This window comes from Giraffa tippelskirchi, chromosome 9 (genome assembly GCF_054371585.1).
Source record: "Giraffa tippelskirchi isolate mGirTip1 chromosome 9, T2T-mGirTip1v1.2.pri, whole genome shotgun sequence".
NCBI classification, from domain to species: domain Eukaryota; kingdom Metazoa; phylum Chordata; class Mammalia; order Artiodactyla; family Giraffidae; genus Giraffa; species Giraffa tippelskirchi.
The window spans coordinates 107175433-107663019 of record NC_137283.1 but is presented as its reverse complement, the minus strand read 5'-3'; the positions used below and the strand labels follow the sequence as shown (position 1 = coordinate 107663019).

The 487587-nt window shown below is 40.5% G+C and overlaps 4 protein-coding genes and 1 non-coding gene across 24 annotated transcripts; 3 read left to right on the top strand and 2 right to left on the bottom strand.

Moving 5' to 3' along the window:
• Window positions 1–6899: 6899 nt before the first annotated feature.
• On the bottom strand, window positions 6900–16984 carry ZBTB24 (zinc finger and BTB domain containing 24). 14 transcript variants are annotated; one of them, XR_014064464.1, is made up of 8 exons: window positions 16882–16984; window positions 16368–16554; window positions 15229–16215; window positions 12716–12883; window positions 11854–11937; window positions 11099–11262; window positions 10412–10493; window positions 6900–9163 (listed from the first exon to the last, which is right to left on the bottom strand). XR_014064464.1 is itself a non-coding variant. In XM_081526746.1 (8 exons), the coding sequence occupies exons 3-8, from the start codon at window positions 16184–16186 to the stop codon at window positions 8443–8445; spliced, it is 2097 nt and encodes a 698-aa protein (XP_081382872.1). In that variant the 5' UTR covers window positions 16187–16215; window positions 16368–16554; window positions 16882–16984; the 3' UTR covers window positions 6900–8442. The 14 variants fall into 14 exon arrangements, 5 of the variants coding, with proteins under 5 accessions (XP_081382872.1, XP_081382871.1, XP_081382870.1 ...); XR_014064470.1 differs by having other exon boundaries at window positions 11099–11182; window positions 11854–11932; XR_014064463.1 differs by having other exon boundaries at window positions 16368–16428.
• A 5776-nt stretch (window positions 16985–22760) lies between these two features.
• Window positions 22761–130356, bottom strand: AK9 (adenylate kinase 9). Of its 4 annotated transcripts, none has more exons than XM_081526708.1 (41): window positions 130300–130356; window positions 123022–123149; window positions 121660–121723; window positions 120053–120105; window positions 119861–119957; window positions 114348–114460; window positions 110511–110699; window positions 107295–107423; window positions 102059–102133; window positions 94489–94587; window positions 91907–92046; window positions 91646–91826; window positions 88870–89011; window positions 86712–86822; window positions 86547–86624; window positions 84229–84312; window positions 81980–82128; window positions 79349–79505; window positions 78403–78517; window positions 75753–75829; window positions 74438–74596; window positions 71827–71916; window positions 71166–71366; window positions 70682–70803; window positions 67053–67265; window positions 65159–65419; window positions 63404–63528; window positions 59888–60107; window positions 53915–53983; window positions 44826–45032; window positions 44277–44495; window positions 40055–40268; window positions 37019–37220; window positions 33719–33865; window positions 33392–33612; window positions 28722–28918; window positions 27453–27622; window positions 26925–27023; window positions 25323–25425; window positions 24082–24196; window positions 22761–23464 (listed from the first exon to the last, which is right to left on the bottom strand). In XM_081526708.1, exons 2-41 carry the CDS (start codon window positions 123136–123138, stop codon window positions 23262–23264), a joined length of 5727 nt encoding a protein of 1908 aa, XP_081382834.1. In that variant the 5' UTR covers window positions 123139–123149; window positions 130300–130356; the 3' UTR covers window positions 22761–23261. The 4 variants fall into 4 exon arrangements, with proteins under 4 accessions (XP_081382834.1, XP_081382835.1, XP_081382836.1 ...); XM_081526709.1 differs by having other exon boundaries at window positions 53918–53983; XM_081526710.1 differs by having other exon boundaries at window positions 74438–74593.
• An 849-nt stretch (window positions 130357–131205) lies between these two features.
• Window positions 131206–296948, top strand: FIG4 (FIG4 phosphoinositide 5-phosphatase). 4 transcript variants are annotated; one of them, XM_081526721.1, is made up of 24 exons: window positions 131206–131482; window positions 175709–175807; window positions 177084–177207; window positions 183849–184005; window positions 185698–185748; window positions 190975–191123; window positions 194317–194445; window positions 196900–197000; window positions 200014–200176; window positions 200603–200700; window positions 209366–209499; window positions 210762–210878; window positions 212863–212908; window positions 213906–214054; window positions 215044–215210; window positions 226032–226170; window positions 238119–238177; window positions 239439–239586; window positions 241029–241112; window positions 243031–243226; window positions 244517–244599; window positions 246637–246723; window positions 288361–288470; window positions 296587–296948. In XM_081526721.1, the coding sequence occupies exons 1-23, from the start codon at window positions 131417–131419 to the stop codon at window positions 288434–288436; spliced, it is 2622 nt and encodes an 873-aa protein (XP_081382847.1). In that variant the 5' UTR covers window positions 131206–131416; the 3' UTR covers window positions 288437–288470; window positions 296587–296948. The 4 variants fall into 4 exon arrangements, 3 of the variants coding, with proteins under 3 accessions (XP_081382847.1, XP_081382845.1, XP_081382846.1); XM_081526719.1 differs by lacking the exon at window positions 288361–288470 and adding an exon at window positions 163281–163415; XR_014064459.1 differs by lacking the exon at window positions 288361–288470 and having other exon boundaries at window positions 242944–243226.
• A 117230-nt stretch (window positions 296949–414178) lies between these two features.
• LOC145522176 (U6 spliceosomal RNA) lies at window positions 414179–414285 on the top strand. The gene has a single exon (XR_014065973.1). It is a non-coding gene; the product is annotated as a U6 spliceosomal RNA (small nuclear RNA).
• A 25029-nt stretch (window positions 414286–439314) lies between these two features.
• GPR6 (G protein-coupled receptor 6) lies at window positions 439315–440742 on the top strand. Its single transcript, XM_081526813.1, has 2 exons — window positions 439315–439343; window positions 439635–440742. The coding sequence occupies exon 2, from the start codon at window positions 439645–439647 to the stop codon at window positions 440740–440742; it is 1098 nt and encodes a 365-aa protein (XP_081382939.1). The 5' UTR covers window positions 439315–439343; window positions 439635–439644.
• The last annotated feature ends 46845 nt before the right edge of the window (window positions 440743–487587 follow it).

The window sequence follows — 487587 nt, the reverse complement described above, 5'->3', positions numbered from 1 at the left end:
TTCCTAATGTAAAAATAATTACCAGCTGAGTCCAAAGTGTAGCGTGCGTGGACAGATATGAAAGGTGGCTTGACTGAGATTAAAGGGTCGGAGAGAATTAGAGGGTGAGGAAGTGACACTTGCTCTGAACTCTGACAGACGTGCAGACACTGAGATGGAGAGGAGGGTCAGAAACTTTCAAGCCTGGGAAACTGCCTGCCTCAAAGCCTAAGGCAGGAAGTTGCTGGGCATGTTTCGGGAACAGCAAGGAAGATAGTGTAGCTGAAGTGAGAAAGGGGAAGGGACCTAAGAGGAAGATGGGCTGGGGATTTTATTCTGAGTGCAGTGGGAAACTGCAGAAGGATTATAAGCAGAGCAGAGGTAATGATCATATTTGCATTAAGAACACAATATTCATGCATTTAGTGAGGTGCTGTGCTTGATGCTCAGGGCAGAGCGGTGAGCCCAGATGGATCACCATTTCCAGCAGAAAAAGGGGTGGGAGAGGGAAGAAAGGCAGGCATACAGGCAAGAGGACATGGTGATGGTGCAGCAGTTGGGACGGAAGAAGCAGATGGACTCAAAATACAGTCTGAGGTGAAACTGATATAACTTGATGATGGATTGGGAGTGGAGGGTGAGGAGAGGCCCATCAAGACTGAATCCCAGCTTTCTCTTTTGGCTGGTAAGAGTGAGTGACTTGAAAATTTGGGTCCCTCATCCTTTCTTACTCTGCCCTGAAACCTCATCCTCTACATGTTGCTTTTTATTCAAATACTTTCCCCAGAAATCGGTGATGATTTCATATACTCTGAGATAACACAAAGGACAGAGATTAAAAACACAAATAGGCTCAGGATCTGTTTAAATACTTACCCATATTTTTGTTATGAGAGTACTTTCATACTTCAGACATTAATATTATAGAAAAATTTGTCCAGAAGCCACTTAATCATACTAGAATTATCTGTAAGAGGTAGATTTTTTTTTTTAATGTAGACATTCTTGTTTATAACTCTAATTTAGCCTAAGGAAGCTTCAGTTTAACTTTTCATCCAAGGATGAAACTAAAACAAAAGCCAAATTATTCCTTTGGAATATCTTCAAATCCATATTTTAAATGATCTAATATTATGGATAAGATTTCGCTGGTGGCTTGGATGGTAAAGAATCTGCCTGCAATACAGGAGACCTGGATTCAATCCCTGGGTCAAGAAGATCCCCTGGAGAAGAGAATGGCAACCCATTCCAGTATTCTTGCATGGACAGTTCCATGGACAGAGAAGTCTGGCAGGCTACAGTCCATGGGGTTGCAAAAAGTCGTATACGACTGAGCGACTAACAATATCACGGATATTAAGCATTCAGAACAAATTGGGACTTCCCTGGTGGTCCAGTGGTTAAGACTCATGCTTCCACTGCAAGGGGTGAGGGTTCAATCCCTGGCTGGGTAACTAAGATCCTCCATGCCACATGGTGTGGCCAAGAAAAAAAAAAATTCAAAACAATAAATCTATGCTCTGAGACCAAGAAAGTTCCCTGACCTCTGCTCAAATTTTTCCCTTTCTATATGTCACACTGGATATAGTACTATTTTTCACTCATAAAGGAAAAAAGCTAAGATCTCTTCCTAATGTCACCTAAAGTTCCCATACTTTATGTTGAGAAGGTGATCAAATGAGCTTCAGTATAAAAGCTCTTCTGAAAGTAGTGAAAGTGTTAGTCACTCAGTCATGTCCAACTCTTTGTGATCCCATGAACTGTAGCCCTCCAGACTCCTCTGTCCATGGAATTCTCCAGGCAAGAATACTAGAGTAGGTAGCCATTCCCTTGTCCAGGAGATCTTCCCCACCCAGGGATTGAACCCAGGTCTCCTGCATTGCAGGCAGATTCTTTATTGTCTGAGCCACCAGGGAAGCCTAAAAGCTCTCCTAGTGTGGTACATTTCCAGTGAGAATGATGATATGTATATATATTCTAGTCAACTCATGTGTTTGTTGCTTCAGTTCAGTTCAGTTCAGTTCAGTCGCTCAGTCATGTCCGACTCTTTGAGACCCCATGAATCGCAGCACACCAGGCCTCCCTGTCCATCACCAACTCCCGGAGTTTACCCAAACTCATGTCCATCGAGTCAGTGATGCCATCCAACCATCTCATCCTCTGTCGTCCCCTTCTCCTCCTGCCCCCAATCCTTCCCAGCATTAGGGTCTTTTCCAATGAGTCAACTCTTCGCATGAGGTGGCCAAAGTATTGGAGTTTCAGCTTCAACATCAGTCCTTCCAATGAACACCCAGGACTGATCTCCTTTAGGATGGACTGGTTGGATCTCCTTGCAGTCCAAGGGACTCTCAAGAGTCTTCTCCAATACCACAGTTCAAAAGCATCAGTTCTTCGGCACTCAGCTTTCTTCACTGTCCAACTCTCACATCCATACATGACCACTGGAAAAACCATAGCCTTGACTAGACGGACCTTTGTTGGCAAAGTAATGTCTCTGCTTTTAAATATGCTATCTAGGTTGGTCATAACCTTCCTTCCAAGCAGTAAGCGTCTTTTAATTTCATGGCTGCAATCACCATCTGCAGTGATTTTGGAGCCCCCAAAAATAAAGTCTGACATTGTTTCCACTGTTTTCCCATCTATTTCCCATGAAGTGATGGGACCAGATGCCATGATCTTAGTTTTCTGAACGTTGAGCTTTAAGCCAACTTTTTCACTCTCCTCTTTCACTTTCATCAAGAGGCTCTTTAGTTCTTCTTCACTTTCTGCCATAAGGGTGGTGTCATCTGCATATCTGAAATTATTGATATTTCTCCCGGCAATCTTGATTCCAGCTTGTGTTTCTTCCAGCCCAGCGTTTCTCATGATGTACTCTGCATATAAGTTAAATAAGCAGGGTGACAATATACAGACTTGACATACTCCTTTTCCTATTTGGAACCAGTCTGTTGTTCCATGTTCAGTTCTGACTGTTGCTTCCTGACCTGCATACAGGTTTCTCAAGAGACAGGTCAGATGGTCTGGTATTCCCATCTCTTTCAGAATTTTCCACAGTTTATTGTGATCCACACAAAGGCTTTGGCATAGTCAATAAAGCAGAAATAGATGTTTTTCTGGAACTCTCTTGCTTTTTCGATGATCCAGTGGATGTTGGCAATTTGATCTCTGGTTCCTCTGCCTTTTCTAAAACCAGCTTGAACATCTGGAAGTTCACGGTTCACGTATTGCTGAAACCTGGCTTGGAGAATTTTGAGCATTACTTTACCAGCGTGTGAGATGAGTGCAATTGTGCAGTAGTTTGAGCATTCTTTGGCATTGCCTTTCTTTGACATTGGAAGGAAAACTGACCTTTTCTAGTCCTGTGGCCACTGCTGAGTTTTCCAGATTTGCTGGCATATCGAGTGCACCACTTTCACAGCATCATCTTTTAGGATTTGAAATAGCTCAACTGGAATTCCATCACCTCCACTAGCTTTGTTCGTAGTGATGCTTTCTAAGGTCCACCTGACTTCACATTCCAGGATGTCTGGCTCTAGGTGAGTGATCACACCATCGTGATTCTCTGGGTCATGAAGATCTTTTTTGTACAGTTCTTCTGTGTTTTCTTGCCACCTCTTCTTAATATCTTCTGCTTCTGTTAGGTCCATACCATTTCTGTCCTTTATCGAGCCCATCTTTGCATGAAATGTTCCCTTGGTATCTCTAATTTTCTTGACGAGATTTCTAGTCTTTCCCATTCTGTTGTTTTCCTCTATTTCTTTGCATTGATCACTGAGGAAGGCTTTCTTATCTCTCCTTGCTTAACTATGTGTAAAGAATTTGAAAGCAAGATAAACAATGGCAGTGACATTCCAGCTTCTTTTAGAGGTCATTCCTTTATATCTGCTGTTTACAAAAGGCAAAGGGAATTTTTGGGGGGCAGGTAACTCCTCCAGATCTACTCTTTACAAAAGCAGGACAAAGCATTTTCTTTAATTTCTTGAGAACTTAAGCTTATTTCAGTTTGGAAACTAAGGATGAACATTTACCTTAATACTTATAAGGTTAGCAAAAATAAAGCAAATCTGTCCTAAATACAAAATAACCTCAGTCAGAAATTTGAAGAAAGGGCCCACTTACAGAAGTTCATATTAGTTAAAACATTTTCACTTTAGTAGTAACTTCTATTCAATTGGTAAATTGCCATTAAGCTTTGAAGCTTAATAGTAGTAAAATACTAGCATGAGTATTATTAATATGGTAGTTACTGCATTTCTGTAGGAGATTAACTTTTACTATTATTGTTTCATGTAAAAAGCTTATGATTGTATGCTAAAATTTCATAAACAGATCCTCTAGTCAATAAGGTTCTACTATATGAAGCAGATCATATGTAAAGAGAAACCCAGCTTAATGTTTCAAAAGGCTGATGGTATTAAGCCCATCTGGTAGGAATAGCCAGCCCTGTGCCCCAGTTCCAGTTCTACCACTTACTGTGTGACCTTGGGCAATGGGAGTAATCTGTTGGTACCTCAGTGTTCTCATCTGTAAAATAGGCATAATAATATAGACATGTCATGACAATTAATAAGATTGTGCTTCAAGTGGGTCATGGGCATGTCCCAGACACTACTTCCCTTCTCACTCCAGATGCCAGGTGTTACTAATGCCCCATACATCAAAATGTGACTATTTGGAGATACTGCCTTTAATGAGGTAACCAGGGTAAAATGTGGTCACCAGGGTAAGCCCTAATCCAATATGAGTTGTGTCCTTACAAGGAGATTAGGATAAAAACACAGAGAGGAAGAGCATGTGAAGACACAAGGAGGAAAAGATGGCAAGGAGGCCTCAGAAGACACCGGTCTTACCAACACCTTCATACCAGACTTTCAGCCTCCGAAACTGTGAGAAAATAAATTTGTTATTTAGGCCACTCAGTTTGTGGTATTTGTTATAGCAGCCCTACCTAGCAAACTAATAAGCCAATCATGGCCAGAGATGCCTGGAGTTCTCTAACTGAAGGGTACCATATAAGACCTTCTGTGCACCCTGATATAGAAAAGGTTTCCGAGGCTCTAAGACACAGACCTGAAACACCTGGCTTTGCTCAAGGCCTACAGTAAAGATTTAACATGGCAGATATTGTTATTACTCCAGTTAATGAAAACCTAGGTATAAGCATCTATAATGATACTCTCATATCCCTCAGCATCATGTGACCAGTTGCTCACACTCACAGCACAAGAACCAGATGCAGAAAAATACACAGATGAGAGACAGAAAGAGGAGTTTCAAGAAACACACAGGGCAAGCTCAAGAACAGCTCATTTTGATGGCAAGAACTCAAGTCTTCCCAAGGCTAGCCTTTTACTGAGAGAAAACCAAGATTCACCTTCAAAAGTGATAAGGTCGTTTCAGCAGTCTGGAAGCATAATACTCTGCTATAATTCTACAGTGTTAGTCACTCAGTCATGTCCGACTCTTTGCGACCCCACCGATTGTAGCCCACCAGGCTCCTCTGTCAATGGAATTCTCTAGGCAGGAATACTGGAGTGGATTGCCATGCCCTCCTCCAGGGGATTTTCCCGACCCAGGGATCGAAGCCGGGTCTTCTGTATTGCAGGCAGATTCTTAACTGTCTGAGCCACCAGGGAAGACTTACTAGTCTTTTACTAGTACTACTTCTCTACTAGTCCCTAAGAATTGCAATTTGTATTTCTGTACTTGTTAAAACAATTATTTCAATTGCACAAGCTTAGTACAAAATAAGTTGTGAAACCATGAGCCAGCAACTTCTCAAAGACAACAGAAACATTTTCATGTACATGTCATTTCCTTTGGGTGCAGTCACTGAATTTTAAAATTAGGATTTCAGGGACTTTCCTGGTGGTCCAGTGGCTTAGACTCCATATTCCCACTGCAAAGGGCGAGAGTTTCAAGGGATGAGAGTTCGATCCCTGATTGGGGAACTAAGATCCTGTGTGCCCACACCTGGGCTGGCCAAAAAAAAAAACAACAACAAAAACCAATGAAACCTTAAGATTAAGGATTTCATTCAAAGGGACAGAATGTGTATTTGGGACACAGAAGAGAGACTTGATTTATAAAGCCTTCCTTTTCTCACTTCCCTTTGACAGCTGGTCAAATAACCCAGAATCTTCCAGAAGAGATTTTTATTGCTGAGACCGGCTCTCACACTAGAGACGGGTAACATGTGCTACAGGAGCCACTAGCTAACATGTGGCTACCAAGCGCTCACAATGCAGCTAGTGTGACTGAGGAGCTAGGTTTTATTTTTAATTAATTCTAATACAAATTTTAAAACACACTTGTTTCAGTTATTGGGGAAAAAACTATCTGTAACCTAGATATGTGAACCTAGGTTTTCAACTGTAAACTGTATGAACCCTAAAAACAGATCAAGTGTGTCATGAACATTAGCATCCAAACTGAGTGTGCAGCAAATATAAAATACACACCAGATTTTGAAGACATAATATGAAAAAAAGAATCTGTCAAGTATGATTATATTTTAATATTGCATATTTACATGCTGCAATACTTGGTACATGTTAGATTAAATAAGCGATTTTATTAAAATTAATCTCATCTTTTATGTTTTTAATGTGGCTACTAGAAAATTTTAAATTATACATGTGGCTCACACTACGTTTCTCTTAGAGTAGAGGCAGACTGTCATAAAGCTAGTTAAACTTCACTTGGAAAAAAGTCATATGATCATGATCATACTTCCTGAATAATTAAGTAATAATTATCCAGCTACCCAGAATGAGAAGTAAGCATTTATCTGCTTTAATATTACATATCTCCTGGAGAAAAAGATGTGGGCCAGTAGGCTTTGAAAGCTGGTAAAAACAATCCATTTTAACAATAAGGTTAAGGTAAATAGTTTAAATGACTAAGTCAAGAATCTGAAATGATATTTAGGACATAACTGTATTTATAAAAATTGTCTCCAATCACACCTGATTTAACATACTTTGGCTGTTACATATAAGATAAATCATTTAAGAATTTTTGAATTATATACAATAAAACAACTATAGTTTGGTAGATATGTTAAAAAAGGCTTTCATCTTGTTTCAACCTGAACAATTCTAAATTTTCTCCAAAAACTTATTTGACTCAGGTAGAAATCAAAGATCTCTAAAACAAACAAGTGACTGATGTGAAGATCCTGTTAATTTTAGTGGCGATAACTGCTGCTCTCCATCAGCACTGTTAATTTACATACACTAGTGCCCACCTTCTTTTCTCAATAACCCTCTACCAGTTTACTTGAGAGAAAGTGGTCAAAGTATTCAATAAAATAGGCTGGGATGGAAAACTTAACCAAACATAATTTAACCTTCTGACGATTATTTGAAATCACACTATTATAGACAATGGTGGCTTACTAAGACGCTGAGGCTCAAAAGTATTTTTAAAATTACGAGAATTTACTTTTAAAAATTATGTGTCTATTTTGTGAGATTTAACCTACTTTGTGATAAAAATAGGTTATAAAAAGTTCCTATCAAAAAACTTACCAGACACAATACACAGATCAACATTTTTAGAGATCAATTAGAATCCAGTAGAGTATATTTAACACAAATTACACTGAATTTTACACTCCAGGATAATTAAGAAAGAATTTACCTTCATCATGGAGATTAATATCAATGCTGACAAAAAGCTCAGAATTTGGGGTGAACATCTTGTCCAATTTCATACCTTAATTATACTTGTAAATTTTCAACAACCTGCTTTTAAAAACCATGTCAATCTATGTTTTTCAGAAAAGTTGAATTTAGAATTTAAAAAATGATCCTATCCTTTTGGCTTTCCTCTTCTGTAAATTTCAAGTTAAAATAGACACTTAGTTTCTGTCTTTGAATCTATCTTAAATATGATATGATGAGCCCACTGTACATGCAAATATTAAATTTTGAGAAGTTACTCTTAGGGGATTGGAAGTTATTAAAAGGACAGAGTCCCCGAAGTCATAATCTGTTACATTCAGCCCCAACTTGTAGTAGCAATTGTGCTGCCTAAGAGATATAAGGAAGGGGAGCCAACCATTTTACCCAATTCAACATATGACTTCCTTTGTTCTAAAAAATCAAAAATATAACTAGAAAGATCAGCAAGACCGTATCTATGGCTGTGAATATTTAATACTCACTTAGAAAAAGTCTAACACGATGCCCTCAAAGAAAAGTTACCCAAGTCTTGTAAATGAAAACCACTCATCAATATCAAAATGCTAAGTCCAAATCAACATTAGATATAAGACATGATACACACATCCTGCTCCTCGGATGGAAAGCATTAAGCTATCAGCTAGCTCAGCGAGCTACCGCTTCTCTGTGAGAATCCGTAAGTGAGCGTTGCAGAAAGCCTAACTTCAAGCACACAATCCGGTCACAGCGGGCTGATGGAGAAGAGACCGGCAGAGCAGTCAAGCCTGTGACCAGGTCAGCTCCGCTCCTGGCTCAGCGACGTGGGCTGGGGCACGTGGTGGGTGGCTGGTGGCGGAGCCGGCTCCTGCGTCAGCTGCAGGTGCTGAGCCGGATCTGAAGCGCTCGCTAAATGGAGCTCCCCTGTTTGCTCCTGATGGGCGTGCAGATGTTCCAAAGTCTCCTTGGAGAGTGTGATGACGTGCACTGGCTCGGTCTGTGAGGGCTCCATCTGGCTTTCAATCATATTGAGGCTCTGGATGTGTTCCGTTTGCTCCTGTTGAGCTGAAAGAATTAAGTTCTGCAGTTGCTCTGGCTGCTGCGTGAGCAGGGTGAGGTTCGCAGTCTGGTCTGCCGTCATGTTCTGGGAACTCTCTGCTGTGACGATGCTGATTCCTTGGCTAGGACCTGGCATGAAATTGATGTTATGTACGGAATCGGTTACGAGAAGCTGAATTTCCTGCTCTCCGGAGGTAGAGAGTTGATAGGGCTGTAGCTGAAGAATATTCCTGACCTCTTCGGCATTATTATTGCCAGAAATACTGCTGGCATCGGATGTGTGTTTCTCTTTGCTGTGGATTTTCAAGTGAGCCTTCAAGTTGTCTAAGCGAGCAAACTGTAAGTTACACTCAGGGCAGGTGAAAGGCTTTTTGCCTGTGTGTAGAATGCAGTGTCTCCTCTTGGCACTGGAGTCAGAGAAGGATTTGCCACACACGGCACAGGAATATGGCTTTTCTCCTCTATGAGAAAATATACATTTTTATTTTTAAAACAGAAAGATTTCACTACTTCCTGACTATTAAGGGAGAAGCAGTCCAGAGGAGAGGAAAATTAACCTGACTTGGAGACTTAAGTCATGGGTTCTCTTATTAACTTAAGGATTTGGAGCAAGTATCACACCTGCCAAGGGCTTCAGTTTCTAATCTTAAGAAGAGAAAAAAAAATGGGGAGGGGAAGGATGTCTAAGGATGGGGGTGTGGGGCTGAGTCAGATGTGATAAAATTTTATGGTCACAGCGTGTACTTCAGATAAGAAGGTAAATATTAACATATGTCACATAAAGTTCTTTTTTTGTTTTTAGTTCTCACAGCCAATTTTTAGATTCTAGATGCCCAACAAGTATATATATGATTGATTTCAATATTAAAAATTTGAGTAGCCCCTAAATATTTGTGTTAGAGGAACTACTAAATCAATTCTGGAAACAAGTTGCATGAACAAAAAAATTTATTCAGAAAATATTAAGTTAAATTTAATTTAGTTTTAGGGGCTTCCTTTGTGGTCCAGTGGTTAACAATCCACCTTGCAATGCAGGGGACATGGGTTTGATCCCTGGCCCGGGAAGATCCCGCAAGCCTCAGAGCAACCAAACCCCTGCTGCTGGAGAGTAGCTCTTGCTCGCCAAAACTAGAGAAAAGCCCTCACACAGCAGCAAAGATCCAATACAGCCAAAAATAAATAAATATATATATGTATTTTTAATTTAATTTAGTTTTGATTCAAGATTTAAGTTTTGGGTCATCCCCCAAGGCCAAAATCAAAATTCAACAAATGACATCAATAATTCAAACTTTTGCTGGTCAGAATCAGTTTTTCTAATTTTGCCTACATGAGGAATTTCTTCAAGCAAAATAATAAGCTGCCCAGGAATTTCTCCTAGAGTAATAATTTCGGGGAAAGCACTATACAAGTTGGGATTTCCCTATAGCTCAGATGGTGAAGAATCGGCCTGCAATGCAGGAGACCCAGGTTCGATCCTTGGGTCAGGAAGATCCCCTGGAGAAGGAAATGGCAACCCACTCCAGTATTCTTGCCTGGAGAATCCCATGGGCAGAGGAGCCTGGTGAGTTATAGTCCATGGGGGGTCACAAAGAGTCAGACATGACTGAGTGACTAACACACACACTATATAGGTAATGGATGTCACCCTGCTGAATGCCAGGGCTGGATGAGAACTCCATGGGAGAAAAGTATGAGGGAAACTTTACCGATGGATCCTGATGTGGGTCTGAAGAGAACTCTTTGCTGTGAAAGATTTGCCACAGATTTCACACGTAAATGGCTTCTCACCTAAAAAAATGGGAAAACATTTGTTTTATCCAAGATAAAACAAAAAGCAAAAACCAACCCCAGAGTTTCACAATATAAAAAAGAACAAAGGCAATACCACTTGAACCCTCAATAAGCGTGAGTGACTAAATGCAGCACTTAGCAAGCACCTACTGTGTACCTGAGCACTGTGTCCTAAGTGTCAGGAGGACACAGAGAAAGAGCAAGGTGTGGTTCTTTCCCTCAAACACGTAAACACCGAAGCAAGGAGGTAAGCAATTCTGTGGAGGAAACAACATTTGCTCCTGTATAGTCCACCCTTGGGTAACTTACGGAAGAACTCAAACGAACTTTTTTGGCCAACCCAATTTTCTGTGATATGAAGTGAGGTTTCATTTATGAATAGTGCTCAGTAAGTACATTTCATCTTGCTAACCTACACAGATGTGATTTCCCCACAGGACAGTGTGACAGCATTCTGCCTGGGCTTTCAAAGTAGTCTACTTACAAAATTTCCACACAATTCACAATAAGCACAGCCTGAGGAAGGGATTCCGAGTATTTAATTTCTTGCTCTCCTGAAAACACGAAATACACTAGAAAGAAAGGGTGAGATGGACTTTTACCCGTGTGTGTTCGCAGATGTTTCTTTAGCTGAGACACATCCATGAATTTGCGGTGGCAGTCGTTGCATTCCGGTAATGAGTGGCCTTGTCGCAACAATAAAAAAAGTGTCAGTGCATATATGCTGTCCCTGCATTTCTTCAGTGATTTGTGTTAAAGCACTTCCCTGAAAAATAATCACTTTAAATATGGTACTTTAATACAACAACAATTTTTAAATTAATTTTGGTAACAGTTAATATTTTCCTATGCATCTCAACTCACTGCTTCCCAAACAAAGGTGGGACCCTTCCCATCTCCCCAAGTGTAAATCTCCTTTTTCCCTCAAAGCACTGGTGTGACTGTGGCCAACTGATCTCAACTGATGCTCCCAATCCCCTCTTCATTTTTCATCAGTCGGCAGAAAAGAAAAAAAAGGACAATGGGTGGGGCCAAATTGGAGAAAGCCTGGACTGACAGCTACGGGGTGGTGACACCTCTGTCCAGACACAACTAACAAAAAATCAACTGGCACCCTCTTAGCCAAGTGGCGCCCTGAATGGTACCAATTCTGTAGGGTTTCTGTGTGTGGCACAGAAATGTAATATAAAAATTCAATATAAACTGCAAGGTGGTTAAGAGTAACCCAAGGACACCTAATTTAGACTGCTTCCCTAAGAACTCAGTTGTCTTTTACAACATGAACCTACTGTTTCAGAAACAATTTGTATTTGCATTTCTCCCCCACCAATCCAAATTTTCTCTCACTTTATTGTACCTGTATGAACTCGGTAATGGCTCTTTAGTTGTCTTTTCTGGCTGAAATATTTTCCACACTGATCACAGGTAAAAGACTTCTGTCCTGCCAAATAAAAAACAAAACACGCAAAAAACTATAAAGAACTAGAATGCTCACTAATAAAGCAATTAAGTATCACAGTGGGCCCAGGTCCCCATTTTCTACAAATAACACAAGTGACTTGTCTACAAACCCAAATGTCTTCAGAGTCATCAATGTGCAAAGGCACGTAAGGCAATAGGGAGTGGTGGAGACTAGGGCAGCGCTAAAGAATTCAAGTTCCCCCCAACATCATCCAAAGTAAAATTATTCTGAAGTCTGATGCTTAAACACATCCTGATTATACACTGAACTTTCAGCAGCCAGTTTATAAATGCTAGTTTAAGGCTCCAGGCTGGGCAGAACTCTAAACTACACTCAGCTGCTGCTAAGTAACTTCAGTCGTGTCCAACTCTGTGCGACCCCATAGACAGCAGCCCACCAGGCTCCCCTGTCTCTGGGATTCTCCAGGCAAGAACACTGCAGTGGGTTGCCATTTCCTTCTCCAATGCATGAAAGTGAAAAGTGAAAGTGAAGTCGCTCAGTCGTGTCTGACTCTTTGCGACCCCATGGACTGCAGCCTACCAGGCTCCTCTGTCCATGGGATATTCCAGGCAAGAGTACTAGAGTGGGCTGCCACTGCCTTCTCCAAAACTACACTCTGAGAGATACACAATTCTGTCTTGAAATGAAACCACATGGGGAATGATCTGAGACTGAGAAAAGACCATTTAGAGCATGGTAATGCCCACCCCGGGAACGAGCACCTGGTGGCACCAGGCTCCCAAGTGCGGGCCCGTACCTGAGTGCAGGCTCATGTGCTCCAGCAGCGAGTGCTTGGTGGTGAGAGCCTTGCTGCACACCGTGCAGGTGTATGGCCGCTCGCCTGTGTGCATCCGGGTGTGGACCTGCAGGGAGTGCTTCTGGGCAAAGCCTTTTCCACACTCATTACATTTGAAAGGTCGCTCCCCTGGAAGAAGAGCCCCAGAAACATGGTGTGAGCAAGAATCTGCACATCTTTTTGTTCCCTCCCAAATGAAAATCACAATTAGCAGGAGAGACAACATCAGCAATCACATTTTGCAAGTGGGAGCAGACAAGTGTGACGTCAGCAGTGAGGAGCACTAATACACAACCTAACCAAAGACAGAGCCTTCACGAGGTCAGGAACTGGTGGCATCTGTTATCTCTGAAAATGGGGGTGAGGAAGAAATAAATGACAGTCTCTTTCAAAGGTAATTAGTCCCCCAAACCCCCACCCCCACCCTTACACACAGATCCAGTCTCCATGCAACCAGGAGACTGGCCTTCTCCCCAGTGGAAGATGGAGACTGTTCTTGAAGAGGGTAAATCAGACAAAGGATCTCCAGACTAGGGGTCTCTGGGTTAGAGGTCACCCAGCGCAGAGGAACAGGACTACCATGGGGACAGCAAGTCAAAGTTTACATCTGGGATGATAAGACTACCCCCTAAACTTCTGCCTCCTCCTGCACTGGACACTGGCAGCCAGGCCTACGGCTCCAGGTGGGAGCTGGAGCATCTTTTCCTGGAATACAAAGGGCCCGCAGTAAAAGAACTGAGGATGTGATGCCAGGTATCAGCCAGGATGTCTACAGGCCCTCTCCACACCTGCAGAGCTTCAAGCTGCTATGAGCAAACCATTCTTGCATATAATTAAATATGAGTTAAAAAAAAAAATCACCAGACACAGTAGAAATAGATAACAAAACAGAGAAGAGAAAAAACCACCTGCAGAAAACAGAGACTTCCCCGAGTGAAGAAAACATTAAAAAATAACAAATAAGTAAAAGTTATTAAGAGGCTCATAGAGGCAAGACGTTATACTGTGAAACAAAAAGAGGATTCTACTCAAAAACAAACAAAAAAAGAATTTTGAAAAGAGCACCCAGAAGTTAAAAAAAAAAAAGAGTAGAAAGAGAAAAATAAAAGTTGAAAGATAAAGTAGAAATCTCCCAGAAAGTAGAGCAAAAAGTGATGGAAAATAGGAGAGAAAAGATAAAGTTAGAGGATGAGTCCAGGAGACTCAACATCCAAAAAGGAGGAGTTCCAGAAAGAGAGAGCAGGGATTACTATGAAATCATTCAGGAAATTTTTCTGGAACTAAAAGATGAGTTTCCATACTGTATGGATCTACTGGTATCCACTCAAATGGAGGAAGAGACCCACACTAACGTCATTCAATGTATAACTGCAGGACACCTTGAGGGAAAGGGAAGAGCCTACACGTTGTTTTCCTTAATCAATCTTGTAGAACTATTTAACTCTTTAAACTAGCCTCCGTCACAGATGAGCAAATATTTCTTAAGTGTCTATTTTGTTCAAAGAACCAACTTCAGGATTCTCAGGCTCTCTGTGCTTAAAATCTCCAGGGAGCTTTTAAAAACACCACAGCTCAATAAAACCAGAAGCTCTGGGGCTGGGACCCAGGCTCTGGTAGTGTTAGAAGCTCCCTGGGAGACTGTAACATGCAGCCAGGTTGAGAACCACAGTGCTGGATGCTGCTGGGTCTTAAGGCAGCAGGTTGCTTGATGACAAGACTTAAGTACCAGACTCTATACTTAATGCTTACAACTAGGCTGAAGGGGATACAACTACTGCCTGATCCAAAGCAGACTGAGGTAGGTACATAAGAGACAGCTCAAAGGAGGAAGGGATTTCTGGCTAGGGCTGCACTGTCCAACATGGTGGGTATTTAATTAAAATATTCAGATCTTTAGTCACACTCCCCACATGTCAAGTGCTCAAAATACATCTGTGGCTAGAGGCCACCAAAAAGAACAGCACAGATACAGAACATTTCCATCCTCACAAAAGGGTCTATTGGCCAGCCTTGGCCTAGAGGGATCAAAAAGCAAACAACATTTACAGACAGATGGCTGAGTGAGAGAACTGTCCAGATATATCTGAGCAAAAACATAGCTATGGTCAAGATGAGGAAGCAACAAGAATCATAAAGCAGATTAATTTTGGCTAGAGCTCAATTCCTGAACATTCAAGCCTTGAAGCAACAACTTCAGGTAAGAAGAGAGGTTCTGGAATCAGGTTCCTTGTGTTCACATCCCACCTCTGTCACTATGTGGATGCCCTAGGCAAGTACTTGAAGCTTTCTACAACTTAGTCTCTTCAACTGTACAATTGGGATAACATTTGTATCTCACCAGACAGTTTGGAGAATTCAATGCAGTAACATATACTTTGTTACAATGCCCATCATATAGATGTTGCACAATAAATGAAAGCTGTTATTGTTCCTTCTCCAAAACACATTCCAATAAGCTGCAAAAGCATAATTACCTGTGTGGCTTCTCTGGTGGATTGCTAAAAAGTGATTGTATTTAAACACTTTGCCACAGTCTTTACAACGGGCCTCAGGCCCACCGGGGCGCTTTCTCCGTCCACAGACCCTCTTGGCTGAACCCTGGTCATCTTCATCCCCTACAAGTTTGTAATCTTTCAGTTTGACAGACCTCCGAATCCTCCGCTTGCTGCACCGACTCTGGCTGTCCTGCCCAGAGTCCTGGGTCTTGGGATCACAGTTCTCATCTTTCTCAGCTGGCATCTCCTCCCCTCTAGCTGGCTCACAAGTCGGCTCAGATTCTTCCAGTTCTTTTGCTGGAATCTGTTCATTCAGTACACCACTGTCTCCCTCTTTAACCACAAAGTTTTGTCTGTTCTGAACAGAATTGTTCACTCTCAGCTGTATTTCTTCCTCTGCAGCCAGTTCTGACTTCCCTTCCTGCAAACTGTTGACTTTCCTTGGTCTTCCCCGTTTTCGTTTTGGATGATCACCTTTCTTATTAGAAATAACCACCACTGGAGCACCAGCTGTGTTCAAAGTCGGTGGCTTTGGGGAGCTATGATTATTTTGAAAGTCCGTGTAAGCCTTTACCAGGTCATAGACTTTTAAGAACTGGGCAGTAGCCAGGATCTGTTCCGTACTTTTCTCACTGGCCTGGAGACAACCAGTGTAAATAAATTCTAGCAGGATACCAAATGTGTCCGCAACCATGCCTTCCAGCATATAAATGGACTGGCCGATCTCCCCCTCTTCAGCAAACATCATTGAGAAGTATTCACTACTGGCAGCAAGCAAGGCTTTGTGGGCCCGGAAATGCACATTCTCCACGATTAAAGTAATGTCACAGAGAAAGCCTTTCTTCCTCTGATCCTCAAAACTGGCCAGGACAGTGTCACTGTGAGTGTCTGAGTGTACAACCAGCTGCCCAGAAGGCTCTGTTGATGTTTCTGCCATTTTCTTTGGAAGCTCAAGAAGAATTAAGCCTGAAATAAGAAAGTAATGTTTAAAAGGGAGACATTCTCTAGCAAGATTAATCCCAGCCCAAAGGAACTATTCACTTTTGTTAGCTAGTTTTTTACCATTTTAAAAAGATTATGTAAAAACTTATAGTTTGGGGTTCTTATTCCTATTGTACCATTATCCAGCTGGGGTGAACTTCCGACGTCCACGTGACCTCTCGGGGTCTGTTTTCTGCTCTGTAAAATTAAGGAATTGGGATCAACTATCTCTAAAGTCCTTCAATGCTTTAACTTTCCACAGTTGCACAAAGACGAGAATGAAAACTACGGTGTCTCGATTTCACATATTAGGAGCCATTTTGTCTGTGAAACAAAAATGGAAAGGGAGAAGAAAACGTACAGGTACGATGTAAATTTGGGGGTGGCCGCAACGGACAATAACGTAAGGCGCATTTGCCCTCTCTTTGGAAAGGCGGCACAGATCGCCCAGCCTGGAGCCCTACCGCGCGCGGCGCGAAGCGCGGGGATGGCGATTCCCCGGAGCCCACCCGGCGGGGAGCGGGCCGCGAGGGAGGCCCCCCACCTCCAAGCCCGGACCCCTCGGAAAAGACCGGGGAGCGGCCGGCTGGAGAGGAGTCGATACCCGCACGGGTGCAGCGCCCACCGACAGAGGGTTGGTAGCGGACCTACCTCTCCAGGCGCCCAGCAGGGTCCAGATCGCCGCCGGGCCCGTGGCTGCCTGGCGGGCGCACTAGCGCCGGGTCCGCCCCGGCTCCCAGCTCCGCCCTCCAGCAGCTCGCGTCCCTGCGCCGCCGCCGTAGTCGCAGCCAACCCGGAAGCTCCGGCGCGGGATCCTGCTGCGCTCACGCCGGACCACGTGGTCCAAGAAGGTGCCAGGGGGCGGGGCGGGGCGGGGCGGAGCGGGGCGGGGCCTGCGGTCCCCTGTAGGCGCTGCCGGGACAGTCCCGGCCGGGCGTGTGTCTGGTGTGAGTGGGGATCAGCGGGCGGTAATGGTATCGTCACTCTGCAGTTAGGGAAGTTTTATATCCTGTTAGCTGCTCACTGACACCTTCATCAGTTTTGTCTTTTCCGCTTTCTGAATGCTGAAGCTGGCTTTTAGGTCTCGAATGTATGAGGAATGAATGAAAACGCCTTTACATTCACCGTCATCACCATGATCATCAGCATCAGCATCCAACGCGTTAGTCCAAGGGAATGAAGAGAACGCTGTAGTCAAACAGATCTGGGTGCTGAGTGATCTTGATCAAGTTATTTGTACTTATCCTCTCAACCTTCTTTACCTTACTTGTAAAATGGAGAAGCTGACACCAGTGCCAACACTGGGTGGCTGTGGGGTAAACAAGATTAAATATGTAACGGGCCTATTGGTTTAATTCATGTCTGCTATCATTTAAATGATTGTTATTATTCAGACTTTCAACATCTTTTTTCAGTAGACTATTAAAGGTTTCTAACTAGCCTTTAGTTACCGTGTTATTCCTGCTAATACACAGGAATACGGGAGATCTTCCCAAATGCAAATCACATCCAGAGACTGGAGTCACTCCCTTGCATAGAATCCACTGTGGCTCAAATGTACCCTTAGGAGAAAGGCCAGGCTTCTGGATATGGTCTACAAGCACCACTCAAATTCAGTCCCCTCTACTCAACTATTTCAGCATTTTCTCTCAATTTATGCTTCACTAACACCTGTTTTTAATTTAGGACACCCAACACACCCTCCCAGATCCCAGCATGCCATCTCTAGTCTCTGAGATTTTGAGAAAGCAGGTATAATTACCTCCTGGCTCTTTAAACATTTTTTTACTAGTTTTTATTAAAATTAGCTCCTTCTTTGAAGTTTCCCTCTTTGTCTTGAATTGCCTCTAAACCCAAGGGTTTGTGGAGTCCAAACGGTAATCTTTTTACTATAGAGTTTTGCCTTTTTCAGAATATATAGCTGGAATCACATGGTATGTAGCCTTTTCAGATTAGCTTCTTTTTAAAATTTATTTATTTATTTGGCTGTGCTGGGTCTTCATTGCTGTACTCGGGCTTTCTCTAGTTGGAGTAAGTGGGGGCTACTCTTCTCTGTTCTGGTGGCTTATCTTGTTGCAGAGCATGGGCTCTGGAGCACAGGCTCAGTAGTTGTGGCACATGGGCTTTGCTCCAGCACTTTGCTCCAGAATCTTCCCACACCAGGAATTGAACCTGTGTTCCCTGCATTGGCAGGCAGATTCTTAGCCACTGAACCACAGAGGAAAGTCCCTGACTCTTGGTTAGAATCTCAATTTTTTTTTTTAATCTCAATTTTGAAAGGTCCATTTAATTCAGATGTTACCCTTCTAAGAATTATTCCAGAACCATCCATAGTTAAGAGCCCTCAGGCTTTGTAGATAAACCTCTACTCAGACTTTCATTTGTAAAAGCAAAACAAACCAAAAAGATAAAACAAAAAATCACCCACAATGAGACTGAGGCATACATATATAAAATATATCTCATTCTTTCCCTGTTCTTGAACTTCTCCTTCACCAATGAATTTATGAAAACTTTCAATAAATGCACTGAGAATAAAATGAAATATATAAAACTTAAAATATTTTTTAAAAACTCATAATATTTACTACTATGAGTTTTGAAGAATTTAAAACAACAGCTCACAACATATCCAGAAATGAATTCTAGGCAGCTGAGAGAATTAAATATAAACACATACACCAACAGTAGAAGAAAACATAATAGAACGTTTATTTAATCTCTGAAGATGGAATAACTTCCAGAGCTTAGAAAAGGATTCAATATCATAAGATATAGATGAACAGCACTTACTTTCATACCTTAAAAATCGGACTTATTTACTGCAGATACAGGGATTGGTGTGTATTTTACATAAAGAATTCTTGCAAAAGAATTTAAAAACAACCAATGAGTTAAAGTGCAGAAGGCATGAAAAAATAATTCACAGAAGAAGTGCAACTGTGACCAACATATATAATAATGTTCAATATCACTATTAATTCAAGTTAAAGTAACAAGGTTCTACTTTCTGCCCATTTATTATTATGGGCCACAGTTTCTATTACTAACCTGCCTTCCAAATAACAATTCACAATGTTTCCAGGAGTGTTTCCAAGAGCATCACATTTATTGCTTCTTTACTGTCATTTAGCATTATCTTTTTAGTTTTTTAAATTCATTCCCTTTCACCCTGTACTTTTGTTTCTCAGAAATTCTTTTAGGCTAATAATCCCAAATATGGTGAAAAAAAGTTCATCACAGCTTTTAAAAATACAGTAAAACAGTACATGGTCCAGCAATAGGAATGGTCAAATATAGTATATTCACTTGATGTCTCTGAGTATCAAATGGAGAAAAAGTACAAAAATCCTTTGCCTACTTTTCCATATTTCATTGACTGTAATTGTATTACTTTTTGTCTTAAGGTCTGTTAAATGGGCACTACCTCTTCTCCCTGGGTGAAATTATGCATTCTTCTCATCATAGTGAAAATGGCATCTAGGGACTTCCCTGGAGGTCCAGTGGATAAGAAACCGCCTGCCAATGCAGAGGACATGGGTTCAATCCCTGGTCAGGGAAGATTCCATATGCCAGAGCAAAGCCTGTGTGCCACAACTACTGAGCCACTGCTCTAGAGCCCACGAGCCACAACTACTGAAGCCCATGTGCTTAGAGCCCATGCTCTGCAACAAGACAAGTCATCACAATGAGAAGCCTGTGCACAGCAATGAAGAGTAGCCCCTGCTCGCAGCAACTAGAGAAAGCCCACATGCAGCAACAAAGACCTGGCACAACCAGAAATAAATAAAGAAAATTATATCCAGACAAGCCATGTAGGGCCACAGACTGGTTGAGCAGTCTCCCAGTCCCTTGGATGGGCGTTGCCTCAGCCTCTTCTTGATGTGGTCAGGTGGCAGACTTGAGGATTGGGGTAATGAGTCCCAGTGAGCACCAGGGGCTGCTCACTCTCTTACGGCTTCACTTTGGGAAAAAATTCAGAGTCCCTGGACACCCAGTCAGAATATTCTTTCATCATATTTGAGACATCAGATTATTTATAATAATATGCAAGCATAATTTCTAAACAAAAGGAAGATTCATAACAGGTTAAAATGATGCATGTTCTCCTTTCTCATTGCACAAATGTCATTCTCCCTTCCTCGGCACACAGACCTCTTGACCTAACTTGCTAAAGAAAACACAACTTGCAACCATTACGGGGAGGGTGTGAGTGCATGCAGGAGTTAGGACTAGGGAGTCTCAGGAGCAAAGGAAAATTTTTTCCTGAGTCTTCTATGATATTTTTATATTCTAAAGTATATACACACACACGTGTGCACACACACACAGGCATGTGCATGTGGGAGTGCCCAAAAGATTCTGGCCAATGAAATACCCTAAGAATACTGACACCATTATTGTGGTTTCCAAGATGGACTTAGTGTAAGAATTTAATGAGATAATGTATGTAAAGCCAGTAGCAGACAACAGCCTGGAATGGTAGCCCTGTCTGTGGTTATTCTAAATAGGGTCCTACATATCATGAACTGTAATTTGCATTCAAGCATTAGGGACCCAGAATGTCCAGAGCTATAAGCTACTCTGGAAATTTGATTCCCCATTCCCTACCCAATGCTCCTATCTAATGCACTTTATTAAATAGATTTACTCAAAAGAAGAGACTCTGTTCAGAGAGGGAGGAGGGGGAGAATCACATGGCATTTGGTCCCTTGCTCAGCTCAGGGATTAAGTGTCTCCCTTTTCAGGAGAGAGGGAGCATTTACCCCACTTCTGTGCAGAACTCAGCAGCTCCAGAACAATGATGGATGAGTTGTGAGGGGTTGGTACAGTTCTCAAAGTGAAGACATTTAGAGAACAAGATACCCAGAAGATGGCATATGTCCAGCTGGTGTGGACTTGCTATGGAACTTATGACATACTTCCTGTATGAGATACCCGGGGGGTACTTTGCATGGCTACTGCCTTTTATAAAGGTGAGAGAGTTGAAGCAATAAAGTTTGGATTTAATTGCTAAAGGAAATTTCTTATACTCATAGGCTGAGGAGGCCTGTGGACATGGTAAGAACACTATGGGAAGATGGTTAATTAGAAGTATTACAAACTAGGAAGAGAAGAGTGAGTGGCTGGTTAAACTTGGTAGCTACTCATACCTCCCAGTCTCCTGAAAAACTGTTCATCTATAGGTCAGTTCAGTCGCTCAGTTGTGTCCAACTCTTTGCGACCCCATGGACTGCAGCACGCCAGGCTTCCGTGTCCATCACCAACTCCTGGAGCTTGCTCAGACTCATGTCCATCAAGTCAGTGATGCCATCCAACCATCTCATCCTCTGTCATCCCCTTCTCCTCCCACCTTCAATCCTTCCCAGCATCAGTGTCTTTTCCAGTGAGTCAGTTCTTCACATCAGGTGGCCAAAGTATTGGAGCTTCAGCTTCAGCATCAGTCCTTCCAATGAACATTCAGTACTGATTTCCTTTAGGATGGACTGGTTGGATCTACTTGCAGTCCATCTATGGGTATGTATCAGTAACTCTTCAAAGGCTTTTGGGGTTTATCCTAACTTTGACAATAGGCATTTAGCTTTTGTTTAAAAATTGTTTTATTATGAAATATATCATATAAAATAAATCTAAAACAGGCTTCTAGTTTTTAATTAGTGTTGAAATTATAGATATCAAAGACAAGATGAGTAAATCTGAAGGGCATTATGCTAAATGAAAAAAGCCAGACAGAGAAAGACAAATACAGTATGGTATTACTTATATGTGGACTCCAAAAAAAAAAAAAAACCTCATAGAAGCAGAGAGTAGAATGGTGGTTTCTAGGAGTCTAGGAAGGGACACATAGGGAGATATTGATCAAAGGGTACAAACTTTCAGTTATAAGATGAATAAATTCTGAGAATCTAATGTTCAACATGGTAAATATAGTTAGTAATACTGTAATAATAATACTTGAAACTTCCTAACAGAGTGATTCTTAAGTATTCTTATTATACACACATACACATATACACACAATCACAGAAACACACTGAAATAATGATGTGAGGTGATGCATGTGTTATTAATAATTAACTTCATTGTGGTAAATATTTCACAATGAATACCTATATCAAAATCATGTGGTACAGTTTAAACATATAGAATTTTATTTGTCAATTCACCTTAGTAAAGCTGAAAATAAAAAAGCTAAATCATTCATTTTAGAGATTAAGCAACAAAAACTCATAGAAACTGAGATTTAACTAAGGTTAGATAAGATAATGGTTGTATTTTTTATTTTTTAAAAGAGCCAATCTTGCTATTTCACATTCCAGATTTGTTATACGCCTGCCAAAAAACCGATAATTTATTTTTAAAATCTCATCCAAATTCAATATAGTAATTTTCCTCTAGCATATATGTCTTGATAATGTCATATAAAAAGACTCTAGCATTCATCCTCAAGTATCCAGTGATTTCTAACTACAAAATAATGTATAAAATGTGTTTCCTTGAACACTTGAGAAAAAGAAAAGCAGCAGCCATTTAGGTGTCTCTAAATCCATTTATTTTATTGGGAAAGTGATAAAGTATCTTTAGGTTCACAAAGTTTACAAACAACTCTTTAAGTTCCAATATTTCTATTTTATTTATAGCAATGTTAATTCTTTTCTTGAAGCTCTCTAACATTTACTGCATAAGTTTTTTAAACAGAGATAGACTTCTCTAATAAAAATATTAAAAAGGAAAATGAACAAAGGATTCATTAAGTCAAATACATTACCTAAATATTCTAAATGAAATAACTTTTGTTGAAGCATCAAAGTTCAGGCAAAGAGCAATAAACTTTACAAGTATATGATAACTTGGCTTACAGAAGAGCACTCCTTCCTGGCTGACAGAGTTCTGAATTCATTGGAAGTCTAGTAGCCGAGGCGTATCACTCAGGAGGGAACAGTACATCAGGGAGGCCCAGATTTTCAATCTATTTACTGTTATCCCTTTCAGGTAACTCTTAAGATTCTGGGTGCAGCTATGCAAACATTCTAACCATTGACTGGGTCTATATTTCTAAGAGAGAGAAAGGTCTGTAATTTATGATCAAAGTCAATGGCTCTAAACTGAGGTTCCTTGTATTTCTTGGTCATCTTGGCACCCAGGTATGTAATGAGTTCACATCTCTCCATAAACTGCTCCATCTTCTTCTTGTATTTTTTTCTTGTATATTCAGAACTACTGGGATTAAAGGCTGTAGAAAATTTTACAGGACTGTGAATGTTTTCTGTTAGGTTAGTGCATCATTAAAGAGAAGGAGAACTGTGTGTGTGATTGAGCTGCACAGTTTGACTGAGAAGATATCCAAATCCCAAATAAGATTTGGGGATTATTCTATTTTAGATCATAATTGTCACTATTCACCTTCTTGTACGGTGTGGATTATTGAGAGCTGGTTATGTTACTCATGGTACCTGCTTTAAAAACTAGAAACTCAGTTTTGCTAAAATATTTGCTACCAGCACACACACACACACACACACACACACACACACACACACACACACACCACCCGCATGCAAGTGACCAACCCAGCTTGACAATCCTATTAATCACAATTAGTGCTAAATTAGTTCTGAGTAGCATATTATTTCTAGCAAAAAAAGAGACATAATTCGATGCATGATACAGGGTGCTCGGGGCTGGTGCACGGGGATGACCCAGAGGGATGGGATGGGGAAGGAGGTGGGAGGGGGGTTCTGGAAGGGGAACGCATATACACCCATGGCGGATTCATGTCAATGTATGGCAAAACCAATACAATATTGTAAAGTAAAAAAATAGATAAATTTAAAAAAAAGATAGACATACCTTTCAGATGAAGTGCTATATAAAGTAGCGCAGATCTCTGTACACTTAAGAAGGGGAATTTGGGCTTCAAGCATCCCGCTGCATTCATTGCTTTAATTAGAGCAGTTGCAATACCCTGCAGGTAGGGAACGAATTATGTGTATATTTGAGTCTGTTTTCTTTTCTTGTGGCAAATAGATAAAGAGGCTATTCTTTGCTTCAAAAAGCCTCCTCAGGAATGAGGATGGAGCTTAAAAAGATAGTTAAATGAGCACTTAGCCTACAGAAAAGAAACACAAAATACATTTAATTAGGAAAAATCAAAAACTACAGATTGGGTTAGTGCCAGCTAGGTGACAGATACATGGGTTTCATTATGCAATTCTATTTTTATATGCTTGACATTTTCTGTTTAAAAAAAAGTTGAAAGAAGGAGACATGGAGTTGTCTTGGCCCATCTCTGCTTCCACTGCTCAGAACTGGCCAAACTGTTTCCTACTCTCAGGACCCTGGGCCACCTACTCAGGAACTCCAGAGACCCCAGTTACCACTGCAGTCAAGATTCTGGGGCCCCGAGCAGGCAAAGAGGAGGACACTCTTCTCTGGGTGAGGGTCCTCTTGCCTTTCGATATTAAACTTGATCAAAGGCTAACCATCTAGGGGAGATGAAAAAAAAAAACTGGTTAAGAATTTGTAAGAAACATATGAAATTGTGCCCTAGGCATCTGTTTTATAGAAATTTTTGAAAAGACCTTTCAAATAGTGATTGGTGACTGATACATCTGACTATATTTAGAAAGTGTTATAGTTAGAGAAATAAGAGTGACTTGAGTAGATAGCTTCATCCAGATTTTGGGCAAAATATGTGTTTGGTGGTTCAGCTGTGGTGACATCTTAACTCTTTCAACCAGGGGGGAAAAAAAAACGACTGAATTTGCATATTTCACATTATGGAAAAGTTCTACCAACACTGAAATTTCAAAATAAGAAACAAACTACATGCCAAATGTAAATAATTTTCTAACGTCCTACTCTTTCTTCACTTCAGTGCAGTTATTTGGGAATTAGCTATGGAAATGGGGGCTTTCCTTACATTTTATTTTCACAACTACTTAAAACCAAAATAGGTTAAAAGTGGATTTGCAGCTTAAAATCAGGACACTCTGCCTTGAATTTCATTGTTACCGAAATAAAAATGATTTTTGAAGAAGAGATAGTTGTAGTCTTCTAATATCTAAACAAAGAAACCCATGTGAGCAAACCTGTTCCAGATATCCAGGCAAAGGCAGGCTGGTGAGATACATTGGTTCCTTCAACGGGGGAAGTTTGTAAGGAAGCTTCTGATTCCAGTATTTCTGTGGCGACCTACGAATACCAAATCCGTTAAATGCATGATCACAAACGTATTCATTGTGTTTACACAGGAAGATAGATAAGCAAGAGGCAACTAAAAGACAACGTTCTTTACTCATTTTTCTCGAGTGGAGAAAATGATACAGAAGCAGGAAGACTGAGGCTCCTAGAAGTTCATGACCACCTACTTCACCTGGGGCCCTAGCCCTGCTCACCGCTTCTCAGTGTTCTTGCTTTTCACAGGACCTATATGAAACTTTCTTTATATACTTTTATCCTCACACTTTTATTTTGAACTGACAAGATACTTCAATTCCGCACGGAACTCCTGTGTGAAAAGTGAAAGTGAAAGTCACTCAGTCATGTCTGACTCTTTGCAACCCCATGGACTATACAGTCCATGGAATTCTCCAGGCCAGAATACTGGAATGGGTAACCTTTCCCTTGTCCAGGGGATCTTTCCAACTCAGGGATCGAACCCAGGTCTCATGCATTGCAGGCAGATTCTTTATCAGCTGAGCCACAAGGGAAGCAACTCCTATGTTGGCTTTGTTTTTATCTTGTACTACAATTCTCCTCACTCTAGTAACCCTCTCAGGGACCACCCCCACCCCCCAACACAAGGTGCCAGGCTATACAAAGAGAAGTCTTCAGAATAGAGCATCCTCGGCTGCTCACCACCAGCAGAACCACACACACAGGTTGCTTTCTTCATGGCAGAGCTTACCTCCCACCTAAGATCAATCTCCACACATTCTTTGGATGCCTACTCCACCCTGTCTCTGGAAATCTTAAATAGCAATAGAGAGATAACTCTCTTCCACCTTCGTGGCATTTCCTTTATTAGATCCTTCCCATGTACCTGCATTTAAACATGTTCATACCTTTCCCATTGGAAAAAAGAAGATAAAAAAGAAAAACCACCTTATTCCTTCAATCCTATATTCTTTTCACCAACTAATGTCTCTTCTCTTTTTACTACTAAATTTCCTCAGTTTCATGAGAGGTCACAAACCACTGCACAAATTCTAGCTGGATGTATGATTTGATGGACTTCCCTGTGGCTCAGATGGTAAAACATCTGCCTACAATGCAGGAGACCCGGGTTGGCTCCTCCATCCATGGAATTTTCCAGGTAAGAATACTGGAGTGGGTGCCATTTCCTTCTCCAGGGGATCTTCCTGACCTAGGGATCGAACCCGGGTCTCCCACATTGCAGGCAGATGCTTTACCATCTGAGCCACAGGGAAGCCCCTAAAATAAAAACGGAATCAGTCACAAAAGTTTAAAAATCAGATAAACATAAGAAGAAATTTGGTTTCCAACTTCTTGTGAAAAACAGAAATGTGTGGCAGTAGATAAATGCTGCCCCTTTCAGCTATGTGTATGTATATGTGTACATATACGTATGTGTTTATGAGTGTGTGTAAACTCACATATCTTTCTGTCCCAGGATAGTGCATTTAACATAGATATTCAGTGAATATCTGTGACTTAGTGAATGGTCTCACCTCAAAAATTTCTGAAGTTTTTCTCTGCTCTCACAAATAAATATACGATCACGATATTCTAAAGCATAGTGAATGTTACCAGGTATTAGGGCTTCGTATCTGAAAGACAAAGGAACAAACAAAAACAACTCTGTATTGCATAATTGATATGCAGCTGGGAGAGACTGAGGGCAAGAGGAGAAGGGGGTGACAGAGGCTAAGATGGTTGGATGGTATGATATGACTGGCTCAGTGGACATGAGTTTGAGCAAATTCCAGGAGATGGTGAAGGACAGGGAAGCCTGGTGTGCTGCAGTCCATGGGGTAGCAAAGAGTCAAACATGACCTAGCCCCTGAACAACAGCAATGACAACTATGTAAATAAAATGTCATAAATATTTTATTTTTCTATCATCACAGCTCAAGGAAGAAAAACAATACTTTCCAGTTAAACAACAGTGACCTTTTGATCAAAAGGCTGATTGTCGTATACACTACTTATTTCAAGTAGAGCTATCGGCCTGTACTCATACGAGGGCGGGGACTTGCCTTTGTTTGCCATCCTGATAAGTCACTGGACAGTAACCCTGGAGCTCAGCACACCTCGGGAACCGGCTCTTCAGCCCTGACAGTGTCAGCCTCTTGGGGATCATGTCGGTAGGTGGGAGTGGATGAGGTGCTAATGGAGGTACGTAGAATTCTGGATTGTCCAAAAACTTCTATAAAGAAAGATGACAGCAGCATGACCGTTTGAAACAGGAATACTTTGCCAAGAAAAACCCACTGAGGCTCTCCTGTTGCTCTTCCCATTTTCGGCAGCAATGTTCAGTCCCACAAACCATCTGAGAGGAGCTTTCTGCACTACAGTAACTCTTTCCCTGACTGGAAGTGCCTTACAGTAATATCTGCAAGTGATGTCACTTACAGTCTCTCTCCTTTTAATACTTTCACTCACTCACTCATCTACCTATACTGAAAAACATTTGTTGAGCTCTTACTATGTGCCAGACACTGGACCGCATAGTCACCTACCTGCCCTGCTGTCTACCTGTCCTGCAGTATAACTATCTAGGGGGTGCACTTTGGCAGGTGAGTTAGCTTCTCCAGCTTCAGTTATCATGCTGTAAAATGGAGGGGGCAGACCAGGTACATGGTTTCTAATGTCATTTCCAGTTTTAAAATTCTGTGATTATCACTTAAATAAGCAGAAAGAAAGTAATGTCTTCTTTATAAAGTGATAAAAAAAAATTCAGATTCTTCAGAGGAAAATAAAATGTTCAGAGACACCTGATTAGTTTTCAACTGTCATCTTTTTATGTCACCATATTATGGTCAGTGGAATACTGGAACAAATCTGTATTCTGTTCCATTAAATAGAAATATAAGGTACCCAGGAGATTCAAGTGATAGAAGAAAGTTTAAAGCACATGGGGAGTCATTTCTACTGACTCTGACTTCCCTTCTGCACCCTTTGAATGGAATGTCCTGGATGCCCACCCGGGGGCTCAACTCAGATGCTCAGCATCCCCTCCATGGTTGGGCTTGCCCTTGGGTCTCCCTACCTCTTAAGCTGACCCAGGTGGAGGGGCCATCACTGACCCTGAACTTCTGCTTTGTGCCAGAATATGTCTTGGGATGCAGTCTTAGGACTGGCCTCTGAGTTGCCTTATTGAATCCAAGGATCACAGTTTCCAAAAATGGGGTCCCTACTCCCCACTTCCTGGTGTTTCCAGCTGTGCCCACCTCTTCCTGTCTGATGAATTCTAAGACAGGTATTTTCTTTCCCTGGTAAATATTTGGAGTTAAGAACAAACTTACATTCAATTTCTCCAGAGAACTCATTTTATAATAGTGCCCTCTGAACTCTGCTGCAAATTCCAAGGAATCATTTAAAGAGCAATCAACTAATTCATATGATTCTGCCAGACTGACGGGGCAGAACTGTCCAAATTCGCCCAGGCGAGAAATCAGTTCTTCAGGTGAGATACATAACTTGTCAATGCAGGCGGCTTTTCCTATTATTAACAAATTAACTGTTGTTATAAATATATATTTTCACAGAAAACACAATAATTTTCAAAATGAAAATAAATTCAATTATGCTAGCACTATACCACGGAGAAGGCAATGGCACCCCACTCCAGTCAGTACTCTTGGACAGAGGAGCCTGGTAGGCTGCAGTCCATGGGGTCACTAAGAGTCGGACACGACCAAGCGACTTCGCTTTCACTTTTCACTTTCATGAATTGGAGGAGGAAATGGCAACCCACTCCAGTTTTTTTGCCTAGAGTATCCCAGGGACAGCAGAGCCTGGTGGGCTGCCGTCTATGGGGTCGCACAGTCAGACACGACTGAAGCGACTTAGCAGCAACAGCAGCAGCACTATACCAATGAGTACACCATGTGAGATTCCAAACAGAGTAAAAAGTAAAAGTTTCTTTTCACATCTCCATCCTCTCAGTCCAACATCCCTCCTGAAAGGTAATCACTGTTGAGTTTGTATCTTTTTCAGATTTTTTTATACATTTGCATACACACATGTATATATTTTTTACAGATAGGATGCTTATGCCACTATACTGTAAATATTATTTTGCAACTTGCTTTTATCAATTATAGCCTTTGACATCTTTCCATTTCAGTTTCTATGATTTACCTAATTCCTTTTAGTTTATGCATAGTATTCCATTGTATAAATGTATGTATAGATTATTCAATCAATTATCTGTTGATAAATGTTTTGCTTGTTTTTAATTCTTAGCTATTATAAATTATTTATGTTATATACTATACACACATACACACACATATGTATACATATCCACTTATACACATACACATGAATTTGCTATTATATTTAAAATTTTTCTGTGAGACAGATTTCAGGAAGTACATATAGTTTGTTGACATAATGTTACTGACATAAACCTCTCCCTGTTTCCTGATGGCATCCAAGAAAGAGAAAGAAACATTTAATCCAAAAGTGACTAGGTTTACCCTAAAGAGTCTATTAAAAAAAAAAAGGCCCAAATTCATTCGATGGATAAGTTTGAGTTGTCTTACCAGGACTCCACTAGAATGGAGACTCCAAAGCAATATTAGATTTTACAGAAAATAAAATTACTTCTTTATACATCTTAGTTTTAATGAGTAAATTTTGATCCTGATATATTTTCTTAATGGTTCTTTTCACCAGTGAAAATTTTATTTTTTAAAAAAATTATGCCAAGGAACATCTAACACTCACTCAAATTATGAAGCATAAATCATTTTAGTTTGTTATGTGACAGTGTAAGCATAAAATTGATCCTTAGGATTGCAGTGATGTGTCTATATCCAAAGAATGCAGAGACTTGGTGGCAATGCTGGACATGTAGAGAAAGGCATGGAAGAGAGTCTCTCCTAGAACCTTCAGAGTGAGTACAGCCCTGCCAATGCCTTAATTTTGGGCCTCTAGCCTCCAGAACTGTGAGAAAATACATTTCTGTTGTCTAAGTTATCCAGTGTGTGGTAATTTGCTATGGCAGCCTTGGGTAATTGGAACAGTTACAACAGACTATGATTTCCGTTCTCTTGGCATTCTTTCTTGCCTTGTCTTGTTCACTTGGTAAAGCAAGCTGCCATGTTGGAAAGGTCCATATGGCAAGGAACTGAAGGCAGCCCCTGGCCAACAGCTGGAAAGAAACTGAGGCCCTCAGTCCAACAACCCTCAAGGAACAAAATCTTGTCAGCAATACATGAATGAGTATGACAGTATATTCTTTCCCAGTAGGGCCATCAGATGAGACCTTAATCCTGGCCAACATCTTGATTGTAGCCTTGTGAGAGACACTGAAGCAGAAGACTCGGTTAAACTGTGCCTGGATTCTTGACCCACAGAAATTGTGAGGGAGTGTGTATATGATACAGATGAGAAGGCTAAGATGGTTCTTTCCTACAAAGAATATTATACTACAATAATGCTACAGTGGTGTAATATTGTTATTCTAAAGTACTGTAATGCACAGTATTATGGTATAATAATAGTGTTGGTAAAGTATACACTTGTATAGTGCTATAATATCATACTATATGGCACTATAGTTTTACAATTGTATGTTGCTCGTTAGCTCAGATGTGCTGACCTCACCCCATAGATTTTGTGACAGGGTCATTTAGAATCAAATCATTTCAAGTCGTAAAAGACAGGAAAATATCTTTTTCTGATTCTTGGGTATTCTTCATGACATCTGACAATGTCTATCTATCCTTTTCTGGAATGGACAGAATGAGGAGGAATCTCTTTGGTTTTCTGGCCCTGACCTCACTCTATCTCATTAGTGAGAATAAATTGGTCACTAAATCAACACTAAATTCAAGCAGTCAGATACAGATTACCAGGTAGATGGTGAAGCAGAAAAGTAAGAGGGCGGTTTTAATTAAACTATTCCAGGCAGAGGCACGTGTATCTGGAATAACATGGTGGATACCGTGGTGCCCCATCCAGATTCCTCATCAGGGCTGATGCACCCATCCCTCAGCTGCTGAAAATATCTGTGTTGATGGCTCGTAGCTGCACTGGGAATTGCCCCTGTTACATATATACTCCCTCCCAGAGTGACCTTTAGACAAGTCAATGGGAGGATATAAAGCCTGGCCTCTCCCCTCAGTTTGGGAAATTCTCAAGGTCCATCCTAGCTCCAGTGCTTCCCTGTAGGGCCTACCAAGACCTCTGTTTCCACCATACTGCAGCCTAGTGTCTCCCTCTGCCGGGTCTACTAGCCTTGGTGTATCTCCTGATTAGAGTTGACAGATAAAGCACAGAATGCCCCATGAAGTTTGAATTTCTGATAAACAATGAACAGTTTCTAGTATAAAAATGTCTCATACCACATTTGGGATATCCTTGGACTAAAAAATTATTTGTCATTTATCAGAAGTTTACATTTAACTGGGTACCCTATATTTTTATTTGCTTAATCTGCCAACTCTACGCCTGAGTGCGCATGCATTCTCAGTCATGTCTGACTCTTTGCAACCTGTGGACTGTAGCCCAGCAGGCTCCTCTGTCCATGGGCATTATCTAGACAAGAATACTGGAGTGGGTCACCATTTCCTCCTCCAGGGCATCTTCCCAGCCTAGGGATTGAACCCGCGTCTCCTGTGACTCTTGCATCGGCAGGCAGATTCTTTACCACTGCGCCAGCTGGGAAGCCCACTTCTGAGAGTACTTCCTGATAAAGATTCTGCACACAACTGTTCATCCTGAGTCTCTTCTCAGGCAGCCAAGTCTGAGGCAAGAAGGGTGAAGCAGGGTAACAGCAAGATGAATGAGGCACAAGTTTTTCTTTCCAAGTCAGCTGTGGAATGTTTTACTAGTGTGATGCTGTCCAGAACTTATCGGGAGTGGGTTCCTAAAACTCATTTCTCTTTCCACTTGCACTCTTATCTTCATGCCTTATAATCTGCAGGCAAACAGGAACCAGAGATACTGGGGATGCCCAAATACTGAAGCAAATCAAGATTCAGTGATGCCATTATTATCAGAATCCTCACTGCATTTTTCCTTGTACAATATTCTCTTTGTCATGTTGATCCTTCCAACCTCCGTATACCTTCTCCCTATTTTCCAAAGTCAAAGTCATCAGATGTCTGTGAAACGCCTCCAGACAAAGTCTTTGGCATCATCGTTCTTTTTAGAGGCATGAGTTGTAGATAACTTTCCTTTTTTTTTTTTTGATAATTTTCCTTCTGTTTTGTGTATTTTTGGAGAAAAATCAAGAAACTTCTAGGAGTATACAATCATTTTCTTTCATGGATTCCAAATATAGATTAAAAAAAAATTCTATGTTCAAGTAAGATTTTTGAAGAGAATCGACATTTTGTTTAATAATACAATTTTATTATGTAAATAGTTCAAAGTAACTAATTCTAGATTCCTAAACAAAACTTTGCCAAGTGTCCCACCACAGACCCCTCCCCTCACATAACTACCATTCTTGAGACTAGCTTCTTATGTGGCATTCCGGACACTGTAAACTCTTCTAGTGAGAGACCATGTATTGTTTTATGTAATAGGTTCACATGGACATTCAGTATATGACAGCTTGAGTAGAGGCAGTCATTTATTAGAACAAATATACATGCCCACAATAACTTGGAAATAATATGTATTTAAAATACTGATTGCTACTGCTGCTGCTGCTGCTAAGTTGCTTCAGGCGTGACCAACTCTGTGCGACCCCATAGACGGCAGCCCACCAGGCTCCCCCGTCCCTGGGATTTTCCAGGCAAGAACACTGGAGTGGGTTGCCATTTCCTTCTCCAATGAATGAAAGTGAAAAGTGAAAGTGAAGTCACTCAGTCGTTTCCGACTCTGATTAAGGCTCATTAAATACTGATTAAAGGAACAAATGTTCAAATTGAATGAATTATGGCAACATGAGTCAGGCATGCATATACTTCAAACTCACTTTTTTTGTTGTTTTCAGAGTTATAGGTCTTCTTACCTGCTTTTATTCTTTCCAAATATATCTGCATGTATTTATTCACCATTTTAAACTTCTTAGCGACTTCATTCCATATCCACCATTTGCTGTGAAAGCCATCAATCACATACCAGTTCTGATGTTGTTCTTCATAATATTGCCTAATCTCACCAATATTTTTGCGGTACCTTGAGTTCTTGACAGCTATAATCTGTGAGCTGTTGTGCAATGGATAAGGCAAACTAAGAGAGGAACAGAGAAGGAATGGAAAAAGCTGTTAAAAACCTGCTTCTTCTTCTGGATGATTAATGTTCACTCTTTTATCATTGTTTTCATAACATACATTACCTTGACTCTTTTTTTTTTTCCAGGAGCAATCTTCTGAAAATCTCTTTGGAAGGCACATCCAACTCAAAGATAATCATGGGGATGATTGACCTAGCTTCTAAGAGACTCACTTGATACTTAGTTACAGGGTATCCATCAATGACAACACTAGTAAGGAGAAACATGAAAATAAAAATTCCAGATTTCTTTACTCTCAGACCTTCCTTTCTGTCTACCAGAAAAAGTCTGTCTTTAGGATTAGCCCCATACCGTTCCTTGCATAACTTGATTTAACTTGTCACCTTGCCCCCTTTTATATATACATATATATTTTTAGGGGGCTGTACCTTGCAGCTTGTGGGATCTCAGTTCCCCAACCAGGGGCTGAACCTGGGCCCTGGCAGTGAAAGCTTGGAATCCTAACCACTAGGTCACCAGAGAACTCCCTTTATCTCTATATTTTTGACCCCAGTCAGCCCAAGAGCCAGAAGAGGGCTGCATACCTACAGACACAGCTCTGACTCATATAGTTAGCATCATAGAGCTAGATTTTGATGAACTTTGAGAGATATTACACATAATACCTTGAACCTTGTGTTATTTAATTGGTGCTATTACTCTAAGCATGAAACAGTGGGAAGAGGGGCTTCGCTGGTAGCTCAGCTGGTAAAGAATCCACCTGCAATGCAAGAGATTCTGGTTCGATTCCTGGGTTGGGAAGATCCCCTGGAGAAGGGATAGGCTACCCACTCCAGTATTCTTGGGCTTCCCTGGTGGCTCAGACAGTAAAGAATCTGTCTGCAATGCAGGAGACCTGGGCTCGATCCCGGGGTTGGGAAGATCCCCTGGAGGAGGGCATGGCAACCCATTCTTGCCTGGAGAATCCACATGGACAGAGGAGCCGGGTAGGCTATAGTCCATGGGGTCACAACAAGTCAGATACGACTGAGTGACTAAGCACAGCACAGAGCACATTAGCCTAAGCATGAGACAGTGGAAAAGCGTAGGTTTCAGAGGCACACAGACTTGAATTTGAAACCGGGTCTGACCTCTCTGAGCCTCAGTTTTCAGTAAAGTAGTAAATACTAAATATAATAGTAAAATAATGATATTTAACCCTTGTGTGTGTATGCATGTGCTTGGTCATGTCCAGCTCTTTGCGACCCCATTGACTGTAGCCTGCCAGGTTACACTGTCTGAGGGATTTTCCAGGCAAGAATACTGGAGCGAGTTCCCATTTATTTCTCCAGGGGATCGTCCCAACCCCAGGATCAAGATTGAACCTGCGTCTCTTGTGTCTCCTGCATTAGCAGGCAAATTCTTTACCAATTAAGCCAACAGGGGAGCCCTATTTAACCCTTAGATTTATCTTAAAGATTGTAGATCAAGTGTGTAAAGCAGACTAATTCACATTCCTTATAATAGAATGCCTGGCATGGGAAGAATTACCCAACTCTGATCTTAATATTTGCGTGTCCGCAAAGAGTCGGACACGACTGAGCGACTGAACTGAACTGAACTGATCTTAATATTGTAGTTTTATAGCAGATTGTGTAAAATTTTTTGTACAGAAAGGTCAGTGTAAGATAAGATGTCTTGTAAATCAAGATTTTAAGTACATTAAAATGTTTTAAAATAAAAAAAAGCCCTGCATAATTAATAGTATTTTAGCAAGAGATTAAGCAAATATGGGAAACATTGTGTTCTAAACTTGCTTTTGTAGTAAAATTCTATAAGGAGGCTGGGTGTGGAAGGGGAGATGAGGAGCTGGTGAGAGAGCCCTGTGGTCTCTGGAGAGAACCGTTCCATCTGGACCCATCAGGCCTCTAGGCAGAAATGATGGAGAATTTGTTAGTCCAACAGTCTAAGGTAATGAGTGTCATCAGCAAACTGACAGGATGAATAAAGGCTATCTACAAATTTCTGAGTCAGGAAACTGACTCTGAGGTGGCCAAGTTGGGCATGCTGGCTGCCGGTCACCAGGAAGGGCTGGTTCATCTTACCTTGGTGCTCTCCAGCTAAGTCTCTAGGCACTAACTAGTTCTACATTCCATGGCAGAGAGGACTATAAATTAACATAGCCCAAAAGCCAATCAGAGAATGGATGCAGCCGCCATTGTTGGTTTTTTAATGGCTCAACTTCTTTGTCCTGTGAAGGATCACTTGAGAGGCCCTCGGGATTAGGGAAATTCAGGGTGACTGGGCAGTCACTGTCCTGGTATTAAAGTGAAATAAAACTTTTGTGAGTCCACAGTAGCCCTCAGTAAGATCTCTTGTATGCAAAGTTGAATGTCAGGAAGGAGGTAACTCAATTTGCTAGAAAGTCCCAGGACTTTCTCTGCAGGGGGGCTGGGGGGCTTGGTGGGATGGGGGTGTGAGTGGAGGTGGATACTTGACACTCCAGAGTCTGCTCCCCACCATAACAGGAATTGGGAGAACGGTTACAGACTTGATTAAGGACCAGTGGTAGGGAAGGGCAAGGAAGTTCCTGATATAAAACAACTTTGTGTGACTCGGCAAGATTTCAAGTCAATGACCTGGGCTCAAGAGCAGGGCCTTAGGTTTTATGGGCTTTTACTACCGGGTGGTTTCCCTGAGGGCTTCCCTGGTGGCTCAGAATCTGCCTGCAATGCAGGAGACCCGGGTTAAATCCCTGGGTCAGGAAGATCCCCTGGAGAAGGGAATGGCAACCCACTCCAGTATTCTTGCCTGGAAAAGTCCATGGACAGAGGAGCCTGGTGGGCTGCAGTCCATGGGGTTACATGACTGAGCACGCGTGCATGAGGGTGGAGGGAGATGGGTTGGTAGCAATAAGCTGGTAGAACTAAAAAAAATTAATAAATAAATAAAGACTAGTTCAAGCACAGGGCTCTCCTGTCCAAATGCAGCATTAAGGGAGGGGCGCTGCTACCTGTGCAGAGACTGGACTGGTGAGAGACTGTCTCCATTGGACCAGTACCATCTGGGGGCAGGAGAAGGCCACACCTGCATCACTCCATGGGGCGGTGAGAAGTTCTACTGGGCTGCAGAAGTCACATGGGTCTCTTATAGACTGCGTAAACCTGGAGACTTTGGGACAACTCAGGGGTTGCTGCAGGGAGTGAAGTTGGCTTGTGAGTGTTTAAGCCGAATTTTAGCCTGACCAAAAATTAAATTATTAATATGTAACTATATCGGTGCCCAGACCTTGAGAAGCAGATCACACACCCTTTACAAGAGCTTTAAACTCTGTTTAAGGTATTTTAATTAATTCCAATGAGTAATTTCTTAAAAGATTTAACTCCCTCTCACTCTCTCCCCACCCCTATGGCCCCCACTTACCCTGCGGTATTACATACACTTCCCATCAGTGATAATTCTAAGGCCTGAATAGCCAGTTCATCAGGTACTGTCATTCCTTTATGAAGATGCCAGTTTAGCATAAGTGCCAGCTCTGTGTCTGGTTGGTTGTTTAATACATAACGCAAAGCATCTCCTATCGACAAATGCTTTAAGCCATATTCACTTGAAATATTTTTGGCAACTGAAAAACATTAAAATTTTAAACTTATTCTGTTTCACAAACCCACCTGTTAACCTTAGTTTCAGATTCTGGTTAATTGATAACAACAGCATGTTAATCTTCACATTCTTCAAAGGAATTTCAAAAATTAAAATAGCTACATTTTACTGAATTAATGGGCTTCTCTGGTGGTGGCTCAGACAGTAAAGAATCTGCCTGCAATGTTGGAGACCCAAGTTCGATCCCTGGGTCGGGAAGATCCCCTGGAGAAGGGAATGGCTACCCACCCCAGTATTCTTGACTAGAGAATTCCATGAACAGAGGAGCCTTGTGGGCTACAGTTCATGGAGTTGCAGAGTCAGACATAGCTGAGCAACTAACACTTTCACTTCACTTCATTGAATTAATACTATTCAAAGGTCAGTCATTATTAGCACCTCAGGTATGTGGCTGACAGATCTGGTTAATGAGCCAACTCTGTTAGGTTTTTGCATAACCAAACCATTTAAGTGTTTTTTCCTTCTGTACAAGGTAGCAAAAATGGTGAGAGCTTTATAAGGCATCTTATGTGTACTACTAATATTTGGTCTTTTTATGTCCAAAATAGCAGTTCAATGTTATTGTGTCATTGGGTTAACCTATTTCCCTATCTATACATTTATGACTTCAGGCTGCAATCAGGGTAACTAACCCTATACAGTTAAGTGCCCTTAAGCCTCTAGGACATAATTTTTTTAATTTACTTTCTAAAAATTATAGTGGTGTATCTGACACTTTATTAATAATTTACAGTTTATAAGGCAGTATTTCTTCTGTGACTTTATGTGATATTTTCAACTATTCCATCAAGTGTGGAGAGTGGGTATTGAAATTCCAGTTTTACAGTTGAAAGAACTGCATCGCACTGAAATGGAATGGTTTGTCCAAGGGCACACAGATGTTGCCACTGGCTGAAAGAGGACTCGGCCACAGCCTCTGCTTCTGCTACGTGAGGCCATAGGTTAGGCTTCTGTGTGTGTGTGTTGTGCTCAGTCGCTTCAGTCATGTCTGACTCTTTGCAATCCTATGGACTGTAGCCCTCCAGGCTCCTCTGTCCGTGGGGATTCTCCAGGCAAGAATACTGGAGTGGGTTGCCATGCCCTCCTCCAGGGGATCTTCCCAACCCCGGGATCGAACCCGTCTCTTATGTTTCCTGCACTGGTAGGCAGATTCTTTACCACTAGCGCCGCCTGGGAAGCCCAGTGGCTTCCAGTTGCTGTTAAATGCAGGTGTGCTCTGAAGGAGTCTACAAAGCCTGCCTCATCATGGTCTGGAGACAGTGTGTGTAGAGGACATTGAGACTCGCCTGGTCCCATGGGGATTACAGGTTAACTGGCCACAGTTAGGGCCACTGGGAGGGATGCCCCTGTGAGGGCTGCAGAAGCCTTCATCTCAACGTTGCCACAAACGCTAGGGTCAGACCCATTATTTTTCAGCGATAAAAACAAACTTTAACAATTTGGGATTCTGTTAAAAAATTAGCCTCTATTTTGACAATGACCAAGCTGAAGAATTGATGCTTTTGAACTGTAGTGTTGGAGAAGACTCTTGAGAGTCCCATGGACTGCAAGGAGATCCAATCAATCCATCCTAAAAGAGATCAATCCTGGGTGTTCATTGGAAGGTCTGATGTTGAAGCTGAAACTCCAATACTTTGGCCACCTCATGCGAAGGGTTGACTCATTGGAAAAGACCCTAATGCTGGGTAGGATTAGGGGCGGGAGAAGAAGGGGATGACAGAGGATGAGATGGTTGGATGGCGTCACTGACTCGATGGACATGGGTTTGGGTAAACTCCAGGAGTTGGTGATGGACAGGGAGGCCTGGCGTGCTGCAATTCATGGGGTCGCAAAGAGTCGGACACGACTGAGCGACTGAACTGAACTGAACTGAAGAAATCTGATTGTACTGTATACATGCTACTTTTTGCTGTGTTGGAGGATCTTATTTTGAATGTCAATGTACATTAAAATACACTTTTCATCTGAAGAGCTAAAACACGAAACTCTCTTTTATTATTTCTGGTGACAAATCAATATTTGACCTCATCCCTCTCTTTCATTTGCTATGCCATCAGTCATTAAGTCCTGTTGTTTTCCTTTTAAATATTTCTGGTATCTATCCTTTCCCATTTTATTCTCATTGTGACCAACCACTATTCATGTGATTATCATGTCATTTTGAAATACCACACTCACCTATTGTTAGACTACTTGCTTTGAAAAATATATAGAAAATTTAAACATTATAGTTTACTAAATGCCTTTATCAGCAGTGATTAAGATAATGAATTTTTACTCTTTAAATTATTAATACAGTATATTATAAATTTTAAATATAATATTTATGCAAATAAAATCTTAATATACTTTTATTTGACTATATTTATAAATAATATTAGCTTGTAATTTCTTTTCTTATATTATCTTTGTTTAGTTTTTATATCAGGGTCATGCTGATTTAAAAATGAATTTGTATTTATACCTTTTTAATTGTATGGACTATATTCTTAATTTTAAAAAACTGAAAACAAATTGGATAGCTTACTTTCTTTTCCCTTGCTCTGGAAAAGCTTATAAAATCACAGGAAGTATCTCTTGAATTTTTAGTTTTTGAAAGGTTGACATAATTTCCCTCTAAAATCATTTGATCCTGGCCTGTTTTGGAGTGAGGCTATATTTTTGAATGCCTTCTCTTCAGTGATTATTGGTCAATTTAGTTGTTGAGTCAGTTTTGATAGTTTCCTAAAAAAAGTAGTCCTTGTTTTCAGGAGATTCTTGTATGCTTAAGGATAGCAAAGGCAGACACACACTTACCTGTAGTTTTTCCAGATTTTGGAGGCCCCAGAATTGCAATCCTAATAGGCATAGTAGGCTTAGGTTTGGGTTGGCAGATATATTTGATTGGATTCTTCATAAATTTTTCTTTAGTTTCCTTACTAGATAAAAAATAAATATACTGACGATGGATTACAGGATGAAGCGGATTCTCTGAATTTTCAACTGGTTTGATGGTCTCTCCTTCATTTAGCTGCAATATATACACAATTGAATTAACAAATTAGCCTTATTTTAAACAGCATTTTCTCCACATATATTTCTAAAAACAAATTTGTAAAATCTTTCTTATAGAACAAGAAAACTAATTATAATTGAATATTGATATTAAAAAACTATGTAAAAAGAACAAGTTATTTTTATACTCACACGCAATAAATGTTTTTCTTTAATGGGTTTCAGTTTCTGACAATTATAGTTCTATTCCTTTATAATGTGTTTAGTGTATACTGAATGTTTCTGCCAAGGAGTGTAAAGGTGTTTGGATATATTCATGGGCCAGTTTATCTTCACAAACAGGTCCATTCCTAGGCGGTGTAATGTATGGAAATGTACCCTCCTAAAATCATGATCTGAAGCCCTAACCCTCATAGTGACTATATTTGGAGACAGGACCTTTAAGGAGATGACAAAGGTTAAATGAGGTTATAAGAATGGGGCTCTAATCTAAGAGAACTGGTGTCCTTAGAAGAGAGACACCAGGAGTTCATGAGCACAAAGGAAAAGCATTGAGGACACAGTGAAAAATGGCCATCTACAAACCGGGAAGAGAGACCTCACCAGAAAAACCATCCCTGCTGGCACCATGATCTTGGACTCCAGCCTCCAGAACAGTAGGAAAATACATTTCTGTCATTTAAGTCACAAAGTCTGTGGTATTCCAATGTGGTAGCATATGCAGACTAATACAGCATTCCAATATGCTATCCAAATATGTCATTCCAGTAAGACAGCATGGATAGATTAAGTATCTGGTATTCCAATATGGCAGCATGGTATTCCAATATGGCAGGTGGAGTCCTGGGATATCTTTGGGAGTATACTGGTCAGATGAATCTCACTGACTTCTCTTTTACATTTTTATACAGACAAAATCCCACTCATATAAATATGAATAGCGGCCACAAAAGGGAAAAATACACCAAAACAGCAGCCTAACGTGTTGGTATGGAATGGAGAGGAAGGATTGGTCCCACATCTTTGCACTGGTAATGATGATAAATGGTTAATTAATGGATATCTTTTTTACATCATCAGATGGCCCAGCATCAGTCAGCCCTGGACTTGAAAGAGTAGGTGGGCAATGGTATGGTAATATTGCTTCTCCCTTAGAGTTAGAGTATTCCATGGACAGAGGAGCCTGGTGGGCTATAGTCCATGGGGTTGCAAAGAATCAGACACAACTGAACAACTAACACACACACCTAGAGTTACACCAGGTCAGTTGTCATAGGTAAATGGAGTTATCAGTATAATCATTCTTGGGCTGGAGTGATGTTTATAGCTGAGTGTAAATGCTAGGGATAAGAAGAAGCTCAGGGATGGGGTGGGAATGTCTGCTCTATTTCTTATATTTGGTAGTAAAATAAAAGCTGAAAGTTTAATGATTCCATTTCAAATTCCCAAATTAACTATGAATTCTTGCAATGGTTTCTGCTATTTCCCAAAATATCTACCATGTATCTTTCTCCTCTATAGGTCAGAATACCCAAGGTGTCATCAAATCTGAAACATCAAATTGTCAGGCACCTGGAAAGATTCCCAACAGCCCTGAAAAATGATTATTTATATGCTTAAAGCCTTCCTATGACCATGTACTCATTTATTCACAAGCATTTTTGTGCAGTCCTAATTATGTTCAGACATGGGCCCTTGAATAGGGTTTGGACTTTGCCTGCTTCTTCCCCTCTCTTGCCCATCTCAAAGAGACGGTTAGGGTGTGACTATTTTTCAAAAGCTTTCTAAGTGATCCTAATACATGCTTAACTTTATCTGATTATTTATGGAGGGACTTGTCATAATGTTTCCATATTTTAGCATGATATTTTAAAAGATTTCTCTTGACACCCTTATGGTTAAGGTAAAGAAGATATTAATATCACAATTAAGTAAAATTGAAAATGACTGTATCAGTATCAACCAAGAAGAAGGTTTCAAGTAATATGCATACGGCTCTATTTTGGATCCCTTCCTCCAAAATGTTTTTTATCAGTGACCAATAAGTAATACATATTAATAACAACATTGTTATTATAATGTTGTATGTATTTATACTGTTATATTATAATTTATACTATTGTTTATTTTGTTATTATATATGTTATATATATAAAACATATATAATATATAATATTTATATTACATATATATTATATATATTGTTATTATAATATTGTATTTATACTGTGATAATGTATTTATACTATTATAATGTTGTATGTATTTATACATTATAATATGTGATTTTATATACATATTTTACATACATATTATGAAGTTAAAATGAAAGTCGCTCAATCATGTTCAACTCTTTGCAACCCCATGAACTATACAGTCCACGGAATTCTCTAGGCCAGAATACTAGAGTGGTTAACCTTTCCTTTCTCCAGGGGATCTTTCCAACCCAGGGATCAAACCCAGGTCTCCTGCATTGCAGGCGGATTCTTTACCAGCTGAGCCACAGAGGAAGCCCAAGAGTACTAGAGTGGATAGCCTATCCCTTCTCCAGAGGATCTTCCCAACTCAGGAGTAGAACTGGGGCCTCCTGCATTGCAGGTGGATTCTTTACCAACTGAGCTACTTATACGTATTTTATATATGTATTATTTATACACATAAATAAGTATACTATATAATTTTATATACATATTATATACATATCTCCTGCAATACAGGAGACCTGGGTTTGATTCCTGGGTCGGGAAGATCCCCTGGAGAAGGAAATGGCAATCCACTCCAGTATTCTTGCCTGGAGAATAATCCCATGGACAAAGAAACCTAGCAGGCTATAGCCCATGGGTTCTCAAGAGTCAAACACAACTTAGCAACTCAACCACCAATATGTAATGAACATATAATAATAACAGCATTGCAGGTGGATTCTTTACCAGCTGAGCCACAAGGGAAGCCTATTAATAATAACAGCTTATATTAATTGAACACTCACAAGAAACCACGCACGGTTGCAAGCACTTTCCAATAATTAACTGATTTAATAACTGTAATAATATTGTGAGGTAGGAACTATTCTTATTCCCATTGTGCAAATGGGAATGGCTCAGAGAGATTCAGTAATTTGTCCAAGGTCACTCAGCTAGGAAGTAGTGGTTTTAAACTCAGGCAGTCTGACTCCAGAAGCCACGTTTTCTCCACTGTACTACTGTGCTACTCCACTGATGGAAATAAGAAGGTACACTGGTCGAGAGGGCCAGTGTACCTTTACAAGGCATTTCTTTACTGTCTTTATAGCACTTACTACAACCTGAGTAGAACCTATTTGTTTACTTATTTATTGCCTGTTCATCCTCTCCAATCTAGCTACCATATAAAGCCCATGACAAAAGGAATCCTGCCTGTTTTGTTCACTGCTCTGTTCCCAGGGACTGGAACAGCAGCTAGAAGGTTCTTATTCAAAATTTGTTGAAAATCATCCCACATTTGAAGTCACTGAATTCCAATTACATCAAATCTGTTTGTCCACACTACATAAAAATATCCTACTTGGCAGTAAGTTTGTGATGAACATTAAAGGCACATTTTGTTTGGTATCTCACACTTTCCAGAGGACTTCATATTCTTGCATTTGATCACATTGGCCTGATGGCATTCTCTCACTTTAAAGGTGAGGAAACAGAATGAAAGAATTTAAATGGCTTGCCTAAAATTAGATAACAAATTAGTGCTGAAGCTCAGCTCACTAGATATCTAGTTTGAAAATATTTCTACTATGAACTTCTTCTGCTGCAGAGTTAGAACCAAGTTGGAACTGAATTATCTCTACAGAAATAGATGAAAGAAATTTAAACCCTTCAAGTACTTCTACTTCAGAAAGGCAAAACAACAACACGTATTTTTATAGCTATTTAAGAATACTGTATAGTGCTTATAATTTTTTAAAATTATCCGCTGTCATCTTCTTAGACATACTTCAAAAAGAGATAAAAGAAGAAACGTGTCTTTCAGATGCATTTGTTGATATTACCTTTACAGGGTCCCAGTAGCCGAATGAGCTTATATACTTGTAGGTAAAGCTGAGCATTTTCTGGGCAAGGCGTGATGATATTGGATAACATTTCTCAAAAATGCTTGCACGATTCTCTACCAGTGGTTTCAGTTTTGTATTCAATGTGTATTGGACAATGTGGATTTTCCGAGATCCATTAATGAGAATTACTGGTATCAAAAGCTTCTCAAATTCTTCCTGATCAGAAAAATCATAAAACCAAATATTGTTAGTGGGAAGGAGGCTGGTAGTATTCCGTCACAGTGCATAGACTACTTCAGTCTAGAAAACAAATACTTTTAAACTTCCAGGTGACTCTGTGGTGGTAGCTAAAACTTTTGACCCTATGTGGTTTCCTTGTTGCCCTTGGTTTATTAACTAGTTTTTATAATTATAAGTGGTACTGAGGGATTTAACCCCTTAAACTATACATTTCTTTTGAGATGTTAAAAAGAAACCAAGGAATAAACCAAATTGCTTTTGTTTCCTTCTCACATGTTAATGTTTGAATTATGAAAAAGTAATAACCTGTATTATTTGTAAATTACTCATATCTGCTTCAAATTTTTCACCAAGTTCACCCCTCAGGCGTTCAAGAGCATCAGTTTCCTGCTCTTCCTCTTCCTCACTCATCACTTCCTCATCTTTTGGAAATTCATCTTCGAGAATGTTCTCAATATCATCTTCATTGTTATCAGGTTCTTCCTCACTCATGTCTTCGTCTTCTCTAACAGTCTAAGGAAGAAAATATTCCCTTTTTCTATAAAACTGAAATATGGAACAAATGTCACGGCTAACTAATCATCTGGGATATTCTGGAATAAGTGGATATTGGTTAGTGTGATATGTAACATTCATCAACTGATACAGTACTATTTCAAATATCTGGTACCCAGAAATGCAATGCCTTCAAGACTAACACCACAGTGATCCCTAGATAAATATATAGACAAGATATTAGCTTCTAACACTTAATGCTATGGTCGTCAGAACATTACATCCTTTTCGTGGTCTTCAGCAACAAAGTTTCATGCGACTCAAAGAGTATAAAACACTCCAAGCTATGTTAGCTTGGACAAGATCAGTTTCCTCATCTATAAAACAGGAATAACAAAAGGACCTCTCTCACATGATTGTTGGCAGAGTTAAATAAGTTGATACATGCAAAGCCCTTAGAAAACTATCTGATAAGCATGCAAATGATAGCTATTATTCCTATTATTATGTTATTATAGCTATTATATTATTGTCATTTTATATAAAGCACTGTTCTAATAGAATAGTACATGCCCCTGAGGAGGCTGCAGCTTATCTGAGGATACAAGAATAACAGATAAATGATTATTAAAGACTGTGACAGGATATTGATACTAAGTGATATTGTATAGGCTTTAAGTGCTGTGGTTCAATTTGCATAAAACTGAATCCTATCATATAGATTCTTCTTCAATGTCTCCTGGCATGTTGCCCTGAAGTAGTCCTTGTCCCATCCAACTGGAAACCTGCCTTCCAATCAGAAACCTGGGAGTTACCTCAACTCCTCACTCCCCATTATTGCACATCTCATTTCCAAGGACAGAGTACTTAAGACTCCCTCCTCCTTTCTAGTCCTGCTCTATTATTTGCCCTCTCATTATCTCTTGCCTGCAATCTTCTGATTAATTTGATGTTTTCTAATCTTTCCAACTAAAGAGCCTCTTGATGAAAGTGAAAGAGGAGAGTGAAAAAGTTGGCTTAAAGCTCAACATTCAGAAAACTAAGATCATGGCATTCAGTCCCATCACTTCATGGCAAATAGATGGGGAAACAATGGAAACAGTGAGACACTTTATTTTCTTGGGCTCCAAAATCACCACAGATGGTGACTGCAGAAATGAAATTAAAAGATGCTTGCTCCTTGGAAGAAAAGCTATGACCAACCTAGACAGCATATTAAAAAGGAGAGACATTACTTGGCCAAAAAAGGTCCGTCTAGTCAAAGCTATGGTTTTTTCTAGTAGTCATGTGTGGATATGAGAGTTGGACCATAAAGAAAGCTGAGTGCTGAAGAATTGATGCTTTTGAACTGTGGTGCTGGAGAAGACTCTTGAGAGTCCCTTAGACTGCAAGGAGATCAAGCCAGTCCATCCTAAAAGAAATCAGTCCTGAATATTCATTGGAAGGACTGATGCTGAAGCTGAAACTCCAATACTTTGGCCACCTGGCGGAAAGAACTGACTCTTTGGAAAAGACCCTGATGCTGGGAAAGATTGAAGGCAGGAGGAGAAGGGGAGAACAGAAGATGAGGTGGTTGGATGGCATCACTGACTCAATAGACATGAGTTTGAGCAAGCTCTGGGAGTTGATGGTAGACAGGGAAGCCTGGCGTGCTGCAGTCCATGTGGTCACAAAGAGTCGAACATGACTGAGTGGTTGAAATTAACTGAACTGAACTGAATCTTTCTAACTGATGAGACCCTGCTTCCTTGAAAAGAGTCTGCATCTGGGATTTGGACTTGTAAGGGCTGAGAGGAAGATGAAAGGATAAGGGCCCTTCCTTGTTCTGTGCCCAGACTCTTCTTTCCCCAGAAGGAATTTGGTGTTGAGACTATGCTTCTCAGTTCTTGTTCTTTTTTGTTTGAATTTTAAAGTCATTTGCTTCTCTGACTACTTTTTCCTTTTTCTTGTATTTTGACAATTTTTTATGCTGAAATTTGATTTGCTAAGGAACATTGGAAGTATGGTGGCGTGAGTCCACACTGCGAGCTGGGACATCTTAGCTTCTGATGACCTGTACTCACCTTGCCAGCTCTACTTAATAGCTCTTCCAACTTGTTTGTGATAGAAAGCTCTGTCTTTTGTCACCTACAAAAGGTGACTTGGCACTTACCATCTACTTCTAAAAGGATTAAATTATGAGGCGCTACATCTGCTGATCTTCAATACCAGAAATGAGGTACTCTATACTTTGGAGTACTCTATGGAGGTACTCTATGCTTATGAGTATACAGTGGAAGTGAAAAATAGATTTAAGGGACTAGACCTGATAGACAGAATGCCTGATGAACTATGGACAGAGGTTCGTGACATTGTACAGGAGACAGGGATCAAGAAAATCCCCATGGAAAAGAAATGCAAAAAAGCAAAATGGCTGTCTGAGGAGGCCTTACAGATAGCTGGGAAGAGAAGAGAAGCGAAAAGCAAAGGAGAAAAGGAAAGATATTCTCATCTGAATGCAGAGTTCCAAAGAATAGCAAGGAGAGATAAGAAAGCCTTCCTCAGCGATCAGTGCAAACAAATAGAGGAAAACAACAGATTGGGAAAGACTAGAGACCTCTTCAAGAAAATTAGAGATACCAAGGGAACATTTCATGCAAAGATAGGCTCGATAAAGGACAGAAATGGTATGGACCTAACAGAAGCAGAAGATATTAAGAAGAGGTGGCAAGAATACACAGAAGAACTGTACAAAAAAGATCTTCACAACACAGATAATCACGATGGTGTGATCACTCACCTAGAGCCAGACATCTTGGAATGTGAAGTCAAGTGGGCCTTAGAAAGCATCACTATGAACAAAGCTAGTGGAGGTGATGGAATTCCAGTTGAGCTATTTCAAATCCTCAAAGGTGATGCTGTGAAAGTGCTGCACTCGATATGCCAGCAAATCTGGAAAACTCAGCAGTGGCCACAGGACTGGAAGAGGTCAGTCTTTGTTCCAATCCCAAAGAAAGGCAATGCCAAAGAATGCTCAAACTACTGCACAATTGCACTCATCTCACACGCTAGTAAAGTAATGCTCAAAATTCTCCAAGCCAGGCTTCAGCAATACGTGAACCGTGAACTTCCAGATGTTCAAGCTGGTTTTAGAAAAGGCAGAGGAACCAGAGATCAAATTGCCAATATCCGCTGGATCATCGAAAAAGCAAGAGAGTTCCAGAAAAACATCTATTTCTGCTTTATTGACTATGCCAAAGCCTTTGACTGTGTGGATCACAATCAACTGTGGAAAATTCTGAAAGAGATGGGAATACCAGACCATCTGACCTGTCTCTTGAGAAACCTGTATGCAGGTCAGGAAGCAACAGTCAGAACTGGACATGGAACAACAGACTGGTTCCAAATAGGAAAAGGAGTACGTCAAGGCTGTATATTGTCACCCTGCTTATTTAACTTATATGCAGAGTACATCATGAGAAACGCTGGGCTGGAAGAAACACAAGCTGGAATCAAGATTGCCAGGAGAAATATCAATAACCTCAGATATGCGGATGACACCACCCTTATGGCAGAAAGTGAAGAAGAACTAAAGAGCCTCTTGATGAAGGTGAAGGAGGAGAGTGAAAAAGTTGGCTTAAAGCTCAACGTTCAGAAAACTAAGATCATGGCATCTGGTCCCATCACTCCATGGGAAATAGATGGGGAAACAGTGGAAACAGTGTCAGACTTTACTTTTTTGGGCTCCAGAATCACTGCTGATGGTGACTGCAGCCATGAAATTAAAAGACGCTTACTACTTGGAAGGAAGGTTATGGCCAACCTAGATAGCATGTTTAAAAGCAGAGACATTACTTTGCCAACAAAAGTCCGTCTAGTCAAGACTATGGTTTTTCCAGTGGTCATGTATGGATGTGAGAGTTGGACGGTGAAGAAAGCTGAGCGCCGCAGAATTGATGCTTTTGAACTGTGGTATTGGAGAAGACTCTTGAGAGTTTCTTGGACTGCAAGGAGATCCAATCAATCCATCCTAAAAGAGATCAATCCTGGGTGTTCATTGGAAGGTCTGATGTTGAAGCTGAAGCTCCAATACTTTGGCCACCTCATGCGAAGGGTTGACTCATTGGAAAAGACCCTAATGCTGGGTAGGATTGGGGGCGGGAGGAGAAGGGGACGACAGAGGATGAGATGGTTGGATGGCATCACCGACTCGATGAACATGGGTTTGGGTAGACTCCGGGAGTTGGTGATGGACAGAGAGGCCTGGCGTGCTGCAATTCATGGGGTCGCAGAGAGTCGGACACGACTGAGCGACTGAACTGAACTGATGCTTTGGAAAAAACTATCAGAACAGGTCTTCAGATAGTTAGATATATTCAGGAGATGATTTTATGAGCCCAATTATTACATCTCCTCATAATTAGAAAAACACTAAAATCCTTCATGGTGATGTCTGCTCCTCTTGACTAGTAGTAACCATGAGACTAGCAAAACCTTCTGTTAAAAATATGTGCTTGATTGCATGTACTCCCCCTTCACCAAAATCACATATATACTGACCTTGCCCCCCACGTCTTTGGGGCTGTTTCTCAGAGTATCTGAGGTTCTGTCTCCCAGGCTATTTTCCTCATTTTGCCCTAAATAAAACTTAACTCACAACTCTCACATTGTGCAATTCTTTTTGAGTCAGCACTTTCAGTTGGAGCAAGCAGGAGAGAGAGCCACAACCAGGGGACTGGAGAGTGAGGGGAAACTCCTGAGTTGAGAGAGCCAGCAGAGGATATACAAATCAGTTCACAAAGATTATCCAAGTCTCTGGCTAATCTCTGAAAACCCCACACATATTGGCTGTTTAGAACAGTATAAACTGAACTGCTGCCCATTTGTAGGCATGACAGAGTTGACAGGCTTAGTCTCACCAAGTTAATTGTCTGCGAAAACAATAACACCATCCCTCTTTGAAGACATACAATAGAATCCAGAGTCCCCACAATATAACATTCACAATTCTAGGATATAATCCAAAATTACTGAAACTATAAAGGCTCATGAGATGTGACCCATTCTCATAAGGAAGATAATCATTAAATACTCAGTTCAGGTGTTAGAGTTACCAATTAAGAACTTTACCACAGCTATTATCACTGGGATCAATGAGGAAAAGGAAAAAGAAGTGAAAATACAGGAAATTTCATGATGGAAATAAAAAAATATAAAAACAGACCAAATTGAAAGTTTAGACATACAAACGACAATATTTGAAGTTTTTAAAAACATTGGGTAGGCTTAATTGTAGAATGGAGAAGACAGAGGGAAGAATCAGTGAATTCGAAGATAGATCCATAGCAAGTATCCAACAGAAAGAAGAGAGAGAAAAAGAGACTGACAATGTAAACAGTGAAGGATCTAACCTCTGTGTAATTGGCTTTCAGAAGAAGATAGAGAGCAAATGGGGCAGAAAAAATATTGGAAGAAATAATGTCTAAAGTCTTTCCAAATTTAGTGAGGGTCATAAATTTACAGATTAAAGAAGCTTAGTGAACACTCCAAACTATATATATGAAGAAAATGACATATAGGCATATCATAATCAAACCACCGAAAAGCAAAAATACAGAGAAACTGTTAAAAGCAGTCAGAGAAAAACACACAGGAATGCAACTCAGATGATCACTTTCTTCTCATCCCTCTGGTTTCTATTAGACTAGAGGGAAGAATGAAGAAACTCAGAAATGGTTAAGTATTTGGGTACATGTAAGAAAGGATTTATTTTCCTCTTAATTTATTTCAAATATTTGTTTGTTTCAAACAAAAACTATAACATTTTCTTAAGGAGTTTATAATGTATTTGGTTGTAAAACGTATGACAGCTGGAGCATAAAGGATGTTGGTGCAGTGTGGGGTGGGTATAAATGGACTTGTAGAGTCACAAGGTTTCTATAATATCACATTGAACAATGTTGATTCTAGGCAGAGTGTGAAAAGCTAAGGGTGTATGTATACCTTGAGAGCAACCACTACAAAATAATACATAGAGGTGTAACTAAAACACACACACACACACACACAATTGATAATTAGGGACTTCCAAGGGCTAAAGGTAGTTAAAACTGTGTTTGATGACAGATGAGGATGTCATTTTGATCTTAAACAGGAGCATGACACCTTAAACAGACCAGACTTTAGAACTTGTTTGTCTGGGGAATGAGCATGAGAATGAGGCCAGAGACTTCTGCCAATTTCATTCAAGGCTGATTCTTCAGTGTCTAATATAGTGTCAGGCATGCAACTGAATGGATTAAAGAAGAGCAAGGCAAATAATAAAGTGGATGATTCTTTTTCCTTGGATGGTGCCATGACTTTCTCAGTCTAATGGTTTTAGATTTACTTTCGGTTGTAAATATTTTAGACATAGAAATGATTGTTTCAATCCTTCTTCTGCATAGTTTTGATTTACAGTTACAGTTTTACTGTATCAACAGTCTTCTGTACATAAGGCCAACATACGCATATTGGCAGGGGGTGGGGGTGGGAATATATGGTTGCACATGTAGCAAGTCATATTTTCTGTTATTTCTCCTTCCCTTTCTTGAGTATTTTTGTACAGATGGAAATCAGATTACAGGAGAGTCAGCCCTGAGAAGATATTATAAGGGTGCTGAAGCCAAAAGGAAATGGAAGAAGACAGGGGCTATCTTATCTTTTGTCTTGGTTACAAGGGCACTGGTAAGCTGATTATATAAACAGGAGCTTTAAGTCCTTTACAGAACAAGCTTGTCTACTATGCCTCCTCTTTAACTTTGGCACCCCTGAGTTGCTTGGCTGTAGCATTTGGGTCAGGTAGGTCAACTTGGGACTAACTCCTCTCTGAATAAAACAAAATCCATGATCTTCAAGGTTTCTCTTTTTAAAAAACCACCAGATGGAAAAGAGGAACCATATTGAACATCCTGCACAGTATGTGACTCTGTCCACAGGCTCTGCCTCATTCCATTCTTTATCTCAATGTAATCAGCATTTTAGTCCAGCACAACTTTACAGTGTGTGTGTGTGTGTGTGTATGTGTGTGTGTTAGTCACTCAGTTATGTCTGACTGTTTGTAACCCCACAGACTGTAGCTCGCCAGGCTCCTCTGTCCATGGGATTCTCCAGGCAAGAATACTGGAATGGGTAGCTATGCCCTTCTCCAGGGGATCTTCCCAGCCCAGGGATCAAACCTGGGTCTCCTGCACTGCAGGTGGATTCTTTACCATCTGAGCCACCAGAGAAGACCACAACTTCATACGCTCTCGGTCTAGACCTTATTCCCAAGCTCCCAGCCTATCTCCCTGTGACTTGGACTAAAGTGTGAAAAGCACAAAAGAAAATCCACAAGAAACATAGTTTAATGTAGTATTATTATATTTTGTATTAGATTGTTTAAACATCTTAGTGATTTCCTTTCCTTTAAAAGTGTTTGTTTTTCTTATTATAAAAATAATAAAAGTTCATTGTAAGCAGTTATAGAATACCAGAAGTGTAAAAAAAATAGTGATATATAATCAAAGTACTAGTACATAAACTCGATATTTGCTTCAAGACTTCTATGCATCATTTTGATGCTCAACATCACTAATTATTAGAGAAATGCAAATCAAAACTACAATGAAGTATCACCTCACATCAGTCAGAATGTGCTGTGCTGTGCTCAGTCACATCTGACTTTGCAACCCCATGGACTGTAGCTCCCTAGGATCCTCTGTCCATGGGGATTCTCCATGCAAGAACACTGGAGTGGGTTGCCATGCACTCTTCCAGGGGATCTTCCCAACCCAGGGATTGAACCCAGGTCTCCTGTATTGCAGGTAGATTCTTTACCATCTGAGCCACCAGGGAAGCCCAAGAATACTGGAGTGGGTAGCCTATCCCTTCTAAAGGGGATCTTCCTGACCCAGGAATTGAACTGGGGTCTCTTGCATTGCAGGCAGATTCTTTACCAGCTGAGCTACCAGGGAAGCCCCAGTCAGAATGGCCATCATCAAAAAGTCTACAAACAATAAATGCTAGACAGGGTGTGGAGAAAAGGGGACCCTCCTACACTGTTGGTGGGAATGTAAATTGGTACAACTACTATGGAGAAGCCTTAAAAAGCTAAAAATAGAATTACCATATGACCCAGCAATCCCACTCCTTGGCACATAGCTGGAGAAAACCAAAATTTAAAAAGCTACATGCACCCTAGTATTCATTGCAGTGCAATTTACAATAGCCAAGGCATGGAAGCAACCTAATTATCCATCAACAGATAAATGGATAAAGAAAATGGGGTACATAAATACAATGGAATATTACCCAGCCACAAAAAAGAATGAAATAATGCCATTTGCAGCAACATAGATGGACCTAGAGATTATCACACTAAGTGAAGTAAGTCAGAGAAAGATAAATATCATATCATTTATATGTGGAATCTAAAAAGTGATACAACTGAACTTCTTTACAAAACAGAAAAAGACTCACAGATTTAGAAAACAAACTTACGGTTACCAAAGGAGAAAGGTGCAGGGGAGGGATAAATTAGGAGGTTGGGATTAACAGATACATACTATTATATATAAGATAGATAATCAAAAAGGGCCTTCTATATAGCACAGGAAACTCTACTCAACACTCTGTAATAAACTATATGGGAAAAGCATCTGAAAATGAATAGGTATATGGATATCTGAATCACTTTGCTGTACACCTGACACTAACATAACACTGTAAATCAACTATACTCCAATATAAAAATAAAAAAAGACTACTATGAGTCTTTTCATTTTACGTGGTTGAGATTTTATATATATATATATGTAAAATATATCTTTTACATATGTGTGGGTGTTTGTGTGTGTATGTATCCATTCTATTTTTTGAAAAAAGCCATTTTATTTACTTACCACCCCTTCTTTCCTTCTTTTTTCTCTCTCAGTTATAAGTTCAGCCCTTCTTTTAGCAATCATATCATCCTGTTAAAGAAAGAAGCATTAGAAATATCAACAGATAATAATAAAATTACTTTCTATGTATTAATATTTTTTCCCAAATGGGAATAACATTTGGTCAGAAGGATACTTTCCAGGAAAGATTGTGATGGTGATAATTATGTCACATGTATCTTTGGACCTCTGGCCCTCTTGATCAGCTGTTTCCCTCCAGAGGTATAAGTGGCACTTGGGATCAGTCAGTTTTTCTTCAAACTTTAGAATCCCTTTTCAAAATGTATTACTTATTTGTTTCCTTTGGTGGAGAGGTAGATTTTGCACATGGAGAAATAGGGAGGCTATTTGTTGAAAATGTCTGATAATTTTTCATCATATTATTAAGATGTAATTGTCTAAAGAACCCTAAAAACACATATGCACATGAGGAAAGCATCTGTACTTTGGATGCTTTCACACATATGGTATATGGGTAGTCCTCTAGTTTTTTGGGGGCCTCTAAGTCTAACGCAATGAATGGGTCCTCTGATGTGACCTTAAGGTTTCCATGAAAGCTAACCAGCTACCCTTGGGTTTTGGGGCTCATTGGTTCACGACTCTTGAAATTGCAGTCCCTTTAAATACTCAGAGATCAGAGAGGTGCCTTAAAGACATGCCCTGGGGGCTCTGGTCTAGGCCAGTAGCACCCTGTTCCTTTTATCTGGCAGTTACTGAGTATACATCCCAGATAATGTACGTTTGTTTGACATTCAAGAAAGAATTATAAAATCAAATGAAATCAAATTAATTTCATGTATGAATCCCAGAGAGATTCTGTAGCTTTTCAGAAGGTGAGGATTATAAAAACTCTTATTTCCTTTTTTTAAACCAAAGTTTTACCATAGGTACTTTAACTGTAAAGCTATAAAAATACAGTCTCTTTCGCCTGAGTTGTGGGTGTGAAAAGAAAGGAGCAAATGCATAAGGTTATGAACTAGCTCCAGAAATCTGCTCTTTTCTGTTCCACATGCTCTACAAATTTTAGGGCATGTGATGGCTAGGATGGGGCTTGATTGCTTTAGAGCTGCTCTGTCCAATATGGCAGCTACTAGCCATCTGCAAAAGGATTTAAGGCAAAAGGACAAGGGGGTGGCAGAGGATGAGATGGTTAGATAGCATCATTAACTCAATGCACATGAATTTGAGCAAATTCCAGGAAATAGTGCAGGACAGAGGAGCCTGGTGTGCTACATACATTCCATGTGGTCACAAAGAGTCGGACATGACTTAACGACTGAACAACAACAAAGCCACTTGCAGCTCTTTTCTATTTAAATAAAATTAAACATTTGATTTTTCAGCCTCACTGACTAAATTCATTTCAAATGCTTAATAGCAGCAAAGCTAGTGGCTGTTGTACTGGACAGTGAAGAGACAGAACATTTCCTTCAGCACAGAGTTCTATGATAACACTGGTCTAGAGGTGCCGGATGCCACAGGGAGGTAGGTAACAAGCACGTGTGCTCTGGTATGCCCTCTGCTTTCTTTTCCAGTCTCATGCTTACAGAGCCTCTTGCCTAGCAGACAGTTGGGCCCATTTTCTTCAGAGATCAGCAGCAGAAAAGCGAAGGATGTCACACAGCAGAGTGTGAAGCTTGGTGTCTCTCCACATCTCCCTCCTTGCTTTCATAGTTCTTGGAAGAGATAGGCTGAGAGATGGGCTTGCCTTAATTTTGTGCTGGCCACGGATGGCCTGGGACAGGAGATCCTTTTCTTTTTTTTGGCTTCATAGGATCTTAGTTGCTATACACAGGATCTTCCATCTTTGTTGTTACACGTGAACTCTTAGTTGTAGCATGTGGGTTCCAGTTCACTGATCAGAGATCCAGCCTGGGCCCCCTGCTTTGGGAGTGTGGAGTCTTAGCCACTGGATCACCAGGTCCATGTTCCAGGGCATGCAATCTTAGTGTGGTGGTGCAAAGGGATGGATGGAAATGCCTTCAGAGGGATTTCCTCCAACTAAGTCCAAGATGAAAACAATTTGACAACTGTGTCTGAACAGAGAAAGAGGATCTGCATGGTTTTAACACAGAATACATTAATGAGTATTGAGTTGTGATAATGTATCCAATAATTGAAGTCATTGTATCTCAGAATTGGAATTAACTGATTAGTTCTCTGACACTAGAGAGCTTTCTTCCATATTCTCCCTACCAAAAGTCTACTTAGTCTATGCTTATCTGCCTTCAATAAGTAGCTCACTGCCTTCGATCTTTGTTCTTTTTGGAAAGTCTTACTAGTAATAAAATACATCTTCCTGTACCTTTCTCCTATCAATGGTGTTTCTTTTGCCTATGGCCACATGGAACACAACAATTTCTCTTCGGCATAAAAGACTATCACATAATTTACCACTGCTCTCATGTCTCATCTTGGTCTTCCTAGTTCCAGATTTGAAAGCTCCATTCATTCTACTCAATCCAGATCTATAAATGACTCCTTTCATGACATTTATGTCATATAAATGGAATGAATCATACAGTACATATAATACTATTTTCTTTGCCTGGTTTCTTTCACTTAGCATAATGATCTTTTGTAGGGAGTATCAATAGTTCATTCCTTTCAAATACTGAGTACTACTCCATTATATGAATACACTATATATTTTCTTATTATTTTTCCAGCTTTGTAAAAATGGGAGATATTTAATGTGTATGTCATAAAGATCTGATGTACGTATACATTGTGGAAGGACTCTTCTCCCATTTGGTTAAGTAACACATCCATCACCTCACGTACTTATCCTGTGTGTGTGACAACATTTAAGTTCTACTCTCTTGCCAAATTTCAATTATACAGTACAGTATTATCAACTATACTCACATGTTATACATTAGATCCTCAGGCCTTATTCATATTATAACTGAACTTTTTTATATCATCTTACCAACCTCTCCCCATTTCCCACACCCCCCAGCCCATGGCAACCATTTTTATATTTTCTGTTTCTATGAGTTTGATTTTTTTTTTCCCAGATTCCACACACAAGTGATACCTTGCAGTATCTGTCTTTCCCTGTCTGGCTTGTTTAACTTGGTATAATGCCCTCAAGCTTCATCTGTGTTGTTGCAAATGGCAGGATCTCCTTCCTTTCCATGGCTGAACAATATCCCATTGTATATATACATACACCACATTTTCTTTGTCCATTCATCTGTTGACAGACACAGGTTGTTTCTATATGTTGACTATTGTGAATAATGCTGCTATGAATATGGGAGAAGAGATATCTCTTTGAGATAATGACTTTGTTTCCTTTGGATACATATACCCAGAAGTGGGATTCCTGGATCATATGGTAATTCTATTTTTTAATTACTTGAGGAAACTCCATACTGATTTCCATAGTGGCTGTACTAGTTGACATTCCTATCAACAGTGTACAAGGGTTCCTTTTTCTCCACATCCTCATCAGCATTTATCTCTGTTCTCTTTTTATTTAGACACCTTAACAGGTGTGAGAGGTGATATCTCATTGTGATTTTGATCTGCATTTATCTTATGATCACTGATGTTGAGCACCTTTTCATGTATCTGTTGGTCATGCCTTCTTTGGAAAAATGTTTATTCAGTTCATCTGCCCACTTAAAAAATTAGATTGCTTGTTTTCTTTTTCTCTCAACTCCCTCTTCCCTATTCCCCTCCCACAATTTACTGTTCTCTATTTCCCTTATTACAATTGAATATAATACTTCAATTTATTTATTACTTATTTGTCTCTCATTGAAATGGTATTGCCACAAACACAGAATTTTTGTCTGCTTTGTCTACTGCTATTTATCTCCAGCCTGACACATAATAAGTGTTCCATAGTATGTGTTCAATGAATGAATGAATGAACATATATTGAGTACTTACTACGCATTAAATATTATATAAGTCCTTCACATAGTTTTTTCTGTTTAAACTTTTTATTTTGTACTAGTGTATAGCCGATTAACAATGCTGTGACAGTTTCAGCAAAGGGACGGAGCTGTACATATACATGTACCCATCCTCCCCCAAAACTCCCCTCCTATCCAGGCTTCCACATAATATTGATCAGAGTTGCATGTAATTGTTTGGTTTTTTGATACTGAGTGGTGTGAGTTCTTTATGTATTTTGGACTTTTACCCCTTATCAGGTATATGATTTGCAAATACTTTCTCCTATTCCCTAGACTATCTTTTATTTTGTTGATGGTTTCTTTTGCTTGGAAGAAGATTTTTTTAGTTTGATGTAGTCCCACTTATTTGTTTTTGCTTTGGGTGTTAAATAAAAAAAGTTATTGCCAAGATTGATGTGAAAGAGCTTACCCCTTTTTGTTATAGGAGTTTTAGGGTTTCAGGGCTTGTATTTCAAGTCTTTGATCTACTTTGAGTAGATTTTTGCATATGGTATAAGATAGGTGTCCAGTTTTATTCTTCTGCATGTGGCTGTACAGTTTTCCCAACGCCATTTATTGAAGAGACTGTCTGTTCTCCAATGTACATTCTTGGCTAGTTTGTCATGAATTAACTGAAAATACATGCGTGGGATTATTTCTGTGCTTTCTATTGTTTCACTGGTTTATGTGTCTAGAGTCTGCTATTGAACCCCTCTGCTGAATTTTTTAGTTTGGTTACTATATTCTTCAGCTCTATGATTTCTCTTTGGTACTTTTATTTTCTGTTTGTTGAAGTTTTCACTTTGTTTATGCATTGTTCTTCTGACGTTGGTGAGCATCCTTATGACCACTATTTCTAACTAGTTATCAGATATATCACTTATCCTTGTTTCAGTAAGGTTTGTTTCTGGAGTTTTATCTCGTTCCTCTGTTCAGAATATATTTCTCTGTTTCTTCATTTTCTTTGACCCTATGTGTTGGTTTGTGCACATTAGATAAAGCAGTCTCGACAGGTGGTCTTGTGTAGAAGATGAGTACAGCTCAGGTTGGCCTGAGGTCCTGGCCATCTCTCAAGCCTTTGTGTTTGTGCAAGCTGTCTTCTTGGTTTTCAGTGGCTCCCGTAGTTAAGGGTGTGCCATGACCTATCAGTGTCCCAAACAGGAGGATCACAGTCAGTATAGACTGATAGGAAGCTAAGATCTTCAGGTAGCAGCTGTTTTGATGTATTAATAGGTGATGTGGGTATTTTCTCATTTACCCAATGTGCAGGAGTCTAGCTTCTCCTAGACTAGTTTCTCCAGCTAGTTTCTGGATTTCTTTCAGAGTAGACTGAGTTCAGAAGACTCCTATGTTGCCACCTTGAGCTGTAACCCAAGGGAACCTATCTGGATATTTGTCACATTTTGTTTATCCATTCATCAGTTGATGGACATTGAGTTGTTTTCACTTATTGGCTATCATGAACAATGGTGTGTGAACTTTCACAAACACATTTTTACATGGACTATTTTCATTTTTGTTAGATTCCTAGGAGTGCCATTGCATAGGTTCCCTATGACACTTTTGAACATTTTATGGAAACTTCTCAGAATACAGTTTAAGAAAAGATATTCTAAGCTAATACCTGTATTTATTTTTACTATGGGCTAAAATGACCTTGATGGTTGGTGTCAACATTCCAGGAGCTAGTGAAAGTCAATGAAAATTTTGTCTTTGTCTTTCAAGGTTTGCTCTACTTGCTGCCTCATCCACTGTGCTCTCATGTCTAGTACAAGGATACTTTGGTGCAGCCACTATCTTTCATTTTATTTGCCTTGAAGAGAAACATTAACATGTAGATAATCACAAAGGCCTCAAATAATTCTTAACTCTTTCATGATAAATTGTCAAAATTTGATGAAAATAGTTTGCATACTAAATGTGGTATTAAAATCAGAAAACTACATTTTTTGTAAAGGTCACTTTAGAAATTGGATAGTTGCTGAACACATTTACCCTCATACTTTTTCAGATGGATACATACCTTGATTTTTGCCTTCATTTCTTTGATGAGTTTTTTCCTTTCTAATTTCTTCTTTTGTTTCACTTTCCACTTTCCAATTTGGACAGGAAGGAGGCGATCAGAAATATCTTGATCGTCAACTTGTATAAACACAGCAGCATCTGGGAAAAGCCCATGTTCCCCCAGGAACTGGACCTCATCCGGATACCGTGGGAAACCATCTAATACAAAACCTGTGGAACTATGTGGAAATTTCATAACTTACTTTATTTGCTTAAACTATTCTATTATAAATATTTATTTAAAAATGAAAAAAAGTACTGCTAAATCTCAACTTTATATTAGATGTCCAATGAAACTTTTTAAAAGTTTAAATAGTTTACTGTAGTATCTTTTATTTCTTTTAATATTTCTATTTGTATAAACATGCTGCTTATTCTCCCAAATGTATCAAATTAGATTAAAATTATAATATTTGATATTTATAGTATAAAATTGCAGCCAACCAGTTTATAGAAAATTACTGTTAAATACAAGCTTACTAAAAGTTGTGAGAAGATCACAGGGAAGGAGAAAATAAGTTCTCTGCTTGGGATGAGTGCCCAGCCTAATGAAGGTGTCACCCTTTATGTAAAGAGTTTGCTTGCCTGCCTCCCTACTCCCACCCCTCTTTATTGAGAATTCTTACATTTTAGTCATTTTTCTCCTAATGATGTTCCTTTTCATGAGGCAATTCATACCCTCTTCCCTGGCTCTTTTTGTAACCAGTGACAATTATTAATGTTTTCTTGGCTCGTTTGTATAGGATGATTATATTCAAATAGGATCATCAAACTTGCCCAAGTATGATAAAACTTTAAGAATCATGAAAACAACTTGGAATGTTAACACAGTTTCATTAGGGAATATTTATAATACAATCAGGCTTGGAGAGGGCTTCCCGGGTGGCGCAGTGGGAAAGAATCTGCTTGCTAATGCTGGAGATGCAGGAGACATGGGTTCAATCCTTGGGTCAGGGATATCTCCTAGAGGAGGAAATAGCAACCCACTCCAGTATTCTTGCCTGGATAATCCCATGGACAGAGGAGCTTGGTGGGCTACAGTCCATGGGGTCACAAAGAGTTGAACACAAATGAGTGACTGAACACATACACAGGCTTGGAGAACTTGGCTTGGTTTAGTTTGGTCCCTTTTTGAATGAGCTTATTCCGTTTCTCTAAAATTTGGTTTAACTATTTATATTTAAATATACATTTTCTTCTTCATGTGAATATGGTTTTCAAGAACATTTGATAGTTTTAGCTCTTAACTGGCATTTAGAAATGTTGTATCCTTTCTAATTAAATGGGCAAATTTATATATATTGCCTTAAGATATGTTTCCTTTTTTTCAGAGATGCCTTCAGCAAAATCTCTTCTGTTCTAGCTGTCACTTCTTTGTCAATGATATCTAAATCTTTACCTCTACATCCAAGCTCTTTTTTGAATTTTGATTTAGAATTTTCAACAAACTGCCTAGTTTCTCTATCTGAGTGCCCTTCAGGAGTTACATATGCACCATACTTTCAAAAATCATGCTCACTGTTACCCTTCTACATGGCTCTTCCTCTGACTCACTAGTGTCCAGGGACCAAACTTCAGAGACCCTTCAACTCCCTTCTGCTTCTCACATACAATAGCTAAGTCTTGGCAAACCCTCTTCTGAATCAACATTTTCACTTCTACCATTATATCTCAGTAATGTAATGCAATTAGTTATACCTCAGTAACTAATAAGCTCTCTCTAGGATTGAGGCCTTTTTAAAATGTGCTAATTTTTTCCTAATTATAAAAGCAATATATTTCACTATAGAAAATAAGAAATAAAGAAAAGCACAAAGAAAGGACAAAATTATCTACAATCTCATATTCAAGAGGTTATTGACATTTTGTTTTGTTTCTTTCTAGTTTGTTCTTCATTTGTTGAACTTTCTATCATAAATAACTATGTATCCTCTTGTTTTAGTTTAACATCATATACTAAAATTTCTCATGCTATTACAAACTTTACATTATAATAAGTTTTGATGGTAGTGCTAATGTTCAGCTATTTTATTTAGGCTTTTAGAATTTCATTTTTTACTTTTCTTCAATCCATATGCTATTTTTTTTTTCGTGTATGATGTGAAATTAGGAGCTAAGTTAATGAAGAACATCCCATGACTATGTTGTTGTAAGCAACATGTTTAAGTGTACCTCAACTATTGATCTAATTCAGGGAATAAGAAATTAAAGTGACTAATAATCTCACTTATTCAGTTTAGGTCAGGGACTAAGTAAAAGAGAATGACCAGAGGAGCACTGGGACCTGCTGGTTTTTCTAATTCTCACTGATATAGTTTCCTTATCTCCAAAATGAGAAAATAAAAGTTCCTCTCCCATAGGATAGTTGTAAGGATCAAGGAAATGAATATGAATACAATATAGAAGAACAGTATCTTACACACAGTAAGTTCCATACATGTGTTTGCTATTAGCAATACTGTAAATATCATTGCACTTTCTTCTGGTGGATATCAAGGCAAGAGATTGTAGTTAGGAAATTGAGGCAAAGTTTTAAATTCTGGTGACCTGTAACTCTTAAATTTGTTCTGTCTGGGATCAAGCTGTTCCTGGCTTTTGGTAAAGGGATAAAACTATGGACAGCTATTAAGTGATGTGAACAACAACCACAACATAAACAAAGAGTGTTGCTCACCAACCAGTAATATAGGGGTTAAATCACAACCCACTGCAGTCACCTACTGACAATGTACCCTGAAAAGAATTCAGAATGAAAAAATAGGGTGACTCATTCTCTCTACCGGATAAATGGGCCCCTAGATAGTAGACTGCATATCTCAAGAAGGATTTCAATGACCCCAGATTCTTGCATTTTCCCATACGTAGAAAAGCACTAAAATCATTAACTTGGAATATTTGTTCTTCATGATTAGCAGTAATCTTTTTATCAAGATGTATGCTTAACTACATGTATTTTCTAATCATGACTGAGCTTCTCTGGTGGCCCAGATGGCAAAGAATCTACCTGCAATGCAGGAGACCCGGGTTCGATCCCTGGTCTTGGGATCGATCCTTGGTCAGTGGTCTTGGGAAGATCCCCTGAAGAAGGGAATGACTACCCACTCCAGTATTCTTGCCTGGAGAATCCCATGGACAAAGGAGCCTGATGGGCTACAGTCCATAGGGTTGCAAAGAGTCAGACATGACCAAGCGACTAAGCACACACACACAATCACGACTACACATTATAATCCCCTGGGAGGCTCCAATGCCTAGGTCCCAACCTTGCACCTCAAATTTTAATTCAATTGTTTGGAGTCTCTGGCATCAGTATTTTAAAAATAATCTCCTAGATGTTTTTAATGTGTGGAATCTCTAGTTTATATTGGAGTAAAGGAGAAAATTCTTAACTTTATGTTGTATTACACTTTTAACTTTTAAGAATAAAGCAAATGAAAGTCAATAAGTGTATAAAAGCCTATATAAATTAAGATACCGTATCGGTTCCTTAAACCACCACTCAGAAAGAATTGCTTCAAGGATTTCAAGAGGCAATGGCTCATTTTCTGTTAGGTTTAATTTGATTGCTTCTTCTTCTTCTGTAAGTTGCACTTCCTCAGGCTACAAACAAAAATTATAAAACAAACAAAACTTAAAATTCTATATTAATAAATAGTAACATGTTACATAGTTAATATAAGATCTGTTTTTCTCAGGTCATTTTTTATACTGTTGTTTGTAAGCATTTAAAAATCTGAGTTCTTTTCTTTAAACCAATATTTAATATCAGTTCAGTTCAGTTCATTCACTTGGTCGTGTCCGAATCTTTGCGACTCCATGGACTGCAGCACGTCAGGCCTCCCTGTCCATCACCAACTCCTGGAGTTTACTCAAACTCATGTCCATTGAGTCGGTGATGCCATCCAACCATCTCATCCTCTGTCATCCCATTCTCCTTCCGCCTTCAATCTTTCCCATCATCTGGGTCTTTTCCAATAAGTCAGTTCTTTGGATCAAGTGGCCAAAGTATTGGAGTTTCAGCTTCAGCATCAGTCCTTTCAGTGAATATTCAGGACTGATTTCCTTTAGGATGGATATGAAATTATATTTACTATTGCTAAGAGGAGTTACTAGCAAGTAGCATGACTAATTTTGATTGTCCCATCATTTTTACTAAAACCAAGATGAATCTATATCACACTCCTATAAAGCTTAACTGATTTTTGTCACCTATCTTATAACTACTCAATTTAGATCCTGATTAAAGGATGGGCCAGGCAGGCAGTCATCTAATATAATCTGTACCTGTGTCCATTTATAGAAGATCATTTGGAAAAAAAAGGGTTCAGATATATCAGAAATGGTTAAAAGGCGAGTTAAAATAATGAGCTTTCTCTATATGCCCAGATAGAAACCACCTAAGAGATACATTGAGGGCGGGAGGAGAAGGGGCGACAGATGATGAAATGGTTGGGTGGCAACATCGACTCAACGGACATGAGTTTGAGCAAACTCCAAGAGATGGTGAAGGACAGGGAAGCCTGGCATGCTGCCGTCCATGAGGTTGCAAAGAGTCAGACATGACTGAGTGACTGAAGAACAACAAAAAGATATATACAAACTTTCTTATGAGGGATCATTAGAAATTAATATTTTGAGATCTCTACTGGTACAGGGGCATATTTTTTATAGTATTATTAATAAAACAGAAAACACAGAACACAATAACAGAAATCTTATCATCTAGATTGGACATCTCAAATAACATTGTTGTTTAGTCACTAAGTCGTGTTGGACTCTGCGACTCCATGGACTATAGTCCACCAGGCTCCTCTGTCAATGGGATTTCCTAGGCAAGAATAGTGGGGTTGGTTATCATTTTCTTCTCCAGGAGAATATTCCTGATGCAGGGATTGAACCTGCATCTCATGCATTGGCAGATTCTTTATCACTGAACCATCTGGGTAGTCCATCAAATAACAGCCCCAAATAAATGCTATACAACACTCTTGTCAGGGAAAGATTTTCTGTTTTTCATTGGAGTCATGTAAAACTCAGTACTCTATATTCTAGATGAGTAGTGAGGTCTGTATTTAACATATTGAGAGGATGACTCTTAAATTACTTTTATGGGCTATATTTTTACTTCTTCGAAATTTTATATATAGAGTTTTATACTACTTATATTCTACTCCTTCAAAGTAACACTAGTAAGCACAATTATCTGCAAAGAAAGTATTAATATTCCTACCAGCTTCTTTGTATTTTCGTCCTCAATTGTAACATTGGCCTGAATTGCAAGCTCTTCAAGTTCTTGTTTTGCAAATTGTTCATCCTCAGAATCGTCCTCAAATTCAGGTCCAACTTTCTTTTCAGTTTTGAGCATTAGTTTTTCTTGAAGAAATTCTTCAAACTGAATATGAAAAATGCCCAATTTTTCTGCCAGCTGTCTTCCACAGACAGTTTTGCCAGAGCCATGGGGGCCGAGAAGGCATATTCTTAATGGAGGAGCCTGAAACAGGGGCAAGTCAAGGATGGGGGAAGAGGAGAGGGACAGTGAAGAAGAAGCTTTAAGAATTTAGAAAACCTAAAGCTTATTAACACCCTCCCTAAGACTGAATTATCACTTCACAAACTCAAGGATGTTTTGACATTAGGATACCAATTAACATGATCCATGGCATCAACCATGATCCTCAGGGAGCATCAACAAATACACAGCATCTTGATATCAAGTGCCAAAAAGCATTTAATAAAATAAAATTAATTTTGTTTCTTTTAAAAAGTTTTAATTATGGAAGAATGCAAAGACATTTTCTTAATACAATAAAAACACCACCACCACCACCACCACAACCTCTCCACCAAACAAAAAGCCCACTGATACAGGAATGGTAGAGGTGCCTTGATTCAATCTATAATCTCTGTATTGGAGATAAAGTGAAAGTAGTGAAAGTGTTAGTTGCTCAGTCATGTCTGACTCTTTGCGCCCTGTGGACTATAGTCCACCAGACTCCTCTGTCCATGGGAGATAGGGAAGCCCCCAAACCAGAGAATCCACAGAGATCCAGCTGTATGGGCTGTCCACTGATGCTCAAGCTGGTCAAGAACAATGATGAGATTTGGGATGAAGGAACAGATAAATCTTTTGTAAATGCAGGGCAATGACTCTGATATTTATAGGTGACAGCAGGAGGAGTGAGAGATGGTGATATATTTGGATGGAATGAGCCTCAAAGGGGCTGGCAGTAATGGATTTTGAGCAGCAGAGGGAAGCAAGCACAGCCTCATCACCTTTTGTCCTTGTGAAGGAAATGCTCAGAGAAGAGTTTAAAGGTGTATGCGATAGCCATGAAAATGGCCCAAATTATCCAGAAGAATTTAAATTGTGTTTTACTTGTTCTGTTTAACAAGGCATCAGTATTATTGAAAGTCCTGACAATATGTTGTTTAATGGCTGAGTCGTGCCCACCTCTTTGCAACCTCATGGTCTGTAGCCTGTCAGGCTCCTCTGTCCATGGAATTTTCAAGAATGCTGGAGTGGGTTGCCATTTCATTCTCCAGGGCATCTGCTATACCAAGGGATCGAACCCACCTCTCCTGTACTGGCAGGCAGATTCTTTACTGCTGAGACACCAGGGAAGCCCCGCAACAATATTCTGGGATTTATAATTTTGATCTTGCAATCTATTCTAGGGAATTATACTAATAAAATAATTAAGAGAAAGAAAGAATGATATGCCCAAAGATTTCCTAAGCACTATTTCATATCCACAATGGCAAAATCACAATATTGTGGGGAAAAAAGTCTAACAAGAAATTAGATGTTAAAATGGTACATCAAAATGATTAGGCAATAAAATAAATCCAATAAAATTAAAAGCAATAAATTCAACTGTGACTTCATATTAAATACTTCAGCTAAAAAGATATGTGTTGGTTTGATGTAAGGCATTACTGAAGAAATCAAAATAGATAATTAGATTATGTTATATTCCAAAAAGTTGTTCTTAAAACCTAGATATTGCCACTATACTGTTTTATTATATTGATGACATCACTCTTGAGTAAAATGGTGGAGACTGGTAGCAAGTCTCTAAACAAGGATGCAGGAGCAGTTGTCAGGATGGGAATATTGTTTTCACCTTTAATGGTTCGTCATGAGCCACATACTCCTCAGGTTGTTCCAAAAACTTTTCTTTAGCCTCAGGACTGGAAAAGTAATAGATCTTTTCTCGATATTTAGCTGCTTCTTCTGGGGTGCCTGGTTGTAGGACGAAGTTTTCCTTGAGAGCCACTGGACAAAAGTGCTTTGTATCTCCCAAATGTCTTCTCTTCTCCTTAATTCTATCTTCATTCTAGAAATATCATTCAAAGTTTGGAGAACACTATTAATGCACTGTTCTCATAATACTAAAGAGGGAATTTAAAAAATGCATCTTTGAATAGTATTTAATCCATAACAATATCCCTTTAAAACAATCCACAAAAGACCAGTTCTTGTACTATTTGAATTCATCAAAAAATCAGTTTCTTATATTCCTCTGAGTTCAAATCCCAAGTGTCTTTATTTTATAAAGAAAATGAAGCAGCACTGAGAATGAAGGTGTCCCGAGCCCTCTATAGACAAATGTGTAATAAAAACCCCCGTAATATGTGGGTGCAGGGTCACTGTGAAGTCAGTTTCTAAAATAAAATTATTTCCAAGAAGTAAAAGCTGAGTCAGGGTCACAACTTCTTATTCATTGAAAATGAAAATGGGAGATGTCTCAAGATTTGCTTTGTTTCCTACTCAGTGGATATATAATCAAATAATTTGGAAAATTTTTATTTTGTTCAATTGGAAATTGATAGATGAAGATGAAGATGATAGATGAAGAAACCATATGTAAAGTCCCTTAGGGACTCTTGCAAAGTATTTAAAGTAAGTGAAAGTGAAAGTCGTTCAGTTGTGTCCGACTCTTTGAAACCTCATGGATGGTCCGTGGAATTTTCCAGGCCAGAATACTGGAGTGGGTAGCCTTTCCTTTCTCCAGGGGATCTTCTCAACCCAGGGATCAAACCCAGATCAAACCAAGGTCTCCTGCATTGCAGGCAGATTCTTTACCAGCTGAGCCATAAGGGAAGCCCAGGAATACTGGAGTGGGTAGCCTATCCGTTCTCCAGCGGATCTTCCCGACCAAGGAATCAAACCGGGGTCTCCTGCACTGCAGGCAGATTCTTTACCAACTGAGCTATGAGGGAAGCCCTACACTTAAAGTAAAGTTTATTTTAAAAATAATTTTCTGTGTTGTACAATGCATGCTTGCTGTAAATTATTCAAAACATAACCACAAGGCATGAAGAGTGAACATTTCCTCTCACCTTTCCCTTCCAGTACTATCTTAACACTTAATCGTGTACCCTTTCAACCCATTTTTCTCAGTATATCTTACATATTTATATACAAAGACACAAATTTAGGCACAAATACATTATTTTTTAAGATAACAATGAGATAATACTTTGCATGATTATTCTACAACACGCTTTTTCTCTCCCCTCAAACAAGATGTAAAAAACAACTTTCTGTAAATGTGCAAAACTAATCTGTACTTTTCATGTGTCACTCGTTCAATTTTTGTGTCAGGGTTATTCAAGCTTCAAAATGAGCTGGAAAGTATTGATATTTTTCTATGCTATGGAAGATTTATAACATAAGACTTATCTAACCAACAAGAAAAGCCCTATAACTCCCTACAGTTATTTTTGTTTGTCCAGCTTTTATCTTTCATCTTCAGCATATTTTAGTAATTTGTATTTTGAAAATGCTTTTCATTCTGACTTTAAAATTTGTTAGTATAAAGTTGTAATTTAAAATGAACCTCTTTCAAAATCTGATTTCTGTTTCAAATGTTATTTACTCCTCCTTCTTTTTACCTCATTTTACTTGCCAGAGGTTTATCTATTTTATCGATCTTGTCAGTAAACCAACTTCTCATTTTTTTGAAGGTAGGCCTACTGCTTTTATTTGGTCTTTTTTTCCTATTTCATTAATTTTTGCCTTGAATTTCCTTCTTTTTACTTCATTTGGTCTATTTTGTTATGCTTTTTTTCTCTAGGTTCTTGACTTGAATGCCTAATTAATTTCTCTAGTCTTTCTTGTTTTTCAATAAATGCACTTAGAGTAAGGTTGCCAGACTTTCAGCAAATAAAAAATGAAGGCTCACCAGTTATATATGAATTTCAGTTAAAAAAATGTGAGGTATGTGTATAATAGTGGTAAGGATTGGGGGGTCTTGGAGCAAGGGATTCTGGGAAGATGGTGCTCTAAAGACTCTCTTCCTTTTTCTACCACCTCCTCAGAGTTTAACTGCTAGAGCAGGTGGTGGTTGGCATCCGTGGATGTCTGAGGGCAGACAACCATACAACACTCTTTACCACTATGGACTGGATGAGTATCTGGAGACAAACATCAGAGGGACCAGAGCATTAAGATGGCAAGTCTCCTAGGAGGAATTTGCCCTGTAGAAATCTGTGGATTTCCTGGGGAATGTTAGCATCAGCAACTACCACCCTTTGTGGTCTCTGTGGCCTGCAAGAGACCAAGAAGGAGCTGTATGGGTGGGAGGAGTCCTCACTGACTCTGCATCTGGGCAAGTATGAGAAATTCAGGTAACTGGGCTTGGTTCAGGCCTCAGCAACGAATAGGTGGCCTATCTGTCACTATACTCCTGAACACTGGGGAGAAAAATCAGTTTGCCTTCATAAATTTTGAGAATGTTGTCACCTAAAGCAGTCCAGCAAGAGTCCTGAACTCCACTGAGCCAAAAAAGAAAATAAAAGAAAGAAAGAAAACAACTACCCCTCTTAGGAAGCCTAACACACACTGGAGAAGGGATGGTAAATTAGGAAGAGTAAAAGAGAGGAAAAGACACTGTATTATCAATGAAGACCATACTTAAAAATTTAAGTTTTGAAAATTACAGACAGCTTGAGAACTGTCTGCAGGTACAAGAAAGACAACATACTCTTGCAGACCAGAGCAGGACACAGAAAAAGAATGGCAGCAGAAGGCTGATTGAAAAAAGAGAGTCTGAACATTATTGGGACAAAACCCACACCCTTTAACCACCCTGACTAAGACTCTCAGCAGTTTCTTAGGATAAAGTATTGAAAGCTCTTAGCAGAACCACACTGCATAACATTTTTTGTTTGACACATGCATATTTGGATTTAAGTCAAGCAACAAGTTAATTACAAATGAGTGTTTATCTAAAGTATTATTTTGCTTTATTGATAAAGACCAGAATTAAAAGAATCACTTCCTATTTTATTATTGATAGATGACTTAACTAGGATGCTATCATTTGAAAATTGTTATCAAAATTGTGGTGCCAAGAGAGTAGATTGGTGCCTAAAATGAGTTGTTCCTCTTTGAGAAAACCACTCATTTTCATGCCAGCAGCCCCTCAAAGATGCCACTGTTGTATTTTATATAGAACACCCACTTCTGTTAAATTTATAAAGTATTTCTGTCTCTAATATATATAGATTTTTCCATGGAAAAAAAATTTTAAGTTTTCTCTTTTCATGGGTGTAACATACTGTCTAAGTAGCTCTGGCATTTCAGAGGTCAAATGAAGTTGAGTGGAGGCAAAATGTGTTGAAAATGTTTACAAAACTGAAGATCCCTGCTTGTTCTCTTGAAGTCTAGAAGTTCCAGTTACCACTCTGGATATGTGCACTTTCAGTGACGCGACCTCGGGCAGTGAGCAGGAGAAAAGCCTCCCACCTCTTCCTCCTCCTCTTCCTCCTCTTCTAGCTCCTCATCAACATCGGCTTCAGCCTGATAGTCCTCCGTTTCTTCATCATAATCTTCCATAGTTAACTCCCAACCAGCATGGCGAAAGGGCTCTTTCAAAAAAAAAAAAGAAAAACAAAGCAAACAGTCAGGAAGACATTTTTAGGATAAAAGCATATGAACATATTGCAGTAGCAAGATAAAGAAAATTAACTATAGGGCTGGTCTCTTAGCTTACACATGTAGGCAAACAGGCCTTTACAAATTCTTTAAGTGACGAGTGGCCAGTTTGGCCAGTGCTCTGTGTCTCATGGCTATTCTGATGGGTGTTCTAGGACAGTGGTTAAATATTTTAAATATCATCCCTGGGTATACTGAATGTTTACTTCATAAACCAAGGCTTTAAGCTTTCACAGTACTTTTAATAATATGGCCTGTTCACGACAATAAATGTTATGATTACAGCAGCCCTTACTTTCCATGGTTTCAATGACTTTTTGAAGTAGTTCCTCTGGAGTTTTGCCAGAAATCTCCAGGTTTAAAATTTGAGTAAAAGAGTCACTGATAGCTGTTTCCACCTGTCTCCAGGCAGCGTGGAATGATCTGACAATCTCTTTAATTGAATCCATTTCAGGAACATCAGGATAACCATCTTCTGGAAACTCAGGTAGTAGAACTTTTGAGTAAAGGTTAAAAGAAAGAAAAAAGAGCCTTCAAGCATTTTATCTTTAGCTGTATTGCCAAAATAATTTATAATACTTTTTAAACATTTGAAAGAAATAAACTTGGAGTTCTAAGCAATAATATGCATTTATAAATTCATATTTCAACTATGCTTTGTTCATTGTTTTGGCTGTAGATGAATTGTTACTTATAAATAAAATCCAAATTACTTAGATAATTAATATTAATTTCATATGGCAACTTTGTTAATAAAAATAGAACATAAAATTTGTTGAAAAACTGTTATAAGTTGGCTAGATACATTTTTAATATAATAAGTTAGATAAATATAACACACATCAACCAGCATACAACTAACATAGAAGAAATAAGTAGGAAATTGGTTGTATGTCTAAAATTGTAAGAGAATATGAAAAGCACTTCTATGCACTACTTTTATTTTATAATCTAACCTGTTTCAGGTAATTCTTTAGTTTCCAGGCTCGCTCTGGATCCTTTTGGAAATTCTGCTCCAACTGTAGCATCCTCAGGAGGCTCAGATACTTAAAAAAATATCTGATGGTTAGTGTTTGAGTTTTAAAAACATTATTCCTTTATGAAAATTTTGGCACAAAGAAAATTTCAAAACAGTTTAAATTGTATATACTATGTCAAATTCACAATACAGTTCTCATTAGGCAAAGTACTGAATTCCCCTAAAACTGAGTTCCCCTGCTGAGTTTATGATTAATCTCTTTATTCAAAATGTTATTTCCTTTCTTGTCCCCTCTGACCTCATTTCTGTGCTAAGTGAACACTAATCAACCGGAATCAGATAACATCATTAATGTACATACTCAGGTTGTTTCTCCAGGGCAAGATGAGCTAACAGATCCCGGATCATGAATCACCAGATACTCATATAAAGATTCATAAACAGTAGGCATCCTGACCCCCAAAACAATGATTAAGAAATGTCACAGGATGATGATTAACTGCAGATTCTTTGTTCTTCCCCTTTGTGCATGACGGAGAAGGTAATGGCACCCCACTCCAGTACTCTTGCCTGGAAAATCCCATGGACGGAGGAGCCTGGTAGGCTACAGTCCATGGGATCGCTAAGAGTCAGACACGACTGAGCGACTTCACTTTCACTTTTCCCTTTCATGCACTGGAGAAAGAAATGGCAACCCACTCCAGTATTCTTGCCTGGAGAATCCTAGGGACGGCAGAGCCTGGTGAGCTGCCGTCTATGGGGTCGCACAGAGTCGGACACGACTGAAGCGACTTAGCATAGCATAGCATTTGTGCATGAGTAAATTGCTTCATTCGTGTCTGACTCTTTGCAGCCCTATGGACTGCAGCCCACCAGGCTCCTCTGTCCATGGGATTCTCCAGGCAAGAATACTGGAGTGGGTTGCCATGCCCTCCTCCAGGGGATCTTCCTGACCCAGGGATCGAACCCATGTCTCTTACATCCCCTGCATTGGCAGGTGAGTTCTTTACTACTAGTACCACATGAGAAGCCCTCTCCTCCTTAAATCCCTCGAACTCAAAGACCAAGTTGGAGTGAATCTCAGGCTCGTCTCCTATTCCCTTGCTTGGCCTCCTACTACTAAGCCCTTACTTTGCTGCAGACATCTGCGGTCAGAGTTTAGTTTTCTGCACTGCAAACACACGAACCCACTGCTCAGTTCCAGGGAGGCATAAAAATACATAATACTATAAGGCAGAAAATGAAGAATATTCTTAAATATACAAAAGGACGTTGACCAGAATAATAATTGATACATACAGTTCTGATAACTGTTGTTAAATATCATTCAAACTTCTGTTCACACGGCATCAAATATGCCTGAGCATTCTTTTAATTTCTTGAGATACCCGTAAAGATATTCCAAAAGACCTTAAAGTGGCCAAAGTCTCAGTTGTGGGTGTAGGTGTGGTGAAACTGAGGAGAATCTCAACTAATAGCACTGTTGAAGATACAGATCAACAACTGCTTTCCTGGATAATAAAAGACATGATTCATGTACAGATCTAGTGTAGATAGTTTCAGGGAAGGAAGGACTAATTGTCTTTCTTCTCACCCCTTAGTCTTTCCTAGCTCTGAGACACAAGTTTTGTGTGTCTCACACACACACATATATATTTTAAAAATCTATATATAGCTATTCTGTAATATTGTGGAAACTGTCCTGCAAGTTAGCTAAAATAATAGTTGGGTCCTCTTTCTATAGAACCTATAATGTTTAATACTCAAGAGAAGAGGGAGTAATTCAATAATAATTGTTTAATGCACTTTGGTTGTCATTTTTATCTTTGAACCGAGTTTTGTAAGCAAAATCCAAAGGGACTCCAGCAGGACAATAGGGCACGCCTGTGAGCAGAGATATGCGCGATCTGTCTGCCATTCTTTGCCATCTCATGCTCATGAGCATTCCTGATACCCCATCATGAGCACAGAATTCTAAGAGGACCCACAGTGTGTGGGAATAAGTGTGACTTAGTGATTTGGGGATGGAAGATGCTGACAGGCCTGACCATGGTTTCCCTTCAAATTAGAACTTGCTCCAGATTCAGAATGAAGATAATGGCATTTAAAGAGAAATGAATGACTATGGAACCTCATCACATCCTTTCTTAGGTTTGCATTTAAAAGTGGCGTTGGGCAACATAAAGATGAATGGTAAAATTCATGCTTAAGAGCTTAAAATTTTAATTTTTCTTTACTTAGAATGACTTTAAACAGCAAACACAAAGTACTATGACAAGTTAAGAGAGACCATGGAAGGAAAGAAAGAGCTTTATATTCTTGTACTTTTAATGACTTTTTTTTCCTGATTTTTGAACATTATGCTTCCCAAATTATATAGTAGACCCTGACAAGAGTGCCAGCACCCAGGCAGAGCACTCAGCTTTCCTACCATACTTTCAGCCACTTGCTGCTCTCTGGGGGCACATCTCTGCAATCTCAACCTGCTTCCACTTTATACCACATCAACACACAGACACACACATGCACACAAACATGCCAATAGGCAGCAGTGGAATTAAGGACACACTCTTTAATAAAAGTCTAACCTGATTCATGTTCTGTTTCTGGGACCTCAAAAATGTCAGACTCCTCAGGTAAGACCCCCCTGGTCTCCTCAGCAACCTCAGTGGCCTCAGACCCTTCGTGAAGTTCAGACTCCTCACCTTCAATATCCTCAAAAGCCTCAGCTTCAGCTTCTTCTGCTTCTAGAAAAAAATGAGAAGAAATAAATTATTTAGTTTAAGTCAGCAGATATTTAATTGGGAACAACCCCTGGAGCATGATGCTTAATGAAAAAGATAGATACAGTCTCTATATATTATATCTATTAAAATGGAATATGAAATATATTCCCAAATTTATGCCATAGCATACAGCAGTCCCAAATATTATAACAGTATAAGGAAGGAAACAGCCCAACTGTCCATTTAATAGGGAATGGCTATTCCTGTACTATCTGATACATAGCCACAAGCCACACGTGGCTGTGGCTAGTCCAAACTGAGATGTGCAGTGAGTGTAAAATACATAATGGACTTCAGAGACTTTGTGTGAAAAATTAAATATAAAAACATATCAATAATTTTTGCATTGATTACATGCATTAATCAATGTTAATTAAATTTAACATAATTTGCACTGTTAAAATAATAATTTGGATATACTATATTAAATAAAATATACAGTTGGTTTTCTGAATCTTCAGATTCTGTATCCATGGATTCAGCCAACCACAAGTTGAAAATATTCAAAAAAATATTTCAGAAAGTTCCAAAAAGCAAAACTTGAATTTGCTGCATGCTGGCAACTATTTACATAGCATTTACATTTTATTAGGCATTATAAGTTATCTAGAGATGATTTAAAGTATATGCCGATGTGTTTAGGTTATACACACATACTATGCCATTTTATGTAAGGGACTTAAGAATTCATGAATTTTTGGTATCTGCAGGAGTCCTGGGACCAATTCCTGATGGACATTGAGGGATGATTGTAATTAACTTCATTTGTTTCTTTTTATTTTTTATGTGCCTACTAGAAAGTTTAAAGACATGTTGCACATGCTGGTCCTGCTGTGTGTCCCTCTTACAAGGTGGCGGAGTAGGTGTCTGTGTCAGGAATCCATTTTCTATGAATTCATTACTGCTGTGACCATACAATATATTATCCAAATTGGAACACAATGAGAAGGAGAGGGAGTCAAACAAACATTTCAGGAACCTGGGCATAAACCTGGACTCTAATGGGAAAACTGGGAAACATTGTCACTCTGTTTATAATTCTCTGTAAATACTACAACTTTGCAGTCACAATACAAAATCAAATGACGCATTATTAATCATATAATCTTGTGTTTGCCTTTTGCTTTTGCAGTCATAGCTTCCAACAGCTTTTTATTTTCTTCTTCTATTCTTAATGCCTCTTCCTTGACTTTTCTGAAATGAAAAGGTCCAAAATGTAGTTATCCTTGGAAATTCAAATATCTTACAATATCATAGAATTTAAGGCTTATAATGGTAAAAATAAAGAATAAATCATTTATAATATTCACTATACTTTTTACTTTACCACATAAACATTTAATTTTCTCATATTGGGGCTAGTTAATTTTCAGAATTTTTTGTGTGTTTTGGGGATTTTTTTGGTAAGAAAAGTTAAAATGTTGTATTTTAAAAAACTCTGGCTATTAATTAGGAAACCTAGAAAAATTAATAAAGGATTGTCTAATTGTAAGCTGGGAGAATTTGTATCATTTTCCCTCTTTTTAAATGAGAAATGTTCACAACATAGAGTTAAGTGAAAAAAGGTATAATATAAAACTATGTATAATACAAATTTTTTATTTAAATGTATATAAATGAAGATTAAAAGACTAGAATAAAATGAATCAAACTGTTAATAGTAATTATCTATGGATGGTGGCATTCTCACAGTTTTTAAATTTTATTTCATATTTTTTGCACTTTAAATTTTTTTCTGTATGAATAAGTTGAAAATTTTCAAATTTTCTTTGTATTCAGAAAATTAATTTATTTTCTTTTCAATAAAGTAATTATGAAATTTAAAGAGGTTTGGGATAAGGAATCTGTTTTTCATTAGGGTTGAAGAACTAGGAATTTAGCCCTCAGGTATTGGCATACTATTACACAAAGAAATACATATAAGAATGTTGACTGCATCTTTAAAAACAGTATCGAAAAACTGCATCAAGCAGTCACCAACAGAGGGCCAGTTAAGTACAGTAGAGCCCATTCATATGAGTAGGCCACTGTGGACACTCTTCTTCAGACTCTTCTGTAGGTGGGTCATTCTCTCATACTCAGTGTTCTTTTGGTGTCCTTTTCCCCTTCCTTTGAAAATCTTTTTACATATTCTCTTCAAATATATTACTACACCTCTCCTCCCAACAGTGTGTATCTTGTTTTACTTATTTTTGGCTGTGCTGGGTCTTTGTTGCTGCACCCCGGCTCTTCTCTAGTTGCAGCAAGCAGGGGCTATTCTCTAGTTGCGGTGCTTGAGCTTCACATTGATGTGGCTTCTCTTGTTACAGAGCATGGGCTTTAGGGTGTGTGGGCTTCAGTAGTTGCAGCTCACAGACTCTAGACTGTGGGTTCTATAGTTGTGGTACATGGGCTTGGTTGCCCTGAGACATGTGGAATCTTCCCCGACCAGGGATTGAACCTGTGTCCCCTGAACTGGCAGGCAGATTCGTAACCACTGGACCACAAATCCTATTTCTTGTTAATAGGAAGTGTTGTCTCACTATATTCTAAACCCTGTGACCCTGTGATCCAGACTGAAGTCTTGGTGTAATTTCAGTTCTCTTGTTCATGACCCAGACCTTTGAGACTACTGAGCATTGTTTCTGCATGCCTTCCCTACTTGGTAGTGTGTGAATTGGCAATTCTTCCACATATCTAGTTAGGTAGGGCTCTTTTGTGATGCTCTCCTCATCCAAAACCTGGATACTATATGCTGCTGCAGCTAAGAATCTAAGATCCGACAAGGAGGAGGAAGAATTTTGCTGCCAGTTTCTAGCTACTTCCATATACTACTTGGGTAGATCAAAGACAAATGGTGATAAAAGAAATTATCTTGCATTTGACCAGCACATTTGGAAACTGATGCTGGAAAACATATAGAATTAGCATGTCTGTCGATATTTGGCCAAAAATGTAATTCTAAATCCTATAAATTTTATCTCTTTTCCAACCAAGTTGCATTGCATCTCTGACCAATTTTTTAAAAGTATTTTATTTATTTATTTATTTGGCTGCACCAAGTCTTAACGTAGCATGTGGGATCTAGTTACCCCACCAGGGATTTAGTTGACATCCTCCGTATCGGGAGCTCTGAGTCTCAGCCACTGAACCACCGGAAAGTCCCAAGAATAAGCATTTGATGTTGAACATATCAGTTATAAATAACTAGTCTTGTTCTTTGCTTTATGTAGAACTTAGTCAAGCTTTGGATTTTAGTCACATGACACAAGTGTATTTTCACTTTTTATATTATTTCTTTGACCTATGGATTCTAGTTAGTAAAATTAAGTCACAGATAAATACAGTAGAAAAAATATATTATCTCTATGTTCATTTTAAAAAATATATTTATTTATTTGACTGCACTAGGTCTTAGTTGCAACATTCAAACTCTTAGTTGAGGCATATGGGATCTAGCTCCCCAACCAAGGATCGAACCCAGGCCCCTACATTGGGAGCTCGAAGTCTAAGCCTGTGGTCTACCAGAACATTTTTTTTTACAATGTCTTTTGAAAGTAAACATTTGGTTTAGAATGTCTGATTTGGGACTGTGAAAATATCCACAGCTATATACTTTAGAGATTCTGGCAGTATTTGTGAAATTACTATTTTTCTTAGAATTAGAATTGGATCTTGTTAGTAGGCCTGTTTCGATGTTAAAGACATTTTATAAATATAAATTATAAGTAGATTTTTAACAGTTGTAAGAGGTTAATTCATCTCATTTATTGTGCCAGGCAGATTACCTTGCTGCTTCTTCCTCTTTTCTTTCCTTTAGTCGTTCATCTAATAATCTTTCTAAAATCTTAGAGTCAATTTCTTGTTTATTCTCTAAATACAGTCTATTATATAAATATTTTCCTGAAATACAGATAAAGAGTAATATTAATTTTGAAGCTCTACAAAATATAGTGAGATATATTTTGGAAATTACAAATGAAAAATTATTTCTGTCTATATCCAAATATATTTTCCTTTAAGTATTTATCTAAATAGAGCCCAGATTTTTTGAGACCATCTTAAATCATTATAAAAAGGTATATATCGATGTACTATAAGTAACTAAAACATAAAAAGTAGTATAATATAGTCTCCCCCTGGAAATTCTCATTTCAAGTATATTTCCTTAAGATGCAAAATAACAGAATATTTTTGGCTCCCTTGTCAAAGATTAGTTGACTATATATGTGTGAGTTTATCTCTGGGCTCTTTATTCTGTTTGATCGGTCTACGTCATTTTTTTCTGGTAGTGCCATAATTTTTTATCACTATAGCTTTACACACAGTGACAGAATAATTAAAATTTAGTTCTGCTATATTTATGTACTTAGTATTTCCTATTTGAGGGGGAAAAGGATTAACAGATAGTTTTGCCCTCAGCCTTATATATTTTTCATTCAGAAGTTATGATGCTGAATGGAATGAGGGTTGTTAAATGCTCAGCTCCAAAGAATCATGATAAAAGCCTGCTGGAGCATCCAGTGACCTAGCATACCATCCTTGGCCACCTACTCAGTGGACGGATGTTTCCTTTTGTGTACCTCTAGGTCATAAAGGGACTGCTGGGGTGGTATTTGTTGTACACAGGGAAGGTGGAGAGTTTTCCATTTTATATTTCATAAAAATATAAACTAAAAATATTATCAGCAGTAAAAACTTCACTTTGAATTGACATAGTAAGTATTTACCAACCATTGTTTTCTGTGTCTGATAAACAGATGACTAAATCGGGTAGAATTCCTTTGTCGACTAAGACCATCCAGAGTTCTTTCATAATAGGGCAGTTGTCCAGTATCCATCCTCCATATTTGGGGGCACCATAAAACCTATTCTTGTTTTCTTCAACTAGCTGTGAAAAATGACACACTGAAATTACCATCATAGGTACCCAAGTCAAGGATGTTACCCTGATATATCACTTTCCTGGACCTTAACCAAATATCTTTTGAGTGCTTCTGACTTTCAGAAGAAAAAAAAAAAAGAGCCACTTAATTTTAAAAGAGAAACAATTCGAAAGCACTAAAGCTGTACATTAAGAACAAGAAGCAAAAGCCTCTGTTAAATAAATACAATAAAACATGCTTGCTATATCTTATTCAGTATTACAGAATCTAGATCCTGATTCAGAAGGTCAAGGGTAGGGCCCAGGAGTCTGTATTTCTAACATGGTCTCAGGTGACAATGGTCCCTGGTCTACTCTTTGAGTCACCAGGTCTGCACTCAGTCTGCCTTTTTAAGTGACAATGCTCTTTACTTTCCTTTAGATTTTTAGCCTTTAATGTGAGAGCTGAGAGGTCCTGAGATGCTTACTAACAGCTGTAGGAAAAAACTGGTTCAAAACAAATCTTGCAGGTGCTCTGTGAGTTCTGCTAAACTATCCCCCACCTGCCACCCAGTTAAAACAATTTAAATACAAATGTGGATATTAGTGATGTGGGTCTGTGAGTACACCAGTTCTGAAGATTTTAAACAAATCTGTATGCAATCAGGAAGTCACGGAATGTTAGAAATCAAGGGAAAGAAATCTTGAGAGGATCAGTGTAACCCTTTGGCTTATGCAGATTTACCTGCTTTTTGAAATTTCCATCTGGATGAAGAGCATTTTGGAAAAAAAAAGAAGAATTTTAAACACTTTGAAAAGTTTCACATAAGAGAATTAGGAGGGAAAAGCTATAATGAAGTAGTATAAGTAAAATAAGTTAGAAAAAGACAAATACTATATGACCTCACTTACAGCGGAACCTAGAAAAACCAAATTCATAGAATCATAGAAGAGATTGGTGGCTGCCAGAGACAGAGGAAGAGGTGGGGGGAAATGAGTGAAAGAGTCAAAAGGTAGGGATTCCCTGGTGGCTCAGCAGTAAAGAATTCACTGGCAATGCAGGAGCCGCAAGAGATGTGGGTTTGATCCCTGAGTTGGGAAGATCCCCTGGAGGAGGGCATGGCGATCCACTCCAGTGTTCTTGTCTAGAGAATCCCATGAACAGAGGAGCCTGGCAGACTACAGTCCATAGGATCACAAAGAGTCGGACACTACTGAAGCAACTTAGTATGCACACATGCATGGTCAAAAGGTACAAATTTCCAGTTACAGCACGGTAACTATAGTTAACAATACTGTATTGTATATTTGAAAGTTGCGAAGAGAATAGATCTTGAAAGTTCTCACCACACATACACACATGTCTAGTTATCACTTAGTACATGATAGTTAATTATTGGATTCTATGTCACCTCCCCTACCTGACTTATAGCTCCTTAACAGGAAGAGCTTTGCTTAATTCCTCTTCACATCCCCTGGCTCTAGCACAGCAGGTGCTCAGAATGTTTCTAAAGGAATAAATTGACGACAGAACAACCAAAAGAAATACAGAGGTTGAAAGATCTCTCTGGGAAGCTCAGAGGGGAATAACAACTTGCCTTGGATATGGCCTAGGGCTCGAGGGTTTTACCCACTGTGTCATAATTTCAAATTATATCATTTTCAAATTACAGAGACACACAGAAGAAGTTTACTGTAAGACCCAAACTGATTTGTTCTCTTTGACTTTTGCTCTGAATGCTTATACAAGGTCTCTGTACAAAACAGATCCATATAGTCTTCATAAGTCTTCTGATTTACTATGGGTAGGACATAGGACCTGAGGCATTATTTTCCCCGTAGATTGGAAAATCAATGGTGTGTCCATCCATCTCTCCCATGAACACATGTTCAATGTGGCTGGATGAAATTAATTAGCTATAGAACAAAATCTGTGTTGGTTTACAAATAATTAACTCATAGGTGAAAAGTCTACCTTTGGTACTTGCTTAATATGCATTATCTTTTAACCAACTAAGCTGAATTAAAGATAATAAAAGTTAATCAAGAATAAACATCACAGCTATGAAATTATATGGTACAACTGTTGATAAGGGCTTCCCTGATGGCTCAGTGGGTAAAGAATCCACCTGTAATGCACGAGACACAGGAGATGCGGGTTCAATCCCTGGGTCAGGAAGATCCCCTGGAAAAGGAAATGGCAACCCACTCCAACATTCTTTCATGGAAAACCTCATGGACAGAAGAGCCTGGAGGGCTATAGTTCAAAGGATCAAAAAGCGTCGGACACAACTAAGCATGCAGATGCATTGATGGAAAATTTATAAGCAACTAGGGTACATTACATATTAACAGTGTTACTGTAAGATGCACATGGATTAGAAGGCTATAGATTTCAACACTGTCATATGGGATTCAAAAATAATTGTACATATACTAGGTTAACATTTTCTCAGATACTGTGAAATCAGTGATACAAATAAAGATCTTGGACTTCTTACCTCTTGGAGAACTTCATCTAAGATTTCAGCAATTTTTTCATGTGGCTGTTCAAAGTTCATATCCTTTGCCATTTTTACCGCCTCCTTTATTATGGAAAGAACTTCTGGATGATCAGCAGTTACCTCTTCTATCTCATAGTCTGTTACATCTAAAGTAAAATAAATCAATAAATTAATGCCATTAATAATTTTAGTAGACAATGTTATTTGCAACAGAACATGATCGTAAATACCTAACCCAAGGAAGCACTCTTTGTGTTACTGCTGAGCCTGCCAGAAAAAGGGAGAAATAGACTAAGGAGGAAATAAGTCTGGACTCACAAAATAGTAGAACAGTGGCTTAAAGCCAGTGCATCAGAATGAAAGCATATGAGGCAAGAAAAAAACTCATTTCAGGCAGGAGTCAAAACTCAGAAAATCAGGGAGAAGAGGTAGGAACCAAAGGCTTCCAGGAGTCAAGCCAAAAGACAGGCAACTAAAGAATGGGTCAGAAAACAAAGCAAATACTTTCAATTAATAATTGTATTTATTATTTATTTTTGGCTGTGCTGGGTCTTTGTTGCTGTGAGGGCTTTTCTTTAGTTGGGGAAGAGTTCTAGTGGGGGCTTTTCTCTAGTTTTGAAGACTTCTCTTGTTGTGGAGCATGGATTCTAGGGCATGTGGGCTTCAGTAGTCGCAGTATGTGAGCTCATTAATTGCAGCTCCCAGGCTCTAGAGCATAGGTTCAATAGTTTTGGTGCATAGGCTTAGTTGCTCTGCGGCATGTGGGATCTTCCCAGACCAGAGATTGAACCCATATCTCCTGCACTTGCAGACAGGTTCTTTACTACAGAGCCACCAGGGAAGCCCTAAATATTTCCAGTTATAAGCATGGAGACAAGCATGGGACAATAAAAGGACAGGGGGTGGGCAAGAGGATGGAAAAAAAGGTGACATAGGCTGGTTTTTCAGGTGTTAGCCTTGATTCCTGCCTCACTGTGTGCTGAATGTTTTCTTACATAGCTGAGCTGGCTTACAGGCTGTGCCATGATATAAACATTCATCCACACGTCTAGGACATGAAATTGGCAGCTCCACCAGGCTCTTCTACCTCTGCATTTCCAGTAGTGCTTTCTGAGCTCCATCCATCAGGGTCTCCTGCGAGAGCCTAATTGATCCTCTCCCAGAAAAAATCCCAAAGGACTTTTGAGGAGCAGCTGCCTGCTGCCCTCCCTGTCATGAAGTGAGAAGTCTGTTCTCAGAGATATAGAGAACCAGCAATTCCTGGATAGTCAGAGGTAAGAACCCAAGATCTTCCCGTAGCCTGGGAAAGGGGACATGAGGAAGCAGAAATATCCAGGCAAAGATATTAAAGATACTACTTGCCTACCCAATATCCAGTTCTCCTTTCCCTTAGTAACAGAATGCTGATTTTGTTAGGGTCAGCAATGCGCCTAGTTATATAAAAACACTACATCTCCTAACTTCCCTTATATTGATAGTTTCACTGGTAGATAAAATGCAAGAAGAATTTTTTGCAGGTGAGTCTTGTTGTTTTCTCTTCAAAGAGGAATAACTCAGCTAGATGGAGTGCTATTTTTTTATCTCTTGCCTTCTCCCTTCTCTTGCCCACTGATGTAATAACTGGCACACTAGCAGCCATCTTGTGAATTATTATGGTAGCCACACACCAGGAATGACAGAAGAGAAAGACAGATATCCTATCTTTCCAATATTCTTGTTCATGAAAACAGTATATCACATGTTCTTCTATCTGTGTTCCTGCATGTCCAACTGTTCATATTATAGTAGTCTTTAGGACAGAGTAAAGGTTTCCCTGATAGCTCAGTTGGTAAAGAATCCGCCTGCAAGCAGGAGACCCTGGTTCGATTCCTGGGTCGGGATGATCCTCTGTAGAAAGGATAGGCTACCCACTCCAGTATTCTTGGGCTTCCCTTGTGGCTCAGCTGGTAAAGAATCTGCCTGCAATGCAGGAGACCTGGGTTTGATCCCTGGGTTGGGAAGATTCCTTGGAGAAGGGAAAGGTTACCCACTCCAGTTCTGGCCTGGAGAATTCCATGGACTGTATAGTCCATGGCAGGGCAAAGAGTTGGACATGACTGAGACACTTTCACTTAAGATAGAGTAAGTGGATATTAATAAGATTTTTAAATGAAAAAGTACATGGTTATCCTTCAAAATTCTGAAGGAACTATTTGTGATTTTTTACCACAGTCTAAGAGAACCAAATCACCCTAATAATAATTTACCTTTTTCGGAATCCATCTTTAGATCTCCACTAGAGTCTTGCTGACTTCTTTGAAGTGTAAACATTTCACTTATCTCTTTTTCATCTGAAAATAAAACTCTATTAAACACATAAAGAACAGTACTTAACTGTAGGTGGTTCCTAAAGAAGACTGTGGTATGGGCCCAAGGACCCAGGACTCAATGCTCCTAATTTCTTAAAAAATTAAAGTACCAACCATAATAATCAAATAGGTAGACATATTTACCAGCAGTAGAAAATACAGATAACAAAACCAGGAGTAATTTCAGTTTCATATGATGCCAGTGGATGTAAATTGCAAAAAATAAAAATAAAATTTTCCCTTCCTGATGTCACAACACACTCTTGGCTCCAAGAGGTAAAAGCTGTGCTTATCTTAGACACAAGGGGGAAAGAGGATGTCTTTTACCAGGCAGGGTACACTGGCAGCACTGGCAATCCTCTGCCAGTGAGTAGAGGTACTGATGATGTTTCTACATTGGATGGCTTCCCCTAAAGAGGGAAGAGATAGTATGGGGGAGGGCCTCTGTGTGTACATATTGGTGCTGGGAACTCTACAGAAGCAGAGATGGGGTTTCCAGATGCCACTTGGCAAAAATTTTAATGTCTGGGTCCTTCTGTGAAGTGTGTGTGTGTGTGTGTGTGTGTGTGTGCGCGCGCAGGCTGGGAAAGGAGGAATGCCATATATGTTTCTGCCAGTGCCCAGTTCAATTCCTACTCAGCTTGAAATAAACACAAGGTAAAGACACATCTGTCTGAATCAAGAGGAGGAACCAAATAAAAAAGATCAGCCCTATATTATACAGCACAATAAATTGTAGATGGAATTGAAAGCTAAATACAACAAGGCAGCGCCAACTTAAAAAAAAGCATATATGAAACTGGTTGAGAGGAAGACTTTTAAGCTGGAAAGTAAATGGAAGAAATTAACAAATGGAAAGTAATTATTTGACTATGAAAATGTGAAAAACTCTGCTACCTCAAAGTCAGCAAGGTGACTTAAAAGACAAACCACTCAATTTGGAAAAAAATATGAAAAATAAGTGACTAATACAGAACATTTATATTGAAATCATATAACTGATACAACAATTTAGAAAAATGAGCAAAAGACAAAGATGGTCACCTCAGAAAAGAAGAAATATAAATGGCTAACACAGTATTACAACACTAAACTTCAGAAATAGTCAAATAAAAATTAAAATAATATTTAAAAAGAGAAAATACTGAGGAAACTAGGACATGTAGTTTGTATATTCCTGATGGGAACATAAATTGAAACTTTATGCAAAGCAATTTGATTCTCTATTACTTCTCATTCATTAAACTAGTAATTCCATTTGTGTCAACATGCAGGCAAAACTTTGTATAAAAAATTCAATAGAAAAATTGTTTGTAGCAACAAAAATATAAGTTTTCAACATAATGAACTAGTTAAAACTAATACCTCAAAAACAAACAAACAAACAAACAAACAAAACCTAATACCTCTAAATAGAGAAATTATGAAGTAATTTTAAATAATGGTTAAATTATTTTCTAATGAAATTATTTAATTAAATGTAACACAAATCAAAAATAAAAGTAGTTTACTTTGTATGCTCTTGATTATGTTAAAATATAAATGGAAAAGTTTTAGAAGAATGTAAAGTAAACATTGGAGAAGGAAATGGCAACCCACTCCAGTGTTCTTGCCTGGAGAATCCCAGGGACAGGGGAACCTGGTGGGCTACCATCTATGGGGTCGCACAGAGTCGGACACGACTGAAGCGACTTAGCAGCAGCAGCAGCAAAGTGAAAGTGTTAGCTAATAAGTCATGTCTGACTCTTTGCGACCCCATGGACAGTTAGCCTGTTAGGCTCCTCTGTTCATGAAATTCTCGAGTAAAGAATACTGAAGTGGTATATAGCACTAAATGATAAACATTTCACAGTTACAACTCTGGGTTTATGATGCTCTGATACCAATCCATTAAAGGAAGCAGAGAGCTTTTAAGAAAGAATTTATTATTGCACAATAATGATTGTATCATGTTTGGAAAGATATAAAAAATTTTGGAGAGCGTTCTAATAGTATTAGACTTGTGTTCTGTTTTCTTCTTCGTTCTAGTAGATCTATTTCTGTTCTACAGCTGGTCAGTTTAAATCTATAAGAGGAAAACTTAACTCTTTTACTCCTAAAGTTTCCAATTTGAGGGTGAGGAGAGGATAAGTTCAAGCTTCAATATAAACATGATAACATATGAAATAAATGGAAATAAGATCCATAAGCATGGCATTAGCAGCTCATTTTGTTACCATCTTTATCATGTGACTTCATTTTGGCTTCTTCATTGTCCTCTAAAGAGCTTTCTCTTTGGGATTCAAAAGTTAACACTGCAATAAAAGAATAATACACTCTATCAGCTAATCTGTTTATACTAGGAAAGATTTGGCCAATAACATTAGCAACATTTTCTTTACCATCTTCATCAAGTGGCGACTGCAATTCTTCTGCACTTCTATATGCATCAGTTGGGATTGCACTTTCCCTCCTTTCAGATTCTCCTTGAAGGCCTTTTGAAGTTGACTGAGCTGTAAGATGATGATTGACTGTGTTAGCAAAAGGTAGCTGGGGGGCAGGTAGACAACCTTAGGCATGTGAGTTCTAACTGAGTCAATGTGACTTTTGTGAATCATTTGCTTTCCCTGTTTCAGTTTGAATCATTTGATCTTCCTGTCTCAATTTTTACAGGGCAAAATGTGGATCATTAAACTAAAAACACAGTTGCAACATCAAACGAGATAATGGGTGTCAACAAGGAACATAGAAAAGGCTTGGCACACTTGGAAGCCTGCTCCATGTTAGCTGCCATCTTTTGTATTATTATACTATATAACTTTCTATGTTAAAAAGCCTCAATATTCTCCACTGACAAAATTTCTTAAAAAATATGTTGGAGTAAAATCCCTTGGCAAAAAATCCAATTTTTTAAATTCTAAGAAGGGTTAATCTTATTGTCTGGGGGCTTCCCTGGTGGCTCAGATGGTAAAGAATCTGCCTGCAATGCAAGAGACCTGGGTTTGATCTCTGGGTTGTGAAGGTCTCCTGGAGAAGGGAATGGCAAGCCACTCCAGTATTCTTGCCTGAAAAATCCCATGGACAAGGAAGCCTGTCAGGCTACAGTCCATGGGGTTGCAAAGAGTAGGACAGGACTGGCCACACACACCCTCTGTTAACATGTAACTGTCTCAAGGACAGGAGCTTCAAGTGTCTGTTCACCTCTGTAGCTCAATGTTTAGAATAATATCTAACACAAGAAGGTGCTCAAGTGTTTGTTGAAAGAATTATTCATTTTTGAATGAATTTATTTTTAATTTAAAAATTATTCATTTTTAAATGAATTTTGAATTCATTTCAAAATATTCAATTTTGAATTCAAAAATTCATTTTTGAATCAATTATTCATTTTTGTTATTCAAAATTGAATGACAAACCATCTTAGAAGTGTGGGTCAGTATTTCCAGGTATTTCACATATTTATTAATTGTCCAAGAGTATTTTTTAATTTTGGTCTTAATTCTGAAGATAATATGATAAACACATGAATTCATTCTTTGTTATCTGTGCTCAATCGCTCAGTTGTGTCTGACTCTTTGTGACCCTGTGGACTGTAGCCCACCAATTTCCTCTGTCCCTGGAACTACCCAGGCAAGAATACTGGAATTTGTTGCCATTTCCTATCCCAGGGGATCTTCCCAATGCAGGGACTGAACCTGTGTCTCCTGCATTTCTTGCGTTCCAGGCGGATTCTTTGCCACTGATCCATGATCATTTGGATGGCATATTATTTCAATGCTGGTCTTTCTGTGGTTGTTTTTTGTAATCTCTCAGGCACCAGGCTGGAGTTTCTTACTTGATTATAGGTAAATGAGAGAAAGAAGGGAGGCAGATTTATTAGGCAAAACCTGTGTTCTTTCCTAGCAAAAGCTCAATATTGCCATGTAACAAGAAGTAATTTCCTTGATCTTGAAATAGTTTCAAGCATAAGAAATGATGGGAAGCTTTCCAGTGTATGTAAAAAGTTAATGAAATCCTGATAGCAGATTCTGACAAATAGAGGATGTTCAAGGCTTAGCTATGCCACCATCTGGCTGAATTTCAGGAAGCCATTTAACCTCTTGTGCTTCTGTTTCCTCATGGATGACTTTTTCATTTATAACATTTTGAATCTGAAAATAATATTCCCCAAATAAAAACACTGAATTACAATCAAGGTTGACACAGAGGCCTAGAACAACAACAGCGGCAGCAACAGCACAAACTCCATGGGTCAGACAAACTGTTGTTGTCATCGCCACTGGTGTAAATAAAGGCGTAAATTCTGCCCAGGAAGCAGATCCATAAAAGAAGAGAAACCTAAATTTGAAAGCTCTTTATGATTCCTTTCCTTAGAAGACCAGAGTTGGAATCTTTTTCCCAGCGTATGATTCAGGTTTATGTATATTCATTTCTTCAACCACTTACTCTGAGGCTGCAGTTTACAAGATCCCAGGGATATCAAGACAAACAAACCAAGACCTTGCCCTTAGGTAGCCAGGCTTAACTACTGTTAAAACACACATTAAAAAAATAGTTCACCTTTTTTAGCTTGTAGTTCTAAGAGAAGCCTTTCTTTGACAACTCTAATGGCTGCTTCAGTGGCCTCAGCTATAGTGTTTCTGATTAACATTTCAAGGGCTTTATCAAAACGTGGTTGAATCACTTTATCATAGTCAACTACCTGCAAAGAATATTTGACAAAACCAATATAAGCACAAGTTACTCTGAAAACTAAGCACATTTTTCATCAACATCTATTTCTACAGCTATACCTATATATCTCAAAAATCTTAATGCTGCTTGAGGTATGTTATTTTCAGAATTCACCGATTTTTAAGTACTAGCTTTCAAAGAAATTCAGTATATATATGTATATATATATATATATATATATATACTCATGTATATATATTTATATATGTATGATCATGTAATATGTATTCAAATTACATATATATTTTAAACATCAACATTTTATTTACAGTCTACATACAATAAAAGGCACCCATTTTAAGTACAGAGTTTGATGAGTTTTTACAAATATATACATAAAAACCACTACAATAAAAATATAGAACATTTTTATCACCCTCTGAAGTCTCCTCATCGTCCTTTATAGTCAGTGCCTGGCCCTTAGCAACCACTTTGTTTTCCATCAAATACAGACAAGTTTTGTGTTTTCTAGAATTTCATGTAAACAGAACCAAACAGTATATAATCTTCCCTAAGCTTTTCTCCCTTAGCATAATGTTTTTGAGATTCAACAATATAACTATATATCTCAGTAATCTATTCCTTTGTATTTTTGAGCAGTATCATTGCATGAATACATAGTTTTTTAATTCATTCATCATGGACATTTGTGTTGTTTCTAGTTTGGGCTATTATAAATAAAGAAGCAATGAACACTTGCAAGAAAGTCTTTTTGTGGACCTATGTTTTCATTTTTGTTGGATAAACACCGAGGAGTAGAATTACTGGATCATATGATAAGTGTATGTTTGACTTTATACTAAACCACTGACCTGTTTCCAGAGTGGCTGAAAGTAGTTTATATTCCTAGCAGCAAAGTATTAAAATTGCAGTTATTTCACCTCTTCATTAGCACTTGATTTTGTGAATCTTTTACATTTTAGCCACCCTAGTTGGTGAGAAATCTCATTGCATTGTAAATTTAACTATCTCTAACCACTAACAATTTTATGAGTGTATTGGTAGTTCATTTACCCATATGTTTTTAAGCATATGTTCAACTTTTAAAAAACTAGGTTAGAATTCTACATATATTTTGAATATAAGTCCTTTGTTTGGTAGATAATATACTTAATACTGAATATTGGGATGTTAGATTTCTATATATGCCTTTTAAGTTTAAATAATATTTTCATACTTCTAGATTCCATTTTGCTTTTCCTTCAATATGCTTGCATTATTTTATTTTATGCCAATAAAAGTACATCCACACCATCATTTTTTTCACACCATAGTCTTTTAACTTAAAAATATGGCTTTATTGAGATATACCATCCAATTCACATAGTTAAATCAATCCATTAATTTTTAAAAATTTTATTTTTAACTGGGGAATAATTGCTTTATTAATACAATATTGTATTGACTTTTGCCATACAACCATGTGAATCAGCCATTAAGTATACATATGTCCCCTTCCTCTTGAACCTCCCTCCCACCCTCCACCCCATCCTGCCCCTCTAGATTGTCACAGAACCACATTGAGCTCCCTGTGTTATACAGAACTTCCCATTAGCTATCTAGTTTACCTATGGTAATGTGTATGTTTCACTGCTACTCTCTCAATTTGTCCCACCCTCTGCTTTCCCTGCTGTGTCCAAAGTCTTGTCTTTATGTCTGCATCTCTATTCCTGCCCTGCAAATAGGTTCTTCAGTACCATTCTTCTAGATTCATTAAATATGCATGAATATATGCCCTATCATTTTTAATGGACGTACAGTATTGTATTAGATAAAAATATTACAACTTATTTAAAGTACCAATAATACATATTCAGATATACATGATTTTGCTATTATAAACTAGGCTATGGCTATTTATATATCTTTGATAGTTTCTTCAAGAAAAATCTATGGTTCAAAGGATATGCATAGATTTTAGACTTTTATAGATATGTCCAATAGCTATCCAGAATGGTTACACTCTAACCAGCAATGTATGAGAATGTACTTTCCTAATCCCTGCCACACATCAGTATTGGGTGATTTTTCAACAGTGAGGTTGACATAATATGTCTCTGGGTTTTTTGGCTTCTCCCTGATTATCAAGGTGATAATCCTTTTCTCATATGTAATGGCTATTTGGATCAATTATTTCATGAATTGCCTGTTTGCTATCTTTTTCCACTGGGGCTTTTAAATATTGATTTGTAAAAATGTTTTACATTTTAAAATCATAACTCTTTTGTCTGACACATACTGTGATGGTTTTAAAACATATCCACAAATCCTTTAATACTCTTTTCTTCAGAAGGTGAAGCCTAATTCCCATCTTCTTTAGTTAGGAAGGACTTAATGACTTATTTTAAATATTATGGTACATTTTTCATTTAAAGAGTGAAAAGGCAAAGCAGAGTAGTAGAAAATATTCATAATGTCTAGATCAAAAAATTTGTATGTATACAATATAAGGAACTCCTGCCAATAATGATGCAAAAAAGTTAAGAATGAGCAAGAAGCTTGAAAAAACACTTCTAAAAGAGAATACATGAATAACGTATAAAAAAATGTTGAACCTCATTAGTCATAAGGGAAATTCAAATTAAATCAGCTAAGTAGTTACCTTTCCTTTGTAATGTTTTGCAAGCAAATTGCTAAGTGTTGTTTTCCCTGAAGACTGAGGTCCAAATATGAATACTTTAAATGGTGGTGCTGGCATAGGTGGAAGAAGATAGGGACGTGGGTTCAATAGAAATGTTTTTAATGCTTCTTCTGATGAAAGACAGTACATTTTACCTAGAAAACTAAAAATATGTCATTATCATAAACAACTGAAAAGAAGTATGGGCACGATTTAAAATTAAATTCTGAAAATCTTACCTACCTCACAGAAAAATCTGTCAATCCTTGAAAAATGTTACCTTCTTTTAAAGTCACAGGACATGTACGTCCCCATCTGCTTCTCTGCCATCTATATCTTGGTGCAATAAGTTTACAAGATGCGAGAGTACGGAACAGCTCATCCTGTTATTAACAAACATTAAACATGTGGGCATAAGTTTTGCTGAAATTCACATTATTATTTCATTTGTTGTTTGATCATGCTCTACTATTTAAGAAATAATTAAGACAGGAAATTTTGGGTTTTTTTTCTTAATTGCACCCATCTGCACTTGTCCAACATTTACTTAGATAGTTTTCATTTCTGTTTTAAGACCTTGTTTAAATTTTACCAAGTATTTTCTCTTGTAGGGTAGAATGAGCATAAGGTGGATAAAGCATTTTCTATTTATTTCAGGAAAGTCTGAAAAATTCTTATTGAAAAGCTTTGAAAATAGTTACTTTAGTTAATTTACCTAAGTTTTAAAATAGTAAGATGCCATAGGCAGATTTGTACTGACTTAGCTCTTTCATTTTTCTTAAATATAAAGTCTCCCTCAGTAATCTTCCATTCATCACCTCCAAAGAAGTTAAGAACTACTGTTGCAGCACCAGAGAGCAAAGAGGCATGCTGGTTGTGGGGATCCTGCATGGATGTCCCCAGTTGTAGGCTGCAAGAAGCTAAACTTGAAGAAAACTGTTAATACTTAGGCGAGCTGAAGGAGACTGAGAACTTTGTCAGTGGGGTACACTGGGCTACCACCCTTCTCCATGAATCAACAGACAATGAGCTAGGGACTGAAAGTGAAAGTGAAAGTCGCTCTGTTGTGGCTGACTCTTTGCAACCCCATGGATTATACAGTCCATGGAATTCTCCAGACCAGAATGCTGGAGTGGGTAGCCTTTCCCTCGGTACACAGTTAAGTCAGGAAGCAGTTACTTTTTCCTCATCATCCCTATTTCCTGTCCAAACTTGGGGAAAGTGTTTGGATAGCCAACCATGCTCCCCTCTCAAGTCCCTGGGCCACGTATCTATTGGGGCGATGAGAAGATGAGCTTTCAATTGAATTTGATATCACAGCGTTAAAAATGACCAGGACTTCCTCTGGTTAAACAAGGCAGATTGAACACACGCATTTGGGTTTGCTGATTTCCTAAAACCTTGCGAAAATCACAGCAGAGTTCATTTCATGAGAAATGGACAGAGAAACATGGGAAAAGAAACCAGAAGAGCTGACAGCTGGGCAGTTGCAGCTATATACTTCTGTAAACTATAAAGCAGATGGACTAGTGGTAACTGAGGTCAGAGGAAAGTGAAAGCTCAGTGTCTGTGGTGGAAGGGAAGGTGGTGGAGGATGGGTTGAGGACAAGAAGAAGCAAGTCAAGTCACTGCACAGTTTCAGAAAGGCTCAGGACCTGCAGCAGGCACCTCTGAAGGGGAGGAATGGAGAGCAGAAGACAGGATTGGCTGAGAATCTTTAAGAGGAAGTTCTAGTGGCCAGGGCTGCACCCCACTTCACTCAGTCAGCCACTGCCTCTTCAGAAGACCTCAGCCAAAAGACTGGATGCTTACCTTTGGGAGAGGCTGAACCAAAAGAAAAGAAAGATTAACCCCACTTGGCTTCTCCTTGTGAAGCTACCCTCCACTAGCCCTTTCCCTCGCTGGCGCCCTCCTCTCCTGGGGTTCACTCTCCCAGGGCCTCTCAGGCTCATTCTCATTCTTTTCCTACGAGAACTTGAGAACTAGCCACAGTGGCCCGCCGCCCACCATGCTCGGAGCTGCAGCGGTACCCGGAGCGGCCCTATCCTGGCTTGGACCCTCCTCGCATCGTCTTTTCCCTGATGCTAAGACCCCGGGGACTGCGGGTTGGAAAAACCTCCAGGTTTTCTGAATACTTTAAAATTTTCCTTCAATGATGACCTAGAAGAGGCTCAGTACAGAGCCTCTGTGTGCATCAGGCCCACCTTTCCTCCTCTTCAGCATCAATTCGTGTTGCCCATTTCCAGCTATGTTCACCCATTAAAATCTAGGGATTACACAGTACAGGAAAACAAAATGACCTCTATCCTTAAAGATCATTTTATTTGAATTATAATATCTACTTATGATTCTGGCATTAGTTGTTTAATTCCTATTTTTTAAAAAAGGTGAATCTAAACTTCCCAGAATAGATTAAGTCCTGGTGGCCCTTTCAGCACTTGGCAATTATAAGTTGATGACCGTCACATCCACAATACATCACTTTAGTAGTTATTTTAAAAACTGGTTGAATGATGGAGGGAATGAATGAATATTTAGAGAATTGAGGGCTGTTATGTCTTTGGTGTTGCAATTTTTTAAAACTAAACTTGGGTTTCTTTATTTCTTATTATACTTATTAACTTGTTCTGATTTATTGTCTTTCTTTGTTTCAAAACTTTTGTTTAGTGTTTACAAGGATACTGTGCCAATATTATAGCTTCTAAAAAATCAAATCTATTTTTATAAAAGGTATTCTGAGACCCTTTTAAACCTTGAAAGGATACAAATTAAGGGCACAACATAGAGGGAAAGGGTAGACTTTCAAACAGTTAAAAATAACTTACATTTTCCACTGTGTCATTAATATCTTCCTCTGCACTCTGAAGTTTAGTTATAACAGCTGCTCTTTTTAGGTTCAGATATTTAAGTCGATCCACAACTGTCTAAATTTAAAGAATAAGTCTTTTAATACATTGGCATTTGAACATTTTAAATATTTTGAAAAAGTCATGTGCTCATGAGCAGAATATTTCCTTGTTCTTCCTAGTTTCTGGTAGATTGCTGGTAATTTTTAGTGTTGCTTAGTTTGTAGTTGCATCACTCCAATCTCTGTGTCTGTTGTGAGCCATTTTCTCCCTGCGTTCATAAATCTCTTAAAAGAATGCCAGCCATATTGGATTAGGGCCCTTCCTAATTCACTGTGGCCTCAACTTAACTTAATTACATCTGAAAAGATCCTATTTCCAAATAAGGTCACACTTATAGGTATTGAAACTTAGCTCCTCAATATTATCTTTTTGGGGGAAAACAATTCAACCCACTAGAGTCTGCCCTTGGGTCCTCAAATAGTCATGCCCTTTGAGGTCTAACACTGCGGGATGTCTTCAGGCAGAGGGAAGAAGGTGGCCATGTAAAGATGCAAGCAGATGTTAGCATTATGCTACCACAAGCCAAGTGGTGCCTGGTGTTACCAGAAGCTGGAAGAGGCAAGGATGGACCCCTACTTAGAGGCTTTGAGTGGAGTGAAGCTCTGCCAACACCTCGATATTAGACTTCTAGCCTCTAGAACTGTAATAAATATCTGTCATTATAAAATACCTAGTTTGCAGTACTTTGTTATGGAAGCACTAAGAAACTAATATGCTATGTAGAAGACTATGAAACAGAGTCTGAGATGAGAGATGGTAAGATAGACAAGGTCTTGATGCTGTATTGTAATCTATGGTAGATTGTATTATTTGTTCACAATTCATCCTTTCCTCCCCTCCCTTGTTAATGCCCTAGTTTATGTGGGACTACTTAGTTCATTGGTACTGAGCTTCTCCATGTAACTTGTTCTGGCCAATGAACTATATAGGCAGAAGTACCAGGGTGCCAATGCCAGCTGGGGCCTTAAAAATTTTGGTGAGTTTCAACCACGCCTGTTGGAACTTCTGCCCTTTCCCTTGAGGAAAGTATGCCCCAGATTGTAAAAAGTAGTCAAATTCTGAATGTATTTTGAAGAAGAAAAAGCCTGCTGTATATGCTAACAGGTTGGTTGTAGGATGTGAGAAAAAGGGCAGTTGGAAGGACGGATGTGGCATTTACTGAGAGGGGAAATTTGTGGCAGGAGTGTATTTGGGGCAGGGTGGTGGTGATGGTGAACCAGAATCTTTTGAAAATACTTTATTTGGCTGCGCTGGGTCTTAGTTGTGGCATCTTAGTTGTAGGATCTTCAGTCTTCCTTGCAGCATGTGGGATCTTTAGTACCTGCATTCTAACTCTTAGTTGTGGTATGTGGGATCTAGTTCCCTGTTCAGTTCAGTTTAGTCACTCAGTCATGTTCGACTCTTTGTGACCCCATGAACTGCAGCCTGAACATGACAGGCCTCCCTGTCCATCACCAATTCCTGGAGCCTACCCAAATTCATGTCCATTGAGTCGGTGATGCCATCCAACCATCTCATCCTCTGTCGTCCCCTTCTCCTCTTGTCCTCAATCTTTTCCAGCATCAGGGTCTTTTCCAATGAGTCAGCTCTTCGCATCAGGTGGCCAAAGTATTGGAGTTTCAGCTTCAACATCAGTCCATTCAATGAACAACCAGGACTGATCTCCTTTAGGATGGACTGGTTGGATCTCCTTGCAATCCGAGGGACTCTCAAGAGTCCTCTCCAACACCACAGTTCAAAAGCATCAATTTTTCAACACTCAGCTTTCTTTATAGTCCAACTCTCACATCCATACATGACTACTGGAAAAACCATAGCCTTGACTAGACGGACCTTTGTTGACAAAGTAATGCCTCTGCTTTTTAATATGCTGTCTAGGTTGGTCATAACTTTCCTTCCAAGGAGTAAGTGTCTTTTAATTTCATGGCTGCAGTCACCACCTGCAGTGATTTTGGAGCCCCCCAAAATAAAGTCAGCCATTGTTTCCACAGCCATTTTGCTTTTTTGCATTTCTTTTACATGGGGATGGTCTTGATCCCTGTCTCCTGTACAATGTCACAAACCTCTGTCCATAGTTCATCAGGCACTCTGTCTATCAGATCTAGTCCCTTAAATCTATTTGTCACTTCTACTGTATAATCATAAGGGATTTGATTTAGGTCATAACTGAATGGTCTAGTGGTTTTTCCTACTTTATTCAATTTAAGTCTGAATTTGGCAATAAGGAGTTCATGATCTGAGCCATAGTCAGCTCCTGGTCTTGTTTTTGCTGACTATGTAGAGCTTCTCCATCTTCTGTACTCCAAGGCCAAAATTGCCTGTTACGCCAGATGTTTCCTGACTTCCTACTTTTGCATTCCAGTCCCTATAATGAAAAGGACATCTTTTTTGGGTGTTAGTTCTAAAAGGTCTTGTAGGTCTTCATAGAACCGTTCAACTTCAGCTTCTTCAGCGTTACTGGTCGGGGCATAGATTTGGATTACCGTGATATTGAATGGTTTTCCTTGGAAACGAACAGAGATCATTCTGTCGTTTTTGAGATTGCATCCAAGTACTGCATTTCGGACTCTTTTGTTGACCATGATGGATAAAAAAATCTTTTGAATATATATATGCCCTATTATTTTCCAGGAAGATTGTACCCTGCATGCTTCTACTGAAAGGACATGAGAGCATGCTGTAAATGCTCCCCACAATCCTGGATATTAGATAAATTTGTCAAAACTGCTAAGAAAATGCTGCTTTAATTTTTATGCTGATTGCATTTCTTTGAATAATAATTTGGTTGCTAAGTTGCTTCAGTTATGTCTGACTCTTTGTGAACCTATGGACTGTAGCCCGCCAGGCTCCTCTGTCCATGGGATTCTCCAGGCAAGAATACTGCCTGGAGTGGGTTGCCATGCCCTCCTCAGGGGATCTTCCCAACCCAGGGATTGAACCCATGCCTCTTATGTCTCCTCCATTGGCAGTTGGGTTCTTTACCACTAGCGCCACCTGGGAAACCCCACAACTGGATTACAGTAGTTTAAAAATAATTATTAAACATTTCTTTCTAAATTACCTGCTCATGCATGCCCTTTGCCTCTTTCCTGTATTGTATTTGATTTTTTCCTATTGAAATATCAGAATTTTTAAAATATTTAAATAATAAAAGATATTCTACATTTGTTTATAATAAGTATGGGAACTATTTCCCCTCATTGTCATTTGGCTTTTTTAATACTGAAAATAATATTGTATTTTGAAATATGCATATATATTTTTTAAAAAACAGCTTTATTGAGATGTAATTCATAAGCCACTTAAAGTGTATAAGTAAATGGTTTTTAGTATAATCAGTGCAACCATCACTACAGTTAATCCTGGAACATTTCTGTCACCCCCAAAAGATACCCTTAACCCATTAGTAGTCACTCCACATTTATCCTGGGGTCTCCTATAGTGGTACCCATTCTCCCCTCCACCCCCGACTCCCTCCCACTAATCCATTTTTTGTCTTTATACAGATTTGTCTATTTTGGACATTTCAGTAAGTGGAATCATATGGTGTATGATCTCTGGTAACTTTTACTTAGCCTGTGTTCAAGATTCATCCATGTTGTAGCATGTGCCAATAATTCATTCTTTTAAATTGTTGAATAATATCCACTGTGGGGCTTTCCTGGTGGCTCAGATGGTAAAGAATCTGTCCACAATGTGGGAGACTCAGGTTTGGTCCCTGGGTTGGGAAGATTCCCTGGAGAAGGAAATGGCAACCCACTCCAGTATTCCAGTATCCAGGAAATCCCATGGATAGAGGAGCCTGGTGGGCTACAGTCCATGGGGTTGCAATGAATCGGACACAACTGTTGTTGTTCAGTCGCTCAGTCGTGTCCAACTCTTTGCAACCCCATGCACTGCAGCATCCCAGGCTTCCCTGTCTTTCACCATCTCCCAGAGCAGGCTCAAACTCATGTCCATTAAGTTGGTGATGCCATCCAACCATCTCATCCTCTGTTGTCCCTTTCTCCTCCTGCCTTCTATCTTTCCCAGCATCAGGGTTTTTTTCAATGAGTCAGCTCTTCATATCAGGTGGCCAAAGTATTGGAGCTTTAGCTTCAGCATCAGTCCTTCCAATGAATATTCAGGGTTGATTTCCTTTAAGATTGACTGGTTTGATCTCCTTGCAGTCCAAGAGACTCTCAAGAGTCTTCCTCAACACAACAGTTTGAAAGCATCAATTCTTTGGCACTCAGCTTTCTTTACAGTCCAACTCTCACATCCATACATGACTATTGGAAAAACCATAGCTTTGATTATATGGACCTTTGTCGGTAAAGTAATGTCTCTGCTTTTTAATATGCTGTCTAGGTTGGTCATAGCTTTTCTTCCAAGGAGCAAGCGTCTTTTAATTTCATGGCTGCAGTTACCATCTACAGTGATTTTGGAGCCCAAGAAAATAGTCTGTCACTGTTTCCACTGTTTTCCCATCTATTTGCCATGAAGTGATGGGACCTGATGCCATGATCTTAATTCTTTGAATGTTGAGATTTAAGTCAGTTTTTTCCACTCTCCTCTTTCACCTTCATCAAGAGGCTCTTTAGTTCCTCTTCACTTTCTTCCGTAAGGGTGGTGTCATCTGCATCTGAGGTTGTTGATATTTCTCCTGGCAATCTTGATTCCAGCTTGTGTTACATCCAGCCTGGCATTTTGCATGATGTACTCTGCATATAAGTTAAATAAGCAGGGTGACAATATACAACCTCGACATACTCCTTTCCCAATTTGGAATCAGTCTGTAATTTCATGTCTGGTTCTAACTGTTGTTTCTTGACCTGCATACAGATTTCTCAGGAGGCAAGTAAAGTGGTCCAGTATTCCCCATCTTTCAGAATTTTCCACAGTTTCTTGTCATCTACACAGTCAAAGGCTTTAGTGTAGTCAATGAATCAGAAGTAGATGTTCTTCTGGAATTCTGTTGCTTTTTCTATGATCCAATGGATGTTGGCAATTTGATCTCTGATTCCTCTGCCTTTTCTAAATCCAGCTTGTACATATGGAAGTTCTCAGTTCACATACTGTTGAAGTCTAGCTTAGAGGATTTTGAGCATGACATTGTTAGCATATGAAATGAGTGCAACTGTGTGGTAGTTTGAACATTCTTTGGCATTGCCCTTCTTTGGGATGGGAATGAAAACTGACCTTTTCCAGTCCTGTGGCCACTGCTGACTTTTCCAAATTTGCTGGCATATTGAGTGCAGCACTTTCACAGCATCATCTTTGGGTATTTGAAATAGTTCAACTGGAATTCCATCACATCTTCTATCTTTGTTTGTAGTGATGGTTTCTAAGGCCTACTTGACTTTGCACTCCAGGATGTCTGACTCTAGGTGAGTGATTACACAATTGTGGTTATCCAGGTCACTAAGATCTTTTTTTGTACCGTTCTTCTGTGTATTCTTGCCACCTCTTCTTAGTATCTTCTGCTTCTGTTAAATCCATACTGTTTCTGTCCTTTATTGTGCCCATCTTTGCATAAAATGTTCCCTTGGTATCTCCAATTTTCTTGAAGAGCTCTCTAGTCTTTCCCATCCTATTGTTTTCCTCTGTTTCTTTGCATTGTTCAGTTAGGAAGGCTTTATCTCTTTGCTATTATTTAGAACTCTGCATTCAGATAGGTATATCTCTCCTTTTCTCCTTTGCCTTTTGCTTCTCTTCTTAGATATTGTAAGGCCTCCTTAGACAACCATTTTGTCTTTTTGCATTTCTTTTTCTTGGGAAGTTTTTGATCACTGCCTCCTGTACAATGTTATGAACCTCCATTCATAATTCTTCAGAAAGTCTATCAGATCTAATCCCTTGAATCTATTTGTCACTTCCACTGTATAATCGTAAGGGATTTGATTTAAATCATACCTGAATGGCCTACTGTTTTTCCCTACTGTCTTCAATATAAGTCTGAATTTTGTAATAAGGAGTTCATGATCTGAGCCACAGTCAGCTCCTGGTCTTGTTTTTGCTGACTGTGTAGAGCTTCTCCATCTTTGGCTGCAAAGAATATAGTCAATCTGATTTCGGTATTGACCATCTGGTGATGTCCATGTGAATAGAGTCGTCTCTTGTGTTGTTGGGAGAAGGTGTTTGCTATGACCAGTGCATTCTCTTGGCAAAACTCTGTTAGCTTTTGCCCTGCTTCATTTTGTACTCCAAAGCCAAACTTAGCTGTTACTCCAGGTATCTCTTGACTTCCTACATTTGCATTCCAGTCCCCAGTGATGAAAAAGACATCTTTTTTGGTCTTAGTCCTATATGATCTTAAAGGTCTTCATAGAACCGTTCAACTTCAGCTTCTTCAGCATTAGTGGTTGGAGCATAGACTTAGATTATTGTGATATTGAATGGTTTGCCTTGGAAGCAAACTGAAATCATTCTGCCATTTTTGAGATTGCATCCAAGTACTGCATTTCAGACTCTTGTTGACTACGAGGGCTACTCCATTTCTTCTAAGGGATTCTTGCCCACAGTAGTAGATATAATGGTCATCTGAATTAAATTCGCCCGTTCCCGTCCATTCCCATCCTGACACAACTGAGCGACTAGCACATCCATTGTATGAATACACCACATTTTATTTATCCATTCATCAACTGTTAGACATTGGGGTTGTTTCTACTTTCTGGCTATTGTGAATAGTGCTGCTGTGAATATTCACATACAAATTTTCATTTAAACACCTATATTCAATTATTTTGGGCATATACCTAGGAGTTAAATTGCTGATTCATGTGGTAACTCCATGTTTAACCTTTTGAGGAACTGCCAAACTGTTTTCCAAAGTGGCCACACCATTTGTAGTCCTACCAACAACGTATGTTGGGCTTTGCTGGTGGCTCAGCAGTGCAGGAGACTGTCTGTAATGCAAGAGGTTCAATCCTGAAGTCAGGAAGATCCCCTGGAGAAGGAAATGGCAACCCACTCCAGTATTCTTGTCCAGGAAATCCCACGGACAGAGGAGCCTAGCAGGCTACAGTCCGTGGAGTTGTAAGAGTTGGACATGATGTAATGACACTACCACAGCAGTGTATGAGTGTTCTGATTTTTCTACATCCTCGCCAACATTTGTTACTGTTTTTTTTGCTTTTTCTTTTTAATTTTAGCCATCTTAGTGGATTTGAAGTGATACCTCCTTATAGCTTTGGTTTGCATTTCCCTATTATTCATGTTAAGCATTGTATCATGTGTTTATGGTTCTTATCTGCTTTTACTTTTTTTCAAGATACTTTTTGTCACACTGAGGTTTTAAATTCAAATGTATTTTTGATTTAAATATGGACAGATGAATAAATGTCATTTTTAAATATCAAATTTTATGTGTCAAAATGAATGTTTCAAAAATAAATGGTATTCAAAATGTAAATCTATTTCCAATATGAAAATAAGTATCAATCAGTCAATAATTTTTTGATTTTCCAAATTGTGACATATTCTTACTGAGCATTGCACTTACCATGAACAGCTCCTCTGGGGGCTTATTTCCATCTAGCTCAATGAGATACTGGGAATCGTGTTCAGCCATTACTTCCTGCAGATAATTGAAAGAAGACTTATCATTTAGGATCATTGGTAAAAGTTCAGAGTCTTCATAAACCATGAAGAAATCTTTAATGCTAAATTATTTGCTTTATACGTGACATACTGGATGTTATTTTCAGTGCTCAGGAGAACTTTTACAAAAGTCTAAAGTAGTCTTACCGTGAATTCTACTCTTTCTGTTTCTTCTGTTTTTCTCTACAGTGAAGCCAGTCTTTCCCAATAGAAACGTTTGGGGGCATCCATCTCTCTGCATACATTCATAGAATAATTTCTGCCAAACTGCTAGGTGAAGAATGGGCTTGGTTTGTTTCACTTTTTATTCCTCTGGCTGTGAGTGATGTTCAGTATCTAGAAATCCATCTCTGTAAACTACTGAAGCATAACCTCTGTGCATTTTGTTAGACCTTTCTTTTCCTTAACATTCATGGCAAGTCTTTAACCTTTATCTGCCATATGGTTTGCAAATGTTTTACCTGGCTATGATTTATCATTTCACTTTGTTTATGGTATCTTTTGTATTAAAAATATGTTTATGATGAAATCTCTTATCATTGTTTCTGGATTTCCTTTCTTCTTTAAATTAGATTTTTCTGTATCTCAAGATTATATTAATATTCTTATAAATTTTCCCAGAAAGTAGGGATGGTGGAGAGATAAGATCTACCTCTGCTGCTGCTGCTGCTGCTGCTAAGTCGCTTCAGTCGTGTCTGACTCTGTGCGACCCCACAGATGGGCAGCCCACCAGGCTCCGCCATCCCTGGGATTCTCCAGGCAAGAACACTGGAGTGGGTTGCCATTCCCTTCTCCAATGCATGAAAGTGAAAAGTGAAAGTGAAGTCACTCAGTCCTAGCGACCCCATGGACTGCAGCCTACCAGGCTCCTCCATCCATGGGGTTTTCCAGGCAAGAGTACTGGAGTGGGGTGCCATAGATCTACCTCTACCCTTCCTCAAAACTCGGATAAGATCCATCTCCATCTTCTTTCATGGTTTCCATAAGACCCTTATTTACCTGCCTCCATAAAACCCTAGCCCGTCTCTTCCTTTTCTTTGAGAAAGTCCTCATTAGTGAACATTCTCCCTGTTGCCATAGTCTGAACAAAATCACCTACTTAAATGTCTAGTACATTTCGTTTTTCATAATGCTGTGCAAGGTTAGGTTCTAACTGTTTCTCTACTTCTAGATAGAAGGACCATTATGCCTGCATTGTTTAACCATAAATTCAGTTCAGTTCAGTTCAGTAACTCAGTCATGTCCGACTCTTTGTAACTCCATGGACTGCAGCAAGCCAGGCTTCCCTGTCCATCACCAACTCTTGGAATTTACTCAAACTCTTTTCCACTGAGTCGGTGATGCTATCCAACCATCTCATCCTCTGTCGTCCCCTTCTCCTCCTGCCTTCCATCTTTCCCAGCATCAGGGTCTTTTCAAATGAGTTAGTTCTTCAAATCAGGTGGCCAAAGTACTGGAATTTCAACTTCAGCATCAGTCCTTCCAATGCATATTCAGGACTGATTTCCTTTAGAATGCACTGATTTGATCTCCTTGCAGTCCAAGTGACTCTCAAGAGTCTTCTCCAACACCACAGTTCAAAAGCATCAATTCTTCTAGTACAATCCAAGAATCCAACCATAAATTACGATGTGGTAAACAAGGATGTACATTATGCTTTTCTGCATTTCAGATACTGTCCTTAAACTAGATTCTTTTTATTTAATAGCCTTTTTATCTTAAATTAAAAAAATTTTTTTTTGCTATACCACACAGCATGTGGTATCTTAGTAGCCTGACCAGGAATCAAACCCACAATCTCTGTAGTGGAATCTCAAAGTCTTAACCACTAGACCACCAGGGAAGTCCTAAGCTAGGTTCTTAAGAATGAAGTTAGTATACTAAGTCTAAAGGTATGAAGACTGTTAAGGCTAAAGACACAAACTCCAGGTCAGACCAGTAGTCAAGCTGGGATTTGAAGACAGGGAAGAATGAAGACTTGGCCTTGGATTACTCCTGAAGCAGGATAGAAATCAGACACTGATGCAGTTACTTTGTTCCTACTTGCTTTCCTCATGTCTTTTAGAGGAACACTGAATTTTGGTGGTCTTGGACTCCCAAGTGAATCCACATCTCAGCCAGATCAGAGGAGGCTAGAATTATAGGCTCCTGCCTTTCAAGGCTCTTTCCAACCTCCATCCACACATATCAGCACCCTGGAATTACCATACAAGGCAAACTATATACTATTCAGCAAGCATCACTAGACCTGAAGTCTAGGTTCTTGGCCTAGAAATTTTTGTCTGAGCAGTCAGTTCTTATCTATGCTTTGCTGCAGGCCCTAGAAATTTTCCACTTCTGTGCTTTTCTCAGGCAAGCTATCTAAAAACCACCATACTAATTTATATTCCTTTCAGCAGGGTATGGGAGTGTTTGCTTTACCATATGTACTTGCTAGAATTAGGAATTCTTATTCCTTGTCCATCTTTTAAAATTTAATTGGGGAAATAGTTCTTTAGCATTTAATTATTATCAGTAAAGCTGAATATTTTTCTATAGACTTGTTACTGTTTTGTCATTAATTTTTGTGAATTGTCTGCTCATATTTGTTACCCATTTATCATCTGGAGGGTAAGACCTTACAGGTTTTAGAAAAATTGTATCTATGATCTTTTTTTCCTACATTTTTAAAAATTGAAGAATAGTTGATTTACAATGTTGTATTAATTTCTGCTGTATAGCAAAGTGGTTGTTGTATATGTATATGTATATATAGACATACACTTCCTTTTTTTTAATTCTTTTCCATTGTGGTTTATCATAGGATATTGAATATAGTTACCTGCGCTATATTTTAGGACCTTGTTGTTTATCCATTCTATATATATTAATACTAATTTGCATCTGCTAACCCCAAACTTCCAGTCCATCCTCCCTCTACCCACCATTCCCTTGTCAACCATGTCTGTTCTTTATGTCTATGAGTCTATGGCCTTTTAATATATTAAAGCTTTAAATATTTTATCATAGTCAATGTGGATATTTTTCTTTTGAGTAAAGATTTTTTTAAATTATGTCCAGAAATTTACATGCAATGAAATGGAAGCTGTTATTCTTTTTCCTTTGTGATCTCATCGTTTGTTCAGCTGAACATCTGTCAAGCATTTACCACTTGCCCAACTTTGGGCACTGCCCTGGACATTGATGATGCTGGGAATCCCTATCCTTGAAGAGATTATCTCTGCTTCCCACTCCCAACTCCCTGCTCATGAATATAATTTTATAATCTTCTGAATCTGATTTTAATTATGCTTTATTCATACCCAATGTCAGCCACTTAAGGAATATGTAGAATATTTTTGTTGAAGGAGAAAGAATATTATAGATATACATATAAATTACCCTTTAGAAGCTATGTTTAGAGGCCAGGGGTAGAAGAGGAAGAAGAGAGGAATCAAAGTCATACATAAGAAAACAAAAATACTGAATCACTGTGCTGCACACCTGAAACTAACACAATATTGTAAATAAATAAAAAAATAAAACAATTTGGTTCTCACTGAGGGGGTGGACAATGGGAATGAAAACGATACACTTGTCTCTAAAAATATATAAACATTATAAAACATCATGAAACAAATTCTTTTAGTTTCTCTATCAGATGGGAAGAGGCAATTTGAGGACTGTTTTTCATTTGTCTTTGTAGTTCTATTGCTTAGCATGGTATCTGGCCAAATACCAGATACTAAATGTTTGTTGAATAAATCTCCAATACAAATTGGGCAGGCTCTGCCCTGGATTTTTAACCATAAAAATATGCTTTTCAATAATCATAATTTCAGTAAATATCCTTTTAAAATGCTTATTCTTTTAATTAAAACTTTACTATTACAATATATAATAGCCTTATCATGTTTACAAATAACCAGCATTGAATAGGATACACAGAGAGACCAGTCTGGGATGGCTTTCTTTAGTGTAATTTAACTAAATTAACAGTTCCTTTCGGAATAAAAGATGCACCTTAAGTGTACATTTGTTTTTATAAACCCATACATTTTGGATTCAAAATGCTTTCACAAAACCATGTCTTAATATGGACTTTCCAGTCCCCAACCATAAATAAATTCCCCTAATGACTTTTGAAAAATGCAATTCATTTATCACTTTTTAGCAGCACTGCTGCTTTGTAAGAGTAAAATAGGCTCACCTCCCTTTCTGCCTCCGCTGCCGCCATGGCGCCCGTGAAAAAGCTTGTGGCGAAAGGGGGCAAAAAAAAGATGCAAGTCCTAAAGTTCACTCTGGACTGTACCCATCCTGTAGAAGATGGAATCATGGATGCCGCCAATTTTGAGCAGTTTCTTCAGGAGAGGATCAAGGTGAACGGAAAAGCTGGCAACCTGGGCGGCGGTGTTGTAACAATCGAAAGAAGCAAGAGCAAGATTACTGTAACTTCCGAGGTGCCCTTTTCCAAAAGGGAAAAGTGGGTAGAATTGAACTGAGATCTTCACATCTTTGTGAAGATTGCTTGGTTGGCGTATTTGAAATATCTTACCAAAAAATATTTGAAGAAGAATAATCTACGAGATTGGTTACGCGTAGTCGCTAACAGCAAAGAAAGTTACGAATTGCGTTACTTCCAGATTAATCAAGATGAAGAAGAGGAGGAAAATGAGGATTAAAACTCAATCTGGAATATTTGTATAAGTTCTTAAATAAATTTATCAACCGAAAAAAAAAAAAGAGTAAAATAATGTTGCTCTGTGAAACGGCCTTTGGAATACAACCTTATTCTGATAGCATTTTACCAAGCTCAAGAGTAGGAGAATGAAGCAGACAACCCATGAGGTGAAGAAACGTGAAAGCTATTTAACCAGAGATAAAACACAAATAAGGCTTCACTGGCAGCTGAGTAGTAAAGAATCTGCCTGCAATGCAGGAGACACAGGCTTGATCCCTGGGTTGGGAAAATCCCCTGGATGAGGAAATGGCAACCCATTTCACTATTCTTGCTTGGAGAATCCCACGGACAGAGGAGCCTGGTGGGCTACAGTCCATAGGGTCACAAAGAGCTGGACATAAACCGAAGCAATTTAGCACACATGCACGCAAAACACAAGTATCAACATTCCTTTTTCAGCAATATATCTTTTTCTTACTTCTAAAGGATGAAGAATTATTTCCTTATAAAGGTTAACAACGTGTTCGATATTTTCCAAATAATCCTCAGGTCTCTGAACAAGATGTTGAAGAACTTCAGCCACCATCTGCATTTCAGCAATAAATGCCTAAATAGAAAAGAAGTTATGTTAAATATTTTTATGTTAAGGATTACTTCATTTGCAAGTCATATCCCTCTCTCCCTATACCTGCATGCCATTTTGGGGTGAGAAGCAGGAAGAAGGGGAGATTAGAAATAGGATTTTTATTTTAGAGAGATTGAACACCCTGAAGGTCCTTTATCAGATGGAATAAAGCTTTAAATTGACTTGGATACTTACTCATTTCTTTTTGCTCCCCAATGAGTAGGGAAGAGTATGGGAATAACATCAGATTTTTAGAGACAAAATAAAGAAGTTAGATTTTCTCTAAGTACCTGAGCTTGTAGCTCATCCATTCATTGATTCATTCATTTATTAATAGTAAAGCTTAAATGCCTACCCTGCCAGACACTGTTCTAGGAGATTGAAATATGACAGAGAACAAAACTAAGGTCTTGGGGCTTAGAGAGCACACATCCCAATTGAGGCAGACAGAGCATAAACAAGTAGACAAATATGTACATCACAGGTTAGGCTGTGGTGGTAAGAGCTAAGAAGAAAGATAATGGCAGGGGAGAAGGGATGGAGAGTGATGGGGGAAGGTGGTTATGAAAGAGTTCACAGAAAAAAATGACATTTGTATCATATTTATTACCCCATTATTATCATCATATTTGGGCTTCCCGAGTGGTACTAGCGGTAAGGAACCCACTTGCTAATGCAGGAGATTGAGATGCGGGTTCAATCCCTGGGTCGGGAAGATCCCCTGGAGGAGGAAATGGCAACCCACTCCAGTATTCTTTCCTGGAGAATCCCATGGACAGAGGAGCCTGGTGGGCTACAGTCATCAGGGTCGCAAAGAGTCGGACATGACTGAAGTGACTTGGCACACATGCACATCACCGTATTTATTATCCTAATTATGATGGTATGCTTTATTCATGTTAAAATGACACACTTTTATTCCTATTTGCTATGAGGTTTACTTGGAATATTTACCTAGAATAGTTGCTGGTTATTTATCTAATGCCTTATTTGCACAGGGAAGATTATTTTATGTTTTTAAATGGGCATTCTTACATTAATAGGTTTTTAAAATTGAGATGTAGTTTACATATAACATTACATTAATTTCAGGTGTACAATAGAATGATTCAATATAGTTGATCTTTGGGCAATGTGAGTCTGAACTGTGTGGGTCCACTGATAGGATATTTTTCAATGTAAATACTATAGTACTACATGATCTGTGGTTGGTAGGATGAAGAACCGTGGATATAGAGGGCTGACTGTAAAGTTAACTTGGATTTTCAACTGCACAAAGGGTTGGTACCCCAACCCTGGAGCTGTTCAAGGATCAACTGGATTTGGACTTATTGTGAAATGATCATAATAAATCTAATTAATATCCATCATCATACATGCATGTGTGCGTGCTAAGTTGCTTCAGTCATGTCCGACTCTTTGCTATCCTATGGACTGTAGCCTCCCAGGGTCCTCTGTCCATGGGATTCTCCAGGCAAGAATACTGGAATAGCTTGCCATTTCCTTCTCCAGGGGATCTTCCCGACCCAGGGATCGAACCCAAGTCTCCCTCATTACAGGCAGATTCTTTACTGTCTGAGCCACAAGGGAAGACCATCATCATACATAGTTACAATTTTTTTCTTGTGATGAGAACTTTTAAGATCTACTCTTAAATGAAAGAACAAATGTCAAAAATTCATTTAACCCATTAGTGAGGGAACCAGCAGGATGACAAAACTGAAGTATATATAATCACTGAAATCAGAGTGCAAAGTTTGATATCCTGCTTAACATCCTTCAGGGCAATAAAACTGTTGCCTTTGGGGCTTATCTTTTCTACTAGACAAATGATTTGCAATGTATCCTTCTTTACATTAACATCAGACTTAACCGCATCTAGGCCCTCATAGAAATAGTATTTATTCATGATAATTTATAAGTTATAGAAACTATTTAAAATTATTAAACATTATAAATAAGTAAATCTATAATAGAAATCACAGGTATATTTCAGTAGAGCAAGGACTGGAAAACTATGACCTGTCTCATCCTAGTGGGCTAAATCCAGCCCATCACCTATTAACAAACTTCTTGAGCGAGTGAGTGAAAGTCACTTAGTCGTGTCCGACTCTTTGCGACCCCATGACTATACAGTCCATGGCATTCTCTAGGCCAGAATACTGGAGTGGGTAGCCTTTCCCTTCTCCAGGGGAATCTTCCCAACCCAGGGATCGAACTCAGGTCTCCCGCGTTGCAGGCAGATTCTTTACCAGCTGAACCACAAGGGATGCCCAAGAACACTGGAGTGGGTAGCCTATTCCTTCTCCAGAGGATCTCCCTGAACTTTAGTTTCAAATTTTCCTCATTCAGTCTGGTATAAGATTCTTTTGAGGTCCTGTTGCGTTATGCTTACTAGTATTGACTTTAGGATTGTTATTATATGTGAAATTGGGCTATAGATCTCTTTTCATGTGCTCTCTTTGTCAGAGTTTAGAATCGGGGTTATGTTAACTTCATAAATTGGATTCTACCTGGGCTACCTTCTTCCTCAAATTACATATGTTTTCTGTTGCTCTGACTCTTCACTCTAGCTTGCATGGTGCTTGACAAATGGTAGGTGACCAGTAACTCTCTGTTGCTATGAAATGAAGCAGATTAGCTGTCAGGATATGGAGGGACTTCCATCCTGACAAGAAGGATGACCTTAAACTTGATGCCCTTTACATTATGATCTAATAGTTCTTGAAAACATGAAATATTTTTGCTGTTTCCTCTAACTAAATAAAATCTTAAGAAAATATAATTTTCTCTATAGAATATTCATATTCTATATTCATATTCTGTCATTTAATTATAGCAATTTTTAAAAATGATATACCAGGCAAGGTGTTTTTTATTTCTCTTTTTTAAAATTTTAATTTATTTGGCTGTGCCAGGTCTTAACTGTGGCTTGTGGGATCTAGTTCCCTGATCAGGAGTTGAGCCCAGCCCCTTCTGCATTGGGAGTGCAAAGTCTTAACCACTGGGCCACCAGGGAAGTCCCTGTAGCAAATTTTAGAAGTATAGTATCTTGTATACAGGTATTACCTCTTCTTCTTCTTGCTCTTCTTCCTCTTCCCCCTCCTCTTCTCCTTTTCCTTCCTTTTGGGCTTCTTTCTTCTTTTTCCTACGATTCTCAATGACTTCAGGATCCCACTGATCTCTTGTGTATATGTGTCCTGTACTACTGTGCTGCCTTTGCCCCGAAATTCTTTGGCATAAATCATAATCGGGGCACTAAGGAACAACATTAATTATTACTCAAAACATTTTGAATACGCCTTTACTTGTCGTTCATATATTATGCAATATATAAACCCCCAAATTCCTCAAAACCCTGAGCAAATGCCGTACTGTAAATGGTATTTTGAATCAGCTTTCATCACATGCCAAGAGAGGCACAAGATACAACTTTAATGTTATGGCAACAATTTTCTTTACCCAAATGTAACACATATGAGAAAGTTTCAGAAGCTGTAAGATAAAAAAAAGAGAATTAGAATAACAGTAGAAAGAGCTAGAGAAGTAGAACAGATCTGTTTAGTTAGCAGAGGTACACAGGAGGATTTTGTCAGATTAGTTTGAAAAGGCTGAGAATGGACGAAAATGGTAGGTTAGCTGCATTATTTCAACAAAAAATATATCATGTATTTATAGTATTTACTATGATACACAGCTCTATGGGTGAAATATTTCATAAAATCACATCAATGAATGGAATCTGAAAGGTCACCTGGTTTAGTCTAACCTTATCATTTGCAAATGAGAAAACTGAATCCAGATAGTAAAAAAGGCCAAAACCAAAGTCTATGAGTGATTTTCTCATTTCAAGTGCTTTCATGTGTATAATGTTTTACTCGGTTCTTAAACTAACCCTGTCAGAGAAGTAATACAATATTAGGATTCAAACCATTTTCAGATCAGAGAAGGACTGCTCTGGCAGCATCAGGTCACAGTGTCATGAGGGGAAACTACAACCTGAGACCAGGCCTTCTGCTCCATAGCCCACACTCTGTAACTCATTATTAATGATAAACTAAGGTTTGGGGCTGTCAAGCCTGCTCTGAATATTTTTCAGGGTAAAAACCTCTGGATGACATTCTCTAGTAGTGGTTTTAAAACATTAGAGTGTAACTCTATATAGAGGACTATAAATAAAGGTTTCTGCTTGTGATTTATTAAGTCTGGAGTGAGGCTCAGACATTTTAACAAACATCTTCAGTGATTCTGATGCCAACAGTTTATGCACCACACGTTTGAGAAAGAAAAGGGGCAGGAAATTTTAGAACTTTTCATGCTAACATTCTGATTTCCTCAGACTATTTCTATACGGGATGGGAATTTATTGAGGCAAGACTTTTATTGAGGCTTTCTAATTTTTCACACACAAAAAAGATTTCAACCCATACTGGTAATTAAAAAAAAAAAAAAAGCATATTTGCCCTCATTCAGCAACCTAGAATACCCACATTGTGGGTCCTTGGCAAAGACTACCACCTTTAGCTGTCTCCTGTTTTCACGTATCAGTTCAGCTCAGTTTAGTTGCTCAGTCGTGTCCGACTCTGCAACCCCATGGACTGCAGCACGCCAGGCTTCCCTGTCCTTCACCAACTCCCGGAACTTGCTCAAACTCATATCCGTCGAGTCAGTGATGCCATCCAACCAACTCATCCTCTGTCTTCCCCTTCTCCTCCTGCCTTCCATCTTTCCAAACATCCGGGTCTTTTCAAATGAGTTAGTTCTTCACATCAGGTGGCCAAAGTATTGGGGTTTTAACTTCAGCATCAGTCCTTCCAATGAATAGTCAGGACTAATTTTCTTTAGGATGGACTGGTTTGATTTCCTTGCAGTCCAAGGAACTCTCAAGAGTCTTCTCCAATATCACAGTTCAAAAGCATCAATTCTTCAGCACTCAGCTTTCTTCACAGCCCAACTCTCACATCCATATATGAATACTGGAAAAACCATAGCTTTGACTAAATGGACCTTTTCACAAATAGGAAGTGATTTATCAATCTTAGAGTGAGGCTGTGCCTCAGAGCAGTCCTCAAACTTCAGCAGCATCAGTGTCACCTGGAGAGCTTTTTCAACACAGACAGCTGGATGCCCTCCCCACAGTTTCTGTAGTTCTGGGTTGCTCCCTGAGAATCTGCATTTCTGACAAGCTTCTTGAGTGCTGCTAATGCAGTTGGCTCTAGGAACAAACTCTGAGGACCATTGCTGTAGTGGATCACTGGCCTTGAATGCTTTTTTCTTTTTTTAAGTACAGCCCTCTTTAGAATATGATGAATGCCATAAGCTTTTGCTTCAGGAAAATGCCCATACACCTAAAATTTGCATATAATTTCAGATGGTTCATGGGTGCTTAAGTGTTCTTGGACCCCAGGCTTAGAACTTCTGGTCTAGAAATCCCAGACTCCAGTCCCAAATAAGGTCAGGCCATCAGAGAAGTGTGTGCTGTACTGAAATTCTGTTTCATACGAGATCCTTTGATTACACTCCAGCTACCTATAGAAACTGCCATGGACACCTACTGTCACACTTATAATATCAGTGGGCTTAAGGACTTCATTCTTTACACACAGTTCAATCCTTATATTGAACCCATGTTAAGATATATCTCTCATTTAGTTTTTCCTGAGGAATTCCTCATCTTTTCAAGGACAATGTGAATTTTACATAACTGGTCACATTTCCGCTTCCACTTTGGCTCGTCAAACTTAGAACCAAATTCATGACCCAAATTTAGTGAGCGTTTGGGGCCTTACTGCCTGTATATCTGTGTGTTCTTATTCCACTATGTCTTAATTTCCTATACACTCTCTATTTTCCATGGCCTAGACTTTATATTTGGTTTCAGTTAAATCTTTGAGGTTTTTTCTTCTCTCCATTATACACATGTTCACATGGGTGACATTCCGAAAGTCACAAAGTGATGTTGATTGGCCCCTGACCATGATCTGTGGCTGGGGCTGCAGATGACCCCACACCCAGCACTGTCTGCCACCTGTCTCTCACAGCTGGCCCAAACACGCCACTGAGTCCCCGCACCTGAACTGAGAACCATCTATTTATTTTGAGTCGTCAAACCCTTTGGGGAACCAGGCAGGGTATTATTATAAATAGTTATCATTCATTTTATAAACGAGTGATCCTCACCTCACTGCATTCTTACCACAACCCTATGAGGCAGCTATCTTGGTATCATGTTTGTGAAGAGCAAATTGAGGCTCCTAAATGTGCTTTACCAAGTTCTACAGTTGGTAAAGGAAAGAATTGGGACCTACTTAGCAATGTTATTAACATTCATACATCTGAGTCATTTGTTCATCCTTTTATTTTATTTAACTGGCAGACTTATTAGGTACATTTATTGTGCTAGTTGATGTTTACAGGAGTAACACATGGTTCCCGCCTCCAAGCAAGGCATGAGTCTAGAAGAAAATGGACAATTATAATATAGTGCGGTATTAATAATACGATAGAAAAGAGCAACATGAACAGTTGTCAGACAATATTTAACTTTTCTGTGGTGAGTAAAGTATGGGGTATAAGGAGAGAGAGCGGGCGTAGGAATGAGAATCAGTTAATGTTTGTGTTAATGTGGAGGGGGTGGTCATCAGGGAACATTCTGTAGATATGATGCCTGAACTGACTTTCAAAGAATAACTATGATTAAGCCTGGTGAAGGGACAAGAAGGTATTTCCTGTGGACAGAGCTACAGAAGCAAAAGAACGGAGGTATGAGAAAACACAATTTGGTCCCTAAAATTGATGCGTAAGTTATTTTTCCTTAACTCCTTAAAAAATTAATAACATTCCTTGAATTTAACTACTATCAAAAAGAATGTTTATATACTCTATACTAGAAAGACATATTCTTACCTTAATATTGATTATAACATCAGGTTTCAATTTTAGATTTCTAATTAATTCTATTTGCTGCAGAGTAGTCATGGCATCCTGTGAAAGTGATGGTATTTCAGTGATAATATAGCCTGTAGAGTGAAATATAATTTTAAAAGTTTTTATAATATTATCAATATCTGAGAGAGTGGATCTATTATTACTTTATAAAAACATCATTTCTTTATTGATGAATACTAATGCTGATCTTAAAACATCTGTTGACATTTAAAATTAATAGTTAAGGTTATTGTCACATGAAGTATAACTATGAATAATGTTTTTCTGGCAATAAAACTATTGGGCCAGAGGAGACATCTTTAAAAATTCCAAATCCATTTATTTTAGGCACAAGAGGTGCCTAGAGAAGGAAATTCCATGCCAGTAATTCTTTAACTCATCTTAGGAAAACTCATATGATGAGTGGTAAAGGTAAATCGTAGGGGTTGCATGGTATATTATTTTTCTTTCTTGAATTAATATTTCATAATATAATAGAATATACATATACAGTGTTTATATAAGTTACAGAGAGTAAAAAAGAATACCCATGTAACCCTCATACAGTTAAAGAAACAACATTATTAATATGATTTTGGCTTAGTATGTTTATTGGCTTGCATCCCTACCCAAAAACCTGTATCTGCTCATTGAAATTCACCCTTGATACCATTACCATATTAGTTTTCTTAATATATTTAATATGTCACTCTCTTGTTTGAGAAACCTTTCGTTTTTAAAAAATTTATTTATTTTTTAATTTAAGAGTAATTGCTTTACAGAATTTTGTTGTTTTCTGTCAAACCTCAACATGAATCAGCCATAGGTATACATATACTCCCTCCCTTTTGAACCTCCCTCCCATCTCCCTCCCCATCCCACTCCTCTAGTTGATATAGAGCCCCTGTTTGAGTTTCCTGAGCCATACAGCAGAGAAACCTTTCTCTTAATAGAACAAAATGAAGTCTTGACTCTGTCACTGGAAATTAAAGGCCTTTGACAAATTTTTATGCTTTCATAGAATGTTGTTTCCTTGGAGGAACTGACAAATTATGGTTATTAAGCTTTGATTTTTGGCACACATTTTATAAAAATTTAGTGGAGTGAGGCTGTCAAGACTGACCAGTGCCTCTCTGGGACCTGGTGGCTGGCATTAACCCCTTGGACTGATGCACTGCAGTGCTGGGTGCTGTGGTGAAGGTGACTGCATGACTTAGCCCTAGACTGAATTCACCCTTGCCCAGCTGACCCATCTTGATCAGATAAATCCAGAGACCAGTCAGTCCCCAGAGATCATGCCCTCCCCCTCTAAGCAACAAGGGATTACACAAGACCTCCCTCCCATCCCCTCTGCTGCCAGCACTGTCCACCTCTGTGTATCTCGAGTGGGTGACAGAAAGGTGCTTGGCACCCTGTATGTAGTGCTCTCTGGCACCCTGCCCATTACCACAACCACTGCCACTGCTCAGAGAGCTTCTCAGGCATTCCAAGTGTGACAGTTTGCAGGCATGCCAAACCTTGGGTATACATGTATATTCAAATGAATTTCCTTCTTGGTCTCTTTCCTGTGGAGCCAGCAGGAAGGTGGAACCCGCAGAAACAGCAGGTTGTTTCCATGGGGTCTGGCTCTTAGTGTTCTGCCTCAGTGTTCTGAGCAATGGATTTGGGGGCTTTACCCATTGAGAGGTGGCCAGTATCATCATATCCAGACCCCAGAAATATATTTATGGAAGAATTGTGGCAGAGATAGTTATGTTGCTTGTCTCACCATTGAAGATTTAGAGGAATAACTTAGTTCTCTAGATCTAATTCTGGGAAGATCTCAAGGGGATACTTCTTAGAGGGCCTTAGCCCACTGTTAAACTCTCTAATCCCAGAGATGTGTTGTAAAGATGGGAGCATGGGTGAGGATTCCACCATCCCATCCCACCTTTCCTTGACACCATTACTAAGCCCTTGCACTCCATGCTGAAGATGGAAGAATGGTAGATCCCATGCCCCTCGTTGCTGGGAAGCTCTGCATATACCATCATAGGCAAGATAGGCACTTGGCAGGCTAATGCCCAGCCTGCATCACCCCCACCAAGGAACAACTCAGACTGTTCACACCACTGTCCAGGGAAAGCCAACTGGCCTGTACCATCACTTTGCCACCACCTTCTGGCACAGTGGGAAGAAGAAGGTATTCCCACAAAACCGAAGATGGCATGCCACTGCTCTTAGACTGAAGTGTTGAGAGATTCATGGACATCGGGTAGCTTAGCATCCAGCCAGCCCTGATAGTTATCTCATCTCATGCCAGTCTGACATGAATGGACACACTGGTGACCAATGACTTCCAGTACCATCTACAATATGACACACTGGGGCAGGGGCTGCCCGGACCAGGGCCGTCTATCAGTCACTTGGGAAAATGATTTTTTTCTGGAATGTAGAAAGAGAAAGCAGAGAGGGGCTTCTTAGGATACCCAGGAATTGACTCTTCCTTTTTCTCTTGGGTGAGGATGCAGCTCATGGAATCTGATTTTGGCTCAAGGCCAACACAGCATGACAGGCTGTGAATAAAAGGTTTATAACTAATAGATAATGTAAAGTTTTTCTAAATAGTGATAGAAGCTCCAAATATAAAAGGGCTCTGGTACAGAAAAACATTGATTGGATCTGGCAATACTTTACTGTGCAGTGACCCTGGCAGCATATATCCATCTTTGCGATTTTGGAGTCATCAATTACCCAGCCTCACCCAGCCCCTACCCAAGTTAATATCTCTATTTTAAAAGCCCTCCACTTGCAGTATCACTTCTACCATCCACCAGGCTGCTGGACAAGACCAAAGGGATCAGAAAGAATCCTTGCTTAGCAGAGAGTTTCAAACTGTGTTTAGCAAAGTGCTAGGTTCCAAAGAAATTTCTCTGGGGCTGCTGTAGGGTGGGTGAGGGGAGGCTGGGTAGAAAGGACTCGACATCCTGCCTTCACTATAGCCTTTAATTAAGCCCAGTTGTGCATGCCTAGACTGAGGCCATGCACTTGCATGCTGATAGTGTGGCCCTCAGGCTCAAGAATTATTATAAGACTGACTTTCCTCTGCCAGCTCCCAGGACCAGTACCAGTGTACCAGAAGTCTAGGGGAAAGAGGAATACATTGAATGATACCAGGGGGTATAACTGACAAAATCCAGAAGTTTAGGAAACTCAAAGACAAATATCCAGTTTCTTCAGCATAAAAAACACAAGATGCTAGACAGAGGTAGGGGCAATTTATAGATTACAAGGGAATTGTGACACACAAAGCAATAGCAATATGTGAAACCTGGTTGGTTGGATCCTGCTTCAAACAAACATACAAACTAAAGCCAACTAGAAAAAATAAATATAAGGCACAGGGTGAAATTTGATCACAGACGGGTTAGTAGATAAATTATTATTAATTTTTAGGTATGACAATGGTAATATGATGTTTTAAAGGAATCCTTATCTTTTTGAGATACAAACTAAAACATTTACAGATGAACTGATATGATATGGGTTAGCTTCAAAGTAAAGTTAGCTGGGGGAGGGATACAGGCAGAAGTGTGAATAAATAAGACAGGACAAGAGTTGTCATTGTTGAAGATGGGTGATAGACACATGGGGGATTTTAGATCAATCTCTACTTTCATTTGACATTTTCCATAATAAGAAGTTAAAAAGGTTATGAACATTGAAAATGGCATAGCTGAGTAGATTTATTTTTCTAATGTTTTTTTTTCTTTCTTTTTGCCAGTACTTACAATTTATGCCATTTTTTTGTGACCAAGTAAGTCACGCTAAATTTTCGTAAGAGGTAAGGTGAAGTAAAGAATAAACAAAAAGATATTTGCCTATCTACCTTTATATATATTCTTCAATTTCAATCATTATACTTTTGAGGTCATTTAATGACCTATGTCGGAATTCTGTGATTGTCCTTTTTACCTTTTTATTCATTTTACTTTCCTCATTTTGAGTGTTTTTCCTAAGTTCATTCTCTTTATTGGAGGGAATGGCAACCCACTCCAGTACTCTTGCCTGCAGAATCCCCAGGGACAGAGCAGCCTGGCGGGCTACAGTCCATGGGGTCAAAAAGAGTCAGGACACAACTGAGCAACTAAGCAAATTCTCTTTATTACTGATCAGTAGATAGATAAATGGATGGATAGATAGAGTACACTTATATGAAATAAAAGAAATGATATGTGGATGTATTAATATATTTATGTATGAATTAGTTTATTCTGTATATATAGATCTTTCTACATATAGATCAGCATTTGGCCACTGACCAGCATTGACTGCAACTAGCTATATATGTCGGAGAAGGCAATGGCACCCCACTCCAGTACTCTTGCCTGGAAAATCCCATGGACGGAGAAGCCTGGTAGGCTGCAGTCCATGGGGTCGCGAAGAGTGGGACACGACTGAGCGACTTCACTTTCACTTTTCACTTTCGTGCATTGGAGAAGGAAATGGCAAACCACTCCAGTATTCTTGCCTGGAGAATCCCAGGGACGGGGGAGCCTGGTAGGCTGCCATCTATGGGGTCGCACAGAGTTGGACACTACTGAAGCGACTTAGCAGCAGCAGCAGCTATATATGTGTACACACACACACACACACACACATATATATATATATATATATATATAGTCTTCAGTGAGAAGTCTGCTGTTGCTATTTCCACTACTGATTTTCATTGTACTGCACTTTATTTGTATCCTTGTATTCTTAATAGTCACAGTGCCCTCTCTTAATGTACTGAGACTATAAAGCAGATCTCTATATTTTTTTCTCTCATTCAGTAAATCTCTTTCAGGTGGATGATTTCCTCCCAAACACATCTTTATTCTTCTTCCTTCTTTTGCAAATGCCATCGAGTTTGCCCTTTTCCTCATCCTGAACTTTAGTAGTCTGTCTTTGGAAATTAGGTCCAAAGTTCCAGTTCAGCATCTGTTTGAGCACAGAGATTTCTCGGGTCCAGAGTCAGAGGGCAGACTGGATAGAGGTTGAAGCCTGCCAGTATCTGGAGCCAGAGGATTATCTGGAGCCAGAGGATAATCTGGCGTCATTCTAGTTCCCATTACTGTCTTATGAGTGTGGATTAATGCAGAGAAATCTAACCATTGACAGGACTTAGTAATAAAACTCAGGGCAAATAGGAAAGCAGTTAGCAGAGGCTGTCAGCATTGCATAAAGGACCACAGCAGATTATTGATGCTTTTGCTGGGTAGCACATTGCTAAAAAAAGGTTGAATTACATAAACTTAAATTTTGAAAACAAATGTAGATTCTGAAGAACAAAAACAAGTAAACATGAAAATAAAACTATCAGACTTGCTCAACTGAATTCAGACTCTGGGATTCCTATGCCAGGGTAAAAAAATAAAAAGTATAACTCCAGGAATTATCTGTGCCTCAGATAAACCATGAGTCTTACAGCTGCTCTGAGAGCCACTGTTGTATAAAAAGAAACATACCAAAGTGAGAGACTTCTGAGGAGTTCAGCTTCTCCAACATTAACTTTGTGACAAGTTCATCGGGAATGCTTTGGCCACTGACCAGCATCGACTGCAACTAAGAACAACCATAGATATTGTATATGACTGTATAATGTGCATGTGACACACAGCTTTTAAAGAAATCATAACAGTTTTGAAACTTAGATTTACCATAGCTCCCGTTACAGTGTCACTGGCAATCTGTTCTTCCAAAGTTGTTAAAGCTAAAATATGAATTCAGAATATTAGCACAAATTGTTCTGAGAATTTTCAAGTAAGAAACATATTTGTGTGTTTTTAACTAGTAACACAGATTGATATTTGTGTCACTTTAGAGTTTACAAAACACATTTACACTCATTATATCATTTAAGCCTATCTAAAGTACAAGGTAGCAGAATGTATTCCATAAACAACTTCTCTCTGACATTCACTCAGCTAAAAGATCCTGGGGAAGCTAACTTCTCAAACACCTTTGCACCTTGCATGCTTGGGCCCTGTGTAGTACACCAGGGAATACGGATGAAATGAGGTTGTATATGACAGTGATTTGGAAATTAGAAAGTATTGTACTAAGTATACACTAGTATTAACATTACTAGTCCAGATACTTTTATAACCATGTATAGTTAATATCTACAGCCCATTAATTTTGCACACTGATTGTATAAAAGGAAATTATACATCAAGAAATGTTAAAAATAGATAAAACTCTGAAATTAATGTAGGAAAAACAGGTCTTGAGGGTGAAATTCTAATAACTTGGTTCCTTTTTAAGAGGAGATATTTAATCCCATGATGAAAGATATTCTAGGACAGAAATGACAGGGGCATAACCGAGGCGAGGACCCAGGAACCTATGATGTCCCTATTTGCTGTTAATCTATGATAAGTTTGGTGCTTTTTAAGATTTTCTACAAGTGGATTTTATTTTGATAAAGAAAAAGGGGACATTTTTAAACTTTTGTGTGTGTTTGTGTTATGTGTTAACAAATTGTTCTCCCTCCAAGATGTACCAGATCACCATTTCACTAACAGCATGTGAAATGCTCATTTGATAACATTCTTGCCAACAATGATAGTAGAAACTGTAAAGATTCACTGCCAATATATTCAGCAAATATGGATCAGATTATTTACATTAGTATTTCTTTGAATAATAAGAAAGTTGAACTCTTTTTTGTATATTTGTCCATTTTTATTTCCACTTTTATGAATTATAGATTCATTCTTTTACTTATTTTTCTATTAAGGCATAAATGGTTATATTGATTAAAAGAATATATATGTTCAAAGATACAAATCCCTGTCTTATATATTGCAAAGAATGAAGAGCAAATTACAAATGATAAAAAATAAAATTAATCATTGAAGATAATTTAGTCCAGGGAAATCTTCCCATGAGCAGCTGTGAGAGTTCCATCTCTTCTTATCTTTCATAGGGAAATACCCACAACACATGCATCCCCATTTGTTCCAAATTATGCAGTTAGAGAACTGGAGGCAGTAGAATGGAGTCAAAGATGTTTCATAAACCTCTTAAATTCTATGACCAAAATTAAGACTAACAGAAGGGCAAAACATGTTTGATGCTATTTTAAAGATAATATTAAATGGGGTTGGTTGTGATGTCTGATAAAGCAAATACAGCAAATAATCATAGACTTTAGATAGTAAGTAGATGGGCGTATGGGTGTTCATTGTATGATGCTTTACATTTCAATGCATATTTGAAAGTTTTCATAATAAAATATTGGGGGTGGAAAGGTAAAATTTACCTTCTACACGAATACATTTCCATGCCTGTGTTATCTGTTGGGCTAATGTTGTCTTCCCAACCCCCTTAAAAAGAAAGACATTATGTAAAATCTAAGAGAATAGCTATTTGCCAACAAAACACAATTTTTAAAGATTATATTAATAGGTACCTCAATTACATAAATATTATCAAGTAAATTTTTTTCCAGACAATAAATAAAGAATAGACCCTAGGTATGAAATATTTATAGCTTCATTTTTCTCTGTTAACTGTCCCACTTGTCACATTTTGTGAAGTGATTTAAGTTTTTTTTTTAATTAAGAAAATAGTCCTGAAACCAGGAAGGTGTACTGTAATGGTATTCTAGGTATTGCACTCTTCAATTGTTAAATTTTATAATTCTGAATACAAATCATTGTGATAATATTGAGATTCATCATTTTATTTCCTTCCTAAAGTTTATGATTGTGAATGACTAAATGTAAAGACTTCCATATAGTAACTTTCAAGAGCAAAAACTTGCTTCTTAATAGATATCTTTGAAAAGTATCATAGTTTAAAGATAAAAGCTCACTTTAATGAAGTAACGTTTACATTTGATTGCTTCCACTGTTGACTTTTAAAACTCCATTATGTTTTTAGAAACATAATAAAAGTTATTGGAAACATTTCTTGACTCTGTCCCAGGGTCTATAGAAAAGCAAGTCAAGAACTGGGTTCAGTCCTAAGACTCTGCTATTCCAGAGAGGCTTTTATATTAACCACCTCAGGCCCTTTAATGGTAGCTACCAACTAGCTCAGCGGCTGAAAACAGTTCTCATCTAGAGGTCCTTACTAGAACTGCCTAGGAAGGAAAGCTATCTTACAACAGCCATTCTTGGTTTCTGCCTGTTTTGTGGAAAACTGATACATGGGTCCCCTAACAAACTGTGGCTGAAGATGAAGCACATCCCCTCTCAGGAGCTTTAGACGCTGATGGGAGAATCTTCCATTTGTCTCTTTAGTGTCCTGTCTTCACATATCCAGAGAGCCTCACAACAAATTTCACAGAAGTTTTATGTGAAAATTGAGTGTGAAATAACTTTGGATCACACACTATTAATAATTGTCATGGAGCAGTGCTTTGATGAGTTAATTTTTTCATAATATAAAAGCAAAGATAAATACAACCTAGGTTCCTGTTCAGTAATAGTGTGCAAGAGGGGAGAAAGTTATAATTTACAACCAATACTATATCAGAGTTCAAGTCATACAATGAAAGTCTAAAAAACACTCAAAAAATTAGCACATTATGTGGTTTTCATTCTTATATGGTAACATTAGATTATGACTTTAAAATGTTTAAATTATATTAAATAATAAGTTAGCAGAGATAACTTACTGGTTTCCCAAATATAACAAAGCAAACAGGTTTAGACAACATAAAGTTTATGTCAGCTTCATCTTCATTAAATATATCCGTAAAAGGATGTTCTTCTGTCTTCTCTTGAGAAGTCATAATACAAAACACTATAGCAAGAAAGAGTAAGATTGTTAAAGTGTCTAATTTAGGAGAAATAGGCAGGCAGGTTGGGGAGAATTAGAATATTCTGCGAATTTACTAAGCTCAGAAGCCATTCCACTCCACTGAGAGGTTGGTTTTGCCAGTAATGGCAAATAAGTTAAATTGATCTATTAAAACAACACTTGGTTCATAGTTTGAGACAGAAAGCAAAAGCCAATATATGCTACATAAAAGACAGCTAAAATAAAGTCTCTTTGAAAGACTAAATTAAGGAAAAAATACACACATGTACACATATACATATATGTTTTAATATGTGTATTTTATTAAAGGTCAAATTAGTGTACAATCACCCAAAAAAGCTCAATAGCAGACACTTAAAAAAATCAAATTAAATGCTATATGTATACACACATAAAAATTTGTCTATGGGTATGTATGTAGGGCGGAGAAGGCAATGGCACCCCACTCCAGTACTCTTGCCTGGAAAATCCCATGGACGGAGGGGCCTGGTAGGCTGCAGTCCATGGGGTCACTAAGAGTCGGACACGACTGAGCGACTTCACTTTCACTTTTCACTTTCATGCATTGGAGAAGGAAATAGCAACCCACTCCAGTGTTCTTGCCTGGAGAACCCCAGGGATGGGGGAGCCTGGTGGGCTGCTGTCTATGGGGTCGCACAGAGTCGGACACGACTGAAGCGACTTAGCAGCAGCAGGAGCATGTATGTAGGGCCTACTAGTGGCTCTAAAAGAAATCCTAATGGAAATTAGAAAATATGTAGAACTGAAAAACAATGAAACTAATATAACAAAATATATAAGCTTACAATTTAAGAAGTTAGAAAAAGAAAAATTGGAAAAATCAAATATTTTAAAAATTAATAAATTAGAAAATAAACATTATATAAAGGTCAACAAAGCTAAATAGTGGTATTTTGAAAAGATTTGCAAGTAGAAAACTCTATCAAGACTGATCAAGAACAGAAGATAGAAAGCACAGACAATATTAGACATTAGTTTTTTAGAGGTGTGTTTTCTCACATCTCAAAACTAAGATTTTCCTATGTTTTTGTTTTTTATTTCTTTCATTATAGTCAGAGAATGTTCTCTATGTTATAATAATTCTTTGAAATTTGTCGAGTCTTGTCTTATGGCCTAGCACATGATAATTTTCAAAAAAATTCCCTAAATCTTTGAGAAGAAGAAAAATTTATATTTGTTTGATGTAGTATTCTTTAAATGTTGACATCAAGGTTGTGAATTTCATTGGTTAAATCTTCCATAATGCTTACTGATTTATTGTCTACTTGATAAAACAATGTTAGACATAGAAGGAAGCAAAACAGGGAAAATAACGCTGCAGATAGATAATAAGATGCTATCATAAAGTTATTCTAACTAGATTGAAAACTTAAGCAAAACTGACAAATTACTAGAAAAATCAGCTTCTTAAGAAAAAGAGAAAAACTTGAGTGGTTCTATAACCATTAAAGAAACGGAATCAGTAACTATAAGTCTTCCCACAAGGAAACCAGATGGTTTTATTGAAGTGCTCCAAGTCTTATAATTATATAGACAGTCTTTCAGAAAAATGATAAAGTGGAGACTTCTTACATCAGTTTATGGGTCTCATATAACCTCCATACCTAAACCAGAGAATAGTGCAAAAAAGCAAAATTATATGCCAATTTCATTTATGAACAAAATTCTTAAAAATCCTAATCAAAGAATTAGCAAGTTGAATTTAGCAATATATGAAGAAGATAAGATCATTATACTAAGTTGGGTTTCCCCAGGAATTCAAGGACAGTTTAACGTGGGAAAATTAATTTTCATATTAAAATAAATTTAAGGAGAAAAACTATATGATCATCTTAATAGAAGTATGAAATAACTCAGCACCCTTTAATGATTGCTAAAAGATAAACCTCTTACCTACTAAGAATAGAAGTTCTTTTATTGGTAAAGTGTATGACAAAAAGACAACCATTGTATTTAATGATTAAATACTTAAAATATTCTTTTTTAAGACAAAACTGTAATTATTTCCAGATGATATGACTGTTTACATAGAAAACTCAAATATACCACAGATAAATTTTAAGAATTAATAAGATAGTCCAGTTTGCTGAATTCAAAATCATTATACAAAATTCAGTTGTATCTCTATAAATCAAAAATAGCTAGAAAATGTAACCAAAGGTAAATATGACTTAGCAGCAAAAACATAAACTAATAATTTAATTAGGATTAAACAGAACAAAAGATACATAAGCCCTTTATGGAAAAGTTATAAAACCTTATGAAAATATTTTAATGAGCAGACTTTCCATGAAAGATGGACCAAAACTTTGTCCTAGTGGTCTGGAAAATTGCTCATGGAACTATGAAAAATGGATTAGAGGGGAATATATGTGTGTGTGTGTGTGTGTGTGCGCTCAGTCACTTCAGTTGTGTTCGACTCTTTGTGACCCCGTGGACTGTAGCCCGCCAGGTTCCTCTGTCCATGGAATTATCCAGGCAAGAACACTGGAGTGGGTTGTCATTTCCCTCTCCAGGGGATCTTCCCAACCCAGGGATTGAACCCGTATCTCCTGCGTCTCCTGCACTGCAGGTAGATTCTTTACCATTGAGCCACTGGGGAAGCCAGAGAGGACTATATACTTCCAGGTAAATGTGATATGGTTACATTTTCTGTGGAAGTTAAGAATATTCAAATAGGCTTAGACTACCAATATTATTTTAAGATGACAATATGAAACAAGATATAGTAAGAAACATTACTAGTATACTAAAAAATTGAGATGAAAACTTAATGAACTAAAGGCCTGAAATTTGCAGATTAGGAAAAAAAACCATGAAAATTAGTATAAAATGTAGTTGTAAAGGGGAAAATGTATCTAAACCTTTTCAAGAGATCATGCATTTATTAAGGAATCTCCATAATATACAGTAGAATCAGGGCCCTAAAGCCTGGCTGGGATGGAGATATCTAGGTGGATGTCTAAGCACCTTGAGTCTTGAACCCCAAATGCTCTGCATTAACAGAAGTAGTTTTCTCATATCTGGAAAAGAGCAGCTTCTCCTTGCCTCACCTGAGGCAGATGCCTCAGAAAACAGTGCTTGACCTTTACAAGACCTACCTTTATTTTCTCTCATAACTTCTAGAGCAGTAACTGGGGTTAAGTGTCAGCCCAGCACAACTGGAGGCATTGGACAGGATGAAAGTTATGCAACTCAAGAGCTCCAGGGCCTGACTGTGATGTACCAATAGGAACCAGGAGAAAATGCCCAGGAAAGATCTTGAGGGTGTCAGGTGGGGGGAATGTAGACTGGATAGGAGTTGACTGATATGGGGGCTCTCTCACACTACTCATAGTTTAATATCCCAGCTAGGACACCTGGAGCAAGTCCTAATTTTCACTGCTGGTAAGGTTACCTGATGCTTGGAAAAAACCAATAGACTATAGTAAATGAGGTGGAAATGCCAGACTGCCTTAGCAGAGCACAGAGGAAGGTGTTAAATACTCACAGAAGTGACGTGTTAACTAGATTTATTATGTTAGGCTAGAAACCCACGAGCCAATTCTACTTTTGGGGATGGCCAGGGTACACTCTTCTCATTATGACATTAAAGAATAAGCTAGTAAGGGGGCACCGTCATCATTAAGAATCTCAGAGGTGGCTTCCCGTTTTGGGGGCCAGGATTTAAGGTCAGGGAGAGGCTGCTATGATGCTGGGTTCTCATGTGTCAGAGGAGCTGACAGGGTATGGAAGAGCAGAGGGCAGGTGGCAGCACTTGACTGTCAGACACAAAGTAGGTATAATTACTATACTGGGCATCAAGCCCAAAATTGGAACAAACACGACTCACAGAGATCTGTGGCAGTGTTGACAACCATGGACTTTCTAGGGGTGAGACAGATAAATGGTCAATGAACGTGTTGATTACCTTACATTTCTAAAATGACACAGGGCAAATGAACCAAAGGTTGATGTCAGCAGCCACAGTGGAAATCATTATTCCTTGTTCATGATTCCAGAGCCAATTTACCGAAGGGAAGGCAAGGAGCCCTCGAGGATGGAGCCTACAAACCCCATAACAAGTACTGACAATAGGGATTCCCCAGCCCTTCTCCAAGAGAACCTACAACCATTAACCAGAGAAACAGACACTCTGGATATAGGAATATTCTTTTTCACAAGCTATGGGACACAGGGTCTGAGCCGACTTCAACACCAGCAAATCCAAAATGCCATCATAGCCTCCTGTCAGAATGAGGGCAAATGGAGAACCGTGATAAATGGGGCCTTGGCTCAAGTCTGTCTTACAGTGCATCCGAAGTGTGTGCAGGATCACTCGGTGGTTCTTTTCACGGTTCTTGAGTGCATAACAGGGACTGCAGCTGGCAAAACCTTCACTGGGGTTCCCTAACTGTAGAGTAAGGGCCACTGTGTAGAAAAGGGCAAGGGGAAACTCCTGAAACTACATACCCACTCCTTCGCTTCTGGCCAAGATAAACAATAGTAAGTCATTCAAAATGAAATGGAAGAGTGCTTCCCCCAAACTGTTTAAAAGATGCATCATGTTGTTGTATAGTCGCTCAGTCACGTCTGACTCTTTTGTGACCCCATGGACTGTAGCCCTCCAGGCTCCTCTGTTCATGGGATTTCCCAGGCAAGAATACTGGAGTGAGTTGCCATTTCCTTCTTCAGCGGATCTTCCCAACTCAGGGATCAAAGTTGTGTGTCCTGCATTGGCAAGCGAATTCTTTACCACTGAGCCTCCTGAGAAGCCCTTAAAAGATGCACAGTCTTGTTTAATTCTGTAGTCTGAGTTTCTGCAAAATCCAGACAGATCATGACAGATAATATTGCCACTGTAAACTTAACCAAGGGGCAGCCCTAATTTCAACTGCTGTGCAGAGCCCTTTTTCTAGAGGGACACAGTTTCTTGTACTTGATATGTAGCTACTCAACTGGAAAATGTATTTTTTTTCAATACACATCAAGGAGGAGGGTCAGAAGCAGTTTGTATTTACTTAGAATAGTCAGCAGTGGACATTTAGTCTTACCCCAGGACTCTCCTGCTCTTTGTAACAAATATAGTACAAAGGGGTCTTGCTGATCCACAGTATTGACAATACCAGGCCTGGTAAGCAGGAAATAGCCAGTGTTCTAGATGCTCTCATAAGATATATGAGCAGTAAAAAGTGGGAAATAAGCCTTTAAAGACTCAAGAACCTGTTATAATATATTGGTGAAGTTTTCAAAGGCCAGTGGTCTGGGACATTCTGAGACATTCTCTCCAATGTAAAGTACAAATTACTATACCCTACACCTTCTACTTCTAAAAAGGAAGTGCAATATTTTGTAAGTGTCTTTAGTTTTTAGAGGCAGCATGTAAAACATTTGGGAATATAGTTACGATTCATTTAAGGGGTGACTTGGAAAGCTGTCACCTTGGGCTCCCCAGGTGTTGCTAGCGGTAAAGAACCTGCCTGCCAATGCAGGAGATGTAAGAGACTTGGGTCCGATCCCTGGGTTGGGAAGATTCCCCTGGAGGAGGGTATGGCAACCCACTACTAATACTCAAGCCTGGAGAATCCCATGGACAGAGGAGCCTGGTGGGCTACAGTCCATAGGGTCGCAAAGAGTCAGACATGACTGAAGCAAGGAATCCCTCCTGGGAAAGCTATCAGTTTTCAGTGGGGCCAACAGCAAACTGCCAACATTTGTTTGATCACAGAGAAAGCAAGGGAATTCCAGAAAAACATCTACCTCTGCTTCATTGACTATGTTAAAGCCTTTGGCTGTGCGGATCACAACAAACTGTTGAAAATTCTTAAAGAGATGGGAATACCAGACGACCTTACCTCACTCCTGAGAAACCCAAATGTGGGTCAAGAAGCAACAGTTAAAACATGGAACGACGGACTGGTTCAAAATTGGGAAAGGAGTATGTCAAGGCTGTATATTGTTACCCTGCTTATTTAACTTATATGCACAGTATATTATGGAAATGCTGGGCTGGATGACTCACAAGCTGGAATCAAGATTATCAACAACCTCAGATATGCAGATGATACCACTCTAATGCAGAAATGAAGAGAAACTAAAGAGCCTCTTGATGAAGGTGAAAAAAGAGAGTGAAAAAGCTGACTTAAAACTCAACATTTAAAAAATTAAGAACATGGCATCCAGTCCCATCACTTCATGGCAATAGATGGGGAAACAATGGAAACAGTGAGAGACTTTATTTTTTTGGGCTCCAAAATCACTGTGGATGGTGACTGCAGGCATGAAATTAAAAGACACTTGCTCCTTGGAAGAAAAGCTATGACAAACCTAGACAGCATATTAAAAAGAAGAGACATTACTTTGCCAACAAAGGTCTGTCTAGTTAGAGCTAGACAGGTGTTTTTCCAGTAGTCATGTACGGATGTGAGAGTTGGACCATAAAGAAAGCTGAGCGCTGAAGAATTGATGCTTTTGAATTGTGGTGGTTGGAGAAGACTCTTGAGTCCCTTGAACTACAAGGAGATCATACCTGTCAATCCTAAAGGAAATCAGTCCTGAATATTCATTGGAGGGACTGATGCTGAAGCTCCACTACTTTCCCCACCTGATGTGAAGAACTGACTCATTGGAAAAGACCCTGATGCTGGGAAAGATTGAAGTCAGGAGAAGTGGATGAGACGGTTGGATGGCATCACCGACTCGATGGACATGAGTTTGAGGAAGCTCTGGGAGTTGGTGATGGACAGGGAAGTCTGGCGTGTTGCAGTCCATGGGGTTGCAGAGTCGGACACGACTGAGCAACTGAAACACATTCAGCAGTTGGAAAATCCTCTAGCAGTGAGTTCTGCGATTAACAGGGGGCCATCTCCTGGGAAGCCTAGCACTTCTACCTAGGCTAGGTTAGCTGCCATTCCAGTACATCTAACACCTCACAGTAGGTGCTCAGTAAATATTTGCGGAATGAAGACATTATCCCCTGAAAAGGGAAGTGGGTTTAAAAAGCGGGATTTATGGAGATCCCAAAGTTTAGTTTTGCAAGAAAAGGCACTGGTTTGGCGTCCCCGCAGGAGTTGGGATTCCATTCATGCGACACCAACATGCAAGTGAGCGGTAAATTCCGACCCCTACTTACCTGGCCTCAGCAGACCCCGGCAGACCCCACCGGTTGGCCGCGGCCGCCTCCCGGAACGGTCTGTTGAGCGGTTGCCAAGGGATCTGTTGAGCGGTTGCCGAGGGAACCCAAGGCCGAGAAGAGCGCAAAGCCTCTTGGGGGGCGGGACCTATGGATGGGGGTCTATGATTTACTGACTTCTCTTTTTATTAAATATTCACTTTTGTACCCAATTTTGTATTCATAATTATAATCACTCCTTTTCACAAATATGGAAGGTGATGATCAAGGAGAGTACATGCATTGTCTATGTTCACGTACATCAAAAGAAAGAAATCTTATTTTAACGCAGAACTCCAAAGCCATAGATACACCGCACTACGTTACACTGCGCAATTCACTTTTACAATTTACAAATGGTTAAACTTATGCACAAACAAATATGTGGCAAAGCTGGAAATTTCCAACTTTAGGTGATTAAAAAAAATTACCTGAACTACACACCCTCTGGATAATATGAATTCTGTTGATTCTCCTAAGGGTAAAAATAGACAACAAAGAGACGGGAGGGAAAACCAGACTCTCGGTGAAAGAACACAGTAGCTTTCCAGGAATACGAGGGCAGAAGTGGAAGTAGGCAGGGAAAACAGACCAACTTGGGGATGAATCTGTCCGCAACTCGGAGAACCGCTTCAAAAGAAGCAATCCAGTCCCAAATTATCCACTTTTCCAAAAAGAAGGACTACAGAAGCGAGAAATTCAACTAAACCCGCAAAGCTCTTCCCCGCCCACTTTTCCTCCTGCCAGCATCAAACATGGCGCTCTTTGCTTCCTCCCCCGGCAGCACGCAGGTTCCGGAAAGCTACACTGCCTCTCCTTGGTAAATCCTCCAGCCCCGCCCCCGCGCGTTTGGGGCGGGGCTTGCCTGGAGGTGGGGCGTAGGGATCCGGAAACACCTGAACCGTATTAGCTATTCCCTTATAAATTTAGCGTCCAGGGAGTGTTTTTTCTCGCTGAACCTGGCGTCCAACTTCTAAGGCGTCTCCTCTTCGAATCTTTTGGGGGCAGCCCAGAGGCTGCCGCAGTTCGGGCCGCGGCCTGGTGCCCTGCCGTGGGGGCCCCCATATTAGCTCGAGCCATGCCCGCGGCTGCTGCCCCCATCATCAGCTCGGTTCAGAAGCTGGTCTTGTACGAGACTAGAGCTGTGAGTATCCCGCGCCGTGGGGCGCCGGCGGGAGGTTGGCGGCCGAGTAGGTGTGGGGCAGAGACAGCATTCTTCCCCCCCTTGCTCCCCCCATTTTCTCAGTTCCCTCATCCCCGCAGAGTGGAATGCGTCCGGGGGTGGGGGTGGGGGCGGTCTTCGCCCTGTAATCGCACCCAGGGCACTGCTGCTTTTGCATGCAAACATTTCCACTTAAAAAGCCACGGTCGGAGCACACGGGCAACAGGTGTTTGTGATATCTCAGAAACTGTTAATGGGGCTTTATACGAGGTACTGAATTCTTTTCAACTTTCAGAAAGGCTTAAGAGTTCTGCAGTTCACTGGTTGCAGTGCAGGCAGGGGTATGGAGAGTATTTTTGATCATGGCATAGTATCGCTGAGATTGATGTTAATTACGTGCGCTGTACTTGCTGACGTATTTCTCTTGATTTGAAAGGAAAGAAAAACGTATTTTCTTTAAAGATAGTCGATTTGTTTGGGTAACATTGTTTTGCTTTTCACTTGACTTTTCCAACACATTTTGTTTTATTTCTTCAAATCGCCATGAAAATAGTTACTCGTAGAATAAGCAGACTCGTTTTTAGGTTACTGCTAACTGCTTCCCTAAAATTTAGGCATCATCAGTCGAACGTGGGCTGTCTCTATTAGATAGGAGAGTATAAGAAGGTAGTTATCCTAACACTTTCTTGGTTATAACAGGGTCGTAATAGCTTGTCTGCCTGAAGTCATCATTAATGTAGAAACAATGTTGACCCTAAGTTAATTTTGGTGACAGCTTCATATGATTAGATGCAGATCCCTTCAATTGTGCCCTGAGGAGAGCCATACAGAAGTATCATTTTGAAACAAAAGCTTCTGCTTTCTGTACAAATGCTGATCAATGTCCCTAGTTAGAAACATACATACTATGTTTAAAACACATCAATTTCAGCCCATTAAGCCGAGCATGCCTGAGGACTGGCTGATATGTGAATGTTCTTTCTAAAACACAATTCATATTATAGGGCTTTTCTGCTCAGAAACTTTAGTGGCTCCCATTCTGAGGAGAGGAAACTCTGCATCCCTCAAGCTGCCATTTAGTTACTGGCAACTAAATAGATCCAAGGAATTTAAAAAAATGGTAGCAGGTTGTATTAATGAGAATAACAGCTAATACTCGTGGAAGAGTTCTATAGTCCAGGCACTGGTCAAAACACTCTACATAGTTCATTATTTAACCCTCATAAAACTTCTGAGGGAAATACTGTTGCTCTTACTATTATTATTTGGTGAAGGAAAAAATGAGGCAAAGAAAGATTAGGACATTGAGTGGTGTAGGCTGGTAACTGTGCCAGGCGTAGATAGTGTGTAACTGGGTGACAACAAATTGCGTGTATAAATTGAGAGTACATGACTAGAAATTTTTACAGCAATTTGACAGAGTAATTGTATTTCAGATGAATCAGATAAACATAGGGCTTATGGATAATGTCTTTGGGTTTTTGTTTTCCCCTTTATTATGGAAATTTCAAGAAAATACAAAATAGAATAATAAACAGAATCCTAAACTCCCATCTAGCCATCACTCAGCTCCAAAATTACCAACATTCTGTCATCCTCTATTACCTATAACTTGTTGCACTTCCCACCCACCACATATTATTTTATATGGTTCTTTTTCTTTGAAATTTACATAAATTGATGGTGCAGATCTAAGCTATAGAATTTGGACAGAAGCATACATGTATAACCACACTCCTGTGTTGTCACAGAAAATTCCCTTGTGTCCATATCCAGTCACCTGCCCCTTCCCCTTCCTGGCAATTAATATTCTGTTTTTTAAATGTTAGATTAGATAGGCCCGTTAAAGAATATCATATGAATAGAATTGTACAGTACATACTGTCTTGAGTCTAGTGTCTTTTGGTTGGCATCATGTCTGATGTTCATCCATGTTGTGTGTATTAGTAGTTAGTTTCTTCTTATTATTGAGCACTCATCCATTGTATAGGTATTCCACAGCTTTGATAGCCCTTAACAATATTGACTTAGAATGTTACCACATTTAGACTGTTGTCTATTACTTACATGTCTCAGAAGTGTAGGCCAGGGAAGCAATATGAACCAGGGGAAGGGCTGTCCTCCGTCTCAGGTCACATGCAGACAGGAGATAGAAAGCAGGGTAGCAGGCACACTAGTACGTTTAAGGTGATTGGAGTGGAGGTCACTCACTTATTGAGGGCTTACCTCTAAGTGGCTATTTTAAAAGGTGCTCTGGGAAAAGCAAACCAGGAATTTATGGTAGGACTCCTCGGCTCACTTGTTTATCTAAACGTCACACTGTTGGTATGAGCAGGGAAGAATACTGAAAAATGCCTAGGAACAACTCAAAATAGTGTTTTTCTCATCACACTCAGGTACAGTGGATCTCACTACTTCTTTTTTAAAATTCACTTTAATTTTTATGTTTTACCGCAGTAAAGTTGATTTAATACGTTGTGTTTATTATAGGTGTACAGAATCTTTTTTAGTTCAACATATAGATTCTTTACTCAAATAGGTTGCAACAGGGTGTTGAGTAGAACTCCCTTGCTATATAATGGTTCCTTGTTGATTACCTGTTTTATATGTATTATTGTGGATTTGTTAATCCCAACCTCCCAGTTGATACCCTTTCCCTTCTGGTAACCGTAATTTTGTATTCTAATTTGGAGACTCTGTTTCTCTTTTGTCAGTTGGTTCATGGGCATCAATGTTCAGATTCCACCAATATGTGATATTTGTCTTTTTTTTCTGACTTACATCACTCGGTATGATGACAACTACTTTCATGCATGTTGCTGCGATAGGAATTGGCTCATTCTTTCTTTTTCATGACTAATACGCCATTGTGGACCTGTACCACTCTTTCTTAATGCATTCATCTGTCCTTGGACATTTCTCTTGCTTCAAGGTCTTGGCTATTGAAAGTAGTACTGTAGGGTACATTTGGGTGCAAGTTTATTTTTGTTTTTGTTTTTTTTAAGAATTCTGGTTGTCTATGAATATCTGTTGGGAGTGGGACTGATGAAATATATGGTAGCTCTGTTTTTACAGTTTCATAGTTCTGTATTGTACTGTTATCATTCACATACTCCTGGAGAATTGCATGGACAGAGGAGCCTGGCAGGCTACAGTCCATAGGGTCACAAAGGGTCAGGCACAACTGAGTGACTGACACTTACTTACTTAGCAATGTAAGAGGATCCCCTTTTCCCCACCCTACTCTAGCGTTTATTGTTTGTAGACATTTTGGTGATGGCCATTCTGAACACCAGAAGGTGATCCCTCATTGTAATTTTGATTTGCATGTCTCTAATAATTTGTGACTTTGTACATCATTTCATGTGATTTTTAAAAAATTAGTGTCAGTAGTACTTGCCTTTTCATATTGTCTTGATGACACTTTGCCCTTTGTAAAGATTTCTTTTAGAATACTTACTGAAAATTTTGAGGACAGATATCTTGCAGCCCAGCCGTCCGTTTGAATATTGTCCCCTAAGCAACAGTTTTCAAGTTGTTTTTGCGTCAAACGGCCACAAGGCGGCAGCATTTCTTCGAAGCCCAACTCGGCCTCCTTTAGCAAACAGAGCCTCAGTGGAAGTCGTGGTTTAGGGTTGTATATTGGACTGGAATGTGCCAGAAGCAACACCCTAAATCTTGGATCTTGTTGCTTCCTTTTTTTTTCTGGTTTGATGTATAGTTTTTCTTTGAGTAACGGAGATATACGGTGTTCTGTGTGTATAGAATCTTACATTTGCACATATACATATATCACTTGATCTTCAAATTCTTGTAGAGATTATTACAGAATGTTGAGTAGACTTCTCTTGGTATACTCAAGTCCTTGTTGATCATGTATTTTATATGTAATAGTTTTTATTCGTTAATCCCAATTTCCTCATTTATTCCTTCCCAGCATCTTTCCTCTTGTGTAATGATAATTTTATTTTTGATTGTTGTGAGTCTGTCTGTCTTTGGTCAGTTGGTTTATTGGTATTAATTTTTACATTTTACCTTTAAGTGATATATGATATCTGTTTTTTCTGAGTAACATCTCTCAGTATGCTTAGAACTAGGTCGATGTGGGTTCCTGCAGTTGGTATTATTTCCTTCTGTTTCATGGCTGAGTCTTGTTCCATTGTGGACATATACCACTTCTTAATTCATTCATCTCTGGATGGAAACTTGGTTGGCTTCCAGGTCTTTGGCTTTGTAACTGGTGATGCAGTACAGCTTTGGATGCACGTTCCTTCTTCTGGTTTTCCCTGGATTTTCTCATAGGCATGGGACTGTGGATCATATAGGTAGCTCCAGTTTTCCTCTAAAAGCACCTATATACTGTTCTCTAAAGGGAGTGCACCCAGGTTCATCCCACTTGTATCTTAGGAGGTTTTCCTTTTCTCCAGGCCCTCTCCACTGTGGATTCTTTGAAGACTTATTGATGATGGCCATTCTGGCTTTGGCATTGTGAGCCCTCATTGTAGTTCTGATTTGCATGTCTCTAAGAAGAGGTGAATTTGTGCACCATTTCATGTGTTCTTTTCTTTAACTAAATGGTGATAATAAAACTGACTTGTAGTTGGCTCCCTGAAAGTCAACCAGGTGTTGAATTTTTTTGGATTACGTACTTCAGGACATTTATTGACAGAAGGTTATCATTTACAACTCTGCAGTTCTTGTGAATATTGCATGCCCATAAGCACTGATTTTAAACTTGCTATTTTGGAAAACAGCCACAATGTGGCAGGATTTCTTTATGCCCAACTGCTGCTGCTGCTAAGTCACTTCAGTCGTGTCCGACTCTGTGCGACCCCATAGACGACAGCCCATCAGGCTCCCTCGTCCCTGGGATTCTCCGGGCAAGAACACTGGAGTGGGTTGCCAGTTCCTTCTCCAGTGCATGAAAGGGAAAAGTGAAAGTGAAGTCGCTCAGTCGTGTCCGACTCTTAGCGACCTCATGGACTGCAGCCTATCAGGCTCCCCCATCCATGGGATTTTCCAGGCAAGAGTACTGGAGTGGGGTGCCATTGCCTTCTCCGTCATGCCCAACTAGTTACCACAGAAAGCAGAGCCATAGCGGTCATGGTGTTTCTGGGTGTAAATTAGTGTGGAACGTGCCAGCACAAACACCCCTAATCTTGTGTCTCATTACTTAACTGGTTTTTAAATTAATTTAGTTATTATTAATAACTATTATTTTGGCTATTGTAAGTGCTGCTGTAGTGCACATTTGGGTGCCAGTTTCTTCTAGAATTCTGGTTCTGTTTGAATATCCTGTTAGGATCGGACTCTAAAATCTATGGTAGCTCTGTTTTTACTTTTTTTAAAAAAATAATTTATTTTAATGGGAGGATAATTACCTTACAATACTGTGATGATTTTTGCCATATATCAACCTTTTAAAGACAGTTCCCTATTGTTCTGTCTTGTGGCTGTTACCATTTGTATGCCAACTGGCATTTTCTGCACCCCCACTCTAGCATTTATTGTTTGTGGACATTTTGATGATGGCAGTTTTGACTGCTGCAAAGTGATTCCTCATTGTAGTTTTGATTTTGTGTCTCTAATAATTTGTGAGTTTGTGCATCAGTTCATGAGCTTTTTAAAAAAATCATGTGAGTAGTATCTACCTTGTGATTTTGTCTTATGAAATACAGCCCTTTGTAAAAATAAAAATATATATTTTTTAGAATACTTACCCTAGACAATTTTTGAGGACTCGTATCTTAAGTCCAGTTATCATTGTGAATGTTAGTCCTCATAAAGTGAAAGTGTTAGTTGCTTAGCTGTGTTTGATTCTTTGTAATCCCATGTAATGTAGCCCTCCAGGCTCCTCTGTCCATGGAATTCTCCAGGCTAGAATACTGGAGTGGGTAGCACTTCCCCTTCTCCATGGGATCTTCCTGACCCAGGTACGGAAACCGGCTCTCCCGCTTTGCAGGCCCATTCCTTTACAGTTTGAGACACCAGGGAAACCCAATTTCCTGTGTGTGTGTGTGTGTGTGTGTGTGTATGTGTTAGTTGCTCAGTTGTGTCCGACTCTTTGTGACCCATTGACTCAAACCCTCCAGGCTTCACTGTCCGTGGACTTCTCCAGGTAAGAACACTGGATTGTGTAGCCATTCCCTTCCCCTTAACAATTTTCAAGTTGCTGTTGCGGAATATAGCCACAAGGCGGCAGCATTTCCCAAACCCCAACTCGGTTCTCTGGCAAACAGCGCCTCAGTGGACATCATGATTTGGGGTTGGCAGTTGCACCGAAATATGCCAGAAGCAACACCCCAAACTTTGTGTCAGGTCACTTATTTCTTTTCTAATTCAGTGTTTAGGTTTTATTGGGTGTAACAGTGATGTGCAAGGCTGGATGTGTACAAAACTGTTATATTTACACATACACATATATCTATTGATCTTCAAATTATTTTCCATAGAGCTTATCACAGAATGCTGGGTTGATCTCCCTTGGTATAGCTAGGTCCTTGTTGATCATATATTTTATATGTAATAATTTTTATTTGTTAATCTAAACATCCTTATGTATTTTACATGTAATGGTTTTTCTATTTGTTAAACCAACTTCCTAGTTTACCCCTACCCCGTATGTTTCCACTTTCTTAATGATTTTATTTTGTGACTCTGTTTCTCTTGGGTCACTTTTTCTTGGTTAATTTTCAGAATCCATCTTTGAGTGATATCATGTGGTATGTCTTTTTTTTTTTTTTTGAGTTCACTTTCTGAGTATGGTTAGAACTACTTCCATGTTCAGTTCAGTCGCTCAGTCGTGTCCGACTCTTTGAGACCCCATGGACTCCGGCACGCCAGGCTTCCCTGCCCATCACCAACTCCCGGAGCTTCCTCAAACTCATGTCCATCAAGTTGGTGATGCCATCCCACCATCTCATCCTCTGTCATCCCCTTCTCCTCCTGCCCTCAGTCTTTCTCAGCATCAGGGTCTTTTCCATTGAGTCAGTTCTTCACGTCAGGTGGCCAAATTATTGGAGTTTCAGCGTGCAGGTTGCTGTAATTGGTATTTTTTCATTCTGTTTAACGGGTGAGTCATGCACCATTGTGGACCTGTACGGCTGTCCGTCTGTGCGTTCATTCTCGATGGGCATTTTGCCTCCAGGTCTTTGCTGCTGTAACTGGTGATGCTGTGCAGCTTTGGATGCGTGTTCCTTTTTTGAATTCTGTTTTTTTTTCAGATATTCCCTTGGCGTGGGACTGCTGGATCATCGGTTGCTCTTGTTTTCCTTTAAAGGCACCTGCATACTGTTCTGTGTCAGGACTTTTACCAATGTCATCTCACCATCACCTTATAGGCTCTGCCTTTTTCCAGGCCCTCTCCACCAGTATTCTTTGAAGACTTATTGATGATGGCCATTCAGATTGGGATGAAGTGAGCCCTCATTGTAGTATGGATTTGCATGGCCCTAAAAACTGGCAAATTTAAAATATTTTTTTTTTTTAAAAAGTGTTAATAAAATTGACTTGTTGAAATTGGCTCCTTGAAAATGGGCCGTGTGTTGAATTGTTTTGATTACCTTCTTCAGGACATTTAGTGACAGTATGTGTCATTTGCAGCCTTGCAGTCCTGTGAATATTGTGTGCCCATGAGCATTGATATTAGAGTTGCTGTTTGGGAAAAATCCCACAAGGAGGCAGGATTTCTTTATGCCCAACTCTAATTACTACAGAAAGCAGAGACTAGTGGGAATGGTGTTCTTGGGTGTGAATTTGTGTGGAATGTACTAGCACAAACGCTCATAAGCTGTGTTTCAATATTTGTTTTTTTAGTAATTTAATTTTTGTTTTTTAGTTTATTATTTTAAAAAATGTTTTTACTTGTGTAGAGAATCTTTTCAGCTCTCTGTGTATCTATTCCTCTTTGGCTTCTTTTCTCATAGGGGTTATTACAGAGTGTTGTGTAGACCTCCCTTGCTCTATAGTAGGTCCTTTTTGATGATATCGCTGATATCACTCAGTATATTAGACCTAGGTTCACGTCTGTTGCTGCAGTAGACATTGTCTCATTCTCATTCTCTTTTTTTAAAGCATTCGAACAGAACATCTAATTTTAGTTTTATTTTTTCTATTTAAATAAAACTTATTTACTTAGTTTTTTAACCCCCAAAACATTTTGTATTGGGATATAACTGATTAACAATTTGTGACAGTTTCAGATGTACAGTGAAGGAACTCAGCCATATGTATTATTTTTCATGACTGAATACTATGCCACCATGGACACATGCCCCTTCATCTGTCCTTGGACATTTTAGTCGCTTCAGCTGGTGGCGATTGCAGGTGCTGCTGTAGTGCGCGTTTCTTATAGGAATCTGGTTGTTATCAAATGTGCTGTTAGGAAGGGACTGTGAAATCAATGGTAGCTCTGTTTTTAAAGACAGTTCCCTATTGTTATCTCTCATGCCTGTTGAGTTTGTATACCATAGGCCCTTTTCTTCACCCCCTCTCTTGAATTTATTGTTTGTGGACATTTTGATGATGGCCATTTTGACACTGCAATGTGATCCCTTATTGTAATTTTTATTTCCATGTCTCTAATAATTTGTGATTTTTGTGCATCATTTCATGTGCTTTTTAAAAAAAATAGTGGGAGTAGTTTCTACTGCCTGATATTGCCTTGATGAAATTCAGCCCTTTGTAAGGAAAATTTTTTAGAATACTTACCTAGGAGGGTTTTTGAGGACTGATATCTTACAGCCCAGTCATCGTTGGGAATGTTAGTCCCTTAAAGTGAAAGTGTTAGTCGCTCAGTTGTGTCTGACTCTTGGTCACCCCATGGAATGTAGCCCAGAAGGATCCTCTGTCCATGGAATTCTCAGGCAGGAATATTGGAGTGGGTAGCCATTCTCTTCTCCAGGGGATCTACCTTGACCCAGGTGTGGAACCCAGGCCTCCTGCATTTCAGACAGATTCTTTACTGTCCGAGTCACCAGGGACACCCAATTTCCTGTGGTGTGTGTTAGTTGCTCAGATGTGTCCGACTCTTTGCGACCCATGGAGTGGATTTCTGCAGCTCCTCTGTGCATGAAATTCCCCAGGCAAGAATACTGGAGCCGTAGCCGTTCCCTTCCCAACAGGTTTTAGTTGGTGTTGCGGGCAACGTCCACAAGGTGGCAGCATTTCCCCAAGCCCAGCTCTGGGTACTCTGGCAACCAGAGCCTCAGTAGACATCTTGGTTTGGGGTTGGAAATTAGACTGATATATACCAAAAGCAACACCCCAAAACTTGTGTCTTGTCGCATCTTTTTTTAAAAATTCAGTGTTTACTGTTTTGGGGCGTGACAGTGTTGTATGATGTCGGATGTGTACAGAAACTTTTATATTTACATATATATATATATCTATTGATCTTCAAATTATTTTCCATAGAGGTTATTACAGAATGTTGAGTTGACCTCCCTTCGTATACCAGGTTGATTACATATTTTAAATGTAATAGTTTCTCTATGTTAATACAAACTTCCTCATGTATTTTATATATAATGATTTCTATGTGTTTCTCTAACTTCCTAATTTACTTCTTCCCCACATTGTTCTCCTTTCTTAGTGATAATTTTATTTTCTACTTGGTAACTGTTTCTCTTGGTCAGTTGTTTTCTTGGTAATATTTTAGATTCCCCGTGTAAGAGATATCATGTGGTATGTATTTTTGTTTTAGTCGCCTCTCTGAGTGTAGTTAGAACTGTGCCCGTGTAGGATGCTGCACTTGGTTTTTTGTCTTTTTTTAATCCTGTTTCATGGGTGAGTCATGCACCATTGTGGACCTGAACAGCTGTCTTCTGGTGCATTCATTCTCGATGGGCATTTTGCCTCCAGGTCTTTGCTGCTGTAACTGATGATTCAGTGCAGCTTTGGATGCATGTTCCTTTTTCAAATTCTGGTTTTCTTCGGATATTCCATTAGGCGTGGGACTGCTGTATGGGTTGCTCTCGTTTTCCTTGAAAGGCATCTGCATAACTGTTCTGTATAATTCTGCTTTAATTAACAGTGATTTACAGTGTTCTACGTGTTGTATGTGTACAGAATCTTTTACATTTGCACATATGCATATGTCTGAAAGTGAAAGTTGCTCAGTTGTGTCCGACTCTTTGCGACCCCATGGACTATATAGTCCATGGAATTCTCCAGACCAGAGTACTGGAGTGGGCAGCCTTTCACGTCTCCGGGGGATCTTCCCAGCCCAGGGATCGAACCCAGGTCTCTGGCATTGCAGGCGGATTCTTTACCAGCTGAGCCACCAGGGAAGCCCTGCTGAACTTCAAATTCTGATCTCATAGAGATTATTACAGAATGTTTATTAGACTTCTCTTGGTATACTTAAGTCCTTGTTGATTATGTACTTTGTATGTAATAGTTTCCATTGTTAATCCCAATTTCCTCATTTATCCCTACCCACATCTTTCCCCTTGGTTAACGATAATTTTATTTTTGACTGTTGTGAGTCTGTCTGTCTTGGGTCAGTTGGTTTCTTGGTATTGATTTTTAGACTTCACCTGTAAGTGATATCATATGATATCTGTCCATTTTTTCTGAGTAACACATCTCTGTATGCTTAGAACTAGGTCCATGTGGGTTGCTTGTTCGGTATTATTTCCTTCTGTTTCATGGCTGAGTCTCATTCCATTGTGGACATGTACCGCTTCCTCTTTAATGCATCATCTCTCTGTGGAAACTTTACTGGCTTCCAGGTCTTTGCTCTTGTAACTGGTGCTGAAGTGCAGCTTTGGAGGCATGTTTCTCTTTGAATTCTGGTTTTCCCTGGATATTCTCATAGGCATGGGACTGTGGATCATAGGTAGCTCTGGTTTTCCTTTAAAGGCACCTGCATATGTTCTCTAAAGAGCGCACCCATCTCATCCCACCTGCACCTTAGGAGCATTTCCTTTGTTCCAGGTCCTCTCCACCAAGGATTCTTTGAAGACTTTCTGATGATGGCCATTCAGACTTTGGTGATGTGAGCCTCGTTGTAGTTTTGATTTGCATGTCTCTAAGAACTGGTGAGTTTGTGCCCATTTCATGTGCTCTTTTCTGTTTCTTATCGGTGGAAATAAATCGACTTATTGAAGTTGGTTCCTTGACAGTCGACCAGGAGTTAAATTTTTTTTTTTTTTGATTACCTGCTTCAGGACATTTAGTGACAGAAGGTATGGTTACAGCCCTGTAGTCCGTGTGACTATTTCCTGCCCAGAGGTTACTGATTTTGAAGTTGTTGTTTTGGAAAACGGCCACAAGGCGGCAGGATGTCTTCACGCCCAACTCTGCAGTTCAGTTCAGTTGCTCAGTCGTGTCCGACTCTTTGCAGCCCCATGGACTGCAGCACGCCAGGCTTCCCTGTCCATCGCCAACTCCCAGAGCTTGCTCAAACTCATGTCCATCGAGTCGGTGATGCCGTCCAACTATCTCATCCTCTGTCGTCCCCTTCTCTTCTTGCCTTCAATCTTTCCCAGCATCAAAGTCTTTTCCAGAGTCAGTTCTTTGCATCAGGTGACCAAAGTTTTGTAGCTTCAGCATCAGTTCTTTCAATGAATATTCAGGACTGATTTCATTTAGGATTGACTGTTTGATCTCCTTGCTGTCCAAGGGACTCTCAAGAGTCTTCTCCAGCACCACAGTTCAAAAGCATCAATTCTTTGGCCAACTCTAGTTACTAGAGAAAGCAGAGCTTTAGTGGTAATGGTGGTCCTGGGGTGTAAATTAGTGTGGAAGGTGCCAGCACAAACACCCCTAAGCTCATGTCTCATTAATTACTGTTTTTTTATTAGTTCAATTTTTATTTTTTAAAGGAGAAATTTGTTTTAAAATGTTGAGTTGGTTGTAAGTGTAGACAATGTTTTTCTGTTTTTTTTATATATATATGTTTGGGTTCTTTTTTCATATAGGTTCCTACTGAATGTTGTGTAGACCTCCCTTGCTCAGCAGCAGGTCCTTGTTGACTACCTGTTTTATATGCATTACTGTGGATTGGTTAATCCCACCTGCTAATTCCTCCTCTCACATTTCCCTTCTGGTGACAATGATTTTGTTTTCTAGTTTTGTGAATCTGTTTTTATGTTGTCAGGTGATTCATGGGCATCAATTTTCGGATTCCACAGATAAGTTATATTGTTGTTGGTTTTTTTTTTGACTGACATCATTCAGTATGATTACACTTAAATCCATGTATGTTACTATAGTAGACACTGTCTCATTCTTTATCTTTTTTTAAGCATTCAAACTGAGCATCTAATTTTATTTTTTATTTTCTTTATTTTATTAACATTTTAATTTATATTTTTAACCCCAAAATCATTTTGTATTGGGGTATAGCCGATTAACAATTCGTGATAGTTTCAGGTGTACAGCGAGGGGACTCAGCCATACATGTATCTGTTCATTCTCATTCTTTTTCATGACTGAGTAGTATGCCATCAGGGACGTGTCCCCCTTCTTCTTTAGCATTCTCCTGTCCTTGGATGTTTTAGTTGCTCCAAGCAGGTGACTATTAGAAGTGCTGCTGTTGTGCATGTCTGGTACATGTTTCAAAACCTGGTTGTTTTCAAATCTTCTATTAGGATTGGACTCTGAAGTCAATGGTAGCTGTTTTTACCTTTTAAAGTCAGTTCCCTATTTTTATATCTGTGGCTGTTAAGTTTATATATCACAGGCATTTGAGAGTGTCCTCTTCTCTCCACCTAAAGTGGAAGTGTTAGTTGCTCAGTTGTGTCTGACTCTTTGCCATCCCGTGGACTGTGGCCCGTCAGGCTCCCCTGTCCATGGAATTCTCCAGGCAAGAATATTGGAGTGGGTAACCATTCTCTTCTCCATGGGATCTTCCTGATCCAGGTGTGGAACCCGAGTTTCCCACATTGCAGACAGATTCTTGACTGTGTGAAACACCAAGGAAGCCCAGTTTCCTGTGTGTATGTGTTAGTTGCTGTTGTGTCCGACTCTTTGCAACACATGGACTGTAGCCCTCCAGGCTCCTCTGTGCATGAAATTCTCCAGGGAAGAAGACTGGTGTGTGTAGCCATTCCCTTCTCTTAAGTTTAAACATTTTCAAGTTGCTGTTGCAGGATATGACCACACGGCGGCAGCACTTTTCCGAGCCCAGTTTGGGTTCTCTGGCAACCGGAGCCTCAGTGGACGTGGTGGTTTGAAGCTGGAAAAAGAGAATGAAGTGTGCCAGTAGCAGCACCCCAAAACTTGTGTCTTGTGACTTCTTTTTTTAATTCAGTGTTTATGTTTTAGGGACACAACAATGATGCACAATGTCGGATGTATGCAGAAAATTTTATATTTACCCATATACTTATACCTATTGATCTTCAAATTATTTTACATAGAGGTTATTACAGAATGTTGAGTCGACCTCCCTTGGTATACCTAGGTCCTTGTTGATTATATATTTTATATGTAATAGTTTCTATTTGTTAATCCAAACTTCCTTATATATTTTATATGTAATGCTTTCTATTTGTTCCTACAGCTTCCTCATTTACCCCTTGCCCACATCTTTCCCCTTTCTTAATGGTAATTTTATTTTCTATTTTGTGACTGTTTCTCTTTGGTCAGTTGTTTTCTTGGTTACTTTTCAGAATCCACCTATGACTGATAACGTGTAATATGGCTTCTTTTTTTTTTTTTGATTACCCATCTGAGTATGGTTAGAACTTATTCCACGTAGGTTGCTGTAACTGTTGTTTTTTTCATTGTGTTTAATGGGTGAATCATGTACCATGGAGAATCTGTACACCTGTCTCTATGCATTCATTCTCAATGGACACTTTGCCTCCAGGCCTTTGCTGTTATAACTTGTGTTGCAGTGCAGCTTAGGATGCATGTTCCTTTCTCGAATCTTCTTCGGATATTCCCTTGGCGTGGGACTGCTGGATCATCGGTTGCTCTTGTTTTCCTTTAAAGGCACCTGCATTCTGTTCTGTGTCAGGACTTTTACCAGTGTCATCTCACCATCACTTTATAGGCTCTGCTTTTGTCCAGGCCCTCTCCACCAGTATTCTTTGAAGACTTATTGATGATGCCCATTCAGATTGGAATGAGTCGAGGCCTCATTGCAGTTTGGTTTTGCATGGCTCTTAAAAACTGGCAAATTTGTGCACCATTTCATGTTCTCTTTTTTTATTTAAACAGTGATAATAAAATTGGCTTGTTGAAATTGGCTCCTTTTAAGGGGGCTGTGTATTGAGTTTTCTTTTTTGATTACCTTCTTCAGGACATTTAGTGACAGTGGGTGTCATTTTACAGCCAAGCAGTCCTCGTGAATGTTGTATGCCCATAGAAGCATTGATTTTTAAAGTTGCCGTCTGGGGAAATGGACACAAGAAGGCATGATTTCTTCATGCCCAACTCTAGTTACAACAGAAAGCACAGCCTGGTGAAAGTGGTGTTCTTGGATGTAAATTAGTGTGGCATGTGCCGGCAGAAACACCCATAAATTGTGTCTCAGTACTTGTTTTTTTAAATTAATTTAATTTTTTAATTTAGTAAGTTGTTTCAAAAAGTGTTTTTGGTAGGTGTAGAGAATCTTTTTCAGTCGTATATGTACCTATTCATCTTTGTGTTATTTTCTCATATAGATTATTACAGAGTGTAGAATAGACCTCTCTTGCCCTACAGCAGGTATTTTTGGATTGTTTATTTTATATGTAATATTTCATGTATTATTTTATTCTATTTTATATATATTATTGTGGATTTGCTAACCCCAACCTGCTCATTGGTACCATCCCCCACCTTTGCTCTGATAACCCTAATTTTGTGAGTCTGTTCTCTGTTGTCAGTTGGTTTATGGGCATGAATTTTCAGATTCCACCAAGAAGTGATACTTGTCTTTCTTTTTCCTGACTGATGTCACTCAGTATGATTACAGCAAGCTCCATGTATTTTGCTGCAGTTGGCACTGTGTCATTTTTCTCTTGATGAGATACATGCCTCTGTGGACGTGTACCACCACTTCTTTATTCAGTCCTCTGTCTCTGGATATTTAGTTGTTCCAGGTCTTGGCTATTTGCCATGATGCTGTAGTGCACGTTGGGAGGCCGGATTCTTTTAGAGTTCCAGTTGTCTTCAAATGTCTTGTTGGGAGTGGGACTGGTGAAATCTATGGTAGCTCTGCTTTTACGGTCTCATTGTTGTGTCTTGTGGCTGTTGCCGTTTACATACCACTGGCAACATAGGAGAGTCCCCTTTTCTCCACCGACACTAGCACTTATCGTTTATAAAATATTTTGATGGTGGCCACTCTGACCACCTGGAGGTGACCCCTCATTGTACTGTTGATTTTCACGTCTCCAGTAATTGGTGATTTTGTGCATCATTTCATGTGCTTTTAAAAACAGTAATGTCAGTAGTATCTGCCTGTTCATATTGTCTTGATGACATTCTGCTCTTGGTAAAGATTTCTTTTAGAATACTTACCTCCTGAAAAATTTTTGAGGGCAGGTATCTGTCAGCCCAGCCATCCTTTTGAATATTTGATATTTGTCCCCTCAGCAACAGTTCTCAAATTGTGGAAAATGGCCATGAGGCGGGGCATTTCTTCGAAGACCAACTGTGCATACTCTTGCAAAGAGAGCCTCAGTGGAAGTCGTGGTTTAGGGTTGTATATTGGACTGGAATGTGCCAGAAGCAGCACCTCAAAGCTCGGGTCTCTTCACTACTTTTTTTTTTTTTTTTTAGTTTACTGCATAGTTTTGCTTTGATTTACAGTGATTTTTGGTGTTATATGTGTACAGAATCTCTTACATTTGCACATATACATATATCTATTGAGCTTCAAATTATTCTCTCATAGAGATTCTTACAGAATGTTGCGTAGACCTTCCCTGGTATATTTAAGTCCTTGTTGATTATGTGTTTTATATGTAGTAGTTTCTATTGTTATTCCCAATTACCTTATTTATTCCTTCCCCACATCTTTCCTCTTGATTAATGATAATTTTATTTTCAACTGTTCGGAGTCTGTCTTTGGTCAGTTGAGTTCTCAGTATTAATTTTTATAAGTAGTATCATATGATATCTGTCTGTTTTTTCTCAGTAACATCTCTCAGTATGCATAGAACTAGGTCCATGTGGGTTCCTGCAATTGGTATTATCATTGGTATTATTTCCTTCTGTTTCATGGCTGAGTCTCATTCCATTGTGGACATGTACCGCTTCCTCTTTAATGCATTCATCTCTCAGTGGAAACTTTGTTGGCTTCCAGGTCTTTGCTCGTGTAACTGGTGCTGAAGTGCAGCTTTGGAGGCATGTTTCTCTTTGAATTCTGGTTCTCCTGGGATATTCTCATAAGCATGGGACTGTGGATCATAGGTAGCTCAGTTTTCCTTTAAAGGCACCTGCATACTGTTCTCTAAAGCGAGCGCACCTATCTCATCCCACCAGCACCTTAGGAGGGTTTCCTCTTCTCCAGGTCCTCTCCACCGAGGATTCTTTGGAGACTTACTGATGATGGCCATTCAGACTTTGGTGATGTGAGCCCTCGTTGTAGTTTTGATTTGCATGTCTCTAAGAACTGGTGAGTTTGTGCATCATTTTATGTGCTCTTTTTCTCCCCTAAACAATGATAATAAAATGGACTTCTTGTTGTAACTGGCTCCTTGAAAGTCAATGAGGTGTTGTTGTTTTTTTTTTGATTACCTACTTCAGAACATTTATTAACAGAAGGTATCATTTACAGCCCTGTAGTCCTTGTGAATATTGCATGTCCATAAGCACTGAGTTTTGAAGTTGCTGTTTTGGAAAACAGCCACCAAGGCGGCAGGATTTCTTTATGCTTAACTCTAGTTACCGCAGAAAGCAGAGCCTTAATGGAAGTGGTGTTCCTGGCCTGTAAATTACTGTGGCAGGTGCCAGCACATACACCCCTAAGCTTGTGTCTCATGACTTAGTGTGTGAATTTTATTCATCTAATTTTTATTTTCTAATGTAGAAAGTTGTTTTAAAATGTATTGTTTTTTGGATGTGTCGAGAATATTTTTCAGTTTTATATGTATCTATTTATCTTCAGGTTTTTTCTTTTTAATATGGGTTACTACAGAATCTTGTGTACGCCTCCCACTCTCTTCAACAGGTCCTGGTTACTACCTGTTCTATATGTATTGTTGTGGATTCGTTAATCCCACCTGCTAATTTGTCCCCCTACATTTCCCTTTTGGGAACAATGATTTTGCTTTCAAATTTTGTGAATCTGTTTCTCTTTTTCAGTTGGTTCATGGGCATCAGTTTTCAGATTCCACAGATAAGTGGCATTTGTCTTTTATTTTTTGACTGTCATCACACAGTATGATTACAACTAGGCCCATGTGTCTTGGTGCCTACAAGTTGATATTGTCTCATTCTTTTTCATGACTGAGTAATATGCCACTGTGGACATGTGCCACATTTTTAGCATTCACTTGTCCTTGGACACTTTATTTCCTTCTAGCTTTTGGCTATTGTAAGTGCTGCTGTAGTGCACATTTGGGTGCCAGTTTCTTTTAGAATTCTGGTTGTCTTTGAATATCCTGTTAGGATGGGACTCTGAAATCGGTGGCTCTGTTTTAACCTTTTAAAGACGGTTCCCTATTGTTCGCTTTGTTTGTATACTGTGGGCATCTGAGAAGGTCTCCTTTCTCCACCCCCACTCTAGCATTTATTGTGTGTGGACATTTTGATGATGGCCATTTTGACTCCTGCAAAGTGATTCCTTCATTGTAATTTTGATTTCCACATCTCTAATAATTTGTGATTTTGTGCATCATTTCATGTGCTTTTTAAAAAAGTAGTGTGAGAGGTATCTACCTCTTGATATTTTCTTGATGAAATTCAGCCCTTTGTAAAAAAAAAAAAAATTGTTTTTAGAATACTTACCCCGGACAGTTCTTGGGGACTGGTATCTTGCAGCCCAGCCATCCTTGTGAATATGTTAGTCCTCTTAAAGTGAAAGTGTTAGTCTCTTAGTTGTGTTCCATCCTGTAAGACCCCGTGTAATATAGCCCGCCGGACTCCTCTGATGATGGAATTCTTCAGGCGAGAATATTGGAGTGGGTACCATTCCCTTCTCCAGGGGATCTTCCTGACCCAAGTATAGAAACAGCCAGACTCCTCTGATGATGGAATTCTTCAGGCAAGAATATTGGAGTGGGTAGCCATTCCCTTCTCCAGGGGATCTTCCTGACCCAAGTATAGAAACAGGGTGTCCTGCACTGCAGGCCAGTTCTTTACCATCTGAGCCACCAGGGAAGCCCAGTTTCCTGTGTGTGTGTGTGTGTGTGTGTGTGTGTGTGTGTGTGTGTGTTAGTTGCTAAGCCCTGTTCGACTCTTTTTGACTCATAGACTGGGGCCTGCCAGGCTCCTCTATCCATGGAATCCTCCAGAAATACTGGAACAGTTAGCCATTCCCTTCTCCTTGTTTTAACGTTGCTGTTGCTGGAAACGTCCACAGGATGGCAGCATTTCCCCAGTACCAATGCAAGGTACTCTGGCAACCAGAGCCTCAGGGGACATCCTGGTTTGGGGTTGGAAATTAAACTGAAATGTGTCAGAAGCAACACCCCAAAGCTTGTGTCTTGTCACTTCTGTTTTTTTGTCAGTTTAGTTTATAGTTTTGCTTGCAGAAACATGATACACAGCGTTGTATGTGTTGTGCTGTGCTGTGCTGTGCTTAGTTGGTCAGTCGTGTGCAACTCTCTGCAACCCCACGGACTGCAGCCCACTAGGCTTCTCTGTCCCTGGGGATTCTCCAGGCAAGTCTGTGTACACAGACTTTTACGTTTGCAAATATACATATATCTATTGATTTTCAAATTATTTTCTCATAGAGGTTACAACAGAATGCTGGTTATACCTCCCTTGTTATTTGTACGTCCTTGTTGATTATGTGTTTTATATGAAATCGTTTCTGTTTGTTAATCCCAGCTTTCTTGTTTATCCCTTCCCCATGTCTCTCCCCTATTACAATGATAATTTTATTTTCTAGCCTTGTGAGTCTGTTTCTCTTTGGTCCATTGGTTTCTTAGTATTAATTTTTAGATTCCATCTGTAAGTGCTATCAGTTTTGTTCTTCTTAGCTACTAACCCTCTAGCATGGTTAGAACTGGGTCCGTGTGGGTTGCTGTAGTTGGTATTATTTCATTCTGTTCATGACTGAATCATGTTCCTGGTGGACATGTAGCCGTTCCTCTTTATGCATTCATGTGGACGGACAGTTTGTTTCCAGATCTTAGCTGTTGTAACTGGTAGTGCACTGCATATTTGGGTGCATATTTCTTTTTGAATTCTGATTTTGCCTGGATATTCTCTTAGGCATTGACTGCTGGTTCATAGGCAGCTTAGTTTTCCTTTCAGGCACCTGCATACTGGTCTGTTTAGGGGTTGTTTGCAGTTTCATCCCACCAGCACCTTGGAGGCTTTCCTCTTCTCCAGGCCCTCTCCACCATGTATTGTTGGAAGACTCATTGATGATGCTCATTCATACTGTAGCGAGATATGCCCTTGTTGTAGTTTTGATTTGCATGTCTCTTTCAACTGGTGATTTTGTTCACCCATTTCATGAGCTCTTTTTTTTTTTTTTTAAGGTTGGTAATAAAATTGACTTGTTGAAATTGGCTCCTTGAAAGTGGGACATGCTGAATTTTTGTTTTGATCACCTTCTTCAGGATATTTAGTGACAGCAGGTATTATTTACAGCTCTACTGTCCTTGTAAATTTTGCCAGCCCATCAGTTCAGTTGCTCAGTTGTGTACAGCATTTTGTGAGCCAATGGACTGCAGCACCCCAGGCTTCCCTGTCCTTCACTATCTCCCAGAGTTTGCTCAGACTCATGTCCATCAAGTCGGTGATACCATCCAACCATCTCATCCTCTGTTGCCTCCTTCTCCTCCTACCCTCAGTCTTTCCCAGCATCAGGGGCTCTTCCAGTGAGTCTGCTCTTTATATCAGGTGGCCAGAGTAATGGAGTTTCAGGTTCAGCATCAGTCCTTCCAATGAATATTCAGGGTTGATTCCCTTTAGGATTGACTGGTTTGATCTCCTTGCTGTTCCAAGGGACTTCTTGAGCCTCTACAGCACCACAGTTCGAAAGCATCAATTCTTCAGCACTCAGTTTTTTTTATGGTCCAACTCTCACATCCATACATGACTTACTGGAAAAACTATAGCTTTGCCTATATGCAGCTTTGTTGGTAGAGTGATGTCTCTGCTTTTTAATACTCTGTCAAAGTTTGTCATAGCATTTCTTCCAAGGAGCAAGCATCGTTTAATTTCATGGCGGCAGTCACTGTCCACAGTGATTTTTGTAGCTCAAGAAAATAAAAGTATGTTACTGTTTCCCCGTCTATTTGCCATGAAGTGATGGGACCGGATACCATGATCTTATTAGTTTTTTGAATGTTGAGTTTTAAGCCAGCTTTTCCACTCTTTGCTTTCACCTTCATCAAGAGGTTCTTTAGTTCCTCTTTGCTTTCTGCCATAAGGGTGGTGTCATCTGTGTATCTGTGGTTATTGATATTTCTCCTGGCAACCTTGATTCCAGTTTGTGCTTCACCCAGCCCAGCATTTTGTATGATGTGCTCTGCATATAAGTCAAATAAGCAGGGTGATACTATACAGTCTTGATGTACTCATTTCCCAATTTGGAACCAGTCTGTTGTTCCATGTCTAGTTCTGTTGCTTCTTTACATGCATACAGGTTTCTCAGGAGGCAGGTAAGGGGGGCTGCTGATATTTCCATCTCTTGAAGAATTTTCCACAGTTTGTTGTGATCCTCACAGTCAAAGGTTTTAGCCTAGTCAATGAAGCAGAAGTAGATATTTTTCTGTAACTCTTGCTTTTTCGATGATCCAACAGATGTTGGCAGTTTGATCTCTGGTTTCTCTGCCTTTTCTAAATCCAGCTTGAGCATCTGGAAGTTCACGATTCACGTACTGTTGAAGCCTGACTTGGAGAATTTTGAGCATTACTTCACTGGTGTGTGAGATGTGTGCAATTGTGCAGTAGTTTGAACATTCTTTGGCATTGCCTTTCTTTGGGATTGGGATGAAAACTGACCTTTTGCAGTCCTGTGGCCACTGCTGAGTTTTCCAAATTTCCTGACATATTGAGTGCAGCACATCATCTTTTAGGGTTTGAAATAGTTCGGCTGAAATTCTGTCACTTCCACTAGCTTTTTGTAGTGATGCTTCCTAAGGGCCACTTGACCTTGCATTCTAGGATATCTGGCTCTAGGTGAGTGATCGCATCATCATGGTTATCTGGGTCATTAAGATCTTTTTTGTATAGTTCTTCTGTGTATTCTTGCTACCTATTCTTACTATCGTCTGCTTCTGTTGGGTCCATACCGTTTCTATCCCTTATTGTGCCCATTTTTGCATAAAATGTCCCTTGGTATCTCTGATTTTCTTAAAGAGATCTCTAGTATTTTCCATTCTGTTGTTTTCCTCTATTTCTTTGCATTGCCTCAGAAAGCAAGCCATAGTGGAAATGGTGTTCTGAGTTGTACATTAGTGTGGAATGTGCAATTTTTTTTATTAATTTAATTTTTTAATGTAAAAAGTTATTGTAAACGCTTCCATTTTCTGTTAGTGTAGATAATCTTTTTCAGTTCTATATATATCTTCATCTTTGGATTCTTTTCTCATATAGGTCATCACAGGCCCCTCTTGCTCTACAGCAGGTCCTTGTTGAGTACCTATTTTGTCTGTGTTATTGTGAATTTGTTAATCCACACCTTCTAATTGATACCTTTCCCTTCTGTAACTCTAATTTTGTGAGTCTGTTTCTCTTTTGTCAGTTGGTTTATGGTCATGAATTTAAGCTTACACCAGTAAGCATTATTTGTCTTTTTTTTGTCCCTACTGACTTCATTCAGTATAATTGCAAGAGATCCTTGTGTGTTACTGCAGTTGGCATTGTGCCATTGTTTCGTGACTGAGCAGTATGCCATTGTGGACATGTACCACTTTTTCTCCCTGCATTCAATCAGTTTGGACGTCTTGGTTGCTTCCAGGTCTTGGCTATTGGAAGTGGTGCTGTAGTGCAGATTTGGGTGCAAGATTCTTTTAGAATCCTAGTGACGTTCAGATACGCTCCTCCTAACGGGGCAGCTGTAATGTATGGTAGCTCGCTTTTTAGCTTCTAAAGACAGTTTCATACTGTGCTCTGTTGTGGCTCTTACCATTTGCGTACCGTAGGCAATCCAAGAGGGTCCCCTTTTCACTGACCCCACTGTGACCTTTAGTTTGTAGGGATTTGGATCATGGTCATTCTGAGTGCTGTGAGGTGCTCCCTCATGTAATCTTTATTTGCATGTCTAACAGTTCCTGATTATGTGCATCATTTCATGTTCACTTTTTTCCTCAAATATTGTGTCATGTCTACCATTTCATATGTATTGATGAAACTCTGTCTTTGTAAAGATTTCTTTTCTAATAGTTACTCCCGGAAAAATTTTGAGGACAGGTGTCTTAGAGCCTGATCCTCCTTATGACTATTAAGTCCCTTTAAGGCCAGTTTTCAAGTTGCTGTTGCAGAAAGTGGCCACAAGGTGCCAGCATTTCTTTGATGCCAGTACTGCTTACTCGGGCAAACACAGCCTCAGTGGAAGTCCTGGTTGGGATTGTACACTAGACTGCAGTGTACCAGAAGCAACACCCCAAAAGCTTGGGTCTCGTTACTAATTTTTTTTTTGTGATCAGTTTGATGTTTAGTTTTGCCTGGAGTAACACTGATATGTGGTGTTGTATATGTCATATGTGTACACAATCTTTTACATATAGATATATGTATATTGATCTGCAAATTTTTTTCTCATAGAGGTTATTACAGAATGTTGAGTAGCCCTCCCTTGGTATACCTGTGTCCTTGTTAATTATGTATTTTATAAAAATTGTTTCTGTTTGTTAATCCCAACTTCCTTATTTATCCCTTCCCTGTGTCTTTCACCTTGTATAACGATAATATTCTTGTGTAGTTTTGTGAGTCTGTTTCTCTTTGGTCCATTGGTTTCTTGGTATTAATTTTTAGGTTATACCTGTAAGTGCTATCTGTCTTTTTCTTCTTAGTTGCCCTTCTTAGCGTGGTTAGAACTAGGTCCAAGTGGGTTGCTGCCGTTGTTATTATTTCATTCTGTTTCATGACTAAGTCATGCTCCTGGTGGACATGTAGCCGTTCCTCTGTATGCATTCATCTGGACAGACACTTTGTTTGTTCCCAGATCTTAGCTATTGTAACTGGTGGTCCATTGCAGATTTGGGTGCATATTTCGTTTTGAATTCTGGTTTTGCCTGGATATTCTCTTAGGCATTGACTGCTGGTTCATAGGGAGCTTAGTTTTCCTTTCAGGCACCCGCATACTGTTCTGTGTAGGGATTGTTAACAGTTTCATCCCATGGGCTGGCTCTTTTGGAGGCTTTCCTTTTCTTCAGGGCCTCTCTATTCTGTATTCTTTGAAGACTCATTGATGATGGCCATTCAGAGTGGGGCAAGGTGAGCTCTCTTTGTAGTTTTGATTGGCATGTCTCTAAGAACCTGGAGTTTGTGCACCATTTCATGTGGCTTTTTTTAAGTGGTAATAAATTGACTTGTTGAAATTGGCTCCTTGAAAGTGGGCCATGTGTTGAATTCTTTGATTATGTCTTCAGGATATTTAGTGACAACATATGTCATTTATAGCTCTGCTTTCCTTGTGAGTATTGCCAGCGTTTAAGCATTGGGTTTGGCGTCCCTGGTGGTGCTAGTGATAAAGAGCCCTCCTGTTAGCGCAGGAGACGTAAGAGACATGGGTTCGACCCCTGGGTTGGGAAGATCCTCTGGAGGAGGGCGTGGCAATCCGCTGTAGTATTCTTGCCTGGAGAGCCCCATAGACAGAGGAGCCTGGTGGACTCTGATCCATAGAGTCACAGAGTTGGACATGACCTAATCAACTTAGCATGCATGCATGCAAGAATTGGTTTTAAAGTTGCTGTTTTGGAAAATGCCCACAAGGGAGCAAGATTTCTTCATGCCCAACTCTGTTTACTACAGAAAGCAGGGCCTTAGTGAAAGTGGGGTTCCTGAGTGGTAAATAAGTGTGGCCTGTGCCAGGACAAACACCCATAAGCTTGTGTCTCATTACCTTTTGTTTTTATTAATTTAGTTTTTAATTTAGTAAGTTGTTTTAAAAATGTTTTTGTGTGTGTAGAGAATCTTTTTCAGTTCTATATGTATCTATTCACTTTGGCTTCTTTTCTCATACAGGTTATCTCAGAGTGCTGTGTAGACCTCCCTTGCTTTACTGTAGGTCCCTGTTGATTGCCTATTTTATACATATTATTGTGGAATGTTACACAAGCTCTTAACTGATTCCTACCGCCACCTTTCCCTTTTGGTAATCCTAATTTGGTTTTCTAATTTTGTGAGTCTGTTTCTCCTTTGTCAGTTGGTTCATGGGCTTTTCCATCAATTTTAAGCTTCCACTGGTAAGTATAATTTGTCTTTTTTTATGTCTAGGTCCGTGTATGTGGCTGCAGTTGGCATTTTCTCATTTTTTTCATCACTGACTAATATGCCATTTTGGGCATGTACCATTTCTTCTATATGCATTCATCTATCCTTGGATATTTTGCTTGTTTCCAAAAGCTTGTCTATTGAAAATGGTGCTAAGGTGCACTTTGGGTGCAAGATTCTTTTAGAATTCTGGTGGCCTTTGAATATGCTCTTAGGAGTGTGGCTTCTGAAATATATGGTAGCTCTGTTTTTACCTTTTAAGGACAATTTCATGCTGTTGTCTGTGTCTGTTACCATTTAAATACCCCTGGCATATAAGATGATCCCCTTTTCTCCACCCTTACTCTAGCATTTATTGTTTGTAGACATTTTGATGATGGCCATTCTGACTGCTGCAAGGTGATCCTGCTTTGGAATCTTGGTTTGCATATCTCTAATAATTAGTGACTTTGTGCATCACTTCATATGCTTTTTAAAAAATAATGTCAGTAGTATCTGCCTTTTCTTATTGCTTGATGAAACTCTAGCCTTTTTTAAAGATGTCTTTTGAAATACTTACCTCTGGAAATTTTTCAGGACAAGTATCTTTATAGCCCGGCCGTTCCTGGTGAATGCAAGTCCCGTAAGCCATAGTTTTCAAGTTGCTGTTGCAGAAAGCAGACACAAGGTGGCAGCACTTCTTCGCAGCCCAGCTCTGCTTACTCGGGCAAACAGAGCCTCGGGAAGTCCTGGTTTGCGGTTTTGACTTTGAGTAGTACTCTTGCCTGGAAAATCCCATGGAAGGAGGAGCCTGGTAGGCTGCAGTCCATGGGATCGCAAAGAGTCGGACACGACTGGGCGACTTCACTTTCACTTTTCACTTTCATGCATTGGAGAAGGAAATGGCAACCCACTCCAGTGTTCTTGCCTGGAGAATCCCAGGGATGGGGGAGCCTGGTGGGCTGCCGTCTATGGGATCGCACAGAGTCGGACACGACTGAAGCGACTTAGCAGCAGCAGCAGCAGCAGAATGTGCCAGAAGCAACACCCCAAAGCTTGCGTCTTTTCACTTTTTTTTTTTTTGTCAGTTTAATGTATAGTTTTGCTTGGAGTAGCACTGATATACAGGGTTCTGTGTTGTTTGTGTACACAATCTTTTACACTTCCACATATACGTATATCTATTGATCTTCAAATTATTTCCTCATAGAGCTTATTGTGAAATGTTGAGTAGACCTCTCGGTATACTATGTCCTTGTTAATTATATATCTTGTATGAAATTGTTTCTGTTTGTTAATCGCTACTTCCTTATTTATCCCTTCCCTGCATCTTTCCTATTTGTTAACAATAATTTTATTATCGACTCCTGTGAGTCTGTTTGGTCAGTTGGTTTCTTGGTATTAATTTTTAGATTCCACCTATAGGTCTTATTGTCTGATATGTGTCTTTTTATGCGGAGTTACCTTTCTCAGCATGGTTAGAAGTATTACTAGGTCCATGGAGGTTGCTGCCTTTGGTATTGTTTCACTCTGATGTATGTTCCATGGTGGACATGTAGCAGTTGCTCTTTATGCATTTCTCCTTGATGGACACTTTGTTTCCAGATCTTTGCTTTTGCACCTGTGCCCCACTGCAGCTTCGGTGCATCTTTCTTTTCAAATTCTGGTTCTTTGGGGTTATTCTCTTAAGCCAGGGAATACTGGATCATTGGTAGCTTTGGTTTTTTTTTTTTTTTTTTGGAAAGGCAGCTATGTACTGTTCTGTGTAGGTGCTGTTAACAGTTTCATCCCACCTGCACCCTAGGAGGGTCATTTTCTCCATGTCCTGTCCACCGTGGATTCTTTGAGAACTCCTTGATGATGGCTGTTCAGACTTTGGTGATGTGACCCCTCAATTGTAGTTTTGCTTTGCATGTTTCTAAGAACTAGTCATTTTTTGTGCACAATTTCATGTGCTCTTTTTATTTTTTTTAACGGTGGTAATAAAAGTGACTTGTTGAAATTGTCTCCTTGAAAGTGGGCCATATGTTGAATTTGTTTTGATTACCTTCTTCAGGCCATTTAGTGATAGCAGACGTCATAGCCTGGCAGCCCTTGTGTGTGCCCATAAGCGTTGGTTTTAGAGCTGCTGTTTCAGAAATGGCCACATGGCGGCAGTGTTTCGACATGCCAAGCGGTAATTACTACAGAAAGCAGAGGCTTAATGGAAGTGATGTCCTGGGTTGTAAATTTTTGTGCAGTGTGCCAGCACAACACCCATAAGCTTGTGTCTCATTTATGTATTTTTTTTTATAATTTAGTTTTTATCTTTTGATGGAATAAATTATTTTAAAATGCTGTCTTTAATATAGGTGTAGAGAATCTTTGCCAGTTCTCCGTGTGTCTATTCATCACGTATTGTTTTTGTACACAGGGTATTACAGAGTGTTGTGTAGACCTCCCTTGCTTTACAGTGTGTCCTTGTTGGCCACCTGTTTTATATGTGTTATTGTGGATTTGCTAATATCAACCCCCTAATTGTTACTTTTCCCCATTTTCCCCTTTTTAGGTAACCCTAAATTTGTTTTCTGATTTTGTGAGTCTTTTCTCTTGTTCACTTGGTTCATGGGCATCAATTTTATGATTCCAGCAATAATGGTATTTGTCTTTTTTTTTTTTTCCTGACCTACTTCACTCGGTATGATTACAACAAGGTCCACGTACAGTACTGCAGATAGAATTGTCTCATTCTTTTTCATATCTAGTATTATGCCATTGTGGACACACCCCACTGCTTCTTTGTACGTTCATCTGCCTTTGGACATTTTGCCTACTTCTGGATCTTGGCTTTTGGAAGTGGTGCTGTAGTGCACGTTTGGGTACAAGTTTCTTTTAAACCTGTGATTGTCTTTGCTGGTCCTCTTAGGAATGGGACTGCTGAAATGTGTATGGCAACTCTGTTTTTCCACTGAAAAACAGTTTCATTCTATGGTCTATTTTGGCTTTGACAGTTTATGCACCACTGGCAAGATAAGAAGGTCCCCTTTGCTCCACCTTTACTCTAGTATTTTTTGTTTATAGACATTTTGATGCTGGCTATTCTGAATGCTGTGAGGTGATCCCTCATTGTAATCTTGATTTGCATGTCTCTCATGGTTTGTGGTTGTCTGCATTAGTTCATGTACTTTTTTGAAGAAAATAATGAAATTCTGCCCTTTGTAAAGTTTCTTTTTTGTGTGTGAAAACTTACTTGCAGCAAATTTTTACAATAGGTATCTTACAGCCAAACTCTCCTTGTGCATATCAGTCCCTTTAACCACAGGTTTTAAAAGGCAAGGAAACCAGAGATCAAATTGCCAACATCTGCTGGATTACTGAAAAAGCAGGAGAGTTCCAGAAAAACATCTACTTCTGCTTTATTGATTACACCAAAGCCTTTGACTGTGTGGATCAGAACAAACTGTGGAAAATTCTTGAAGAGGTGGGAATAGCAGACCACCTGACCTGCCTCCTGAGAAATCTGTGTGCAGGTCAAGAAGCAACAGTTAGAACTGTACATGGAACAACAGACTGGTTCCAAATCGGGAAAGGAGTGCATCAAGGATGTAAATTGTCACCTTGCTTATTTAAATTATATGCAGAGTACATCATGTGAAATGCTGTGCTGGATGAAGCACAAGCTGGAATCAAGATTGCTGGGAGAAATATCAATAACCTCAGATATGTAGAACACCACCCTTATGGCAGAAAGTGAAGGAGAACTGAAGAGCCTCTTGATGAAAGTGAGAGAGGAGAGTGAAAATGTTGGCTTAAAGCTCAACATTCAGAAAACTAAGATCATGGCATCCGGTCCCATCACTTCATGGCAAATGGATGGGGAAACAGTGGCTGACTTTATTTTTTTGGGCTCCAAAATCACTGCAGATGGTGACTGCAGCCATGAAATTAAAAGATGCTTGCTCCTTGGAAGAAAGGCTATGACCAACCTAGACAGCATATTAAAAAACAGAGACATTACTTTACCAACAAAGGTCCATCTAGTCAAAGCTATGGTTTTTCCAGTAGTCATGTATGGATGTGAGAGTTGGACTATAAAGAAAGCTGAGCGCTGAAAAAGTGATGCTTTTGAACTGTGGTGTTGAAGAAGACTCTTGAGAGTCTCTTGGACTGCAAGGATATCCAGCCAGTCCATCCTAAAGGAAATCAGTCCTGAATATTCCTTGGAAGGATTGATGCTGAAGCTGAAATTCCAATACTTTGGCCACCTGATGCAAAGAACTGACTCATTGAAAAGACCCTGATGCTGGGAAAGATTGAAGGCGGGAGGAGAAGGGGACAACAGAGGATGAGATGGTTGGATGGCATCACCGACTCAATGGGCGTGAGTTTGAGTAAGCTCCAGGAGTTGGTGATGGACAGGGAAGCCTGGCGTGCTGCAGTCCATGTGGTCACAAAGTGTCAGACATGACTGAGTGACTGAACCGAACTGAACTGAGTCGCTGTCATGTCCGACTCTTTGCACCCAAGAATTGATCACATCAGGCTTCCCTGTCCTTCACTCTCACCTGGAATTTTCTCAAACTTGTGTTCATTGTGTCGATAATGCTGCTTAACCCATCTCATCCTTTGTGGCCCCCTTTTCCTCCTGCTCTCAATCTTTCCCAGCATCAGAGTCTTTTTCAATGAGTTGGCTCTTCACATCAGGTGGCCATATATTGGAGCTTCAGATTCAGTCCTTCCAATGATTATTCAGGGTTGATTTCCTTTAGAATTGACTGGTTTGATCTCCTTACTTTCCAAGAGACTCTCAAGAGTCTTCTCCAGCACCAGAATTGGAAAATGTCAATTCTCTGGTGCTCAGCCTTGCTTATAGTCCAACTCTCACATCTGTACATGACTACTGGATTAAAAGATCCATAGCTTTGACTGTATGAACCTTTGTCGGCAAAGTAACATCTCTGCTTTTTGATATGCTGTCTAGGTTTATTGTAGCCTTTCTTCCAAGGAGCAGGAATTTCTTAATTTCATGGCGGGTCACCATCTGCAGTGATTTTGCAGCCTAAGAAAATAAAATCTGTCACTGTTTCCATTTTGCCCCATCTACTTGCCATGAAGTGATGGGACCAGATGCCATAATCTTTGTTTTTTGAATGTTAAGTTTTAAGCCAGCTTTTTTTACTCTACTCTTTCACCTTCATCAAGAGGATCTTTAGTGACCCTTTGCTTTCTGCCATAAGGGTGGTGTCATCTGCATATCTGAGGTTGTTGATACTTTTCCTGACAATCTTGATTTCAGGTTGTGCTTTATCCAGCCTGGCATTTCAAATGATGTACTCTGCGTAGAAGTTCAATAAGCAGGGTGACAATATACAGCCTTGACGTACTACTTTCTCAATTTGAATCTAGTCCATTGTTCCATTTCCTGTTCTAACTCTTGCTTCTTGACCTGCGTACAGGTTTCTTAGGAGTTCGGTAACGTGGTCTGGCATTCCCATCTCTTTAAGAATTTTCCACAGTTTGTTGTGATCCACCCAGTCAAAGGTTTTGGCATAGTCAGTGAAGCAGAAGTAGATGTTTTTCTGAAACCCCTTGCTTTTTCTATGATCCAAGAGATGTTGGCGATTTGATGTCTGTTCCTCTGCCTTTTCTAAATCCAGCTTGTACACCTGGAAGTTTTTGGTTCACATGTTGTTGAATCCTGGATGGAAGGATTTTGAGTATTACCTTGCTAGCGTGTGAAATGCGTGCAATTGTGTGGTAGTTTGAACATTCTTTGGGATTGGAGTGAAAACTGAACCTGTGACCACTGCTGAGTTTCCCAAATTTGCTTGCATATTGAGTACAGCACTTTAACAGTATCATCTTTAAGGTTTTGAAGTAGCTCAACGGGAATTCCATCACCTCCACTATTTGTTTGTAGTATGATTCCTAGGGACAATTGACTTCATGCTCCAGGATGTCTGGCTCTAGGTGAGTGATCACAGCATTGTGGTTATCTGGATCATGAAGACCCTTTTTTTTTTTTAATTACAGTTCTTCTGTGTATTCCTGCCACCTCTTCTTAGTATCTATTGCTTCTGTTAGGTCCATAAAATTTCTGTCCTTTATTGTGCTCATCTTTGCATGAAATGTTCCCTTGATATCTCTAATTTTCTTGAAGAGATCTCTATAGTCTTTTCCATTCTATTGTTTTCTGCTATTTCTTTGCATTGTTCAGTTAAAAAGGCTTTCTTATTGGATCTTGCTATTCTTTGGAACTCTGCATTCAGATGAGTATATCTTTCTTTTTCTCCTTTCTCTTTTGCTTCTCTTTTTTTTCGGCTATTTATAAGGCCTCCTCAAACAACCATTTTGCCTTGTTGCATTTCTTTTAAGTTGCTGTTGCAGAAAATGGCCACAAGGCAGCAGCATTTCTGCACAGCCCAGCTCGGCTTCCTCTGCAAACAGAGCTTCAGTGGAAGTTGTGGTGTGGGGTGTAAATTAGCCTGTAATGTGCCAGATGCAACACCCCAGTGCTTAGGTCTCATCACTTCTTGGTAATGTGTCATTTTGCTTGGAGTCATAGCAGCATAAAATGATAAATGTGTTGTATGTGTACAGAACTTTTACATTTACACATATACATATATAGAGAGGTCCTCATTATTTTCCCATAGCTGTTATTCCACAAAGTCTAGTAGAGCTCCTGTCATACACCTATTTCTTTATTGATTATGTATTCATAAGTAATAGTTTCTGTTTGTTAATCTCAGCCTCCTAATTTGTCTCTTTTCTGCATCTTTCCCCTTTGTTAAATATAATTTTATTTTCTAGTCTTGTGAGTCTGTTACTTTTGAGTCAGCTGGTTTCTTGATATTAATTTTTATATTCTGCCTATAGAGTGGGTTCAATCCCTGGCTCGGGAAGATCCTCTGGAGAAGGGAATGGCTACTCACTCCAGTGTTCTTGTCTGGGGCTGCAAAGAATCGGACACAACTGAGCAACTAACAGTGTCTTACAAGTGATGCCATATGATGTCTGTCCTTTTGTTCTGAGTCACCTCTCTCATCTTGCTTAGAACTAGTTCCATGTCGGTTGCCACCACTGGTGTTATTTCATTGCATTTCACGGTTGAGATGTGTTCCATGGTGGACATGTAGCCGTTCCTCTTTGTGAATTCATTCTCGATGGACGCTTTGTTTTATTTCCAGGTTTTTGCTATTGTAACTGTGCCCCTCAGCAGCTTTAGAGCATGTTTCTTTTTGAGTTTTGGTTTTCCCCTGATATTCTCTGAAGTGTTTGATGCAGGGTCATAGATAGATCTCGTTTTGGTTTCCAGACCCTGCACACTCCCCTGTGTCGAGACTGTTACCAGTTCCATCCCCACCAGCACCACAGGAGGCTGTCTTTTTCTCCAGGCCCTCTCCTCCACGTGTTCTTTGACAACTCACTGAAGATGGCCTGTCAGACTGGGGTGAGTTGAGTCCTGGTAGTTTTGATTTGTATACCGCATGATTTGGGCATTTTGTGCACCATCACACAGGTTCTTTTTTGTTTTAATGGTTGTAATAAAATCTACTTGTTGATATTGACTCCTTGAAGGTGGGCCATATGTTGAATTTTTTTTTTATTACCTTCTTCAGGACATTTAGTGACAGCAGATGTCCTTTAAGCCCTGCAGTCCTTGTGAATATTGTGTAAGAGTAAGCATTGTTTTTAAAGTTGCTGTTTTGGGAGATGGCCACGAGGCAGCAGGACTTCTTCACACCCATTTCCGGTTACTACAGAAATCAGGGCCTTAGTGGACGTGGTGTTCCTAGGTTGTAAATGAGTGTGGAGTATGCCAGCACATTTACCCAGAAGCTCGTGTCTCATTATTTGTCTTTTTTTAAGTTAATTTTATTTTTATATTTTAATTAAGTAAGTTTTAAAATGTCATTTATTTTGTAGATGTAGGGAATTTTTTCCAGTTCTACATACATCCATTTGTCTTCAGGTTCTTTCTCATGTAGGTGTTTACAGAGTGCTGTGTAGACCTCCCTTGCTCTGTATCTATACCGGCTCCTTTTTGATTACCTATTTTATTTTATTTATTTTTTTAATAAATTTATTTATTTCAGTTGGGGGCTAATTACTTTACAATATTGTAGTGGTTTTTGCCATACATTGACATGAATCAGCCATGGGTTTACATGTGTTCCCCATCCTGAACCCCCCTCCCATCTCCCTCCTCATCCCATCCCTCTGGGTCATCCCATTGCCCCGGCCCTGAGCCCTTGTCTCATGCATCGAACCTGGAATGGTGTTCTGTTTCACATATGATTATATACATGTTTCAGTGCTATTCTCTCAGAACATCCCACCCTCACCTTCTCCCTCAGAGTCCATAAGACTGTTCCATGCATCTGTGTCTCTTATTCTGTCTCGCATATAGGGTTATCATTACCATCTTTCAAATTCCATATATATGCATTAGTATACTGTATTGGTGTTTTTCTTTCTGGCTTACTTCACTCTGTATAATGGGCTCCAGTTTCATCCATCTCAATAGAACTGATTCAAATGTATTCTTTTTAATGGCTGAGTAATATTCCATTGTGTATATGTACCACAGCTTCCTTATCCATTCGTCTGCTGATGGACATCTAGGTTGCTTCCATGTCCTGGCTATTGTAAACAGTGCTGCGATGAACATTGGGGTACACGTGTCTCTTTCAATTCTGGTTTCCTCGGTGTGTATGCCCAGCAGTGGGATTGCTGGGTCATATGGCGGTTCTATTCCCAGTTTTTTAAGGAATCTCCACACTGTTCTCCATAGTGGCTGTACTAGTTTGCATTCCCACCAACAGTGTAAGAGGGTTCCCTTTTCTCCACACCCTCTCCAGCATTTATTGCTTGTAGACTTTTGGATAGCAGCCATTCTGACTGGTGTGAAATGGTATCTCATAGTGGTTTTGATTTGCATTTCTCTAATAATGAGTGATGTTGAGCATCTTTTCGTGTGTTTGTTAGCCATCTGTATGTCTTCTTTGGAGAAATGTCTGTTTAGTTCTTTGGCCCATTTTTTGGTTGGGTCGTTTATTTTTCTGGAATTCAGCTGCAGGAGTTGCTTGTATATTGTGCTTGTATCCCTATCAAGCTACCAACGGTATTTTTCACAGAACTAGAACAAATCATTTCACAATTTGTATGGAAATATAAGAAACCTCGAATAGCCAAAGCAATCTTGAGAAAGAAGAATGGAACTGGAGGAATCAACCTGCCTGACTTCAGGCTCTACTACAAAGCCACAGTCATCAAGACAGTATGGTACTGGCACAAAGATAGAAATATAGATCAATGGAACAAAATAGAAAGCCCAGAGATAAATCCACACACCTATGGACACCTTATCTTTGACAAAGGAGGCAAGGATATACAATGGAGAAAAGACAATCTCTTTAGCAAGTGGTGCTGGGAAAACTGGTCAACCACTTGTAAAAGAATGAAACTAGAACACTTCCTAACACCGTACACAAAAATAAACTCAAAATGGATTAAAGATCTAAACGTAAGACCAGAAACTATAAAACTCCTAGAGGAAAACATAGGCAAAACACTCTCCGACATAAATCACAGCAGGATCCTCCATGACCCACCTCCCAGAATATTGGAAATAAAAGCAAAAATAAACAAATGGGACCTAATTAAAATTAAAAGCTTTTGCACAACGAAGGAAACTATAAGCAAGGTGAAAAGACAGCCTTCAGAATGGGAGAAAATAATAGCAAACGAAGCAACAGACAAACAGTCTCAAAAAAGATTACCTATTTTATATATATTATAGTGGATTAGTTAATCCCCCCCCCACCTTGCTAATTGATACCTTCTCCCATCTATCCCTTCTGGTAACCACAATTTTGTTTTCTAACTTTTTGAGTTTCTTTCCATTTTGTTTGTTGCTTCATGGGTAGCCATTCTCAGCTGTCCAATGATACGTGACATCCTGTGGTGTCTGTCTTTTTTTTTCTGACTTGCTTCCCTCAGTATGATTCTAGCTGGGTCCATTGTAGAGTAGTAATATGAAAATAGATTTTTGGTTTTCATTTGTTAGGTATGCACTGATGCATTGATTGACCAAAACTATTGTTTGCAAGTGTCTGAATATAACGGGAATTCTTGTTTTGGGTGGTGGGAGTGTATTCTTTGGTGAGGAAGACATTACAAGACTCATTAATTAAAAAGATATACTGGGCAAGATATAGTCCTGTCCTGAACCTTCATTTAGAATGGTAACTGGATAGAATTGTTCCTGAGGTTAAGTTTATGTTGGTGTTGTTAGTTGTGTTTAATGATGGATTTTGAGGACTATCTGGGTAGCAAGGGAGACAGGTTTATAGGTTACATGCTTTAGGTCTGGTTCTACTCCCTCTAGAATCTTACCTGTTCTTTTTGTCACTAAGTGCCTTTATTTTTCCTTTAGCTCATTGTGACCCAGGCCTACAGATAAATTCTGTAGGCTGTATCTCACCCTGATGCTCATATACCCTAGTGTAACTAGGAGTTTCCCATTGGAGACTTAGCAACCTGCTGTTTTCCTGGAAGAAACTAGCTTCCCTTAGGTGATTTCCAGTGTCTAGTCCTTGCTTTGCCCATAATACCCTTGGGGTCTTACCATTGCAATAAGTGACCATTTTATAACAAAGGAAGGAGCATTATAGTGGTTAACTTTAAAACTGATAGTTGAACAGAACTGTGGTAGATCTTTGTCTCTGCATATGTGTTTTGTGGGTATACGGTTGTTGAGATAATTTTTACTCTTGCTAGCTCAAAATTATTATTGTATATGTATGTATGTTTGTGTTTATTTCAAGTGCTGCCTTGTTCTAAAAAGATTAAGGTAACTTCTCCCTTCTTTCCATCCCATCACATGAAACAGAATTAAGCATGCATGAACCACTTTGTGAGGAATGCAGCTCATTTAATTAGCCTTGATTTGGAAATTAGAGGACAGGAGAGGACGTCACAGGATGTGGGTCACAAAGGGACTGGAACTGGGAACCAGTTGATGTGAAGTTGGAACGAGAATCACGGTGATGATGGCCGGTTTAGAGCACGTGGTTGGAGGTGACAAAGTTTCCACTTGTTTCCAGAGGGGATTTAATGCTTCCCCGTCAGCAAAGCCCTGACGCCGTGAAGAATGAACTTGGCAGCATCCCTCTGACTGTCAGAATCGCCCTTCTCCTCCTGGGCTGTGTTACTGGTTGTAGGATTGCTGGGATCAGCGAGGTGGCAGGCCTGAAAGACTGTTAAAGACTGTGAGAAGTGACTTGGTGATGATCTTTAAAAATAATACCTTTATTCTGAAAGTTCAAGTGCAGTTTAACATTAATCGAAGCTGTCAGGACAACCTAAAATGTCTCCTCTTTCAAGAAAGTGGATTTTCTTCCCTCAGCTGAAAACTGAGTGATTAATTAGCCTGTCATTATCAAAGAAGATGAAAATGTTAGTAGATAACTGCATTTCCTGTTAAGTGGATTACCTTCTGTATTCCATTTTAAAATGGAATATATATTTTATATATATAAATATATATGTTATATATGTATTTTGTATTATATATATATGTAATTTGTATATATGTGTATATATAATATGTATTATATATATATATTTTTTGTATATATTTTAGAAACACATTCATCTTTAAACCAAGTCACTGCTGTTAAAGCTGCATAGTGAGATTTTAAGCTTTTTCTTGATACTTGGAAAAGTCAGCTCAGAGCATCTTCTGTCTTAATGGGCATCTTAAACCAGCTTCTTTTGGTGTCCTGATTCTCCACCCCAGTTCTTGCCAACCCCTCTGCCCCTCAGCGAATCTACTGACACACACAGACGTGTCCCCAGCAGAGTTGATTCCTTTCCTCCACGTGTGTGCCTGCATTCAGGAGTCCAGCTGACGTGTGCCTGATGATGAAAGCCCTGGACACTCCAGTTACTACTCCCTTTTTCTCTTGGTTGCTTTTGGGCATTTTTTTTTTTACCTCCTCTTTCATGTTCACCATTTGAACTTCAGACTGCAGGTACCTGAGATGACCTTTCCTTATTCCTAAAATCCCCTTATTCCTAATTTATAATGGTTTCAGCCCAACTTTCCAGATATGTAAGTCCCCTCTGAGCACATTCACACAGTAGGTATTCTTCCTGAAGCAGTGGCTCAGATCTGGACTGGTTGCTCCCATGGCCTCCAGCTCAGCACCATCCTGGGATCTCCCTTAACTACCATCCCTTCACCTCTCCTGTGATGATTTCCTTACTTTCCCAGATCCTGGATTATTTTTTTTCTCTCTTGAGTTATGCCCTCATTTTGGTGGAGCATCTCCTTCAATTGCTTCATGAGGAAGGGTTCCTCGGCAGGCATCTTTTTGAATCCATGGATGTGTGGAACAGTAAGGACCTAACAGAAGCAGAAGAAATTAAAAAGAGGTGGCAAGAATACACAGAAGAACTGCACACACATAAACAGGTGTTAATGACCTGGAAGACTATGACGGTGTGGTCACTCATCTAGGGCTGGGCATCGTAGAGCAGGATGTCCAGTGGGCCTCAGGAAGCATTACTGTGAAAAAATCTGGTGGAGGTGATGGGATTCCAGCTGAGCTATTAATATTTGAAATCCTAAAAGATGATGCTATTAAAGTGCTGCACTCCATATGCTTGCAAATTTGGAAAACTCAACAGTGGCCACAGGACTGAAAAAGGTCAGTTTTCATTCCAATCCCAAGAAAGGGCAATGCCAAAGAGCGTTCAAACTGCCATACAGTTGTGCTCATTTCACACACGAGCAAGGCTATGCTCAGACTCCTTCAAGCTCAGTTTCAGCTATACATGAACTGAAAACAGATGTACAAGCTGAGTTTCAAAGAGGCAGAGGAACCAGAGATCAAATTGCCATCATTTGTTGGATCATGGAGAAAGCAAGAGAATTCCAGAAAAACATCTACTTCTGCTTCATTGGCTATAATAAAGCCTTTGACTGTGTGGACTGCAACAAGCTGTGGAAAATTTTTAAAGAGATGGGAAAACCAGACCACTTTACCTGCCTCCTGAGAAATCTGTGTGCAGGTCAAGAAGCAGCAGTTAGAACGAGACACACTGACTGGCTCAAAATAGGGAAAAGAGTATGACAAGGCTGTATATTGTCACCCTGTATTCAGAGTACATCATGTAAAATGCTGGGCTGGATGAATCACAAGCTGGAATCAAGATTGCCACAACAACAACCTCAGATATGCAGATAATACTACTCTAATCACAGAAATTGAAGAGGAGCTAAAGAGCCTTTTGATGAAGATGAAAGAGGAGAGTGAAAAAACTGGCTTGAAACTCAACATGTAAACAACTAAGAATATGGCATCCAGTCCCATCACTTGATGGCAAATTGGAAGGGAAAAAGTGGAAGCAGTGATGGATTTTATTTTCTTGGGCTCCAAAATCACTGCTGACGATGACTGCAGCCATGAAAATAAAAGACGCTTGCTCCTTGGAAGGAAAGCTATGACAAACTTAGTGTATTAAAAAGCAGAGATATCACTTTGCTGATAAAGGTATGTGTAGTCAAAGCTATGGTTTTTCCAGTAGTCATGTAAGGATGTGAGAGTTGCACCATAAAAAAAACTGAGCACTGAAGAATTGATGCTTTCGAATTGTGGTGCTAGAGAAGACTCTTGAGAGTCCCTTGGATTGCAAGGAGATCAGTCTAATCAATCCAAAAGGAAATCAATCCAAAAAGGAAACCTGAATATTCCTTGGAAGGACTGGTGCTGAAGCTGAAACTCCAATACTTTGGCCACCTGATGCAATGAGCTGACTCATTGGAAAAGACCCTGATGCTGGAAAAGACTGAAGGCAAAAGGAGGAGAGAGAGGCAGAGGATGAGATGGTTAGATAGCATCACTAACTGAATGGACATGAATTTGAGCAAACTCCAGGAGGTAGTGGAGGACAGAGGAGCCTGGCATGCTACAGTCCATGGGGAAAATCAAATTCATAGCTCTGCTGTGGATTTTTGCCCCCACTCCATCGTGGAGACAACCCCTTGCCCCCAGAAAGACCACTCACAAGCTCTTGTCCTCAAACCCCACCTTCGTGGGCCCTCTCCGCAGCATTTGCTCATCAAACAAAAGTAGTCGGATTGATTACTCCTTTTTTCCCCAATCTAATCCACTAGCAAGAGTCAGACACAACTTAGTGACTGAACAGCAACAACAATATCTGAAAATGCCCTTATTAGGCCCTCGGGTTTGATTGATAGGCCTAATGTGGAGTTAAAGATTGAAATTAATTTTCCCTTAAAAATTTGAAGGCATTATGTCCCTGTCTTCCACCTTCAGTTTTGCTGTCGAGAATTTCTAGTGTTACACCATTCTTGATCTTTAGCTTGAAGCCTTGTTTTCCTCCTTAGAAGCCTGTGCTAGTTCCTTTTTAATCTTCAGTTTTCTGAAGTTTTACACTTCCCCCCTCCAGAGATGAGAGGTGCCACAAATTTTCGTGCCTTTGGGGGTTCTGTAGTGCAAATTGGATTGCTTCTTGACTTGCTGCTGCTTTCTTTCTTGGGCATACTTTTCAGTTTCAGATGATTTTTTTTTTTCCTGCAGTCTGCTTCTCTCTTTCTCTTGCCCTTGAGGCTTCTAAGAAAAAAATGACGATAAAAAACTTTACTGTGATTTTAGTGTTGGGGTGGGGGGTGAGCAGAGCCCTCCACTCCTCTCTCTTTGCCTGGAAGTCTACCCATTTGCTGATCACCCAGCTCTGCTGTGGATTTTTGCCCCCACTCCATCGTGGAGACAACCCCTTGCCCCCGGAAAGACCACTCACAAGCTCTTGTCCTCAGACCCCACCTTCGTGGGCCCTCTCCATAAGCATTTGCTCATCAAGCAAAAGTAATCGGATTGATTACTCCTTTTTTTCCCCAATCTAATCCACTAGCAAGGCATGTGCCTAAAATATAGCTTCAGTGTATCATTGCCCTTAGGTATCTAGTCCAGTGCCTGGCACACAGGAAGCATTCACTGGTACATGGGCAGATGAGTGACGTCAACAGGAAGCCAGGAAAATTGTTGTTAAAATTGTGGGCTCTCTTAACATGTTCTGAAAGACAGTCTTTGAAAGTAAAGGCAGGGCGAGTGTTCTAGATTAAAGGATATTTTATAAAGGCCTGGTAACAAGTGCTAAACAGAATCCTTGATTGGATTCCATGTTTGTTTTTTTATTTAAAGCTAGCTAGAAAGGATGCTGGGCTTCTCAGGTGGCGCTAGTCAATGGCACCCCACTCCAGTACTCTTGTCTGGAAAATCCCACGGATGGAGGAGCCTGGTAGGCTGCAGTCCATGGGGTCGCTAAGAGTTGGACATGACTCAGCGACTTCACTTTCACTTTTCACTTTCATGCATTGGAGAAGGAAATGGCAACCCACTCCAGTGTTCTTGCCTGGAGAATCCCAGGGATGGCAGAGCCTGGTGGGCTGCCATCAGTGGGGTCGCACAGAGTCGGACATGACTGAGGTGACTTAGCAGTAGCAGTAGCAGTCATAAAGAACCCACATGCTGGTGCAGGAGACTTCAGAGATGTGGGTTTGATCCCTGGGTCGGGATGATCCCCTGGAGGAGGGCATGGCAACCCACTCCAGTATTCTTGCCTGGAGAATCCTATGGACAGAGGAGCCTGGTGGGCTACGGTCCATGGGGTCGCAAAGAGTCAGACACAACTGAATGGACTTAGCACATAAAGGATACCATTGGGACATTTGGGGAAACTTGATGGATTTTAGGTAATGTTGTATCAATGGTTGTTATGATTATGTGGGAGGATGTCCTTGTATTTAGAAAATAAAAGTTGAGGGCTTTCAGGATGATGTGTTATGATACCTGCAACTTGTTTTTCACATGGTTCAAAAGAAAAAAAAACAACAGCTTATCTCTAGAAGGAAGAAGGGAGAAAAAAAATGTAGCATAAAGTTAACCATGTGTGAATCTAGCTGAATGGAATGTGGGTTTTCATTTTACCGTTCGATTTTACTGTAGGTTTGAAAAATTTTGGAAATAAAAAAGTTAGAAAAAAATCAACAGTGGAGAAGAATTTAAGGAAAAGATATTTCAGGGCTATTTTTAAGCCCCAAAATGCTGAAATTAATTTTGAAGCATGATGTTAAATATAATAAAGCCTAAGGATATATATGTGTATATATGTGTGTGTAGTTAATCAAACCAAGTAGAATTAAGGCCTTCCTGGAAAAGGTACCTCTTAAAAATTTGGCCTGAAAGCCTGGACTCGTCCACCAGGGGGCAGTGCAGGAGCGTCATTCTGTGCACTGCTGAGCGCTGTGGGTTTTCCCCCACATAACTGATTCCACAAGAGGTCGCTCTTCTCTGCACAAAACATTTTCAGGATTCTTAGACCACTTGAATAGAGAATGTGGATAGTTCTACTGCTTCCCGTTTCTTTCTTCCCACTCCGATCTGCTTCTGAGTTCTGTGGATTTTTTCCTTGGCTCCTCCGCTTCGTGGAGTAAAGACTTCACGGAAGGGTCTGGATGAGAGGGGTGCAGATCCGTTCTCCTGTGTGTGCTCCAAACGCCAAGAGTGCGTTTGTCTACTCCCACCCCAGGAATTCAGTCTTTTTATTACAAACTGCCAAGTCATGGTCCTACTGCAGTTCATCTTTAGATTTCCTAGGATCTGTTGAAATTCTAGGAATTTCACTCAGCGGTTTTACCTCTCTTAAACCTGTGATGTGGCTCTTTACTGAGTGATTCAGTTATATGTAGCTCAGACGGTAAAGAATCCACTTGCAGTACAAGAGACGCAGGTTCAATCCCTGAGTCGGGAAGATCCCCTGGAGAAGGGAATGGTAACTCACTCCAGTATTCTTGCCCGGAGAATCCCATGAGGTGGTTGATTTAGAAGGACTGTCTTTCTGTGCAGTTAACCAAGAAAGATGGCTTCGTGTAAATGTTGTAGAAAGTTACCCAGCAGATTAAATGGCTAGCCTGCGGTGAGCGATTGTTCTTTTATTTAACATGTACTCAATGCCTGCAGAACCAGATTGCACTACTGGACTAGAATTAAAAACCACAAGAGTCAGACTCCAAAGCTGCTTATAATAGACAAACGGGATAGAGTAGCCCCAAACAAGTTTAGCAGGGCGCTCAGAAGGAAGTGCTGACTTAAGATATAAGCAAAAGTGCTCAGGTAGGGGCAGGAGGGAGGGATGTTACTTGCTCTATCTTGGCTCAGGACATCGAGTCCTGTCTAGAGATCCTCCAAGGCCAAACTCAGCATCAGGACAACACCAGCCTGTCTGGACAGTGTGCTCTGTCCCTCCCCAAGTGAGCGAAGTGCCCTTCCTGTGTTGTCATCTGTCCAGTTCAGACCTCTGTTATAGTGCGCTATTCGTGGTTGTGACTTTGCATGCTCTCCTCTCCTGAGGACAGAGACTAATTACTAATAGGTTGGTGTATTTTCCCCACTCTGGTTCCATTCTGGTCCCGGGCATGCTTTTTTCTCCCTCTGGGCTCTCTTTTCCTCTTTTTTGAAGTCTTTTTCTCAAATACAATGACATAGACTTGCTAATATCTTAAAAGTAAAGCAAAGAAAAGTAACCCTCATTGAATGCCTTTTTTTGTGTTGGGCGCTTCACTGTGTTAGGTGTTTTACAAGCATCTTCTCCGTTAATCTTGTTCCTCTAACAAGCTCGGCGAACTTCTTCGCTGTTCAAGTCTTTGCACTCACTGTTTCCTTTCCTGGGAACCCGTTTTTCCTCAATTGCTCAAGAAGGTGGTTTCCTTTTCTGCTAACAAACGTGTAGTTTATAGGCTATTCTTCTGGTTGAGTTTATTAGGCTGTGACCCCGCTTTCCTCTCAGTGGGGGGTAGGATCTTGGGGAGGAACTCACTGAGGCCAGCCTGAGAACTTGGACTTCCTCCCTCTCGCTGGGTCCCTGCCCTTCCAGCTGCTCCTCCAGTGCATCCTGGGCACTGGATGTCTTGTTTTTACTAATTTATTATAATTGCTCTGTTTCTTCCTCATGATAACTGATACTCTCATCTAGACTCTATTTCTTTCTAGAAGACGAGGGATTCAGTGTTTTGGTTAGTTTTCCCCTTAAGCGTGGGCTAACTCATCATCTTTTTTTTTTTTTTAATTAACATAATTGTATTTATTTGTTTATTTTGGCCACTCTGTGTGGCATGCAGAATCTTAGTTCCCTGACCAGGAATTGAACCTATGCCCCTTGCAGTGGAATCACAGAGTCTTAACCACTGGATAGCCAGGGAAGTCCCTAACCTATCATCTTTTACCATACAGTTTTGTTCTTTATAATCTGAAAGTCTAGATCATACCTTTGTAAACAGATATATACTTAATTTAAAAACTCATCCGTTTTTACAGCTTTAGTATTAATATAACCAAGTTCTCATCTTCTGTTATGGGGCTTCCCAGGTGGCACAGTGGTCAAGAGTCCACTGGCCAATGTAGGAGACGCAAGAGACGCGAGTTCGATCCCTGGTTCGAGAAGATTCCCTGGAGTAGGAAATGCCAGCCCACTCCAGTATTCTGGCCTGGAGAATCCCCATGGACAGAGGAGCCTGGTGGGCTACAGTCCATGGGGTCACAAAGAGTCGGACACGACTGAGCACATATGTATCTTCTGTTATACCGATCTTCTATTATAAAATCTTACCTTAAAAAATCTCCAACCTTCAGGGCTCAATCTAAGTCCTAAGTCCTCTGAGGTTTTCTGCACCTTTAGTACCTAACATTAATCTTTTCTGCTCTCAGTACCTATACTTCAGTTTGGCCATTAATCTAAAGAATCTTATTTGTTGTTTAATTGCTTTGTCTATCTGTGTCTTATGTGACTGATGAGATGGTTAGATGCCCGTTGATGGTGGCAAAGTGTTCCTAATTTTTGCAGTGTTGAAAAAGAGTCACTTTAAAGGACTTTTTTGAAGCAAAATATTTTAAATATAATTTTCCTAATGGAGTTTTACATATTTTCTTAAACACAGTTTAAAAATTATTCATCTGGTTTAGGTTTTCTGAAAAGCATTTTCTTTGAATATAGGATGATTATTCTGTATTTTTATTATTCATTTTATTCTCAGTATTCATTTAAGAAGACTAATGTGTTCAGGTATAATGCTCCAAGGAAGTGTTTCAGAAAAGAAAGAATATTAATTATTTCCTGTAGCTTATCTATAAAAAGCCATTTCGGAAAGTACATTCATTTTAATTTTTTATCGGGACTTTGTGGTTGATTTTTACAGTTGCTATATTAAAGTCATTTTTAGTCTTCTACAGAAAATGTATAAAGGTCTATTTCATAAAATATTAATATTTTACTAGCTATAATTGTCTAAGCATTCCTAATTATGTGTTGAGCTTTCTAATTCTTACCAGAGCTGCTGTTTCCTGGTGAAGTTTAAACATCAGTCCCCAATCAGTTAGGTTAATCTCTGTATAATATAATTAAATTCATCTGACCTGGTTACTGGGTACATTTTAAATATCAGATTGCTAATCATGACACCGTGACGAATATTTCAATTTTAAAGTTGACCTTTTAGAATCAGCCTTTCTTTAATCTGCCAGTTGTACTTAACAGAAATATTTCTTTTAAAAAGTAACCTGACTTAATGTATTTAATGAGAAAAAAACCAAAGTTATTATAAAATGTGTCTAAAGCAAGCTGTCTTAAAACACTAATGACATTTCTTTTTCTTCATAGAGATACTTCCTAGTTGGGAGCAATCATGCAGAAACAAAATACCGTGTTTTGAAAATTGACAGAACAGAACCAAAAGATTTGGTTATCATTGATGACAGGGTAAGTACCTTGACAACCTGAATACAGACAGAAACCTTTGTACTTCTTTTTTAACAGATATGAAATAGCCTTACAGCTTCTAGCAATGTATACTTTTTTTTATCATACATCTAAAAATGACGGTTTTTCATGGTTGGCTAGAATTTTTAATCTCTAATCTGGTTTCTAAAATTACTGAAGTCAGAAAGTTTGCCAGAATTACACTTTGTCCTTCGTTTTGATTTTTTACGAAGCAAACTCTTTGGATAAGATAATGAATATATTTTCTTAAAGGGGTGCCATTTTAAGGATCTGATATAACTCTCAATATTGCATCCACCGAAGAGATTATTTATTCTTCTTCTTTAATATAAAGCTCCTTGAAGTCAAAAAGGACTTCTCTACTGCAGACTTTTTACTATACTGCTAAAAGTGATTGGTAGGGTCACTTCTGATGACTTGCTAGAGAAATGTTAAGCTATTCTTATCCACATGTCATATTATTAAGAGTTGGGACTTAATTCAGGTGGCACAAAAATATGAGACTTTTAGTCAAAAGAGAAATATAGTAAGGTGGAATTGAACAGTTAATTTTAACTCTCAGGTGAGAGCAGCTAACTAACACTTTGTGTTGAAGTTCCTGTCTGAATATTTCTAAAACCATGTGGATTCCTGGTTTTTCAAAGGTTATCAATAGCTGTAGTTTGGAACTCATTTTCACTAAGCTCTTTGGAAAACCAATTTCTATGTTATAATAACTTTGGATATATTGTATTTTGTGACTTCCCATACTCTTGGGTATCATGGTCCTCCTTCACCCACACACATACCATCTGGCAGTATTTATTAATACGACGTAATGATACTTGGCTTTACTTGGGGGTAGAAGTGGTTGATCGGGGATCTCTTTGAGAATCTAAGAAAAGCTATGGGTCTTCTCATAAAAATACACGTATGCACGTATAACCAAATCTTTGCATACAATTTTAAGGAGTTTATAGATTTCTTGAAACTTGTCTGTGGATTCCTCATACCTCTGAATCTCTGATCCAGAAGATAAGGTTTTGGTATACCTTTTAAGTACAGCAACGTGTGATCCAGTAAGCACCCTTAATTAACTGCTAATGTTAAAAAATTTGTTGGCTTTTTAGAATTGTAGCTTAGTCCTGCACTTTTATATACTTCTCTGTGAAATAGCTAATGATGTAAAGCTGTAGCAAACTTAATTTTCCGAGGTAAATAAATAATGAATCTAAAAATGAAACACAACCTTACAGATTAATTTGCTTATTTCTAGCATGTATATACTCAACAAGAAGTGCGAGAACTACTTGGGCGCTTGGATCTAGGAAACAGGACAAAGATGGGACAGAAAGGTTCCTCTGGGTTATTTCGAGCCGTTTCAGCTTTTGGTGTTGTAGGTAAGAAAGATGCCTCCCTCTTTCAACCTCTTTTTTTTTTTTCTCTGTATAGACTACTTGAAGATAGTTTGCAAGGCTCATATTTATATAGGTTTGTAAATGTGACCTAGCTTCTGTGTCTTTGGTTATTTACAACTGAATCATCTACCACCCAGGTGTCAGATAGCCTGTATATAATATGTGCTATATGTGCAGGATTGTGCTCAGGTTCGTATAGGATATGAACAAATGTCACGATGGCTTGGACCTGTAAGGAGTCTGGCTTGTCAAGAAATGAAAAAGTGAAAATTGGCTTGGACTTGTAAACATCAGCTGGAAAAACAGATACAGGTAAAACCAGCTTTTAAATTAGAGGAGTTTCTCTCAAGGACGCGCTGCAGTGTAAAGTGTCACAAGCTCCTTCTCTGAGTGACAGCTGCTTTCTTACTCTCAGAGAAACTTTGTTCTCTAAAATCACAGACAGTCGGAAACTTTGCTCTTTAAAATCGTGTCAGTGAGAGAAAACATACCCCTGTCGCCTGGATGATCTAAGTCATTTTGACGCCAAGAGGCAGCGTCGGTTGACAAGGCGGAGCTTCAGAGAAGGGCTTTCTGGACGCAGCCGACTGCGGCTCTGTTCACTTTATTGCTTTCAAGGAAATGAGACCCCGAGTCTGCTTCCCAGTCCAGACCTAATGTTTATCTCTTTACATTCAGTCTTGCTCTGGTTTGAGCCTCTTCATTTAAATTTTACCTAATCTCTTTCCCAAATCCTATAATAATGCCTTTACTTATTCATGAACAAGCATAGAAGTGGCCTTGGCCTTTAAAGGAGTCCATGGCCCAGCTTGTGGGGCGTTTGGAAGATGCCCCGCAGTTCTGCTGGTGCGCTGTCCCTCGTGACAGTGGGTCAGAAAACCTGTCTTTGCTCCTGGATTTGTCCCAGGGAGTCTTAGGGTGATTGGATTGGATGGGGGGTTGGGGGGGGCCCAAAACCCAGTGCCCAGGAAACAACTCCAGGACTGGAATTTGGATCCCAGTTGTGCAGTCAATAGTAAATGCTGGAGATTACATAAGAGGTAGACTGCTTGGACCTGGAGTGGCCAGGAAAGATTTCCTGGAGAAGATAAGACTCAGGCTGGACCCTGGAGGAGAAGCAAGCTTTGGATGGATGTGGGGAAGGGAGGCGAGAGCTCCAGGAGGGGTGACGGCAGAAGCTCCGGCGTGAAGATGCCCACGGGCCCTGGAATGCTGGCAAGGGGTCTGTGAGGCCAGATCGCTGGGACCTTGGAAGCCAGGCAGAGAGCAGTTGTGTCTCAGCTTCTCTGTTGGCATGGCTATATTTCAAGTCTTTTTTTTTTTCCCAACACAAAATTATCTTTCTGCTTCTTAAACCCGCTGAACTGTCTGTAATGTTTACTGAGTGGTATCTGTAGATGTTAACAAAATTAATACGGACTGACTTATGCTATATAGTTTCATATTCTTAGGTTCATTTTTCTGATTAGCGCTTTCTATTTGGTGAATGTGTACTTGTTGAGACTTTGATTATGCGCATTCTGCTGTGTTTGAAGTTTGTTTTTCTCGATGTGCTCTCATAGCCCTTCATGTGGAATCCCTTTAGGTCCATTTTGTGTCCTAGGCAGCTGCCAGGGAAGGTTGAGAGTGGTCGGTATAATTAGTTTCTTCTGCATAGGACTGGCACCTTCTGTGTACCTTCTGGTTAGTCTTGACAAATCCCTTGAGGTTTCATGTTTAATGGATAAGTGTTTAATGGATAACGTTTAATGGATAACATGTGCATGTTAGTGTATATCAAGTGAGTTCATGTGTTTCAATTCCGTATATTCCATATATGTTAAATTCCACTTTAAGTGTTACTTAACTCTTAGTCAAAGAAAAAGATCTAGAAATAAAAAAAGTGTCTTAAATACATTAGGCTTAATCAGATACTTAATAGGTTAAACTCATTTCTTTAAATGCTAATACTTTATTACAACTTTTGAAAAAAGTAAATTTCCTAAAGTATATGTAATATTGAATGCCTAATTAGTCAGAGTTAAATATTCAAACTTGAACCTTCCTTGCTAATTAAGTATAATGAGTTGAAGATCAGTTGTGGGTATGTGTGCTAAGTTACTTCAGTCATGTCTAACTCTTTGCCACCCTATGTGCTGTAACCCGTCAGGCTCCTCTGTCCATGGGATTCTCCAGGCAAGAACACTGGAGTGGGTTGCCATGCCCTCCTCCAGGGGATCTTCCTCACCCAGGGATCAAAGCCGTGTCTCTTATGTCTCCTGCATTGGCAAGCGGGTTCTTTACCACCAGCGCCACCTGGGAAGCCCATTGAACTATATTTTAAAATAGCTGCCCTTGGGTGTTTTGGAGTTGTATCGGGCAGTTTGCTTTTTACATTAAGTGGCCTCTAGATGCTGTCCTGGGCTTTGCAGGTGGCACTAGTGGTAAAGAACCTGCCTGCCAATGGAGACGTAAGAGACGCAGATTCGATCCCTGGGTCAGGAAGATCCCCTGGAGGAGGGCATGGCAACCCACTCTAGTATTTGTGCCTGGAAAATCCCATGGACAGAGGAGCCTGATGGGCTACAGCCGACAGGTTGCAAAGAGTTGGACACGACTGAAGTGACTTAGCATGCATGCATGCATGCAGATGGTGTACTGTGTTACTTTAATGGTACTTTGATCATTCTTCATTGTTCTGGGTATATTTGCTTTTAGCAATATTCCTTGCCTCATTGTAAATCTATTGATAACTAAGCTTGTAAAACCATAGCTTTATTTTAATCCACAGATAACCAAGTTTATAGCCAAATAAATACTCGTTTTATACACAGCTATTAATAAGCTTTAGATGAAGACTGAAGATATTGCCATGTTTCTCTTAGGTGGCATTCTTAGATATTGTGGTACGTTTCTATCACAATTTGAGGCCCCTTTGAGACTCATCTTGGATGGTGAAGTCACTGTAAGGTTGACTTGCCAGTAAAGTGACACAGTAATGTACTAAGTAAGCATTTATTACTTTCGTAGAAATGCACTTTATTTATTCTAATTCAACCATGCTTAGAATCTTTGAAGAGTAAATAAGGACTTAATAAAAGGCTATGATTTGTCTAGTATTGGCTAGACAAATGAGGGCTGCTGAAATAGCAAAACACAAAATACTTACCTTGGAAGTATATATAGTCTGATTGTCAGAATAATACATGTGTGAAAGGACTTGAGTGGTTGTCTTCTGTTCTGTGGCTGAAGTATTTTCTCTCTCAATTTTTTCAGCATGCCCACTTTGTGAATATTATTTTTGCTGGACGGTTTTGAACTGTTACCATGGTTAATTTAATTCAAAGTCTATAAGAATCTAGAGCTATGCTTCTCAACTGTCTATAGTAAAGGACCAGTCTTTTTTCCAGCAACGTGTCAAGACCAACACAAGAGCCTACTGAGCATAACTTGCCATCAGCTTGGACCACATGTGACTCATCACATAAGTTCATAATATCCAAACTAGTCTTGCCTGTTCAAGGCAGATTCATTGGTCATGAACTCTGATGATCCTAAACCCTTCCTTTCAGTTTGTTTGCATTTCTTTTCATGGACTGGTACTGAAAGCTCATGGACCGTCTCTGGTCCCTTGACATGGTTTGAGCCTGTCCTGTAGCTGTGCTGCCCATTTATGACTTGTTCCATTGTGGTTTGACAGCCAGGAGGTTTGGGAGACCACCAGATAGGTCATGAGCATCGCTGACCCAGTTTTTTTGTTTTTATGCCCCTGCCTCTTTCTGTGACATGCTACAGAAGCCAAGTCTGCAGAGTCAGAAAATCCATCAGTGGTTGCCAGGTGCTGGGGGTGGGAAGAGTGGATGGACATCAAAGGAGCCTGAGGGGATGTTTTTGGAGTGATGGGAATATTATGTTGGATCTCAGCAGTGGTTACAAGACTGTGTGAAAGTGAAAAGTGTTAGTCACTCTCAACCAGTTTTTAATGAGGTCCTGGGACATGGGTGGAGGCCTGTAGTCCTTCCTACTCTCGGTACTCTGACCATCCAGCTCCTTTTGATATAAGTCCTTTTTCTGCCTGTGTCACCAGTGAGAGGATACTCTTGTAAGCTGCTAATGGGTTGAAGGGGAGTGGTAGAGTGTCTTTATAGTAGACTAAGTGATGGGCTTGGTTGTTCTTTAAAGCAGCACCCTTAGAGACAGTTTGCAGATCCAAGAGAAAGGGAAAACAGCAATGGCATGTGGGCCTCGACTCGTGAGGGGATGATAGATCTGGTGTTAGAGTGTCACTTTGGTCCCTTGTGATTTTTGATACCCCTCTGTCACAGTGCCCAGAGGCTCTGAAGATAGTGACCAGCTGACAGGGTGACCCAACAGGATAGTGCCCTCTGCCCTGTTGGTGAGCTTGTGGGGTCCTCTCCAGCCACCAGAACCCCACACCACTCCATCCTCTCACACTGTCCCTTTTTATTTACTTTTCTTGGTTTCCATCACAAACGACACAGCCTTCTCTACTTGGAGAAAAAGACGTCACTTTTGCATGATGACTGTCGTCTAGGCTTCTGGGAAGAGCTTGGGAAAATTGGTCTGGGACCAGAAGTGTACAGAATGAAGATGAAAAACTTGTCCTGTTTTTTCATGTGTTAAAATGATGATGAGGCTGACTTTTGACAGAGATCTGTGCCAGACTGAAGCCTTTTAACTGTTGGCTGTATTTGATGGGAGCCTTTTAAAAAAACAAGTGACATTTCCAATTGGTAGTAAAAAGAGAATAATCTCATAATATGCAAAAGGCACTTATGCTGGTAGAGAGTGTTCTTTTGTACAGTATATTTACTTTATTAAAAATATAAAGGGATGTGTAGGATGAAATAGTCTAGAACTGAAAACATAAAATTAAAATTCAATTGGAATGCAGGTTGGGGGAAATTATTACAGAGAGGTTTTTTCCTTATATAAAAAATACATAACAAGAACAAAAGGAAAACTGATTTGTCTTGGAAATATTTATTACTTAAACTCAATTAGATACCCTTTTTGGGTATTTATGCTGCTTCCAAGACCCTTGCTTTTGTAGGTTTTGGCCTTCTTAAAGGATAACTGCTTCCTAACTTGCTTTTAATGAGGTTGACATTAAGCTTTTTTCCCTATTTTATGTCCTTTAGCTTTAGTCAGGGAATTTTGGGCTAGTCTCCAAGTGGAAGTACCCCAGATGCATCACTCAGTCATGTCTGACTCTTTGTGACCCCATGGACTGTAGCCCACCAGGCTCCTATGTCCATGGAATTCTCCCTAATAGTGGGGAGTAGGTTGCCATTTCCCTCTAGTGGGGAGGAGCACAAATGAACATTTTAAAAAAATGTGCTTTGTGGCTCTCCAAAATGTAAGTATTTTTTCATTGTTTTAATAGCAGTAACGTGGTTCATTGAAATCCTTATGGTATCTTTCTCTTAAATATTTTGGCTCATTTACATTAGTACGTTCAATTACTAATCTCAACTAAGAATAACATGACAGAGACTATGGGTATTGCCAATTCTAGAGCAAAAATTTATAGCCCCAAGATCCTAGCTCAGACTTTATAGAGTGCAACACTCGGAGAGAGAGAAGGAGGGCAAGTGCAAGGGGGACACCCACACGTGCACACAAGAAAGTTAGTTTTGAAAAAACGTTAGGCTGTATATGTGAGATCCTTGGTTGAGTTTTTCTTTCAGTGCTTTGAAAAAGTTATCCCACAGCCTTCTGGCCTCCGTTGTTTCTGGTAGGAAGTCAACTGTGTGTGACCGTATCTGACTCCCGCAGTGAGTGAGCTGGGGTGACGGGATCCAGTGTCTGTGCTGGGGTAGAGCATCACTCTACGAGTAGGAACTGGGTAGAAGAAAGGAGCCCCCAGTTTCAGATGTGCTTGCCTGGAATAAAGAATTTGCAGCACAGAGCTGGAGGGGATGAGAAACGCTGGTGGCCTGCACCTCCAGAGCAGAAACCAGGGCCCTAGACTGAGACCTGGGGAGGGAAGAGGGGGTACTGTCTTTTTGGGGACACCTACTGGGAGTAGACACTCTGAATTGGGAGAAGGGTGTAGGAGGGAAGCAAGCTGTGGTTCGGATGCCACAGACTGGCTGGTCTTTCCAAGATCTAGTAGATTTTTTTGAATAAATGCTTCTCCATATGCTGTATGACATTAGGAGAATTTCCAGAAACTGTCAGTGTTTTGTTTTTATAATTTTCACCAGTCATTGGGGAGAGGGTTTGCTGAGCTCGTCACATAGCCAGTTCAGAAGTGAGCCCCTCTCCCTCCCCCCAACCACCAAGATAATTAGTTTTAACTTCCAAAGCAAAAGTTCTGGGAGCCAGAACATTTTTAACCAAGACTGTATGGTAACTAGTGTGTAGTTGGAAATTTAGTGTTACTGAACCTTAACACATACGGTCTTCCTATAATCAAATTGTTCAGAGTAGTATTTTAAGTGAGATAAATATTTCTAGAGGATAATTCTAAAACAGCTGAAAATTTGTATGGCTGTAAATTAGAGAAATAATAAAGCAGGAAATATGTCAAAGTCTTTTTGCCTTTTAAGTATGTATCTGAAAGCATTACTAAGTTTAGGAGATGCATTTATCTTTGTTTTATTGTTGTTGTTGTGTAGGTTTTGTCAGGTTTTTAGAAGGCTATTATATTGTGTTAATAACCAAAAGGAGGAAGATGGCAGATATTGGAGGTCATGCGATATATAAGATTGAAGATACAAATATGATCTATATACCCAATGATTCTGTACGGATTAGTCATCCTGATGAAGCTAGGTATGTACTGGTGGTAACTGCTATTTTTTTGATCTGTAGACCAATTGGAAAGCAAAACATAATCAATAGATTATAAATGTTAAAATGTAAATACTGGCTCAGAATGTTACAGCTTTTGTTCAAGCGCTATTGAAGCCCATGCATTATGATAATTGATTTGGGCAAAAATCAATAATGGCTGCTAAAACCATTACGTGAGAGGTTATTGTTGACATACTGTACTTCATGAATACCTCAACATACTGTACTTCATGAATATTTTATTATTTACGAAGAGAAAAAAATGACAAACATACTTAACCAAATGATCAAACTTGGCATCACCAATAATGAGACAAAACTGACATTATTTGCCTCTTAATATGAAGCAGTGGGAAGGACACCAATAGCCAGTGTAGTTTTCTTACTAAAACTATTTAAATTGAATCTAAGTATGATAAAAATATTTAAACTGGATCTAAGCATGAGTAAAATAATCAGACAAATCCATATGTGGGACTTTCTGTAAGACAACTGGCCCAGACCCTTCAGGAAGTCAGTGTCGTGAAATACAGGAAGAGCCAGAGAGTTCGATTTTAGAATAAACATGACAAAGGGCAGCACTTGGATTTCTGCTGGATCCTGGATTAGAATATGTACACAGTGTGCACACACACACAGGCGCAGAGCTGTAAAGGACTTTACTGGAATGGTTTTATATGAACTATATACTAGGGGGTATTGGATCAGTATTAAATTTTGAGTGTATAGTGACATTGTGGTTATTTAGGAGATTGTCCTTGTTCATAATAGATACATAATATTAAGATATATAATATTTAGGATTGTCATCATGTCTGCTTCTTACTGTAAATGGTGTAGAAAAATAAAATGTACTTGTGTATTTAAAGAGAGAGAATGTATGTATGTGTAAGGAGAAATATTTAACAGTGAATTCAGGTGAAGGACATACTGCTATTCATTATACTATTTCCCCCCCCCCCAATTTTTCTATGCATTTCAAAAGCTTCAGAAAGTTTTTTGGGGAAATTATTGGAACCTTGGATATATGGGGAAAGACTGTTAATAAATTGATAGAGAAAATGCTAGAATTGGTTTGATATTATAAAAACTCAAAATGGAACAAAGTTAGGCACGTTTATGAGTTTTTAGGGAAGATAGCAGCTTAGACTTTAATTACACTTTGTACCTTTATAGTGTTGTTCTAGAACATGAACCAGAATTTAAAGGTGATATGGTTTTCTTGCTTAAAACCTTCTTAGATAGTGGTTTTCTGGGACTTTGTGACCTGTCTTTGATGTTTGGAGTGGGGTAAAAAAATAAGTGTGTTTCAGACAAGAGGAAGTAGAGCTTACCAGATAAAGTTGAATTTTGTCTTACACTAACTGAAAACATTATATCTCATGTAGTTTACAGTCATATTTTCCCAGTTTTATTGAGATAAAATTGACGTATACCACTGTGTAAGTTTAAGATGTTCAGCATAATGATTTGACTTATGTATATTGTGAAATGACGACCACAATAGGTGTAGTTAGCATCCATCATCTCATAAAGACACAACAAAAAGAAGAACATTTTTTTTTCCTGTGGTGAGAACTTTTAGGATCTATTCTCTTAACTTTCATATGTATCATAGCAGCGGTAACTGTAGTCATCATATTGTTAACTGTAGTAATCATTTTTTTTAAGGTATCTACGAATATTCCAAAATGTGGACCTATCCAGCAATTTTTACTTTAGGTAAGTTTGAGCTTAGTTTTGTTCCTATCAGTCTCTTAAATGTTTATATTATTTCCTGCAGGGTAAAAACAGAATCAGAGGACACAGTAGTACTTTGATTTTTTTTTTTTTTAAATAGCCAAATCTTTTCATCTGAAATAATATAAATAGAAGTATTCTTCCTTTTAAAAGTCTAATTTTTGAAATTTTGAATGGATAAATTAAATGGTAATTATTCTTACTATGAAAAATCATCTTTTCATTATGATTTTAAAGAAATACTTTTATTTTGTCATTTTTTTTGAGTTTGAGCATATTTACTTCTGAAGTTTTCAATATTATCATCATCTCTGGAACAGGAAACTGTAAAATTCCTGCATCCTTTATTCAAATGAGAGTGGCAATAATAATTTAAAATTATATACTGATCTTTTATTTTTTACAGAAGAGCAAATTAAAGATTGAAGAAATTAAATTACTTACTCCTGTAGGACTGGCAAGAAGCACTCTATTAAAAATAATTATTGCCAGTTCTCAAATATACATTTTCATCTAGCACACCAAATAGAAAATGTCATAGGATATTAAATCTAGAGATTAACACATAAACACACAGTTGTTGAATTAATTAAGGGTCAAACTATAAAACATTAACAAAACAAATATTGAAAGTCATGTCTATTTCTGCAGATTTTTAAAAATTTTTATTGGAGTATGGTTGATCTACAGTGCTGTGTTAGTTAGTTGCTGCTGTACAGCGACGTGAGTCAGCTCTTGGGGGGAGGAGATATATGTATCTATTCTGTTTTTTTTAAGATTCTTTTCCCATATAGGCCCTTACAGAGAATTAGTCACAGATACAGAAAACAAACTTATGTTGCCAAGGTTAAGTGAGGAGAGGAATAAATTGGGAGATTGGAATTGACATACACACACTATTATATGTAAAATAGACAACTAATAAGGACTTACTATATATAGCACAGGGATCTCTACTCAAGATACTGTAATGGCTTATTTTATAATTTTGAATTACAAAAATTAAATCTGCATTAAGTCTAGGGGGATTCAGGGTTGGGGGGAACACGTGTATACCTGCGGTTGATTCATGTTGATATATGGCAAGAACCATCACAATATTGTAAAGTAATTATCCTCCAATTAAAATAAATAAATTTTTTAAAAGTTTATATACAGAGTTGTAACTGTTTCACAGTTTTCAGTTAACAATCTAGTAAAAATTAGGTAAAAATAAACTTAAGGAGAACTGTTGTAGTACCAACATATTGTTGTTGGCATTGTAAATTAATAATATTCCTGGAGAGGAATGTAACATCAAGTATGTATGAAAATATATCTGAAGAAAATAAATCAGGAGGGAGAATATTAGTCCCTGTTTGTAAAGGCACTAGCTTTACAAATAGCTTCTCTATCATGGCCCAAACAAGCAAACCAACCAATGCAGGGACAACTCAAATATGGTGAATTGAAAAATAAGCAAGTAAATTATAGCAGAGTATCCTGAGAGAGCGTTATACCATCACTGAAGTGACCAATATGTAGGCCAGATAGATAGCAAGTTATTGTGCTGCATGGAAAATTCTGTCACTTACAGTGTTCGAAGTAAAATGAAGAACACAAAATAGCATATATCAATGGGCTGGAGTCATAGGACTAAGAGGACCCAGGGTGTTGTAGCTGTTGGCATTATGTACTGCTAGGGTGCTTTGCATTATTTTAAATTTATTTTTAAACTGTTAATATAGTTAAACATTTATTTATTTATGAAATAAAAATATATCTACTAGGTAGAGTGGATTATGTCTTCATTGATGTGAAACTGAAGAAAATTAATTTAGCAATAGTATAGTGAAGGGCTTCTAAAGAATGATTTTCGCTTCCATGAATGTTTAATGAAAGTATATTTCCATTGTATTTGTCTCCATCATTTGCTTTTCAGCCATCATTGCTTAATTGTTTATAGTCTCTCTGAGGTATTACTGAAGCTCAGTGGAGCTGAGCTGTTAGAAGTGATTTCTCCTTCATGTTTTTCAAGTTCATCTGCATTCTCCTACTGAGTTCTTATCAAGTTATTCCATAAGTAAAAAATATGAGGTTAAAGACTTTAAAAAAGGTTATATTACATTCTTAAGATTCAGCTAGGATAAATCAGTTGTTTTGAATAGGAAAAGCTGATTGCTAAAAGTAAAAGCCCAGTTTCTCGCCCCGCCCCCAACTTTGTTGATATATTACTGACATCTGTAAGTTTAAGTTGTACAATGTGATGATTAGATACATGGATGTATTGCAGAATGATCACCACAGTGTTAGTTAACACCATCCCATCACATAGCTGTGATTTTGTGTGTGGTACTGATAACACTTGATTTACTCCCTTAACACATTTCAAGCATATACTTCAGTATTGTTAATTACAGTTACCATGCTGTACATTAGATACCCAGATCTTATTTATCTTATGGCTAAGAGTTTGTACTCTTTGGCTGATAGTTCTCCATTTCCCCCAGCCACTGGCAACTACTATTTTTTTTAATATACCCTACATTTTATTTATCTGTTCCTTTGTTAAGTTATTAATCTGTTCATTTGTGGTTGTTGCCACATCTGGGTATTTTGATTAATTCTGCAGTGAGCATGGGGGTGCAGATAGCTCTTTGTGATGGTGATCTTTTTTCTCTTGGATATGTACCCAGGAATGGGATTTCTGGATCAAATGGTAGTTCTGTTTTTAATTTTTTAGAAACTGCTATTTTATTTTCCATAATGGCTACACCAATTTATGTTCCCACCAGCAGTGCAAAGAGTTCTCTTTTCTCTACATCCTTGCCAATCCTGCTGTTTCTTGTTTTATAGTAGCCATTCTAATAGGTATGAAGTGGTACCTCATTGTTGTCTTGATTTGCATTTCCCAATGTGATGATGAGTATCTTTTCATGCATTTATTGGCCATTTGAATGTCTTCTTTGGGGAAATGTCTATTCAAGTCGTTTGCCCATTTTAAAATTGGATTATTTGTTTGTCGTTGAGTTGTATGAGTTTATTATGTATTTTGGCTGTCAATCCATGAACAGTTAGATGGTTTGCAAGTATTTTCTCCCATTCAAAAAGTTGCCTTTTTATTTTGCTCACTCACTCTTTTTCTGTGCAAAGCTTTTTATTTTGATGTTTCATTAGTTTGTTTTTTATTTTGTTGCTTGTACTTTTGGTATCATGTCCAAAAATAATCTTTGTGAAGACCAATGTCAAGGAGCTTTTCCCTGTGTTTTCTTTTATTAGTTTATAGTTTCAGGTCTTACATTTAAGTCTTTAATCCATTTTGAGTGAATTTTTGTGAGTGGTGTAAGACAGGGGTCCAGTTTCATTCTTCTGCAGGTGGTTGTCCAGTTTTCCTAACACATTTATTGAAGAGACTATCCTTTCTCCATTTGTCTTTTTGGAAAAGTGGTTGTCAGTCACTCAGTCGTGTCCAACTCTTTGAGACCCCCTGGACTGTAGCCTGCCAGGCTACACCGTTGATGGAATTCTCCATTCTTGGAAGAGGCGGCCATTTCCTTCTCCAGGGGATCTTTCTGACCCAGGGATCAAACCTGGGTCTCCTGCATTGTATTGCAGGTAGATTCTTTACTGTCTGAGCCACCAGGGAAGCCCATTCTTTCTCCATTCGTCTTTTTGGCTCCCTGGTCAAATATTAGTTAACTGTATCTGAGTGGTTTTATTTTGGGGCTCTCAATTCTGTTCCATTGGTCTAGGTGTCTTTTTTTTTTATCTCGGTAACATGCCGTTTTGATGCTGTAACTTTGTAATGACGTTTGAAATCAGGAAGTTTGATGCCTCCAGCTTTGTTCTTCTTTCTTAAGATTGCTTTGACTATTAGGAGTCTTATGTGGTTCCATACAAATTTTAGAATTGTTTTTTTCTATTCCTGTGGAAAATGTAATTGGGATTTTGATACAGATTGTATTGAATTTGTAGATGTCTTTGGGTAGTATGGTTATTTACACAGTATTAATTCTTCTGTTTCATGAACACTGGGCTTCCACTGTGGCTCAGCTAGTAAAGAATCCGTCTGCAATGTGGGAGACCTGGGTTTGATCCCTGGGTTGGGAAGATCCCCTGGAGAAGGGAAAGGCTACCCATTCTAGTATTCTGGCCTGGAGAATTTGGGTCACAAAGAGTTGGACACGACTGAGCGACTCTCACTCACTCTGTGAACACTGGATATCTTTCCATTTATTTGTGTCTTATTCGTTTATTTTCTTCATATCTTATAATTTTCAGTATACAGATCTTTTACCTCTTTGGTTAAATTTATTCCTAAGGTTTTTTTATGCTCTTGTATATGGGATTGAGAAACCAACTTCTTAATATAGTTTTTATCTCTCTGAGATCAGATGCTAATAAAATTAATGGCTCTATCAAGCAAATGTGGTACATTTAAATTTAACAGATTAAATAAAAATCAACTTGAAATTATATTAATAAACTAAAGAAGAAATAGAAATGTGTGAGAATCTCTGAAGTTGTAACCATTTTAAGGTATGACTGAAATACTTTCAAATTTGTATAACTTAAAAAATTCTAGATACTGTCTGAAATTCTATGCTAAAAATATATAGCTATATACTTATAAAAGTTGTTGATTTTGTGCAAATTTTATTTGCACAGACTGTTATAATTTTTTTAATGACATGCTTCTCAAACATGTTTCACTGTAGTGGCTTCTGTTATTTGCTTATTCTTATTTTATTACTAAATAAGTTGTGGTGCCACCATTAGTAATCAATATAATTATTTTCACTTATAGGTAAACTAGAGAACAGACCTTGTATAATACTATTAGAGTGGATATTATAGCATTTTTAATAGTCCATTCAGACACATATAAAAGTGTGACTTTGTTATATAAGACTATGAAGTTAGATTAATTTCAGTGTGAATCACAAAGGGCATATGCAAATCAGTGAATGTAGGTTACCAACATTTTATTGTGTATTTCTACTTATGCAAATGCCTAAGTCATGTAATGATTTTTAAATTTCCAATTATATTCATGATTTACTATGTTTAAGGTGCTTATTTGAACATTGCTTTCGTTGTTGGTGCTAACTAACTCAGTTCATAATTAGGTGCTAACTAATTTAGTTCATAGGTTTTAATTCCTTCTGGGAGCCAAGATTATGAAATATGTTTTGCTTTTCTAATTCTTATTAAGCTTTCTCTTCTCAGTTACAGCTATGATTTGTCCCACTCACTTCAATATAATCTCACAGTCTTGCGAATGCCCCTGGAGATGTTAAAGTCAGAAACCACCCAGACTCGCCAGGAGAGTTTCGACATCTTTGAAGATGAAGGATTGATTACACAGGGTGGAAACGGTAGGTGGTTTTCAGCACATCCAATATATGTTAATGTGACATCTATGAAACGGCATCTCATTAAATTCACTCACATTTCCTTCATATTTCTCCTTTCCTATTTGCTCTTTGTCCTTTCATGAAGTTGCTTCAGATATATGAACTTAACGAATTCATTTTTATAGAGATCATGGTGGTGGTTTAGTCGCTAAGCAGTGTCCGACTCTTGTGACCCCATGGACTGTAGCCTGCCAGGCCCCTCTGTCCATGGGATTCTCCAGGCAAGAATACCTGAGTGGCTTGTCATTTCCTTCTCCAGGGGATCTTCCTGACCCAGGAATTGAACCCAGGTCTCCTGCATTGCAGACAGATTGTTTACTGCCTGAGCTATGAGGGAAGTCCAGAGATCATACATTACCAAATTGATTTCATTTGTGGGCAAGCCAGAAAATTGTATGCTGATGTTTTCTAGCAAAAATATCATGCACCTTTTATGGAATACATTCAACTTTAGTCTTTGGCTGGAGAATTTTCTTTTTAAATATTGAAGAATACACACCACCACCTATTTTTCTTCATAGAGACCAATTGTGTATGAGTTGAATTGTAGAACAGAGTTACCCTGGGTTGCTTGTTGCAGCCTAGACATTTATGTATCATATCTCTAATCCTCATAAAAAACTACTCAGTAGATATAATGCTGCTTTCAAATAAATAAAGGTTAAGTAGGAAGCCAAGACCTAGAGGTTAAGATCACAAGGCCAGTGTCCAGAGGAACCCTTGCAGGAGGTCAGAGGCTGTTCTGACTTTGATTGGTCTCAGCTTGACCCACCTGTCCCTCCCACACCCTGCTTCTGTCAGTACTGTTGTGGGGTTACTGCAGGACCTGTGTGTGACTAGTCTAGGGTGACCCTGGGGATCTGAGACTAACCAGCACACAGCAGAATGGATACCTTTATCCCTAGATTTAGGGATTGGTCTAGCACTCTAAAGCCAGAGACATTGCCAGAGCGAATGTTGTGAAGGAATTGCTTCAAATGTAAAGTTAAGACAGTTTAGCTAAATTGGCCTTACTGTGGAGACAAAAAGTCAGTAGTGTCTTTGGGTCCCTTCCTCAGTGCCACTTCTGTGACAGTGATGAAGATGTGGGTGCAGAGGTCGAAGGTAAGTTCCAGAAGGTCTGTCCTTGCAGGACACTCAGGAAGAGGCTGTGCTCTGTTAGCCTTTTGCCAGAAGCTCTGGTCCACTCTAAGAAGACTGAGACTTACTTCAACTGAATGCCATCTCTGTTAATTGCCTTTGACTCTTGTTCATTTATTAGATTGACTATCACTTGAGCTAAAGCCAAACCCAGTGCACCCTCCCTACCCCAAAACATCTAGATCACAGAAATTTGCTGTGGTTCAGACATCTGAACTCTAATCTGTGCCACTCGAGGCAGGTGGAGGGTAAGATAACATGTACCTGAATATTTGTCACATCATTTCTTCTAAATATTGTGCTTAGTAATAGAAAAGCTAAAAGCATTAGTAAATATGCACTGTGTGTCATCTCCCATATGAATCTGAATATCTGTACTGAGACCTGAATTAAGACTCCAAAAGCCGCCTAACTTTTTGCTATCAGTCGAGCAGTTCTACTTGATAGATATGAATAAACTGTGTATTAGGTTTTTATGACTGCCATAAGAAATTTCCACAAACTCAGTGACTTAAAACTATACACATTTATTATCTTACAGAAGTCAAAAGTCCAAAAGAGATCTTGGTGGACTAAAGTTAGAGTGTTGGTAAGGCTGCGTATCTTTCTTGAGACCCTAAGGAAAAAGCCATTTCCTTACCCTTTCCATCTTCGCAGCCAGCAACGGCTGCTGAGGATTGCCCACGTGACATCACTCTGACACTCAGTCCTGTTTCCCTCTGTCACTCACAATGCCCACGTGGTTACAGTGGGCCCACTTGGACAGTTCAGAATAGTCTGCCCATCTTAATTAGCAACCTTAATTCCATCTGCAGCTTTAATTTCTCCTTGCCACGTGACATAACTTACTCATGGGTTCTGGTGATTAGAACACAGATATTTTTTCTGTGGGGAAGGGACGCATTATCCTCCTACTACACAGGGGAAAACTGATAGGAAAGAGAAAGAGAGGGCAAAAGTTGTCTGGGTAGGTAGAAAAGGAAAATAATATATTTTTTAAAAAGTCTCTGATGTGTCAGGCAGCATGTTAGTCACTTTGCATATATTATGTTTTTTTAAAATCTGAATTATATCTCTGAGGTGAGTGGTATCATCATTTTACAGTTTAGAAAATTGAGGTTCTGAGATGTTATGTAACTTGCCAAAGGTCACAGAGCTGGTAAGTGACAAGGACAGGACTCCTATCCATTATTCATGCTCAGTGTAATGTCTTTGAAGGGGCAGAGAAGGCTTACTTTTTATAAATAAAACCAAAGGGTATTTGTCATAGTATATATAAACACTCTTAACATACATGTTTTGAGAAGAAAAATAGTATTGATTGTCTCTAAGCAGAACTGTTACAATCTTTTAAGCCATTATTTTATACTTGTTTCTTATTTTATACTTTATACAAGGTTTGTAAAACTTACTGATATTTAGTAAATTTATTTGGATATCCTGAAATGATGCTTGATGAAATTAATTTTGTCATATCAAAAAAGCTTGATAGAATAATAACTACCACTTATGGAATTATGAGTAAGACGCGAGACTTGTTCTGAGCATTTCATGTGCATTGTCAACTTGCCTTTACAACAATCACATGAAAGGGGCACCAATGAGCAAACGGGGCACTGAGAGTAAGTGACCCTCTTGGTCACACCTGTCACACTGCTGGTGAGGCAGAGCTCAGACGTGGACCCAGGCGCTGTGATACCAGAGCCATGCTGCTAGTCACTGCTCCTGCTGTCTGTCAGCCTTATCCATGTATTTGTGTGTGTGTCCTTAATTTCCCAGTTGTTTGCTTTTCTCTAGGTTAAAAACTCTCACACATCAGAAAATGTGTTCTTTGTTTAACTTTGTACAGAATCAGCACAGTGTTCTGGGCAATGACATGAGTTATATCCACTGAAAACAGCAGTGATATTTATCAGACATTTTGAAATTAAAAAACAAAAGTTTAAGAACTTAAAAATGAATTGAATGTCAACCAATTTCCTTATATTCCTGATACCGACTCTTATTTTTTCAGGTGTATTTGGGATCTCTAGTGAGCCTTACATGAAGTATGTGTGGAACGGCGAACTTCTAGATATAATTAAAAACACTGTCCATCGTGACTGGCTGCTATACATTATTCATGGATTCTGTGGGCAGTCAAGTATCCTTTTTTAAAACATTAAGATACATATTATTAAATTTATGCTATACCAATTTGTAGAAAGCTATGTATGAATTATAAGATCATTACAATTATCTGTACATCCAGCAGATAATTATAATTATGCATTCTGTGTGGTTGAAATACAAAGAGGGATACAGATCTATTATGTCTACAGACAGGTAAATAACAAGGAAGAAAATGCTCTGTGCACAGAAGGTGCTGTAGGTAGTAAGTGTCATTCTTACCTATGAGCAGGAGCAGAATCGCTAACAGGAGGGGAGGATGAGCTCAGGCTCGTAGGAAGAGTTGAACTTGGCTTGACTTGATCAAGAAGCAGGCCTCGGCAGTGAGACTGGGGGTTGGGGAAGCATCGTGAGTGTAGAGATGGAAAAGTTCATGGGAGTGTACTTGTGGTTTCTGTATAAAATGCCTGGTAGGTGCAATGGAGTGAGAAGGAGATGGGTTAAGGGGGAGTCAGACTGCCAATCACTAGATTACTTTGGTGGTCAGATGAAGGACTTTGGGTTTGGTGCTAGAATTTTTGAAAGTTTTTTTCAAGAGGGTAACATACAAATCAGTACTTAGGAAGCTTGGGTGGGTAACCATTTTCAAAGTGTGTTGGTCACTCCATCAGGTCCCACTATTTGTGACCCCATGGACTGTAGCCCTCCAGGCTCCTCTGTCCATGGAATTCTCCAGGCAGGATTGGAGTGGATTGCCATTTCCTCCTGCAGGGTATCTTCCCAACCTAGGGATCAAACCTGGGTCTCCTGCATTGCTGGTAGATTCTTTACCATCTGATCCACCCTAGACCAAGGGACATGCATTAGGACAAGATTGCAGTGGTTCAGGCGTAATGAAGATCTGGATTGTGAAGAGTCATAATAGATTAAATAGATATAGATTGAGCTTGGTGTTAAGCTGGTAAATCAATCTTATAAATACCTTTTGTCATTTTATTTGATTTCTAGCTATATTGAATGTGTTTTTATGAGGCTTAAGACGGCAATGTCTACTTTTTAGAGGTGGTGGTAAGTTTTTTCCTGCCCGTTTTAGAGATCCTGAAGAACATTTGTGCACCTAGCATGCTTTCTGGTTGACATTCTTCCCTGTGTCTTAGGTTTGTTAGAAACCTAGAGTGAACACTTTAAAGGAGTGGTTGTTTTGAGACCACCGAGTGGATGAATGTAATTAATAAATAGTGTGCTTTCTTGCACCAGAACATTTGACAGCAGTGGAGTCAGGGAGCCAAAGGGTAGAGTTGGAGAGGTTGGCCTTGGAGAGGATCTGTTTTGCCTCCTTTGTGGCAAGTGAGGGTGAGGAGAGAGGCTCGATGAAGATGCAGAGGACTTCTGGAATGAAGACGGTGAGATTTATGTGTTACATGTAAAATGGCTCATTACCTTATACTCATTTTCAGCCAGTGAGTGGTGTTATCTGCTTGATCATTCACTGAATAATGAGATTTGGCCCCGAATTACTATATATTTTTCCAAGAGTAGAATCAACCTGGAAAAAACACATGGTTTCCACCACCAAGGACTCTAAAGAGAAGGTGCTACAGTTTCTAAGGGCAGTTTCTAAAAAGTAATTCTAAACTGTCTTTTATTTCTCAAGAGCTAACTCAGGGCCTGGCATGTATTAAGTACAATAAATGGGTGTTTCTTTAAAGTAGTAAATAGCACCATAGATTACAATTTTAAAGCTCATTAGTTGAAATGATGAATCCAGTCTCCCAGTTAACAAGCATTTAATGAATTCTGGAATCTATATGATGATAACAGTCATTGCTATTTATTGAACGTTTGCTACAAGCCAGGCACACATTGCACAGGTTACCTAAGCCAGTCTTCCCAACCACCTAATAGAATTGGTTACTTTTATTTTTTTTTGCACTTACACCATTTGACAGAAGATGAAACTGAGGCTCAGAAAGTTAACTAAAGTGATAATATTAACAAACTTTATTTTGGTTAAACAGTTCCCAGGGTTCAGTTTTGCAGTTGGGTGACAAATTTGGGTGCTCTCACAGTACTATACTAACTCCGTTCCCTCAGAAGTAGCTATTGCTTCATAATTTAAACACCTTGTTAAAGGAGAGGTGCTCACTTTGATAGGTGTATGGTCTCTGAAGACAAAGAAGGATTAGTTGTACCTTTTACATTCTTGCCTGGCTGCAAGCAGGGACCACAGGTCTTCCCTTAACCAATAACCCTACATCTGGTTACCATTTCCTCTGACATTCATGGAAAGCACTCGTTAGTGAGGTTCAGTTTTGCCTTAATACCTGCATACTTCGAAAGAGCAGTTAGACCCAGTGCTGTTCCATTTCTTGGGTGGAGCTTTTTGGTGTTCTTTAACCTACTGGACAAAATATATTTAAGGTAGAATGATTCTCTTGGTTGGGCATGATGGTCATGAATGCTAAACAGCTTTAACTAGATTTCTAAGAGCTGTTGATCTATGGACGGCCTGTGTATGTCACTTTAATAGCTAGAAGATCCAGTAAGTTCGCTGGGACCCGTTTTCTCAAAAGAGGTGCAAACTGTGAGGTAAGATTGCTGCTAGCAATATAACTTTTTATTTCAGCTCTGGTGACAGATAAAGCAAAGTGGAATTTCAGAAAGTTGAATTTCTTAGTTTGGGACATTATCAAGAGAATAATGAATTCTCTAGAGTCTCTGAAACTTGTGAGGAATATGACTAATGTACAGATGTTCTGAAAAATAGCTATCTTAGCATTATGCAATGCCTTAGGGAGTTATGAAATGTCTAATGTTTTGGAGGATGAGCCATTTCTGTAATAGATTTAAAAATGCAGTACATATTTAGTGAAGAGACTAAAATAGCAAAGCACCTCCACCCAAGGAATATGCTCCTCCCAAGGGGAGCGCTCTTTGGAAAAGCATCCTTGATGAGAAAACTGAGTAAAGCAAGGCCTGGAAACCCTTTACTCACTTCTCTCTGCTTTAGTTTGGCTCAAGACAGACTTCTTCTGCTCATCCCTAGAAAAAAAACAACATATTCATCTGTTCTGCCTTTGGTCATGTAGCGTGTTTTGAGTGTTTTGTCTCTTTCTGCAACAGACAACTGGAGTCTTACACAGATGTGTGATCGAGTAGATATACTGAGCGAGACACTGGGTTTTGATCCTGCCTTAATATAGCAACATTCATTCTTAAAATCATATCAACAATGAACATAGTTATAACTGTCGCTTTAAGAAAAAAAGATATACTGATCTGAATGCAGAGTTCCAAAGAATAGCAAGGAGAAATAAGAAAGCCTTCATAAGTGAACAATGCAAAGAAATAGAGGAAAACAATAGAATTGGAAAAACTAGAGATCTCTTCAAGAAAATTAGAGATACCAAGGGAGAATTTCATGCAAAGATATGCACAATAAAGGATAGAAATGGTATGGACCTAACAGAAGCAGAAGATATTAAGAAGAGGTGGCAAGAATACACAGAAGAACTATACGAAAGAGGTCTTAATGACCCAGATAACCACAGTGATGTGATCACTCACCTCGAGCCAGACATCTTAGAGTGTGAAGTCAAGTGGGCCTTAAGAAGCATTACTACGAACGAAATTAGTGAAGGTAATGGAATTTGAGCTGAGCTATTTCAAATCCTAAAAGATGATGCTGTTAAAGTGCTGCACTCAATATGCCAGCAAATTTGGAAAACTCAGCAGTGGCCACAGGACTGAAAAAGATCAGTTTTCATCCCAATGCCAAAGAACGTTCAAACTGTCGTACAATTGCACTCATTTCACATGCTAGCAAAGTAATACTCAATGCTCCAAGCGAGGCTTCAACAGTAGATGACTAAGAAATTCCAGATGTTCAAGCTGGATTTAGAAAAGGCAGTGGAACCGGAGATCAAATTGCCAGCATCCTCTGGATCATAGAAAAAGCAAGAGAATTCCAGGAAAACATCTACTTCTGCTTCATTGACTATGCTAAAGCCTTTGACTGTGTGAATCACAACAAACTGTAGAAAATTGTTAAAGAGATGGGAGTACCAGACCTCTTTACCTGCCTCCTAAAAACCTGTATTCAGGTCAAGAAGCAACAGTTAGAACCGGATATGGAACAACGGACTGGTTCCAAACAGGGAAAGGAGTACATTAAAGCTGTATATTGTCACCCTGCTTATTTAACTTATATGCAGAGTACATCATGCAAAATGCCGGGCTGGATGAAGCACAAGCTGAAATCAAGATTGTGGGAGAAATATCAATAACCACAGATATGCAGATGATACCACCCTTATGGCAGAAAGCAAAGAGGAATTAAAAGAGCCTCTTGATGAAAGTGAAAGAGGAGAGTGAAAAAGTTGGCTTAAATACTCAACAGTCAAAACACTAAGATCATGGCATCTGGTCCTATCACTTCATGGCAAATAGATGGGGAAACAATGGAAACAGTGATAGACTTTATTTTCTTGGGTTCCAAAATCATTGCATGTGGTGACTGCAGCCATGAAATTAAGAGATGCTTGCTCCTTGGAAGAAAAGCTATGACAAACCTAGATAGCGTGCTAAAAAGCAGAGACATTATTTTGCCAAGAAAAGTCCATATAGTCAAAGCTATGGTTTTTCCAGTAGTCATGTATGGATGTGATAGTTGGAGTATAAAGAAAGCTGAGCACTGAAGAATTGATGCTTTTGAACTGTGGTGTTGAAGACCCCTGAGAGTCCCCTGGACTGCAAGGAGATCAAACCAGTCAATCCCAAAGGAAATCAGTCCTGCATGTTCATTGGAAGACTGATGTTGAAGCTGAAACCCTAGTAGTTTGGCCATCTGATACGAAGAAGTGACTTGTTGGGAAAGACCCTGATTCTGGGAAAGATTGAAGGCAGGAGGAGAAGGGGACAACAGAGGATGAGATGGTTGGATGACATCACCAACTCAATGGACATGGGTTTGTGCAACCTCTGGGAGCTGGTGATGGACAGGGAAGCCTGGCGAGCTGCAGTCCTTGGGGTCACAAAGAGTCAGACACGACTGAGCCACTGAACAAGAACAGCGTTTTGCAGCTCTGTTATGTAGTTTTGGATATATCGAGGGTAATTAAACAAGCACGTTATTAATGCCTCTAAAATTATTCTTTGTTACATTCTCATATACTTTATAAGTAAAGCTGTCTCAAGATTTTTTTTCTTCTGTCCGTCAGGCATTTTATTTGAATCTTACTTTTTGTCCTTTCATTCCTGCTTGGTCTTCAGAATTGAATTTTTATATTTCACTGGTCTTACTAATCTCCTGTAATATCTTGTAATTGTTTTCCTTTTCTCTCCTTCTCTGCACTCTATTACCTGTATTATTAGCTATTTAATTTGATTTTTCCCTCGTCTGTTCTCTGCTATTTTTAATTGCCTTCCTTTGTTGCATCTTAATGATTTTCCTTTTTTAATGTGTGCATCAAATATTGATCAGCACTCACCTCTTTTAAAATATCCTAAGAATAGGAATTATATGTTCATTGTGTACTTGACATTTTTTCTATGAAAAAATTCTGAAAATATAAAACATCTGTAAATGCACCTTTCTTTCTAGGGTGATGTTGCAAATGAAGTGGAAACGGAACAAATACTCTGCGATGCTTCTGTCATGTCTTTTACTGCAGGAAGTTATTCTTCTTATGTACAAGTTAGAGGATCAGTTCCCTTATACTGGTCACAGGACATTTCAACTATGATGCCTAAGCCACCTATTACATGTGAGTGGAACAGTCTTTTCAATAGTAACTCTCCTTTACCCACATTAGACGGTAAACTGCTGCCAACAGAAATTTCATAAAAGCATGGAGTTTTAGTACTGAAAAGTAGATAACTTAGAATCAGGACTACTGACATTTTTTTATGCAACAACTTATATACATTTATTTTTAATATTGGCCACTAGAAAATTATTTATATTTTAAAATATGTAAATATAATTAATTCTATTCAGAAATGTAAGAATCGTTCAAATTCAATAAATATATGAAGAAGGATACGCTTAAGAGGAATTTGAGACATGAAACTACCAGAAGATCAATTGAGTTACATTTCTATAAACATTGTAAAGTGAAACAAGACCCTGTGCTGCTTTTATTCTTGCTGTATAATTTTCATTCTGGTACTTATTTGTTTTTTCCTCCCAGTGGATCAGGCAGATCCATTTGCCCACGTGGCTGCCCTTCACTTTGACCAGATGCTTCAGAGGTTTGGCTCACCCATCATTGTCTTGAATTTAGTGAAGGTATGACATGCTCTCTGTTTGGTTATGAAATTCGATCACACTGGACAACATGAAGGGGCTTAACTAGCCTGCTTTAAAGGAGGAGAGGGTTGTGGGTTGATCGTGCTATGACGACTCAACTGTGTCTGAACTGTCTGAACCTCTGTCCTTTGGCCTCAGAGTCCACGTGGCCTCTTCTCTGGGTAATTCAGAGAATCTGTGGTGGGTTTCCTAGGAAAGAGAGGAATGAGCATGTCTGTCTTCTAATTTCCTGGGGTGAACTAGGTATGGACGAAATTCTGCCTCAGTTTCCAGGACACCTGGGAGAAGGAAGCATGGAGATCAAACACCCACAGGCTAGCCTTGATAGAGTAACTTCCCTTGACAATCCAGAAGATCTGCTGGGCAAGATAATATGTGGTAATAGGATCTAAGGACTATATTCAGAAATTGGGGTGCAGTTGTGGCTCAGGAATCTGGTGGACAGAGTGGTGACCTGGTCTCATAATTCTGTGCTTCCATGTCAGAGTACACTGTCTGGTCAGCGTGTCTTGTATATATGAGTAGGCAGCCAGGTCAAAGGCCTGGTGTGGAGGGTAGGAGACCAGGTAGGAAATTTTATCTGTGTCTGTTGCAACCAGATGAAATGGAGGAATCTCATTCTGTGGCTAGGAAAACCCTGAGTATGAAAAACAAGTGTTTTGTTATATTATGTCTATGGCAGTTGGCCAAACCTTCTGGTATCTGAGATTATTCTGAGAAGTTGGTTACAAGTATTTGTTGTTGTTGTTCAGTCACTCGGTCATGTCTGACTCTTTGTGACCCCATGGACTGCAGCACACCAGGCTTCCCAGTCTTTCACTGTCTCCCAGAGTTTGCTCAAACTCAGGTCCATTGAGTCAGTGATACCATCCAATCGTCTACCCTCTGTCACCCCCTTCTCCCTCTGTCTTTAGTCTTTCCCAGCATCAGGGTCTTGTCTGAAAGTCGGCTCTTTGTATCATGTGGCCAAAGTATTGGAGCTTCAGCTTCAGTCCTTCCAATGAATATTCAGGACTGATTTCCTTTAGGATGGACTAGTTGGATCTCCTTGCAGTCCAAGGGACTCTCAAGAGTCTTCTCCAACACCACAGTTCAAAAGCATCAACTTTTCAGTGCTCAGCCTTCTTTATGGTCCAATTCTCACATCTGTACATGATTACTGGAAAAACCATAGCTTTGAGTATACAGACCTTTGTCAGCAAAGTGATGTCTCTGCTTTTTAATACACGCTCTAGGTTTGTCATAGCTTTTCTTCCAAGGAGCAAGCATCTTTTAATTTTATGGCTGCTGTCACTGTCTGCAGTGATTTTGGAGCCCCAAAAGATTAAGTCTGTCACTGTTTCCATTCTTTCCCCATTTATTTGCCAAGAAGTAATGGGACCAGTTGCCATGATCTCAGTGTTTAGACTGTTGAGTTTTAAGTCAGCTTTTTCACTCTCATCTTTCACCTTCATCAAGAGGCTCTTTAGTTCTTCTTCACTTTCTGCCATTAGGGTGGTGTCTTCTGCATATCTGAGGTTGTTGATATTTCTCCTGGCCATCTTGATTACCGCTTGAGCTTCACTCAGCCTGGCATTTTGCATGATGTATTTTGCATAGAAGTTAAATAAGCAGGATGACAATATACAGCCTTGATGTACTCCTTTCCTAGTTTGAAATTGGTTCTAACTGTTGCTTCTTGACCTACATACAGATTTCTTAGGAGGCAGGCAGGGTGGTCTGGTATTCCCATCTCTTTAATATTTTCCACAGTTTGTTGTGACCCACACAGTCAAAGGCTTTGGCATAGTCAATAAAGCAGACGTAGGTATTTTTCTGGAATTCCCTTATTTTTCCTGTGATCAGCAGATGTTGGCAATTTGATCTCTGGTTACTGTGCCTTTTCTAAATCCAGCTTGTACATTTGAAAGGTCTAGGTTCATGTACTGTTGAAACCTAGCTTGAAGGATTTTGAGCATTACCTTGCTAACATGTGAAATGAGTACAATTGTGTGGTAGTTTGAACATTCTTTGGCATTTTTCTTCTTTGGATTTGGAATGAAAACTGACCTTTTCCAGTCCTGTGGTCACTGCTGGATTTTCCAAATTTGTTGGCATATTGAGTATAGCACTTTAACAGCATCATCTTTTAGGATTTGAAATAACTCAGCTGGAATTCCATCACCTCCACTAGCTTTGTTCATAGTAACGCTTCCTAAGGCCTTCTTGACTTTGCGCTCCTGGATGTCTGGCTCTAGGTGAGTGATCACACCATCATAGTTTTCTGGGTCATTAAGAATTTTTTTGTACAGCTCTTCTGTGTATTTTTGTCATCTCTTCTTAATATCTTCTGCTTCTGTTTTATTCATAGTTTCTGTCCTTTATTGTGCCCATCTTTGCATAAAATGTTCCCTTTGGTATCTCTAATTTTCTTGAAGAGATACCTGGTCTTTCCTATTCTATTGTTTTCCTTTATTTGCATTGCTCACTTAAGAAGACTTTCTTGTCTCTCCTTGCTATTCTTTGAAACTCTGCATTCAGATGGGTATATCTTTCTTTTTCTCCTCTGCCCTATGCTTCTCTTCTCTTCTCAGCTCTTTGTAAGGCCTCCTCAGACAACCATTTTGCCTTTTTGCATTTCTTTTTCTTGGTGATGGTTTTGGTCACCACCTCCTATACAGTGTTATGTCCATAGTTCTGTCCATAGTTCTTTAGGCACTCTATCAGGTCTAATCCCTTGAATCTACTTGTCACTTCTACTGTAAGTGATTTGATTTAGGTTATACCTGAATGGCCTAGTGGTTTTCCCTACTTTCTTCAAGTCTGAATTTTGCAATAAGGAGCTCATGATCTGAGTCCCAGTCAGCTCCCAGCCTTGTTTTTGCTGACTGTATGACCTGGATAACCGAGATCATTAGTTATAATAAGTATAATTCAGTTTAATTAGAAACCAAGGAATCCTATGTCCATTTAAGCCACTGTTTAACAGTTTTGAAGGTTTCCCTTGTGCCAAGGCAATCATAAAAACAGTCCTTGCCTTCTCTGGGCTCACAGTCTAACAGGAGATGGTAAAGTGATGCAGAGGTACCAAGACAGGGTTACGATGCTCTGAGAGCTTATAGCAGGAGAGACGTCTTCCCTGAAGAAGTGATGAGTCAGTACAATGCCTCTGAATGAAGAGGCCTTTCCAAGGCCAAGAGGAAAGAGAGCAGCAGGTACAAAGCTCCTGGGACAGGAGGGCGTAAGGTGCGTTTGAAGAAGAAAAGGCCTCTCTGACTGGGTCCCAGAGAATGCGGGCAGGAGAGCCTGTTGTGAGAAGAGACTGAAGAGGTAGTTATGCCAGACTTGTAGAGCCTTGTAGGGTGTGTTAATGAGTCATGTCCTATCTTGACTTTCCAAAACCATTGAAGGTTTTGTAGAGTTGAGAAGATGGTGATCAGATTTCTGTTTTGAGAAGGTTATCCTGATCTCAACGTAGAGAATGAATGGATTGGTACAGACTAAAGTCGATGTTGGAAGACCCCATAGGCTGTTATAATTATCCAGAAAAGGGGTAATGGCCTCAGCTAGGGTAGTATGGTAGAGGTGGAAAGGAGTGGACACAGGCAGTAGACTCAGTGATGAGCTGGGTATGAGATGAGGGAGAGGAAGGGGTAAGACTTGATCCCTAGGTTTCTGGCTCACTCAGGTGAATGGGTGGCAATGCCACTCACTGAGCCAGGGAACACAGACTCTCTGTGAGGGAAGGTGGTGAGTGCGGTTTGAATGTGTTGAGATTTGAGATGGATTGAGTCCTGTCAAAGGAGATGATAAGTAGGTGGTCGCTGTGTGAGATGGAAGCTCAGGAGAGAGAGGTCTGGGCTGAGATGTGATATTATGACCCATCTGAGTCCTGGTGATATTTGAAGACATGGGTGCAGAGAGGATGCCCAAATGAGGGTATAAAGGGAGAAGAGTGAAGAGCCTCTGGTCTCGACTTGAGAACCTTCAGCTCCTAATGTTTAGGTAGAACAGGCTGAATCTGTAAAGGAGTCAGAAAGGACAAATGGAAAAGTAGGAGGAAAACCAGCTGAGTGCTGTGTTATGACAGCTAAGAGAAAGTGTGTTTCGTGATGAAGGAAGTAAGCAGCTGACAGTGGCAAAGGCTGCTAACAGGTCAGGTAAGATGAAGACAGAAAATATGCTCATTGATGTTCCCAACACCAGAGGCACTGAGTGACATGGACTGAGCTGTAGGAGGACTTTTTCCCTCAGTTCAGTTCAGTTGCTCAGTCGTGCCCGACTCTTTGTGACTCGATGGACTGCAGCACCCCAGACATCCCTGTCCATCACCAACTCCTGGAGCTTGCTCAAACTCATGTCCATCGAGTTGGTGATGCCATCCAACCATCTCATCCTCTGTTGTCCCCTTCTCCTGCCTTCAGTCTTGCCCAGCATGAGGGTCTTTTCCAGTGAGTCAGTTCTTTGCATCAGGTGGCCAGAGTATTGGCGCTTCATCCTCACCATCAGTCCTTCCAATACATATTCAGGATTGATTTCCCTTAGGATGGACTGGTTTGATCCTCTTGGAGAAATGAAGCACCTAGTGAGAAATGTGGAAGAGTTGGTATTTTCATCTGGTTGTTGTTTCTTGAAGAGATCATAATGATGTGTTTAAAAGTGTTTGGGAAGGATCCGTTTGAGATCCTTAAGGAGAGGAGAGAATACAGGAAAGAGAAGGGATGATCAGGGGCATCATGTACTTGAGAGGAAAGGAGGAAATCTGAAACCTGGAGGGAGGAGTTATTTTAATGGGAGGACAGAATCATAAGGGTACGTGTGCGTGCGTGTGTGTGTGTGTGTGTGTGTTGTATATGCATGCACATACGCTTACTTTCCCTCCTGATGGCTTTAACTTGCCCTTAAGGTCAGAGGGAAGATTACCTGCTCAGAGTGGAAGTTTGAGGGCGGTGGAAGTTTCACAGCCTTCATATATGTGGGAGGATGGGTTGACCAGAGACCTCCAGGCAATGCTAAGGGCAAATTCCAGGTTGGTGGTGGTAAAGTCCAGGATTTTTTAAGTTGTGCTATTGCCTGACTTTTCCTGGTAGTGCTAGTGAATGGGTATAAGCACAGAAAGTGAAAGTCTCTCAGTCGTGTCCGACTCTTTGTGACCCCATGGACTATACAGTCCATGAATTCTCCAGGGCAGAATACTGGAGTGGGTAGCCTTTTCCTTCTCCAGGGGATCTTCCCAACCCAGGGATTGAACCCAGGTCTCCCACATTGCAGGTGGATTCTCCACCAGCAGAGCCACAAGGGAAGCCCAAGAATACGGGAGTGGGTAGCCTATCCCTTCTCCAGGGGATCTTCCCAACCCAGGAATCGGACCAGGGTCTCTTGCATCGTAGGCGGATTCTTTACCAACTGAGCTATCAGGGAAGCCCAGACACACACAGGAAGTAGATAATGGGGTTCATTTAGTTTTGCCATACAGGTGTGACACAAAAGACAGATTGTAGGCATTTGTGGCGTTGGCAGTTGTCTAATTGAAGCGGACCCTGAAACCTGAGCTGGAGGAGGGCGAATAATGGAGAGGGTGGTGGAGAAAGCAGAGCTGTCAGTGGACTGGGGTTCTTGTTAGGTGGGGTGTTTAAAACAAGCTGTCTGAAAATAAAAGAGGTTCTGGATAAGAAATGGTGAGGGCAGAGGAGTTACCTGTGATGAATGGCTTGAGCTGGAGATGTGAGGGTGGGAATGATGGCCTAGCTAGAGTGGAGGCAGAGTGTGGGGTGGGGATGCAAACTGTTAGCCAGTTGCTGGGAGAGGACCATAGAACTAAGTGCATGGGTTCAAAGGAGCGGGGGGTGTGTGTGTGTGTGTCAGAGGAGGAAGGTGATGAGGAAGGGAGCCGTGTGTCTGTGTGTGTGTGTCAGAGGAGGAAGATGATGAGGCAGGGAGCTGTGAACAGTGAGGCAGGAAGTTTTAGGGCCTGGATTCAAAGGAGCAGGGTGTGTGTGTGTGTGTGTGTGTGATAGGAGGAAGGTGATGAGGAGAGGAGCTGTGGACAGTGAAGCAGGAAGCTTTAGTTCTCCCTTTGTCGCTCTTTGGCTTAGGAAATTATTGGTCTGCTTCAGTTAGATGACTGCCAACACCCAAAACTCCTGTAATGTTATTATATATAATATAATAACAATAATAATCAGGGATTGACTTGTAAAATAAATCAAGTATTAAATACATCACTTTTTATACTTTTGTTCACATCAGTTCAGAAATTTCATCTCTCTCACTGTCAACTCAGAATAATATAAGACAATAGCTGGATGATCCATAACTTCAGCCTGATATTACACAGTAGCTATAAGAAACATAAAAAAATTCAAGAAGCAAAACTCTACTAACAAGAACCTTCATGAACAATTTTCTAATAAATGTATAGGCAATAAGATATTGTTTGTATAGAAATAAGTTATTGCTGAAGCACTAAATTAAAAAGTTATCACTAGAATATAAATGTCAACCTAAATTAGTGAATTTTCTTCATATATTACCGAGTCCTTGTAGAGTGGTTAAAAGCTATGGTTAAATGGAGATTCATGATGTATGAAATAAGCTATTTCTCTATTAAGTATGCAGGTTCAAAATATAATATCAGATACATGTGGTTATAAAGTGTTCCTGCCCAGATTTCTCAAACGAATATTTACTTCTTAATATTTAAATGCCAGTCAGTAGATTTTAAAATTATTGTTGTTTATTATTTCATTGTCATAAAGATCCTGACAAAAAAACTAGAAAATTCTGTGGAGATTTAAGTTGCTGTTTTGTAGAATAGAAAAAATGTTCTATTGTTTTTGTCATCAGTTACTTTATTCATAGAAGAAGATGTTTATTCAGTTCACTTGGAAGAAGTCCATATTAACTTGTCAAAGTGTGTCGTGTGTGTGTGTGTGTGTGTGTGTGTGTGTGTGTGTGTGTGTAGCATATCAAGGGACAGTCACTGTTCTGCCTCTGTATGAAGTATCTGAAATGGAATACCTTTCTTGATTTTTCCCTTTGGTCCTGTGTGTGAACTATCTCCTGCCCACCCCCTACCCCACCATGTGTTAAGCTTGAGACACTGCTTGACAAAAGTTTTGCAGGAATCCTTACACTGTCAGTGCTGCTGCTCAGGATTAATAGGAAGCCAACCAAGGATCTGATGTCATTGTCCATCAGAGGACTTTAATCTGGGGGCCTTGGATGCTATTGGGGGGATCTTTGAACCCTTTGAAATGATGTACAAAGTCACTTGCATATGTAAAGTTTTCATCTGGTTGTTAAATGAGACTGTGGCCCAAAGGCAGTTGACTAAACAATTCAGTAACTAATCCACTGTGGGCAGAAAGTGCATAACGCATGTTCTTTGGATAGAGATGATCCAAGATTGATGAAATAACCTTACCTCTGCATCTCCTTAAATGTCAGATTTGACATAAGAAATTCACAAACTTTCTGTTTCTCTAGTTGGTTTAAAATACTTTTGAGAAAAATTCCAGGTATGTAATTTAATTTTCTCAGATGTAAAAATGAGCTAATGTTTGTTCATCTCAAATTGATTTATCACTGGTCTTAATCAACTCTAATTCCTCCATTTGATATATACAGTTATGCAAAATAGATACATTTTCTTTTGTTTCCTTAGTGATTATCTAATTAAATTCATGACAGTTGAAAAGTAACCACCATGGCTGAAAACAGCGTAGACCTATCTTGATGCCAGTAATAGTCCCTATTGCCAAGTTAACTTTTTGTTTGCATGTTTGTTTCTGAGTAAAGTCCTGATCAGAATAATAACACAAATGGTCTGTTTTGTGTTAATACTTACCATGCGTCATTCGCTCTGATAAGAAATTATGATGTTTCATCTCATTTAAACCTCACATTAATCCTTTAAGGGAGGTGCTGCTGTTACCCATTTTATAGATGAGGAAATTCAGGAAAGTTGAGAGCCTCGCCGAGGCCGTCTGGCTGGTAGGAGGCAGAGAATGAGCTCCAAGCTCACAGCTGAGTAATAACGCACCAGCCCCTCTTGAATGGGAGGCAGTGTGGTCTCTCCAGAGCTACAGCAGGCAGGTGAGGAGGTGGACCGCTAAGATGTAGTCCCGTTCATGCCTCTCAGCTTCAGTGCTTTCAGCCACAGTGTAAAAGGGGAAGACAAGGCTGCCTTGGCTACCTCCAGGGGGTTTTATGAGTCAGGTTTAAAAGCATGTGAAGGCTATGAAAGCGCTTTCCCCTCTGCCAGTTTGGGGATTATCCATCCAAGCCCAGTTGATTTCTGTCTGGTCCTTAGCTGGCTGGGGCTTAGGGGTCCTTTCTTCTGGCCTTTGGGGAGTTCTCCTCACTGGGGTGTGGAGGGTGTAGGACAGGCCTGTGTAGGGTGAGCTGGACTTGTTGGGACTTTAGGAGGTTACGAGGAAGAAATCTGATCTCCTTGAGTCTTTAGTGCTCATTATCTGTTGATCATAATTCAGTGGCGTATATATTTATTTGCATTTATTTTAACCTTAATAAGGTAGGTTTCATTTTTTTTATATTTAGCACTTCATCTTTTTGTCTTGCCTTCGTGGCAAAGTTATGTTAAAAGTCTGTTCCTCCAATTTAAGGCAGTTTGAACACTGACGATGTTTAATTTTTGGAAAAGGAACGAGAAAAAAGGAAGCATGAGAGAATTCTGAGTGAAGAGCTTGTAGCTGCTGTGACCTACCTCAACCAGTTTTTGCCTCCCGAGCACACGATTATTTATATTCCGTGGGACATGGCCAAGTACACCAAAAGGTGAGCGGATGCTCCCCTTGTCTGGTTAGGTTTTCCTCTTCTTGTGATGTAGAGTAGCAGGAAGCGACCTTCCCCGTAAAGTTACTCTTATTTTCCTTTGTGGATCTGCTTGAGGGGCTGTTTAACTGCTGGTGTATAATTAGAGGGCTTAAATTAATTGATCAAACTCTTTTGTCCACCATTTTTACCATTTGCAAATTCTCTTTGAAGTATCCTAGTGACTTCAGAACACCTCTCCTCTGCTGCTTTTCCTCAAAGGTGTTAGTTTCACCTTTTTTTTCTATTTCATTCTATCTCCCTATTAATTCCTTTCTCAGACGCCACTTTCAGATGTTCTCACTCGTGGGTGAACCAGCACTAACTCCCGACCATTTATAGTAAATCCAGACCCCTTGGTGTAATGTGAAAGCCCCAACATCTGGTTGGTTCCAGAATGTAATAACTGCTTCTTTATTGCCAGGGCTATTCTGCTCCTGAAAAGCTAACCGTCACGTTCTGTCTCCAGTGTAGCGGCCGAGGTCCAATTCTGGACCTTTGGTTCCTATTGCTTCTTCTCCCTCCACCCCTCCTCCCTACCCACCAGGGTGCCTTCCCACCTCTCTTACCGTCAAGTTCTGATTCAAAACTCATCTCTTCCAAGGAACTCTCATTAACCTTGCATTGTCCTTTGACACATTTGCTGGGCATCATACAAACACTAGGTTCACATCAAGGTCTCTCTCATTTTCTTAATGTCACTGTATTGTTTTGCACTTGACTCATTGTACTTTCCTCTGAATCATTTTATGTAGTTAGATACATGCACGTGCACACACGCACACACACACTTTCCCAGAGTATAAGCCTGGTTACTGGTCGGTGCCATTCATAGTAATTTATTTACAGTGTTTTCTTCCCGAAACCGCACTGAACATTGTGCTCTCTTCACATTTCATGACTGTGTGTCGACTTCACTGACTCCACTCTTGGGGAGTGAAAGGCTTTGGAAAAACTCTTGCTGGGGGTTGCCATGTGCCAAGTTTAAGGCTTGCCAACAGTTGCTATTGAGTTACAGGCCTTTCTTGTGCCAAATCTTGCTAGTTATTGAGTACACCTAATTCTAGAAATTAATTCTTAAAATGTCCCTATTGAGTACAAACCAGAGATTTAAAAAATTACATTCCCAAGTATCATTACTGTAGCCTTTCCTTTAGGTGTAAACATAGGTGCGTGTTAAGAGCTGGGCCCTTCTCACTTCTCTTCCTCTTCCTCCTTGCTCTCAGCAAGCTGTGTAATGTTCTAGATCGCCTGAATGTGATTGCAGAAAGTGTGGTGAAGAAAACAGGCTTCTTTGTGAACCGCCCCGATTCTTACTGTAGCATTCTGCGGCCAGATGAAAAGTACGTATGGTGTTTTAAAACCTAAAAGATATCAAGAAGTTAGCTCTTATAGACAAAAAATATTCTAGACATGAGCAGTTTGTACTCCTTGGAAGATAGATGACTTGATTCCTTTGGGGAGATGACACCCTGCCCACATGTCTGTGGAATGAACATTCATGAGGGTGGGAGATTCTCCTGGCAACTACATACCTTGAGATGGAAGCCACAGAATCTCTTGCTTCTTAGAATAAATGTTACATAAAGTATTTCTGTAAAATAAAACTTTCTGTAATGAATTCTGTGTTTCAGTATTAAATAGGAGCAGGAAAATTTTTTCTTATGCACCCGTCTATAGCTTAGTATTTATACTAACATTTTAATGAAATTTGTCACTGTATTAGTTATTTGCTCACAGATATTTCTTCATTGGGGCTTCCTTGGTGGCTGAAACAGTAAAGAATCTGCCTGCAGGAGACCTGGGTTCGATCCCTGGATCAGGAAGATCCCCAGGAGAAGTAAATGGCAATCCACTCCAGTATTCTTGCCTGGAAAATCCTGTGGACAGAGGAGCCGGGTGGGCTACAGTCCATGGGGTCCCAAAGAGTCAGACCAGTCTATACTAACATTTTAATGAAATTTATCACTGTATTATAGTTATTTGCCCACAAATCTTTCTTCATTACTACTTTGTGAGCTTCTTCAGATCAAGCATCTGTGCTTAATTTATCTTTAAAGAACCAGTATATGTATTTCCAGCATTTTATTTTCAGTTAACAAAGTTAGCTATAGTGGTAAAGAAAAAACGTGCAAAAAGCAAGAAAAAAAAACCAACCTAACTAATTATTAATGTGTACATCTTTGCAAGTAATCCTTCTGTTATAGTTTGAATTTCAGGGCACCTGTGACCAGGGTCCCTAAGACTCCTCCCAGGCTCGGTGATTTCCTAAGAGAACTCAGGGGTCGCAGTGTATTGTTGTCCTCTGGCTGTGATTTATTATGAACAATCAAAACAAAGCAAAATTAGCCAAGGGAGAAAGCACATGGGACAAAGTCCAGAGGAAATGAGGCACTCGCTTTCAGAGTCCTCTCCTGCTAGAGTCACACCAAGCATGTTCAATTCCCCTAGCAACTTGTGACAGGGAATGTGAAGTGTGGCCAACCAGGGGAAATGATTAAAGACTCGGTGCCAGGGTTTTTACTGGAAGTGGTCCCACAGGCAGCTCTGTCTGGCAGCTACCAAAATTTCAGGCTCCCAGAAGGAGAGGCTGTTCAGCAAACCACGTTGTTTCTACAAACAGCTTAGGCACCGTGAGCCATGCCTGTCTGTTCGGGGAATAATGAAAAAGTTCCCGGCGCCAGCCACGGGGCAGCCTTGTAAGCGGGCCTTTCTGAGGATAGCAGTCAGGCTTGCTGTGTTAACTCTTTTTCTGCACTGCACCTTCTTTTAAATAATTAAAAGATTAATGTCATTACATAGTACTTAGAATATTTCCCCATGCCTTCATTGGCACATGGAGAAAACACGTGGGAAGGAAAGTAATAAAGAAGTTTGTAAAAACAATGAAAGGACTGTAGCAAAACTCCGTGAAGAAAAGCTGGAGGAAGTAGAACCTCCTAAAGTCGAGGGGAGAAGGAGCAGGCCTGGTAGATTGTATTATAAAGTTGATCTGCAATTATTATTTGTGTTTATAGAGACCGAACAGGAAGTGGGCTTAAACTAAAGCAAGAGATTTTGGATGAATGTGGGTGACAAAATGCTAGTGCGTGGGGCTGGAGCAGGTTAAGATGCTCCTTTCCTGGCCTCCCTTTGAGGAGAGCATGGGTAGCATTCCATCTCTGTTGTTTGCAAATTCATTTACCTGAGAAAGTAAACTGAATCAACTGATTATTCAGGGGCGTTCAGCCCTATTACTTTGATTCTTAGTAAAGAGCTAGTACCAAATATGAATATAGATTATGTTATTAAATATTTTAAAATTAAAGCATGTATTTTTAAACACAGGTGGAATGAACTAGGAGGATGCGTGATTCCCACTGGTCGCCTGCAGGTATAGATGACATTGTGTTAATAATGAACAGAATCTGTATCCACTGTGTGTGATGTTTTCTGAAAGCAACCATGGAGGGAGATACTTCTTATTGAATGCAACATTATTAATCATTTGAGAACAAGTTTTAATGCCTTACAGCTAGTGTTTAACTCTTAGAAAGGATGTGTGGCTGAAATAGTAATGGCCCATGGATTTTTGGGGGGGCTTCCCTGATAGCTCAGTTGGTAAAGAGTCTGCCTGCAATGCAGGAGACCCTGGTTCGATTCCTGAGTTTGAGAAGATCCGCTGGAGAAGGAATAGGCTACCCACTCCAGTATTCTTGGGCTTCCCTGGTGACTCAGCTGGTAAAGAATCCACCTGCAATGCAGGAGACCTGGGTTCAATCCCTGAGTTAGGAAGATCCCCTGGAGAAGGGAAAGGCTACCCACTCCAGTATTCTGGGCCTGGAGAATTCCATGGACTGTATAGTCCATGGGGTCACAAAGGGTCAGACACAACTGAGCAACTTTCACTTTCACAGATTTTTTACATATAGTATAAAATTATTGGAAATAGAAACATAAACAGAAATGTGTAAAGAATAAATTAGAAGGACTTTGGAAAATGAGCCAGATAATCACTATATATATTAATTATGCTTTAAGAATGAAACAGCCTCAGCCACTAAATATTTTGGTTTGTACAGTAAAGGAGACAGATCAGGAGGAAAAGCACATATTTAACTGATTGGTACATGTGGAAAATGTTAGCTATTTGTTTTATCTTGTTAAATTAAAGAAAAATTCAAATATAGACTAGAAGGTATAATGATGCTATTGGAGCAATATTGCGAATAGCAAATATAACCTTTGATAATGAAAAAAAAAAAGTTCTTCATTATTTGTTCAGGAATAAAACCCTACTTGCAGCTTGTCTTCTTAAAGAAATCTTGAGTAGGATGGAAGTAGTTCTGGTGACTGAATAATGATTGACCGTTGAAGGTGTTTCTCTTTAGACTGGTGTTCTTCGAACCAACTGTGTGGACTGTTTGGATCGTACCAACACAGCACAGTTTATGGTGGGGAAATGTGCTCTGGCTTATCAACTGTACTCCTTGGGCTTAATTGACAAACCAAATCTACAATTTGATACAGATGCAGTTAGGTAAGCTTTATTTTTTTTGCCTTTCAAATGCTGGTAATGACAGAAAGCAAACTTGATTAATCATAAAGGACTTTTATGCACTTATTTCCCCTTTTGGCTTCTCAAAAATTATTTTGTTAAAAGACGTTATTTAAACTCGGTAACATCTATTAAAGCCCTTGTGTTGTTGCCATGGTTTTGTTTTCCTGTTTGTGTTAATATTCAAAAAACACTGTGTACTTTAGATAAATCCAAACTAGTGAGTTTCTTTAAAAAAAAAAAAAGTCTCAGACTGCGTTAGGAAGAAAAGTAATATGCCTTCATATATTTTGAATTAAACTTAAGATAGATAAAAGATTGGTGCTTCGGTAAGAAATACTATTATTTCACTGTCCATTGGGTCCATGACAGTGAATGAAATACTGTTTCTTGAAATGCAGTGATTGCTATTATCAGTCCTCTGAGATAGTCATAAAGGCTCTGTCCAAAAGAGTGCTCAGCTTACAAATGGCCAGATCTCAGCCATCACTGCATTAAAAAACCTTAACAGGCACTTGAGAAACATAAGTTTCAAACCTGTATTTCTAGGAAAGAATATGGTTTGATGTGACAAGAGATTGTCCTTTCTTCCAAAGGCAATTCAGAGAGAACAGAAAATTCTGTCATGGGAGGTAAATTGAGCTGGCAGGCTGCAGAAAGTTAGGAGTCTTTTAAGAGAGTGGAACCACCTTGGTCTAGGCTTGGGGGGGTTATGCTTTTTGGTCCCCCTGCTTTTTTTTTTCCCTTAGAGTTTTCTGTGATTTTGTTGCTTATTGGACTATTACTATAAAATGTAATACATTTTGCATATACATTTATCTTCAAAATGTTGAAGAGTCTACTTGAAAAGAAAGGCTCAGAGGAATTCATGTAGGAAAAGACTTGTTTTGAATCTGTAGCTAAGTGAATAAGGTGTATAATACTTTGGATGAAATTCTTCAGTGTTTGTGTGTTTTCCTTGGGCTTCTTAGGTTGTTTGAGGAACTCTATGAAGACCATGGGGATACCCTGTCCCTTCAGTATGGTGGTTCCCAACTTGTTCATCGTGTAAAAACCTACAGAAAGATAGCACCGTGGACCCAACACTCAAAAGACATCATGCAGACCCTATCTCGATATTACAGCAATGCTTTTTCAGGTAATTCTGGAGTTATATGCACTTCTGAGACTTATCCTGATGCACATTTTTCTCTTTTACATATCCCTGTTTTTAAAGCTAACTGGAAAAGTAATGTCAAAGTTAAATATTTTAAAATTTTAAATAAAACAGAATCTGTCACTTAGGAGGTACTCAGTAAATATGCAGTAAATGAATGAATAAACTTTGTATATTAAGTAGGGCACTTTGGCCACCCATAACTGGAGCTTTCATATACTTCACAGTACTGTGATTCCTTGGCTTCTGCCTCATTCCTAGTTTCTGCTTGTAATGAAAGTGAAAGTGAAAGTCACTGTCGTGTCCGACTCTTGGCAACCCCACGGACTATACAGCCCATAGAATTCTCTAGGCCAGAATACTGGAGTGGGTAACCTTTTCCTTCTCCAGGGGATCTTCCCAACCCAGGGATCGAACCCATGTCTCCCACATTGCAGGCAGATTCTTTACCAGCTGAGCCACCAGGGAAACCCTGGTAATACATAGATCAATTTAAGAATGTTGAGTAATTATTTTTAAATAGAGTTCATCATTTAAACAGTTGTCTAAGAATGTGAATATCACTGATTCTTTTAAATGTCAGCTAGAAATGGGAAGTAACATTAACACTTAATTTTAGTCTTTTCTCATTTTATGACTTGGGAGTACTAACAGCAACAGGTGGTTAAAATGGCACTTTTTCTGCCTCCATTCTGATGTCACCCACCAAAGTGATTGTGAGATAGGTCCCTTGCACAGAATTTTTAAAGGAAGAGCTCAGGTTGATTTTGTTGAGTCTTGGACTCTTGAACTAGATTAAAGATAAAAACGTTTACAAAATGTAGAGAAGAGAGATCAGCGAAGAGATTCTTTGAATTTTTGCTACGCAGTGACTGTCCCCACCCCTGCTCCTTTACCTCCAGCCTGGAGAGAACTGGACTCTGGGCAGGCTTAATGTAGTGTTCTCTCGTTGGAGGGACCCTGTGGAGCTGTTGGCTTTGGGCTGCTGTGTTGGGAATGGCCTCCCCTCCTAGAGTTGGTTAGGCCAGAGGATCATTAGGCCTACCAGGTGACCAGAGGTAGGCCCCGTGGGGGAGGGTGCTGGCATGGCATTGGCCTAGCTCCTGGCCAGAGGGACCATAGCAGTGGGAACCAGGAGGTGATTGATCACTGGCTTCCCAAGGAAGGAGTAGCAGGAAAATGCCTGATGTGGGAAGATGTCTGTGCTCACACCAAGGGAACTGCAGGTGTCCCCAGTGCTGGGAACCTCAGGAGAGCCCATGAAAACATCCACAAAATGGTCAGCCTTCAGCCTTTTCCATGCCCAGAGAGAATGCAAAGGCGGTTTGCTATACTACTGTGCAGGCATATTCGTTTTCTGTGATACCTAACAAATTACTGAAAAATTGAGAGCTTAAAACAACATATATTCATTATCTCATGATTTCTGTGGGTCAGAATTCCAGGCACAGTTTAGCCAGGTTCTCTGCAGAGGGTCTCACCAAGCTGTAGTGGAGATGTCAGTCAGACTGTGGTCTCATGCGGAGGCCTGATTCGGGGAGGATCTGCTTCCCTGCTCACGTGCTTGTTGGGGGAATTCAATTCCTTGTGGACTTGTTCCTTGTAGGGCTCAAGGCAGCTTGCGTCTTCATCACTGGCATGGGAAAGGGTCTCTAGAATGAGACTTCTGGCAAGACAGTCTTATATAACATAATGTAGTCGTGGGGTGACATGCCATGACTTTGCCATATACCATTGCTCAGAAGCAAATTGTGGTCCCACCCACCCACGAGCAAAATCTGTGACAGTTTCCTAAGGCTGCTGCAACAAAATACTAAGAACTAGGTGATGTAAGACAACAGAAACTTATCTCACAGTTCAGAGGTAGAAGTTCAGTGTTAAGTTGTCAGCAGAGCCAAGTTCACTCTGAAGTCCATAGAGGAGAATGCTTCTTCCCAGCTTCTGATATTTTGCCAGCAGTCCTCAGTGTTCCTTGGCTTCCAACTGTCTTACTTCCGTTGTCACGTGGTCTCCTTCCTCTGTGTGTCTAGGTCTGTGTCAAATTTCCCTCTTCCTGTAAGGACACCAGTCATATTGGATTAGCATGCATGCACACTCAGTCACTTCAGTCGTGTCTGACTCTTTGTGACATGGGCTGTAGCCCGCCAGCCTCCTCTGTCCATGGGATTTCCCAGGCAAGAATACTGGGGTGGTTTGCCATTTCCTTCTCCAAGAGGATCCTTGACCCAGGGATCAAACCTGTGTCTCTTAGGTCTCCTGCATTGTCAGGCATGTTCTGTACCACTAGTGCCACCTGCGAAGCCCTAATTGGATTAGGGTCTACCCTAATTCAGTATGGCATTGTCTTGATTTGGGCTTCCCAGGTGGCGTAATGGTAAAGAATCTGCCTACCAATGCAGGAAACGCAGGAGACCTGGGTTTGATTCCTGGGTCAGGAAGATCCTTTGGAGAGGAAATAGCAACCCATTCCAGTATTTTTGCTTGGAAAATCCCATGGACAGAGGAGCCTGGCGGGCTACAGTCCATGGGGTCACAAAGAATCGAATGCAACTGAGCACACATAACTTGATTATGTCTGAAAAGACCCTAATTTCAAATAAGATTATATTAATGGATATTTGGGTTTAGGGCTTCAGTATATCTTTTTAGAGAGAAACAATTCACTACACAACACAGGATATCTGTCACACTAAAACATGAACAGCAGAAAGTGGGGAGCATGGGGGTCACTTTGGAGTCGAGACCAAGTAAGACCATCCCTATTTCCACACTGCAGAGGGGTTGGAAGCTGGTTGGCAGCCTGGTGGGTGTGGGGGGACGTGCAGGACAGACCTAGAGGTCCTGTGTGGTCTGGCCCCACCTACCTTGCCCTTCCCCCCATCACAGCTCTCCAGACACACGGACCTTCTCACTCTTTCCTGACTATGTTAGGCTTCTCTGCCAGAGGCTCTTGCTGTACCCCTTGGAACATTGGAACATAAGACTGCAGTCTTCTGAGCCTTTCAGAGCTCACTCTGCCTTCAGTTTCTCAAGGAAGGTACTCCAGTTTTTGTTCTTGTAGCATTCTGTACCTTTGCAGCACTTGGCACAATTGCACTTAAATCCTTAACTGTGCTATTAGTTGTGTTGTGTCTCCCCGTATCTCCCACCGTGAGACCCAAGAGCTCATGAGCATCTTATTTACTACTGGTTCACTATGGTGTCCCTGCTGCCTTGCTCATGGCACATGAACTGTTTAGGGACTGAATTAATAAACGCATGAGTTAATTCATTACCTATGCCCTCCCCAGCTTCCCCTTTTCCCTGAATTCAGAAATCAACAGGGCTAAGTATATCAGCCTAATAACATGTAGCTTATCAGTAATGGTCTTAGGCTGCTCAAATCATGTCTTTCAAATTCACTGAGAATTATGGCCATTGTACAGCTCCAGGTAAGCTCAATGCATAACATAAACCACAAAGCCACTATAGACCTTTAGAGTATTTGGATATTACTCTGTATGCATGACTCCTTGAGCTGGATTTAGGAACTTTACAATCAAAGTACATTAATCTGAACAAAAATCAAGAGTTAGGAAAGTCAAATTTAGAAATTCAGGTCAATGGCATAAGTTTAAATTCTAGATTTCTAAAGCAAAAATATTGAAATATTCCCATCACCCTTTATTACACTTACTGCTGTAGTTCCCAATAAAAATATTAATATGTATTGATGTATTCCAAATGGCTACAACATTATTGCAAATAATTATTATAAATAGCTAAAAACACTAAAAATAACATGGTTTCACTTGTTTTTATAAATTAGAATGGTTTTAAGGTAGTCTCTCTAAAGGCAGTCTCACTGGCTATGTTTCATTATTGCACTTGTTTTCTAGGGCTTCTGTAACAAAGCACTGCAAGCTGGGTGGCTTAAAACAACAGAAATGTACTGTTTCACAGCATTGGAGGCTTTAAGTTGGAAATCAAATGTCAGCAGGGCTGTGCTCCCTCTGAAGGCTCCGGGGGAGCTTCCTTACTTGCTTCTTATCTTCTGATGGTTTGCTGCTGATCCTTGGCTTGCAATTAAAACTGCTTTCGTTTCTGTCTCTCGTGTCACACGACATTTTCCTCTCGTGTTGTGTCTCCGTGGTGTTCTCCTCCCTGTATGCCTGTGTCCCTTCTTATGATGACACCAGTCATACTGGATTCAGGGCCTGCCCCATTCCAGTGTGGCTGTATCTTAACAGGATTACATCTGCAAAGACTTGATTTGCAAATAGGGTCATATTCACAGGTCCTAGGGCTCAAGACTTATCCCTTCTGTGGGGAACACAATTCAGCTTGAACAGCTGTGTAAGTTATATGCCAACAAGTACATATACCTCTGGGTATGTGTTATTATGAACAAGGTTTAAAACTGCCCTGAGGAAAGGGGCGTCCAGTCTTCTGTCCTCTCCTGTTCAGGGTTGTTCCTGAATTGGGAGTCATTATTGACACTTAAGGACCAAGTCATGTGTTTTTCAGTAAGATTAGAGCACAGAGAGTGAATGTGTAACTGCATGATTAAAAATGAAAGAACAATTAAAGGACAGAAGGTGGTCATAAGTAAGTAACGTGCACACGATGGAAAGGTAAAGCAAAATTATGCACAACTGAAAGAGAAACTATTATGAAAGGAATTATTTTATGAATAATACGGCTAAAACAGACTTCTTTGAGAAGCATGGTGCCATTGGGGTGTACAACTTATTTTTAAATTACAATGGATATTATATAATGGTAATATTAATAGAACCATTTTCTTTAAGCACTCAAGATAACTTTGTGAATCAGTCTCTCTATGTTATGTCTCTGAGGTAGACAGGAAGGTACTTGAAATTAGGTTGTTAAGAACTTTATCCTTGGTTCATATAGACAGAGGGAGAAGGAAATGGCAACCCACTCCAGTATTCTTGCCTAGAGAATCCTGTGGACAGAGGAGCCTGGTGGGCTGCTGTCCATAGGGTCGCACAGAGTCAGACACGACTGAAGCGACTTAGCATGTATGCATGCATTGGAGAGGGAAATGGCAACCCACTCCAGTGTTCTTGCCTGGAGAATCCCAGGGACAGAGGAGCCTGGTGGGGCTGCCGTCTGTGGGGTCACACAGAGTCGGACACAACTGCAGCGACTTAGCAGCAGCATATAGACAGGTGAGTACTATGTGGGTAACCCACCTGACTCCCTTTCAGTTTCATTTTAAAAACTGTTTTGAGTTTTCACATATTATTACCATATTTTGGGGTTTCTTTGTAAGACATGTCCTTTGGTTTCTCTCATTACTGGCTACATAAGCAGCTGTAGGATGTCAATAAGAAAAGAACAAGTACCTAGTTATTCTCTTTGGATGTTAGGAAGAAGTTTGTAATTCCTTGTCAAGCTCTAATTTTCTTTTATATTTATGTGAGGGAAAACCTGAATATTTTTTCTGAAGCTTATTGAGTTGAAATCCTATTTTAAGAAAAAAAAGATAAGATATCTGCACAGTTAATAATAGACCAGCTGTATATACATATATATGTGTGTGTTGTTGTTGTTGTTGTTGTTGTTTAGTTGCTCAGTCATGTCCAGCTCTGTGACCCCATGGACTGTAGCCTGCCAGGCTCCTCTGTCCATGAGATTTCCCAGGCAAGAATACTGGAGTTGGTTGTCATTTCCTTCTCCAGGGGATCTTCCTGACCCAGGGACTGAACCCCTGTCATTATATGCTCACTGCTGTATGTGGTCATTTCTCCCCTCTGCTGCCTCATTTCCATGAGCATAAAAGCACACCTTATGTTTTCCATCTAATCTTTCCTTCCGTTCTTAACCACACCCACTGCTAACAAAGCTCTGCTCTCCTAAAGAAAAACCTCTTGGAAGAGTTATCTGCACACCTGTTCCCTCTCTCATATCCTGTTCTCTCCAGCTGCTTCACTGAGCCTCTGCCCTGTCATGCCACCAAACCCATGCCTGTCACAATCACCCACAATCTCCCACTGCCAAACTAGGGGCTCCTTTTCTGTGTTCATCTTGCTCAGCTATTTGGCAGCTTGTATCATGGTGGAGCACTTCCTCTTTCTTGAAACTCACCTCTGTGCTGTCTCGGTCTCGCTGGTGACTTCTCCTGCCCTATTTCTACACTCTCCTCTTTTTCAACACTTTTACCTTAGGGGCATCTCACCCAGCTTTTAAATACCAGGCGTTTGACACTCGATATATATCTCTTCCCTGACTCCTCCACTGAACTCCAGACTACTTATCTAAATGCCTACCTTGCAGGCATCTCCTCCTGAATATTGTGTTAGTTTTCTACAGGTGCCATAACCAGTTATCACAAACTCAGTGGCTTAAAACAACACCCGTTTATTATGGCCCAGTGTTTGTAGTTCAGAAGTCTGGGAATAGCATTACCCAGCTGTGTTCTCTGCTTAGGCTCTCACCTGGCTGAAGTCCAAGTGAGAGAAATGAAGTCAGAATGTTGGCTCTGATCTGGAGGCCTCCGGGCTCATTCAGGTTGTTGGCAGAACCCCAGGCGGTTCTCGGACTCCTGTCCCCATTTGCTGTTGGCTGGGGCTCATTCTCGGGTTTGAGAGGCTGCTTGCCTTCCTTGGCTTGTGGTCCACTCCATCTTCAAAGCCAGTAATGGTGCATCAACCCTTGTGCCTCAAATCTGTCTGCTTTCCTCTTCTGCCCTTAAAGGATTCTTGTGATTCCAGCGGTCGTACCAGGTAAGACACGATAATTTTCCTGCCTTGAAGTCATTGATTAGTCATTTCAGTCACATCTACAAAGTCGCTTTTGCCATCTAAGATGAAATATTCATGAGAAACTATGGAGGGAAGGTTATGAGGCCAAGTTTCTTCCTACCACAGATATCTGAGAAGAATCTCAAACTAATCATTTCCAGCAGGAACTCTTGACTCTGCCCCAAACTTCTCTACTTTTTTTCTTTTTTCACCTCTGCTCCCATTGTTCAGTTCAGAATCCTGGGAATCATCCTTAATTCTTTCTTCTCCTTGTCCTGCTTGGTCTCATCTCTCAGCAGACCCGGTTGGCTCCACCTCCAGAGTATATCCCAGATCCTTCTGCTGTGTTTCCCCCTTACTGTTGCCGGGCTGGTGCAGACAGCTGGTGGCTCTGAACAGCGGCGGTGGCTCCTGATTCCTCCCTCGGCCTCCCCTCTTCCGTTCTTGCTCTTCACGGCAGCCACAGTGATCCTTTCAAGAGTTAGATCGTATCACTCCCCACTCTGAAATCCCTTCCAGGGCTTCTCATCACATTTAAGATCGGACTCTCTGCCATGACCTTCGAGGCCGTGTGTGGTCTGCCTCGCTGTCCCCAGTCCTGCTCGCTCTTTGGCCCCTGCCCTCCAGCCCCCCGCTCCCCCCGCCACCTTCGTGCTGTGCCTGACATTGTGCAGCTTCCACCTGCTTCCCTGACCACCCGACAACCTAAGTGTCCCTCTTCTCTCTCGTCACTTTCATGTCACTCTTATTTTTTCATAGAACTAACATCCTCTGAAAGTACCCTGTACCTTATTTACTTGAGTGTTACTTTTGTTTCCCACTGTGGAATATAAGCCCCGTGAAAGCCAGAATCAGTTATGTAGAGACCGTGTCCCTAGTGTCGGACATAGTAGGCTCTTAGCTGAATGAATGGTGGGGTTTTTTTTTTTGTAGTTATGAAGGTAATATATGCTAATTATAAAAACTATAAAATAATTCACAAATAAATCATATAATCCTCACCTTTCAGAGATAGCAACTTGTTCATATTTAGCAGAACATGATCCTTCTAGTTACTGTACAGGTAATGTATATCTGCTTTTGCCCTTTTAGATAATGTGAGTAATCTTTATGACCCTAAATATTCTTTTACAACTTAATTTTTGGTAGCCTTGTGGCAGTCTGTCCTTTAGAAGCACCATAGTGAGTTTACCTGTTTTTATTGTGCATTTATGTTTCTTTTAAACGAACATCTTTTTTGCATGTTTTTTATCTTATGAAAATTTCAGAAGCATATTTATTAGGTCAGAGTATAGATATTTTCAGGATCTTTAAAAACATATATATATAGCCAGATAGCCTTAACAAAAGGATGTAGCAATCAATTCTCTCTCAGCAGAGTATAGAAGTGCCCATTTTGGAAAGTATTTGCCAGCTTAATAAGTAGAAAATGGTATATTGTTTTCAGTTTGCATTGTTTACTGAAAAATAGTAAAGTTGAGTTTTTGAATGTTTATCGTCTATTTGTTCCTTTTAGAAATTGCATGTTTTTCTATTAGGGGGGTGACCTTGTCCTTCTTACATTTAATTGGTATTTATTTCAACATACAGTAGGACGTAGTGGTCTAAGTTCACTGTCTGCTCCTCGCCCTGGTTAAATAGTACTGTTTATCGAATAGCATCCCATTCCATTACTGATTTCAGAGGCCACTTTATCATGGACTTAATTTAATATTAGGTCAACAAATATTCTAGTTTCCAAATAAAATTTTTTGGCTAATTAAAAAGAACTGTTATCTTCAAGCCTGACCTATTGAAATAGAGTGCATTAGTGATTAACCGTTTGAATAGAGTTTGAAAGGTGCATATTCCTTTTTCCTTTAAAGCACAATTGAATATAAAAGTAGGTAGTTATTTTGCCCTCTTGTTATCTGGAACTGCAGAGAACCTACCTATTTTAAGCTTTTGTCTCCGTCTGAAGTACTACTGTCTTCCAGAGGGCGAAAACTTCATCTGCAGTCGAAAGTAGCCAGGAAAAGTTCCTGAGGCTCATTAGGGCTGGCCTTAGATTCCAAGCTTAGTAGGTGACCGTAAATACCATAGATACATTGTAAGTTAATGTAACAGCAGTACATTCAAGAAGTCTCCGTTATGATCCTTTGAAGGCATATCTGTTATTTGGTTAGGTTTCTCAATCTTACATTTTATCATACTTGCTAAAAATTAAAGGATAGTTGCTAAAAATTAGGCTTAATTAGGGATAAAAGAAACTCCTTGATATGCGAGACAGAATAAGAGACACAGATGCATAGAACAATTTTATGGACTCTGAGGGAGAAGGTGAGGGTGGGACGTTCTGGGAGAATAGCATTGAAACATGTATATTGTCATATGTGAAACAGAACACCATTCCATGTTCGATGCATGAGACAAAGGCTCAGGGCCGGGGCAATGGGATGACCCAGAGGGATGGGATGGGGAGGGAGGTGGGTGGGGGGTCCAGGAAGGGGAACACATATAAACTCATGGCTGATTCATGTCAATGTATGGCAAAAACTATTACAATATTGTAAAGTAATTAGCCCACAACTAAAATAAATAAATTTATTAAAAAAAAAAAAAAGAGAGAAAAAAAAAAAAGAAACTCCTTGAAAATGTAGCTGAAAAATGGAAAGCTTCTTTAGATAGAATTAAGATATTTTGAGGTACTGCATAATGTGAATTATTAAGTGCCATTAAGGCTATCCAAGAATCATAAAGAATATAATTACTATAAAAGCAGTATGTTTACTTTCATATTGTGTTAAGAGTATGCAAATTGGGGTGGTAATGCCTGCATCACTTAATACTTGATGTTTTCTCTCAACAAATGGAAAAAAGGCTCCAAATATACTCATCATATAAACACATCCCTTTCAAATATTACTTGTAGCATAAAAGGTGAGTGCTGTTTTAATGGAATGCTTCCTGTCAAAATGTGTAACTGGAATCCATGTTTAATGTACTAGATTTCATTTATTGCTTCTGCCAAAATGACCAAATAGCCCAATGAGAACAGTGTTGCTAATTTCAGATTTTTCTGTGTTCACTATAGCTGTTGGAAGAAAATTGATTTTATGATGATGTTATCCTGTTTCAAAAGCAGTCATTTCTGTTGTCTTTTTTGTTCTGTGCTCAATTTCAGAAAGAGATTATTATTTATATTGTAGATGTCTGCCCCTAACTTGAATATACAAGGACTCAGAGACCAGAATGGAAGGAATGAAGGATGCTTGGGAGGGGGCTGTGCAGGACAGGAAGGATGGCTCATGAGACCACTTCAGTGCTTATCATTTTTACCAAAATACAATTGAGAAAAAGAAGAGGAGAGACTCTGTGTGTGTGTGTGTGTGTGTGTGTGTGTGTGTGTGGTCAGGTTTATTAGTTTGTAGTCAGTTTTGAAAAGGTAATTTTGGAGAGGTTGAATGGTTAGAGTGACGCTGTTTTCCGTGTGCACACTCTGCCTTCATTATCAAGCACAGCTGTAGGGGAAACAAAATGCTGTAAACGTTGTCTCTCCTAAAGAAATGGAGTATGTTTTCATGGATTAAAAGCAGAAACTTGGATAACCAACTTGTTCAAGGATGTGCAACAGAATATGGGTAGGAATTGGGCCGCTTTATTTGTCTGACTTCTCTTCTGTCTTTGCCATGAAGTGAAGATGTTCTTTGTTTCAGGTAAACTGACAAATGGTGAGAATGTTTTTATTCTAAAAATACAATCACTAAGGTAACTAGGGCAGTTCTTAAAGACTTTCTAAGAGTCTCTCAAAATTCAAGAAGCAGTTTATGTTCACTATCCTCTCTGTTATGAGATGTATAGAGTAAAAAGGAAACATTTTGAAATAAGATTTTAATTCTTAAAATCTTGGTAGGTGTTTTAGATGTTGTGTATGACTTTTACAGTATAAATGCTATTATTTTCAGAGGTGTGTTCTATGACATCCCAGATGTTCCCTTATCCTCCTAAGAAAGCATTCCCCTGGGTTGTTTATGTGAGTAATGGATTTCTTGAATTATGTATTTTTGCTTTTTAGATGCTGACAGACAAGATTCCATTAATCTCTTCCTGGGAGTTTTCCATCCCACTGAAGGGAAACCTCATCTCTGGGAACTCCCGACAGATTTTTATTTGCATCATAAAAATACCATGAGACTTTTACCAACAAGAAGAAGGTATTTTTCTTCGTGCTCTACTATGTTAAACTCAGCTTTGATGTTATTTTGAATATGAGAGAACTTTTTTTTGAGAAATGATTATATAGGCTAAAGTAGTCAGCTTTGCTACATGTTTGCCAGAAGGAATTTAGTATTGTTGATGTCCTGATAGTAGGTTTGGGAAATCATCATTAACAAATGCAGTTGTCTTGCCATTTTCATAAGATACAAAGTTTCAGAGCTTCATCATTGAAAGTTAAGTTGAAGCTCCACTGGAGCAAACCAGTAACATAACTTTTGAGTGCTTCCTACAAATGTGGGGTGATAAAGAACTCTAACATGTAAGGAATTGTCTTTGGTTTTTAATGTGGTGTCTAGGCAGCCTCACTTTGGAATTCCAATGCTCTTTCCTCCAGGAAGCACAGGGAGCTCGTGGTGACGCTGGGGAGGACAGGAAACTGTAGCCATGGTGCTGGTGGCAGGTACCACTCCCACCAGCCCTGTTGCTCAGTCTGGGCTTTCTTGAGTCATTCACCGTGTGGGCTATTTTGATGACAGTTAAATTGGTAGCAGTAGTCCCCAAATAAATGAACTGTTTCCTGAGGATTGGACAAGACTCCCTGTGTAGCACAGGCCGCAGGGTCAGGGGCACTTGAGTTGGCATCTCTGCAGCCATGTGACCTTGGACAAGTAATTTAACGTCTCTAAGTCTCATTTCCCTCCCCTGCACAATGTAAATGACAGGACACACATTACAGAGTCATCCTAAGGGTTTAATGAGAGGACTCGTTCAGTTCAGTTCGGTTCAGTCGCTCAGTCGTGTCCGACTCTTTGCGACCCCATGAATTGCAGCATGCCAGGACTCTCTGTCCATCACCAACTCCCGGAGTTTACCCAAACCCATGTCCATTGAGTCGGTGATGCCATCCAACCATCTCATCCTCTGTCATCCCCTTCTCCTCCTGCCCTCAATCCTTCCCAGTATCAGGGTCTTTTCCAATGAGTCAACTCTTCGCATGAGGTGGCCAAAGTATTGGAATTTCAGCTTCAACATCAGTCCTTCCAATGAATACCCAGGACTGATCTCCTTTAGGATGGATTGATTGGATCTCCTTGCAGTCCAAGGGACTCTCAGGAGTCTTCTCCAACACCACAGTTCAAAAGCATCAATTCTTCGGCGCTCAGCTTTCTTCACCGTCCAACTCTCACATCCATACATGACCACTGGAAAAACCATAGCCTTGACTAGATGGACCTTTGTTGGCAAAGTAATGTCTCTGCTTTTAAATATGCTATCAAGGTTGGCCATAACCTTCATTCCAAGGAGTAAGCATCTTTTAATTTCATGGCTGCAATCACCATCAGCAGTGATTTTGGAGCCCAAAAAAGTAAAGTCAGCCACTGTTTCCCCATCTATTTCCCATGAAGTGATGGGACCAGATGCCATGATCTTAGTTTTCTGAATGTTGAGCTTTAAGCCAACTTTTTCACTCTCCTCTTTCACTTTCATCAAGAGGCTCTTTAGTTCTTCACTTTCTGCCATAAAGGTGGTATCATCTGCATATCTGAGATTATTGATATTTCTCCCAGCAATCTTGATTCCAGCTTGTGTTTCTTCCAGCCCAGTGTTTCTCATGATGTACTCTGCATATAAGTTAAATAAGCAGGGTGACAATATACAGCCTTGACGTACTCCTTTTCCTATTTGGAACCAGTCTGTTGTTCCATGTCCAGTTCTAACTGTTCTTTCCTGACCTGCATACAGGTTTCTCAAGAGACAGGTCAGATGGTCTGGTATTCCCATCTCTTTAAGAATTCTCCATAGTTTATTGTGATCCACGCAGTCAAAGGCTTTGGCATAGTCAATAAAGCAGAAATAGATGTTTTTCTGGAACTCTCTTGCTTTTTCGATGATCCAGTGGATATTGGCAATTTGATCTCTGGTTCCTCTGCCTTTTCTAAAACCAGCTTGAACATCTGGAAGTTCACGGTTCACGTATTGCTGAAGCCTGGCTTGGAGAATTTTGAGCATTACTTTACTAGCGTGTGAGGTGAGTGTAATTGTGCGGTAGTTTGAGCATTCTTTGGCATTGCCTTTCTTTGGGACTGGAATGAAAACTTACCTTTTCCACTCCTGTGGCCACTGCTGAGTTTTCCAAATTTGCTGGCATATCGAGTGCAGCACTTTCACAGCATCATCTTTCAGGATTTGAAATAGCTCAACTGGAATTCCATCACCTCCACTGGGTTTGTTTGTAGTGATGCTTTCTAAGGCCCACTTGAGTTCACATTCCAGGATGTCTGGCTCTAGGTGAGGGATCACACCATCGTGATAATCTGGGTCATGAAGATCTTTTTTGTACAGTTTTTCTGTGCATTCTTGCCACCTCTTCTTAATATCTTCTGCTTCTGTTAGGTCCATACCATTTCTGTCCTTTATCGAGCCCATCTTTGCATGAAATGTTCCCTTGGTATCTCTAATTTTCTTGAAGAGATCTAGTCTTTCCCAATCTGTTGTTTTCCTCTATTTCTTTGCACTGATCGCTGAGGAAGGCTTTCTTATCTCTCCTTGCTATTCTTTGGAACTCTACATTCAGATGGGAATATCTTTCCCTTTCTCCTTTGCTTTTCGCTTCTCTTCTCTTCTCAGCTATCTGTAAGGCCTCCTCAGACAGCCATTTTGCTTTTCTGCATTTTTTGCATTTCTTTTCCATGGGGATGGTCTTGATCCCTGTCTCCTGTACAATGTCACGAACCTCTGTCCATAGTTCATCAGGCACTCCTTGTCTATCAGATCTAGTCCCTTAAATCTATTTGTCACTTCTACTGTATACTCATAAGGGATTTGATCTAGGTCATACCTGAATGGACTAGTGGTTTTCCCTACTTTCTTCAATTTAAGTCTGAATTTGGCAATAAGCAGTTCATGATCTGAGCCACAGTTTGCTCTCGGTCTTGTTTTTGCTGACTGTATAGAGCTTCTCCATCTTTGGCTGCAAAGAGTGTAATCAATCTGATTTCGTTGTTGACCATCTGGTGATGTCCACGTGTAGAGTCTTCTCTTGTGTTGTTGGAAGAGGGTGTTTGCTATGACCAGTGCGTTCTCGTGGCAAAACTCTATTAGCCTTTGGCCTGCTTCATTCTGTACTCCAAGGCCAAATTTACTTGTTATGCCAGGTGTTTCCTGACTTCCTACTTTCGCATTCCAGTCCCGTATAATGAAAAGGACATCTTTTTTGGGTCTTTAGCGTTGTTAATTGAAGAGTCATGTGCTAATAATGGGCAACATTGTTCACATATGAGACTTGAGCCTGGTCCCTTCTGCTCAAAGGCCTGTGATGTCAAGTCTGCTCCTAAGACTCGCCTCTCACAGGATCCGTATGATCTAGCCCTCATTTTGTGCAACAGTGCCTCGCAAACACTACAGGGTTCATTGCTGCTCTGCTAATTGTGTGGACAGACCACAAACAACTGGTGAATTAGCAAGTGCTAATGTTACAGATGTTACCAAATTCTCTGTTACTTCAGGAATATTTAAAATATTAAGAAAATGTTGGAGTTTATATGTTTCTCAGTTTTGTTCCTTTAAGTACATTTTCTTGAAATAACCAGCTTAATGCTTGACTTTACTTTCCCTGTAAATGAAGCAGTGCTGATTTTTCCACTGTATTAATAAATGATTGCCACAAATTTTTGCTGACAAGAAAATCTTGAGCTAATTATGTTTATTTCATGAGAGATAAGTGTAAATACCTATATTTAGCTTTGTTGATGCAATTGACTATGGGTAAATATGGTTGATTTTCTGAAACTTTATATTACCTTAAAGTATTGAAGCTATTAAGATACAACTTGGGGAACAAGCAAAACTCGATTTTCTGTTGCTGAAATTAGCTAGTAAATTACAAGCATAAGTTAAACCTAGTTACATAACTGAGGCAGGCAGTGTTGGTACTTATTTGTAGGAATAAAAGGAAGCTGATGTTACATTCCCATTTTTAAAATTAAAAAAAGGAAACTGAGTTGCAGAGAAAATGTGTCTTGACTGAGGTTATGCAGCTGATTAGACAGTACAGTAAGTAAATCAACTAAACACCTCCCACTGAGAATAAACTTTTATCAAAATAGGTACTGTGGCTGTCACAGTTGACTTGGTCTCCTTGTTTTGTTTTTCTCTAAAATGTGAAAATTCCAAAAATTGATTTTTGGCATCAACAACTGATACTGCTTATCAACTGTACTAATAAAGACTGTAGGATAAATTTCAGTACTTTATTTTGGCCTTTCTAGTCACCCACCGATACTAGTTACTAGTTATTTTGATGATGGGTAAATCCGTATGCTGATTCTCAGAAGAATTAGCCAGAGGCAATAACCAGCCAGGAGCATGGATGCTAGGGTAGAGCTGAGTTGGAATTTCTGCAGGTGTGTGACCTTAGACCTGTTTCTAAACCTCTGGAAATCTTGTTTTCCCAACTATAGAAAGGAAATGACTACACACACCTCACAGGTCACTTTAAGGATTAAATAAAATATGAATGGGAAGTACTTCCTACTGGGTCTGACACATGATCCACACAGTCTGGAAGCAGCCAGGCTCTGGAGGGACTGCCTACAGTTAATACCTGTGTGACTGGAAGCAAGACGTATAACCGGTCCAATTCTCAGTTTCCACATCAGTAAGATAGAGATAGTGATAATGTCTGACCTGTAGGTTTTTCTGAGAATCAGATGAGATGATATAAATCCTTAGCACATAGTAGACCAACAGATATTAGTATTGTCATTGTTCTTTACAACAACTACATTCTTTAGTTGTAATATTTATTAAAAATCATATAGAATGACCATTAAGTCTGGAAACTTAGATAATATTATTTTATCACTTATTTTTTGTTTTTCATTCACTAAGTCATGTGCAGCTCCTTGTGACCCCATGGACTGCAGCACACCAGGCTTCCTGCCCTTCACTATCTCCCAGAGTTTACTCAAATTCATACCCATTGAGTCAGTGATGCCATCCAACCATCTCATCCTCTGTCGTCCCCTTCTCTTCCTGCCCTCAATCTTTCCCAGAACCAGGGTCTTTTCCAGTGAGTCTGCTCTTTGCATCAGGTGGCCAAGGTATTGGAGCTTCAGCATCAGTCCTTCCAATGAATATTCAGGGTTGAATGCCTTTAGGATTGGCTAGTTTAATCTCTTTGCTGTCCAAGGGACTCTCAAGAACCTTCTCCAGCACCACAGTTCAAAAGCATAAATTCTTTGGTGCTCAGCCTTCTTTATGGTCTGGTTCTCACATCTGTACATGACTACTGGAAAAAAAAGAAAAACATAGCTTTGACAATACAGAATTTCGTCGGCTAAGTGATGTCTCTGCTTTTTAATATGCTGACCAGGTTTGTCAGAGCTTTCTTCCAAGGAGCAAGCATCTTTTAATTTCACGGCTGCAGTCACTGTCTGCAGTGATTTTGGAACTCAGGAAAATAAACTCTGCCACTATTTCCATTTTCTCCCCACCTATTTGCCATGAAGTGATGGGATGGGACCAGATGCCATGATCTTAGTTTTTTGAATGTTGAGTTTTAAGCTTAGCTTTTCACTCTCCTCTTTCACCTTTATCAAGAGGCTCTTTAGTTCCTCTTCACTTTCTGCCATTAGGGTGGTATCATCTGTATATCTGAGGTTGTTGTTATTTCTCCCAGAAATCTTGATTGCAGCTTGTGATTCATCCAGTCCAGCATTTCACATGGTGTACTCTGTATACAAGTTAAATAAGCAGTGTGACAATATACAGCCTTGATGAACTCCTTTCCCAATTTTGAACCAGTTCATTGTTCCATGTCCCGTTCTAACTGTTGCTTCTTGACTTGCACACAGGTTTCTCAGGAGGTAGGTAAGGTGGTTTGGTTTTCCCACCTCTTTAAGAATTTTCCACAGTTTGTTGTGATCCACACAGTCAAAGCAGAAGTAGATGTTTTTCCGGAATTCTCTTGCTTCTTCTGTGATTCCACAGATGTTGGCAGTTTGATCTCTGGTTCCTCAGCCTTTTCTATATCCAGCTTGTACATCTGGAAGTTCTTGGTTCACATACTATTGAAGCCTAGCTTGAAGGATTTTGAACATTACCTTGCTAGCATGTGAAATGAGTGCAATTATACAGTAATGTGAACATTCTCTGGCATTGCCCTTCTTTGAGATTAGAATGAAAACTGACCTTTTCCAGTCCTGTGGCCATTGCTTAGTTTTCCATATTTGCTGGCATATTGAATGTAGCACTTTAACAGCATCATCTTTTAGGATTTGATATAACTCAGCTGGAATTCCATCACCTCCACTAGCTTTGTCCATAGTAATGCTTCCTAAGGCCCACTTGACTTCACATGCTGTGATGTCTGTCTCTAGGTGAGTGACCATACCATCGTGGTTATTCATATGATTAAGATCTATTTTATAACATACTATCAGTGAACACTTTATTATGTATTTGTCTGTGTTTCCAAACTTTGTGACCATCTATATTTTACACTGTTTACCAATGATTAATTCTGAAATAGTATTTTTATAAAATAATAAGGGAAGGGGGGATAAACTAGCTTTGCCTGGAATTCCTCCAAACCAGTTCTCTTGAGATAACTACTTTTGTGACCCCAAATACCATGTTTATGAATCTGTTCAAAACTGCTGATTGAAGCTTTGTTCTGGAATAGGTTAATATGTCATATATCATCTCAGATGCCACTTTTTGAATCAGTGTTAATAAAGTCACCAGGGTATTTTTAGGCATTATGCATTAATTATCTCTGACTCAGAGTTGGGCGATTTCCTGGCACTATCTTCTGTCTGATCTATGAGTTCCTCTGTGTTTTCCCAGGTGGGGCTCACCTGTACTGTGTTTGACTGCCGTTGGTTTGTCAACCAGCACCTGTCAGGCTGAGAGGTAGTCGTTTTTGGACAGTTCACTCACATGATTCTTTCTCATATCATGCTGAGATCCGTTTGTCTGTAACTTTACCTACTAATCTTAGTTTAACCCCCTGAGACCTTAAGAACACAATTTTCTCATTCACTTGATGGTCTTTAAACATCTGAAGACAGGTTCACACATTCTCAAAGTCTCTTCTTCTCCAGGTTAAATAGCTCCACTTTCTTAACTGTTTCTCCTGTACTGTGGTTTTAAGTCTGTTTAGCATTCAGAAGGCTTTCTTCTGTATTCCTGTTTGTCAGTGCTCTTTTTAAACTGTGGAATTCAAACCTGGGTCCAATAGTAGTCCGAGTTGGGTTTAATTTGTGCCAAGTGTTGTGGGACCATTGGTACCATCATTCCCCTTGTCCTGGGTAATCTGTTTTTTTATCATGAAGTACAAAGTTACATTGACTGTTTTCAGCAATGCTATTGTAATGTTAATTCTCTGGGCTTCCTATCCACTGGAACTCCCAAGTCTTTTTAACATGTCCTATTGCCATGCCTTATCTCTGCCATCTTGTCATGCTTGTATATGTTTTGCCTGCTTCCAGAAAATATATGTAAACACGTATCCTATTTATTAGCTATTTCCTCTAGCTTTGTAATTTCTTCAGAATTAATCAGCTGACTATCTTGATCCTAATGGAAGTCGTTGATGAAATAGGGTGAGTCCTTGAACAGGATAGGGTAGATAGCAGAGCCCTGTGGGATACCACCCAACAACTCCCTCCACCTTGACACTGTTTTGTGATGTTTGGTTGGAATCATTTTAACAGCTGTAACTAACCATGCTGTCAACACTTGACTGTTCTGTCATCCTGCCCACATGTCTCTCTCTTGTTCACATATATCAGTTGCTTTTGCTCAGATCCATATATGTTATTTCAGGGAGTTCCCAAGTTTACTAGGGGAGTTAAAGAGCCTTTTAAAATCTTCCTTTCTATGTGAGCCAATAGAATTGAACACTCTTAATACTGGGGAGTGAAAAAGAGAAAAGAAGCTGACTTACTAGGTGTTTATGCAGAGGAGGAAGTGGCACCCTCCTGCCATCTCCTGTCCTCTGATACCTGGTCCGGAAGCAGATTTCTGTCCTGGTGCAGGGGCTCTTCCCCTGGGTGAATGTGCTGGTCAGGGAGGTGATGCCTCCCAGTCCTGGGCCCAATCCTCTCGGATGCTCTCCTCTAGCCATCTCAGCCAGCTTCCCCAGAGCAGGTATTTCTTTGGGCTTCTTTCCTTCTGAGACCCACTCCAAAGAGTTGGACTTTTAAAATTTTTTGATTTACTTTTAATTGAAGGATAATTGCTTTACAATATTGTGCTGATTTCTGCCATACATCAACATGAATCAGCCATAGGTATACATATATCTTCTCCCTCTTTAACCCCCCTCGTACCTCCCACCCCTTCCCACCCCTCTAGGTTGTCATGGAGTCCCAGTTTGAGTTCCCTGGATCATACAGCAAATTCCCATTGGTCATCTGCTTTACAAATGGTAGTAGTGTATATGTTTCCACACTACTCTCTCCATTCATCCCACCCTCGCCTTCCTCCCCACAGCCCGTGTCCATGAATCTTTTTTCTATGTCTGCATCTCCATGGCTGCCCTGCAAGTAGGTTCATCAGTACCATCTTTCTAGATTCCATACATAAGTGTTAATATACGATATTTATTTTTCTAACTTACTTCACTCTGTATAATATGCTCTAGGTTCCTCCACTTCATTAGAATTGACTGAAATGCATTCCTTTTTATGGCTAACATTCCACTATATGTATGTGTCTATATGTGTGTGTGTGTGTGTGTGTGTGTGTGTGTGTGTGTGTGTGTGGATAAGCTTCCTTATCCATTCATCTGTCAATGGACATCTAGGTTGCTTCCATGTCCTACCTATTGTAATAGTGCTGCAGTGACCATTGGGATACATGTGTCTTTTTCAATTTTGGTTTCCTCAGGGTATATGCCTAGTAGTGGGATTGCTGGGTCATATAGTAGTTTTATTTCTAGTTTTTAGAGGAATCTCTGTACTGTCTTCCATAGTGGTTGTATCAGTCTGCATTCCCACCAACAGTACAAGAGGGTTCCCTTTTCCCCATACCCTCTCCAGTATCTATTGTTTGTGGGTTTTTGATGATGGCCATTCTGACTGGTGTGAGGTGACATCTCATTGTAGTTTGATTTGCATTTCTCTAATAATGAGCAATGTTGAGCATCTTTTCATGTGTTTATTAGTCATCTAAGAGACACGGGTTCAATCCCTGGGTCAGGAAGATTCCCTGGAGAAGGGCGTGGCAACCCACTCCAGTATTCTTGCCTAGAGAATCACATGGACAGGTGAGCCTGGCAGCCTACAGTCCATAGGGTCACAAAGAGTCGGACACAACTGAAGTGACTTAGCACATTAGTCATCTGTGTATCTTCTTTGGAGAAATGTCTGTTTAAGTCTTTTGCCCACTTTTTAAAAAAAATATTTATTTTTTAATTGAAGGAAATTGCTCTACAGAATTTTGCTGTTTTCTGCCAAATATCAACATGAATCAGCCATGGGTATACCTATGTCCCCTCCTTCTTGAACCTCCCTCCCATTCTCTCCCCATTCCACCCCTCTAGGCTGATACTGAGCCCCTATTTGAGTTCCCTGAGTCATACAGCAAATTCCCATTGGCTGTCTGTTTTACATATGGTAATGTAAGTTTCCATGTTACTCTCTCCATACAGCTCACCCTCTTCTTCCTCCCCGCCATGCCATAAGCTTAAGTTTGTTTTCTATGTCTGTTTCTCCATTTCTGACCTGCAAATAAACTCATCAGTACCATCTTTCTAGATTCCATATATATGCATTAGTATACAGTATTTATCTTTCTCTTTCTGACTTACTTCACTCTGTATCATAGACTCTAGCTTCATCCACCTGATTAGAACTGACTCAAATGCATTCCTTTTTATAGCTGAGCAATCCATTGTATATATGTACCACAGCTCCTTTATCCATTCATCTGTTGATGGACATATAGGTTGCTTCCATGTTCTAGCTATTGTGAGTGTGCTGCAGTGAACATTGGGGTATTTGTGTCTTTTTCAATTTTGATTTCCTCAAGGTATATGGCTAGTAGTGGGATTGCTGAGTCATATGGTGGTTTTATTCCTAGTTTTTTAAGGAATCTCTATACCATCTTCCATAGTTGCCCACTTTTTGATTGGGCTGTTTTTCTGGTATTGAGTTTTATGAGCTGTTTGTATATTTTGTAAATTAATCATTTGTCAGTTGTTTCAGTTGCTATTATTTTCTTACATTCTGCAGGTTGTCTTTTCTCCTTGTTTATAGTTTCCTTTGTGCTTTGTGCAAAAGCTTTTGAATTTAATTAAGTCCCACCTGTTTATTTTTATTTTCATTACTCTGGGAAGTGGGTCATAGAGGATCTTGCTGTTATTTATGTTATACAGTGTTCTGCCTATGTTCTCCTCTAAGAGTTTTACAATTTTTGGTCTCACATTTAGGTCTTTAATCCATTTTGAGTTTATCTTTGTGTATGGTATTAGGAAGTGTTCTTATTTCATTCTTTTAACATAGCTGTCCACTTCTCCTAGCACCACTTATTGAAGAGACTGTCTCTTTCCCATTGTATGCCTCTATTGTCAAAGATAAGGTGCCCGTAGGTGTGTGGGTTTATCTCTGGGCTTTCTGTCTTGTTCCATTGGCCTATATTTCCGTTTTTGTGCCAGTACAATACTGTCTTGATGACTCTAGCTTTTTTGAAAAGTATTGTTAGGCTTTATTTTGCATAAAGAGATACAGTTTAGTAATATTTTTTAAAAACTTATAGCCTGATCTCTTAATTCTCTCTTAATTCTTTTTCTCCACATGGTGCATTCTGAGTTAAAACATGTTCTTTATAATGTTTTCTTCTTTTTCCTAAGTAACCATTTTTTAGTAAATTATTTATATGTGCGCTGATACCTTCTCTGCTTTCCTCCTCTGCCAATTCTATCTGCCATCATTAGAATTTATGCCTGTGCTTGCTCGTGGGTGAGTTCTTTCTCTCTCTAACACACATACACCCTCTTAAATGAGTTAGCCCATGTCTTTTTCATTCCTTTGATCTGATAATCAGATTCTATTAGAAAAGGAAATGACAATAGCCTGGTGTGGCTTGCTTTTATGAATAGATGTGGATTCATAGAAGTCACTGGTCATCTTCTTAGGTTACTCCCATCTCTAGTAAAAACTTGATTTGGTATCTTGCCTGCATTGATATCACACTCATTGCTGTATAGTTTTTGGAGTCTTTCACCCTCTCACTTTCGAACGTCAAGACTGCATTTGCCCACTTCCAGTGTCAGTACTGTTCTTTAAAGAGATTATTGATCGCAACTCTACCAGGACACCTGAGTGCTCCTAGAGATGCTATACTGTTTCCTTCCACCTCTTGGGCCGTGCACAGTTCCCTCTTGTGTATTTCTCTTTCCAACATGAAACTTGTGCTGGTGAAGATAGAAACACTACTGTAGCTCTACTTTCTCTTTATTTTCAACATGGCATTTCTAAAGTGTAGAACAGTGTTTGACACACAGTTAGTGCTTAATAAATGGTGAAAGACTGAATGAAATCTTTGCAAGCAGCAGACTTATCCCTTTTCTGTTGTTTTGGTTTTTTTCCCCCCATGCTTTAAAGCCTTGCTATTCAAAAAGTAGTCTGAGGATCAGCCCCTTTGATACCACCAGGAGCTTGTCTTAAATGCAGAATCTCAGGCCCCACCTACTGAATCAGAATCTGCCTTTTAACAGGATTTTCAAGTAATTCATGTGTATGCTGCCTTTGAGAAGCACAGCTCTAAAGCATAACTTTAGTCTCGAGCAAAACTTGAGGAGCCTTTCCTGTTATCCTAGTACTAACCACCCCTCACCATAGTTTGGTTGTCCAGAGAACACATTTTATCTAGTGAGTTGTAGAAAACCAACATTTACATTTGGCCCATTTTAATCCTTTTTTTTTTTTTTCAATAGTTACACTTACTGGTGGACACCAGAGGTAATAAAACATTTACCACTGCCTTACGATGAAGGTAGGTATGCTGTTTCTCCTTTAGTTTTTATGCCAACCTATTTGGAAATTACTCTTAAATGAGCTTGAAGCATTCTTTTCATATAACATTTTATTGGAAAGAAATGAATGACTATTTAGTGTTATGTTGCTGTTATAATGGATAGGAGATTAAAACATCTTAGACAGCTTTTTTTTAAGGGTAGAGATTGTATTATACTTCTTTTGTCTAAATAGGCCAGTACCTTGTATTGTGTCTTACAAGTTATCAGGTATGTCACTCGGGTGTTTAGTGGATATATAATTTCATCATTTAAAATTAGTACTTGATATATTCCTACATATTTGGGGGGAATGGGAAGGAAGTGAGGACCCATTCACAAGGAGAAATAAAAACTCTCCCTATATCTAAGCAGTGAAAAAAGGTACAGATGTATATATAAAAGTATATTTTAGTCACTGAAGATTAAATTATATATTAATTTGTCAGAAAGGCTGGAAAGTTTTTACATTCAAAGAATACCTTCAAATGTATTTTAACATATTAGAACAATGTTTCCAAGTTTAAATAATTGACCAGTTTGAAACCGAGTTTATTCTTGACTCTATTATTGATTCTTCCATCCATGGACAAGCCAATTTTCTCAATGGTGAAAGGATGTGACTATCTATTGCCAATCTGAAACACTCCAGTTGAAGATTCCATCTAGTCACATTTGACCATCCCGTTTTTGGATGGTATGGTGAAGGCCATAAAGTAAGAAGATTGCAAATGAGTTCTTAACAAATTATTAATTAGCTTTTAAAAACATTTGTTAACCTTGAAATTCTGGGCCAAATCATAACTCATACTGCTGCTAAGAAGATTCAGTTGTTCTGGGAAAAAAGATAGTAATTTAACAACCTAATGTTGCCCATAATAAAGAGGATTTGAAATATAATGGAAAATTTAATAAAATAGCTGCATAATTTTTATCTCTAAGGCAGAGGGTGTTTATTTAAGAGAAAAAAGGAATTTAAAGAATTGAGTGATCTGATTTCTTAAATAATTCCCCACACCCACCCCAGCTTCCAGAGGCCTCCGCCTCCTTAGAGGTCATCTTGCTCAGCTTTGCAGTGTGTATTCTGTGCACGTATCTTGTGTCAGTTCCAAGTGTGTAAGTGCCAGGGGCATGATCTGAGCCTTGTTCAGTGTACTCTCTGTGAACACAGTTGACGTTACAGAAATGTTTATGAAATGTAATCTGAAGACTTTTAAGAGTAACAGGCAGGATCTCTCTTAGTTATCTGTGCTGCGAACTTAAAGAAGTTGGTAGTGAAGAAATTTCACAAATATGAAGAGGAGATTGACATCCACAATGAGTTCTTTCGACCATACGAGCTGAGTAGTTTTGATGACACGTTTTGCTTGGCCATGACGAGTTCAGCACGGTATGTTGTGAATTCTCTGAAACTGGAAGCATTGGGGAACTGTGGTTTTCCTAGTTTGTTGAGCTATGTCTTCCTTTACTGTTCTGCATGCCTGCTGCCGGTGGTTGTCCAACCTCTGAAATTCCTTCTGCAATTGGGAGCCCATTACTCAGGAGGCAGTCCTTCTATTGTTGGACAGCTCTCCATCCTAGTCTGTCATTTCTGTCTCTTTTGGACTTTAATGGGGCCTTTTAGGAAAATGATGGGTCTAGATTAAGAAAATTAGGCTCAGAAAATCAGTTTTTGATCATTCTGTTTTATACTAAAGTTTGCATTCTTGAATTTACCTTTCGTGTTTCACATTTTCTTCAAATGTGATGTATGTGTGCCTAAAAATATAGTACATGTTGAAACATATTTCATGGTTTGTTTCCTAGAAATCACTCTACATTTTGCTTTGGTTTCAGATAGAAAGTTTGGAATTTTTACTTGCTTGATTTTCAGTTATACTTGTTAAAGTTTAGCAGTTTTAACTGTGAGGTTATCGTCATTTTCCTTTGGGTTATATGTAAATTTTAGTGAGTAGCAAATTCTCAAATATGTCATCCATAAATCATGAGGATCAACTGAGTAGTTCAAAAAGAAAGAAAAATTAAACCCCTTACATTTGAAAGGAACATTTCCAAACTGTTAAGTAGGCATTTTGAGTCAGATTCAATATTACTTTTTTTTCCTTCAAAAAATGTAGTATTGAGTCACATGCTTGGAGCAGTATCCTTGCCAGAAGTTTTGAGTTTTATCTGCATAAATCATGTAACCATTGCTTCTTTGGCATCTATTAAGGAGTTTTGTCTGGCTTCAGCAGTAATAGTAAGGTAGCCCCTGTATCATGAGGAAGTAGCTTCAGCTTATCACAGTAAGTGGTAAATTAACAGTTTCTATTTAAAGAGTTCCAGTGTTATAATGAATTAACTCTAGACTAATGAGATAGATGTTGATACTTCAATTCATACCACTGTGTTTTTGATAATTGTGTCTGCCTCCTTAGGTGGTATAGTGTAATAAAAACATTGTTCATAAAACCGAGCAGCTTAGTGTCTTGCCATCAGTTTTATGAGTTTAATTTTACTTGAAAATGAATCATGATATACAACCAGAGATGAATCTTAATAGTAATTCAGATATCAACTCTGCTCCAGAAAACAAAATCTTGAATTCAAAATCATTGGGCCTCTAAATCAGAGAAAATTCACAGTGAAGACTGCTAACATTGAAGTTACCGAGTGCCATTAATTCATGGGGTCTTATGGCCCAGATCACCTAAACTCCCTTGAGTATTTCACTTAGACTATATATACCTCTGAAGGCTAAGAAGGAATAGTATAAGAATGTGAATAGAGAGGGACGCTGATAACATCTGGATGGACAGTAATTCACATGGAATTTTTTTCCCCTTTCTTCAGTGATTTCATGCCTAAGACCGTTGGTATTGATCCAAGTCCATTTACTGTACGTAAGCCAGATGAAACCGGAAAATCAGTATTGGGGTAAGATTTACACGTAGAATAAAATTTTAAAGATTCACGTAAAAATAATATAGCACTTGCAATATAATCTTCACCCAAAACTAATAACTTCAAGTCATATAGTTTAGAGCATAGTACATACACTGCATCTATGGGTGTGCTAAGTCACTTCATTTGTGTCTGACTCTCTGTGACCCCATGGACTGTAGCCTGCCAGGCTCCTCCATCCATGGGATTCTCCAGGCACGAATACTGGAGTGGGTTGCCATTTCCTCCTCGAGGGAATCTTTCTGACCCAGGGATAGAACCTGCGTCTCTTATGTCTCCTGCATTGGCAGGTGGGTTCTTTACCACTAGCACCACCTGAGAAGCCCACCGCACCTATACAGGTAGCTTATTTATAGCACTGGGATTATTAAAACATGTTTGACACTGAAAGTAGAATTTATGGGAATTTCAGCAACACAGTACATTTTACTTAAATTAGATGTTTCATAGATGGCATAAAGTTAGGTAGCAGATGTTATGTATGTCCTTTAATAACTCCACATCCTTTGTTTCCCACAACATAAAAGACTTAGGTAAAAATGTATATTTGTTGTGTTTATTTTTGCTGGCACCCTGAGAAAACATTAAAGCAAATGCTCAGACAGAGGACTTAATAGATTTTCTGTGTATTACGTTAACATTGTGTGGGGGATGACTGTTCTTTTATTGTATACAGTAGTATGAGGAAGAGAATAAACCATGTTTAAATCTTTATGCTTTGAGACTGGAATGAAATGGGTCCTAGTGTATGCATCTCTGTTACTGGCGCTGACCTGAGTGATCCCAGTGATGAGAATTCTTCTAGGCCCTGGCCAGACTGTAGATTCCGAGTCTTAATTATATTTGGGAGTGTGTACAGGGTCTTAATTGGATTCTAACTACGTGTGTGATTTGTACAATGAGATATATACTGATATTACTATTTTCCAGATACACTACTTATGTGGCTTAAATATGTATCCTGGACCAGGTGCTATGAGGAATTTAAAAGAAGGAATGTCCTCAGGACATTTAGAATTTAAAGAGTCTCTGGGACAAATACATAAATGACCATTTATATTAGTGTATAGTTCTGAAATGTATCAACTTTAATTTTTAGTTTCATAAAGTCAGAAATGAATTTATTTTCTGTAATATCTAACCCATGGTTAGATAGTATTACATATTTCGTTTCTAGAAAATATAGAATATTATATTTCAAGTCCCTTGCAGAGAATTTTTTCAAGTAAGAATATTAAATATATTAAATATTTTTCATAAAATCCAAAAATATTACCATACATTTTTTTAATTAAGAAAAAAAACAGTATTCTGACTACTCTCAAATTTGGCACTGAAATAAAAGCAAATAATGTGTACTTTTTTCTGTTCCCCCTCATCCACTCTCTATTATTAGAAGATATCTTCAGCAAACATAGTTATTTACTAATCAGCTGCCACTGTTATTGGTAAAAATTCATAGGGAAGCCAGAAATACACATGGATTTGGCTATCAACTCTTTCTTGATGCTTCTACAAGTTATAGGTAATTTCACTAGTATCTCAAACATAACAGTCTTCTATTGTACTATAAATTTTGAAAATCCTAATTTCAGTTACCAAAGGGGAAGACACAGTAGCCAAGTGCTAGAAAGGCTTTTCTGCACATTGCAGGCACACACTTGCTTATTTTCTGAATTCATAGCAAAGCTTAAATTCATAGAAGGTCAGTACATGTACATGATAAAATATTAAACTTTTCCCTTTAGCACAACTTGAATCCAGATGCTAGCTTCTCACAGTCATTTTCTTAACACTTCTCCAGGACTAAGGCTTTGGGACAGAGTGATACACGGTGAGCACTGAGGGTGCAGTTTACAGATGCTTCATATCCATATCCATCTTTTTAAAGAAATAAGAGCAACAGAGAAGAAGCTGTGTTACAGCGGAAAACGGCCGCCAGTGCCCCGCCGCCGCCCAGCGAGGAGGCCGTGTCCAGCAGCTCGGAAGACGACTCCGGGACCGACCGAGAGGAGGAGGGCTCCGTGTCCCAGCGCTCCACCCCAGTGAAGATGGCCGACACGGGCGACAGTGCCAAAGCGACAGAGGTGAGGGACCCAGGAGAGGGTGCTGTCCAGTGAGGCTCTGGACACCCAGCGCCAGAACCCCGCTTTCAGCTAAAAGGCTGAGAGCGAGGAAGAGTCACATCACCTCACTCCACCCTTCTCATGTGCAGTGTTGGAGGTGCTTCAGAGATGAATACATTTGGCAAAGATACTACTGAAAATGGTTTCTGAAATCGGTGTTTTTGCTTCCACGTGAAGGCAATGGCACCCCACTCCAGTACTCTTGCCTGGAAAATCCCATGGACGGAGGAGCCTGGTGGGCTGCAGTCCATGGGGTCGCTAAGAGTCAGACACGACTGAGTGACTTCACTTTCACTTTTCCCTTTCATGCACTGGAGAAGGAAATGGCAACCCACTCCAGTGTTCTTGCCTGGAGAATCCCAGGGATGGCGGAGTCTGGTGGGCTGCCGTCTATGGGGTCGCACAGAGTCGGACACGACTGAAGCGACTTAGCAGTAGCAGTAAGAGTAAATTTCTTGTCACTTCAGAATTCTTAAAGAGAATCCTGTCCCTCTGAGCAACCCATCCACTCGAGGTCCATTTGTTCCCTTGCTTAGCACATTACGGGGATGCAGGGTTTGCACCTGGGCCTCAAAATCTCCGCCTAATCCCAGTCGGAAGTTCATCCTGTTGAATTTGATATTGAGAGTATATTGAGGGAAAACAAAAGGCAAGTGAACAACAGAAAAATCAAATTTAGCTTTAGGGGAACTGGATTTCTAGAAAGAGCCAGAAGTCATTTGAGGTAGACATGGCAAATAAAATGTAATGATATAGGAACTAAATCTGTGATTCTAGGCATTGGCAAAATGCAGCCTATTGGCCAAAGCAGCTTGCTGCCATTTTTTCTAAGTAGTTTAATTTACAACCAGCCATACCTATTTACAGCCATACCAATTTGTTTATATGTTATCTATGGTTGCTTTCACCCTGTAACAGCAGAATTATGCAACTGTGGCAGAGATGATGTGACCCGAAGAAACTAAAGTATTTACTGCCTGACTCTACACAGAAAATGTTTGCCAACTCTTACATTATACAAAAGCAGTTAGTAATTACCAAATAGTTTTTTATCATAAAATAAACTATTTTAGTGAAAATGAAATAAAATTTTAAAAAAATCATTAACTGAGAAATTTAATGAATACATTGAAGAAACATTGTGATGGTTTTTATGGGAAAATTCACAGGGTCGTTTTCTTCATTTTTGGAAATTATTAATATGCTAGATGTCTAAGAACTCTTCCTGATTCCCTTATTTTTTGACCCCAGAATGTAGTCCAGCCTATGAAAGAGGTGTATGGAATCAACCTCTCAGATGGCCTCTCAGAAGAAGATCTTTCCATTTATTTAAGGTAAAGTATTTTCAAGAGAAATTAAGGACAAATGCAAATGTATTACAATAACTTACACCTAATATAACTGTTAAAAATTGAAAGTAGTCAAAAATTGAAAGTAGTCAACAATACAGAAGGAAGTGAATTCCACTTGGAATAGAAGCATTTTGGTCACATTCTGAAACAACTTATATTTGGAGTTAAAAAGCCTACTTACTTACTGCCTGAGACTGTTGGGCCCCTGAATGATAAAAGATTATGATGCTTACATGTATATTTCACTGCCCAAATACAAACTGCAAACTGAAGTTCAGGTGCATTTCTGCATTCCTGCATTAACAAATTCTCAAGATCAAATACCTTCTTACAAAATGAACCTGGGATATTGACAGTTGAGGACTTTGTATTCAATTTAGCTTGGGGTGGGGGGGGGTGGATGTGGTGCTGGTGAGAGTGGTGACTGAGGAGGAAAAAGGAAGCAGTGATGTAAAGGAACAATTCAGAGTGTTATAGACTTTTATTAGGAAGATCTAGCTAAAAGGTAGAGATCTACCAAAAGGTATCCATAAAATCATTTCTATAAAAATGTGTCTGTGTGTGTTTGCAGAGAAGACTAATAGTTATCAGATTCTCTAAAGAATTCCTCACCCCCAAATCCTCAAAAACTTGTGGATTAAACACCCATTTAAACACCCTTTCAACCTAGTATTAATATATGTATTAAGAATTCTTAATTATTTCAAATGAACATGGTCCCACTTATGTAAGTTTGGCTTACGTAAAATGTAATATAAATGAATACTAGTCTTCAGGTCTTTTTTAAGGAGGGTATTTGCTTTGCAGAATCCATTGAACTGATTATTTTTCACTCTCTACTTCAAATTAGTAAGATCTGCTGTAGAATATGTAAAATATAGAAATATATAGCATTTCTTAACTGCAGAAGCACTGGTATGACTATGTATTACTGTCCCACTGGAAGTCAACTGAGTCATTCAGAACTCAGCCACACCCTCCTCACTCCTGGACACACAGTACATTCACAACAGCTGTCACACTCTGTCACTCAACTCTTAATAGTAGTTGAAGTAGACCTCTGTAAGCAACATGATCTGGAAGAATGAATTATCTGGAGTTAGTGACCAACATGACTCTGGAAGAATGAATTATCTGGAGTTAGTGACCAACATGACTCTACTTACTGCAGAGAGCATAAGTATACATGTCAGTGATGTTCACTTGCTGAAGATGAAAGCTGGACTAGTCTTGTCCAGCTAATTTAAAAGTTTTTCATAGCACTGTAATGATTTAATAATTGGTAGTTTCTGAAGCACTTTTCCTGACCTTTAAAAAACCTAATAAAAACTACAGGCTGCATCCCTGAGGGTAAGATGGATGCACGGAGCACAGGCCACACCTCAGATGGGTGTACTTGAGAAATGTCAGTGGCCCATTGCTAGGCATCCTCTCACCTTGCTGAGCGGGCCTGGGGCCTGCTTTGGCCCTTAGCTGCAAATCCAGATTAGTGTTGTTGGAGGCTTCTCTGAGGAGGGATGGTGGGCCAGTGATGCTCAGCAGGTGGTCTCCTCTGTCCCCTCTGTGTCTGTTGAAAGTACCCTAATGGCTGATGTATTGCTGGGGATTCTTGTGGTCCTGAGGAACCAAGTCCTTGTCCTGGGTTCTTAGCAGCATCCTTGCTTCAACAGATGGATCTCTAGCCTGATCCTGCCGTTTCCTTGTCATCTGTCTCACTGCAAGCACCATCCCCCCCCCTTGTTTCCCTCTGCTCCTGCTGCTGTCACCCTCAGATACGAAAGGGCTTACGATCATCTTCCTGTCCTCAGGAAGATGATTTTGGCTCAGGTTCTATATCACGTTTGAGTAAACAGAATGCATAAACAGAATGCAACAAAGTAAGCATTTTCTTTCATTTTTATATCCATGTTGATAGAAGTATATTACTGTCATTCGAACACCTATACAATTTGTGTGATCTACTGAATTTGGGGCAGGTAGTTCCTTTAGCTTACTTTTTTTACACATTATAATTTGTAGATTTGTGCAGCTGGGGCAGAGTCAACATAAACAAGACAAGAGCAGCCAGCAGTTCTGTTCCAGGTGCCCAGATGGAGTTATAAAATTGTAAGTACTAGATTAGACCTTGTAAAAATAATCTTTGTATTTATGCCTTTAAGACTTTGTAAGAGAAATATTGTGACCAAATTAGTATAAGCACTAAAGCATCTCCTCCTGGTATCCTGTTCGAGGAGAACTGGGTATCTGTGGGGATGCGGAAGAGGCTGGCAGCCTGACCTGTGCTTGAAATGCGCCGTTTAGAAATGGGATTGAAGTTGCTGGGGGATTCCCTCCAGTGGGTAGGGCCGGGATGAAAAAACAGATCTGACCCTGGAGACACGCTCCTCAAGTTCACTACAAGACCCCTGAGGACAGGAGTGGTTTGTCTTTTCTAGCACTGTATCTTCACCAGTTCTTTTAACTTGTTTAGTAAATTCTTAAATAAACACTCTGCCACTTTTTGGGTTTTTTACCTTGAGCAAGTAATTTTAAGTCCTGTGTGGTTCAGTTTCTTTATCTGCAAATATGATAATTCCTGCTTCATGGGAGGGTGGTGACACTTTTAATGAGATAATGCATACAAAGTGCTTAGATCCATGTCTTGAATATGTTCTCATTACATTGTGATCATCAGCATCGTCACATTCTTCTTTGTATTTATCATTGTTCTCTGCTTTTTGGGACCAAACAAAGCAGAGGTTGTGACTAGGAGTGGCTCCCTGATGCCGTGTGCTCAGCTGAGTTTCTTTTATGAAAATGGGTCACTGTGGTGATTAAGTGAGGTGGAATATGTAATGCGTCTAGATCAGTGTCTGGCATAGAGTTGACATTTAGTAAATGTTCTCTTCCCTTTTCTTAGTCCAACTTTATCAGTTAGTTTAATAAACCACTGATACTGATTGCCTGACTTCTGTCTGTACTATATCTGTGTGTTCCTGATTGTTAAGAGGCTACTATAGTGATCCAGGCAAAGATTGGTGGCTTAGAGAGTAGTGGCTGGGAGAATTTTGGAAATGGGATCAATCTAGGAAATGTTTAGGAAGTGAAATAGAGAGGAGTTGGATATGGAAAAAAGGCCTTACCAAGGATGGGCGTTAGGTTTTTTGGTTTGTGCAGTAGGTTTGATTGATTGATTCATTCATTCATTCACTTAGCAAATAGGTACTTAATACCTATTAGGACCTGCCATTTATCAAGGTAAAGAGCGCTCCCTGTAGGAGAACCCCATTTGCCTTTCAAGTGGGAACCAAAGTGGCCATGTTTAGGAGGCAGTTGAATCAACTGATCTGAACTCAGAAAAGAGGCTCTGGGATTATGAATGCATATTGATGATAACTGAAGACATTGGTCAAAGATGACACCACTTAAGAGAATAACAGACTGAGAAGATATACAGGTGAGTCATAAGGGGATCTGGGTTTAACACTGAGAAGAGTCACAGAGATGGCTAATCAGAGAAGGGGAAGGAAAACCAAGATTATTTTATCACAGCCTCCAAAAGGTCTATTTATCCTTTCTTTCTCTCCTCTGTCACTATTCTTTTTTTTTCTCTCTTTAAAAACATAAGAGCTCATGAACTTAGAAACAGGTTTTCTTTCTTACATCTAGTTAGCATACGGAAGTATGAGCTCCCAAATGAGCTGATATTAGAGGTGGCCAGAGAAGGAAAAGTGTTTAAATGTGTTGGTAAAATAAGAGACTCTGTTATCAAATTGTATTATTTGAATTGATTCTTCCATTAAAATAGTATGGCACAATGTAGGAGGAGCAGATACTGAAGGGAATATAGCATACAAAATAAAAGAAAACATTGTCCCATTTCCTTCAACATTGTGTCTACTTTGATCTGTAACTGGTCTTGCTGATAAGTTACTTTTAAATTCTTTTTCTTACAGTATTTAGTATTTGCTTTTCTGAGTCTTAGCACAGATTAAAAAAACCATGTGGATCTCAAATTTTTTTAACCTTTTCCACTTAATTAGTAAAGAATCTAACATGAGTGTCTTTGCACAGCATCTTCAGCAGGATAACAAAGAGCTTGGTAGGCTTTGTATTATGTTGTCATGGCAACTGCTCAAGAGTGTTGTTTTTTGGTGTGTGTGTGGCATGTGCACTTGCTTTAAATTGAAACTCTGTAACTAGGTTCTTAAAATGTCAGCTATTCAATTTAGATTTTTAAAGCTGTGCCAAAACCAAGAGAAATTAGATTTATGTCAGATGCTCCAATTCTCATCTTGTTATGATTCAGGTTCTAGTATATTTTAAAATATAGCAAGTTTATTTTAAGTTTATATACATTTGTGTCTACTGATCTCTGGACAATTCATAATCTTATCAGTTTTTCTTGAAATTATGAGGCAAACCAGTACTCCTTTTCTAAATGAGGTATGTAACAACCAATATAAAATATATCGACAGTGAACAACTGGCAAGGAGCCAGTGGACCAGGAGCTCCTGAAGCAGAGGTATGGAAAACTGGATGGAGGAGCTGGACATGGTCACCCATGCTCTTGCAGGACATTTCTTAGGAGCGGATCTTAACCCCCAAACTGGTCTGTGTCTGCACTGTCAGCCCAAACACTCAGTTATATCCTCTTTGAGCGTGACCCTCCCTTTGACTCATGCCACTCCCTCAGTGTGTGGGTGGTGATGAGGGAAAAATGACATCAGGCAACACTTCCTGGGCAGTGTGTGATGGGTACTGTTCTATGTACCTCAACCTGTATCAGCTCAATTCTCACAGTAACTCTAGGAAGTAGGTCTTAACTATTGACTTCATTTTACAGATGGGGAAACCGCACAGAGAAGTTATATAACTTGCCCAAGGTCGAACAGCAACTGATATTCAAACCCAGATGAGCTGGCTGTCCTTCACTAAGCTGTAAATGCCTAGTGTTACCAACTGCTTTTATAATCACAGTGGTAAAAATACTGGGTTATTAGTGTGAACAGCCTTTATTTTGATCCTCTGACATGATCTGGTTTATAGGCAGCTCCAGATGCAAACATAGTGTTTCTGCCCTGTTGAGCTTGAACTTTTTTTTTTTTTTTTTTTTTAATATTTAAAGAGAATATGCCTTTATTCTTTTCCTGGTCCTGAGCATATTGTCTCAAATGTAGACTTGCTTCCTGGGCAGGCACACTTTGCTTGATTCATAACATGGTATGGAGGTTAAGACGTCCTGGGAACAGTGTTACTGCTGTTTAGGGTTATTGCCATCCTAAGTTGTAAGTTCCCCTGCTGCCTCTTGAATTGTACCTAAACTGAGTGCTCAGTAAATGTCTGTTGAAATGTACTGACTCTCACCCCCCACCCCACCCCCATTACTATCCGAGTTTGCGTGGGGCGCAGTGAGCATCTCTCACAGCCCACCTCATCCACCCTTGATCACTTGTTAGTTCTTCCCCTATTCTGTTTCCTGCTCATAAACCCTCTGCCCTCTCCTGTTTGTTTCCCTACTGCCTTCTAATAGAGGGGAAAAGCAAGCACAGCAAGGGTTTAGCATTTTTTCCTCTCTGTCCTGCTTCCACTTGTACCTGTGACCAGATGCAGAGTGAGACAGGCCTGCGGGGAAGAACCCGCTGTGTCCGGGCAGGAGGGGCACTGCATTCACGCAGGACCGCCCTGCCCTCGTTGTACACTCCCAGGTCTCAGCACTTTTTAACTAAGCAACACATGCCAATCAGTGGAGGTTAAGAAGAACATGAACACGTGTATTATTAGTGCCTGTTATTCCACGGCTCACCTCTTCTAGGTATATGTCTCACTTGTTGAAACATTTGTCTCTAAGAAATGGTTCAAAATGTAATACATAGAGTTTGGTAAAAACTGTCTAATTTAGGATCCTTCCAATGGAGGATGAGCTAAATAACTGTTTTACTGTATTAGGACCATAGGTTGAGTTTATTTGCTAAGAACATCTCACAATAAACAGCATTTGCTGACCTTAGAGGGAATGCCCCTGGGTTTGGGCTTCAGCGAGGGGATCCTCTCGCTCATCAGAGGATGCTCTTACACAGAGTCAGGGCATGTTTTCACACCCATGAGGTGAGCACGACACTAGGCTGTGCTTAGCTCAACTTTGTTGACTTTTCATGGTATCATTTTCAATGCTGTGTCTACATACATGTCACTCCAGGGTTCCCACCCCACCAATGATTTCATCTAGTCCTCTGCAGATAATGCTCTTGTCTCTGCTGCAGGCTGAAAAAGTATTTAATGGGTCACTCTTGTTATTTTTTCCAAACACCCAGGGGTACAGTCTTTAAAGGTTTAAGGATTAGAGCAGTTGGGAAGCAGTGATCAATGATTAGCAGCTAATACGCTCCACAGGAGGGAGATGATGGTGACAATTTCTCAGCCCAAGGAAACTAGGTTGTGACCTTTTCTCTCACCCCAGAAATTACCACAGAAGTCTTTCTTTCTCTTTGACTCAGGCCTTTACTTTTCTCTTTAACTCTCTCTGACCCTTATATATACTTTTCTAATTATCTCTTTCTACTTCCCCCTAACCCCCTGTTTATTTTACCTTCCTCTCTTTCTCCCTCTCTCCAACCCCTCCAAGGTATTTTTAACTCTGTTTAGTTTTTAGAATACAGTAATCTCTCCAAAACACAAATTTCTTTCCTGTGTTTTAGGATAGTGCTTTTCAGATTGTAATTCTAGACTCATTAGTGGGCCATGAAATTAATTTAGTGGCCTCCACACAACAAAATGAAAAGAAACGAAACTGAACTGAGTCCGGTAGAAGGCTCTAGTGCGTGGCACAGGGGTTAGGTCTTGTTTCATGAAATTTTATCTCTATACATAAATATAGCATTGTGTACCAATCTGCCATGCAAAATGCATTTCTCACTGTGGATAACAGTCACAGATTGAGTTTATATGAATGCACCTTTTCTGAGACCAAATGAATTAAAAATCTTAACTCTGTTCCCATTATCCAGGCACTTAATGAATGTTTGTTGTTTGAATGAAAATATGTGAATAATTTCTGTTTGGAATAGATAAGAGAGAGGTCAGGAAGAAAAAGGATCAGAAAGACGTGTAAGAGGTTTCTGTGGTGTATCCAAAGTGGGTAAAGTAAATGCAGGCTTTGGAAAATACACTCTCATTACTTACAAGGAGTTGAGCACTGGGATGACCATGCAAAGGAAGGAGGTAGCAGGAAGCTCCAGCTGAAAGTCAAAATGAAGAGCTATTAGATGTATAAAGGAAAGACAGAAAAGCGAATGCCTCTTTGAACATTATCTATAATAGTACCTGCATTCTGAATATTATCTATTATAGCACCTGCATGCTATGTTAAACAAGAAAATTTAATGGAACAGGGTGAATTTTTTGAACCTTTCAGAGAAGGCTATCCTGAAAGGTTTCTAGCATATAAGGAGTAATAAATGGAAATTTAATTGTTGGTAATTGTGTAATTAATTTAATGTAGCTAAAATAACTTTGATATTTTAAAAATTTAGTATATTGGCTATTTTGGTGACTACAAAGCATACCATTTATGGAAATTCTGCACGTTCACGTAAGGACTTGAGTCTCCACCCCGCCAATATAGGTTTTTTTTCCAAGAACCTAGCTAGTGATTCTTTAAGGTAAGATATACTTGTGTGTGTGCTCTGTTGTGTCTGACTCTGCGACCCCATGGACTGTAGCCTGCCAGGCTCCCCCTATCCATGGAATTTCCCAGGAAAGAATACTGGACTGAGTTGCCTTTTCCTCCCTCCAGAGGATCCTCCTGATCCAGGGACCAAACCTGCAGTCTCCTTCATTGTTAGGCAGATTCTTTACCACTGTGCCACCTGGGAAGCCCAAGGCATACTTTTGTAATACAGTAAGGCATTATAGGCACTAAAGGACAGGTATTTATTGACTGTTCACTATATGCCAGGTTAGGTATATGTACATTAATACATAGTTGAGTGAGAGATAGAAATAGTCTTTGCTTCTGAGGGTTTCCCTGGTGTCAGGAAATTCCAGGTGGTGGGAGGTGGTGTGAAGAGGAAGCTGTAGGAGTGCAAAGAAGAATCCAAATCAGACAGATTCCTGGGCAGGTTTCACCCTCAGGCTAAATTTTAAGGGAAAATGGAGTTAGCTGGTTGAAGAATGCAGAAAGAGCAAAGGTTCAAGACCACACACCACTTTTGAAGACCCATACAGAATTCAGTGTCTAATGCAAGGGGATTTTCAGCAAGGAGGCCAGAGACACAGACCGACAGGAATAAGATCAGAAGGGATGCTAAGTGAGAGACAGTGACCCTTGTCCTAGAAGCCTGTTTTAATAAGGGAAGTGATAAAAGTTACTGTGGAAATAGCATGCAGAATGGATTGGAGGCCAAGAGGTAAACAGCACATCTACTAGAAACTTCAGGGCAAGAAAGTGATTGGAGTCTGCTTTTGGCTGCTGAAATAAAGGGATTTATTTTGTAAAGGTAGATTCTGTAAGACATGGTACAATTTGGTAACTAATTAGGAGTGAGGAATGTGTTAGAGGCGGGAGTGTTCTAGCTATGTTGACTAGATCTGGTCACCAGAATTGCAAATACAAATGTAAGTTTGGGACTATGATAGGATCCTGTGATTTGTCTGGAGCTCCGGGGAATGGTGAGGGACAGGGAAGACTGGCATGCTGCAGCCCTTGGGGTTGAAAAGAGTCGACATGACTGAACAACTGAACAACAGCAAGAGGTTTTACAGAGATTCAGTGATTTTGTGAGGGTTGTTTTTGTTTTTGTTTTCTGCTCTTGATTTTAAAAGAAAGTAAGTTAAATTTTGTATTTTTCTTTGATGGGGTCCAAGTTAAATAGAATATTATAGGTGCTTTTTAAATGTTTTGGAGATTCATGGTCCTATTAAAGGAGGCGGGGATCCTTCAATTACTGATAGAAATGAAGAATTTAGGGGTTTAAATGTATTTTTAGCCCTTAAAATACTTATTTTTTCACATGAACAAGCAGGTCAATCCTGAGGGAACAGATCTGCATATCCGATATGGTCACGTGAAGAGTATTACTCATTGGTTTTCTTAGCTCTGCATACAAGAATCACATTTTGTAACTGTTTAACCTTTTGTTAGTTTACCAAATTATCATCAATTCTGTGGATGGAAGGTGAGTGGGATGGTTTTGGGCAGATGGAGTGGTTCCTGAGCCTTGTGCTATGTCACCGTGCCTTCCTGAACAGCCTTTCCTTTTGCACGATGGCGATGTGGGCCCAGGTATGATGTATTCGTTGCCCTTGTCTTCTCTGAGCTTCTGCAAGAAGTCTTTCGTACTAAGATAAAATTTTGGTTCCAATACAAGAAAAAAGCATTTCAATTTTATATTTAAATATAGATCTGTCATCTTATGTGTGACTCAGAACCCCTTGGGGCTTTTACACATGATTTCAAAAATAAACTACAAATCCCATTAAGTCCTAATTGTGTTTAAAATCCACCAATAGGCATCAATAGTCTTAATGTTGGATCAGTAATTGTGTTTAGCATTTTAATATTATTTTTCTTATGGTTTATGAAGAAAGAAATACTACCATATTATGTGGTATTGCATTATGTTTTCAAAATTAAAGGTCCATTCATTTTTATAACCATCCTTCTGTCATCCCTCCCAATTTAATGGGAACAGAAAGTCCTTGAATTAAAAAAAAAGCTGTGGTGTTTTTAATCTGAAATTAATTAAAAAAAAAAAAACTGTTAAAAGTTACTTGAGGGTAAGGCTTACCTGCCTTTGTGTCTGCAGTTCATAGCAGACCAGGCATGCAGTAAGCATTAAATAAATTATGAATGAGTAATATTCAGTAGTTTAACTTCTTTAAGGAATGTCATGCAATAGTTAAGTGTGATGGGAAAAAAAATGTCAGGGTTAACAAATTGAAGCAAGACAAACGATAAATATTTGTTAGTTTTCATTTCACTATAGTATATTTTCAGTTTTAGATGTAACAACACAGAGTTCTTGGCAGTTCTCTCATGATTGTCTCAATTGACAAACCATTGATGTTCTTATTAATTTATATGTTAGTAGGACAGCTAAAATAGGATCATGATTTTCTTTTTAAATTTTTTTCAGCTTTATTAAGATAGAATTGACATATAGTATGTGTAAGTTAAAGGTATACAATGTAATCATTTGATGTATGGATATACTGCAAAATGATTACCATAATAAGGTTACTTAATGCAACCATCACTTCACATTGTAACAGTTGTATATGTGTGTGTGTGTGTATGTGGTGAGAACATTTAAAAATTTAATCTTAGCAACTTTCAAATGTACAAAACAGTATTATTAACTATAATCACCATGCTGTATATTACATCTCCAGAATTTATTTTATAACTAGGAGTTCGTACCTTTGACTACCTTCATCCATTTCCCCTATCCCTCAGCCCCTGCCTCTGGCAGCCACCAGTCTGTTTGGGGTTTTTTGGGGGGCAGGGGTGTTTAAGATTCCACATATTAGTGAGATCATATGGTATTTGTCTGACTTACTTCACTTAGCAAATTGCCCTCAAGTTCCGTCCATTTAACATAAGGCAAGACTTCCTTTTTTATATATAACTGAATAATATTCCTTTGTGTGTATATATAACACATCTTTATCCATTCATGCATTGATGGACACTTAGGTTGCTTTCCCATCTTGACTGTTGTAACTAATGCTGCAATGAACAGTGGGGTGCATATATCTTTTTGAGTTAGTGTTTTTTGTTTTCTTCAGATAAATGGTCAGAATTGTGATTGCTGAATCATATGGTAGTTCTATTTTTAATTATTAGGGGAATCTTTATATTGTTTTCCATAGTGGCTGTACCAGTTCATGTTCCCACTAATATGAACAAGTGTTCCCTTTTCTCCATGTTATTGCCAGCACTTGTCATCTCTCCTTTTTGATAATATTCTAATAGCTCTGAGATGAGCCTATCATGGTTTCGGTTTTCATTTCACCAGTGAACCTTTTCATGTTCCTGTTGGCCATTTGTGTCTTCTTTGGAAAAACATCTATTTACATTCTTTGCCCATATTTTAGTTGGATTATTTGTTTTTGTTCTGTTGAGTGGCTTGAGTTCCTATGTATTTTGGCTGTTAACCCATTATCGTATACATTGTTTGTTTACAATTATTTTCTTCCAGCCCATAGGTTGCCTCTTCATGATCACTTTTTACCCTACAGAAACTTTTTAGTTGGATTTAGCCCTATTTGTTTTTGCTTTTGTTGCTTGTGCTTTTGGTGTCCTATCCAAAAAATAATTGACAAGACCAGTATCAAGGATCTTGTCTCCTGTGTTTTATTAAGAAAATGATGGTTTCAGGTCTACATTTAAGTCTTTAATCCAGTTCTTATTTTGTCTGTGGCATAAGAAAAGGGTCCATTTTCACTTTTTTTTGGATGTGAATATCCAGTTTTCCCAGCATTATTTATTGAGGAGATTATTTTTTCTCCATTGAGTATTCTTGGCTCCCTGGTCAAATATTATTCAACCATGTATGCATAGGCCAATAGAACAGAACTGAGAGCTCAGAAATAAACCTATGTGTCAGTTTTTATGCCAGTACCATACTACTTGGAGTACCACAGCTGAGTAATATGGCTTGGAATCAGGAAGTGTGACGCCTCCGGTCTTATTCTTCTTTCTGGATTGCTTTGGCTGTTTGGGGTCTTTTGTACATCCTTAAAGCTCAAGTGAGCTTCTTGCAGGCAGCATATCATTGGGTCTTCTTCTTTAATTTATTCACCCACTCTGTCTTCTGACTGGAGAATTCAATCCATTTACATTTAAAGAAATTATTCATAGGCAAGGACTTACTATTGCCATTTTGTTCATAGTTTTCTGTTTTGTAGATCTTTTGTTCCTTGCTTTCTCTCCTGATATCTTCCTCTGTGATTTGATGACTTTTTATACCAATATACTCAGACTCCTTTACTCAGTCTTTTTTGTGTCCACTACAGATTTTTTTTTCCTATGGTTCCATGAAACTTACATAAAATATAATATTCTATTTTAAGGTGATAATAACTTCAGCAGCATACAGAAACTTTGTACTTTTATATCTACTCCACTATCCATTGTGTTTTAGGTTACTGATAATACCATTTACATCTTTTTATTATATACAGTAAGTCCCCTACATTCAAACGAGTTCTGTTCCAAGAGCATATTCATAAGTCCAATTTGTTCATAAGTCTGATAGCCTAGAATATCCAAGTAACACAGTAGGCTATATTGTACTGTACTAGGTTTATAATACTTTTCACACAATATATACATAAACACACAGAAAAGAAAACATTTTTAATCTTACAGTACAATACAGTACCTTGAAGAGTATAGTAGTAACAGCTACATCACCACTGCTTTTAACACTTGCTTCTGAACATCCTGGGCTTGAAATAAAGATAGTGTACTACTGTATTCTGTACAGTACTGTACAATAAAGTAGACAAAACACAACTACTTGTAGAGGATACATGCACACAGCAGTGTACACCAGACACGTGAACTAACTTACATGGTTGAACATGTAAATGCACATTCACGTCTTTGAAAGTTTGCAACTTGAAGGTTTGTAGGGGACTTACTATGCCCAATAACAAATTATTCTAATTGTGGTTGTTTTTAATTTTTAACATTTAGAGTAGAGTTGTATGCAAATTATGCACCACCAACACAATGTTAGAGAATCTGACTTTGACTATGTATTTACTATTACCAGTGAGATTTACACATTCATAGGTTTTTGCAATGTTAAATTAGCATCCTTTGTTTTCCACTGCCCACCGAGATCCCTGGCCAGACAGGGCTACCAGCACAGCTGTGCAGATGGAAAGAGCCTCTAGCTGCAATCTCTGATCAGTTGTAGCTGCAAGGAGGAATGTGTTCTGCCAATATCTGAGTGATGGTTACTATAAACCTGGCCCTCCTTCTCCATGTCTGAGTCTCCATGGTCAAGCCCCACAGATTTCCCCAGTGATCCCTGTGAGGGGAGACCCAAGTGGACCTTCTGGGAAGCACCCTACAGTGCTAGGGGAGCTGGATTTTCTCCCCCTTCCCCCACCCCCCCCAAAAAGCTACAGGCCCAGGGGCCATCTCATGTGGCTCTGTAACTATCCAGAGAATGGGCAATGCATTTGGAGTACAGACATTCTTCTTACCTTTGTAATGCTTTCCTTCTTGCTCTCTATGGGTCCAGGGGGGTGCTCCCACCTCACCCTCTGGGTTCTGGGATTTTCACAATAGTAACTTGTTTAAGTACCTATTTATGTTTAAGTAACTTGTTTAAGTACCAATCTTGTAAGGGGGATGGCATTGGGGACAACTTACGTTGCCATCTTGATCCATGATTTTCTTATTTTCAGTTCAGATTGCTGAAGCTATTCAAAAGAATCCCTTGATCAACATGCCTAGAGTTGAGTCATGATTTCTTGATTTCCATTTGCCTGTTGTTTCCAAATACGTGAAACTCTGAAAGTTTTGCCTTGTTTTTATATTTAACTTACTCTTAGAATCTTACAATTTAAAAAAAAATTATGGCAGTTTGACCTCAGTTTCAAAGAAGGAAACTTTTTACATTGAAAAAAAAATCTTCCCTCGCAAACCCACTTTCCATTTGCTTGCAAAAACACTCTGTATAAGATGGTTTACGTCCGTTTAGTAAAGGGTCACAGTTTCTTTTCTGTATATGTGATGTCACCAAAACGCTAATTAAGTCCCAAAATACCTGAATAAAATATATCCTGTTACTCATGCAGAAAAAAGAGGCCTTGAGACTATCTTGACTTTCTTAACCATTTTGTTTTACTATTTATAATTGTGTTAGAAGTTCATTACTTAATGTCAAAATAAGTCAATTAGTGCTTTTTAAGCATTGTACATCAAAGTAATACCTCTTTAAATATAAAACTCTTAGACTTATTTCAAAAGATGAATAGCTAAATTGGTAGTTCCTTTATCATGTGGTTGGAAAATAGGGAAGTAAATTGACTAAATAGAGGTTAGTATGTTCAGATACATTTACTTTGAGTAATAGAACAGAGCTAGGGAAAAAAATTCTGATCATCTCAGAAACATCAGTAGATATTTAGTAGATAGAAAAAGAGCAAAAATATTAACTTTAGGTACCTTTTTGGGAACTCTAAATAAAATAATATTTGAAGCTTCTGAAACCAATAACTTCATCCTTTACACTCTCTTCTACTCATTATTACTCTTACTTGCCCAAAGATTTTGCTTTTACTTGGTTTGAATGGTTTTAACACAGTAGGTTTTAACTTTTAATTGGATTTTCTCATGCTGTAATGAAATCAGTTACTGGTTTTATATATCATGTAGATGATACAGTTAAATTGAGTTTATTTTTTACTAGTTTATTGTTTCATTTTAGCATTTAATTTCTGTTTTTACATATGGAATCTTGGATATTTCCCAATAGTCTCATCATGAGAAAATCAGCTGATTTCATCTGAACTCTTTGCACACGTCTTTCCTCCCAAAACCTGTCTGTAATGACTTCTAGAGATTCAAAAATACAGTCAGAGTTGTGAGGAAAGGTGCAAGACAGCATACTCAGAATGTTCCATTTGTGCACACATGCGTTTAGCATATTAGGACCATAACGTTTGGGGCCTAGAAGATATTTAGAGATCACTGGACTCGGTCCTCTGATTTTTTAAGAAAACAAGGCCTGCAGAAGATCTGCAGTTCATTTAGTTATAGAACTCTTAAATGATGAATCTGGAATTCAGCTTCATTTCTTTGAGACTTAAACCCAAAGTCCAAAGACATGAAATCCTGACCAGGCAGCTGGAATTTCTCCAACCCATGCTCCTATTGGGTGCATCTAAAAGTGGAGGAGCCTCCCACAGGCAGCATGGACAGTAACAAATAGGGACAACTAGCACCTCGAAACCAAAGAAAGTTATAAAAAGCCTACAGCAGTGAGGCTCAAATGTGGTCTGCAAACTCCTAGGGAGTCCTCCAGCCCCCACTGAGTCAATTCCTTCTCTGGCCTGGCTCCTAAAATGAATGTACTTTTATCCCCAGCCAGACCTTCAGGATTGGAGGGGCCATGAGGGAAGGGTCGGGGGGTGGGGTGGTGGTGGTGGTGGTGTGTGTGTGTGTGTGTGTGTGTGTGTGTGTGTGTCAAAGAGAGGGATGGGAGAAAGAGTAAGAGACAGGTAGGCTAGTTCCACTTAATTTTTAGTGCTTCATCAAGGAATTACTTAAGTATCAACCCTTGAATGCATGTCTTTTTACTATAATTTGTGGCAAAATGGGAGATGCACGTAAAAGAATTCTGTTGTATATCAAAATATGGAGACTGTCTCAAGGAAAAGCACATATGAGAGCTGAACCCATTGTTTTTTCATGGAACACTAATTAAAATAATGACTGAGAGACAAACTATGGTCTTTAGACTTGAGTATTTGGCAGATATAGTTGTATAGTTATAGTTCAGTTGCTCAGTCATGTCCGACTCTTTGTGACCCCATGAATCACAGCACGCCAGGCCTCCCTGGGTTTTCAAAAATGAATAGAGTAAGCCTGTCACTTCAAGAAAAACAATTGAAAGTATTTGTTACCAGTGATAATGTTTGTTAGATATTTCAAGCCAAAATCAGAGTTTTGGAAAACCTGTATCCACCATCATGAGCAATACTTCAAAGATTTTTCTGGTGAGATTTTAACCAATGTGAAATTTTTTTTTTGATATTGTATAATGAAATGTCTTACCACTTGGAGGATCTTCATAACTCAGTGAGTCAGTATTATTGAAATGACCATGCTTTTAAAAAAACATCATCCATAGATAAGAAAACTCATTCCAAGTATAAGCTGGACCAATGGATTCTACACATTATTGACCAGAGACATATTAATACATCTTTTGTTACCCAAATGTTACTGACAGAGGTGTATCAATACATTTTTAGAGAGTGATATATTATTAACTGTATCACCATGCAAAGTTGTTAAAGCTTAAAATTAATCAAGAGTTCATTATACAGCTTATGATTGTCATTGTTCACATTTTGCTCCATTAGGTTTTTCATTTATTTTTAAGTGAAGGATAGTTGCTTTACAGTGTTGTGTTGGTTTCTACCAAGCATCAACGTGCATCAGCCATAGGTTTACCCATGTCCTCCATTAGGTTTTTATTCCAACGTCGTTTATATTATAAATGCAAGTTTTTTAACCATAAAATTTTCAAAAATGATGCATTGTGAAATTTTGAGTGAAGAATTTTTCAGTGAATTTTATGCAGATACTTTCTTTGGTTGTCCGAGTGACATATATACTAGTGTCTTAGAAGATGATAGTTCCTCAGAATATAGTTCTTATAACGACTGTGAATACTAAACCAATAAAAAGACAAAAACCTTAGTGATTGATTCTGATACGGAAAGTGAAAATGAAACACACAGTGCTGGAGAATGCTCCCTTGGTTCTACAAAAGAGTGGATTGAAAAGAACATTTCATGAAAATTAGAAAACTTTATAGCTGTGTCAGTGTAAAGTAACTATTGAATGTAATAACCAACAAAGTGTTAGTAAAATACCAGAGTTAATTTTTGGTAATGACTTTTTCTAGTCGGTTGCTTCTCAAACAAATTTGTATCACCAACAGAATGAAAAACCATATAAAAAGTATAAGGCTTTAAAATGGACTGATATAACCAATGGTGACATGAAAAAGTTTCTTGGGACAAAAAAAGCCACCCTGGAAAGAATATTGGTCGACTGATTCCTTATTTGATATTTGAAAGATTTATGATGAGAAGGTTTGAACAAATAATGACATTTTTTTTTACTTTAATGGTAACTCAGAAACTCCACTTCCTGGAGACAGAATTTCAACAGTCAAACCTCTTTTGGATTATTTTCTACCAAAATTTCAATCGATAAATATATATACCCAAACAAGAGCTATCACTTGATGAGGCAATGATAAAGTAAAGTAGAGAGGATCAAAAACCTATAATCCCAGAAAACTTAAAAAACATGGAATTTTCGTCAGGAAGGTGAGTGAAAGTGAAAACTGGATATATATGCAACCTTGAGATTCACACAGGTGTAAGAAAGAAACTGCAGGAAACAGTATCATTGGTCCTACAACCTTATCTTGGTTCTTGGCACTATATTTACCAAGACAGTTATTATATTACAATAGTGTGTCCATCTGAAATATTGTTGAAAACTAAAACCAGAGTTTGTGGGACTATAAGAGAGAATCATGTTTCTACAAACCAATTGAAGGGGAAATCTAAAAATCTAGAGAAGAGAAGTGACATTCTTACAGAAGGTAGAAGTGATTGTTCTTATACGGAAAGACAAGAGGCTAGTCTGCATGGTGACAACTATTCATGACGCCTCCATAGCATCTATAAGTACGGAAGACAGGAGGACTGGCCATCACATAACTAAGCCCACTTGTATATTAGGGTTTAATAAATATATGAAAGAAGTTGATTGATCGATACCTGGCAAACTACACTATCCTCTGGAAAACTAAAAAATAGTATAAAAAAGTGGGTTTCTGTTTGAGTAATTGTGGTTTATTCAGTGCATTTAAAATTTACAGTAGCCTTAGTGCACAGAATAAAATGACAGTTTTTGTTAGCAGTAGCTAGAGAATGGGTAACTGACCATTCTGGTGACTGTAGTCCCACACCTGGTCCTTCTTGTGGCATTTCTAAAAAAGCTCCTGACAAAGACCTACCTTGTCAACTACCAGATGAAATAAATGAACATATCCTAGAGGAAATAGTACTCACAGGACTAAAAGAGCAAAATGCTGCCAGAAAGTGTAGGGTCTGTTCTGCCAGGGAAAAGTGCAGTGAAACACAGTATATTTGTAAAAGATGTTCTATTCTCCTGCACAGAAGTGCCTGCTATACTGCCTGTCACACTCTAAAGAAATATTAGAATGCTTTAGTAAGACATGTACAGAGTTTCAAATAACTACATTAAGTGCAAAAAAAGTTGTTGATATTTACTCAAACACGGGTGTTTCATTATTATCTATATAACAAATCACTGGCTACAGGCATTAGTTTCTGCAAAAATCCCCTGATCAATAATGTGTTAAGATTAAAGTATGTGAAAAGATCATTGATATGATTTCAGATTCTAGATTGCAACTAACCTTTAAGAAACTTGTCAAGTTTTGGTGCAGTATCAAAGAAAAATATCCTCAGTTATCTGGAAGGACTGTTAAAACACTTCTTTTCCAATTACATTGAGTTCAGATGTTCCTCATATGTACATTTCAACCAAAACAATGTATTATGACCAATTCAGCTAGAAGCAGATGTGAGAATTCAATTGTCTTGTTATACCAAACATTAAATTAAAAGATACTTGCTCCTTGGAAGAAAACCATTGACAAACCTAGACAACATATTAAAAAGCAGAGACATTACTTTGCCTACAAAGGTCTGTATAGTCAAAGCTATGGTTTTTCCAGTAGTCGTGTATGGATGTGAGAGCTGGACAATAAAAAAGGCTGAGCATTGAAGAATTGATGCCCAACTGTAGTGCTGGAGGAGACTCTTGAGAGTCCCTTGAACAGCAAGGAAATCAAACCAGTCAATCCTAAAGGAAATCAACCCTAAATATTCATTGGAAAGAGTGATGCTGAAGCTGAAGCTCCAATACTTTGGCCACCTGATGCCAAGAGCCAACTCATTAGAAAAGATCCTAATGCCGGGAAAGATTGAAGGCAGGAGAAGGGGACAACAGAGGATGAGATGGTTGGATGGCATTGCCGATTCAATGAACGTGAGTTTGAGCAAGCTCCAGGAAATAGTGAGAGACAGGGAAGCCTGGCGTGTTGCAGTCCATGGGGTCACAAAAAGTCAGACATGACTGAGTGACTGAACAACAATACCAAACATTGAAGAGATTTCCTAACATGTAAAGCACTGCTTCCTTTTAAATTTTGTTTTATTTTGGAAAATAGTATTTGTTAGGTTTCTTATTATTTTTAAATGAAGTAATAGAAATTTAAAATTTCTCCTACAGTAATAATAAATATAGCCCAATAAATCAACGCTTAGTGGAGGTCCTCAATAATGTTTTTAAGAATATAAAGGGGTCTTGAGACTAAAAAGGCATAAGATAGATTAAAAAGACATAGAATTTATATCAGTATGCAGCACCAAGGCAACACTACATTATAGCCTTGCCAGCTGAATGATATTCCTGACTATTTGAAGAAATATTCATTTTTCTGTAGTTTTTTGTTGTTTAAGAAATTAAGGAAGCATATAGAAACCTTTAATGGGAAACTGTCAAATTGTTTGAACCTCTTAGGATACTTTCAGCTCTGAATAACAGAATATCTAACTTACTTGGTTTAAATAAGATAATTTATCTTTCTGTTTCACTGAAAGATTACAGATGGGGTAGCCTCCAGAGCTGCTGATGTGGAAGCACCCAGATTCTTTCCATCTTTCTGCTCTCCCATCTTCAGACTGGCAGCAAGATGGCTGCAGCAGGTCCAAGTATGAGTCAGACAAAGTAGTGTATGAGGGAGGAGAGGGACATTTTCCCTATGACTCCTCCTCAGGAACAAGGAGTCAGAATCTGCCTAGTGGACTTTTTCTCATGCCTTGATGGCCAGCATGTGTCACATGGCAGTCCCTAAACTTGTCACTGCCAGGGTCCATGGGCTTACTGTGATTGGTGTAAAATAACCAGTTGGGGGACATGAATATAAGGAAGTTACGCACAATGACTTAGTTATTAAAAACAAAACAAATAAATCCTTTTGTACTTACTCAGTTAACTGGAAATGTTCACAGGTGCCCAGTAAGACAGGCAGTGTGAACCAGTGGAGAGAATGCTAAGCCTGAGAATCAGGAGCCCTGGGGCCTGGTCCCACATCTGGCACTGTTGAGGAATGGGTCCTTCCCTGTCAGGACCCTGCTCCCTCTGTAACATGAGGGCTTGGACTAGAGCACTGGTTCTGATGCCTTCTGATTCATTGGTTTCTTTATTCACTCACTCACTCCTTCATTCAATGGCTTTTTTCACAGAACTAGAACAAAAAGTTTTTTAAATTTGTGTAGAAGCACAAAAGACCCCCAATAGTTGAAAGCAATCCTGATAAAAATAGGGCTGGAGGAATCAGGCTCCCTTACTGCAGACTGTATTACAAAGCTAGTTATGATACTGGCACAAAAACAGAAATATAGATCAATGAAACAGGGTAGAAAGCCTGGAAATAAACCCACACACACCTCTGGCCAATTAATCTGTGACACAGGAGGCAAGAATATACAATGGAGGAAAGATAGTCTCTTCAATAAGTGGTTCTGGGAAAACTGGAGAGCTACATGTAAAAGAATGAAACTAGAAAATTCCCTAACACCATACACAAAAATAAACTCAAAATGGATCAAAGACCTAGATATAACGTTGGACACTATAAATCTCCTAGAGGAAAACATAGGCTGAAAACTTTGACATAAATCACAGCAATATCTCCTTTGACCCACTTCCTAGAGTAATGAAAATAAAAACAAACAAATGTGGGACCTAATTAAACTTAAAATCTTCTCTACAGCAAAGGAAACCATAAACAAAAGGACAGCCCTCAAAATGGGAGAAAATATTTGCAAACAAAGCAACTGGCAAGGAATTATTCTCCAAAATATACATCAGCTCATGCAGCTCTCTATCAAAAACAACCAACCCAATCAAAAAAATGGGCAGATCTAAATAGACAGTTCTCCTAAGAAGACATATAGCTGTCCAAAAAGCACATGAAAAGATGTTCAACATCACTAATTGTCAGAGAAATGCAAATGAAAACTACAGTGAGGTATCGCCTCACACCAGTCAGAATGGCCATCATCATAAGGTCTATAAGCAGTAGGTATTGGAGAGGGTGTGGAGAAAAGGGAACCCTTCTACCCTGTTGGTGGGAATGTAAATTGGTACAATCACTATGGAGAACCAGCATGGAGGTTCCTTAAAAAACTAAACATAGTACTGCCATATGATCCAGCAGTCCACTCCTGGGCATATATCCAGAGAAAACCATGATTTGAAAAGATAGCTGCACCCAATGTTCAGAGCAGCACCATTCACAACAGCCAAGACGGGGGAGCGAACTAAGTGTCCATCGAGGGAGGAGCAGATAAAGGAGGTGTGGTGCGTATACATACACAGTGGCGTAGTACTCAGCCACAAACAGGAAAGAAATAATGCCATTTGCAGAACACAGATGAACCTAGAGACTGTCATACATGAACTAAGTCTGACAGAGAAAGACAAATATATGGTATCACTCATATGTGGAATCTCACTTTTTAAAACAAGAAGCAAATGAACTTATTTACAACACAGATACCAAAAACAAACTTATCGTTACCAAAGGGGAGGGATAATTCAGGAGCTTGGGATTAACATACACTCACTACTATGTATAAGATAGATAACCAGCAAGAACCTATGTAGAACACAGGGAGCCTCCAATATTCTGTGATAACATATGTAAGAAAACAATCTGTAAAAGAATGCACGTATATATTTGTATAACTGAATCACTTTGCTATACACCTGAAACTAACACAACATTGTAAATCAACTATACTCCAGTAAAAAATTTTATTATTTATTTGGCTGTGTCAAGTCTTAGTTTCAGCTCATGGGTGCTTCATGCAGGAGGCAGGAGGAGCACAGATTCTGTACTTGTGGCACTGGCTCAGTAGTTGCAGCCCATGGGCTCAGTTGCTGCTCAGCATATGGGATCTCAGTTCCCCAACCAGGGCTGGAACCTGAGTGCCCTACATTGGAAGGCAGATTCTTTACCAATAAACAACCAGCGCAGTCCCTCCAGTAAAGTTCTTAAAATATATAGAGTGCTTACTCTATTGTGGAAGTCACTGGAAGGATACAAATATGCACTAGAATGTTGCCCATTTAATCACAACAGATGTTCTTCCTCCTATACTACACACACTGATAGCCCCAAGGGGTGTAAGATCCAAACTGTTTTCACTCATAGAATAAATTATTTACTGCCTTCGGCAAAGAGCACTTGCCACAAAGCTCATTAGCCAACAGTTACATCATGAAAGTTCTCTCTCATCTTACTGAAATATAAACTATATTCAGAAGTGAGGACATATCCTCACAAGTATCTTCTGCAGAAGATAAGTCTTTGTCTCAGGGAAGATGCTCATGGGCCTATCTGTGATTGTTGTAGTTCCCTCAGTATCAGAAAGAGTGTGATGCAGAGAAATAGGCTGTTAAGAGAACAGAAAGACAGCCATGAGAAACGAGACCATGTTCTCTGAATACCCACAGGCATGCTTAGGTTTTATTTTTCAGATAAGATGCTTAGAAAGGCTTTATTTATTTAAACCAAGCTGCTAAACATTTGCAGGCTTTTCTCATGTGCAGGGCTAGTTAATTTTTCATGTCACATGAAGTGTTGAGATAGCTGGGAGAATTTATCTCAGAGCTCAAAATCATGTGATCATTCCCTCAAGTAATATTTGAATTACTGTCAGGTGAAGCAGGGCTTTTTCAAGTTGTTTTGGGATCAATAAGTAGAATATATAGGGAGGAAGATTTAGGGTCACTGAACAGAAAATCTTTCCAGCAATTAGAGCTATCAACAATGACATGTAAACATTCCATTATTAAAAGTCACAAATTCTATCACTGAAGGTCCTCAAATAGATGCTGGATAACCTTCTACCAGCAGTGTGGTGGAGAATTTTTTCACGTAATCTGAGTTTAGATAAGATTATTTGGAAGGAAGGTCATCTCTAGGATTCTGTAATTATTATCACAGCCGTCAGACATCTTCTGGCTGGGATTATTAGAGAGTACATGATTAATTTATTCATCAGATTTATTGAGCACTTATATGTTACTCTTCTAGACACTGAAGATACAGTAAAGAACAAGACTGACAGGGTCTCTCAAGGCACTAATGTTCTAGGGTAGGCAGACAAGTTCTGAACTAATAAACAAAACAATTTCATATTAGGATACGTGCCTTGCGGGATACAATCCAGAATGATGGGAGAGAGTGGTTGGGGCAGGGAAGGGTCAAGAGCCATTTTAGATTAGGCTTTGAGGGAAAGTCTTTTTGAGGAATTGAGGTTTGAACTGAGACCTAAATGCAGGGGAGGCATCTGTCCTGAGAAGACTAGGGAAGAGTGTTCAAAGCGGAGAGAACACGTATGGAAGACCAGAGCAGGAACAAGCTTGGCATACAGATGGCCAGTGGGCACATGGAAAGGTACTCAGCATCAGTAATTATTAGAGACATGCAAATCAAAACTACATTGAGTTATCACCTCACACCAGTCAGAGTGGCTATCATCAAAAAGTCTACAAATTATAAATGCTGGAGAGGGTGTGGAGAAAAGGGAACCCTCCTGTACTGTTGGTGGGAATGTAATTTGGTGCAGCCAGTATGGAGGTTCCTTAAAACACTGAGAGTTGCCATACAATCCAGCAGCCCCACTCCTGGGCATATATCTGGAGAAAACCACACTTCGAAAAGATAATGCACCCCAGTGTTCACTGCAGCACTATTTACAGTAACCAAGACATGGAAGCAGCCAAATGTCCATCAACAGATGAATAAATAAAGATGTGGTACATATATACAATGGACTGCTACTCAGACATAAAAAAGAATGAAATAATGCTATTTGCAGCAACATGGACAGACCTAGAGATTATCATATTAAATAAGTCAAAGAAAGACATATCATAGATCACTTATATGTGGAATCTAAAGAAATGATACAAATGAAATTATTTACAAAATAGAAATATAGAAAACAAACTTACAGTTACCACAGGGGAAAGTGGGGAGGGGGAATAAATTAGGAGTTTGGGATTAACCGGTACACACAGTTATATATAGGGCTTCCCAACTGGCTCAGTGTTAAGGAATCTGCCTGCCAATGCAGGAGACGTGGGTTCGACCCTTGGGTAGGGAAGATCCCCTGGAGAAGGAAATGGCAACCCGTTCCAGTATTCTTGCCTGGGAAATCCCATGGACAGGAGGAACCTGGCGGGCTGCAGTCCATGGGGGTCGCAAAAGAGTAAGACACAACTTAGCGACTAAACAACAACTATTATATATAAAATAAATAAGGTCCTACTGTATGGCACAGGAAACTATATATTCAGTGTCTTGTAATAAACTATAATGGAAAAGAATCTGGAAAAGAATCTGAAAAAAATGTGTGCGTGTGTGTGTGTAAACTGAATCATTTTGCTGTACACCAGAAACTAACACTGTAAACCAACTATTCTTCAGTTTTTTAAAAGCATATAGGTTAAAATACAGCAAAAATATTGCATAAAAAACAGAAGCAAACAAAGTCAAGTGAGAAGCACAGAGGGCTGTGCTTTGGGATGGAGTAAGGCCTAGATAGGGGCCAGATCTCACCAGAGCTTAGCTGTTGCTTATCCAGTGAGAAGCATGGGGTGCAGGGGTGGGCGGGGATATTTTCAGTGAGTGGCATGCTCTGGTGCTGTATCTAGAAGGTGACTACGGGTGCTTTCTGGAGGGTGAATTGTAGGGGCCAGGGATGTAAGCAAAGAGGGGAATAGGAGGAAACTCAAGAGAAGTGTGGTCTCACAGAAGCCAGAAGACGAAAATATTTCAAAAAGGAAAGAGTGGGCAGTAGTCTTGAATAGGGAAAAATTATCAGGGAGGTATTGATGGATTTGATGAGCAATTGTTTATGGGTGGTAGCTTTGCAAGCCCTCTTCAGTGAATTTAGGAAACATTGGGAAGTGAGTAAGAGAACATAGGGAGAAGAAACCATTCTTTCAAAAATGCTGTGGAGGGGTGCTGAGAGGTAGGACTGCCTTTGGAGGGTATGAAGTCAAGGCCTCGTTTCTAAAATCAGAGCTACTACAGCAGCTGCTCCGTGTGCTGACAGATGGGGGTCAGCAGAGAGGCAGACGCTGAGGATGCTGGTAGTTAACTGCAGAAGGATCCTCAAAAGGGGACTGTGAACTGTTTTGCCTTTTTATTGAAGTTGAAAATGGCATTACCTTTACTGATTAGTTTGTAGTTTGTTGGAATGTTCTTATATTAAGTTGAACCATATGAAGTTACCAGTATGCATACATTTTGACCTATAAAAACATGCTGTGGCAATATAATTCTACCTAAAAGAATTTGGATTTTCCACCTTAACTTAGACAATTTCTCTCATAGGACTTTACAAGTTTATATATATTTTTAAAATCTATTTTTTAATTGAAGGATATTTGCTTTACAGAATTTTGTTGTTTTCTGTCAAACCTCAACTTGAATCAGCCATAGGTATACATATATCCTCTCCCTTTGAACCTCCCTCCCCATCTCCCTCCCCATCCCACCCCTCTAGGTTGACACAAATCCCTGTTTGAATTTCCTGAGCCACACAGCAAATTCCCATTGGCTATCTATTTTACATATGGTAATGTAAGTTTCCATGTTACTCTTTTCATACATCTCACCCTCTCCTACCCTCTCCCCATGTCCAATAAGTCTATTCTCTATGTCTGTTTCTCCATTGCTGCCCTGCAAATAAATTCTTCAGTACCATTTTTCTAGATTCCGTATATATGCATTAGAATACAATATTTATCTTTCTCTTTCTGACTCACTTCACTCTGTATAATAGGTTCTAGGTTCATCCACCTCATTAGAACTGACTCAAATGCATTCCTTTTTATGACTGAGTAATATTCCATTGTGTATATGTACCACAACTTCCTTATCCATTCATCTGTCAATGGACGTCTAGGGTGCTTCCACATTCTAGCTATTGTAAATAGCGCTGCAGTGAACAGTGGGATACATGTGTCTTTTTCAATTTTAGTTTCCTCAGGGTATATGCCTAGGAGTGGGATTACTGGGCCATACGGTGGTTTTATTCCTAGTTTTTCAAGGAATCAACAAACTGTCTTCCATAGTGGCTGTATCAATTTACATTCCCACCAACAGTGCACAAGTGTTTCCTTTTCTCCACACCCTCTCCAGCATTTATTGTTTGTAAACTTTTTGAAGATGGCCATTCTGACTGGTGTGAGGTGATATCTCATTGTAGTTTTGATTTGCATTTTTCTAATAATGAGCGATGTTGAGCATCTTTTCATGTGTTTGTTAGCCATCTGTATGTCTTCTTTGGTGATATGTCTGTTTATGTCTTTTTCACACTTTTTGATTGGCTTGTTTTTCTGGTATTGAGTTGTATGCTGCTTATATATTTTGGAAATTAGTCCTTTGTCAGTTGTTTCATTTGCTATTATTTTCTCCCATTCTGAGGGTTGTATTTTCACCTTGCTTATAGTTCCTTTGCTGTGCAAAAGCTTTTAAGTTTAATCAGGTCCCACTTGTTTACTTTTGTTTTTATTTCTATTACTCTAGGAGGTGGGTCATAGAGGATTTTGCTTTGATTTATGTCATCAAGTGTTCTGCCTATGTTTTCCTCTAAGATTTTATAGTTTTTTGTCTTACATTTAGGTCTTTAATCCATTTTGAGTTTATCTTTGTATACGGTGTTAGGAAGTGTTCTAATTTCATTCTTTTACATATAGAAGTCCAGTTGTCCCAGCACCATTTCCTAAAGAGGCTGTCTTTGCCTGATTGTATTTTCTTGCCTCCTTGGTCAAAAATAAGGCACCCATGGGTGCATGGATTTATCTCTGGGCTTATCTTGTTCCGTTGGTCTCTATTTCTGTTTTTGTGCCAGTACCATACTGTCTTGATGACTGTAGCTTTGTAGTATAATCTGAAGTCAGGAAGGTTGATTCCTTCAGCTCCATTCTTCTTTCTCAAGACTGCGTTCAGCTATTTGGGGTCTTTTGTGTTTCCATATGAACTATGAAAGTTTTGTTGTAGTTCTGTGGAAAATGTCGTTGGTAATTTGATAGGAATCACACTGAATCTGTAGATTGTGTTTGGTAGTATAGTCATTTTCACAATATTGAGTCTTCCTACCCAGGAACATGGAATATCTCTCCATCTGTTTGCTGCTGCTGAGTCGCTTCAGTCGTGTCCGACTCTGTGCGACCCCAAAGACGGCAGCCCACCAGGCTCCCCTGTCCCTGGGATTCTCCAGGCAAGAACGCTGGAGTGGGTTGCCATTTCCTTCTCCAAAGCATGAAAGTGAAAAGTGAAAGTGAAGTCACTCAGTCATGTCCGACTCTTAGCGACCCCATGGACCGAAGCCTACCAGGCTCCTCCGTCCATGGGATTTTCCAGGCAAGAGGACTGGAGTGGGTTGCCATTGCCTTCTCCGCTCCATCTGTTTATGTCATCTTTTATTTCTTTCATTAGTGTCTTACAATTTTCTGTGTACAGTTTTTTTTCTCTCCTTAGGTAAGTTTATTCCTAGATATTTAATTCTTTTTGTTGCAGTGGTGAATGGGATTGATTCCTTAATTTCTCTTTCTGATTTTTCATTGTTAGTATATAGAAATGCAAGTGATTTCTGTGTATTGACTTTGTATCGTGCAACTTTGCTAAATTCACTGATTAGCTCTAGTAATTTTCTAATAGTATCTGTAGGGTTTTCTATGTACAATATCATGTCATCTGCAGTGAGAGCTTTACTTCTTCTTTTCTGAAGAAGATTCCTTTTTTTCTTTTACTTCTCTGATTGCTGTAGCTAGGACTTCTAGAACTATGTTGAATAACAGTGGTGAAGTGGACACCCTTGTCTTGTTCCTGATCTTAGGAGGAATGTTTTCAGATTTTCACCATTGAGGATAAAATGTTTGCTGTAGGCTTATTATATGTTACCTTAACTTTGTTGAGGTAGGTTCCTTCTATGCCCATTTTTCAAAAAGTTTTAATCATAAAAGGGTGCTGAATTTTGTCAAGGCTTTTTCTGCATCTGTTGAGATGATCATATGGTTTTTATCTTTCAATTTGTTAATATGGTATATCACACTGATTGATTTCTGTATAATGAAGAATCCTTGTATCCCTGAAAAAACCCAGCTTGATCATGGTGTATGAACTTTTTGATGTGTTGCTGAATTCTATTTGCTAAACTTTTGTTGAGGATTTTTGCATCTATGTTCATCAGTGATATTGGCCTGTAGTTTTCTTTTCTTGTGTTGTCTTTGGTTTTGGTGACAGGGTGATGGTGGCATCGTGAATGAGTTTGGAAGTGTTCCTTCCTCTGAAATTTTTTGAAAGAGTTTTAGAAGGATAGGCATTATCTCTTCTCTAAATGTTTGATAGAATTCTCCTGTGAAGCCATCTGGTCCTGGGGTTTTGGTTTTTGGGAGATTTTTGATCACAGCTTCAATTTCAGTGCTTGTAATTGGGTTGTTCATAATTTCTATTTCTTCCTGGTTCAGTCTTGGAAGATTGAACTTTTCTAAGAATCTGTCCATTTCTTCCAGGTTATCCATTTTATTGCCATATAGTTGTTCATAATAGTCTTATAATTCTTTGTATTTCTGCATTGTCTGTTGTAACCTCTCCTTTTTCATTTCTAATTTTGTTGATTTGATTCTTCTCTCTCTTTTCTTGATGAGTCTGGCTAAAGGTTTGTCAGTTTTGTTTATCTTCTCAAAGAACCAGCTTTTAGTTTTATTAATCTTTTCTATTGTTTCTCTCATTTCTTTTTCATTTATTTCTGCTCAGATCTTTATGATTTCTTGCCTTCTACTAATTTTGGGTTTTTTTGTTCTTCTTTTTCCAGTTGTTTAAGGTGTAAAGTTAGGTTGTCTATTCAATGTCTTCTTTGTTTCTTGAGATAGGATTTTATTGTTATAAACTTCCCTTTAGAACTGCTTTTGCTGCATCCCATAGGGTTTGAGTTGTCGTGTTTTCATTGTCATTTGTTTCTAGAAATCTTTTGATTTCTCTATTTCTTCAGTAATCTGTTGGGTGTTTAGAAACGTGTTGCTTAATAGTCACGTGTTTGTGTTTCTTATAGTTTTTTCCTTGTAATTGATATCTAGTCTGATAGTGTTGTGGTCGGAGAAGATGCTTGATACGATTTCAATCTTCTTAAATTTACTGAGGTTTGATTTGTGACCTGAGATGTGGTCTATCCTGGAGAATGTTCCATGTGCACTTGAGAAGGTGTATTCTTCTGCATTTGGATGGAATGTCCTGAAGATATCAATGAGATCCATCTCATCTAATGTATCTTTTAAGACTTGCGTTTCCTTATTAATTTTGTTCTGATGATCTGTCCATTGGTGTGAGTGGGGTGTTCAAGTCTCCTACTATTATTTTGTTACTGTTAATTTTTCCTTTTATGTCTGTTATGGTTTGTCTTATGTATTGAGGTGCTCCTATGTTGGGTGCATAGATATTTACAAGTGTTATGCCTTCCTCTTGGATTGATCCCTTGATCATTATGTAGTTCCTTCCTTATCTCTTGTAATCTTTATTTTAAGCTCTATTTTGTCTGATATGAGGATTGGTACTCCAGCTTTCTTTTGCTTGGAATATATTTTTGCATGGAATTTTGTTTGCATGGAATATATTTTTCCATCCTCTCACTTTCAGTCAATGTGTCTTGAGGTCTGAAGTGGGTTTCTTGTAGACAGCATATATATGTGTCTTGTTTTTGTATCCATTCAGCCAGTCTGTGTCTTTTGGTTGGAGCATTTAATTCATTTACATTTAAAGTAATTGTTGATATCTATGTTCCTGTTGCCATTTTCTTAATTGTTTGGGGTTGATTTTGTAGAACTTTTTTCTTCTCTTGTATTTCTTGGCTATATAAGTCCCTTTAACATTTGTTATAAAGCCGGTTTGGTGGTACTGAATTCTCTTAACTTTTGCTTGTCTGAGAAGCTTTTGATTTCTCCATCAATTTTGATTGAGATCCTTGCCAGGTAAAGTAATCTTGGTTGTAGACTTTTCCCTTTCAGTACTTTAAATAAATCCTACCATTCCCTTCTGGCCTGCAGGGTTTCTGCTGAAAGACCAGCTGTTAAACGTATAGGGTTTCCCTTGTATGTTACTTGTTGCTCTCCCTTGCTGCTTTCAATATTCTTTCTTTGTGTATAGTCTTTGTTAGCTCAATTAGTGTGTGTCTTGGCATGTTTCTCCTTGGGTTTATCCTGTATGGGACTCTTTGGGCCTCTTGAACTTGATTGACTATTTCCTTTTCCATGTTGGGGAAATTTTCAACTATAATCTCTTCAAAACTTTTCTCATACCCTTTCTTTTTCTCTTTTTCTTCTGGGACCCATATAATTTGAACGTTGGTGCATTTGATATTGTCCCAGAGGTCTCTGAGACTATCCCCAGTCCTTTTCATTCTTGTTACTTTATTCTGCTCTTCAGAAGTTATTTCCACCATTTTATCTTCCAACTCACTGATTCATTCTTCTGCTTCAGATATTCTGCTATTGATTAGAGCATTTTTAACTTCAATAATTGTGTTGTTTGTCTGTGTATGTTTATTCTTTAATTCTTCTAGGTCTTTGTTAATTGATTCTTGCATTTTCTACATTCTGTTTTCAAGGTTTTTGATCATCTTTACTATCATTATTCTGAATTCTTTTTCAGGTAGTTTGCCTATTTCCTCTTCATTTATTCAGACTTCTGTGTTTCTGGTTTGTTCCTTCCTTTGTATGGTATTTCTCTGCCTCTTCATTATTACTTTTTTTTTTAACTTACTGTGTTTGATGTCTCCTTTTCCCAGGCACCAGGGTTGAATTCATTCTTCCTTTTGGTTTCTTCCCTCCTAAGGTTAGTCCAGTGGTTTTGGTAAGCTTCGTATAGAGTGAGATTTGTGCTAAGTTTTTCTTGTTTTTGTTTTTGTTTGTTTTTCCTCTGATGGGCAAGGCTGAGTGAGGTGGTAATCGTCTGCTAATGATTGGGTTTGTATTTTTGTTTTGTTTGTCGTTTAGATGATGTGTCCTGCACAGGGTGCTACTGGTGGTTGGGTGATGCTGGGTCTCGTATTCAAGTGGTTTCCTTTGTGTGAGTTCTCACTCTCTGTTACTCCCTAGGGTTAGTTCTCGGGTAGTCTAGGGTCTTGGAGTCAGTGCTCCCACTCCAAAGGCTCAGGGTTAGATCTCACCTTCTGGCCACAACAAGCAGAAACTGAGAAGAAAAGGCTATCTTCTCTAACACTTAGTCATGAAACTCTTGATTCATTCTTGCAAAAATTTTACTGGATCATCACTCACATAGGATGGCAACTGTAAGGGTGGGGCTTCTGAACTTCACATAAGGAACAACTGAAGTACCTGGGGAATATTCAGCCTTCCAATATCTTGGCAGCTGAGAAGTAAAAGGCAGAGGGAGGGAGCCCAGGGTAGGAACAGCACCTGGGCACCTGCCCATGGGGGTGGCTGCCTGAGGTTCCTCAGAGCAGAGGGCAAAATGTGTACATACATTTTTAATTTGGAAACAATCTCAAACTTATCTCAGAGTTGCAGTAAAAGAATAAAGAATACTTCCCTCCCTGCCCCAAACCTTTTGAGAGTAAGTTACAAACCTGATTTCCTATCTCTCCCTAACATTTGAATGGGTGTTTTCTATAAATAGCATTCTTCTATAAGAGAATAGTACAATCTAGTAAAATCAGGAAATTAACGTTAATACATTGCTGCCAGCTAATCCTTCAACTCCATGCAAACCTTTGCTAGTCATCCTCCAGTGTCCTTAATCTCAAAGGGAACTAGTCCAGCATTTCACATTGCAGTTGGCAGTCATGTCTCTTTAGTCTCCTTCATTCTGGAACAGTTCCCCAGTCTCTTCCTTGATTTTCATGACCTTGACACTCTGAAGAATATTGATCAATGATTTTGTAGAACAGCTCCTTATCTGAGTTTGTCATGATTATTTTTGGCAGTTTGATAGCCAGCCTTCAAATTGGCCCCACTTCCTATTATTCAAGGATTTTCCAGGTGGCACTAGCAGTAAACAGCCTGCCTGCCAGTGCAGGAGACATAAGAGACGCAGGTTTGATCCTTGGTTCAGGAAGGTCCCCTGGAGGAGGGCATGGCAACCCACTCCAGTATTCTTGCCTGGAGAATCCCATAGACAGAGGAGCCTGCCAGGCTACAGTCCATAGGGTCGCTAAAAATCGGACATGACTGAAACAGCCTAGCACACGCATGCCTATTATTCAAACCCACATGCAGTCTCATTTCACGTGGTACCAGAGTAGGTCTTTGTAAGCCAGAGCATAGAGCCAAAGTGGTTAGGTTACAGAAGTAATTTCTTGGATCACTTGTTCTGGGGCAAGCAAACGTCATGTTGTGAGCAGCCCTACATATAAGCCCAGATGGCAAGGAACTGAAGCATCTAGCCAATAGCCAGGAGAAACTGAGGCCTTCCAACCATGTGGGTGAGCATGGAAGTCGAATCTTCAGCCCTGGTTAAACCCCAAGATGTCTATCGCTTGACAGCTGGACTTTAACCTTATAACAGACCTAAGACCAGAGTCACCCAATGCAGCCACTCTCAGATTGCTGACCCCAGAAACTGTGACAAAATAAATGTTTGTTGGCTTCAGGTACATAATGCATACAGGCAGGAATATCATAGAGGTGACGGTGGGTGCTTTTCAGTGCACCCTGTCGGGTGATACACAATTTCAATTCATGCCATTACTAGTCATCTTTATTTTAGTCCCTTGATTAAAGTAGAATCTTCTGGGATTTTCCATTGTGAAGTTGCTCTTTTTTTTCTCTTTTAATTAATGCGTATTTTGTGGGAGATGCTTTGAAACTATGTAAATAGTCCTTCAAAGTTTCATTTACTGTTCTCAGTATGAGGTCTTGGATTTCTATCTTATTGGATGGGATATAGTGTGTTACTGTCATTATTTGTTTTAATGTTCAAACTGTTTCAAATTTCACCTGAGTCCTTTCAGCCTGGCTCCTGTGTTCTCTGGACATGTCCTCATCATCCTTTAAGTATGTCTTTGATTTCTGGCACAAGATGTTCTAAACTCATCATGTTCTCTGCCTGCCCCAGCCCTGAAATCAGTCATTTCTCCAAGGACCTCTGGTTCTTTTTAGTGGAAAGCGGTATTATAGCCAAAGAGTGGGCACTGGGTGTACCTACTACCAATGGAATATCATTGCTCCCAAGCCCATTCAAAGGACATATATACATTTAAATATATTCATATATGTAAATATATACAACCATGCAAACATACACATATGTATCTACAAATATATACCACATATATTTTATATACTCTATAATATAAATGTATATATTTGTAAATATAATATAAATATATATTTATATCTTTAAATCCATAAGTTCATACTGGTATCTCTAATTGTAGGGTACTCTGGGGCTTCCCTCATAGCTCAGTTGGTAAAGAATCCACCTGCAATGCAGGAGACCCCTGGTTTGATTCCTAGGTCAGGAAGATCCCCTGGAGAAAGGGATAGGTTACCCACTCCAGTATTCTTGGGCTTCCCCTGTGGCTCAGCTGGTAAAGAATCTGCCTGCAATGTGGGAGACCTGGGTTCAGTCCTGGGTTGGGAAGATCCCCTGGAGAAGGGAAAGTCTACCCACTCCAGTATTCTGGCCTGGAGAATTCCATGAACTGGATAGTCCATGGGGAGTTCACTTTCTTTCTGGGTTTATTCGGTCCTTCTCCCTTTGCGTATTAGTGACTTCCTTGTCCAACAGTGAGAAACTTGGTTCCCATTACCTTTATTATATTTCTTTAATTCATTCCCACATATATAACCAGCCTCCCATCACCACTGCATCCACCCTTTCCCCCACAAAGTATTAGTCGCTCAGTCGTGTCAGACTCTTTGCAACCCCATGGACTGTAGGCTGCCAGGTTCCTCTGTCCATGGGATTTCCCAGGCAAGAATACTGGAGTGAGTTGCCATTTCCTTCTCCAGGAGATCTTCCTGACCCAGGAATTGAACCCAGGTCTCCCACATTGCAGGCAGACTCTTTACCATGTGAGCCACTAGGGAAGCCAAAGATGCCCTCTATTCAGGCACTGACTCCCTTCTCAGAGACACCACCCTCATGAATGCCTTCCTTATCCCCTTGGGCCCCAGGCCATCCCTCCACATAGATACTCACACCCACTGCTCCCTAGCCATGGATGCCCGCCTCACACACTCAGGCCCGAACTCCCCATACAGGATCTGTCCTCTGTTGGAAGCCCTTGTCACTCCAGTTGGGCTCCGACAGGCTGTCACAGGCTGCCTCCCCTTGCTCTGCCCCAACTGATGGCTTTAGGGTTGACTTGTTCAGGGAGGGAAAGGGAAAGAGCAGGCCTCTGTGATTTTATAATGGATGTCAGCACTGAAAGGAACATTCTCTCCCCACCCCACCCCCGGCCAGGTGAATTGTGAATCTCATCTGTAGTGGTTCCAAATTTCTGGTTACACCAGAATACCCTGGAAGCTTGCAGAAATACAAATCTCAAGCAAACAAAAGACAGCACTAAAAACAGGGAGAAACCGAAGCGTCCTTAAAAAATAGTTATATAGATTATAGGGAGGCTTTCATTTTTCATTTTAGACTTTTGGTTCCTCTTTACATTTTCTACATTTATACTTCTATGTATATTCATAGGATTATGGCCCATGTTTTTTATAATTTTCTATATTAAAAACATAATTAGCAAGGTTATTATTTTTTAAGCAATACAAAATATAGAATTCCAGACCCTATGGCTGGAGATTCTGATCCAGTACACCTGGGTTAAGGCCTGCGCATCTGTGCTTTACAAAATTCTCCACTGACTGTAACAATCAGCCAGGTTGTGGAACCCCTCACTCCACCAACTCTTCTAGCTCCTGCAGCAGCTGTCTGAATATCCACTGGGCCTGCACCCAGCCCTCCATCACAGAGGGACATTGATAGAGATAAAACCACATGAGCTTTCTGAAAACTCAGGACAGGTTGGATTTGGTTTGCGGGAAACATGGGTTCGATCCCTAGGTTAGGAAGATCCCCTGGGGAGGGCATGGCAACCCACTCCAATATTCGTGCCTGGAGAATCCCCATGGACAGAGGAGCCTGGTGGGCTACAGTCCATGGGGTCACAAAAAGTCGGACACAACTGAGCAACTAAGCACAGGACAGCGGCACATACCATCCTAATGGAAGACATCACTAATAGGGAATACTGGGGTACATATGGGGTATGTAGGAACTCTGTACAGAATTCTATGAATCTGAAGAGGTTCTACAATAAAAAGTGTTAGAAAAAAAGATGCAGTTTACAGGAGATGCAATAGGGTGATGTGGCAAACTCGATGATGGCACTCTGTAAATCATCAGGAAAAGATGAAAGTATCAAATAGGCATGAAGGATATAAGTAGGGGTCATCATTTCCATGTGGGAGATGAGACACGGGGCCATTATTGCAGCCCATTGGTCTACGTTTCCAGGAGTGACAGTCCAGTGCTGCTGCTGTTCCAGGAAATTTAAGGACAGGAGGGACAGACTGCTCCCAAAGGTCACTGTGGAAAGGTCTCATAGATGACCAGTTGCCCTGACGGGGAGAGCATGGGCCTGCTTACAGGCAGGGAGGAAGGATGACTCTGGGAGGGGCAGTTGTATTCTTTGCCCTTTGAGAACAGCTGTTACGGGTTTGATGTGCAGCGTTTACTGGCAGAGCAAACCCAGTGCTGTGCATGGTAACCAGTCCCTGTTGCCAGTGGCTCAAAGCCAAACAACAGCTGAAAATGTTCAAGTCTACAAAAACCTACAAAGACTACAAAACCATGCAGCCACTTATCACTGGGTGCGCCCCTGGTGTTTGTAATCATAGACATGCCTGAAAGAGAGGAAAAACTACATTTCCTTTTATTCTAGGACAGATAACATATCCTACAAAATGGGCGGGAAATCCTACAATGTATTAATTGTGTCGTGAATTGGAAGCGTTTTACACCCAAAATTATCTTGTTTGTCTAAAGCCAAAAGTCCTTTTAAAAAACACAAAGCAATCTTATTTGCAAAGCAGAAATAGACACCCAGATGTAGAGAACAAACATGTGGACACAAAAGGGGGCTGAGTGGGGGTGGGATGAATCGGGAGATTGGGATTGACATATATACACTGTTGATACTATCTATAAAATAGATAATGAGAGCCTACTGTATAGCTCAGGGGACTCTATTCAGTGCTCTGTGATGACCTAAATGGGAAGAAAAAAAAAAAGAGGGGATAGATGTATACACATAGCTGATTTACTTTGCTGTACAGTAGAAACTAACACAATGTTGTAAAGCAACTGTATTCTAATAAAAATTAATTTAAAAATAAAAAATACAAACAACATTTTAATTTTACAGTTCTCAGAGAGAATGTAGAAGAGTATCATTCTCCCATACCAATAAAAATACCAACAGCTAGGGCCCAAACATCAAAAATACCACCATCACCACTCATGTATGTGCTTGTGGCAGACTGTCCCTTCTGTCTCCTAGGGCAGCAAAAACACATGCTCAACTGCAAGAATTATCCCCTTTGTTGCTAGAAGCATCCAGAAATGGGGTTACCTAGGCACCTGGGTGCTTGCTCCTGGGTAAAGCAAGAGAGCTGGAACTGCCTCTGCTTTGTGCATTGGCAGGCTATGTGGGTCAAAGTTTAGTAGCAGAAAACATAATCCACTCTAGGTAGACTAAACAAAAAGTGATTTTTATAGGATTTTCAGTGGCTTTCAGAATCCCTGGAGGGCTAAAGAGACAGACTGTAGACCAGGCTGCCAGGAATGACTCCCCAAACCACATGGCAAACCCTCAGCGTGGCTTCTGCATCTGCCTAGATCAGGAAGGAATCCCAGTGGCTGCTGGCCGCAAACCAGCCACTTCAGCTAAAATCAGGAAGCTGCCACTGCGGTGGCCAGCTCAAGAGCGTGTTGCCTTTGCCACAGTCTGCAAAATAAATACCTTACATATTGCTTCTTCCCGTATGACTCTATTCCAAATCAGACTCTTGTGAGTGTAAGTGGTGATTAGAATCTAAATCACATTTTGAACCTCGATTGCAAGGGTGTCTGAGATGTTATTTTTTTGTTTTTCAACCTCTGCATGTAGGACAGGAAATTCAAATGGATACTGAGGAATCTAATTTATGTTATCTGTCACAGTCTGCCCCTCTCGTTATCCACACACATTCCTCTTGCTATAAGTAGAACCAGCTCCCTCCTCCATTCATCACTGTATCCTACTCAGAGTCCAGGATATCTGGGTTTTGTGCAGCTCTCCTTATCAAGTCCAGACAAGGCTGCTTGTGACCTAGTAACCTAAAAGTTAAAAGATGGCCTGTCTGCTCTCAATGTACACTGGAGGCAAAGGAAAATGGAAGGTCTCCAGAAAGGGAGAAAATGGAAACATATAGTTGTCATTTGTATTAGTAGTCATCAAATTCCACGAGGCAAGAACGGTGAAAGCACCTGCTTGCATGATGGAGTGAGGTCTTTGGGTAGCCGTCGGAAGGGCTCCCTTGTTCTGTTAAGCCCATGACCCAAATCCTAGCCATCTTGCATTAGCTGCAACAAAAGTAAAGCTGGTAGGCAGTCTCTCTTTTTTTTTGTTTTAGTTTTTCTATCTCTACTTGTACTTTTTCCTGCTGCCACTGAGGTAATAATGCTTGATTAGCTAAATGCAGATAAACCACAAGGTTATAGGCTCTACCGTGTTTCTCCCCACTCCCTCCCCCCCCGCCCCGGCCGTCTCTGCATCACTAAGGGAGCAGCCACATCTGGGCCCTGCAGTTTTCAGCTGTCTCTGATAGTTTCTCTGAGAAAAGCCCTGGGTAAGGAGCAGTGGTGTGGCAATGCCTACTTCAGCAGCAAGGACAGTATGGCCATGAGGCAGCAGTATGTCACATTTAGGGACTAGCTTTGGGGATGGGTGAAAAATAGACTTTAAAGATAGATGTGCCTAATCAGTTCTGGGAAAAAGACAGCAGCAACATTGTTATTCAAATCTCTGAATCCTCATGTAAAACAGAACTGGGTAGCACAGCCAGCACACATATGCAGCACTTACATCAAAACCAAATAAGTTATCCACAGATAAGCCTCCAGCAGCCACAAAACCTGCAGAATATCAGTGTTTGTACGAAAGGAATAAGTCAGGGGTGGGGGGACAACAGGGCATCTGACAGACCTGAGACCAGGAGAACCCCAGAATAGGTAACAGGAATGCACTGGAAATGAGTGCAGGCTGATTTGAGCATAGCAGCTGAAACTGGAGAGGGGTTTTACCCAATTCAGTGCCAGAATAGTGCCAGGGTTCTTGGTGGGTTCTGAAAGGAACTCAGGCAGTCTGGGCCACATTAACTCCTGAACCCTAAAACCAAAGCCCTCTTCCAGGCCAGAGCTCCATCTGAACCGAAAATGCCGACAGTGGAGTCAAAATTGAGCACAACAGTGCCAGGAGACATGAGGGAAAGAGGAAGTCCAGATAAAAGTGGGGAAAAGGAAGAGATACAGAAAATGGCATCCTACTCCTGTATTCCTGCCTGGGAAATCCCATGGACAGAAGAGCCTCCTGGGCTACAATCCATGGGGTCACAAAGAGTTGACATGACTTAACGATTAAACAACAGGAAATATCAGAAAGCAAGAGGCCATGGTTTTAAACACTTCACGGTGATAACCAAAGAGGGAGTTCTGTCAAGTTAGTGAGATTTTCTTGAACTGTACTTCCTTCTAACTATTCAGAAAAGCTAATTTTGCATAATGAGCAACAGAAAAGTATCAACTTCCAAGCTCATAAGAAGTTACTAGGGAGATGAAAGAACATGGAGTAGAATAACATCTCTCTGATGAAAGCATGCTGGAAAGACAACTTGATGGAAGAGGTCAAAACTGAAGCATAACTGTTGGTGGGAATGTAAACTGGTACAGCCACTATGGAGAACAGTATGGAGGTTCCTTAAAAAACTAAAAATAGAGCTACCATGAGCCTGCAATTCCACTCCTGGGCATATATCCAGAGAAAAACATGACCCAAAAAGATACATACGCCCCAGTGTTCATTGCAGCACTGTTTACAATGGCCAAGACATGGAAACAAACTAAATGTCCATCAACAGAGAAATGGATAAAGAAGTCATGTATGTGTGTGTGCATGTGTATATAAAAACACAATGGAATATTATTCGGCCATTAAAAAGAATGAAATAAGGCCATTTGCAGCAACATGGATGGATCAAGAGAGTGTCATACTGAAGAAATATAAGACGTCGCTTATATGTGGAATCTAAAAAGAAATGATACAAATGAACTTCATAAAAAAAAAAAAAAAAAGAAAGACTCACAGACTTAGAAATGAACTCATGGATGCCAGGGGGAAGGGACAGTTAAGGACTTTGGAAAAGTCATGTGCACACTGCTATATTTAAAATGGATAACCAACAAGGACCTACTGTATAGCACATGGAACTCAACTCAATGTTATGTGCCAGCCTGGATGGAAGAGGGGTTTGGGGGAGAATGGATACATGTATATGTATGGCTGAGTCCCTTCATTGTTCACCTGAAACTATCGCAACATTGTTTATTGGCTATACCCCAATACAAAATGTTTTCAGTGTTGAAAAATAAGTAAAAATAAAATTTTATTTAAAAAAAACACTGAAGCATAGTATTTCAAAATGAGCTTAAAATATAAAACTCTAAAATTCAAAAAGAAATGAGAGGGGCTTCCTTTGGTGGCACAGTGGATAAGATTCCGCCTACCGACGCAGGAAACACTAGTTTGATCCCTGGTCTGGGAAGATTCCACGTGCAGCTAAGCCTGTGCGCCACAGCTGTTGAGCCTGTCCCCTAGAGCCCAGGAGCCACGACTACTGAGCCCACATGCCACAGCTGTTGAAGCCCTCATGCCCTGAGGCCCGTGCTCTGCAACAAGAGAAACCACTGCAACGAGAAGCCCATGCAACAAAACTGGAGAGTAGCCCCCTCTCGCCGCCTCTCGCCGCACTGGGAGAAAAGCCTGCAGCAACGAACACCCAGCACAGCCAAAAATAAAATAATGAGGAAAGATATTAAAAACATTTAAGAGAAAATGTCACATATTGGCAATAGGCAAGGAAGATTTAGCATGGACAGGAGGAGCCTTGATGAAGAAAAACAAAGCGAGGGAACTGAAAAACTACTAAAAACGGTAATGCCAAAAAACTTTTTTCCTGAAACTGAAAACTACTTACTCAAAGAGCACAACATATGTGACAATACTGACCCAAAATAATACCATGTAGTAAGTTAACTCGGAGAAGGCAATGGCACCCCACTCCAGTACTCTTGCCTGGAAAATCCCATGGATGGAGGAGCCTGGTAGGCTACAGTCCATGGGGTCTCTGAGAGTCGGACACGACTGAGCGACTTCACTTTAACTTTTCCCTTTCATGCACTGGAGAAGGAAATGGCAACCCACTCCAATATTCTTGCCTGGAGAATCCTAGGGACGGCGGAACCTGGTGGGCTGCCGTCTATAGGGTCGCACAGAGTCGGACACAACTGAAGCAACTTAGCAGCAGCAGCAGCAGTAAGTTAACTGGACTTTAAAGGAAAAAGTTCCTTTAGACATCTAAAAGACAAAGTGTCTTTTAAGGGAAAGAAAATTGGATTATTCTCAGGCTTTTAAAATGCAACACTTTATGTCAGAAAAAAAAAAAGTGGAGTGCAGACGGTCTCCAACTTACAGTGGTTCAACTTAATTTTTTGACTTTACAATGGTGTGAAAGTGATATGCATTCAACAGAAAATTGCTTCAAATTTTGAATTTTGATCTTTTCCTGGGCTAGTGATATGCACTATGATACTCTAGTGATGCTGGCTCTCTGGACAAAGATGGGACCATTTGAACTTCAAAAAGAATAGTAATTGCAATAGAATGGAACTCAAATATGTTTAAATCCATGAGTTTATGATTAGTTTTTTAAAAATATGGTCACCTTATAAGGATAATAAGGAACTATTTCATTATCTGGAAAGTGGGCAAATAAAGTGAAAGAATCAAGCATATGACTTCCTTGGTGGTCCACTGGCACTCTGCACTCCCAGTGCAGGGGGCCTGGGTTCAATCCTTGGTCAGGAAACTAGATCCCACATGCTGTAAGTAAGACCGGGCACAGCCAAATAAATAAATACATTTTTTTTTAAACAAGTGTGATGAGTTGATCTAGCCACTGTGCATCAGTGATTCTGGAAGTCATAAAAAAACACTGCGGCCCTTCTGATGACACAGCATTCTACCTCCGGTGTGTTCACCACAGCAATTGTGAATCTCACCAAGCCTCTGGATCCAATTGCTGACATGCAGAAAATATAAAGAACAGAGGAACATTTTCGAACTGCATCATGAATATGCCATCAGCAAAACCCAGAAACCCAGACTGAGAGGAATTCTACAACCTGGTTTCTTCGACAGATAAATTGTTAAGGAAAAGAAAGGAGGGAGAATCTGTAGATTAAAAGGCCACTCATGCCAGATTAAATTATAGTCTAGGGATGCACATGTGAATGAAAAAAAATCTTTTTAAAGTGCAAAGAAGTGAATACTGTAGAAGTCAGGTTGATGGCTCCTTATAAGGGGAGAGAGGGTGTTGTGATGAGGATGGAGCACATGGAAGGGGTTTCTGGGTCAGCTGCCGAAATTTCTGCTTTTTGACCCAGCTCATGTTTACCTTCTAATAATTCTATGTGTTTGTTTTGTGTGGCTTTCTATTATATGTCTTATTTACAATAAAAAGGTAAAAAGCATTGATAGATTTAAAGCACAGCAGTTTTTCATGATAAATATTGGATAAACCTTGTTCTTTTTGTTTTTAACATGCATGTGTGGCAGTGATATCAATTCAGTTCAGTCGCTCAGTCGTGTCCAACTCTTTGCGACCCCATGAACCGCAGCATGCCAGGCCTCCCTGTCCATCACCAACTCCCGGATTTTACCCAAACTCATGTCCATTGAGTCGGTGATGCCATCCAGCCATCTCATCCTCTGTCGTCCCCTTCTCCTCCTGCCTTCAATCTTTCCCAACATCAGGGTCTTTTCCAGTGAGTCACCTCTTCGCATGAGGTGGCCAAAATATTGGAGTTTCAGCTTCAACATCAGTCCTTCCAATGAACACCCAGGACTGATCTCCTTTAGGATGGACTGGTTGGATCTCCTTGCAGTACAAGGGACTCTCAAGAGTCTTCTCCAACACCACAATTCAAAAGCATCAGTTCTTCGGTGTTCAGCTTTCTTTATAGTCCAACTCTCACATCCATACATGACTACTGGAAAAACTATAGCCTTGACTAGACGGACCTTTATTGACAGAGTAATGTCTCTGCTTTTTAATATGCTGTCTAGGTTGGTCATAACTTTCCTTCCAAGGAGTAAGCGTCTTCTAATTTCATGGCTGCAGTGATTTTTGGAGCCCCCCAAAATAAAGTTAGCCACTGTTTCCACTGTTTCCCCATCTATTTGCCATGAAGTGATGGGACTGGATGCCATGATCTTAGTTTTCTGAATGTTGAGCTTTAAGCCAACTTTTTCACTCTCCTCTTTCACTTTCATCAAGAGGCTCTTTAGTTCTTCTTCACTTCTGCCATACGGGGGGTGTCGTCTGCATATCTGAGGTTATTGATATTTCTCCTGGCAATCTTGATTCCAGCTTGTGCTTCCTCCAGCCTAGCGTTTCTCATGATGTATTCTGCATATAAGTTAAATAAGCAGGGTGACAATATACAGCCTTGACGTACTCCTTTTCCTATTTGGAACCAGTCTGTTGTTCCATGTCCAGTTCTAACAGTTGCTTCCTGACCTGCATACAGGTTTCTCAAGAGGCAGGTCAGGTGGTCTGGTATTCCCATCTCTTTCAGAATTTTCCACAGTTTATTGTGATCCACACAGTCAAAGGCTTTGGTATAGTCAATAAAGCAGAAATAGATGTTTTTTCTGGAACTCTCTTGCTTTTTCGATGATCCAGTGATATGACATTTTAACCAAAAACTTCACTCTTACAAGCTTATAACAGCCTCTAAGGCCCTTATGTATAACAATGTAAAATAGAAAGTCACATTTTAAAAGCAAGATGTTTCAATTCTAAGAAAGAATAAGTGTTATACATTATCTAGAGGGCTCCCCAGGTGGCGCAGTGGTAAAGAATCTGCCTGCCAATACAGGAGCCACAGTAGATGTGGGTTTGATCCTTGGGGCAGGAAGATCCCCTGGAGGAGGAAATGGCAACCCACTCCAGTATTGTTGCTGGGATAATCCCATGGACAGAGGAACCTGGCGTGCTACAGTCCATGGGGTCGCAAAGAGTTGGACTTGATGGAGTGACTGAGCACAGCACCCTAAATACTCATCAACTATACTTTTGTTCCAGTGTCTGCACAGTGGAATGGACATTGTAAAAATGAGGTCCCATGGACTCATTTGAAGTATATATCACTTTGTGGGGAATGTTGAAATATATATACACACACATAACCCTTTCATCAGCATTATGTTTAAAGAAAACATATGTATGTATTAATGTATATAAGCATAAATGTTACATATAAATATTATTGAATATATCTATATACATAGCATATATGTGTCTGTACCCACTATATACTTTTTTCATCTAGTGGATCTGATGAAATCAACAGTACCTTAAAAAAACTTTAGCAGCCTTAGACATTCAAATGCATGAATTTCTCTGATATATTAAGGTCCCTCTGTACTTTGATCTATAAATAACTTTTCTCTCTTGTTGATGTGCCTTTTAGGCTTAGGCATAAAATCCTAGCTTTGGTGAGACTGCAGTGCCTTTCTGGTTCGCCTGTCACTGACACAGCTCTCTGACACATTGAAGGCAGAGAAGTGTTAGAGAAACATAGTAAGTTTTGCTCTCCTCACACTCCATACCCAGTGGCACCTACTCCTCTCCTATCAAAATCTACAAAGACCTAATCTACCTAAGGAGTTGAGATTCCTTACTGCTGAGCCTTTGAAGGGCCTTATATACAGACAGTGCTGCCTGCTCCCTGGGTCTGCAATGTTGCACATTTTATGTTCCATCATCACAGATTATATTCTTCAGTTCCTTCTCATCACGCCTCTTGCTTCTTCTAATGGTGGGTTGTTTTGGGACTGGCATTATTGTCATCTTTGCCTTAATGCATTTTAACCTGCTTGTGAAATTTCTAACATCCCTTCCAGTGTCCCTGCTGGAGGACAGTCCAGTCATCCATTATAATAGCAGCTGTTAAAAGGGTTTGGAATGTGTTTGGATTTGAAGGAACCAGATTTGTACACTATTCTGTATCATGTTCATGCCAGCTCTCAATGGCATAACAAGACTGAAAATTTAGTTGGACTTTGGGGAAGTCATGCATTAGGTTCATAGCATTTTGTGTGTGTAAGATAGAGTTGCTGTCAAGAAATAATTTTTTCTTTTTAATTTTTACCTTGATGATGTTTAGAATGTTATCAGCAGCTAATAACATGGTTTCATGTCCTAATGCATAGATAAGTGCTTGCCCCTAAAGCCTGTGGCCTTAACTTTGTGATTTCATGTATGTCTACCCAAAGATACATGAAAGTGCCCTTGGGGTCAGTCACTCAGTCGACTCTTTGTGACCCCATGGACTATAACCTGCCAGGTTCCTCTGTCCACGGAATTCTCCAGGCTAGAATACTGGAGTAGGTAGCCATTCCCTTCTCCAGGGGATCTTCCCAACCCAGGGATCGAACCCAGGTCTCCTGCATTGCAGGCAGATTCTTTACCATCTGAGCCACCAGGGAAGCCTGTGGAGGGGAAGGCAACAAATGTGCTTACCCATACCTCCAACATTGAACGTGGCTTGACAGGGTATTTAAAAGTGAATTACATAGGCAGAGCCTGCCTCCCAGGATATAGGGACATCTTTTGCCTTTTGTTTTATTACAAGTTGTTTGAAGGTTGATGCATTCCTCTTGATTTCAGCCCATTTAGTGAATTTGTTAATCTCTCTAAGTCATTGTTATGGGTTTCCCAGGTAGCATTAGTGGTCAAGAATCTGCCTGCCAGTGCAGGAGACTTAAGAGATGCGGGTTCAGTCCCTGGCTCAGGAAGATCCCCTGGAGGATGGCATGGCAACCCACTCCAGTATTCTTGCCTGGAGAATCCCACGGGCAGAGGAGCCTGGTGGGCTACAGTCCATAGGGTCGCAAAGAGTCGGACACTACTGAAGTGACTTAGCATGCAATAAGTAGCATAAATGGGTGATTTATGGGCAATTAGAACACACCCCTCCTGCCTCACTCTTGTTTCTTGAGCTCTGATAATTTTGTGCCACTAGAAAGCACCTCAACTTCCCCTGAGGGAAGTGGGCAGTGTCCTAGACAGGACGTAAAGCCCCTGTCCACTTTATGGGTTATCTGAGGAAAGGAACTTAAAATTTGCCAGACTTCTTTCTGTTGGGGAATCCTACCTCCCTATCATCCAGAGTAAACCAAATCACACTGCATTCAGATTATGAATTTAGAAATTCAAGATAAAATCATCTTCCTTAACCAGACATCATTCATGCATTCAGGGAATAATTATTGAATGTTTACTATATGCCAGATACTCTTCTGGGCATTGGGGATAAAGAGGTAAACAAGATAGAATTCACATTCTTGAAAGTATATGAATAATAGAAGATCAGACAGTGATAAATGTTATGCAGAGACATTAGGGCAATGTGTTTAGAAAGAAATACTCAGAATTCCCAAGGGGAAAAAAACATAACAGGAAAGAGTTTCTAGAAAAGTCCAGCTGAACTTTCTATAATGATGGAAATGTCCTATACTGTACTGTCCAGTGCAGTAGCCACTAGCTGCATGTGGTTTTAAGGAACTTGAAATGTGGTTACTGCTACTGAGGAATTTTAAATTGTATTTAATTTAAATATAAACAGCCACATGTGGCTAATGGCTACCATACTGGACAAGCATGGTTTGAGAGCTTTATTTTGGACTTGAGGTGTCTATACTTGTACACAGAATGGGAGTAATATGCAGCAGTATCTTTTTTTTTTTTTTTAACTTGAAGAACCAAACACATTCTCACTGTATCATCTTTGTAGAATAGATTCATGACTAGACTTCAGTGTTTGAGTACTTAGTTGGAAAGATACAAGATCAAGCAACCTAATAAGGGGGCTAAAGAGAAGCAATGGATGGTCACAAAAAGATGTTAGAATGGTACCCACAAACTAAAGGCTAAAGGCTCTGAGCAGTATCAAAAGCTTGAAAGAGAGAAAAATCACTGCATGGCAATGTGTGCCATAGGCCCCTCTCTGCCAGGTAGGTGATAAGGGGTGTTATTTCCTAATAAAAATTACAAAGCTGGCAGAAAGAGAATAAGAAAGGATTTGTGCTTTCTTATTCTCTTAAGACATTTGCTGAGGTTTTTGCCCCACTGAGACCAGAGCATCTGATTAACTTTGATCCTGCCCTTATGATTGATTTCTTTCAGAAAGTAGATAACCGGATAGTAATGAGAGGAATGATCTAATGAATGACCTAATGACCATCATCTGCAAGTAAGGCTGTTGGACAGGTCTTACATAAGTGCCTCTTCAACTGAAATACTCTTTTGTCACTCAGTCATGAACAACAGAGAACCATTTGGTGATGTGAAAACAGCAACTTGGGAAAACTTGGTGTTTGTGGTGGCAACAGAAGGGAAATATATCTTGTGCTTAAAACTGTTACTAAATTTTCTGGAAAAGCCAAATGGATTTGGTGTGTGACAAAATGCTCATTGTAGAAAAAGTGTAAGATTTTAGCATGTTGGAAAAGTATCACAAGTATAAAATTATTGAAATTATGCAAGTATTATCTGATTCTTCTATGACCAACCACAAATCATCATGATATTACTAAATCCAGAAAACATTTCAATGTGACCAATTACATATTTTCTTGTCAAACCAACAAATGCTTACTGGGTATTCAATATGTTTAAATTAGAAAAGTCATCAGTAGGAACTTTGAAAGGGACTCAAACATTAGTTACACATTCAAGTATAAGATCTGGATATTTTAGTACATGATCACATTATAACCAAACAAGTAAGTAATTTGAGAAAAGGCATATGGACTTCCCTGATGGTCCAGTGGCTAAGACTCCACACTCCCAATGCAGGGGGCCCATGTTTGATCCCTGGTCAGGGAACTAGATCCCACATGCCACAATGAAGACTGAAGATCCCATGTGTCACAACTAAGACCCAGAGCAGCCAAATAAATATATTTATTTTACAAAGAAATAAGATAGAGCATAAAAGGGCACCAATACGGATCTTCTTTAAAAACATGTAGTGTGTCTAATGAATTTCTGCCTAAAGTGTTTCTCTTCTCGTGTGTGTGTGTGTGTGTGTGTGTGCACGCGCGCATGCATGTGCTCAGTTGTGTCCGACTCTTTACTATCCCATGGACTGTAGCCCACCAGGCTCCTCTGTCCATGGAATTTTCCAGGCAAGAATACTGGAGTGTGTTGCCATTTCCTACTCCAGGGGATCTTCCCAACCCAGGGATCAAACCCATGTCTCCTGCATTGACAGGCAGATACTTTACCACTGCAAAGCAGTTAAGGCTAATTGTCATAATCTTCAGTGCACTGAGTAGGTTCAGCAGTGCATAAATGCACTAGTTAAGACTGCAACATTCCTTGAGGGGAGATACAGAGACCCCCTTGAAAAGGGGCCTTGGTTTTGTAGATAAGAGAAATGAGCCAGCAAATTTGTAATAATATCTCACCTCCAAAAAGACTACTAGGATTTGAAGAGGACTGTGAGGAGAAGCCATAAACAAAAATTCTGTTAATGGACAGGAGAGAAATGTGGAACCTTTTTTCCCACTATGAAAGCACAATAATAAGCCGTCTCTTTCTACTGGAATGAATAAGAAAAGAGTCACAATTTCCACATCACTTAGTGTTGAAATGCTGGTCTTTTCACTCAACCAAAGGCCATTTAAGCTAATAAAAAGACTAACCCACATAGTATTGGAAGTGTTATTGGGATCACCTCCATCCCTTTCCAGTGCCCTCAGAGACAAGGTGCCCGCCAGCACCCCCTTGTGAGGGTCTTGGATGTTATGTTTCCTCCTTGCCTTGCATGAGCCAACAGGGAAATCAAGTGTCTCCTCATTAGGAGATGGAATATTGCTACTTATATCTTTACAGTTAAATGTTAAATGATGCCTGCTCAATGTAGGGCTGGTGGTAGGACATCATTTAAGAAGAAATTTCTACTTTAAAATGTTCAGTGCTGTTGACTGACCACAAATAAAGATTTTATTTAGCATTTTAGATTACAGCTTGGTCTCAGACCAAAGATTCTCAACCTTTAATGAGTAGCAAAATCACCTGGAGGGCCCATTACCAAACACCTTTGCTGGGCCTCATCCCAGTAGGCCTGGAGTAGGGCCTGAGAATTTGTATTTCTAACACATTCCCAGGTGACACAGATGCCACTAGCCTGGGGACCGTACCTGAAGAACCACTGCCTTAAGACCAGGAGGAGCTTGTTGGGATAGGTTTCTTGATGTGCGAGTACAGTGAGGAAACAAAGGTTTCGTTGTAAATCCCTTTCTTCCTGTTCCTCTTTCTGATTGTGCCAAAAGTATTGGGTATGTCTTAAGCTTCTTTCTGGCCCCAATCCAATAATAAACATTCTAACTTTACAGTTTTGTTGTTTAATATAGACTTTGAATCTTGTCGGAATGAAAAAGACAAAAAGGCTGATTGATGTGTTTTCTGACTCCCTACATTGTTTTGAAACCACACTGAGGTGGTGCTGGAGCCCTAAACCCACCTGCCACTCAGGCTGATACCGTTAAAAGCTGAGGTTGGACATTTCACATTTCCAGTCTTTATAATGCGTTTTTCATTATCCCCCACGGCAGTGATACCATTTACTGAGAAGTAGAGTGAGGACTCCTGATAAACCCTAGGCACTAGGTGGAAGCGGCTGTTCGTGGCCCCATTCATGGCTGACCCGGCTCTGCTGTTCTCCCTCCAGCCTGCCCACCTGGGTACTCAGCTGAGCTGCTGAAGGACAAAACAACGACCTGGATTCTCCCTTTCTCACTTGCATTAAGGTTTAGTTCCCAGATGGTACCTGTCTGGTATGATGCCTGCCAGAAAGCTCTTGGTTAATGTACACAGGGTTCCAGGCAAAGGTCTGGCTTCAAAGCACAGAAACCATTAGTTCCATTTTAAATTGACTTCAAGTGTCTCATCTGTAAAATGGAGGGTGTAGACGCTAGACAGGTGTGGATGGTGTGGTACAGGAGGTGTTGCTGTGGCTGGCACTTTGATGGCAATCTCTAAAACCTCTAATGGAGCCCCCTTTTAAGGGTTCAGGTTAAAATGGCTTGACCTCGAATATTAGCAACTGTTAAAAGATTTTAGCATCTTGTGTTGAATTGTGTAAACGACTGAGGAGTTGCTGTGTTTTTGTGAGGGAAAATTGAGAAGAGTTCACATATTAATCATCCCAATTATTCCCCACGTTAACCACAGATATTTGAATAACTAACTTGTATTTTGAAGAAAAGCACTGCTGCCAAGCTGGCATTCAAGCTGAGATTCAGACCTCTCAAGATTCTTTCACCTTGGCCTTTTTTTTTTTTTAATTATAAGTAAATCACTATATCCTTTGGTTTTTATTTTCTTACATAAGGATATAGTCTAAGATTATGTGAGATTATTATAGTGCTTTGGAAAAATGGGAGTATTTCATAAACCATTTACCAAATTTGAGTTTAACTGGGTTACCCCTGAGGTCAGATAGTTGAGGCTGCCTTCCAGAAAGAACATTCCACCTTGAGTTATATTTTATTTCAAAGCCATTTTTAAAGCAGTCTCCAGCCACGGCAGGATGTGTTAGTTTTCTAAAGGCAAAGAACAGGGAGATAACGTGACTTTTTTAGAAGAGTAAGAAAGAGAGAAAATGAAGTCACTCAGTCATGTCCGACTCTCTGAGATCCCATGAACTGTAGCCCACAGGCTCCTCTGTTCATGGGATTTTCCAGGCAAGAATACTGGAGTGGGTTGCCATTTCCTTCTCCAGGGGATCTTCTTGACCCAGGTATCGAACCTGGGCCTCCCACACTGCAGGCAGGCTCTACCATCTGAGCCACCAGGGAAGCCCTAAGTAAGAAAGACCCAAATTTCGCTTTACTGTACAACTCTTGTCTCTGTGTGTCACTCACTGCACCTGCCTAGTGTCCCACAAAATGCTGACATTGCAAGTACAGACCTAGCTGCGTCTGAGGTTCATTTCTGCTTCTGACTGCAGGGAATCCCACCTCCCTGCCCTAGCTCCAAGGGTCCCAGCTAACTAAACAGCCAGGCATCCAGGATTCCTTTCTGTTCCCCTGATAAGATGTGCACGAGCATGGCTGAGGTCCCAGCTCAGCAGAACAGATTCTCCAGGTGTTTTCTCTGTTATCTTAGTACCCCGAAGTGGAGAACTATCCTTTCCTCCTGCAGGGCCAGCCCTGGGCTAAGTGGTGGAGTGTGTTGTCATTGTACCCGCAGTCCCTCACAAGGTCTAGCTTACCATCCTTGCCTACCCATGGCCTCATTTTGACCTTCCATGCACACTCACTCTGCAGCACACCTGATTTGGTGGTTGACTCATTCCTAGAGGGCCTGCCCCCAGCCAAAGATATAGTAACTAGCAAGTGTTCACACTGCGATGAACTGAGGATGTGTCAGGCACCCAGCTACACTTTGACAAGGTCTCTTTTGGAGACAGTGCCTTCCCCAAGGGTGGATGGAAGTTTCAAGCACTATGGCAGGCTAGATGGGGCAGGAATAGAGGGAAGCTTTTGAATTGAGAGGTTCTTGGGTGCTTTTCAAATCACCCCAGAAAGGAAGGAAGCTGCCTATTACAGATTACCAACTTTTCATCTAAAAAGCCTAAAGCCAGATGCGTTTCAGAATTCAGAATCTGAGGGGTGTTAGCAACCTTATACGGAGAAGGCAATGGCACCCCACTCCAGTACTCTTGCCTGGAAAATCCCATGGACAGAGGAGCCTGGTAGGCTGCAGTCCATGGGGTCGCTAAGAGTCGGACACGACTGAGTGACTTCACTTTCACTTTTCACTTTCATGCATTGGAGAAGGAAATGGCAACCCACTCCAGTGTTCTTGCCTGGAGAATCCCAGGGACAGCGGAGCCTGGTGGACTGCCGTCTATGGGGTCGCACAGAGTCGGACACGACTGAAGCGACTTAGCAGCAGCAGCAACCTTATAAGAACATCCCCTGCATGATCTGAGGCTGATAACTAAACACATTAATATTCACATGAAATGGGATGACTGTTGCATGTTGTACCACCAGATGAGTTTCAGTTGGGTCAGGTTGTGCTGGCAAAGTCATGTTTGGTTATTACAGCTTTGAGGATTTCACAATTGCAGATAAGGAATTATGCACTGGTAATCGTTAACAATAGTTTACTTTTACTGACCACTAATAGTGTTCCAGGCACTAGGCTAAGGGAGAACTTTACTGATTAAACTCATTTACTCCTGCCATCAATGTATGAGGCAGAAATCATCAGTATCCCCTGCTTCACTGATTCCTTCTAAGTCTTCTGTAAAAAAAAACAAACTACTGGGTACGTACCAGATACCAGGGAAAGGGAGCAAAAAGTCTGTCTAGTCCCCACTTAAAGTTACTTGAGTCCTGGGAGAGAGGCAGATGGGCACACAGACATGAGTGTGCTCAGGGCTGCAGGAACAGAGGAAGGGGGCCCACCCGGCCTACACAAGGGAAAAGCTCCCTGGACAGGCACTGTTCTTGCTGTCCTCCATGCAGGGAAGGAAGCCAGCCGAGAGGTCACTACCACTGCTTGTTACTAAGTTCACTTGTTCAACGTCAGTGACTCTCAAATTCTCTTGAGGTCACAGGTCCCTGTGGTCCTTTATTTTCTTTAATGTTGCCCTGTCCTCCCTTCTCTTCTACAGAACACCCATCTCTGCTTTCTCCCAAGACAACATCTATGAGGTTCAGCCTCCAAAAGTAGACAGAAAGTCTACAGAGATCTTCCACGCCCACATCCAGGCCAGTCAAGGTATCATGCAGCCCCTGGGGAAAGAAGACACCTCCATGTACCGAGAATACATCAGGAACCGCTACCTGTGAGGAGAGAGCAGGTCCCCACAGGGGGCCTAAAGGGGGACCAAAGTCCCATTTACTTACATTCTAACCTGTTTGTCTCATCTTAAAAAGATAATTTCCTATCAGTCCTTTACATTGGAAGGCTTTTACTCTTTTTATAACTGGTTAATTACTAATCACTGGTATTAACAATAAAGAAATGACTGAATATTTTTCTCTCATTGTCGTTGCTTTATTTTAGAAATACTTTGCTTAGAAATGTGGTTAATGTAGCATCACACCATCACATTTAGATGTTAACAGTATTTATTGAAGACCTGCTGTGGGGCTACCCTGGTGGTCAATTGGTTAAGAATCTACCTGCCAATGCAGGGGACACAGGTTTGATCCCTGGTCCAAAAGACCCCACATGTGGCAGAGCAACTAAGCCTGTGTGCCACAGCTACTGAGCCCACACTCTGGAGCCCATGATCCGCAACAAGAGAAGCTGGCATAATGAGAAGCCTGCACACTGCAGTGAAGAGCAGCTCCCCCACAACCACAGCAACTAGAGAAAGCCCACACTCAGCAAGGAAGACCCAAAGCAGCCAAAAATAAATAAATGACTCTTAAAAAAGAAAAAACAAAAAAGGCCTGCTCTATGCCAGGCCCTATGGCACGTCTGGGAATATCACAGTAAACAAAACAGGTCCAGATTTTCCTCCTCTGTGAAACGAAGGCAGAGTATTTTTCTTTGTAGTTAGCACTTCTAAAATTTATTCTGATGGTTTTTATGTTAACTTTATGTGTTGATAAAAATTTATTTTGAAAGCCCTTGTTCTTAGGGAATAAACAATGAAATATTTCTAAATAAAGAGACAAGATGTCAACAAAGTGCTCTCCAGTGGTTCAGGAAAAAAGAACACATGATAAAGCAAATGCAGCAAAATATTAACAATTGGTAAATCTGGAAAAGAGCAAAACACAAGTTCTTTGAACTTCTGTAAATGTAAAATTACATCAAAATAAAACATTAAAACTGTGTTCCTATACATAGCTTTTGTGGTAAGCAGTTTCATTACATGGTTTGATATTTGATGATCAGTCAGGATGGACACACCATGTACTTGTATGGTTTGTTCTCTGTATCAGTTCAGTTCAGTTGCTCAGTCGTGTCCAACTCTTTGCGACCCCATGGACTGCAGCATGCCAGGCCTCCCTGCCCATCACCAACTCCTGGAGTTTACTCAAACTCATGTCCATTGAGTTGGTGATGCCATCCAACCATCTCATCCTCTGTTGTCCCCTTCTCCTCCCACCCTCAATCTTTCCAGCATCAGGGTCTTTTCAGTGAGTCAGCTCTTCACATCAGGTGGCCAAAGTATTGGAGTTTCAGCTTCACCATCAGTCCTTCCAATGAATATTCAGGACTGATTTCCTTTAGGATGGACTGGTTGATCTCCTTGCAGTCCAAGGGACTCTCAAGAGTCTTCTCCAACACCACAGTTCAAAAGCATCAATTCTTTAGTGCTCAGCTTTCTTTATAGTCCAACACTCACATCCATACATGACTGCTAGAAAAACCATAGCTTTGACTAGACAGACCTTTGTTGGCGAAGTAATGTCTCTGCTTTTTATATTGAAAGGGAAAAATCTACAACCAAGATTACTGTACCCAGCAAGGATCTCATTCAAAATTGATGGAGAAATCAAAAGCTTTTCAGACAAGCAAAAGTTAAGAGATTCAGTACCACCAAACCAGCTTTACAATAAATATTAAAGGGACTTATATAGTCAAGAAATACAAGAGAAGAGAAAGATCTACAAAATCAACCCCAAACAATTAAGAAAATGGCAATAGGAACATATATATCAATAATTACTTTAAATGTAAATAGATAAAATGCTCCAACCAAAAGACACAGACTGGTTGAATGGATACAAAACAAGACGCATATATATGCTGTCTACAAAAAACCCACTTCAGACCTCAAGACACATATAGACTGAAAGTAAGAGAATGGGAAAATATATTCCATGCAAATGGGAAGCAAAAGAAAGCTAGAGTACCAATCCTCATATCAGACAAAATAGACCTTAAAATAAGATTACAAGAGAGAAGGAAGGACACTACATGATGATCAAGGAATCAATCCAAGAGGAAGACATAACACTTGTAAATATCTATGCACCTAACATAGTAGCACCTCAATACTTAAGACAAACACTAACAGACATAAAAGGAGAAATTGACAGTAACACAATAATAGTAGGAGACTTTAACACCACATTCACACCAATGGACAGATCACCAAAACAGAAAATTAATAAGGAAGCACAAGTTTTAATGATACATTAGATGAGATGGATCTCATTGATATCCCAGAGGACATTCCATACAAATGCAGAAGAATACACCTTCTTCTCAAGTGTACATGGAACATTCTCCAGGATAGACAACATCTTGGGTCACATATCAAAGCTCAGTAAATTTAAGAAAATTGAAATCATATCAAGCATCTTCTCCAACCATACACTATGAGACTAGATATCATTTACAAGAAAAAAACTATAAGAAACACAAAGACATGGAGATTAAGCAACACATTTCTAAATAACCAACAGATTAGTGAAGAAATAAAAAGGGAAATCAAATATTTCTAGAAACAAATGACAATGAAAACACGACAACTCAAAATCTATGGGATGCAGCAAAAGCAGTTCTAAGAGGGAAGTTTATAGAAATACAATCCTACCTCAAGAAACAAGGAAAACATTGAATAGACAACCTAACTTTACACCTAAAACAACTGGAAAAAGAAGAACAAAAAAAACCCCAAAATTAGTAGAAGGAAAGAAATCATAAAGATCTGAGCAGAAATAAATGAGAAAAAATGAAAGAAACAATAGTAAAGATTAATAAAACTAAAAGCTTATTCTTTGAGAAGATAAACAAAATTGACAAACCTTTAGCCAGACTCATACAAAAAAAAAAGAAGAATCAAATCAACAAAATTAGAAATGGAAAAGGAGAGGTTACAACAGACAATGCAGAATACAAAGGATTGCAAGAAACAATTAAGAACAACTATATGGCAATAAAATGGATAACCTGGAACAATGGACAAATCCTTAGAAAAGTTCAATCTTCCAAGACTGAACCAGGAAGAAATAGAAATTATGAACAACCCAATTAAAAGCACTGAAATTGAAGCTGTGATCGAAAATCTCCCCATAAACAAAAGCCCAGGATAAGATGACTTCACAGGAAAATTCTATCAAACATTTACAGAAGAGCTAATGCCTATCCTCTAAAGCTCTTTCAAAAAAAATTACAGAGGAAGGAACACTTCCAAACTCGTTCTACACCTCGATACCAAAACCAGACAAATACAACACACAAAAAGAAAACTACAGGCCAATATCACTGATGAACATAGATGCAAAAATCCTCAACAAAATTTTAGAAAACAGAATTCAGCAACACATCAAAAAGCTCATACACCATGATCAAGCCGGATTTATTCCAGGAATGCAAGGATTCTTCAAAATACACAAATCATATGTGAAATAGATCACCAGTCGAGGTTTGATGCATGAGACAGGGCACTCAGGGCCGGTGCACTGGGATGACCCTGAGGGATGGGATGGGGAGGGAGGTAGGAGGGAATTTCAGGACGGGGGACACATGTACACCCATGGCTGATTCATGTCAATGTATGGCAAAAACCACTACAATATTGTAAAGTAATTAGCCTCCAATTAAAATAAATATATTAATTTAAAATATGCAAATCAATCAATGTGATACACCATATTAACAAATTGAAAGATAAAAACCATATGATCATCTCAGTAGAGGCAGAAAAAGGCTTTGACAAAATTAACTCATTTATGATTAAAACTCTTAAAACAATGTGCATAGAAGGAACCTACCTCAACATAGTAAAGGCCATATATGATAAGCCTACAGCAAACATTATTCTCAATGGTGAAAAACATAAAGCATTCCCCCTAAGATCAGGAACAAGACAAGGGTGTCCACTTTCACCACTATTATTCAACATAGTTCTGAAAGTCCTAGCTACAGCAATCAGAGAAGAAAAACAAATAAAAGGAATCCAGATTGGAAAAGAAGAAGCAAAGCTCTCACTGTTTGCAGATGACATGATCCTGTACACAGAAAGCCCTAAAGATACTATCAGAAAATTACTAGAACTAATCAGTGAATTTAACAAAGTTGCAGGATACAAAATCAATACACAGAAATCACTTGCATTTCTATACACTAACAATGAAAAATCAGAAAAAGAAATTAAGGAATCTATCCTATTCACCATTGCAACATAAAGAAATATCTAGGAATAAACTTACCTAAGAAGACAAAAGAAATGTACACAGAAAATTATAAGACACTAATGAAAGAAATCAAAGACGACATAAACAGATGGAGAGATAGTCCATGTTCCTGGGTAGGAAGAATCAATATTATGAAAATGACTATAAGCAATCTACATAATGAATGCAATCCCTATTAAATTACCAATGGCATTTTTCACAGATTAGAACAAAAAAATTTTTACAATTTGTATGAAAACACAAAAGACCTTGAATTTCCAAGGCAATACTAAATTGCCAAAGCAATCTTGAGAAAGAAAAATGGAGCAGGAGGAATCACTCTCCCTGACTTCAGACTATACTACAAAACTACAATAATCAAGACAGAATGGTGCTGGCACAAAAAAATATAGATTGAAAGAACAGGATAGAAAGTCAAGAGACAAACCTACACGTCCATGGTCACCTAATCTTTGACAAAGAAGGGAAAACTATACAATGGAGAAAAGATGGTCTCTTCAATAATGGTGCTGGGAAAACTAGATAGCTACATGTTAATGAAATTAGAAAACCCCTTAATACTATACATAAGAATAAACTCAAAAATAAACTCAAAATAGATTAAAGATTAAATGTAAGGCCGGACACTATAAAGCTCTTAGAGGAAAATGTAAGCAGAACACTCTGACATTGAAAGATCTTTTTTGACCCACTTCCTAGAGTAATGAAAATAAAAACAAAAATAAACAAATGGGGCCTAATGAAACTTAAAAGCTTTTGTATAGCAGGTGTACTTGGTGGTACAGAGGATAAGAATCTGCCTGCCAATGCAGGGGACGTGGATTCAACCCCTGGTCTGGGAAGATTCCACATGCTACAGAGCAAATACAGCCCATGTGACACAACTACTGAGCCTTGTGTGCTGCAACTACTGAAGTTTGCATGCCCAAGAGCCTGTTGTCCACAACAAAGGAAGCCACAGCAATGAGAAGCCTGTGCATACAGCAAACAGCAGACCCTGCTCACTGGGTGAACAGTTGTTCAATTAGGTAAAAAAAGGCCATTAAGTGGGATGCAAATGATACATATATACATATGTAAATATGGTGTCTTACAGAGATTTCATTTTAGCATAAAGTAGAAGTGTACATTCATTTGCCAAACTTTTGTTGTAGGGCCGAGAACTTCTTTGTATTGGAATTTCTGGGCTTCCTTGGTGGCTCGGTCGGTAAAGAATACGCCTGCAGTGCAGGAGACCTAGGTTCAATATCCGGGTTGGAAGATCCCCTGGAGAAGGGAATGACAACCCACTCCAGTATTCTTGCCTGAAAAATTCCATGGACAGAGGAGCCTGGCAGGCTACAGTCCATGGGGTCACAAAGAGTCAGACATGACTGAGCAACTAATATAACCATAACTAGAGAAACCCCATGCACAGCAGTGAAGACCCAGTGCGATCAAAATAAATAAATAAACAAGCTTTAGCACAAAAGGAAACCATTAACAAGATGCAAAGACAACCCTCAGAATGGGAGAAACTACTTGCAAATGAAGCAACTGACAAGGGATTAATCTCCAAGTATACAAACAGCTCAGGAAACTCAATATCAAAAAACCAAACAACCCAATCAAAAGATGGGCTGAAGACCTAAATAGAAATTTCTCAAAAGAAGACATACAGATGGCACACAAACACATGAAAAGATGTTCAATATCACTAATTATTAGAGAAATGCAAGTCAAAACTACAATGAGGAGCTTCTCTGGTGGCTCAGTGATAAAGAATCCACCAGCCAATGCAGGAGAGTTGGGTTCAGTCCCTGTTTGGGGAAGATGCTGTGGAGCAACTAAGCTGATGCACAACTTGGTCATCCATTTCTAGAGCCCGTGAGCTGCAACTACTGAAACCTGCACACCCTAGAGCTGCACGTTGCAATCACCAAGCCCACATTCTGCAACTACTAAAGCCTGTGTGCCTAGAGCCTGCGCAACAAGAGAAGCCATTGCAATGAGAAGTCCACACACTGCAATGAAGGATAGCCCCCACTCTCCACGACTAGAGCAGCAATGAAAACCCAGTACAACCAATAAATAAATAAAATTATTAAAACAGAACTACAATGACATATCACTTCACACTGGTCAGGATGGCCATCGTCAAAAATTCTACAAACAAATGCTGGAGAGGTTGTGGAGAAAAGGGGACCCTCATACACTGTTGGTAGAGATGTAAACTGTGCAGCTACAATGGAAAATGGTAAAGAGTATAGAGGTTCCCTAGAAAACTAAAAATAGAATTACCATGTGACCCAGCAATCCCACTCCTGAGCATATACCCAGAGAAAACTATAAAATGAAAAGATACATGCACCTCAATGTTCACTGAAGCACTATTTACAACAGCCAGGGCACAGAAGCAACTAGATGTCCATCAACAGGAATGGAAAAAGAAGATGTGGTACATAACTACAAAAGATACAAGGGAATATTGTTCAGTCACAAAAGGAACAAAATTATGTCGTTTGCAGAGATGTGGATGGACCTAGAAACTGTTATACAGAGTGAAATAAATCAGAAAGAGAAAAATATATATTGTATGTTAATGCATATATGTGGAATCTAGAAAAAGGGCATAGATGAACTTATTTGCAAAGCAGTAATAGACACGCAGATGTAAAAAACAAATATATGGAGACTAAGGAAGGAAGGGGGGATAGGTTGAGAGATTGGGATTGGCCTATATACACTGCTGCTGCTGCTGCTAAGTTGCTTCAGTTGTGTCCGATTCTGTGTGACCCCATAGACGGCAGCCCACAAGGCTCCCCCGTCCCTGGGATTCTCCAGGCAAGAACACTGGAGTGGGTTGCCATTTCCTTCTCCAATGCATGAAAGTGAAAATTGAAAGTGAAGTCACTCAGCCGTGTCTGACTCTTTGCGACCCCATGGACTGCAGCCTACTAGGCTCCTCCATCCATGGGATTTTCCAGGCAAGAGGACAGGAGTGAGGTGCCATCGCCTTCTCCGCTATACACACTACTATGTATAAAGTAGATAACTAATGATAACAGACTGTATAGCACAGGGAATTTTACTCAATGCTCTGTTGTGACCTAAATGGGAAGGAAATCCAAGGAAGAGGATATGTGTATACATGTGGCTGATTCACTTTGGTGTACAGCAGAAACCAACACAACGTTGTAAAGCAACTATGCATGTGTGATACTCAAATAAATAAGATATACAAGCAAGCTCAATGGTTACATAGATATAACACACAAGGTCCAGATCCAAGCTCCATCTGCAATACTGTCAAACAGAGCCTCTCCATCTTAACTTGGCTTCTTCCATTTCTAGTTGCACTAATTGCTATTATCCTGCTTATTTGGGGGCCTTGCCTCTTTAACAGCCTTGTCAACTTCATTAGCAAATAGCTTGAAGCCATCAGACTTCAGATTACACTAACACAAGGGCACCAGCAACTGGGACTGCAGCAGGGTGACAATCAGACTTATTTTAGGCCAGTCAGGAAACAGTTCTGCTCCCCTATCCAGGGAAAAACCACACTCATGTTCAACAGAAAGCAGCTTCAGAAGTCAGACCTTCACCCTTAGAGCTCCTCAAGAATGAGGAGGTGCAACAGGGAGACTTTGTTGCCAGAGCTGCTCCAGGCTTTTGCTCAAAACCTGCCAACCACTCACCCCACCTTTAGCAGGAGTTAACATAAATCTTAAAGGGTCCAGAGATAAGGAAGTTACAAACAAAACAAAAAACAACCCTGACAGAACCAGCTGGGACCAATATGGCGACGAATCTTCTAACAGACTCCAAGTCTCATTATACCTTGATTTTACTACATTCATGTATTAAATGACACTTCTACTGAAGGCCATGACTGGACATTAAAGACCAAAATAGGATAAAAAGGGGGTGGAACCCCACTGCCTCAGAGAAAGACTTGTCCCTTCCCTGGTAGACTAATGTGTATGCCCCCCCATCTTCTTGGCAGGTGGCTTCCTAGGTGGTACAGCGGTAAAGAATTCACCTGCCAAGCAGGAGATGCAGGTTTGATCCCTGGATGGGGAAGATCCTCTGGAGAAGGAAATGGTACCCACTCCAGTACTCTTACCTGGGAAATCCCATGGACAGAGGAGCCTGTTGGGCCACCGTCCATGGGGTCACAAAGAGTTGCACAGGACTTAGCGGCTGAGCACACATACATGCCCCGTCATTGACCTTGCTCCTCCTCGGTCTTTAGTCTTTAAAATTAAATTCCTTTCTCCAGGTGAACTTAGTTCCCACTTCTCTATTCTTTGGCCACTGAATAAAGCCTGTGCTGTGTCCATCTCACCTTCAGTTTTGTTATTCGCCTACTCAAACTTGAATGGAAAAAAAAAAAAATCCTCCCTGCCAAGGCAGAGAGCCTCGGCCAGGTTAGGGCCTGAGCAGGGTCCCTACAACTTAATTCAGTAACATAACGGCAGCCAATTTATCCACGACAGCCTTAGGGGTGTCTGAGCTCTCTGTACTCTCTTGGCACCCCCACTCATCAAGGACAGCCACACCAGGGCCCCACATACTAGCGGACAGCCACTCCAGGGTTCCCCTGGAACTTTCAGGCCCCAAGCATTAGTGGACGCACCTGCAGCTTTCCATTCCCCATCCTTATTTCCCAGAATCTCAGTGCTCACGTAAGTTTTCTCTGTCCCCTGGGCGGCACACCACAGCTTTGAGATGGAAGAAAGAGCCTGAAGTCAGGGACAGAGACATCAATGGTTTCATGATGGGAGAACTTACACGTCTGAAGCGAGATCCTGGACTGACACTCCACTGTGTGCAGCAGATAGCAGACAAGGCAGAACATGGCGGCAGACGTTGCCTTCAGCTGGAGGGAGGAGGTTACCTTTTATAGGGGGAATTGATGTCAGGTGGGCCCATGGGTTACCAAGGAATCTAACAGAGGCAGGCCCCTCACCACCTCTTTGAGAAGCTATCAGGTGGAGATGTTCTAATTTTTCAATTAGAACAGTCACCAGCTGAGGCAGGGTCAGGGTTAAGATTTGGGTTGGTCAAAAAGTTCCTCAGGTTTTTCCATGACATATCTGAACAAACTTTTTGGCCAACCCAGTATGCAGGAAGGTCAGTCATGTGAATAGAATGTAGGTGAAGCAGGTGCTGGTCAAGCAGGAGATGTACACAGAGCAAGAGAACAGCCATCTTGGGTGGCCTGGACAGATATCTACAAGCAATAGCTATTGCAGTATCTATAGCAATAGCTGCTATGGTGTGGGATCTCACCCTAGTCTCCCTAAATCCAAGAATACTTCCAAGTTGCCAAGGAGAAATCAGGTTATAGACCAAACATGGATCCTCTCTTTTTAAAATTTATTTTTAACATGGCTTCTCCAGCGTCTATCTCCTTATGAAAAGAATGGAGGCTTCATGAAGATCTGGAACCCAAGTCTTCTTTCATAACCTTTTTTAAGCTGTAAAGTAAGGATAACAATTCTACTCTGTTAGTGTAATGTGAAGTTTTGAGGTAACGTGTGTAAAACAGGTGGCTGTGGTTCCTGGCACATAAACGCTCAGTGAATGGATAGTTGCTGTTGATATAACAGTGGTGGGCGGTGGCGGTCGTGGCAATGATGGTGCTTTTCTGCGAACACCATGGTGTTCTCCCCTTAAGGCAGCTGTCTGTGTCCTCACAGGTAACATGGTTTTGACATAAGATGGTATTTGAACTATTAAGTTTGGCATTAATTCAGATTATTTCAACTTTAGCTGTACATGGAAGCCCTTACAAACTAACTTTGTTGATTAGCTGCTAAGTTGTCTCTGACTCTTTTGTGACCCCATAGACTGCAGCCTGCCAGGCTGCAGCCTCCTCTGTCCATGGGATTTCCCAGGAAGGAATACTGGGAGTGGGTTGCTATTTCCTTCTCCAGGGATCTTCCTCACCCAGGGATCAAACCCACATCTCCTGCATTGGCTTGTGGATTCTTTACTGCTGAGCCACCAGGGAAGCCCCTATAAATTGATAGCAAAGTAAATATAATATTTAACCTCTAGAAAGAAGTTAATGACCTAAAGGAGCATATAAATGGAAAGAATGTATACATGAAAGCACTAAAAAGCTAACATGCAATAGAAAGTAGAGAGGCTGCTCCAATTTTCAGACCCAAAGAGGAGAAATATCTAACGGTTGAAAAAAATATGAGCTGTGGCCCCCATCACTTACAAGCTGCTGCAGGGCTTTCAACAATGACTCAGTGTCTCTAAGCCTCAATTTTCTCATCTGATCTAGGAGTTGTTGAAAGAAATAGCCTAATACCTATAAAGCATGGTCTATCACATAGTAAACATTCACTAAATTTCAGCTTAAAAAGATCACCAATATTGTGTAATCACCAGCACTTAACAGCCTGGTGCCTGAGCATCATCTCAAACCAGGACCATGTATCCACCCACCATGCCCTAGTCACTGAGAAAGGAGAAGCCTTTCTACTTCAGCTGGATATTATATATTTCAATCCTTTAAAAGAAGTGATCTGAATGAACCTTGAAACATAGTAGATGATAAATTAGAATATCAGCAAGTAATGATAAGATCCTATGAAACAAAATTTTGTTATCACACCTAAGAGCCAAGTGAGATGTTCACATTAATATACAGTGTGACCCTCCTCCACAAGGGGCTTCCCTTGTGGCTTGGCTGGCAAAGAATCCGTCTGCAATGCAGGAGACCTGGGTTCAATCCCTGAGTTGGGAAGATTCCCTGGAGAAGGGAAAGGCTATCCACTCCAGTATTCTGGCCTGGAGATTTCTGTGGACTGTATAGTCCATGGCATCACAAAGAGTCTGACACGACTGAGCGACATTCACTTTCACTGTTTGTGACCTGCCTAAGGGTGTACCAAGGGAACATTCCGTGCAAAGATGGGCACAATAAAGGACAGAAATGGTATGGACCTAACAGAAGCAGAAGATATTAAGAAGAGGTGGCAAAGAGAACTAACAATACAATATATTCATGACCCAGATAACCATGATGGTGTGATCACTCACCTAGAGCCACCTTTGCATCCTGGAATGCAAAGTCAAGTGGGCCTTAGGAAGCTTCACTATGAACAAAGCTAGTGGAGGTGATGGAATTCCAGTAGAGCTATTTCAAATCCTAAAAGATGATGCTGTGAAAGTGCTGCACTCAATATGTCAGCACATTTGGAAAACTCAGCAGTGGCCACAGGACTGGAAAAGGTCAGTTTTCATTCCAATCCCAAAGAAAGGCAATGCCAAAGAACGCTCAAACTACTGCACAATTGCACTCATCTCACATGCTAGCACAGTAATGCTCAAAAATCTCCAAGCTAGGCTTCAACAGTATGTGAACCGTGAACTTCCAGATGTTCAAGCTGGATTTAGAAAAGGCAGAGGAACCAGACATCAAATTGCCAACATCCTCTGTATCATAGAAAAAGCAAGAGAATTCCATAAAAACATCTATTTCTGCTTTATTGACTATGCCAAAGCCTTTGACTGTATGGATCACAACAAACTGTGGAAAATTCTTAAAGAGATGGGAATACCAGACCACCTGACTTGCCTCATGAGAAATCTGTATGCAGGTCAAGAAGCAACAATTAGAACTGGACATGGAACAATGGACTGGTTTCAAATTGGGAAAGGAGTATGTCGAGGCTATATATTGTCACCCAGCTTATTTAACTTATATGCAGAGTACATCATGTGAAATGCCAGACTGGATGAAACACAAGCTGGAATCAAGATTGCCTGGAGAAATATCAATAACCTCAGATACACAGATGACACCACCCTTATGGAAGAAAATGAAGAAGAAATAAAGAGCCTCTTGATGAAAATGAAAGAGGAGAGTGAAAAAGCTGGCTTAAAACTCAACATTCAAAAAACTAAGATCATGGCATCTAGTCCCATCACTTCATGGCAAATAGATGGGCAAACAATGGAAACAGTGACAGACTTTATTTTGGGGGACTCCAAAATCACTGCAGATGGTGACTGCAGCCATGAAATTAAAAGACACTTGCTTCTTGGAAGAAAAGCTATGACCAACCTAGACAGCATATTAAAAAGCAGAGACATTACTTTGCCAACATAGGTCTGTCTAGTCAAAGCTGTGGTTTTTCCAGTAGTCATGTATGGACTATAAAGAAAGCTGAGCACCGAAGAATTGATGCTTTTGAACCGTGGTGTTGGAGAAGACTCTTGGGGCACCTGGAGCTATGCTGGACTTGGAGTGAGCCCTGTGGCTGGAGCCGGGCTAGAGCTGGAGACCTGGAGTGGGTCCCTCTGCCCCACCTCCCTCGGCATGGGGGTCCTCTCCGGCACCCCCACCGACTGGCACTCGGGAACTTTCCCCAAGACACCCCATCTCCTCTTCCCTCGACCGCCAGACCCAGAGCTAGATTTTATCACTTGAACCTTATTTGTACATTTTAAAATAGCTATTTGTATGGGAACCAACTTATTTTAAAAGAAATAGAATATTTTTCCTCTTTGTGGTGCGAGAATAAAATGTGTAGGATTGGGTCCCCCCAAAAAACGTCTCCTTGGACTGCAAGGAGATCAAACCAGTCCATCCTAAAGGAAATCAATCCTGAATATCCATTGGAAGACTGATGCTGAAGCTGAAACTCTTAACAGTTTGGCCACCTGATGCAAAGAACTGACTCACTGGAAAAGACCCTGATGCTTGGAAAGATTGAAGGGAGGAGGAGAAGGGGATGATAGAGGATGAGGTGGTTGGATGGCATCACCAACTCAATGGACATGAGTTTGAGCAGACTCCGGGAGTTGGTGATGGACAGGGAAGCCTGGCGTGCTGCAGTCCATGGGGTCGCAAAGAGTCGGGCATGACTGAGCTAGGGGTATGCATGTAATGGTGGGAGAACATGCTTTCTTTCTTTCTTTTTTTAAAAAATTTATTTGGTATTTATTGTGTATATAAAAAATATATACACAATGGAATATTACTCAGCCATTAAAAAAAATACATTTGAATCGGTTCTACTGAGATGGATGAAACTGGAGCCCATTATACAGAGTGAAGTAAGCCAGAAAGAAAAACACCAATACAGTATACTAATGCATATATATGGAATTTGAAAGATGGTAACGATAACCCTATATGCAAGACAGAATAAGAGACACAGATGCATAGAACAATCTTATGGACTCTGAGGGAGAAGGTGAGGGTGGGGCGTTCTGGGAGAATAGCATTGAAACATGTATATTATCATATGTGAAACAGAACACCATTCCATGTTCGATGCATGAGACAAATGCTCAGGGCTGGGGCAATGGGATGACCCAGAGGGATGGGATGGGGAGGGAGGTGGGTGGGGGGTCCAGGAGGAGGAACACATGTAAACCCATGGCTGATTCATGTCAATGTATGGCAAAAACTATTACAATATTGTAAAGTAAAAAAAAAAAAAAATTTATTTGGTTGTGCTGGGTCTTCCTTGCTGCCTGGGCTTTTTTCTAGTTGTGGTGAGTGGAGACTACTCTCCAGTTGTGGTGCACAGGGTTCTCATCATTGTGGCTTCTCTTGTTGCAGAGCACAAACTCTAGAGTGTTTGGGCTTCAGTAGCTGCAGCTCCAGGGCTCTAGAGCACAGGCTCAGTAGATGTGGTAAAGGGGCTTAGCTGTTCCATGGCATATGGGATCTTCCCAGACCAGGGATAGAACTCATGTCTCCAACACTGGCAGGCGGATTCTTTATCACTGAACCATTAGGGAAGCCCCAGAACAGTGATTTCTTAAAGCCACTTTGTATAAATCTAGACAGGTGATAGAGGAAACTATGTTTCATTTTGTCAAACCTAGAGATGCTTTGGCTTGGTTGGACCTTTCCAGCCTCCATACTGTTGCTATGCTGTTGGGAAGGCTGTTATCATATGGCGTAAATGGTCTTGGCATGAAACATCCTTCTTTCATCCTGAAGCAGAATTTATATGACTGTAATCTGTCCTCAGAAGAGTTTAACTTTAGATTATGTGAATACAAATTGAAATTACATGAAATTCATTTCTCCATAGAAAAGTGACTCCTCTCTGAATTCAAATAGACTTTGTTCTTTCCTACATGTGAATAAATTAATTGCCACTTGAAAATGAGATGCCAACTTTAGTTCTGCAGGCGGAGAGTTTGAAAAACATCCTTTTTTGTTTTGTTTTGTTATTGTTGTACTGGGTCTTCATTGCTTTGCAAGGGCTTTTTCTAGTTATTGCAGCAAGTGAGGGGCTACTCTTCATTGCCTTGTGCAGGCTTCTCACTGCAATGGCTTCTCTTGTGGCAGAGTACAGGCTCTAGGCACATGGGCTTCAGCAGTTGCAGCACTCCAGCTTGGTAGTTGCAGTGTGCAGCTCTAGGGTGTTCAGGCTTCAAGAGCTGTAGCTCATGGGCTCTAGATTGCAGGCTCAGAAGTTGTGGCACACCGGCTTAGTTGCTTTGCATCATGTGGAATCTTCCTGGACCAGGTATCGAACCTGTGTTCCCTGCATTGGCAGACCGATTTCTATTCACTGTGTCACCAGGGAAGTCCAAAATCATTCTTTACCTTACCATGTCTCACAGTAAAGGCTTCTTTCCCAACTCAGTTTTCTCCTTCCTAGAGTTTACCCGATGCCGAGTTGGACTGTTTTCTCTTTCAAAAAACGTGTGTCACAATTGTCCTTACACGTGCCTTTGGGGCTGGCTGCTCAGAATGAAATTTCCAGAGTGGACAGAGAAGGCGAAGCTGTCCTCGTGTTCCAAACATGTTGTTCTTGAAATCATGTTTTGCTGTTTTAAAATGAGTTTAAAGATACGTTCCCTTCCACTGGTTTGTCCTCATCGCATTTTTGATTTGTTACGTTGAGATAAGTAGGCTTGTCAGAATCTCTCCTGCTCGACAAACAATAGAGCTAACTGATTATTGTTATAGCTGAATAAATCCTTCACTGAAAGAAGAATGATCTGTTTTACTTCCTTATTGAGACTTAATTCCCTCCCTTTGGAAGAGGTGATAGATTGTTTTGGAAGCTGCACGTGTGGCCATGTGCTCCCAGGTAGGTCAGGGGGGGTCTCTATGTGCGTACAAGCAGCTTTCTTCAATCAGCTCTTGATTCTCCTTATCATATCCAGAAGCTGGAGGGCCACTTACTAATAAAGAACAGTAAGCTATCATTTAACTCTACCCACACACAAAATATTTTGGGGGTTCATTTCCTTAATATATTCATCTGAATGGACTCCCATGTAATTGCCATCCAATTGGTAAATAAAATTGGATCAACTGAATTGATCCTCGGTAGTTGGCGAATACTTGGGTCACAAAGAAAATTACAAAACTAAATGTTAGTTTATAAAGAGAGAAAAGGACTGGGAAATAGCTGCTGCTAAACTAGGCAGCAGTCAAGATGCTGGTCAAAGGCAAGCGAGACATGGCATGGATGATAGGAAGAGGATCAAAGATACTGTTGCCTCAAGATTGGTTGCAGAAAGAAGGAAATGCCTCAATCTACATTTTTTAAATTAATAACTGCTGAAAGGCAAGTCATTCTGGCATTCCCCTAACATGATTATTTTTGTCTTTTAAAATGGGAATTATAATTTGAAACCAAGTGTTCTTATCTCCCTTGCCCTTCTCTGCATCCCCCAGTCCTTGTAATTGAGATGTGTTTGGGCTGATGATAAAATTAACTGTCTGGTTCCAGGGAAGCAGAATATCTAAGACAGGAACATCCCAGAGATCTTGCATTCAGGGAATGATGGTGATGGCATAGTGACATGCCTCTGGCTACAGTAGCTGGATGGGGCTCTGGGTGATTTCCTGTGGGGAGAGAGTGCATGCTTAAATTTATGTGGGCGATCTCTGGTGCATATCAGAAGATGTTTCTAGAAGTGGCTGGAGGAAGGGAGGAGGTCTGTGTGTGTGCTGAGCAGTTAGTGTGCGTCTGATGTTTTGTCTAGGGTGCCCCTCCTTCCGAGGGGTGCCCCACCCTACACCAACTGCCTCTATCCCCCCTTCTGCCCCAGAGTTGTTAGGTCAGGGCAGAGGAATGAGATGAAATTCCACCCCTCCTTTCTTCCTTTTCTTGAATTCAGTGAGCATCACCAGTGTGCTGGGGGCCATGCTAGCTTCCAGAGGTTATGAGTATAGGGTGAGGAATGCCTTCCTCACCCTGAGGAGCCTGAAGCATAAAGGGAAAGACAGATGTGTAAACAACCTCATACAAAATGATTTCTCAAGATCATGGCTCTGTGTCAGGCTGCAGGGGCCCTGAGAAGGGGCCCACTACTAACATCTAGGGTAATGAGGACATTTTTCCTGAGCTTGGTTTTAAGAGAATGAGTAGGAACTTGACACATAAGGGTGCCAGAGAGAGCATTTAAAAGAACGATGGAAATAAGGGGTACTGTCTGCCTGGGGGACATCAGGCATTGTGAGAAATGGGAATAGTTGTGGAGGAGGGGGAGATGATGGGAGAAGGCAGGAAATCAAGTTGGAGAGATAGGTCAAGTGACACGGGGAAGGGCCTAATAGGCTCATGCAGTGGTTCTCAAACTTTTGCTGCCAGAACCCCATTACAATCTTAAAAATTATTGAAGACTCCAAGAGCTTTTGTTTACACGAGTAGCTGTCTATCAGTATTTATTGCATTTAGAGATCAAAAGTGATAACTTTTAAATGTGTATTAATTCATTAAAATAGCAACAATAAACTCATCTTCATAACATAAACAGCATATTTTTATGAAAAAAATAACTTTTCCAAAACAAAAAATCTTAATAATAAAACCATCAGATGTTAGCAAAAATAGCATTGTTTATGAAAAGTAACTTTTCCCAAACAAATGAACAAAATACTTAATGAAGATTGGCATTGTGTTACATTTTTGAATCTTTTTAACATCTGGCTTAATGGAAGACAGCTGGATTCCCGTGTTTTCTCCCGAATTCAATCTATTTTGATAAATTGTTTTGGCTAAAGCTTATGAAGAAGATCAATCTTTATACAGATATGAATTTGGATAAAAGAGGGATATTTTAACCATCTTTTTAGATAATTGTGGATATTCTTTCTTACTACACCAAAACTCAATAAGTGATAGTTTCTTAAAGGATTGGGCTTCCCTGTTGGCTCAGATGGTAAAGAATCTGCCTGCGGTGCAGGAGACCCAGCTTTGATCTGAGGGTCCAAAAGATCACCTGGAGAATACTCCAGTATTCTTGCCTGGAGAATTCCACGGACAGAGGAGCCTGGCGGGCTAGGCTCCTCCCCAGTCCCTGGGGCCACAGAAAGCTGGGACGTGATTGAGGGGCTAACACTTTCACTTCTTAAAGGATTAGTTACACTGTGGAATCCAAAATTGTATAATTGAAGTTTTCAGTCTGTGACATTAAAATCCGCTGGTCCGTCTTGCACTTAGGATGGATATTTTACCCATGCTTGATTTTGTAACACTGTGCATTGCTTATTTGGAAAGTACTGGCTCACTGAGTTAGGTAGAGCTTCCAAATATTGACATATTCCTTTATAGCCAACCAATCCTCTAGAAAAGCTTTTAAGCCCTGGGAAATTGCCAAGCTCATAGCGTAGATACAAGTTTCCCAAAATTCTAATCTTTGCTTGAAAGCTCAAATGTTATCATTGGCAACAAATACTGCCAGTTTTCTAAGTAATAACAGGCAGGCTCCCCTTATTCATTTTCAAAAAAGGGGATGGGGAGTGGGGGAGAGAAGTTGCCAAATACTCAAGCCTCATAATTATAGTTTGACAGTCCTTCTTTCAAGTAAAAATGGTCTTCCATGAAAAGGGGCTAGGTCAGCTCACAACTCAAACAATTGCAATATTCCTCAAGACAACCATTGTTCTTTAGGTACAATTCCCATATCATCACATGGACTGTTTCAAAAGACTGTATTCAAGGGTGGAGATTTACTACAATCAATCATTTTTGCTACTTTATTGGGGACACTCAAGGGAAGCTGGTTGTTTACTGAGAGTGTGCAGTGGTGAAGCACACCGTCCCAAAGATACAGATGGCCCCCTTGCCTGGATTGGTGTGGAGGCTCTAGTAGTTCTATTCCCATTGCCTTTGCACCATCAGCGTCAGTGTTAACACAGTGAGAAAGGCAGACTATATCCTAGTATCAGGATGAGAAGAGTTTGACTTGACCAACTCCTTGAATGGGCAGTGGCAAGTCTCACGCTGCATCTTGAGAACTACTACACTGAGAGATTACAGGCTTCAGGTGGTCAGTAGCGGACAGTTTGGCCCCACTAGGGTCTTAAAGAGGGTGCTTTGGTTGGACATGACCTCTTTGGGGTGCTCACAGCATCTGGGCTTCTTACAGTACTTACCATGGTATTCTGTAGGGTGTGTTAGGTACCTGTACCCCCAAGAAGACAGCATCCTGTGAGACAGCCATATTGCACTCACCTGCACCTCTAAGTCCAGAGCCCCCCAGCTGGGACTTCATAACCACTGTCATCTGACTGCTTTGAGGGTGACTCTGGCTGCAGTGTGACACTGTGGAAGCTCAGAACCAGCAGGTGACTTGAATCATCCTCTAGCCTAGGAATGATTAGCCCATTTAGAAAAGTGTAAGCTCATTCCTTTTAAACAAGCTGTCTAAAGGTATAGCCTGCCAGGCTCTTTTGTCCATGGGATTCTCAGGCAAGAATGCTGCAGTGGGTTGCCATTCCCTTATCCAGGGGATCTTCCCAACCCAGGGATCCAACTTGCATCTCTTATGTCTCCTGCCTTGGCAGGTGGGTTCTTTACCACTAGCCCCACCTGGGAAGCCCATTAAGGTGGTATGTAACCCTCTGATTCTAACTGGCTCTTTGGATCATATTTCTTTGTGAACTCCCATATGTATAAAACTCTGCCTTTTCTCTTGTTAAATAAATAATAAAATAAAAGCTGTCCTAGGAAGCGTTGATTATACCTTCTTTTAACCCCAATCTATTTCATGACTGTCTGCTACCAACCAGGGGTGTTCTGAGTACAGACAATATGCCTTGTTTTTCTGGAGAAGAGACTTATGTTAATATAGAATTTGCTTTTGTTTATCACATCCAAAATGATCAGCTAGTGCAGAACCTTAGTTTTTTTTGGATTTTGTGATTGTAACATACTAAAAATTGTATTGATAATGTTAAAAATTCTTAACTATTTTTAGTACTATTTCATCCCTTTTTATTGACTTTTGATGGCTTTTTAGCAGGGTAATATAGACTAGAAATTATATTAATATACTTTTTTTCCCACTTAACTGTGGAGAATCAAAATGTAACTTTCCACTTCCAGATGACTAGCTGCAGGGGTCTGGTTTTTTCCGAGATACGGATAACCATTTTGTGAAGTCTGGTTTTGCCTCAATAAAATCTAAAGCCTCTGAAAAACCAAGCTGAGAAAAGATACCACATGTCGGCAAATCACGTGTGGTAAAACCTTTATGAATCTCTCTTCCCTGATTATGAAGTCATCTTTCACTCAGTTCAATAAAACATTTAATTTTGTCTTTATCTAAGGAGACAGAAATTCACAGGTCAGCTTGTTCACAGAAAACATTAAGTAAATGGAAGTATATGACCTTGCTAATCATCATTTCAGGTCAATTAAGCTTGTGTAAAAAATCTATTTTATCTTTTTCTCATGAAATTTTTGGGACAAAGATTTAAATCATTGGAATAGTAGAATTAAATGTCTCTGAACTTTCTGAGACTCTTCTGCATTAAAATAAATGTCTATTCAGGAAACTCAAATAATGACCTGCTCTAAGGGCTCTTGTCTGACATACTTACAAGGATGAGTTTATTATTGTTCTTAACAAAATCAGCTTGCAGGGTGTTGGAGGCCACCATGAAGGTGGTCCTCTAGACCTGGGTCAGAACTGGCTGCGAGTGGAAATGCCCCATGCCTGCACTTACCCTGGAGATATCATTTCTAGGGCACCAGGAGCAACCCAGGGCTGTACAAAACTGTTTTTTAACAGTGGCACTAATCTCTACCTTATGCCCTGGGTGTGATATTTTTTGTTTTGCAATTATGGCCCTTGAGAAGGGGTTTCCACTTGGCCATCCTCACTCTGAGAATTCTAACTCACAGTCCAAGAATCTAATGTGGAGGTTACTCCAACTACCAAGTGTATCTATTCCAATTATATGTTCAAGGTCTGGAAAAACATCCACCATGGACCCACTGGGTCCACAGTTTGCCACCATAGCCTGGCCCTCTCTATTTGTTACCTGACCTCTGGGAACCTTCATTCCAACAGGGAAAACTTTACACTTTACATCTCCAGGGATCACTGTCAACTCAGATCTGTAAGTGTTGTTGAAATGTCTGAGTAGTTCCCTTTCCCCAGTGTCTAGTCACGGATGTAAATGGCCATAGGTCACTTTAGGGAAAGACAGGGGGAATCACCATAGGATATATAGCTGTGCACTTCTTCAGCTGTAGGGCTTCCCTCATAGCTCGGTTGGTAAAGAATCCACTTGCAATGCAGGAGACCCTGGTTAGATTCCTGGAACAAGAAGATCTCCCTGGAGAAGGGATAGGCTACCCACTCCAGTGTTCTTGGGCCTCCCTTGTGGCTCAGCTGGTAAAGAATCCACCTGCAATGCGGGAGATCTGGGTTTGATCCCTGGGTTGGGAAGATCCCCTGGAGAAGGGAAAGGCTACCCACTCCAGTATCCTGGCCTGGAGAATTCCATGGACTGTATAGTCCATGGGGTCACAAAGAGTCGGACACGACTGAGTGACTTTCACTATTTCACTTTCTTCAGCTGATAGGTGCTTGATGTGAAAACTGCTCAGGTTTGGGAACTGAGTAAAGGGATTGTGATTTTTTCTGGGGTGTCCTCAGCCTCCTGCTTCTTTCTTCTCCCTCTGGTTGTTAAGCAGCACTCTTGTTGGTTGCCCATTTTCTGCCAAGGAACACCACACTCTACAAATCATCTTCACCTTGTGGGTCAAGCTCCTTGGCCTGTCCCAATTTAGTGCTCATTTCAGCACTAGTAGGGCTTCCCTGGTGCCTCAGATGGTAAAGAATCCACCTGCAATGCGGGAGACCTGGGTTTTATCCCTGGGTTGGGAAGATCCTCTGGAGGATGGCATGGCAACCCACTCCAGTATTCTCGCTTGGAGAATCCTCATGGACAGAGGAACCTAGCGGGTCTCAAAGAGCCAGACACGACTGAGCAACTAAGCACAGCACACAGCACAGCACTAGTAAGAGAGAAAAAAATGTATACGTGTGTGTGCTTAGTTGTGTCCAACTCTTTGTGACCCCATGGACTGTAGCCCACGAGGCTCCTCTGTCCATGGATTTCTCCAGGCAAAAATACTGGAGTGGGTTGCCATTTCCTTCTCCAGGGGATCTTCCTGACCCAGGGATCAAACTCGGATCTTCTGCATTGGAGGCAGATTCTTTATCATCTGAGCTACCAGGGAAGCCCAGATGGCTTTAGTGGTAAAGAATCCACCTACCAATGCAGGAGTCTCAAGAGACACGGGCTCGATTCCTGGGTCAGGAATATCCTCTGGAGGAGGAAATGGCAACCCACTCCAGTATTTTTCCCTGCAGAATGCCATGAGCAGAGGAGCCTGGTAGGCTACAGTCCATGGGGTCACAAGAGTCAGACATAACTGAAGCGACTTAGCATGCAAGTACAGCACTAGTAGCTTCCTGGCTCTAGCAGGATCTGACCTCTACAGTATAGGTCTCCTCTGTCCCTGTGATTATCAAGAAGCTCAACTCTGCAGCCACCTCTCCTGTGTCCACTAAGCTCTGGCCAGAAGAACAGACCCTCCCAGCACTTCTGAATGTTGCTGATGCCTCTCTCACTGGTGCATTCCTGATAGTCTTGCTGAAGGGTATGTCTTCAGCCCTCACATAATAAATACATGCTAACGTTCTCACTTCCCTCAGCCTCTTTATCACTTCCTCCAACAACTGCCAGAGCAATTCAAGGATTTCCACTTTGCTCAGCACATGGGTCATTTATCTTCCCTGAGCTTCTGATAACCACCCTGAGTAACTTTGTCTCATTGTATAGGATTCTTGCCAGGGTATTAAATCCTGTATCTCAATAAAGGGTCCCCAAGTCAATGTACTCTTGTTTACCCAGTCTTACATTCCAGCCTCTTGACCAAGCCACGCAGTAGGGGTGAAAGCCCTTGTAGATGTGATGATTTAGGAATCAGGATCCAATCCTAGGCACTTTCCTGGCTCCAGCCATGCACACATGCTAATTATTACAGCTCCTTTGGTGTACACTACCCTTCCTCCCTTACCTGCCTAGCACATCCCCAGCCAGGTTATGCCAGGATTAACCCTTGTTGTAGCCTGGTGAGCAGGCCAGAAACTGTAGGGGTTGCTAGTTGCTTTGTTAAGGAGAGGCCTTTGCAGCATCTTCTAGCATGGGGAAGTGGTAGCTTTTACCAAGGAGAGTAAGTTCTGTAAGCTCTGTGCATTCAGGGAGTCTGCAGAGCTGAAGGGGCATCCATCCAGATACCCCTAGCCCATAGTTCAGAGTCCAGATTTTCTCAATTGGGGTTCTGACTTTAGCATAACCAACCTGCCCTGACTCAGCATTTTGACATTTCTGGAGCTCTGTGATTCAACTCAACTCTCCAGTCTTCAGCAGGCTGCTCCACTGTGCACACTCTCCACAGCAGAAGAGAAGAGGCTCTTTTTAGCTCCTCCCAAGAAGCCTTCTGGTGCTCATATTTAGACTTTAATGGCTTGTTCATGGTCTTCCATTTTCTCATTGTCCCTCTACAGAGCATCAACATAGCTGAGCTAACTAACAACTAACATCACTGTTCTTGAAGACACTGTTCTATCCATGTCTTGCAAATGCCTCCATTGTGGCATCTCCAAGGACAGTTGAGTCTACTAGGACGTTTCCCAGGTCACCATTAATGACATCTTTAGCGACTGTGCACTGCTCAGGAGTGTGGGGCGCAGTGTCCTCTTTGCCCCTTATCAGGTATATGAATTCAACTTAATGCCTATTTTCTTGGGTTGTTCCTCTAGTGTTTCTGGATAAAATGCAGAATATCCAGTTAAATTTGAATTCAGATTAACAATGAGGATTTTTGTTTTCAGTGTAAGGTTCTATGCAATGTTTGGGACATACTTATGCTAAAACAATCATCACTAATCTAAAATTCAAATATGACTAGGTATGCAGAGTACATCAAGCGAAATGCTGGGCTGGATGAAGCTCAAGTTGGAATCAAGATTGCTAGAATAAATCAACAACCTCAGATATGTAGATGATACCACTCTAATGGCAGAAAGCGAAGAGGAACTAAAGAGCTTCTTGATGAGGATGAAAGAGGAGAGTGAAAAAGCTGGCTTAAAACTCAACATTCAAAAAACTAATATCATGACATCTAGTGCCATCACTTTATGGCAAATAGAAGGGGAAAAAGTGGAAGCAGTGACAGATTTTATTTTGGGGGGCTCCAAAATCACGGCAGATGGTAACTGCAGCCATGAAATTAAAACACGCTTGCTTCTTGGAAGAAAAGCTATGACAAACCTAGACAGCATATTAAAAAGCAGAGACATCTCTTTGCTGACAAAGGTCTGTCTAGTCAAAGCTATGGTTTTTCCAGTAGTCATGTACAGATGTGAGAGTTGGACCCTAAAGAAGGTTGAGCACTGAAGAACTGTGTTATCGGAGAAGGCTCTTTGAGAGTCCCTTGGATAGCAAGAGGATCAAACTGCTGCTGCTGCTGCTGAGTCACATCAGTCGTGTCCGACTCTGTGCGACCCCATAGATGGCAGCCCACCAGGCTCCACCGTCCCTGGGATTCTCCAGGCAAGGATACTGGAGTGGGTTGCCATTGCCTTCTCCGGAGGATCAAACTAGTCAATCCTAAAGGAAATCAACCCTGAATACTCACTGGAAGGACTGATGCTGAAGCTGAAGCTCCAATACTTTGGCCAACCTGATGCGAAGAGCTGACTCATTGGGAAAGACCCTGATGCTAGGAAAGATTGAGGGCAGGAGGAGAAGGAGGTGACAGGGGATAAGATGGTTAGACGGCATCACCGACTCACTGGACATGAGTTTGAGAAAACTCTGGGAGATAGTGAAGGACAGGGAAGCCTGGTGTGTTGCAGTCCATCGGGTCACAAAGAGTCAGACACAACTGAGACGGAAAACAACAAAGCCTGTATTTTAATTTGCAAATCTGTCAACCATGTTCCTGATACCACTTGTGTTGGTTCAGTTTCTCCAGGAAGCAGCAGAGATGTATTGGGAACATGTGTGTAAAAGATAAAGGAGGGGAGCCCAGCGAAGTCTCCAGCACCGGTGAAGGAGAGGGGACATAGGAGGAGGATCAGGTAGGAAGAATCTCAGACTCTGCACAGTTTGAGGAAGGTTTGGCCAGGCTGCTGGGGAGTCCTAAGCCAGTCACTCTTCAGAAGTAACTTCCCCTTCTCCTGCTCAGTACGATCTGAGAGCAGCCTGCAGGAATGTGGCCTTAGGACAAATGCAGTAGTGGTCCCAAAGCAGAGCAGCTGAGGTGTCAATTAAGTATGCTCGACATGGCAGGAGATCTGAATGGTGCATTTTCTCAGGGTTTATAGCAACAGATTGGCCACTCTGTCAATTCAAGTTCTTTAGGAAGCAGATGCTGTGTTAGAAATGTGAGCAGTTTACTGGAGGACAAGTCTGTGAAAGACAAAACACCGGGCAATGAACATTGCCATGCTGATAAGACCCCAACCTGATGCAGAGCTCCATAAAAAGAATGCCATTCCCTCATTGAATGGAAATGATTAATCCTTAGCACCCTCACTTTGCCCTGTCATTGGCTGGTAGCTATCCACCAGCAGCAATATCTCCAACACTACCCTGATATAGCTAGGGTGTCAGCCAGCTATAGTCCTCACAATTGAATGGCACCCTCTTTCTTGACAGAGGTCTGAATAGTGCACCTCCATGGCTACCAGTCACCACCAGGCAGAGTTCTGCACCATTTATCAAATACCTATGATTGTGCTGCTGCAGGGACTTATAACTGTGAGTAACACCTAGTAACACCCCTACCCTCAGGACCTTTTGGTTTGGTTGATCAGGGAAGAAAACCATAAGGAAATAATTCTGTTGCAGCATGGAGCGGATGCGTACAGTGCCAGTGGACTATAATTTCAGGGTATGTTGTTGGTCTAGACTCAGCTGTTAGGTTGCTGATGACTTTCAGATGATCTGGTCTGCATTCTGACTGAGACAGTGTAACACAGAGGTTATGTCAATAGGATAGGGCAAGATGTTTTCCAGTCTCTAGGATGCGGTCTGTCCCATGGGCCCTTTCCACCAAGACATGCACGGCTGAGAAGTCAGGAAGACTGAAAGGAATGAGAATAACCTCAGCTCAGCAAACAAGGATTCCAACTCCTGGGGAGGCGTGTGCATATGAAGAGAAAAACAGCTTCTCTTTTGGGGGTGGGGGCAGGGCAACCCAGTAACAGAGTAACTGGAGGAGGCCAGCAAGTCCAGGCTGCTGACAATGGCAAAGCTAAGCTTAGGGTTACAGAGACCAGAGATGGGGAGCAGGAATGCACACCAGGCACACTTCACTTAACACTTCAAAGAGACAACCTCATTTTCCTTTTAAAAAGTCATTCAGTTGGACTTCTCTGGTGGTCCAGTGGTTAAGAATCCACCTGCCAATGCAGAGAACATGGGTTCAATCCCTGGCCCAGGAAGATTTCATATGCCGAGGAGCAACTAAGGCTGTACACCACAACTACTGAGCCAGCATTCCAGAGCCTGTGCTCTGCAACAACAGACGCCACTGCAGTGAGAAGTCTGTGCACCGCAATTAGAGAAAGCCCACACTCAGCAATAAAATGAAGACCCAGTGCATCCAAAAATAAATAAATAAAGTCATTCTGTTAAGGTTGAAGGTAAGCTCTTCTGGTGCCCAGAAAACCCTATTTATGAAAATCTTTAGGTCATTTTAAAGTTATATCTTTTAGACTGACTCCGGGCTTCCCTGGTGGCTCAGACGCTAAAGCGTCTGCCCGCAATGCGGGAGACCCGGGTTTGATCCCTGGGTCGGGAAGATTCCCTGGAGAAGAAAATGGCAACCCACTCCAGTACTCTTGCCTGGAGAAATCCATGGACAGAGGAGCCTGATAGGCTACAGTCCATGGGATTGCAAAGAGTCGGACACAACTAAGCAACTTCACTTGCACTTTCACTTTAGCAATTGGAATCTGATTGAACTAGAGGTGTGCTGAGATGTGGACCAAGAATGGCTGTTTGTGGCTAGCCTCTGCACTAGAAGGAGCAGGGAAATGGTGGCTGGCACTGTTCAAAGGCTGAGGTTTCCTGGTTTTGTGACTCTTTCATTTAATACATGCCAACACTACGGGTTTTTTAATAAAACCTGGTTAGGAGGCAGTTACTTTATATATAATAATGCACAGAGGTTGGTTTCAAATTAAACAGTGTCTTCATATTTGAAAAAACAGGTGTGCATTCTTCAACATGAGAAAGTTTTCTGATTGGAACTCCCAGGGCCAATAATGATAGCTGTTTCTTTATTAGGGAAATACGTTCAAGAAACAGTCTGTTGAAACCTCTAGTGGGGCAAACATTTCCTATGGAGGACCATCCAGTAGGGCTTCCTTCTTTGGTTAGAAGGCAGGGCTCTCTGGGGTCCACATAGAATGGGGAACTCTGCCCAGCCTTGGGGTGGGGATTTCAGGACAAAGACAGGAAGGAAGGAACCCTGCAGAAGGTGGAGCCCTGGCATCCAGGCTCCTGGGAAGGAGCCTAGATAGAGACTCTTGAACTCCTGAACGACTCTTCAGCCTTAGAAGTGAGCAGCAGGGGTTCTAGCCATTGATTCTCGCCATCCCCAACCAGACAACCACCAACCTTCAATATGATTCTTCCTGTCTTAAAAGCTCCCTCTCTCCTCCAACTGAGGCCTCCAAAGGCTATGAGAAGGTGGCTGCCTAACTAAAATGTATGCATTCACTTATTCCTTGGTTTAAGCACGTCTCCAAATAATTCATTCAACAAACTATTTTTTTTTTTTTGGTACATGTGCCATATGCTAGATTGGGTGGAAGCACAGAGACTTAGCTGTAGTGTAGAATTAGGGGCCAGGTCTCCCCAGGTATGTCTGCCAGTTGCCAAAAAGGAAAAGGTAACTTACTATATGGCAAAGCAGGACCATTGTAGGATTAGACCTCACCACCTGCTCCATTTAAGCTCTTTGCTAGAGACCGAAAATATACTGGCAAACAAAACATAGGTTCTTTCCTCAAGGAATTTATAGTCTGTAAACAATACAGGCAAGACAGGGGCATTTGGATTTGTAATGGTAAGTGTGGTGAGGTAGAAAGTACAGGGCATAAAGGAGGGTGCCCAGGCCAGCAGGACTTTGCTGGGTAGGCAAAATAAGATTTAAAACAAGGCTTCATGTGGACACTTTATCCATTGGTTTCCCATCGGTGTGCAAGAATCCCTTCACCAATGTGCTATCAATTTTTAATCAGTGTGTCCAACTCATTTAATGACCCCCAAGTGTTCAGACAGCAGGACTATGTTGTCAGACTGAAATGGGGCTCAGCTGGTTGGGCAACATGATGTGGAGTGGTTACCCCTGCGGCAGGTAAGAGATGAGAGGTGGAGCTCAAAAGGGAGAGCTCCTGCACATGGGCCACAGGGGAAGCTGACCCAGACCACTGGACCGGTAGCTCAGGCAGCAATCGCTCTGCTCAAACACTAGGCCGCTGTGGAGGAACGACAGGAATCTGACAATCACTGGGCTGTGTCATAGGAAGGTTTGTTTTGCAAAGATTATTGACCAGTTTTGCACTGTTCTCATCTTTTCAACACCTTTACATATATCACCAAAGGTTTTGGTATTAGAAAGACTGTTGGGATCACACACACACACACTGAAAATTGCTTCATTATCGTCTACGCCTCAGAGAAGCTAAGGGATTGCCTTTTCTGCTTCCAGCCTTGGTAACAACAACCAACCCAGTCTGAGCCCATCACACGCCACTCTCTTGCTCTGAGAGGGCAAAGCTCACCCATGAAAGGGTTTAATCAAACTTTCCCTTTTGCCATGAATCACAAAGTGATTTCTCTATACATTTTTTGAAAAATTGTTTTCATTGTGAGAGTTTGACTTCACTCCTACTTTCTGAAGAAAGGGCAGAGGAGATATTAACATTCTTTGGTACTACAGGCAACAAATTATCCACAAAAACTTTCAGGGCTGGAGCCCTGTGCAAACACAGCCCAGGACCACAGCCTCCTTGCAGGTTGGCAGCCTGATGGGGGGAGGTCACTCCTTACCACAGGGGGTTCTTATGTTTCTGGTCTTCAGGGGTGGTATTTAGCAGTGACCTCACAGGCTGGAATGCTTGACGAGTCCACTCTTTGAGGATATTCAGACACTGCATTTGAAGAAGCACCGCTCACTCTGCACCAAGCCTGGCCAAATGCACCCAAAGGAGGCTTCCCCTCAGGTCACACAGACAGTCTAGTCTGAAGTGAGGAGCTGCTGGAGGGACTCTGGGGCGCCGGGAAGTGGGTCAGTGGAATGGACTCAGAGAGCTGGAGAGGCAGTTTAGAGCCATAAAGGGCTTGAGGAAATAGCTTTTCCCTCTCCAGATGCTCTTAAAGGACCACTTAGGTATCCCTACCATCAAGTCCAGGTTTATCTTAATTCACTCTCCTCAAGTCAACCCTGCCCAGCAACAGACAGCAACTCTGAGGGTGGGCCCTGCTGTGCTTGGGGCTGTCCCTGCAGAGCACAGGCAGATAAGTTCAGTGCAAGTTTGATTAACAGGGCTTTGCATATGTGCTCAGGTTAATTCTAACAAAAAGTCTGTAAGATACTCGTTATTTTCCACGTGGGAGAATATTTAGGGAGAATAACCTTTTCCCCTGATTGCTCACTCCTCTTTACTCTCCACTTCCCTCAGAGCCAGGCCATTTAGGGACCACAGCCATGACGAAGGAAATGATGGGAGCATTTCTCGGTTGGTTTCCCTGAGCCAGTGACAGGGGAGAAAGGAGAGGACTACTAGAACTGCCAAAATGTCTGATGATTTTGAAAAAGGGGAAATTCTCTTTTGCTTCGCCTCCCCACTGTGGGCTTCACTCCCCCTCTACACACACACACACACACACACACACACACACACACAGGAAAAATGACAGGGAAGCAAGTGTAGACTTTGGAGGGTCCTGGAGGAGGGGCTGTGGCAGGTTATCATTTTCAAAGATGTCCACTGTAGCAATGGCCCCCATTCCACATGCTGTCCTTGTGATGTGACTGTGACAGTTTTCCCAAAGACAGGTGGGGTCTATGTCCCCTCCTTTTGAGTCTGGACAGACTAGAGACTGTCTGCATCTCTAGGTCCTGTCTGATCTCTGCCTGATCTCTGGGAACCCCCCACCACACCTAGCCCATATTCTTTGCAGACATCTCTGGTGATAGCTCTATTCCAGAAATGGCTCTCTATCTAAATTTTTTTAAGCAGTTAGAAGGAAGGTTAAAAGGTTCTTTCCAAGTCTTTTGAATGTTGATTGTTTTCATGATCAAAATAATCTATGTGCCACTTTGGAGGTGGCAAACTTTACTCCCGTCTAATCTTCATGCTCAATTCTCTAAATTTTTCATTTGAATATCGTATTGCAGCTGCCTCTGGTCAGAGAACTTGCGGGTGAGTCCATTTTGAGATGAACATGGTGAGCTTCTCTAGTTCTGTTTGGGACAAAGTCAAGGGGAATGTTCTATTTGGGCCAAACCATTAACAAGAGACAACAAAGCAAAACAATCAGAGTAGAGAGTAACACAAAAAACTGATATTTGATTCTGACATCAGACAGCTACCTGGGTGCTCAAAACCTTATTCAGTGACTTTCCAGCTTTGTCTTCACTTGGGAAAAAAATTCAAATATTGCTTTAAAGCACCATACCAAATTAGGTAAAACTCCTTTAGGAAAAAATATTATAGTTAAAATGTCATTGCTTTCTCTGATTCTTGTAATTAAATTCTGCAGCCTCATTTTGGAGGAGATGATGAGTTTTAATTTTTTTTCATGAATAATGCAATATGTGAACCAACAAACATGGAGAAAAATGATATTAACACGTTTACTGTGCCCACATGGCTACTGAGGTTGAAACTCCCCTCCACAGAGCACACCACATTTTCTAGATTCAGGGAGGTATTTCCAAGATGGGTGATCCAGCTCCTGACCTCCAAGCATTGGGTGGGGTGGAGTGGGGGAGGTATATGATTATAGCTGGCATGTGTGGGAAAATACATGTATAAAATTAGAGCTGGCAGGTGTGGTGGAAGAGAAAGGCAAAAGAGGGAGAGAAAAGCGAGGGGGGCAGGGCCTTTAAGAGCGTGGCCTGGAGCTGATATTCCCAGGAGCCACTGATGGTCACCCAGAGCACTTTTGCTCTGAACATGACAGTGCACACACTCCTGGGTGGGAACAGGAACTGTGTGTGCAGGGAAATTCTGCCGAACATTCAAGTAAGGTTTGAAGACTTTAGTTGTCCAAATGTAACCAAGCAGGACCCTACTGGGCCTTTCCAGGACAGACCCCTCCCCCATATCCTCTGCTTTAGCTCCTCTCTAAAAGGTAACAGTATCTGATACACATTTTCTGAATTGTTTTACAGACGCTAAAATGCTGACCAAGTGGATGAAGTTAACTAACTACTTGACTATGTGTTCACAGGACCATGAACATGTAGTCGCCAGACATACTGGAGCCTGAGGATGGATGATGTTAACTCCTGTGACCCTGTCCTGTTCTTAACCATCAACCAGAGAACTGTGCACAAGCTGATCACACACTGAGACGCCGTTCCCTCACGTGGCCCTTAAAAATGCTTTGCTGAAATCCATAGGGAGTTCAGGTGTTTCAACCCTAGCTGTCCTGGACTCCTTGCTTGGTGTCCTGCTTTCCTTCACAGTCTGGTGTCAGTAGATGACTTTACTGCACATGGGAGAGCAGACCCAAGTTTGGTCCAGTAACACAAAAGCAGGGTGAATAGAAAACCTTTTCCTGTATTGTCACATAAAGCACAGAAATAGAGCAAAACACACACACAACTGACTATACAAGGAACCTGAAGCCCCAAATGATTGAAGGCATCTCTTCCCAAGAACTTCATGCCCCATCCAGGCCCTTCCTAACCTTTTTCTCCCCCAGGAAAAGGACTTGACTCCACCTTTGAGAACAGCGCTGCACTGAGGATGGGAACCAGTCGCCGTGGGGCCAAAGTGGGGTGGGACAAGGGCTGCAGGGTTTGTGACCTCCCTCTGATTGGTTGGGGGTGAGATACCAGTTTCCAGGGATCTCAACCATCAGCCTTCAGACTTCAAACAATCTGGGGTCCGTGTCCTTGTGCTCAGCCTGAAGTTATCTCTTTCATGTGGGTGGGGGTCTTAGTTCCTATAGAAGAACTCAAGGATGTATCATTCTATGTATTCCTCGAGGAGGAACTGAGACCCTGCCCCATAGTTGTGCTATTGTTTGGGGACTGCTCTTCCTTTGTTTCTGCATCGCCTCTCTTCCATGAGTAGTAACTGTTCAGACCTGCCCTTTGAAACTCAGGGAAGGCCTAGAAGCCTGGAGGCTGTCACCTAAACAAGAAATGGAGCACATGGAAAGGCTTTTGGACCTGGGAGGGCCACACGGTTTCAATCCCCACTTCTCTTTGACACTCCTCAGTCTTGTGGGGAACAGGTGTAAGAATCGTAAACTCAGCAGAGGGACTTCGTTTTTAGGGGGAGTTGGTTTTATTTCTTTGTATCTATCTCAGCACATAACCCATACCTGCTATGTAATAGGCCTTCAAGGAATGTGTGTGAATGAGTGTGTGACCAGTGGTTGTTCTAGAGGTGCAGCTGGAGAGGCAGATGACTGTGGGCTGTGGCTCTGAACTCTCACCTGTTCTCAGCCTGTGTGTGGACAACAGGGCACAGAGCAGTGGCTGATGGCTGATCCACAGGTTTTCTCTGGCTGGTCTTCCAGTCCCTGAAAAGATCTTACTTCCCAGAAGATTCTGATTTAGCAACTCACTCTACCGTCTCAGGAAAATTTTTCATCAAAGAAGATGGCTTCAATCTCTGAGATTAGCTGGATTTGCTATTAATTTATGGGTTAGAGTTTATTCTTCAATTTCAGCACTCTCTTCAAAACCTTCTTTTCCAAAACTGGCTTGCAGTTAAGTAGTTTGATTTCCGCTCTGTCCTGTTGCTTTATGCATAGCTCTGTAACCTTAAAAAAAAAAAAACCTTTCTGTCTCAGCAACTGATCGTAACTGTGCTCTCTCACAGGAGCGAGATTTATATTTGCTTCAGAGGTGTTTTTCCTCCCTCCCCTCCCTGTTTACCAGTTTGCTTGCTGCCATTAAGAATAGTTTTGTGAATTTTTGTTTTTAGAATATTTTATTTATCCAAGAGCAGTCAGCGCTGGGAGGAGGAGGAGCTGGTGAAGAATCCCTGGCACCAGCCTGACGGCACAATCCCAGGTTCATGCAAATCCCCCTGCTGAGAGCAGAGCAGGTGGCACCCTGCCCCCACTGCTAACAGGGCGCTTCTGCTTCTGAGTTGGTCCTATGAGACATCCACTGTCCTCCTTGGCAAAATGAGACAGTATCTGTTCTCATGACCCTGGTAGCCGGGGGGTGGGGTGGGGGAGTGGAAAAGTGGGAGTGAGAACCACCTGGGAGCTCTGATAGAATACCGAGGCCCTGGCTCTGCCCCGCGACTCTGTTAATTGGTCAGGGGCTGGGCCTGGGCACCAGCATTTCTGAGTGTCCCAGGGGATCCTTCAGGGTAGTCTGAGCTGGGACCTGGGGAGCTAGGGTAAAGCCAGGACTGAATGAGGCATGCTTTTTGTTGCCTGTAGCATCAAAACTTCTCAAAAACTTCTGAGTAGGTCACAAGTTTGTATAAATTGACTTTCTAATCTGTAAAGTTTAGAAACTATACTTCTCCTGAGAAATCTGTATGCAGGTCAAGAAGCAAGAGACAGCATCAGACATGGAAGAACACACTGGTTCCAAATTGGGAAAGGAGTATGTCAAGGCTGTATACTGTCACCCATATATTTAACTTATATGGAGAGTGCTGCTGCTGCTGCTGCCAAGTCGCTTCAGTTGTGTCCGGCTCTGTGCGACCCCATGGACTGCAGCCCACCAGGCTCCTCCTTGTGCTTCCACCCAATCTAGCATATGGCACATGTACCTCGGTCCATGGGATTTTGCAGGCAAGAGTACTGGAGTGGGGTGCCATTGCCTTCTCCGTATATGCAGAGTACATCATGCAAAATGATGGGTTGGATGAATCAGAAGCTGGAATTAAGATTGCTGGGAGAAATATCAACAACCTCAGATATGCAGATGATACCACACTAATGGCAGAAAGCAAAGAGCCTCTTGATGAAGGTGAAAGAGGAAAATGAAAAAGCTGGCATAAAACTCAGTTCAGTTCAGTTCAGTCGCTCAGTCGTGTCCGACTCTTTGCAACCCCATGGATTGCAGCACACCAGGCCTCCCTGTCCATCATCAACTCCCAGAGTTTACCCAAACCCATGTCCACTGAGTCAGTGATGCTATCCAACTATCTCATCCTCTGTTGTCCCTTTCTCCTCCTGCCCTCAATCTTTCCCAAAAAATTCAACATTCAAAAAACTAAGATCATGGCATCTGGTCCCATCACATTATGGCAAATAGATGGGGAAAAAAGTGGAAACAGTGAGAGATTTTATTTTCTTGGGCTCCAAAATAACTGTAGACAGTGATTGCAGCCATGAATTTAAAAGACACTTGCTCCTTGGAAGAAAAGCTATGACAAACCTAGACAGCGTATTCAAAAGCAGAAACATCACTTTGCCAACAAAGGTCCGTATAGCCAAAGCTACGGTTTTTCCAATAGTCATGTATGGATGTAAGAGTTGGACCATAAAGAAGCTAAGCACTGAAGAATTAATGCTTTTGAACTGTGGTGCTGGAGAAGACTCTTGAGAGTCCCTTGGACAGTAAGGAGTTCAAACCAGTCAATCCTAAAGTAAATCAGCCCTGAATATTCACTGGAAGGATTAGTGCTGAAGCTCAAACTCCAATCTTTTGGCCACCTGATGCAAAGAGCTGACTCACTGGAAAAGAGCTTGATGCTGGGAAAGATTGAAGGCACGAAGAGAAGGGGGCGACAGAGGATGAGATAGCTGGAATGGCATCATCAGCACAGTGGACATGAGTTTGAGCAAACTCCGTGAGATAGCGAAGGACAGGAAAGCCTGGCATGATGCAGTCCACAGGGTCACAAAGAGTCAGACATGACTGAGTGACTGAACAACAACAAAAACCTGTAAAGTCTCTGACTCAGTGAGTGATGCTGGTTTGAGCCCAGGAAATTCAGTGGGGAAAAAAGAAAAAAAGGCTTGATCTTTACAGTTACTAACAGGCTCTCAGCCAGATGCTTTTAAAAAGAAGTTAGAATTAAACCATTTACTTTGGAAACAACCTTGTCTCCATGTGAGATTAAAAACAACAACGACAACAAAAACACCAGTTATGTTTTAAGACATTAGCAGTGATAAGGGATACTTAAGTAAAATAAGTAGGAGTTAGTGACCCTGATCTCAGTCTTTCTTACTTACAGTTGGCTTTCCCAGAAACTGCTCCATGTCTCTGTCAAACAGCCTCATGTCTGGTCTCTCAATTTTCTCTGAAATCAGTGAGTGAGTGTCTGGAGACATGGTGGGCTAGATGGTACCACACCCTTCCCCTGTCCTGGGTGCTGAGCTTTCGAGGGCCCAGCTTTGGCCCGAGCCCCACTGGGTTCCTCCCCCTGAGCCAGGAATCCAATGGGTCAGGGGGAGGAACCTGCTCACAGTCGTGGGCCCTCCCCTTCTGTGCCAGGCACCTGGTATTCAGGACTCAGTATACCCTCCTTGCTATAGACTGAATATTTGTGTCCCCCCAAATTTATATGATAAAACCCTAACCCCCAGTGTGGTAGTATTAGGAGGTGAGGCCCTTGGGAGTTAATTAATTGGTCATGAGAGAGAGAGAGAGATCTCATGATGGGATTAGTGCCCTTACAAGAGACATGAGGGAAAAAACTCTCTCTTTACTGTGTGAGGACACAGCAAGAACGTGGCCTTCTGCAAACCAGGAAGAGGGTCTTCACCAGACGTTGAATCAGCTGGCACCTGGATCTTGGACTTCACAGCCTTCAGAAGTATGAGAAATAAATGTCTGTTGACCTAGCCATTCAGTCCATGGTATTCTGTTAGCACAGCCCGAGCAGACTGAGACACTATCCCAGAGTCCCCAAGCCCCCGCTGGGCCCTGAGTGGGTCTCCACCCCAGGCCATTGTCCCACAGCCGTCTGCTTTGCTGGCACTTGTCTCCCAGGGGCCTGATGGGTGGCCCAGAGTAGCTGTTGGCTGAAGTGCCAGTTGTGCGGAGATGGAGACACAGGTGGCACAACAGGACAGGGTGTGCCATACGCAGGCCTTGCTGTCCCACCACATTCAGACACTGCCCTGAGATCCTAAATGTGAAATTGGTCCTTCCAAGCCATCATGAAGAATATTGGTCAAAATGGGAGGGCAGTTAATGAACCTGATTTATGACTTCTACAGAGTTAGACCTATGGGGTACGGGCCTTCCTTTGTGCTCCTATGTGCAGGTCCATCGTGTAATGTATACACAGTACTCCATGTGCAAAACACACAACCCAACTGTCTTCACATGCCAAGGGCCTTTCTGCATTTTTATTGCCTATTCTGAAGAAACTATGTAGAGAGATAACTTCTGTTTGTCAAGTGTTTCTGTTCATTCCAATCACATTTTCCACCCCTTGACTTGCAAATGCCTTGTGCTCCTACAGTCATGTGAGAAGCAGTTACTTTATGAGCAGTAGGCTGATGATAAAACCCCTACGGCACTCTTCTGAACAGTCGGGCAAATGTTAACAAGTAAGTAATTTCTTCTTTAGTGGAAAAACAATTCCACAAGCACCTGCTTCCTAGCGCAGTTAGTCACTCTTCCTTTGAGTCCCAGTAGGATGCATATTTCACAGTCCTTGCAGAAATGTGTTTTATTCCCTTTGTCTTCACAAGGTTCAGAACTGTTCAAGAGCAGGTGCTGTACCTTCTTCCCCTTCAGAGTCCCAGCACCCAGCTGGAACACAGTGTCCTTAACTCTGTAATGGTCAGCTTTCTAAAACATTTATTCTTGGTTCTGAGCAATTCTGTTTATTATTAGCACTGTGGTATATTGCAACTGTACATACAAATTAGACCATCAGAATTCGTTAACTGTTATTAAAAAATAGATGATTTTTAATGTAGAAACTTATGTTAATGCAGGGCAGCAAAGGAGACACAGGTGTAAAGAACAGACTTTTGGACTCTGTGGGAGAAGGCAAGAGTGGGATGCTTTGAGAGAATAGCAACGAAACAAATATATTACCATATGTAAAACAGACAACCAGTGTGAGTCCCAGCATGAAGCAAGCAGAGCACCCAAAGCCAGTGCCCTGGGACAACCTAGAGGGACGGGGTGGGGAGGGAGGCGGGAGGGGTGTTCAGGACGGGGGTGACACATGTATACCTACGGCCGAGTCATAGTGACGTATGGCAAAAACCAGCACAATATTGTAAAGTAATTATCCTCCAATTAAAATAAATTAATTAATTTTAAAAACTCATGTTAAAGGATATGGGGAAATATTTTTTATATATGGCATTTCTCTTACTACATAAATCTTTCTATACATGTTTGATTACTCTCTTAGATAAATGTCTAGAGAGGGATCTACTGGATCAGGGAGCATGCATATTTTAAAAGCTATTATTGATCTATACGAACAAGCTACTGTACTGACTGTCTACTTCAATGTCCTCTCTCCTCCAAGGCTTGGGGACCCACTTGAGGAGAGGGCCCGTGCTGCTCTTTCACGCTTCCTCCTCGCTTACACTGATAGCTTACGGTGAACGATGTTGGATTCATGATCTCTGAAGAAGAAGAAGATTTACCTTTGGGACCAGGGACCAGGCTTGATCACTCAAGAGCTTTTGTGTAGAAGAGTTTTATTAAAGTATAAAAAGGGACAGAGACAGCTTATGACATAGACATCAGAAGGGGGAAGGAGAGTGCCTCCCTCGATAGTCTTATCAAGGCCTTATATACTTTTACCAGACCTACTCCCACAACATACATCTTAGATTAACAAGATTATAACTAACAACAGAAACATCTTACCAGACCCACTCCTAAGATAACCAAGATTAGTCAGAAGGTTCCCGTTAAGAAGGAAAAACATGTCCTTGAGCAACATACGATGTTGTTATATAATCATTAGTACAGAGCTTAGGGAAAAACATACCCTTGAGCAAGATGAGTTGTTTTGTTGTGTAATCATTAGCTCTGGGCTTAAAGAAAGTTAGTATTAATGGTTGTTGTCGTAACAACTCAGAGTTTAAGAAAAAACCTCTTATGTGACTAAGACAAAACAATGTAGGAAAAAAATGCTTGTCCTTTTATCCCCCTGGAGAACCCCAGACCTCTTTCTCCTCCTTGGGGACCCTGGACTTCTTATCAACCTACTTAAGAATTAATTCTCTCAACACTCTGCTGCTTCCAGGTCCTCCAGGGCAGCAGGCAGTGAGCTGTGCAAAAGAGAGAAAAGGAGCAAAAGTCTTAGTATTCGGTGTGGTCTTATCTTGGGTTCCACATCCTCTGGGTATTGGGCATCAAGATGCTCGCTGTCTTGTTGACCCCATGGTGAGTTCTTCAAGAATCTGTGGGATGCCTCCCTTCAACAGTTACCCCACATGGAGATGTGCTTCATTGGACCTTGCCCTACTCCAAGTCCAGCCCACAGGTTCTTGCTGCTGTTGTCCCCTGGGCAGGGATCCAGAAAAGCAGTACAGCCTGGCTTCCTTCCATAGCACCCACTTGGCCACAGGCAACTCACGTTCCTCGCTACATCTACACATTGAAATTGGGGATTGGGCACAGAATCCTCTTAGTTCCTATTTGAAATCTGAAGACTACTTAATGGGAAATATTTATTGAATGCATTTATTGATATATATTTAATGACTTTTGCTAAATTAAGAGCTTAATGTCCAAAACCACATAATCCCATGTTTGTAAAATACATACTTTATAGATTCACAGAAAAAAAATCATTAGAGGAATATTCACAGCATCATTGTCTTCCCAGAAGGACAGAATTATAAGTAATATTCTTCACTGTGTTTTTGGGAGTTCTTACATTTCTATGAGGACATGTTATTAATACTTATTTTGATAAGTAAAAAATTATTTCTGAAAAATAAAATTAAATGTTAACCTCCCTCCTATTCACATCCCCCACAAATGTTCTTTTTCCTTATTAACTGTTGAATTTTCACTACCAGTGAAGCTGTTCTCTTTCCAAGCTAATGAAGGAGCAGAAATGAAAGCCACATACACTGGTACTAAATTCCCAGCAGTCAGCAAAAGCACACACATGCTGGACCTGATTCAACAGAGGATGGTGGAGCTCAGATAAGGCAGCCTCATCAACAAGTATTTGAGGAAGTGTGCTTGGAGCAGAGGTTGCATCTGGGTACACACTGGAAACACCTGGGATGCTTTAAAAAAAAACTGATGTCAGGCAAAAGGAGTAAAAAACCTGGAGTGATTCCAACGTGCAGCCCAGGTTAAGAACCCTGGCCCAAGGGTGGGAGCCCCACCTGCAAGCCTGTTTGCCCCATTGTCCAGGGCCCTTCTGTGGGAGTTTCCTGTGTCTTTTCCTATATCAGTTGTCTGAAAGTATTTGATTACAAACATGGTCCCCAAAACTATATTAAAAGTAGGTGGCCGGAAGATAAAGATTGCAAGCTTTATGCTGGATGGAATAATGTCCCCAAAAGATTTATGTCAACCTGAAACCATAGAATGTAACTCTATTTGGAAAGAGAGTTTTTGAAGATATAATCAAATTAAGATGCAATCATACTGGCATCGAGGCTTCCCTGGTGGCTCAGTGGTAAATTATCTGCCAGCAATGCAGGAGATAAGGGTTCGATCCCTGGACTGGGAAGATTCCCTGGAGAAGGAAATGGCAATCCACTCCAGTATGCTTGCCTGGAAATCCCATGGACAGAGGAGACTGGTGGGCTACAGTCCGTGGGGTTGCAAAAGAGTCAGACACAACTTACTGACTAAACAACGGAGTCAGTGACTGGTGTCCTTATAAGAAGAGGGAGATCTGGAGACAGAGACACACATGATGGGAAGAAGGCCATGTGAGGGTGGAGACAGAAATGGGAACTATACATCTATAAGCCAATGAATGCCAAGGACTGCCAGCCACCACCAGGCACTAGGAGAGAGGCAGGGAATAGAGTCTCAGAACCTCCGGAAGAAGCCAGCCCTGCTGACATCTCGGTTTGGGATTTCTGGCCTCCTGAACTATGAGAAAACAAGCCTGATATTTTAAAGTACCACATTAGTGCTAATTTGTTACAGCAGCCCTAGGAAACTCATACAGGCTGCTTCCACAGTCTTCCCTGGAAGCAGAGAAGCAATGCCACCATTACATCTCTGTAAGAGGGAAGTGCTCTCCTCAGCACAGCTCTTTTCTGGATCTCAAAAGTCTCTCCTCTGCATGTCCACTTCTATTTGTATGCATGGAAAAAATACATCTTAGATAATCCATGTCAATTTTCTTCCAATATGTATGGTGCAGGATCTATTTGGTTTGCAAGGTGGGGGGAAAAAACTATACATTTTGTTCCATTGCTTTTCCTAGTTCAGTCAGGAGATGTTTCTTATTAACACTCACTCACCTGGTAACTAATGAGAATTGCCAGGCTTTGAAAAGCAATGACTTCTAAGTAAAACAAGCACTTCTTTGAGTCAGAAAAGACTGTACATATCGTAAACAAGGTACTATATGAACAGGAGTTTGCGATTTTTGCTTCAATCTTGAAAAACTTCTTTCATCAAGATTATCTTTAACACAGAATGGGAGGATGGTGACTGAGGCCTTAAGGGGCCATTTATTTCCTAGCTTTTTGGGCAGCACCAACTATGTAAATTGAGCTTCTTTCAACCAGATGAAGAATTACTGCATGCCTTCTATGTTAGGCAGTGGTGGTGAAAAACAAGAGGTGTGACTGAAATTCTGTTTGAAGAGAAATTAGATCTCAAGTCATTTGCCAACTGGAGCAGCTAAGAGGAGAGCCATCCATCTCCACTGAAGAGGGTAGGAGACATACTGTTTTAAAGCAGGACAGAGTGGGGCTGCAGCACAGTAGAGAGTGGGGGAAAGTTCTGTTCTGATGGTGAACATCTATATCCAGACCACGGGACTCCCCACACTCTTCCTTTGTCCCTACTTCCAGGAGGCTGGCACCAGGTGTGCAGATGGCACAGATGGCATTTGGGGTGATGGAGGGAGGGGGAGGGAAGAAGAAATCCAAGTCCTCCTTGAATCACTTTACTGTCCTACAGATCCCCACTAAAGTCTACACACACGGACAAGCCCCTCCCCCCACGCACACACAGAGCTTCCATCAACCTTGTAGGGTTTAGTGAACAGCATACCCAGAGAGGGCTTCCCAGATGATTCAGTGGGTAAAGAATTTGCCTGCAATGCAGGAGACATAAGAGACTCAATTTCGATCCCTGGGTCGGGAAGATCCCCTAGAGGAGAACATGGCAACCCACTCCAGTATTCTTGCCTGGAAAATCCCATGGATGGAGCAACCTGATGGGCTACAGTCCAAAAGGTCGCAAAGAGTCGGACATGACTGAAGGGACGGAGCACGCATACATAATCAGAGGATTCCCTAGCAGTACAGTGGTTAGGACTCTGCACTTTCACTGCTGAGGATTCAGGTTCAATGCCTGGTTGGGGAACTAAGATCCCCAGTCCTGTGGCCAAAAACAAACAAACAAAAAAACCAGTGTACTCAGACACTGGAGAAATGTTTTTAACATAAAAAATAGAAATCAAAATAAGTAAATAGCGAAAACCAAATTCAACAGAAAGAGACAGGAAAACTAAGAACAAAATAAAAAATCTTAACAGCCTTGGAGAGAATGCACCCCTAAGCCAAAAAGAACTTGCTATTAAAAAGGAATGTGATTCACAATAGCCAGGAAGTAGAAGCAAACTAAATGTCCATAGACAAATAAATGGATGAATAAAAAGTGGCATAAACTACATACAACGGATTATTTTTCAGTCTTAAAAGAGGAGGAAACCCTGTCACGTGCTACAACATAAATGAAAATTGAGGGCATTATGCTAATTGAAATAAGCCAGTCACAGAAGGACAAATACTGCATGATTCCATTTTTAAGAGGTTTTTAAAGTAGTCATACACCATAGAAGCAGAAAGGCGAATGATGGTTGCCAGAAACTGGAGGTAGGGGGAAATGAGAGGAGTCGCTTTCAGTGAACATAGTGTTTCAGTCATACAAGACGAAAACGTTGCATAGATTTGCCATACCATGTAGATGTGGTTAATGGTACTGGTCCTGGACACTAAAACTGTTAAGAGGGTAGAGTTCCTTGTGTGTACGTATGTTTACTATAATTTTTTTTGAAAAAGCAAACTCATCTCTGGCCTGTAGTAGCTGTGTGACCTTCAGTTAAGTTGCTTCACCTCTCTGAACCTTCATTTCCTCATCATTACAAAGTGGGGATAATAACTACACTGCAGAGAAGATTCATCTATATAATGTACATAAAGCACTAAATCTAGCAGCAGAGGACCAAAAGGAGGAAAAAAAAGGAAAACTGGGAGAATGATATAAAACTCATCAGCATTAAAAATGTTAGCAGAAACAATGAGGTACATAATGATTTAATTATATGGAAAAGAGCATTTAGAGGAGTTTTTGAAGAAGTTGTGATAATGATATAAAAACCAAGTTAAAAAAGATAATTAATACTGGGAAAACAAGAAAATTGTACAACAAAGGAAATTGAATTTTATTATACAATTTGGGTTGCAGTGAAGGACAGTCTTGTAATCAAAATAATGTAAACACTGAACACTCACTGAAAATATGGTATCACATACTGATAATACTGAATCCTTCATCCAAATCAAAATATTTATGTTTTTGCTCAGTTCTACAATATACACAGAATAATTTCAGAATTGCTACATCCTTACTTCTACCAGCAAAAAACATACTGAGAGTTTGAGATTTGTTTGTACATCTCTTTGTCTTTAGACTGAGGATGTATAGTTAAAATATTGCCTTCAAAAATTAATTGAATTAGTTCTTTATTTCTCTTCTGTGTGATTACATTACTCACTTGAAACCTAGTTATTTGTTTCTGTTTGAATTCAATTTTCCCCAACTCCCATCCCTGTTGTTTTAGCTAAAAATAAACATTAGCACACTTTCAAAATGAAAACTAGGTAAAATGCTATACTCAGAGAAACGTTACTCCCTCTTACACCTCTTCTGCTCCTTTCTATCTTATACCTCATTGTAAGTAACCAATTTCACTAGTTTTTATTTTTCCTGTGTTTCTTTTTGAAAAATACACACACATGTGTACTTGCACATATTTGCGTGCGCACACACACACATACACATTCTTATTTCTTCTTAGTAGTCAGAGTATTTTTATTTAACAGTGATACTGGACAATATCTAAGAGGTACTCTATGAACACAAGAGGTCAAAGATACGGTTGTGATCCTCAAAGACAAGGGAAAAACATACAGAAGAAAAGACAGAATGCAAGGCTTCACGTGACAGAATAGTTAAACTGAAGGATTTAGGCATCTTTTCTGTTGGTCCCTGGTCACCCCTTGATGGATAATCATTCTCTGATGGACAGTCAATCCCTCTATTGCTTAAGTACCTCCAGAGAGGGTTAGTGAGGCAGTTAACATGGTGGTGAAGAGCAGACACTCTGGAACCAGAGACCTACCATTGACTATGTATTGGGCATATCACTAAGTTTCTATCAACATTGGTTACTTTATTGTAAAATACATATAATGGTACCCACCTTATAGGGTTGTTAAGAGGATAAAAATGCTTAGCAATGCATGTGGTACCCTATGTATGTTAGCTTTTTCTCACTTTAATTATTATCAATGTCACCTTGGGGCAGCTGATTCCCTGAATGTAGGGTTCACATATAAAATATAGGACACCCAGTTAATCTTAATTTCAGATAAACAACTCATGCATTTTTAGTATAAGTAAATACAAATTTTTAGTATGTTTATACAACATTTTATTAAACATACCTATACTAAGAATGTATTTGCTGTTTATCTGAAATAAAAATGTTTCTGAGTATGCTGTATTTTTATCTGCTAATTCTGACAGCCTTACTTGAATGCAACTGAGGGATACAGATTGTAAGTGCCAGAGCTCCTCAGAGAAGGGAGAAATCACTGTGGAGCCTGGGAGGTTTAACTGCTAGCTGAATTCGAGTTGAACTTCCTGAGGCATAACTTCCAAAAAGATAAAATCACATTTTCATACAAATTTGAAATGAACACATTAGATATTTTAATTAACTAGGGTACCAGGAAGATGTTAAAACAGGCTCAAAGGTGAATCTGAAGAAAACAGATACAGACAAACATGCAGAAGCAACTTAGCCCTACAGGACAATATTCATTGGAATGGCTGTGGATAAGAACCACTACTCTCAGTTTGCTTTAACTTCTACTTCTATTGGGGTTGTAAAATTTCTTGATCATTAGAGAGATACAAGTCCACCAGACAGGGCCCAGCACATCACTGAAAAGACAGCCAGTGATCTTTTTTGCCCATTTCCAATCCTTTGTTATTTTATCTGTCAGTCTTCAGTAATATTTTGCTACCAGAATTCTGCACAGGAGAATGAAGCACACATGCAACACAGTTAGAAATCATACATTCTTGTTTAAAATATCAGTTTGGTAGATGAGCAATGATGGGAATTGAGTAATGTCAGAAGCACAAGCTGGAATCAAGATTGCTGGGAGAAATATCAACAACCTCATAAATGCAGATGACCCCACCCTTGTGGCAGAAAACAAAGAAGAACTAAAGATTCTCTTGATGAGGGTGAAAGAAGAGGGTGAAAAAGCTGGCTTAAAACTCAACATTCAAAAAACAAAGATCATGGCATCTGGTCCTGATAGCTTACGGTGAGCGGTGTCAGATTTGTGATCGCCAAAGATTTAACTTCAGGACCAGGGACCAGGCTTGATCATTCAGAGTTTTGTGTGGCAGAAGTTTTGTGTGAAGTTTTGTGTGAAGAAGGACAGTGAAAGCTTCTGACATAGACATCAGAAGGGGGACAGAGAATGTCCCACTAACTAGTCTTGGAATGCAAGATCAAACCAGTCAATCCTAAAGGAAATCAGTCCTGAATATTCATTGGAAGGACTGATTCTGAAGCTGAAACTCCAATATTTTGGCCACCTGATGTGAACAACTGGCTCATTAGAAAAGATCCTGATGCTGGGAAAGATTGAGGACAGGAGGAGAAGGGGATGACAGAGGATGAGATGGTTGGATGGCATCACCGATTTGATGGACATGGGTTTGAGCATGATTTCTCCCTTCTCTGAGGAGCTCTGGCACTTACAACCTGTATCCCTCAGTTGCATTCAAGTAAGGCTGTCAGAATTAGCAGATAAAAATACAGCATACCCAGAAACATTTTTATTTCAGATAAACAACAAATAGATTCTTAACATAGGTACGTTTAATGGAATGTTGCATAAACATACTAAAAAATTTGTATTTACTTATACTAAAAATGCATCAGTTGCTTATCTGAAATTAAAATTGACTGGGTGTCCTATATTTTATTTGCAAACCCTACATTCAGGGAATTGGCTGCCCCAAGGTGGCACTGACAGTTGACAACACTATGCCAAGTGAAATGAGGCAGACATAGGAGGACATGTATTTTCTGATTCCACTTAGATAAGGTACCTAGAAGAGTCAAATTGATAGAGCAGAAAGTAGAACAGGTGGTATCAAGGGGCTGAGGAGAGGGGGAATTATTGTTTAACGGGCTCAGAGTTTCAGTTGGGATTGATGAAAAAGTTCTGGTAATGGATGATAGTGATGGCTGCAGAACCTTGTGAAGGTACTCAATGTCACAGAATTGTACACTTGAAAATGGTTAAAATGGAAAGTTTTATGTTACGTATAATTTACCACAAACTATTTCTGAATACAATCTGCCCTTTAGTCCAGAACAGTAAGACAACAAGTAGGATGGTTGTGATGTCTGATTTACATGAGATATTTTTCCTCCTGCAGTCTCACCATTACTTAGAGGATCAAGATATTGGTGACTCACTGAGTTATTATATAAAGTAACTAATACTTAAAAAAAAGACTGCCTTGCTCATTGCTCTGTGAGACTAGCGGACAGTCAACTCTGGGAGACCAGCTGATGGCAAAAGGACTAGAATGGATAACTGTGCCCCCAGAGAAGCAGACTCTCATTTTGCCAATAGCTTCAACCTTCCCACCACTTCCCATCTGTCCAGAGTTGCTAATGAGTGGCAAAATTGACTGCTCTCACCTCCTCTCGCAGCAAGGGTTCGCCTCTGGTGGAAGTGCTAATGAGCCCTGGCACTGCCTCAGCTGGAGACTCAGGTGGAGAAGAGTCCTGAATAATCCACTCACTGTTGCAGAATATTCCAGAACCAGCTATCAAAGGAGAGCAACCATCCTCTCCCCAGCTTCTCCTGCCGGCTCAGAAGTCTCCAGATTCTGCTTTTTGTACTAGCGTCAACAGAGCTATCTCATTGTGTCAGCCCTCACACCGTCAGCAAGCCCAGACCAGACAGGGACTCAGCAACATGATTTATTTGGCCACTGGCCCCTCAGGGAGCAGAGAGCACTGACTTCAGGAGCCCATCCCTGGATGGGGTCTCCTTTACCACTTTTCATCCTATTTCCACAGCAGACTGGATACTAACTGAAACACTGAGCACCCTGGACACGCATAGGATGAAGGAAATGTAAAAAACTTGATTTCAAACTGGGAAGTTTGGAGATGCCCGCAGGAAGAGGTAGACTAATGGTTCATTGCTGCACTGATGTCTGTGTGCTGGTATGTATGTGGAAGCACTTTGAGAAAGACGTGAAAGGATGCACTTCAGGCTGGGACAGACTTCACCACAAGGTGATGATGGGTCAGGTGGAGGTGGGGACCCAGCTGTCAAATGGCAGCTTCCTCCCTGTCTGCTTTATAAAAACAAGCATGGGTAACTTTTGTATTAAAAAAAAAATTCAATAAAGTGAAAGAGAATAAACAATCTAGGGTTTTTCTGGTTGAAAAACAGTATTTCATATCCTGCAGAACTCTTCATTTTACAGTGGAGACGAATCACTCCCAGTCTCCTGAGAGCCTGAACCACAAATATGGATGGGTTTGCCCCTTCCTAGATAATAGGACAGAATGAATTCCAAAAGAAGACTGGTTATTTCACGACAACCCAAGGCCCTGGTTATCTAATAAGAGGGTGCTGGAGACAGGAAGCCTGAATGGCTTAAAGTAAGAAGATGTGTGGCCCATGGCTACAGTCCCCAGTTGGCCTGGTCTGTCAGCCCAGAGGCATCGCAAGGATACTGAGTTCACTGGCTCAATAACCCCGGCAGTTACTGATGTAGTTAAGTTGCTACGGCCTTTTGCAGCCACTTTATAGCTGGAAGGCACACTGGGAGCCGGCAACGACTTAAGCTTGGTTCACTCTGAGGAAGCAAAGTGCCCATTCTAAAGTTTCCCCTGCCTGGGGCTCCCAGTACCTGAAGACACAGCTTCAGAATTTGCTATAAATTTAGCTATAAACCAAACCATGCACACCTATCTTTTGCCTTGAAGCCCATCTTCTCTGGCCTGCTGGAATCTCATAGCCCATCTTAACAAGCTTTTCTAGTATATGAGCTTCATGAAATTCTGCAGGGAGAAATAACAGTCAGAAAAGTAATCTTTGTAACAGAAATTTTTACAACTTAGGGAACAGACTCATGAATGTTGTTGGATAAAGCATCATTTTATTCAAGGAAGACAACAAATGCAAACAATAAAATAAAACCTATACCTTCTGCCACATGGCTCTAGAGAGTCTTGGGTCAACTTGTGCCTCTTAAAGTAGAATATAATGGCAGAAATTGAAAAGGAACTAAAGAACCTCTTGATGAAGGTGAAAGAGGAGAATAAAAAGCTAGCTTAAAACTCAACATTCAAAAAACTAAGATCATAGTATCCAGTCCCATCATTTCATGGCAAATAGATGGCAACAGTGGCACATTTCATTTTCTTGGGCTCCAAAATCAATACAGACAGTGGCTGTAGCCACAAAATTAACAGACACTTGCTCCTTGGAAGAATAGCTATGACAAACCTAGACAGTGTATTAAAAAGCAGAGACATTACTTTGCCAACAAAGGTCTATATAGTGAAAGCCATGATTTTTTTCAGTAGTCATGTACGGATGTGAGAGTTGGACCATAAAGAAGACTGATCACTGAAGAATTAATGCTTTTGAACTGTGGTGCTGGAGAAGACTCTTGAGAGTCCCTTGGACTACAAGGAGGTCAAATCTGTTGATCCTAAAGGAAATCAACTCTGAATATTCATTGGAAGGACAAATGCTGAAGCTGAAGCTCCAGTCCTTTGGCCACCTGATGTGAAAAGCTGACTCATTGGAAAAGACCCTGGTGCTGGCAAAGATTGAGGGCAGGAGAAGAAGGGAGCAGCAGAGGATGAAATGGTTGGATGGTATCACTGACTCAATGGACATGAGTTTGAGCAAGCTCTGGGAGATAGTGAAGGACAAGGAAGCCTGGCATGCTGCAGTTCATGGAAATGCAAAGAGTCTGACATGACTGAGCGACTGAACAATAATAACAGAGTAGAACAGCAACAGTTTTGTGATATCAAGTCAACCCTCTCTCCCAACAGCAGTACCAAAGGGATCCTGCCATAGATGTTAGATCAAGAAGACAAAGGATGAGAAAAGAAAAATCAGGGACTCCAAGGACAGAGAAAAGTTGGTTCAATTGTATATAACAAGGGATTAACTTGATATAACAGAAGATCCTTCCTGAGTGAAAAATTATCCACTGCGGACTGGACCACTAAGAACCGTCAGAGACTCTCTTCTTCTTGGCATTTAAGACATTCCTTCTGTGCTGCTGTAGATCACTCCTTCCCTGTAGGAATTAAAACTACTGAGGCTTTAAGAACACTTCCTGTTTTGGTCCCTAGGACTTTCTCCCTTTCTGGTTTTCTAGAATTCATCTTCTTTTTGTCATCAGTGATTTGAATATGGCCTTGGCTTTCTACACAGGGCAATGTATGCTCTGTCCTGCTCTGAAGGTTTAAGAAAGGATACGGATGCCTCAGCATTCCAAGAAAGTCTCATGATTTCTTTTATCTCCGTCCACAGGGTGAGTTGCCAAAGTGGTATATTCAAATTTATCATTCCCTTTCCAACTTTCCCCCAAAATATATTTTTGCCCCTTGTAACCCGCTTGGCCTGACATCACATGTTGAATGAGTCAGAGCTGTCTCACTTAAATGCAGCTGACACTAAAATTGTGTTATTGATTTCTGATGCTCTCTTTACTTTTCCTTGGTGTTTGTAAAAGTTGGTTCAACTAGCATTATTCTAAATATGTAATGCTGGCATTAGCCCTGTCTCTCTCCCCACTTACCTTGCTTACCGTCATTTATTGGAGTCATTTTTACGTCAAAATATTTTTTTTAAGATTTCAAATAATGGATTTTTCCATTCCAAAATAGTTCCAAATGTCATCTAGCTGGTTTTTATTTTTTGGTCATAATAGAACACATCCATGCTGATATGGTGCATTCCTTCTGACATGTGTAGGGTAACAGTAAACCAGTATTGAAAGTATACAGGTTTGAGCATTGAAAGACCTGATTGAAATCCTGGCTCCATTCCTTATCATCTGCATGATTTTAGGCAAGTTTTTCAGCTTCTCTGGGCATCAGTTTCCTCACTTACAAATTGAGCTTTTTGTATTTATTGCACAGGGTTTTGTGAAGCTCAAATGAGGTTATGTAGATAGAGGTGATTTGTTAATATTGATCCTACTCCTCTCTGACACTCCTACTCAGCTCTGTTATATCGGAGACACAACCCAAAAAGGGCAGAATGGTCTTATGGAGGAGACCATGAAAAAGACCAGGATATTAAAAAGGCTATGATGTCTGCTTTTCTGTCTCCTGGCAATGTCATCTCATCCTTCAAGACCCAGCCTAAAAAAATCACCTCCGGCGAAGATACCCTTGAATTCTCCAGATCAACATGGATTTGCCTTTATTTGTTCTCCAATAGTATCTACTGTAAAATTTCTCTCAAGCTCTGTAACATAGGTGCCAGAGACCCACAACCCCTAGAGAATACAATAGCTAGGAAATTAACACCTTATTTGAAAATATAGATTGAGTAGTGGAGGTTACAAGTGACTCCCTGTCACTTTTTATTACATTCACTAAAATAGAATAATAAAGATTGGATATTAGATAAACAGAGCATTAATAACATTTTGCATTAATAATAATATACATTTTATGATTAATATATATTTAAGAGAAAAATCTTTATAAAACTTTATTGGAGTATTGTTGCTTTACAATGTTGTGTTAGTTTCTCCTGTTAATATTACAAATAGCTAAGGAAAGAAGAGAAGCAAAAGGCAAAGAAGAGAGGGGAAGATATACCCAACTGAATGAAGAGTTCCAGAGACTAGCTAGGAGAGAAAAGAGAGCCTTCTTAGTGAACAAGGCAAAGGAATAGAGGAAAACAATAGAATGGGAAAGACTAGAGATCTCTTTAAGAAAATGGGAGATACCAAGGGAACATTTCATGCAAAGATGGGCACAATAAAGGACAGAAACAGCAAGTACCTAACAGAAGCAGAAAATATTAAGAAGAGGTGGCAAGAATATACAGAAGAACTATACAAAAAAGGTCTTAGTGACCTGGATAAGCACTATGGTGTTGTCACTCTCCTAGAGCCAGACATTCTGGAGTGTGAAGTCAAGTGGGCCTTAGGAAGCATTACTACAAACAAAGCTAGTGGAGATGATGGAATTCCAATTGAGCTATTTCAAATCCTAAAAGATGATGCTGTTAAAGTGCTGCCCTCAATACACCAGCAAATTTTGAAAACTCAGCAATGGCCACAGGACTGGAAAAGGTCAGTTTTCACTCCAATCCCAAAGAAAGGCAAAGCCAAAGAATGTTCAAACTACTGTACAATTGTGCTCATTTCACATGCTAGGAGGTAATGCTCAAAATCCTTCAAGATAGGCTTCAAGTACACATGAACTGAGAATTTCCAGAAAAATAATTGGATTTAGAAAAGGCAGAGGAACCAGAGATCAAACATTCACTGGATCATACAAAAAGCAAGAGAATTCCAGAAAAAACATCTACTTCCACTTCATTGACTATGCTAAAGCCTTTGACTGTCTGAAATACAACAACAAACTGTGGAATACAACAACAAACTGTGGAAAATTCTTAAAGAGATGGGAATACCAGACCACCTTACCTGCCTCCTGAGAAATCTGTATGCAGGAAGCAAGAAGTAACAGCTAGAACTGGACATGGGAAAATGGACTGGTTCAAACTGGGAAAGGAATACATCAATATTATCATTCTGCTTATTTAACTTTTATGCAGAGTGATTCTCCAGGCCAGAATACTGGAGTGGGTTGCCTTTCCCTTCTCCAGGGGATCTTTCCAACTCGGGGATTGAACCCAGGTCTCCCACATGCAGGCAGATTCTTTACCAGCTGAGCCACCAGAGGAGCCCATATGGAAGAGTACATCATGTGAAATACTGAGCTGGATGAATCACAAGCTGGAATCAAGATTGCTGGGAGGAATATCAGCAACCTCAGATATGCAGATGATACCACTCTAATGGCAGAAAGTGAAGAGGAACTAAAGAGCCTCTTGGCAAAGGTGAAAGAGGAGAGTAAAAGAGCTGACTTAAAACTCAACATTCAAAAAACAAAGATCATGGCATCCAGTCCCATCACTTCATGGCAAATAAATAGGGAACAAGTAGAAACAGTGGCAGAGTTTATTTTGGGGGGCTCCAAAATCACTGTGGTTGGTGACTGCAGCCATGAAATTAAAAGTCACTTGCCAACAAAGGTCTGTCTAGTCAAAGCTGGTTTTTCCAGTAGTCATGTACAGATGTGAGAGATGGACCAAAAAGAAAGCTAAGCAACAAAGAATCGATGCCTTCAAATCGTGGTGCTGGGGAAAACTCTTGAGAGTCCCTTGGACAGCAAGCAGATCAAACCAGTCAATCCTAAAGGAAATCAACCCTGAATATTCATTGGCAGGACTGATGCTGAAGCTGAAGCTCCAGTACTTTGGCCACCTGATGTATAGAGCCAATTCATTAGAAAAGACCCTGATGCTGGGGAAGATTGAAGGCAGGAGAAGAAGGGGATGACAGAGGACGAGATGGTTGGATGGCATCACCAACATTGGTTGGAAGAGTTTGAGCAAGCCCTGGGAGACAGTGAAGAACAGGGAAGGCTTGCATGCTGCAGTCCATGAGGTCACAAAGAGTCAGACATGAATGACTGAGGAACTAAACAACAACAGTTTCTCCTGTATAGCAAAGTGAATCAGCTATACATACACATATATCCCCTTGTTTTTGGATTTCCTTCCCATTTAGGTCACCACGGAGCATTGAGTAGAGTTTCCTCTGTTGTACAGTATGTTCTCACTAGTTCTCTATTTTTTACATAGTATTAATAGTATATACAGGTCAATCCCAATCTCCCACTTCATTCCACCACCACCCCTTCCTACTTAGTATCCACACTGGTTTGTTCTCTGCCTCTGTGTCTCTATTTCTATTTTGTAAATAAAATCATATATACCATTTTTTTTCAGATTCCACATATATGTGTTAATATACAATAATTGGTTTTCATTTAAGAGAGATATCTTTAAGCTCTCTTTTCCTTGATTGTTTCAATGAAACCCTTAAAAGTGAAAATTTTACTTTCTCATAGATACTTTGCCCAATAAAAGGGATTCTCTTTTGTGTCTGCTTTGCTACCCAAATGGTCAAAGGCTTTCTGATTTTATATCTTGAAATTGTTGGCTCCTAACTTCCAGCTCTCATTAATTCAAAATAGCTTGGAGGGCTGGGAAGCTTGACCACATAGAAGTATCTCAACTTCCTCACTCTTGCAGAAAGATAAGCCTTTGCTCTGTCCATGATAACTTCATGCACTTCCTTTCTGATCACCAATCTGGTAAACATCTGCACTTCTCTTGCTCCTGAGAGAGGCTCCCAGTTTCTCTGCTCTCTCTCCCAATGTTGCAATAAGAATGTCTCCATTTTAGCTTCACCATTCACAGTATCTCCCTTGTCTGCACTCATCCTCAAGCTCTATCCTTTCTACTTCCTGAGTCTAAATTGCCTCGAATGGGAATGATTTAATGCATAGATACTGGCGCTGGAATTCTAATCACCTCTTTAGTGTCTGTCTCTCCCATGGACTATGAGTCTCTTGAGGGCATTTTCTCATGCACTATTTTGTCTTTTGCATCTCATACATGTGAAGCCGCTGATTCACACCGAGGGGATGCATACTTACTAACAGACCACTTCTGAGCTCTGCTCTACTTGTCAGCTTCACTCAGATAAGGTGAACTTTCTTGAATGTCCTCTTCCCAATTATAACTTTAGTTTCTAAATTAGAAAACTGTAAAAAAAAAAAAAAAAGCTACAGAAGGGAAAAGAAGACAGAGGAGCTAAAGAACAATTCTACTGGGACTTCCACTTGTGGTCCAGTGGTTAAGCATCCACCTTGTAATGCAGAGGATGTTGGTTCGATCTCTGGTCAGGGAACTAAGATCCCACATGCTGCAGAGCAACTAAGCCTGAGTGCTGTAACTAGAGAGTTAGTGCTCTGCAACGAAAGATCCTGCATGATGCAACAAGAGATCCTGAGTGCTGCAACCAACACAGACAGATAAATGAAATAAAAAAAAAAGTCAACAGTTCTACCTATACTCAGCTAAAGGTGGCAGGGGTAGGTGGAAAACCAGGTTGGCAGGGAGTCGTTGTGCAGCAGCACAAGACATTGGGAAAGGCTTGGTATACTTGAGGGGAAAACTCCAGGAATGTGCCACATGTCTTCTGCCATCGGCTCTGACAGTGAGGACTGTCTGCGATTTTGACCCTCCTGCAGGCTGACCTAGTCATATTGGATGCGTGGGATGTGGCCTGTGTATGGGGTTGGAAGCCCAGGATCAATGTGTCTGCACAGATAGTACTGTCACATTCCCTGACCCTTCTTCAAGGTCCAGTCTTACAGCTTCTTGTGAAGCCATTAATATTAGAGTTCACTCTGAGCTCTGATTTACCCTCAGTTTGGGTACTCTCCCGGGCTGCCCAGTGCCAAGGCATGCACAATTACAACTCTCTGCTCAGCATGAATGCACTCTGGGGGTGGGAGCAGACTGTCTTTATAGGAACTAAGCAGTACTCTAATACTCCTTCTTCTGCACATGAAAAAGAGGAAAAAAAGCTCAAAGAAGCCAAGTTTTGGGGGCAGAGAAGCCAATGCCATTCCACCACTAGGAGTAGGCTTTGTTAGTACAGGGGTGGTGTGCTGGGATGGAGGGACAGAGGTATTGAGACTCTTGGCACTGGGGACAATGGGCACCAAGCATTCAAAGAGAAATCACTTATTGTCACTATCACAGGTCCTGAAAACATCCCAGTTTACCATTGCAAACTTGTGTATATTTTCACAACAGAATTAACATACAGAGTCATGTTAGTCAAAGGGCCTAGAAAAACAGTAATGTACCACAGATTATAGTTACTCCAAGACCATGTCAAAACACTGGATATTGTTTTCTGAGAGTCAACTTACTGAAACAACTGGGTTTTTTTTTTAAACTAATAATAAACCATTTTTATAGCAGTTTTAGGTTTACAGAAAAATTAAACAGAAAATAAAGTTTTCCATTCCCCATTTCCCTACACAAAGCTTCCCCCAAATTACTAACAGTGTGTCCCATTTGTTACAACTGATGAGTCATTGTGATACATTTAGTTCAGTTCAGTCACTCAGTCATGTTTGACTCTTTGCAACCCCATGGACTGCAGCACGCTAGCCTTCCCTGTCCATTACCAACTCCTGTAGCTTACTCAAACTCACGTCCATCGAGTCGGTGATGCTATCCAACCATCTCATTCTCTATTGTCCCCTTCTCCTCAAGCCTTCAATCTTTCTCAGCATCAGGGTCTTTTCTAATGAGCCAGCTCTTTAGATCATGTGACCAAAGTAATGGTGCTTCAGCTTCAGCATCAGTCCTTCCAATGAATATTTAGGACTGATTTCCTTTAAGATTGACTGGTTTGATATCCTTGCAGTCCAAGGGACTCTCAAGAATCTTCTCCAACACCACAGTTCAAAAGCATCAGTTCTTTGGCGCTCAAGTTTCTTTATAGTCCAACTCTCACGTCCGTACATGACTACTGGAAAAACCATAGCTTTGACTAGATGGATCTTTGTTGGCAAAGTAATGTCTCTGCTTTTTAATATGCTGTCTAGGTTCATCATAGCTATTCTTCCAAGGAGCAAGCATCTTTTAATTTCATGTGTGCAGTCACCATCTGCAGTGATTTTGGAGTACAAAAAAATTAAGTCTGTCACGGTTTCCATTGTTTCCCCATCTATTTGTCATGAAGTGATGGGACCGGATGCCATGATCTTAGTTTTCTGAATGTTGAGTTTTAAGCCAACTTTTTCTCTCTCTTCTTTCACTTTCATCAAGAGGCTCTTTAGTTCTTCTTCACTATTTATTATTATATATTTATGTTTATTGTAGTTACAGACATATATTATTAATTTTTATTATTATATTGGGGTTTCCCCAGTGGCTCAGTGATAAAGAACCCACCTGCAATGCAGGAGACACAGGAGACCCAAGTTCAATCCCTGGTTCATGAAGATACCCTGGAAGAGGGCATGGCGACCCACTCCAGTATTCTTGCCTGGAGAATCCCGTGGACAGAGGAGCCTGGTGGGCTGTGGTCCATGGGGTCACAAAGAGTCAGACATGACTGAAGCAACTAAGCACAAGCATCATTACACTAATTAAGGTCCATAGTTCACATTGATTCTCTTTGTATTGCACATTCTATGGGTCTGACAAATATATGATGTCATGTATCCACCCTTATAATATCTTACAGAATAGTTTCATTGCCCTAAATATCCCCTGTGCTCCATCCGTTCATCTCTCCCCAGCCCCGGGCAACCATTGATTTTTTTTTTTTTACTGTCTCCATAGTCTGCTTTTTCAGTCATAGGGCTTCCCTGGTGGTCCAGTGTAAGAATCCACCTTGCAATGCAGTGGACACTGTTTCAGTTTCTGGTCTGGGAAGATCCCACATGCCGTGGGGCAACTAAGCCCTCGAGCCACAACTACTGAGCCCATGTGCAGCAACTACTGAAGCCCGAGTGCCCCAGAGCCTGTGCTCCACAACAAGAGAAGCCACAGCTATGAGAAGCCTGTACAAGGCATCTGGATAGTACTCCCACTCTCTGCAACTAGAGAGAGCCTGCATACAGCAACAAAGACCCAGCATGAGTGAAAAATAAAACAAATATTAAAAAAAGAATGTCAATCATATAGTCTGTAGACTTTGCATAGTCATTTTCACTTAGCAACATTCATCTAGTTTTCCTCCATGTCCTTTCGTGCCCTGATCACTCATCCCTTTTTATTTTTGAGTAATATTTCATTACATGAATGTATCAGTTTGTTTATACACTTACCCATTGAAGGATATCTTGGTTGCTTCCAAATTTTGATAGTTATGAATAGAGCTGCTATAAACATTTGTGTGCAGATTTTTGTGTGGACATAGTCTTTAACTCTTTTGGGTAAATACTGAGGTGCTCTATTGCAGGACTGTACGGTAAGAGAATGTTTAATTTTGTAAGAAACTGCCAAACTGTCTTCCAGAGGGGCTGTGCCATTTTGCATTCTACCAGCAATGAATGAGAGTTCTGTTGCTCCACATCTTTGCCAGTGTTTGGTGTTGTCAGTGTTTTGTATTTTAGCCATTCTGATATAGGTGGGTAATGATATCTCATGATTATTTTAATTTGCAATTCCCTAATGACATATGATGGTGAGCATCTTTTCATATGCTTATTTGCCATCTGTATATCTTCTTTGGTGAGATGTTTAGAAATTTTACTCATTGACTCTTTTTTGTTTAATTGATATTTTAACTGAATGAGCTAACTGGCAGAATTGCTTAGATGTTGCCTCCTTATAAAGAGAAATTTTCAGCAACTGTGGCAAATGATTGTTTTAGAATAGGGCATTAAAAACAGACCTGATCTATACAGATATGGTTTTTGTTTTGTTTTTTAGTAACTATAAAACACCCCAAACTAGTTTTTTTCTAGAATTAATCAAGAAACAAATATTTCCTTTTCTTAGGGAACTCTTCTACAATGTTGGTAAGAACATAAATTGGTGCAGCCACTTTAGAAAACAGTATAAAGTTCTTCAATTATATTGTCATGTAATCCAGCAGTCTTACTCCCGGGCATACATATAGATAAAACTATAATTCAAAAAGATACATGCACCCCCTATGTTCATAGCAGAATTATTCACAATACCTAAGACATGGAAGCAGCCTAAATGCCCACCAACAAATGAATGGATAAAGAAGTTGCTTCTTTTATTTTTTTTTCTGGCCAGTGTTATATTTCTTTAGAGTTGAACACAACTTAGTGACTAAATCACCATCACCACATTTCTTTATATAATTGCCCATGTAAGATCTTTGCCTATGACAGGTGGCTAGTGTTTTGTCTTTTGTGGCTTCCTGCAAGGGGTGAGGTGACCATAGTTGGTAGCGGTCGGTGGTGCATCACTAACGTAAGATATAAATGATCTTCAGAGAACATCCTCCACAGTAGGATATCCTAAAGCAAGAAGGCTCTACCTTACAAGGGTCTACAGGGTAGATTCATTATTTGGAATGACTATAATCTGTGCTCCATGGACTTTGAACATTTGACTTATATCTAGAGAATTCACCATCCAGTAATAAGTGCACACATCAAATAAAGCCCTTTTTTGTTCCCAATTTATTTGCCCCCTTACTCCAACCCTAGAGGCAATAAAATGAGTGAGAAGAAAATGAGGTGGCCCGTCAGCGGGGAAACAGTGAAGAAGCCAGCTATGCTGCCTTTTGCCACTGCAGGTTTCTGAACTTGAGTTAAAGTCTACAATTGGGAATGAAGACTGAAGTTTTGATTTTAGACAGAATTGGACCACTCATATCTCAAAATGACCAGAAAAAGCATTGGGATCTAGAGAGTTCATCCAGGGAAGGGCATGAATGGTCTAGCAGTAGAGGAAAGAAAATAAAATTGTTTTTTGCTTATACCCTACAGAATCCACGTGTTAGTTTCCTCAGGCTGCCATAACAGACATCCAAAATCAATGTGCTGGCGGGACCATGCTTGCTCTGAAGTCTCCAGGGGCAGATCCTTCCTTTCCTCTTCCAGCTTTTGGTAGTCCCAGAGGTTCCTTGGCTTGTGGCAGCAGAGCTCCAGTCTGTCTCCATCTTCATGTGGAGTCTTTCCTCTGGGTCTGTATGTCTCTGCGTCTTCACATGGTGTTCTCCCTGCATTTCAGGTCCAACTTCCCTCTTCTTATAAGGATGCAGTCATATCGGATTAAAGTCTATTCTAATAACCTCCTTGGAACATGATTAAATCCTCAAAGACCCTATTTTCAAATAAGGTCAGATTCACAGGTATTTGGGAATTAGGAGTTCAGTTTTTGTTTGTTTGTTTTTCGGTAGGAGGACACAATTCTACCTGTAACAGTCCACCATGTCAATAAATAGACTCTGCCTGTGCTGATTTCTGAAGCCATGTCCATGTGATTGGGCTGTGTTTTCTCTGGCAAAGGGGCTCACTTTTTCATTCTCCTTTCCTCTAGTCCTTCCTCTTCTCCCTCTCAGTCTGTCTTCTGCATGACTGTCCTCTGAGAGAGTAAACAGGGCAGAGACTACTCTGATTTTCAGTATCAAGTCCATGGCAACATTTCATGTCCATGGGGCCCTAGTAAATGCATTTTGGTGTGTTACATGTATTATATACACACATGTGTGTGTGTATCCCTAAAATTCTCATAGTAAATCAGGTAAGTGAGCATGAGAATGCCAGCCTGGGGGTAGGATAAGACACAATTCTAAAATTTTACCACCTACACTGCACAATATCAGAATGCTATTGAGCAAATCTTATGTTCTTTGGGAAAAAAATTTTTTTTAAATCATAAAAATATTTTAAAAGTAACATTTACAAATTGCAGAGTGATCTTTCTGAGAAAAAGAAAGGGAAGAAATTTCTTCCCTCCAGAAAGTCCTCTGACAAGGTTTTGAATGATGGGGAAAGGAAGTTAAAGGGAAAGGGGCATTAAAAGTAAAATCTCAGTACTTGTCTCCCGGAAACGGACTGTGTGCTGGGAACCACACTGAGCTTCTTCTTCCAAAACCGGGATGGTTGGGGAAGACACAGAAAACAAATCATTGAGGGCATGACTTGTGTGCAAAAATTAAAATCGGCAATCATTTGATTTTGCAATTTTATCATTGAAATGAATCAAAAACTGTTACCAATGTTGGAATTTTTGAGATGATGTGTACTGAACCCAGACACTGGAGTGAAAAGGGCATGGAGAAAGAATTACCTTGCTGAACGTAGAGACAATATCTCCCTTCCGACAAGCGTAATATCTTGCAGACTTCCCACAGCATCCTGCATTAATTTTCAAGTTCATTTGCAGTTTTAAAAACTCTTCACTCATCCCAGGTTCAATTCATCCATCTGTCCCTCTGTTTATAAATCTACACATCAAGAGGGCTTGGGTTTAGGGACTTCTCTAGTGGTCCAGTGGCTAAGATTCTGAGCTCTCAATGCAGGGGCATGCATGCATGCGTGCTAAGTTGTTTCAGTCGTGTCCAACTCTTTGTGACCCTATGGACTGTAGCCCGCCTGGGTCCTCTGTCCACGGGATTCTCCAGGCAACAATACTGGAGTGGGTGACCATGTCTTGCTCTAGGGGATCTTCTCGACCCAGGGATCGAACCCACATCTCCTATATTTCCTGCACTGGCTCACGGGTTCTTTCTCACTAGTGCCACATGGGAAGCCCAATGCAGGGGACCTGGGCTCAAACCCTGGTCTGGGAACTTGATCCCACATGCCTCAGCTGAGTCGTAGCAGAAAGGAGAGGGCACAGTTTTTCTTGTATCTCCTTTTTCTCAATTGCCTCCAGCTCAAGATAACCCTTATGCCAGAGTGACATGTTTTGGGGAGACATACTCTGACCCTCTTCGATGCGCATCACACTCTGATGTAATGCTTATTCAACAATAAAACTTTTGTTTTCTTTGTTTTGTCTCTACCACTCTTGTAGAGGGGTTTTCCAGGTTAAGAGGACATTTTGCTTGTTTTATATTTCCCCAATGCTATCCAATAAAACACTATTAAATACTTGCTCTGTGCCAGGCAGTCTTCCTTCTCATTGTAGCAGAGAGTTGGGAGTACCATGGGGGAATAACTTCGGCTCTTATTTTGGCCAGTCCCTGATGGACAATGATCGGCTTGCTTTTCAGAGAGCAAATGTTATACGGGGTCCACTATCTCTTATTACCCTTGTAATTCAACTATTCCCTTTAGTTTATTTTGACGATTCCTCCTCAGAAATTCTAGTTAATGTTTACTAAGTGTTTGCTATGCACCTGCCACTGTGCTGTGCATTTACCTATGTTATCTTATTTAATCTTCACTATCATCCTATAAAGTGGGTATTATAATTCTCACCATTTCATGTATGTGGAAACTAATGAGAGAAGATTAAATGACTTGCTCATGGTCACAACGGTGATGGAGCTAAGATTCAAACCAAGAACCGTCAGGCCCTCAGCGTCTGCTAGGATGTAGCAGCTGTGAGATGAAGGAGGAACAGAGCCAGGGGAGGGAGGCACTCAGGAGGCAGGCCAAAAAGGAGAGGACTAAGAAGTGGGGGTTTCAATAATCAGTTTTCTCCCACCTCAGCTCCTGGTGCCCCATTCCAGAGAATGATAGTTGAAAGGTCCTCATGTCTTTCCACAGCTGGAAGAGGGAGTATCCAAGTGTCCTTCCCCATGTATCCAGGTCCCACCAACTTTTCTTGATTGTGCTGGGATACTGCAGGGGCATGAGGGATACATGTATATACTAAATTAGTCAGAGATGGAGCCAAGTCAAGGGGGCCCAGCCAGGAGTTGTGGGGCCCAGCCAGGAGTTGTGGGGGGTGGTGGGTGAGCACCTGGCTGTGAGGTAGTGGAGTCCTGTTTCTAGGCTGCTGGCCTAAGGAATAGCTGTAGTGGTTCTGATGGGGTTGCTGTGCTGTGCTTAGTCACTTAGTTGTGTCCGACCCTTCGAGACCTCGTAGATTGTAGCCTGCCAGGCTCCTCTGTCCATGGGATTCTCCAGGCAAGAATACTGGAGAGGGTTGCCATGTGCTCCTCCAGGGGATCTTCCCAACCCAGGGATCGATCCCAGGTCTTCCGCATTGCAGGAAGATTCTTTACCAACTGAGCCACCAGCTACAGGCAGAGTCATCACTCCCCCACCTCACCCCACCCCAGGCTCCAGGGCCTTGAAGGCATCTCCGGGTGGGGAGCCTTCACCAGGTACAATTCAGCTCTTCCTTCTGGCAAGCCCAAGGCAAAGGAGGAAAATAGATGGGTACAGAAAACAAGTTAAAATCTCTAATTACGGCTCAGCCACACAAGCCCACATATAACCAGATACGTCCTTCTGTCTCATGCAAGAAGCAGCATACTATACTAGTCTTCTGCTGCTGTCTCCTCCTCGCTTTCTCGTTTTTAAATAAGATAGTTTAGAGCTGTTTTCTTATTTGTACATATAACTCTGATTCATTCTCTTTAGGAGTGACTGGTTTGATCTCCTTGCAGGCATTTATTTTCTCAGTCTTGGAGGCTCGAAGTCCAAGGTCAAGATGCAGGCAAGTTTGTTTTTCCTGAGACCCGAGACCTCTCTTTTTCTTGCAGGTGACTCTTCACTCTGTGTCCTCACATGATCTTCCCTCCGTGTGGGTGCATGTGTGAGTCTGAATTTCCCCGTTTCCTAAAGATGCCAGTCATATTGGATTAGGACACATCCTAAAGACCTCATGTTAATTACCTCTTTAAAGACCTTGTCTCCAAATACGGTCCAAACATGGTTCTGAAGTATGGGGGTTAGGGCTTCAGCATGTGAATTTTAGGGGTATGCAATCCAGCCCATAACATCTACTAATCTTTCTGTAAAAATACACATATTCCCCAAATTAGGAACCACAACAAAATTACTATTTAATAATATGCTTTTTAAAGACTTTAATATGTGCTATCTCTATGGCAATAGTTACTGATTAGGTTCTGATTCAGGATTCATGGTCTGAGTAGATGCATTAGCCTCCCACTCCCTCCTAAGACTGAATTAATAACAATAGTCATGGTTACTGGGTGCTTATTATGTGCCAGGCACTGTTCTGACTACTTTGTGTATATTCAATTATTCAACTCTCACAACTCTGGGAGATGGGCATTATTATCTCCATTTTTCAGATGCTGAGGGGTGAAGAGTCAGTGCTGTCTTGAGTGAGGAATCTAGATGATTTTTCTTTCCTGTAGGGAAAGCCTGGAGTGAGTTAACAGAAGCAAGGAAGGACCAGAGAGGAGAAGGCGTCGAAGTGGCTCCCCTATGTTCAGGACACTCTGGCATCCACACCCTCCAGCATGGGTGGTCCTGTCCCCCTGAAGGTATGTGCACATCCTGATCCCCACTCCAGTCCCTGGGTGCCCTTATTCCCAGCACCCAGCAGTGTACCTCGTGCATAGTAAGTCTATATAAATATTTGTTGAAATAAATATTTACTAAGATGAGCATCCTGAAAGGCTCTCTTATAGAATCATTCTTATGTTTTTGAAGGTTTAATAAAACATTTTAAGACTTCCTAGAGATAGAGGGCAAGAAGTCTCACTTCAGAGAGACCCATTTCTGGCCATAGATTTTTAGTCAGTGGGAGAAAGAAAGTAAAGAAGGGCAGAAAATCCCCATGTGCTGTCTGGAAAAAAAAAAAAAAGCCTTGGCTAAAGGCAAGAGCATGAGTCTGATTTCACTTTACCATCTGCAAAGCATGTTCAAGTGGTGGAGGTTCCAGGCCTGAAATGGAGATATTTGCTCACCTGGTATGAATGGCGGTGTTTTCACTTTCCCTCATCACCATCTAACTCCATTCCAGACCCCTTTCCCCATAAGATCATCGTCAGTCTGGATCTCTCCTTCCAGCCCAGATAGCTTCATAAACTCCTCCCATCACAGAGCATCCCAGGATGCATGTCCAGCCTGAGCATAAGCTGAGAAGCCTTCTCCTCTCTCTGTCCCAACTCTCTGCACTAAAACCCTACAGAAAGGTCACTTCCACCAGGAAGCCCTCTCAGACCCTCTCTCCCAGCTTCTCTCACTCAGTCCTTTCTTTGCCCCCTGAGTCCACAGATGTCTGGATCCTTGGATGAAGCAGTTGATTGTTAGCATTCCTGCTCCTCTGAGTGTAGGCACACAGAAGTCCCACATCTGTCACCAGCCCTGAGGAACCTATATTGTCCAAAACTTGAAGCTCATTGCTCCTGAGTCACAGTCACAGTGCCATACCTACACACCGCAGGATGCTTTGTCATGATGACAGATGAGCATTGTCAAGGCTGGTCACTCATTGTCCCTGTCCTTGCCTTCTGCTTTACCCATCAGCTTTCTAAGAGTTCTGAATCACTGGAATGGTTGCTCAAAGGGAACATTAAAAACATTCACCACCCTCATCTGAGTGATCAACATATCCTGATGCTTAATTATATATGAAACATATACAGTTTCATTATAAAGGACAGCTCAGGAAGAACCCAATGGAATAGGGCAAGGTCTGAGGGTATGAGAGGGTGCCAGCGCTTCTGGCCCTGTGGAGTTGGGTACACCTGATGCTTAGCTAATGTTTAAAAGCCACTTTGTTGCCTTCTTTTGTATCTGCTTCCTTACTGCGTGAAATAAGAAATTAAGATGTGAAGAAGAAACGAAGGGCTGTGTCCTTTGGCAGCTTGTCCCTCCTATTTTTCTATAGCTACACAGGCTGGATAAATTGATCTCAGTCATAATTATGAAAAGACAATCCTAATCACGCCACCAGCAATTTCCCATCTATCTTACCGAATAGAAAATTCCCAGGTTCTGAGTGATTTGTTCTCTCAGGCATGAAATATCTGTTAAGAAAACAACAAAATGTGCCTAGTCCTTGTTTGTATGGCTTCCCTGAGTCCCCTGAAGAGGACACACTGTACAGGAAACACAAAGTACTACATTTAGGAAAGTACAAAGAGGCAATTCTGAAGAAATGATTTTAAACAAATAATTGCTGAAAAATAGAGCTCAAAAGTTTTTTTTGTGTTTTTTTTTTTTGAAAAAATGAGGGAAACCCACAAGACAACTGATTGCCTATTGTTGTGGGTTGCTTGTCCTTCAAGGACGAAATGGGTCCAAACTTCCCTTCTACTGCTATTCAGTGTGTTTATGATTGCCACAAACCATCTTCTTACTACTTGGCCTCCTTCCCTGGCATCACACAGGTTCTCACAGGAGAACACCCTGGGCATCCACAGAATGACACAGCCTACAGGGACTCAGATACAAGATAATGGGCTTTACCATTTACGTGATAAACTGGTCTGAACCGATGACAAACTATATTTGTGGAGCTGGCAGCTTCCCAAACCTTTGAGAAACAGAATCATATCATGTTCCCCAAAAGTCAGGGGTGTGGAGTATGGGGTTGGGGAGGGAGTAGTGAGCGATGGACAAGAGTTGCTACAAGCACTCAAAGGTGGGCAGCAGGGTTCACTGAACCATCCCCTTCTGGGCATCCTGGCTAGTCACAGCCTAAGAGGCATGTCGGAGAGGGAGCCAGCAGGGAGGTCTGCCTGCCAGGGGCCAACGCCTGCCGGGGCTGAGATTCAGCAATGGTGAAGACGTTCTCCTCCCAGACAGACTTGTGGTTCCAAATCTGGTGATCTGGGGAAGTCACTTCACCTCCTGGAGTCTCAGTTTGCTAAACCATTAAACATGAGGTTCACCCAAGTGACACTAGAGCTTTACCCCGAGGATAAAACCAGAAATGTGTATTAGACACTTACTGAACTAAATATACTCTTACCATATGATCCAGCAACTGTTCTCCTTGGTATTTATCCAAAGGAGTTGAAAACATGTCCACACAAAAACCTGTACATGAATGTTTATAGCAGCTTTATTCATAATTTCAGCCAAAACTTGAAATCAACCAAGATACCCATCTGCAGGTGAACGCATAAATTAACTGGGTGATTCAGACAACAGAATATTATTCAGCACTAAAGAAAACTGGGCTATCAAGTCATGGAAAGACATGGAAGAACCTTACACGTATATTGCTAGGTGAAAAAAGCCAGTCTGTAAAGGCTACATTCTGTATTATCTCAAATACATGACATTCTGTAAAAGGCAAAACTACAGAGACTGTAGAAAATCCAGTGGTTGCCAGGGGTTCAAAGAGAAAAGAGTAAGTAGATGGAGAACAGGGGAATTTTAGGGCAGCAAGATTGTTCTATATGATACTATTATGGTGCATACGTGTCATCATACATTTGTCCAAACTCACAGAATGCACAATACCAAGAGTGAACCCTAATGTAATCTGTGGACTTTAGGTGATTAGAATATGTCAATGCAGGTTCATCAATTATAACCAACGTACCACTCTGGTGGGGGTTACTGACTGTAGGGGGTAGACCATGGTGGGTGGGTTATATGGGAACTCTGTACTTTGCTCTCAATTTTTCTGTGAACCTGAAACTGCTCTAAAAGATTAAGTCTAAACCACACAGTCTAAAATATGTCTGGTTAGCATTACTTATTCCTTTTTATTACTCCTGATTGGTGACCTCAATTGTAGAATCAAGCTGGTACTGCTTAACTAAATCATTAGACACAGTCATATTGTCAAACTCATTTTTCCTATACCGAAAACTTTATAATTAATAGTAACACCTACAGGAATAAATGACTATTACTCACAACATGCCCCAGATTGAACCAAAGACAGCAACATTTGGAAGCGACTTGAAAATTGAGCTTCCTATCTTAGCTCTCAAATCCCATATTCAGACAGGACAATGATGGCTGGAAGAGTGGGTGTGCTGGTTCCCTTAGGAGACTCCCAGGGTTTCAGGGAAGGCCAGGTCAGGAGGCCACAGGCAAGCGTACTTTGTACATGTGCAGTGACTCTGCTTGGACTCAAAGGAGGCTCTCTGCCTGACACACCCTTGAAAATGCCAAGGATCCACTCAGTGTCTGGGAGGGGCAGAAAAGGAAAGCTGGAGTCATGTTTCATCTAGGAGGCAGGGGAGAAAACCCCATGCAGGGGAAATGCTTGCTGGAGCCAGTTGCTGCAGCAGAGGCAAGCAGGCAAGAACAAGGATTTGTGGAGACTGGAGCAGGGCTTGAGGTTGGGGGTAGGGGGGGACAGCCTGCACCCCTGCTCTAAGTGTACGCTGCGGTTCTCACTGACCTCCCAGGCTCACCCCTGCCCTGAGCACAGCTCAGTATTGGCCTCTGCTGAGGCTTCAGATGAACCTGGCCTTTTTCCAGCACCACAGGTAAAGTTGCTGGTCACCATTATCACATTCAAGAAAACTTGAAGCCTTTTCTTGCCTCATTGCTGCCTCTTGCGACACTATCATCCTTCACTTTGGCTTGACTGATCCCCTGCCTATAGCTGAGGCCTGCCCACTGCAACCCCTGTGTGTTTCAGGCCATGTCTCAGTGCAGGGGTGTGGGTGAAGACTTTTCTGTTATAACGGACAGAAGCAAAGCTCAAACATGCTTATACCAGGAGGAAATTATGGAAAGAAAGGACAGGAACATCACTGAGGGTCTTAGGATCCTCAATGGATTGGAAGGACCAGAAGATAGGGGCACTCTTACACCTGCTTACTTCTGCCTACTTCCTTTCTTGTGCTTCATGCTTTGTCTTGCTGTATGTTAGCTTATCTTCATGGCAAAACAAACACAACTTCAATAAAACTGATGAAAAAGCATGATTTCAATCAAAGTTTCCCAGTTTCACCATCTACAGTTTCAGATTTCAAAATCTCTGTTGGTGCTAAGTTCAAGGGTCCCTTGAAAGCCCTTGGTGGAGATCTGGGGTCAAATTCCCACCCTAGACTGATCAGTGATGGCCTCAGGGAATACTCATACATTCCTGGGGCCAAATTTAGTCACCTGTTGGTATTTCTGACTTTTCCTGTCTTCTCTACCTGTCCATTAAAGAAAATGTTGCTATAATCAGAATCACTAATTTACTCAGAATTAAATTAGAAGTCCGGAGAAGGCAATGGCATCCCACTCCAGTACTCTTGCCTGGAAAATCCCACGGACGGAGGAGCCTGGTAGGCTACAGTCCACGGGGTCGCTAAGAGTCGGATACAACTGAACGACTTCACTTTCACTTTTCCCTTTCATGTACTGGAGAAGGAAATGGCAATCCACTCCAGTATTCTTGCCTGGAGAATCCCAGGGACGGTGGAGCCTGGTGGGCTGCCGTCTATGGGGTCGCAAAGAGTCGGACGCGACTGAAGCGACTTAGCAGCAGTAAATTAGAAGTCAAAAAGAGATTGCAACAAGTTGTTGAACAGTCATCGAGAGAAGAATGCTGGAATCCACCAAAAAACAATACCCCACATCCAAAGACAAACAAGAAGCCACAATGAGATGGTGGGAAGGGCACAATCACGATTAAATCAAATCTCATACCCACTGGGTGGGTGACCCACAAACTGGAGAAAAATAATACCAAAGAAGTTCTCCGATTGTTGTGAAGGTTGATTATAGGACTTCCACAGGACTGGGGAAAACAGAGACTTCAGTCTTGGAGGGCGCAAATAAAATCTTGCATGCACCAAGACCCAGAGGAGAGGAGCAGAGACCCCACTGCTGAACCAGTCCAGGAGACTAAACCAAAACTACGTGCTAGTATTGAAGGGTTTACTGTGGAGGCATGGGTTGGCACAGGCTCACCACAGGGACAGGGGCACTGGCAGCAGCAGTCCTGGAAGTTCCCCTTTGGTGTAAGTCCTCTTGGAGGTCACCAGTAACCCTACCATAGAGCCTGTAGACCTCAGGGCTGGGTTGCCTCAGGCCAAACAGCTACCAGGGAGGGAGCACAACCCCACCCATCACCAGATAATTGGATTAAATCTTTACTGAGCAAGGCCCTCCCCACCAGAGCAAGACCCAACTAGGAACTGGCACAGCCAGTCCCTCTCATCAGGAAGCTTACACAAGCCTCCTAGCCTCCTCCATCAGAGGGCAGAGAGAATAAGAACCACGATCCCACAGTGGCTAGAGGCAAAACACCATTACAGAATGTAATTCAGGATGAAAGAGCAGAAAGTTATGTTCCAGATGAAGGGACAAGAAAAGAACCCAGGAGAACAAGTAAACAAAGTAGAGATAGGCAACCTTCCAGAAAAAGAACTCAGAATAACGATAGTGAAATGATCCAGAATCTCAGGAAAACAGTGAAGAAGATGCAAGAAAGGTTTACCAAGCAGAACTAAAGAACAAACAGTGATGAATAATACACCAGAAGGAATCAACAGCAGAATAACTGAGGCAAAAGAATGGATAAATGACCTGGAGAACAGAATGGTGGAAGTCACTGCCACAGAAGAGAATATAGAAAAAAAAGAATGGAAAAAAAAAATGAAGACTGTCTATGAGACCTCTGGGACAACATTAGACACACCAACATTCATATTATAGGGGTCCCAGAAGGAGAAGAGGGAGAGAAAGGACCTGAGAAAATATTTGAAGAGATAATAGCTGAAACCACTAGACCATTCACGTATGACGTAAATCAAATCCCTTATGACTATACAGTGGAAGTGAGAAATAGATTTAAGGGACTAGATCTGATAGACAGAGTGCCTGATGAACTAAGAACGGAGGTTCATGACATTGTACAGGAGACAGGAATCAAGACCATCCCCAAGAAAAAGAAATGCAAAAAAGCAAAATGGCTGTCTGAGGAGGCCTTACAAATAGCTGTGAAAAGAAGAGAAGTGAAAAGCAAAGGAGAAAAGGAAAGATATACCCATTTGAATGCAGAGTTCCAAAGAATAGCAAGGAGAAATAAGAAAGCTTTCCTCAGCGATCAATGCAAAGAAATAGAGGAAAACAATAGAATGGAAAAGACTAGAGACCTCTTCAAGATAATTAGAGATACCAAGGGAACATTTCATCCAAAGGTGGGCTCAATAAAGGACAGAAATGGTAGGGACTTAACAGAAGCAGAAGATACTAAGAAGAGGTGGCAAGGATACACAGAAGAACTGTACAAAAAAGATCTTCACGACCCAGATAATCATGATTGGCGTGATCACTCACACTGACCTAGAGCCAGACATCCTGGAATGTGAAGTCAAGTGGGCCTTAGAAAGCATCACTACGAACAAAGCTAGTGGAGGTGATGGAATTCCAGTAGAGCTATTTCAAATTCTGAAAGATGATGCTGTGAAAGTGCTGCACTCGATATGCTAGCACATTTGGAAAACTCAGCAGTGGCCACAGGACTGGAAAAGGTCAGTTTTCATTCCAATCCCAAAGAAAGGCAATGCCAAAGAATGCTCAAACTACCGCACAATTGCACTCATCTCACACGCTAGTAAAGTAATGCTCAAAATTCTCCAAGCCAGGCTTCAGTAATATGTGAACCGTGAACTTCCAGATGTTGAAGCTGGTTTTAGAAAAGGCAGAGGAACCAGAGATCAAATTGCCAACATCTGATGGATCATTGAAAAAGCAGGAGAGTTCCAGAAAAACATCTCTTTCTGCTTTATTGACTATGCCAAAGCCTTTGACTGTGTGGATCACAATAAACTGTGGAAAATTCTGAAAGAAATGGGAATACCAGACCACCTGACCTGCCTCTTGAGAAATCTGTATGCAGGTCAGGAAGCAACAGTTAGAACTGGACATGGAACAACAGACTGGTTCCAAATAGGAAAAGGAGTACATCAAGGCTGTACATTGTCACCCTGCTTATTTAACTTATATGCAGAGTACATCACAAGAAATACCAGACTGGATGAAGCACAAGCTGGAATCAAGATTGCCAGGAGAAATATCAATAACCTTAGACATGCAGATGACACCACCCTTATGGCAGAAAGTGAAGAAGAACTAAAGAGCCTCTTGATGAAAGTTAAAGAGGAGAGTGAAAAAGTTGGCTTAAAACTCAGCATTCAGAAAACTAAGATCATGGCACCTGGTCCCATCACTTCATGGGAAATAGATGGGGAAATGATGGAAATAGTGAGAGACTTTATTTTGGGGGGCTCCCAGATCAGCACAGATGGTGACTGAAGCCATGAAATTAAAAGACGCTTGCTCCTTGGAAGAAAAGATTTGACCAACCTACACAGCATATTAAAAAAGAGAGACATCACTTTGCCAACAAAGATCTGTCTAGTCAAAGCTATGGTTTTTCAGTAGTCATGTATGGATGTGAGAGTTGGACTATAAAGAAAGTTGAGCACTGAAGAACTGATGCTTTTGAACTGTGGTGTTGAAGAAGACCCTTGAGAGTCCCTTGGACAGCAAGGAGATCCAACCAGTCCATCCTAAAGGAGATCAGTCCTGAATATTCATTGGAAGGCTGATGCTGAAGCTGAAGCTCCAATACTTTGGCTACCTGATGTGAAGAACTGACTCATTGGAAAAGACCCTGATGCTGGGAAAGATTGAAGGCGGGAGGAGAAAGGGACGACAGAGGATGAGATTGTTGGATGGCATCACCAGCTCGATGGACATGAGTTTGAATAAGCTCTGGGAGTTGGTGATGGACAGGGAAGTCTGGCATGCTGCAGTCCATGGGGTCACAAAGAGTCAGACATGACTGAATGACTGAAATGTGTAATCACTTTTTAAAATCCAGATGCATATCAGAATTATCTTGAAATGTTTTGAAAAATACAAATGCCCAGGTATTGCTTTTTTTTTCCTCCATGGTTCCAGATATGTTTCTAATGAACAGTCATGTTTGAAAATAGCTGGACTATATGATGATCTTTTGCTTTTATCTAGTATCCTTCATTTTTTGTATTTAATATTTAGTGCTCCCATTTCATTTATGTTTTCGTTTAGTTTAATTTCTCCACCCCTTTTTTTAATGTTATTTCTCATCTTTATCAAGTGTAGTAGAAAAGCTTTTGTATACATATATTTAAATAGTACATATAATATATATATTTTAGAAAACTTGGAAATTTTTGCCTAACTAAAAAATTTATGATATTTTAATTCCACTTATTTGACTTCGTATGAATATGATGCTAGATTTCTAATTTAAAAAGATAGATATGCAACAAGCAACAAAGGTTCACTATATAGCACAGGGAACTATAGTCAACATGTTGTAATAACCTATAATGGAAAATAATCCCCAAAATAATATATGTGTATGTGTATAACTGAGTCACCTTGCTGTGCACCTGAAGCGTTGTAAGTCAACTGTATGTCAATTAACTATATATATATATAAAGAAAAAAGAGATAATATATGTTAAAGTACTATGGATATATCCAGTGACATTATTTTTACTATTTTTATTCTTTGGGGAATCCCCAAGCTGTTGCCCAAGGAGAATTCTCTCTTGCTAAGCATCTCTTGTCTACATCCCTTATGAGAGAGAATAGAGTTCAAATGCATTGTACTGAGAGGCTGCAGAGACTGAAAAAGAGATGAGGGTGGGAGGGAAGGAAACAGGAAGACTAACTGGCCTCATGGGGGAGAGGGTTAGGGAGCTGGTTGCTAGGAAGAGGCTCTGGAGAAGCCGGCGGTAGTGAGGGAGCTGGGGTGGAATAGGAAACAGGGTTTGGAAAGCACTGTGGTGGGATACAGGCTTTAATGATCTTCAGAAAATTTGAATAAATATTTGAATACCTTCATATTTAACATTGGCTGCTGGACAATAAGTAAGTCCATCCAGAGAAGGGGTCATTGTGGTTTTATTAATGTCAGATACAAAACTGTACAGAATTCTAGGGCTCATAAAAATGCTGATGGTGGTGATCATAGTGCTTATGGTGGTGGTGATGATGATACAAAACATTTATTGAACATTTACCATGTGCCAGGTTCTGCACCAAGGGTTTTTACAAGCATTTAATGTTCCAAAAAAAAAAAAACACTTGAGGAAAGGGATATCCTAAAACAAATATGAGGAAAATGAGGCTTAGTGAGGTTAAATAACAAGTCTAAAGACATGTATGTTAAGTGGTAGAACTGGGATTTGCATTTGGGTTGTGAAGAATCTGCCTGCAATGTGGGAGACCTCTGTTTGATCCCTGGGTCAGGAAGATCCCCTGGCAAAGGACATAGCAACCCTCTCCAGTATTCTCGCCTGGAGAATTCCATGGACAGAAGCCTGTCTGGCTACAGTCCATGGGGTTGCAAAGATTCGGACACAAGTGAGTGAATAACACTTGTGTGACAGCAGCTGTGAAACAGAAGCTATGTGAGGTGCTGACAGATGCGGCTTGCTACATGGTAAGAGATTTGTCCATTTCTAGAAAATGGGTCCTGGACAGAAAACCCCACTAAATCAGGTAACTTTAGTCCCAGCAGAGGGCTTCTGCTAGACTTCTCTCAGTGAAGGATTGCTCAATGCTGTTTGGGTCATACTAAGAAGCCCTCACTCTGTTTCAAAGTCCTTTTTCAGTTCCAATTGACCTGTCTTCCTGAAACTCATGCCCTGATCTGGCCTCATTAGTCAACACTGGCAGTGTTCATGTACTGTTGAAGCCTGGCTTGGAGAATTTTGAGCATTACTTTACTAGCATGTGAGATGAGTGCAATTGTGCGGTAGTTTGAGCATTCTTTGGCATTGCCTTTCTTTGGGATTGGAATGAAAACTGACCTTTTCCAGTCCTGTGGCCACTGCTGAGTTTTCCAAATTTCCATATTTCCAAATATGCACTGGCATATCGAGTGCAGCACTTTCACAGCATCATCTTTCAGGATTTGAAATAGCTCAATTGGAATTCCATCACCTCTAGCCAGCATCAGATGTAGGCTTATCCAGTAGCTCAGCTGGTAAGGAATTTGCCTGCAATGCAGGAATCCCTGGTTCAATTCCCGGGTCGGGAAGCTCCCCTGGAGAAGGGATAGGCTACCCACTCCAGTATGCTTGGGCTTCCCTGGTGACTCAGATGATAAAGAATCCACCTGCAATGTGAGAGATCTGGGTTCGATCCCTGGGTTGGGAAGATCGCCTGGCAGAGGGCATGGCAACCCACTCCAGTATTCTTGCCTGGAGAATCCTATGAACAGAGGAGCCTAATGAGCTACAGTTCTTGAGGTTGCAAAGAGTTGGACACGACTGTGCAACTAAGCACAGCACAGGGGAAGCAGGAGAGTGGCCTTCAGGAGGCCTTGTAGTGATATCTCCACCCCCACTCCACAGTGAGCAACAGAGGCCTCGGGGCAGAACTGTGGTGAGAACCCAGAGATGAGGCTAGCAATGGTCACCACGTTGCCAAGAGGGCTGGAATTGTGAGAATGAGTAGGATGTAGCCTGGGGACGCAGTGGGTTCTAGGGGGCTGTTTGTTGTTGTTGAGTCACTAAGTTGTGTCCGACTTTCGTGACCCCATGGACTATAGCCGGCTCAGTCCATGGCTCTTCTGTTCATGTGATTTCCCAGGCAAGAATACTGGAGTGGGTTGCCATTTCCTTCTTTAGGGGATCTTCCCAACCCAGGGATTGGAGCCATGTGTCTTGCGCCTCCTGCATTGGCAGGCAGATTCCTTACCACTGAACCACCAGGGAAGCTCTAGGGGGCTGAGGTTCCTGCAATTTCAGGTTGACATAAACACAATGGAATGTTTTACTCCAAGGTTGATGTGATCCAGGACCACAGGTTCACTGCAAACCGTCTTTGGATGTTTTACCAATGTCACAAAGTTCTTATACAGGTCACATTTCTAAGTCCACATTCACTGTTTAGATCATCTCCAAGCCGAAAGTGAACATCCATAGAGCAAGTCACTGAGTACATGTTACATGGAGATTTAAGACTGTGCAGTCCATGATCAGGGGAAGAATTTGAAATGCATAGAAATCTCCTCTCTAGCAAAAAGGATACAAATTGGCAGACTTCCTAGGGTGGTAGTTAGCCCAGGCTCTTCTCTGAGAACTTCTCAGGGATATTAACAAAGGACTAGTGTCTCTATCCCCAATTACCACCAGCTACAATGAGCACCAGGCTTCCATTGGAGAAGCAGGATGAGGCTGGGGGAGGACCCCATGGGGCCATTGATTCCCTCATCGTTATGGTCAAGGCAGTTGTTAACCATGAGAGCCAAAGACCCATTAGCGATAATGCAGTCAAAATGGAAACTCAAAATGGCTCAAGTCCAAGACAAGAGAAGAATCTGTGAATTAAGAGATTGAGTCATCCTTTCTAAGCCTAGGAAAAGTATATCAATTTATAGATTGTCACCTCAGTACCTGAGAGGGAGTTCAGAGAAACAGAAAAAGGAGGAATTTGAAGAAGTTGGAAGTTGGCTTGTATTCTTACTAGGTCATTATTATTATTACTGACCGTTGCTTTTATTATATTACTATGAACCAGGCATTGTCCAAGCATTTTATAAGCATTAACTCATTTTATCTGACCACTCTATGCTGCTGCTGCTAAGTCGCTTCAGTCGTGTCCGACTCTGTGCGACCCCAAAGACGGCAGCCTACCAGGCTCCCCCATCCCCGGGAGCCTCCAGGCAAGAACACTGGAGTGGGTTGCCATTTCCTTCTCCAAGGCATGAAAGTGATAAGTGAAAGTGAAGTTGCCAAGTCCTGTCCGACTCTTAGCGACCCCATGGACTGCAGCCTACTCGGCTCCTCCATCCATGGGGTTTTCCAGGCAAGAGTACTGGAGTGGGGTGCCATTGCCTTCCCTGGATCACTCTATGAGCACCTCATTGATATGGCCATTATGGGACTGCCCATTCCTTCAAATCTCTCCTTGATTTCTTTCCTTTATAATTCCTTCAGGACCAGTAACTACAGGCATCATGTGATCTAAGGAGTAACTTAGTCATGAGCTTCTAGTGAATGCCTGAAAATATATCATGAGACACTAGATAAAGATCTTGACATTGGTTATGTGCAAATCCATCTGTAAAGGATAACTTTGCATTTTTTTTAAAGTGCTGTTAAATATCAATTATGTATAAGGCACTATCATGAACATTATTTCATTTAATTCTCACAGTCCTACAAGGAAGATGGTATTTGGTAGAAACAGTGACTAAACAAAAACAGCAAAGTTAAGAGAAACTCAAGAAACTCAAGTAAGTCCTCCTGGTTAAAAGGTGGAGAAATGAGAATTTGAGCCCAAATCCTAGCTCTAACAACACCTAACATGCTCTTGCTCCTGTACCCTAGTGTCTTACCTCTGTATCAGTAAGTTTTCATTTATTACTGCTTTATTATATATGTTATTAATGACTTTTAAAAACATAATCACAGTACAGTTTTCACACTCAACAAAATTAACAAAAATCTTCAATAAAGCACATGTTCCATTTTCCCTGGTTGTCTCAAATATATCTTTTTAAATTAAGATTTGTTCAGATTTGCCTCCAAACAAGAGCCACACATCCTCATTTGGCTAATGGGTCTTTTTCTCCCTTTGATTTCTAAAAAAATTTGAACAGAGAAGTGGAAAGATCACTATAATGAACACTTGTTTATCTTTCAAGTTGATGTGTCTTAAATCTCTTTTTATCTACAATTGTTTCACTTCTCTTTTTAAAAAAGAATAATTTATCTTTGAATTAAACTACATGATGTAACCTGTAAAATTTCACACACTTAATGTTTCTGATTCAATGACTCAATGTGTCATTTAATGTGTTCCTTTTTCATCCCATATTTCCTGAGAACTTGGAATTAGACCTAGAGTTTGATGACATTCAGGTTCTTTGTTTTGGGGGAGATGGAGGACAAAACTTTATAGGTGATGTTGTGTACTTCCATTTGTGTCACATCAGGATGTACGTAACACCTGGTTCATTTACCCTCGATCTTGGTTCAGATGGTGTCAACAGGATCATTGAATTCCCCATCAACCTTTAACCTAACGGCTTTAGCTGCTATTGGTGCCTTGAACTGTTATTTTGTCAGAATTTTCACATTGGTGAGAGCACAATTTTATCATTCCTATTGCATTACCAGTTGTGTTTCTTACATAAAGAACTTCCCTACAGCAAATATTTGGTTGCTGTGAGATACAAACTATGAGGCTTGAGGATAACTACTTGATTCCTTTTCTTTCATTATCAATTTTCAGAATGATGACTTGGTGTTCTGGTAACTTCCAAAGTAACTCAAGAGGTTTTCCCTATTGTGGCAGTAGTGTGTGTGTGTTTAGGGGGTATGGAGCCTGTGTAGGGGGTATGGAGCCTGTGTAGGGGGTATGGAGTGTATATAGGGGGTATGGAGCCTGTGTAGGGGGTATGGAGTGTATATAGGGGGTATGGAGTATCATTATGAACACAAGGACTTTTACATATTGATGTATTTCAATCCATTCCAGTGTGGGTTTTTTTTTTTTTTCTTGAAGTTCAAACCATTTTATCTTTAGTAAGTGGGGGGCCCCTTCAGGTTAGCTACCATGTCATTTTGATGTGACAGTAATCTTTGATAGCTTCCTTGCTTTCAGGCATGACAAGATGTTCCAGCTCAAGAAGGCCTTGTTCCTTTTAGCAGGAAATGGAATCTAGAGACTACAATCCAAGGACTAGGGGTGATGTTGTTATTGAGTTACCATTGTTTCTAAATCTTTTCAATGGACGTCACTAGGAAATAGCAAAGTTTAAAAAAAAAGAGTAAACTGTGAGTTAATACGAATATTTTCAATTTGAAGAAGTACAAGATTTTATTTAAACTTCCTGATTTTATTCATTTATATGTCTATGTTTCATCTTTTTACATGGAAAATCTTGGTTCCTTCCTAACAAGATTTGAGAAAACATACGTGTTTCATCTTATTTTCTGGTTTCAAAATAATAATATCAATATTACCACTGATAAGAAGACCACTGAATGCACAGTCAGGTTTCTTGACATCTTTGTGGTTGTTTTAGGTCCTTGTGATAGGTCCCACTAGAGGTGTGTAGTGAAAATACTGACTTAAAGTCATTTGAAATAAGCCTCCAGTAAGTGGCTGTGCCACCCACTTTAGATACACAAATACTTTTTCTTTCAGTTTAGTGTCCATTTTTAGGGGATTCTTTTTATTTAGTTAAAAATTATATAAAACATTTACTGGTTCTAAAATCAAACCACAAACAAGATGCATTCAAAGAGGTCTAAATGTCCCCAAGTCCCCAAGCCACTCCCTTGCCTCCGTTTCTCTCTCCTCTTCAAACTTTTTCTAAAATGACTGTTTGTGTGTATATGTATGTATGTGTGACACATATTATATGTATATGTGCTCAGTCGCTTCAGTCATGTCCAACTCTTAGTGACCCTACGTACTGTAGCCCGCCAGGCTCCTCTATGCATGGGATTCCCCAGGCAAGAATACTGGAGTGGGCTGCCATGCCCTCCTCCAGGGGAATCTTCCCTACCCAGGGATTGAATCCATGTCTCTTGCATGTCTCCTGCATTGACAGGTGAGTTCTTTACCACTGTGCCTCCTGGGAATCCCTATATGTGTATATACATACACGTATCATCATATTCAATTACATTTGATCCCTGAACAGCACGAGATTAGGGGTACCTACTTTGGGCATGGTCTGTCTATAATTTACAGATGGCCCTCCATATCCATGGATCCTCTCTATCCAAGATTCTGCATCCTCTAACTCAATGAACCACAGAATTACTATCGTATTACTATGGAAAAAATTCATGTATAAGTAAACTCTTGAAGTTCAAACCTGTGCTGTTCAAGGGTCAGCTGTGTGTGTGTCTGTGTATGTCCTAGATATCACTTTGTAGCAGTTTATGGAGATCTTTATCATTCTCTTTGACAGCTGTATTGTATTCTATTGTAAGCATGTTATACAGATTTTCAACCAATTCTTTGTTTATAGACATTTGGTTTGTTTTCAGCCTTGGCTATTACACATTGGGCTAAGTGAATAATTTTACGCATATAGCATCCAGTAGTTTTTCTAATATCTTTGAGGTAGAAGTCTAGAAGTAGGGTGACTGAGTCAAAGGGCAAATGCATCTATAGTTCTGCTTGTTCTTATTGTTTAGTCTCTAAGTCGTGTCTGATTCTTTGTCACCTCATGGACTGTAGCCTGCCAGATTCATTTGTCTGTGGGATTTTCCAGGTAAGAAAACTGGAGTGGGGTGACATTTACCTCTCCAGGGGATCTTCCCAACCCAGGGATCAAACCCAGGATTGAATTTGCATCTTCTGCATTGGCAGGAGAATTATTTACCGCTGACACACCAATAGATACCACCAAATTCCTGTTCCTAGGAATATTGTTTTGAACCTCTCAGAAATAGTGTGTCCTAAATGCCTGCTGTATGCTCAACACTGTGATGAGCTGTTTGAATATTAACACCTGGGAGATTGCACTGCATTTGATATTTAGAAAATGTGATTGCTTTGCTAATCAGCTAGGTTTTCAGCTTGCTTGAGCCTCTGGCTTTCCTTCTCCTCTTTGAAATGATACTCTGGTGGTATAAGCACATCATCAGAGCCACAGGTATGAGCAGAAATGTTCCCCTCAGAATAAGTCCAGAGACATTGTGAAACTACACAACCTGAAGTGAGATTTTGATCTGTAGCTAGAGATAACATCTATATGTTAGCCCTTACTTGCCTCCTGAGAAACCTGTATGTACGTCAAGAAACAACAGTTAGAACCAGACATGGAACAATGGACTGGCTCAAAACTGGGAAAGAAGTACATCAAGGCTGTATATTGTCACCCTGCTGATTTAACTTATATGCAGAGTACATCATGTTAAATACCAGGCTGGATGATGCCCAAGCTGGAATCAAGACCGCCAGGAGGAATATCATTAACCTCAGATATGAAGATGACACCACCCATTAGGCAGAAAGTAAAGAGGAACTAAACAGCCTCTTGATGAAGGTGAAATAGGAGAGTGAAAAACTGGCTTAAAACATTTAAAAAACTAAAATCATGGCATCTGTCCCATCACTTCCTGGCAAATAGTGGGGGGAAAAAAAGGAAGCAGTGACAGACTTTATTTTCTTGGGCTCTGAAATCACTGCAGATGGTGACTGTTGCCATGAAATTAAAAGATGCTTGCTCCTTGGAAGAAAAGCTATGACCAACCTAGCCAATGTATTCAAAAGCAGAGACATCACTTTGCCAAAAAAAAGGTCCATATAGTCAAAGCTGTGGTTTTCCCAATAGTCATGTATGGATGTGAGAGTTGGACTGTAAAGAAGGCTGAGCGTCAAAGAATTGATGATTTTGAAATGTGGTGCTGGAGAAGACTCTTGAGAATCCCTTAGACAGCAAGGAGATCAAACCAGTCAATCCTGAAGGAAATCAACCCTGAATATTCATTGGAAGGACTGATGTTGAAGCTCCAATCATTTGGCCACCTAATGTGAAAAGTTGACTCATTGGAAAAGACCCTAATGCTGGGAAAGATTGAGAGCAGGAGGAAAAAGGGATGACAGAAGATGAGATGGTTGAATGGCATCACTGACTCAATACACATGACTGTGAGCTAACTCCAGGAGATAGTGAAGGGCAGGGAAGCCTGGCATGCTGCAATTCACGGGGTCACAAAGAGTTGGACAGGACTGAGCAACTAAACAACAACAAAAGCCCTGGTAGACAGATGGTTCCAAGCATAAAATCTATCACACAGGTGGGACTTAAACACAGCAACCAAGAATGAAAGAAAACCCCAAGTGAGTCAGTATTTCTAGGTACAGACTCTGATGAAGCTTATACTAGAGATTTGTAGCTGGGAGGAAATTAGAGGTATACAGTCCTTACAATCCAACTCCATAGTTCTAGCTCTTTCCTGAATTTGCTTTCCAAGTTCCTCTTCTATCATTAAAAACTGTCTCAGGTGGGTGCTCCCATTTTCCATTTTTTAGATCACTTTTCCATACATGAGGCTGTAGGTGGGAGTAGGAATCTTCCCCTTACCTTACTTATTTAATTCTCATAACAATAATTCTATGAGGCAGGTTATTTGCACTTTCTAGATGAGAAACACAAGGTTCAGAAAGGGTAGGTTATGGGCCCATTTGAAAATATTATGTAACTAGTGAAGTCAACCTATGCCTTTAACTACTGTACTGAGATCCAAAGCCTGTGAGGGGGACAAGCTCCCAGGGTCTGGTAATCATTGTACCCTCTAATTTTCATGTATTTTTTACTCTCAGGAAGGGGATGCTAGAAAGGGTGTTGGGCTGGATAAGAGCTGGTGCCATGGGTTCATTTTTCTCATTGAAGTCCCAGAGGTCATCATTTGTCCCTGCTTGCATTGTCCTCCTCAACCATTGCCTTCCAAGGTTTTGGAGTCTAACAGCATCTGGATCGTTACTATGTACTATTCCGAGTGATATGACTTCACCAGAAGTCACACTGTGCAGTGTGAAGACAGGGTAGACCCTGATTTCACAGCCTAACATTCTGGAGGGATATCTTGACAGTTTCTTCCATCAACATCATGAAAGATTCCTAGGAATAATTCTGCTTGTGGTACTGGACCCAGGATGTGGCTGGGACACATTTTAGAGGAAGAACATGGAAGCTTGAACCTGTGAACTTAACCTTTTTACTCAATGTAATGCTAAGCTCTTCTGGGAAATTTATAGGGAAAAAAACAATAAATAATCTATCACCCAAACCTGTCCACCATCCTGAATTCTGTTTAATGATGAAGAGATCATATACCCACCCAAGCCAAAGACCAGAAAGTCATTCTACATTCTTCCTTTTCTTTTTCTCCATTCATCTAAGCAGTCACTAAGCCCTTTTAGTTTCACCATATTAATTTTTTCTCAACTCACCTCCACAGCCTTAGTTCAAGTCTTTGTTATTATTCAGTTGCTTCAATTATCTCCCAACTATCACTTCTTTCCATTCAGCCCCCAAACCTGATCATGTCACTCTCATTTTTAAAGTACCTTTCACATCTCCCCATGGCCCAGAGAAGCCAAACTCCTTAGCACACAAACAAGCTGCTCCCATATCCCCACCCCGAGGTCTATCCCCACCAATTTCTGGGGCTTAACATACCAGACATTTATTTCTTAGTCACACCAAGTCGCCTGTGGGACCACATCCCCACAAAGGGAGTGAGAAGTGTAATCTGTAATATGCTCAGGAAAAAAAAAGAGAGCCAGAAACTGTTAAACAGTAGCAATGTCCACCATGTGCTGTGGCCTCCTTAGCAAACCCTGCTGTGCAATGCCTCTGTACCTCTGCACATGCTGTTCTCCCTCTCAGGAATGCCTCTTTCCTCCCTCCTGTCTCATTTCTCCTAGCCTTTCTTTCTCTGACAACATATCTCCTGGGCAACTCTCCCACTTGGTTTTTGGAACCTAGAATTTGTCTCCTCCATGAAGTCTTTCCTTATGGTCCTCAGGCCCAAAGATGAGTGATTTACACCCTCTTCGGTGCCCCGACACTCTTAGGACAAGTTATTGACTTTGCATGTTGAGATGGTTTGTTGATTTGTTCTTCCTGCTTACCAAGATCTTCACATAGACCCTGGCTGTGGCAGTTGCCCGCTGAGTGTGTATAGAACGACGACGCTGAGTGAGTGAATGTGGTCCTTACTGGGAAGGGCTCAGGTCTTTCTCATGGGCCCCATATCCATTAAACTTTCCACATTCAAGGAAGTTGGATGCAGTGGTCCATGTAAGAGCTTATGTTTTCAGTTTCTCTAAACCCTCCACCTGTGTGTCAAAGGGGCCTGTTGTCTCCTTGGACCTAGCAAGCACTACAAGGAGCACATAAGAGGTTAGGTTAATTCTTCAGGTTCCTGTGAATATATTCTTCCCACTCATTCTTGAGGCTAAGCCCAGAGTTAACAGAAGAGGGGAATAATCCTAAGGGAGTAGGAGCTTTGGAAAATGGAAGAAAATGTGAAAAGTGGCTTAGATCATCAGAGGAGTAAAGGCATTTCTTTCCTTTCCCTCTTGGGTATAATCACCATAGTGTTGTTATTCACTCAGTCATGTCCAACTCTTTGAGACTGCATGGACTGTAGCCCACAAGACTCCTCTGTCCATGGGATTTTCCAGGCAAGAATACTGGAGTGGGTTGTCATTTCCTTCTCCAGAGGATATTTCCGACCCAGGGATTGAACCCGCATCTCCTGTGTCTCCTGCATTGCAGGTGGATTCTTTACCTGCTAAGTCTTTGGGAAGTCTTTATGTCAACCTCTGTACAATGAGACTCCTATTGACCATTTACCCATTGGATCTTGTGGGAAAGAGGTGTTAACATCAGTTCTCTTTTCCTTCAACTGCATCTGGGCTTCTCCCACTAAGGTGGCTGTTTCCACTGGACTCTACTTCTAGTAGGGCTTAACTGATTACACCTCAACAACGCCCATTCTGTAAACTTAGTCTCAAACCACTGGCTTCCTTCTTCCTGTCCTTGAAAACTAATTTTCCAACTAATATTCCAGTTTTCTCTGGAGATCCAGTTTATGGGCAAGGCTATGCTAACTCAGGGTTCCTGGTGAACTATAATGATAATAATTGGTATTGCCTTCTTCTTATTATCTTTCTGATAGTTTGCATCTAGGATATTCTCCCCCTCATTTTCCTTCTCTATCATCAAAATTCATTTTACTGTTCTCATTTCACATACTTAAAAGCTCAGAGTGAGTTAGTGTGACATCTGTGCTTCCCCCTGGCTAGCTGTGCCTTCTAGATGAGTATCCACAGTAGATTTAATTAGCTCAATGTTTACCTCTGCTTCTTGCTCATTAATAAAGATATCACAGCGAAGCATACTCCTGTAACAGCCCGCCTAAGCCACGTCCAGGTGTATAAACGTGAAAAGAGGGCCATTTGATTATTTGTGTGATAATTGACATAATAATATGTTTATAACCATTTCCTAAGAAGATCAGCAGCCTCTTCAGAAGCAATTGTCATACCAATATTACTCTCAAAACCATATTTTTAAAATCAGTAAAGCACTTAAAAGATTAAAAAAAAATTCCCTTCACCGTTTCACCCTCTCCACATCTTCTCATTGATCCAGAGCCCCTAAAACAGAAGAAAATGAAAACGAAGTCAAAAGTACAGAGCTGGATGAAGAGAACAGGAATGGTGAGCAAGCTTCTTGCCACTGGTCATCAATGGCTCCCTGCCGTGGGTTGGAACATACCTTGTTTGCCATGCCTTGAAATTGACTGTTAGGGTGTTTTTAATTACCAATTATTTTCTCATCTAAACCAACGTGAATTCATGTTTGAGAGGGAAGATTTCATTAACCAATTTAAAAACCCCTATCTGCAATATTTACTATGAATTCTTCAGTTATTAATTCCAGAGCTCCAAGGGTATTTGGACAATGCAAAGAATTCTTGTATGTAAAATATCTCAGTAGGGTCACTGAACATGATTGCTATACATTGCCAGTATAACTAGTGATAAGAATGTAAACTGTCCTCCCATAGAGATGCCCCCAAGACATCTGTAGAAAGGGTAAAAGTGACACAGAATATACTTGGGAGGGGTACACAGAGGTAATAGTAACAATAACTTACAGTCGGTTACATGGAGGCTATTATTAGGGATGCCTCAAGGGTTTTAAAAGCACCCCGATGATTTGGATTCAATTGATCAGGGGCCGAGTCCAGGCATGTGTATTTTGAGAAAGCTCTCTTTGGGTACCTCTTCCTTTGAAGAAGCACTGACAGCACTTCATGATTTTCAAAGCTCTTTTCCATCCTATACAACTTCTTGATGAGACTGCTTCCACACTGTCAGGTTCAGGGTCACTTTTCTTATCCCTTGGCCTCTCAGTTGACCACTCACTCCCGGTCAGACATTCCATTCTTTTCTTGCCTTCAGGAACACCACACTCTTCTGCTTTTCCTCTGACTTCAGTGACTACTGCTTCTGTCTCTTTTGCTGCATCCTCTTCCTCACCATCATCTAAATGTTGAAGAGCTCTGGGGTTCAGCCCTTGTGTATCCTCTCTTAGGTAACTCATCCAGCTCCATGGCTTTAAACAACTCCTCTATGCATGAACTCCTCATTTCTATCTCCATCTCCTACCTGCCTCCTGAATGCTGGACCCCCGTATCCAACTGCCTGGCTAACATTTCTCCTTGGATACTTAAAAGACATTGCAAAGTGAAAATGTTTTAAAAAAGAAAAGAATCATTGATCCCTCCAAACCTGTACCTTTCTTAGGCTTCCCCGTTTCACTCAACCAGCTGCTCAAGCCAAAAATCTGACCTAACCTTTATTCTTCTTTCCCCCTCATATCCAATCCATAATGAAGACTCATAACTGAGTAGTATCCATTCTTCTCCATCTCTCTCCTACCACCCTGGACCAATTCATCATCATCATCTACCTGGACTCATGCAACAGTCTCCTGACTTGTTTTCTTCTTTCTGTTTGGTTTTCACTTTCCTCAGAGTGAAGATAGAAATCTTTTTAAAACAAAAATAAAATCATGACATCCCCTCTCTCATGAAACCATTCCTACGGCTTCCTATCTCTCTTAGAAAAAAAATCTCAATTTATTACCTGGATTTACAAAGGGCTGCAGGACCCTGGCCCCTGGCTCCTGGCTCCCTCTCCCCTTCACTCACCACATTCCAGCCACGCCCTTTTTTAGTTTCTAGAATACTTTAACTTTGTTACTGTAAAAGGACCTTTGAAATACATGTGTCTTCTACTGATTGACCTTCCCATCAACTTTGCCTGGATGGTCCCTTCCTGTCATTCAGAACTCAGCTTAAATGCTACTTCTTCAGAGATATGTGCTCTGACTACCTGCACCCCCAGTCTAAAGCAATGTTCAGTCGCTTCTTCCACACTCCCCTGTTTATTCGTCTGCATACTATTTCAGTTCAGTTCAGTTCAGTCACTCAGTTGTGTCCAACTCTTTGCGACCCCATGGACTGTGGCAGGCCAGGCTCCCCTGTCCATCACCAACTACTGGGGCTTGCTCAAACTCATGTCCATCAAGTTGGTGATGCCATTCAACGTTCTCATCCTCTGTTGTCACCTTCTCCTCCTGCCTTCAATCTTGCCCAGCATAAGGGTCTTTTCCAATGAGTCAGTTCTTCACATTAGGTGGCCAAAGTAATAGAGCTTCAGCTTCAGCATCAGTCTTTCCAATGAATATTCAGGACTGATCTCCTTTAGGATTGACTGGTTTGATCTCCTTGCAGTTCAAGGGACTCTCAAGAGTCTTCTCCAACACCATAGTTCAAAAGCATCAATTCTTTGGCACTCAGCTTTATTTATAGTCCAACTCTCACATCCATACATGACTACTGGAAAAACCATAGCTTTGACTAGATGGGCCTTTGTCAGCAAAGCAGTGTCTCTTTTTTTTAATATGCTGTCTAGGCTGGTCATAGCTTTTCTTCCAAGAAGCAAGCATCTTTTAATTTCATGGCACCAGTCACCATCTGCAGTGATTTTGGAGCCCCAAAAATAAAGTCCGTCACTGTTTCCACTGTTTCCCCATCTATTTGCCATGAAGTGATGGGACCGGATGCCATGATCTTAGTTTTCTGAATGTTGAGTTTTAAGCCAACTTTTTCACTCTCATCAAGAGGCTCTTTAGTTCTTCGCTTTCTATAATTTTGAGCATTACTTTTGAGCATCACTTTGCTAATGTGTGAGATGAGTGCAACTGTGTGGTAGTTTGAACATTCTTTGGTATTGCCTTTCTTTGGGATTGGAATGAAAACTGACCTTTCCAGTCCTGTGGCCACTGCTGAGCTTTCCAAATTTGCGGGCATACTGAGTGCAGCACTTTAGCAGCAGCATCTTTTAGGATTTCAAATAGCTCAACTGCATACTATTTACACCCTATTTATTATTTTTCATTTATATATGTACCTTAGAATAAGAGGAGAGATTTTGTCTCATGTGCATTTGAGATATTTCCAGCCCTAGATAATTGTTCAATGGATGAACCAATTTAGTTTAACTGTATCAATCTGGCTGTGAAGGAGGCTTAATCACTCTTTTTCACAGATGAGAAAAATGTCATCCATGTGGGCCATGTGACTTGCTCAAGGTCCCATAGCTAGATCAGTGGCCGGACAAAACTTTCAAGTCTTACTCCAATCTTCTTTTCTGCATATGTTGATGGTGCCACTACTTGGAAATTTTACCTTGAAAAAAACAAAGCTAGTGGAGGTGATGGAATTCCAGTTAAGCTATTTCAAATCCTAAAAGATGATGCTGTGAAAGTGCTACACTCAATATGCCAGCAAATTTGAAAAACTCAGCAGTGGCCACAGGACTGGAAAATGTCAGTTTTCATTCCAATCCCAAAGAAGGGCAATGCCAAAGAATGTTCAAACTACCACATAATTGTGCTCATTTTACATGCTAGCAAGGTAATGCTCAAAATCCTTCAAGCTAAGCTTCAACAGTATGTGAACTGAGAACTTCCAGATGTATAAGCTGGGTTTAGAAAAGGCAGAGGAACCAGAGATCAAATTTCCAGTGTTCAATGGATCATAGAGAAAGCAAGTGAATTCCAGAAAAAAACATCTGCTTCATTGACTATGTTAAAGCCTTTGAATGTGTGGATCACAACGAACTGTGGAAAATTCTTCAGGAGATGGGAAAATAGACCACTTTACCAGCCTCCTAAGAAACCAGTATGCAGGTTAAGAAGCAACAGACTCTCACCTACCTGCTACCCTGCTCCTGGTCTCTTCAAGCTGAGAAAGTGCTTCTAGACTCAGCTCTCACCAAGCTCAGGAAACCAAGAAGGACACCTGTCTACATGGAGTCTGCAGACCTCTGGAAAGAGGAACCGCAAGGAACTATTGCCTGTCTTGAAGAAATCCCACGACTGGGTTTGGAATTTTAGGACTATCTTCCTGGATCCTGTGTGGTGAATTCAGAAGAGATCAAGCCTTTGGAGTGGGAGCACTGACTCGAAGAACCAAGACTACCAGAGAACCAACCCTAGGGAGTATCAAATAGTGAAAGGAAACCACTTGAATACAAGACCTGGCATCATCCAACAACCAGTAGCACCCTGTGCAGGACACGTCGTCTGAACAACAAACAAAACAAAAATACAAACCCAATCATCAGCAGACAGGATTTCCACCTCACTCAGCCTTGCCCATCAGAGGAAAAACAAACAAACAAAAAAACTTAGCACAAATCTCACCCTATACGAAGCTTACACACACCACTGGACCAAACTTAGGAGGGCAGAAACCAAAAGGAAGAAAGAATTCAACCTTGAAGCCTGGGAAAAAGAAACCTCAAACACAATAAGTTAAAAAAGAAATAATGAAAAGGTAGAGAAATGCTATACAAATGAAATACTATACAAACTAGAAACACAGAAGTCCAAATAAATGAGAGGAAATAGGCAAACTACCTGAACAAGAATTCAGAATAATGATAGTAAAGATGATCAAAAACTTTGAAAACAAAATGGAGAAAATGCAAGAATCAATTAATAAAGACCTAGAGGAATTAAAGAATAAACACACACACACACACACACAACACAATGACTGAAATTAAAAATACTCTAGAAGGAATCAAGAGCAGCATATCTGAAGCAGAAGAACGAATCAGTGAGCTGGAAGATAAAATGTTGTAAATAACTTTTGAAGAGTAGAATGAAGTAAAAAGAATGAAAAGAACTGAGGATAGTCTGAGAGACCTCAAGGACAATATCAAATGCACCAACATTCGAATCAGAGGGGTCCCAGAAGAAGAAGAGAAAAAGAAAAGGGTATGAGAAATTTTTTGAAGAGATTATAGTTGAAAATTTCCCCAACATGGAAAAGGAAATAGTCAATCAAGTCCAAGAGGCCCAAAGAGTCCCATACAGGATAAACCCAAGGAGAAACATGCCAAGACACATACTATTCAAACTAACAAAGACTAAACACAAAGAAAGAATATTAAAAGCAGCAAGTGAAAAGCAACAAGTAACATGTAAGTGAAACTCCATACACTTAACAGCTGATCTTTCAGCAGAAACTCTGCTGGCCAGAAGGGAATGGCAGGATATATTTAAAGTACTGAAAGGGAAAAATCTACAACCAAGATTACAGGCAAAGATCTCATTCAAAATTGATGGAGAAATCAAAAGTTTTTCAGTTAAGCAAAAGTTAAGAGAATTTAGTACCACAAAACCAGCTTTACAACAAATGTTAAAGGGACTTATATAGCCAAGAAATACAAGAGAATAAAAAAGGTCTACATAGTCAACTCCAAACAATTAAGAAGATGGCAATAGGAACATATATATCAACAACTGCTTTAAATGTAAAAGCATTAAATGCTCCAACCAAAAGACTCAGACTGGCTGAAATGATACAAAAACAAGACCCATATATATGCTGTCTACAAGAAACCCACTTCAGATCTCAAGACACATATTGACTGAAAGTGAGAGGATGGAAAAATATATTCCATGCAAATGGGAAGCAAAAGAAAGCTGGAGTACCAATCCTCATATCAGAAAAAATAGACCTTAAAATAAAGAACATTACAAGAGATAAGGAAAGACGCTACATAATGATCAAGGGATCAATCCAAGAGGAAGACATAACAATTGTAAATATCTATGCACTCAACATAGCAGCACCTCATTAGATAAGACAAACACTAACAGACATAAAAGGAGAAATTGACAATAACACAATAATAGTAGGATACTTTAACACCACACTCACGCCAATGGACAGATCATCAAAGCAGAAAATTAATGAGGAAGCACAAGTCTTAAATGATACATTAGATGAAATGGATCTCACTGATATCTTCAGGACATTCCATCCAAATGCAGAAGAATACACCTTCTTCTCAAGTCCACATGGAACATTCTTCAGGACAGACCACATCTTGGGTCACAAATCAGACCTCAGTAAATTTAAGAAAACTGAAATCGTATCAAGCATCTTCTCTGACCACAACACTATGAGACTAGATATCAATTACAAGAAAAAAAACTGTACGAAACACAAACACATGGAGATTAAACAACATGTTTCTAAATAATAACAGGTTACTGAAGAAATCAAAAAATTTCTAGAAAAAAATGACAATGAAAACACAACAACTCAAAACCTATGGGATGCTGCAAAAGCAGTTCTAAGAGGAAAGTTTACAGAAATACAATCCTACCTCAAGAAACAAGAAAAACATTGAATAGACAACAAAACTTTACATCTAAAACAACTGGAATAAGAAGAAAAAAACACTGGAAAATTAGCAGAAAAAGAAATCATAAAGATCCAAGCAGAAATAAATGCAAAAGAAATGAAAGAAAAAATAGTAAAGATTAATAAAACTAAAAGTTGATTCTTTGCGATGATAAACAGAACTGACAAGCCTTTAGCCAGACTCATCAAGAAAAAAAGTGAGAAATCAAATCAACAAAATTAGAAATGAAAAAGGAGAGGTTACAACAGATAATGCAGAAATACAAAGGATTGTAACAAATTATTATTTGTTAATAATATCATTAATATTATTATTATTGTATATGGCAATACAAGGGATAACCTGGAAGAAATGGACAGATTCTTAGAAAAGTTCAATCTTTCAAGACTGAACCAGGAAGAAATAGAAATTATGAACAACCCAATTACAAGCACTGAAATTGAAGCTGTGATCAAAAATCTCTCAAAAACAAAACCCCAGGACCATATGGCTTCACAGGAGAATTCTATCAAACATTTAGAGAAGAGATAATGCCTATCCTAAAACTCTTTCAAAAAATTTCAGAGGAAGGAATGCTTCCAAACTCGTTCACAAGGCCACCATCACCCTAATACCCAAACCAGACAAAGACAACACAAGAAAAGAAAACTACAGGCCAATATCACTGATGAACATAGATGCAAAAATCCTCAACAAAATTTTAGCAAACAGAATTCAGCAACACATCAAAAAGCTCATACATCATGATCAAGTTTGGTTTATTCCAGGAATGCAAGGATTCTTCAATATATGCAAATCAATCAATGTGATACACCATATTAACAAATAGAAAGATAAAAACCATATGATAATCTCAATAGATGCAGAAAAAGCCTTTGACAAATTTCAATACCCATTTATGATTAAAAGTTTTTGAAAAATGGGCATAGAAGGAACCTACCTTAACACAGTAAAGGCCATATATAATAAGCTTACAGCAAACATTATCCTCAATGGTGAAAAGCTGAAAACATTCCCCCTAAGATCAGGAACAAGACAAGGGTGTCCACTTTCACCACTATTATTCAACATAGTTCTGGAAGTCCCAGCTACAGCAATCAGAGAAGAAAAACAAATAAAAGGAATCCAGTTGGAAAAGAAGTAAAGCTCTCACTGTTTGCAGATGACATGATAGTGTACATAGAAAACCCTAAAGATAGTATCACAAAATTACTAGAGTTAATCAGTGAATTTAGCAAAGTTGTAGGATACAAAATCAATACAGCAATCACTTGCATTTCTAGATACTAACAATGAAAAATCAGGAAGATAAATTAAGGAATCAATCCCATTCACCATTGCAACAAAAAGAACTAAATATCTAGGAATAAACTTACCTAAGGAGACAAAAGAACTGTACACAGAAAATTATAAGACGCTAATGAAAGAAATCAAAGATGACATAAACAGATGGAGAGATATTCCATGTTTCTGGGTAGGAAGAATCAATATTGTGAAAATGATGATACTACCAAATGCAATCTACATATTCAATGTGATCCCTATCAAACTACCAATGGCATTTTTCACAGAACTAGAACAAAAAATTTCACAGTTCATATGGAAACACAGAAGACCGCAAATAGCCAAAGCAGTCCTGAGAAAGAAGAATTGAGCAGGAGCAATCAACCTTTCTGATTTCAGATTATACTACAAAGCTACAGTCATCAAGACATTACAGTACTGGCACAAAAACAGACATACAGACCAATGGAACAAGATAGAAAGCCCAGAAAGAAACCCATGCACCTATGGGTACCTTATTTTTGACAAAGGAGCAAGAATATACAATGGGGCAAAGACAGCCTCTTCAATAAATGGTACTGGGAAAACTGGACAGCTACATGTAAAAGAATGAAATTACAACACTTCCTAACACCATACACAAAGATAAACTCAAAATGCATTAAAGACCTACATGTAAGACCAGAAACTATAAAACTCTTAGAGGAAAACAGGCAGAACACTCGATGACATAAATCAAAGCAAGATCCTCCATGACCCACCTCCTAAAGTAATGGAAATAAAAGCAAAAGTAAACAAGTGTGACCTAATTAAACCTAAAAGCTTTTGCACAGCAAAAGAAACTACAAGCAAGGTGAAAAGACAACCCTCAGAATGGGAGAAGTGAAAAAGTGAAGTTGCTCAGTTGTGTCCGACTCTTTGTGACCCCATGGTCTGTAGCCTACCAGGCTCCTCGGTCCAAGGAATTTTCCAGGCATGAGTACTGGAGTGGGTTGCCATTTCCTTATAATAGCAAATGAAACAATTGACAATGGATTAATTTCCAAAATATACAAGCAACTCATACAACTCAATGCCAGAAAAAAAACAACCCAATCAAAAAGTGGGAAAAAGACTTAGACATTTCTCCAAAGAAGACATACAGATGGCTAACAAATACATGAAAAGATGCTCAACATTGTTCACTATTAGAGAAATGCAAATCAAAACTACAACGAGATATCACCTCACACCGGTCAGAATGGACATCTTCAAAAAGTGTACAAACAATAAATGCTGGAGAGGATGTGGAGAAAAGGGAACGCTCATGCACTGTTGGTGGGAATGTAAACTGAAACAGCCACTATGGAAGATGGTATGGAGATTCCTTAAAAAACTAGGAATGACCCAACAGTCCCACTCTTAAGTGTATATCCTGTGGAAACCAAAATTGCAAAAGACACATGTATCCCATTGTTAATTGCAGCACTATTTATAATAGTTAGAACATGGAAGCAACCTAGATGTCCATCGACAGATGAATGGATAAGGAAGTTGCGGTACATATACACAATGGAATATTACTCAGCTATAAAAAGGAATGCATTTGAGCCAGTTCTGATGAGGTCGATGAACCTAGAACCTATTATACAGAGTGAAGTGAGTCAGAAAGAGAAAGATAAATATCGTATTCTAATGCATATATGCAGAAGGCAATGGCACCCCACTCCAATACTCTTGCCTGGAAAATCCCATGGACAGAGGAGCCTGGTAGGCTGCAGTCCATGGGGTCGCTAAGAGTCGGACACGACTGAAGCGACTTAGCATACTTAGCATTAGCAATGCATATATATGGAATCTAGATAAATGCTACTGAAGAATTTATTTACAGGACAGCAATGGAGAAACAGACATAAATAGACTTATGGGCATGGGGAGAGGGTAGGAGAGGGTGAGATGTATAGAAAAAGTAACATGGAAGCTTACACTACCATATGTACAGTAGATAGCCAATGGGAATTTGCTGTATGACTCAGGAAACTCAAACAGGGGCTCTGTATCTATCTAGAGGGGTGGGATGGGGTGGGAGATGGGAGGGAGGTTCAAAAGGGAGGGGATATATGTATACCTATGGCTGATTCATGTTGAGGTTTGACAGAAAACAACAAAATTCTGTAAAGCAGTTATCCTTCAATAAAAAAATATGTATTTTTTTTGTATATTTTGTATATTTTGCCATATTTGTATGGCAAAAACTATTACAATATTGTAAAGTAATTAGCCCCCAACTAAAATAAATAAATAAATTTATAAAAAAATAAAAAAATAAATAAATAAGTATATTGAAGCTGAAAAAAAAATAAAATAAAAAAATAAATTAAAAGAAATATATATATATAAAAAGAAGCAACAGAAATGAAAACGAAACAATGGACTGGTTCAAAACTGGGAAAGAGGTACATCAAGGCTGTATATTGTCACCCTGCTTGTTTAATTATATGCAGAGTACATCCTGTGAAATGTTGGGCTGGATGAAGCTCAAGCTGGAATCAAGCTTGCTGGGAGAAATATTAATAACCTCAGATATGTAGATGACACCACCCATTAGGCCGAAAGCGAAGAGGAACTAAACGGCCTCTTGATGAAGGTGAAAGAGAAGAATGAAAAAGCTGGCTTAAAATTCAACATTCAAAAATCTAAGGTCACAGCATCCAGTCCCATCACTTCATGGCAAATAGTCGGGGAAATAATGGAAACAGTGACGGACTTTATTTTCTTGGGCTATAAAATCACTGCAGATCGTGACTGGTGCCATGAAATTAAAAGACGCTTGCTCCTTGGAAGAAACACTGTGACAAATCTAGACAGTATAATAAAAAGCAGAGACATAACTTTGCCAACAAGGTCCATAGAGTCAAAGCTATGGTTTTTCAAGTAGTCAAGAACAGATGTGAAAGCTGGACCATAAAGTTTGAGTGGAAAGAATTGATGCTTTCGAACTGTGATGTTGGAGAAGACTTTTGCGAGTTCCTTGGACCACAAGGAGATCAAACCAGTCCATCCTAAAGGAAATCAGTCCTAAATATTCATTGGAAGGACTGATGCTGAAGCTGAAGCTCCAATAGTTTGGCCACCTGATGCAAAGAGCAGATTCATTGGAAAAGACCCTGATGCTGGGAAAGATTGAGGGCAGGAGGAGAAGGGAGTGACAGAGGATGAGATGGTTGGATGGCATCACCAACTTAATGGACATGAGTTTGAGCAAACTCCAGGAGATGATGAAGCACAGGGAAGCCTGGTATACTGCCGGCCATGGGGTTGCAAATAGTCTGACATAACTTAGCGACTGAAAAACAACCCTGGGCAAAATGTCCTTATGTTCCTTTAGAATTCAAATGTCCAGGGAATTCCTTGGTGGTCCAGTGGTTAGTATTTCACATGTCCACTGTAGGGGACCCAGGTGCAATCCCAGTTCTGGGAACTAGGAATCCACAAGCTGTGTGGCGCAGTCAAAAAGAAAAAGTAAATATCTTGCACAGCAATGCAAAATAAAACTGGTGTGCAGACTCTGGGTCTCAACGCAGAAAGAAGTGATCTGTTCCTGAGTGCAGACTCTGGGTCTCAATGCAGAAAGAAGTGATCTTTTCCTGAGAACTAATGTTTGGTGGATTTCTGCTGACCAAATGTGATGTGACCTCTGGGAAGGGAACATAGTAGAGCACAAAATAATTATACTGGGCTCTGTGTGTGTGTGTGTGTTTGGTGAGAATGAGTATGGGCACACACCACTCCTCATCCATAGCTCCTTTGTGCTTGTACTGAACTAAGGCTCCTAGGATGAGAGTCACCAGTATGCATTCCTTGACTTGAACCAGCAGCACCTCCTTCGCCAACCAGTGCTCACCGAGGAAGCAAGCCCAAGGGGAAAGTTTGAATGTACTGCAGGGCAGAGCCTGCAGGGACCCCTATGATTTAGAAAAATGGGCCTATCAATTAGTTTTCAAGTGGTGAAAGAAGTCTTCAGGCTCTGTCTTTGGTACGTGATCACTTCGCCATTCTTTCTCCAAATGAGCCAGCTGAAGGGTATGCACTGACAATGGCAGCATTTACCCAGACCTGAGGGTTTCAGTAAATGTGTAGGAAATTGTTCCCATAGCAACGAACAGATGGCAGTTCAAGTCTGCTGCTCCTGCTGGATCACAGAATGCAGCAGGTGAATTCTTCTTCTTCAGACCACAGCTCTCCTTGAAAAGGAAATGATCATGTTCTTAAGCATACCTTAACCTCCATTTAGCCTCCAGATCTGCCCATTCAGAAAACACAGCCAGGTCTTCACAGCAGTATTTCTAAACTCTCTCAAGGACATCCAAGGAACAAAAGAGGTTTGAAACCTGCTCATTCCTGATGGCTTTCCTTAACCCTCTGGTTATTCTGGGCTGTCTGATCAGTTCTGTTTTGTTTGCCACCTAATGGCAAGTGTTAGCACCTAGGCTTGAAACACCAGTTGCCACTCCATTTCCTTTGGTTTCCTAGCTTGAGCCATGAGATTTTCATGAATAGCTGTGAGGATTAGCAAGGTCCTGTTGTTCTGGGGACTCTACCCTGAGTGGAAAAACTGACTGGAGTACAGGGGAAATTAGCTGAGGGTTTTACCAGGTGTATGGCAGTGAACAGATCCCTTAATCTCTCTGAATTTTAGAGTCCTCATTTCTAAAACAGGATTTACACACTGCAGGATTGTTGAACGGATTTGTACAAAAAGTAGAGAAAGCATCTAGTTCAGTGCCTGGCCAGTGGTAATCCTTCATACACTCTGGTTCTCTTCCCCTTGATACTCCAGTCTTAAGGCCACACCTTGCTCAGGAGAACAGACTCCCTAGACAGAGGCAAAGAATCTGGGGAGAAGAGAGCTTCCTTATGGGCAGGGTGGAAGAGAAGAGGGACAGTGGACACCAAGGATGTTGCTCTTTGAGGTGAGGTGTGTGTTGGGTGGCATCCAGCCAGAAAAGACCCATGAACATGTTTTGGGATCTTTGGTAGAAATCTTCCAGGTGGTTTCTTTCAAAGCTGCTGAATAGCACTTTCTTAGTTAATTGACATTTTCTTTAATCCTGTATTGCTTATAGTTCCACCAGATCTGTGGAAGCAAGGTGTGAAATCCAGGGGGATAGAAGGACACTATAAAGAAAGCTGAGCGCCGAAGAATTGATGCTTTTGAACTGTGGTGTTGGAGAAGACTCTTGAGAGTCCCTTGGACTGCAAGGAGATCCAACCAGTCCATCCTAAAGGAGACCAGTCCTGGGTGTTCACTGGAAGGACTGATGTTGAAGCTGAAACTCCAATACTTTGGCCACCTCATGCAAAGAGCTGACTGATTGGAAAAGACCCTGATGCTGGGAAAGATCGAGGGCAGGAGGAGAAGGGGACAACAGAGGATGAGATGGTTGGATGGCATCACCGACTCAGTGGACATGGGTTTGGGTGGACTCCAGGAGTTGGTGAGGGACAGGGAGGCCTGGCATGCTGCAGTTCAGGGGGTCGCAAAGAGTCAGACATGACTGAGTGACTGAACTGAACTGAAATAAAGACTGACCAGAAATGAAGCAGCACTGGGCAGCCTTTGCATGGTGCTGCCACATGCCTCCTATTCATGAAGAGGAAGACAACTGGGGTGGGGTGAGTGTGGCTTATTTAATATTTCACTTTGTAATTCTGCAAACTGTTCACCTCTGACCACAAAACTGAGAAAAAAAAATTTTAGTATACTCAATAACACATTCCCTCCTGTAGGGGAGGAGAAAAACATTTCCCTCTGCCCTTCTGGGTTCTCCATCTGGGGCCCTGGAAATTAAAGTGACAAAAGACTAACAAGAGAAAACCTTGTTTTAAAATTATGCGCAGAGATAGGATTTGGGGGTTTCTATGCCACCCCAAAGGGCAATAGAGGGTGGAAAAGAGGCTAGACTAAAGAAAAGGGATTTGGGGCTTTAAAACAAAACAAAGGTATGCCTGTTCCAGTTCTGAAAACCAATAAGCCTTTTCATAACTTAACCAGGGAAACAGAAGTGTTCCCAAAGACAGTGCAAAAGATGTAGCTTGCATGACCCAGAGTCTCTCCCAATGATAGCTGAGAGACTTAGCATGAACTCTCTGGAACAGGCAACTGTCAGGAAGACATCAGTCACACTATGGGTGCACCCCACATTTCTGTACGGCCATCTACAAATTCTCAGGGCCTCCAACCTAACAGTTTGCCATCTACAGACACAGGCCTACCAACCTGTGCCCACTGGTAGGCAGAAAGCCAAACCAAGCTGTCAGGATGTGGCGCAAGACAAATTGTAAAGAAGGAAAGGACCAATAACCAATGAGTGCATGCCTGCATGCTAAGTCGCTTCAGTCATGTCTGACTCTTTGTGACCCTATGGACTATAGCCCTCCAGGCTCCTCTGTCCATGGGATTCTCCAAGCAAGAATACTGGACTGGTTTGTCATGCCCTCCTCCAGGGAATCTTCCCAACCCAGGGATTGAACCCTGGTCTCCTGTGGCTCCTGCATTGGCAGGCGGATTCTTTATTGCTGAGCCACCAGGGAAGCCCAACCAATGAGTACTCAAAACAAAATTCACATGAGTCACAATGTAAATGATTCTTACCAACATTTTTCTCCTGATAATCTAAATTTGGAAAGGAAAATATGAAGAGACTCTTAGCTGCCCTCTGTCGATTGAACCCTATAGGCAGAAATCTAGGAGGCTTATTTAGTGAGAGTTTTCAACTTTTGCTGACTTTGTCTGATAGCCCCAAGATTCCAACTGTAGCCTCCAGAGTGAGTTGGGTATCCCAATCACTGCTTTGTAGTAGAAGGAAAATATTCTTCCTCAACCCTCCTGGTTCAATGTCTGGGACCCACGAGTCAAACTGATGAAAGATTAACAAGACAGAAATTTTCCTGGTGGTCCAGTGGTTAAGACTCTGTGTTGCCAATGCAGGGGGCACAGGTTCAATCCCTGGTTGGGAACTAAGATCCAGAATGCCATGCCATGTGGCTAAAAGATTTAAAAAAAAATTAACAAGAGAAAAAAATAGATTTAATTGTGTATATATGATGGAAGTTCACAAAGGGAAATGTGGCTCAAGGAGGAATTTAGAATGTGGGGGCTTATATACCACCCTAAAGGGCAACAGTGTAGAGAAGAGGCTAGGCCAAGAAAGAGAGGTTTGGGGCTTCTGGACAGTGGGGACAAGGTTTGGAAAGGTAACCAGGAAAAGCAGGTAAACAAGGGTTGTTTGGAAAGGTTTGCTCTGCAGATGTTAGTCCCTGCCTCATTGATGGGTGATTAAGAGTCCTCCTCTTCCTACTTCAGGAGAGGGAGACACCTTTATGAACTCAAAGTGCATTTATAAATGTAAAATTCCCTTACAGAAGAGAAACATGCTTTGTTTTTAGAGCTTTTCCCATGTTTGCTGTTCCTCAACTGCCTTCAGCTCAAAACAATCCTTAAGCCAAAGAGGGGTATTTTGAGGTGTCATGCATGCTCTAGTCCCTGCCACTCCAAAATCGTGGCACGTAGATTTCTCTTTTCTACCCAGAGACCTCTGACTCCTAGCAGAAAATGGCCAGAATATAACAGCATGAGTGAGAAGAGGAAAACTTCCAGATAACCCATGGATGAACAAGTAAACCCTTCCATAAAGAGTTGCCTCTGGAATACACATATTTAATGTGATAAATTGGACATGTTAGCAATGCTGGAAGATGGAGGCTCCCAAAGGGCAGTGACTGGTTCTCAGGGAGGATCTTCTTGGAGGGAGCACAGAGTCCTGCCACGTCTCTGGTCCAGGTCTGGCCAATTCTGCTGCAGGGGAGACAGACACAGAGACAGGGGATCCAAGCGGAGAAGTCTAGAAACTACAAGGAGGATGTCAAGATGACTTGTTGCCTAGCAACTGCTCCAGGCTCCTGTAGGTACTGCCCACAGGTGTGGCAGAGGTAAGGAGAGCAGAAATAGAAAGCCAGGGAGATCCTGGGCCTGTTTCTGAGGAACTCGGCACATGGAGCTAAGCAAAGTTCTGCCCATCCTATACAGACTGACCGTTAATCTACAGTGACAGAGCACTGAAGGTTTACTGGTTGCCATGGCCAAAAGGTGGCTGTCCTACTCCTTCAACCTCACAGGTTGCCTGCTGCTGCAGGAATAAGACTTAGGCTTGGTCTGCCCTGAACCTCAGGTTCCCAGGAGCCTAAGCTTCCAGCCTGATTCTCACTCCCAGGCTGAGGGATGACTATCAGATACAGAGTTGGTAGCAAATCCAGCTGTGAGGCTGAGGGCCCAGAGATCTGCAGTGTCCTCAGAGGTTGTTAGTCACCGAAGCACCCACCTCTAGGAACTGAGACCAGATGTTTTAATCCTAGACCCACCAGAGATGCTGCACCCACTCAAGGGAGTAGAAGTGATTTAGGGAGACACACTGTTCTTACCCTAATTGATTTGCCCCAGAGAAAGCAAATATTTGGCTCTATTTAACACTACCGACTACTACTATTATTACTGCTCGTACAGAATTTTGCCAATCAATCCTTATCCTAAAAGACCTTCAGCCCCCAAACAATAAAACTAGCAACATTCAGTCCCACTCCTCCCCTCCCTCAACTCTCCATACATGTACACATATGAAAAAATTAAATGAAATGGTTAAACAGCTTGGATCCAATTCCCAGATCCTTACTAACTGTATGATTTTGAATGAGTTATTAAGCCTGCCTGTGTTTTTCCCCTGTAATTTATAAAATTAAGATAATCAGAGTGTCTCCCTCACTTTTTAGAAATGATTAAATTGGATGATGTGTATAATTTATGTGCATGCCAGGCTTACAGTTATTGTAGGTGTTATTATTACTATCTGATGGATGGAGGAACCTGGTGGGCTGCAGTCCATGGGGTCGCTAAGAGTGGGACACAACTGAGCGGCTTCACTTTCACTTTTCACTTTCATGCATTGGAGAAGGAAATGGCAACCCACTCCAGTGTTCTTGCCTGGAGAATCCCAGGGAAGACGGACCCTGGTGGGCTTTTGTCTATGGGGTCGCACAGAGTCGGACACGACTGAAGCGACTTAGCAGCAGCAGCAGCAGCAGATACACACTGTGCCTAGTGAAACAGAAAGAGTAGCAGCTTTGGTATAAACTAGTTCTGAGGTCAAACTCTGATTCTACTACTTATTAATGGTGTGGTGGTGGCAGTTTTGTCGCTAAGTTGTGTCCAACTCTAGTGACCCTGTGGACTGTAGCCCTCCAGGCTCCTCTGTCCATGGAATTTCCCAGGCAAGAATACCGTAGTGGGTTGCTGAGCTTAGACAAATTACTTAACTTCAGTTAGCTTCAATTTCTTCCCAGAAAGTGGAGATTAGAGACCTCCCAGGGATGCTGTCATCTACCCCCAAGGGAGGTCACACAAATAAAGCCTCTGGCCATGCTTGGTACCCAAAGACATTCCATAGTTGTCAGCTAAAGTTCCTTCATTTCTTCAAGACCAGCTTAAATATAACCTCCTCAAAGACTTCCAAGATGCCATAGAAGCAATGCTTTTCTCCCTTACATTTCCACACTATTCACTTATTTTTATAGTAAAGCCCTGTATTGGCTTGCTAGGGCTGCCATAACAGTATCACAGATTAAGTGGCTTAAACAGCAGAAATTTATTTTCTCACAGTTCTGGATGCTGACATTCAAGATCAAGGTGTTGGCAGGTTCAGTTTCCCCTAAAGCCTTTCTCCTGGCCTTTCAGATGGCTGCCTTTTCTCTGCCCTCATATGGCCTTTCCAGACCTATTGGATTAGGACCTCACTGAGTTGATTTAGGTCATATGACCTCATTTAACTTTACATCTATAAAGCCCCTATTCTCAAATACAGTCACTTTGGGGGTTTGAGCTTCAACATATGAATGTTGAGGGGACACAGTTTGGCCTTGACCAAGATCCTGCCATAATACCTGGCATAATGACTGGTCGCTCAGTCGTGTCCGACTCTTTGCGACCCCGTGGACTGTAGCCTACCAGGCTCCTCCGTCCATGGGATTCTCCAGGCAAGAATACTGGAGTGGTTTGCCATTTCCTTCTCCAGGGGATCTTCCCGACCCAGGGATCGAACCCAGGTCTCCTGCATTGGAGGCAGACGCTTTAACCTCTGAGCCACCAGGGAAGTCCATACCCAATTAGGCAATACCTGGCACAATCTACAGCAAAGATGGAAGGGAAACTGGCTTAGACTGACCTTGTGACTGTCAATGCCAACTACCTCCACTCCTGGACATGCAGCTTAGAAGTGGCCTTGTCTCAACCAGTGAGGTCTGACTTGTTATGCTAGTGAATGAGGAATAATGCATCATGAGAAAAGAATTTTGTAAAACCCCAAGAGCTGCCAAGGTTGCATAACAACATTTATTCAGCACATGCCATGGCCAGCCTCTGGACTGGAGACTACATACAACAGACACACTCTTTCCTTATGGAGTTCAAGGTCAATGGAGGAGGTAGTCAATAAGAGAAGCCTTCAAATGCACCTTGCAAACTGGTAGTGCTATGGAGGGAAAATACAGATGCAAAAGGCCATGGGTGGTGTACCTGACCTGGGCTGAGGGCAGAGAGCTTCCCTGCAGAGCAGTCAGAGGAACGTGGAGCTTACTAGTGGGGTCAGATGACAGACTAGCTTTCCTCCGCAGAAAGCACCCTGAGTCCACGACCGTTCACTCCAGGACAGCATAGCTTTAGTGAAATTGGTCTGGACAAGCCCTGGTTAGGGCTCTTGCCCCTCCACCGGTCATCAAGGTTGGTTTGCTGATTACCCCTCACACCTCCCCAAAGCTGAATGTCGGTCAAACAGTCACTTTCTCAGAAACTTAGTAAAAATTCTTTAAAGATGCAAATTGTTTTTAAAGATCAAAAACAATAGTTATTCTACTGACACAATTTTCTGGCAAGGTCGAGTGGGGAGGAGAGTCAGCTCGCTCAGCTACACCTCCATTAACAAAGCTCCCTTCCTCATTACGTGCACACCATGGGCAAGAGGAATCACTCCAGGATTGCTGCTCCTCCACCCACACATGGCAGGGCCAAGGAGCAACCCCCCCCCCCCCCGCCACCCCAGGTACTATTCTACAGCTCTTTGTGATAAGCTGTGTTTTGTGAAAACCTTCTCCCAAGACAAAGACAATTCCTAGGAGAAACAATTAGGCAAAAGAGGCAGGCAGAGAACAATGAAATCTTCAAGTGGAACTCAGCTTTGTTTAAAAATGAGGAAGAGAAATCTCTAGTTCCTGTGAGAACGCTGGCCGAGTGGGCTGTTGGTCTTCTGCTAATAAAGCAGGGCCATGGAGGGCTGTGAAGCGAAACAAACTTTCTGCCATCTTCCTCCTCTCCTTTCCTGGTGTATTTGGGTTTCTCAAAACACCCTTCACCCTCACTCCTGCCCACCTGAGGGCAGCTTGTGTAGGAGTTTGCCATGTACCACATTAAAAAGCATTTGCTGTGTGCCTACTAGGTGTCCATCATGTGCCAGGTGCTGGGGAATAAGTAAAACATGACCGAGAGTCTTGCCATGCTCTGTGCTGGGGTGGGGCAGGAGATGTATGTTCACTGTTTGTGGTGGAAGAAAGATCCATGCCAGAGAGACACCTAGACCCACTTTAGACGGAGGAGGTTGCCAGGCTGATGAGTAGGGAAAGTGTTTGAGGCAGAGGGAACAATGTGAGAGGCATGAAATAACACAATTTTTTAACCACAGATAGGTGTGTCTTGCTGAAGTGGGAAAGAATGAAGGAGAGAAACGTCATGCTTATACAGAAGCCGAGAGTAGAACAGTGGTTGCCAGGGCCTGGGGAACGGGGGTTGGGGTGAGGAACAGGGAGAGTTTGGTGAAACGGTACAAATATTCAGTTATAAGATGAATAAAGTCTGAGGAACCAATGTATAACGTGGTGACTAGAGTTGATAATAACTGAAATTTAACTATAAATGAAATTCTGTAAAGACAGTAGAACTTAAGTGTTCTCACCACCTCTCCCCCTAAGAAGAGGTAAACATGTAAGGTGATGAGTGTGCTAATCAACTCAATTGTGAGAATATTTTTACAGTGTATGTGTGTGTGTTAAGTCGCTTCAGTTGTGTCCGACTCTGCGACATTATGGACTGTATCCTACGTTCATGGGATTCTCCAGGCAAGAATACTGGTGTGGGTTGCTGTGTCCTCCTCCAGGGGATCTTCCTGACCCAGATATCAAACCTGTTTCTCTTGAGTCTCCTGCACTGGCAGGTGGGTTCTTTACCACTAGCGTCACCTAGGAAGCCCTTTCACAGTGTATATGAATATCAAACCTGCCAAAGAATTGCAAGGAGATCAAACCAGTGAAGCCTAAAAATCAACCCTAAATATTCAGCAGAGGGACTGATGCTGAAATTGAAGCTCCAATACTTTGGCCATCTGATGCATAGAGCTGACTCATAGGAAAAGACCCTGATGCTGGGAAAGATTGAAGGCAAGAGGAGAAGAGGACAGCAGAAGATGAGATGGTTAGATAGCATCACCAACTCACTGGACATGAATCTGAGCAAACTCCGGGAGATAGTGGAGGACAAGTACACCTGGGGTGTGGCAGTCCATGGGGTCGCAAAGAGTCGGACATGACTTAGGATGACTGAACGACAACATATCAAATCATCACATTATACACTTACAATATATTACAATTTTATTTTTCAATTACACATCATAAAAGCTGGAAATAAAGAATGAGGGAGCGAAAGAAAGAAGCAGGAAGAAAGTACTGGGAAAAATTCTGAATAGACAGGTGGACACCGGATCATAATTGATTATAGGTGATGTCATTAAAGGAATTTGAGCAGAAAAAAACTGTATGATCAACTTTGCAAATTTAGAAGTTCTCTGTGATTAAATATAGAAGCAGGGAACTCTACAGGAAGATCATTATAAAAATCTAAGCAAGAGGTGAGGAGAGTCTGACTAAGGTTGTGGTGGCAGGAAATGAAGAAGAGGTGAACTAGAGATTTTTCAGCCTGTATTAAGCTAGCTTGGGTTCAAGACCCAGTTTTGCTCCTTATTAACTTCCTATCACCAGGCAAGTTGCTTCATATCTTGGTATTTCAGTTTCCACATCTATGAAATGGAGAGGAAAATATTACTTGCTTCACAGTGTTCTTGGGATGAAAAATGAATCAACAAAAGTAAAACACTTGGAAGAGCCTGCCTAGTTCATGGTAACCCCCACCCCCCAAATTCTGGCTGTTATTAGTATGATTAGATGCACAGAAAGAGGAAGAAAAGGAGACTTGGAGAATAACTGAGTTTGGGGAATGGACATGTCTGTGTCAGGTTTGTACTTTGTCTTTAGGGCAGAGTCCTTACCCCTGAAAATGGTACTTTCTGTTAAGGTGTAAGCTTTCTTAGGTCTCACTTGAATACTTGTCATTCTCAGGACACTTTCTCTGTCCCGACTGGGCTCAAACTCCTGTCTCCTAGCACTGTGAGCCTTGGTGTCCACACTCAGTCCTTAGCCCCCAAGCACAGGATTCTTTAGGCCTGGTGATGTCTCACCCTACACCCTCCAGCACTGGGTAGCCAGGGCCCAAGGGGACTCCCCTTGTGTGCATATTCTATCCCCATTCAGCAGCCCCCAACTCTGAGCTCTGCCTCCCCCACCTGGACAAACTAGCTTTGCACTCATCCTGCCCCTCTCTGTGCCAAGGTCTGAAGGCGCCCAAGCAGAAAGCAGGGAGAGGAAAGGGGAGGGGGAGGGACATGACGCTGACTTTGGGTGTTTGTCTTCCCTCCAGAAGGCACTGTGCTGTCTGCTGGTAACAGTTGCTTCCTTTCTCTTGTCCAATTGTATTGTTGTTCGTGGCTAGAAGATAAGTCCATTGTCAGTCACTCTGTTGTGGCTAAATACAGAATTTCTAACCTCAATGCCTCAATGAGAAGGTGTGGATAATCCAAGGAAAGGACTAAAGAAGATCATTTATATATCAGGACATGATGCGGCATTTGTCAAAAGGAGATGCACTATAAATGTGATTTACTTTATTCTTTAACCCCATTTTAATTAATTATGATAAAACAAACCAAACTCCTCATACACACTTGAGCTCATCATATTAAAATTAATGAAACCAAAGATAAAGAGAAAATACTAAAGGCAGCCAGAAATAAAAGATGTATTATATACAGAGGAATAATAAGAATATTAATTGACTTCTCATCAGAAACAATGAAGTCCAGAAAGACAATGGAAAGAAAGGCTCAGAAAGTTCAGAAAAACATTCTTAGAGAATTAAGTGCCAGCAGAACTATGCTATAAGAAATGCTGAAGGTGAACGTATACGGAGTAAAGTAAGTCAAAAAGAGAGGAACAAATATCATACATTAACACATATATATGGAATCTAGGAAAATGGTACTGATGAACCTATTCTCAGGGCAGGAATAGAGGCACAGACATAGAGAACAGACTTGTGGACACAGGGGGATAAGGAGAGGGTGGGATGAATTGAGAGGGTAGCATTGACATATATACACTACCACGTGTAAAATAGATAACTAGCAGGAAGCTGCTGTGTAGCACAGGGAGCTCAGCTCGGTGCTCTGTGATGACTAGAGGGGTGGGATAGGGGAGTAGAAGGGAGGCTCTGGAGGGAGGTATTATATGCATACATACAGCTGATTCAATCCAAGAGTTGGACTGAAGAAGAGCGATTCACTTTTCACTATAGCTGATTCGTATTGTTGTACAGCAGAAACTAACAGAACTTGTAAAGCAATTATGCTTCAATTAAAAACAATTTAAAAAAAAAGAAATGCTGAAGGAAGTTCTTCAGGCTTAAAGAAAATGATATCAGATAAAAATTCAGATCTATAAAGAGTTACTAGAAAGCCAAATATGTGGGCAAATGTAAAAGACCACCCTTTTTTATTTTCCCAACTTCTTTAGAAGATAAATGACTATGTAAAGAAATACTAAAATTTTTTGTACAGTTCAAAATATAAGTAAAATATATGATAACAATAACATAAAGGACAGAAGTAGGAATATATCAAATACCCTGTTGTAAAATTCTTACAATATAAGTGAAATGAAATGATATTCTAAGTAGTCTATGATAAGTTATGGATGCATATTTAAAACTACCGAGCAACTATTAAGAAAACAAGAATGTATAGCTAAAACATCAATAGGAGAAGTAAAATAGAACAGTAAAAATATCCAATTAACCCAAAAGAAGGCAGAAAAGGACAAAGGCACAAACACCAAATGGGACAAATAGAAAACAAATACCAAGAAGACTGACTCAGACACAATCATACGAACAGATACATGGAATGTTAAAAAACATGATATTCCAGTTATGTCAAAGCTTGTCAGAAATGGATAAAAGACCAAGATACAGTATATGCTATCCATAAGAGATACATTTGAATTCAAAGACTCAGGTTGAAAGTAAAAGGATGGAAAAAGGTATACCATGCAAACAGTTAAACATAAAAAAGGTAGTGTGGCTATAATATCAAACAAAGTGGATGTTATGGGCTGAATTGTGTCACCTCCCTTCCCCGCCAAAAAACTCTTCTTATATTGAAGTCCTAGTCCCCAGAACCTCAGAATATGACGGCATTTGGAGAGTCTTTAAACAGGTAATTAAGTTAAATGAAGTTGACAAGGTGGGTCTAATCCAATCTGACTGATGTCATAAAAAGAGATTAGGACACAGAGGGAAGGCCATGTGAAGACATAGGTAGAGAATAGTCATTTGCAAGCCAAGAAGAGAGACCTCAGAAGGAATCAACTCTGCTGACACCTTGACTTGGACTTCAAACCTCCAGAACTTTGAGGAAATAGATTTTTGTTGTTTAAACCACCCCATCTGTGGGACCTTGTTATGACAGCCCTAGTAAAATAATACAATAAATTTCATGGTAAGTGTGCAACAAGAGGTAAAGAGAAATACTTCACACGAACAAAGGGACAATTCATCAGGAAAATATAACAACCCTAAGTGGAGGTGTACTTAATAACAGAGTTTAGAAATACATGAAGCAAATGACAAAATTGAAGAGAGAAACAGACAAATTCACAATTACAGTTAGAGATTTTAAGATTCCTCTCTCACTAATTGGTAGAGCAACTGAACTAAAATAAAAAAGTATAAATAGAAAATATTTAAATAATACTAGCAACGAACTTGACAAAATTAACATTAATATACATTACAACCAACCACTGCAGAATACTCATTCTCTGAAGTGTGCATGGAATCTTCAACAAAATAAATCAATTGCTGGATTATGAAATAAGTCTCAGTAAATTTCAAAGGAATTTCAAAGGAAACAGTAACAGACTATGTTTTTTTTAACCACAACAAAATTCAATTAGAAATTAATAAGAATAAGTTATCTAGAAAATCTCCCTAAGTATTTGAAAATTAAGCAACATACCTCTAAATAATTTACCTCTTTCCACTAGGCTAAAGAAGAAATCACAAGATAAATTAGAAAATATTTCAAACTTAATGAAAATACAACATACCAAAAAAAAATTTTTTTAATAAATTTATTTATTTTAGTTGGGGGCTAATTACTTTACAATATTGTAGTGGTTTTTGTCATACACTGACATGAATCAGCCCTGGGTTTACATGTGTTCCCCATCCTGAACCCCCCCTCCTACCTCCCTCCCCATCCCATCCCTCTGGTTCATCCCATTGCCCCAGCCCAGAGCATTTGTCTCATGCATCGAACCTAGTATCCATTAAAACAGAACTTAGAAAGAAATCTATGGCTTTAAATACTTGCAGTAGAAAAGAGGAAAGCTTTAAACTAAGTAATCTAAAAATAACCTAAGCTTCCACTTGAACTCAGGAAAAGCAAATTAAACCAGAAACAATAGAAGGTGGAAATAACAACGGTAAGAGCAAAAATGAACCGGAAAACTGACAAAAAAAATAGTCAAAAGCCATCAAAGCCAAAAGATCATTCTTTGACAAGTTCAATAAAGTTACTAAACCTCTAGAAGACCGATGAGGAGGACCTCCCTAGTGGTCCAGTGGTTAAGAATCCTCCTGCCCATGAAGGGGACACAGGTTCAATCCCTGGCCTGGGAAGATCCCACATGCCACGGGGCAACTAAGCCCGTGCACCACAGCTGCTGAAGCTGGCATGCCTAGAGCCTGTGCTCCACAACAAGAGAAATCACTGCAATGAGAAGTCCGCATAGTACAACTAGAGAGTAGTCCCTGCTCACCCACCACAACTAGAGAAAGCCTGTGCGCAGCCACAAAGACCCAGCACAGCCAAAAATAAATAAAATTTAAAAAATAAAAGACTGACGAGGAAGAGATAAAGATAATGAGCAAGGGGGAGAACACGAATTACTAGTATCAGAAATAAAAGAGGGACAATATCACAGATGGTAAAAGAGTAATAGGGGAATTCCCTGTAAGCTGGTAAAGAATCCACCTGCAATGCAGGAGACCCCAGTTTGATTTCTGGGTTGGGAAGATCCCCTGGAGAAGGGTTAGCCTACCCACTCCAGTATTCTTGAGCTTCATCGATGGCTCAGCTGGTAAACAATCTGCCTGCAATGTGGGAGACCTGGGTTCGATCCCTGGGTTGGGAAGATCCCATGGAGGAGGGATAGCCTACCCACTCCAGTATTCTTGCTTGGAGAATCTCCATGGAAGAGGAGCCTGGTGGGCTACAGTCCATGGGGTCACGAAGAGTTGGACACGACTGAGCAATTAAGCACACAAATGAACAATTCTGTATCACTATATAAATTTGACAATTTAGATTAAATGGATAAATCCCTTGTGTAATATTTTCCAAAACTGACACAGGAAAAAATAATTTTTAATGGAATATCTCCTATATTAAGGAAATTGAATTTACAATTACAAACATTTAAGAAAATTCCACACACAGATGGTTTAACTGGTAAATTCTACCTATATTACTAGCATCAAACAAAATCCACCAAAAAATAGAGAGAAAACACTTTTCAATTCATTTTATGAGACATCCGTGATCCTGATAAAAAAAATCCAATAAAGGTATTGTAAGAAAATTACAAATCAATAATCCTCATGAACATAGATGCAAAAATGCACACAGTAAAATATTAGAAAATAGAATTTAGCAATATATAAAACAGATACATCATGACCAGGGGGTATATCCCAGGATATCAGTTTTCCCACATTGATCAGAATGACTAAAATTAATAAGACTGAAAATGCTAAGCATTGATGAGGACACAGAGAACTGAAGCTTTCATATGTTGTTTTGACAGCCTTTTATAAAGTTAAACGTAAGTACCATATAATCCAGTCATTCCATTACTAAGTATTTACTAGGAAAATGATAATGTCTGTGAAATTTTATACATGATTATTTATAGTAGCTTTATTCATTATTGCTACAAACAGGAAATAATCCAAATAGGTAACAAGGGGTAAATAATAAATAAGTTGTAATATTTCCAGTCAATTACTCTGCAGTAAAAAGTTACAAACTACTGATTTCAAACTAAGATATGAATGAATCTCAAAAACATGATACCAAGTGAAAAAAACAAACAGATAAACCAAGGATTACCGTATGAGTCTATTTATAGGAAAGTTATGAAGAGGTAACACTAATCTATGACACTAGAAATCAACGAGTGCTTGTGTCAGAGGGCTGCCTGTAAAGAGTCCAAGGGAACTTCCGTGAGGGTGATAGAAATCTTTAATGTCTTGAGTGGAATGTTGAATACATGAATGTATAAATTTGCCAAAAGTCAATGTATCACTTAATATTTGTGCATTTCTGTCTGTGCAAATATTACTTTAGTTTAAAAAGAATAAGAAAAATAAATCTCCAAACCAAACCAATACAATGCAGCAAGCAATTCTCTCCAGCTTAAAAATATTTTAAAAATTCACCCAAAGAAACTGAAAACTTATGTACACAACAAACGGCTTCCCTGGTGGCTCAGATGGTAAAGAATCTGCCTGCAATGCAGGAAACCAGAGTTTGATTCCTGGGTCAGGAAAATTCCCTGGAAAAGAAAGTGGAAAAACATCCACACGCTTGTATATAGGAAACTTATTCATCACTGGTAACACTTGGAAGCAACCAGGCTGTCCTTCAGGAGGTGACTGGACAAATAATCTGTGGTACATCTAGACAATGGAATACTATTCAGTACTAAAAAGAAATGAGTTCCAAAGAATAGCAAGGAGAGATAAGAAAGCCTTCCTCAGTGATCAGCGCAAATAGAGGAAAACAATAGAATGGGAAAGACTAGCGATCTCTTCAAGAAAATTAGAGATACCAAGGGAAAAATTTCATGAAAGATGGGCTCTATAAAGGACAGAAATGGTATAGACCTAACAGAAGCAGAAGATATTAAGAAGAGGTGGCAAGAATACACAGAAGAACTGTACAAAAAAGATCTTCATGACCCAGATAATCATGATGGTGTGATCACTCACCTAGAGCCAGACATCCTGGAATGTGAAGTCAAGTGGGCCTTAGGAAGCATCACTACAAACAAAGCTAGTGGAGGTGATGGAATTCCAGTTGAGCTATTTCAAATCCTAAAAGATGATGCTGTGAAAGTGCTTCACTCAATATGTCAGCAAATTTGGAAAACTCAGCAGTGGCCACAGGACTGGAAAAGGTCAGTTTTCATTCCAGTCCCAAAGAAAGGCAATGCCAAAGAATGCTCAAACTACTGCACAATTGCACTCATCTCACATGCAAGCAAAGTAATGCTCAAAATTCTCCAAGCCAGGCTTCAACAATACGTGAACTGTGAACTTCTAGATGTTCAAGCTGGTTTTAGGAAAGGTAGAGGAACCAGAGAGCAAATTGCCAACATTCGCTGGATCATCAAAAAAGCAAGAGAGTTCCAGAAAAACATCTATTTATGCTTTATTGACTATGCCTTTGACTGTGTGGATCACAATCAACTGCGGAAAATTCTGAAAGAGATGGGAATAGCAGACCACCTGACCTGCCTCTTGAGAAATCTGTATGCAGGTCAGGAAGCAACAGTTAGAATTGGACATGGAACAACAGACTGGTTCCAAATAGAAAAAGGAGTATGTCAAGGCTGTATATTGTCACCCTGCTCATTTAACTTATATGCAGAGTACTCCATGAGAAATGCTGGGCTGGATGCAGCACAAGCTGGAAGGAAGATTTCTGGGAGAAATATCAATAAGCTCAGATATTCGGATGACACCATCCTTATGGCAGAAAGTGAAGAAGAACTAAAGAGCCTCTTGATAAAAGTGAAAGAGGAGAGTAAAAATGTTGGCTTAAAGCTCAACATTCAGAAAACTAAGATCATGGCATTTGGTCCCATCAGTTCAGATCAGTTCAGTTCAGTTCAGTTGCTCAGTCGTGTCCGACTCTTTGCGACCCCATGAACTGCAGCACGCCAGGCCTCTCTGTCCATCACCAACTCCCGGAGTCTACCCAAACCCATGTCCATCGAGTCAGTGATGCCATCCACTTCATGGCAAATAGATGGAGAAACAGTGGAAACAGTGGTAGACTTTATTTTGGGGGGCTCCAAAATCACTGCAGATGGTGATTGCAGCCATGAAATAAAAAGATGCTTACTCCTTGGAAGAAAAGTTATGACCAACCTAGATAGCATATTAAAAAGCAGAGACATTACTTTGCCAACAAAGGTCCATCTAGCCAAGGCTGCGGCTTTTCCAATAGTCATGTACGGATGTGAGATTTGGACTATAAAGAAAGCTCAGCGCTGAAGAATTGATGCTTTTGAACTGTGGTGTTGGAGAAGACTCTTGAGAGTCCCTTGGACTGCAAAGAGATCCAACCAGTCCATTTTAAAGGAAATCAGTCCTGAATGTTCATTGGAAGGACTGATATTGAAGCTGAAACTCCAATACTTTGGCCACCTGATGGGAAGAGTTGACTCACTGGAAAAGACCCTGATGCTGGGAAGGATTGAGGGGAGGAAGAGAAGGGGACGACAGAGGATGAGATGGTTGGATGGCATCACTGACTCAATGGACATGAGTTTGGGTAAACTCCGGGAGTTGGTGATGGACAGGAAAGCCTGGCGTGCTGCAGTCCATGGGGTCGCAAAGAGTCAGAAGCGACTGAGGGACTGAACTGAACTGAAAAAGAAATGAGGTATCAATCCACAAAAAGACACAGAGAGATCTTAAAGGTATATTGTTAAGAGAAAGAAGCCTATCTAAAAAGGCTACATTTTATATGACTCCGAATATATGGCATTCTACAAAAGGCAAAACTGTGGAAACAGTTATTAATTTTAAAAAAAATCAATGGTTGCCAGGGGGTTAAAGAGAGGGAGGGGTCACTAAATGTAGTATAGGGAATTTTTAGGATATTGAGACTATTCTGTATGATACTAAAAGGGTGGATCAGTTCAGTTCAGTCACTCAGTCGTGTCTGACTCTTTGTGACCCCGTGGACTGCAGCATGCCAGGATTCCCTGTCCATCACCAACTCCCAGAGCTTGCTCAAACTCATGTCCATCAAGTTGGTGATGCAGTCCAACCATCTCATCCTCTGTCATCCCCTTCTCCTCCTGCCTTCTATCTTTCCCAGCATCAGGGTCTTTTCCAATGAGTCAGTTCTTCACATCAGGTGGCCAAAGTATTGGACTTTCGGCTTCAGCATCAGTCCTTCCAATGAATGTTCAGGACTGATTTCCTTTAGGATGGACTGGTTTGACCTCCTTGCAGTCCAAGGGACTCTCAAGATTCTTCTCCAACACCACAATTCAAAAGCATCAATTCTTCGGCGCTCAGCTTTCTTTATAGTCCTACTCTCATAACCATATATGACTACTGGAGAAACCATAGCTTTGACTAAACGGACTTTTGTTGGCAAAGTAATGTCTCTGCTTTTTAATATGCTGTCTAGGTTGGTCATAGCTTTCTTCCAAGGAGCAAGCATCTTTTAATTTCATGGCTGCAGTCACCATCTGCAGTGATTTTGGAGCCCAGGAAAATAAAGTCAGCCACTGTTTGCATCGTTTCCCCATCTATTTGACATGAAGTGATGGGACTGGATGCCATGATCTTAGTTTTTTGAATGTTGAGTTTTAAGCCAACTTTTTCACTCTCCATTTTCACTTTTATCAAGAGGCTCCTTAGTTCTTCTTAGCTTTCTGTCATAAGGGTGGTGCCATCTGCCTATCTGAGGTTATTGATATTTCTCCCAGCAATCTTCATTCCAGCTCGTGCTTCATTCAGTCTGGCATTACTTTGCTAGTGTGTGAGATGAGTGCAATTATGTGGCAGCTTGAACATTCTTTTGCATTGCCTTTCTTTGGGATTGCAAAGAAAACTGACCTTTTCCAGTCCTGTGACCACTGTTGAGTTTTCTAAATTTGCTGGCATATGGAATGCAGCACTTTCACAGCATTATCTTTTAGGATTTGAAATAGCTCAACTGGAATTCTAACACCTCCACTAGCTTTGTTCGTAGTGATGCTTCCTAAGGCCTACTTGACTTCCCATTCCAGGATGTCTGGCTCCGGGTGAGTGATCACACCATCGTGGTTATATGGGTCATGAAGAACTTTTTTTGTACAGTTCTTCTGTGTATTATTGCCACCTCTTCTTAATATCTTCTGTTTCTGTTAGGTCATACCATTTCTGTCCTTTATTGTGCTCATCTTTGCATGAAATGTTCCCTTGGTATCTCTAATTTTCTTGAAGAGATCTCTAATCTTTTCCATTCTATTGTTTTCCTCTATTTATTTGCATTGATCACTGAGGAAGGCTTTCTTATATCTCCTTGCTATTCTTTGAAACTCTGTATTCAGATGGGTATATCTTTCCTTTTCTCCTTTGCCTTTAGCTTCTCTTCTTTTCTCAGCTATTTGTAAGGCCTCCTCAGACAATCATTTTGTCTTTTTGCATTTCTTTTTCTTGGGGATGGTCTTATCACTGCCTTCTGGACAATGTCTTGAACCTCCATCCATAGTTCTTTAGGCACTCTATCAGACCTAATCCCTTGAATCTATTTGTCATTTCCACTGTATAATCATAAGGGATTTGATTTAGGTCATACCTGAATGGTCTAGTGCTTTTCCCTACTTTCTTCAATTTAACTCTGAATAGGTCACGGTTCCATAGAATAGTGGTTAGCACATCTGCTTTACACGGAGAAGGTCCTGGTTTCGATCCCCAGTGGAACCAACTCCTGAGGTTATGTCTATGCTTCCCTTGTGCCTCAGCTGGTAAAAGAATCTGCCTGCAATGCTGGAGACCTGGGTTTGATCCCTGAGTTGGGAAGATCCCCTGAAGAAGGAAATGGCAACCCACTACAGTACTCTTGCCTGGAGAGTTCCATGGACAGATGAACGGAACAGGCTGCAGTCCATGGAATCACAGAGTCAGACACGACTATGCGACTAACTTTTCTTTCTTTGCAATAAGGAATTCGTGATCTGAGCCACAGTCAGCTCCTGGTCTTTTTTTTTTTTTTTTGCTGACTGTATAGAGTTTCTCTATCTTCAGCTGCAAAGAATATACTCAATCTGATTTTGGTATTGACCATCTGGTGATGACCATGTGTAGAGTCTTCTCTTTTGTTGTTGGAAGACGGTGTTTGCTACGACCAGTGCATTCCCTTGGCAAAACTCAGTGAGCCTTTGCCCTGCTTCATTCTGTATTCCAAGGCCAAACTTGCCTGTTACTCCAGGTATCTCTTGACTTCCTACTTTTGCATTCCAGTCCCCTATGATGAAAAGGACATCTTTTTTGGCGTGTTAGTTCTAGAAGGTCTTGTTCGTCTTCATAGAACCATTCAAGTTCAGCTTTTTCAGCATTAGTGGTTGGGGCATAGACTTGGATTACTGTGATGTTGAATGATTTGCCTTGTAAATGAACAGAGATCATTTCATCATTTTTGAGATTGCACCCAAGTACTGCATTTCAGGCTCTTTTGTTGACTATGAGGGCTACTCCATTTCTTCTAAGGGATTCTGGCACACAATAGTAGATATAATCGTCATCTGAATTAAATTTGCGCATTCCAGTCCATTTTAGCTGACTCCTAAAATTTCGGTGTTCACTCTTGCCATCTCCTGTTTGACCACTTCCAATTTACCTTGATTCATGGACCTAACATTCCAGGTTCCTATGCACTACTGTTCTTTACAGCATCAGACTTTACTTCCATCACCAGTCACATCCACGGCTGGGTGTTGTTTTCACTTTGGCTCTGTCTCTTCATTCTTTCTGGAATTATTTCTTCACTCTTCTCCAGTAGCATATTGGGTACCTACCAACCTGGGGAGTTCATCTTTCAGCGTCATATCTTTTTGCCTTTTCATACTGTTTGTGGGGTTCTCAAGGCAAGAATACTGAAGTGGTTTGCCATTCTCTTCTCCTGTGGACCATATTTTGTCAGAACTCTCCACCATGACCCGTCCATCTTGGGTGGCCCTACACAGCATGGCTCATAGTTTTGTTGAGTTAGACAAGGCTGCAGTCCATGTGATCAGTTTGGTTAGTTTTCTGTGATAGTGGTTTTCATTCTGTCTGCCCTCTGATGGAGAAGGATAAGAGGCATAAGGAAGCTTCCTGATGGGAGAGACTGACTGTGGGGAAAACTGGGTCTTGTTCTGATGGGTGGGGCCATGCTCAGTAAATCTTTAATCCAATTTTCTATTGATGGTTGGGGCTGTGTTCTGTCCCTGTTTTTTGACCTAAGACCAAACTATGGTAGGGATAATGAAGATAATGGTGACCTCCTTCAAAATGTCTTGTTGTATTCAGTGCCCCTGACCCCGCAGCAGGCCACTGTCGACCCATGCCTCCGCTGGAGACTCCTGGACACTCACAGGCAAGTCTGGGTCAGTCTCTTGCTCCTTTCTGCTGGGTTCTGGTGGGTAGGAGGTTTTGTTTGTGTCCCTCCAAGAGTCTCTATCCCCAGTCCTGTATAAGTTCTGTAATCAAATCCCACTAGCCTCCGAAGTCAAATTCCCTGGGGGTTCTCAGTCCCTTTGCCAGATCCCCAGGTTGGGAAACCTGTTGTGGATATATGTCATTAAACATTTGTCTAAACCCATAGAATGTACAACACCGAGAGTGAATCCTAATATAACCTGTCGGCATTGGGTGATAATGATGTGTCAAGGTAGGCTCACCAGTTACAACAGTGTACCATCCTGGTGGGGGATGGTGATGATGAAGGAGGCTACCCACATGTAAGGGCAATGGGTATATGGGAAATCTCTGTACCTTCCTCTTAATTTTGCTGTGAACCTAAAACTGCTCTAAAACAAAGTTCGTTTTTTTTTTTTTTTTAACAAGAGAAAAAAGAAAGAGCAGAAGTAATCTCAAGGTGGATCAATATAATGTAAACATAGGAACTCAACTTTTTTTTATTGTGTTAAGTGTAAACAAAATAATGAATGTTCAGTCTGGCGCAGAAAGATTATAATTGATTATGCAAATAGCACTGGGCAAGTTAAACCAGTGCTGTATGAGACAAGCTCAGGAGGCATGAGATTAGAAGTGGAGTAACTAGATTGAGGACTAGGGAAAGATTCCTGAGGAGGAAACATTTAAACTGAGTCTAGGGAGATGTGTTAGCAGTGCAAAGAGGATTTAAGTCAGAGAGAGCTGCATCTGAGCAGACCCTAGGTGGGAAGGAAGGCCAATGTGCCCTGAGCCCAGACAAGAGAGAGAGTGTCTGGAGATGGGGCAACAGAGCAGGGCCCCTTCTCAGAGCCTTATATGTTAAAGATGTGGTGTTTTATCTTAAAAGCCATGGGAAGTTACTGAAGCCAGATCCCCAGGAGATCTGGAGAAGCATGGCAGTGACATGATCCATTTGTCTTTTTAAAAGATTACCATGGGTGCAGTGTGGAAAATGATTTATTCCAGCACTATCCATTAGAAATAGCAAGAGCCACAAATGCAAGTCACATATGTAACTTTAAATTTTCTAGCAGCCACATTTAAAAATGCAAAATATTTAAAACCCAGGAATAATCTTAAGACTACATTTTGTTTTACTAAAAAAAAAACCCCAAATTATTATCATCTCAACAAGACAAGAATGAATGTAAAGAATTACTAGCGAGATATTTTTACATTCTTCTTTTTTTTTCCCCCACAGTCTTCAAAATTCAGTGCATACTTACAGCACATCTCAAATCATGCTGGCCTAATTTTCAAATGCTCAGTAGCTACATATGACTAATGGCTACTGTAATGGAAAATGCAAGTCTAGGCTGAACCAGAGCTGGTTAAGGGACTTCAGCAATTTCAAGGCAAGAGAAGATGGTGGCTTGAAACAGGGTGAGCAGCAGGGGTTGATTTGAGAGAAAATTTGGAGAAAGAACAGGAGTACTTGGTGACTGGTATCAAAATCTCAAATGAACTCTTCTCTCTAGTAATCAGTCCTTGCCTTACTTAACCCATTTGATGTAGCTGATCATTTCCTCCTTGAAACATTTCCATCAATTGACTTCAAGCATATCACATTCTCCCACTTTTCTTTCTACCTCTCTGGCTCCTTCTTCTCAGCCTCCCTTGTTCTTTCTTTCTCATCTCTTTGCCTTTTAACAGAGGAGGGTCCTATGGCTCAGGCCTGTACCAGTTGTGTTCTCTATCCATAACCTCCTGCTGCCCTGGTGATCCCATCTAGACCTGTGGCCTCAAACACCATCTATAAGCTGGTGAGTCCCATATGTGTATCTCCAGCCCAGTTCCCTTCCCTGAATTCTATATCTATAAATCTCTCATAACCCATGTCCATTTTTGTTGGCACTTTCTTTCTTCAAAAGAAACATCAAGGGTCCCCTGGTCCACTGTTTTCAGCCTAGTCTAGGCACTTAGAATACATTAGTAAGCAATACAATGATCCTTGCCCTCAAAGATCTTACATTCTAGTCAGAGGGGGCAATAAAGAGTAACATAATAAATAGTAGGTTAGCCAGAAAGTTTGTTTGGGTTTTTCATAATATCATATGGAAAATCCCAAACAAACTTATAGGCCAACCCAATAATTAAATTATACAGTATGTTAAAAATTGATTAGGGTGCTCGCTTCAGCAGTACATATACTAAAATTGGAACGATACAGAGAAGATTAGCATGGCCCCTGAGCAAGGATGACATGCAAATTCGTGAAGCGTTCCATATTTTTATCCTGCAAGAATCTCATTCAAATACGAAGGAGAAATCAAAAGCTTTACAGACAAGCAAAAGTTCAGAGAATTCAGCACCACCACCAAACCAGCTCTCCAAGAAATGCTAAAGGATCTTCTCTAGACAGGAAACACAGAAAGGGTGTATAATCTCAAACCCAAAACAATAAAGTAAATGGCAATGGGATCATACTTATCAATAATTACCTTAAATGTAAATGGGTTGAATGCCCCAACCAAAAGACAAAGACTGGCTGAATGGATACAAAAACAAGACCCCTATATATGTTGTCTACAAGAGACCCACCTCGAAACAAGGGACACATACAGACTGAAAGTGAAGGGCTGGAAAAAGATATTTCATGCAAATAGAGACCAAAAGAAAGCAGGAGTAGCAATACTCATATCAGATAAAATAGACTTTAAAACAAAGGCAGTGAAAAGAGACAAAGATGGACACTACATAATGATCAAAGGATCAATCCAAGGGGAAGATATAACAATTATAAATATATATGCACCCAACATAGGAGCACCGCAATATGTAAGGCAAATGCTAACAAGTATGAAAGGGGAAATTAACAATAACACAATCATAGTGGGAGACTTTAATACCCCACTCATACTTATGGACAGATCAACTAAACAGGAAATTAACAAGGAAACACAAACTTTAAATGATACAATAGACCAGTTAGACCTAATTGATATCTATAGGTCACCAAAACAATGAATTTCACCTTTTTCTCAAGTGCACACGGAACCTTCTCCAGAATAGACCACATCCTGTGCCATAAATCTTGTCTTGGTAAATTCAAAAAAAATTGAAATCATTCCAAGCATCTTTTCTGACCACAATGCAGTAAGATTAGATGTCAATTATAGGAGAAAAACTATTAAAAATTCCAACATATGGAGGCTGAACAACACACTGCTGAATAACCAACAAATCACAGAATAAATCAAAAAAGAAATCAAAATATGCATAGAAACGAATGAAAATGAAAACACAACAACCCAAAACCTATGGGACACTGTAAAAGCAGTGCTAAGGGGAAGATTCATAGCAATACAGGCTCACCTCAAGAAACAAGAAAAAAGTCAAATAAATAACCTAACTCTACACCTAAAGCAACTAGAAAAGGAAGGAATGAAGAACCCCAGGGTTAGTAGAAGGAAAGAAATCTTAAAAATTAGGGCAGAAATAAATGCAAAAGAAACAAAAGAGACCATAGCAAAAATCAACAAAGCCAAAAGCTGGTTCTTTGAGAAGATAAATAAAACTGGCAAGCCATTAGCCAGACTCATCAAGAAACAAAGAGAGGGGTGGGGGGTCCAGGAAGGGGAACACATGTAAACCCATGGCTGATTCATGTCAATGTATGGCAAAAACTATTACAATATTGTAAAGTAATTAGCCCCCAACTAAAATAAATAAATTTATTAAAAAAAATAAATAAATAAAAAAATAAATGTCTTACAAGAAAAAAAAAAAAAAAGAAACAGAGAAGAATAAAATCAACAAAATTAGAAATAAAAATGGAGAGATCACAACAGACAACACAGAAATACAAAGGATCATAAGAGACTATTATCAGCAACTACATGTAAATAAAATGGATAACTTGGAAGAAATGGATAAATTCTTAGAAAAGTACGACTTCCCAAAACTGAACCAGGAAGAAATAGAAAATCTCAATAGACCCATCACAAGCACGGAAATTAAAACTGTAATCAGAAATCTTCCAGCAAACAAAAGCCCAGGACCAGACGGCTTCACAGCTGAATTCTACCAAAAATTTAGAGAAGAGCTAACACCTATCCTACTCAAACTCTTCCAGAAAATTGCAGAGGAAGATAAACTTCCAAACTCATTCTATGAGGCCACAATCACCCTAATACCAAAACCTGACAAAGATGCCACAAAAAAAGAAAACTACAGGCCAATATCACTGATGAACATAGATGCAAAAATCCTTAACAAAATCCTAGCAAACAGAATCCAACAACATATTAAAAAGATCATACATCATGACCAAGTGGGCTTTATCCCAGGGATGCAAGGATTCTTCAATATCCGCAAATCAATGTAATACACCACATAAACAAATTGAAAAATAAAAACCATATGATTATTTCAATAGATGCAGAGAAAGCCTTTGACAAAATTCAACATCCATTTATGATAAAAAAAAAAAAACCCTCCAAAAAGCAGGAATAGAAGGAACATATCTCAACATAATAAAAGCTATATATGGCAAACCCACAGCAAACATTATCCTAAATGGTGAAAAACTGAAAGCATTTCCCTTAAAGTTAGGAACAAGACAAGGGTGCCCACTCTCACCACTACTATTCAACATAGTTTTGGAAGTTTTGGCCACAGAAACCAGAGCAGAAAAAGAAATAAAAGGAATGTAGATTGGAAAAGAAGAAGTAAAACTCTCACTCTTTGCAGATGACATGATCCTCTACATAGAAAACCCTAAAGACTCCACCAGAAAATTACTAGAGCTAATCAATGAATATAGTAAAGTTTCAGGATATAAAATTAACACACAGAAATCCCTTGCATTCCTATACACTAACAACGAGAAAACAGAAAGAGAAATTAAGGAAACAATTCCATTCACCATCTCAACGAAAAGAATAAAATACTTAGGAATATATCTACCTAAAGAAACAAAAGACCTATATATAGAAAACTATAAAACACTGGTGAAAGAAATCAAAGAGGACACAAATAGATGGAGAAATACACCGTGTTCATGGATTGGAAGAATCAATATAGTGAAAATGAGTATACTACCCAAAGCAATCTATAGATTCAATGCAATCCCTATCAAGCTACCAACGGTATTCTTCAGAGAACTAGAACAAATAATTTCACAATTTGTATGGAAATACAAAAAACCTCAAAAGCAATCTTGAGAAAGAAGAATGGAATTGGAGGAATCAACCTGCCTGACTTCAGGCTCTACTACAAAGCCACAGTCATCAAGACAGTATGGTACTGGCACAAGGACAGAAATATAGATCAATGGAACAAAATAGAAAGCCCAGAGATAAATCCATGCACCTATGGACACCTTATGTTCGACAAAGGAGGCAAGAATATACAATGGAGAAAAGACAATCTCTTTAACAAGTGGTGCTGGGAAAACTGGTCAACCACTTGTAAAAGAATGAAACTAGAACACTTTCTAACATCATACACAAAAATAAACTCAAAATGGATTAAAGATCTAAACGTAAGACCAGAAACCATAAAACTCCTAGAGGAAAACATAGGCAAAACACTTTCCGACATAAACCACAGCAGGATCCTCTATGACCCACCTCCCAGAATATTGGAAATACAAGCAAAAATAAACAATTGGGACCTAATTAAAATTAAAAGCTTTTGCACAACAAAGGAAACTATAAGCAAGGTGAAAAGATAGCCTTCAGAATGGGAGAAAATAATAGCAAACGAAGCAACAGACAAACAATTAATCTCAAAAAAATACAAGCAACTCCTGCAGCTCAATTCCAGAAAAATAAACGACCCAATTAAAAAGTGGGCCAAAGAACTAAACAGACACTTCTCCAAAGAAGACATACAGATGGCTAACAAACACATGAAAAGATGCTCAACATCACTCATTATCAGAGAAATGCATATCAAAACCACAATGAGGTACCATTTCATGCCTGTCAGAATGGCTGCTATCCAAAAGTCTACAAGCAATAAATGCTGGAGAGGGTGTGGAGAAAAGGGAACCCTCTTACACTGTTGGTGGGAATGCAAACTAGTACAGCCACTATGGAGAACAGTGGGGAGATTCCTCAAAAAACTGGAAATAGAACTGCCATATGACCCAGCAATCCCATTGCTGGGCATACACACTGAGGAAACCAGAATTGAAAGAGACACGTGTACCCCAATGTTCATCACAGCACTGTTTATAATAGCCAGGATGTGGAAGCAGCCTAGATGCCAATCAGCAGACGAATGGATAAGGAAGCTGTGGTACATATACACAATGGAATATTACTCAGCCATTAAAAAGAATACATTCGAATCAGTTCTAATGAGGTGGATGAAACTGGAGTCTATTATACAGAGTGAAGTAAGCCAGAAAGAAAAACACCAATACAGTATACTAACGCATATATATGGAATTTAGTTAATCGGTAAAGATAACCCTGTATGCGAGACATCAAAAGAGACACAGATAAATAGAACAGTATTATGGACTCTATGGGAGAGGGCGAGGGTGGGATGATATGGGAGAATGGCAATGAAGCATGTAAATTATCATATATGAAACGAATCGCCAGTCCAGTTTCGATGCATGATACAGGGTGCTTGGGGCTGGTGCACCGGGATGACCCGGAGGGATGGGATGGGGAGGGAGGTGGGAGGGGGGTTTTGAAAGGGGAACACATGTACGCCCATGGTGGATTCATGTCAATGTATGGCAAAACAAATACAATATTGTAAAGTTAAAAAATAGATAAATAAACTAATGAAAAAAAATCGATTAGCACTGGGGGAAAATACAGAGCAGGAAAAAAGTAGAAAAGGGGAAAGCAGAGGATGGGAGTGCTAGTTGCAATTATAGAGTAGTCACAGTGGAGGAGGGGCAGAATCGAACTTTCACCTTAGAAGAGCTTCTTTCTGTCCTCAGTGTTGAGAATAGAATGAAGGTGCTCAAGGATTAGCCATAGAGGAGGTGAGAAGTGTTCAGTTTCTGGTTCTCTTTTGCAAGTACAGTCCAAAGGATGTCCCGATGATTTCCCTCATTATCTCTGAGAGCTGAGAGAAATTCTCTCTAGAGAACTACATTTCTCCCTATGCTACCGGACAACATTTTAAACACTTTACAGAAAGAGGGAATTTTCTTAATTTCACAAGATTATTCCTAATAAATGAACAACATCATACCAGGCTGCTAGACTGCTGGCCAAGCTCACTCATGAGCTAAACCTTTCAGTTGTTGCTGTTGTTCAGTCACCCAGTTGTGTCTGACTCTTTGTGTCCCCATGGACTACAGCACTCCAGGGCTCCCTGTCCCTCACCATCTCCCAGAGTTTCCCCAAGTTCATGTTCACTGCATCAGTGATGCAGTCCAGCCATCTCATCCTCTGACATCCTCTTCTCCTTCTGCCCTCGATCTTTCCCAGCATCAGGGACTTTTCCACTGAGTAGTCTTTCCTCATCAGATGAACAAAATACTGGAGTTTCAGCTTCAGCAACAGTCTTTCCAGTGAATATTCAGGGTTCATCTCCCTTAAGATTGACTCCCTTAAGATCTCCTTGCTGTCCAAGCGACTTTCAGGAGTCTTCTCCAGCACCACAGTTCAAAGGCATCAATTCTTTGGCGTACTGCCTTCTTTACAGTCCAGCTCTCACAACCATACATGACCAGTGAGAAGACTATAGCTTTGACTATACAGACCTTTGTCGGCAGAGCAATGTCTCTGCTTTTCAATACACTTGTTTAGGTTTCTCATTGCTTTCCTGCCAAAGCAATCGTCTTCTGATTTCATGGCTGCAGTTACTGTCCACAGTGATTTTGGAGCCCTGGAAGAGGAAATCTGTCACTACTTCCACCTTTTCCCCTTCTATTTGCCATGATCTTGGTTTTTTTAATGTTTAGTCTTAAGCCAGCTTTTTCACTCTCATCCTTCACCCTCATCAAGAGGCTCTTTAGTTTCTCTTTGCTTTCTGCCATATAAGTGGTGTCATCTGCATATCTGAGGTTGTTGATGTTTTTCCCACCTGTCTTGATTCCGGCCTGTAACTCATCCAGCCTGGCATTTCTCATAATGTGCTCAGCATATGGGTCAAATAAGCAGAGTGACAGCAGACAACACTGTTGTACTCCTTTCTCGATCTTGAACCAATCAGTTGTTCCGTACAGGGTTCTAACTCTTGCTTTTTGACCCACAAACAGGTTTCTCAGGAGACAGGTAAGATGGTCTGGTATTCTCATCACTCTAAGAGCTTTCCACAGTTTATCATGATCCACAGAATCAAAAGCTTTAGTGTAGTCAATGAAACAAATAGATGTTTTTCTGAAATTCCCTTGCTTTCTCTATAATCCAGCACATGTTGGCAATTTGATCTCTGCTTCTTCTTTCTTTTCTAAACCCAGCTTGGACATCTGGAAGTTCTTGGTTTGAAACCTCAGAACAGGTGTCAAAACTGTGCCTCCATCTCCACCTGGTTCCCTGCATGGGCTGTGTTGCAAGTGTTCACGAGGGAACAAGAATTAAGAGCAGAGTTCTGAAACTAGACTGTATGGATTCAAATCCCATTATGGATGCTTACTACATGAATAACCTTAGACAAGGTAATTTCAACCTCTGTTTAAAATAATGGTAACAGTCTATCCCTCGCAAGGTTGTATGGATAATGGCCACATGTTAATGATCCCATGTTTGCAGTCCAGGTACACTCTCAGATGTGGCCAAAAGCAGCCAGGAGGAACACCAGGCTCTGGAAACCCTCCAATGCCTGCCTGTGGGCCCCATTTCCTCCTCACATCAAAGTGTGACAAGTGCCCCTCCCAGACAGTGCTCAACAGTGGCACCTAGGGGGCACTTGGCCCTTCCTGGCACAACATGGAAATGCAGAGTCTGGGCATCCTCTCCTCAGAAACCTCCAAGGCCATGGGCATCTCTGTGGTCTGTATGAGGAAAACTTCAAGAGGTCAGATGATCCCATAGAATCCCATAGAATTCTGGTGCATAGAGATGTAATCTGTAAATATTCCCACGGGAATGGTTTTTCCCCTTTTAGGGGGATCCTGTGAATCCAGACCTGCTCAGGAATGACAGTCATGGTAGTGAGTGAATCAGAGAGCAGGAAATGGCAGATTCTTTGTCGAGATAAAGTGGTGATGAGTAAGATGCCGAAGAATATTGTTCACACCAAGAGTATGAGAATAGCTAAAATGTCAACACTATATTTCGTTAACATCTGTTTTTCTTCATCTGATATCTCCCTTTTATTTTGTTATTTTAAGTATTCCTTATGTTTCAGAATAATTTTCCCTTCACAGTATAAGCAAATGCCTGGGAAAAAATTAACTTAAAATGGCTTTTAGTCATTTCGAGCAGCAAAAGCAAAAGTAGCAGCTGAATCGAAGCCAACTTAAAATTAAATTGCTGGTGCCTGCCTGCGGTTTACACAACCAAATGTAATGTAAACACTCCATTATTAATAGGAATGAATGGGGACACCTAGGATCTAGAACTGTATGAGGAGGTGGAATGATGGAGGTGGAGTTTCTTCCATATGACTGGTTCTGGCATGTCTCCCAAATTAATTGCAACCTTCTTTAGGACCCACTAATGAAAGGCTTCTCTTCTGTCACTGTTATGTAACAGGAGTACACATGTGTGTGTGCAAGCACAAGCTCACACATCCAGACACTGCAAACACACGTCAACATGATATATGTGCATGCACACACACACACACACACACACATACTCTTCCTTATGTGGCACAGAAGCACAATATATGCCCTCACAAATACACACTCCTATATAACACATAGGCTCCACAAATACATAGCTCACAAAACACACATGAACACAAAAACACCTCACAAACACATGTGCATCACCCCAATGTTAAAACCACACAACATATGAGCACCACACACCCATGTAAAGTATGTGCAACACACACACACACTATGGCTTTCCTGTTGGTCTTCACAGGCCACAGTCTCAATATGTTGATAGAAGCTGCTCACTTGGGCTTGGAAAGGGCTACCTAAACCATCTCAACTTTGGTTTTATCTCATCTCACGGGTCTCTAATAACCTAAAAGGCTACTACATGCATGCATGCTCAGTCACTCAGTCATGTCCAGCTCTTTGAAACCCCATGTACTATAGCCCATCAGGCTCTTCTGTCCATGGAATCTTCCAAGCAAGAATACTGGAGAGGCTTGCCATTTCCTACTCCAAGTGATCTTCGTGACCCAGGGATCAAACACATGTCTCTTGCTTCTCCTGCATTGGCAGGGGGTTCTTTACCACTGAGCCAACAGGGAAGCCTAAAAGGCTACTACAAATATCCCCAAATTGTTGCAACGGAGCTACATCAATACCTTATTCTCAGGAGAGTTGTGAAAACTTTTGAATTAAAATTAAGACAGTCTATGGACTAGGGACGAGACCATGTGTCCTTTCCACCAAAAATGGAAAAAAGAAAACTAAACATAGTATTAAGTGTTGACAAGATGCAATATGTTTGAATGGAGTCTGAGAGTAGATCTGAGTGAAACTTCGGACAAGTGGTTTCAGTGAAAGATTTCACAGCTAAGGAAAATCACTCCATGTATAAGATTTTGGACCAGAGTTTTCAATATACCCCTATGTATTTCTTAGCTTTCAAAAATATCTAGGAGTCGATTCAGCTGTCAAGTGACAGAAAATTCACAATAGTAGTGAATTATATAAGATGAAGAGGAAAAATAATTCTCATGTAGATATAGGGTATCCAGGTCTGGTGCGATGGCCCACAGCCATCAAGGACCCAGTTTCTTTTCTCTTAATTGCTCCAATGTCTTCAGCATTATGGCTTCCACCTCAGAGTCCAAGATGGCTTTTCTAGCACCAGCCATCATGCTCAAATTCCAGTCAGCAGGAAGGAGAAAACAGAGGAAGACATGTCTGTTCCTTTCAAGGACACCTTCTAGAAGGTGATATATAACACATCCACTTAATATATCTCACTGGTCAGAACAGTTACTATGACCACATCTAGCTGCAAGGGAGGCTTAAAAATATGCTATCTATTCTAGGTGGCTATTCATACAGTAGCTAAATATATGCTATTTATTCTAGGTGCTCAACTAAAATTGGAGGTTCCATTACTATAGAATAAAGGAAGAATGGATATTGGAAGATAGTTAGTGGTTTCTGTCACACATCAAAAAAAAAAAAAAGAATACAGTCTCCATTCTGAGGTAATCACTGTTAATTAACACTTTGATACATAGCACATATATGTAAATACATATAATTTATTTTATAAAACTGAGTTCACATTGTATACACTCTTTTTGTGTTTTTGTGTTGTGCATGTCTTTTTATGGCTATATGTAGTTTTCTTTGTTGTTGTTGTTTAGTCATTAAGTGCATCCAACTCTTTTGTGACCCCATGGACTATAGCCCTCCAGGCTCCTCTGTCCATGGGATTTCCCAGGCAAAAATACTGAAGTGGGTTACCATTTCCTTCTCCATGGGATCTTCCCAACCCAGGAATCGAACCTGCATCTCCTGCATTGGCAGATGGATTCTATACCACTGAGCCACGAGGGAAGTCCCAATGGATATATCTATTTTTTAAAAGCTCAAAATAAAAATCTAATCCACTTATAAAATAAGCATATTATGTAAGTCATTTAAATCAATTATATTCTTGCTTGAAGACTCATTCAGTTCAGGGTTCAGGGTAGGGATGTAAATCTACATCAAGTAAAGAGCCAGGAGAGTTTACAAATCTATGAGAGGGTTGGGGCCCTGGCTGAAGGAACACTGGGGCTGTAGATATCCTGAGAATGCAGGTTGGAAGAAGATTCTTGGTGAGGACTCACTTCTGTGATACTCAGGAAGAAAGTCTGAGGGAGGGGGGCAAGGCAGATCCCCGCTGGCTTCCTCCTTATCTCCTGTCAAATACTCAACGGCTCCTGGCTTGAGAATTGAGCTCATTTGGGAAAATTATCTTATAGACTCTGTTGTTTATGATACTTAAGCTTTATTTCCCCTAGCAACCTCTCCTAGGTTTCAGAATCCTTCTTGAAAGATGAGGGGATTACAGTTCAGATGATCATCCAGAGTGGTGACTTAGGAGCAACTCAGAAGTTCCCACTTGCTCTCATTGAACAGGATGCTTTATTTGCTTGGTGTCCTCAAGTGTGGCACAGAAAAACAGCGTGCTTCTGCTCTTTACTCCCTACTGTCTTCCTAAAATATCAGTTTAAACCAACTCTCTGCTGAGAATCCTCCTCTGGGTCTCCATTTCCTCTTTCACCAAAACCAAACTCCTCCACTTGACTGACTGCATCCTCCAGAGGATGCTCACCAACTGGACTGATCTCTTCTCCCCAGGCCACACACTGTACTGATGCCAGTGCCACTTAAGGCCCCTGTCTCAGAGCTGAGGCCTTGTTTAGGAATGCGAGACTTGAGAACCAGATGGACTCTCTCATAAGCTATGTAACAGTGAATGTTAGTTAACCGCTTTGATCCTCTGCTTCCTGGTATGTTAAGTGGGAATAACAAAAATGGTCCCACAGTTGCACAGTGGGTAAAACTAGGTTATGGGCCTGGCCCCTGGCAAGGGTCTAAGTGATTGTGAAGTTCCTTTTCCCATCACCTCTGTTTCGGGCTTGTTTTCTCTCAGTTTGCAGCAGGTTGTGTTCCAAATGGTCATCACTGGGGCTAGTCTGTATTGCTCTCTCTGGGCTGGGCTATTCCATTGCCCAGAGCCTCTTGGCCTCCCTTGCAGCTGAAGCCCTCACCTCTGACCACACCTGCAGAGATCTGTGCCAAAATTTGAGAGCCATGGTTTCCCAGCTCTGCCCAAGGCTCTGCTGTCCTCATGCGCCAACACCCTCCTGCGGTAAATCATACAGCCTTTTACCCGAGGGTGGGCTTCTGACACTCAGAGGAGACTGTAGCCTGCCTCAGGGCTCATTCCCCTCCCAGAACCTTCTGTCTCCCCAGAAAATCTCTGTTCTCTCTCTTTACTAATAAATGACAGGAAAACTCTACTGAAAAGCCATGTATGTGTCTTTCTCAGGCTACAAACCAAAGTTTACATTATTGTAAAAAAAACCAAACTTTATAAAAATGCAATACCTCTAAACAATCAAAACTAAATCTAAAAAGGAAAAATGCAGAAAATTTCCCTCAACTTGGATATGCAAAAGATTAACATCTACTGGAGACTTTGTCAGCTATATAAAAACAGCATTAAATCCTAACAGAGGTTAAGAATAGATAATTCAAATAAAAGAAAATACAGATTGTTTAAAAAAGAGAGAGACAAATGGTCAACCTTCAGTTCAGTTAAGTTCTGTTGCTCAGTCATGTCCCACTCTTTGTGATCCCATGGACTGCAGCACTCCAGGCCTCTCTGTCCATCACCAACTCCCAGAGTTTACTCAAACTCATGTCCATTGAGTTGGTGATGCCATCCAACAATCTCATCCTGTGTCAACCCCTTCTCTCCTGCCTTCAATCTTTCTCAGCATCAGGGTCTTTTCCAATGAGTCAGTTCTTCGCTTCAGGTTGCCAACATACTGGAGTTTCAGCTTCAGCATCAGTCCTTCCAATGAATGTTCAGGACTGATTTCCTTTAGGATGGACTGGTTGGATCTCCTTGCAGTCCAAGGGACTCTCAAGAGTCTTCTCCAACACCACAGTTCAATAGCATCAATTCTTCAGCACTCAGCTTTCTTTATAGTCCATCTAGACATGACTTTCACATCTAGATATGACTACTGGAAAAACCGTAGCTTTGACTAGACCGACCTTTGTTGGCAAAGTAATGTCTCTGCTTTTTAATATGCTATCTAGGTTGGTCATAACTTTTCTTCCAAGGAGCGTCTTTTAATTTCAGGGCTGCAGTCACCATCTGCAGTGATTTTGGAGCCCCAAAATACAAAGTCTGTCACTGTTTCCATTGTTTCCCCATCTATTTGCCATGAAGTGATGGGACCAGATGCCATGATCTTAATTTTCTGAATGTTGAGTTTTAAGCCAACCTTTTCACTCTCCTTTTTCACTTTTATCAAGAGGCTCTTTAGTTCTTCTTCACTTTCTGCCATAAGGGTGGTGTCATCTGCATATCTGAGGTTATTGATATTTCTTCCAGCAATCTTGATTTCAGCTTGTACTTAATCCAGCCCAGCGTTTCTTATGAAGTACTCTGCATATACGTTAAATAAGCAGGGTGACAATATACAGCCTTGACGTATTCCTTTCCCAATCTGGAACCAGTCTGTAGTTTCATGTCCAGTTCTAACTGTTGCTTCTTGATCTGCATACAGATTGCTCAGGTGGTCTGGGATTCTTATCTCTTTCAGAATTTTCCACAGTTTGTTGTGATCCACACAGTCAAAGGCTTTGGCATAGTCAATAAAGCAGTAGTAGATGTTTTTCTCGAATTTGCTTGCTTTTTTGATGATTCAATGTATATTGGCATTTTGATCACTGGTTCCTCTACCTTTTCTAAATCCAGCTTGAACATCTGGGATTTCACGGTTCACTTACTACTGAAGCCTGGCTTGGAGAATTTTGAGCATTACTTTGCTAGCATGTGAGATGAGTGCAATTGTGTGGTAGTTTGAGCATTCTTTGGCATTGCCTTTCTTTGGGATTGGAATGAAAACTGACCTTTTTTAGTCCTGTGGTCACTGCTGAGTTTTCCAAATTTGCTGGCATATTGAGTACAGCACTTTCACAGCATCATCTTTTAGGATTTGAAATAGCTCAACTGGAATTCCATCACCTTGGTGGTGGTTTAGTCACTAAGTCGTGTCTGACTCTTGTGACCTCACGGACGGTAGCCTGCCAGGCTCCTCTGTCCATGGGATTCTCCAGGCAAGAATACTGGAGTGGGTTGCCATTTCCTTCTCCAGGGGATCTTCCCGATCCAGGAATTGAACCCAGGTCTCCTGCATTGCAGGCAGATTCTTTACCAACTGAGCTATGAGGGAAGCCCCCATCACCTTAGCGGTCATCAAATATAATTTAAGTCATTAATGAGGTACCACGAATGCCCACTGAATTCAAATAGCATTTTAAAATATTAAAACCTAGTGCTACAAAAGCTGCAGAGAAATTGGTATGCTGACAAAGTGCTGTTGCCATTGTTACAGTCATTTTGAAAAGCAATTTGGCAGTGCGTTTCAAGAGCCATGAAAATGTTTCTGCCCTTTGGCTGACAATTTTCATGTCAAGATAATCATATGAATAAAAATAATCAAATGTGTGAAAGTAATCATTATATGTTTGTACAGTAGCAAACATATAAACAGTCTGAATGTCTAACAGGAGAATTCATCTGTTAAATGTTGTTCTATGTCCTCAATGCATATAATATTGTGCAGCCATCAAAATGATAATTGTAAAGTCCCTTCCATTTGTCAACTCACTATTAGCTGATGTCCTTCTCCCAAAATTTCACAAGGAATTAGAAGGCAATCCATTGATTTTCTGGCTCCCCACTTAAAATTTACATGTATGGCCCCACCTGCATTCCTGGTCCTTCCTGCTCTTGTCCCTTTCTCGGGTTGATCTCTCAACTGTCTTCAGACCCTCTGTGTCTTCTCCACCATCTCACTCCCTCAAATAGCAACTCTCTGTGAAATCAACCCTGGCCTCTCAGCCATCTCTTTCCCCTTCAAGTCTCTTCCATTTTTAAAGGGAAAGCTTGAACTCACATCTCTAGCCAACTACTCCATTCCCAGCCAAACTTCTTTTTTTTTTTTTTTTGTTTTTTTTAAACTTTATTTTATATTGGAGTATAGTTGATTAACAGTGTTGTGATAGTTTCAGGAGTACAGCAAAGTGATTCACTTATACATATACATGTATCTATTCTTCTTCATATTCTTTTCCCATTTAGGTTATATTGAGCAGAGTTCCTTGTTAATCCATTCACAAGTCTCCTTTTTTGTGTGTGTGTGTGTGTGTGTTCCCCTTCCTGGACCCCCCACCCACCTCCCTCCCCATCCCATCCCTCCGGATCATCCCATTGCCCCGGCCCTGAGCTCTTGTCACATGCATCGAACATGGAATGGTGTTCTGTTTCACATATGATAATATACATGTTTCAATGCTATTCTCCCAGAACGTCCCACCCTCACCTTCTCCCTCAGAGTCCATAAAATTGTTCCATGCATCTGTGTCTCTTATTCTGTCTCGCATCTGCACTCCCCTCTCTCCCCTCTCCTTTACAACCTGTTCACTTCACCTGGCTGTCTGCTATTCCTGCCCTTTTTACTGAAGTCACTGAAAACTTTCTGGCTAAATTCAGGTAATATTTTCCTTCCCTGATCTTACCTCATTTGACCTCTCTGGGTGTAATTTGACTCTCTTTCTGAAACTCACTCTCGCTTTGATCTCCACACCTACTCTCTTTTCTCTGACTGAGGCTAGGTTTCCATGACATGTCCTGTCTCTCTGACTGTTCTCAACTTCTTTGTGGTGACCCTGTCCTCCATGCATTCTGTAAAGACTGCTCTCTCCAAGGGACTGCCCTTGGTTCTCTTCACTTAGGTTTACTAGTTCCCTTCAACTGGAGTCAGAGAAATGACATTCAAATTCTGATTCCTTCACTTTCCAACCATGTGGGAAACTCACTTTGCCCTTTAATCCTGTTTCTACACTGTAAAATGAAAACAATAATAGGGTCCACTCCATAGGGTACCTTAGCAAATGGTAAACATTTGGTGAAAGGTAGCCTCATTATTAGTGGTATATGGCACCTTAATCAGCTTTTCCAATCTAGACTCTCTGCTAAGTTTCAGCACAATCTCTCTGTTTGATGTCATACTGGGGTCCTGCACTGGATGGCCTATCCTAAACTCGGTATGTCCACAATCACATTAGCCATTCTACCCCTCTCTAGTCCAGTCCTATCGACACCTGAAAACTGGAAGTCATTCTTCATATCTTTTCTCCTTTTATCTGTGTCTATCTACCTCCCCATTTTCGGGTATGTCCCATAAAATACTCCAAGCTCACTTCCCAGTCCCCAGAATGGTGAATGCTTAAAAACTCTGAAGTCCTAGAGTAGGGCAGAGCTAAGACAGAAGGAGCTGGGTCTCTGACTGAAAATGTGAAAGGCTGTCTGCTGATCAGAAAACCTGTATTGAGTTTTATGTAAGGGACAATCCTCTAGTATCTTATGCCACCAAGATTTGTAGAACTATCAATCTTAGCAGCTAGATATGCTTTAATATAACGTATGAAACATGTGAAGGACTCATCAACTTCTCCAATCGCCACCATCACTACCCACTATTAAGTCTTCATAATCATGACCACAATAGACGTTTAACAGGTTCACCTAAACCCATTCTTGCTCTTCTCTACTCTGTTCACTGTATAGTTGTTGGTGAGGCCTCTATAAGTTGTAAGAGGGACCCAATCTGATTATATCAACTGCCTCACTTAAGAAAATCTGTCACTGGCCCCCCCATTACCTTCAGGATAAAATCCAACTCGTGCCATGATACAGGAGGCCTTTATGAGTTGGCCCACCTATCTGATGTGTCTCTGCTCCTGCCCTCTTTTTCTGACATGCCAGTCACAACTAACTGCCCATGGTCTCAGTGACCTGCACCAGTCTCATCTGACCTCATGCTTTTGCACAGGCAGCTCCCTCTGCCTAGAACACCTCCATGTCTTCCTTACCTTCCATGTCTGTGAGTCATCCTTCAAGATTCAGCTTGGGCATCGTCTCTATCATCACCTCTGAGAGGCATATCCTGATTTCTCTAGGTTGGCTGATAGTCTTCTCCCAAGTGCCCTCATTACTCCTGTGATCACTTCTCTTTATAATATGTACCACACTTTTTCCACAGAATCCATTTACTTGTTCCTGAGAACAGGCACCTATTATGGCATCTTGATTTTCTAGTACAATGCTCAGCTAATAATAGGTACTCAATTAGGGTATACTGAATGAATGAATGGCTAGGCAAAAGTATGAAAAATAATTATAATACAACATACAGAAAAATTGACAACACACCATTAATTACAAAGTAAAAGCTGAAATTGTTCACTGTACATATAGTACATGCATACTAGGCAATATATCTACATCAAACAATATGCATCTACATTAAATATATATGCATGTGGAAAAGTTTTGAAAATAATCATTCACGAGACATGTATTGAACAGCTCCTCTGTGACAGATGATACTGATAGGAAGATTAATTAGAACTTGTCCATCCCCTCAAGAAATTTACAGTCTTGCTGGGGTGGAGGAAGCAATCCTTTTTAGCTGATGGGAATATGGGTGAAAGTTTTTCTTTCAAAATTCCCTTTAGTTTTTTTAACAATACATTTTAAAAAGCAGCTTATAGAACAGAAAAAGTCATCTATAAATGCTGTTCATAGTAATTTTGAAGTTGTAAACTACCTGATTTTGGCTACACCTATCCAAGGTAAAGCATCTTTGAGTTTTGGAGTCTACATACCTTTGCACACCTTGAGTCCATGGCTGTTTTGCTTTCCCATGAAGTTGTTGATATCTTGTGCACAGTACACTTGCTGGTGTTCTGTGTGCCCTTGGATAACTTATTTCACCTCTCTGAACTTGAGTTGTCCAATCTTCAAAGAAAATAACCCCAAACTCCATGTAATTGTTTCAAAGAATAAAATGAGAAAATGAGTTTGAACCTACTGTGTGAGCTTCAAAGCACTTTGAAAATGTAGCACACAGCAGATTAAAAGACTATCTTCTTGTTATTTTTCAAATATACCAATAGAACTAACTTTATCATTCTCATATCCAGCTGGTAATCTAAGTTGCAAGATTACACATATCTCCATGAAACTTAACAGTTATTTTCATCATATATGAAAAATATATATATATATCTTTTAAAAAAACATGCATTTTATTTCTTTAAAAAAATAATTGTTTGGTTGTGCCATGTCTAAATTGCTGCATGAGGGACCTTTGACCTTCCTTGCAGCACGCATGTGAACTCTTGGTTGCAGCACATGGGATCTAGTTTCCCTACCAGGGATCCAACTGGGGGTTTCTGTATTGGGAGATTGGAGTCTTGGCCAGTGGACCACCAAAACATATGTCTTTAAATGTTATTATTTTTCCTGATCTTCTCTCATGCAAAAAACAGAGGTGTTGTTCACCAACTGAATTAAATAAAATATTTCAACTGTCTTGCATAATATTATGCATCATATGGACAGGTAATTATAGTAATGTAGTCTGCTCCTTTGGTGGGACTATCAGGTAATGCCGAGGCCAGGGTGGCGGCCGAGAGGAAGTACCCCGCGCCCGAGGTTGGGGGTGGCGGCGGAGAGGAGTTACCCCACATCCAAGGAGCAGCGGCTGCGCGGGCACCGGAAGGCCGAGAGGAGCTACTCCACATTCAAGGTCAGGAGGGGTGGCTGTGAGGAGATACCCCTTGTCCAAGATAAGGAGCAGTGGCTGCGCTTTGCTGGAGCAGCCATGAAGAGATACCCCACGTCCAAGGTAAGAGAAACCTAAGTAAGACGGTAGGTGTTGTGAGAGGGCATCAGAGGGCAGACACACTGAAACTATAATCACAGAAAACTAGCCAATCTGATGACATGGACCACAGCCTTGTCTAACTCAATGAAACTAAGCCATGCTGTGTGGGACCACCCAAGACAGACAGGTCATGGTGGAGAGGTCTGACAGAATGTGGCCCACTGGAGAAGGTCATGGCAAACCACTTCAGTATTCTTGCCTTGAGAACACCATGAACAGTGTGAAAAGTCAAAAAGATAGGACACTGAAAGAGGAACTCCCCAGGTCGGTAGGTGCCCAATATGCTACTGGAGATCAGTGGAGAAATAACTCTAGAAAGAATGATGGATGGAGCCAAAGCAAAAACAATACCCAGCTGTAGATATGACTGGTGATAGAAGAAAAGTCCGATGCTGTAAAGAGCAATATTGCATAGGAACCTGGAATGTCAGGTCCATGAATCAAGGCAAATTGGAAGTGGTCAAACAGGAGATGACAAGAGTGAACATTGACATTCTAGGAATCAGCGAACTAAGATGGACTGGAATGGGTGAATTTAGCTCAGATGACCATTATATCTACTACTGTGGGCAGGAATCCCTTAGAAGAAATGGAGTAGCCATCATGGTCAACAAAAGAGTCCGAAATGCAGTACTTGGATGCAATCTCAAAAATGATAGAATGATCTCTGTTTGTTTCCAAGGCAAACCATTCAATATCACGGTAATCCAAGTCTATGCCCCAACCAGTAATGCTGAAAAAGCTGAAGTTGAACGGTTCTATGAAGACCTACAAGACCTTTTAGAACTAACACCCAAAAAAGATGTCCTTTCCATTATAGGAGACTGGAATGCAAAAGTAGGAAGTCAGGAAACACCTGGCATAACAAGTAAATTTGGCCTTGGAGTACAGAATAAAGCAGGCCAAAGGCTAATAGAGTTTTGCCAAGAGAACGCACTGGTCATAGCAAACACCTTCTTCCAACAACACATGAGAAGACTCTACACGTGGACATCACCAGATGGTCAACACCGAAATTAGATTGATTATATTCTTTGCAGCCAAAGATGGAGAAGCTCTCTACAGGCAGCAAAAACAAGACCAGGAGCAGACTGTGGCTCAGATCATGAACTGCTTATTGCCAAATTCAGACTTAAATTGAAGAAAGTAGGGAAAACCACTAGACCATTGAAGTATGACCTAAATCAAATCCCTTATGATTATACAGTGGAAGTGACAAATAGATTTAAGGGACTAGATCTGATAGACAGAGTGCCTGATGAACTATGGACAGAGGTTTGTGACATTGTACAGGAGACAGGGATCAAGACCATCCCCATGGAAAAGAAATGCAAAAAGCAAATCGGCTGTCTGAGGAGGCCTTACAAATAGCTGGGAAAAGAAGAGAAGCTAAAAGCAAAGGAGAAAAGGAAAGATATTCCCATCTGAATGCAGAGCTCCAAAGAATTGCAAGGAGAGATAAGAAAGCCTTCCTCAGCGATCAATGCAAAGAAATAGAGGAAAACAACAGAATGGCAAAGACTAGATATCTCTTCAAAAAAATTAGAGATACCAAGGAAACATTTCATGCAAAGATGGGCTCACTAAAGGACAGAAATGGTAGGGACCTAACAGAAGCAGAAGATATTAAGAAGAGGTGACAAAAATACACAGAAGAACTGTACAAAAAAGATCTTCATGAACCAGATAATCACAATGGTGTGATCACTCACCTAGAGCCAGACATTCTGGAATGTGAAGTCAAGTGGGCCTTAGAAAGCATCACTACGAACAAAGCTAGTGGAGGTGATGGAATTCCAGTTGAGCTATTTCAAATCCTGAAAGATGATGCTGTGAAAGTGATGCACTCAATATGCCAGCAAATCTGGAAAACTCAGCAGTGGCCACAGGACTGGAAAAGGTCAGTTTTCATTCCAATCCCAAAGAAAGGCAATGCCAAAGAATGCTCAAACTACCGCACAATTGCACTCATCTCACACGCTAGTAAAGTAATGCTCAAAATTCTCCAAGCCAGGCTTCAGCAATACGTGAACCATGAACTTCCAGATGTTCAAGCTGGTTTTAGAAAAGGCAGAGGAACCAGAGATAAAATTGCCAACATCCGCTGGATCATCAAAAAAGCACGAGAGTTCCAGAAAAACATCTATTTATGCTTTATTGACTATTCCAAAGCCTTTGACTATGTGGATCACAATAAACTGCGGAAAATTCTGAAAGAGATGGGAATACCAGACCATCTGACCTATATCTTGAGAAACCTGTATGCAGGTCAGGAAGCAACAGTTAGAACTGGACATGGAACAATAGACTGGTTCCAAATAGGAAAAGGAGTATGTCAAGGCTGTATATTGTCACCCTGCTTATTTAACTTATATGCAGAGTACATCATGAGAAATGCTGGGCTGGAAGAAAGACAAGCTGAAATCAAGATTGCTGGGAGAAATATCAATAAGCTCAGATATGCAGATGACACCATCCTTATGGCAGAAAGCAAAGAAGAACTAAAGAGCCTCTTGATGAAAGTGAGAGAGGAGAGTGAAAAAGTTGGCTTAAAGTTCAACGTTCAGAAAACTAAGATCATGGCATCTGGTCCCATCACTTCATGGCAAATAGATGGGGAAACAGTGGTTGACTTTATTTTTGGGGGCTCCAAAATCACTGCAGATGGTGACTGCAGCCATGAAATTAAAAGACGCTTACTCCGTGGAAGGAAAGTTATGACCAACCTAGATAGCATATTTAAAAGCAGAGACATTACTTTGCCAACAAAGGTCTGTCTAGTCAAGGCTATATCGTTTTTCCAGTAGTCATGTATGGATGTGAGAGTTGGATGGTGAAGAAAGCTGAGCGCCGAAGAATTGATGCTTTTGAACTGTGGTGTTGGAGAAGACTCTTGAGAGTCCCTTGGACTGCAAGAAGATCCAACCAGTCCATCCTAAAGGAGATCAGTCCTGGGTGTTCATTGGAAGGACTGATGTTGAAGTGAAACTCCAATACTTTGGCCACCTAATGTGAAGAGCTGACTCATTGGAAAAGACCTTAATGCTGGGAAGGACTGGGGGCAGGAAGAGAAGGGGACGACAGAGGATGAGATGGCTGGATGGCATCACTGACTCGATGGACATGGGTTTGGGTAGACTCCGGGAGTTGGTGATGGACGGGGAGGCCTAGCGTGCTGCGATTCATGGGGTCACAAAGAGTTGGACACGACTGAGCGACTGAACTGACTGATACTGATCAGGTGATGCTGAGCTCCCAGGGTAATGGCCTTTTGAAGTGAAGACTGCTCACCTGGTGTGAAGCAGGAGCATCTCTGATGTGTTTGGACAGGCTGAGAAAGTAGGTACCTTGGACATTATGATCCATCATTAATGTCTTATGGGGAGAGGAAAGTGTGTAGACCAGTGAAAGCAGAGAAAAAGAAGATATTTTAAATATCATTCATTTGCCTCAACATATGTCCCCAAAAGATTACTTCCACCAAACACCCTGGTTTAGGCCAAACAGTGTGTTCAGTGGCCCTTTGTGATTCTTGCCTCTTTCAGCAATAATCTTTCTTAGTAACAGCTTCATATATCTCACTAAGCACCTGCTATCTTCCTGAGCTGTCAGCACAAGTATCTGTATACCAGCAAATAGACTTATACTTCCCAGTAGAAAACTGTATTTTTGCCTCTAAGAGCCAAGTAGAAGGAATGTGTGTGTATTTGTGTAGATATTCAGAGAGAGAGGCCAGAATTGCTGGTATGAGTCTTTCCAACCTAGTTTTATAAGGTCTAGACAGCTTGGCTGACTTCAACTCTGGTTTTCTAAAACATAATTGATTTGCAAAGATCTGGGCCATGAGAGGGCACACCTGGGAAGTGGCTGTGAATTCACAAGAACGAACAGGAAAAATACCTGAAAGCTACAGAAAAATAGAGGTTCTGGGGCAACCAGAATTTACAGCTCCTTGATGGAGCCTTTGAGTTCATCAGAGCCAAAAGGGGACCACACGTCAGCCTTTGTCTTAGGCTGTAAAGGTGGTTCTTGCGAGTGTGGAAAATTAAAGGTCTACTGGGGATTGGTTAGTGTCCAGAATCTGAAATTACACCAAATGATTTGAAGTTGGATTGTTGCTACAATTCCTTTATTGGAACTATTTCAAACTCCAATCTAAACTGCATGCTAAACTCCCAAGGAGATTGCTATGATTACTTAGATGAGTGTTCTCAACCCTGGTTTCCCATCAGAGTCTTTAGGAAATTTGATGCCTAGTTCTCACTCCAGATCAAATGAATTTCTGGGTGAAAGATCCAGAAGTCAGTAGTTTTACAAAGCTTTCTAGGTAATTTGGACATGCAGCCAGGGTTGGAAACCACTGGTCGAGACTGAGACAGGCAAGAAATAGCCAAGGGAGATAGATAAAGAGTTGTGCTTGAGAGACTGTAATTCCTGAGCATAATCTCAGAGAAGGAAAATTTCCTTGTGTTCATGCTTGGATATTGCTATAATACAAAGGCACCAGAGGATATGTTGGGTGTGTCACAGGGGTGGTAATGATGAGTTTAATCTGTGCCTATAAGCTGAAAACCAAAATCTGCACACCACAAAACATAACCTGGATCAGACAACCTGGTAGATGAATAATACATTTAGTCATGTGCTTCAATCAAGTATCAACAATTCACAGACTAGAAACCCACTCAAGGAAGCTCAAGGTTTGAAAGGTTTGTAGTAGAGACTACAAACAGCAATTTCAAGGGATCCAGGGATTTAGACTCCCAGAGCTGGCAACCAGACACTCAGAGACTGAGGTCATTCCCTCCACATCTCAGTCATTTGGTCTCCCTTATTTCTTTTCCTCTCTGCACATCTGCTTCATTCTTCTATTGCAGCTGTCTTCTTCTGATTCTCATTTCACACAAGGTTCAACATGAGTGATCCAGCCCTAACTTTTCATGCTCTTTCAGGTCCAGAGCCCAACACTGACTGACAACTGTCACAATGTTTCTTAATTACATTTTCAGGAATGGTGCTGAATGATGTCCAGTCACTGGTCCAGTGAATGATGGCTGATAATCTCTTTCCATAAGCTGGGCCAGGAGTGGAAATTGTTACAAAGTTCACAGGGTGAACATTCTAGGAGACTACTGGAAGGGCAGGCTCTTGTGAGGAACTGTGGGCAAAGTAGGCAGTGATGTACATCTAATTCCTGACCATAAACAATGAACTACACACCTTTCTTCTTTCCCATCTTCTGCCTCCCAGGAGACAAGTGAATATGGGAGAAATAAGGCGGAGCTTGAAAGAATGTTCTGTCTGCTGTCAGGACCCAGCTTAGTATCTGAGAGAGGTAACCACAGACTGGCATGACTGAAAGATAGTCTACAAATCCTCACAACCAGCATTAATGTACGTGAACATACATGCGTCATCTTCCTCCTGAAACTACTAAAAAGTCAATCCATTCTTGGCAATGGTGACAGCCTGAAAATGTCTGAAACACAGCATCTCTGCTTAATCTTAACCTCACACTTTCTGCTGCCTTGTAACATGTAAAAATGTAACACATTCAGATACTAAGAAAGATCCTCCTCCCCTTGGGTTTTCATCTGATTGTTTGGAAAATTTGCGATTAATATGTGATTACAACGGTTTGACAGTTTGCTTGACAGCTCTGAAATAACATTCTTGATAATCTTCTACTGAAACTCAAAATGGCACTTCTAGAAACTTAGAACTTCAGGCAAATTGCAAGTTCACAAGAATTTTATAAACTCTCCCAATGGAGAAATTGTGTGTAAATTCATTTTATGGACCCACACTAGCTACTGCAGCTAAAGATTTGAATGGTCCTATTGTTTTCCTTCTTTTTTCTGGTTAAGTACAGCTGAACTGAGATAGGAAGGCAAGATGAGTCTGTAGTTGGGGGGCATATTTAAAGGAGAAGGCCAGGATAAAAATCTACCTTCCACTCCAGCCTTTAGGCAAGTTTGAATATATATATATATTTTCTTTTTGAGGCAAAGTGAAGCCAGGAGAGGGAAGAAGTTACACAGGGAAAAGTAGAGGAAGCACCAGCAGCAAATGTCTGTTTTCACCTTGCCTAGAGCATGTGGCCCCTGAAAATCATGTCTGTGGCTCTGATATAATGCCATCATGCCAATAAGAAATAATTTATTCCAGAGCCTTAGGTGGAGTCAACTATTCTAGCTTTTCCCCCCAAGTACAGCTACTGGAGATTCTGGCTAATTAAAAAAAGAAAAAGAAGTCTAACACGTGTATTTTACTGACAAAACAAAACACCTTTAAACCAAAAGGATGAGTTCTCCAAGGTGAAAATAAAACTCCTGCCTACTGAAGTCTGGTGCAGCTGAGTTATCACTATTTTCATCCTGTAATTTGTTTTATAGGGTACTAATTAACAGGGCAAAGTCTGTTGCCAGGAAAGTAAATCACATTTTGCTGTTTTCTTCTTTTCTAACAAGGCACAGACCTGGTCTTTAATTAAAGAGCAAGTTCCAAGTGCACTATCAGCTAGTGCAATCGGGAACATTTGGCTGGGAAGATCATGGTGAAACCCTCTGTTCAGAGGCCAAGAAAGATAGTGAGAGAGAGGAAGAAATGGAGGGAGAGAGAAGAATTGATTGCACAGGTAACCTTCAAAAGAAGATATTGCTTTCCTCAAACGTCCCATCTTTTCTCTGTTCCCCACAACTCAGCCTTTCTTCTCTAGCTCTACTCAGCTGATAAGTGTACCACAAACATCCTTTTAAAAAACCCTCACTGTCCCCTCCATACCAATTCATTTCTGTCCCCTAAGCTTTTTTTTTTTTTTTAAGGTAGCACCTCTCAGATTGGACCTCTCTGCACCAAGCTCCCTCTTCTCCAGGGCTTTTTCTTCAACCTGGCCCCCTGAGTGACCTCTGGCCCTGGGTCTTGCTGCCTGGCCAGTGCAGCTCATTCCCCACCCCTCCCCTCCCACTTCACCCTCCTTGCCTTCCCTTAGTCTTCACTCTTTTTTCTTTTGCCTCTTTCTCCCATCTATTCCTGGAGGTTCCGAGCTGGCGGCGGCCCTCCGACTTCTCCTTCTATGAATCCTCTGAAACATCATTTGGGGAGGGTTTGTGGTGAGGGAGGTAGCTGATGGGCGGGCAAGGAGAGCGAGTGCCTGGCTTGCACCCTGGAGCCTGACGTCACCGCGCCCTGCTTGTCAATCTCCAGCAGGCGCGCTGCTCTTAGCCGCCTTTTCTTCTACTGGCTGTATCTCTCACTCTCCGCAGCACCGGCACAGAGACAAGCTCCTGGCACTCCTCTGCGTGCCGGGCCGGCCACCTCCTTCAGGAGTCGGCTCTGTTCGCGCGGGGAGCGCAGCCTGGCATCCCATCGCAGCGCTCATGATCAGCGATTTCCTGAAGCCCTGACTCCTCAGGTGAGCAACCGGGCTCTCTAAAGAAACTTTGAGGGTGTGCAGAGGGGAAGGGGTGAAGGATGGCCAGGGGATGGATCCTTCTCACCCCGGAGAAATGGAGCCAAGCTGATTCTACACTCTCCACCTAAAAAGACATTTCAGCTTCTCTCCCCCAAAATCCCTTTCCTAAGGGTCTCTGAGGCCAACGGGGTCCTCTGTGCTCCCCGAGCGCAGAAACTTCTCTTTCAGCACCGCGGACAGCGATTCCGCCGCTTAGTTGAGGAGAGCGCCTGACCAAACCGGTCAGAGCCCGGGCGGGACTCGCCGGGGCCAACAATAATAGCCTGGTGCACAAGATGCGGTTGCAAATACGTGCACACTTACGTGATCTGTGTGAATGTGAGTGCATGTTCTTCGGGTGTTTATCTGTGCAAAAATTCAGATACCAGTGCGGCATCCCTTGTGCGTTTCACTCTCTCACTGGCTCACTCACTCACTCAACAGGTATTTATTTATTTTTGGCTCTCAACCACTGCTTCCTCGCTGTGCTCTGGGTCGGGATGGGCAGTAGGAGCGGGGAAGCAGCGACCGGGGAAGTACCCTGGCGGAGTGAACCGCACACCTGACACTTTTTCTCCCTCTCCACGCAGGGTGTAACGTCCCGCCGCGATGAACGCGAGCGTATCTTCGCTCAACGACTCCCAGGTGGTGGCAGTGGCGGCCGAGGGTGCGGCGGCAGCGGCCACCGCAGCAGGAGCGCGGGACACAGGTGAATGGGGGCACCCGGCAGCCGCAGCGGCGGCGGCGCTGGGGGGCGGCGGCGCAGCTAATGCGTCGCTGGAGTTGTCTTCGCAGCTGCCAGCAGGGCCGCCGGGGTTGCTGCTGTCGGCAGTGAATCCATGGGACGTACTGCTCTGCGTGTCTGGAACGGTGATCGCAGGCGAAAATGCCCTAGTAGTGGCGCTCATTGCATCTACCCCTGCTCTGCGCACGCCCATGTTCGTGCTGGTGGGCAGCCTGGCCACCGCCGACCTCCTGGCGGGCTGTGGTCTCATCCTGCACTTCGTATTCCAATACGTGGTGCCCTCAGAGACCGTGAGCCTGCTCACTGTGGGCTTCCTCGTGACCTCCTTCGCTGCCTCCGTCAGCAGCCTGCTGGCCATCACGGTGGACCGCTACCTGTCCCTCTATAACGCACTCACCTATTACTCGCGTCGGACTCTGTTGGGCGTGCACCTCCTTCTTGCTGCCACCTGGACGGTGTCTTTAGGCCTTGGGCTGCTGCCGGTGCTTGGCTGGAATTGCCTGGCGGAGCGCGCCGCCTGCAGCGTGGTGCGCCCGCTGACGCGCAGCCATGTAGCGCTGCTCTCGGCTACCTTCTTTGCGGTCTTCGGCATCATGCTGCACTTGTACGTGCGCATCTGCCAGGTGGTTTGGCGGCACGCACACCAGATCGCGCTGCAGCAGCACTGCCTGGCGCCACCCCACCTTGCTGCCACCAGAAAAGGTGTGGGAATGCTGGCAGTGGTGCTGGGCACTTTCGGTGCCAGCTGGCTGCCCTTTGCCATCTACTGCGTGGTAGGTAGCCACGAGGACCCAGATGTCTACACCTACGCCACCCTTCTGCCGGCAACCTACAACTCTATGATCAATCCTATCATCTATGCCTTCCGCAACCAGGAGATCCAACGCGCCCTGTGGCTCCTGTTTTGTGGCTGTTTCCAGTCCAAAGTGCCCTTCCGCTCCAGGTCCCCCAGTGAGGTCTGATGGCTCCCTCCACTCTCTAACCAACACCACACCCCTAACAAGCCAGCCTTTGGTGAGCCTCTCGGTGCCTGCTGATGAACTCTGAGATCCCAATAGTGTGACTGATTTTGGAAAGCCAGAATAAACATAAACACAACAAACTCACAGAGACAAAGAGGCTTGTTGGCACTTTACATATACAGTGTATACATGTGTACATATATATACAAATATTTGTATCTTCTGGAGGTGTTCAGGATGTGGAATTTCCTGTTCTGTGAAAAAAACTAACAAAAATGTGGTTGTATACTCAAATTGTACATCACATTTGTTGAGTGAAGACATTCCAATACTGCTTAATTATAGCACTTTATTTTTAGCTGCTGAACTGCCAAAACAGTGTTGCCATTTTCAAGGGCAGGGGAAGGGGGTAAAAAATGTATTTTTGTTGTATGTGATAGAATATTTTGCTGCATATACATCAGTAAATTACAACATATTTTGTACACAAATAAACACATTATAAAAATGTAATTTTGGCATGTGACTGGTGATAGAATTACTATTTAAGAGATGAATTATTAGTGCATTTACTTTAAAAGTTTATTATGTATCATCTCCATCCTGTGAAAATCTTAAAAAATCATACGCACTTGCTCATAAATTATCATTGAAATGACTAATCCAGATTATTGGGGAAGTCAGGAAGGGAATAATTACTCACATAATAGCATTCACAGGCCTCTAAAGGGTTATTTGTATATCAGTGCAAATTGGTTGCTGGGTTTGGAAGACAAGCTCCAAAGGATGTCTGAAACCATTCCTTCATCTTACCACATGTGTGCTTGTAAACCCTCAAGCCACAAATTTTAGGTGTATTGTTTCCAGTCTGGAAAGAATTTTAAATGTTGAAAATTCATAGTGACTGAGTATATTGTTACTGGCCAGGTCTTGTAGCAAAATGCACAGCCTTACAAAATAAATAAATTCTTCAAAGACAAGACCTCAAGATATACTGTGTTCATGAGGTAAATGAAGGTAAGCCCAGTAGCCCACTTTGAGGCACTCTTATCTGCAAAGCACAGGGCATTAAATTAATAACCTCAAGAACTAAACTTCCCCATTCCACCAATGAGTGTGAATCATAGTTAAATCGTTCCCTTGTTCCCTTCCTACGGGTCATATGAGGATAAATAATATATGTGGACAAATTCTGAGCACCTGTGAAGATATATTCACACAAGCACAAGTAGTCACTGGCCTTAGGCCTTAGGAAAATATACACAAGCAAAATTTTTTATATAGTTCACGAATACTTATTTAATGCCTACTATCTGCTAGACACAGTTCCAATGCGGGGAATACAGAAGCAAACTAAATAGACAAAAGGTCTCTACTCATAGCATTATCCTCTAGTGGGGGAGATAGGTTACAAGCAAATAAACAAATACATATGAAGAAATTTATTATAAAGAATTGACTCATGCTACTATGGAGGCTGAGAAGTCTCAAGGTCTACGGTCAATAGGAACAAGCTGGAAACCTAGGAGTGCTGATGGTGTAGTTCCATTTTGAGTATAGAGGCCTGAGAACCAGGAAAGCCCACAGGTTCAAGACTCAAGAAGAACTGTTGTTTCATTTAGAAACATAAAGGAAGAAAAAGACCATCTCAGGCCAATCAGGCAGCAGGACTAGTTCTTTTGTTTGTTTCTGGTCTTCAGTTGATTGGATGAGGCCCACCTACAGTTAAGAGGGCAATCTGCTTTACTCAGTCTACCGAGTCAAATGTTGATCCTATCCAGAAACACCCTCACAGACACATCCAGAATAAGGTTTAACCAAATGTCTGAGCACTTTGTGGTCTAGCCAAATTGACACATAAAATTAACCATCACACCAGCAGAACACAGTGATCCAAAATAAAGGAGAAAAGGTGTTTCAGGAGGGAGTAGTCAGTTGGGTCAAACCCTGCTGAGAGAGTAAGTAAAATGAGGATTAAAAACAATGACTATTGATTTTGTAATGTGACTATCATTGGTGAACTTGACAAGAGAAACTTCAGGAGAATGAGGGGAGTGGGTATTGATTATAGAATGCACAAGAGAAAATGTATGAACAATCTAATCTCCAATATCTTGCAACAGAGCTGTGACCTTTTTAACACTACAAAACACACTAAGATTTATAGATTTATTGTTTTATAGTGTCTATGAATTGAGATCCAGGAAGATCAGCATTATTGCTCATTCATCAAATTAACATTTTCTAATGAACAACCTTTATAGACTATTCAGCAACATCAGACACTCTCTCAGGCCCTATTAGTATCCAGGATGCATTCAAGCGGACTGAAATAGCAAAAGCTCTGGCTATAAACTTTCCAAACATGTGGTAGGGAAAACAACATAATTTCAAGGTGGAACAAAGTCAAATTATTATACATGTTAAAATTGCAGAGAAAAATTTTTGCAATCAGCAGATTAAGAAAGTTCAAGACTAAGATAGTAAGACAGACCATGGATCTGACTTCAATCCACTTGGTATTAATATTCAACATCTGCCCTAAATGTTTGAAAGAGCCAAGAACAAGAAGATACTAAACAACCAGGCTGTTAATATCCCTGGCTTACACAGCTTGTCAGTCTGTGTAATGTCAATGGGCTGGATCTTCACCTATCTGATGATGTAAGGATACAAAACTGTGAGTATGTCTTGAAACATTTCTATGAAGGAATGTCACATATTCATTTGACCCATCTATTAATAATCTCAAACCCTAAGCTAATTGCTGGAAGCATATAGTCTTTGAAAAAAGCAAGATTCAACATCCAACACCTTACCCACTTTGATAAGTAGTAGGTATCTAAATTTAATACATTTAAATAAAGCCACTAATCTTTACCTCAGTAAGCGCTGTTTCTCTCTTCTAAATAAATGACAACGTCATCCTTCTAGTTGTTCAGAACAGAAACCGTGGAATCACACCCTTCCCTTTTTTTCATACCTCCCATCCAACATGGATGCCTGTTGCCTTTATGTTTAAAATATATCTAGACTCTAGCCACTTCTCACCATCTCTACCATCTCTTTTTTTTTTCTTTTCTTTCTTTCTTTATTTTTATTTTTATTTTATTTTTTTTTTATAAATTTATTTATTTTAGTTGGGGGCTAATTACTTTACAATATTGTAATAGTTTTTGCCATACATTGACATGAATCAGCCATGGGTTTACATGTGTTCCCCTTCCTGGACCCCCCACCCACCTCCCTCCCCATCCCATCCCTCTGGGTCATCCCATTGCCCCGGCCCTGAGCCCTTGTCTCATGCATCGAACATGGAATGGTGTTCTGTTTCACATATGATAATATACATGTTTCAATGCTATTCTCCCAGAACGTCCCACCCTCACCTTCTCCCTCAGAGTCCATAAAATTGTTCTATGCATCTGTGTCTCTTATTCTGTCTCGCATATAGGGTTATCATTACCATCTTTCAAATTCCATATATATGCATTAGTATACTGTATTGTTGTTTTTCTTTCTGGCTTACTTCACTCTGTATAATGGGCTCCAGTTTCATCCATCTCAGTAGAACCGATTCTAATGTATTTTTTTAATGGCTGAGTAATATTCCATTGTGTATATGTACCACAGCTTCCTTATCGATTCGTCTGCTGATGGACATCTAGGTTGCTTCCATGTCCTGGCTATTGTAAACAGTGCTGCGATGAACATTGGGGTACACGCGTCTCTTTCAATTCTGGTTTCCTCGGTGTATATGCCCAGCAGTGGGATTGCTGGGTCATATGGCAGTTCTATTCCCAGTTTTTTAAGGAATCTCCACACTGTTCTCCATAGTGGCTGTACTAGTTTGCATTCCCACCAACAGTGTAAGAGGGTTCCCTTTTCTCCACACCCTCTCCAGCATTTATTGCTTGTTTTTGGCTGCTATCCAAAAGTCTACAAGCATCTCTACCATCTCTATCATCATCTCTTACCTGAATTACTGTGGCAGTCTTCTCTTTGGTCTCCTAGCCTCAGTTCTTGTGCCCTTCAGTCTATTGTCTATACAGTGGCTCATCCCACAAATAATTGCTCCTTTGACTATCCTTCAGATCAGAGCGTGAGCCCACTGGCAGTACAGTCTGTCTCAAAAGAACCAACTTTGGGAAGAGGCATTTAGGCTCAATAAATAGGTCTTGAGGAAGAATTTATTTAGTAAGGAATTTGGGAGTCTTGGGGTACATGGTGCCTGGTCTAGAAGTGAGGACATAAACTCTTCGCCCCCACAGCTGGAATGGGCATACAGCAGAGGTCTCTGCAGCATGAGGCCCAGGGCAGGGCCTCACTTGGCCCAAGATACTAGTTTCTTATTGATGTTGTAGCAAATGACCACAACCTTGGTAGCTTAAAACAATACATATTTATTCTCTTACAGTTATGAAGACCAGAAGTCTGTACTATATTTCATTGGTCTGAAACCAAGATTTAAGTAGGACTATACTTTCTTTAGAGCTTCTAGGGGGAGAGTCTGTTTCCTTAACTTTTTCAGCTTTTAGAGTTGCTTTTTTGGCCTGTGGCCCCTTCTTTCATTCTCAAAACTATCAGTGTATTATCTTGCTTAAGTGGTTACACTGTCTCCTTTTGTAGTCAAATCTCCTTCTACCTCCCTTTTATAAGGACATTTGTGATTATATTTAGGACTTGCCCAGATAATCCAGAATAACCTCTCCATCGCAAGATTCTTGATTTAATCACATCTGCAAAGTCTCTTTTGCCATGCAAGGTAACAGCCACAGCTCTGAGAACAATACTAATGAAAAGTACAATAATAAAGGCATACATAGAGAGTAAGGATCCCATAGGAAGGTCAGGGAAATGCTATGGAAATCCACCAGAAAGGCAATACTGAGCCAAGTCAAGAAAAACAAAAAGCATTTTCAAGGCAAAGGACATTGAAGGGGAATGTTCCAGGCCAAGAGGACAACAGGAAGCACAGAAGTATGGCCCATTCAGAGCAATGCAGGCCATTCAGCACAGCTGGAGTGTTTAAGATCTAGAATCTAGAAAGGAAGTAATAGGAGATAAGTCTAGAGAGGTAGGCAGGAGCCAGATTACAAAGAGTAGTGTTGGGAATGGACTGCAGGTGGGAAAGACCGGCAGCCAAGAGACTATTTTGGAGACCAGTTATAGCAATCCAGGTGAGAGGTGATGTCAACGTCAGCTAAGAAGGCAAAGGAGGTATATAGAAGGGGATGGATCCAAGAGGTCTCCAAGAAGAGAGTGTCTCTGACTAAGTGAGTGATTGTAAGAATTAAGCAACAATTTGGAGTCAAGGATGCTCAAAGGGTGGATACACTATGATGGGAACATAGCAGGAAAGGCAGATTTGAGAAAGAGGGTAGTGAATCAAGTTTTCTACATATTAAATGTTGGGATTTGTGGAAATATCCAAGTGGAGGCAGGTAGCCCTGTGGCTTTAGAGCCGGCAAGAATGGCATGAATGGAGACAGAATTTCAGTAATCATTGACCTTAAGGTGTAAGTGAAGCCTCAGGAAAATGAAAGTGAAAGCCACTCAGTCATGTCTGACTCTTTGCGACCCCATGGACTATACAATCCATGGATTTCTCCAGCCCAGAATACTGGAGTGGGTAGCCATTCCCTTCTTCTGCAGATCTTGCTGACCCAGGAATCAAACTGGGTCTCCTGCATTGCAGGGGGATTCTTTACCAACTGAGCTAGTCAGACATCAGAATAAAGCCACGGGAGGGACTGAGAAAAGGCCAAAGTTACAGTCTGGACACAATAACATATGGGAGTACAGTGAAGGAAAGCAAAGGAGAAAAGAAGACTAAGGAGGAGAATTGAGGGGATACCCTGGGGAAACCGAGAGGAAAAATGTTTTAAGAAGGAAGTGATTGGGAACCCCCTGGCAGTCCAGAGGTTAGGACTCTGTGCTTGCACTAGGTAGTGCCTGGGGTTCAATCCCTGGCTGGGGAATTAAGATCCCACAAGCCAGAGGAGAGGCATGACTCAAAAAAAAAAAAAAAGGAAGTGATCAGCTATGTAAAGGCTGCCCAGAGTTCAAGTAAGAGAAAGTTTGGAATGTGCTAGATTTAGGAACATGGTGGTCACTGGTGACCTAAGTGAGAGCAACTTAAATGGAAAGTGGGTTAAAAGCTAGACTGCAGTAAGTTGTGGAGGCAATGGGAATTTTCTAATTTTTTTCAGTATATTTAACTTTAAATCGAAGGTGAAAAATAGGGTGGTAGCTTAAGGCAAGATAAGGTCACAAGATAATCTTTGTTTTGTTTTCTAAAGATGGGCAAGAACTGAATATAAGACTGATACCCTGTAACTGGAAAGGCTGAAGCTAGCAGAGAGAGAAAGCTCCCAGAATAAGTCTTCATAGGAGAATGGGGTCCAAAATGTAGTGTGAGGGGGAGAGAGGGATTTAGACAGGAGGAGGTGGAGACACGACTCCTCTGGTCTGACAGGAGTCAAGGTGGGAATGAGTGGAACTGATAGAGCTAAGTTTATAGATGGTGGGAGGAAGTTCACAAAGTTCCTATCTGACACCCTCAATTTATCTGAAGGAGGAGTGCCAGGTAAGTGACTACTGCAAGAAGTATCAAGAACCTAAGTTGATGGCATTGGGAACAAAGCTGTGAACTTGGGATAGTGTAATCATTTAATCAAAATTAAAGGTCAGAGCATATCAAGTATTGCAAGGATGCAGAACCATTGGAATGTTCTTGTACTGATGGCAGGAATGTAAAATAGTACAAACACTTTGGAAAAAAGTGTGGTGGTTTCTTAAAAAGTAAACATATTCCTCCTATATGACCCAGTCATTCCACTCCTAAGTATTAATCCAAGAGAAATTAAAGCATATGTCTATATAAAGACTTGCACATAAACGTTTATAGCAATTTCACTTGCAATAGCCAAAAACTGAAAACAACTCAAATGTCTATTATAGGTAAGTGAATAAAAATAAACAAACTGTGGTACATCTATGCAATAGAATGCTACTTAGAAATGAAAAAGAATGAACCATTAACATGTACAACAACATGGATAAATCACCAAATAATTATGTTGGGTGAAAGACACCAAGCAATAAAAGAACACATATTGTAAGATTCCATTTTTACTAATGTATAGTGACAGAAAGCAGGCCAATGGTTGGGATTAGGGGAGTAGGGATGGGAAAGCGAGAGAGGCAGAGATCTCAAAGGGGCACAAGGAAACATTTGGGGTGATAGATAGGTTCATTATCTTAATTGTGATGATATTTCATGGGTTTGACATATGCATGTGTCAAAACTCATGAAGCTGTATACTTTAAATATGTATACTTTATTATACATCAGAATTAGTCGCCCAGTCGTGTCCTACTCTTTGCAACCCCAAACATCAATTATACCTCAATAAAGCTGTAATAAATATGTGTCAGAGAAAGAACCATAGTAAAATAGAATCTAACTAAAAATAATACCATAAGAAAATAAAATGTAAACTTCCAACCTGGTGTGATTCATGAATCAGGATAAGTTATGCTACAGTAACAACAATCCCCCCAAATCACAGTGACTTAAACACAGCAAAGATTTCTCACTTACATAAGGTTAACTGCACTGCCTGGGCAACTTCCCAAGACAACTGTTGTATAAGCAGCAATTAGCCATCCATCTCGGAGAGGGCAATGGCAGCCCACTCTAGTACTCTTGCCTGGAGAATCCCATGGACGGAGGAGCCTGGTGGGCTGCAGTCCATGGGGTCGCTAGGAGTCAGACACAACTGAGCAACTTCGCTTTCACTTTTCTCTTTCATGCATTGGAGAAGGAAATGGCAACCCACTCCAGTGTTCTTGCCTGGAGAATCCCAGGGACGGGGGAGCCTGGTGGGCTGCCGTCTATGGGGTCGCACAGAGTCAGACACAACTGAAGCGACTTAGCAGCCGCAGCAGCAGCAGCAGCCATTCATCTGCTGGCTCTATCTCTACAACATGAGGCCATCTCTATAATCACTAGAGCAAGGGAGGCTGGAGGGACTCAAACCAGCAATGAAATGCTTTGGCCCATAAATGACGCTTCCATTCATAGCCCATTGGGCATAGCTAATCACCTAGCCCACCTAACTATAAGGGCATGGGGAAAGTTAATAATCCTGAATACTGAGAAAGAAAGGTACATCAGAAATGGGTGAATTAAAAAAATTCAAGATTTCAAAAGCAGCTACATTGTCTGTGCCATTCCAAACTGAACATCAAGTTGCAGACAGAAGAGATTTACAAGATTCAGACCCAAATTTTCAATTATTTAAGACTAGACAAAACTTTATTTTCCTTTAATAAAACTTTATGTTATGGGGTTGTTGAGTTCATTTGGTAGAACACAGTGTAAAAAAGTCAAGACTCGAAGTGAGCATGAAGGAAATGCAGTTCCAGACTGGAGCTTGATTTTCTAACCTCAGTCAGACTTTACCCCTGGTCACACAGGAGCAGAGAACCGTGAAGGTTTAGCACAAACCCTTCTCCATAAACAGGCTAACAATCCCAAACTCATGTTTTGGTTGTGTTGTTGAGATTTTTGTGGGAAAAACTGAGGAACAGAGTGCTAATTGATGGCGATCAGAGAATCCAGAAATATCTGAATTCTACCATAAACTTACTGTGTAGCCAGGTCTCCTGAATTGCAGGTAGATTCTTTACCAACTGTGTCACCAGGGAAGCCCTAGAGAAATATGGAGGGACAATAGCCAATCAAAATTATTAGCTGTTGAAGAGAAGGAAGGATGAAAGAAGTTAGCTGTGACTGTGCTGTGGTTTTGGCACATAACCTAAATGCAGAGCATCCTTAGAAACTGGGCTGGGTCGCATAGATCGTCTTTTTCTCTTAAACCAAGTGTAAACTGCCTCAGTTCAAAGCTTGATTTCTTTGCCCAATTTAAGCCCTCAATACTCAAACCCAGGTATCAGACCTTGCCATTACTGGTTACAAAACAAAACGAAACCAACCCCAAACTTTCAGATATGAGAAGAGAATCAGAAACAGAGAGAGAGAAGGCTGGGGGTGGGGAGGCCAACCCAGTGGCCAATTAGCCTGAATCTGGTTGCCTTGGAGGATATCCAGAAGGAACTGGCCAGTCCTCCAGACAAGGAGCAGTACTGTCCCTTCTACTCCAGCCAGAAAGAAGGGAGTCTGCACTTGGCCACTTAACTAGATGAACCACTTGGATCAGTGCTCCTGCAAAGTAAGGGTAGAGAGAAAAGAAGATGGAGAGAGAGAGTGAGGAAAACAGCATTTTCCATGATGCAGTTGTCTGGCTTTTTAACTAGCTGTCAGACCTTGGGAAAATTCGTATTTATTCAGTGGGAAATCACAATAGTAATTACCTTCCAGGGTTGTTATAAGGGTTAAATGGGTTTATATAAAAAGTTCAATAGTACCTGGCACATGGTAGCACCATATATGCCTTAACTGCTATTGTTATTACTGTTGATGAAAGCAGACTTCATGAATACTGAATTCACCTAGTCTAGATTTTACAGCCTTAAGTGCATTCTGCTTTTCAAGTTTCCTTCTATTGCACCCATAAAATAGTTTTGATATGTTATCTGTTTTCAGTAATCTACAAATCTCAAAAGGTACCATTTCAATATCTTTAGTTACTGCTTTGAAAGTAATTTGAATACAACATGTTATTTATATAACATTTTGATACATAGTTGAGATTTTTCTCCAAAACAGCAATTCAAATAAGCATTATGCCCTTTTTTCCAATGAATGTTTAAATCTATGTATTTGCCAAAAAATATTGATCTTCAATTTTTCAAATAGAATCATTATATTTAGGAATACCTGAACGAGCAACATTGTTGCTGGCTATATCATCTCTGCTTTCCCAAATCCAAAATTTTTTGTACATAAAACCAAACAAAAAATCAAACTGTACACACACACACAGACACACACACACACACACGCAAGCGCGCGTGCGCACGTACTTGGGAGTCTCTATTTTCTGTGATTTAGCAGGGTTCAGTCACTAGAAGGATATACTACACACCCAGCAGTGGTTTGTGATCCAGGATGCTCTGCAGAGCTGGCTTATTTTCTAGAGAAATGCAGCTGTAAGAAATGCATTGTCTGGATCAACTCCAGAGGTGTAAAGGAGAGCCAATATTCCCAGAATATTAGGTGGAAGGAAATGGGGAGAAGGACCTATAGTCACTAAGAGAATCCTCTGAGTACAGTTACTTATCAGTCTGGGCATGCTGTGTTGGGGGAAAAGGGTTTATGGCCATTTGAGTACGCAAGTGAGAGCTATGTCCTGGAAGCCTTCCTGTGTGTGCCGGGTTAAGTCTTAGTGAAACCAAATTCAAGAATGACTATAGTGCCTGGTAGTGGAGTATTACTGTAATATTCCAGTGAACCTTGTATTAAAAGAATAATTGCTCCTAGATATTTTTATAATTATTATTAATGGAAACACACAGTAAATAAACATGAAACAGTAATCTTTCCTGCACTGAAAGTGTGCTAAATTTGTGTTTTGTAAAAACACAAAGATGCTTGTAAAAATGACAGCAGAAGGTAAAGACAGTTATATAGTCATGTTTCATAACTTACTGATAAGTCACATTTCCACCATTATGAATGCACATCCACTTTATTACTGAAACAGCTGAAAGCTGATAACATTATCTTTTGTTGCTGAGAAATTTAATCGGTGTGTGACAGGTGTCATTGGACAGGCTGGTACCATACCAACAGAACTTTCTATATCACGCAGTGTGCACATGAAAACTAATCTGCCTAGGCTTTGCAGATTGCACTTAACTCCTGGAGCCTGTGGCTATCTGTGATTTCCTTCCTCTCCAGTTGTCAAGGGAGCCAACTGGGCCTGCTGGGGGTTTTGGCTGTAGCATCTGTGCCAATCAGGCCTGGTAGGGACCTAGAGACCATGCTGCCCAAGTCCTTCGGGTTTCAGACAGTGATACTGTCTTTGGGTTCAGTTCAGAGAAAAGGGGTCGTTTACCCAAGATTGCACAGCTTGTAAAAGGGGAAGACATCTGAACTCAATTTACCCAGGTTTCCTGTTTTCCTTCCCTGTCACAGGACATGTTCGGCATTCTGTCAGCCTCTCTCTGCCCCTCCCTTTGTTCTCAGAGATGTCCCCTTCTTACATCCTAGGAAAGCAGCTGGACCAGGACTCCAGGCCAACTCTAGTTAGACTAGAGCTCTGAGTGTGGTTAGGGTTGGGGATTCAGGCTGGATTTTCCGCAAGGAGGGTACTGATGGAGGTCTTTGCAAAGCCTGACACTCTCTCTTCTGGATTGCAAAGCCCGGTCTCAGAGTGAATGGTCCCACCACTCCAGGACCCTGGCCCTGCAATGTGGTGGAAGAAGGCAGTTTTGACCCTGGACTCTGTTTATTCTCCCAGAGCTCAGAGTTGGACTGCCTTTCTTCTTTTTACTAGAGCTCACAAGACAGGATAATACTACCCAGGAAGCAGTCTGGTGGCATCTTCCAGCTCCACTGTTGTGGAGGACAATCTTTGGCTAAGCATTCAGTGGATTGGTAGACAAGCTGTCATCAGCTGTAAACACCAGAGCCAAACTCTCTGGGCCCTATAATTCAGTCCAGGATTTGTTCTGGGTTTTCTTCATGCGTGAAATACCACCTTCAACCACTAAATCATGCCGCAACCCAGGGATCAAACCTAGGTCTCCTGCATTGCAGGAAGATTCTTTACCAACTGAGCCACAAGGGAAGCCCAAGAAAACTGGAGTGGATAGCCTAGCCCTTCTCCAGGGGATCTTCCCAACCCAGGAATCAAACCGGGGTTGCCTGCATTGCAGGCAGATTCTTTACCAACTGAGCTATCAGGGAAGCCCACTAAAGACTTTAGGTGAAGTTTTAGCCTAAAGAATCAAAAGAGTTTTCTACCTTCTCCAATTTAGCTTAATACAGATTATTGAGTTAAAGTTTAAATTTTATTCTATTAAAAAATTAGAAGAAAATACAAGTACCTATCTTGGACATCTCTGGAGTAGGGAGAATTTTTGAGCTGAAAGTAATGAACTAAGTCACAAAAGTACATAAGAAATTAAAAGTATGTGCCATATTGGCCATAAACAAAACTAAAAGAAAAACAAAACAGTAAAGAAATTACTAAAAAAAAAAAAAAAAAAATATATATATATATATATATATGAGTGTTACTCCCTTACATTTGAAGAATTTTTACAATCAAGCAAAGCTAATGAACCCAATAGGAAATTCAACAAAAACATGAAATACATTTCAAAAAGGAAGATGAACTGTTTTAAATATATTACTCAAGAAATGTGAATAAAATAGCAAGAGGCCACGTTACATCTAGCAAGTCAGGTACTTTTTTAAATGAAAATATCAGATATAAACAAAATAATAACCACAATGTCTTGTTGACCTTGAAATATATGTAGAAGTAAAATGTAAGACACAATATTTTATTATATGAGTAGAAGTTTATGAATTAGCAAAAACTGTATGATGGAGAAAATTAACAGTCTTTGCATTGTTTGGGAAATGGTAACAGTACTGTATTAGTTTCCTGTGGCTGCCATAACAAACTACTACAAACTGGGTGGTTTTAAAAACAACAGAAACTTATTTTCTCACAGCTCTGGAGGCCAAAAGTCTGAAAACAAGGTTTTGGCAGGGCCACTCCCTTTGAAGGCTCTGGGGAGAATCCTTTCTTGCTTCTTGCAGCTCTAGTGTCTCCAGGCAGTCCTCAGCCTGTAGCTGCATAACTCCAGTCTCAACCTCCATCTGTACGAGTTCTTCTCTTCTGTGTCTTCTCCACTTTTGTCTCTTACAAGGACTTTTTTGTTATTTAGGGCTCTCACCCAGATAATCTGGGATGATCTCATCTACTGAAATTCTTAATTATGTCTTCAAAGATCCTTTTTCTAAATAAAGTCACATTCAAATATGTATTTTTATTCAACATTTGCAGTTGTTCTTGGTGGAAGAATTGGTTTCTTACAAGCTAGTCCATCATAGTCAGAAGTTCCTAATGTATGTTTAATGAGCATCATTTTGTTTGGAAGTTTTTCCTGCAGAATGTATGCTTTCTCTGTTTCCTGTGCATGTATTTTAAACTTACATTAGTGGTGTTGTATGGTGTGAGATCTCCTTGTGTTTCTTACCTTATTCTCTGAGTGCCATACCTTTGAGCTACCCTTGTGTGGACTCTACAGATTATGCTACTCACTGCTGAATCTCACAGTACTCTTCCACCACATTCCAGTCTCCCAGGAATGGCACAAATAGTCTCGAGATGAGCACTCCAAAGTGTGCCCCCTTATTGACCAGTTTGAGAATTTCTTTGAACTATGCATACTCAGGAGTAGAATTACTAGATCACTTGACCCAGGATTTATGAGTCAAACAATTGCTACATGTGACTAAGCAGTATCTATTGTTCTCCATAGTGGTTTCATCTCTATATTAATTGCCCAGTATCACAGAAGTGTGAACATTTGAAATTGTCCATAAAGCAAAATGGATGCAGTAGTGATGCTAACCCTTGTGTCCTCAACCCACCTCCATCTGCCCTAAATGCACACACCTGCTTCCTGCTCTGGCCTCCTTATTTTTACCACATGAACTTGTCCCCACAGGCCACAGCTAATCAGACAAGGATGGAAACCTTAACCATGCTGAGCCAACTAGATACTTTGTACCAAAAATTTGGGACAGGGACACTGAAAGACTCAGAAGATGGTGGACACTTGAACTGAAAGTTCAAAGTCAGAACTTCTGTGTTTCAACTACATTTAACAAAATTTTTGCACTGATATTAAGCAGGGAGCATCAGCTGAGAGAGAGAAGCAGTGAATGGAGCTGACATATAGCTGCACTAGAAATAGAAGAAGCAGTTTATCTCCTGACTCCTTGCATCTGGTCCTTGTTGGTCTGGCTGAATTTTGTTCCCCATTTTGGATGTCTACAAGGTTAGAGACCTATTGAATTCTTTTTTTAAAAACTGACCTTACCTAGCTTAAATAGGCTACCTTTCTAGTAACCAAATAGCTCTTAGAAAAATATATAGCTTGTTTTCTTGCTTTAGTAAACAGAACACGTTAATTTTTGTAGATGAAGTTTCATTGGAACACAGGCAGCTTATTCATTTACATGTTGTCTGTGGTTGCTTTTGCACTACGAAGATAGAGTTGCTAGTGTATAGCCCACACAGTGTAAAATAGCATCTGGCACTTCATAGAAGTTTGCTGACCCTAGCCTAATCTGTCGTTAACCTAATGGCATCATTACCAATATCATCTCTTGCAATCTGCCTTGATCTGGTGCTGCACTCAGGTGTGTAAAGGGCTGTTTGCCACACACTAAAATGGCATCACTGAAGCAATGGACATGAACTAAAGCAAACTTCAGGAGATGGTGAAGGACAGGGAGGCCTGGCATGCTGAAGTCCATGGGGTTGCAAAGAGTCAGACATGACTGGGCGACTGAACAACAACAAAATGCTCCCAGAGAGCTGTGATGCTCTAGCAACTAGTTTTCTCTCTCTCTCCCCTTAAGGACCATTCTGCTCTGCAGAGTTACTGCTCTCTGTTCTTAGGGTAGGATGGAAGCACCATGGTTAGCTATTCCTGGGTCTGTCAGCTCTTAAGATGTCTGTCAGACTCTCCTCTTTGTTCCTTCTTTTCTCTCTCCTTTCCCTGCAGCTTCTCACTTTGTACTTTTGTCTTTGAACATGGACCTTTCGAGTCAGTGTCCATCATTCTGCGCTCTGCTGAGGACCTATCTAGACACACTATCTCTCTTTCAGTCTTCTCATTTGAGGTTCTTATTGATTATTTTAATTATAGTTTAATGTTCAGGTCCAACACCTCCACATTGTGGAAAGTGCTGGAAACAGAGCCATGGAAAAGTACAAAGAGGATTTCAACAGTTCTGCTAGACACATTAGACACTAGTCATTAGAACAAGGGTGGAGATGGGCCACCCCTCCTCTGCATCTTCATCCAGACTTCACTTGATCACCTTCCTATACCTCTGACCCACTCTCCCCACTTCCACACACGGCTGGGCCGGGCCAGAGTTTCAGACAGCCCTCTTTGCAGGTGGCCTTCCCACACGGCAACCCCACCCTAAACCATATCCTATCCTTTAGAATCATGATTCTGGCCATCTTTGGTGTCAAGGATGTAAGAGAGGACAGCAGCCCTAGACACAGGGACCCATCTAAAGTCTTCAAATGGTAGTTCTAATATATATTGAAAGCCTTTGTACTACAAGAGGGTATAATTTCTGTTCACTAGGGGCCGGCACTCTGGGAGTCAGACTTAGGCTTCAGCCCTGAATCTTTCCCTGCATGGCCACGAGACCTCTGATGAAGCCTTGCACCCCTCTGGGTCTCAGCTTGTTCATCTACAAAATGCAGGGTTTGGACTGAGATAAGTTCTGAGTTCTCTTTTAGCCTTGCCACTCTGTTCTCAGCAGCTGGTCAGCCAAGATCCCATCTGTGACGGGGCTTCGAGAAATGCTGTGTTGGCTGAGAAGTAGCTTGTCTAGTTTATTCCTCAGGGAATCCCTTGCTTAAATAACTTGAGCAAGGTTCACTGTATCCAGAGACTGCTCTGTGCTTTCTGGTTTTGACTAAGGCAGAATTGCTTTGAAAACCGGTGGAATTTCATGTTCTAAAAGTTGACCACAGGGTTCCACTGGCCTTAGAGGAAGGTGTATAAAGAACAAAGAAGTGAGCTATTCTTGTCAGCTCCTCTGCTTAAACTCTCAGTAGCTCCCTCACTGCCACTAAAGTCAGACTTCTTCATGTGACCAGCCAAAATCTTCATCATCTAATCCCTGGCATCTTCTCCCCTCAGACCTTTCCTCAGCCAAGCCAAATGCCTTATAGTACTTGAATATGCTGTTCTCATCCATCTTCAAGCTTTGTATGTTCTGTTACCTTCAACCCCAATCTTCCTCCCCTGCCCCCCCACCTTCTTCCCAACTGATGAGTAATACCTCAGGTCCTAGCTTACACATTCCTCCCCTTCAGACAGGGTTAGGTCTCCACAGGATGTTCTCCAAGTGCCCCGAGCCCCCCCCACCCTGGTATTCTTCACCCTTTCTGGCAATTATTTCTCTAAATTGCCTCTCCTTTCTAGACTCTTAGCTCCAAGAGACCCTGTCCTTCTTTTTATCACCATATCTCAAGGTCTGAGACAAGCCCTGTATTTAAAAGGTATTTAAAACATACATGTTAAAGGTGGGATAAGGAATGAATTTGCTTCCTCGTCATGATGAGAAATACATTCTTTCTTAGGCACTGCTATGGCGACTGGCCCAGAAGCCTTGAAAATGATCTAGTTAAGTGGCTTAATTAGCTGAAAGCTAAATGATGGAGAGATGTCTGGTGGCAATGGGAGGGCTGCGGATGGGGCTCCAAACCATTCTGGTGGCTGGGACAGTGATGTTATTAGATGCTGTCAGCACACCACAGCAGAGGGTAATGGCTCAGCTGATCAAATAACTAGTTAAAAAGGGAAAAGAGGCTCTTTCCAACTTTTAAATGAAAGGGGCATTAAATCCTTTTTGGTCTGATCTCTTGACACGTTAATCAAGTTAATTTCCAACTATCTAAGGCCCTAGGATAGCAGGTTTCCCTCTCCCTTGCCAGCATCCTAGAGTGCCCTCAAGCAGCTGCAAACAGCATGGCTAAATCAGACACTCTTGGGAAAAGTCTGGAGTCCCAGAGGCAGAAGGAAGCCAAGAGGCCAGCTGGGAAGCCTGAGAAACACACCCGTTTCTGAAGGTTCTTTAACTGTAATCTTTATGAATAGCAGATGTTCATACAAACAAGGTGTCCATTAAACAGTATTTACATAAAGACACACTGCATCCAGGGCTTCCCTGGTGCCTCAGCCGGTAAAGAACCTGCTTGCAATGCGGGAGACCTGGGTTCGATCTCTGAGTCGGGAAGATGCCCTAGAGAAGGTAATGGCAACCCACTCAAGTATTCTTGCCTGGAGAATTCCTTGAACAGAAGAGCCCAGAGGGCTACAGTCCACAGGTTGCAAAGAGTTGGACATGACTGAGCAACTAGCACTTTCAATTTCACACTGCAACCTAGCTCTTTAGATTTTCAAAGGCAGCTAAAGAAAAATACACCAAACGCTGAGTGATTCTGTTAAGCTAGGGGCATATTTGATTTTATTTTCTCTTATTTTAAATTATTTTTGATGAAGCACATAAATTTAATAATGGAAATATTGGTTTATAGTAAACAAAATATAAAATGAAGGTTATATTGTCTAGTATTAAAGACAACAAAGTATTCTGACCTTCTTACAAAAGTTAAAAATGCAGCACTTGGCCTCCTGTTCCAAATTTCTAGTTCAATTTCCTGCCAGGATTCTTAATACGCAGCAGCAAGGTCAACTCTTAATCAACTCTTAATCATCGTAGCGAGAGCTGGGATGGCGTGGGCCTGCAGCAATCATCTCTCTGTAAGAACAGCCACCCCGCAACACATTTTAGGACTAGGAATGACTCACTCAAAAATACGCTTGCTGGTGGAGTTTTATACAAAGTCATACCAGTAAATAGCGGAAGTCGCAGTACCTAGGAGCCTGCTGAAGGGCAAGGCCAGCTTTTCTCCATGCAGGTTTAAAAGGTTTAAGGAGAATGTTTCCTCTGTTAATTCTAAATTAAGAATTTGGAAATTGAAAAAGATAAGAAAGCTTATGTTTACCATTATGTTTAAGAATAAACAGAATGAGGAGGTAAAATCTGAACTAACTACATTATTTGCACATTCAGTTAATATCTGCTTATTTTTAAGCAGGAGGGCCTTAGTATGTTTACTACCTATGTGTATTTGTTTCCTACTGGAGCTGTAACAAATCATCACAAACTTAGTGGCTTAACAAATCATCACAACATAAATGTATTCTCTTAACAGTTTTAGAGCCCCAAAGTCCACAGTCACTGAGCTGTTTTCTCCTAGAGGCTCTAGGGGAAAATCCATTTCTTGATTTGTCCAGCTTCTAGAAGATTTCCTCATTCCTTGGCTCACGGCTCTGTATTTCATAACCTCCTTTTCCTCTGCTTCCTTCATGACATGCCTCTCTCTGTCTGACTCCGACCCTGCTGCCTCCCTCTTAGAAGGACCCTTGGGATTATGCTGAGTCCACACAGATAATTCACAACCATCTTCCCATCTCAGGATCTTCAACTTAATCGTATCTGCAAAGTCCCTTTTGCCATGTAGGGTAACAAACACAGGCCCCAGGGACAAGGACATAAACAAGTTTGAGAAGGAGTAAGAATTATTTAACCTATGACACTATACCAAAATTCTCTTTCAACTGTCTTCTATATAAAGTTTGTCCTTTTTATTATGGAAAATATCAAACACACCAAAAGTGGACAGAAGAGTACAACAAATCTCTATGTACTCATCACCCAGCTTTAGCAGCTATCAACTCAAAACTTTTGAAAATATAGAAAGCAAACTTTTTAAGTTAATAAAAGTATTTTAATATCTGTGATATGTGATAGTTATACTATAATGTGCCCCCCAAAGTGCTCAAATGAGTTTCATCTATGTTAATAGCTATTAACAGCTTCATTAATTTTTCTGAGAGAGGTAAAAATTTTAAATAAAATCACCACTTATCTCATAGCTATGAAGGCCAAGAATTTTTTAAGTGTTAAAATATATGTTTTGAAATTAAAGTGATTATTAAATTGTATCTTCTTCACTTGATTAGTAATGAATCTATTTTATTCCAAGGACTCAGAATTTCTTACCATTACTACATTCTCCAACATGTATGATAAATGAAAGATTCTAATCAACATCCTTTCTGTTAGTTTAAAGAGGAACAACAAGGTGGTAAATACAAGAATACTATTCTGAAATGCAAATCAAAACTACAGTGAGGTACCACCTCATAACAGTCAGACTGGCCATCATGAAAAAGTCTACTAGCAACAAATACTGGAGAGGATGTGAAGAAAAGGCAACCCTCTTAAGATTGTTGGTGGAAACGTAAACTGGTGCAGCCACTAAGGAGAACAGTACAGAGGTCCCTGAAAAAACTAAAAATAGAGATGCCATATAATCCAGCAATCCCATTCCTGGGTATACATCCAGAGAAAACTCTAATTCGAAAAGATATATGCACTCCTATGTTCACAGCCAAGACATGGAAACAACCTAAATGTCCATCAACAGATGAATAGATAAAAAAGATGTGGTATAATATACAATGGAATATTACTCAGTCATCAAAAAGAGTGAAATCATGCCATTTGCAGCAACATGGATGGACCTAGAGACTATTACACTAAGCGAAATAAGTCAGAGAAAGACAAATATCATATGATATCACTTTTATGTGAAATCTAAAAAATGATACAAATTAACATATCTATGAAACAAAAACAGACTCACAATTATAGAGAACAGAATTGTAGTTGCTAAGGGGGGTTGAGGGTAGGAGAGGGATGGAATGGGAATTTGAGTTTAACAGAGGCAAACTATTACATATAGGATGGATAAACAACAAGGTCATACTGTATAGCACAGGGAACTATATTCAATATTCTATGACAAACCAAAGGAAAAGAATATGAAAAAGACTGTATATGTACAATTGAGTCACTTTGTTGTGCAGAAGAAATTGACACCACATTGTAAATCAATTATACTTCAGTAAAAACAAACAAACAAAAAAAAACACTCCTGCTTAGAATATTGCTGCCTCAACCCTCACCTTTCTGCGACTCAGTTAAGAACAAGGAAGTGCATAGGACCTACCTCTGAGCATCCAAAACAGGAGATTATAAAGACTCTCATTTAGTATCCTGCACTCCATTCACAGGAGAGCCCACAGGCCCTCACACAGAGCCACAATGTTTTACTTTAGATATCCTTCTAATAAACGTGATCATCTGATTTCCCAAGGAGATAGAAGAAGGTGACAGAAGTATTGAGTTAGAAGTTGGGGCATGTGGTGTGGAATAATTTTCTGTAGGTGGATACGATGACTGCAGCAATAGTGAGGGCCTAGAGCAGAAGGGCTATGAAGGAGTCTCAGTGAGCAGGCACACCCATACGCAGATGCTTTCTGAGACTTGATTTGAATGAGTAAAGAATACCCCAGGCTCTTAAGAGTCCTCTGGACAACTTTGAAATAACTGTTATTCAAAACATTAACTTTGAGTCCCTTTGTTTTCCACCTGAAACTATGACAACATTGTTAATCGGCCACACTCCATAAAATAAAAAGTTAAAAAAAAAAAACATTAGCTTTGAATCACACAGAAAAGGACAAATGATGTTTGATTAATTCTCTTTAAGAAAACAGGGAAGTGTATGGCTTCATTTTTTTAGTAGGTTTCATAAAGATTAAGACACGTTTCCCACTTCCCTCTAACTTGCTTGAAGGGATGAAACCTCCGCAACCCGAGAGCCAAGGAAACTTGGCTCCTCTGACTTTCTAGTATTCAGATATTTAAGATTTTTTGTAAATTAAATTTTCATTAATTTGCATTCTACTCATTTAGAATTTTTGAATCCCAGCTGGACTGACTAAAATTTTGCCTTTGTCTTATTTACAAAGAAAGTGTTTGCCAAGCAAATTAAACATAGAGAGATATTCAGTTTGCTTATCAAAAAATACAAAGTTCTTTGAAATGCTCTATGCAATCAGAAGCTACTCAAATATTTATTTTCTTCTGTTTATAATGTGGAAACATCTCAATCTCAGCTTTGGTTTATGTACATAAAAATAATTTTAAAAAACTGTATTTCTTAAGCATATTTAAAATTTAGACTGATCACCTAAGTGTGTCCAAATTAATAAAAATTTTTTTCTTTTCCCTTGTGGATTATATTATAATCAAATCAGTGATAATTAAATAGTTTTCAAGCTATTTGAGTAAAATGAAAAAGGTATTTTAAAAAGGCACAATCACCACTTTTGACAAATTATATTTAAAACCTTTCTTCCTTAAATTGATAAGAGCAAACACCATTTTAAATTGAGAAACAGGCTCTAATATATTCAACACTCAGAAAAACTTAACAAAAGCTTCACAAATGTTTGCAATTATCCTAATTTTTCTCCTATAGTCTAATTTATAAACACTGGGAAAACAATTTTCATACACTGTAAATCACAAACAACAGATGAAAGACTGAAATTACAGACGTGGAAGTTTGCAAATGTCTCATAAAGTAAACGAAGTCCCAGAGTGGCTCACATACATAAAACATGTAGCACATGTCTCCTAGGAGATGTATCTGGAAGATTAGTGTTAGTATTTAACATTTTTTAATTTAAAACTGATTTACCATCTTGCTACTTCATGTTCAGAAAAGTTTAGAAACAGAGGTTGTGTCTGACTACACAAACTATTTAGGAAAATGAAACTAAACTCAGTCAAACAATTATTTCTTGTTTCCTCTAGCAACTGGGTTTGATCAGTCCAATAGATTATAACTAGATAATAATTGGTTAGTACTTTTGATTTCTAAATGATTGGTTATTGAAATATTGATTTTAAAACCAAAAACTTTGACTAAATAATACTACATATATCTGTGATTTGCTTTGAATTAATCTGAGAATGGAGGTGGATTATTATGGATGAAAAAGATGTGCCATGAGTTGATAGCTGCTGAAGCTGGGTGCTGAGTACATAAAGATTTGTTATACTCTTCCGTCCACTTTTGCTGTGTTTGACATTTTCCATAATAAAAAGGACGAACTTTATATCAAACACAGTAGAAAGAAAACAAAACTGATTACTAAGTTAGCATTAGAAAAGGAAAAGTCAAACTGAATTGAGGCTAGTTAGCCTTGTTCCGTTTTTAACATCTTTAGTGTCTACACTGCAAATATCTACAGATGTTTTGTATAGCTTGTTCTAGAACTGAGTCTTCAGACTCGCTGTACTCACCACACAAGCATGGGTGAGTCAGTCCTCAGAATGCTGGGAGTTTGAGGTCCCCTTTCCAGAGCTTCTGGGTGATCCCTCAGCCCACCTGTCACCCAGATATTAGTAGGGCCAAGGAATTCATGGTTGAACACTAAGAGATTTCCATATAACAATAATTCTGTGATTTTTCCAAGTCCTCAGGCCCCTCACTGAATAAGAATTAACCCAGTAAACGTGATTCAATACCTGATTCTTGCTGAAAGTGGGCATATATGTACAAGCACACCTACACTTGCACATTTAAGAATGTGTAATTATACCCCTACCTTGTTCCCAGAAGGATTTAAGATATTTGTGCACATGTGAAATAAAACTTAAATTAGTTTTGCCATTTAAAATTTCTTTCCCTAAAATAAAGCTTCATGAATATTTATCTTATATTTGCATAAAAAAGGCAAGCACCTTGTCATGAGACCCTTTTGTTCAAGTTCATGATGAGAAACTGTCCTATTTATATACAGAATGTTAGATTTGCTTTTGATTGAAATGTGGTTAAGATCAGAAAAGTTGTCTTGTTAAGTATTTTGCTTTTCCTCAGTGACATCCACTTCAAATTCTCAATTCATGATGCCTCAGATTGTTTTCACTCATGAAAACAGGGTCCCATAGCTTGTAAATTTACACATACAAGTCCAGTTGTTCATATACACTCTCTGCTGGAGGTGAGTCTATGCCTCTTCTTGGTCATCTCATCACCCATCATCAATAAAAGCCTCAGAATCAGAAAGTAGAAGGAAGCAATTTCCTTGCTAAAGCAAAAGGAGCAAAATCTCCAAAGATGACTTTGACCATCCAAAAGTTTAAAAGCTGGAGAAAAAAATGTTTTGTTTGAGCACTACAAGCAGGGGTATTACCCTATCACACCCACTTATAATAACTGCATAAATTGAATCCTACTTGGCTGAAATTCCTCTGTTAGTCTGCAGGCATTTGGAGCCTGACCTGCCTGGGTAACATCAGGGCAGGATATGCTTCAGGCACAGTAACTCCAGCCAGAGGGCTTCAGGGACCAGGGAAACCATGGGAAGTCACTGCAAACCAAATTAACCTGGAGTGAGGAATTATAACCACATTATATTTTTCATCCAACATTAACAAAGAGCTATCAGTGCTAGGCACTGATTGTTGAAAAGTCAAGGATGCCTAAGCCTTGGTCCCTACCCTCACTGTGCTTCTGAGACTTGCAATTTGTCCTATCACTAGAGTTATTCTCATTAGAAGAGAATAACTTCTAATGAGTTATTCTCATTAGAAGAGAATAACTTCTAATGAGTTATTCTCATTAGAAGAGAATAACTTCTAATGAGTTATTCTCATTAGAAGCTTGGGAACATTTAGTAGATTAACCAATGGGAGCAATGAGAAGTCAGTAAATGTGGTCACTGATAAACAAAGTTCCCTCAAGAGTCATTTAAAATAGCCTGTGCTGTGCTGTGCTTAGTGACTCAGTCATGCCCGACTCTTTGCGATCCCATGGACTGTAACCCACTAGGCTCCTCTGTCCTAGGGGATTCTCCACGCAAGCGTACTAGAGTGGGATCTTCCCAGCCCAGGGATTGAACCCAGGTCTCCCGCATTACAAGCGGATTCTTTACCAGCTCAGCTACAAGGGAAGACCCAAAATAGCCTAGAAAGTGAGTTTAATCATGCAGACGAGAGATAATTCTCCAAATTATTTGTGTGGGTCCTCCTGACCCAAGGATTGAACCCACGTCTCCTGCATTGCAGGCAGATTCTTTACCATTGAGGCACCAGGGAAACCCCATCTAAGGAAAACAGCTATTCGAATGCTGACCGTGATGTAACAGAATTCAGGGGCTAGTTTGCTAGCCTCAGAAGCAAAAAAGCAGCATTCCTAGTGAATGGAGCCCAGGAAGGAAATTTTTGGTTAAGGGGAGGAGGTTGGGATGTTCCAGATTTTGGTCTTTGATGACACTACAATGCCTAGATCCAAGCCCTGGAATATGCCTCTTGCTTGAATGTTGGTTTGTGTTGTACTTAAATCTGGTTAGGGCCTGATGCTGCTGCTAAGTCACTTCAGTCGTGTCCAACTCTGTGCGACCCCACAGATGGCAGCCCACCAGGCTCCGCCGTCCCTGGGATTCTCCAAGCAAGAATACTGGAGTGGGTTGCCATTTCCTTCTCCAGTGCATGAAAGGGAAAAGTGAAAGTGAAGTCACTCAGTCGTGTCCGACTCCTAGCAACCCCATGGACTGTAGCCTACCAGGCTCCTCCGTCCACGGGATTTTCCAGGCAAGAGTACTGGAGTGGGGTGCCATTGCCTTCTCCTAGGGCCTGATAGATGGATGCTATTTTCCTTGAGGAAGAAGTTGATCTTAGCAACAAGTAGGATGCCAGTGGGAGGAGAAATTCTTTTTTCTCTTGAATTAGTGCCCTAGGAGTCCAAAGCTCTCTGAGAATGGTCTGGATTGTAGAGAAAACTTGCATATACCTTAATGAGGCAGGTTGGGACCAAGCAGCAAAGTACTTCCTATTCTTAAACCTGCCTACTCCCAACTGAAAGAAAAATGCACAACCTAAACATTGAGAATTACGCTGTATTCGGTGGATATTCTAAGGACCTCAAGCCTGGGGCACGGCATCTCAGATAACTCTGAGAGACTGCTCCAAAGAGGCAAGGGTTGGAGCCAGGATATATAGTTTTTGCAACAAAGACGATCCAGAACGTCAGAGTGAGTGAAGTGAAGTCCCTCAGTCGTGTCTCAGACTCTTTACGACCCCATGGACTGTAGCCTACCAGGCTCCTCCGTTCATAGGATTTTCCAGGCAAGAGTACTGGAGTGGATCGGCATTTCCTTCTCCAGGGGATCTCCCCAACCCAGGGAACCTGGGTCTCTCAAATTGCAGGTAGACACTTTACCATCTGAGCCACCAAGGAAGCCCAAGAACATCAGAAGTTTACTGTTAATTATAGAAAACCAGATATTTCAGTTAAGGAACTTAGCACTTTTCTGTGTATGGAAAAATGCAACTCTGGGCTCACTAAAATCATTCCTTTGATATGCACCTTGGCTATCTGGGCCAGTATCACCTGCTTTTCTCCTTCCTGAATCCCCTCAGGGTACACAGTTGGGGGTGGTTGCACTGAGGGCTTGGCAGTGGGCAGCCCATTTGTCTTTATCCTGAGCTCCTTCAGGGCTCACTGATGGGGCCAGCAGCTGTAACATGATGGCTTGATGGCTACAACATCATTGCTTACTGATAGAGCACGCAATATTTTTCCTTCACATCACATATTCTATTCCTTGTAGAGCTTTTTAAATATGCAAATTTGCAGGCTGCACTCCAGTCTTAGAGACCAACCTCTAAGGGTGGGATGGAAATGTGTCTTTTTATAAAGTTCTCCTAGGTGGAAATCACTCAGTTAGGGGACTAAGAACTAAAGATGAATGATCTGTATTTTGTAAGGCTAAAAAACTAATAATAGTATCTTCCTATCTGTGTTTATTTCCCTTCTGTTTCCCCTCAACTCATAGCATAGACTTGCTTAAACATTCCAGCCAAGTCTACAGTGTACTATGAGTTGTATGTCCATGCTTGTGCCAAAATATTAAATATGAAGTAACGCTTCATCTCTCAGAGCACCCGTTTCTTCGTCTGTTAAACAGAAAATGAAATCAAGAATGTATATAATGCATTTAATACAATGCCTGTAGATCCCCAGTGCTTTCCCTAAATGGTGATAAGTAAAAATTCTCATCTCTGCTATAGTTTTGCTATGAAAGGTAGTAACTTCCTCTCATCCTTGGTCAAGACAAGCTGTGCTCAGGTGAAAGATATTAATAATCAATTGGACAGTGAGGGCAGCCCAAGGACTCTGGGCCCAGGTCATGCATTGGACATGTACAAGAATGCAAACTTGTATCTGAATGATGGAAAATTCATTATTCACGTTTCATAGTAGATCTGAATTACAGAAATGATCCAAAGTTGAATTTTTTTCAATCTGCTAGTGCCTATACTGTATGTAAAATAGAATTTAAATCTACACGAAATTTACTCAGGAAATTATCTCCTGCATTAGACAAGGCCACATATTTATGAAAGAGAAATTTCCAAATGTAAAACTAAGTGCAGAAATAAATCATCAGCTAGGAGCTCTACCAGCTCTCATTTCCCTTGTTTCTGGACTAATGCAGACCCAAACTACCAGAAGTTACCATCACATTCAGCAAGTATTATTGTACCTGCTATGTCTATGGCATTGTGCTAGGTGATGTGGCCAGTTTTGGGTGGGAGGCTATGGTTTTTCCAGTGGTCATGTATGGATGTGAGAGTTGGACGGTGAAGAAAGCTGAGCGCCGAAGAATTGATGCTTTTGAACTGTGGTGTTGGCGAAGACTCTTGAGAGTCCCTTGGACTGCAAGGAGATCCAATCAATCCATCCTAAAGGAGATCAATCCTGGGTGTTCATTGGAAGGATTGATGTTGAAGCTGAAACTCCAATACTTTGGCCACCTCATGCGGGAAGTTGACTCATTGGAAAAGACCCTGATGCTGGGTAGGATTGAGGGCAGGAGGAGAAGGGGACGACAGAGAATGAGATGGTTGGATGGCATCACTGACTCGATGGACATGGGTTTGGGTAAACTCCGGGAGTTGGTGATGGACAGGGAGGCCTGGCGTGCTGCAATTCATGGGGTTGCAAAGAGTCGGACACGACTGAGCGACTGAACTGAACTGAACTGAGAGGTCTGGGATGCACGAAAAGAAACAGTGCAGATGCCCTGCCAGAAGAGTCAGGCAGCCAAACTACATGAAGAACAAGTGCATCACTTTTCTGTGGCTGCAAGGCCCCACCCCACACCCTGTGCCCTGTACAGTCCTCTTACTGCCCTCCCTTGTGCTCACACTGCCCCCACCTCTCTGGCTCCTTTCTCTTTCTTGTCCCCACTTTAGGGGTCCCCTCCATCTGGAATGCACTCCCAACCCCACTCACTTTCTGCAAACATCACCTCTCTTGATTGGAGGAGCCCATCACTGTCACCTCTTCTGAAAGGCTCTTTCCTGACCATCTAAATCAGCATTCCCTTTCCTCTGCTCTCCTGTTACATCTCTCAATCCTTTTCTGGCTTCCTTCATAGTATGACAGCTCCCATCAAGGAGGCTCAGAGGGTAAAGAATCTGCCTGCGGTGCAGGAGACCCAGGTTCAATCCCTAGGTCAGAAAGATCCCCTGGAGAAGGGAATGGCAACCCATTTCAGTATTCTTGCCTGGGAAATCCCATGGACAGAGGAGCTTGGCAGGCTACAGTCCATGAGATCGCAAAGAGTCGGACATGACTGAGGGACTAACACTTTCATTTACCTCTGCTCTCCTGTTAAACTTCTCTCAATCACTTTCTGGCTTCCTTCATAGTATGGCACCTCCCATCTTTTATTGTTATTTTATTTACTTGTCTGTCAACTGGGGTTTTATTTGTCTCCCTCACAAGACTGCAAAGCCCATTATAGTATCCTCAGTTCTTCTCACTGTCTTTAACATTGTTAGTTTCCAATACATACTGAAATGAATGATTATCTAGTCATAGCAAAGAAAGGAGGGAGATTCAAAATTATTGAAATTAAAGGGATGAGAGTTCAGAAGAGGAAGAGAGAGCCCCCTGGCACAGAGGGAAGATGGTTGAGGTCCCTTTTCTGAGTGATGACAGGCCAACAGTCTCACTAGACTTGTGAGAATGGCCTCTTGGCAGACAGCCCCAGGAGTAATCATCCAAGAAGTCACTAGGTGTTTGGGGGTGTCTCAATACGATGCCAGAAAACAGTACATTATTTACAGTCACCTGTGCTGTGCTAAGTTGCTTTAGTCATGTCTGACTCTATGTGACCCTGTGTACTGTAGCCTGTCAGGCTTCTGTGTCCATGGAATTTTCTAGGCAAAATATTGGAGTGGCTTGCTGTGCCCTCTTCCAGGTGATCTTCCTGACCCAGGGATCAAACCTGCTTCTCTTTTTTTTTAATTAGTTTATTTATCTATTTTTTAACTTTACAATATTGTATTGGCTTTGCCATACATTGACATGAATCCACCATGGGTGTACATGTGTTCCCCTTCCAGAACCCCCCTCCCAACTCCCTCCCCATCCCATGCCTCCGGGTCATCCCGGTGCACCAGCCCTGAGCACCCTGTATCATGCATCGAACCTGGACTGGCAATTCGTTTCACATATGATAATTTACATGCTTCAATGGCATTCTCCCATATCATCCTGCCCTCGCCCTCTCCCATAGAGTCCATAATACTGTTCTATTTATCTGTGTCTCTTTTGCTGTCCCGCATACAGGGTTATCTTTACCGATTTACTAAATTCCATATATATGTGTTAGTATACTGTATTGGTGTTTTTCTTTCTGGCTTACTTCACTCTGTATAATAGGCTCCAGTCTCACCCACCTCATGAGAACTAATTCGAATGTATTCTTTTTAATGGCTGAGTAATATTCCATTGTGTATATGTACCACAGCTTCCTTATCCATTCGTCTGCTGATGGGCATCTAGGCTGCTTCCATGTGCTGACTATTATAAACAGTGCTGCGATGAACACTAGGGTACACGTGTCTCTTTCAATTGTGGTTTCCTCAGTGTGTACGCCCAGCAATGGGATTGCTGGGTCATATGGCAGTTCTATTTCCAGTTTTTTGAGGAATCTCCATGCTGTTCTTCATAGTGGCTGTACTAGTTTGCATTCCCACCAACAGTGTAAGAGGGTTCCCTTTTCTCCACACCCTCTCCAGCATTACCGAAAGAACATTTAGACGCTGAGCAAATTCCACAAAACAATTTCTGAAACCTGCTTCTCTTGTGTCTCCTGCATTGACAGGCAGGTTCTTTACCACTAGTGCCACCTGGAAGGTCACCTGGGTCCTACTTAATCAACACGAACTTGACTCTGAGGGGTCCAGGCTGTAAGTAACCCTGAAAAGCCATTCCTTGGATCATGACCATGACCTCCTTAGTGCCTACAGCATCCTTACTCTCACATTAAACATTAATATTTTATTAATAAATATTATTATGTATAATATAATAAAAATATATACACCTCAATAAATGTATTAATAATTAATTAAAATTAATAATAGTCTCACATTTATTGAGTACCTACTTACATGTTAGGCACTAGCTTCACCATTTAATACCCTCAGCAACCCTATAAAGAAGATATAACTTCGCAAACTGAGGCAAAAAGTAGTTAAGGGATTTACCAAAGTCACCCAAGCTAGGAAGTGGTAACACTGGGGCCCTATCCCAGGCATCTGACTCCAGAGCCTGTTCTCTGAAACCATGTACCATCCCATCTCCAGAGCTGTTCATACACACTGTCGGTTGATTGTACTCTCAACCATTCTAACTTAAATGGAGTTTGCTAAATATTTTAAAGTAGTTCTTTAGTTCAGCAATCTATTTTGGGAAACTCTGTTAACTTTCTCTTTTGATAATGTGTAAGCTCAATTAATTTATCCATGACAGTGGTGTGGTTTTTACAAATACTGGATGTTTTTAACAACCTGATTATTCAGCAACTTTCTGGCACTAGAAAAGATCCGATCATGGTCTTACCCAGCTTGGGGGCTACAGGGTCAATGTGCTGTTTTGTTGAAAGTCTTCAGAGCTGTGTTGCTACCACTTGATGAATCCTCCTCCTCTTTCTTCACAAGCTTCCTTCTGGATTTCTTCCACATTGGCTGGCATATAATCTTAAATTAAAATGCCAGCTGGAAGACTGGTATACACAGTCACGTGCCGAAAGCTCACGTGGAAGTGGCGAATGCTCCTATTGCTAAGGAATCGCTGGGAGCATGCAAGGATGCCAAAGCACAAATCCTTGCTCTTTCTCATCCGAAAAGATGCAGAGGCAAAAAAGCACAACTTCCCTGAAAATTCAAAAGTGCTGTTGGCTTTTTTGTTTGATGTTGGCATACAGTTGTTGGAACTGTGCATACTGTCGAGACTGTGTGTAGAGGAGAATGAGTCTTTTTGGCTTTCTGCATAGAACTTCTGTGTAAAGTCAGCTATGCCAATATCAACATCTGGATCTGCCAGGAGAGAGTATAGAGGCCTCTGTGGTCTTTTCCCTGCATGAGTGACAGCTCTCACAAGAACCAGGTATGCCCCGAGCTCTATTGCTTTCTTATCTCAAAACTTTTTGTTTGGATAGAATATATAAAAAGGTTTTAAAAGGGCCAAGTATAATGTCACAACATTAATAACATGTTGCCAGAAGTGTGTGTTTTTTCTCTTATAAGTCTGTTGCAATTCAAAACAGGACTTTTTTCCTCCTTATCAGTCTATAGAAAAACAAAAATTTGCATATGGCCAAATTCTAGAAAACCGCTGAAAGGTATTTTCAATCCTAGGTGAAATATCAGATTTTGCCTTTTCCCCCTGCTTGCTTATTGTAACAAAGCCATTCCAACAAGTTCTTCTGGAGACATTTCTGCTGCTGCTAAGTCACTTCAGTCGTGTCCGACTCTGTTGCGACCCCATAGAAGGCAGCTCACCAGGCTCCCCGTCCCCGGGATTCTCCAGGCAAGAACACTGGAGTGGGTTGCCATTTCCTTCTCCAATGCATGAAAGGGAAAAGTGAAAGTGAAGTCGCTCAGTCGTGTCCAACTCTTAGCGACCCCATGGACTGCAGCCTACAAGGCTCCTCCATCCATGGGATTTTCCAGGCAAGAGTACTGGAGTGGGTTGCCATTGGAGAAGTCTACAATTAGAAGCAGGCAGAACTAGGTCTTTTCACTAAGCAAGAGTTTTCACATATACCCTGAGGTATGTTATCAGTGGTCACCTGGTGGTGGTGATCCTAAAATGACCTGACTAGTAATAAAAGATGTCAGATCTTGAATACAGCTACTTCACTGGGTGATTGATTGTTGTACTTTCTTTACAAAGTATTTCTGCATCATCTACTAAAGTTGGGACAATGCATACCTCGCACCTCAGTCATGTTCACTGCCACAGAACTGGAATTTTCTGAAAAAGAGCTTAGGCTTTGCAATGCTATCAGATGCTTCAGATATGCAGACAGATGCAAAAATGTCCATAGCAGCACTATTTGTAACAGTCAAAAAGTGGAAAGAACTGTAGAGTCTATCAACGGTAGAGTGGGAAAAAACTGAGGCCTAGTCACAGAAGAGAATTCTATTTCAAAAATTAAAATGAAAAATTATTTCAAGAGGCAACAACATGGATGAATCTCATACACACAGCGCTTCACAAAAGAAGCTGTACAGAAAAGACTGCATGTTGTTTGTGTCTGCTTATATGATGAAGCTCAAAAGTCTCTCCCAGTGGTAGAAACACCGCAGTCACTTTGCAGTCACTACCTGGGCTATATATTTTGGGTTTGATGTACTTTTCCGTATGTGAGTTATACTTCACAATAAAAATGATTTTTTAAAAAAATTAATGAACTATATATAAAATAGATAACCAACATGGACCTACTGTATAGTGCAGGGAACTATACTCAATATTTTGTAACAATCTATAAGGGAAAAGAATCTGAGAAAGAATACATATATAAATTTATATATAAATAACTGAATTGCTGTGCTGTACACTCGAAACTAACACAATATTGTCAATCAACCTTACTTCAGTAAAAATATTAATAGGAAGGAGCTAAAGTCAATGCATATGGTCCACATTCTCAAACAACTTTGGAAAGAAATCTGGCTTCTTCTATGTCCTTTTTCCCACTGAAACCTGAGCATATGAGGTCAGAAGCCAAAGGCAAAAGTGCATCTTTCTGGAGGCCTTTATGATTGCTCTAAATCAAATCAATGCCTGAGTTCCCATTTCCACCAAGTCTTGAACTCAGGAGTTCTAAATTCCATGTGACCAATTTCCCAGAGGCTTTTTACTTGATGAACAAATTGCACTGCCAAGAAAGTGTCAAAATTCTATCAAGCCTAATTATGCAATTTCTGTCTATAAATGACATACCTCCTGTACCCGGTGAGACCCACCCATGCACTAATAGGATATGACAGCTACATCACCAACAAAGCCTCCCCCGCCCTCACTTCTGTTCAGAGGTGAATGCTTCCTGCTTAGGAGGCATGACAGGCCCTTTAAGAAATGTGAATCCAGTGAAGTCCCAAATTTGAGACAGTGTGACCACCCAGGCTCACCTAAGGCCTGTCCCGAGACACCAGTGGGTGAAGAGGGGAATTCATTACGTTTCCATCTTTTCAGACCAAAATGCGTTCCTATTTGAGGTTTAAGAATTTTTTCATGATGTTTTTTAAAATTTTTTTAATAATTTAAAACTATTACTTTTTTGGTCAAGGTCATATGCAGTGTATTCTAGTCCAGAGGCTGGGGAGCAAACAGGCATGCCCTTCATGAGTGTCCTGAAATGAGAACTCAGCTCTGACCTCACCCCATTACTAAGGCAAAAGGGGACAAATCTTTTCTCCAGGTTTTCCTGTCTTTTTATCCTCTGTGAATGAGTAAACAAATGACTGAAAGCTAAGGTTTTGAGTCTTAAGAGAAATAAAAATTCTTTCAGTATTGGCTACAAACTCATTCTTTCCCAATGAGTATTTAGGTTGGGAAAAGGAAACATCCAGGGAACTGGAAAGTAAAAAGAAATAGTCCCCTCTCTTACTCCTCTTAACCACACACACAATTCCTCATTCAGTTTCCATTGCTTCTGAGTTCAAAGGAAGATGCCAGAAGAAGTGAGAGCAGAGATATATCAGCCTATGCAGCCCCTACTCTCTGGAGACACCCATATGAATAGGAAGGTGTTTACTAAACACAAGAAGGAACTATAAGACAATGGGCCCTGGGATTTTATTTTACTAATTTTTTACTAGCATTATCCAAACAACCTTTATATCCAAAGGTGCAAATTTTATAGAGGCTACATTGTTTCACTGGTGCTGATTCTACTACAAACACTTTGGTAATACAAACAATTTTGGATTTGTTTTTGTTTTTTTTTTTCATATTTTTTTAAATAAATTTATTTATTTTAGTTGGGGGATAATTACTTTACAATATTGTAGTGGTTTTTGCCATACATTGACATGAATCAGCCATGGGTTTACATGTGTTTCCCATCCTGAACCCCCCTCCCACCTCCCTCCCCATCCCATCCCTCTGGGTCATCCCATTGCCCCAGCCCTGAGCATTTGTCTCATGCATCGAACCTGGAATGGTGTTCTGTTTCACATATGATAATATACATGTTTCAATGCTATTCTCTCAGAACATCCCACCCTCACCTTCTCCCTCAGAGTCCATAAGACTATTCTATGCTTCTGTGTCTCTTATTCTGTCTCGCATATAGGGTTATCGTTACCATCTTTCAAATTCCATATATATGCATTAGTATACTGTATTGGTGTTTTTCTTTCTGGCTTACTTCACTCTGTATAATGGGCTCCAGTTTCATCCATCTCAATAGAACCGATCCAAATGTATTCTTTTTAATGGCTGAGTAATATTCCATTGTGTATATGTACCACAGCTTCCTTATCCATTCGTCTGCTGATGGACATCTAGGTTGCTTCCATGTCCTGGCTATTGTAAACAGTGCTGTGATGAACATTGGGGTACACATGGATTTGTTTTTGCATGAAACAAGGCCCTTTTGAAATGTAAGAATTGGGGGGAATATCTGTGGATGATTTTATAGAGCCAACTCAAAGAAGAGGGCATGTTCTTTGCTTTCCCTAGTATATTGTTATTGGGGGAAAAAAGGGGAAAGGTCAGGAACAACAAAGGGAAAACCAGGAGCTGGAAAATTCTCCAAACCAGTAGTTCTCAGAGTGACCCTGACCAGCAACCTCATCCTCACCTGGGAAGTTTCAGAAATGCAAATTCCCCAGGCGACCTCAGTGTTTCCACCTATGTATTTTTTAATGTCCCCAGGGTTTAAATAGTCTGATCCTATTTTTACTTTCTCATCTCATGTAAAAATAACTACTAACACTTTTGGATTTATTTCAACTTACCATTTGGGGTATTTGTGTGAACGGGCCCTGTTCTCTCCATTCTAAACTGCATGATTTCACATTACTATAGAATAACCCAGTCTTGCTTTCTTGTGTGTCACCGGGCTGCCCCGTGTGAACTGTGTCACGTCTATGGCTCACTGATCTGGCTTTCCCATTGCCGGTAGAAGAAAAGGGAAAATCAAGAAGCAGCTTGTTTCTCATCTTTAATTAATTGTTCCTTCCCTGCAGAAACTGTTAGAATTAAATCAAGATTACCTGACCCTCCATTGGAGAAGAGGAGCTATCTTCCCACCCTAGATCCTGTGAGATGTCCTGGAGGGTAGGGGATGAGCTTGTTGGTATGTGTGTGTGTAGTGGACGGGGGGCCGGGGGGACCATGAAAGATACCCTTGAGAGAAAGATCTGAAAGCCACAGTTAAAGGAGGCCTATCTGATTCTATTCAAGATGTACTTTGTCTTCATAAACCATTTTGGGGCCTTTTAAAAGTAAATCCAATGAAGAAGCATTGCATGAAAGCAGACATTCTCTCTCCAGTAGTACTTTTATCCTTATTCCATTTCATTACAGAACAAGTAGTTACTGGACACATGTTTTGATTTCAATATGGAAGGTGACAATGTTAAGAAAGAACACACATAAAAAATGATAACTTCTTTTAACCATTCCTAATGACTCTTGGAAGGAGGTAGAAGTCAAAACATTTGCAAAGCCAAGAACTGCTTTGGGAAACATTAAGTAATTTTTCAAACTTCTCTAACAGATTTGTTTCCACAGAAAGAGGATATACAGCAAAGTGGAAGTCAGATAGGGGGTGGGGGGCTGTCAGGGAGTCACAGAGTGAACTTGGACAAAAGTCTGGTTTGGACTTGGCACTCCCAGAGCCCTTAGCACCTCATTTGTAAAGTAAAGGGTTGGGATTCCCAGTCTCAAAGAACCATTTCAGTTCCACCTTACACTCCCTAAGTGTCTAAAAAATTTAATAGCCAATCAGTTCAGTTCAGTCACTCAGTCATGTCCGACTCTTTGTGACCCCATGAACTGCAGCACGCCAGTCTTCCCTGTCCATCACCAACTCGCGGATGAGTCAGTGATGCCATCCAACCATCTCATCCTCTGTCGTCCCCTTCTCCTCCTGCCTGCAGTCTTTCCCAGCATCAGGGTCTTTTCAAATGAGTCAGCTCTTCGCATCAGGTGGCCAAAGTATTGGAGTTTCACCTTAAACATCAGTTCTTCCAATGAACACCCAGGACTGATCTCCTTTAGGATGGACTGGTTGGATCTTCGTGCAGTCCAAGGGACTCTCAAGAGTCTTCTCCAACACCACAGTTCAAAAGCATCAATTCTTCGGTGCTCAGCTTGCTTTATAGTCCAACTCTCACATCCATACATGATGACTGGGAAAACCATAGCCTTCACTAGATGGACCTTTGTTGGCAAAGTAATGTCTCTGCTTTTTAATATGTTATCTAGATTGGTCATAACTTTCCTTCCAAGGAGTAAGCATCTTTTAATTTCATGGCTGCAATCACCATCTGCAGTGATTTTGGAGCCCCCAAAAATAAAGTCAGCCACTGTTTCCCCATCTATTTCCCATGAAGTGATGGGACCAGATGCCATGATCTTTGTTTTCTGAATGTTGAGCTTTAAGCCAACTTTTTCACTCTCCTCTTTCACTTTCATCAAGAGACTCTTTAGTTCTTCTTTGCTTTCTACCATAAGGATGGTGTCATCTGCATATCTGAGGTTATTGATATTTCCCCCGGCAATCTTGATTCCAGCCTCTGCTTTCTCCAGCCCAGCGTCTCTCAGGATGTACTCTGTATATAAGTTAAATAAGCAGGGTGACAATATACAGCCTTGACGTACTCCTTTTCCTATTTGGAACCAGTCTGTTGTTCCATGTCCAGTTCTAACAGTTGCTTTCTGACCTGCATACAGGTTTCTCAAGAGGCAGGTCAGGTGGTCTGGTGTTCCCATCTCTTTCAGAATTTTCCAGTTTGTGATCCACACAGTCAAAGGCTTTGGCATAGTCAATAAAGCAAAAATAGATGTTTTTCTGAAACTCTCTTGCTTTTTTCAATGATCTAGTGGATGTTGGCATATTGATCTCTGGTTCCTCTGCCTTTTCTAAAACCAGCTTGAACATCTGAAAGTTCACGGTTCACATATTGCTGAAGCCTGGCTTGGAGAATTTTGAGCATTACTTTACTAGCGTGTGAGATGAGTGCAATTGTGCAGTAGTTTGAGCATTCTTTTGCATTGCCTTTCTTTGGGACTGGAATGAAAACTGACCTTTTCCAGTCCTGTGGCCACTGCTGAGTTTTCCAAATTTGCTGCCAATTTAATAGCCAACAGGTGGAAACAATCCAAATGCCCATCAACTGATGAATGAACAAAATATGGTCTGTTCATATGATGAAACACTGTTTAGCCATAAAAGGGATGAAGTACTGATTCATGTTATAACATGGATGATCCTTAAAAACATTATGCTAAGTGAGAAGAGCCCATCATGAAAGACCACATATTACATGATTCCATTCCCAGGGAATGGAAGTCTATAGAGAAAATAGATTTGTGGTTGCTTAGGACTGGGAGATGGGTAGATGGGGAGAAAAGGAGATGATAACTAAGGGTATGTATGCGCTATGTTTAGTCACTCAGTCACATTCAACTCTTTGAGACCTCATGGACTGTAGCCCACCAGGCTCCTCTGTCCATAGGGATTCTCCAGGCAAGAATACTGGAGTGGGTTGCCATGCCCTCCTCCAGAGGATCTTCCAAAGCTAGGGATTGAACCCATGTCTCTTGCATTGCAGGTGGATTCTTTACTATCTGAGCCACCCAGGGAAGCCCAACTAAGGGTATAGATTTTTTTTTTTAACATTTATTTATTCAAGGCTGTATCAGTTGTTAGTTGCTGAGGCATGTAGGATCTTTCATTGTGAGACACAGGCTTCTCTCTAGCTGTGGGGCATGGGTTTAGGTGCCCCACAGCATATGGGATCTCAGTTCCCCCACCAGGGATAGAACCTGTGTCCTCTGCTTTGGAAGGCAGATTCTTAACCACTGGGCCAGTAGGCAAGTCCTCTAGAAGGTTTTCTTTTTGAGGTGACGAAAGTTTTAAAATTGACTGTGGTGATGGTCATACAGATCTGTGAATATACTAAACATCATTGAATTGTATACTTTAATTGGGTGGATTGCATGGTATGTGACTATCTCAATAAGATTATCTTTTAAAAGCTTATTAAAAATACATTTTCATAAGTTGCTACAGTTTTTTACAGGAAACAAAATCATGCAGTTAGACGAAAAACACCTTAGTGACATGGATAAGAATTATTATTTCATATAAAGCAAGTTTCACAGGGCTTAATACCACTTCCTTAAGATAAAGTCTGGAGGAAAATTGAACTCCAGGCCTTTGGGCATCAAAAGGATCAAAAGGGATTGACACAAACCAATTAAATGGAAAAGTAGAGAAACGAGGTGAGGAAAAGTTACATGAGAGTCAACACCAGGAGCCAACTCTGCATCTGGAGGGACCGTGACATGAAAATAATGCCTGAGTAGGGACAACGACTGCTCAACGACTCCAGAGCAGGTGGAGCAGCCAGGCCAGCAGTGGCAAGGACAGAAGGGTGAGAAAGCTAACGCTGGCAGGTAACTCGGCAACACGCAAGGGGAGGGGCCAAGGACAGACTGGGGATGCGGGCTAGCTAGCAATGACTAGATCACCCGGCTGTAACCACTGTGGTGGCACATGAGCCCACCTATTAGTTGAAGGGCATTTTCGAGTCACAGAACTGACACCCAATAAACTGAACAAACCCAAAAGCAGCACCCTGAGTTAGACTTTGGCTAACGTTCCAAATCAGAAAATGAATGCTTGCATCTGTTTTCTTCTTTGAGAAAACATATACAGTGCGGTCCTATATCTACTCCACAATCCGAGTGGGTTAGCAGGCTGAGTGGTTATGTAGCCCAACAAGCAAGCTCTTTGCCCATCCTCACATAATGCACAGTGGACAGCCAGACCTCACTGACTCATTAGCACTAGTGAGCAATTTCCAGAGAAGGGCACCAAGGCCAGCAGACAGCTTGAATCTCAAGTGAGACCCCCCTAGACTCCAATCTGGTCAGCCCAAGGCAGTGGTTCTCAATCCACTGACCAGAACCAATAGAATCAATATAGCCTGGAAAATTTTTGGAAATACAAATTTTTGCTGAATCAGAAACTTGGGGATGGGGCCCAGCAATCTATTTTAAAAGGGACACCCTGAAGTCACAGAACCATTAGCTAAGTCACTCCCTATTGCAGTGACCCTAATATTGAGCACCTGGAAATCTTATCCTATAACCTCTCTGGGATGTTGAGTTGGAGGATCAGCAGGGACTATGTCTCAGGAAGAGAAATCTACAAGTGACACGCACCAAGGACAGAAATCCTCCGAGCTTCACCTGAGCCCTACTCACCAGCAGCCCTCCAGTGATTCACTCTTGTGAGTGTTGCTCCAAGTGTGAGACAAGGTCTCAGGCAAACAAATCTCCCCACCTTACCTGTCTCCACCTTGCTCTGCCCTCTGCAAACCTTCCACAGGGTGATGATTCCCGGGAACAGTCTCAAACTCAAATAGTGCTTTTCCGCTAGGAAGTCCACTCATGTATGGGTATGCTTGATTTATTCCCCACAAGAACCGTACGAGGGAGGGCCCTCCATCCAAGAGTTGAGGAAATAGAAGAGAGGGGTAGCAGGACTCTACCCCCATATTTCTCAGGCAGAGTGATCTCCCTCCCCTGAACCACATGCCTTCCTAGAAAAGAGCCCCTCAAAGGTTACATAACTGACTCAGAGATTGTAGAGACAAGATGGCCTACAACGTGAAAACAGATGTGCAAGGTGCTTCACGCTTTCTCTGAGGGGTCCTTAATCCCTTCCAGGGTCTGTAATCAGCGTGGGCCATGAGGCACTTCTGCTCATCACTCAGAATGGGGGTGTTTGGTTGAGTCTGTGTGCACATATTTGGGAGCACCCACAGTGTACGCAGCCTTATTTCAGGCCTGGCTTTCATAGGTCTTCCTCCCAGCCTCGGGCCATTAGACCGGCCTGCATGGAGAATTTATCTTATCTTCTTCACCTGTCCCCACACATTCCACAGTTCTAGTCCTATGGACCAGAAAGTCCTGCACCATGTTTTTATTTGATAGTAAGGAAGGAGGTAGTGTTTCACTTAATAACTAATTATTGGAGGAATTGTATCACACAATTGTAGCACTCCATAGCCTCTTATCAGGAGAGAGGGAGAGGGAGAAGTTGTTACAGGACCAAGGCACCTTTGGGAAACACTGTGGACATTTACCACACACATTAGCTCGTTAAAGGCCGTGAGGATTTCTGCAATCAAGAAATCTATTGAACTTTATTTGCCCACTTCCCTCCAAATGTATTTGATTAAAGAACTATTTTTCACGGCAGACGTATCTACCTCTCCCAGGACGTGAGTGTTCCATAGAAGGCAGTTAGGGTGACAAGACCCTTCACTCTCCCCCATCCCGTACTTAACTCTGCTGGATTTGTCTGACACATGCTCACCGCCTCTAGCCTTCAGAGGACCACAGGTCTGATTCTTGGGTTCCCCTCTAGCGCAGCTTCCTAGGTGTGGTATCACCCTATCTCTGAATCTGGCTGCTTTTCATTACCCTCTCCCAGTTGCAAAGAAGAACAACTTCCTGTTTTGAGTCCATAGCCCACTCAGGCTCCCCACGGACTTCCTGGTTTCCTGTCTGAAGGGTGTTTCAGGTATTGTTTCCTTGATTCAAGGACAGAGAAAACTGTGATGTTCTGAGCTTGGTGAATGGTCAAACATTTCTTGGGGCAGGACTCCAGCCCTACCTCTTCCCTCAGGGCTTCTTTTGTGAAGCCTAGGTCAGATAGAGTTTCCTACTTGTTAGCGATTTACAATCAGAGAAACACAGCCAGCTCCAGGGACATTAAAATGCAGACTTGTAAGAAATGACTAAAATGCAGACCCGGGCTTGAGTAGGAGGTCAGGGCCAGAGCTGGAGGGAAGACTGAACAAAGAGTGTGCTAAGTTGCTTTAGTAGTGAGATGGGAATACCAGCCCACCTGACCTGCCTCTTGAAAAACCTGTATGCAGGTCAGGAAGCAACCGTTAGAACTGGACATGGAACAACAGACTGGTTCCAAATAGGAAAAGGAGTACGTCAAGGCTGTATATTGTCACCCTGCTTATTTAACTTATATGCAGAGTACATCATGAGAAACACTGGGCTGGAAGAAGCACAAGCTGAAATCAAGATTGCCGGGAGAAATATCAATAACCTCAGATATACAGATGACACCACCCTTATAGCAGAAAGTGAAGAAGAACTAAAGAGCTTCTTGATGAGAGTGAAAGAGGACAGTAAAAAAGTTGGCTTAAAGCTCAACATTCAGAAAACTAAGATCATGGCATCCAGCCCCATCACTTCATGGGAAATAGATGGGGAAACAGTGGAAACAGTGGTTGACTTTATTTTTGGGGGCTCCAAAATCACTGCAGATGGTGATTGCAGCCAGGAAATTAAAAGACGCTTACTCCCTGGAAGGAAAGTTATGACCAACCTAGACAGCATATTAAAAAGCAGAGACATTACTTTGTCAACAAAGGTCCATCTAGTCAAGGCTATGGTTTTTCCAGTAGTCATGTATGGATGTGAGAGTTGGACTATAAAGCAAGCTGAGCACCGAAGAATTGATGCTTTTGAACTGTGTTGTTGGAGAAGACTCTTGAGAGTCCCTTGGAAGGAGATCTCCACTACAAGGAGATCCAACCAGTCCATCCTAAAGGAGATCAGTCCTGGGTGTTCATTGGAAGGACTGATGTTGAAGCTGAAACTCCAATACTTTGGCCAGCTGATGCGAAGAGCTGACTCACTGGAAAAGATCCTGATGTTGCGAAAGATTGAGGGCAGGAGGAGAAGGGGACGACAGAGGATGAGATGATTGGATGGCATCATCGACTCAATGGACGTGGGTTTGGGTGAACTCCAGGAGTTGGTGATGGACAGGGAGGCCTGGCATGCTGCGGTTCATGGGGTCGCAGAGTTGGACACAACTGAGCGACTGAACCAACTGAACAGAATGTCCAACTCTTGGTGACCCTATGGACTACAGCCTGCCAGCTTCCTCTGTCCATTGGATTCTACAGGCAAGAATACTGGGGTGGTTGCCATATCCTCCTCCAGGGATCTTCTCAACCCAGGAATCAAACTCACATCTCTTACGTCTCCTGCATTGGCAGGCAGGTTCTTTACCACTAGCACCATCTGTGAAGCCTGGGACATTATAGCAGGGCTTCTTAAAGGTTGGAAGGGAGAACCAGAACAGGAAAGGTTTGAATCATGAAGACCAGATTCTGCAAAGAATCAGAGCGTTCACTTGGCATCCTGAAACTGAAAAATTCCTCATTTTATTCTCATTACTCATCAAATTAGCACAACTTGGAAATGGTTCAAGTTGACATTGCAAATACTGAGAAATTTCACAGCAGAAAAGAGAGAGGCAAATACAAGTTACCAATTTCAAATCTGTACCAAAGCTACAAAAGAAAGAATTGATAGAACTGGTCAAACTTCTCAAAGATTTTATAGAATGTTTTTCTGTATACCTCAGGGAAGCACAGAAAGGAAAACACATGAGGTAACTTCTACAGAATAACTGCAGTGAAAACTTTGGATATCTTTGAGAACTTCATACAAAGACAACTCATTTTTAACCTTAAGATGACTTTCAGCTCACCATCTACAGCTGCCATCTAAACTCTGCAAACTATCCCCAATCCACACATTACTCATTTCCAAGCACTGTGGATTTTAGAGCCTTCTATCTCTAAGGAAAAATTTCTTCTTGTAATAGCAGAGTTCTATGGGAACAAGCCAAACATGTAACAGAGAACCAATGCAATTAGTTATTAAAAATAATTAGACTACAGAAACAAAAATGTAGATCAAAACTGTGTTCAATACTAAACGAAGTCAGACGAGAAAAACAAGTATCATGATATTGCTTATATGTGAAATCTAAAAAAGTGGTACAAATGAACTTATTTACAAAACAGAAATAGAGTCACAGGTGTAGAAAATAAATTTATAATTACCAGAGGGGGAAGAGAGAGGAGGGGTAAATTAGGAGAGTTGGATTGACATATACACACTATATGTAAAATAGATGATTAATAAGGACCTACTGTATGACATAGAGAACTCTACTCAATACTTTGTGATGACTTATGTGGGAAAAGAATATAAGTAAGAGTGGATACATATTGTACAGAAGAAATTAACACAACAAGTATAGCTGCAAGTCAACTATGCTCTAATAAATTTTTTTAAACTGTATTCATTCAGTATCAGCTCAAAATGATTTGAAAGATAGAGTAAAGGAGAGAGGAAAACTCATAAATCTTAATGTCCTTAACATTCAACTATTTAGCATAGATTTCTTTTTCCTGCATTGAACAAACAGCCCCTAACCTACCTCTTTGAAGCTTTGGCAAATGATTACTTCTGGGAAGCAGCACCAAATCTAATGTACTCATTGCCACAAAAGCCTGAGATTACATTCTATTTCTCCTCAATTAGTCACCTAATAAAACTGGCTTCAAATAAAAATCAGAAGTGTGTCTTCCTGCTATCTTTAGCTCCTGTGAAGGAAGAGTCTGTCGCTTGCCTTTCAGAAGAGTCAGAAGCCCCTTAACTGCTGATAGAATTATGCACAGCTTCCCCCTGACACTTTCTCAGATTTAGCACTTGCATTATAACATCAACAAAGATAATAAGAGGTCTGGCTGGGTACACAAGCAGCATGCTCCAATAGGACTCCACACTTATGTCCTTGGCCCATGGTGATAACTGCTCTTGGCCTGCCCTGAGTCTGGCTTTCTTTGTTGGTAAGGTTCCCTCTTATCCATAAAGCTTGTGAAGACAAAAATCAAAACAGAGTGTTAGCAAAGAAACACTCAATCTCTTCCCTGTTGTTCTATACACACAATGTTTTTAAATGTACCTAAGATTTATTCTAAACAGGTATGGTAAGACAGACAGACATGGAGATGACAGTTATGAAGGAAGAAGCTTTTCCTCACAATTCCCTACAAGCAGGAGGTATAGCTTTCCACACAGGGAAGCACCAGGGGTGGTCAGGAGGCAGCAGGAGTGAGGGAAAGCATAGGCAAAAGACTTTATTGTGGTTTTCATGGAAAGGAATGGATGAGCAAGGTAAGCAGTTTAGGATTGGCTAGTTTGAAAAATCTGGGCTATAGGTTCATCCCGAATTGTCCACTAACTGTCCCTGGGTGACTTAGGGTAGAGGGAATATTGGCTTCCTGTGTGAGTTGATGAAGGACGTAACTGGAGGTAGGGACTTTGGATTGGTTGGTTTGTATATGAAAGGTATGCTCACAAGCAAATTGTTTACTCTCTCTAGGAATTAGCTAGCCCTGGAAAGCACAGACTGTCTGGGAATAGCAAGGCCCTAAGATGTCAAAGCATTATAAAATATAAAAAAATTTAAAAATCATCTGATCCCCCTTCCTGCATTTCTCATTTTTCCTTCCTCCTCTCCAACAAAGAATCAGTCTAATCAGTTTAAGCTCACTAGCCTCCAGATGTGAGAACTATCCTCTTATTTGTGCAGGAACCCTTTCCAAGTGCTGACTTTTCACATTGCTTACCCATTCTGGTTGAGAACAAAAGTTAAAGACACCTGCATTTCAGAATCATTGGGGGAATTTATTAAAAAAATATAGTTCCTTGGTTTCATTCAAGACCCATAGAGTCAGAATTTTCCAAGATAGAGCCAAGGCCTTCTGTGGTGGTTCATTTTTTGTAAGAATGACCCCAGGGTGCCCAGATCTGGTTAAAATTTTTCTGAGTGTGTCTGTAACGGTGTTTCTGAATGAAATAAACATTTGAATTAGTTGCTGTTCAGTAGCTCATTTGTGTCTGACTCTTTGTGACCCCATGGACTGCAGCACGGCAGGTTTCCCTATTTCTTCACCATCTCCGGGAATTTGCTCAAACTCATGTCCATTGAGTCAGTGATGCCATCCAAGCATTTTGTCCTCTGTCGTCCCCTTCTCCTCCCGCCTTCAATCTTTCCCAGCAACAGGGTCTTTTCCAGAGAGTCCACTCTTCACATCAAGTGGCTAAAGTATTGGAGCTTCAACTTCATCATCAATCCTTCCAATGAATATTCAAGGTTGATTTCCTTTAGGATTGACTGGTTTCATCTCCTTGCTATCCAAGGGACTCTCAAGAGTCTTCTCCAACACCACAGTTTGAAAGCATCAATTCTTCAGCGTTCAGCCTTCTTAATAGTCCAACTCTCACATCCATACATGACTCCTGGAAAAACCATGGCTCTGACTACACAGACTTTTGTGGGCAAAGTAAAGTCTCTCTTTTCTGGTACACTGTCTAGGTTTGTCATAGCCTGGTGGCTCAGATGGTAAAGCATCTATCTACCTGCAATATGGGAGACCCAGGTTCGACCCCTGGGTTGGGAAGATCCAGTGGAGAAGGAAATGGCAACCCACGCCAGTACTCTTGCCTACAAAATCCCATGTACAGAGGAGCCTGGTAGGCTACAGTCCATGGATGGCAAAGAGTTGGACACGACTGAGCAACTTCACTTTCACTTTCTTCCAAGGAGCAAGCATCTTTTAATTTCATGGCTGCAGTCACGGTCCCCAGTAATTTTGGAGCCCAAGAAAATAAAATCTGTCACTGTTTCCATTGTTTCCCCATCTATTTGCCATGAAGTGATGGGACTGGATACCATGAACTTCGTTTTTCGAATGTTGAGTTTTAAGCCAGCTTTTTCACTCTCCTCTTTCACCTTCATCAAGAGGCTCTTCAGTTCCTCTTTGCTTTCTGCCATAAGGGTGGTGTCATGTGCATATCTGAGGTTATTGATATTTCTCCTGGCAATCTTGATTCCAGCTCATGCTTCATCCAGCCCACCATTTTGCATGTGTACTCTGCATGTAAGTTAAATAAGTAGAGTGACAATATACAGCCTTGACGTACTCCTTTCCCAATTTTGAACCAGTGTGTGGTTCCATGTCCGGTTCTAACTGTTGCTTCTTGATCTGCATACAGATTTCTCAGGAGACAGGTAAGGTGGTTTGGTATTCCCATCTCTTGAAGAATTTTCCACAGTTTGTTTTGATCCACACAGTCAAAGGCTTTGGCGTAGTCAATGAAGAGAAGTAGATGTTTCTGGAATTCTCTCACTTTTTCTATGGTCCAGTGGATGTTGGCAATTTGATATCTGGTTCCTCTGCCTTTTCTAAATACAGCTTGTACACCTGGAAGTTCTCGGTTCATGTACTGTTAAAGCCTAGCTTGAAGGATTTTAAGTATAACCCTGCTAGCGTGTGAGATGAGTGCAATTGTGTAGTAGTTTGAACATTCTTTGGCATTGCCTTTCTTTGGGATTGGATTGAAAACTGACCTTTTCCAGTCCTGTGGCCACTGCTGAGTTTTCCAAATTTGCTGGCATATTGAGTACAGCACTTTAACAGCATCAATTTTGGGGATTTGAAATAGTCCAGCTAGAATTCCATTATCTCCACTAACTTTGTAGGTCCTAAGGCCAACTTTACTGCACATTCTAGGATGTCTGGCTCTAGGTGAGTGATCACACCTCATAGTTACTCAGGTCATTATCTTTTTTGTATAGTTCTGTGTATGCTTGCCGCCTTTTCTTAATATCTTCTGCTTCTGTTAGGTCCATACTGTTTCTGTCCTTTATTGTGCCAATCTTTGCATGAGATGTTCCCTTGGTGTCTCTAATTTTCTTGAAGATACCTCTAGTCTTTGGACTAGAGATCTCTTTGGACTAGATTTGGGTTAGTAGACTGAGTAAAGCAGATTGCTCTCCCTCATGGGGGTGGTGTTTGCTCAATTCATTGGCTTGAATAGGACACAAAAAGCTGAGTAAAGAGAGAAATCACTCTCTCTGCTAGACTATCTTTGAGCTGGGACACCAGTGTTCTGCCCTCAGTCTTGGACTGGAATTTACACCACCAGTTCTCCTGGTCCTTGGGTTGTCAGACTTAGAATGGAACTATATCATCAGTTCTTCAAAAATCATTGTGGACGGTGACTGCAGCCATGAAATTAAAAGATGCTTGCTCCTTGAAAGAAAAGCTATGACAAATCTTGACAGTGTATTAAAAAGCAGACACGTTACTTTGCAAACAAAGGTCCATATAGTCAAAGCAATGGTTTTCCCAGGAGTCATGTAGGGATGTGAGAGCTGGACCATAAAAAAGGCTGAGCACTGAAGAATCGATGCTTTTTTTAAAAAAATACTTTTATTTATTTATTTTTGGCTACGCTGGGTCTTCATTGCTGTGAGAGCTTTTCTCTAATTGTGGCAATTGGGGGCTACTCTCTAGGTAGGCGGGCTTCTCACTGCAGTGGATTCTTGTTGACGAGCACAGGCTCTAGGGCACATGGGCTTCAGTTGTTGTGGTTTCTGGGATCTAGAGCACAGGCTCAGTAGTTGTGGCACACAGGCTTAGTTGTTCTGTGGCACATGGAATCCCTCTGGGTTAGGGATGGAACCTGTGTCTCCTGCATTGGCAGATGGATTATTTACCACTGAACCACCAGGGAAGCCCAAATTGATGCTTTTGAACTGTGGTGCTGTAGAAGACTCTTGAGAGTCACTTGGACAGCAAGGAGATCAAACCAGTCCATCCTAAAGGAAATCAGTCCTGAATATTCATTGGAAGGACTGATGTTGAAGCTGAAGCTC

What these genes read in the sequence shown, in the direction of transcription:
- ZBTB24 (XM_081526746.1), bottom strand. Translation starts at nt 16,186, where the DNA reads ATGGCAGAAACATCAACAGAGCCTTCTGGGCAGCTGGTTGTACACTCA. An exon ending in CCACCAGAGAAGCCACACAG is followed by an intron (nt 12,884 to 15,228) that starts GTAATTATGCTT and finishes CTCTTCTTCCAG; the next exon opens with GGGAGCGACCTTTCAAATGT. An exon ending in GCACATGAGCCTGCACTCAG is followed by an intron (nt 11,938 to 12,715) that starts GTACGGGCCCGC and finishes TTTATTTGGCAG; the next exon opens with GACAGAAGTCTTTTACCTGT.
- AK9 (XM_081526708.1), bottom strand. Translation starts at nt 123,138, where the DNA reads ATGACTTCTCAAGAGAAGACAGAAGAACATCCTTTTACGGATATATTT. An exon ending in GCTACTGGGACCCTGTAAAG is followed by an intron (nt 40,269 to 44,276) that starts GTAATATCAACA and finishes TATATATTGCAG; the next exon opens with CTAAATGAAGGAGAGACCAT. An exon ending in AGTGTATGTAATACCGCAGG is followed by an intron (nt 33,866 to 37,018) that starts GTAAGTGGGGGC and finishes TCTCCTTACTAG; the next exon opens with TGTTGTCATTGATGGATACC.
- FIG4 (XM_081526719.1), top strand. Translation starts at nt 131,417, where the DNA reads ATGCCCGCGGCTGCTGCCCCCATCATCAGCTCGGTTCAGAAGCTGGTC. An exon ending in ATGGCCAAGTACACCAAAAG is followed by an intron (nt 209,500 to 210,761) that starts GTGAGCGGATGC and finishes CCTTGCTCTCAG; the next exon opens with CAAGCTGTGTAATGTTCTAG. An exon ending in TTCCCACTGGTCGCCTGCAG is followed by an intron (nt 212,909 to 213,905) that starts GTATAGATGACA and finishes GTTTCTCTTTAG; the next exon opens with ACTGGTGTTCTTCGAACCAA.
- GPR6 (XM_081526813.1), top strand. Translation starts at nt 439,645, where the DNA reads ATGAACGCGAGCGTATCTTCGCTCAACGACTCCCAGGTGGTGGCAGTG.